We start from the raw sequence: 576,716 nt of genomic DNA, 5'->3' as shown, positions 1-576,716 counted from the left end.
AAAACTGCAGCAGGCGACAGTGCAGAGGGACCTCGGGGTCCTGGTGCATGAGTCGTAAAAACCCAGCCTGCAGGTGCAGCAGGTGGTCAGGAAGGCTAATGGGATGCTGGCCTTCATAGCGAGGGGGATTGAATATAAAAGCAGCTGTATAGGGCATTGGTGAGGCCACAGCTGGAGTACTGTGTGCAGTTTTGGTCGCCGTACTTACGCAAGGATATTTTGGCCTTGGAGGGAGTGCAGAGGAGGTTTACTAGGCTGATGCCGGAGTTGAGGGGGTTGAGCTATGAGGAGAGGCTGAATAAACTAGGCTTGTACTCGTTAGAGTTTAGAAGAATGAGGGGAGATCTCATTGTGACATATAAGATGATGAATGGGATGGATAGGATAGAGGTGGAGAGAAAGGACAGTAGGACTAGGGGGCATAGCCTCAAGATAAAGGGGGGGCGGTTTAGAATGGAGTTGAGGAGGAACTTCTTCACTCAAAAGGTGGTGAATCTCTGGAATTCTCTGCCCGTTGAAGTGGTGGAGGCTGCCTCGCTAAATGTGTTTTTGATAAGAGAGGGGATTAAGGGTTATGGGGAGAGGGCGGGAATGTGGAACTGAGCCACGACAGATCAGCCGTGATCTTATTGAATGGCGGGGCAGGCTTGAAGGGCTAGATGGCCTACTCCTGCTCCTATTTCTTATGTTCTTATGTTTTGGGACAATCCTTCCTTCTACGTCCACTTGATAAGACAGATGCCCAGTTTTAAAGACAACAATTCCAGGAACCCAACGTGACCCACTACCAAAGTTCTTCACATACAAGGCATCATCCACGATAAACAATTGTATTGATTGACATGAATCATGACATGCCTTCTGACTATCTGGCTAGCTCTGAAACCAGGCACCCAGCTTACCAGTGTGATGCCCCGACCTGCTCCTCGATTGGTTCCCTCATGTCACTCTTACTCTGCATATTGTTCCTTAAAGGGACAATCACCACAGTTTGAGAGATGTCTGGCTGCAAGATCTCCACTGAAGTAAAGTTAACTGTGGCTTTCTGAATAGTTATTAGATTTGTCAAGCAAGTTCTTGTTTTTTGCAATCCACGTCGGCTGCTTTTAATTAATTTTCTTCATCTAGGTATTTAGTAACTTAATCTTGAATTAAATATTCTAAAACGTTTCATTCTGCTGATGTTGAACTAATTGGCCTGTAATTACAAGATTAGCACTGTCCCTCTTTTTGAAAATGCTATCACAAATGGTCTCAACCAACCACTGGCACAATGCTTAACTATAATGTCTAGGGCCCTGGATAATTATTGCCCATTTCCCTCAGGATCCCTGGTATACCCAATTAGGTCCTAGTACTTTGTCTCCTTTAGTGTAACTAACTTTTCTAACACTTATTTATTATAATAGCTCATCTTGTATTTAAGCAATTCAGAATTTACCTCCTACCCAAATCTCTTTCGTAACAGTGAAATGAAATACTGAAGTATCCCTGCCAATTTTCACTTATCCTCTATGTTATTCTCTTCTGTCAGAGGTCATCCTTTCTCATGTTTACCAATTCTGTTTTTACTAAAATATTTGTGGAACACTTCACTGTTCCTTTAAATTATTTATTTAAATTCCTTATATTCTTTCCTGGTTTTCATTTTCCCTCTCCTGAAAATATTTTCATATTTTCTTGTATTCACTCTAATTTTGATTTGACCAGTACAGCCCATATACCTTTCACTTTAACTTGTTTCTGAATTCTTCATTTAGCCAGGGAGTTCTGAACTTGTATTTTTAAAATTTCTATAGAACATTTTACAACTTTAATCTTTTAAATCTGATGATTGATTAATGGTGCTGCATCCCAATTTTTCTTACCATCTCAATCTCACCTTAGCTAAATCACCTCTCATCTTTTAATATAGTGGTGGGCAACTTGTGCAGCCTGCGGTCCATGAGACATTGTGTTGACTGCTGCCCATGTGACGGGTTTCCACATTCTACTGATTTCCATCTGCATAGTTTTTTTCTATTGGTATGACTGAAGTGATATGCACATTAATCAAGAGCAAAAGAAGTGAGGTGTGTGCTGATTAATCACAACATTGGCTATGAGAGACACGTGCTCCCTCTATGCCCAACATGTAAATTTGTTTTTACCATTTGAAGTTGATGATAGTTCTATTTATTAATGATTAAGCATTTTCATTAATTTGTTATGAAATATTCGGTGTGTATTGAATGTATTTAATCTTATTCATGGTGTCCCGGTTAGTGAACAAGTCTAATTTCAATCTTGTAGTCCACTGTGATGAAGGGCCATTCATGTGACCTGCTCACTGGCCTAGGTTGTTCATCGCTGTTCTAATATGTTCCAGTTTCAACCTTTGATTATTGTACTAACTTACCCCCTTTATATCTGAACATTAATGCTGATCATATGCTGTTCATAGTTCCCGTCATGCTCAATGACATTTATCAACCTGATCTTTATTGTTCCTCATAAATAAGTACTACAATGTTTCTCCTATAGTAGGACTAACCTATTGTTTTAAGATGGAGCTTTGCAAATATTCTAGCAATTCTATTTCCCTCCCCATTCCATCCCAATCATTGGACCAAATTGTCCAGTCTCCAGATCATTGGAGACCACACATATGACTGAAGATGTGTGTCAGGGCCCTCTGGAAGTCCTCATGTATAATAGAAACTGGCAGGAAGTTTCAATCTCTGATGGAAAGTTCCCCATGAAGTTCTGCAAATGGCTCCAACTCTGGCGGAGAGTCATATTAGGAGAACAGTTAAGTGCTTATGTTGTTGTTGACATGATTCTAGAATGATTTGTTGCCTCCCTTTTGCCAGGGTTGAGGATATCACAAAACTGCTGAAGGATAGTCTTCTAGGGGAGTTGAACAGCTCGAGGTTGTGGACCACTTTGGTACCAATGACTTATGTAGGAAGGGGATGTGGTCCTGCAATAAGAATTTAGGGAGCTAGGTAGAAAATTAGTGAGTAGGACCTCAAATGTAGCAATCTCAGTATTACTGCTAGTGCTTAGTGAAAGTGAGTACAGAAATAGGAGGATGAGGTAGAACACTGTGTAGCTGGAATGACGGTGCAGGAGGGATGCTTTCAATTCCTGGGACATGTGAACTAGTTCTGAGGAAGCTGGATGGGTTGCACCTGAACAGAGCTGGGACTACGTTCCCTGAAGGGTTTTTTTAGTGGTGTTGGGAGGGCTTTAAACTAACTTGGTAGGGGTGTGTGAACCAAGAATGAATATTAGAGAGGAATACCAGGGTGCACAAAATACTGGGAGAAACAAATATCAGATAGAGAATAATAAGTTAACAGGTAAGTAAGAGTTAAGGAAAAAGTAATGATGTTTAAACAAGGCTACTGTGCATGAACGTAAACGCACAGAGTATCGCAAATAAGATTGGGGAGTTATGGGTGCAAATTGCAATGTGGAAATATAATATTGTAGCAATAACAGAGACCTGGTTCAAGGAAAGGCAAGACTGGGTGTTAAATAGTCCTGAGTACAAGGTGTTCAGAAAAGATAGGAAAGGAAAGAAAGGAGAAGGGGTGGCGGTATAGATTGCATTGCAGTGCTGGGGAAAGTGAATGTCTCACAGGGCTCAGGGACAAAAACAATTTGGCTAGAACTAAAAGGGTGCAATTACATTGCTCAGTACAGAGCAAATCTGCAGAGAAATTACAGAGAGATGCAAACATTATAGAGTAGTTATAATAGGGGAATTTAATTACCCAGATGCAAGAATATTGACTGGGCCAGTGACTGAGTAGAGAAGGGCAAACATTCCTAGATTGTGCTCAGGAGGCTTTTCTACGACAGTAGGAGTCCAGTCTAATAATAAATGATGCACAGTTTGTCTTTGTTCTTGGAAGTGACGTGGAACAAATAGATCAGCGGGAGGACGTTTAGGAGACATTGATTATTACATCATAAGGTTTAGAATGATGATGGGAAAGGACAATAGACAATCCAGAGCAAGAATAATTAACTGGAGGAGAGCTTACTTCAATGGGCTGGATAGACTGGAACAAAAAGTTGGCAGAAAAAAACCATAGCTGATCAATGAGCTACCTTGAAAAATGGAATAGCTTGAGCACAGTCTAGGCATATTCCCCAAAAAGAGGAAGGTACGGCAAACAATTCCAGAGCTCCCTGGATGAAAAAGGAAGAAGAAAAAATGTGCTTCTGACAGATATCAGGTAAAAAAAGATGATTGAGGGCCAAGGGGAATACAGAAGAGTCAGAGGGGAAGTGAAGTGGAGAAGTAAAGGGTGGGGGGAGTTATGAGAAACGAGTGGCAGCCAATTTGAAAGGAAAATCCTAAAGTCTTCTATAGGCTTATAAATAGTAAAAGGAGGCGTTGGGCAATTAGGGACGTAAAAGGAAATTTACTAATGGAGGCAGGGAGCATGGCTGAGGTATTAAATGAATACTTTGCATCCGCCTTTACCAAGGAGGTGGATGCTACCCAGGACATGGGACAGAGAAGGAAATTCTGTCATGAGAAGAGTTCAAAATTGAAAAGGAGGAAGTGTTGAATAGACTGTTGAATAGAAATTGACAAAACACTAGAATTGTATGAAATGCATCCAAGGATATTGAAGGGAGAGAGGAAATTACAGGGGCACTGGACATAATCTTTCAGATTTCCCTAAACTCAGGGGAGGCGCCAGAGGACTAGAGAATTGCAAACATTATGCTCTTGTTCAAGGAAGGTTTTAAGGATAAGCTTAGCAATTACAGACGAATACATCAGAGGTGGGTAAGTTTCCAGAAACAATTATTTGGTATTGAATTAGTAGTCACGTGGAAAATGTGGGTTAATTGGAAAGAACCAGCATGGATTTCTAAAGAGGAAATTGTGTTGAATTAGCTGTTTTTCTTAAAGAGGTCATAGAATGGGTTGGTGAAGATAGTATTGTTGATGTGATGTACATGGACTTTCAAAGGCATTTAATACAGTGCCACACAACAGACTTATGAGAAAAGTTATAACTCATGGAATAAAACTGACAGTAGCAACAAGGATACAAAATTGACTGAATAATAGGAAGCAGAGATTAAGGGTCAATGAGTATTCTTTGGGCTGGAGGAAGGTTTGTACTTCCCCTGAGGAATCGGAACCTTTGCTTTTCTTAATATATATTAATGATTTAGATTTTGGTGACAATTTCAAAGTTTGCAGATGATATGAAACTTGAGAGTATTGTTAACTGTGAGGAGAACAATGAAGAACTTCAAAAGAACGTGGACAAGTTGGTGGAGTGGGTACTTAGGTGACAGATGAAGTTCAGTGCAGAAAAATGTGAGGTAATACATTTTGGTAGGAAGAACATGGACAGAAAATATAAAATAAGGGTACAATTCTTAAGGGATGCAGAGTAGACGGATCTGCGTGGTATGTGACAGATCATTGAAGGTGGCAGGACTGGTGGAGAGAGCTGTTAATAAAGCATACAGTATGGGGCCTTATTAATCAGGGCACAGAATATAAAGCAAAGAGGTTTTACTGAATTTATACAAGACACTAATTAGACTTTAGTAGAGTATTGTGTTCAGTTCTGTATGCCATTCTATAGGAAGGATGTGAACACATTGGAGAAACTGCAAAATAGGTTTACAAGAATGGTTCAAGGAGATAGATTGGAGAGGTTGGGACTCAAGGCTGAGAGAAGTTTTAATTGAGATGTTCAAAAATCATGGTAGAGTAGTTAGGGAGAAACTATTCCCCCTCATAAAGGATCGAGAATGAGAGGGCACATATTTAAAGTGCTTTGCAAATGAAGCAAATTGATGTGAGAAAAAACATTTTCACACTGTGAGTAGTTCAGGTCTGGAATGCAGTGCCTAGAAGGCAGACTCAACTGAGGCATTCATGAGGTTTGAATAGAAACAGGGTACAGGGAAAAGACAGGGGATTGTCATTAAGTCATAATGCTAATTTAGGAAGCCAATGCAGATACAATGGCATCCTTCTGCATTGTGACAAATCTGTGATTATGTGATATTAAAATCTAGTCTAACACCTGGTAACTACACATAACTGACCCCGCACTGTCACCACAAGCACCATCCCTGATGCTCTCAACTACCCAACTAACCTCTGATCACATGGCTACCCCTCAACAAACTATCTCCACAAATGGACCAGATGACCTCAAGACCTACCACTCCTGATCTGACCTGACTATCCCTCAGACCTGACTGCCCACCAATCCCAAATTACCTTTACCGGACTCAACCAACTGACTTGACTAATTCTCCTGACATGACTTTTTTTCCAACTTGATCCTCCCAAACTCCATTGACTGCCTTCCAACCTGACTACTATCCTTGAATAACCCAGAGCTAAACTGACTACCCTCTGACCCAAATACTTCCCCAACCCTGCTGACCTTTTCCTTCCCAAGCTGTCTACCCTCTTGACCACTCATCTACCCTTCTTACCTGACCCAACTACCCTGCATCGACCTGAGTATCCTGCCAATTACCTGATTATCCTCTGGACTCAAGCCCTCACTTTACCCATCTACCCTCTATCCACTTGCCTACACCATCTTACCAGATTACCCATGTCACCCAATTTACCTATCAAACTGCCTCACCCACCTACCCATTCACTTACACTCATCCATTTGTCTATCCACCCATTCATTAACAGTCAAACTGGACCTTTAAACTTACCAAATGGCAACTAGTCCTGTAAAAAGTGGTGTGTCCTATCTTCATCTGATTCTACTCTGCTCCAACAGAGTTCCCTACAGGCTGCTGCACATTTCTGTGAAAGCTGAGCACAGAAGTCTCTGGTAGAAATCCACAGCAGCATCCAGTCAGGGAAACTTACAAGGGCAGTGGCAATCTGCCAATCATTGCTGCTGCTCAGAAGATCCGGGCCTATTAACTGTGCAATGAAAATTTTCTAGAAAAATGATCTTGTTATGCCTCATCTTTATTGATCTGCCCACGTATTTCCTCTGCCATTATCTTTGACAGCTTGGGAGATCTGTATGACAGCCTCACTAATGTAAGAATCCTTCTTTAATATCATTGATTGTTACACATTCTCCGGTCTCTTCTGTGGCGGGACCCATGGTAAACGAGAATGGAAAATATGGCATTCCAGTCAAAACTCCATTCATTCTGAGCGACCAGAAAATCCCAGCCGCGAACAAGGATGGAAGATGTTGTCCATTGGCTGCGCCTTTCCCCAACTTTTAAAATGCTCCTTAACTTCTACTCTTTTGACCTAGCTTTTAGTAATCTCTAATATCTCCTTGTGTTGCTCAGTGTCAATTTTTGCTTGATAATGCTCCTGTGATGTGGTTTTGGACATCTTACAATGTTGTAAGGTGTTTTATAAATGTAACTTGTTTTATTGTTATCTAAATCTCTGCTTTTTCTGTAGGCTACTTCCGTTTACAATATATATTTTCTTTCGCCAAAACTTCCATTCCTCTTCCTCTCAAACCAATTCTGTCCCAGTTAGAGATATTATGACCCAAATATATTTTCTACTTCTGCCCAGTAAGTGAGAGGCTTACAAAACAGAACATGAAAAGTTTAGGAGAGAAGTCAAAAAAATTAGAAAAGCAAAGAGGAACCATAGTGAGGAATATAATGTCATGGATGTTTTAAAAGATGTTTCCCCAAAGTCACCTATGAACAATGTATTTGTGTGTATGTTATACCCTTGGTATAAGTAACTCAATGTAAATGTAACTCAGCAAAAAGCCCTTTTGTTGAAAAAGAAAAGGTTTGATTTAATTTGATTTATTATTGTCACATGTATTAGCATATAGTGAAAAATATTGTTTTTTGTGCACTATACAGCCAAAGCAAACCGTTAGTAGAGAAGGAAATGAGACTGTGTGGAATGTAATGTTACAGTTACAGCTAGGGTATAGAAAAAAATCAACTTAATGCAAGGTAGGTCCATTCAGAAGTCTGATGGCAGTAGGGAAGAAGCTGCTCTTGTGTCGGTTGGTATGTGACCTCAGACTTTTGTATCTTTTTCCCAATGGAAGGTGGAAGAGAGAATGCCTGGGGTGCATGGGATCCTTAATTATGTTGGCTGCTTTGTTGAGGCAGCAGGCAGTGTAGACAGAGTCAATGGAAGGGAGGTTGGCTTGCATGATGGATTGGGCTACATTCACAATCCTTTATAATTTCTTTCAGTCTTGGATAGAGCAGAAGCCATACCAAGCTGTGATACAACCAGAAAGAATGCTTTCTATAGTGCATGTGTAAAAGTTGGTGAGAGTTGTAGCTGACATGCCAAATTTCCTTAGTCTAATGAGAAAATAGAAGCATTGGTGGGCTTTCTTAGCGATAATGTCGGCATGGGGGAATCAAGACAGGTTGTTGGTGGTCTTTTTTCACTCAAGTGTTCTGGAAGTTACCGAAGAAAAGATAAAGCTGCTTGCACATACACGCACAAAGATTAGAAATCTTTACTAAGGAGACTCATGGAGACCGTGATGCCCAGCAGGAAGCCCACGAAATGGCCACCACTGATGTCTCCTGGCCCGCTGTGCTACATGCACATATACATGCAAACAGGAAGATGAGACATTACATGTGAATCAAAATTAGTCTATTTTCAGTGCAGGCCTGATATGTTTTAAAGTTGAGGTGTTATGTTATCAAAAGTGAAGTTCTGAAGGTTGTAGAGTTGTCATTGCAGCTGCAATGGTTTCCACTGGTGAATTGCAAGTGGTTGCTTTATAGGTAACTTTGCAAATGGAATCAGGTTGAGGGATTGAATGGGTGGAGTGAGGAGCTTCTGCAAGGAATAGAAATGTGACATTTTTTTGGCTTAGTTATTATAACAATTCAACGGCTGTGCTTGTTGGTCCTATCTCCTGGGTTGAAGTTCTTGTCTACTTCTCTCAAGATCCTTTTTCTTCTCAACTTCCTGCCCATTTCAATAGGGTTGATTTTCAGTTTGCATTAGCCAACGGGGCAAGAAATGGGAAACACAATTCTCACAGGTAAGATCGCATTTCCTGATTTTCCACGCCCCCCCACTAGTGATGTCATGAGATTCACACCCATAATGGGGGAAGACCTAATTTTAATGCTCTTACATACATTTTAATTTCATTACTGAGCCCCCAGCCACATGATCCCGACTCATGGCATATTCAAATCTCGCCTGATTGACGTCACGTCAGCCAGGTTTACAACAGCTTATTTAAAAATGCAAATCATTTGAGGAGACCACCCGCCTCCAGGGGACATAAAGGGGAGTACAGACCCCTGGGGGACAGAGGGACATGCCTGGGCAGTGCCCTGGCATTGCCTTTGGCACAGGTTGGCACTTTGCAGAAGATGGAGTCCATTAAGGGACATTAATCCTTCCTTGAGGGAAGGAAATCTGCTGCCTTTACCTGATCTGGCCTACACGTGACTGCAAAGCCACAGCAATATGGTTGATGCTCAAATGCCTTCTGAAATTGAGGGCAGGGATTGGAATAAATGCTGGCCCAGCCAGTGATGCCCACATTCAAAGAAAAGCACCAATATCCTTTACATTTCTAAAGCAGAGCTGGCCAACGGAGATGGTCACCGGAAATCTCTGACCTCATTTGCAACTGGGATTCTCCAGTGTCACTGCTGAATGGTGTTTTGGCTGAGTAGCAAATTCTCCATTCTCACTGGCAGCGGTGACAGGATAAATAAGCTCCTGCCCAGTATGTCTGCAAGAACAAAAGGGACCCTGACTTCTCTATTCAACCTCTCAAGATTCCTGGGCAATACATCCTTTGTCCAAAAGCCAGGAGAGGAAGTGTGAGATATGTTACATGACCTCCCCTGCTAGAACGCTACCATTTTACCACCCAACAGGTCGCAGCAGGAAGAAATCTGTCCAGGTAAATTGCCTGACTCTCACCTGCAGTAGGTACTATGGAACATCGGAACTCCTACACTGGTGCCTTTTAGCCTCATTCAACTCCATGTGTCTTTTTCTATTGGGAAGGTTATCACTTTTGGGAAGACAGATCATCCTGCAAGAGTTTCAGCCTGCTAACCTCTGAAGGAATACACAATTGGGCTTCTGATTCTGGACTCTGGACTCATTTGAAACCAGGGGGTGATTCTCCCATTCTACTGGAACAGCGTGGTAGGCTGGGAGACATCAGTGGTATCCGTTTCACAGGCTTCCTGCTGGACATCATGGTCTCCATGTATCTCCAAAGTAATGATTGCTGACATAATCAGCTCCTTGCTGGAAATCGGCATGGAGGTGTTATCATATGGAAATGTCATGATAATTAACATTTCCATGTGATTAGCAGGTCCGGAGCACTCTCTCCAGCAGAGGGTTTGCCACTGCTCCACGTTAACATGGAACAGGTGGCCTGACTCCACTGGAGGGAAGACAGATCACTGAAGCCTCCCTCCCAACCCCCACCGCCCACCTCCCCCCCCCCCACACTCCCGGGGGGTTGGGAATACGGGGAGGAGTGGGGGAGGCATGCTTCTTAGGCAGTGCCAAGCTGGCACCCTGGCACTACCCACTGGGCAGTGCCAAGAAGGTGGGGTCTATTGGGGGGCAATCGGTGGGACCCATTTTCACTCTCTAATCGGGATCAGTGGAGGAAAGAGGGTGAGGGCGATCAGGTCTGATCATCAGGATTGGTGGGAGTGGGGAAATTGGGAATGTTTGGAAGGTAGGGACACAGGGGCTGGCCTGGGGAGGTCAGCAATCATGGGGTGGGGGGAATATGTTGGCCAGGGATTGGGCTGGCTAGCAATCTGGAGGCTGAAAATGGGGGGGCTACTGCGCATATGTCAATCTCCGCTCTGACAGATCAGGGCATGCACAGTTCCCCGCTCAGAACTATGCTGCCGGCCTCTCAGGTGGGAATAGGCCCTGCCTCCAACGGTCCAGAGTGAATCACGCTGCAGCACTTTGTGATACAGACTGTTGGAGGTTCATTCTGGAAATCATGCTGAAAAACACAGTGGGATTTACTCCCATTTTCCCACCGATTGGGAACTAAGAATTTTTTTGGGAGAATCCTGGCCCATATTTTATTGTGGTCTTTTCTCTCTACCCCTTTCTTTTCATTATCCCTCTTTTGTTGTACGAATGCAAAAGCAGCAGATGTTGTGAAACCCTTTCCTGCCTTTTGTGTGTGTGTAAAATAGAACAATAGAACATTACAGCACAGAAACAGGCCTTTTGTCCCTTCTTGGCTGTGCTGAACCATTTTTCTGCCTAGTCCCACAGCACCTGGACCATATCCCTCCATACCCATCTCATCCATGTACCTGTCCAAGTTTTTTTTAAATGTTAAAAGTGAGCTTGCATTTACCACTTCATCTGGCAGCTCATTCCACACTCCCACCATTCTCAGTGTGAAGAAATCCCTCCTAATACTTCCTTTAAACTTTTCCCCCTTCACCCTTAACCCATGTCCTCTAGTCTTTTTCTCCCCTAGCCTCAGTGGAAAAAGCATGCTTGCATTCACTCTATCTATACCCATCATAATTTTATACACCTCTATCAAATCTCCCCTCATTCTTCTACACTCCAGAGAATGAAGTCCTAACCTATTCAATCTTTCTCTGTAACTCAGTTTCTTAAGTCCCGGCAACATCCTTGTAAACCTTCTCTGCACTCTTTCAACCTTATTAATATCCTTCCTGGAATTAGGTGACCAAAACTGCACACAATACTCTAAATTCAGCCTCACCAATGTCTTATAAAACCTCACCTCACTCCTATACTCAATACTTTGATTTATAAAGGCCAATGTACCAAAAGCACTCTTTACGACCCTATCTACCTGTGATGCCACTTCTAGGAAAAACCAACCTCTTATTTTAACTCACCTTAAGTTTGCTGTGGAGTTATTACTTGACAATTGGATCACTCCAAACTGAAGGGTTGGGGAATATACGCCACTATTACATAGGAAGAAATCAAAAATCATAAAGACCTGTTTACAGACAGATAGAAAGGAGAAATCAGGGCCATTTACATTAATCCCTCCTGTCCATAACAAAAGCTTTTGTTGGTGCTATTAAATCTCTCTTTCTCTGTGACCTAATTGCTTTTAATTTCTCTCGGTTATTTTCCACTATCTGAACATTACTTGTTTGAATCAATGTGATTCTTTTTCAAACATATTTCTTCGTCCAAGTCAATACTTAATTCCTGTTTCTGTTTTTAACTAGCCTATTTGATTTTCTTCCTCTATGCCATTAGTTTTTTCTACTTGCTATTCATTCGGTTAATTCTTTATTTGTCTCATCTATTTCTCCGCTTGCACTGATGGCTTTTATTTTTGCTTAATTCCTTGCAGTTTATACAACTTGCTTCCACCATTCAATTTGATCATGGCTGATCCTCAATCTAAACACCATATTCCCACTTTCTCCCCATAGCCCTTGATGGCATAAAATCTAAAAAACAATCTCTCTCCTTATTGAATACATCCAGTGACTTCTGTGAGAGAATTCCACAGGTTTCCTTTCCTTTGAGTGAAGAAATTACGCTTCATCTTAGTCCTAAATGGTTTAAACCATATTATGAGACTGTGCCACCTCATTCTAAATTTCCCAACCAGGGAGAACATCCTCCCTACATTTAGTCTGTCCAGCCCTGTTAGAATTTGATACATTTCAATCAGATCTCCTCTCATCCTTCCAAACTCTAGTGAATACAGTCCCAATCAAGTGAATCTCTCCTCATGCAACAGTGCCACCAACCCCAGCATCAGCCTAGCGAATCTCCATTGCACACTCTCTAATGGCAAGTATATCCTTTCTTAGGTAGGGAGACCAAACTGCATGCAATACTCTAGGTATGATATCATCAAGGCTCTGTATAACTGGAGTAAGACATCTCGACTTCTGAACTCAAATCCTCTTGTAATGAAGGTCAACATACCATGCACCTGCCTCTCCATTTTCATTGACTGGTGTATAAAGACAGCCAAATCCTTTTGTACATCCACACTTCCCAATATATCACCATTTAAATAATACTCTTCCATTCCATTTTTCACATTGAAGTGTTTAACTTCACATTTAGCCACATTGTACGACATTTGTCATGTGTTTGTCCATTCACTCAACTTGTCTAAATCACCTTGAAGCCTCTTTGCTTCTTCTTCAACTCAAATTCCACCTGGTTTTGTGTCATCAGCAAATTTGGAAATGTTCTTGTTATATATTAATGTGCTCAGCTCACTTGTACAGCAAGTTAAAAGAATGAAAAGGTTGCCATACGGTGGGTTACTTATACAGTCATAGAGGTTTACAGCATGGAAAAGGGCCTTCGGCTCAAGATGTCCACGCCGCCCTTTTTTTTAAACCCCAAGGCTAGTCCCAATTGCCTGCATTTGGCCCATATCCTTCTGTACCCATTTTACCTATGTAACTATCTATATGCTTTTTAAAAGACAAAATTATACCCGCCTTTAGTACTACCTCTGGCAACTTGTTCCAGACACTCACCATCCTCTATGTGAAAAAATTGCCCCTCTGAATACTTTTGTATCTCTCCCCTCTCACCTTAAACCCATGCCCTCTCATCTCCCCTACCTTTGGGAAAAGATATTGACTATCTAGCTTGTCTATGCCCCTTATTTTATAGACCTCTATACAATCACCCCTCAGTCTCCTACACTCCAGAGAAAAAAGTCCCAGTCTATCCAGCCTCTCCTTATAACTCAAACCATCAAGTCCCAGTAGCATCCTAGTAAATCTTTTCTGCACTCTTTCTAGTTTAATAGTATACTTTCTATAATAGGGTGACCAGAACTGTACACAGTGTTCCAAGTGTGGCCTTACCAATGTCTTATACAACTTCAACAAGACGTCCTGTATTCAATGTTTTGACCAATGAAACCAAGCATGCTAAATGCCTTCTTCACTACTCTGTCTATCTGTGATTATACTTTCAAGGAGCAATGAACATGTACTCCTAGATCTCTTTGTTCTGTAACTCTCCCCAGTGCCCTACCATTAACTAATGGTATCTGTGATTACACTTTCAAGGAGCAATGAACATGTACTCCTAGGTCTCTTTGTTCTGTAACTCTCCTCAATGCCCTACCATTAACTAAGTCCTACCCTGGTTCAATCTACCAAAATGCGTCACCTCGCATTTATCTAAATTAAACTCCATCTGCCATTCGTCAGCCCATTGGCCTAATTGATCAAGATCCTGTTGCAATCCGAAATAACCAATCTTGGTGTCATTGCAAACTTACTTACCATACCCCCTATATTCTCATCCAAATCATTAACATAAATGACAAATAACAGTGGACCCAGCACTGATCCCCGAGGCATACCGCTGGTCACAGGCCTCCAATTTGAAAAACAATCCTCTACAACCACACTCTGGCTTCTGTCATCAAGCCAATTTTGTGTCCGTTTAGATACCTCACCCTGGATTCCATGAGATTTAACCTTATGCAACAATCTACCATGCAGTACCTTGTCAAAAGCTTTGCTAAAGTCCATATAGACAACATCAACCGCACTGCTCCCATCTACCTTCTTGGTTACCCCTTCAAAAAACTCAAATCAAATTTGTGAGACATGATTTTCCATTCACAAAGTCATGCTGACTGTCCTTAATCAGTCCTTGCATCTCTAAATGCCTGTAGATCCTATCTCTCAAAATACCTTCCAACAACTCACCCAACACAGATGTGAGGCTTACTGGGCTGTAGTCCCAGGCTTTTCCCTGCAGCCTTTTTTAAATAAAGGCACAACATTTGCCACCCTCCAATCTTCAGGCACCTTGCCTGTGACTATCAATGATTCAAATATCTCTGCTGGGGACCCACAATTTTCTTCCTAGTCTCCCACAATGTCATCAGATCCTGGGGATTTAAATACCTTAATGTGCTTTAAGACTTAACCAGTTAGTCGAACATTATTAAGTAGTTGCTTACTTCAGTCCTCGATGGAAGAGAGGGAAAAACCATGAATATCTCTGATAATGTCACTACATATCACACGAGGAATCAAAAAATACATAACATCCCTCCATCTTTACTTCAATTATATGACAACGAACTTTAAACATTGCTCATAGAGGTTAAGTAATCAAATTACATATGTACAGATGATACGAGAATCTTTTTAGTGAACATTGTTTTCATTTTGGTAAAGTACGACATTCTGGAGTCTTAATTTCAATATCCTTGGCAGTCTGTTCTTCACTCATATCAGGTACTTCACCTTGTGTAAGGTCCATTCATTCCTCAGAATATACGTAGACAGCATTGTACGTTGAATTTCTTTTATTGAGCAGAATTTTAAAACTAACACATTACAGAGAGCGAAAAAACTGATTTACTAGAGAAAGAGCGAGAGAGACAGAGAGAGTGTGCATGTGTGAGAGAGAGAGAGAGAGAGAAACCAGCAAAAGCCAGTTCTGACACAGACTTGATCCAAACCTTACACTGCCCACATATACCTGTATAGAGCATAATAAATTTTCAATTATGTGTGTTATGAAATTACTTGGTACAAGCAGTGTCTCTAACTTCCATAAATAATTTGCAGCTGTGTTTTGGCTTATGAGAAAGCCATTTCTTCTAACATTGTACTTTCAAAAAATGCAGTCAATTTCTAAGCTAATCCCAGCATCCCACCTAAGTTTTAAAATGTGGCCAAGTTAGCTTTAAAGCTTTGCGTAGTTAGTTACATAGGTAGAAATATCTTAAAATTAAGTCTTTTGCATAAATGAAGCAAACCATACACAGGCTCAACATCTTGTGAAGTTGCTCCCTTGTCAGCTTCTACTGATGTAGGTGGTCGACTGGAGTAGAATTTGAACTTGGTTCTAAAGTAATCTTTGATGGCATGCTTCAATGACTGTATGGGTGTTTCTGTCAATCATTAATGGACAGATGATATGATGCAATTCTAATGTGCTGTGTATCGTTGCTCTTAACAGAACACAAGGAATTTGTGGATTACCTTATCACCGACTAGTTGTTCAGGCTTTCAAAATCTTGTGAATAACTCGTCCAAAATCTCTATGGTTATTTCTGTCATGGTAGATTTCATTATCATGACTTCGGGTCATTTTGAATGCGTGTCAACTAGGACAAGAAACATATACCCTTCAATTGGTCCCACAAAACCTTAGTGTATTCCCTGCCATGGTTGTTTTGGCCACTTCCACAGATGAAGTGGTTGTAGAAGATGAATCTTTTGTATTCTAGTGCAGCTCTGGCATTCCCCCACTTTTTCTTCTACTTGTGAGTCAAGTCCTGGCCACTAGAAATAGCTTCTTACAAGCTCTTTCATTTTTATTACCCTTGGAAGACCTTTGCACAGTTGATCCAGGATTTGGTTTCACAAACATAAAGGAATGATCACTCCATTTCTCCATAGCAGTACACTATTTTGAGCAGTTAATTCAAGTTCCCTTATGATATAAGGTCTGAATGCAGGATTCTTCCTTGGTTTGTCCAGTGATGTTCCTCTTAAGATCATGTCCATAACTTTCCCCATCACCGGATCATTCTTTGTGTTCCTTTGCACCTGAGACAATATTATTTGTACACCCTCTATCAGGGAACTGTATAATATGTTGAAGTAGCTACCCTGTGATTCAGATTTATCCTGAATTGTCAACTCGATAAGGTATCACCATTGGCATGTTGCTCTGACCTCCTATATTTGTTACTATATTGTGCTGATAATATGAAAAACCATCTTTGTAGATAACGTGCATGTAATGATGGAATTCCTTGTATGGACCAAAACTTGTTGTCAATAGCCTACAGTCAGTCAACAAATAGAAGTGTCTCCCATACAGTTACTAGTGAAATTGTTTGATTCCAAAAAATATGCTCAGCTTCTTACTCAAGTTGAGCATAATTCTGAACATAATATGTTCAGCACTTGATAAAGTTCAAGATGTGAATGTCATTGGTCATTCTTCCCCTATTGGCATAACATGCGAGACAATGGCAACCACTCCATAGGGCGATGCTTTGCATTAGTTGAATTTTCCAACTTTGAGTTAAAATGGGCCAACACTTCTCTAGCACGTCTTTAACTCCTTTGTATGCATTTTCACTCTCTGTTATCCAGTTCTATTGTTGGTTAGCACACAAGGTATGAAGTAGTTTCAGTGGTGTTGCAAGCTTTGGAATTAATTTTTCATAATTATTCATTATTCATTTTTGGGACATGGGCATCACTGGCTGGGCCAGCATTTATTGCCCATCCCTAGTTGCCCCAGGGCAGGTTAGAGTCAAATACATTGCTGTGGCACTGGAGTCACATGTAGGCCAGGCCGGACCTACATGTGACTCCAGACATTAATTCACCAGATCGGCTTTTCAGACAATCGACAATGGTTTCATGGTCATCAGTGGATTCTTAAATCCAGATTTTATTTTTATTGATATTATTGATTTTTTTATTGATTCCAGATATCTTTTTTATTTCTACCCTTGTTTAAGGGTAGCAAAAATAATCTCGGTAATTACAAGCCTTACATCAGTGGTAAGGAAATTATTGAAGAGGATTCTTCGAGGCAGGGTTTATTCCCACTTGGAAATAAGTGGACGTATCAATGAGAGGCAACATAGTTTTGTAAAGGGGAGGTTAAGTCTCACTAACATGATCAAGTGTTTCGAGGAAGTGACGAAGATGATTGATGGGGGTAGGGTAGTAGGGCGTTGTCTATATGGACTTCAGTAAGGCCTTTGACAAAATCCCTCATGGCAGACTGGTGCAGAAGGTGAAGTTGCATGGGATCAGAGGTGAACTGGCAAGGTGGATTCAAAACTAGCTCGGTCAAAGAAGACAGAGGGTAGCAGTGGAACAGTGCTGAATGGAGGGCTGTGACAAGTGGCGTTCCTCAGAGATTAGTGCTGGGACCTTTGTTGTTTGTAATATATATAAATGATTTGGAGGAAAATGCAACTGGTTTGATTAGTAAGTTTGGGACGACGACACAAAAGTTGGTGGATTTGTGGGTAGTGATGAGGACCATCAGAGGATATAGCAGGATATAGATCAATTGGAGACTTGGGTAAAAAGATGGCAGATGGAGTTTAATCCGGACAAATGTGAGGTAATGCATTTTGGAAAGTCTAATACAGATAGGAAATATACAGTAAATGGCAGAACCCATAAGAGTATTGTTAGACAAAGGGATTTGGGTGTACAGGTACACAGGTCACTGAAAGTAGCAACGCAGGTGGAGAAAGTAGGCAAGAAGGCATACGGCATGCTTGCCTTCATCGATCAGGGCATTGAGGTTAGAAATTGGCAAGTCATGTTGCAGCTTAGTTAGGTCACACTCGGAATATAGTGTTCAATTCTGGTCACTACACTACCAGAAGGATGTGGAGGCTTTAGAGAGGGTACAGAAAAGATTTACCAGGCTGTTGCCTGGTATGGAGGTCATTAGCTAGGAGGAGAGGTTGGAGAAACTTGGTTTGTTCTCACTGGAATGACAGAGGTTGAGGGGTGACCTGATAGAAGTCTACAAGTTTATGAGAGGCATGGACAGAGTGGATAGCCAGAAGCTTTTTCCCAGGATGGAAGAGTCAAATACTAGGGGCCATGGGTTTAAAGTGTGAGGGGCAAGGTTTAAACAAGATGTACGAGGCAGATTTTTTTACACAGAGAATAGTGGGAGCCTGGAACTCATTGCTGGGGGAGGTAGTGGAAGCTGATATGGTAAGGGGCATCTTGACAAATATATGAATAGGATGGGAATAGAGGGATATGGTCCCTGGAAGGGTCGGGGGTTTTAGTTCAGTTGGGCAGCATGGTCAGTGCAGGCTTGGAGGGCCGAAGGGCCTATTCTTGTGCTGTAATTTTTTTTGTTCTTCCTTTATTCTTTGAATTCAAATTCCACCATCTGCCATGGCAGGATTCGAACCTGGGGCCCCAGAACATTAGCTGAGTTTCTGGATTAATAGTCTAGCAATAATACAACTAGGCCATCGCCTCCCCAAATAATAATTTATAAATCCTAAAAGTGATCATAACTGTTACATGTTCTATGGTCTTGGCACCTCAAGGATCCCTGCCATTTTCTTTGGTTCTTTACAAAGACCAGCTTTATCTATCATGTGACTTTGAGAACTGATTGACAGTTTGAAAAATGAACATTTTTCATTCTTCACAAGAAGATTGTGCTTCTCTAATGCTCCAGTATTTTTTCTAAGTTTTGTCAATGTTCCTGTTCATTTTTGCCTGTGATTAAAATGTCATGATGTGGAGATGCCAGCGTTGGACTGGGGTAATCTATTAGAATGTCATCCAGATAACAATGGACACTGTTAAGGCCACTTAGGGTTTTATCCATGGATTTTTGGAATAAGGCCAGTGCCAATCTAATTCCGAAGGGTAAGTGTTTATACCAGAAGGATCCTTTGTGAATAACAATCATTAGCAGTGGTTGCAATCAGTTGCCACCTTCATTTGGAGATATGCTCGGGACAAGTCTATCTTACTGATCTGCTGACCCCCAGACAGTCCAGTGAATAGGTTCTCTATTAATGGTAAGGGGTACTGGTCGACACACAGCACTGGACTTATCATCATTGCAAATTCTTTTAGAACCATCTGGTTTAATGACAGGGCTGACTGGGGTTGTCCAATCACTCGTGGTTTGAGATTCAATCACTCCATCCTTTACTAGTTTCTTTAGATGGGGTTTTTTAGTCTTTTGAAATTCACAGATCAAGTTACCCTGCAAAGACCAAGATCACTTTATTGTCAATAAATGGAAGATCCTTTGGTATCGTACTGGGATTGGTGGCTGCTCTTTTAAGAATATTGGTCTCCAAGTAAAGACATTATGCTTCAATTTAATCACTCTTCATATCCTAATCTATATTTAATAGAAAACACTGTATAATGTTGAAATTGGAAACATGCACTCATCTCGAGAAACACAGAAATGGCAAATTTCAAACAACCACAACAATTTATATTTTAGGACTAAAAATGCCAACTAGTTGTCAAGTTGACTCTGACTGCCTGAAGTATAGCCATAGAGAAAGCAATAGGGAACTAACTACAGGCTCCCCATGCTTCCAGGTAATTCAAAACAGCTTGAATGTATTCCTTTTGTTTGCAGGAAATGGGCCCCTGTGTGTGAATGTACGTCACCTCTAACAAGCTTAAATGAGTTATGGTATGAGCTTGATTGATTATTTTAAACACTAGAAATTTTGTTTTGGGTTTGGCAATCATAGTCTGGTTGAGTACACTTTGTACTCTGCCAGAGGAACATGTTGTTTCATTTAACCAGCTAATTGTTGGGATGTTCAGCCAACATAATTGGCATCACACTGGCACTTGTGCGCTTATAGTCACACTAGCAACCAATTTAAGATAACCAGTCGAGCTTATAGTGTGGTCCATTTACACTTGTTCAGGGCAACATTCATTCAACACAGGGAACTGTTTTCTGCAAACAAATTTATATTATACAATTGATACAATTTTCTTTCCTCAAAAATCAATTCACAGGTTCTTCAATTGAACTTTTAGGCCAGGTATCTTGCTTTTTCTATACTTCAAGCTTTTTATCTTTTTCTAAATTACAAGAGGAGCCAATAATTCTGTTCTTCTTTCTCCATAGCAATGCCTCAGTCAATCAGGATTTGGCAATCAATTAACACTCCCCTTTCGCCTAGCATACAAATGGTGATCATTTGAAATTTAGCATTCTTGCATTTGTCCTGATGAGTGGCTGATTAGATGCTTTGACAAAATATTTCTTTTCAGCATTCGAGTTCTGTACTACTGAGTAATTGTTTGAAAAGCACTGTGCAAACTCAGAAACAATAATAAAACAACAAATTAATTTGGCCTGCAGAGTTTTTCACATTGTCTGGTCACTTTCAAAATGGCCATGCAAATTGTCATAAATGTAATCAGAGAATGATGGTAATGATGAACAGAAAAGGGATGGGGGGGAGGTGGCCATTGGCCCATCATGTTTCCATGGTAAACAAAGAACAACCTGGCATAATCCTACTTTCCTTCTCCTCCAGGCCCATAGCTTTGTAGGTCAGGAGATTTTTTTTAAAAAATTCAGTCTTGGGATGTGAACAACGTTGATAAGACAGGTAATTATTGCCCATGCTGGTTCCCTTTACAAGGTTGCTATGGGCTATTTCATAGAGCGATATATAGTCAATTACATTGGTGTGAGATTTGAATCACACATAGGCAAGGCCAGGGAAGGATAGCAGTTTGAAAAGAACATTAGTGAGCCAGTTGGGATTTTGTGACAATCTAATAGTTCCCCAGCCAATTTACAGATTTTTAAAAAAACAAATTAAATTTTCAACATAATTATGGAATTTCCACTCATGTTCTCAGAATTATTATCTGAAGCTTCTGGACTATTAATCCAGCAATACCCTAGGACTGTACATTGTTTTCATTGCAGATATTTTGTGATTTTTAAAACTTGCATAGTTCATGCTCCATTGTGTTCCAGGTTATTAAATATACAAGTAGAAATGATACATTGCATTAGATTTACACACAGATTAAGGTTTCGTGCTGATTCAATTTTCATTTTGAGCTGACTCATGCGTTGGTTGCATAAAATTACTCCAAGGCCTTAGTACTTCTGCACACAATACTTTTAGAGTCAGATTTAGCTTTCTAGGCACTAACTAAAAGTTAATTAAGAGACCTTCTTTCACATATGCAAATTATTCACTTTGCTCTATTTTTATGGATTTAATAACCAATAAGATTAAATGGAGCCACAGAAAAAGTTGGCATCAGACTATAAAGATAAAATGTCCACAGACAGGGCTTGTTCTGTACCTCATGCAGTTTTACAAATGAATAGAGAGGTGAGAACACAATCATGATCATACATATTGGTAGTAATAATATTATAATTTGTTCTCTTGCAAGAAAATTTCACTGCTTGATTAACTATAGAAGCAAAGTTAATGACATTTTACCTATAATTACATGTTCATCAGACAGGGACAGGAAGGTAGTGGCCTAAATGACCAATTGGAGAATCTGTGCACAACTCATTTTGTGGACAACTGGAAAACATTTTCATGTGAAGATAAGCTTTTTAGGAAACATGGGCTACATTTCAATTGGTGAGGATGGTGAGGAAGCTTGTTGGGACTGAATCTGTTCAAGTTAACTCAGTGTGTGGGTCCCTCAGGACAAAAAGCCAGATCTCAACTGAATTAAATCACAGGAGTAACTGCAAAAATGAGGAAGTCCCCAAGGCAATCCCTTAAAATGCTTTTGTGACAATTCTGCATGTATTAGAAATAAAAAGTTAGTTGTAGTCAAATGCAGCAAAGACAAATCAGGCAATTTCAGTGCAAGTATTACAAGGAATATTGAATATATCGGACAAAGAGGAAGATACGTAGCTCTTTCTGTTAAGGAGGATTTAATTGTTTAATTGTTACTAAGAGTGATGATATTGATCTTCAGAGAAGAGCTGAAGCAATTTGGGCTTATTTTAATTGGATCAAGAGGTCTGGCACTGGGCTATTCAAGTATCATCTGATAGGTCAGCAGCACAACTGTCTATTTTGAACAGCAACATTAATGTAATCTAGCATATAGTCCCATTAAATTGGGATGCTCAAAGTAAAGCATCAAGGTCTCATTTCAACAAAAACTAACAAACCTTCTGCAATTAAATCATTATGTTATTACAAGTGTCCATTAAGCCCTCCATTCCTAGTGTGTCTACTGATTGCAAAAGGCCTTAAGCATAGCAGTGGACATCATAGGTTCCTTTTCATCAGGGACAAGCTCATATAATTGAGTATTGTTCATAAGAACTTGATATTAACTCAATCCAGGATGGGCAGGACGAAGTTGAGGGTTAGTTAAACCATAAACAATACATAACGTAACCACAACCCAATTCACATATGCCTGCTGTTATCTTTAGGAAGGTGTGTGTATCCTAAAGTCAAGAGTATGTAAGGTACGGAGAGATGCCATTCAGCCCATTGGCTCCATGCCTGCTAGAGCAATCTAGTCAACCCCAAACTTCTGGTCTATTCCTATTCTGCTCTAGCCCTGCAAGTTCATTTCCCTCGAGTGTCTATCTAATTTTTTTTAAATCAATGACCATCTTTACTTCCGTCACTTTGTAATGAACATAAGGCCACAGGAAATAGGAACAGCAGTAGGCCATTCAGCCATTTGAGCCTGCTCCACCATTCAATAAGATCATGGCTGATCTAACACTCACTTTCCTGCCTTCTCTCCATAAACATTAATTCCCCTGCAGTTATGATGGCCACAAAGGCCACAGAGGAATCTGTCACTGAGTTCTTGGCTAGGTTGTGGAAATTAGCTGAAGACTGTGAATTTGGACTAACTTTTAATGAAATATTGCAGATCAGATTGGTATGTGGCATAAATGACCTAACCATCCAAAACAAGCTGATGGTATTACCAAATTTGGCCTTAAACAAATAACTTGAAGTAGTTTGAGAATGCAGAAATGGGGCTCAGGAAAAAAAAGGGGAATCAGGTAGCAATGTTCTTCAATTAGGGGGAGGGACTTCATGATCAGTCCTCAGTGGAGAGCCTTTTTATAAATCAGATATTCACAGAACATAGAACATTACAGCGCAGTACAGGCCGTTCGGCCCTCAATGTTGTGCTGACCTGTGAAACTAATCTAAAGCCCATCTAACCTACACTATTCCAACATCATCCATATGTTTATCCAATGACCATTTAAATGCCCTTAATATTGGCCAGTCCACTATTATTGCAGGCAGGGCATTCCACGCCCTTACTACTCTCTGAATAAAGAACCTACCTCTGACATCTATCCTATATCTATCACCCCTCAATTTAAAGCTATGTCCCCTCGTGCTAGCCATTTCCATCCAAGGAAAAAGGCTCTCACTGTCCACCCTATCTAATCCTCTGATTATCTTATATGCCTCTATTAAGTGACCTCTTAACCTTCTTCTCTCTAATGAAAACAGCCTCAAGTCCCTCAGCCTTTCCTCATAAGACTTTCCCACCATACCAGGCAACATCCTGGTAGATCCCCTCTGCACCCTTTCCAATGCTTCCACATCCTTCCTATAATGCAGCGACCAGAGCTGTACGCAATACTCCAAGTGCGGCCGCACCAGAGTTTGGTACAGCTGCAACGTGGCCTTGTGGCTCTGAAACTCAATCCCTCTACCAATAAAAGTTAACACACCGTACGCCTTAACAACCCTATCAACCTGGGTGCCAACTTTCAGGGACCTATGCACATGGATCTCTCTGCTCATCCACACTACCAAATATCTTACCATTAGTCCAGAGTTCTGTATTCCTGTTAGTCCTTCCAAAGTGAATCACTTCACACTTTTCCGTTCCACCTTGCAGCTCAGCTCTGCACTTATCTATGTCCCTCTGTAACCTGCAACATCCTTCTGCATTGTCCACAACTCCACCGACTTTAGTGTCATCCACAAATTTACTAACCCATCCTTCTATGCCCTTGTTCAGGTAATTTATAAAAATGACAAACAGCAGTGGCCCCAAAGCAGATCCTTGCAGTACACCACTAGTAACTGAACTCCAGGATGAACATTTCCCATCAACCACCACCCTTTGTCTTCTTACAGCCAGCCCATTTCTGATCCAAACTGCTAAGTCACCCTCAATCCCATGCCTCCATATCTTCTGCAATAGCTTACCGTGGAGAACTTTATCAAACGCTTTACTGAAATCCATATACACATCAACTGCTTAACCCTCATCCACCTCTTTGATCACCTTCTCAAAGAACTCAATGTTTGTGAGGCACGACCTACCCTTCACAAAACTGCATTGACAATCCCTAATCAAATTATTTCTTTCTAGATGATTATAAATCCTATCTCTTATAATCCTTTCCAAATCTTTGCCCACAACAGAAGTAAGGCTCACTGGTCTACCAGAGTTGTCTCTACTCCCCTTCTTGAACAAGAGGACAACATTTGCTATCCTCCAGTCTTCAGGCACTATTCCTGTAGACAAAGGACTGCTTTCAATGTAGAAACTCTAACGTTATCACCAGACAGCCAAGGAAAGGTAGTTACAGCTTCAAGAGTATTAGAAAATATTCCAGAAAAGGTGCAATTGCTAGGTCATGGATTATTGCAAGCATTGTCAAAGGACACAGCCACATTAAAGTGTCAGGAACAGGCAAAACGTGGTCTGCCTAAGAAGAAAGCCAAAGCCAGTACCTGAGCATACCATGCAGTTATCCTGTGTTCCAGAGACAGGGACACCACAACTAAATTGCATTGTAACATGAAAGTTTCCCAATAATGGTGGAATTACTAATGAATGACCATCTCTTGGAAATAGATGTGGACATGAGAACTGCAGTCTCCGTTATTGGAGAACATAAATAAGCATTTCCAATCAGGCATACCTCTCGGGGTTGGAAGATACAAAAACTGGCCACCTATACAGGGAAAGTTTTATAAAGTAAAGGCACCACAATGGCCCCAGTAACCTATAAGCAACAATCAGCTCATCTCCCATTCATTGTTGTATAGTGGCGTGGACCAAACCTTATAGGGAGTGATTAGCTGCTGCAGATCTGACTGAACTGGTTGGAGATCATTAGGCTAGAAATAGGGGTCTGTACAAAGTTATTAATAGATACCCTGAAGTTTTTCAAGAGGATCTGGGGGAAATAGAAGGAACCAAGGCCAAAGTCTACACATGGTACACCTAGGACCTCCCAGAGCTAGACAAGTCCCATATTCCATGCTGGAGATATGGAAATTGAACTAGGCCACCTTGAAAGCTTGGATATAATAATGATATCAATGGGGAAGACTGGGCCCAATACACTGAGTATAAATGCACATTATCCCTGTTCATAAGTCCAGCAAATTAGTTTGTCTTTGTGGTTACTATAAACTAACAGCCAATCGGGCCTCTAAACTCAATAGGCACTACATGGCCAAATTGAATGTCAAGTTAACAGGTGGCAGGACATTCTCCAAGTTGAACATGATCCATCCATATCTTCAGCTGGAACTGGATTAGTCTTCCTGGAAATACATGATAATCAACACACATAAGGGACTTTATGAGTATACACTTTCCGGGCATGGGATCAACGAAGTGGGGTCAAAATCCTATGAACTTCGAAAAGCATGGTTAACTCCGGCATGAATGCACTTTCCAATTTCAATGATGTAATCAGGTTAATACCCATAATGGGTGAGAACCTGATTTTAATAAATTTAAACATATTTAACATGTATCCTTGCCAAATTTTTCCCCTTTCACCATCACATCAGCTGAGGTTCTCGACAAATTTTTAGAAACATAAGTCTGTCAAGGGTATCCCTCTAGGAATGCAAAGTAAGTATGGTTTTTGAGAAGGAGGATATGCCTAGGCAATACCCATCATTGCCCTGACAGGTTGGTACTGCCAATCTGGCTGTGCCAACCTGTAAAAAGTCTCTCAACACCAGGTTAAAGCATATTAAGGCTCTGTTTGTGACCAGAACTCTCCACTCACCTGATGAAGGGCCAAACCCTGAAAGCTAGTGGGTTTACTATCAAATAAACTTGTTGGATTTTAACCTGATATTGTGAGACTTCTTACTGTGTTTACCCCAGTCCAATGCCAGCATCTCCACATCATGTGACAACCTGTGCCAGGATATATTGCCAGAGCAGGCACTAGTGGGAGCTCCGTGGGTGTGCCATTTGTGTATGGTAGGCCACTTTTTTTTAAAAAAGTGAGGGAGGGGAAGACTTTTTTTCTTTTAATGCGTTTGTTTTATTTAATCATGGCACCTGGTGCCCCGATCTCCGTGCAGTCAGCTTTGTCCTTTTCTGTCAGGGTAAGGGAAAACTCATTTTTCACTGTCAAGACGTGACTATTCTGGGAGAAAATAGCTGGAGACTCCACATTGGTTTTCTCACCAGAATTGATAATTTGACAAATTTTGGTAAGATTTCCCCCAGTAATTCTACAGAGAAAGCAGTGTAATATAGAAACCTGTCACAGACTATTGGTCATTTTAAGAAATGAATGTAGTGTATTAGTTGTCCACTAAGTAATGTTTAGCCAATATGGATTTTACTTTGCTTATTACATTAAGTCTTAAAATTTGAAATTTTGGCATGTGATTCTTTTAGGTTGGTTATTGAGAATTCAAGCCTCTTTTTATGGGTCTGCTTGCAATTACTATGTAATTACATAGTAATTGCAAGCAGAACTATGGATGGTCCAGATTAATCTGTGGAAGTATAGTTACCCTCAATATCACACTTGTAATAAATTGCACTTAAATATTTTGATTAGTGGACGCTGTGCAAGATTCAAAAATACATCTGTTTTCATGCAATTTTACTTTTCAATTGTCTAAAAACTATTTCTAGGACAAACTATCTGCTGTGAGAAAAACTGGTCAAATATTTTTCAGAATCAGTAATGCGACCTGTGGGATTTTAAATAATGAGATTAAAATATAATAGGTTATTTAAGTTTTATTTTATTGAAACATGTGATATTGCTAATTTTGCCAAGTTCAAAATTGTGGACCAGACAGAATCCCTTTTCATAAATCAGGCAGGATTATTATTCACAAATTAGTGCAAGAAGATTCACTTTGATAACTGGAGGAAGATGTTAATGATTACAGCTTTTATCTGGCAATTTCTGCTTTTATCAAGCAATTTCTGGTTTTGGCTCTGTGTGAAAATTGTTTGGTGGAAAATGCTGAAAGCACATACAACTGTTACAGCCCTTTACTCAGTTGTCTAGCAAGGTGTGAAGACGGTTAACATCTTGGTTTTATCTGACAACTCTTAAAAAGAATGTCCCATAAGATCAATATCCAGGATCAGGCTATTAGTTTTAATCTCAGCTGTGGAAGCTCCAGGTACTGTGAATGTTTAAAATTTACATATTCGACAGGTAACGTCTCACTCTGAAAGACATTCCTTGAGACGTGGGGCTGAATTTTTGCTTCATAATTTGGGTACAGGAAACAGGACTGTTCCCTGCACCTATACCCAGGGGTAAACTGTTACTGACCTGGGATTTTTATGCCCCCCTTAATTGGCATGGAGATAGGTTCCCTATCCAATTAAGGGTGACAGGTAGACTCTTAAAGTTGGGGGGTTCAACTAGAGGCCAAGTAACCATGAATGTGCCCTCTCACCAACATTTATAAAAAAAATTAACAAACAGCTAGGCCACCAGTAGCGACAGGGTGATCTCTGCTTGCATTCCACATCAGGCACATGGGAACTGCCTATCAACCTTCCTGGAGCAGTGGTGCCCTGGGTGTCTGCTTCCAGGCAGTTAAACTGTTCTCCATTGTATTGGAAAATTTGAAGCTGACTAATCCCTCATCAAGGCTCTTAATGAGCCTAATTCACTGCTTGCTTTAATTGTGAGATGAGTTGTCCTACTAAGCCCCAAATACACCTCAGCAAAAATGGCTGTTCTGGGAATGGGATCAGAAAACACACACACCAGCTGTATTTTTGGGTTCCATCCGACTTAATTTCTGATGTTGATGAATCCCAAAAATTCTTCCCATGAGCCGTGCAACAGGGAATATGAGAAGGCTCAATTAATTGGTTCAAAGAAATCTTTCCATTCCAACAAACTGTAAAATACAGCTTTTTACAAAGGGATGATTCCTAAAGCATAAATCTTATGCTGCTTGTTTTACTGACATCTTATTTATTCTCATATATCATTTTATTTCTAGATTTCATTACAAACTCAATCAACATATTTGATATATTCTGAACAAATAAGAGATGTTGGTGAGTATCCCACATGTTTGCAATAGCCAATTGATCAAAATCAAGGATAATTGTTGGATTTGGGCTATATTAACTCAATGTGAGACTGTTAAAGGCACAGGTTAAAGTACATACTGTGTTTATAAATTTATGCCAGTTACCTTTTGAAATCCATACAAATAGTAACTGACCTTTTAAGTACCATGTCCACAAAAGACTTACAGGAATCATCAGAATAATGAAATAAAATTTTAAAAAATGAAAATGGTCTTAGTCCGAAATAAAAATTGAGAGCTTGAAAGTGAAAAGACAGCTTAATGATTTGCAAGGGAGACATGGAGTTCATTGTGGTTTTGGATCAGGATGTGGATTAGATTAATCTCCAAGCCTGACCACCAACTTCCTTCCAAAGCGAGACACCTGTATATGATAATAATGACAACAGAAGGAGGGAACTGTATTGGATTACCCCATAAAGAAACCTCAGAATGCGATCCAGACGCCCATTATCCAGATGGATAATATCCATCAACAAATACATACAAATATGCCAACTATTTGAGAACAAACGTTCCAGAAAGTTGACTCACTTAGTATCTTGGTCACTGAGCTCACAAATTTCCAAATGCTAGATGCTCCCTTCATTTCACAGTTGTTACCAGTTATGCTTCACAGGATGTAGCAGCTGACCAGCTTAAAGAAATATTAATGTTGCTTAAATAACACTGTTGTTAAAACATCATGGGGGCAATTCAGTGCAGTGGGGTGGGAGACTCAGACAGAGGCCATTTCACACATGGGCTTCCCATTGGGCGCCATAGTCTCTGCAAGTCTCCAAAGTGCTGGATTTCCAGCACCATCAACTCCTCACCAGAAATTGCAGTCCTTTACTCATAAAATATATACTAATGAGAATTTACATAATTTAAATGTAACTAGCAGGCCTGAGACTGAAGCTTCCAGGCCCACTAGCCTCACCCCTCCCCCCTGCCAGGAGTGTTTCACTCCATCAGGGTTTGTAATAGCTCCCACTCGTGGGAAGCAGGCAGCCTGACCCTGCTGGAGTGAAAGGGGACACAGGACCCCCCAGAGGGTCAAGTGGCAGGGGTTTGCCTGCTGGGCATTGCCACCTTGGCAGTGCCCAAGGGGCAAAGTGGCAATGCCCAGGTGGTACCTTGGCACTGCCAAACAGGCATTGGGCAGTGCCAAAGGGGCCCCACTGCCCCTCTGCACTCAGCAGTGACAGAGGGAACAAGACCAGCAATCGGTGCTGTCCCTTGGGGTAAGGTGAGTCAAGGCTTGCCCAGACATGTACACTGGGTCAGCGATCAAGCTATTGTGTCTTTATGTCACATGGTGGAGTAGATTGAATTGGCTGAAGAATGGTCTCTGTGATGCTGGGGACCTCAGAAGGAATCCATAGTAGATTATCTGCTTGATATTCCTGGCTGAAGATTGGTGTGAATGATGTGCATAGCAATGATGTACTGGGCATCCCCTTCATTGAAGATGAGTTTCCTCCTTCAATTGTCCACCACAATTTGTGACTGGATGTGGACTGCAGAGTTTAGATCTACTCCATTGATTGTGGGTCTCACTAATGAGATTAAAATGAATTTAGATCAACTCTAATCAGGTTCTTGTCCTTTCTGGACTTCTGAACGGGTCCAGAGCATCTTGCTCTGTTCAACACAGTGCAAATCCCGTTTTGGGCCTCTTGCCAAATTCACTGGCCCAGCAGGATTTGCACCTGGGGCTAATGGGAGCCAGTAAATTGCCCCCCCCCCCCAAATAATGAATTATCAGCATGAGTTTCAAAAGGAAAAATTTTACTCGACTTACTGAATTTTTTGAGAGGTAATAGGAAGAATAGACAACAGTACTGTATTAGATACCATTTATATAGATTTCCAGAAGGTCATCATATTTAAAAATTAGCAGAGTATGCAGGGCATTGATCAGGGTAAGCTTGGAGTTGGTGAGCTGTCACATCTGATTCCTCATGCAATTGGGTTCTCCTTCCATGGAGTTGTGCACCAGGACAAATATGCAACACATCATGGCATTCATGGTGGAAGTTAGCTCTTCACCTCTCCCTCCATGGGTGCATAGTACCTCTGTAAATGCTGACAGAACACACATTCCCCACAGCATCTGCAATATTTTGCTTTTATTTGGGAATACATTAAGCAATAGCCAATCATGCACACAACTAACCAATCCACATCCAGAAGTGGGATTCTGCAAGAACTCTTTCACAGCATGTCCCACATATACACCCTGAAAAGTCTCACATGGGCAGCACACAGGAAATGTATTGACAGGAAGGGTTCTAATGAACTATACAGGAAGATCTTGGTCCAAGATTACTTCTAAACATCCTGCAGTCACCTCAGATCAACCATCTGAGGAATAACTATGATTTAATCAAAATTATTTTGTTTATAATCCTCAATAAAGATGTTGGATTTAGTGCGAGATTGCATCAATTGCAATTCTTGGGCTCTAATTTTAAGAGGCAAAAATCGCCTACACTCCATTCCAATCATCAAGCACTAACTACACTTCTAACCACATTGAGCTTTGATCATTGACCTCTAGGCATCTACAGTCAGACCATCTTAAATCAGCATAACTTTGAGGGCGAGTATCTTGCAAGTTCACATAGTAAAATGGCTGACACGCTCAGCCATACCACTATGAGACAGCATATCTATAGTGAAGTGACTTGTGACATTGAAGACTGTATGTGAAATCATGCAATCAAGAATCTAGTGTAAAAAAGGAGTTGAAGGCAGATTTGGCAACAGTAGAAGCTAAAGTAGTACATAAAAACCAAATGGCCTTGTAAAATAGAGGAAGAACTGGACCCCTACTAGAGTACACAATGAATTGGCACTATTTGGTGACAACTGCATCATACACAATCATAATGCTACAGCAATGTGTATTGCATCATCACCATCAAGATGAAACAACAATCCCACAAAGCAGTCTGTTGGCCAGCAATAGATCACTGCATAGCATTGTTAATTAGAAACGGCATAACTTGCACACAGTGAAAAATTTCTTAAACCATGTCTCACATCTCTACAGCGGACCGCATGGCCAACAAAACCATGGCAACAACTCAAAAGTGGCTATTTTTAGAAGTGCAAGCAGCCATCAGCAATTAATGCTTTTTGCTTGTTGTTCATCATCATGTACTAACAAAGGAGCTGGAATTCACTACAACAAATTCCATAACCACCATTTGATCACTGACATTCTGGACAAGTCATTTCACTGAAGACTATGGACTACAGTTCTTTTTCTCCCAGTCAGTTCAGAGCTCCGAGCAAACTATGGAATTCACCATCATCTGACATGGGAGCAACCTGCAATTGCATGTGCCAACATTGAACAATCAACAGGATGATCAAAGACAGCACGAAAGATAGCAATTGGAGGCGAAAACATTTAAACAATATGTCAATTCGCCCTGCCAAGTCCTGAATGTGCACTGGTCTATTCCATTAAAACTCTGTGGAATCAGAGAAGTAGGAGAAACAGATAGAGGAGAGTGAAAGATTGCTCCCTAAGAATCCAAGATCCTGTCTTAAAATCACATCAACTCTAAGGATTTCAACAGCTTTGAGAGCAAAACGTCAAAGGATTTTGAACCAAAAATCCATGGGTATCTGAAGGCTCTAACAGTTATTGACACTAATTGGCAAAGCTGGCCGAGAATCCACTAGTTCATACATATTTATTACTATACCCCATTTTAGTGATATACCTACTAAAGAGGGAAATCTAAAATCTTGAGGGAAAATGGAAATTTGTCTCAAAAAAAGGGATTATAATTTTAATATTTCGCATTGACGATGTCTCCTTTCATAAGAGAAAGGGACAAAACATGACATTGATTAAAGTTTTGTTCATTTCATCATTTAATTGCATTAATAATAAGAGAAAATAGTTAAATGGAAAATCTTGACTCAAGTAGCTGGATTTATAGGGTCAAATTTCTTCTCAGTGTGCAAGCTCTTAAGTATTTTCATTGAGTGAAAAAAAAATACCAAGTCGTTAATGGGTTTGTCAGTTTGAACTGCATTTATTTCACAGCTCTGTTTAAAATAATATTCGCCTCTGTCAGTGCAATCCCACCCACAATAGCACACTATTTCCATTCTATATGGGTCTGTGGTATTGCTTTAGGTGACAAATAAAAGTGCTAGTTTTCAATTGTAAATTTAACATCAACTGAATACTAAAGATGGAATTGATAACAGTGCACTCTTTTAAAACAAGTATAATTATAAGAATTATAATTAACTTTTAGTGGGTTTAGTTAATTTTTATTTTTTGGCTTTTTTTTTGAGTGTTGTTAGTTCAAACTAAATTAGACATCATTGAGAAAATAGTTCTCAGTAACTCACAGAAAACATGGAACTGAAATAACATTTGTTGTTGAAGCTGAAGCACCAGAAATAATGGTGTTGGTTGAAGTGAAGGGTTATTACTCATTACCAGATTGCTCTTTTTTAAAAATTCATTCATGGGATGTGGGCATGCACTGGCTAGGCCAACAGCTATTGCCCACCCTTAATTGCCTTCTAGGAGGTGGTGGTGAGCTGCCTTCTCATACCACTGTTATAGGAATACCCACAGTGCAGTTAGGAAGAGAATTTCAGGATTTTGAACTAGTGACACTGAGGGATGGTGATATCGTTCCAATTCAGGATGGTGCGCGACTTGGAGCAAAACTTGCAAGTGATGCTGTTCCAATGCATCTGCGATCCAGATGATCGAGGTCAGAGTTTCAGAAGGTGCTGTTGAAAGAGCCGTGTAAGAACACAATTGATTGTTCTTTTCTAAAATCTTAATTTTAGAATCCAGTGTAACATTCAACATAATCATGCACCTTACATTGCCAAATAGCAGGAAGTTAATGTTTGCTGTTAGTAAACTTTGCCTTTCATTGAACATCATACAAACCATGTACAGTTGAGGCTTAGCACAAGGCTCGACAGAGCTCATGTTGTCATGGTCATGTGTTACTGATAATGTAGATTATATATTTACATATTTAACATTAACCCTTGATACCACACTTTGCATACATACTGGGGGGGATTTTCTGCTGCCATTGGCCATGGGTGAAAATGGTTATGACAGCAGAAAATCCCACAAGACAGCAGGAATGAGAATCTCAATGGCGTAATCTTATTTTCTGACTTCCCTGCCTGTTGCCAGTAATATAATCAGGGAACCTCATTTAAAATTAATTGACATGGACTGAAAAGGTCTTTCCCACTATAGATTTGGGGACCTAGGTTCAAATCCCACCATGGCTAATGATGAAGTTCACGTCCAATGCATATAAAAAAAAAGTTGCTTTTTCTACGAACAATTCCAAGGAATTGAATAAGGAAATTCAGCATTTCTGCTACGAGCATTTTTTTTTGGGCGGCACTGTGGTTAGCACTGCTGCCTCACAGCACCAGTGACCACGGTTCATTCTGGCCTCAGGTCACTGTCTGTGTGAAGTTATTCTCTGTGTCTGTGTGGGTTTCCTCTGGATGCTCTGGTTTCCTCCCACACTTTAAAGATGTGCAGGTTAGATTAATTGACTATGCTAAATTGGCCCTTAATGTTGGGGGACTAGCAGGTTAAAAACGTGGATTATGGGGATAGGTCCTGGGTGGGATTATTGTCAGTGCAGGCTTGATGAGCTGAATGACCTCTTTCTGCACTGTAAGGATTCTATGATTCTATCTGCTCCCCCAGGGTAAGGAACTCTCCCAACAGGTGTTAAAAATGGGAAGTAGTTGAGTAAAACTTGTTGGGGGCGCAAAGGTAAATATATCCCTCCAGGGGAGGCTCTGGCACCCAGGGACAAATATTAGCACTGCCCTGTAGGGAGCCCCAGTGGGGGAGATTCCCCTTATATGAATCGGAAGGAGTGGGGGTTGGTGTCTATTAAAACAAAAAAGAGCAGCCTGAGCTCTGTGGAACTGAGTTGCAAGTTCTATCAGGCCCCACCCCACCAATGTGACAATGAAAATCATGCCCTCAGATCATCGGTGCACACAGTGTGTCGTGAGAGCTGGAAAAAAAAACTTGGGTGTGCAAGTGGTTTTCTCAACCCAGCCAGCATTGAGTGCAAAGTTCCACCTATTGTTTGCAATTCACTGTTACAATCTGGATGTATACATTACAGATATCAGCCAAACCAAAATATTCATTTCAATTCAATAAATTTTGGAGGCTCTCACATATTAAAATGCATTCTTTCAAATACTTCTATGCAAAGTTAAATATAAAAATCAAACTTCCATAAATTACATTTTCATATCCACAGATTTATTTTATTCATTTACAGGATGTGGGCATTACTGGCTAGGTTGGCATGTGTTACCAATCTCTAATTACCCTTGAGAAGGTAGACTGTTCCATCTAAAAAAAAGACCAGACCACTCTTGCATTTGAAAATGGTGCACATGGACAACAGACATAAGGAGTTGCTTACCTTAATTACAACTCATACTTTGAGACAGGGAGCAACCCAAGAGAAAAATGTATTTGATTCTGTGCAACCAGCTGCATATGGATATGATACTATTTTGTCACACTAAGTGGTGGTGAACTGACTTCTTGAACTGCTGCAGTCCCTATGATGTAGGTACACCCACTGTTCTGTTGTGACGGAGTTCCACGATTTTGACTCAGCGACAACAGAGGAACAACAATATATTTCCAGGTCAGGGTGGCATGTGGCTTGGAGGGGAAATTCCACGTGCTGGTGTTCCTATGTATCTGCTGCCACTGTGCTTCTAGATGATAGAGATTGTGGGTTTGGAAGGTGTTGTCTCAGGAACCTTGCTGAGTTCCTGCATTGCATTTTAAAGCTGTGGTCACTATTCATTGGTTATGGAGCAAATGATCGTTTGTGGATAGGGTGCCAATCAAATGGACTGCTTTTTTCTGGATTGTTTCAATCTTAAGTATTGTTGGTAGTGTACTCATCCAGACAAATGGAGAGTATTCCATTACACTCCTGACTTGTACCTTGTAGATTGTGGACAGACTTTGGGAAATTACTCACCATTGGATTGCCAACCTCTAACCAACTCTTTTAGCCACACTATTCATATGGCTGCTCCAGCTGAGTTTCTAGTCAATGGTAAGTGGGGAATACAGCAATGGTATAAAATGTGATTTTAAGTCTAAGAGGAAAATTGCTCAAATTGGAATGCATAGGGATAGGTTAGTTGTTGAGAACTATAAAACTTGTCACATTTAAGAGTTGTTCAAATGTTAAATGTTAAACTGATTCAGTTGTTATAATTAGACAATGATGTTAAATAAAATTTGAACATAAGAACATAAGAAATAGAAGCAGGAGTAGGCCACCTAGCCCTTCGAGCCTGCCCCGCCATTCAATAAGATCATGGCTGATCTGTTGTGGCTCAGCTCCACATTCCTGCCCTCTCCCCATAACCCTTAATCCCCTCTCTTATCAAAAACCCATCAACCCGCGTCTTGAAAACATTTAGCGAGGTAGCCTCCACCACTTCAACAGGCAGAGAATTCCAGAGATTCACCACCCTTTGAGTGAAGAAGTTCCTCCTCAACTCCGTTCTAAACCGCTCCCCCTTTATTTTGAGGCTGTGCCCCCTAGTCCTACTGTCCTTTGAGTGGGAAGAGTCTCTCCACCTCTATCCTATCCATCCCATTCATCATCTTATACGTCTCAATGAGATCTCCCCTCATTCTTCTAAACTCTAACGAGTACAAGCCTAATTTATTCAGCCTCTCCTCATAGCTCAACCCCCTCAACTCCGGTATCAGCCTAGTAAACCTCCTCTGCACTCCCTCCAAGGCCAAAATATCCTTGCGTAAGTACGGCGCCCAAAACTGCACACAGTACTCCAGCTGCGGCCTTACCAATGCCCTATACAGCCACAGCAAGACCTCCCTACTTTTATATTCAATCCCCCTCGCTATGAAGGCCAGCATCCCATTTGCCTTCCTGACCACCTGCTAGCTGGGTTTTTGCGACTCATGCACAAGGACCCCGAGGTCCCTCTGCACCGTCGCCTGCTGCAGTTTTTCTCCACGTAAGTAATAATCCTTCCTACCAAAGTGGACCACCTCACACTTGCCAACATTAAATTCCATTTGCCAGTTCCTGGCCCATTCGCCCAGCCTATCTAGATCCTTCTGCAGACTCTCCACACCCTCCGCACAATTTGCCTTTCCACCAATCTTGGTGTCATCAGCAAATTTTGACACCGTACACTCGGTTCCCTCCTCCAGATCATCTATATAAATGGTAAATAGCTGAGGCCCCAGCACCGACCCCTGAGGCACTCCACTAGTCACCAACCGCCAATCCGAATAGCACCCATTGACCCCCACTCTGCCTCCTATTTGACAACCAGTCCTCTATCCACGCTAACACCCTACCCCCAACTCCATGTCCCCTGACCTTCTGCAATAACCTCTTGTGAGGTACCTTGTCAAACGCCTTCTGAAAATCAAGAAAGACCACATCCACTGGCTCTCCTCTATCCACCGCCCTAGACACATCCTCATAGAACTCAAGTAAATTTGTCAGACACGACTTCCTCTTAACGAAACCGTGCTGCGTCTGCTCTATCAAGCAATTCCCCTCTAGATGCCTTGCTATTTCCTCCTTGATGACGGATTCTAACATTTTACCTACAACAGACGTTAAATTAACCGGCCTATAATTCCCCGCCTTTTGCCTGGCACCCTTCTTAAACAGCAGCGTAACATTAGCCACTTTCCAATCTTCTGGCACTTCCCCGGAATCCAGCGACGTCTGGAAAATAACCACCAAGGCATCCACTATCACCTCCACCATTTCTTTCAGAACCCTCGGATGCATTCCATCCGGTCCTGGGGACTTGTCCACAATCAGCCCCTCCAGTCTGTCTAGCACCACCTCTCTAGTAACAGTAATGTCATCTAGACCCTCCAGTCCTACCACCTTTCCATCGCTAACACCCAGCAAATTATTCACGTCCTCCTCCGTGAAGACCGAAACAAAAAAGTTATTCAAGACCTCAGCCATTCCCCCATCCCCTACCACTAAGTCCCCCTTCTCATCCTCTAAGGGTCCAACGTTCACCCTAGCCAGCCTCTTCCTTGTTTTGATAAAAGCGTCCCAGTTTGTCTGTGGAATCACGACTGGAGTAAAATACGTCTTCCTCACATTAATGCCAAAATAGCAAATAGTTGGGGTCTAGTCTAACTTCATAATATAACCTGGGGTTTCTGATCTCAGTGGTATTTGTGCAGAGAGAAACAGAGGTCAGTTGTCAGAAATTGTGCAGATGGTGGACCCAAAATATTGACTCTTTTCTTTCTCCATAGATGTTACTTGGCCTGAGTATTTCCAGCATCAGTACTTTGACTTCCTATCACATGTTCCATGCTAGGCATTTGTCAATGTGGTTAGCTATTTAAAATAAGAAAAAAAAAATTATCACTAGATGCAAAATGTATCTTTTCTGTTAACAAAACCCACTTGTGTGGATAGAAATAGCACATTATTGCAGGTCAATTTACTGGAAGATTTTTCCATTTTTAAACTTGAAAGTAAAACCAGTCATGTGCTAAAAATGTGCCATACGATTGTTGTTTGAGGTGCTTGTGAAGTTTAAGTATTTTGGATATTGCTGCCTGGACCTTGTATAGAACCATGTTCAAAGAAAGGGAACTAATTTTATAATATGTGTGCAATTGTCTGACAAAGAGGTAGTTGTAAAGTGTATCATAGTGAAACCTTAGGCTTTATAAATAGATGTATAGAATAATAAAAGCAGAATCCAATAAGTTTTTTTTAAAGCTATCTGAAACTGTTCAATCTCAGTGCCCAATTCTGGGCACGCAAAGGATGTGATAGGGAAGGTTAAAGGAGTGGGGTATCGGTGAAGATAAGAGATCTGGAAATAGGGGAAAGCACCAGGGTCCATGATTTCTTTCATCAGCCCTGATGGGCGTCAATGCAATTATAGAAGTTCACCCAGTATGATAGAGGCATAACAACTGACACAAGTGAAAGCTGCACTCGTAGACTGTTCCATCTAAAAAAAAAGACCAGACCACTCTTGCATTTGAAAATGGCACACATGGACAACAGACATAAGGAGTTGCTTACCTTAATTACAACTCATACTTTGAGACAGGGAGCAACCCAAGAGAAAAATGTATTTGATTCTGTGCAACCAGTTGCATATGGATATGATATTATTTTATCACACTAAGTTTAACTGAGCACAGTTTGACAGTCTTGAGTCAATTTTCTGACTGCTCAAATTATCACCTGTGGCCATCCTCAACATTAGTTTAGATTATTACTAATCATACTTCCTTTTGTTGGTTAGTTGGTTTAAGTGTCATTGCTTTTCGAGATGAGGTTTCTGAGGTCCTATAAAAGGTGTTACTGATCTCCAAATCAGCTACCGCTCTGGTAGAAACCCCAAGATATGATTTGTAGTTAAGGGGGGCAGCTGTGTTGGACCTGAGAATGACCTGGTCTTTTTTTGATTATGGGACCGCCAGTGGGAAGGCATAGACGTCTAAGTATCTTGGTTCTGGGGAATGCAGTTGGCACCCCCTAATTGGAGTTCCATCCTAAAACTAAAGGGACTCTGCTGAATTTCAGGTGAAGATCTTTAAGAGGTTCTAATGCTGAAAATTGTTAGCATTTACAAAGCTCAACTGCAAGAAGTTTTCTTTAAAAAGTAAGTAACTGTGAAGTTAAATACATGTTTAAAAATTACATTAATTTCTCCAATAGGCAGATATCACTTCATCCACATATTTTATGATATCTTTACTAGTAGTGAGGTCTTCCAATGGTCAACGGAGCAGCTCTTTGCAGGACAACATGTAAAATCATTGTACAACCCCAAACCAGGATGTCATCAAATGTAAGAACATGATGCATTTTTGTGCTTGGTCCTTGACAAAAATCAGGACCAGACAATTGAAGCTCAACTCTGCTCAATGCAGATTCAGAGGTCAAATTCCTTACGTGGGCCACCTGCTCACAGCCAAAGGTGTGAAGCCAGATCCAGATAAGACAATGGCTATATGGCAAATGTTCATTCCCAAGGACAAGTGTGCTCTGGAGCATGTCTTACTGCATGATAAATTATTTATCCAAGTTCATTCCTGATACAACGAGATAACTGGACCATTCTGTCAACTTCTTCATCAGGATGTTGAAAGGTGTTGATAGGAGCATCACAATGCCTCATTCAACAAACTCAAGCACCAGCTCTCAGCCCCACTGGTGTTACGTACTTTGATATTTGAGTACATGTGCTCTCATCAGCAGACACCTCCTAACATGGACTCAGTGCAGCTTGATCCAGAATGGCAGACCAGTAGCGCCTGTGTCAAGGGCTGTCACTGACATGGAACCTCACTATGCCCAGATCGAGAAGGAACTCTTTGCCTTGGTCTTCACTTGTCAGAAGTTTCATGACTTCATCTATTGCCACCTTGCCAGTGTTGAAACTGATCACCAACCACTCAACTATTCCCAAAAAGGCTCCATACTGTGGCAGCATAACCCACAGTGGATGATGCTCAAGCTACAAATGTTACAAACTGTGTCCTTTCCAAGCACAGTGAGGAGCTATACCTCACTGATGTCCTTGCCAAGGTTTATCTATCTACCACTGACCAGGCAGATCATGAGGAGGATATTGATATCATGACAATTCAAGTATTGCCATCCTGTAGAATCAACAAACTTGATGCTTCCCTATAAGCAGATTACATGCAGGCAGCTCCATGATGCCATTATGAAAGGCTGGCCAGTGTCAGCAAAGGACCTTCCTCATGAGCCTTCTATGCCACAAGAGGGGAATTCATTGTGCAGGACAGACCGTGTGTTATCCCTACTTCTTGGCAAAAGTTGTACACCCAGCAACTCCATCAAGGGGTGGAAGCAACAAAGTGTAGGGCAAAGGAAACCATGTACTGACCCTCCAATGTACAAAGAACAAAAACAGCCCGGGAAACAGGCCCTTCGGCCCAACGAGCCCACGCCGCCATTTTAACATTACCAGTCCCCCCTCCACCCATGACCCTTATCTATGATTATGGCATTCCACATTGAGGGAAACTAATTTAGGGACAATTTATTACCTCCAAATTGGCCTAATAGCACATCTTTGGGGTGTGGGAGGAAACCAGAGCACCCGGAGAAAACCCACGCAAGCACAGGGAGAATGCGCAAACTCCCACAGACACTGGCCCAAATCCATGTGTCTGCACAGCAAACAGTGATAGTCACTGAGTTATCGTGTTGCCCAGCATCTGGTCCAGTTTAAGCGTACACTAACAACATGGAGCACTAGGCTACTCTCGAACATCCAAGAGCAGCCCTAGTACGACCCATCACGTGTATGCCCCTCGTTGGACAACAAGGCAGACCAACTTAAAACCTGTGAATTCAAAGAGAAAAACATTAGTATCATTCCTCATCCTTATATATTACCAGGGATGTCCCAATGCTAATGAACCTTATTTAAAACAATCTCCTATATCCTCCCATCTCCAACCCACTCATGTGCCTGTCTAAGTAACTCTTAAACAAATCCAGCGTGCTTGCCTCCACCACCTTACTTGACATTCCATACCCCCACTACCCTCCGTGAAAAACCTCACTCTAATATCCGTGTTATACCTCTCCCCCCTCACCCTAAGCCCGTGGCCCCTCGTACTGTGTGTCCCTAACATTGGAAATAGCTCACCACTGTTTACTCTATCTATACCCTTCATAATCTTATATACCTCTATTAGATCCCCCCTCAGTCGCCGTCTTTCAAGGGAAAACAGCCCCAATTTGCTCAATCTTTCCTCATAACCCAGTCCTTCCATACCAGGCAACATCCTGGTAAACCTCCTCTGCACTCTCTCCAGAGTCTCCACGTCCTTCCGGTAGTAAGGTGACCAGAACTGGACGCAGTACTCCAAATGCGGCCTAACCAACGTTCTATACAACTGCAACATTAGACTCCAGCTCTTATACTCTATACCCCTTCCTATAAAGGCTAACATACCATAAGCTTTCTTCACAACCTTCTCCACTTGTACTGCCACCTTCAAAGACTTGTGCACTTGCACCCTCAGGTCCCTCTGCGTTTCTATACTCTTTATAGGCTTACCCTTTATCATATAACTCCCCCCTACATTACTCCTGCCAAAATGCATCACCTCACATTTATCAGGATTAAACTCCATTTGCCATATATCTGCCCAATATACCAGCCTATCTATATCCTGTTGTATTGCCAGACACTGCTCCTCACTACCCACCAATCCAGCCGTCTTAGTGTCATCAGCAAATTTGCTGATCACACCACTTACTCCCTCTTCCAAGTCATTTACATATACTACAAAAAGAGGTCCCAGTACTGAGCCCTGCGGCACACCACTAGTGGCAGACCTCCAGCTAGAAAAGGACCCTTCCACTACTACTCTGTGTCCCCTTAGCAAGCCAGTTCTCCACCCATCTAGATACCTGGCCTTGTATTCCAGGAGCCTTAATCTTTGCAACCAACCTACCATGAGGGACTTTGTCAAATGCCTTACTGAAATCCATACAGATGACAGCAACGGCTCGTCCTTCATCAACTGTTCTTGTCACCTCCTCAAAAAATTCTACCAGATTCGTAAGGCAAGACTTCCCCTTAACAAAGCCATGCTGCGTATCCCTAATCAGATCGCAACGCTCTAGGTGCTCATACATCCTATCCCTAAGAATCCTCTCCATCAACTTGCCTACCACTGATGTCAAACTCACCGGCCTATAGTTACTAGGGTTATCCCTCCTAACCTTTTTAAACAACAGTACCATGTTCGCTGTCCTCCAGTCCTCTGGGACCTCACCTGTGTCCAAAGAAGAGACAAAGATTTGCATCAGAGGCCCAGCAGTTTCATCTCTCGCCTCCCTAAGCCTAGGATAAATGCCATCGGGCCCTGGAAATTTATCAGTTTTAATGCTACCTAAAAGCCCTAACACTTCTTCCCTCATAATGGATAGTTCCTTCAATTGGTCTACAGCTCCCTTGAAGACCGTACCAGACATCAAGCCCCTCTCCTTCATGAATACCGACGCAAAGTATTCATTCAGGATCTCCCCCATCCCCTTGGACTGTAAGCACAATTCCCCTCCTCTGTCCTTGAGGGGACTGATTTTTCCCCTAGCCACCCTTTTGTTCCAAACATAGGAGTAAAACGCCTTTGGATTTTCCTTAATCCTACCTGCCAAAGCCATTTCATGCCCCCTTTTTGCCCTCCTAACTCCCGTTTTGAGATCCCTCCTACTCTCTGTATTCCTCCACCGCTCTCTCCGTTCCCAGTTGCTTAGACCTAACATACACCTTTCGTTTCTTCCTGATCAAGTCCTCAATATCTCTAGTAATCCACGGCTCTCTAATCCTACCTTTCCCGTCCTTCCTCTTAACTGGCACATGCCTTTCCCGCACCCATTTCAGTTTTCCCTGGAAAGACTCCCACATGCCTAACGTGGGCTTGCCCTCCAACAGACTATCCCAGTCTGTATCCCTAAGCTCCTGCCTAATCCGGCTGTATCTAGCCTTCCCCCAATCTAGCACCCTCCCCTTAGGACAGCACTCATCTTTTTCCATTATTATCCTAAAGTAGACAGAGTTGTGGTCACTATTAGCCACATGTTCACCTACTGCAACCTCAACCACCTGACTCGCTCGTTGCCCAGAACTAAATCCAGTATAGCCCCCTCTCTAGTCGGCCTATCTACATACTGCTCCAAGGACCCTTCCTTACGAATTCCTCCCTGTCCGAACCCCCAGCTCTAGGCACCTTCCAATCCACCCCAGGGAGATTAAAATCTCCCACCACAACAACCCTGTTCTTCCTACACTTATCCAAAATGTCTCTACATATACCCTTTTCCACTGCCTGTGGGCTGTCGGGCAGTCTGTAGTACACCCCTAGCATAGTAATCGCTCCCTTCCTATTCCTCAACTCCACCCACAGACGCTCAATTCCTAACCCCTCTATATTATCCTCCCTCTGCACCACTGTGATGTGCTCCCTAACTAACAACGCCACTCCCCCCTCCTCTGTCATGCCTAAAACACTTATACCCAGGAATATTTAGCTGCCAGTCCTGCCCTTCCTTTAACCACGTCTCCGTCACTGCCACCACATCTAAATTCCTCGCGAACATTAAGGTCTTAAGTTCATCCGTTTTACCCGTCACACTCCTTGCATTAAAACAGATGCGCTGAAGATCCACAGGCCCACTCGGATCTTCCTTCTCCTGGGAAATGTACATGGACAAAGAAGGAAGTGTCCAGATGTGCACCACACAATGCATTCAAGTCTCAAACCAAAAAACCCCTGCACCACCATGAGGTCCCAGACCTTCCATGGTTGCTCATGGCAACAGATACATTCAAATAGAATGAGAAACAGCAGCTTGGATTGACTCAGGCCGGTATGAAGTCAACTATCTGCCTGATATGAAAAGCAATATTGTAAAGGGAAACCTTCGCTGAGAGGCATTTCACTACACATGGCATTCCCCAGAGGATAATGCCTGGCAATTTGTCTCCCGGGAGTTCAAAGAATTTGTGCACACGAGACCCCCCTCTTCCCACAATTTAGTGGTTTGGCAGAATGGGTAGTATGCCCAGCAAAACATCTCCTAGAAAAATGCCTCCAAGACAACCTAAACTCTATGCTGTAATACTCAGTCTGCAAAATTTGCCAAGATAGGGCCTGCCCAAGTCAGCACAGCAAATAGGAACATAGGAATTAGCAGCAGAAGTAGACAAATTCAGTCATTTGAACCTTCTCTGCCATTCGATTAGATGATGGGTTGATTTCTCCCTGATCTCAAATCCACCTCTCCATCTAACCCTAACCCCATATCCCCTTTTTTATTATTAGAGATATATTTATCTTCCTTCTTGAAACCGTCAATGATTCAGACTCCACTACACTATGGGGCAGCGAGTTTCACAAATTCACCACCCTCTGCGGGAAGTAGTTTCTTCTCATCTCAGTGTTAAATCTACTGCCTCTCAACCTATGCCTGTGACCTCTTGTTTTAAATTGCCTCTTAAGAAACATTGGGTCTACATTTAATTTAATCATCCTATGTAACCATCACGTTTATAAGTTCAAGTATCAATAGCAGACGTACATATGCACTAACACTGCTATTACAGCCTTCACAATAATCTGCATCACAGTTATTCTGCGTTGCTGTGGTCACACGAACAGGAAGAGCTTTGCAAAGTATATGGTTTGGTGTCCTTTAATGGTATTCCTTTTCACTTACAGGAAGAGGCTCGTTGAAGTGTTACAGCAACATGCTGCACTTCCTGTTTTGCAATTTTCCGATGTGGCCCTTGTGTCTCACTACCATAGTTGCTAGATTGAATTGCTTAAAACATTTCTGAGTAATTGTTGTGTGAAAAAACAAAGTGAGGTTATATCCAATTTGCACGATGTTATCATATTGCACAGGAGGAAATGGGAAAGGAGGAAAATATTTGTGTATATTTGCATGACGACCATTCTTGCTGCTAACTGCTGTTCAGCCCTGTTGTTATAGAGGAATATCCTGCATGATCACTAACAATTGATGTACCTGTGCAGTTTTAACATTGTGTCAATTCAGCAATCTATGATCCATTCTAAATACTGATAGCTTTTATCAAATTGTATATGTGAATTAATATTTTAAGACAGCTATATCCATTGCTCTGTATATTTATAGCCATGCAAGGAGTCTAGAAAGTAAAATGATTTCAAATAATTTTGCAAAAGCATATTATGATAGGAAAACCATGATTTTAAGAGTCACCCTTCCATGCTTATTTGTCTTATTATCTACACACATCATAAGGTGGCACAGTCATTAACGCTGCTGCCTCAGTGCCAGGGACCCAGTTTCAACTCTAATCTTGAGTGACTGTGTGGAGTAAGTCACTCTTCACATTGATTTTATTATCTATCATGCATCATCAATAGAGTGATACGTTCTCTCCACGTCTGTGTGGGTTTCCACTGCGTACTCCAGTTTCCTCACACATTACAAAGATGAGCAATTTAGGTGGATTGGCCATGGTAAATTGCCCCTTAGTGTCTAAGGATGTGTGGGTTAGATGGATTAGCCATAGTGAATGTGTGTGTGTGTGTGTGTGTGTGTGGGGGGGGGGGGGGGGGGGGGGGGTGGCGCTGCACAGGAAGGCATCATCACCGTGATAGGGTCTGGGCAATATACTCTTGTCGGAGATTCGGTGCAGTCTTGATGGGCTGAATTGCTTCCCTCTGCACTATAGGGATTCTATGAACTTCTATTATTTGGCTAAGCAGTTAGGCAAGGAACCTGTTCCTGGGGCATTTGCCACCATTGATATTCAATAAGCCTTCAAATTGTGATAACTATTTCACCAAATCTTTTCATACAAGTTGCTCTACTCAGGACCATTCCCTATACATTATCCAACTGAGATTGAGAACCTAGCATGGAGGAAATCACAGAGGACAATCCATATCCTCCCCATCTTTGAAATAGTATCATACAAATAAAGTGTGCTATTCTAAACACTTTCCAAACCATATACCCAAGGGGCATAAGACACTTCAACCAAATTAAATAAAAAGGTAGAGTGAAGGAAAAGTGCACTGAAAATACTTTAAATTACTAGAGTTGACACCACCAAACCATCAGCCTTCTGCTCAAAAAGTCCAAAGTCATCAGAAATCAAATCCTTCAAATTCTGAGCCAAAATGTAATATCGTTTTCAGAGTCATCAAGCAATAGTGGAAAAAGTTGAATCCCACCTTCACTTGCAAGACAGGGAAATTTCTACAGAGAACAGAGGGGGATCAGCTCAAAAAAGATTTGTTCCTAACAAATGTCACAGTGATTTGCCTTCCAGGGTTTTCAATGGGTGTTGAGCCAATGAACTCTTCAGAAATCACTTACAACAAGAATATAGGATAAAATACAAGGTGGGATAGGGAAAAAGTTCAATTCATACTGGTTGTTCAGATAAAAACTGACAGTGAAGGATGTTCTTTGAGATATATTTGGAGGTATCTGTCAAAAGAATCAGAAGAGTTGCAGTCTCTTTGGCATCTTAAGTGTTCCCATTCTCAGAACAAACATCTGCTCAGCAGGTAATGATCCCCAGAATAAATGCTATCTCATCGTTCAGAAACAAATAAGGTTAAAAAGCCAAATAAAAATCAGAAATCTAAGATGAGGCCAGGTAGTATCACATTAGATTAAGTTGATGTATGAAATATTCAGAACACCAAACACTTCTCCACATGTTTTGTTACACCCCAAGACTGATTATTCAGGCCCCCAAAAATACACATTTTAACTTCACTGCATTAACCACACTGCAGTTGTGCTGAGGACTTTGTTGCTGCCAATTAAAATGACAGTTGTTATATCATTTGGAAAGGTGATGCCATGACACAAAGTTACCACACAGTTGACCTACAAAAGTTGCACGTACACATTCTTACACAAAAGTTAGGATGCAGGGTAAACATTTGGGTCATCACTTGATTTTCAGACTTGTAACATCTCAGTGCTTTGTTTTTGCTTGCAGGAAAATAATGGCACAAGAGGGCACAAAGTTAGTATTCCTTGATTAATAATGAGCAGAACAAAGATTGTATGAGAACATAGTGAGAATTGGCTATAGTAAAACTGGAGAATTCCCCAAGTCTCATTGCTAGAGCCATCTTTCTGTCATTATTCTTTTTGCCTTGCTTGCTCAATCGTGGATATATATTGCACCAAAATACTGTGATAAACTTTAGCTATAAGTTCTGTGTCAATGGTTATTTTTAGTCATTATTTTAATATATTTTTTCATTATAGAAAAGGTGCTATTCAAGAAAATTCTGAAGTCCATTACCCATATCAACGCAGTTTCAACAGCTGCTTATTAAAACTACAGCCTAGCGTGAATTCCATCTGAAATAGTATTTAAAAAACAACTGCAGTAAGAGAACTTCTAGTCTCCAAGTGGCTTCAGTGTCCCATTCAACATGCTAAATGATTGAACGGAGGACACCATTGTGTAATACTTCACAGTCCTCATTGCAGTGGTCTCCTTCTATGCAGATCTGCAGGCATGGTAAAGCGAAGCCCCATAGCACATTCGTGGCTGGAACAAGGCCCAACAGTGCAGATATGCAGATACTTATCCCTCTGACTTGCTTGTACAATAACAATAGATGTATCAAAATGTATGCATGACTGAGCAGCCAATACAGCAGTTAAACTAACTATTTCTCCTGTGTGGTTCTGCCTCCTTGAGCTGGTTCAGTCCCAATAAGCTTTATTGACAACCAGCAGCCAATTATCTCTCATACTCCTCCTGCTGGGGGATAGTGGAGAGGGACTATCAGGTTAAACTTTAATGCACACAACACAGACTGTCACTAAAGGAAAACACTGGAGCAGTAAAAAGAGAACATGTCTACAAATTACTACAATTTGACCATGCAAGAATGTTTTGAGATATTCTGGAATAAAGTACTAACAAATAAAAAAAATAGAATCTATGATATCTGAATTAGTGAGTGCACCTTTGTCCACTGCATTGTGCACCTGAAAGATTGTTCATACAACAGATGAATACATCAACTTTGTGGCTATCCAAAGTAATGAGATTTACTTTTAATTGCCCTCTGAAAATGACCTCACTGTTGTTATGAAGGTGGCTAACCATTATCTACGCAAGGGCAACTAGGGAGGAATAATAAATGCTGTCTTTGCCAGTAACATGCACATACTGTGAATGAATTTTTCAATAATCTCTTCTGGTTCTGTGTCTTCATCTTGCTGTGTATTTACCAGTGGCATGGATGGGAACTGCCAGAGTCTAATGTTGTGACCCTGTACTGTACTGTAAAATGCCTTTTCTACACTCAACTGTAGATGGTCAGGACCTAGGAGAAGGGGAATGCACATGGTGCTAATCACTAGAACCTATGCCTTTGGGGGACCTGGGCTGTGGCAGCATCACTCCTCAAGTGAGCGCCTCACTCCTCAATGTGCTCACGTACAAGCACACAAAGGATGCTCTGTTCCAGCAACTCACGATCCAATTGTCTTGGAGGGAGACCCTAAGTGTATGCCACCATTTGTTTCAGCAGCTAGGGTTGCTTTCTGGGTGATGTGGCCTGCCCTTAGCTGTGCCCTCACCCTCACAGAGGGAAAACACAGATTGAAAGATAATCTGCTTCCGGCCCCCATTTTCAAATGCATTCTGCTGAGGCCAGTTCACCAAGGAGGTGAATGGAAGGTCAGCAAACTTGGTCCCTTCTCCCTTCCCTGGTGACCAAGACTTGAAGTCTGTCTCTCTCTACTTCTTCTTTTTAAGCAGAAAGATTAGTTTTGCTGCTTGGTCACTTTTATGATGGCCGAGTGGGCTTATTGAGCAAGCAGAGGCAGATCATGAGAAGATCAGCAGGGCTTTTTAAAACCTACCATTCAGCCCAACTAGCATTATAGATCCCGAGGTGTAGACTGACTAGCTGCAAGCACAGCCCTTCTCTTTGGTGCACAACAAAGATTGTTTGGTTATGGGAAACTACAGTCACTTGTTAATTACTAAATTTATTTTTAAATGATTTATTGATTTGCTTTTCTTAGGTAAATGGTTATGTTTTCTTCATACCTTAATTTTTTTTTTCAACACACATTTTGTGTTGTGCCAAAGCAGAATGAGGATCAATGCTGCAGAAAGGAAAAGGAGTCTCACATGAAGTCTGAAGAAAAATGCCACCCTTTAGCATTGGATAACAACTTCTTGGAAAGAGTCTGGTAAAGCAGAACCAGTGAAGGATTCCATGATACTGCAGATGACAGAGTGAATATGGGCAGTCCACCTTTACTGCAATCTGACATGCCTCACTATCCCTCCATTCACCTTTTCTAAAACCCAAAATAGTGTTGTAAACTAGTGTCACAACTGAAAAATCCAAATAGTCAAACAGTCCAATTTTTTTTTTAAAAAAGCACTAAAATTAAAGCTAGCATCAAAGAACAAGATATGAGTAAAATATAAACTAGTAAACTTTAAGGTGACATATGAGCGGGGAGCAAACAGAAATAAAGGTATGATACTAAATGAAATAGAAAAGATTAACTTGAAATGTTGGTTTAGATTAAAGAGTGATTAATACCTTGCATGTTTTGTGTGTGATAGTGGAGGCAGAAACTGGAGCCATTTCAGAGATTATTAGATGCTTTAATGTTTGGATTATAGGTTTTTATGGAAGGCTCACCCCGAGTCCAATGACACTTCTCCTCTGTAATTATCTTTTAATTCTTTTTGGTAATTTAGCTTCCAGATTATTGAGCTCATTGAGTATCCTCTGTTTGATTTGCAGGTGACTTGCATCCACCTGCCATATGTTAAGGGTGAGCAATAAATATTGGCCTAATCAGTGATGCCAACGTAAATTTAAAAAGTTAACATACCGTGATGCCCTTTGACCCAGGAGCAATACAATAAGTTTGTAATTTCTTTGAAATATCTATAGAATCTGTAATTGCTTTTAAGAAAGTTTGAAAGGGACTTGAGATTACATCAATTGTAAAGAGATTAATTATATCTTTCTTTTCTGTGAGACCAACAATGCAATTTAGTTAAATTCCTGATATTTAGCACAGCTTAAGTGTTTAGTTATTAAAATTTCTGTTGCTGGGAATAGTGAATTGTTCAAGATATTCATTAGTACACCTCAGACCCGTGCAAAAACTGTCCTGTCAATTTATTTCGATTTACACTGGACAAACTCATTAAAACAGGCATTGTCTTCTCGCTACAAGTGTGAAATGCCTGCAATTTTCAAATTGGCTTTAAATTCCTAAAAGCTATTGAACAACTGTGTGTGTTTATATATGAATAAGTGAGGGAGTGCAGGTTCTGTAAACATGAAGCTGAGAGCGCTGGAAACTCAACAGGTCCGGAGAGAGAAATCCCTTTCAGCAGATCCGGCCTAAGTCCAAAGTTGTGCGAGTTAGGTTGATTGGCCATGCTAAATTGGTGTCAGGGGGATTAGCAGACTTGATGGGCCAAAAGGCCTCCTTCTGCACTGTAGGGATTTTATGATTTCTTAGAAGAAATACTGGTCCATGTGACCTGGAAGTGGTACCAACAGGAATTGAGTCAAGATAATGATGCCATGTTGTAAGATTCCTCTGTTTCAGAGGTCACAGATACATAGGCAGTCATAAGGAATCTTACCTCCCCTTCTTTTTATCCCCCTACCTCTGTAGAGAAAAATGTTCTTAGTGGTTTCAAGTTCCATCACAGTTAACCTTGAACACTCCTCTGCATTCAATATGATCGTCTCATTCTTAAACCTCTTCCCTCCTATAGCTATCCTACCATATTACTGACCATCTTTTCAACTTTGCTACTTTCCATGGCCCCTCTACTCACCGAGTGTCCTGATCGTTGGCTAGGTTATCTCCAATAATTTTCTCACGTTCTCTTCCACCCAGACCCCACTACCCTCTCTCAATCCCACTTTCTTTTATGTCTATCCCAAGAAAAAGAATACTTTCTTTTCTATGTTTTCTGTGTCTATGTTTCTATTAGCAGGATTAGGCTATTGAGTTGGGTAATCAGTCATGATTGTAATGAATGGCAGAGCAGGCTCAAAGAGACAAATGGCCTCCTGTATGTTTCTGCCAACCACTTTCAAACCTTGAAATGTCCAGCTTTTGGTCTTCCATTCATCATGATACTTCTCCAATCATTGTTTTCCTCAACCGATCCCTCACCTCCGACTGTTACTGACAACCCCAATAAAAACTATACCCTCTTATCCTGGTATGGCCTCCATCTTTGCTGCCCAAAAATCAAAAATGGTGAAAACAAGAGTATATCTAATATATCACTGGTTTAACCATCCATCACCAAATCAAACTCCAACGGCCACTTCTGTCACTTACACTAGGATCGCCATGATGAGCAAAGATAACCACTGATTCGTTATCTCCCTACCAACCTCTTCAAATCCCTCTCCTCTGCAGCCTCCATTCTTACCTCAAGAAAAAAAAATACATGGAGCTTATGTACTTTAGTTGCCTCTATCCCTTTACCATCAAATCAAGCCTAGTTAAATCTGTATGCACGTGAACAAAGTATAGCAAAGGAACAGGCCCTTTGGCCATCCAAGCCTGCACTGGCTTTGCTACCTGACTGAACTAAAACCCCCTACCCTTCCTGGGACCATATCTCTCTACTCCCATCCTATTCATGTATTTGTCAAGATGCCCCTTAAAAATCACTATCGTACCTCCCTCAGTAGAGAGTTCCAGGCACCCACCACCCTCTGTAAAAAAAACCTCGTTCTTCTCCTTTAAATTTTGCCCCTTGCACTTTAAACCTATTAACATGTTTTAAGATTTTCTTGTCATCCCTCATCTATTTCATTCAATGCACCTTCAGCTTTCTTGATCCCATTCCCACAGAACTGCAGATTGTCCAATTTCTTTTTATAGTGCCAGGTTAGCCATTATTGTTTGTCTCAGCATTTAGAGCCGGGAAATTTTTTTGTATTATTGAGGACATTGTTCTATCTTATTTAATCATTCCTTACCTTAAAAGCCTACTTGATAGCTCTCTCATCCCTCAGTCCCAATCACTTTGTGCCTTGGATTTTATAATTTTGAGAATGCAGTGAAACACTGATTATGCCTATGACTGAAATGATTATTATACCTGCTAGCGCAACTTGCTTTTCTTCAGTAACTATGCAGTTGCTAAGAACTTGTTGCAAGCATTTGATCTGGAAATAAAAATGGTTACTGGAGTTTTGACATTCAGGGCCCAACTTTACCATCAAGTTGTGACCATTTTCGGGCATGATAACTTGGTGGAGCTGGGTGTGAGGTGAGTAGTGAGATCCACACCCGCCTCTGTGCCAGTTCCCCCTTTACCAAGGACCGAAAATGTCTGCTGTTGGGACCATGCCCAAAACGGGTGCAATGTCAATTTAAATCAACTTAATGGGCTGTACACCTAAACTTACCAGCACTTCCCCCTTTATCACCGCATTCGCCCATCCAGATTCAGCACGAAACAGACATAGTCCGCAAAGATCTGATTCAGGCACTCCAGCTTCTGAGGAGATAAGTTCCAAACATCCCGCAGCTCTCTGGGTCAGATTGGTTAGGGTGGAAGGAAGGTGTGTCAGATGGCTCCACCCAGATCGGTGAAGGGGGTTTGGGGGGGGGGGGGGCGGGGGGGGGGGGGGCGGGGGGGGCGGGGGGGGGGCGGGTAGTGCGGGGACTGCTGCCACTCTGCCTCAGCTCAGTGAGGGGGAAGGGTGGTCCGCTGTCACTCTGATCAGTGGGGGGGTGGGGGTGGGCGCAAGTGGGGCAGGGGGCACAATTGGTCTGGGTAGCAAGAGATTGGGGGGGGGGGGGAGGAAATAAGAGGGTCATTAATGTTGCGGAGGTGGAGCAATGTCTATTAGGCCAAGGGAGAGGCATTATCTGGGAACGATGTGACAGAGGAGCACTTTTCTATCTATCTTTTTTTAAACTGCACATGTGCAATTGGTGGCAGCGATCAGAACTACAGGGTTTCACATGCATTAAGCCCCAGCCACAGGCTTCTGCAGCACAATTCAGAATTGCTGCTAATTTTTTCAGGCAGTGTGCGTGAGAACGGGTCTGAACGTCAGATCTGAAACACTCGCAGTTTCCAGTCCGCCCAGCACTTAGAATAAAAATGGTAAAAAATAGGGCCCTCAGAATGTTTGATCATGTTAATCACAATCATTAGTTATAGAATCATAGATCACTACAGTGCAGAAGGCAGCCATTCGGCGCATCAAGTCTGCGCCAACTCTCTGACAGAGTCTTGCTGAGGCCCCTCTCACCATAACCTCACATATTTACCTTGCTAATTCCCCTAATCTACACATCTTGGGGCACTATAAGACAACTTAACATAGCCAATCAACCTAACCAGCACATCTTTATATTGTGGGAGGAAATCCATGCGGATAACAGGGAGAACATGCAAACTCCATACAAATCACCCAAGGCTGGAATTAACCTGAGTCCCTGGTGCTTTGAGGCAACAGTGCTAACCACTGTGCCACCATGCCATCCCAAGTATAGTTCAACAATAATTGATCATGATAAATGTTTTATGCTGAAAAATTCAGGCTGTGCTGATAATTCCTAGCACAAGCATCTCATATGAACAGTAAGCCAACAGAAACCAATTAACCTGGTACCTACAGTCAGGAGCACAGCAATACAATAATCCATAACCTTCTTCTTTGAGGTGATGACATTGTGAAGCCATTACCTCATTTTGCCTTTATTTGCACTGTCATTCTATAATTTAATCCTATTAAAAATTGGTATAAAGGGATGTGTCAAATGCAGGCAATTTGGACTAGCTAAATGGTAAAAACTGGCCAGCCAAGGACAAGTTGGACTTAATGGCCTGTTTCCATGTTGTAAGCCTCTATGACCCTGTGACAATCTTTTTAAACAGAAGATAAGCATCACCAAAACAGAGACAATAATATTCAAAGTATTATGTAGGTAGGTAATTAGCCAAAGTCCACAAAACATTAGGCATTTGTTCAAAAGAAAATTGCCTATGTAGCTAGAGCACCACTCCACATTAAACATGGGGCAAGTAAGGAAGCAAATCCCTAGTTCACCTCAGTTGAAACAGGGAATTGAACCCACGTTGTTAGTGTTGGTTTGAACCACATGGTAGCCACCTAGCCAACTGGAATAATATTCAAAATATCAGGAAAACAGAAAATATGACATTGTGTATACATAGATCTATGTATGAATGAGCAAAATTGATGTTGGAAATAGACTATTTGAATTACCTGTGACAAGGTTGAATAATATACAGAGTTCTTGAATGTGTTGCAGGAGGTCTCTGGGTGGTAAAATAGAGTGGAGCACAGTATCATTTAAATACTTGGTACAGATTTGTATCCATGATTTCCAACATACTGAGTTACTGATCTCAGTAGTTCTGCAGTGAGATATCAGAGTCCAGGCACTGCCTTTTAGAAAGGGAGACATTAAAAAGATCTTCACTCCAGGACAGTCTCTCACATCTCAGGCTTCAAAGTGACAGACCTACCTTTTTAAATGGTGCTTGGCACAGAAAGCTAAGAAAAATAATCTGATGAAAGGGAGTCTGACCCTGAAACAGAATATTTAGAAGGATAATACTTTGGTGCCTATAATTGAAATGCTCATTGGTAATTACTTTTTCCAGTTTATGTACTAGAAACATTTAGAATTTGTTGCAATGAAATTGACAAAAATATACCATAAGTTTTATTAAAAACATACTAGTTTATCACCAAGCATGCATCACTTCATTGCAGCATTGCTGTTCTGCTTCAGTGCTGATGTGGATGTGCCGGCGTTGGACTGGGGTAAACACAGTAAAAAGTCTGACAACACCAGGTTTTAGTCCAACCGATTTATTTGATAGTAAACTCACAAGCTTTCGAGGGGACTCCCTCTTCGTCCGGTGAATGGAGAGTTCTGGCCTCGGACAGAGCATATAAAGCTGTCTGTGCTTTATATGGCCTCGGACAGAGCATATAAAGCTGTCTGTGCTTTACATGCTCTGTCCGAGGCCAGAACTCTCCATTCAGCTGACGAAGAGGGAGTCCCCTCAAAAGCTTGTGAGTTTACTATCAAATAAATCGGTTGGACTAAAACCTGGTGTTGTCAGACTTTTTACTGCTTCAGTGCAGCATTGTGTTTGTTTAGAATTACACACTAATAGTTTGTTGCTTCATTTTGCTGCCTTTGATACTTTGACCAATTTGCTTTAGTCGCATTGCCAACTTATGATTAGCATGATGTAAAATTTGGCAATTTAGACAAGTATTTTTTAACCACACTTCCTGTAAGGATGCTGTCTTGAGAGAAAAATGAACTCTTATTAAGCTTAATTCAACATCAACTTCTGCTGGAACCCTGGAGGTTTGCATAATAATGCAATTTGACCACTTTTTTGGTGCAAGTTCTTATAGGTATATATTGAGGAGAGGGAGTAAAGAAATGGGTGATTTCTCTTTGGTACTCATCAGCCCAGTACAGTTCACATTGTTTGGAAAGTTGCATCACAACACACTGCCCTGAAAATGACTTGAGCTGGATCTCAAACCAGTGGATAAAAGCAAATTACTGCAGATGCTGGAATCTAAAACCAAAAGAGAAAATGCTGGAAAATCTCAGCAAGTCTGGAAGGAGAGAAAAGAGCTGACTTTGACTCTGGATGACCCTTCAAAGCTAAAAAACAGAAAGTGGGAGATATTTACACTGCAGGGTGGGGGAATGAAGGATGAGTTATAGCCACAAAAACAAGGGGAAAGACTGCTAATAGCAGTCCAGACAGAGGATAAAGGGTGTGAATGGCCAAATGGCAGAGAAGCTGAAATCAGAGGGTAAACTGTGACGGATGCAGAGTGTGAGGTGGGGGTGGGGGTGGGGGAAGATGGGTGGGAGAGAGGCAAAATTCAAGGAAACAGGGAGCAAGGGGAGAAAAAAATAGGGGAAACGATGAAAAATAAAGACAATAAAAGAAAAAGGTGGAAACAGTTACAATTAAATGAAACAAAAACAAAAAGGAGTCATGGAGGAGTGAATTGAGTCAGAGGACACTGAATTTGAATACTCTGCATTTCTAACCTCATAGGCTTTTCACGTAGCCTTTTCCCAGTTAACTAAACAATCTGCCTGGTTGGGTCTTGAAATGCAACACTACTACATGTCCTATCTGGCTTGTTGTAGTCAGGTGACCTCTGCTATCAGCAATGCTCTGCAAGCTGCCATTTTATCAGTTCAATAAAGACATCCTGAGAAAGTATTGTCTGAACCCACATCTTTCCCTAGTTTATCCCCTTGCCCTCTTGATCTTGAAATTTCCAGATGAAATAACTTCCTTCTATTAATTATAAATAATTCCCTCATTAGACATTAATTCCTACTTTTTAAAACTATATCACAAGTCCCCTACTCATTCAAATATCAATTCCTCTGTCTACCCCCGAACGCTAATCTTTTCTTCTCCAAAATCTTCGCTCTCAGTACTGACCCATTTTCCACACTCCCTATTTAAATCCTTCCAATCAACTTACTATCCCTAAACATAAGAACATAAGAAATAGGAGCAGGAGTAGGCCATCTAGCCCTTCAAGCCTGCCCCGCCATTCAATAAGATCATGGCTGATCTGAAGTGGCTCAGTTCCACTTTCCCGCTTTCTCCCCATAACCCTTAATCCCCTTGCCTACCGAAAACCTATCTACCCACGTCTTAAGTATATTTAGCAAGGTAGCCTCCACCACTTTAACGGGCAGAGTATTCCAGAGATTCACCACCTTTGAGTGAAGAAGTTCCTCCAGCGTTTAAACGCAGCGTTTAAGGCGACACGGTGGGAGAGCGTTTAAGGCGGCACAAATATACTTGTTTTAAAGTGTAGATACCTTGTGACAGAGGGAGATAGAGAGAGGGAGAACAATTCAGAGTAGTTTGCAGAAGCCTCTGCCTTCAAACAATTTCCAGCTACAAGCCTGAGCTGCAAAAGCTTCCTTCTGTCTGCTACAGCTCTGCCCATTAACCACATGAAGTCACAAATGAGGAGGAAGAGGCTTCCCCACCCAAGTGATGAGGGAGCCAGCATCACTGTCTTCAATTTGATTCATTCCATGTGACCAAGAAACATATCAGTCAACTTCAAGGAATCTCGTGCAACTAAAAGTCCATTAGCTCTATCAAAGTAACAAATTCCAAGCTGAAATTAGTAATTAGCTTGTTTTTACAACCCTTGAGCTATATGTTTTCCAACACACCGACTGTCTGTAGAATAAAGCTGAAATTTTAAACATTATACGGAAATATATCTATAACAACTACCTACCATTATGATAGTTAAATTATCTATTTTGAGATGGTCATTGCCTGTAACTCAAGACCATGGTTGTTACTTTCCACTTACCAACTGAGTTTAAATGTTGTCCAGGTCTTGCTGCACGCAGACATGATTAGCTTCGGTACCTGAGGAGTTGCAAGTGATATGGAATGTTTTGTGGCCATCAGCAAATGCTTCCACTTCTGATTTTTGTTGGAAAAACAGCATTAATGAAACAGCTGAAGATGTTTGGGCTTTGTATACTACCCTAGGGAATTCTTGGAGCAATGTCTTGGGGCCATGATGTTTGCCGTCCAACAACCAACACATCTTCCTCAGCACAATATGGCACCAATAAAGTGGTGAGTTTTTGTCCTAATTTCCATTAACTACAATTTTACTAGCGCTCCTTAATGCCACACTTGATCAAATGCTGCCCCTCCCCTCATCTTTGGAATTCAGCTGTTTTGTCTACTTTTGGATCAAGGCTGCAGTGGCTCTGGCAAAACTCAAACTCAATATCAGGGAGCAAGTCTTGTGTGGAGTTACACTTGCTCACCAATTGTTAGAGTGGGATGAGATCCAGGCTCAATCTTTGTTGTATCCAGTGCCTTCAGCAGAAATAATAGTAGGAGGGATTACTATTTAAAAGGGCGAAAAGCTGCAGCATGCTACGGTGCAAAGAGACCTGGGGGTCCTTGTGCATGAGTCGCAAAAACCTGGTCTGCAGGTGCAGCAGGTGATCAAGAAGGCAAATGGGATGCTGGCCTTTATATTGAGGGGGATAGAATATAAAAGCAGGGAGGTCTTACTGCAACTGTACAGGGCACTGGTGAGGCCGCAGCTGGAGTACTGTGTGCAGTTTTGGTAACCGCACTTGCGCAACGATATTTTGGCTTTAGAGGGAGTGCAGAGGAGGTTCACTAGGCTGATACCGGAGTTGAGGGGGTTGGACTATGAAGAGAGACTAAATAAACTGGGTCTGTACTCGTTGGAGTTTAGAAGGATGAGGGGGGATCTTCATCCTTACTGTGCTCAGTGGGATACTCCTGAGTTAGCAGCTCAACACAAGGCATTCATGACATGCTTGCCAGTCATCAGCAGCAGCATTGTATTCCACCAAAATTTATGCTTATGATCCAGCATATCCATCACTCAGATTATTACCCAACCTCAGTTTAATGAGTATAGGAGATCATGTCAGGAGTAGCACCAGGTGCACTAAGATAAGATAATGAAGGGGATGGATAGGGCAGAGGTAGAGAGATTCTTCCCACTCAAAGGACAGCAGGACTAGAGGGCACAACCTCAAGATAGGGGGGGGGGGGGAAACAGTTTAGAACAGAGTTGAGGAGGAACTTCGTCACTGAAAGGGTGGTGAATCTCTGGAATTCTCTGCCCGTTGAAATAGTGGAGGCTACCTCGCTAAATATATTTAAGTCACGGGTAGATAGGTTTTTGGTAGGCAAGGGAATTAAGGGTTATTGGGAGAAAGCGGGAAAGTGGAACTGAGCCACTTCAGATCAGCCATGATCTTATTGAATGGCGGGGCAGGCTCAAAGGGCTAGATGGCCTACTCCTGCTCCTACTTCTTATGTTCTTGATACCTCATGGAATTAAATTCCACCATCATTGCATATGGAAGGACTTTAGAGCTTTGATCTAATCTAAGTTTATTAGTGTCACAAGTAGGCTTACATTAACACTGCAATGAAGTTACTGTGAAAATCCCCTAGTCGCCATACTCTGGTGCCTGTTCAGGTATACTTGGGGGTGTGTGTGTGTGTGTGTGTGTGTGTGTGTGTGTGTGTGTGTGTGTGTGTGTGTGTGTGTGTGTGTGTGTGGAGTTTAGCATGGCAAATCCAACTAACCTGCAAATCTTTGGACTGTGGGAGGAAACCAGCACACCTGGAGGAAACCTGCGCAAACACAGGGCGAATGTGCACACTCCATGCAGACAGTGACCCAAGCCAAGGATCAAACCTGTGTTCCTGCACTGAGGCAGCAGTGCTAACACTGTGCCAACATGCTGCCAGTCTGTTGGTTGTGGGAATGCTTGGTTCTATTACATGCGGTGCTGTTTAGAATGTACAAATAGGCCAGAAGTTGCTGGCTATCCCACCAGTGGGATCTTATGACCCCACCAACAGCGAACCCCTACCGCAGGTTTCCTGGCAATGGTGGGATGGGTGCATTTACCAGGAAACCCCATTGACAGTGATGGGACCAGAAGATCCTGCCACTAGCCAATGGGAGGTTGCCTCAACTACCACAAAACACGCAGCAGAGGTGGTGGTAGGGCGGGGGGTACACCAAACATCCTACCCAGTAGTCATGTTGTAGTTTCATTAGATTGGCATCACATTTTTAAGTGCATCTGGTGCTACTCCTGACATGATCTCCTATACTCATTAAACTGAGGTTGGGTAATAATCTGGGTGATGGATATGCTGGATCATAAGCATAGATTTTGGTGGAATACAATTCTGCTGCTGCTGAGGGCTGGCAAGCATCTCATGAACGCCTTGTGTTGAGCTGCTAACTCAGGAGTATCCCACTGAGCACAGTAATGGTGCCACACAAAATAATGGATGCATTTAAGGCAGCACAGCGGGAGCACATTGATGAATCCCCCACTATCTTCATCCTGGGAGTTACCATTGACTAGAAACTGAAGCAGACTCTGGCTACCTGAGCAGATCAGAGACTGGGAATCTTGTGGTGAGGAACTCAAAGGCTGTCCACCATCTACAAGGCTCAAGTCAGGACTGGGGTGGGGGGAGGGTGAGGAATGCTCTCCAATTGCCTGGATATGTGCAACTCAACAATATTCAAGAAGCTCAACATCATTCAGGACAAAGCAGCCTGCTTGATAGGCATTCCATGCACAAAAATTCACCCCCTCTACCATCATGTGGTACCATCTACAAGATGCAGTGCAGAAACTCACCAAGCCTCCTCAGCTAGCAATTTCCAGTCCCACCACCACTACCATGTAGAAGGACAAGGGCAAGGTATACCTTGAAGGCCACCATCAGGAATCCGCCCTCCAAGCCATTCACCATTCACTATTCCTTCCCTGTCACTGAGTCAAAATCCAGAAATTCCCTCCCTGACAGCATCAGAGATGTACCTACTCCACATGGACTACAACCATTGTGATGCCTTCAGCTCACCAATACCTTCTCACGGATAGTTAGGGTAGACAATGAAACCCATTTCCCTTGGATGAATAAAAACAATACTGAGACTGGCTTTATATTCCAGATTTATTAATTCAAGTTCCATGCTATTATGATGGGATTTGAACCTGCCTCCCCAGAGCATTAGATTGGGCCTCTGGATTATGAGTTCAGTTACATCCACCTTCCTTGCCACTATCTGCAGCTAGAGTGGTCAGTAGTGACTCCCACCTAGAGATCTCCCCCTAGTAGCCCAAAATCCACTCTAGATTTCCCTGCCTAAATCCTTCTGTTTCTCCACCTCCCATTTTCTCCTTCAAATCCACCTCTACAGCAATAGATTTGGTTATGCTTGCCCTCCCTTTGGTTTGGTTCTCAAATTTCCTTACATCTCTGTGAAGCACCTTGGGACATGTTTATGTTAAAGATGCTCCATAATTGCATGTTGTTTTTGTATCTACCATTTTCAAAACCAAAAAGCAAGAGGGCACAAATTTAACATTTCAAAAATTAAAGGGAAGTTTTAAAAAAAAAGGCATGCATAAACAGTGCTTGTTAGAATGTGGAATTACCAGTCTCAAACCGTTGATAAAATAGAGTCCAATAAAGAGAAATCTTAGTGTATTGGCAACAAGAGATTGGCATTAGACTTGGTGATTCACAGGGAGAAAAGCACCATTCTGGGTTTCACAAGCTACATGTTACAGGACACAAATCTAAAGGACATGCTGAATTAGAGGAGCTAGCAGTAGGATTATGCCAAATAAGAGACAAGAGAAAGAAAATTTCAGCCAGAGACCCTGTTCCTGATTCATCCAATTCCTGGGAGGAATTGGTAGGCAAATGTTGGTCAAAAACAGCCGTGGATGTAACTGTGATGCCCTCCACAGTTGGGAGTCTGTTAGTGCTGAATTTTTTTTTCCAAAATTCATCCGTGAGACATGGGTATCGCTGGCTAGCCAGCATTTATTGCCCTTGCCTAGTTGCCCAAGGGGGGCAGTGGAGAGTCAACCACATAGTTGTGGTTCTGGAATCACACGTAAACCAGACAAGGATGGCAGATTTCCCTCCCTAAAGGGCATTAGTGAACCAGATGCATTTTTGTTTCAATCGACAATGGTTTCATGGTCATTGGTAGATTCTTAATTCCAGATTTATTTTATTGAATTAAAATTCCACCAGCTACCCAGAACATTAGCTGAGTTTCTGGGTTAATAGTCCAATGATAATACCACTACACCATCACCTTCCCTTACTGAAATTTATATTGACGTAAAGAATGGCCACCTAGTCAGGAGTGGCCAAGCTTTTCAGACAAAGAGCCACTTCTGGGTATGGAAATTGTACTGGGGTGCCTGCCATGAATGCTCAAGAAATTAATTATAGTACAGATAAATTTTGGGACAAATAAACATAAAACCATTACTGTGATAATTATTCTATTATTACAATGCATTACATACCATAGCAAGAACCAACATATCCTCTTTTTCACACCATGTGTGAACAATTTAGTTGGTCATCCCTCTTTACAGTGGTATCATAATCCACCATCAGTCTTTTACCTCTCCGTGATACTGTCTGACCTGCTAAGTACATCCACCATTTTCTGTTTTATTGCAGACTTCCAGCATCTGCAGTATTTTGCTTTAGTCTAGCCACAATAACTAGGTGGTGTTACACAAACTCCAGGGGAAAAATAAAATAGTGAAAAGGGAAAGAAAATGTTGACAGACCAAAAGACCAAGGAAGTCATCACACCTCTTGCGCAGAGTACAGTGATCTGAATCCTCTCTGGATTTCTCATTTCTAGAGCTGGGATTTAATGACCTCTTAGTCAATGCATGCAAGACTCCTTTTTACATTATATCCAACTGTAAATGATCATTCTACATCTGTTAGGGAACTTGTTCTTTGTTTTGCAAAAGTTGAAAATTAAGCCCCAATCTAAAACCATACGCACTCAAATAATGGAATTTTAAAACAATTTTTTCTTAACATCGGCAGGAATCTTCACATGGTCTGAGGCAGCAGAACTATACTGTTCACTTGTGTTCCAACGTTCAGTTATAGTTCCAAACCTGCATACAGATCTTCTGTACATCAATTCTTAACTTTCTATGTGGATGATGCCTTCCAAATTATTATCCTCACACTGACGCTTAATTGTTTCCATCTCTTGAAATTTCATTCACTGTTGAGTGCTCCATATGTGAGCCCAGATCTGCACTAGGATACATTTGTTAAAGTAGATAGGAAACAATTCAACAAGTAGTTCATTACCATTCAGGTGGAATTAGCATCAGTCCTTTTAAGCTTTTTGACATCATTTTGGCTCCAATCAATTTTACGCACAAATAGGAGCATCTATGCCATTAACAACTAGTCCACCAATGCAGAAATTGAGTAACTTAAGGTACAGTTGTCAGATTGAGGGAAAGAAAGGAGTCAAACACACACACACTGCTCACTAACACTAATCTCAGGAAATTTCAAGTAAAGCAATGAGCATCACTTGGCATAATTCCAAGGCTCAAAGATATGTGCATGCAATTAGGTACACATCCTGCTATGTCAAGAAGCCTGGACTTTAGCTCATTTAGTGAAATCATGGAGCACGTACATACTCAGATTACTGAAATTGTTAAACAACGTTTATTTGTCTTTGTAGTTGCCTCTCTGGGCCACCTTTGGATGAACAAAGCGAGTCAGTTTTATTCAATTGCATCCCTGCATTATAATGGTAACAGTAGTTCAAAGGGACTTCATTGGCTGTGAATCATTTTTGGACATGTTACAAAATTTCATTTTAATTTAGCAGAAACATCCAACATGTTCTGCCTCAGATTAGTTGTTGGCTCGTGACAAGGTTAACAAAGAAGTAAATCTGTTTTGAAGTTTATTACTGTTAGAATAAGTGTGGTCAAAATTCAAATGACGGTGAGACTCATATTTAAAATCCCATGTTCAAAGCCCAACTTTAATGCAGAAATACTCGAACCCCATTTTACAATTTAAAATAGAATTATTGCATAATGACAAAGCAGGGTGGTACGTTTTAAGATCCTACGAAATAGGCTATCGGGCCCATTAAGACTATTCTGCCATTTAATAGGATCATGGCTGATCTGATTGTGGCCTTAATTCCACTCTCACACTTGTGCCCATAACCCTTGACTCCAACATCAACTAATCTGTGTTGGGTAGATAATGCCAGAGACCAACAAGCCCTGGGAGGGAAAAAAATCCTCATCTCCATGTTAAATGAGAGACCCCTTTTTTTAAACTGTGCCACCAGTTCTAGATTCCTCCACAAGGGCAAACATCCTCTTAGCATTTACCCTGTCACCAAACTTTATCAATCTTATAAGTTTTAATAAAGTCACCTTATTCTTCTAAATTCCTGACCTCTATACCCAACCTTTCTTCATAATACAACCCCTTAATCCAGGAATCAGCCTGGTGAAATTTTTCCCCAAACTGCTTCCACTGCAAATAGATTCCTTCTGAGGCAAATAGACCAAAACTATGTCAATTACTCCAGATGTGGTCTCACTAGTACAATACCCTGTCATTTATAGCAAGACTTTCTAGTTTCCTACTTTATCCCCATTGCAATGAAAGCTACATTTCTATTTGCCTTCCTAATTATTTGCTGTATCTGCACATGTTAATGTGTGATTCAAGCACAAGTGCACCAACACCCCTTTGTTTCGTAGCATTCTGCAGTCTCCATTAAATAATAGTCTGCTTTTCTACTGTTCCTGCTAATGTGGACAACCTCACATTTTTCCCATATGCCTTTGTCTCCTACTCAAAACTTGCTCTCATCTTTTAGCATGTGCAAATTTGGCTATGAAGTTATTGTTATTAGTAATGTAGATCACAAATTATGGAGGCCCAGCACAGATCCCTATGGCAATCGACCAGTTAACCTTAAAATGACTCACATCTCTATTTGTTTCCTGTTCACTAGCCAATCTTCTATCCATGCTAATATATCATCCCAACATCACAAGATCTTATCTTTGCAGTAACCCTTTATGTAACACATTGTCAAATGCCTTTTGAAAATCCAAATATGCTACATCTACTGATTCTCCTTTATCTATCCTGTTGGGATCATCCTCAAAGAACATAAATCATGTTACTTCTTCTGAATTTCAAAAGGAATACCCCATGATAAAATTATTTGCTAGGTTTCTTTTTTAATGATTTGGATTTCATTCATTGCTATCTGAAGCAGGGGTTTTCTCCCAGTTGCTAGGTTTTGAGCTGAACAATTAAATACAAAGATTCACAAAAAGACATTCTTTATTGACCAACATGCTGGGAGAAAGACAACTGGACACAGCAACTCCTTTGAAGGTGCAACGGTAAAACAGTTATACATTTTTGTAATTTCATTTCTCCTGCCTACACAGTCATCTTAATTGGATACGCCAATCGCATTGGTGCGCATTATTAAGCTGGGCCAATTGCATCGTACATTCCAACAGAATTAGGAACTCATTTGCCTCTAGGGCCTAGAAGTTCCTACCCACTAAACAACCCCACTTATATAAATCCATAAGGTTCAAAGGATGCTTTCTCACCTTAAGCCAAAGTTGAAAAAGTGATGTTCCTACTGACTCATCCTGCTTTATCATCAATAGGATATGAATACTTTATATACATTGTGAATACTTCTATTTGTTTTCTAGAGTATGAGAATTTGCACTTTGTGACTTTTTCTGATAATATAACTGTAATCCACAGCTTATTGTTCCCTTCCCATTATGTTCCAGAGCAGTTTGCATTTTGGCTAAGGTGCACAATACATTCTAAAATACTTGTTTAATTTCTATAGCAGTAGTTATGTGCCTATGGAAGTAGTACCTTTGTACAAAATAAAAAAGATACATTTTGGTCCTTATTTTAAATTCCCCTGTTTAGTAACGTTATTAATTTTTCAATCCCAGGGTTTTCTGACTTCTTCCAACACTACCTCAGAAAACACTGTGTTAAAATGTATTTAAGATGCTGACACTGGGACACAACCCCTCCTCATGGCTTAAATGAAAAGGCATACTGCAGTCATATACAATTTATACTAAAACCAAGTATTAACATTATCAGGTTTAAAATTCAATTCAGATTTGCTTTGTCAGAATTTACAAGTAAAGATGTATTATACAATTTGTGGAGAAATTATACTGATCACTTTATCCCAACCTTGTGATGCAGTATGTGTAAATGTTGTGAATCACATTAGCGCAGGGTTCTGAATGCATGCATTAGGAAGTGTTTTTACAAAACTTAAGTGGGATATAATTTAGTTGACAACTTAAGCTACTCTTTAGTAATGACCACAAGCTTCTTCTCACCTAGAAATGCTATTCTTTCATCAAAATACTCCTCTACACATGCCTCAGTCACAGTAACGAGCTTAGCTTCCCCACCATTCATCAGCAGCTCACTGTGCTTTAAGTCTCAACTTCCAAGACATCCAAAACTCCACTTTATACAATCCATCTTGCATCAAACCCCACTTTTCAAATGTTCTATTCTCACCAACTTTGTTCCCAACACATCAAGTTGAAAATCCCTTTGTTTTCCCACACTATGCTTATAAGCTTCTTCAGCTAGATGTGCCAATACATGCCTGCCCTCTTCCAACAGGTCTGCTTTCCCAATACCCTCCTGAGCTACACTAGATTCAGACTCTTTGACAGCTGTTTTTTAAAAACCTTCTCTTGCCTGAAGACCCATTTCTTTGAATATGCCTTTGTACTATCCTGTCATTCTACTCAGGAAGCTTCAAAGTTGAAGCAGGTATTTTGTCACTACATTAAAACTGCCATGATCCACTTACTGCAAATGCCTCCAGTTTCACAAGTTTACTCTTAATATTCCTGGTATTAGGAAAAACAAGTATTCTTCAGCCTCCTTTTTCATGTCTTTATAATGCTACCTATATTGTAAATGCCACCTGCCAAACATTGGCATAGTCTCTTCTAAAAAAAAATTTAATGTGAATTTGCAGAAAAACAGGGTCAGAAGAACATAAGAACATAAGAAATAGGAGCAGGAGTAGGCCATCTGGCCCTTCGAGCCTGCCCCGCCATTCAATAAGATCATGGCTGATCTGTCGTGGCTCAGTTCCACTTTCCCGCCCTCTCCCCATAACCCTTAATCCCCTCTCTTATCAAAAACCCATCAACCCGCTTCTTAAAAATATTTAGCGAGGCAGCCTCCACCACTTCAACGGGCAGAGAATTCCAGATATTCACCACCCTTTGAGTGAAGAAGTTCCTCCTCAACTCCGTTCTAAACTGCCCCCCCTTTATCTTGAGGCTGTGCCCCCTAGTCCTACTGTCTTTTTTGAGCGGGAAGAGTCTCTCCACCTCTATCCTATCCATCCCATTCATCATCTTATACGTCTCAATGAGATCTCCCCTCATTCTTCTAAACTCTAACGAGTACAAGCCTAGTTTATTCAGCCTCTCCTCATAGCTCAACCCCTTCAACTCCGGTATCAGCCTAGTAAACCTCCTCCCTCCAAGGCCAAAATATCCTTGCGCAGGTGCGGCACCCAAAACTGCACACAGTACTCCAGCTGCGGCCTCACCAATGCCCTATACAGCTGCAGCAAGACCTCCCTACTTTTATATTCAATCCCCCTCGCTATGAAGGCCAGCATCCCATTTGCCTTCCTGACCACCTGCTGCACCTGCAGGCTGGGTTTTTGCGACTCATGCACAAGGACCCCGAGGTCCCTCTGCACCGTCGCCTGCTGCAGTTTTTCGCCACGTAAGTAATAGTCCTTCCTACCATTCTTCCTACCAAAGTGGACCACCTCACACTTGCCAACATTAAATTCCATTTGCCATTTCCTGGCCCATTCGCCCAGCCTATCTAGATCCTTCTGCAGACTCTCCACACCCTCCGCACAATTTGCCTTTCCCCCAATCTTGGTGTCATCAGCAAATTTCGACACCCTACACTCAGTTCCCTCCTCCAGATCATCTATATAAATGGTAAATAGCTGAGGCCCCAGCACCGACCCCTGGGGCACCCCACTAGTCACCAACCGCCAATCCGAATAGCACCCATTGACCCCCACTCTCTGCCTCCTATTTGACAACCAATCCTCTATCCACGCTAACACCCTACCCCCAACTCCATGTCCTCTGACCTTCTGCAGAGGGGAGTGAGACTAATTAAGAAGCATCTTCAAAGAGCTGGCTGGATACAGTAGGCCGAATGGCCTCTTTTAGTGCCATATCATTTAATGTAATGCATCTTATTTAATAATGTTTATGTTTCATACCAACAACTTAGCTCCTATTTGGTTACATACAGGTCTCCCTTTTACAAAATACCCAGTTATTTATAACACTAAACTCCTCCAACAGTTACCTTTACATAGCTGCTCATTGAAGTCTGTTGCCCTGTTCCTTGCTTTTTATTTTTGGCAAATAACATAAGTCTAATTAGCACTTACTGCCTTTTACCTACCAAATTATATATTCACTCTTTGGTTCTTCAGATCTCTGTCCACAATAGTCACTATTTAATTGTGCAACATTCTAGTAGATAATAACTACCTCTCACTTACACTATCACAACTTCAGGGGTATCGAAACTTAACACTGTGTACATTTATCTACTACACTATTCATTGATAACCTGGACCAGTGCAAATCCAGCAAGATATAAAAACTTAGCATGAGGAGAAAACATCTGCTCGCGATAACGCTGGCTTTACCAATCTACTAACTTCACACGTTTTGTTTTGTCTATTCAGCCATATTATTCTGAACATTTGACCTTAATCCTATATGGAAGAAATGTTAATTTTAGCATCATGTTTTTGATGTGAAGGCTGTAACAGTTATGTCCCAGGAAGTCAGGTAACTATGATTAAGACCCTAGTATTTGACTTTTCTTTAAACAGTACATTTGATATTTCCTTTAGACAGTGATCCTGCTTACTTACCAAACAATTACAGACAATCCACTCATCCCCAAAGGAACTGTTTAACACATTTTCAATCTTTTGGATGAAATTAGCTCAGAAGTATATCAAAAACAATTCCTGTCTTAAAAACACAATTTCAACATATGCAGTTTCAAGTGAATGGAACATAATAGTTCAAAAGAAAATAACATTCACTAAATGCATATTTTTCAACTTAAAAGTATTTCCTTCACATCACCATTCCAGCCAGTGTCAAATTGCGTTTAAAAATCACCCTATGTTAAAGACAAGGTGTTTCTTATAAATTAAGGTCAATTTTTTTTTTGACTAAGTATATGAATTACTGGCCAGTGTAAGATAAAAGACCTCTGAATAAACCATAGCCAATTGAAACTGCTTGAAATCGTTCATATCTTTCTTCAACTTTGTTTCGATGGCAATTTGGTTCCCCCAAGCTGATTTTAGACATCACTGGACAAGACTAATCTGTATCAGCTGGAAGCATTTTCCTAAAGGAGACGGCGAGAAATTCCCAGTTAGTCTGAGACAAAGTTGATCAGCAACCGAATTTCAAATGAAATTTCTCAATTGGGGAGATGGGTGAGTTCTGGCCCCTTTATTGAGCTCTCTTTGTCCATCAGCCTTGTGATGGTTCCACGTGCAAATCTCAGGCTCTTTACTGAGCCCTAGGATTTGATTCGGGTATAAAAACTCGACGGAAAGGACAAGCGTTTGTTTCTTTTTAATAAAAGAAAACGCACATCAATCTCGTAATAATTAGCCACGTAGATTCTGGTAAGTCCACTACTACAAGGCCACCTTATTTATAAATGCGGTGGTATTAAGCGGCGCACTATCGAGAAGTTAGCACAAGCAGCAGCTCAGGTGGGGTTATTCTAACGTACGCTTGTGGAGTCCTTTCCCACTTCAAATTATAAACGATTACAAAAACAATTGTTCTAATTTTGAAGGTCTATAATTCTAGTATAAATCAACGAAACATCCATAGAATGATTTATTGCTCGTTCCAATAAGATGTGTTTGTACTGTTCAAAGCTAAACTCACTTCCCCCAACTTGTTTCTGCAGATTGGGAAAGGATCGTCCAAATACCTTGCCTCTTGGCTAAACTAAAGGCTGAGCGGGAAAGAGGCATCACGATAGATATTTCACTCTGGAGATTTTATACCCAGAGATATTATTTCACTATAATAGATGCTCCAGGCCATCGCGACTTCATCAAAAATGCTAACTGGAACATCTCGGGTACAAATAAATAGCCTTTGTTATAATATTTAATCTTCCTCTCCACCTCCTTCCCCACCCTCTGGATTACGGGACACTCAAATATTGTGGATGTTATGAAATTTGTTGGGAATACTGGGTTGGTAAGGGCGAGAAACTACAGACCCGAAATGTTAAGTTTTTACGGACATTACCTACCTGAGTTTTCATTCTCAGTTTTAATTACTGAAAGAAATAGTGACTTCTGAAAGTAAACTGTCTAGTTAATGTCAATTTTTAAATTAACTAGGTTTTTTTCTCATTCTGTACACATCAGCAGACTGATGCTGCTGTACAGGCTGATACTCCTGGCTCCCAGTCTCTGTGTGTAGGCTGATGTTGCTCTCCTCGTTGTCTCGGCTGCCCCAGGGGAGTTCGAAGCTGGGATCTCTCGGTCAGGCCAATCCCGGGAACATGCCCTCCTCGCTTTTTCACTCGGAGTGAAACAACTCCTTGTCTGTGTCAATAAGATTGATGTGACTCAACGGCCATACAGCCAGAGAAGGTTTGAGGAAGTGGTAAAGAATGTGAGCATTTATCTTCGGAAGATTGGGTATGATGTAGCAAGTGTCCCTTTCATCCCTATCTCTGGGTGGAATGGTGAGAACATGCTGACCCCCAGTGCCAGGGTAAGTGCCAGTTCAAATCTAGCGAGGATAAATCCATATCACTTCAAAGGAAGAGCTTTATCAATGGTATTTGCAATATGATTCAGTAGCTGTTCGAGATTGTTCTGATTTGCTTATAAATCCTATCATCGCGTTGTACCGTGCTAGAAACTTGATGTTCACTGGGGTCGGAATTTTGGGTTTTTTACAATCCTGTTAATTGCACTCCTGTAACCATCGGTTCAATGGTTGTTCATAGATGTCCTGGTTCAGGGGGTGGAAAACAAAACGCAGAGAAGGACATGCGAGTGGCCAAACTCGAAGTACTGGACTCAATTCTTCCTCCCGGGCGTTCCTTGAATAAACCCCTGCGTTTGCCCCTCCAGGATGTCTACAAAATCGGAGGTAAACTGTGCCCCGAGCTTGATAGTGTTAACTCTGAAGCATTCTTAACACTGGTTCCCGTTCTAAAGGTGAACGGGTACAATAGTACCAAGAATGTAAACAATATTTTATTGGCTGAGATGGGCTGGAGGAAATGAAGATGTTTATAAATAACAATGTGTAGTTTTCAAGAACCCTCCCCGTCAATGGGGCTTAATGTCTTCAATTTTGAAATGCTGAAAGTGTAGCCATCCAATTTGTACCTGATCTCTCGAACAGCAGGGCTGGAACCAGGGTCCTTGCTGCGAGGTATGCACTGGGATAAACGAGGTGCGTAAAGTGAACGTAAGAACATAAGTGGGGCTTGAGCAAGAAAAAAGCAACAGGCAGAATGAGGGGAAATAACAAAGAACAGCACAAGAACAGGCCCTTGGGCCAACACAGATGCCTCATCTAATTTTCTTATCTCTAGTTGGTCCATAATCCCCATGTATTCATGTATGTATCAAGATGCCTCTCGAACGTATGTAATCTGCTTAAAAGTAGAAACATGCTAAGACATTGTGGCAGAATGACAAATCTAGACTGTTTCAACACTTTTTGCATCTGAGTGTCTAGTGTACCTCAAATTCTGGAAAAACAGGTACTTCAATCCAAACAAAGAGTTTCTCAAGTTTGACTTTGAGGACCAGAATCCAAAAAGGCATTCTGCCTACCACAATAGAGCAACATTTTGCTTGAATTTGTGCCAATATGATGCCACTGATAGGCTGGTCCAATCAAACTGCATGTTTTTATAGGGAGCACAGACTTTACTCAAACAGTTCATGCTTGCAAAACCTAAATCAAACTTCTATGAATGCTCCTGAGTAGCTACACTAACAGCCAATTGTAATATATAATGTAGCTCATTTACACTTGATAGAAAGGACATGTTAATTTGCAGAGAATATTAAAAGAATATGTTCAAGCATTTGTTACCCAGGAGCTTGGTGTCTGTAGTTATTTTACTTGGCTACTCAGTAAACTTGGTCACCCTATTTTCCTATAGTATAAATTGATTTGTCCTGGTTGCAAGACAATGGCAATAACATTGCTGAAAAGGATTTGGCAATATGTGACCAGTGGCCTTCAAGGTCTGTTTTCAGGTTTCAACTATTCGCATTGTCTTGCAGGACAGAATCACATTGGGCGGCAGTGAACTGTCTGGATGGGAGTTTTAAAATTATAACACTGGCAAATAGATTTTGACAGTAAGTCTCAACACCAAGTTTAAGTCCAACCAGTTTATTTGATAGTAATCCCACAAGCTTTTTGCAAATAGTTTGGTGCAGACAAATGAAGTTTTTTTTTGGACCTTGCGTTGATGTGGTGGAGGTGGAAAGATTTTGTGGGTCCAACGATTGAATAACTACTGAAAATCAAAGGCTGAGAAGCTGAGGTTCCCACTTAAGTGGAATACAAAAGGGTACATTACTCAACAATATTGGAGTAATTCTGGACATCATACATTAAGAATTTATTGGACTTGGACAGGACTGCAGCATAGATCTGATATCTGTACTCGAGGCTAAATTGTGAAAAGATATATACTTGGGTTATTAAAGGGTGAATTGATTGAAGTTATTGATTGGGGGAGGGGGGGGAAATGGGGTTGCTGAGTAGGCACTCTAGGACTGGTCTAAAATAGAACCAGGTCATTCAGCAGTGAAATTTGGTAATTCAAAAGGTGGCTGAAGTTTGGAAAGCTATTGTACAAATAGGAATGGAAATCTGAGTTTTAGTAAGGGGTATGGGACAAAGGTGTTATAGCATTGGGCTACAAGTCAGCCATGGTTGCTCAAATTTGAGCCTGAATGGCCTACTCCTTTGAATTGCATCTTATTCAAAGAGAATGTGTCAAAACATATTACTGAAATGATTTTATATAAAAATGTCTTTAAGGTGTTGGCACAGTCCCTGTTGGAACAGTAGAAACTGGAGTTTTGAAGCCTGGTAATATGGTGACCTTTGCTCCAGTGAACTTGACAGCTGAAGTGAAATCAATTTGAGATGCATCATGAACCTGTTGCTGAAGCTTTCCCTGGCTTTAATGTGGGTTTAAACATTAAAAATTTACCCATGAAGGCTATTCGTCATGGTAACGTGGCTGGAAACTACAGAAAATGATCCACTAACTGCTTCACTGCACAGGTGCTACCACAATAGTTTGAAAAACAACAGGCTAATCTCACATTAGAATGTGGACTAGGACCTAAAAAAAAAAATTATAGGTTGGAGAGAAACAAATAGGAGATGAACTTCCACAAATTTGATACTGTGGTGCAGGAACTTGGATATATTTCTGAGGGTTGGGATGAGGGCTTGTAACTGAAGCCAAAGCTTATTGAACCTTTTGGAAGAGTAAGGTTTTGACAGACTTGATATTTGGAAGGAAATTAAAGGAATTTGTAAGACGGTCAATAATATTTGGGATTTTACCTGCCCTTAAATAGTTTACTCAAAGTGACAGTGAAAAATTGCAGTGGAAGTATGCTACCTGTTGTCATCTTGTCATGATTGTCAACGATTAGCAGATCCCAGATGAAGTGGAGGTGGTGAGCCACCTGCCAGGTAAGAAACAAAGATGATTGTGATGGGAAGCTGATGGCAATGCCAAGCCTTGACTTGCTTTGATTAATTTTGAATGGACATCCATGTCTCTCATTATAAAAGCATGGCAATAATTCCTCCAAATGGATGCTATTAGTCCTCTGCTTAAAGCAACAGTTGTTTACCTTGTCACAACACCTAATGTTTGCAAGCTGCTAAACTGGAGAGGAGCTTTGCATTCTTGTGTTCTATTTGGTGGGATGGCATGCACTATGGAGAGTAACCAGATTCATCTGGAGGTATTGCTGTGCTTCTATAGCCCAACTTGAGACATGGTTGTCCATTCAGAATTAATTATTGGTAGTAAAGTAATGCTGATCACTAGAATATTCATTTAATGTATTCCCCTTTTGCAGATAATTGTCCTCAATCATCCAGGGTACATCAAAGTTGGTTATCTACCAGTGGTAGATGGCCATGCTGCCCACATTACTTGCAGGATTTCTGAGTTGAAGGAAAGGCTTGACTGGTGTTCTGGCCAAAAGCTAGAGGATAATCCATGATGCTGAAGTCTGGAGATTCTGCCACAGTGGAATTTGTCCCAATAAAGCCACTTTGTGTTGAAACCTTCTTTTGAATATCCACCTCTTGGTAAGTGCTGCTACATTGATGCCTTGAAGTGTAGGCAATAGTAAATTTCACATTCAAAACTGTCTATTGTTTTGTATCTAGCTTAAGAGGAGTTTTGGTTCCATACCTGTGAGCAAAAAAGGCTGAAGTGGTATTTTGGTAATTAGAGCTGGCCTCTTTACCCTAGGATTAGAACAGGGAAACTGATCCTCCTGTAATCAAGCTGGATAAAACACACAAGGTGCTGGCTAGTTAACTTGGTTTGGGGGTGGGTGGGGATCATACTTTAGGATCTCTTTCTGAAAGAGAAATTACATGTTGCAATTCAGCATCAGCTAGCTCTTCAACTAAGCATTAAATCTGATTTTGTTTTACTTGGTTCCTGTTCAATCAGGAGCATAAGCAGTTGGATTTGGTTCCAGAAGTTGTGCTACTTCATTCAATAGGGGAGCAGATCTCCATTTCCATGGAGGAAAATATCACATTCCACAAATCTGTCTTGGTCAAAATTTTATTGCATCCTGATTATCCAATCTGTACAAAACAGCACAAAAAAATAAATTTGTAGCATGTAAAATTGTTAAAAGTAGAATAGTCATTTTGCCCACAGGGTATTTCAGGTTTATTCACTCAGCATTTGTATATTACTTTCTGCTGACCAGCTGGTTAAGACTTACTTCAACCTCCTTTATTGTTTTAGATTGAGGAATAATTGACAAACTTTCATCTGTAGTTCTGCATTTAAATGAACAACCTCCAGGATCAGTTGGTACAAGTGCAAAGCTGAATTGGTGGGTGTTGCTTAATCAAAGCATGTTTAAGAACATCAGCTGTCTAACTGTGCAATAGAACCTTTACAGCAGGCAAAAAATTTCACTCATCTCCTGGGCTTTGCAGCTAGCAAACAAATTGTTCACACTATTCAGACTGCTGTAAATCCAAGCCAAGTCCAAGTGCTGTGTAGAGCAAGCAACTGCATGGCCAGCCAACTGAGTTTTAGTGAAAAAAAAACACTTATTAAATTCAGTAATTTGGCAGTACCATAATTAAAATTCAGTTACCTTGTGTCAGTTAAGTGTAGCAAAGTTTGTGGGGGACCAGTGCAACTAACACCCTTTTAAACTGTCTGTGAATGTTTGAATTTTTGGTCTGATTTACTTGAATAACTGGTTTTGATGTACTTGCTAACAGTACAAAACAGACTGCATGTTTATCTGGGTGAGGGAGTTGCACTTGCAGGTAAACATCCCCAAATGCAAACACTTGGCCTCTTTTTTTCCCCTCTGGGCTGTAAGCATTCTACTGTCAGACCAGGTTTATAGTTTCAATTCCCCACTCCAGTCCTTTACTCAATTAAAGGTTGTCACTCCATTGCATGGCTGAGGTAGTGCTCTGCTGAGACTATCCCCAAACGCTTTTCTGCCTTTGCAGATTGAGTCTAAATTCATGCCATTTAGAGCAAGGTCTCCTTGGCTCTCCAGCTTATTCCTCAAACCAACATCTGTTTTGATTCATGAGACCGTGCCATAAATTCGCACATAGTAATGTTTCCTAGATTGTGAAGGACTACACAATTGACTCTTTCTGGATGTCCAGGTTATAAAAGATCTTTATTGTTTGTCTGCTTCTTGTGTGATCTGACAAGTGCATTGTCTAACAACACTTTTTTCCCCCTCAGGTCACTTTGCTGCCCAAGATTTAAAGCAGACTGTTGCTGTCTGTGGATAAAAATTCAAGAGCTAAGAAGCTGATGCAGAAGCCAGTTAAAGTATTCTAAATGTTATAATTTGGTGCTTAAAACCAAACAAAAGTAGCAGATCCTTTATTTGGGTTGAAATGATTTTTGTTCAAAAAATTTGGCATGAGCTGTTTTTGCACTGCAAGTCTTTCAGGTCGAACCAACTGTCTGCTACAAATTTGTGCATGGGGTGTTTAAAAATTGTCTGATCATATTTTCTCCTGTAGACTTCAGCATTTCCAATTTTGGAAGTTAATGCTTATTGTCTGTCCGTAGTGTAATAACCACCAAATCAGTGTGCAATAAAAACTTGGCATTTGAAGAGTTTTTGGGGAGGCTCTGTTCTTGCCCTCTTAAATTACAAGGGAAATGCAGCAATATTTGACAATTCAGCCAAAGCCCACAAACCTTTGAACTTGTGCAAATGGGATGATGTGTTGAAAACTGTGGATGTGGGTGGTGGTTCAGCAGAACATGGCTGTGAGGTGGCGTTTGAGGTGTAGGATCAGGTCTGTCCAATTTATTCATTTTGGGAATCCCTTTAATCTGATTTCTCACTTGCAGTAGTCAAGCCTTTACAGTTCTTGCCTAATCTATGGCCTGCCCATTTGTATCACTATCCTTCTTGTGACATCGTTATTTGTCCCAAGGCTACTATTATCCTGAGATGCAATACCCAGAACTGAACATAATCCAGCTCTTTAAACTTGCTTCAACTATGGCATACTTAAATTAAGCAGTATGTATGTAATTTAAAAAAATATTCCTTTGTTTGACCTGAATAGATTTCACCCTTAGCTTTTATCTGCAGCAGTGCCCTGTTGGATTGGAAAGGGGGTGTTGCCATGTCTTGTGGCAGAGGCCCTGTCAAAGAAGCTTTGACAATTTTCTGTGAATACTGTAGATGCTATGATGTTTAAACTGATGGAGGTGTGTATGACATAAGTGACTTGATCTGGATGGTATCCAGTTTCTTGATTGTTGCAATGATACCCATGTGTAATGTATAGTAAGTAGCCTGTCCCCATGCAGTAAGTTAACTGAACAAGCAAGTGACTGGCAGAAGGCTGTTGGCTCTGTATTCTCACCCACCATCTTTAATAGACAGGAACATCCACCCTCATGGAATGTGGCAGAAGCAATTAAGAGCTACTGTCATTAAGATAAATGTGGATAGGACTGTTGGTGCAATAAGTAAAAAAAAGTTTATCCATGAGATACTGCTTAATAAATTTCAGGAACAATCTTTCCTAAAAATGAAAGGACTTGTAGGTTCAGTGCGGTATTTCTCACTTGAGAAATTAAAACTGAACTCACTTGCTCAGTGAGTTGATGCAAAAGATTTCATTGTACTTTTTGAATAAGCAGGGAAGCTTCCCCTTTTAGCCAATATTTATCCCTCAAACAAAAACCCTGTAATATCAGGTGGGAGCCTTCTGCATAAAGTCACTGCTGCTTTTCCTACATTATAGAATGACAATTCAAAAAAGGTGCTTTGAATATCCAGTGGTTATGAAATGTGATGGAAATTTCTATATCCTTGATACACAATTAAGTTTCCCAGCTGGTCCAAGTCCAAAAACTGGACGAAGATTTCTGGCTTCACCTTTCTTGCTCCATACTTAAAAGCCAATTAATTTCTGTTTTGAGGTAATGTTGTACTTACAATATTAACATGTTTTAGTCATCTAAACATGAGCTGCCTTGAGAAATCTGCAACTTGGCTTCATTGTGCATGGTGGAATGTGCTGAAGTGGATTACTGTGCTAATGTATGCATTGCTGTTTGAATTTGTGCCCTACTCATCTAGAAATGTATGGTTCGCAGTGAAAGCTGTTGAGGTGGTTTAATCAATTGGCATAGGACAGCAGTAGTTATGTAGTAGGTTGAAGGAAAATCTTGGCAGAAGGTATATTAGATTATCTAGTGTATAGTATTCTAGGTTTGCTATCTATATTTGCTAATAATCATACAGCACAAAAAGTCCCTTTTGTCCATAGTGTCAGTGCTAACCATCAAATGCTTACCTATTCTTATCCCATTTTCTAGCACTTTGGTCCATAGCTTTGTATGCTAGTGCTTATTTAAAGGCTCCTGAGGGTTTGTGCCTCCATCCTTTTTTCAGGCAGCGAGTTCCAGATTTCCACCACCCTCTGGCTGAAAAAACATTCTCCTCAAATCCCCTCTAAAATTTCCTGTCTTGTGTCCCCCTGGTATGGACCCCCCCCCCCCCCAACTAAGGGGAAAAGTCCCTTCCTATCTTGTGCCTTTTTTGTACACCTTGATCTGATCCATCCCCCCGCCTTCTCTGCTCTTAAGAACCACCTTCTGCACTAAGTCTCTCATAGCTGAAATGTTCCACCTTGGGCAACATCCTGGTGAATCTCTGCACCCTGTAGTGCAATCACATCCTATAGTATGGTGATAATTGCACATAAGTACTCTAGCTTTGGCCTATGTTTTATGCAGCTTCATAACCTGCATATTCCATGCCTTCTGCCCTGCTGCTTTCAGGGATCAATTGACATGCAAGCCAATGTCTGTGGTTCTTGTGTATTCCCTTGCCTTTATGTTCTCAAAATGCATCACTTCACACTTTTTTTCAGGGTTAAATTTTTGCCACTGTTCTACCCATCTATACATCATTCTGTAATGTAAGGCTTTCCTCAGCATCTGCAAATTGCTGAACATACCTCCTTGGCTTTCTTTATTCTAATTGTGCTGACTGCAACAAGCATGCAGATCCAAAAGACTAAATCTTGTATGCAGGGAATACATTAGTATACATCAAGATTAACACTGTTCACAGATGATGCTATCAAATGTAAGGTATAAAAACTAAATTGAACATGTTTACCAAATTTCAAAGTACAGAGGTCATTTTAATCTTGAATTTTTTGATCTGGAGGGCTCTTTTTTAAAAAAAAAAAATAGGTTTCCATCCTAGTTCTCTTGCCCTTGAATTTATTGGAACTGATGCCACTTTCTTAGCCCCTGGTCCTTAATGACTAGTAATAGTAGTCAAATTGCTGTTGGGAGGTGGTCTTTGCTCACTATTACTATGGTGTACTGTTTCTACTACAGGATTTAAGCAATTTACCTTTTACACATATCTAACTTCTACAGAATCAGCTTTAACATTTCCCTTCATGTTCTAACCTGAAATATTAACTCTTCACTTCTGCCTGCCCCAATATTCATGTGGATATGCCAGCATTGGATTGGGGTAAACACAGTTTAAGAAGTCTGACAACACCAGGTTTAAGTCCAACCGATTTATTTGATAGTAAACTTGCTTTTGGGTTTGTCCCTTTTGCCTTCACCTGACAAAGGGACAAACCCAAAAAGCTAGTGAGTTTACTGTCAAATAAATCAGTTGGACTTAAACCTGGTGTTGTCAGACTTTTTACTGTGTTTGCCCCAATATTTCCAGCATCACTAGTCAAAGATTTCTTTGAAACAAATAATTTAGATGCATTTAATCATTCCCTTTGAAATTTCCCCACTGAACTGCACCTATTTGCTCACTTCCAACTTGTCTCTATGAAGTTGTACACTGTCCTTCCCAACAGTTTACAATTTTGCATCTGCAAATTTTGAACCTGTCCCCAACACCAGACATCAACTGTTCCAATACTTCCTCCCTTGGGAACACCACTATCACTCTGCTTATACAGCCAATTCTATATCTACAATTCCACAAGCTATTAACTTCAAGTTTGTGTGGTACTCTTCCAACTGGCTCCATGTACAATACACCATTATTAATTACCTCAACCTCCCTTGTTACCCAAAACTCCAAGTTAAACAATTTCCCCTCCAGAATGCCATGCTGTATCTTTGTGGTTTGATTACAATCTCATTTGAGGTTTCACTCTTACAGACATTTAAGAGAACTTGTTAGTTGCATGCCAATATTAAATGGGCCATAGATGGCCATTTTCTATTCAGCTCCCCATAAGTTGCTTTGACCAATGTGATGCCTATAGTATGGTTGGTATTCTGAGAGGGCAAAAGATGAGGCAAAACTGTTCCTTAAAAGAATTGAGTGAGCACAAGTGGCTTACAAAAAGGCAAATGTAATGAGAAACTTCAGGTGGTTCATGTCTGGTAATAACTTTGCAAATCAAGGTGGCTTGGAAGGAAATTTCTAGGTGATAGTATTCTTATGTACCTGCTGCCTTTGCCATAGAGATAGTAGTCAGGGGCCTAATGAGCCATTGAGTTCCTCCAGTGCATCTTGTCAATAGTACAAATCACTTGCATCAGCAGTGAAAGAACAGTTGTGGAAGAGATGGTGTAGGCCATTTACCCCATCAAAACCATGGCTGATCATCCACTTCAATGCCTTTGCTACATTATCCCATAGTCCTTTCTCATTAGTATTTAGAAATTTGTTATTGTCTGTTTTAAACATACTCAATGACTGAGCTCACACAACCTCTGAAGGGATAGAGGATTCCAAAGACTTACAACCCTCCTGAGGGAAAAAAAATCTGTCTTAAGTGGCTTGCTCCTTGCCACCCCCCTTCTAAACTCCCAACAAGGTGAAACATCTTACCAGCATCCACCCTGTCTAGCCCTTTAATTATGGTATAGACTTCAGTGAGATTGGCTCTCATTTAATAAAACTCTAGAGAATACAGACTCCATTTCTGCAATCTAAGTTTTGTGTACATTTGTTGTATTCTCTCCAAGGCAATGATATTCTTTCTAAGGGGACCAAAACTGCACACATCGCTTCCAATGTGCTCTAACCATGATTCTAAATGATTGACATGATGTAGAGATGCCAGCAATGGACTGGGGTAAACATAGTAAGAAGTCTTACAACATCAGGTTAAAGTCCAACAGGTTTATTTGGTAGCAAATGCCACAATTGAGTTTGTCTCTTTATATGCTCTGTGAACAGAACTCCCACTCACCTGACAAAGGAGCAGCACTCCAAAAGCCAGTGGTGTTTGCTACTATATGTTGGACTTCAACCTGGTGTTGAGAGAGTTCTTACTAAATGATTGAAACAAGGTTTAACTTGGAGTGCACATATTAGAGGAGCTGGTGCTGGAAATCTTGAAGCACATCAGTGGATAAATCCCTAGGACCTGATGGTGTATCCCAGGACATTGAGGGGCTAGGGAGGAAATTGTGGGCCCCTAGCAGAGATATTTCAATTATTGACAGCCACAGGTGAGGTGCCTGAAGATTGCCTTTAAGAAGGGTTGCAGAGAAAAGCCTGGGAACTACAGACCAGTGAGCCTAATGTCTTTAGTGGGTAAATCATTAGAAGGATTGAGGCAGGATCTATATGCATTTCGAGAGACAAGGACTGATTTAGGGATAGTCAGCATTGCTTTGAGTGGAAAATCATGGCTCACCAATTTGAAGTGGTAACTGAGCAGTTAGAGGGGAATGTAGTTGATGTTATCTACATGGAGGCCTGTGACCAGCAATGTGCCTCAGTAATTAGGACTGGGTCCACAGTTGTCATTTATATTAATGATGTGGATGAGAATTTAGGAGGCATGGTTATTAAGTTTGCAGATGACACCAAGATTGGTGGCATAGTGGACAGTGAAGGTTAAATAGGATTGCAAGGGGATCTTAATCAATTGGGCTAGTGGGCTGATGAATGGCAGATAGAGTTGTAGGTAAAAGTGAGGTGATGCATTTTAGTAGATTGAACCAGGGCAGGCCTCCTTCCATTAATGTTAGGGCATTGGGGAAGCATTATAGAACAGAGATCTGATCCAGGTTCATTGCTCCTTGAAAGTGGAGTCACAGATGAGTGGTAAAGGCAGCATTCAGCATGCTTGGTTTCATTGATCAGAACATTGCATATAGGAGTTGGGATGTCTTGTTGAAATTTTACAAGACATTGGTAGGGCCACACTTGGACTATGAGTGTACACTTCTGGTCACCCTTTTAAAGAAAGGATGTTATTAAACTAGTAAGAATGTAGAAAAGATTTACTAGGATACTATTGGGATTTGATGGTTAGAGTTGTAAGGAGGGGCTGGATAGACTAGGACTCTTTTCCCTGGAACATGGGAGGTTTAGGGGTGATCTTATAAAGGTCTTTTTTTTAAATAAAGGGCATAGATCAGCTAGATAGCCAACATCTTTGAGGGGAGTCTAAAATGAGAGGGCATAGATTTAAGGTGAGGGGAGAGGTACAAAAGGGTCCAGAGAAGTAATTTTTTCAAACAGTGGTAGTAGAGGTGGGTACAATTGTCTTTTTAAAAAAAATTTAGACAGTTACGTAGGTAAGATTGATAGAGGCATACAGGCCAAACATGGGCAACTGGGACTAGCTTGATGGTTTAAAAAAAAAATTGGGTGATGTGAACAACTTGGGCCGAAAGGAAACCTCTGACTACTCTTGTAATAAATACTGCACCTGCATATTAGCTTTCAGTGACCTATCTCTAAACTTGCATCTTGCATAAGAACATAAGAAATAGGAGCAGGAGTAGGCCATCTAGCCCTTCAAGCCTGCCCTGCCATTCAGTAAGATCATGGCTGATCTGAAGTGGCTCAGTTCCACTTTCCCACTTTCTCCCCGTAACCCTTAATCCCCTTGCCTACCAAAAACCTATCTACCTGCATCTTAAATATATTTAGCGAGGTAGCCTCCACCACTTCAATGGGCAGAGAATTCCAGAGATTCACCACCCTTTGAGTGAAGAAGTTCCTCCTCAACTCTGTTCTAAACTGCACCCCCTGCCCCCCCCCCCCCCCCCCCCCCCCATCTTGAGGCTGTGCCCTCTAGTCCTGCTGTCCTTTCTGAGCGGGAAGAACCTCTACCTCTATCCTATCCATCCCTTTCATCATCTTATGTCTCAATGAGATCACCCCTCATCCTTCTAAACTCTAATGAGTACAAGCCCAGTCTATTCAGCCTCTCCTCATAGCTCAACCCCCTCAACTTCAGTATCAGCCTAGTGAACCTCCTCTGCACTCCCTCCAAGGCCAAAATATCCTTGCGTAAGTACAGCAACCAAAACTGCACACAGTACTCCAGCTGCGGCCTCACCAGTGCCCTGTACAGTTGCAGCAAGACCTCCCTACTTTCATATTCAATCCCCCTCGCTATGAAGGCCAGCATCCCATTTGCCTTCCTGACCACCTGCTGCACCTGTAGGCTGGGTTTTTGCGACTCATGCACAAGGACCCCCATGCACCGTAGCATGCTGCAGCTTTTCGCCCTGTAAGTAGTAGTCCTTCCTACCAAAGTGGATAACCTCACACTTGCCAACATTGTATTCCATCTGCCAGGTCCTCGCCCACTTGCTCAGCCTATCTAGATCCCTCTGCACAATTTGCTGTTCCACTTACCTTTGTGTCATCAGCAAATTTCAACACCTTACACTCGGCTCCCTCCTCCAGATCATCTATATAAATGGTAAATAGCTGAGGCCCCAGCACCGATCCATGGGGCACTCCACTAGTCACCAACCGCCAATCTGAATAGCATCCATTGACACCCACTCTCTGCCTCCTATTTGACAGCCAATCCCCTATCCATGCCCCCTTCTGTAACAACCTTTTGTGCAGCACCTTATCAAATGCCTTCTGAAAATCGAGAAACATCACATCCACCGGTTCCCCTCTATCCACCACACTAGACACATCCTCATAGAATTCCAATAAATTCATCAGACACGACTTCCCCTTACCGAAACCGTGCTGCGTCTGCTCTATCAAACAATTCTTCTCAAGATGCCTTGCTATTTCCACTTTGATTACGGATTCAAGCATTTTTCCTACAACAGACGTTAAACTAACCGGCCTATAATTCCCTGCCTTTTGCCTGCTACCCTTTCTAAACAGCGGCGTAACATTAGCTGTTTTCCAATCTTCCGGCACTTCCCCGGAATCCAGCGACGTTTGGAAAATAATCACCAAGGCATCCACTATCACCTCTGCCATTTCCTTCAGAACCCTTGGATGCATTCCGTCCGGTCCTGGGGACTTGTCCATCATCAGTCCCTCTAGTATGTCGAGCACTGCCTCTCTAGTAACAATGATCTCATTCAGGCCCTCCACTCCTACCATCTTTCCATCATTAACACCCAGCAAACTATTCGTGTCCTCCTCTGTGAAGACCGAAGCAAAAAAGTTATTCAAGGCCTTAGCCATTTCCTCATCCCCCACCACTAAATCCCCCCTCTCATCCTCTAAGGGTCCAACATTCACCCTAGCCAGCCTTCTCCTTTTTGTATATTTATAAAAACTCTTACTATCCTTTTTTATATTTAGCGCTAGCTGAGATTCATAGTTTATCCTTCATCAACTTCTTCGTCATTCTTTGATATTTAAACCTCTCCCAATCCTCCTCTCGCCCACTACTCTTAGCCACTCTAAACGCATCAGCTTTAAATTTAATACTCTCCTTTATCTCCTTCGTTATCCACGGCTGATTGTCTCTTCTCCTACGATCCTTCTATACCATTGGAATAAATTTCTGCTGAGCACCAAGAAAGATCTCCTTAAAGATCCTCCACTGTTCCTCAGCAGACCTACCTCCCAATCTGTGCCCCCAATCTATATTCGCCAATTCCTCTCTCATCCTACTGTACTCCCCTCTGTTCAAACAAAGGACACAGGTCCGGGATCCTACTTTCTCCTCCTCCTCCATCTGCATCAGAAACTCCACCATACAATGATCACTCTTCCCAAGAGGATCCTTCACAACAAGGTCCCTAATTCTACCTGCCTCATTACATAACACCAGATCTAAGATAGCTCGCTCCCTCGTCGGCTCCAACACGCACTGTTCAAGGAAACTATCCCGGCAGCATTCCAAGAACTCTTCCTCAAGCCCACCGCGTCCAACGTGGGTTGACCAATCAATATATAGATTGAAATCCCCCATAATTATTGCCGTTCCATTCCTACACGCAGCATTTATTTGCGCGTTTATAGCTCGCCCCACCTCCAGGTCATTATTTGGGGGGCTATAGACGACACCCACCAGCTCTTCCTCCCCTTGCTGTTCCTAATCTCCACCCACAACGATTCCACATTCTGCTGTTTGGAGCCTATATTTTCCCTTACTACCACCCTGATACTATCCTTAATCAGCAGAGCTACCCTCCCTCCCCCCACCCTTTTTCCTCCCGTCTATCCTTCTGAAACACTTGATACCCCTGGACATTCAGCTCCCAGTCCCTGTCACCTTGCAACCACGTCTCTGTAATGGCCACCAGATCATATCCATTTGTGCTGATCTGCGCCACCAGCTCATTCACTTTGTTCCGAATGCTTCGTGCGTTCAGATGAAGTGTCTTCATCCCAGCCTTCACCTGGACCCTATTTGAAGGAACGCTACCAACCTTACTCATGCCCCCTACTCCCTTTATTATTGGGACATCCTTGGCCTCTTCCCGTACCTGTAACCTCTCCTTTACTTTAGACCCTGTAATTTCACCTACCCTTGCACCCTCTCCTCCCCCACCCCCCCCCCCCCCCCCAATTAGTTTAAAGCCCTATCCACAGTCCTATTTATATGATTCGCCAGGACTCTGATCCCAGCACGGTTCAGGCCAACACCATCCCACCTGAACAGGTCCCACCTGCCCCAATACTGGTGCCAATGCCCCATAAATTCAAAACCATTCCTCCCACACCAATCCCTGAGCCACCCATTCACCTCTTTAATCCTATCTACCCTACGTCCATCTGCACACCGTTCAGGTAGTAATCCAGAGATAACCACCTTGTCGGTTCTGCTTTTTAATTCCACTCCCAGCTTTTCATACTCCCTCTCCAGATCCTCAGTTCGCATTTTGCCTATGTCGTTGGCACCCACATGTACCACAACGACCGGATTCTCACCCTCCCACTCCAGGTTCCTCTGCAGCCCAGATGCGACATCCTGGACCCGAGCACCAGGCAGACAACACACCCTTCTGTGTTCTTTATCATTGTGACAAAAGACAGTGTCAATACCCTTAACCACACTATCCCCAATTACCACTACATTCCTTTTTACCTTCTCTTTGTCTATGTCCTGTGTCTGCATCACTGTACCGTGTGCAGTTTGCTCACCAACCTCACAGCCCTCATTCTTGTCCACACTGGAAACAAGAACCTCAAACCTGTTATGCAGATTGAGAGGCTGAGGCATTTGGGCCCCACCCTCCCTCCTCTCAGCAGCCCCCTCTTGTTCCTGACCCTTAGAGTGAGCCAGTCCAGGGGGTGTGGATGTCTCTTGCACCCCATTATCAATGGCGCAGCCCCCCCCCCCCATGAGCCTCAGTGTCTGAAGCTCAGAGGCCAGTTCATCTACTTTGAGCTGGAGCTCCTCCAGCAACCAGCACTTACTGCAGACATGGTCACTGGAAAGGACCCTGGGGTCCACCAGCTCCCACATCATACAGAAACAGCACATCATATGCCCCTCCATTATTGCCCCTTAGTAATTGCTACACACAGTTTACAAGTCAAACTTACCTGGCCCTTTTCTCCCAAGTCCTTTGATCCTAAGCCCTTGCAGCTCACTCAGCTTCCCTCTCACTCCGCTGCCCACTGTCTACAGCAGGCCTCCTTTTAAACCTAGCGCGGTTTAAAAAAAATCCTTACCCACAAATCCCCATTTCTTACCATGTAAGAAATACTCTGCAAATCCATTCCTTCTGCCAAGTGAATAACCTCTCATTTTTCCACATTTACAATTTGTCATATGCCCACTTACTAAATCTAAATCCTCTTGAAGTCAGTTTACATCTTCGTCAACACCCTAGCTTTGTCTCATCTAATTTGGAAATATAACATTTAGTCCCCACATCCAATCATTGATATTGTGAACAGTTGGGACCCAGTACTAATGCTTGCAGTACCCCACTTCTCAGCCTGCTGAGGTGAGAATGGTCTGTTTATCCTTCTGACCATTGGCCTATCCTAAAATGCTAGCATAATTGCCTATCTCATGTGCTTTCATTTTGTCACCAGCCTCCTATGGGGAACCTTTTCCAAAGATCCATATTACATCCATCAACTCCATTATTAGTTCTGTATATAACATCTTTCAAACATGAATTCCCATTCATATATCCATGTTGACTATGTCCAGATTACTGTTATCCAAGTATCCATTCAGGGAGGCAACACCATCCTGGAGTCATGTTTACTGCCCTGTAAATGCCTGTCTGTTCTAACTAATCTTCCACCCCCTTATCCAATTGAGCCACCTGTTGTGCCACGGATTTGGCTCTGCTCACAGTCACCTACAGAATCATCACACACCAGTTTCTAAAATAGGAAGCTGATTAGCAAGCAAGATATACTTGTGAAACCCAAGTGACATTTCATGCAAATGTTTGTCCAGGACACATGATGCATCCATGACTTCCCACATACTGTAGTATGTACGTCCCACTTGACTGAGCTGATATACCCTACCATAAATTTTAAAACTATTACATTTAGAACTTACCAGTTACCCATGAATCGGCTTCCTTCCTTGCAAGAGCCAGCTACCAGAAGCTTAAAGAAAAAAAAAAAGTAGGAATGAGCACATCCCTTGCCTAGTTTGTTCTTTTACCAGCCTCCAATTTTACACTCTGTGCACCCAGGGCAACACAAATGTGTTTTTATGCATCCTGAAAAGAACTGATTCAATCTTCTGAAAATTAATTTAAGCTAGCTACCTAATTAACTAGTGCTGCTCTGAGAGCTTGTTTCTCCCTTAAGAGTAGAATAAAATCATAGAAACACTACACTGCAGAAGGGGGCCATTTGGCCCATCGAGTCAGCACCAACAACAATCCCACTCCCCAGTCCCGATCCCCACAAATTTATCCTGCTAATCCCTCTAACCTACACATCCCAACTGAACTTCTTTTAAGTAACTTTTATTTAATTGAATTTTGGTGAATCTTTCCTGCATTCTCCAATGCTTTCACATCCTTCCTAAAGTATGTTCATCACACAGGATGCAATGCTGTAGTTAAGGCCAAACCAGTGTTTTGTACTCTTGCTCATATGTGATAGCTCAGGCTCCTGTATGCTTATCAACTGCTTTCTCAATTTTCCCTGCCAACTTCAATGATTTGTGCACATACCTTTGGGGCTCCCTGCTCCTCTGTTTTCTTTAGAATTATATTTTGTTTTATATTGCCTTTTCTTTTCTTTAGTACGAAACTGATTCGCTTCAGCTTTTTGCACTAAATTTCACTTGCCACCACAAGCCTATGTCCTTTTGAAGTTTATCACAATCCTCCTCAGTTTATAGAATCATTGAATCCCTACAGTGCAGTTTCTCCACTACAGTTTGTGAGCCTACCTTCACCAGGCAATATAAAGGTTAGGATTTGTATACCTCCATATGCTAGAAGATTGGTGTCATTAGAAATCTTGAAAGCAGAACCCTCGCCATTTGCTTGCCTTGCAAGTTTAATGCAGAAATACAGCGCAACAAAGCTATCTTCCAGAACAATAGCTATCCTGATCAAATCATTGTCTTGTAATCACAATTTGTAAATGGGCCAAACACCATCACTTTTGGAACTAAAGCATGTCTGGTCACCTCATTACTCTGGAAAGGCAAAGTAACTCAAAAGTTTAAACAGCAGGTTAAACAAACCGTTTCTTGTAACCACACAGTAGCCTTATGAGCATTATTCTCCACTGGATGCTGCTGTTGGACCAAAAAGGTGTTTGTTCTCTTATCACACTTGAGGATCAGTGTATGAATTTCAGTGCCAGTGTAATGCCAAGTACACAGGCTGTGTCCCAATGATTGACTGATCGAATCAAGCAGCATGTGTTCTCCAGCTGTTGATAATAAGCAGAGTAAAGACTGTATTCAAGTCTGCACTCACTAAACCCAAAAAAATCTACAGTTAGATATGATTCTATAATTGGGTAGCATGTACTGAACAATCCTGGGATTGCTGAAAGCTACACTAACAGCCAATTTATGATCAGTTAAGCTTGTAATATGCCTCATTTATCCTTTCTAGAAATAGTATACATTCATACATATGAACTTCTTCACTGCAAACTAATGGCATATAGTCTAGCCTTATACCTTATTTAAATTAACAGAGATCTTGGGGAACTTATTTCGCATTGCTTTCGCTATGGTAACACTTTGGCCATTCCAAGTTAACTTGCCAACCAATTAACACCGTTTTTCTCCTGTGGTGTTGTCAGTATTTGAAATTTGACATTCTTGTGTTTGTCCTGATGAGCATAAGATGAAAAGCTTCAGCAATATATATCTCTTTCCAGCAATATTCAAGTTCTGTACTACTGAGCAATTGAAATGCTTAACCCTTTGAAACATTTTCCTTGAAGTGAAAAAGTAGTTTGGTGAAAAGTATCATGTGAGATTGGTTAAAGAAAAGACATTCACCAAGTTATCTTGAATTAAATTAGGATAACCACCTCTCCTTTGGATACATGTTGGAGGACACTGTTACCTAAAAGAAAAACAGCAATGCAATTAAAAGATTTTGTACTCAATTTTGATGTTCAGCCAAGTTCAAATGATAGCATTCTCACTTTCAGTCAAAAGAATGTAGGCGCATGACAAGGCTTTAATGCTATCTGGCCGACAATCCAGTAGAAATAAGGAGACACTGTCCTTAGAAATGTTGATGTGGCTGTTGAAGATCCCAAAACGTACATGCAGATAATTAATGGTATTGTTCACTTGCATATTCAAAATCTATTCATTTGAGGCAAATCTGGTGAATCAAGGTTTTGAATGCCATTTAACAGCTTGGTTTGTATACATTCAGAAAGATCCAGCTTGAAATAGATGATGACCAGTTTTGTTTAAATGTATGAAAAGAAACAAGGTTGTCTTAAGCTATCTTCTTAAATAGGCATAGGAAAGGTGGTGTTACGTTACCCATTTTAACAGCTTGTTGCATATAAACAGAAACCAAACTAGCTCAATGGCTTCTAAATATATCCTATTGACTGAAGAAAAAGGGCATTTTAATGAGAACTTGGATACATCTTAAGATGCTGCCTCTCAAAATAACACAAATGGCAATTCATCAATAAAATATGCATGAACAAAGTCAGTCAGTATTAATATAAGGCAAACACTAATTAAAGTGCATTACGACAGACTCTTACCCACCAGTGCATATTGGGAAATTATGGGTATACTCCCTATTGTACTTTTTTGTCCGTTGAGATGAATATGAAATTGTGATCATGATTTCCTGTTACATAAATCCAGCAGAATTCTTGAAGGCTTAGATTCATAAGATAGACTTTTAAGTATATTTTCATTGTCAAATTTTAACACTGCAGTATCCACATACTCAAAGAGAATTGTTCTTTTCCAAAGCTACTTAAGTACAAATCTGATCAATGTGCAGTAAAGCTTTCTGCTGAAAAATTGATTTTGGTATGGCATCATACCAAATGTATTTGAATTAGCTTTTTCTGTGCGTCAAGTATTTAACTATATTCAGCAAAGGTAGATAAGATGCAAATTTATTGTCAAAACCATACTATTTGTGTAACTTAAAATTAAATCCAGTGTGTCAATTTTGCTTAATGCATTGTCAGAGTTGAATGTCAGCTTTGTGTTGACCATGACTCAAAATCTCTGGGTGGGATTTTCCTTCCGTGCTTGCTCCAAAACCAGAAAATCCTGTCCAAGGTCAGTGGACCTATGCATGGCTCGCAACCCCGCCCACTATGATTCCCTTGGTGGGTGGGACAGGAAAATTCCCCCCCATTGTCTGTTTTACCTGAAATGGCAAATAATGTGAAATTATGGTGCCCCTTTTCTCTTTAAAACCCAGGCAACTGGTAAAAAATCAAAGGTGACAGTACAAATTTCACTCTACTGTTGGAATTAAGCAGTTCATTAATAGTTATTTATGTTTAATACATTTACAGTCATCAGCAAAAAAGAAAACCCAAAGTCAGCATGAACTGTAACATTTTCACTCTGCAGTAGTTCCAGCTACTAATTAACACCTTTTTCAAACTACAATTTCAAGCATGTAAATTTAAATTGAAATGGCAATGCCATTAAATGGATTTGTTGTACACTTTAAGTAGAGTTACTGATTAAACCTGTGCTACTTCCCTCCTGAATTGGAAAAATGACTGCAATTAATGTGATTAACTTGCTTCATGATATTCTGTTTATATAAACAGTTATTTCAACACTGACATCAACTCCAAATGCTATATCATGAAGCAATTTACCAAATTTTGCCTTAGAATGACAGACAATATTTTGTGTGACTGATTGCTGTATGTAGCACTGTCTATGGAAACAGGAAGTATGTATTCTAACTTCTTGCTCGTTTTGAGTAAGGAAGGAACAAATGAGAGAAGATAACTACATTCAGTTTAGAACATGTCATAGGATTTTATGTTGCAATATAACATTGGAACATAAACAATTTTGCTTTTTAAAATATCTTCTCATAGCAATTTTTGTACATAATTAAAAAAACAGACTGCAAACACATGATATGGTAAGCCGTGGTCATATCGCACACCTTTACATCCAGTAGGTTGACTGTACCGCCTGATTTACTGAATACGTACTTTAAAGGAAGCCTAATCCAAGATAAAAGGCAAACAATATTGAAAGAATCAGAGGAAAGTGCTGAAGTCCACAATAATTGCTCATCATTCTGATTAGAAATTAACCATTTCGAATCACTTTAAATGAATTAAATTCATCTGAAATAACAGCATAAAATTGTAGCTTTAAGCACAATCAATTCAAATTTGGAAGTGGTTAACCAAATATTGATCTTCAGCTGTCCATGATTACATACATTGGTTTGTATAAGCAGCTCTGGCTAACCAAACTCAGTCAACTTGATGCAGTAACTATGGCAATTGCATGTAATGAATGCATCACAAAATCCGTAATTAATAACTTGTTCATGTCTGCATTTGGGAGGCAAATAAAACAAAATTAAACAATTGAAAATTTCAAATTGCTGGGGGAAAAGGTTTGGGACCCAGCCACGTTCTGCTGACCTCAACATTTGAGAGGACTGTATATAGGTGTACTGGCAACAGTTCAGCATTGTACAAGACACTGCAGCACCAGGCTAGAAGTCTATCTCATACTGGTAATACATGATACTCAATTTAATTTTTATTTATTTTCTTCTAAATTTACTTAAACAAATAGGTACCTTTATTAAGAATTAAATTACATCCTTATAAAGAATAATGTTATCAGTTGTCATTAGAGTTAAGCTTAACCCCACACTAACTGAATATTTTAATTGTATCAAGACCTACTTTTTTCTTGGAAAGGTATGAAATGTAAGCAGGCCTCCTTTCAGAATTATATTTTATTTTTGGTCCCTAAGATGAGTTGGAGTAACTGAATATCAGTAATGAATATGAAGCTGTATAGTCATTAAAGCCTTAAGCAACCTAAAGATCCACTGTCACTTTTGTTCCCCAAGCAGTTCAGGATTTGTGCAAATAATGCAATTTATTCTCTATGACACAGAGCACAAGTAACCAGTTTGAATTTGTAAGCATTTTGTTTAGAAATATGTAAAGCCTCTATTTCTCTCTCCCTCCAAAATGGCCAATTATCCACACAATGATTAAGTTAATACATTCAAAGACGATGTCTGTTTCATGTGAATGTATGCTATATCACAAACAGCAACTCTCAAAATCATATTTGCAATGAAACTCTGCACTTTATAGTGTCCAATGGTAATGTATTTTGAATAACAGAAGGAAGGAGGAGGATTAAGTATTTGACAGAGTTTAGAATGGTATCTTCAACTAAATTTCACATGCAATGATGTACTATTCCAAATGATGTAAACATATGCAATGCTATATATAATATATATTTAAAATTGAGAACTGTACACATTTTATGTGTGTACAGCTGCTCCTGCGCTGTGTATTATTTGAATAATCTGTGACTAAACATCAAATTTTGAGGGTCTCCACTCTCAGGTATTGTTACCACAGCGAGGAGGTAACAACATCATCCATATCTCTGGTGCAGGTGGCAGTGACATTCTGATTGTCACAGCTAAACTGGACTTGTGCTAATGTCCTGGAATACAATCAGCTATACCTAAAATCATATAGGTTATTTAGGGACTTCCAAATTGTTGTTACAAATTAAACTAGCACAATTGCATTGATGATTGAGATGGAATGTAACCTATTTATTTAAGCTAATAACATTTAAAAAGTGAATGGATGAGGAGGAAGTGGAAATTTTTCAGCTCTAACAACCCAACCCGGTGAATTTAAGCACTGCTCTAAAATCCTAACACCAGACTTGAAAAACTGCAAATGTATTTCTAATTTTAATTTATTCTCAATGGATCCTCTGGAAGGCTCTCTTGGAATAACTTAGCCTATTAAACCATTTATCTGTAACAGACAATAAATCCTTGTGCGGAATTCTGAACATCTGTCTCCTCAGAATGAGGTAAAAGAAACTTAAACAAGTTCCTCAATCATTCAGTCTCAAGTAACTTTGTCTGATCACTTACAATTAAAACCACATATAATCCCATGAGTACATTAAGAACAGTATGCACAGCATCCATGTTAAAAGCAGAAGGACAAAGAGGATCAGTGCAAACTGAAACCTGAACCTATCCCCAGCAAAACCACTAATTTTACTTTATTCAAAATACTGAGATGATGTCAAGAACAAAAGTCAAGCTTATATAGTTAAATTACTAAATGAGACTGCCTATAATTTGACAAGCAGGCAGATGTATCCCATCAACAGCATAGGTAAGATTAGTAAGTGCTAGGTGCCATGGATGGCTGCAGAACACCAAATAAGGCGTGTCTGGTTCCAAGGCTATCATAATACTGGCAAAGGCAAGTAACACAGTATTTACAATAGTCACCTCGTGAGGTGGATCTTAAATGATTTTCTTGATTATCTATGTACAAAATATGCACATGAATAAGGAAGTTGCAGCCGCTTTACATCAAATGGAATCATCCACAGCTGTGAAGGTGTGACGCTGGAGTTCATAGGCTGTTAATCAGATAAAATGTGCACAAATGACACTGGAAAAACACCACTTCTGTCAGGATGTCCCTCAACGTAGCCAATCTGTCAAAATTAAGAGAAACATAAAGTTTTAATATCTCAAGAACCAGATATTTGCCCTTCCACTTGAGATGCAAACAAAAAATACATTTTTTTTAAATTTTGATGTGTTGGCGCCATGAGGGTGGAACATTAAGGTACTCCAGTCAGCTAATTGTAGCTGGTACATAAACGCGTTGACAATTATTCCCCCATTCTGTATCATGCATCTTTGCTCCAATCCATTACGTGGACAACGTTAAGGCTTGCCATCTGACTGAAACTAGCTTCTTATGCCTTTTTTCATTAATCCAAGAACCAGAAAGAAACTAGTCAGTCAGTCTTCAGACTACCAGCTGCAAGACATGAGAAGGAGAAAAGGCAGGCCACTCCTATTTAAACCTGGGGATTGTTACATCTAATAGATCTCCCAGCCCAATTCTTACTCCAAGCTCACTCATAAAGAAGCTAGATATCCTGGTAAGAAGAAACTACAAATCTACTGACTGCAAATCTATTTTTTTGAGGGAGAAATACAATAATCCCTGCTATCGACCTAAACTACTCTCTCAAAGTGAAACCGCCACCTTCATCAGGCCCATGACAAGGCAACACGGCACAGCAGTTAGCACTGTTCCCTCACAGCTCCTGGAACTCAGGTTCAATTCTGGCCTTGGCTCACTGCCTGTGTGGAGTTTGTATATTCTCCCCGTGTCTGTGTGGGTGTCCTCCCACACTCCAAAGATTGTGGAGGTGAGGTTGATTGGCCATGTTGAATTGCCCCTTATTGTCAGGAGGATTAGTAACATATATTCATGGGGATAGTGCTTGAGTGGAATTGTTGTAGGTGCAGGCTTGATAGACTGAATGGCTTCCTTCTGCACTGTAAGGATTTTAACTGCTTTTGCTATCAGCCAAACATGGGTAACAGGATTCCCCAGCTGCGCTCACCTCAAAATCAAAGAATCCCACCTAAAATCAATGGATCTTTGCATGCCCCTCCCTTACAATTCCCATGGCAGATAGGACAGGAGAATTCTGGCTGTGAACTATAAACCATTCTTTTGTTTACAACTTGCAAAAGAGCAATAACTGTCTGTGAGCAAGTGACATAGCGTTTAGATTATTGGAGTGGATGTGTGAATAAATAATCCTTTTTATTTAAACCCACAAAAGCTAGCTATTGTTATTTACATTGGATGCATATGCTTCAGAGGCTAAGAAACACACACATCTTTCTTTTCAAAACTATACAGTAAGAAAGTAAAGGAAGAGTGCAGGAGTTTCGATGCTCTCCTAACCCTTTCTTAACACATGCAATGTTAAGTTTTCACCAATAGAATACACTTTCAATAGGCGATAGCTATTAGTAATTCTAAATCTGAGCACAGCAAACAAATTAATAAAACTAATTCAAATATAAATGGTTATTTTGTATAATTTTTAAATTAACTTCTGCACTTTTAAAAAAAATGTTTCTTTCTTGTTCACATGCCAACTATCGTTGACCAACTCTCTTCCAGTCACCGATGGCTCCATGAGGTCAGACATTAAAAAGTGCACAATAGCAACTTTATTGTTTCATTTGTGACCTTGCGCTCTAATGTACCATATTTTGTTTCCTTTTTCCCCTCACTTGGTCTCGTACTACATATCCCTCAACTAAAAGCATTTGGGGATCTGCTACCAATACTTTCAACAACCTTTAGATGTGCATTTGCAGCCTGGGTTTATCAGCCAACTAGTTTTCATTTAATTTGAGTGCTGAGGGAATGATCTGCAAATTTGCAGGCAATAAATAATAAGGTGTATACAAGAGTTAGGACAATAGATGATGTTTGAAAACGAAACCAGATCTATAAGTGTTGAGTGATTGGGTTCATGATTGGCAAGTTACATTTAGCTTAGAAAAGTAGTGTCATAGATGTTTCAGGTCAAATGTTAAACATAATTAAAATAATAATAAAGACAAGAAAAAAGAAAAACAAACTTTGACATTGCAATATATTAACCTGAAAAAGCTCATGACTAACACCAGGAAGCTACAGTAAGTAGTAAGCAGCAAGTGTGTTAGTGGCCAAAGACAAAAAGGTCAATTTTTTTGTGACAAGGAAACATAATAGTTTTAACAGCCTGTAATGAAGTGCAAATACTTTTATGCCATTTCAAATGTGTGGAATTATTAGAGTTCAAGTGGGCAGAAACATTAGTTTTCCCTTTGTCAATGAATTTGTATAAAATCAGCAAAATGATTTCATCATTTCAGCTTTCAATGCAGTTCGTGCATGTAAAACAGGGGCTAAACTCATACAAACAACAGAACATGACCTTGCTGGATTATGTACAGGTAAAGCCAAGCAAAGGACTAAGTTTGCAAAGCACCATCAATTTTCTAACGCAACATGGTTTTAATTCACCAGCACCTGCTCAAGGACAATTAGGGATAGGCAACAAAGGCTGGCATTCCACCAATGCCCACATCCCATGAAAATATATACACATTACACAAAAAGTTAAACCTTGTAAGTATTTAAATATGAACTGAATCAATGCTGTACTTTTTGCCTCTCATTGGATTTGCGTGAGTCACTTTAAAACCCACTGCTTTGTCCTGGGTGGTGTCAAGCTTCTGGGTAACTGGGAGTATTCCATCACACTCCGGACTTGTGCCTTGTAGATGGTGGATAGGCTTTGAGGAGTCAAGAGGTGAGTTACTTGCCACAATACTCCTAGCCTCTGACCTGCTCTTGTAACCACCGTCTTTCAGTGGTGTGTCCAATTGAGCTTCTGGTCAATGGTAACCCCAAGGATGTTGACAACGGGGGATTCAGTGATGGGTAACATCATTGAATGTCAAGAAGCAGTTGTTAGAGTATCTCTTATCGGTGATGCTCATTAGCTGTTGATTAATGTTTTTTGTGAATAATTGGCTCTACTTTACAAATGGCTGTTGAGGTGATTCTAACAACCAAGCCTCTCCCTCACACCCACTGGGCCAAATACCTGCAACATCATACTGCTTCCCAATATTAGCGGGAACGTTACTCACAGAGCATGAGGCTCAAAATTAAGACTGAAGATGGCCTAGGTTATGCTATTTTGAAATATCAATAGATACAAAAACCCTGCACAACTGCAGAAACAGGAAATGGTTTAAAAGAAAAATGGATTGGGTACCATCATCATTTTATTATTGATTTGATTTATTATTGTCACATGTATTAACACATATTGAAAAGTATTGTTTCTTGCACCCTTTCCAGACAAACCATACCGTTCATAGAGAAGGAAATGAGAGTGTGCAGAATGTAGTGTTACAGTTATAACTAGGGTGTAGAGAAAGATCAACTTAATGCAAGGTAAGTCCATTCAAAAGTCTAACAGCAGCAGGGAAGAAGCTGTTCTTGAGTCAGTTGGTATGTGACCTCAGACTTTTGCATTTTTTTCCCAAAGGAAGAAGGTGGAAGAAAGAATGTGTGGAGTACATGGGGTTCTTAAATATGCTGGCTGCTTTGCTGAGGTAGCGGAAATTGTAGACAGAGTCAATGGATGGGAGGCTGATCTGCGTGATGGATTGGGCTACATTCACGACCTTTTGTAGTTCCTCACGGTCTTGGGCAGAGCATGTGCCATGCCAAATTGTGATACAACCAGAAAGAATGCTTTCTATGGTGCATCTGTAAAAGTTGGTGAGAGTTGTAGCTGACATGCCAAACTTCCTTAGTCTTTTGAGGAAGTAGAGGCGTTGGTGGGCTTTCTAAACTATAGTGTCTATCTATCTTCATGGGCCACAGACAGAGGCAGTTTGAACTGTTCTGGATATTTTTCAAATAGTCCACACTACGAACTGCTGTGTTAAACCCACCTCTGGCACGGTCACAGGCTGGAGGGGCGGTAAGTTTCCCCCATATCGTCAGCTTAGGTTCTAGCCACTTGGCAGCAGCTACAAAATAGTAAAGCATATCGTGGCTCCTGCTGAGAGGAGGAAGGCAGGAGGTGTTTGTACACAGGAGTGGGCCTGCGCTTGTTGATAACGATGTTGAATTAATGGAGAGGATAAAGGTCAGAAAAACATTTCGAAGGGTGGAATTCCATAAACAAAAGTTGGAAATTTCTCTGAAATAAAGCGTTTTGTCCTTGTGCAAGTCTCAGTTAGAATACATTGTTTAATGGGTGATATTGAAGTTTTAGAAATGGTTAAAGGGAGGGTCACAAGATTAACACCCAGTTTAAAGCATCAAATAGGCTCCTATCTTCATACTTTGGAGAAGTGCAGACTTTGGGAGTGATTTGAAACAGGTTTTAAGGGACTAGACTATATTTGTGTAAACTAATTGTTCCAATTGAATAGGTTAGGAATAACAGCAATAGGAGATGAATCTTTTCCCAGACACAGCTCACTAATGAAAGTTGATTCACTGAATTTCTTCAAGTGAGAGGAAGTCCTGTTGCTGCAGGGTGGACATTACCTTGTACAAGAGGTGGATGGGAATCTCAGAATAGATTCATAAGGAAAACAAAATTGAAAATGGAAGGCAGAAGATATGGAAAATGTTAGAAGTTAGTATTCAATATGTTATAGCAGGGCTTAAATGAGTAATTTTCCAGTTGGCAATGATGCAATGACTGGTGCGCCACAGAGATCAGTTATCGGGTCTCAACTTTTTACAATTTATATAAATGACTTGGATGCAAGGACCAAAGATATGGTTGCTAAATTTGCTGATGACACAAATATAAGTAGGAGAACAAGTTGTGAAGAGGAGATAAGGAAGCTACAAAAAGATATAGATAGATTAAATGAGTGGGCAATAGATCTGGCAAATGGAGTATAATGTGGGGAAATGTGAAATTGTCCATTTTGGCAGGAAGAATAAAAAAGCACACAATCTAAATGGTGAGACATTGCAGAACTCTGTGATGCAGAGGGACCTGGGTGTCCTTGTGCATGAATCACAAAAGATTCATGTGGAGTTACAGCATATAATTAGGAAAGCTAATAGAATGTTAATGCTTATTGAAAAGGGAATTAAATACAAAAGTAGGGAAGTTATGCTTCAATTTTTCAGGCCTTTGGTGAAACCACATCTGGACTGCTGTGTACAGTATTGGTCTTCTTATTAAAGAAGAATGTAAATTAATTGTAAGTAGTTCCGAGAAGGTTTACTAGACTAATACCCGAAATGGATGGGTTGTCTAATGAGGAAAGATTGAACAGGCTAGGTTTAAAGAACAAAGAACAACACAGCACAGGAAACAGGCCCTTTGGCCCAACGAGCCCGCGCCGCCATTTCAACATTTTCAGTCCCCGCTTTCACCCATGACCCTTGTCTGCGCTTATGGCACTCTACATTGGAAACCAGATTGAGGGGAGACTAATTTAGGGACAATTTGTTACACCAATCAGCCTAAGAGCACATCTTTGGGGTGTGGGAGGAAACCAGAGCACCTGGAGAAAACACACGCAAGCACGGGGAGAATGTGCAAACTCCCACAGACACTGGCCCAAATCCATGCATCTGCACAGCAAACAGTGATAGTCACTGAGCTGTCATGTTGCCCATTATCTGGTCCAGTTTAAGTGTACACTAACGACGTGAAGCACTAGGCTACTTTAGAAACATCCAAGAGCAGCGCTCACATGACCCACCGCGTGTATGCCCCTTGTTGGACAACAAGGCAGACCGAAGCATCTTTATATACCGCTACTCTTATAAGAGTAACAGACAACCTAATTGAAACATATAAAATCCCGAGGGTGAATATGAAAAGGATGCTTTCTCTTGTCGGATAATCCACAACCATGTGTCACTGTTTAAAATTAAGGAGTCATTCATTTAAGACAGAGGAGAATTTCTTTTTCTTTGAAGCTCGTAAGTCTTTGGAACCCTCTCAAAGAATACAGTGGTAGCAGAATGTGAATATTTTTAAAGCAGAAGTAGATAGATTCTTGATAAGCAAGAGGGTGAAAGATTATTGGGGGTAGGTGGGAATGTGGAGTTGAGGTTACAATCAGATCAACCATGATCTGATGAATTGGCTTGAGGGGCAGAGCAGGCTCCTCCCAATTTGTAGAACAACAATAAAGGGCAATCAAATGGATAGAAGTGCATTTTTAATCTTTTTTCATGGGATATAACCATCAGTGGTATGGCCAGCATCCCTAATTGCCTACAAGAAAGTGATGGTGAGTCACCTTGCAGCTCATATGGTATATGTAACTCTAGAGTGCTGGAAAGAAGTGCCAGGTTTTGTATCCAGCATTAGTGAAGGGATGGGGATAGGCTTCCAAGTCAGTCTGGTGCATGGGTGGAAGGGAACTTTCAGGTGGTGCGTCCTTACAGTCACACTATTTATATATTTGTTCCAATTTAGTTCCTGGTTAATGGTAAGCCCCAGGATGTTGATGGTGGGTGATCCAACAATGGAGATGCCATTGAAGACAAAGGAGGTTTGATAATATACTCTGGTTGGAAATGGTCTTTGCTTGCCACTTGTGTGGCATGAATGTTACTATAGACGCCCAAACAATCAGACAGAGATAGAAGAGCAAGTATGTGGGCCAAACTGTGAGTCACAAAAATATTGGAGCAGCAGAACTGGGGGCTTTTAATTACCCCAATATTAATTGGGATTGGATTAGTGTGAAAGGTAAAAAAGCAGAATTCATAAAATGCACACAGAAGAACATTTTATGGGGTTGCACATTCTCCCTGTGTCTGCGTGAGTTTCCTCCAGGTACTCTGGTTTCCTCCCACAGTCCAAAAGGCGGGCTGATTAGATGTATTGGCCACGCTAAGTTCTCGCTCTGTGTACCTGAACAGGTGTCGTTGGAGTGTGGTGACTAGAGGATTTTCACAGTAACTTCATTGTAGTATTAATGTAAGCCTATTTGTGACTAATAAATACACTTTACCTGGTATGTAGTAAGCCCAACAACGCAGGGGATCATTCTAGATTAGCTTGAAGGAATTAAACTGGGCACGTGGAAACGGGTCATCAGTGAAGAGCACTGATTATAAAGTGATTATAAAGCAGTTAGATTTAGGACAATCATGTAAAAGTACAAAGATAGATCAAGAATAAAAGTTCTCAATTGGGGAAAAGCTAAATTTTACTAAGCCGATTTGTGATTTAGCTAAATGGATTGGAAACAGGTACTTGAAGTAAATCAGTGGGAGACAATCAATGAACAGATGGTGAGCGTTCAGAGCAAGAATGTTCCTTTAAAGGAAAAAAGGTGGGACTAATAAATTTAGAGCCTCTGGATGTCAAGTGCTTAAATTGGATTGTAAAGAACCAAAGGAAAGATTACAACAGATACTAATGGCTCAATACCGCACAAAATGTAGAAATGTTTAAGAAGTATAGAGGCAAAATTAAAAAGGAAATTAGAAAAGCAAAGAAAGAACATTAAAAAGTATGGGCAAATAAAATCAAGAAAATCGCAAAGATTTTAAAATTAAATAAATAAAGAATAAGGGAATAACTAAAGAAAGAGTGGCGTTTAGAAGGAAGGAGCAGAGAAAATAGGTAATGTTCTTAATAAGTACTTTGCATCTTGGTTCAGGCAACAGCAGGTGGTTACAAACATTGCAATCGGGCAGGAGTAGAGTGAAATAGACATAGACATAGTCAAGAATGTAAGTATTTGAAGGTTTAAAGTGAATAAGTAAATTTCCAGGTCCAGATGAAATGTATCTTAGATTGTTAAGGCAAGCAAGGGAAGAAATCACAAAAGCTCTAGTCATTTTTCAATCTTCTTTTGCTACAGGCGTGCTGCCAGGGGGTGAAGGGCAGCTCCTGTTGGTTAAAATAGCAAAAGGGATAATCCGAGTAATTACAGGCCAGTCATCAAACTTGAGTGATAGGAAATTATTGGAAAAATATTCTTCGGGAGAGAATGACCTTTATGTCCTTGCAAATTGTATTTCTAGGACTGTGGATAGGGGCATTAAGCTTAAGGGGAAAGAGAAGGGGCATCAGGTAAAGGGAGATTTAGAAGTCTAAAGAGAAAGGCTGAAGCAACAGAGCAATGTTGTGTAGCAATTTCAGTAAAGACAAGCATAGTGAGACAGGGTCAGAGAGGTATCAAATTAACAAATCAGGTTCATGCAAAGAGTAATAGGTGAAATTAAAGGTCTTCCATCAGAATGCATGAAACACTCACAGTGTAGATGAGCTAGTGGAACAAATGGATATAAATTACAGTGACACAGTTTCAAAGTAACAAAGGCTGAGAAATAAATATTTCAAGGTACACAACATTTCAAGAAGTCAAGAAGAATGGAAATGGGTGAGGTGTAGTCCTAGTTGTAAAGATGACAAGAATAGCAGTAGAAAGGATTTTGACTCAGAAGATCAGGAAGTAGAATCTGTATAGGTAGAGATTAGGAATAACGGGGTCAGAAACTGCAGGCGCGTATAGTTTATAGGCCAGGACCAGTAATCATACTGTTAGACAGAATAGCCTGCTCCTATTTCTAGTTGAGGGTTAACAATGTCTTGTACAAAAGAGGAGAAAGTAGGGATGTTTATATGCTGCCAGACCTTATATTGAAAGGCCTTCTTAACTTTATCTTTAAGACCGTTCTTAAGACCCACCTCTGATTAAGCCTTTGGTAATCCCTTGCATTTTCTCCTTTGGCTTTATGACATTTTAAAATCTGACTATGCTTTGTGAAGTCCCATGGGACATTATTCTACATTAAAGTCATTATGAATCTTAGGTCGTTGAGTTAGACAAGTTTTGCAGATAGAGATCATGGCATTGTGGTAATGACACTGGCCTGATAATCCACAGGTCGAGGCTATCGGTCTGGGGACATGAATTCAAATCCTACTTGATGGGAATTTAAATTCAATCGATCAGTAAAATAAAAATCTGGAGTTGAAAGTCTCAGTAATAGTGCCATAAAAGTATTATTGATTGTCATAAAAACCTATCAGATTCATTAATGTCCTTTAGAAAAGAAAACCTGCCATCCTTACCAGGTCTGGCTACAGGTTACTCAGGATCCACAGCAATGTGGTTAACTCTCAACTACCTCAAATCCTAGCAAGCCATAGTTGTACCAAACCAAAGAACTAGCACCGTGGGTGTAGATGCACCAAACAGTTCTTAAAGTGACAACTGTTGGTAATGCCAGCAAAATTTAAAAGCAAGTAATATTCTAGTGTCCATTTCAATGACAACCCAAATACTAGTGGATAATATTAAGAAAACTTCTAAGATTGCCTTTAAGAATCTCATTTTAATTACATAAAATGTCGATGAAAAATTCCAACGTTTAACATTCTAGAAACTATTGCACTTAAGACACTTACCCACCACTCCTGGTCCTCTTCACCTGTCACAACAATCACCTCTCCCTCAATAAAGGTAAGTTCATCATCATTGTCCGCTTGGCAATCATATATGGTTTTTACTCGGCGTATTTTGTTCTTTGCCTTTGAAGAGAAGCTTTGTTTATTAAGACTCGATACAAAGAACACATATCTGTCAAGTCAGCAACTGAGTATCATTTTAAGCACAGAAACAGAAAATTTATGGCACATGGCAATGTAAATATTAAAAAGGTTTTGAAGATTTTGCAGTATCATTTATAATATTATAAATTGCACAACCTTTTATTTGAAATGCTATAAACATTAACTTCCTAGTTTTATGACTTCCGTGTTGAATATAAAATTAATATAACTAAATAGTGTAACTTGTGTTGGTAAACAGGTATGTCAATATAAATTTAATGATCAATAAAATGTTAAAAATGACTTTTTATTTAGACATATAAGAAATAAATAATTCATTTTTAGGAATATTGCAGTTACAAGCATGAAATCCTGTTTGCTAAATGTAATTTAAATTAAGCCAATCTAGTTAGTTTTATTCATTAGTTTTGTGGAAGAGTCTCTAGGATGGCAAAAAAGGGGGAACGAGGGCAGTAATCCTTTGCTTTGTAAATGTTCTCTGAAAGTACTGGGAGTTTGAATAGTGCAGCAATGATCCTAATGCACTGCTAAAACTGTAGTAAATTTGAAATTTAATGGAAGCAGCTGGTCTGCTACTCCGTTCAACAGAGCTTTAAACAGCTGAACAGTACTCTCAATGCTGTTTTTTTGAATTGAAAGCTGCCTGCAGGGAGGGCACTGTGTGATTTCCACCTCGTGATTATTTGGAGACCTATCCAAATTACTGACATCAAAAATTGCCATTGTAATAATTATTTGGAAGTCTACCGGTGCTGAATACATTGGAAGACTGTGTCATTTGATTACCCCTAAGTATTGCTTTGACATAAATTCTTCCCTCTTCCCAAACAAGAGCTTTTGAATAATCCCATATCATCTGAAATCATGGAATAATTTCATGGAATCAGGCATTCCCAGATCTGGGTTTAGTGACAATGAAAATTAAAATTAGGAGTCAAAAAATCTTGAAAATTTTCAGTATTTTGGCCTAAAGCATCAGAAACATCCTGGGAATTTAATATTGACATACCAAGGTTTGTACAATAGCAATTACTTTTCTTCAGCGTAGTGCCGTATTTCCTGCACTGAGTTCTACCAGTAATTAAAAATGATTAGTTTTAGGTGACCAAATAATTCAATTTTGTTCAATTAGACTTCTAGATTTTTAAAACTGACTGGGAGATTATTTTTGATGACGTCAATATATTTCTAATATCTATGTGTTATCAGGTGATAGTTATGTTAGTCGAAAAGATCAAATTGTTTTATTTTAAAGGGTTTTATTCTTCCGAGGTTCTGTCTGTTGCACCATAAAACTCAGTGCATGACAGAATCTCGACCATGAGATTTGACACTCCCATCCCTACCTCTAAACCCACCAGAGAATGTGTAAAATTCAGGCCTAGGTGTTTTCAAACCAGAAACTACAATAACTAACAGATGTCTTCCAATGCAGCATCTTTCTGTTCTTGTATTGTATCAGAGGTACACAAGTACAGGCATGCTTAACACAGCGTACAAACACACCTCAATTGCTGTTTTACATCCTGCTTCAGCAGATAGAATTGGCATATTCTCTTAAAGTGATATCACAACACTGACTAATCCTATCATATATTTGCATTCCACACCTCTAGCATTCCTATGGTTATAACTGAAAATGTAAACATACAAAAATCAGCGCCTGTCATCTAACTAGATTCAAATATAACTTTGTGAGCACTTTTGGCACACAGCATCACTTCCAAAAGAATACTTAACATTGACTTCTCTTATCTGTGATCTGGATGCTGGCCTGTTTTCGGCAGTAAGAAGGTTCACAATACCAGATTAAAGTCCAACAGGTTTATTTGGTAGCAAACTGTTTTCGACACTGCATGCTTTAGTCCCTCTTAAAAGCTGGCAAAGTATTAGGTTAAAATCTTGTCCGGTGTGTTAGTTGCCTGTAAACTGGTGTATAGTTCATGTGAATTTCAAGGAAACCTTAATAATTGAACTGGACATAGAAAACATACATGTCCATTTCAAAGTCACAAGTTACTGGGTAGGAAGAGGGAAGCAATTAAGCAATTCACATTTCATGAATTAGGTATAGCTTTTATTAATCAGCGTTTCACAAACATTTTTCCTTTGCTTGCCATACAATGTGATGAGCATGCAGATTTCAGTCTACCGCTTTGTTAGATATAATTCTGCAAAACTCTACAAAAGAATTCTTTTGGTAATGGAAATGGCATGGTAAGGAATACTTCTTTAAAGTCGAGACTAAAGAAATGAGACAAAAGAATGTGCTAAATGTGACCTGTAAACATTTGATGTTTGAAATGCATACTGATTTTCTAATCTCAATTAACCCAAAAATAAACTTGCATTTGGCTTCCCCAGTAATTCAGCAAGTTTATTTAATGAGCTGCAGAAATATGCAGACTAGGAAGTACACAAGACCAAGCTCCAGTCAATGCCAAGATAGTTAACTTTAGCTAGAGCAACAGGAGCATTCCTTAAATGAACCTCAGCATCTTTGGCTAGGAGCTGAACATTATTTAGCATTCTGCATGAAGTGTTCGTGTGTGGTGGTCAGGCCTGGCATCTGTAGTTGAACAGCCTACCAATACTTGCTGTTAGTGTCCACAAGATGAAGAACAATCACTTGGATGAGGTATAAGCTGTACCCCAGCAGAGTCAGTATTTTCAGGAGCAGAGGTGAGGAGAGAAAATGAAGAGGGAATAGCTATCATATTGTGCCCTAATTAGCAATGAAAATGTTCTTAACAAAATGTAGGCAACTTTGCTGCAGGTTTTCAAAATAGTTGCTTTTATGTGTTCTGTCATTTGAACACCAAAGATTTTTATCAGCCCATAGGAGTCTCAATACTGGGAGACACTGTTAAATAGGAAAAAAGTGACAACTTCTTAGGTCCCTTTGAATATTGTCCTGGACTTAACACAGCCTTGTAAGAACACATCCTCACCCGTGGGTTGATCTGTGAATTGTAAAATATATTTTCTTCCATTGATGATGAAAGATCATAAGTTCCAGCTATAGTTTTTGTTTTGGAAACAGAAAAAGTAGTCTGAAAAAGCAATATCTGATGATAATTAGTGCCAACAGTACAGATGAACTGGTTGAGTCAACAAGGTCACCCTCCATTACTCAAGAAAACCTATACACTTGCTTGGTTTCAAAGTCTCTAGTGGTATGATAGAGGTCCCAAAATATTTGATTTTGCAGTTCATACGGAATCGTGACAAGCTGAAAGCATGTTGAGCATGGACAAAACAGTTGAACACAAGAAGTTAGGTGAAAGTGACTCAAAGCAGCATTTGGCTCAGTGTGACATTAGGAAGCCCCAGCAAATCTGAAGACACTGTGAATCGGAGGGAGAAGAAGGTAACTCACTATCACTCTCACAAGGGCACCTAGAGATGGGCAACAAATGCTGGCCTTGTCCACATCTAATAAAAGAATTAAAAAAAACACTTCTCACCAGCTGCAGTAATACCTAGCAAAAAGGAAGATGGTTACGGTTATTGAACACCAATCATCTCAATCTGAGGATATTGCTGTAAGAGTCCTTGTATAGTGTCCTTGGTCCAACCATTTTCAGCTGCTTCCATGATCTTTCCTCTATCAAAAGATCAGAAGTGTGGATGTTTGCGGATGATTGCACAACGTTCAGTATCACTGACGACTCCTCAGGTATCAAAGCAGTTTATACTCCTATGCAGCAAGACCTGGACAACGTTCAGGGGCAAGTAATATTCACATCACATTGCCATCAGACAATGACCATTTTCAACTTGAGAGAATTTAATCATCTCCTCTTGGCATGCAACGGCATTACCAGAGCTGAACATCCTGGGGCTTACCATTGGTCAAATTAATACTATGCTTCCAAAAACACATCAAAGGTTGGGAATTCTTCAGCAAATGACTAACCTCCTGACTCCCCAAAGCCTGTCCACCATCTACAAGGCGCAAGTCAAGAGTGTGATCGAATACCCACCACTTGCCTGGAGCAGTGCAGGTCCAATAACACTCAAACAGCACAACATCATCCAAGACAAAGCAGCCCGTTTGATCGGCATCGCATCCACCACCTTAAACATTCACTTACTCTCTACTGATGGACGGTACATGATGCACTGTATCAACTTGTCAAGCCTTCTTCGCCAGCACCTTCCAAACCCATGACAGCTAACACATCAAAGGACAAGACTAGCAGGTGCATAGAAAAAACAACCAGCTGCACTTTCCACTCCAAGCCACACATCATTCTTACTTGGAACTGTTTCTTCACTGTTGCTGACTCAAAATCCTGGAACTCCTTTCCTAACAGCACCATGGGTCTACCCAAGGCACAGGGACTGCAGCAGTTCACCACACCTTCTCAAGGGTGATTAGAGATAAGCAATAAATACTGACTAGTATAGGACTGGTTTTCATGAATGAGTATTTATAATATAGTGAAAGTGTATAATAAATTTTGTTTTATTCATTCGTGGGACATGGGCGTCACTGGCTGGCCAGCATTTACTGCCATTCCCTAGTTGCCCTTGGTAGTTGAGATTCAACCACATTGCTGTGGCTCTGGAGTCACACGTAGGCCAGACCAGGTAAGGATGGCACATTTCCTTCCCTAAAGAACATTAGTGAATCAGATGGGTTTTCTTGGACAATTGACAATGGTTTCGCGGTAGGTTCTTAATTTCAGATACTTTTTATTGAATTCAAATTCCACCATCTGCCGTGGCAGAATTCAAGGCCAAGTCCCCAGAACAAAAGCTGAGTTTCTGGATTAATAGTCTAATAATAAAACGACTAGGCCACTGCATCCCCTAGATGCTTAGAATTTTATTTCATCATCCATAATATCCACTTCGGCTTCTCTGGTCTGCCCACGCAGGATTTTAGGTGAATTGGCATGGAGGATGTAAAGGCCAAGGGTAGTGAGCATAGATTGGCATAGGAACCATAAGGGACATATGAATGAGTGGGGGGTCATGAGTTGACATGGTAGGCATGAGGGACATGAGTTGACAGAGGGTAAGAAGAAGCACTGAGGGTGGGTGAGGGCAGGATTAGCCTGGATGGGACATGGGGAGTGGATGGAGATAGTGGGTAAAGGCTGAAAAGGCCTAATATTTAACAAAGCAATTCCCAGAGAACCAAAGCAGGTTCTCACAGCCTGTGGCCACCTCCAATCTACATCTGGGGTCGGTGGGCTAACTTTATCCCACACCCGTCCCATCAGAATAAAAATTTGCCATATGGAATATTCACCTGGGGCAATTGTACTGAGTCAGGCAATTGTACTGAGTCAGGAAATTTCCCAATTTCAACCATTTGCTACGATGGTGAAAACCTGGCCAATGTATTTTGTACGTCTATCTGCGATTGGTTGTAGATTTCAAAACTTGAGAACTCACACCCTAGAAGCAACCTTTTTTGTTAGACCAATCAAAACTGCCAAATTAAGCCTTAGTGAAACCAAAATACCCAAACATTTAGTGGTCTTCAAAATTTTCAATGTTTTGTCAAACTATAGAACTTTTTGTTGGGAAACAATAATGGTGCACTAATAGCAGTAAGAGAAACTAAAGAGGCCTTGTATCCTGCAAAGTGGAGCAAAGCTTCTTATTAACATGGCTGCTTGCTGTGACGTTCTTAAAAGTACCTTGACCTAATTGGTCTTCCCTCACACTCCCAAGATGAACTAAGTTTTTGCTTGTAGAAAAAACAATTCATTTCCTTCATAAGTAAATCATAGAATAGAATGACAGAATGGTTACATTACAGAAGGTGGTCATTTGGTCTGTCGAGTCTCTACCAGCTCTTTGCCAGAGCAATTGAGTTGGTCCCACTCCCCTACACATCTTTACTCTTCAGGTGCTTAACCAATTCCCTTAGAAAGTCACGATTGAATCTGCCCATCACTCCCAGTCAATGCATTCCAAATCCCAAGTTAAGTCACATTAGAAAAAGGTTTTTGCATGTCACTTTTGGTTCTTCTGCCAAACTAGTTAAAAATCTGCCTCCTCAAATCCTCTTTCTACTTACACTTTCCTTCTATATCTTGTCTAGACCAATCATGATTCTAAACACTTCTACCAAATTTCCTCTCAACCTTGTCTTCTCCAAGGAGAACAACCTCAACTTCTCCAATTTATCCATGTAATTGAAGCCCCTCATACCTGAAATCATTCTGGTAAATCTTTTCTTCACATTCTCTAAAGCATTTACGTCCTTCCCAAAATGTGGTGACCAGAGTTGAACACAATGTTCTACGAGCGTTCTTTGCAACTTCCTTGCTTTTGTACTTTGTACCTCTATTTGTAAAGCCCAGGATTCTGTATGCCCTTTTAATCACTTTATCAACCAGCTGTGTCAGCTTTAATGATCAGAGCACAAAACTCCCAGCCTTTTCATTCCCTCACTCCAGTGTCTCAACTAGTGTTTGCTAGCCACTCTGTCCAACCCTCTGCCCCAAATTAGTTAGCCTTTATCCATTTCCCTTCCTAAGTTCATGATTATAGATTACATTGAACATGACAAAGTACACTTACTGCATTTATCTTTCTAGGAAGAGGCACAGGGGTCTCAGGAAGACTGGGCGATGTACCATTTGCATCTTCGGATGGCTGTTTCTGCAGTGTGTCTCCTATCAGTGGTTTTGGAGAAATCTCTTGAGCCTGTTGCTTTTGAGATACCTCCCCAGGCTGGGATTTTTGGATAACTTCGACATAGGATTTTTGAGGAATTTCTCCTGGCTGTGGCTTCGGTGGCAGATCTTTGGGTTTTTGAGGCAAGTCTCCCAGATGAGGCTTCTGGGGCAGGTCTCCCAGATGTGGTTTCTGGGGTAGATCTGTGTGCGGTTTCTGGGGTAGGTCTCCCGGGTGCGGTTTCTGGGGTAGGTCTCCCGGGTGCGGCTTCTGGGGCAGGTCTCCCGGGTGCGGCTTCTGGGGCAGGTCTCCCGGGTGCGGCTTCTGGGGCAGGTCTCCCGGGTGCGGCTTCTGGGGCAGGTCTCCCGGGTGCGGCTTCTGGGGCAGGTCTCCCGGGTGCGGCTTCTGGGGCAGGTCTCCTGGGTGCGGCTTCTGGGGCAGGTCTCCCGGGTGCGGCTTCTGGGGCAGGTCTTCCAGATGTGGTTTCTGAGGTAAATCTCCCAAATGCGGCTTCTGGAAGGTTTCTGGACTTGATTTATCTACTGAACTGTGATGGATGCTATCAATCTTTCTCAGAGACACTAGAAGTAGAGATGAGTATCTAAATTAGTCTTCTTCAGTTAAAATACTCACTGTGATTATAAAATTAAACATCACCATATATCTTCTACTCTTTAGCAAAAGGTGCCAACCATGGAGCTTGTGGAAATCATTCCACAAACAAATGAAATCTAACGAGACAAATCATATGAATTTGTTACTATGAAATGAAAACCAGTTATGATCAAAACATAAAACTTTTATTTTAACACACATCTTATACATTTAATTAATTCAGGGGATGTGGACTTCACTGGCTATGTCAGCATTTATTACCCATCCCTAATTGCCTTGAGAAGGTGATGGTGAGCTGCCTTCTTGAACCTTTGCAGTCCATGTGGTATAGTTACATACAGTGCTGTTAGGGAGGGAGGCCCAGGATTTTAACTCAGCAACAGTGAAGGAGCAGTGAAGAAACAATATATTTGCAAGTCAGAATGGCTTGGAGAGGTACATTCAAATATTGATGATCCCATGTATCTGCTGCCCTTGTCCTTCTAGGTGATATCGATCGTGGGTTTGGAAGGCACTGCTTAAGGAGCCTTGGTAGTGGAGAGGAGGGCTGACTTCACTTCAGAGTGTCCACAGCATTTTTGCTTGGGGGGCGGGGGGGGGGGCGCTGGAAGTAAGGGCTAAGATGCAGGGCTCTCAGCAACAGAGATCTGGTGGACCCCATGCATGTGTTGTAGTCTTTCGTGAGCCACAGCAAAGCCAGGGGTCTCAAGAGATAGGAGGTTTATGCGAGCACCATTTGTTGGAAATTCTGGAAGACAGTATTTAAGAATTTATCATGTTTTTATATTAGAAATGTTACTTTCAAGGGCATAATGGGTGGATGGGGAAGAAGGTTCATGCTCAAAGGCTTTGGAATTTTGTAGGGGTGTGATTGCTGTTATGTTCTTTCACAATGTAACATCTGAACTATTTGCAAAGCTTTACACCCTACAGGGCATTGGACACATGCCAGACACAAAACTCTTAATTAATCAGATTCCACACACATTTTCCTAAATATTTTGCTGACAGAGTAGCCAATAATACCGGAGTTGAGGGGGTTGAACTATGAGGAGAGGCTGAATAAACTACGCTTGCACTCGTTAGAGTTTAGAAGAATGAGGGGAGATCTCATTGAGACATATAAGATAATGAATGGGATGGATAGGATAGAGGTGGAGAGGCTCTTCCCGCTCAGAAAGGACAGTGGGACTAGAGGGCACAGCCTCAAGATGGGGGGGGAGGGGGGCAGTTTAGAACGGAGTTGAGGAGGAACTTCTTCACTCAAAGGGTGGTGAATCTCTGGAATTCTCTGCCCATTGAAGTGGTGGAGGCTGCCTCGCTAAATATATTTAAGACGCGGGTAGATAGGTTTTTGATAGGCAAGGGGATTAAGGGTTATGGGGAGAAGGCGGGAAAGTGGAACTGAGCCACGACAGATCAGCCATGATCTTATTGAATGGCGGGGCAGGCTCGAAGAGCTAGATGGCCTACTCCTGTTCCTATTTCTTATGTCCTTATGTAATACACATCACTGAAAAAAGTTCCAATGTAAGAATAAAATTATGAAAAATGTTACAATATAGTATTAATTTATACAATTAAATATTTGAATATCAATTTCAACTTGCACACATTTAACCTTACCTTTTTGAGGTAGTTTTGGAAGCACTCGTGGGCCTAAGGCAGTTTTTGTGGTTCCAGTTGCAGTACTGTATAAGCAAATGAAAGACAACGCTAAGTTAAAATACTTATAACTATCTATGAATCATACTTCCAAGATCAAAATAAAAGTGCACAATCTCTTGAAACTCCCATTCTATATTGTCCAGTAGCCATGGGTAATAACATTTCTTCTGCCCTTATCATTTACCATTGTCAAATATTTATGTTAAAATCTTATCAAATGATATCTTCAATAACACAAACAAAATATAATACAAATATACTTCTTTTTCTGTGGCACACATGCAAAGGCCATGGTTAAATTTTTTGGGAGACGATAAGGAACAAAGGGCCACATTTCAAGTCCAAACAGAACCATCTGGACACAATTTTGCTGTTGCTTGCAAATGATCTGGTTTCACAAATTCCTGCTAACAATGAGAAATTTTAAATGTGTGAATTTCAATCCAGTTAAAAGTTATGCTAACACTGTAAACTCGAGTTCTTCTAAGGATAATGTTCTGCAAGTAATTTCATCATATTGTGGAGAGCATTTACAATGCTTCCTTTCCACAGGGCTTCTTGAGCTCAGATGAGGAACCTGATAGAAAATGTGAATGATAGATGTGGGTTGCAAGGATGAGTTGACCATTTACTGAACTTCTACAAAACTGGTCCTGCTGTAAATTGGAAGTTGAGATCATGAAGCAATGAAGATGAGCAGTTGGATAATTGACAGGTTGAAACACAAGTGTCCACATATTGACATGAGAGAACATTCTGTGGCTGGAGCCTTAAAAAGGCAGATCAACACATTGGAGCAATATTGAACTGTATGAGAAACTATTTAATTTCTGTACATTGCTCAATTATAAGAAATTAGGATTACCACCCACACCATTCAATAAAATGCTTGGGCAAACACTGAAGTAAATAATCTCCATTATGGTAAAGTAATTTTATCTGAGATGAACATCTGCACACAAGACATTTAGCTTGCAAAGTTATGTGCACGATGTACAGATTTGACTGTATTTATTCATTCTTTCTTTTTCCTGATGCCCAGAATCCATTTTTGACATGAAAAAAACTGAGCTATTTTTAAGCCCAGAATTAGACTGATGCAAAATGTGATCTGACCAATAACTGATATTAAGCTGGTTGGTAGGCTGCCACATGAGTGAAATGGTTGATAGCCCATTATAGAAACATATTCTCATTATGCCAATCAATTACTTTAACTCTCCTTTCAGAGAATTAGAATGATGAAACACTTAAACTCCAGTGATCATGAAACAAATGTGATCTTCAATACACGGTCCTTTTTTGAGAAAGCTTAAACTGTAATAAAGTTCTTCTATTTGAGTTATAAAACAATTGATGGAGTTTTCCGGCTTCAGCAAATTTTTTTCTCCTCATGTTAGGATTGGAGGATTCAAATATAATTTGTTAAAAAGTTAGCCAGATACAAATAGTCTGCACTTACCTCGATTGTTGAACCAATCCTTCAAACTTACTTCCTGTTCGGTTTGGCTGTGGGGGACCAGAATCTGTGCCTAAGAGACAATTATATTTTGTTTGGTTTAGCATTAATTTAGACAGGAATGCTGAAACTTACAATGACAAAACACCAAAAATGGACGCAAGCACATTCTGATACTAAAAACGAAGTATCAATAAACATTGTCCAAAATGTAATTCTCTCATCACTAACCCTAACTTCACTTCAAACTTCATGCGTATTTTAGAATCCAGGAATTGCAGTAAAAAATTGGCATATGTTATACACAAAAAAATTAACACTTAAGGACGAGATCTTCCCAAAAAAATTGTAAGTGCCAAACAAGCAAGAAAACTGGAGATTTTCAGACCTGTTTTTTGGGCAAATTTAAAAACGCAATGACAGTTTGTCATTTTTTTGGACGTATGCGCTATTCTCACCAGTGGTAGGCGGGGGCGGCAATGTGCAGGCGACCCAATCTCCCAGTGTACTGGGAGATTTCCTGGCACCAGCTCTGCACCGTTCCCTGTGCCAGTCTTTCCCTACCACTCTGCTCCCCCCTCCATGACCACTTCCAGTCTGCAGAGTTCCCACCCTGTCAATCACACCCCATCTGCAGAGATCCCCCACTCGCTGATCACCACCCCTACAGAGTATGCCCCACCAATCAGCCCCCAGGCAGAGTTTCCCCCCGCTCCGATCAGCCCCCATGCAACGCTCCTTCCCCCCTTGGCTCTGCTCCCTATATTGCGCCATCCCTACTCAGGCCCCAGGGTGCCTAATAGTCCATGGCAGGCTGGTATTATTGTCCCATGGGCACTGCCTGGCCATGTCCCCGACCACCCAGGGATTTGAGTGCCCTCCGATCCCCCTAGTGTGACCATCATGTCTGGTCCCCTTCAGTGGGGACCATGAGCGATTCTCATCAGTGACGCTGGAAGCAATCGTGCCAGGCTGTTAATGGCATTAAATTGACTACGCTGTTTTTGGGCACAAAGCCAATCACCCCATCAACACATGGAGGGGAGGATGGCTTCTGGCACAAGATCAGTTTCAAAGCCTCATATGCTACCTTCCCGGCTCACTGCGCTGATTGACTGGCCCCATATGTTCACCATGTCGTTATTATTAATTTTAAAATTCCAAAGTACAAGCTTGTCTTATTTAAATCACAGTAATTTTTCTGGTCACCTAGCTCCCAGCATATTTCACCTTTTAAACCAATTTTTGAACAGCAAGTTAGTTAATTGCCAATTTCATAGATTAATGGTGATGTGCTAGTGGTTGCACCACTATTATGGAGAGACTCTCAAAGCAGCTTCCAATGTTCATACATGTCCACTTAAATATGAAAGTCAGGAAGCTGCTGTTCAATTTGTCTTACTCCGTTAGCTTCACTGCACTGGTACCTCACCAAAAACTTGACATTGAAATACACAAAGGATATGAAGTTGTGGTATCTACTGCTTATTACCCAGAATAAGTTAGGGCTTGTGTATTCATATTTGTGAATTTTGAATGGCGTATAAATTTCAATTACTGCCAGACATTCATTCAGACACTGAAAATTTACTTGTTCAAACGTGGAGTCCCCTTCCTGTGAAATTTAATTACCATGGGTGGAATTCTCCCGAACAATTTCTAAATGTCGTAACAGCGAGGATAATAGAGTGATCCCTGTTGATCTCTCAGGTGCAGTCTGCAGCCCCTCCCTGACATGGGTCACCTACACCAAAGCTCTCCCGATGAGTCGCGTGTCGTGAACCCTGATATGCCCTTCGTGAATCCCAACATGACCCCCTTCACGCACCCTGACATGCCCACCCTCCCCCCCCCCCCCCCAATCATGACAACAGGAAGAAGCTGGGAGACACTCAAACCTGTTTGGCACCGGATGCAAAATGGACTTTTAAGTGCGTATGCTAATCTCCAGGACTGATGTGATCTACCAACAGTGCAGTGAAATTGGAGAATAGCTCTCCCACAGATTGCATCAAATACCCCTTCTTCAGACATGACATGCCTTAATTTTCTGCCTCACAAGATGGCTGCAAGGGATCATAAGACATGCCCACACAAAGCAAAACTTGCATGATGAATCACAAAGATGGCAGCCACTATCAGACTACTTTTTATACTTAGCACACAAGTCAAGCCCAATTTTGAGATTTTTTTTGAGGCTTCAAAGGTCAACTTAAATGATGACATGTACAATATTGTTGAAGATTTTAAAGAAATAATTTTTTCCTTTCTATTTTCTCTCTCTCAAATCCATTTTTCCTTTCCCCTCTTTATTTCATTTTCTACGCATAATTTACACTAAATTAAATATTTTGCTCTAGACTCTCTAAGTTGGATTTTATTGTGCATGAATGCAGGGTTCAAGGGGGCCCAGTAATGCTTGGAAACATGGAAACTTGTGAAACAGTTTATCAATGCAACCATTTCATTATCAGATCCTGGGTCACCACTACAGTTAGCGTCAACAAGCATTATATACGTTGGTGCAGCTAATTAGATGCAGTTGGATTTTCACAATGGTGACTTGTGCTTCACAAGTGAGCAACAGTGGATGATAGATTGCAATAGAATGTCATGTCCAAGGGCACAGGACTCTTTAGGCTTTGCTCAGTTGGATGCAGATGTCATAGCCCATGGATCGTTGATGAAAAATATACTTACTGAGCATCAGCAAAGCATTCACAATATATTGATAGGCCTTGCAAGTGCATGGAGGTTTGAGGCATGTGTGTCATATAGGGGTAGCATGTTGCTGCAGGCCATTGCAATGATGTTTTCTTCCACAGAAAGACTAGCCAAATGCAGAGAACATCAAATGCTGAAATCGAATGAGTGCATACAAGCCTTCAAACAAGGGCTTACATACGCTAGATGACATATTAAATGAGATGAACAATTCCTTAAGCCTTTCAGCACCTCATTGATCTGCAGTAAATTATTTTCCACCACAGTGATAAGAGGAAAGTCAGCATGGCCACGAGAGTGATGATGGCCTGATATCATGGCTTTCACTTGAGTTCTGTCAGATTCTCGTTCTAGTAGAGAAATCACCAGGCAAAATGAACTTTGTTCAAAAAAGATTTATCTGCCAATATTTACAAAGGTTTAATAAGACTAACACATCGCTAGAGTTGCCCCCGAAGATACTACTCAGACATCCTCTTGCAATAAGTTACATCATTATGCTTTCTTTGCACATGCTCAGAATGTGTGCTTTACATCTATCCCAAACCCTCTCCCCTAGTCTTTATTCCGATTCTTTTTCACACATACTCCCTTAAACTTTGTCCTAAAGTCTGTTATCTTCAAAGGAACGCCTCTTTGGTGATTTCACCAATTTCCCTGAAAGAGTATGGAACTCCTAGAGTAGATGGCATGTTCTGGCTGCTTTGAGGTCAGTTCGCGAGATCTGTCATTCCTGGTCTGCTTTGTTTGTTGCCTGTGCCGGTACGATCTCAGTTGTAGTAGCTTTTCTAATTGCTATACCTGCAGGGTGAGGACTCTGATCCATACCTTTTCTCCTCTTCCTAGAATCAGAAGGTTTCAAGATCTATGCCGCTGACTGAATGTACAAGCCAGACGTGCTTGGTAGGCTTCTTTCTAATTTGACCATGGTATTCCCCAGTGACATTCAGAAGAAAGGGAAGCCTGTGGCCCATCAGGAGTTCACATGGGTGAAATGATAGCTGAGCATAACAAGCTCAAAGTTATTATTCATCTTCAAGGGGTCTTTGATGACGTATATTCCTTGTTCGGCTTCTCTATCAGCCTTAAGTTATTCTGGGGCATGCACAAATCCATATGACTTTGTGAAAAGATTGAAAGCATTCATTGGTAAACTGTGGTCCATTATCGGAGATGACTACATCCAGAATGCCACGTATAGAGAATATTTACTCAACAAAGTAATAACAGCATAAGAGGTGAGGCCATGTAGCTTTTGCATCGCTATCCGAGGGACTAACAGTGAGCCGCTAGAAAAAAGATCTTCCCTTTATAGTCAAGCAAATCCGAGCAAAGGCATTCCCAAGGCCTTGATGGGAAGAAAGAGGGCAAGAGCGGCTCTTTCTGGTCCTGTTGCAGATGATATAGGTGACAAAGCTGGATTCCATCTGTTCAATTGAGTCTGAAATCTCTGGCCAGCATACAGACTGCCATGTCCTGTCAAGCCTCAGAACAAAGGGTTTTTGAAATTTATTTCTCCTGTAGATCTTGACACCCCCAGGTATTAAATTCCATGTTAGGGCAGGTCTGCAGTGCAATCATTACAGGAACTTTCCAGAAAAGTGGGTCAACTTACAATGCCAGACATCAGATGTGGAATCTTCCCATCCCGCCCACCACAGGAATCGTAGCGGCGAGACATGGGCCATGCAAAGGTCTATTGACCTCGAGCAGGATTTTTCAATTTTGGGGTAAGCTGGAAAATCCCCAGATGACTGATGGCAGCCATCTTTAGCTGGTGTCTTTTCTTGCATCCTTAAGAAAGCAAGTTCTCTTTAAACAATTCAATGTTTTTGGTTAGCTGGTGAAGTTATTAGGTAGATCTCACCCATTCACAATTTTCTATTGTTGATGTTGCAGCAGTCCTCAGCTTACCTAAGCCTACAAAGAGTGTGGGAAATTCTCTCCTAAATTCATTCTCTTCTCTCTCACCAACTTTTATAATCAGGTTTAAAGCTACTAAGTCGAGAGTATGCTTGATTAGGGATGATGAACAACGTTTCACGTATTATTCTATATTTTAGTATTGTTTCTAGTTGGCCTTGGATAATTAATTTGGTCCCCCCTAGATCCTGAGGTTAAATACAGGATGTATTGTTGCAGTGTCACTTTATTTAGCTATGAAATTCTGTTAGCTAGCACTGAGACAGCAGCTCCTTGAATTTGCTCAGATGCCCATTAATCTCAACGTCAACATTCCAAAACTGATTTTGATCTGCCTCGATTTCTCCCAGGAAGGTGTGTACTGTTTGCCAACGTCTAGAATTTCTTGAATGGACATTCCTTTAACGAAGTTTGCCGTCTGGCTTACAAACACGGATTTCCTGGAATGACAGGCCATGTTTAAATGGCCACACTCAAGGTAGTGTGCAATCCGGGTGTGGCATTATTCCGACCTGTAATCCTTCTTTCGTCCCCAGAAAGGACATTGGAGAATGGTGGTTCGTGCCTTTTCAGGGTGCTGCCCAGTTTGTTGTTTCACTATGCCTTCAACTTCAATGGACTGTGTTTGGGAAATTTCCATTGCACCTCAAACAAGGGCCTTATTCTATCCCTTTGGCCCACCTGGCCATCTGTCAAAGAGATTCTCAGCTGAAACATCAATGACTATTCGCTCTCTGATCAGGTCATCTTTAGGTATCCCATACTCTTAATGTGGGGGTAGGCAGTACAAGTCATTGATGAATGGGTCAATTGCTTCACCCTGTTTTTCACCAGTTAAACTTGCCATCTCAGTAACAATATTTTTTTACAAGGATGAAATAAGAGTCAAAGGCTCTGATGACAACCTTATAGGGGGCTGTCTCTTTGTTCACCCCCTCCCCCGCATCTGGCAAGCATGTTGTCTGCTATGATCCCAACAGCATATTATAAAATTCAAATGTGATCACTGTTCTCTTAATTGTAAGCCCTGAGGTGCTGTGGTATCAGATCAAATGTTTTTGCCAATTTTGCTTTTGCTTGGCTTAGGGTCTTCAATACTTTAAGATTAGCCATCGCTCACCCAGATCCGAGATTATCTTTTCTCACGATGTGTGTCCTGCCGGTCACCGGATTGATGGCATTTTTGGTGGTGTCTGGTGTGGCTGCTGGGTTGGTCTTAAAGTTCTTCACCCACTGTGCCGTACTGTTGCTGGGCTTCACTTGTGGTATTTCATACCATTTTTTATTATTCTGCTGTGGGTGTAGTCATTGCTACCACCATCTGTTATCATGGATTTGTCTCTGGATTTGTTAACTTATTATTCTAGAAAGGATTTACATGCTACCTATTTATACGGATTAAATAAGACTAACAGCTACTCCGATATGCAACTCGGACATCTTCTCTGCAGGTAGCATCACTGCAACAGAGCTTCTTTTGCACATGCTTGGTATGCTCTGACTAGAGTTAACTCTTCACAGAAAATGAACAGGGACTCCACTCAAGTACTTCCATTTCTCATCTGTTGCCTGCAAACTCTAGCCCAGCCAATACCCGGCATGCTGCCTCATGTCCTGATGGCTCAGTCTGTCCCTTGCACAGATAAGGTGGAACAATATTTGGCAAGCCCCTCAGGCATCAAACTCAGAGGACATAATCTAAGAGCAACTCAAGGGGTCTGCTTGGCATGTCTCTTTCTACTGAAATCAGTCTGGTTACACTACATTGAGGCAACAGGAAAAGGAAAAGAATTGTGGTTGCATAAGGATATACGCACCCGGATTCCCAACACACGTCATATGGTTAAATCTTATTTGTCCATTTCATGCATATAAATATTCTTTTGCACCATTTTTCCATGTTGCCATTTTTAGCTGTTGATTGGCAAGTGGCCTTTTTGGTTATTTGATGAAGACCATCTGAATTGACAGCAACCAACTGAGGGGATGTGAAATGGATGCTTGATTGTTTGGTGAGGGTGTGGAGGTGGAGTGGGGTGAAGATGGCTTATGCATAAGTTTGTGTGATGCTTGTGCATGTTACCAATAAAACCCTTCAAAGGCAGTGGTGTAACAGCATTATTGCTGGACTAGTAATCCAGAAACACAGGGTAATGCTCTGGGGACCCAGGGTCGAATGCTACCACGTTGGATGGTGAAATTTAAATTCAATAAAAATCTGGAATTAAGAAATGTAATGATGATCATAAAACTCATCTGGCTCATTAACATCCTTTAGGGGGAAGGATATATAGTTCTTACCTAGACTGGCCTACATCCACAGCAATGTGGTTGACTCTTAAATGCTTTCAGGGATGGGCTATGAATGCTAGCCCAGCCAGTGACACCCATGGACAAATAAAACAAAACCTTGGCATAATAAGGGCAGAAAAGTGCATCACTGGTTTTGTACCCCTTCTATTACCTCGGACTCTCTCGTCTTCCTCCTCATCCTCTCAACTAGATTCACTGCTCTTCGCCTTGGTCTTTCTGCAGGTAAACATTTGCTGCTATGCAACGTTGTGCATCATGACCATTTTGGAGACCCTAGCTCCAGATCTGTCGAGGCTTGTTTGTTGACACATCAAATATATGGCATTCACTCTTTCACTTTAGAATTCATTTCTTTGGCTTCTGAGAGGTTTCATCAACTATTTGTTAAATAGATATTCTCCAACTCCAAGTAGCAGCTGGTAATTCTAGGACAATGTAAACAGAACCTGTGCTAATTTGATCATTCAGAACTCCAAATCACCATACTGAATAAGGGAACTGCTCAGCATGAGTACGGTGAAACCCCGATTTTACGCACGCGATTTAGCACAAATTCGGATATAACATGATGAATTATTGGACCCTTTTTTTGCTCTTTCTGGGGAACTGAAAAGTTTTTGGTTATTGCAATCTATTTCTAAAGTGAAAATAATCTGCCTTAGAAAGAAATTGTGGATAGAAAACACTTGCTTTCCCCTTGCCCAGTTCAGATAAAAGGAGTTCTCACTTAGAAAAATATTACAGTTGTTCAAAAGAGGAAGTACTTCACAGTTAATGGGCCAAGAAAGTGTTTGTGTAAATAAACATCCCCACTGCCTGTTTTAAACTAGCCTGGACCTGCCAATCAAAAGGTCTGTAAAAGTTAATGAAGCGTGTAGCGATTGTATAAACAAACAGAGCTCTGAAGGACACCAAGATTGTCCATAAAGTAACTATAGCACCCTGATTTAGCACCCCCACATTTTTCACGATAACATTTTATGGACCCCAACCATCACGTTATAACAGGACCGCACTGTACTATGAACAAATCTTTTCCCATAAGCAACTGAGAAAGAAGCTATCAGCACTGAATACTCATGGCAAATTTCAGGATGTTCTTTCAGTCTTCTAATTGCACTCACCTTGCTTTCAATGGCAACACTCTGAAGCCCAGGAGACTAAAGCTAAAGTTAAGGACCTAAGTCAATATTGTTCTAATTAAACAATTAACAAATGCTAAGTGGCAAACTACTTCTTATGAAGAGGATATTTTTATGCAACTTAAGGCACTGCAATGAAACCTGGAAATCCTGATGCACTGTCAATTTTACCTGTTTAAATCCCCATCCACTCCCAAAAATCTCTCGGTTCCACTCATTAAAATCCAACTCTGTTGGTCTCAGTGAGGAGTCTTCAATCTGAGTGGTTTGCCAGACACAATGTTGCTTTCACTGCTCACAAATCCCAGACTGGCCTGACAGTCAATCCAAATGCACTCAAATCTACAAACACAATCTTCAAACACATCAAATAACCAGTCTTGTGTTTATAGACTTGTGTATCCTGGGATAGTCTTTTTCATTAAGGTCATATTTGGCTCACAGAAATAGTGATACTCTGGTTACGATGGATGATCTATTGTGTATCCTCCTTTTCTAAGGTTGGGAGGACATGGTGATAAGATATATTTGCAAAAATAAAAGTGTGTTTGCAAAAAGGGCAAAAGTATCAACAATTCATTAAACACTTTTTGAAATTAACTATGGGTATAATGCTCTTCATTATTCGAAAGATGTTCAACTTCCACAGACAAATAGAATTTAAAACATCCAATGGGGATGAAAATAAATCAAAAGTGTCCTTTAAGAAATTTGAAACCCTGCCAAATTATGTTTGTTTTTTCCCCATGCTTATACATTTAATGCCTCATTCTAGATCATTTATCTCTTGGACAGAGTGTGAACACTTGACCAACAGTATAACATGTAAAATTTAAAACCTAACAGTTGCAACTATAACCTGGTCACAACAAGGAGTAGGCTGTATTTGTGGTGAGTGAAATCTTTCTGAACAAGGGCAAAACATATAATAGGCAGTGCAGTATTAATTATCTAGCCTCCACAGCAAAATGATTATAATAAAATAGTATGGAATATTACCAGTGGGAGTCTAAATATAAGTTCAGCCCGTGTTAAGCACTACTATTAAAATGCTTCCTAGAATTCTAGATACAGCACAGAAGGGCATTTGGCCCATCTTGTCAGAGCTACTAATTCACCCCATTTCTCTACTCTTTCCCCTTTTTATTTAATCTTGCATGTTTTTCTCCTTCAAGTATTTGTCCAATCCCTTTTGAAGGTTGCCATTGAATCTGCTTCCGCCGCCCTTTCATAACTTGCTATGGAATTTATTTTTTGTGTCATTTACATTAATACAGTATGTTTTTATTACCAATCCTTCTGCCACTATAAATAAAGTTTCTCCTTATTATTCTATCAAAATCTTCATGATTTGACCACCTTTGTCAATTCTCATTTTAATCTTCTTGTTTTGAAAAAACAATCACAGATTCTTTAAGTCCACACAGCTGAAGTGCCACGTTCCTGGTTCCAAGCCAAAGATATTTGTACATCATTCAAAACGGTGTTTTCAACATGTCTTGTCATCTTCAAAGATTTGTGTATGCTATCTCCAGATCTCTCTATTCCTGCATCACTTTTAAAACTGTACTTCTTTGTTTTTATGACCTTTCCTCATGGTTTCTACCAAATGTATCAAGTCACACATCTCCACATTCAATTTTATTTGCCAAGTACTTGCCCATTTCACCATCCTATACATTCCTGAAGTCTGTTACTATCCTTCTCACTGTTTATTATATTTGACTCTTATGTCATTTGCAAGCTTTGAAATTATGCTCTGTATACTGAACTCTGTATCAGGAATATGTATCAAAAAGAGCAGTGATTCTAACAGCATTGATCCCTGGGTGACACTCTACTTCCCGCCAGTCTGAAAAACAGGTGTTCACCACTACACTCTACTTTCTTTTCTGAATGATCTCCTTTAATTCTAAAGTGATTTCCCTAAGCTGTAAAATCAGATTAATTATGCTTAATTAATGTTCCCAGTAAATGCTCCCAGGTGTCTAAAAGGAAAAACCCTTGGAATGTTGGCTTACAATGTGACAATCAATAATGAACTAACCTTTTGTGCTAGATTTTGTTCTTCTAGGAATGACATGAGTTCCAAACTGAATGATCTTTAGTTACTGATGGGTTTACCCGAATGCTTGTTATTCTTGGGAACACTGATGGTTTTACTGAAGCAGAAACTGACAACTCACTTGAATGAACTGATAATTCATTTAAAAGTAATTAATATGAAGAGTTGAAGAAATCTCTAATCAGCACACCTTGAATGACTTTAAATAAAAACTCAGTCCTCTAAACTTTGGCCATGATTTTGAGACAAGCTCCTCAAACCATCTTTTACACCCAGGGATCCGAAACATCAAAGTCCACTCAAACAGCTTCCCACCAGAATTTCCTAAAATGTTTGAATAGTAATAAGTTAAGTTGCTGATGGTGATTGAATGGTATTTCTCCTTCCTGGTTCTTGTGCATCCTCTTTAGGTAAGTGAGTTATAAAGGAAGGCCTTCTTTCATCTTTTCCCATAACTTAAATTCCTAATAACTTAAATCATCTTTGTTCTTCGCAATAAAGTCTATCTTGTGACTAGTGAGTGCAATTACACATAGTATTCAAGATTAGGTCAAGCCAGTGCTTTTTATGCCAGCCAGAACCATAAATGAGGGCTCACAATGACTTTGGAAACTGTTGGTACTAAGTTGTGATGTCTCAGATTCTCCCACATTATTTGAAAGTGCACCACATAAACAGGATAATACATAAAAGGGTGATGAACAATGGAGAAAAAAAAAGTGCAGTCCAGAATGACAGCTTACACACAACTGAGCTGGTGATAAACATTTACCCAAAATAACAATGCAAGTCAATTTCTTCACTTGTCAAAGTCCCCAGATAATTTAGTTTCCATGCACTGATGACAGCAAATTCCTTCATTATGTGGCGGTTCAATAAACAAGGAAAAATAAACTTTTTGCAGTTTTTCCCTTTTACGTCATTTACTTTGAAATACAATAATATAACTTTCTGCTTCCTACATTAATTTTACTTTATCAACTTAATATAAGAAAAACTTACCCCAAGGAATCAGACCTTTATTCTGGGGACCATGAGGTAGCGGGCTTGGTGGGTCAGATAAGGTTCGTTTGTGTCCAGGGGGTGGGGGTGGTGGTCTCTTCTTTGATAGAGTGGAGCTGCCGGTTGTGACCTGGGGACCTACAGGAAGGGCTGAAGGAGGGACTGGGCCTTGTGGAGCTGGAGAAGCACAAAAACATAGCTGACTACTGCACAATATGTTAACAGCAGTTAAGAAAGCAAGCAATAATGGTGCGATGGAGGATCAAAATTAAATGCAAAATAATTGACTTCTTCCTGTTCTAACTACTAAAACTGATTAACAGAGAGCAAACTCTCACTTTAAGATGGTAATGGTAATCATCTAATTAAATATGTACACAATACATGCATACCTACCATTCCAAATGTTACTTGTACAAGATATCAGTTTCAAAATTTGTTAGATTTAGGATTAGAAACAAAAATAAATTGCTCTTGACAGATCATTCTTGGTGGTGAATATTAATGAAGACCTGTATCTGCAAGTGGATTCTTAAACTTAAATTTTTTTTCGCTGTGTCTTTTACAAAGTGCCAACTCCAACTCACTAAATCCAGGCTGTCACTGAATGCGTTATTAGGGTAAAGCTGCATCATAATACAGCAAAATCTTTAATATCCAGCTTGCGCAGGGATTGGGTGCTGATTAATCAAAAATACCAATTAATGGAGAGTTCCATTTACCAAAGGAATACTGTGCAATATCTATAGCATGAACTAAAATAGAAGAATCAAAGAACAGCATTCTCTTTACTTTTGTTTTTAAACAGTGCATTAAAACAAAGTGTAAAATAATACAATATAATGTCTGAGTTCTGATAATTTCATAATGCTTCCAGTTGATAAATACATATCAGGGGAACATCAGAATTCCAATTATTACAGCATTCTGGCTTGTAGAGTGCCGGATAACACAGAATTTACTCCATTTTGTACCTCAGGTACAAAAACAAGCCTAATTCTACCTGTTAAGGTAGATGTAAAAAACTTATGAACAGTAGAAGAGTTTTTCCAATGCCCTAGTCAATCAGCAGCCCTGAAACAACAACAACAGAAACAGACTAGCTGGCCATTTATACTATTACTATGTATAGTACGTGGCTCAATGTATATTTGTTGTCACGTCTGTCTATATAAAATGGAATTGCTGTACTTTAAACGTTACTCCTTAACTGCAAAGTAACTTGGTACATGCCAAGAATGCTGTCTAAATGCATATTCTCTTTCCTGTGCATCTAAATGAAGGTGTAACATGCAAAGTCCATCCCTCCCTCCCTGTAAGATACATCTATAATAGAGAAAGGGCTGTGTCACTATCGGGTGGATTTTGTAAGGTGCTTTATTCCACTACTAGCACCCCCCTCCCCCAAAACTGGTCACCGCAGCAGTGACGGAACTTTCACCCCCATCTGGCCATTGGCCAGGGGAGGAGGGTTAACGAGAGTTGGTCTGCTCCTACCCAACAGCAGCTCACGTAATGAAAGCTGCCAGGTTACCCGTTATGTTTCTATCTTGTCCTGCTATACGTTAAATGTTAGCAGAGGTAGAATGAGGCCCTGAAATGACCAATAATTGGATACTTAAATGTCTCAATCGGTCCTGGGGCAAGTGGGCTACCTGGCATTTTTCCCTTTCACATTAACTGGAAGACAGGTCAGCGATGTGCAGAAAGACAATCAGAAGGCCACCCACTTTATTTTGCGAGCCCGTGCCTTCAAAACTACCAGCGGGGAGCATAAAATATACAGCTCCATAGCTTAGGTTTTCCAATATTTGCTTCTTGCAAGCATGACTTTGCTGGGAGTACACAAGTGTAGAAATATTCACCATCCAATTTCGAAAAGATTTTTTCTGTTTTCTTTCTTTTCTAATTCTTCACAAAGCTAAATTATGTGCTACATACTATTCTGCCCCAGAAAGATTTTTAGGATTCACCTTTGATGGATAGATGGTTGGTCATCCTAAAACAATGCATTACGTCAGATATCTGGGCCGATGTTTGATTTTACATTTGTGAAGGAAAACGACAGTTTACTAAAGCTTTGTTTCATGAACAGATTCTGGACTGTTAGAGATTAAATTAAAAATGCAGTAATATTTATTTTTTTTGTTAAGTCCTGTAGATATATTGGAATAAAAATACAATGTGTACTGTTATGTCAAGTTCAAAAGGACATAGTTAAAAAATCAGTAGGTCAGTTCCTTTATAAATATCAATGCTTGAGTTTTCACACCAGAAATCTGAAACCACCTAGATAATATCTATCCTTTCTAGCAATATGAAAGCAAAATACTGCAGATACTGGAAAGCTGAAATAAAAATTGAAAATACTAGAAATAATCAGCAGATCAGGCAGTATTTGTGGAGAGAAACAGAGATAAGTCTTCAGGTCAATGACCTTTCATCAGAACTAAAGAATTTCATCAGAATTTTTTAAAATTAGTTAGAAACCGGAAGTCGTCACTAGGACGCTTGCTGGTATTTGTAGTTTTTTTTCTTGGGTTTATAAGCACCTACCTCCGTGTACTCGGCCTCATTGTTCCTGAGGAGCAGTATCAAGAGGCAGCGATTTTTGGGCGTGAGAGGAGGCAGCAAACAGGTACATTTTTCTGTTTTTATTGTTTAACGTTTTATTTATAGTTTTAAAGTCGCGAGTTTCGGCGGTTTTTTTTTTAAATTAGTTAGAAACCGGAAGTCGTCACTAGGACGCTTGCTGGTATTTGTAGTATTTTTTTCTTGGGCCCCTAACCCTATAAATTAGTGTAGAGAGGATACCCGATCCTCTACACTGGTAGAGAATCCCACCCTCCCACCTCCTCTAACCTAATTATAAGAGTGGGGGAAGTTTGTTGTTTTTTTTTAATTTATTTTTCTGCTGGTAATTGCTTCAGGGATGGCAGTTCAGGCAGTAAGCTGCATCTCCTGTGGGATGTATGTGGTGAGGGAATCTAGTAGTGTTTCAGGGGAGTTTACTTGTAGGAAGTGTGTTAGATTGCAGCTTCTGGAGGAGCGTGTAAAGGAGCTGGAGGTGGAGTTAGAGGAACTCCGCATAATTCGGGAGGCAGAGGTGGAAATCGATAGGAGTTATAAGGAAATAGTCACTCCTAAAAATGAGTCTTGGGTCACTGCCAGGAAGAGGGGAAAGAAGCAATCGGGGGGACAATCCCCTGGGGCGGTTCCCCTCCAAAATAGGTTTTCGGTCCTGGAGGCTATAGTTGAGGAGGAAACAACTGGGGATAGTCAAAGGGACCAGGTCACTGGGGGTGAGCCTAGTGTGAAAGCTCAGGTGGTTAGGGGCTGTAAACGATTGGGCCTCGTGATTGGGGACTCCACGGTTAAGGGGACAGATAGGAGGGTCGGAAGTAAAGGTAGGGACTCAGGGCTGGTGTGTTGCCTACCAGGGGCTGGGGTCCGGGATGTATCTGAAAAGGTATTCAGGACTCTTAGAGGAGAGGGAGATCAACCCCAAGTTATTGTTCATGTGGGGACACATGACATAGGGAGGTTAAGGGAAGGGGATATTAAGCAGAGATTTATGGAGTTGGGGTGGAAACTAAAGGCCAAGACTGATAGAGTGGTTATCTCCGGACTCTTGCCTGTGCCACGAGATAGTTTAGAGAGGAATAGAGAAAGGGAAAGTTTGAACTTGTGGCTGAGAGGATGGTGCAGGAGGGAGGGGTTCAGGTACTTAAGCAATTGGGGCTCGTTCTGGGGAAGGTGGGACCTCTATAAGAGGGATGGTCTACACCTGAATCAGAAGGGGACCAATATCCTGGGGGGTAAGTTTGCTAGGGCTATGCAGGGAAGTTTAAACTGATTCGGAGGGGGGGAGGGATCCTGAGTAGAGGGGTTAAAAGTGAGGGGTGCATGGATGGGGACTGCAATGCATGGCATCGCAGGGGTGGGGTGGAGCAGGGTTTGAAATGTGTATACTTCAATGCGAGGAGTATTCGCAATAAAGTGGGTGAACTTGCAGCGTGGATCAGTACCTGGGACTTCGATGTTGTGGCCATTTCAGAGACATGGATAGAGCAGGGGCAGGAATGGATGCTGCAGGTCCCGGGGTTTAAATGTTTTAGTCGAAGTAGAGAAGGAGGTAGAAGGGGGGGAGGGGTAGCATTATTGGTCAGGGATTGTATTACAGTGTCAGAGAGGAGGTTTGATGAGGACTTGTCTGTTGAGGTAGTATGGGCGGAGATTAGAAATAGGAGAGGAGAGGTCACCCTGTTGGGAGTCTTTTATAGACCTCCTAAAAGTTCTAGAGAGGTTGAGGAAAGGATTGCGGAGACGATCCTGGTTAGGAGTGAAAGTAATAGGGTAATTGTTATGGGGGATTTTAACTTTACTAATATTGATTGGAATTGTTATAGCTCTAGCTCGTTAGAGGGGTCAGTTTTTGTGCAAAGTATGCAGGAAGGTTTTTTGACTCAGTATGTAGATAGGCCAACTAGAGGTGAGGCTATATTGGATTTGGTGCTGGGAAATGAGCCAGATCAGGTGTTGGATTTGGAAGTTGGTGTGCATTTTGGTGATAGTGACCACAATTCGGTTACGTTCACCTTAGTGATGGAAAGGGATAGGCATGAACCTCGGGGCAGTGGTTTTAGCTGGGGGAAGGGTAATTATGAGGCTATTAGGAGAGAATTAGGAAACATAGGTTGGACTAGGAGATTACAGGGATTGGGAACGTCCGAAATGTGGAGTTTTTTCAAGGAGCAGCTACTGCGAGTCTGTGATAGGTATGTCCCTGTCAGGCAAGGTGGAATTGGTAAGGCTAGGGAACCGTGGTGCACCAAAAAAGTTGATTCGTTGGTTAAAAAGAAAAAGGAGGCTTATGTTCGGATGAGACGTGAGCACTCGGATAGTGCACTAGAGAGCTTTAGATTGGCTAGGAGGGAGTTGAAGAGCGAGCTAAGAAGGGCTAAAAGAGGACATGAGAAGACTTTGGCTGATAGGGTTAAGGAGAATCCTAAGGCGTTCTATAGGTATGTCAAGAACAGAAGGTTGGTTAGGGCAAGGTTAGGGCCAGTTATAGACGGCAGAGGGAAGTTATGTGTGGAACCGGAGGAGATTGGTGAAGCATTGAACCAATATTTCTCTTCGGTGTTCACGCAGGGGGACATGGATATTGCTGAGGAGGACACTGGGTTGCAGGGGAGTAGAATTGACAGTGTTACAGTTGATAAGGAGGATGTGCTGGATGTTCTGGAGGGTCTGAAAATAGATAAGTCCCCTGGTCCGGATGGGATTTACCCCAGGATTCTCTGGGAGGCAAGAGAAGTGATTGCAGAGCCTCTGGCTCTGATCTTCAGGTCGTCGTTGGCCTCCGGTATAGTACCAGATGATTGGAGGTTAGCAAATGTTGTCCCATTGTTTAAGAAGGGGAACAGATACTTCCCTGGGAATTATAGACCGGTGAGTCTCACTTCTGTTGTGGGCAAGGTTTTGGAAAAAATTATTAGGGATAGGATTTATAGTTATTTGGAGAGTAATGAGTTGATTGGAGATAGTCAGCATGGTTTTGTGGCGGGTAGGTCGTGCCTTACTAACCTTATTGAGTTTTTTGAGAAAGTGACCAAAGAGGTGGATGGGGGTAAGGCAGTGGACGTGGTGTATATGGATTTTAGTAAGGCATTTGATAAGGTTCACCATGGTAGGCTTCTGCACAAAATGCAGATGCATGGGATTGGGGGTGATCTAGGGAACTGGATTAGGAATTGGCTAGCGGATAGGAGACAGAGGGTAGTGGTTGACGGTAAATATTCATCATGGAGTTCGGTTACAAGTGGTGTGCCTCAGGGATCTGTGTTGGGGCCACTGCTGTTTGTGATTTTTATTAATGATCTGGATGAGGGTATAGTTGGGTGGATCAGTAAATTTGCTGATGACACCAAAGTCGGAGGTGTGGTAGATAGTGAGGAAGGGTGTCATAGTTTGCAGGAAGACGTAGACAGGTTGCAGAGCTGGGCCGAGAGGTGGCGGATGGAGTTCAATGCAGAGAAATGTGAGGTAATTCACTTTGGTAGGAATAACAGATGTGTGGAGTATAGGGCTAACGGGAAGACTTTGAATAGTGTGGAGGAGCAGAGGGATCTAGGTGTATGTGTACATAGATCCCTGAAAGTTGGGAATCAAGTAGATAAGGTTGTTAAGAAGGCATACAGTGTCTTGGCGTTTATTGGTAGGGGGATTGAATTTAGGAGTCGCAGCGTTATGTTGCAACTGTACACAACTCTGGTGCGGCCGCACTTGGAGTATTGTGTGCAGTTCTGGTCCCCACATTACAGGAAGGATGTGGAGGCTTTGGAGAGAGTGCAGAGGAGGTTTACCAGGATGTTGCCTGGTATGGAGGGGAGATCCTATGAGGAGAGGCTGAGGGATTTGGGGTTGTTTTCGCTGGAAAGAAGGCGGCTAAGAGGGGATCTTATTGAAACATATAAGATGATTAGAGGTTTAGATAGGGTGGATAGTGATAGCCTTTTTCCTCTGATGGAAAAATCTAGCACGAGGGGGCATGGCTTTAAACTAAGGGGGGGTAGTTATAGGACAGATGTCAGGGGTAGGTTCTTTACCCAGAGGGTGGTGAGGGATTGGAATGCCCTGCCTGCTGCGGTTGTAAATGCGCCTAGTTTGGGGGCGTTTAAGAGTTCTGTGGACAGGTTTATGGACGAAAAGGGATTGGTTTAGGTTAGTGGGTCATTGTTGTTTTTTTTACTGGTCGGCGCAACATCGTGGGCCGAAGGGCCTGTTCTGCGCTGTAATGTTCTATGTTCTAAAGAAAGATATAAATAATGGAAGGGGGAGCCATGAGGTGGAGGTGTCAGCGTTGGATTGAGGTGGACACAGTAAGAAGACTCACAGCAAGAGGTTAAAGCCCAACAGGTGGATTTGGAATCACGAGTTGCTCATTCATTAGGGAGAGAGGCAAGAACAACAAAAGGGGTCTACAATAGGGTGCAGAGCAAGGGAGACCTAATGACAAAAGGTTTCATTTTACTTAAGTCAAAGAGTGTGGTAATGGGTAAAAGCCATGAAACCTTACTTGTAACATTTTCTGTTTTTTATCTTTTCCAGTTTGCCTATAATTTTTCACCCTTTCTTACAGTTATATGTGTTTAATTGTCGCTATTTTAATTAACAGGTGAGCTTGAATCAGACGTACTGCTTTTTCATGTATTGCTTCCTTAACTGCACGCATAAAACAATGGTTTTCTCAAGATAGTAGGACAGCCTCATTAGCCTGCAGAGGCCATATTAATTTGTTCTGTTTTGTGATTGTGAGGTAGTGATTAGTTTGAAGTATATTTATTACCTAGTCAGATATTGCAGCATAATTGGATCAAACTTCCTGGGGGCGATTCTCCCATCCCGCTGTGTTAATTTTCTAGCACAGCAGGCTGTGAGAATCGTGCATCAGCCGATTTGGGGGATTCCCGCAAACATTCTCTTGCTTCCCCAGGCCCGGATTTCTGGCAGTGTCTGTATGGCGCTGGAAATAGGGGCTATCATTTAAGTAGTATTTCGCATACTATTTAAATACTTTTAGCCAGCCTGGGACGGAACTCTCTGCGCCTGGGCCAGGCTCTGGGCCTGAGAACTCTGAGGCTCTCTGGGGGATTTCAATCTACATATTGATTGGTTGTCCCATGTCGGACGCGGTGGGCTTGAGGCAGAGTTCTCGGAATGCTGCCGGGATAGTTTCCCTGAACAGTGTGTAACGGAACCGACGAGGGAGCGAGCTATCTTAGATCTGGTGTTGTGTAACGAGGCAGGAAGAATTAGGGATCTTGTTGTGAGGGATCCTCTTGGGACGAGCGATCATTGTACGGTTGAGTTTCTGATGCAGATGGAGGATGAGAAAAAAGGGTCCTGGGCCTGTGTCCTCTGTTTGAACAGAGGAGAGTACGATAGAATGAGAGAGGAATTAGCAAATGTAGATTGGGGGTGCAGATTGGTCGGTAGGACTGCTGAGGAACAGTGGAGGATCTTTAAGGAGATCTTTTCCGGTGCTCAGCAGAAATATATTCCGATTGTAAAGAAGGAACGTAGGAGAAGGGATAATCAGCCGTGGTTATCGAAGGAAATAAAGGAGAGTATTAAATTAAAAGCTGATGCGTTTAGAGTGGCTAAAAGTAGTGGGTGAGTAGAAGATTGGGAGAGGTTTAAAAATCAACAAAGATTGACTAAGAAGATGACAAAGAAAGGAAGGATAGACTATGAAGCTGAACTAGCACAAAATATAAAAAAGGACAGTAAGAGTTTTTACAAATATATAAAGAGGAGGAGGCTGGCTCGGGTGAATGTTGGACCCTTAGAGGATGAGAGGGGGGATTTAGCGGTGGGAGATGAGGAAATGGCTGAGGCCTTAAATGAGTTTTTTGCCTCGGTCTTCACGGAGGAGGACGCGAATAGTTTGCTGGATATTAAAGATAGAAGGATGGTAGGAGTTGAGTGCCTGAATGCGATTACTGTCACTAGAGAGGTAGTGCTTGATCGACTAGCGGGACTGATGGTGGACAAGTCCCCAGGACCAGATAGAATGCATCCCAGGGTTCTGAAGGAAATGGCAGAGGTGATAGTAGATGCCTTAGCAATTATTTACCAAACTTCGCTGGATTCCGGGGAAGTGCCGGAAGATTGGAAAACGGCTAATTTTACGCCACTGTTTAAAAAAGGTAGCAGGCAAAAGGCAGGGAATTATAGGCTAGTTAGTTTAACGTCTGTTGTTGGAAAAATGCTGGAATCCGTCATCAAAGAAGAAATAGCGAGGCACCTACAGAAGAATTGTTTGATAGAGCAGACGCAGCACGGATTCGTTAAAGGGAAGTTGTGTTTGACAAATTTATTGGATTTCTATGAGGATGTGACTAGTGCGGTAGACAGAGGGGAACCGGTGGATGTGGTGTTTCTCGATTTTCAGAAGGCGTTTGATAAGGTGCCGCACAAAAGGTTGCTTCAGAAGGTTAGGGGGCATGGAGTTGGGGGTAAGGTGTTAGCGTGGATAGAGGATTGGTTGTCTAATAGGAGACAGAGAGTTGGTATCAATGGGTGCTATTCTGATTGGCGGTTGGTAACTAGTGGAGTGCCGCAGGGGTCGGTGCTGGGGCCTCAGCTATTTACCATTTATATACACGATCTGGAGGAGGGGGCTGAGTGTAAGGTGTCGAAATTTGCTGATGACACAAAGGTGAGTGGAGAAGCAAATTGTGCGGAGGGTGTGGAAAGTCTGCAGAGGGATCTAGATAGGCTGAGTGAGTGGGCGAGGACCTGGCAGATGGAGTACAATGTTAGCAACTGTGAGGTTATCCACTTTGGCAGGAATAATAGTCGGAGGGATTACTATTTAAAAGAGCGAAAAGCTGCAGCATGCTATGGTGCAGAGGGACCTAGGGGTCCTTGTGCACGAGTCGCAAAAACCCAGTCTGCAGGTGCAGCAGGTGATCAGGAAGGCGAATGGGATGCTGGCCTTTATAGCGAGGGGGATAGAATATAAAAGCAGGGAGGTCTTGCTGCAACTGTACAGGGCACTGGTGAGGCCGCAGCTGGAGTACTGTGTGCAGTTTTGGTCACCGCACTTGCGCAAGGATATTTTGGCCTTGGAGGGAGTGCAGAGGAGGTTCACTAGGCTGATCCTGGAGATGAGGGGGTTGGACTATGAAGAGAGACTGAATAGACTGGGTCTGTACTTGTTGGAGTTTAGAAGGATGAGGGGGGGGATCTTATAGAGACGTATAAGATAATGAAGGGGATGGATAGAGTAGAAGTAGAGAGATTCTTCCCGCTCAGGAAGGGCAGCAGGACTAGAGGGCACAGCCTCAAGATAAGGGGGTGGGGGGGAGCAATTTAGAACGGAGTTGAGGAGGAACTTCTTCACTCAAAGGGTGGTGAATCTCTGGAATTCTCTGCCCATTGAAGTGGTGGAGGCTACCTCGCTAAATATATTTAAGTCACGGGTAAATAGGTTTTTGGTAGGCAAGGGAATTAAGGGTTATGGGGAGAAAGCGGGAAAGTGGAACTGAGCCACTTCAGATCAGCCATGATCTTACTGAATGGCGGGGCAGGCTCGAAGGGCTAGATGGCCTACTCCTGCTCCTACTTCTTATGTTCTTATGCCTGCTTGCATCTCCCACCCTGCCAGGCATATTCCACTCCAGCGGGGTTCAGATTCGCTCCGCACTTTTGGAGAACTAATGGGATGACCCCACTGGAGTGAAGTAGGGTAATCAGGAGCTTCCCAAGGGCTCGGGCTGCGGGAGTAGTGCCCCCGGGCACAGACACTGTGGCAGTGCCAGCCTGTGGCCCTGCCATTGCCCAGGGGTCAAAGTGCCCATGCCCAGGAGACACCTTGGCACTGCCACTCAGACAAGGGGCAGTGCCAAGCGGGTTGGGCAATCAGTAGGGGGGAATCCCACTGCCACTCTGCATTGGGATCTGGTCAGGGCAGGAGGGAGACCAGCAATTGGGGCAGGCTGGAAATTGGTGGTTTGGGATGGTGGAGGAGGGGTTGGCCCAGGAATGGAGATGGGGCGCGTTCGGGCCTAGGGGGGGAACAGCATTGCGGGGGTCCTGGGCTGGCCAGTGATTTAACTGGCCAGCAAATAGGGACACTGGCTGTTCAGGGCCACTGCACATGCAGAGAGGCCCTGAAATGTCAGCCTCATGGGTGGAAATAGGCTCCGGCCCCGAAATGTAATGATATTCATTATTATTATTATTATTATTATTGCTGATGGCCTCTGCATTGCATAGAGTGTGGGAGATTCTAGAGTGAGCTCCCACTGAAAAAAGAATGATTTACCCCAGTTTTCGTGCAAATTCGACACTTAGGACTTTCTTGGGAGAATCCCGGCCCCTATTTCAAAATAGATCTCTGCCATTTTTTTCATTCCTTTGTTGGATTTGGGTGTTGCGGGCAAAACAAGGATTTGTTGCTCATTCTTTGAGAAGGTTACAATGAGCCACTTTCTTGAACTGCTGCAGTCTACATGATATATAATATACAGTGCTGTTAGATAGATAATTCCAAGATTTGAAGGGAAGACTATATGTTTCCAAGCCAGGATGGTGCACGGCTTTTGAGAGGAATGTGAGATGGTGTTGTTGACATATGCCTGCTGCCCTGGTGCTTCTAGTTAGGCTTGTCCAGTGTGCTGGATGTAGACTATGAAGCCCTCCCAATGTGATTCCCAAAAGTAGTTTTCAAAATGCTAGTAAATTGGAGTGGAAGATTCAGAAAGAAACTGCTCCTCCAATCACAGGCCATTGCTCTCCTGCATTTGGTGCGGATATGCTCAAGAATGTAACACTAGAACGACCAGAATTGTCATTCAGGCACTATCTGGCTGAAAAAGGACAGGCTACTGAAGTCAAGATTGTCCTTTACTTTGAGCATTTGAATAAAAATGTTTCATTTTCATAAATCTTAGTGGTAATACTTTACCAGTCCTTGTTGTATGCCATGTATGCTTAACAGTTTCCAGTTTAGTAAGGTGTTTTTTGGGGGCAGAGGTGGACCAACATAGACAAGCCCCGATGGCCAATGAAGTTTGCTTCAGAGGTACCATCTATTGCTTTATAACCCAAGACCAGGATTTCTTTTTCATACAATATCCGTTCATACAACAGCTGCAACTCACAATCAGCACAAAGAGAACCATCTTGGTCAGGCTTCATTCTCTCCTATCCACAAGTCTTAAATGCACGCAACCACAGCTATTTTCCCTGTTCTCTCGGAAAAACCGAAAGATGATTGAATTCCAACAGTGATTATTTAAAGATGATGGGTAGATGAAAATTATCATCATGGTGATTCTCTCTTACCCACTTTTTCTATACTGGTAGCTATATGGCCACCTATCATGGTGTTCCTTCTAACTGAACTCCCATAGATAAATGAAGAGACTGCTAACTTGGTATTGGAACCAAGTAACTCAATCTCCGTATGTACAAACCCTGGGTAGGCCCACTGCAGGCTATGGTCTCTCTGCATAACCGACATGCCTTACGATTTTTGAATAATCATGGTGGTGAACTGAAAGAATACCATGTTAGATTTGCTATTCTAAGAGATCACGACCAGATCTGTCCTGATCCTGTTAACAAGTCTATTGATCTGTGGATTCACAGATCTAAAGGCTTCTATCTTATTAGGGTTGGTCCCTTGGCTTGACAGTAATGGTAGAGTGAGGGATATGCCAGGCCTTGGGGTTACAGATTGTGGCTAAATACAATTCTGCTGCTCTTGCTTGAGGATTGAACATATTACAGAGGAGGCGGTGCTGGAAGTCTTAAAGCACATCAAGGTAGATAAATCACTGGTACCTGATGAAGTGCATCCCAGGACATTGTGGGAGCCTATAGTCACGGGTTGGGTGCCTGAAGATTACAGAGTGGCAAATGTTGTGCCTTTGTTTAAAAAGGGCTGCAGAGAAAAGCCTGGGAACTACAGGCCAGTGAGCCTCTCATCTGCAGTGGGTAAATTGTTGGAAGGTATTTTGAGAGACAGGATCTACAGGCATTTGGAAACACAAGGATTGATTAGGTGCAGTCAGCATGGCTTTGTAAGGGGAAAATCATGTCTCACTAATTTGATTCAGTTTCTTGAAGGCGTAACCAAAAAGCTAGATGAGGGCAGTGCAGCTGATGTTGTCTACATGTACTTAAGCAAGCCTTTGACATGATACTGCATGGTAGGTTGTTGCATAAGGTTAAATCTCACAGGATCCAGGGTGAGGTATCTAAATGGATACAAAATTGGCTTCTTGATAGAAGTCAGAGGGTGGTTGTAGAGGGTTGTTTTTCAAACTGGAGGCCTGTGACCAGCAGTGTGCCTCAGGGATCAGTGCTGGGTCCACTTTTATTTGTCATTTATATTAATAATTTGGATGAGAATATAGGAAGCATGGTTAGTAAGTTCGTGGATGATACTAAGATTGGTGGCATAGTGGACAGTGAAGAAAGTTATCTCCAATTGTAACAGAATCTTGATCAATTGGGCCAGTGGGCTGACGAATGGCAGATGGAGTTTAGTTTAGACAAATGTGATGTGATGCATTTTGGTAGATTGAACCAGGGCAGGACTTACTCAGTTAATAGTGGGACACTGGGGAGAGTTACAGAACAGAAAGATCTAGGGGTACATGTTCATAGCTTCTTGAAAGTGGAGTCACTGGTGGCCAGAGTGGTGAAGGCAGCATGCTTGGTTTCATTGGTCAGAACATTGAATGCAGGAGTTAGGACATCTTGTTGAAGTTGTACAAGGCGTTGGTAAAGCCACACTTGGAACACTATGTGCAATTCTGGTGATCCTATTATAGAAAGGATATTATTAAACTAGAAAGAGTGCAGAAAAGATTTACCAGTATGCTACCGGGACTTGATGGATTGAGTTATAAGGAAAGGCTGGATAGACTGCGCCTTTTTTGTCTGGAGCGTAAGAGGCTGAGGGGTGATCTTATAGGTGACCTATGCTACTTGAGGAACATAGATCAGCTGGATAGTCAATACCTTTTCCAAAAGGTAGGGGACTCTAAAACTAGAGGGCATAGGTTTAAGCTGAGAGGGGAGAGACACAAATGTGTCCAGAGGGGCAACTTTTTCAGAGGGTGGTAAGTGTCTGGAACAAGCTGCCAGAGGTAGTAGTAGAGGTGGGTACTATTTTGTCCTTTAAAAAGCATTTAGATAGCTACATGGCTAAGATGGGTAAAGAGAAATATGGGCCAAATGCGGGCAATTGGGATTAGCTTACTGGTTTTAAAAAGAAAAGTGCAGCATGGACAAGTTGAGCCAAAGGGCCTGTTTCCATGCTGTAAACCTCATGACTCTATGATAGCTCACAACCTTTCAAGGATGCCCAGTTTTGAATTGCTAGATTGGATCTGAATATATCCCATTTAGCACAGTGGTGGTGCCACTTAACACAATGGAAGGGTACCTTCAATGTGAAGGTGGAATTTTGAGGTGTTCGTTCCTTCTGATGTTGTGATGGGCAGATGCCCTTCGTCAGGTAGACTTTTCCCCCATTTTTATTTCCCTTAGCACCTGCTGCAGGTCCAGTCTGCCAGCTATGCCCTAGCAGACTTGGCCAACCTGGGTGGCACAGTGGTTAGCACTGCTGCCTCACAGCGCCAGGAACCTGGGTTCGATTCCTAGCTTGGGTCACTGTCTGTGAAGAGTCTGCACATTCTCCCCGCATCTGCTTGGATTTCCTTCAGGTGCTATAGTTTCCACCCATGGTCTGAAAGATACGCTGGTTAGCCATGCTAAATTCTGCCTCAGAGTACAGGCACTGGAGAGTGCTGACTAGGGGATTTTCACAATAACTTCATTGCAGTACTAATGTAAACCTACTTGTGACACTAATAAATAAAATAACTTGGTCAGTAGCGGTGCTAACAAGCACTGATGGACATTGAAACCATCCCTCCCCCCCACCTCCTTCCGATATCAAGTACATGTCATTTTGTACTTCTGCTGAGTGCATTCAGTATGGATGGGTACTGATTTTCTCAGCTGGGGGAAAGACATAGGCAGGAAGTCGCAACAGATTTTCTTGCCCATATTTGATCTGATGCCACTAGATATCATTGGGTCAGGAGTCAATGTTGAGTGCTCCTAGGACTTCTTCTTCCTGACAGTATACGAAATCTGTTAGGTCCATCCTGACAATGCAACAGTCAATTGTAATGGTGGAATCTGGGACATTGGCTTCATCAATTTCCTGCTGAATTCTTCATTTGGATTCTCTGGCTTGGATATTAATGCTAGTTTCTTAGGCAAAGGGGTGGAGCTTCGGATGGAAACCTGAAGTTTGGGTTTCCCTTAAGAATTTCATAGTGTATGTCTTTCCTTCTCAACAGAATACACACCCAACCAGATATCAGCCTGATTAACAAGCTCGGCATCCAGTTGGGTGCAGCAGGATCCAGAGCATGGCTGCAAGAGCAGGGGAATTGGGTGGAAGGGGAACCCAGGTGTAGTTGGATCTCTGATAATCTGATAGGGTGGCACAGCAGAAGTTTGAGAGATGCAAGGGATAGCTTATCATTGGCGCTCACTTCTTAAAATTTTAAACTTAAAGTCATCAATTTGTGAACCAGGTTATAACTTTTAGTTTAGTTTTTTCTTTCTCAAGTACTTAGTCACACTACTTCAGCCTGATACAATGAATTTACTAGTTACTTTAATTCTTATACCTGCATTTGTGGTGTTCTGCAATTTTCTGATTCTTTAAGCACAATAATCCATGTCTGATCTGTACTGACATTTTTAGTTTGATTTTGCAGTAGCAAAACATGTACAACTTCCTTACTAATGGCTTCACCAAGGACTAACCATTTTTGATGTTCATGAAGCCATTTTTGGAAGGGTGGGTGGGAATGATCCAAGCTATGCTAAGCAAAGACTAATAGTCAGTTAACAACTCCTTTCAATTGTACATTAGCCAGTTCACCATTTTTTTCAAAAATTAACAAAGAAGTCATTGAAGGATTGGCAACAATAAGTCAGAGAAAAATTAATCAAGTTCTTGTGCCAAAAATAAGGGAGAGAATTATACTACAATTGACCACAGAATAATGACAGAGCAACTGTTCCTGTTGACGACAGAAATGGCACAATAAGAAAAGTGGACACTGCTTTGATTGGAGTATTTAATGAACATTTACCATAATGCAATTAGCAGCTAAATATGCAATTGCAAATCATAACTAAATACACAAACATCTCAGAAAATGTATTTCATTTTAGTCACCAACCTTTGCTTGGATTCCTAGGAGGAAGAGGAGGGGCATCAGTGGCTGGTGACATTGGAGAATCTGCACCACTTCCATATATCTGATTACTAAATGCCCCATAGGACAATCGCTGTTTTTCTCGTGCAATGGCAAGTCCTGGGATCATAAGTTTTTCTTGTGGGGAGAGACTAGAAGACTGGCAGCAGCTCTGTGGCCTTGGAGAACGTTCTTTCTTTACAGGGCTGGTCTAGTGATGGGGAAAAAGGGGACAGAGTTAAATATAATGACAACACCAAATCTAAGATGAATAATCCACTCCTGTTGAAATTACAACGACAGCAACCCCAGGGATAAAAAGTCTCTGCACCTATCACACACAATTTTCAGTAGTTTATTGCCTTTGCCCAAATGTATTTTTGTTTAATGTATGGTTTTTAACTTTGGATTCTTAGATTTGATTGTATTTTTTGTGACAGTAATTTCCAGGCCAAACTTATCTCAATTACAAAGTTTATAACTATGAAAGACTATACTTAGAACATAGAACACTACAGCACAAACAGGCCCTTCGGCCCACAAGCTGCGCCGATCACATCTATACCTACTAAGCCATAGACCTATCTATAACCTCCAATCCCATTAGATCCCATATACTCATCCAGAAGTCTTTTAAAAGACCCCAGCGAGTTCACCTCCACCACCACCGACGGCAGCCGATTCCATTCACTCACCACCCTCTGAGTGAAAAACTTACCCCTAACATCTCCTCTGCACTTGCTTCCCTGCACCTTAAATCTGTGTCCTCTCGTAGCGACCATTTCAGCCCAGGGAAATAGCCTCTGAGAATCCACCCTATCTATTCCTCTCTACATTGTATAAACCTCTATCAGGTCGCCTCTCAACCTTCATCTCTCCAGGGAGAAGAGTCCCAGCTCCCTCAACCTATCTTCATAAGGCATGCCTCCAAATCCAGGCAACATCCTTGTAAATCTCCTCTGCACCCTCTCAATAGCTTCCACGTCCTTCCTATAGTGAGGCAACCAGAACTGCGCACAGTACTCCAAGTGGGGTCTGACAAGCATCTTATAAAGTTGCAGCATTACCTCCCGACTCCTAAACTCAATCCCTCGATTAATGAAGGCCAGTACACCATACGCCTTCTTGACCACATCCTCCACCCGCGAGGCCGATTTAAGTGTCCTGTGGACCCGGACCCCAAGATCCTTCTGCTCTTCAACACAGCTAAGACTCCTACCCTTAATATTGTATTCCTTCATCCCATTGGTCCTGCCAAAATGGATCACTACACATTTATCTGCGTTGAAGTCCATCTGCCATTTCTCTGCCCCGTCTTGCATCCTATCTATGTCCCGCTGCAACTTCTGACATCTCTCCAGACCATCCACAACACCACAAACCTTCGTATCATTGGCGAACTTACTAACCCATCCCTCCACTTCCTCATCCAGGTCATTTATGAAAATGACAAACAGCAAGTGTCCTAGAACAGATCCCTGGGGGACTCCACTGGTGACCGACCTCCATGCAGAAAAAGACCCATCCACAACCACTCTCTGCCTTCTGCAGGCAAGCCAGTTCTGGATCCACAAGGCCAAAGCCCCCTGGATCCCATGCCCTCTCACCTTCTCAAGAAGTCTTGCATGGGGGACCTTATCAAATGCCCTGCTGAAGTCCATGAAAACCACGTCACCGCTCTTCCTTTGTCAATGTGTTCAGTCACATTCTCTAAGAACTCAACTAGGCTCGTAAGGCACGATCTGCCCTTGACAAAACCATGTTGACTATTTCTGATCATTCTAAACTTCTCCAAATGCTCATAAATCTTGTCCCTCAGAAGCCTCTCCATCAGCTTACCAACCACTGAGGTCAGACTCACCGGTCGGTAATTTCCCGGGCTATCCCTGTTCCCTTTCTTGAAAATAGGAACCACATCCGCAATCCTCCAATCCTCCAGAACCTCTCCCGTCTCCATCAACGACGCAAAGATCATCACCAGGGGCTCTGCAATCACTTCGTCACCTCCCACAGTAACCTGGGGTACATCCCATCTGGTCCCGGTGACTTGTCTATCTTGATAGAGTTTAAAAGTTCTAACACATCCTCTTCCTTAACATCCACATACTCAATCTTTTCAGACTGCCGCAAACCTGTAGTACAACCTCCTAGATCACTTTCCACCGTGAATACCGAGGCAAAGTGCTCATTAAGCACCTCTGTCATTTCTTCCGGTTCCACACAGACTTTTCCCCCTTCACCTTTTACAGGTCCTATCCCTTCTCTTCTCATCCTTTTACTTTTCACATATTTGTAGACGGCCTTGGGACTCTCTTTAATCTTACCTGCCATGGCCTTCTCATGACCCCTTCTGGCTCTCCTAATTTCCTTTTTAAGCTCCTTTCTACAAGCCTTATACTCCTCTAGATCCTTAACATCTCCTAGATCTCTGAACCTTTTATACACCTTTCTTTTCTTCCTGACTAGGTTCACCACAACCTTGGTGCACCACGGTTCCTGCGCCCTACAAAACCTCCTTGTCTCATCGGAACGTTATCGTGCAGAGCTCCAGTCAAACATTCCTTGAATATCCGCCACCTTCCTTCTGTACTTTTCCCCAAGGACGCCTCCTTCCAGTTTATTCGTCCAATTATCTGCCTGATGTCTTCATATTTCCCCTTACTCCAGACAAACACCTTCCTAGCCTGCCTGATCCTATCCCTTTCAAATGCTATCGTGAAGGAGATAGAATTATGATCTCCATCCCCAAGATGCTCTCCTACTGAGAGATCCGACACCTGTCCTGGTTCATTAGCCAGCACCAGGTCAAGTACAGCCTCTCCTCTCGTAGGCTTATCCACGCACTGTGTCAGGAAACCCTCCTGAACACACATAAACTCCTCCCCATCCAAACCCCTTACCCTTGGGATATTCCAGTCGATGTTTGGGAAATTAAAGTCTCCCATCACGACAACTCTGTTATTACTACATCTCTCTAGGATCTGTTTCCCTATCTGTACCTCAACTGCCCTGTCACTATTGGGCGGCCTATAGAAAACACCCAGCAAAGTCATCGACCCTTTGCTGTTCCTAACTTCCACCCACAGAGACTCTGTAGACACTCCCTCCACGGCATCCTCCTTCTCTGCAGCCATGACACTGTCCCTGATCAACAGTGCCACTCCACCACCTCTTTTGCCCCCAACCCTGTCCTTCCTGAAGCATCTGAATCCTAGCACCTGAAGTACCCAGTCCTGTCCCTGAGATATCCAAGTCTCTGCAATGGCCACCACATCACATTCCCTAGCAGCAATCCACGCCCTAAGCTCATCTACCTTATTTACTACACTCCTGGCGTTAAAATAGACACACCTCAGCCTGGACATTTCTATTCTCCACCACCCATCTAACTCTTGATCATTTCAAATTTCAATCACATTCAAATCACATCCTTTAAGCTATGACAGAAGATTTGCCTTCTTTTTTAAAAAATCCTACTTTGATTTTATTTATATTTGGATAAAAGAGGATGGTTTGTTGAATTATTTGTTTATTGGCTAAGCAACAATGGAGCTCAATACATAACCCAGGAATGGTTCAAAATTATTTGTAAAAACATGCTACATCGTTGAAGAGCCTTGTCTCGGTGGGACCATTCTCTCCTTGGAGTCGGAGAGGCACATGTTGAAATTCCACTTAAGATGAACACAATCTTGATCTATTTTACTGTGCCATATTAAAGAAAAGAGAGTATTTATTGACAGATATGCTGCCTGCTGAACGAGCTGTCAAACCAAGGTCCCAACTATCCTTTCAGATGAGCACAAAAGATCCTATATATTGGAAACCAGCATGGGAGGCCTCCTGTTGACTTGGCTAAAATTAGTCCCTGAACTAAACCACCAAACGTCAATCATCTCATCACTGTTGTGGGACCTTGCTGTGTGCAAATTTTCAGCCATCTTTTCTAAACAACAACATTCACTACAATTAAAAAGTAATGAATTGGCTGTGATATGCTTATGAATAGTCTGATGGGTAACATGTAATCTTTCTTTCTTCCCTCCTGGCTATTGTCCTTTTACAATCAGAAAAAGATGACAGACTAAAATCGATTTTCCAGGAAAAGCCCAGTTACGAATTTCAAATCGGACTATAATCCAAACACAGATTAGCTCATCCAAAATTCTGTTTTATAGCTCCTATTGCTCTTCAGAAAGTTTACCAATTTCTGAGAAAAATCCTACAACTGCTCACAGATATGTCTGACGTTGTTCACTTAGAATTCAGAATTGACCAAATAACAATTAAGATTTCCAATCTAGAGCACATTAACTATAGGATGGCATGATTAATGCAAGAATTTGAAATTGCAAGTCATTTTAGCTGGAATATTGAGAAAGATGTGACAATTAAAATGATCTCTTGCCCATTTCATCAGAAATATAGTTTCAGTCAGATCAATAAAGCGCGAGTATTTTAAATATTTTGTCAATTTTTCGATAGTTTCCCTGCTCCTAGTTCATATTTCATTTACAGCAAATAAGATTGATCCTTACATCTGCTAGAGTGCACACTTTTTAAGCAGTATGCAGGTGAAACTCTAGGGTAGATATTTATCTGAATTGCCTAGAAACTCAATTGAGGAGGATGAGATACCCATACTGGATCTTTCCTAATAAGTCCTTCATTTGTTTTTAATTTGATCATGAGGTGTCATTGACTGGGCAAGCATTTATTGCCCATCCCTGAGGGCATTTAAGAGTCAAACCACATATGTGGATCAGGAGTCACATAGAGGCCAGGTCAGGTAAGGACAACAGATTTCTTTCCTAAAGGACATTATTGAGCAAGATGAGTTTTTGCAACAATTGATAATGGTTTCATCGTAATCATTAGATTTTTAATTACAGATTTGAACCCAGATCCCCAGAGCATTGCCCTGTGTCTCTGGGTTAGTAGTTTGGTGATAATACCACAAAGCCACTGGGTGTCACCTGCTTGCAATCCTAGCTACCTAACTTTCCTTCCTGTGCTCTTCTCAAATGATAACTCCTGGGCATGAGTTACAGACCAACAACCACCTCGCCGTATTTTTGGCCTGACTAAATCAGTGATGGAAGGATGCTGGAGATCTGACTTGGTGAACTGTTGTGCCTTGACTACAGCGCAGGATCAAAATGAAGAGCCTTTTGATGCATATGGCTCAGCACTGCATTAAAGAACATAATTATCCATTGAACTACCACAGATCTCTAGCAATTTTACTCTAAAATGTAAAATCTGTATTCTACATTCATTTAGAATTTCAGCTCTCTTATTTAAGTCAAAATGTTATATTTGGCCATTTCTTTAATCCAATTTGTAAAAGACAATCGTTTAAAAAAAAACACATTTTAGAAAGAGTTTAAAAGATTATTTTGCTTGATCTCTTTTGAACTTTCTTTGATGTTATTTTTGGCATTAAGAGCAGGTAGCTGTATCAAGGTCTCCACCAAATGATGCTCTATAATTGGTTGCTAGATAGTTTGTTTTAACAGCTTAGCTTGATGGACTGCAAGGAAATTTCTTACTTCTGTGTAAAATATTTTCTGTGCTCACCTTTACATCCAAGTCATCATCGCTTTCATCAATTTCCTCTTGCCGTAATTGCCATTCATATTCTACATGAACATGAGGATTAATTTTTCCTAAAGCAGCTTGACTGATCTGAAATTAACACAAAATATTAAATCAAATACAACTGTATTCAAATGAATGGTTTCATAATAGGATATTTACATCCTAAGGAAGAAAAGGTGGTGGTTTCAGCTCAAGAACATTGCACAAGTGAACCATAAGTATTTACATTTGTTATCTGGTGGAATGTTTACATAAACATGTCATTTATTTTTACATGTAAAAGAATATGAATGTACTGTTTAGGTTTGCATCGTTATTGGTTACCTAAAAAACTCAAGTTACAAGAAGATTATTGGGATTACTGCCAATTCAATCAGTACTTTGAGATAGCAGGGGAAACAAACATTTTATATAATGCTACTTTGAGTATTAGCTCGTATAAGTCAATCATAATGTTCAGTACACTTTCAATCATTTTACATTGTTATACATTCTCAATATGATCCCACTTGATGTCTGACAAGCAGTCTGAAAGCTATGTTAGAAAATTGAGGGAGATGACAGTTGATATCTTCAGAATGCCTCTGGAAGTTAACTTCCTCTGGAATGCCTCTGTTTGCCTGGAATCACTATGCAATTTTATGCATGTGTATTATTTTTTAAAAACAGACCTGGGGAATGGAATAAGTTTTCTAATTTTGTTACATCTAGCTGGATTTAGAAGAAGCCCCCAGATAGGGCATGATTGCGGGCAGGCCAGAGAGAATTGGGTGGGAGTATCCACATCTAATTCCCAATGTTGGGAAATTAAGCAGGGGCCAAAAGAGTCTGGTGCAGGAATCCTGCCTTCTGACAGCAGGAAGGCAATTAGCTCATTCACGAGCCACTTAAAGCCAATTATCTTCCAGCCTAGAGAAACTTATTGGTGGCTAAGGATTTAACAGAACTCGCGCGACTCTCCTACGCCACCCCACCCCACTTTACCTGCGGCCTCGGGAGGGGCATTGTCTTGTTTTCAGACGCTCTTCGCGTTATAGATGGATTTGACATTGGGAAGGTTGGGTCTGCTGAAAACACCCCCCTTAATCTGGCCTCTGAGCTACCTTCCCCAATTCTCCAGTGACCCCCTGCAGACTGATTCTGTCCACCAAAATTGCAAAGACAGCATTCAGACAGTTTCGGTTTAAGATGGAGGACAAAGGTCACAAGAGGTTCTTAAACCCCCCTTTTAAAATACCTCACCATTGAGTTTAACAGTTTTAGACTGCGACCTTTTTCCTCCATCTTAAACACCTTTTTTTAAAAATACCGCATACATGTATTGCCTCGAACATGTCTTTTGTTCTTAAATTTTGTTGTAATCTCTCACAGTTACACTTTAACATATTCTCCTTGGCTATACTGCCAAAAAAACTAAGTATTAATTCTGCTTTCTCTCCTTACAGATGCTGCCAGACTTGCTGAGTTTTTCCAGCATACTCTGTTCTTATTTCAGATTCTAACACTCAGTATTTTGTTTATTTTAGAGAACTTAAGATGTTATACTGGCAACTTTGAAATTGGCTATCATTTTGTTGCTCACATAAGCAACTGCCCATTATAAACCTGAATGTGGGGAAGGGGGCACTTCTTCACAAGGCCGTTTGACTGGCACATGGTCCACATCAGCTTAATCAATGTGACCGTAGAAAGAACCATCTTCTGCTTCTACTGTAAAAAATTGCGCTTGCACATTAAGACATGATGGTTTTCAAAAGACATACCAACAGAAAGGAGTATGGATATGGGAAAACTCTAATATTGACCAGTCATTTTTGGGACTCTGTCCACCACTCCAACAGCTAGATCTAGCACTAGAAAGTTTATTGAAGCTAAATTCTCCACAGCATATGTCATATAAGGAGTGCAAACCTGCTTGGTGCACCTGAGTTGACAAACTACCCGTGTGTAATGGTTGCAAGGACAGATTCCCAAATTTTCTTTCATTTGTTCTCTGTTAGACTTGAGAGTTGTGGAAATTTTTGTAGCTATTTTGGGAATGTGGAGTTGCAGCATCCATTGGAATCTGTGAAATGTCCTTTTGTTCTGTAGGATACGTTGAGTTGAGATTCACTAGGTAAGATGGATTCTTTCTGTTAATTGCAGGAAGGACAAGATCTCTGAGCGCAAGAGAAATTATAGTTCCAGCAATTAACAGAAAATAATTTTGCCTCAATGTCCTAAGTTAGGCTCTGAATCAACATATGTAAATCTGTGTGGAATTGAATTTATGTGTATTTAGAATATATTTTGAACACTTGGACCAAACATGACACCAAACGATGCAAGTATGCAATGAATAAACACTTCAATAATTGAACTTTTTGTCAGGAAAATATATTCAAACAGCCTTAGGATTTGGATAAAAGAAATTCTGGAATTGAACATATTTTGGATTTTTTTGAGAATTTCAAAAAGATTTTCATGACCAATATTATAGCTAAATATACCAAGCAAAAACGATTGCATTGTAACTGTTGGTTTTCAAAGAAATTTTAAATCTAAGGTTGGACTAGAAATTCTGTGAAAGGAATCAATATCAAATTGAACTATTTCTTACCAGTTCTTCACACTGTGCACGCTGCAATCTTCTTGCGATATCAAGAGCTGTTTCTCCACTCTGGTTTACTGTTAAGGTTAATAAATTCAGTGCATAATACATACAACTTCAGAGACAGAAAATACAATGCAGTCAAAAATTCCTCATACGGTAATTTTCTGAAATAACTATTCAGTGTAGATTATACAAATTCATTTTTGTTCTAAAATATGCTGACAAAATAAATTTTTAGACTGTTTAATAAAAATACAATAAAACACATTAAAGAACCACAAATGGTCACATGTAAATTTCCATTTACATATTGAGATTATGCACAACTGAATGTATTCACCAACTTACCATAATTTTACTTTGCCGAAACACTAAAATATTGTTGAAGATTGGCGAATTGTGTAAATATAACAGGAAATTGTGACTTCTATTTGATGGGACAACAACTTAATTAGTAATAATTTGTTTCCATTTGCGATCTTCTATCTACCTCTTGTATACATGAAATATTGCATGATTTTATTCTTCCAGTAGTGTAACAGGTGCTTCCTTTAACACTTTTCCTTTTTTTTGATACTATTGTGACTGACAGAGTACATGTCACTTTTGTCACAGTTTTCTGACTTTACTAACCACTGATCCTCTACATTTGGTCTTCATTTGTTGTCTACTCATCTGAAGACCTTCAAGGTCTGCCTCCAGTCTAGGTGACATTCAGGTAACAAGATTCAGGATATTGCACTGATTAAAAAACTTTGAAAAAAGCTTATTTAATGTACTTGTTATTTTTGCATTGTTTCACTATAGCTGGCTTCTACAGCTATCTTTTGTCCATTTGCAGGTTTCCCTATGCACTGAGCTTTGACAGCCCCCTGCCAATTTCCACTATTCTTGGATCTTTCCCCTCCTCCACCAGTCCTCAGGCTTTGGCTGCATGTCCAAACCAGATTGTATATATATTTTTGGAAATTGGTACATACCTGCCTAATATATGCAACAGGTAATTTTAATATGATTTAAATCCTATTAGTGGGCCCGGGATTGAAATCTCTGGGCCCGCTAGCCTTTCCCCACTCCTGCCAGGAATGGTTCACTCCAGCGGGGTTTACTATAACTCCCCACTTGTGGGGAGCTGGTGGTCCGACCCCGCTAGAGTGAAGGTGGGACGGAGGCAATCAAGGCCCTCAGAGGGTGGGTGCCCCCCTGTGCATTACCACCTATGCAGTGCTAGTGTGCCAATATTGATGGGGCATCTTGGCACTGCCCACTGAGCATGGGGCAGTGCCAAGGGGGCAATCAGTGGGGATGGGTGGCCCCACTGCGATCTGCAGTAGGTATCGGTGGGGGAGGGACGGAGAAAGATTGAGGTGGGCTGGGATTTGGGGGGTTGGTAGGATAACAATGTGGGATCACGAGGCTGGCCACCCACCGAGCTGGCCAGTAATCAGGAGGTCCACAGACAGGGGCCACTGTGCATTTGTCAATCTCAGCGCTGACAGATAGGCGCATGCTCTGTGGCCCGCTTAGCGCAATGCTGCCGACCTCTCCAGTGGGAATAGGGCCCACCCACTGGTTTCTAGACTGAATCACGCTAGTGCACTCTGCAGTGCACAGAGTACGGGAGATTCATTTTGAAACTCTCGCTGCAAAAACAGAGTGATTTACTCCAGTTTTATGCAAATTCAACACTGAGAATTTTTTTGGGACAGTCCCACTCTGGATTGTTGCAATCAAAAGCACCCTACTGCTGTTAAAGCATACTTGCTAACTCTCAGATGTTCTGTTTGCTGGTTGGATATCATTCTAAGTTATTCAAAACAAAAGGAAAGAATACTGCTGGAGCATTTTAAATTCAACATTCCCATGGGTAAAGCAGCAGTACAGATATTATGGATTAAAATCACAGCTACAGCAATTAGCAGCTGTCTTTGTTGTCTTCACATCAAAGGTGTCTTTTGCATTGGTAGAGTGTTCTGCTGGGGAAGAATCGCAAGCAATGGCCTTCTACTAAGAAGCAATGGCATATTGAGATCATGGTGTGAGGAATGTTGCTTACGTGACTCTTCCTACTTGAGCACTATGAGCCAATTCCATGCATACGTTGGGGAGAGAATAGAAAGAGCATGGAAAGTTGATAATCTGCCTATGGACTAAGCCTAATTAGATCCCTTAATTCAATAATGCCATTCTGGATGCTGTTGATTCTTGGAGGCTACTTTTCTGTCAATCTGCAGTATGTGGAATCAGTTGAAAAATGTGCCTTTATTGGTTGTTTAGACTTTTTCCTTGGAACTTGTTCTTCTTGCAAATTAGATAGTGATAACTAACAGGTTAGTGAAAAATGATAAATAGAAGATTTTGAAATTATTTTTAAGCATGGCAGAGAATAGGAGATAAAGAGTAAAGTGAGAATGTATAAAATGGGATGGTAAAAAGTCTTGACAACACCAGGTTTTAGTCCAACCGATTTATTTGATAATACTCACAAGCTTTCGAGGGGATTGCCTCTTCATCAGGTGAATGGAGAGTTCCTGGTGTTGTCAGACTTTTTACTGTGTTTACCCCAGTCCAACGCCGGCATTCCCACAAAATGGGATGACCAGGGAAGAAGATCATTTACATTTTTCAAATTATTTAGATTATATTTCCGATGTTTGTTTTTATAGTATATTGCTAATAATACAATCTTAAGGCTAGGATAGACATTGAGTAGCTTTAACTTTGCAAAATCTTCGCCATACTGTTTGAGCTGAATATTGGACCAAGGAGTTAAGTTGTTTGCTGGGCTCTGCTGGCAGTCATATCTAATAGGAAATGCAATTTAAAGTCATCAAGAGCACACTCACCTAGATTTAAACTTGGTTTTCCCCGGAGAAGCAATTTTAAACATTCCACTTTATCCATAATGCAGCAGTAATGTACAGCTGTGTTTCCTTTTGTCGTTGGTTTGTCCAGATTGCCACTGTACAAGGGTGAAAGAAAATATCAATGTAAATTATTTCATTGCATCAAATGAATGTGATATATATTCATGTACTAAAGCAATTAATTTTCATAATGAATATAAAAATAGCAGTGGGGTTGCATTTTTTTTTAGCTTCTTTTTTCTATTATAGTCTTACCACACAGCTTTCCCAATTGATAGGATGTACAAGGGACTTGGTCCCATCTGTTCAACACTGAAACTTCTAATCCTGTTCTATAACTAGACGCTCAAAGCTACATTTAGACAGGTAACCTTTTTATACTCTTACATTTAGTCATTTCTATGGGGAACCTCCTCAATCAAGTATGGCTAAGAATGGATACTCAGTGTTTGGAGAATCGTAGGTACCTACCTGTACCATGCCACACTACTGGAAGTTAGCACACTGTACAATAATATTTGTACTAAAATTATTTTAAACATATATCCACTTGATATACAAAAGTACTAGATATAAAACAGCTATAATCTTTAGCAAAATCACCTCAAATCAACCGACGAAGCACTCAACTGATTGTAGAGGGACACTTAATGTTATTAACTGACTGAAATCAGAAAAACTGTGCAGTAATAACGAAATACAGAAAATTCAATGTTGGAGCTTAGAAATGGTTGAAGAAACTGGTTTCTATACAAGAAAAAAAATGCAAGACTACAGGTATGATCATGTCAGAAAAAAATTCTATTTCATTCAGATGCCTATTACACTCTCAATTGATGTGATAGATTTGCAATTATCATTATTCTCTCTGAAATAGATAGTGAATAACCTGTTACTATGCTGCAAAGAGACATGAAATTTGTTAAGTGAGAAAGTATGCAAGCACAAAGAAAGATCATCCCTGAGTGCAGATAGGCACAGAGATTGAACTTGGGAATTTGAATTTCAGCTAATATGAGTATATGTTAAGCACACAAGTAAACAATCATGATGACAATAGCTCATCACTGAGTGCACCTAGTCAGAGCTTTAACTTTGGCATTTGTTGAGGGAAGGAGGAGGAAAACAGTGGTTAGCACTGCTGCCTCACAGCGCCAGGGGCCCGGATTCAATTCCAGCCTCAGGTGACTGTGTGGAGTTTGCACGTTCTCCCAGGCTGAGCTGATTTCTTGCGGGTACTCTGGCTTCCTCCCACAGTCCAAAGAAGTGCAAGTTAGGTGGATTGGCCACGCTAAATTAATCCTTAGTGTCAGAGGGATTAGCAGGGTAAATGCATGGGGTTGTGGGGATGGGGCCTGGGTGGGATTGTTGTCGGTGCAAGTTTGATGGGCCAGGAGGCCTCTTTCTGCACTGTAAGGATTCTACAATTCTATGAAAACAGGTAAGTAATTGGTTGATGAGTATTTTACTCATTTATCATTCAAAATTCATGTAATTTATTAGTAATTGTCAGATTTAATTAGTAAAGTTTACTAGCAATAGTAATGCTCATGGGATATAATATGGTTTATTAATGATAAACTATTTAAGAGAATTAATTATCACATAATAAAGTTGGCAGGACAGATGATGCGTTGTGACTGTAGAATGAGGAGTTTCCTGGACACCAGTGTGATTGAAGGTAAATATGTTGTTCTCAATGTCAGCCACTTGAGGAGTTTGGTTCAGGCTACTGAGCAGGGGGCAAATCTGCAGACACTGTGATGCATCGGGAGGAGGGTGGGGAGGATGTTACCGTGATACTTTATCCCTGGAGGTGGTCACACCCCTTTGGTTAGGGTCATGGATAGGTCAGTGTGATTGCAAGTGAGGTAGGTAAAGGGACCAAGAAGATAGGAGTAGCTTCAGCTTTTGCAATTGTCAAAATAGGTTTGAAATTTCTTCAGTTTCCGGGGACGTAACTGGATGCTGCAAAATGGATGAGCAAACTGGTCACAGCACCATGGTAGGGAAAATCATCCAAGTGGGAGAACTTAATGGGAATATACTGATAGTGAGGGACAGTAAAGTTGGGGGATTGATAGTGTTTACTGCAGCCAAGAGTGAGTTCAAACCACTGTGTTGCCTGCCCAGAGCCAGAGTTTAGGACATCTGTTTGGGGTTAGAGAGAAATTTGCAATGGGAATGGGAGAATCCAGTTGTCATGGTCCACGTTGGTATCAATAATATAGACAGGACTAGAAAATGGGTTTTGCTTAGGGATTATGAGTAACGAGAGGCTGGTTAAAAAGCAGAACCCCAAAGGTAATAATTTCTGGATTATTATCTGAGCCACGAACAAACTGAGGTAGGGTAAATAAGATTAGAGAGATGAATATGTGACTCAAGACTGGTGTGGGAGAAATATATTTTGATTCATGGGATACTGGATCTAGCATTGGGGAAAGTGGAAGCTGTATCAATGGGACGGGGTTCACCATGCCAGTACCAGTGTTTTGAGAAGCTGTATAACTAAGGTAAAGAGGGTATTAAACTAGATAGTGGTTTGGGGTGTGGGATGGAAAATCATGAGGAGATGTAGTAAATCTAAAGGATAACAATGAGGGTAGCAATTTGGGTAAAGATAAAGGTGAGTTAAAGACTATGTATCTGAAAGTGTGCAGGACTCACACTGCTAGAAATAAATGTGTATGACCTAATAGCAATCACGAGGATGTGGTTACTGGGTGACCAAGACTGAGGCTGAATATTTAAAAGGTATTTGATATTTTGGAAAGACAGGAAGCTATGAAAAGATAGCAGAGCAGCTCTGTTAATTAAGGATGCCATTAGTATAGTGGTGAGAGATGCAAGGTTAAAAAAAATCGATCATGGGTATGGTTTATGGGCCCTCCTAACAGTAGTGAGACTGTAGCACAGAGCATACAGAAAGAAATAAATGAGTTATAAAAGGAAGGTACCGCAATAACCATGAACTAGTATTTTAATTATAACGGTATAAAAGCAGAGCTGAACTGGGAAACTAAATTCAAAGATAGAGTTGGGGAGATATTTAATAATTCTCAGCAAAGATTTATGCCCGTAAGAAAGAAAGATTCTCTGAGAAGGATAAATAAGAAATTAAGGATTGCATAATTTTGGAAGAAACACTGTACAAATATGCAAAGTTTAATGCTAAGTCAGAAGATTAGTAGCTTAATATCTGTCATTGGGAAATTGTTCAAACCCATTAACAAGTTGTTATAGCAGGATACTTAGAAAATTATAATGTGGTCAGGCAGTGTCAACAAAGCTTTGAAAAAGGAAATCATGTTTGACTAAATTATTAATAATAAGCAAAGTGGAAATAAAAGATATTGTATGTTTGGATTTCCAAAAGGGATTTGATACTACACCATTTCAGTTTAATACACCAGGAAAGAGAACATTGTGTACAGGGTAACATTTTGGCATGGATAAATGATCGTTAGTTAACAGGAAGCAGAAAGTAGAGATAATGAGCGCAATCTTCTAGCTTGTCACGCTGGTGGTATCTTCTGGTCCTGTCAATTGCGTACCCCACCGCCTGTTTCCCAGTGTCATGCAGTGGAATCAATGGAAAAACAACAGGACTTGTTGATGGTAGTGGGACCTGAAGATTCCAACACTGGCCAATGAACATCACCTCCCACCACTGAAAGAAATGTCACAGGGAGGCCAGAAAATCCCAGTGAATAAGTCTTTTTTAATTTGGCAAGCTGCAATTAGTGAAGTGCCACAGGGATCAGTGCTGGTTCCTCACCTGTTTATAATCTACACCAATGGCATCAAACAGGGCTGTGTGCTCGCACCCACACTGTTCAGCATGATGTTCACTGCCATGCAGAATGACACCTCCCAGGACAGTGCAGCTGGGAACAGCCTCAAGTACAGAGTGGATGGGAAGCTCTTCAACCTGTAGAGACTTCAAGCTATTACCAGAGTAAAAGAGACAGTTCTGAGAGATTTCCTCTTTGCCGATGACTGCGCCCTGTAAGCTGGCTCAGAGCCAGAGATGCAAGTCAGTATGGACAAATTTTCCACGGCTTGTGACAACTTTGGACTCACCATCAACATTAAAAAGACCGAAGTCATGCACCAGCCTGCTCCTTGTGCACCGTACACAGAACCCATAATCACAATCAAAGGGCAGAAACTACACGCAGTGGACCAGTTCACTTATCTTGGCAGCACCCTCTCCCAAGCAGTGACTGTTGACACAGAAGTTAACTGCAGAATAGCAAAGGCAAGTTCTGCTTTTGGTAGACTGCGCTCCACTGTATGGGAATATCGAGGAATCAGCCCAGCAACAAAACTGAAGGTCTACAGCGCCATGATACTCACTACCTTCCTGTATGCCTGTGAAACGTGGACTGTGTATCGAAGGTATGCAAGACAGCTCAATTATTTCCGCATGACTTGTCTTCGCAGAATATTACGCATCCGATGGCAAAGACAAAGTACCAGACACTGAAGTTCTCTCTAGAGCAAATCTACCATCAGTCCACACACTGCTGATGAGCACGCAGACCCAGTGGGCAGGTCATGTCGTCCGCATGTCAGACGAGCGCATACCCAAGCAGCTCCTCTTTGGGGAACTCTCTGCTGGAAGACGCTCGCAATGGAGGGCAGAAGAAATGTTTCAAAGACACACTCAAGGCCTCCCTGAAGTCGCTTGACATTGACACAACCACCTGGGAAACGCTGGCACAAAACCACCCTACCTGGAGCTGCCTCACCCACAAAGGCTGTCAAGCTCACAAAGCAAAGTGTATTGCTGAAGCACAACTTAAGCACGAACTGCGCAAGTTCAGGGCCACCAGCACAACAACTACAGTATCTACACGTCGGTCCAACACGTGCCCGAATTGGCCTGATCAGTCATCTTCGGACACACCGCGACCAGCCTCAAAATAACTAATGGTGTCGAGGTTCGCATCGATGACAATGGACGAACAACAACAATAACCTACAATATCAATGATCTGGACTAAGAGAAGGAATATAATGGTAGCTACTTTGTTGATGGCACCCAGATACATAGGAAAGTAAATTGTCAAGAATGATAGAGTAAGAATGATAGAGTTACTGCAAATGAATATAAACAAGTTAAATGAATGGGCAAAAACTTGGCAGATGGAGCTTAATGTGCGGAAATGTGAATTTGTCCACTTAGATAGGATGAACAAAAAAAGTGCACTATTTAAATGGGGAGAGATTGTAAATCGCAGTGTGCAGAAGAATCTGGTTGCGTTGGTACATAAATCACAAATTATTAGCATGCAGGTACAGCAAATGATTGGGAAGGCAAATGGAATGCCAGTTTTTATTTCAAGGGAAATGGAATATAAAAGTTGTGAAGTATTCTCACAGCTGAGCAAGACATTGATGAAACCACATCTGGAATACTCCCCAAACAAGGAGACAACATGCAGTTTTAGTTTCCTTATTTGAAAAAGAAGATATAATTGTGTTAAAAGCAGTACATAGAGGCATCATTCAACTCATGCCTGAGATAAAGGGCTTAACCAATGAAGAAAGATTGACCAGGCTGGGCTGATACCCACTGCAGCTTAGAAGAATAAGAGGTGATCTTACTGAAACATTCTAAGGCAGCTTGATAGAGTAAATACTGGTCAGATGTTTCCACTTGTGGAGAAAACTAGAACTAGAGGTCTCCCTTTTGGGACTGAGATAAAGATAAATTATTTCTCTGAGAGTCGTTAGTACATGGAATTAAGTTCCCGAGCAAGCAGTGGAAGGTCCTTCAATTGATTCAAGGCAGAGTGAGACAAATTTTTGTTAGGCAGGGAAGTTAAGGGTTATGGAAGGTAGACAGGAAAGTGGAATTGCGATGCCAGCCAGATCAGCAATGATCTTATTAAATGGTACAGCAGGCTTGAAGGGCCAAATGGCTCCTAAGTTCTATGTTAACTACACCATCTAAATACTAGAAATAGATCAATAATCTCAATCTCCTACAGATAAAGACAAATCTATATTCTAAAAACATCATATATAGGAATATACCTTTGAAGATACCTTTGTGACTTTTATAAATGACCTGGATGAGGAACTGGAGGGATGGGTTGGTAAGATTGCCAATGACACAAAGGTTGAAGGGGTTGTGGATAGTTTGGAGGGATGTCAGAAGTTGCAACGAGACATAGATAGGATGCAAGACTGGGTGGAGAAGTGGCAGGTGGACTTCAACCCGGATAAGTGTGTGGTGGTTCATTCTGGCAAGTCAAATGGGATGACGGAATATAATATTAAGGATAAGACTCTTAGCAGTGTGGAAGATCAGAAGGATCTTGGGGTCTGGGTTCACAGGACTCTCAAATCAGCTTTGCACATAAAGGATGTGGTTAAGAAAGTGTATGGTGTACTGGCCTTCATCAATCGAGGAATTGAGTTTAGGAGTTGGGAGATAATATTGCAGCTGTATAAGACCCTGGTCAGACCCCACTTGGAGTACTGCGCTCAGTTCTGGTCGCCTCATTACAGGAAGGATGTGGAAGCCATTGAAAGGGTGCAGAGGAGATTTACAAGGATGTTGCCTGGATGCCTTATGAGGATAGGCTGAGAGAACTCGGTCTTTTCTCCTTAGACAGACGAAGGATGAGAGGTGACCTGATAGAGGTGTATAAGATGTTGAGAGGTATTGATTGAGTGGATTCTCAGAGTCTTTTTCCCAGGGCTGAAATAGCTGCCACAGAGGAACAGGTTTAGGGTGCTGGGGAGTAGGTACAGAGGAGATGTCGGGGTAAGTTTTTCACTCAGAGGGTGGTGGGTGCATGGAATCGGCTGCCGGCAGTGATGGTGGAGGCGGATTCGATAGGGTCTTTTAAGAGACTTTTGGATGCATACATGGCACTTAGTAAGATAGTGGGTTATAGGTAAGCCGAGTAGGTAGGGATATGTTCGGCGCAACTTGTGGACCGAAGGGCCTGTTGGTGCTGTAGTTTTTCTATGTTCTATATTAATACAATATTTTGAAGAGATCAGTACTATTATACATTTACAGTAGAAGTTGTATTTTATATTAGTGCAGTTCCTTATTTTTAGTGCTTTCTTTTTTGCTCTATTCATTAACATTTTATAATCTTCAGTAAACTGGTTAAACTATAAAGTATTTGAACAACCAAAAATACATTATTCTTTCCTATGGCAACTCTCATTGATTGGAAACTGATGTAAATCAAACAGTCCAGAATGAATGAACACTTTGTTTGGGAGGTTTGCATCATTTTTTAACTGGCAGGAGGTGTCTTACATGATATTTTGTTAATCCAAAGATGATGGTATTCCAGGATGAAAAAGTATCAAAAGAAGGTGTGCTTTACATAATGCCAAAGATTGCAGAGTGACTAAAATGAGCAACATGAGTTTAAGAAAGGCATTGGATGCAAATAATAGTAAATGCAATACCTAGTAAGTGATTTTTACCTGTTCTGTACAAGAAAGTCAACCAGGTGAAGTGAGGTCCGGTCAGCAGTTCGCACTGCTAGATGAAGCACTGTCTCCCCTGGCTCCTGTTTGTTAAGTAAACAACCAGATTAACAGTGTGAATTTAAATTACAATAATTCAACTAATAACCACAAATGCTGAGCTCTTTCTTGATATTAGCATACATAACACGTTATAAAGATAGCTGACTCACAATGACCGAGTAAGTCAAAACTACGTTTTTACCTGTGTGGTTCTAGCAATCCTTCACCTACGTTTTTAACACTTAATCTTTTTTAAAAGCTAGATTACACTGCAAGACTGTTGCCTAGAAGTACCAGGTCAGATCTAGGTATAAAGATCACGCAGGGAAACTGTCTAGAAAATGATAGAAAACACAGAAACAAAAGATAAAGTGAAGGCTTAAGATTCAGCCTGGAAACGACAATGAATATGAGGCCAAAAAGAAATCACAAAAGGTTACAATGCTCCAAATAAGCATGTGGCGTGCAAGTGGAGGGTAGTGAATGTTGCATTTTTGTAATCATATAAAAGCATAATTACTCATAAGACATTGTGTAAGCATGTTGTTGGTTCATTTATTGAGACTAGATACATGAAAACATTTATACCAAGGTAGAAAGCATGAAGATCGGTGCGTGGTCTGCTCAAAGGCAAAAGTGAAAGCAAGACTGGATTGAATGACACATTTCCCTTCTAGTGATGTCATGCTGGAGTCCCTTAAAGGATATTGCAACAACCCTCTCTATTTTTAAAGTTATGGTCCAAATTCCAAAGATATATATTTTGCAGTACATGTTCATGTTTAATTACCATTACACAAGTGTATAGACCTGATTAATATAGAAGACTCTAAAGTATCGAAGCAATCTGCTGGTACAGTCAGATCTTCTAAAGGAAACCTTGTCCAACAAGGGCATACACGCGGTGGGTTGTGCGAGGGCTGCTCTTGGATGTTGCTTCGAGAGTTGCCTAGTGCTTTACGTCATTAGTGTATGCTTAAACTGGACCATCTGATGGGTGACACGACAACTCAGTGACTATCACTGTTTGCTGTGCAGATACATGGATTTGGGACAGTGTCTGCGGGAGTTTGCATTCTCCCCGTGATTGCGTGGGTTTTCGCCGGGTGCTCCGGTTTCCTCCCACACCCCAAAAACGTGCTCTTAGGTTGATTGGTGTAACAAATTATTCCTAAATTAGTCTTCCCTCAATCTTCTCCAATAGGCGTAGACAAAGGTCATAGGTAGAGGAGGGCACTCAATGTTAAAATGGCGGCGCGGGCTCGTTGGGCCGAAGGGCCTGTTTCCCATGCTGTGTTGTTCTTTGTTACCTTGTCTGGAGGTTTCTTTAATTGCTCACAGTGGTCTGTGGGACTGTCATTCCTCAATGTTGTTCCTGGCTTAACTCAGGAGCTAGTCCTCGATGCAATAGAACTGCACGGTAATTAAGGAGCTGGAATGCATCCGAGTTGTCCTCTTTTACAACTCACCATTGCATATTTGTGTGTGATGACTTCATAGAATCTCGGTTCTGAAGAAATCCTTGTTATTTAGGCTGGTTGCCTTCTGTGGGATCCTGGATGAAAACTGATCCCAACTGTAAACTTTGCAATTTGTACCCAAATTATTACTTGCATGTTGATCATGGTCTTTTGCAATTTTAAAAATTGCTCTCTAGTTTTTAAGAGATCGAATGGGTAAGTGTAGGTAACTTAGTGTGCACTGGTCTGCCAAACATGAGCTCTGCCACGATGGAATAGTTGCACTGAAAGCACCACTTGCAGATGCAACAGTGCAATGTGTAAATCTTGCTTGGTCTATCAACATTTGAGAATGAGGGATTTTACCATCTGAATCATTTGTTCAGCTTGGCTGTTGGAACTAGGGTAATGAAGAGAAGTATTGTGATTGATAATCCATTGCTCATACATATCCTGAATTGACTTACCAATAAATCACGGACCGTTATTCATAATGATCTATCTAGGCACACCAAATAAGTTGAAAATAGCACCTCAAGAGCACGTGTGACTGTTACACATTTAGTATTCTGCAAATGCCAAATAATAGGGTATTTGGCAAAGTAGTCGACAATGACTACGACAATGACCTTGGACATTAAAGAGATTAGTTGCAATTGTGGACTAACTTCATGGGGAATCGGTGCTTCTCTGTGCTGACTTGGCATATGCACATGATGTGCTTTACACTTCCTGGTGATTACATCAATGTTCAGACCCAGCAAACAGACCACCTTTCTCGTGAGTCTTCCCACCTGACCTACACCCATACGAGTGATGAATTTGTTGAAATATCAGGTCACAAGGATTTCAGTAATATTACATACTTGCCCTTAAAAGTGACTCTCCTTGAGATGTCTGGCTCATCCCAAAAAGGCCAAATGGTCTCATGTTCGTTGGCATGCTGAACTGAAATCGTCATTCTCAAACGAGGGTTTCTGATAGAATCTTTCACTGTTGTTTCTTGTAACTGCTGGCAAGTGTGTTCAGCTAAATGCACCAGATCAATTTGTAGAACATCTTCAAATTCAATGTCAATGAAGTTAACTTGTAGACCTAGGATATATCTGCTGTTTTCGGTGGGTTAGGCAATTTGCAAAGTGCCTCCGATATGACCATTAAGTTACCTGGATTGTCCATATTCTCAATTGTATCTTTGAATCTTGATCAAGTGCCACCACAATCTGGGCAGTGTGTTGGTAGGGAAAAGCTCTCCAGTAGCTTGTGGTTAGATTCTACGACAAATTGTTTGCCAAATAGGTAGACATGAAAATGCATGATTGCAAACACTAAGGTTAATGTTGCCTGCTTAATGTTGGAGTAGTTGGACTGTGTTACAGAATTGTGTGTCAAATGCATCTGTTTGCCTTTTTGCAGTATGCGTGTTCCGAGACCTTGCTGAGAGGCATTGACTCTGGGGTTATCTCTCTCGAATCAGAAAATTGTGATGTCAGTGTTTCTGATAATGACTACTTCAGTACTTTGGAGAGATGTTGGTAATCTTCATGCCACAAGAAAACCACATTCTTTCTCCACAATTCATGAGGATGTTTTTTGACAAAATTAGCCTTTTTATAAATATTAACTACTGGCCAACCAAAAAGTATAATACAAAGTACATTATGGCCGATACAAAATATGAATTACTGAACTGATTTTATTAACAGTAGATTTTCTGTAGTGTTGATAATACATTGGAGGAGAATATACTGCCATATTTTTAAGTCATCTTCATGCTCCAAAAGTAAATTGTATCTTTGTAACTGCTACTTTCTTTTTGCTTCTTCTCTGGCATTTCTCTCTCATTTTGGTTATGTTTTCCTTCGCTTTTATTTCTAATGCCTTTGTCTCAATTTCTTCTTTTTTGCATTTCCTCTGCCTCTGTCTTGTTCTGCTTCTCTTTCTTGTTCCAATTCTTCATGAATCCTATGTTCACTGGCTTAAGTTGGTTCCCAGTCAAGTAACATTTTGACTTTGAAAATTCTCATTCTTTTTTTCAAAGCTTTCTATCGCCTTGCCCCTCCATAGCTTTGCAATCTACTTTAGCCCCATAACCCTCAGAGATATCTGTGTTCCTTTATTCCGATCTCCAACTACAATTGTTCCACCATTGATGGTCATGCCTTCAGTTGTCCAAGCTCAGGAATTTATTCCCACACCTATGCCTCCACTACCTCGCTTTCCTTCTTTAAGACCTACATCTGCGAATAAGCTTTTAGTAATATGACTTAATATCTCATGCAGCTCATTGTACTTTGTGTTACAATGAAACATATCGGATTCTTAAGGGGCGTGACAGGGTAAATGATGCAAGAACGTTCCCCCTCCTGGGAGAGTCTAGGACCAGGAGGCATTGTTTCAGAATAAAAGGGTGCCAATTTAAGACTGACATGAGGAGGAATTTCTTCTCTCAGACCGTTGAGTGTCTTTGGAACTCCTTGCTAGAGAACTACAGGGGCAAAATCATTGTGTATATCTAAGGCTGCGATAGATAGATTTTTAATCAGCAAGGATATCAAGGGTTACAACGAAAGGGCAGGAAAGTGGACGTAAGAAATATCAGCTCAGCCATGATCCTATTAAATGGTGGAGCAGGCTAGAGGGGTCAAACAGCCTACTCCTGTTCCTATTTCTTCTGGTGTTAATGCTCTGAAGAAATGTTTTGTATGTTTCAAAGTATTTAGGATGCTATATAAATGTAAGTTGCTACTGCCATTTACACTTGATTCCTTCATTGTTCTATTTGTGTGTGTTTCTGGGAGATAAATGGGGAAAGAAATATAGTCAGGGCTGGAAGCTTGCATTGGAGATAAGGAGGGATTGGGACAAGACAGAAAAACTTAGTAAAAGGGTGGTAGGAAGAATGGGGCCCATTAGGTACCAATGAATATTTACACATTAAGCCAGGGGCATGACTGAGGTATTTAGTGAATACTTTGCATCTGTCTTTAGCAAAGAATAAGATGCCGTCCAGGTCATGACACAAGAGGAGGCAATTCAGACACTTAAAAGGGTTTAAAATTCATAATGCGTGATATTGGATAGGCTAAACTTAAAGCTGATAAAGAACCAAGATGAGATGCATCCAAGGAAAATCAAAGGAATGAGTAGAAATTGCCATAATTTCTTATTCATTGTTACATTTAGGGGTGGTATCAGGATCGGAGAATTGCAAATGATTTTATAACCATGTTCAAAAAAGATACAAGGATAAGCCCAGCAACTACAAGCAAATTACAGTTAACCACGGTGGTGGGGGAGCTTTTAGAAACACAAATTCAGGACAAAATTAATAGACATTTGGGCAAATGCAATTAATTAAGGAAAACCAGCATAGATTTTTTTTTAAAGGGCAAATCGTCTTTAGCTAACTGGCTCAAGCACTTTGATGAAGTAACAGAGTGGGTTGATGCGTTGCTCTTATCTTCCCTCCAAATGCATGGGAAAGTCAAAATTCGGAATTATCTCATACTCTTACTTTTGAAGCTATTCATGTATTTTAATGCTCTCTCTAGCTGTTTTCTTACAGCATAAGTACTGAAAGAATTTCAGTAGGCTAAGTAATGGTGATCACGTAACTATCATTGATTGTCATAAAAATCCATCTGGTTCACTAATGTCATTTAGGGAAGAAGATCTGTTTCGCTTAAATGGTCTGGCCTACATGTGACTCTAGACCCTCAGCAAATGGGTTAATTGTCCTCTGAAATGATCCAGTAAGGGAAATGCAAGATGGCAACAAATGCATTCACAACCCATGAAAGAATAAAGAAATAACAATTCTTCCTGTTTTTTTCCAGAATCATGAAGCAGTGTTCCCGTAGAGAGAAAACACTGACATTACTGAAATAAAATCCAAGATAACTACTGCATGATCTTTCTGGATAGATGACAAAAATGGGCCAAATGACCTTCCTCATCATAGTTATCTTGTTATTTTGTGAATGCAGTCGAAAGGAATAAATTGATGGCCATACTAGATGGACAGCATGGTATTTTCCTATGTACTCGTTTAACAGAAATATTTTCTTGGTTTTTGCCTTGTTAACCAAAACAGTTGGGAGTAATGCTGTATTCTATAGTAAAATGAAAACCCGGGCCAAATTGAAATGTGGAATTTTTAAAAAATGTTTATTGACCAAAAACAAATGTTTTGAATGTTATACATATACTCTGCATACAGAACTGAGCAGTGAAACATGTAGGGGGCAATCAGTAAAAAAAATCCAAAGTGCCAAACAAGTATGAAAATGGGAGAGAATCGCATCCAATTTGTCAGCAAAAGAAAGGTTTAAATCTTATGCCACCCACAAGAAAAAATTAGGCAAAGTGTGATTCGCAGCAGTAGTGGGGTGGACAGCGTCTATTCTCGGCAGGATGATAGCTGCTAGAAGGTGCCATTGTACACGATCACCCAGTGCACTGTAGACAGTGTAAAGTCTGCAGTTGGTGCAGCAGGAGATATCTCATTCCACACCGTCTCCCCGCATTCTGTCTCAGGCTCACTAATAATATGAAAATTATGATTTAAGTATTTAAATCAGCTTCATGTTCAGGTCATGCCAGCAATCCAGTGCTGGTATCAATCGGCATGGCAAGCCAGCAAGACTGTTTCCGTAATTTCAGGCAGTTAAAATAGTGAAAATATAAAAGCAAATTACTGCGGATGCTGGAATCCGAAACCAAAAGAGAAAATGCTGGAAAATCTCAGCAAGTCTGGCGTTATCTGTAAGACGAGAAAAGAGCTGACATTGCGAGTCCAGATGACCCTTTGACAAAGCTAAAAGGCATAGAAAGTGGGAGATATTTACAATGCAGGGCGAGGGAATGAATGATGAGTCATAGCCACAAAACTCAGGGGAAAAGCTGCTAATGGCAGTCCACAGAAAGAATAATGGACGTGAATAATGGGAAATGGCAGAGAAGCTAAAATCAGAGGGTAAGCTGTGACAGATGAAGATGTGGGGTGGGGGGGGGAAAACGGGTGGGAGAGCGGAAAAGAGTTGGGTGGGGGTGGGGGGGGGGGAAGAATGAAGAAAGACAATAAAAGAAATAAAAGGTAGAGAACAGAAAAAAAATTAAATACAATGAAAACAAAGGGGCCGAATGGGGTGGAGCTAATCATCTGAAGTTGTTGAATTCAATGTTAAGACCGGAAGGCTATTAAGCGCCTAGCCAGAAGATACGATGCAATTCCTCCAGTTTGCATTGAGCTTCACTGGAACGTTGCAGCAGGCCAAGGAATGACACGTGGGCATGGGAGCAGGATCGTGTGTTAAAATGACAAGCAACCGGAAGGTCAGGGTCCTGACTGCACACAGACCGAGGGTGTTTAGCAAAGCGATCACCCAGTCTATGCTTGGTCTCTCTGATATAGAGGAAACCACACTGGGAGCAGCGAATGCAATAGACCAAATTAAAAGAGGCGCAAGTGAAACGTTGCTTAACCTGGAATGAGTGTTTTGGACCTTAGACAGTAAGCATGGAAGAGGTAATGGGGCAGGTGTTACACCTTCTGCGATGGCATGGGAATGTGCCAAGAGTGATGGCAGAGGTGTTGAGTACAGTGGAGGAGTGGACTAGGTTATCCCAGAGGGAATGGTCTCTGCGGAATGCCAGAGGGAGTGAAGGGAAGATGTGTTTGGTAGTAGGATCACACTGGAGTTGGCGAAAATGGTGGAGGATTATGCTTTGCATGTGGAGGCTGATGGGGTGAAATGTGAGAACAAGGGGGACTCTATCCTTGTACTAGGGGGGAGAGGAGGGGGTGAGGATCATGGCGTGGGAGATGGACCGCATGCTGTTGAGGGCACTGTCGACAACTGTAGACGGAAATCCATGGTTGAGGAAAAAAGAGCATATATTAGAAACACCACTTTGGAAAGTGGCATCATTGGAACAAATGCGACGGAGGCAAAGGAGCTGACAGAAAGGGATAAAGTCCTTACAGGATGTAGGGTGCGAAGAGATGTAGTCCAGATAGCTGTGGGAGTCAGTAGGCTTGTAATGGATATTGGTACATAGTCTATTTCCGGAAATGGAGACAGAAAGGTCAAGAGAGGGAAGTGTCTGAGATGGACCAGGTGAAAGTGATGGAGGGGTGGAAACTGGAAGCGAAGCTGATGAATTTTTTGAGGTCTGGACGAGAGCATGAAACGGCACCAAAATAATCAACATACCAATAAAAGTATTGTGGGAGGGGACTCAGGTAAGCCTGGAAGAAGGAATGTTCCACACACCCCATGAAAAGACAAGCATTGCTGGATCCATGTGGGTACCCATTGCTGCTCCTTTGATTTGGAGAAAATGGGGAGTTAAAGGAGAAGTTATTGAGAGAGAGAATGAGTTCAGCCAGGTGGAGAAGTGGTGGTGGTGGATGGGAATTGTTCAGGTCTCTTTTCAAGAAAGAAGTCCTAGTTTGGGATGGACACAAGAGAGATTGCACATCCATGGTGAATAAGAGGCAGTTAGGGTTTATGAACTGGAGGATGTCAATATGACGCATGGCATCTGAGGAATCCCAGATGCAGGCGGGTAGGGAATGGACCAGAGGAATGAGGACGAAGTTAAGAGGAAATAAATTCAGTGGGGCAGGAGTATGCTGACACAATGGGCCTACCACGACAGTCCTTTTTGTGGATTTTGGCAAGTAGGTAGAAGCGGGCTGCTGGGGTTGGGAGACTATGAGATTGAAGCTCTGGGGGGGGAAGGCATTCAGAGGAAATGAGGTCGGTGACGGTGTTGGAGATAATGGCTTGATGTTCAATGGTGTGGTCATGGTCCAGGGGAGGTAGGAGGAAGTATCTGAGGGTTGCCGTTCAGCCGCTGCAAGGTAGAGGTCAGTAAGCCAGATGACAATACCCCTTTTGTTGGCAGGTTTGATGACAATGTCAGGGTTGGACCTGAGGGAGCAAAGAGTAGAAAGTTTGGATGGAAAGAGGTTGAAATGAATGCGGGGGCAGAAAAATTAAGATGGCCAACGTCCTGTTGACCAGTCCCAATGACAAGATCGATGGCAGGTAATTGAAGTTAAATAGTTACCAGTTCTCACCTGTCCAAGATCTGGTAGTGGCTCCATTAGTTCAACTCCCTCTGCATAGACTTGAATTAGTGCAAGTAAATCCCTGGATTTCACAGATTCCAACAACTCATTCATCTTAGCTAAAGAAGAGGTGCACAATCTTTTGGCAAATTTATGATCTACATATTTTGCATGTATGTATTCTTTACGTGCAGTCCTGTCAAAAAGACAGCAGATTATGTGGGTGAATAACATGTCATAGTTCTTCAACAAAGATACAAAGCAGCAGTGCAACACCCAACAGATAATTTTTAAAATACATAGTTCAGTGGTGACCATTCTTATTACCTGAATATATTTAATAAATAACAAATCAATTCAACAATCCATACTATTATGCATCAGGTTTGCATTTTTAAATACAAAGGTCAATAGAAAAAGAGAGATCATCTTGATAAATTAGCTTACTAACTTCTTTAACTGTAAGCCCCCTTTTTAAAGCTATCAGTGAATACAAGGTGTACTTCATAGTGAATTAATAAAACAAATAATTAAAAATAATAGTTAAAGCAATCAAACAGAATGTTACAGATTGAAAATTGTGGTTTTTAGGTTTTCAATTGTTTGTGAAAAATGCTGGCATTAAGGAAAACACATTTTAGCATTGTTAGTTTGAAATCACATGACATTCCTTTATTTGTCACTTCATCACAGAGCAACCCATTTGTGGGAGGCCTGAAAATTTAAGTACATTCTCCATTTAAAAGCATTATCACATCTGACATTCAAGTATAACAAAATTGTAACAAATGGGATATGCTAGATCTGAGACTTTTAGATCTACTAAACTGCAATAATATTGATGGACCTACCTCACCAAATGCCTGTCAATTAATTTCCTGAAAAATATGGCTAACTGAAATACAAAGTGCAAGTCTATTATGTCACAAGCTGTGTAGGTGTGTCCATATCCTTTGAATAACCATTTCAAAAGTGAAGGCTAGGATTTTACCAGACCTCTGGAAATGGGTTGGAAGACAGGATGTTTGGTCAAATAGCAGCAGCCATTAAATATGTCTAAAGGTGGAAACAGCAGAGGCTCAGTTGCCAGCCAATAGGAGGTAGGCAGTCACTTTATTCAATTAACTGGCCTATTAATGATCATAAACTTAACCCAAACGATATGTAAATATGTGTTCCAGTTTATTGCCTTTTACTACTTTTAAATCACTTTTTCCAAGTGTACTTACATGTCACTATGTGGAATCGGCTTTGGTGATGGATGTGGCAGATTGGCTTCCAGAATTTCATTAAAACTGATATTTCCTACATTCTTGGCCAGCTAGATGCAAAAAATGTATTTATTTCAGTTCTTCAAGAAGACACAGAATGCATTTATTGCCATATAAGTAATGGATAACATCACATTGCTAAATTGCCAAAAGCCCATACTTCTAGCTCTTTGCTGTCATTAGGATCACATAAACCAGCAATGTTAAGACATCATTAAAATTTTAAATAAATTAGACATTTCAAAAATGACGGCCTTGACATTTCAATAAACGTAAACTGTGACAAACAACTGTGTGACAGCATTGACTAGAGCCTGAACTACTTTCATCATCACACCTCATGAAAACATTACAACTTATTTCAGGCAACCATCCTTCAAATTTACCTAATATGAATATAGTTTGCAGTTATAACATTTTTATTTTTGTCAATCCTACTACATCACAATCAGGAAAATGTATTGAGTTATGTTTTTACAAATAAATGAACAATACGGCCAATTAAAAATAATATAGCAAAGGATCCATACATAATAAATCAGTACCGTGTATTTTATGACAGATAAATATGCACTTTAATGTGGCATTGGGAGGTGAGAAGAACATAAGGATTCAGAGGTACGCTAGAGATTTTATAGTCGGCAAATATGGAATGAGGTAACCAACGGGAAGTAACAGATCCAACATTAGATGGAAGGGGTTTAAATCCCAACTGCTTCCATGTGTTAACTGTGAATATTGTGTTGCTTTACATCTAAAATTTAAAAAAAATGAACAGTTAACCCTTGACTGCTTACAGTCAACTGTAAGCAGTCAAGGATTAATTTAAGAAGCAAATCTTTTATTCTGGGATTTCATTGGCCACAACAGTGAGATATCAATGGCAGAGGTATTCACAGACATCTTCAACCTCTCTTTACAATAATCTGAGGTCCCTATCTGTTTCAGGAAGATGACCATCATTCCCGTACCTAAGGTAAACAAAGTAGTGTGCCTTCATGACTATCAGCTGGTGGCTCTGACAGCCATCATTATGAAGTGCTTCGAAAGGTTAGTCATGGCACAAATCCATTCCAGCTTCCCAGACTACCTGGGACCACTACAGTTTGCCTACTGTCACAACAAGTCCACAGCAGACACCATTTCCCTGGCCCTGCACTCAACTGGAAAACCTAGATAACAAGGACACTTATGTCAGACCCCTTTCATTGAATGCCACTCTGCCTCCAAAACAATTATTCCCACGAAACTCATCTCCAAACTCCGTGGCCTAGGCCTTGGCACCTCCCTCTGCGACTGGATCCTGAACTTCCTAACTCACAGACCACAATCAGTAAGGATACGCAACAACACCTCCTCCATGATCATCCTCAACACTGGTGCCCCACAAGGCTGTGTTCACAGCCTCCTACTATACTCCTTATACACCTACAACAGTGCGGCCAAATTCCCCTCCAATTCAATTTTCAAGTTTGCTGATGTCACCACTGTAATGAGTCAGGTCTCAAACAATGATGAAACAGAGTAAGGAATGAGATAGAGAATCTGGTGAATTGATGCAGCAACAATAATCTCTCCCTCAATATCAACAAAACAAAAAGAGATTGTCATCAACTTCAGGAAGCATAAAGGAGAACATGCCCCTGTCTACATCAATGGGATGAAGTAGAAAGGGTCAAGAGCGTCAAGCTTTTAGGTTTCCAGATCACCAATCTGTCCTGGTCCCCACATGCTGACTCTAGTTAAGAAAGCCCACCAACACCTCTATTTTCTCAGAAGACTCAGGAAATTTGGCATCTCACCAATTTTTACAGATGCACTATAGAAAGCATTATTTCTGCTTACATCACAGCTTGGTATGGCTCCTCATCTGTCCAAAGTTACATTTAAAAGTTAAAATAATCCAGTAGCTTCCTCTCATTTTCTTCAAGCTAGAATACCATTAACGGTATCCAATAATACATTCTATCTAACACTCAATCCACCCATTGGTGATGATTTTCTACAAAAGCAGAAGTAATATTAATTACATTAGTTCACCTGTTCCAATATTCCTTCAGCTCCTTTTCTTTCATGTACACATCTAATTTTGAATGTTGACATGGGTTAGTGTTTGAGGCAGACACTAGGAAATTAATTCTATAGCTTCACAATTCTGTTCTAAATTTCTTACTTTTAACCTTGTCTTTATGGTTTGCTTTTCATCCCTCAACCATTGGCTAAAACTTTGAGTGCATGTAGGTGTCTACACTGTGGAACATATGTTCACAAACAATTAAAGAGAGAACCACAGGGGTTGAAAAAGAGCTGTCATTGAGTCATTGAAGAGGAGGCAGTAGCGAAGTGAATTGACATTGGACTAGCAACCCATGGACACAGGTTAGTGCTCTGGAGACCCAGGTTCAAATCCTACTTCAGCAGATGGTGAAATTTGAATTGAATAAAACAAATCCAGAATTAAAAGTCTAACAATGACCATGAAACCATTGCCAATTATAAAAACCCATCTGGTTCATCTGATCTGGCCTACAGTTGACTCTTACATGCCTCCCTCAAAGTTAATTAGGGTGCACAATAAATGCTGACCCAACAGCAACGCACACATTGCCAGACTGAAATGCTGTTACTTAAATAAACTTGAAAAAAACTAAACTTTTATTAATAGGGGCATAGACTACAAGAGCAAGGAGATTAAAACACTGTTCAGCCTCAACTACAGTACTGCACCCCAGTCAGGGATACATAGATTGGTTGGGGAAGTTGGGTTTATTTTCCTTGAAGAAGAAAAGGTTAAGAGGAGATTTAATTGAAGTATCCAAAATCATGAGGGTTCTGGACACATAGGGAAAAATTGTTCCTACTCACAGAAGGATCAAGAATGAGAGCACACAGAATTAAGCTAATTGGCAAAAGAAGCAATAATGAAAGTAGGGGAAATGTTTTCACACTGACAGGTTAGGATGTAGAATGCACTGAATGACAGTGTGGTGGAGGCAAGTTCAATCAAGGAATTTAAAAGGGAATTAAACTATTATATAAGGAAGAATGCACAGGATCATGGAGTGAAGGTGGGGGAATGGCACAAGGGGAATTGCACATCTAAAAAACAGTATAGATACAATAGATCAAATGTTTTCTTCTGCGCTATAATAAATTTAGATTTTATGACGATAGATGTAGAACATTAAAGTCAAGAGGTAATAAAAAAACCTATAAAAACCTTACTGAGACCTAAATTAGAAAAAAAAACTTAACTCCACGAAACGGGAAGGTTATTGAGACTTGAGACCACTTAACAGACTCATTAGGATTCGCCCCCTAATTCCATACCTTTTAATTTTTTCTATTAATCCCCTAGGTGATACTTGCCATCTCCTATGTATTACTTGTCAAAGGTTCTCCTTAATTCCATGTACAATGCATCCATACCAACAATTCTAATTTCTATAGAGATTTAAGGGATGAAAAAGTGGAAGTTCTCATCAATTTATAGATTTTCCATTGATTGCAGTCTGAGGATGCCTCAATAATGCATCCTAAACAGAAGCACAGGGCCAATTTTAGTGACCCAGTCAGGCATGTTTTCTGCAAGGATGGGAAGCACATAAAATTGGATGGGTGCCCACTCTATCACCTTCCTGCCCACCCCCGAGCTCATTGCCATAATACTGGGGTGGGTGGCAACCAAAATTGGCAGCCAATTGCCATGAGCAAATAAATAATTGTGGGTCAGTTGGGTTTGTTAGCAAACCAATAGACCCTGATAATGCTGCCCAGGCCATAAAATGGTTGGCATGGGTTGTTGGGCAGGCTGCTTTTAAAAATAAAAAATTTCAAGGGTGGGAAGGAAGAGGCTACTATCTTTGGGGACCGATCTTTGTGGCTTGGGGGAGGAGAGAGGATCATTAGCTCGAACCCCTCCTGCTTCTTAGCCACCTGCTCCATTACTCACAATGCCCCGACCCTCCAAATCTCTCCTTAACCAGCCAAAACCCCCTCCTCAAGATGGGCAAATGGCTCTGGGATTCATTGGGCCGCCTTCTTCTTCTTGGCTGCAACCTGGCTGCGACTACGACTGCATTCTGGCAGCTGCTGGGATTGATAGAGATACTCTCGAGGGCAGGATTTCCTCCCTGTGAGGGGTGGAAATCCAACGCCCCCTAAATAGTCTGCCTGCAGTATGTTATGGCTGGCAGGTTGGCATGGAGTGAGTCACCTCTACGCTGACTTCAGGGTATGGGGAGGTAGCACCCACCCCATAATATTCTGCTCACAAAATCACCGACAACAATTTCTGCATTTCCCTCTTACTCAGTGTATGTGCAGATAGTTGCGGTTAGTTTCAATGAGTAATAATGGCCAATGTTGAATTTTTCGCCACCATCGATATTATAAAATCTGGGTCATTATTTCTTCACTCTCCCCACTGTGCTAAAAGACTGTCTTTCTAAACTAACAACTTAGCTCAATATTCTATATAATGTTCAACTAACTTATTCTATTTAATAATGGATACAAGCCTAACCTTTTAAGTTACATGCTCAAAGATGCTATGAGGGTTGTCACGCACGATCACCCCTTTAGATATTTGTACTGACTGCTTCCAGTTATTTCTCTTTAGCTCAGTACATGGTAATTCAGCCTTAATATTCTAGGTAATTCCCTACCACGTTAAAATTAGCTGGCCTGTCAATGCCCAGATTAACACTAACTGAGCAGCGACAGATCAGCCATGATCTTATTGAATGGCGGGGCAGGCTCGAAGGGCTAGATGGCCTACTCCTGCTCCTATTTCTTATGTTCTTATGTTCCTGCTAAAGATAATGAGTTCTACATCCACCATTCTCCAGTCTTCTGGCATATATCTAGATTTTGTTTCTTTTTAAACATTATTCCTTTTCCCATGATAGTTCTGTCTTGGTAATCCTACCTTGACTTCAATCTTTTCCTGTTTGCAACTGGTCCATTGAATTGGTATGTTAGATGATTATGAACTAGCATCAGGCAATACAATTTCAGACATTAAAATGCAAAGCAGCTCAGAATGTGTGTGTTACATCTCATCAAACAGCCAACTGTCCCTATTAAGAATATTACTGTAAAATTTTCACTACGTATTATTTGTAACCACTGGCACATGATTGGCTACGCACACACAAGTCCACCAAGAGATGTTGATGATGTTAAGAACCCACAAGTCCTGAGGGAAGCAGAATGTTAACAAATTGAATCAACTGAGCAAAACTTTACCCCTAGCCAGCTCAATTTCAGCAAGAAGAAAGCTTGATTTAGTTCCGCAAAATGGAGAGAAGCAAATGTAGAAAATCAGCTCCATTACTCTCTGGAATATCATTATTGAACTGGAAACATTAAAATGGGCCAAAAAACCTTCAGGAATGATAGTAAGGATGCAGGTCCAAAAGAGAAAACATCAAGGGGGAAAGGTTTGTTCATTTAGTCCTGCTTCTCTGAGCACTATGCAGGCTACTGTTTCCCCAAGAACAGGCAACTCTGCAGGCTACTATCTGCATAATAGTCTTCAACGATAGTGATGAAGAACGCCCTGTAGCTGTGTATGTAGTGTCCCTTTACCTGCTCTGGGGAATTGATAAAAATTTGCATAGCACACTTCACAAACAAATTCTCCCCCCATAAAATGGGTTTGATAAAGACAATGTTGAGATCATTGAATTGCTCTATGAAAAATAAACCATTTACCAAGTATGGTTAAAAAGTCCATAATGAACTTCAAAGAAGCTGAATGTAACAATGAACATTGTGAGTGTCTTACAAACAATTGTTCTAAGTGTGTAAGTTGAAGTAGTCTAGATGCCTGCTAACGTCACATGATGTGTAAAGATGTTATAAGAACATAAGAAGTAGGAGCAGGAGTAGGCCATCTAGCCCTTCGAGCCTGCCCCACCATTCAATAAGATCATGGCTGATCTGTCGTGGCTCAGTTCCACATTCCCGCCCTCTCCCCATAACCCTTAATCCCCTTGCCTATCAAAAACCTATCAACCCGCATCTTAAAAATATTGAGCGAGGCAGCCTCCACCACTTCAACGGGCAGAGAATTCCAGAGATTCACCACCCTTTGAGTGAAGAAGTTCCTCCTCAACTCTGTTCTAAACCGCACCCCCCCCCTTTATGGGACACTATAAACTATGATTCTCCTGTCTTAACGAATGTTGATTGACACTAACCACATTTGATGGATGAGCTAACCACTTTAGAAATCTACCACACTCCAGAAGTCTTCCACAGAAAGTGAAGTTATAGATCAATTGTTTGATCATCATTTCTCTTGAACTTTCATTGCGAGGCGCCATTAGAACTATAAAGTATCTCTCCAACAGCAAGGCACCAGAATCCAATGCTATATCTGCTGAGATTTATCTAGTTAGATGGCACCAACAACTGATATAGCTTATAGGTACAGAAATCCTGAAATTGTGGGTCTGTCACAGGCTGTGGCATGCCCACATCCCACAGGCAACATTCACTGAATTCAGAAAGAGATTCAACTCTTCCACTCCCTGGACACAAAAACAAAATCATAAAATGTTCCAATTTATTCAATTAGGTGTAAGTGGGTTTACAACAGCAATGTAATGAATAAAATTTGATGAATAGAACTGGCCTTGAAAAGATAATTTTAGATTAGCAGAGTAATGTCAAATGATTAGTGGATTTTTTTTATACTGAATTATTCAGTAATAATTTTAAAATACTTTTCCAGGATATTTTAGCTTCTAACTTCCACCCACGTGTATGTTTTAATCTTCAATTTGCTATATGTCTTTTTTTTAAGCTGGTGTCTGGATAACAATGATGTTATTCCAGCTCTGCATTTGGAATACCCTGGAAAGGCATTGGAATCAGTTGCAATAGAGGTGAAACACTTGCCAGAAATCACTAGGTCTCCTCAGTGAGGTTTACCTCAAGAACAAAGGTGAGCTGGTTATTCAAACTTTTGACACAATAGGTCATTCTGTACTCTTGACGGTAATAGTTTTAACAGACTCTATTCCTACAGTTTCATTGCTAATGTTAATTAACAATCATCATATTTTGACAATCTTCAATTTAGAAATTACAACCACAAAACTATTGTTTAAAATTTGTGGTCGATGTGACAGAAACCATTGTAACCTAACCTATTAGACAGCTGTTATTTGCCCTGACAAATATTCAGTTCCATTGATTCCAATGGATCTGACTATCAGAGAAAGCATGTAACTGGTAGTAGAGGCAATGCCTCATTATTTCCCCAACTGTTGTACATCTGAAATTTTGGAAATGGATTCTGACAAGCTAGCACTGATATATTTTTCTATATAATTACAATAACTCACCAAGAGTTCAGAGGTTCCTAATTTATCCAGTTCTAGGGACTGTATTCTGGAAATATGGACTCCCATTTCTCTATGTATTCCAGAACATTCTATACATGTCAAAATTCCTAGGTTGGTTGACAGCCAAGTAGGATCTGCAAAGAAACAAAAAATGACATTTATCAAAATGTACATGCTTCATGTGTAAACTCATGCAATGCTCACTAAAATCCTCCTGTAAAACATTAAAGAAAATTTGTAATAATTAAGTGAAGCTTCAAATTTACTATTGGTAGAAATAAATTCGAGCTTTCTACATTATGTACCATGCATTGGCCTCAGTTAATACTATTATTGTTTGTCCATTGTTGGTGGCATGGTCAACTGGGCTAACTCGGTATGATTTGTCACCCTCGTCTCGATGACAGTGATAAAGTAAGTGGGTGTATTTATACATGGTGGGGCTCTATGACCCACCACTTCCCTTGATCAGTTACAGAATGCCTGTGAATAAGAGATCCACCAAAAGACCACAAGCAAACCCAGTTGTTTTGCTCATTGGTCTTCATGCATGGTGCGTCCCCTGCCTGTTGCTGATTGAATGTTAGCATCAGAATGAAGCCCCTAAAGCCCCACTTAATTGGAGGGATGCGCCTATTCCTCACAGCATCTTTCTCACTGATTAACAAACCTATTGTTCCCTGATCAAGTAGTGGGGAGGGGTTGACTGCATTAAATTCCTCCCGTAACATTTGTGTGCCACATGCAAGACTTATAATCAGATAATTAATTAGGGAGACAGGGTACAGTGCTGATACTGGAATGCCCATGTCAGTGAATATATAGCAGGTTTTTAGTAATTAACCTTTCAGAGATCAGTGCTCAAAATCGTTTAAAACGATACATTTACACAAGATGAGAGCAAAGGAATATTAAAAAAATGTTAAAATGAGGATATACCAGCCATGGAAGAATTAAACCATTTCCAGCATAACTGCAATGCTGCCTTTTGGAGCTAAGAACTTTGGTGGCTATTTTTCATTGGGGCAAGTAGAGCAAAAGAAATGTTCTAATTTTTGTATCATAAGTAATTAAAAATAAGCACAAAAATACCAGGCTAAGTTTTATGTGAAGTTAATCTAGAAGACGGCCATTGCAAAATCTTATTATGGAGTATTCATTTTGTGCAAACCCATCTCTTTGCCTTCTGAACCAAACACCCAGATGCAAAGACTAATTCATTGTAAGATTACTGCATGCCAACACTTAACTGTTTTGGATTTGAATAAAGCTTAAATCAAACAAAGTGAAAAGTTTCTTGAGAGAGGTGTGATTAATACTACTGCAGGAAATCTTCAACTCGTAACATCCTTCAGATTTGGCCTGAAAATTACAAAACCATTCTAACAACACATCAGTTAAAATAATGTTTCTCTGCTGAAAAGTAAACAAAGAAACAAAGACCTGGAGCTCCACAATCACAACAGACATCATTGCCAGGCATCCGCTGCACATCTTCAATGATGGCTTTGGTTAGGTCCTCGATGCTGTTCTCCCCACTGGTTTGCTCTCCCCTGAATGCCATGTTTAATGCTTCCTCTTTACTGTTGGTCAATACTGATATCCATCTGTTAAAGAGGAAATAGCTTACAAATCTTAAATATATTACAGAACATCAAAAATTACAGCTATTCAGATCAAGAAGCATTTCTCAAACTGAGTAGTTTGGGTTACTTTAAAGGTAGAAATCTTAACAAAATTGCACATCTGTTCTATTTGTTTTGCTCTTATCCATCTGACCATAGCAAAGATTTCTTCAGCAACAGCTTCCCTTCAAAACTGAGAACCACTGCCCCTGGACCAAACCTGTGTCCTCCACATACATGATGTCAGTTTTCACGTATACTAATGTCACCAAGCTGCACATCTCCTGCATTGCTACTGACCATTCCACTGATTTTGTGCTGTCAGACAGATTGGATTGGATTTGCATTGAGTCAAGACAATTTGGGGGCGCTTTAGAAATGGCAGGTAAGACCTCATTCAATGATTACAAGAGTTTCCAATCTTTGGGAATACCTTTTCATGGACATGGGCTGGTTCAGATCAAAAGCCCACATCCTGCAGTCAAGCACTTGAAATCTCCAAACCTTGTGTAAGAAAACATTGTGCAATTGATAGATGTTAGAGAGACAAAACTGTCAATCAAGCAGTTTTCACTAGGGCTTAGGTTTTTTGATGTGGAGATGCCATCGTTGGACTTGGGGTAAACACAGTAAGAAGTCTCACAACACCAGGTTAAAGTCCAACAAGTATATTTGGTAGCACAAGCCACTAGCTTTTGGTGCGCTGCTCCTTCATCAGTTAAGCGGGAGTTCTGTTCACAAACAGGGCACATAAAGACACAAACTCAATTTACAAAATAATTGTTGGAATACAAGTCTTACCACTCGACAATCACCAGGCAAGAGTGTTTTCTTCCTGTTGGGGAACACTTCAGTGGTCATGGGCATTTGGCCTCTGATCTTTGGGTAAGCATTCTCCAAGGCTGCCTTCACAACACATGACAAAGCTGAGTCGCTAAACAGAGACTGATAGCCAAGTTCCGCACACATGAGGACGGCCTCAATCGGGATCTTGGGTTCACATCACACTATCTGTAACCCCACAACTTGCCTGGGCTTGCAAAATCGCACTAACTGTCCTGGCTGTAGACAATACACATTTCTTTAACCTGTGCTTAACCCCCTCTCCACTCACATTGTCTGTATCTTTAAGACTTGATTACCTGTAAAGACTCGCATTCCAATCATTATTTTGCAAATTGAGTTTGTATCTTTATATGCCCTGTTTGTGAAAGGAACTCCCACTTACCTGATGAAGGAGCAGCACTCCGAAAGCTTGTGCTACCAAATAAACCTGTTGGACTTTAACCTGGTGTTGTGAAACTTATTACCGTGCTTAAATTTTTTAAAACAGATTATTAAATTTCTGGACTCTCTGCCAAGCCTCCTTATATATTCTTGGCTAACAGCCCTAGCTTATTTAGAATTTAAAATGACTTGTTTCGAAACATGGTGGAAAGTTGTGAATAAATTACTTAAAAAACACATCTGATTGTCATTAGAGTTAACTGGTTCAATACAGCATCTGGTTGACCAGTGAGCATGAAAGTGCCACAATCAGTGCAGGTGGCATGTGAAGAAATGGAGTTTACTCTGCAACCACTCCCCCCCCCACCCCCCGGCACAATTTACGTGGCCAATCTGCCTAATCTGCACATCTTTGGAGTGTGGGAGGAAATCACAGCACCCAGAGGAAACCCACACAGGGAGAACGTGCAAATTCCACACAGTCACCCAAAGCAGGAATTGAACCCAGGTCCCTGGTGCTGTGAGGCAGCAGTGCTAACCACTGTGCCGCCCATTGGCATTGGGACATGAAGGGCCATTCCTGGTTATGGAGTACACAGAGGCTTTTTGGGTGCATGACTGCCTGGGGGGGGGGGGGGGGGGGGGGGGGGGAATGGTTGGGGTATGAAGCTGCGTGGATGGGAAATAGGAATGTAAAGTGGAATGAACGTCAGCTGATCTGACCACAGCCTGCTTTTGTGCCCCAAAAAAGAAATTCACGTCCTTATGGGCTCAATGTCCTGAGGAGGGCAGGCAGAGCAGGAAATATTTCCAACTCAAGGATGAAAATTCAGGCCCTTGCCAAACATCTAGTTGTGGATGGGTATAATTTTTTTCCAGTTGAACAATTGAAAGGCAGAGAGCCTCTCCAACTCTGAAACCCACCACAAACCTCACAGCCAAGCCATGCACTCCATTCCCCTGTCCAGTCAATGCATCAAGCTAATACAGACTGTTCACAAATTCAATGTAATATTTAACCCTGAGTTGCATTGTGATTCATGAAGACTTCCAGCTTTCTAACACTGCCACCTTCATTTGTACTTCTGGCTGTCTGCCTCTGAAATGCTCATCCATACCTCTTACCATTAGACTCAACTATTCCAATACTCTTCTAGTTGCCTCCACCATTCTCCACTGGCTTCAGCTGTTCAAAACTTTGCTGCTTGTAATCTAACCCACACCAAGTCCTGCTTGGCAATCACCCCGTTCTTGCTGACCTACAATGACTTCAAATTCCACGACAGTTCAAATTTGAGATTCTCAATGTGCATCCACCTTCTCTGTCTCTCTGACCCTGGCTTTTTGTGCATTACCCCCTCCTTTCATCCCAGCACTGACAGTTTGTCTTTACTTTTATGTTCTACACTTTGAAATTTGACCTCCAGTCGCTCCCTTTTGTCTACATCTATCTATCTCTTTTAAGACAACAGAAAACATAAGAACATAAGAAATAGGAGCAGGAGTAGGCCATCTGGCCCTTCGAGCGTGCCCCGCCATTCAATAAGATCATGGCTGATCTGTCGTGGCTCAGTTCCACTTTCCGGCCCTCTCCCCATAACCCTTAATCCCCTCTCTTATCAAAAATCCATCAACCCGCTTCTTGAAAATATTTAGCGAGGCAGCCTCCACCACTTCAACGGGTAGAGAATTCCAGAGATTCACCACCCTTTGAGTGAAGAAGTTCCTCCTCAACTCCGTTCTAAAACGCCCCCCCCTTTATCTTGAGGCTGTGCCCCCTAGTCCTACTGTCTTTTTTGAGCGGGAAGAGTCTCTCCACCTCTATCCTATCCATCCCATTCATCATCTTATACGTCTCAATGAGATCTCCCCTCATTCTTCTAAACTCTAACGAGTACAAGCCTAGTTTATTCAGCCTCTCCTCATAGCTCAACCCCCTCAACTCCGGTATCAGCCTAGTAAACCTCCTCTGCACTCCCTCCAAGGCCAAAATATCTTTGCGCAGGTGCGGCGCCCAAAACTGCACACAGTACTCCAGCTGCGGCCTCACCAATGCCCTATACAGCTGCAGCAAGACCTCCCTACTTTTATATTCAATCCCCTTCGCTATGAAGGCCAGCATCCCATTCGCCTTCCTGACCACCTGCTGCACCTGCAAGCTGGGTTTTTGCGACTCATGCACAAGGACCCCGAGGTCCCTCTGCACCATCGCCTGCTGCAGTTTTTCGCCCCGTAAGTAATAGTCCTTCCTACCATTCTTCCTACCAAAGTGGACCACCTCACACTTGCCAACATTAAATTCCATTTGCCATTTCCTGGCCCATTCGCCCAGCCTATCTAGATCCTTCTGCAGACTCTCCACACCCTCCGCACAATTTGCCGTTCCCCCAATCTTGGTGTCATCCGCAAATTTCGACACCCTACACTCGGTTCCCTCCTCCAGATCATCTATATAAATGGTAAAAAGCTGAGGCCCCAGCACCGACCCCTGGGGGTCAATTCTCTGACTAGTCTTTTGGACACCCCACCTAATATTGCATTCTTAGGCTTATCTATTTTTTAAATTACCCTTTGTAAATAATTCAGGATGTTTTTTTTTCTGCTATTGTGTAAATATAAAGGCAAGTTGTATATAAATGCAAATTATTGTTGCTGACAACAATAGGCGAGTAAAAATTCCAAACTTTCTGAACCGTCAATCACTACAATCAGTCACCCATTCTCTACTATCTATCCAGGTCCCCCCAGTAATTTACACTAACTTGGAATTTTCTACCAATAAAGCTGGTTAAGGGATAGAAAAAGTCAATCACATAGAATATCTTTTAAAAAACATTGCTTGTCATGATCAGAACTCCTAGAACTGCTGATAAAGCATATATATGGTGGTTCTGTTTCCTCCAGAAAAATCCGGCCTGAATTTCTGTACAAAAATGTAGTTTAAGTATCATCTTTTTAAAAAATATCAATGTATAATTTTGCTAAAATAACCACATACAATTATGAGGTTCATAAAATTGCTCTGCTGTATTTTTTACTTAAGTTAATGAAGGAAGTCACATGACCTGTTGTGAAATGCAACCTCCACACTGTGTGGAGTTTGCACATACTCCCTGTGTACGCATGGGTTTCCTCCAGGTGCTTTGGTTTCCTCCCACAGTCCAAAGATGTGCGGGTTAGGTGGATTGGCCATGCTAAATTGACAGTAGTGTCAGGGAATCAGCAGGATAAATATGTGGGGTGCGGGAATACGGTCTGGGTGGGATTGTGGTCGGTGCAGACTCAAATGGGCTGAATGGCCTCCTTTTGCACTGTAGGGATTCTATGATTCTAAGTCTATCTGACAGTAAACCTGGATACTTTGATTGTTGGAAATTATAGGGGGCCCCAGGTTGTTCTAATGGGAAGTTGCAAGATCCGTCATCAAAGAAGAAATAGCAAGGCACCTAGAAAAGAACGGTCTGATCAAGCAGACGCAGCATGGATTCGTTAAGGGCAAGTCGTGTTTAATGAATTTATTGGATTTCAATGAGGACGTGACTAGTGCGGTAGACAGAGGGGAACCAGTGGATGTGGTGTTTTTAGATTTCCAAAAGGCGTTTGATAAGGTGTCACACAAAAGGTTGCACTGCACGGATTTGGGGGTAAGATGTTAGCGTGGATAGAGGATTGGTTGTCTAACAAAACAGAGAGTTGGAATCAATGGGTGCTATTCTGGTTGGCAGTTGGCGACTAGTGGAGTGCTGCAGGGATCAGTGCTGGGGCCTCAACTGTTTACCATTTACATAGTTGATCTGGAGGAGGGGGCTGAGTGTAGGGTAATGAAATTTGCTTATGACACGAAGACGAGTGGAAAAGCAAATTGCGAGGGAGGTGCAGAAAGTCTGCAGAGAGATCTGGATAGCTTGAGTGAGTGGGCGAGGACCTGGCAGATGGAGTATAATGTTAGCAAATGCGAGGTTATCCACTTTGGTAGAAATAATAGTAGGAGGGATTATTATTTAGAAGGCAAAAAGCTGCAGCATGCTACGGTGCAGAGACACCTGGGGGTCCATGTGCACGAATCATAAGAACATGAGAAGTAGGAGCAGGAGTAGGCCATCTAGCCCTTCGAGCCTGCCCCGCCATTCAATAAGATCATGGCTGATCTGAAGTGGTTCAGTTCCACTTTCCCGCTTTCTCCCCATAACCCTTAATTCCCTTGCCTACCAAAAACTTATTTACCCGTGACTTAAATATATTTAGTGAGGTAGCCTCCACCACTTCAACGGGCAGAGAATTCCAGAGATTCACCACCCTTTGAGTGAAGAAGTTCCTCCTCAACTCCGTTCTAAACTGCCCCCCCCCCCCCCCCCCTTATCTTGAGGCTGTGCCCTCTAGTCCTGCTGTTCTTTCTGAGCGGGAAGAATCTCTCTACTTCTACCCTATCCATCCCCTTCATTATCTTATACGTCTCTATAAGATCCCCCCCCCTCATCCTTCTAAACTCCAACAAGTACAGACCCAGTCTATTTAGTCTCTCTTCATAGTCCAATCCCCTCATCTCCGGGATCAGCCTAGTGAACCTCCTCTGCACTCCCTCCAAGGCCAAAATATCCTTGCGCAAGTGCGGTGATCAAAACTGCACACAGTACCCCAGCTGCGGCCTCACCAGTGCCCTGTACAGTTGCAGCAAGACCTCCCTGCTTTTATATTCTATCCCCCTCGCTATAAAGGCCAGCATCCCATTCGCCTTCTTGATCACCTGCTGCACCTGCAGACTGGGTTTTTGCAACTCATGTACAAGGATCCCCAGGTCCCTCTGCACCGTAGCATGCTGCAGCTTTTTGCCCTTTAAATAGTAATCCCTCCGACTATTATTCCTGCCAAAGTGGATAACCTCACACTTGCTAACATTGTACTCCATCTGCCAGGTCCTTGCCCACTCACTCAGCCTATCTAGATCCCTCTGCAGACTTTCCACACCCTCCGCAGACTTTCCACACCCTCCACACAATTTGCTTTTCCACTCATCTTTGCGTCATCAGCAAATTTCGACACCCTACACTCAGCCCCTTCCTCCAGATCATCTATATAAATGGTAAATAGCTGAGGCCCCAGCACCGATCCCTGCGGCACTCCACTAGTCACCAACCGCCAATCAGAATAGCACCCATTGATACCAACTCTCTGCCTATTAGACAGCCAATCCTCTACCACGCTAACACCTTACCCCCAACTCCATGCCCCCTAACCTTCTGAAGCAACCTTTTGTGCGGCACCTTATCAAACGCCTTCTGAAAATCGAGAAACACCACATCCACCGGTTCCCCTCTGTCTACCGCACTAGTCACATCCTCATAGAAGTCCAATAAATTTGTCAAACACAACTTCCCTTTAACGAATCCGTGCTGCGTCTGCTCTATCAGACAATTCTTCTCTAGGTGCCTCGCTATTTCTTCTTTGATGACGGATTCAAGCATTTTTCCAACAACAGACGTTAAACTAACCGGCCTATAATTCCCTGCCTTTTGCCTGCTACCTTTTTTAAACAGCGGCGTAACATTAGCCGTTTTCCAATCTTCCGGCACTTCCCCGGAATCCAGCGAAGTTTGGTAAATAATCACTAAGGCGTCTACTATCACCTCTGCCATTTCCTTCAGAACCCTGGGATGCATTCCATCCGGTCCTGGGGACTTGTCCACCATCAGTCCTGCTAGTCGATCAAGCACTACCTCTCTAGTGACAGTAATCGCATTCAGGCCCTCAACTCCTACCATCCTTCTATCTTTAATATCCGGCAAACTATTCGCGCCCTCCTCCGTGAAGACCGAGGCAAAAAACTTATTTAAGGCCTCAGCCATTTCCTCATCTCCCACCACTAAATCCCCCCTCTCATCCTCTAAGGGTCCAACATTCACTCTAGCCAGCCTCCTCCTCTTTATATATTTGTAAAAACTCTTACTGTCCTTTTTTATATTTAGTGCTAGTTTAGCTTTATAGTCTATCCTTTCTTTCTTTATCAACTTCTTAGTCATTCTTTGTTGATTTTTAAACCTCTCCCAATCTTCTACTCGCCCACTACTTTTAGCCACTCTAAACGCATCAGCTTTTAATTTAATACTCTCCTTTATTTCCTTCAATCGAAAAAACCCAGTCTGCAGGTGCAGCAGCTGATCAAGAAGGCGAATGGAATGTTGGCCTTTATAGCGAGGGGGATAGAATATAAAAGTAGCGAGGTCTTGCTGCAACTGTACAGGGTACTGGTGAGGCTGCAACTGGAGTACTGTGTGCAGTTTTGGTCGCCGCATTGGCGGAAGGATATATTGCCTTGGAGGGAGTGCAGAGAAGGTTCACTAGGCTGATACCGGTGATGACGGGGTTAACCTACGAGGAGAGATTGAATAGACTGGGTCTGTACTCGTTGGAGTTTAGAAGGCTGAGGGGGGATCTTATAAAGACACACAAGATAATGAAGGGGATAGATAGAGTAGAGGTAGAGAGATTCTTCCTGCTTAGAAAGGATAGCAGGACTAGAGGGCACAGCCTCAAAATAAGAAGGGGGGCAGTTTAGATTGGAGTTGAGGAGGAACTTCTTCACTCAAAGGGTGGTGAGTCTCTGGAATTCTCTGCCCGTTGAAGTGGAGGCTACCTCGCTGAATATATTTAAGTCACAGGTAGATAGGTTTCTGATAGACAAAGGAGTTAAGGGTAATGGGGAGAAAGCGGGAAAGTGGAACTGATCCACTTCAGATCATCCATGATCTTGTTGAATGGCAGGGCAGGCTCGAAGGGCTAGATGGCCTACTCCTGCTCCTATTTCTATTATCCTATTTCCTATGCAGCACCATGGGGGTCTCAGGCTGGCCAGTGGTTGAGCTGACTAGCAAACGGGAACATAATTTCTTATGTTCTTATGAAGCCAATGGCAGTGTGTACTGAGTGGATAGTTTGTTGAGTGGATGGAGAGTCAGTAAAATCCCAGAAAAGATTTCAGAATTGCGGGTTGTAAACTGTTATACTTTAAACTGTCCATTATTTCTAGGAGGAAAGGGTGTTGAGCACTCGAGCGTAGCTAATCAGCACCTCTACCAAAATACAAGGTCAATGTGAATCATGCTGCCATTGAGGTGGGCAGGCTATAGAGGAGGCCATTGTGCTATAGGGCTAGGGGCTTTCGAAATATCAAATATCACAGACAAGTTCATTTGCCAGGGTCTGAGAGACAGAAAGAGAGAGAGAGTGCATGCACAGGTAGAGGCAGAAAATTTCCGCGATTCACTGTACATGAAAGCAACTGAAATTCTCACTTGGCTTGGAAAAGCCAAAATTATGAGATTTAAAACAAACATTAAGTTTAGTCCAGCTAGAGGGTGAAATCTCCAGGAAAACTTGTGTGGTGAAAGATGATCCTGAAGTTAAAAGCTTCTAGCCGGGAAAGGAAATGATCAGAAGTAAAGACAAAGAAGCTAAGAATCATTTTGGACTGATTTGGACAGAACTGAATGTTCATTTGAAGGACATCATAAAGTCTGGAGTGTGTGCTTTCTTGGTTGTGCTAAAAGTGAAAAAAGGAATGTTCCATTCTGTGGTTCAAAGTGTAAGTTGCTTACAGAAATAGTATTTAGTCAACAGTGCTTTTAGTCTGACATTATAGTACAATTCTTCAAATGTGAAATCCTGTCATGCCATCTGTTCATCTATTAACTAAAAGTTTAAACTTGTTTTTTTTTAACTAATTGGTCTCTATGGGGATTGTAATGGACTAAATACATTGAGATATCATTACATTTAAGATTTGGACATTATATATATCAAACTCCTTTGTTTTGGCGCTTAGAACCATAGAAAGTTTACAGCTCAGAAACAGGCCTTTTGGCCCTTCTTGACTATGCCAAACCACTTTTTGCTTAGTCCCACTGACCTGCACTTGGACCATATCCCTCTACACCCCTCTCACCCATTCTCCTGTCCAAGTTTTTCTTAAAAGTTAAAAGTGACCCCACATTTACCACTTTATCCAGCAGCTCATTCCACACTCCCACCATTCTCTGCGTGAAGAAACCCCTCCCCCCCCATACTCCCTTTAAACTTTTCTCCTTTCACCCTTACCCCATGCCCTCTGGTTTTTTTTCTCCCCTAGCCTCAGTGGAAAAAGCCTGCTTGCATGCACTCTATCTATACCCATCAAAATCTTATACGCCTCTATCAAACCTCCCCTCATTCTTCTATGTTCCAGGGAATAAAGTCCTAACCTACTTAATCTCTCTCTGTAACTCAGCTTCTCAAGTTACACACTATTAGCTTCTTGGTTACACACTACTAGCCTTTGCCTCTTAATCTTAATATATGCTACTTGTCTCCCTTTTACACACAAAATAAACTTTTAACTATGGGAGGATTTTCTACTAAAGTTCCATTAGCCTTCACAATTTGTGTATTCCAAGTTTCATGCTAGAGATGAGAAAGAATCATGGGGAAGTTTAATTGATTCCCAACTCCACAAACTTTATTTTGAAAATTTCCAATGCTCTCTTTAGCTGTCTCATCATAGTATTCTCCAGCTCTGCTTTCCCACATTACATACATTCACTGAGGTCAAAATTCTGGTGGAAGCCTGTCAAAAATATTTAAAAGACCCCAATTTGACCATAGTCAAGAATCCCTGCACGCAGGAGGCCATTCAGCCCATCGAACCTGCTCTGACTCTCCAACAAAGCATCCCACCTAAGCCCCCTCCCTGCAACCCCACACACTTAGTCCATCAATCCCTCCAACCTATGTATCTTGGGACACTAAGGGATAATTTAGCATAGCTAATCCACCTAACCGGCACATCTTTGAACTGTGGGAGGAAACCGGAGCACCCAGAAGAAACTCATGCAGGCACAAAGAAAATGTGTAAACTCCACACAGTCACCTGAGGCTGGATTCAAATTTGGATCCCTGGTGCTGTGAGGCCGCAGTGCTAACCACTGTGCCACCCAATTTCTTCCATTAGTAATGACATGGGTAATCATGCTCCCATCCCACTGCAGTAATTTTTTTTGAGCAGTGCCACCTGTGCCACTGATACTGCCCATCGGATATCAGGCAGTGCCAAGAGGATCGGGCATATGGGGCAATCAGTAGGACTGGGTCTCATTGCCACTCTGCCACTGGGATCGATGAGGACAGGAGGGAGGCTGAGGAAGGGAGGGGGAATGGCCGGGGGAGTCACGATCAGGCTGTGAGGGGATTGGGGAGGGGCAGCGCCATGGGGGTCTCAGGCTGGCCAGTGGTTGAGCTGACTAGCAAACAGGAGGTTGACAGTTGGGGGCCACTGCACATGTGCAGAGGCTACTGGTTTCAGCCTCCTGGGCAAGAATAGGCCCTGCCCTTCTGAAATCTAATGATATTCAGGCTGGTGGCCTCTGCAGTGCACAGAGTGTGAAAGATTTTAGTGTGAGCTCCCACCGAAGGAAAAAAGACAGCGTGAATTACTCCAGTTTTCCCGCAAATTCAACACTTCGAATTCTTTTAGAAGAATTCCACTCATGCTGGGATTCCACCAAAACCAAAATCATTTGTCAATATAATTCTATGAATGGAGAAAACATTGTTTGTAGAGTTGTGTGTTATGGGCAAATCTTAGTGCCAGGAGTACTTTTTATAAAATTATCCATTTAAAGTATAATATTTTGTACCTGTCACCAGCCATTAACTGTAGAAAAACTGGAATAGAGCAGCATTCTGCATCCTGTTTTTTGTAATGCAATATCACTATCAGAATTTTTCAATTATTACAGAATATACAAAGGCTTCCTTATACTAAAATAGATGTAGAATTACTTACTGATTCAGCAATTAAAGTTTTTCCTTGATACATTTTAATGCATCTTAAAATAAGTATGGTATTGCCAAGTGTAAACAGGTTGTTAAATACGTGGTTATACTGGAAGCTGAAGGCAGAGGGCATCACTGTTTAAAGAGGATCAGTTTTAGTACTGTTTCACCACTGTAGCCTTTGATTGCAATCCATTTTCGTTTTTCAATTTCAACAACTTTTTCACTGCAAGATTGCTTGGAACCACAACAGTGAATAACTTTGCAAATTTCTAAGGCAAATTTGAGGAACTGGGAATCAATTAAACTCCTCCATGATTCTTTCTCACCTCGAGCATGACAGTTGGAATACACAAATTTCTAAAATCCTGTCTGATGTTAACAGACCTTCCCATTGATCGCCCCTCACCCGCTCTGATTTCTGCAGTGGGCAGGGTGATAACATTCTGGCGATTTACTTTAATTGAGTATCACTTCAAGTTGTTTCTGTCTCCATGATATCAATGTACAAACTGTAGTTACAAAGATCAATTTCAGTAAGCAATTTATCTGGTCTTTATTTATTGGTACAATAGGCAACTAATTATTTCACATCTCAGCTGTATATTATGTAAAACATGTCCTTCAGCAGTGGAACCAATACATTTAATGCTTTTATTCTCTTTACAGGTCATCCCAAAATGGAGTGTTCTTGCAGCTTTGGAAATTGCAGAAATGATTTTATGTCCAAAATGAATTTATTCAATAATGGCAGGTTATACTTCTACAATTTCTTGAAGATACACTCCTGCTCGAACAGCTCCCTCACTAGACACATCAAATTGCAGAGTTATTCCTTCAGTTTCTTCTATAAATTTTATGAGTGTAAATTACTACAAGAACACATCAGACATGGGAATTCCATGGACAGTAACTCACTTCTCGATCTCTGAAAGCTTGTCCCCAATCTATAAGGCATATGTCAGGAGCCAAGTGGAGTGTAGTTTATCCTCCATAAAGGAGGCTTGAGAGTCCCAATTTTGTTTTTAAGGTTTAAGACACTGGGATCGTGATCACGATTGTTACAGATTTGGTGTCTGCACCAGTTTGCGGTCATATCAGTGGTGGGTGGAAACATTGTCAGCATTACATCCTGTAACAATATATCTTGAAAGAACCCAAGTACAGGTATAATTTAACTTGCCTTTCAATTTGTGATCCTTAGTGATAAATAGAAGCCACACCACATATCAATCAGGATTGAATTTGCTACTATAGATCACATAGAATGACTTTTAACAGCAACAGACATGAGCCTACACCATAAAACTGACTGACAGATTCTATCATAAAATTGACTATGACGGACTCTACATCATAAATTTAACAGCCAATAGAAGATATGTTACGGAAACAAATTTTCACAAGGGCACAATGTTTTAAAAGCTCATGTTGTGGCACTTAAGTAAAAGGTAAAGTTAATTTATTCTTCACCTAAATCTGTGTTTATGCCTAAAAAGGAAACATTTTGATGTGACACTAGATGCAACAGTTTAAAATGCTCAAATGTCTCCAGGATAGAAATTCATCACTTTGGAAAATAAAACAAAAAAATCATATTTCACTGGCAGATTTTCAGCATACAATTCATCTTTAGTATAAAAAAAGAGTAAAATTTCTTAAAACCTACTTCATTGAACTACTTAGATGGTTCAGCTAGAGTGGCTGAGTTTTCTATATTGATATGGACCAAGCTTAATCTCTCGTTGTAGTTAGTCTATTCATTTCATTACTATTGGCCACAATGTTCCTAGTCAGGATTCCTATTGCTTATGTGGATGACAGGATCAGATTTAAAAACAAAATTGATATATATTTCTTCTTTGGATGTAGATGAAAATGACAATGCAGCATTTATTTCTCACTCCTAGTTGCCTAGGGCAATAAGATTTAATCGGCTGGTGCTAAATTGGTGTCAGCTGTTGGCTATATTTCCCTAAATTGACAAAACAGCAGCTTTCATGGTCAGTTTTTTTACTGCAGGTCCACAAATACTGGAGTTACTGATCTCAATCTCACAATAGGCTTTGAACTTTCATACTCTGCATGGCTAGACCAGTACCACAACCATATGCCCAAAGCCCAACAAGAAATCTTCAGGAAAGGGGAAAGGATGACAAGCAGAGAGAAAGTATATAAGAATAAACAGTGAGTGGTGGTGGTCCACTTGATAATGTAATGTAACACAGTTAAGCTAAATGGCATCCATCCAAGCAATTCCCAGCAACATCATTGGAGTTCAATCACTAATAGGACTTGAGGTTCTCCCCCTAACCTATCATACATTGTGCAATGCTACAGAGGTAAATGATAATGCCTATACTGAGTCTGATAACTGAGCTACAACTAAAGATCGAACTTCGTGGCATTTGTGGTTATGCTTAGCTCAGTATCAAGCAACTGATTTATATAAGCAACCATCAAAACGTTTCACTGAACCTGGTTAAAAATAGGCAAAAATGTTTTAAGAAATCTTTTCAAGTTTTTTTTTTGAAGGTCACTAATTATATCTCCTTTTTATTCCCAATTTGGCTTCTCAATTTTCGTGTGGCCCAATTTGAATGCATGATAGAAAATCCCGTACTAGCTCATGCTAACGGTCATTTCTGCCTGAGCAATAACTTTCCACAAGTAATTTCACCTGGATGGAACTATCAAGAACATACTAGGTAAAGGACTGCAGGCAAAAAACCATGTCCCACGACTTAGCAGCACAGTGAATTCATATTCCATAGCGCGATGTATGTTTTCCTATCTTCACTTCCTCGCCTCCTCTTCTAAAGATACGGATTCCTTGCCGGGATACAATTTCACAGATAGATATCAGTTGTTCTCTGGTGTCTTGTCTAAGTAACCATTACTTATATGAGAGCCTTAAAGGCCTTGGAGGGAGTGCAGAGGAGGTTTACTAGGCTGATACCGGAGTTGAGGGGGTTGAGCTATGAGGAGAGGCTGAATAAACTAGGCTTGTACTCGTTAGAGTTTAGAAGAATGAGGGGAGATCTCATTGAGACGTATAAGATGATGAATGGGATGGATAGGATAGAGGTGGAAAGACTCTTCCCGCTCAAAAAAGACAGTAGGACTAGGGGGCACAGCCTCAAGATAAAGGGGGCGCGGTTCAGAACGGAGTTGAGGAGGAACTTCTTCACTCAAAGGGTGGTGAATCTCTGGAATTCTCTGCCCGTTGAAGTGGTGGAGGCTGCCTCGCTAAATATTTTTAAGAAGCGGGTTGATGGGTTTTTGATAAGAGAGGGGATTAAGGGTTATGGGGAGAGGGCGGGAAAGTGGAACTGAGCCACGACAGATCAGCCATGATCTTATTGAATGGCGGGGCAGGCTCGAAGGGCCAGATGGCCTACTCCTGCTCCTATTTCTTATGTTCTTATGTTCTTATGTTAAGCCATGAATGCAACAGTATTAAGCTATAGTAGGCATTGTACCCAATCCCAAAACATGATCAGATTCTCAACTGGTGTCCATACACATGCACTTCCGGTACTTTCCAATTGCCAAAGTCAACTGTTAGATTAAAAATTGACCTGAGCCAACATCACTTAAAACTCAAAATGGAAAACAAAAATAAATATTCACAGTTTATATGGCCGACTTATTCTCTGGATAAGCTCTCACTTGCTGGGGAAGTTAGAATGAATGTTGAACATTCTAAGCCCACAGTTAATTATACTTAATTCAATTTGTTTTACAACTGCACTTATATATTATACAAATAGCATCTTTACAAAGAACAAAGAAAATTACAACACAGAAACATGCCCTTTGGCCTTCCAAGCCTGTACCGACCATGCTGCCCGACTGAACTAAAGTTTAAAATCGAAAATAATGCAATATGTGGGAGTGGCAGCACTTTGGAACTTAATGGAAATCTTGAAAATAATTGGGTAATCTTAAGTGCTTACACAGACCAAAGCTATATCGTAAACAATATGTTACCCCACCCACCCCAACGGTGAGCATATTTTCATACAGGTGATTGTGCTGGACACAACAATGTGGCTATGCGGCTGACTAGTTTGAAACTGGGTTCAAAAGTACTTCCATATTTTCCAAATAGATACCAATTGCTCATTCTTAATAAAATTACCATGACATCAATCGCGTGCGGTCAACTCATTATATTTTCTCCCCCCAACACAATTTTGGAAATAAATTATTTTTGCCACAGAAGCACTTACACTAGACATTCCTGTTCATCATCTGCTTGGAAGTGATAGGTCCTGTTGTCTGTGGTGGTAGAAGGGGGAAAAAAGGTAAAAAGAAATGACAAAACGAGGATAAAAGGCATGGTGAAAATAGCTATGAAATAAACAACAGAAATAATTTTCATAAATACCACCAGGCAGCTGGACAGAACTCCTAAAACATTAAATTACTCACTATAAGTAAAGATTTCTTTAAATGTAATGCTTGTAGATTACAAACATTATATTTTGGTCATTTACAGAGCAGAGATCCACTTAGTGGTAGTTTGTCCTGGGGCTCTTATCCCACTTAATTCTATGCCAAATCAATTCACATACTAATTTGTATTTATAAATTGATGCACTTATACATAAGGTGTAGTCCATGTATGCACCAGTTTGGTACTCAACTTTGATCTGGTGAACATTCTTCATTTCTTCCAATGGGTGAAGAAAACAATGTTTTCACCCAATCACCCTTGCTTGTTTCGAACTTAGTGATGTCCACCACCACAGCCTCTACCACTTATTTTGGTTGCAAAAAAAATTAATAGCATGTCATGGTAAAATTTCTGGTTTTACATTTCTACACGTCAATGAACAAAGGGGTTGGTTTTTTTGTGGATATTGTATTTCATTTAATTAGTTTTAAAATCGATTGACTATCTGTGATCTGACATCTTTCTTCAAAGTTTGGACTCTACTTAATATTCAGGTGAACAAAACCAGATTTGAACCGCTAATAACAAGATTTCAGTTTAGGCCAAAACATTATATTTGTTTATTCAAAAACTTACCTTATGCCAACTCAATATTGTGAAGAGGAAGGATTGTGATGTGACTCCCTTAATCTTTTCTGCTCTTTACTTGCCTGGTTCAGTAGGCTTCAGAACTGCAATCTTGGTGTGCCATATCCTCCAAGGGAAGAATGCTGTCTGGGTGGGATCTAGGGAGCTATTCCAAGGGTGGCAAGGGGGAAGCTAATAGTAATCTGTTCTATAATTCAGGAACAAATCATCAACTAGGTGATTTTTAGATCTTGTTCAACTTACTTATCATCATAACTATGTTACTCTCCCTGCACTGTTGTCCAAACCAGCATTAAATGCAATGCTTGCAATTATTAAAGCTGGAGATATTTAGCTGGTGGCCTAAAAAAAATTCACACAGTATCCCCAGTGAGGTATTAGGAATATCTGGAATACACCCTCCTACGCACATAGTCCATTAAATTACCCCAGTTATTTTCACATTGTGAATTCACCAGTCTTCAGCTGTGTAACCATCAAAGGGAGACGTACCATTAGGATCCCTATTAATAATCAGTAAAACAAGGCAAACATACTTACTTCAAACATACACTTTAAAAAGGTGTTTTTGGTTGTTTTACTTCAATGAATTACTGTCATAATTGGGATATGTTTTGAAAAGTTATTGGATCTAGTTGTAAGGCAACATATGTGATTGATGATGGTTCAATAACTGCATCTCTGCTAATAGTAATTTAAGTTCCTCCTATTCATTAAGCTACTTAAATTTAGTATTTTCCCTGATTGTTTAAACAAATTTCCAGAGAAATACATGTAAAACACGGGAATAGCATCATTGTTCCTTGTAATTATTTGCCTGCTGTAAAAGAATCCGGATGATGAGACTTGCTGTTTACTTAAAAGCCAAGTACTACCCACAATATTCACAAGAGATACTGGCATAAACCCCAAATTATTTAAGACTAAACATTTAAAGTATCTATAAATATATCCTCCAAGCCAATAACAGTAAAGAAACATACGTGATATCAAGTCGAAACACTTTTTCTCATCGGCAGCTGGTTTCACCTGACAAGTCAGCAGATTCAGTCTTGCTGGTTGTCTGTTGGTCTAAAAGTAAAAAAAAAATCATATTAGAATGCACTTGAAAAGTGAACTTGTCGGGGGGGGGGGGGGGGAGCATGTTAACTAGTTAACTCCATTGTTTAAAGCTTCTCTTGATAACATACAAACCATGATATAATAAAAGCAAAATACCATCCCTTTATTCAACAGCATAAAACCCATCATGCTTCTACCTCTCCCCAGTTTGGAAGAAGTTACATTGGACTCGAAACGTTAACTCTTTTTCTATCTATAGATGCTGCCAGACTTGCTGAGTTTTCCAGCATTTTCTACTTTTATGCAAATCTCAATAATTTGCCTTGGATTTAATGGTGAAGTTTTTTCAGACTAATAGTTGGCAGCTTTCCAAATTTTCATGTATATTATAAAACTTATACCTAAAGTGAGACAGCCATAGAAATGTGGACCACATCAAACAAGTTTAGGCCCCCCCATAAGACTATAAGACAGAGGAGCAGAATTATGCCATTTGGTCTATCGTGTCTACTTCTCCATTCAATTATGGCTGATAAGTTTCTCAAACCCATACTCCTCTCTTTTCCCTAAAACTTATGATCACCTCACCAGTAAATAACCTATCTACCTCAAATTCTGCAAGAAGTTCTCCTGTTTTAGTAATGAAGTTATGCAATGAAGCTTTGTGAGAAATACTTCAAATAGCAGTGTTTCATATTCATCATTCAATTTCAAACTTTTCAGTTTAATCCTTCAAAGTGTGAGAGCTGTGGCAAGAAGTTTATTAAGATTATTATTTCAATCATTTATCTAGGTTTTCAATCTCTATTGGAAATTTGAGAGACCCATAACATATTACAAATTTTATTATACAGAATTTGTGGTTAATGATCATAATGTAGAGGCAATATCTTTAGCAAAACAAGTTTAAGTTTGGGGAAATGAGGCAGCAGAACAGCACTCATTTTTGTTGCAACTGTCACATGTAAGGTATGTGAAATTGCTTCTTTATGTAGATGAGGGAAAGAGATGGGGGAGATACTAAATGTGTTTTTTTGCATCCGTATTTACTGAGGAAACGGGCATGGAGTCTACGGAAATAGGGCAAACAGGTAGGGAGGTCATGAAACCTTTACAGATTAAAGAGGAGGTGGTGCTGGCTGTCTTGAGGCAAATCAGAGTGGATAAATCCCCAGGACTGGACAGGGTATTCCCACGGACCTTGAGGGAGGCTAGTGTTGAACTTGCCGGGGCCCTGGCAGACATATTTAAAATGTCAATATTCACGGGAGGGGTGCCGGGTGATTGGAGGGTGGCCCATGTTGTTCCCTGTTTAAAAAAGGTTCCAAAAGATATCCAGGAAATTACAGGCCAGCAAGTTTGACGTCGGTGGTTGGCAAGTTATTGGAAGGTGTGAGAAGGGATAGGATCTACAAATATTTGGATAGACAGGGACTTATTAGGGAGAGTCAACATGGCTTTGTGCGTGGTAGGTCATGTTTGACCAATCTATTACAGTTTTTTGAGGAGGTCACCAGGAAAGTGGATGAAGGGCGGTGGATGTTGTCTACCTGGATTTCAGCAAGGCCTTTGACAAGGTCCCCCATGGGAGGTTAGTTAGGAAGGTTCAGTCACTAGGTATAGATGGGGAGGTTGTAAATTAGATTAGACACTGGCTCAATGGAAGAAGCCAGAGAGTGGTTGTGGAGGATTGCTTCTCTGATTGGAGGCCTGGGACTAGTGGAGTGCCGCAGGGATCGGTGTTGGGTCCATTATTGTTTGTCATCTATATCAAATGATGTGGATGATAACGTGGTAAATTGGATCAGCAAATTTGCTGATGATACAAAGATTGGAGGTGTAGTGGACAGTGAGGAAGGTTTTCAAAGCTTGCAGAGGGACTTGGACCAACTGGAAAAGTAGGCTGAAAAATGGCAAATGGAATTTAACGCAGACAAGTGTGAGATATTGCACTTTGGAAGGACAAACCACAGTAGAACGTACAGGCTAAATGGTAGGACTCTGAAGAGTGCAGTTGAACAGAGGGATCTGGGAATACAGGTACAGAATTCCCTAAAAGTGATGTCACAGGTGGATAGGGTCATAAAGAGTGCTTTTGGTACACTGGCCTTTATAAATCGGAGTATCGAATATAAAAGTTGGAGTGCTATGGTAAGGTTATATAAGGCATTGGTGAGGCCGAATTTAGAGAATCGTGTACAGTTTTGGTCACCTAGTTACAGGAAGGATGTAAATAAGGTTGAAAGAGTGCAGTGAAGGTTCACAAGGATGTTGCTGGGACTTGAGAAGCTGAGTTACAGAGAGAGATTGAATAGGTTAGGACTTTGTTCCCTGGAGTGTAGAAGAATGAGGGGAGATTTGATGGAGGTGTATAAGATTTTGATGGGTATAGATAGAGTGAATGCAAGCAGGCTTTTTCCACTGAGGCTAGGGGAGAAAAAAAACTAGAGGGCATGGGTTAAGGGTGAAAGGAGAAAAGTTTAAAGGGAGTATTAGGGGGAGCCTTCTTCATGCAGAGTGGTGGGTGTGTGGAATGAGCTGCCGGATGAAGTGGTAAATGCGGGGTCACTTTTAACATTTAAGAAAAATTTGGACAGGTACCTGGATGAGAGGGGTGTGGACGGATATGGTTCAAGTGCAGGTCAGTGGGACTAGGCAAAAAATGGTTCGGCACAGACAAGGAGGGCCAAAAACGCCTGTTTCTGAGCTGTAATCTTCTTGGTTCTATATAGTTTGAAATGAAATGACAACAAACCTGCTAAACCCTGTTCACAAAGCCTGAAAATATATATTAAAAAAACCTGTTTAAATATATTAGAAAATAACAAAAACTCTACATATTGGAGAACAAAGGGGAAAGATAAAGATTATTTTGGGCAGAAAATGCTCATTCATATGTTTACATTCTTCAAAGAACAGCCACCTTGTTTGCGTAGGTTATAAGAGGAAGGGTGAATGTGCAGAATCCAGCAACAAATTTATCAATCAAGCACGTGTTAGAAAAAAAATTGCATAGCTGCACATTTTAACACATCAGTTAGAAATATTTAACAGAATAACACACAGGGCCAGATGGCTAACAGGTGAGCTCACTTCTAGGTTACAAATCCAATGCAGGCAGCAATTTTCCCCTGGTTGGGGGAAATTGGATAACAGCAGGTCTACCATTCAATTAAGCAGCCTGGATGCAGGAAAGGAGACAGTGTAGGCAAGATAAAAACACACCTGAGCCACCAGAGTGCCTGAATTATCTAGCTTATTTTAAGTATTGTCAATGGGCCTTCAGGTGAGAGAAAAATCTGTTCTGAAGCCTCTCTCTGTTGTCCCCCATTTGTAAGACCCTGCAAACTGACCTCACACGGGTTAAAATGGAGCCTTCTGACAGTGAGCGATGACCCTTAGCGTTCTCTCTTCAATCCTGCAGAAAGTAACGTACAGCAACTGGTGGTGCCAGTGAAGTGGTGCAATTAAGAACAGACACTTTGAGGGTTTCTCTCCACAACAACCCTGAATCAAATAGCTGCTCCCAAAAGCCCTACGTGACCATCCTAAATGTGGGGCCACCAAATGAACAATGGCCATGGGCACTTCTGATTTCACACCATCCAATGGGATTGAGGTACACAAGGCAATCTACCACCAATTAATCATGATACACATTCCCTGATGGCTTGCCATGTCACGATGATGCTCCACTTGCAGTGATGAGAACCCTCACATACACAAACTATCGGCTTGGTGACTCATTTCAGAGCCTGATTCTCAGGGTAATTAGTGACTGATGGTTCTATTAAATGTGCAGCCTCTGAAACCAGCTTCAATCACTTGACTGCTGGGTTAGCACTTCTGAGACCAACTCAGCCTAGCTTGGATAGGTGAGAACATTGTGATACAATGAGAAGTTCATTGTGGCCACCGAGTTCTGATCTTCCTTTTTGTTTGGTATGCAGCATAGAGATAGACAATCTCAAAATTCCATAACCTTTACATGTCAGCCCATCCTTAAACATTGATATGTGAGGACTCCACACATGGCTGCAACGTATGCTCACCTATGTCCATTTTTAGTTAAGATATTTTCCGCATACACGATGATGCCTATATTACAAATGTCCAAAGTCACATGATTTGCAGCAGCCATCCTAACTGCTTGGCTGCGTCAATTTTTAAAAGTATTGACTGAAAGTTCATAATATGACATGTCAGTACTGGACATGACAGATGTGTTTTTTCAGGGTGCCACCTCATTGGTCCAGACAGCAAGTCAATAAAGGTTCTGTTTAGCTGTATGTCATTGTAACACCTTTTTGGATCTGCTCATTGCACTTGCAGAAGACTGAGGAGCCCTTGTCTCCCAGAATCCATATGTGGGGATGGGATGTAGTGCTTTGGAAGGGTTGACTTTGGCAAGGAATGAAAGCTTTACGGCAATGGGAAGGAAATCTATATTTTTACTTTCTGTTTTTGAGGTAGACCCAACATCAAAACAGAAGTTGAAGTTAAAATAAAACTAAAACTGAACTTTCTAGTTTCTAATGAAATGGAGGTTGGGAAAGCAATTGGGAAACACTTGAAAGATGTAAAAAGACTCAAATCAAGATCAGTGCAAGTAGCTTGGGATCTCTTATTGATTGTGCATGTTACAATTGCACTTCTTTGATGGTCTATTTATGATGGTGTAGCATCCATTACAAAAGCACCCTTCCTCTTTATCAGGTGATGTCCAACCCTGGTTCAATACACCAGTCAATACCAGGACAACGACCAGCCCCCAAGTTGCCAAGAGTCCCATTCTTGCCTGTTGGCCCTCTTCCTTAATGAGCTTCTGCAACTTATCAGTCTCTGCAGTAAACTGTTTCAGCCAATTGAATGCGTTCCCTTCATCTTCAACAAAGTTTCCCTTCTGACTCGCTTCCGTTGCCATCTTCCTCACTAGGCGGAATCACTGAAGGCTCCCAAGCCCTGCCAGCAAAGTTACATTATAGGTGTGCATCTGTTCCGAGCCCAGGTCAATGAAAATGGTTAATGCTAGAAACAGAGGTGGGACTTCTATCCACGTTGCATGGTGGCAATTTCTGCCTGCCCTGACTGAGGACAGGAAAATCCAAGCTCTGTTGCCCTAAAAAGGGGCTTCACAAATCAATCTGTTAAAAAATCTATGTGGAAAGCAATGTTGGGTAATGGATGGTTGGGAGATCCCATTTCTCCTGATTTTCCAACTGTACAAATGCAGTCATTTTCAATTCTGTTGCTTGGAAATGTCTGTTGTATATGATTAAAATGCTTTCTGTATAAATAAAAAACTTTGGTACACACACATATCTAAAAAGCAAGTTATATCTCATAAGATTAGAACAATTAAGGGAAAAGCTGTGTGTGTACTGGAAGGTCACAGGTAGAAAGGCAAGATAGTGATTAAATACTGCAAAAATATTTAGTATCCTGACAAGATGCTATATGTCAGAGTATTCTTCCTAATGATGCTTCGCCAATCATTGTGCTCAAGCCCCATAACTTAATATCCTGCAGATAATGCTGGTTTCCAAAAGATTATGCTTTCAAAACAAAATCAAATTTCCTCTTCAGCTGCCACCTTTTATAACTTAATGGTTGATGTGTAATTTATTTTTCTCATTTGTCAACACGCCCAATCCCAAATAAGGTACCAATCTAGCCAGTTGATGAGAAATAGTTATAAAGTTCACAGAACTTTGAATATACTGGCGAGCACACAAGAAATATTCAAACTTACAGATCCTTATTAAGCTTGAAATCAGTTTTTTTTGATTGTATGCATGCATATCTCTGTTCTTTTGATTTAGTGGAATTTGAAAAGCCTCAAAACGCATTGGACTTGTGCCAACTTTAAGATACTTAATATGTTCAGTAAAATGAAATTCAGTGTTGTAACAGGGGAAGACCATTCAATAAATACAAAAACAACAACACTGAACTAATAGTTGAAATCTACAAATCACGTACTATTCCATGGTCCTAAATTAACCTTTCCTCTCAGATGAGCAGCATCATCAACTCTCCCAGATTACATAGATGTGGCCCAAAGCCGATTACTATTGATCTTCTAGCCACATCAGATCCACAAATGGGTCCAAACAAACCATTATCCCTTAATATTCGCTCATTGGTACAATTTTGTAATACCAGAGATTTGCTTAATTTTGTCATTGCAAGTGAGTTCACTAATCACATTAGGAAAAGGATTCTCCCATTGCATTTCAGTCGAACAGAATTTTTGCAGTATGGAAGGATGCCATTCAGCCTATTGAATCTGCACTGGCTTTCTGGAGCAGTATTCTACTAGTTCCCACCTCGCTGCCTTACCCCTGTAACCCTGCCCACACACTCTTTTCAAACAGCAATCCAAATCTCTTGAATATTTGGATCAAGCCTGCCTTCAAACCATCCTCTGAGGAAGTTCATTCCAATATCCAACCACCCTCTGGGTAAAAAAATCTTTTCTTAAACCACTTTTGCTTCTTTTGCCAATTATAAGAGACTGTGATGGAGGGGTATGTGATGTGTTGTTTCTGTAAGATGTGGGAGCTGGTGGACCCCAAGGTCCTTCCCAATGACCATGTCTGCTAAGTGCTGGTTGCTGGAGGAGCTCCAGCTCAAAGTCGACGAGCTGGCCTCTGAGCTTCAGACACTGAGGCTCATCAGGGAGAGGGAGTGTACCGTAGATAATGGGGTGCAAGAGACAGCCACACCCCCTAGACTGGCTAACTCTAAGGGTCAGGAACAAGAGGGTGCTGCTGGGGGGAGAAAGGTGGGGAGGAAGGAGGGGGGAGTGGGGAGGAAGGAGGGGGAGGACCCAAAGGCCTCAGCCTCTCAATCTGCACAACAGGTTTGAGGTTCTTGCTCCCACTGCGGACAAGAATGAGGGCTGTAAGGTTGACAAGCAAACTGCCCACGGTACAGTGGTGCAGACACAGGACAAAGAGGAAGAAGTAAAGAGGAATGTAGTGGTAATTGGGGATAGTGTGGTTAGGGGTATAGACACTGTCTTTTGTGACAGGGATAAAAAATACAGAAGGGTGTGTTGTCTGCCTGGTGCTCGGATCCAGGATGTCTCATCAGGGCTGCAGAGGAACCTGGAGTGGGAGGGTGAGAATCCGGTCGTTGTGGTATACGTGGGTGCCAACGACATAGGCAAATTGGGGACTAAGGATCTGCAGAGGGAGTACGAAAAGCTGGGAATGAAATTAAAAAGCAGAACCGACAAGGTGGTTATCTCTGGATTACTACCGGAACTGCGTGCAGATGGGCATAGGGTAAATAGGATTAAAGAGATGAATGGGTGGCTCAGGGATTGGTGTGGGGGGAATGGGTTTGAATTTATGGGGCATTGGCACCAGTATTGGGGCAGGTGAGACCTGTTCAGACGGGATGGTCTTTGTCTGAACCGTGCTGGGACCAGAGTCCTGGCAAATCGTATAACTAGGACTGTAGATAGGGCTTTAAACTAGAAGAAATTACAATGTCTAAAGTAAAAGAGAGGGTACAGGTACGGGAAAAAGATAAGGATGTCCCAATAAGAAAGGGACTAGGGGGCATGAAAAAGGTTGGTCGCGTTCCTTCAAATAGGGTCCAGATAAAGGCTGGGATAAAGACACTTTATCTGAATGCACGAAGCATTTAGAACAAAGTGAATGAGCTGGTGGAGCAGATCAGTACATAAGAACATAACATAAGAACATAAGAAATAGGAGCAGGAGTAGGCCATCTGGCCCTTCGAGCCTGCCCCGCCATTCAATAAGATCATGGCTGATCTGTCGTGGCTCAGTTCCACTTTCCCGCCCTCTCCCCATAACCCTTAATCCCCTCTCTTATCAAAAACCCATCAACCCGCTTCTTAAAAATATTTAGCGAGGCAGCCTCCACCACTTCAACGGGCAGAGAATTCCAGAGATTCACCACCCTTTGAGTGAAGAAGTTCCTCCTCAACTCCGTTCTGAACCGCCCCCCCTTTATCTTGAGGCTGTGCCCCCTAGTCCTACTGTCTTTTTTGAGCGGGAAGAGTCTTTCCACCTCTATCCTATCCATCCCATTCATCATCTTATACGTCTCAATGAGATCTCCCCTCATTCTTCTAAACTCTAACGAGTACAAGCCTAGTTTATTCAGCCTCTCCTCATAGCTCAACCCCCTCAACTCCGGTATCAGCCTAGTAAACCTCCTCTGCACTCCCTCCAAGGCCAAAATATCCTTGCGCAGGTGCGGCGCCCAAAACTGCACACAGTACTCCAGCTGCGGCCTCACCAATGCCCTATACAGCTGCAGCAAGACCTCCCTACTTTTATATTCAATCCCCCTCGCTATGAAGGCCAGCATCCCATTCGCCTTCCTGACCACCTGCTGCACCTGCAGGCTGGGTTTTTGCGACTCATGCACAAGGACCCCGAGGTCCCTCTGCACCGTCGCCTGCTGCAGTTTTTCGCCCCGTAAGTAATAGTCCTTCCTACCATTCTTCCTAGTACAAATGGATATGATCTGGTGGCCATTACGGAAACGTGGTTGCAGGGCAACAGGGACTGGGAGCTGAACGTCCAGTGGTATCAAGTGTTTAGGAAGGATAGACGGGAGGAAAAAGGGGGAGGGGTAGCTCTGCTGATCAAGGATAATATCAGGGTGGTAGTAAGGGAAGATATAGGCTCCAAACAGCAGAACGTGGAATCGTTGTGGGTGGAGATAAGGAAAAGTAAGGGAAGACGCTGGTAGGTGTGGTCTATAGGCCCCCAAATAATAACTTGGAGGTGGGGCGGGCTATAAACAAGCAAATAAATGATGCGTGATAATTATGGGGGATTTCAATCTACATATTGATTGGTTGTCGGACGCGGTGGGCTTGAGGAAGAGTTCTTGGAATGCTGCCAGGATAGTTTCCTTGAACAGTGTGTGACGGAACTGACGAGGGAGCGAGCTATCTTAGATCTGGTGTTGTGTAACGAGGCAGGAAGAATTAGGGATCTTGTTGTGAGGGATCCTCTTGAGACGAGCGATCATTGTATGGTTGAGTTTTTGATGCAGATGGAGGATGAGAAAGTAGGGTCCTGGACCTGTGTCCTCTGTTTGAACAGAGGAGAGTACGATAGAATGAGAGAAGAATTGGCAAATGTAGATTGGGGGCGCAGATTGGTCGGTAGGACTGCTGAGGAACAGTGGAGGATCTTTAAGGAGATCTTTTTCAGTGCTCAGCAGAAATTTACTCCAATGGTAAAGAAGGAACGTAGGAGAAGGGATAATCAGCCGTGGTTATCGAAGGAAACAAAGGAGAGTATTAAATTAAAAGCTGATGCGTTTAGAGTGGCTAAAAGTAGTGGGCGAGAAGAAGATTGGGAGAGGTTTAAAAATCAACAAAGATTGACTAAGAAGATGATAAAGAAAGGAAGGATAGACTATGAAGCTAAACTAGCACTAAATATAAAAAAGGACAGTAAGAGTTTTTATAAATATATAAAGAGGAGGAGGCTGGCTAGAGTGAATGTTGGACCCTTAGAGGATGAGAGGGGGGATTTAGTGGTGGGGGATGAGGAAATGGCTGAGGCCTTAAATAAGTTTTTTTGCCTTGGTCTTCACGGAGGAGGATGCGAATAGTTTGCCGGGTATTAAAGATAGAAGGATGGTAGGAGTTGAGGGCCTGAATGCGATTACTGTCACTAGAGAGGTAGTGCTTGATCGACTAGCGGGACTGATGGTGGACAAGTCCCCAGGACCGAATGGAATGCACCCCAGGGTTCTGAAGGGAATGGCAAAGGTGATAGTAGACGCCTTAGTGATTATTTACCGGATTCAATGTGTGCTACTGCCAATAATAGCTTCCATTTACATAGCACCTTTAATGTAGTCAAATTTCCTGAAGTGCTTCACTGGGGTCCTATCAAACAAAACCAAGTCATGTAGGTTATTACAACAGGTGACAAAGGCTTGAATAATGTAGCAGGCTTTAAAACATGTTTGAAAGGAGGACAGTGGCTTAGAGGCAGGGAGGTTTAAAAAGATAATTCCATTGCTTACAGTTATGGCTGTTAAAGGCACAGCCGCCAATGGTGGAGCGAAAAAAAAAGGGATATGCAAGAGGCCAGGATTCGATGGAAAGAGATCTTGGAGGGATGTAAGGCAGGAAGAGGTTGCAAAAATAGAAAGGAAAAAGCCATTGCAAAAAAGATAAAAAATTTTGAAACTGAGCCACTGTTCAAGTTGGGGTCAACAGAGCTGAGTGGGAAACCTGACTGGGATTTGCTGCAAGATAGAATTGAGGCAGCTGATTTTTGACTGAGCTCAGGTTTGTAATGTGTGTACGATGAAAAGTCAAGTCAGTCACAGACCATCAAAATTGTCAAATCTAGAAGTAATAAACACACATGGATGAGGGTTCAACAGCGGTTAAATTGAGGCTGGGATGGAGACACGATGATTTTGTTTGATTTATTGTCACATGTATTATTATACAATGAAAAGTATTGTTTCTTGTGTGCTACACAGACAAAGCATACCATTCATAGGGAAGGTAAGGAGAGAGTGCAGTGTAGTGTTACAGTCACAGCTAGGGTGTAGAGAAAGATCAACTTAATATAAGGTAAGTCCATTGAAAATACCAATGGCAACAGGGAAGAAGCTGCTCGAGTGAGTTGGTACATGACCTCAGATTTCTGTATCTGTTTCCTGACGAAAGAAGGTGGATGAGAATAAGCCCAGGGTGCGTGGGCTCCTTTTCCAAGGCCGCAGGAAGTGTAGATAATAGTCAATGGATGGGAGGCTGGTTTGCGTTCACAACCCTTTGAAGTTTCGTTCACAATCCTTTGTAGTTTCTTGTGGTCTTGCACAGAGCAGGAGCCATACCAAGCCAATGCCTTCTATGGTGTATCTGGTAAGAGTCATAGTGGACATGTTGAATTTCCTTAGCCTTCTGAGAAAGTAGAGGCATTGGTGAGATTTCTTAATTATAGCATTAGCTTGGAGGGACCAGGACAGATTGTTGGTTAACTGTACACCTAGAAACCTGAAGCTCTCGACTATTTCCACTTCATCTCCGTTAATGTAGATGGGGCATGTTCTCCACCAGAGACCGGATTCAATTAAAGCCTTGGGTGACTGTGTGGAGTTTGCAAATTCTTCCCGTGGCTCCATGTTTCCTCTGGGCTCCCCTGTTTCTTCTAAAGTCCAAAGATGTGCAGGTTCGATGGATTGGCCATGCTAAATTGCCCCTTAATGTCCAAAGATGCGACGGCTAAGTGGATTTGCTATGGTAAATGTGTGGGGTTATAGGGATAGAGCTGGGTGGGGTGGGTAGGACTGGTAAGATGCTCTTCAGAGAGTCGATGCTGGCTCGTTAGGCCAAATGGCTTCCTTCTGCACTGTAGGGATTTTATGATTCCCACATAGTTAGTCACACAGTTGCCCACACAGTTAGTCAAGATGACATCTAGGTAGTTATTATTCATCAACTGACAGATCTGCAATAATAAGCAACTGATATGCTTTTTGAAAATGTCAAGTAAGTCTAAGCTACAGTTCACAGAACATAAGACATTTCACATGATCCACTGCTGTTGGTTTAAGTAAATGCAGTACTCCAATTATGCTCTGATGTTTTCCAGGTTATTCAGTACTTGCGTTTTTTGACATACTCTTGATGCAGGATAATTTTGAAGCTTTTTCATTTGAACCTGATACTCAGATGAGATGTTACTAAAATTTTCTGAAAGAACCTATTATAATGAATGTAATAGTAGAGCATTTAGAAATACAAGCCATAATCAAGCAGAGTCAGTATGGTTTCATGAGGGGAAATCATGCCTGATTATTTATTCAACTTCTCTAAGGTGGCAACAAGCAGAACAGATAAAGGGGAACCAATAGATGTAAAACATTTAATAAGGTACTACACAAAATGCCACTTAATAAAAGCCTATGATGCTGGGGGTAGTATAGTAGCATGGCTAAAGGATTGGCTAGCTAACGTAAGACAGAGTTGGGATAAGAGGGGCAATTTTAGGATGGCAACTTTAACTAATGGAGTGATACAGGAATTGGTGTGAGGGCCACAATTCTTTACAATATATATTCATGACTTTGATAAGGGAAGTCAATGTATTATTACCAATTTTGCAGATAACACAAAAAGAGTTGGAAAGGCAAGTGGTAAAGAAGACTGAGGGATATGGACAGGTTACGAGTGGGTAAAAACTTGATAGTTGGATTATAACTAAGGAAAATGTGAAGTTATGAACTTTGGTAGAAGAATAAAAGAACTGAATGTTATTTAAATGAGAAATACTGCAAAAAGTTGCATCACAGAAAGTTGGATATCCTCATGCATAATTCACAAAAAGCTAGCATACAAATAGAACATTGGTCTTTATTTCAAAGGGAACAGGAGCAGGTGTCTTGCTAAAACTATACAAAGCACTAATCAGACTACACCTGGAATACTGTGAACAGTTATAGTCCTCTGATCTAAGGAAATATATACTGGCATTGATGGCAGGTCAGAGAAGGTTCACTCAGTTGATCCCGGATATGGAGGGATTTTCTTATGAGGAGAGGTTGAGCCTGTACTCATTGGAATTTAGAAGAACAAGATGCAACCTTCTTGAGACACAAAGGCTCTCAGCAGGGGTTTGATAGGTTAGATGCTGAGAGGTTATTTCACCTTGTGTGAGAGTCTAGGACCAGAGGCATAATCTCAGAGTAAGTGGTCACCCATTTAAGACAGATGAAGCAGGAATTTCTCCCCTCAGAGGATAGTGAATCTGTGGAATTCTTTACCACAAAGGGCTGTAGAGTCTGGGTCATTAAATATGTTCAAAGCTGAGATAGATTTTTGATCAGTAAGGGAATCAAGGAATATGGTGATATGCCATGAAAATTGAATTGAAGGTATGTCAGATCAGTCATGGGCAGCATGGTAGCACAGTGGTTAACACTGCTGCTTCACAACTCTAGGGTCCTGGGTTCAATTCTTGGCTCGGGTCACTGTCTGTGTGGAGTTTGCACATTCTCCTCATGTCTGCGTGGGTTTCCTCTGGGTACTCCGGTTTCCTCCCACAGTCCAAAGATGTGCGGGTTAGGTTGATTGGCCACGCTAAGAAATTGCCCCTTAGTGTCTAGGGTAGTGGAGGTTAGAGGGATTAGTGGGTATAATATGTAGGGAGATGGGGGTAGGACATGGGTGGGATTGTGTTCAGAGCAGACTCGATGGGCTGAAGGGCCTCTTTTTGCACTGTAGGGTTTTATGTTCTATCTCATTAAAAAGCAGGGCAGTCTCAATGGTGCATCTATATAATGCCGAATGAGTTATTCATTCCATGCATGAATAAACACCTAAAATCAGAACTTCTAAATAACAGAAATCAGTACTGCAAAATCATTCATTTGCTTTGAGCATCCCAACTGTTTATTTTGCATTACCCCAGCATTCCATGTTAGTTCATCTTAGACAGCATTTCCATTGACTCAGCTTCCTGGCTCTGCTTTGTGATTATTGAACAGGATGAGACCTCTCCCTGATGTATTGAATTTATCCTGGAAGTGGTGCAGTACACCTTTTTATGCTGATGTACTTCTGAGTTAATATACAATTTCAACAGCTTTGCTGGTTGCCTAACTTGATCTATTCAGCATGCAGATATTTAATCTGAATGATTTACAAAACTGCTTGCAGTGAGGAGGGCATGACCCACTGTCCATTAATTTATTGTCAAGTGCAAAAAAAAGAGTATTGTTATCAAGATCCTGTGAATGATGTTTTAAGTGTGGTAAGATGAACGTTTCATCATAGATTTGATATTAAAGGTGTTATGAAAGGCTTGTGAAGCTGGAGAAGTTTTGGAACTCTAGTGAAAAGTTACTGTTAAAATTCTAATTCTTACCAAAGATGCTGACTGACTATTGATTGATGTAAAATAAAACGCTGAAATAAAGGATTTGATGTGATTGGTACCACTTTGGGAACCCTGAATGGTTTAGTATGATAATTTCAATTAAACTAGATTGTGAAAATCTTGTGGAATTAAGACAGATTTTGGGTTGGATTAGCTTCAGAGAAGGATATTATAGGCAACCAATGGAGACTGTTGTACTTCTCCATCTTTATTAATGATCATGAAAAATATATTAGAGAAATGATCCACAATTTTGTAGGTGATACAAAAATTGGCACACCTTTGATGTGGTTTCAAAGCTTGTCTTTTTTCAGTAAATAGTCTCACAACACCAGGTTAAAGTCCAACAGGTTTATTTGTTATCACAAGCTTTCGGAGCTTTGCCCTTTAGCCTGGTGAGACTACTTACTGTGCCTATCCCAGTCCAATGCTGGGAACTCCACATGTCTTGTTTCAGACAGATCCTATTTGAAATAAAACTGCAAAAACAAAGTTCCACTTTCTTAAGAAACCAGGACTGAATCTGAGATTGGAAACCAAAACTTCCGGGATGACTGAAACTGGCTGTAAATGAAAAAGAAACAAAGCTCGGTTGATGTTGGCTACTCCAAATCATGCAGTAAAGGCAGGCTGAAGATGAGGAGGAATAGGCAAACACGCAATTTCTGCCGTTACTTGAAATTAACATTGGTGGATCTACACTATTCAAATCATCGTGAAGAGGTGGTTCTGGAGACATGTGCCATTTTTGATGAAGACTATGTGCTACTGTCAGCTGGAGATTTGGCTGAATTCTAGAAGAGGAGGAGCTGAAATTGTTAATGAGGAAGACTGAATTTATGACTGAGACTGATGACGTGTATACTGAGTGAACTATCAAATCAAATTGCAAGATCCATCTTAGTTAAATCTAACATTTAAGTGCAATTTATAATTGACAGCAATTTGCCTAATAATTCATGTTTAAATTATACTGATTCTGGTTTTTAGACTATAGGCAGTTACCGAAGAGAGTATTTACTGCTTGCTTTATTTAACTCGTACATTTTTTTTGATTGAAGTTTGGAATCTTATCATTTCGTACTTTCCATTAAAATAAACTGAGATTTCAGATTTCTTTTAAAAAAAGTTATTGGCTGCAACCGTAACAAAATTGGCAGCTCTTTGACTAACAGGATTTCACAGTGAATTTTACAGTATCTTTAGACAGCAGAATGTTGAGCCTTTTCTTGAGGGGGAAAATTTATCTCAGTCACAGCAACAATCAACAACTGTGAGCTTAAAAGTAGGGACTGAAAAAGCAGAAATCATTGATGCAATAGCGCGGCATTCGGAATAAGACATCAAGCTTCCTTGACTGAAGCCCAGCAAGAAAACCCTGATTTGCAGGAATTGCCTCAGATGGCGCATTCTGAGAAAGAATAAAAGAGTCCCTCAATGTTATTACCAAAAGAAAAGAGGTCTTGGAGACCTCCTCAGAGGCCAGCAGATAAGGAGTGAACAATAGTCCATCAAATCGTTGTCCTTCCTGGTTACCTCAGGAAAATATTTGGAGTTGTGCATGAGATTTTGATGACAGGTCACTTAGGAATAAAGAAACCAGGACTGAAACGGAAATTGGAAACCAAAACTTGCAAAGGTGAGTGAAATTGGTTGCAACCATATAGAAACGACATAGTTATCAAAGCTCAGCTAACGTTAACTACAAATCATGCAGTACAGCCAAGCTGAAAGTGGTGAGGCTAAATCCAGACACTGAGAATAGGCAAACACACAGTTTCTGCAGCTGAAATTGAACACTGGTGGACGGACACGAATGTTTCGTCAATAGGTTTGATGTTAAAGGTGTTGCAAAAGGCTTGTGAAGCTTGAAACATTTTGGAAAGCTAATGAAAACTTACTCTAATGAAGCAAACTTCAAACTTAAAATAAGTTTGAAGTTTTGAAATAAACTTCAAACTTACTGGCCAGGGTTGCATGGAGAAGTGGTTGAATTCTGCAAGAAATGTCACACGTCAACAGCCCCAGCTGTCAATTAAACCAGTTACAATTATACCAATAGAGGTTTTTGAAGAAACATAGTACAATTTTGATAAATTGTGTGGGAGCCTGCACAAAGTCAAAAAAGTCATCAATATCTTTTAATGATCATGGATTTGTCTATCGCATTACAAGACGTATTTCCCTCAAGAAAAATTACTGTAAAGAGTAATTGTGGGTTAGTTAGGTCAGGAGGTTCTGTTTGATCAGGGATCAAATTTCATGCTATGAATATTCTAGGACTCAAATATAAGAACTTGTACCTTAGAGGTATAGTAGATTAAATCATCTGCATACAACGCCAATCTCAGGGGCATTGGAAAGATGCCATCAAACCTCAAAAAATTATGCTTCGAGCTTATTGCTTGAATATTTTAGGACTGGAAAAAGTATTTTCATTTACTATTAGAAACTCACCTAATGAGGATTTCAGTCCCTTTGAGTTAGTTTATGAACACAAAGAAAACCACTTAAATTAATTCAAGAAAATTATGACCGAGGGAAAAGAAATTACTCTATTAAGAATACGTGTCCAAGTTTCAAGAAAGACTGTCAATTGCATGCACAGTAGCTTGGAAACATCTTCAGGTTTGCCAAGAAATAATTAAATAAATCAGGCAGATAAAACAGCAGCACGCTGTTAGTGGAAAATTTGATTCAGGTAGCCACTGCATAGTAGCAGCATGAAACAGCTTCCTTAACATAGTAAGGCAACATCGTGGGCCGAAGGGCCTGTTCTGCGCTGTAATGTTCTATGTTCTCTTAACATGTTTCTCAAATTTGAGATACTTGTGCCTTTGCACATCAATTTGTTTAAACTAACATTTTTCAGGTCCCTTGGCCAATTTACCAGTTTGCATGACACATAGTGAACATATCCATTATAGAATCCCTACAGTACAGGAGGCCATTCAGCCCATCGCTCCTGCATTAACAACAATTCTACCTTATCCCCAAAACCCCATATATTTACAATGTTAATCCCCCTGAAACTAGGGCCAATTTAGCATGACTAATCAACCTAGCATGCATATTACTGTCCCACAAGGTAAGTTTGATTTGCTCTTACATTGCATCAAGCTTGCAAAATGAGCAAATGGTCAGGGTCCTAATTACACAATTACTGATAAGACAAATCTTATAGCACATGGAACTCTACAAATTCCAGTGTATATACTGACCAGTGAAGGTTGGCTTGTGGTAAACACTAGTGGAAAACCTATTAGCAGATTTCTCAATTAGTACACCAAGGATATGGAATCCATTAGACAATTCCATCTCAAAAATAAATTTGAGTGTGGGAGGCAATGTATTAATATGTGCAAGGAAATCCTTTAATTGTTCATTATAGGCAGAGTACAGACTATACTGAACAAATCCATGCTTGCAAGACCCAAAACAAAACTTTTACTGTTTGGGGCATGCTGCTGCAACTTTTTGTCTTGCACTCATTAAGACAGACACAAGAAGGGAGTAACAATTTGTACTGCATGAGAAGGGGGTGCTGACTGATTGGTAAAGGAGTTGCCATTTACAACAAACAGGAAATGGAGCCCCTTTTGTTTAATTAAAAAGGCACAATGCCTGTACTTATGCCTTTTGCTGGCAGAGGACAGGTCCTCATGTATGAGCACATAACTTTTAGCAAGCATAAATGAACCATATTGCCATGGAGAATGTATCAGGGAGAGCAATGGCTTCACCAGAGTGCTGCCTGCCTTGATTTATAGTCATGTTTCTTTTCTCTCACCCCACTTAGCAATCTAGATTGACTACCCACCTCTAGGGCCATGGCCTTCTTTCCCCAACTCATGGGTCTTCCATGAGACAAGCTTTGCTGGTCCATTTCTGCTCAGCTGAGATCAAACATCCTGGCTAAAAACGTGCAGTATTGTTGAGTGAAAAATTCACAGACAGTGACAATAAATCCAGATTTGCTGCTACCCAAAGGCACAATATCTTCTCCACTGCACCCTTAATAGAGGTTTGTAAGATGGTGAGAGGGATTCATAGAGTGGACGTGCAGAGACTATTTCCTCCAGTGGATGTAGCTGTTACTAGGGGGCATAACTATAAGGTTCATGGTGGGAGATGTAGGAGGGATGTCTGGAGTAGATTCTTTACTCAGAGTGGTGGGGGTGTGGAATAGACTGCCTGCTGTAGTAGTGGAATCGGACACTTTAGGAACTTTCAAGCGGTTAGAACATAAGAACATAAGAAATAGGAGCAGGAGTAGGCCATCTAGCCCTTCGAGCCTGCCCCGCCATTCAATAAGATCATGGCTGATCTGAAGTGGATCAGTTCCACTTTCCCACTTTCTCCCCATAACCCTTAATTCCCATGTCTATCAAAAACCTATCTACCCGTGACTTAAATATATTTAGCGAGGTAGCCTCCACGACTTCAACGGGCAGAGAATTCCAGCGATTCACCACCCTTTGAGTGAAGAAGTTCCTCCTCAACTCCGATCTAAACTGCCCCCCCCCCCTTTATCTTGAGGCTGTGCCCTCTAGTCCTGCTATCCTTTCTAAGTGGGAAGAATCTCTCTACCTCTACCCTATCCATCCCCTTCATTATCTTATACGTCTCTATAAGATCCCTCCTCATCCTTCTAAACTCCAACGAGTGCAGATCTAGTCTATTTAGTCTCTCTTCATAGTCCAACCCCCTCATCTCCGATATCAGCCTAGTGAACCTCCTCTGCACTCCCACCAAGGCCAATATATTCTTGAGCAAGTGCGGCGACCAAAACTGCACACAGTACTCCAGCTGCAGCCTCACCAGTACCCTGTACAGTTGCAGCAAGGCAAGGTTATTGGATAGGCACATGGAGCACTCCAGAATTATAGGGAGGGGATAGCTTAATCTTGGGATTGGACATAGCTCGGCACAACATTGAGGGCCGAAGGGCCTGTGCTGTGCTGTAATGATCTACGTTTCTATGCACCCGACAAAACTATTTTGAAGCAGATTGGGGGCAAAGTCAGGTACATAGGGTTATGTCACAGATTAGTCATTATTGCAGTGAATGGCAGAAAAGGCTTGTGCCTCTAAATAGCTTACTACTGTTCATATGCTCCTTGCATCTGTTGACAGTTATTGAACATTAACAGAAAAATAAATTACTTTATTTATACAGTACACTGATTCAGAGCCTCAGGTCAGCGGCAAACCTGGATTTATTGCTACTGCCTGTGAATTTTTCACTCAACAATACTACATATTTTGTCAGGATGTTTGATCCCAGCTGAGCAGAAACGGACCTGCAAACCTTGTCACATGGAGACCCGTGAGTTGGGCAAAAAAAGGCCATGGCCCCATTTTACAACAGTATGTTCCTTATTCAGTTAAGTTTTTAAAGGTCTCAAGTCTTTCAATGAATGAATGAAGGTGGATGAATGGGTGAGTGAGAATATTTGAATGGATAAATGGGTGAGTAGTCAAGTAGGGGGTGGGTCAGTTGTTCAATTATGTTAGATTAGGTATTATACTGTGTAACATTCACAACAGGTTTATTTGGCAGCTCTAGCTTTCGGACCCTCAAGCTCCTTCTTCAGATGAGCGAAGACTTGTATTCACAAACAGGGCATATAAAGACACAAATTACAAGATAATGGTAGGAATGAGTCTTTACAGGTAATCAAGTCTTAAAGGTACAGACAATGTGAGTGGAGAGAGGGTTAAGCACAGGTTAAAGCAATGCGTATTGTTTCCAGCCACGGCAGTTAGTGAGATTTTGCAAAACCAGGCAAGTCGTGTGGGTTACAGATAGTGTGACATGAACCCAAGATCCCAGTTGAGCCGGTGCAGAACTTGGCTATTAGTTTCTGCTCAGTGATTCTGTGTTGTCACGTGTCGTTAACACATGATAACCATGCAGATGCTACGGCAACAAACGAACCAGCACCGCTCGACAATCATCAGACAGGAGTGTTCCCTTTCAGTCGGGGAACACTTCAGTAGGCACGGGTATTCAGCCACTTATCTTTGAGTAAACGTTCTCCAAGGCGGCCTTCACAACACACAACGCAGAATCGCTGAGCAGAAACTGATAGTCAAGTTCCGCATACATGAGGACGGCCCCGTGGGATCATGTCACACTATCTGTAACCCCCATGACTTGTCTCGCTTGCAAAATCTCTCAAACTGTCTTAGATGGAGCCAATACACATCTCTTTAACCTGTGCTTAATTCTCCCTCCACTCACATTGTCTGTACCTTTAAGACTTGATTACCTGTAAAGACTCACATTCCAACCATTATCTTGTAAATTGAGTTTGTCTTTATATGCCCTGTTTGTGAACACAAGTCCTCACTCACCTGAAGGAGCTTGAGGCTCCACAAACTAACGCTGCCAAATAAACCTGTTGGACTTGTAACCTGGTGTTGTGAAACTTCTTACTGTGTTTACTCCAGTCCAACGCCAGCACCTCCACATCATAATATTTGCAAGCCATGTATACAAGCAACTCCCATGTATCTGGCTTAAGTCTCTGACTCAAGTCTCTGACTCTGAGTTCAGTATTGGAAATATTCGAGGGCCCTGAATCAGAAGTTTAAACTTCCCAGGCAATTTCAGTGCACGTGAGCACGTCAGGATATCTGTAGGATCTGAAGTCTGTCTCCCAACTTGTATCCCATCTCTGACAATCTGAAAGACTTGGGCTATTATGTTGAAAATACCAAGATATTTAAAGCCTAGTTTTTTTCCCCAAATAATATTTAGTGATGGCGCATGAAGGAGAAGACGACTACCAACATTTCTCCCTCAATTATTTTTGCCAGGAAAGATTAACTGGTAATTTTCCCACAGGACATGTTGTGAACTTTTCTTACCCTTTGCATTTGGTGGCCAAAGAGATAACCTGCAAGGTGAAAGGGGGAGGAGTTCACAGATGAAATTAAGAACATGCAGAAATATATGTTAAAAAAGGTGATCAAAGGCTTGAAAATTGCATCAAAAAATGTGTAAAAATTTTCCCAGTTCTTGTGGGAAACAACACTTTCTAATAAAATATCTCTCTACAGCACAACTAATGTTATTGGGTAAAACTGGAGCCTAAGTCATGACAAACTCATGTCAACTGTCATACATCCATGCTGATACCAGTTCAGAGTTTTTTCCCCCCACTGCACTTCAATTTTTATTGAAACACGTTGGGTAGCTTGATATACAGATTATATGCTTACTTAAACAGTGACTGCTGATAACATCATTGGGTTTAAAGAAGATGGCAACTCTGACAAGGCAAGGGAGCAAAACTAACATACAGAGAGAATATAGTGAATTATATTATTTCATCTGTGATAATATCAGTTCATTATGTTCCTTAGGTTTAGTTAAAAATTTTGAAATTGTCAATTTTTTTAAAAAACCAAAAAAGCTGAAAGATATGCATAGAATGCAAAGACAATTTAATCTTTTGAATAGGAAAAGAGATGTCAGGGGTAAGTTTTTCACTCAGAGGGTGGTGGGTGAGTGGAATCGGCTGCTGTCGGTGGTGGTGGAGGCAAATTTGATAGGGTCTTTTAAGAGACTTCTGGATGAGTACATGGGACTTAATAGGATTGAGGGTTATGGGTAGGCCTAGTAGGTAGGGATATGATCGGCGCAACTTATGGGCCGAAGGGCCTGTTTGTGCTGTAGTTTTTCTTTGTTCTATGTTCTAAAAGGCACAGTATTAACTTAGAGTATACTATGGGCCTAAGCCCATCAGGAGTTGGGTTGAGATTGTTTAAAGCTATTTCAGTATGATAGTTGAGGAAGAAAATTTAATTCCATTAAACTATGCTGGATCCAAACACAAGTTGTAGAAGAAGATCTAAAATAAATAACCATATTAATTTTGCACTAGTTAATTGCCAGGATTCTCTACACTTCAAATTACAAAGTTGGAGTGAATGAAATTCGAGGTTGTGATGAGTCACATATAAAAGAGTAATATAATGCAAATAGGAAGATCAAATGTTACATGCACCCTACTGGGATCAGAATTAAAACTAGTGGTAAAAGAAAGATCTGGGTGCTTTAGTACATACTCACTAAATGAGTCATGAAAACATACTCAATGCAAACACAGTTCTACATTATCTTCACATAATGACTCACGATAAAACAAAGCATACCATGTTATCCTTTTACAAGGCCTGAGGTAAGTCTCAGTTAACAAACTGTGCCCAGTTTTGGTCTCCTCATATGGTCTGAGAAATATTGAGATTTTGGAAATGGTGCATAGGAGGACGCAAGATAAATTTCCAGCTTAAAACATCTCTTAGTTACCCAATAGATTCGAAGAGCTAGGTCTGCATATTATAGAGACCCAGGGTGATTTTACTAATGTATATGAAATAAAGGAGGCATTAAATTGTGGTTACGGTGACCAATTAATTTAAGCTCAATAGATTAAGGAGGACAGGGGATCATGTCTACAACTTAAGCATGGGTAGGACTACATTAGATGTTTGGCAGTTATTGTCTGAGAAACTAAGAATGAACCTGTGAAAAAGGTCGCTGTTTTGTACGGTGAATGCTGATCCATTGTTTTCTTTCAAGGGAGAGCTGATGTTTCTGACTGAGTTGGAGATCACCTCATACAAGAACTAGGTATCTTCTAATATAAATTACAGCCTATGTGACCTCCTAGACTCATCCAGATTGCCAAGAGATCTCCAGATGTCTTTCTGGATTGGCCTTTTTTTTTGCCTCTCTCTGGAAAGTACATGCCTCCAGGCATATGGGGATTATCTGCCTTATTTATGGGCAGGCTGGATATGCCAGGGAATCATTTCCTATTTGTTATTTTCATATATTTTATGGTGTGATTGACTTCTTAATTTCTTCGTACTTTTTTCTCTAGTGATAGCGATTGCTTTGAGTTTTTTCCTGTCTTTTATCCCTTGATAACCTATTACTATTGGGATACTTTTAGTATCTTCTACCATGACAGATCCAAAATGCTTGTTATGAGGGAGAAGGAACTAGAGATTTACGATGATAGATTTAGATAATAAAAGATGGGAAGAGGTGCAAATGCAGCACTGACATCAGCATGAACTAGTGGAATGAATGTTTCTCAGCGGTTTATCCAATATCTTCCTGTTGCCATCACAGGATTAACATTCCCTTTTAATGAAGAAAACTCACTTATTAGTTTATAATTCTGCTACACAATTTGCATATCAATATCTTGTTCACTTTGATAGTCAAAATTTCAAACTGCTCAAATCAATGCGCAATACTGCAAATGCATATATTAACCACCTCCTTAATATGTGATTGAAAGCTCTATTTCCTTTTGCTCTCTAAAAGACAAACAGACATTACTCACAGTTGCATGTGATATCGTCAAGTAGCCATTCTTGACTGTGCATTTTCTTCTCTGCCAGACCTTTCGAAGACTACAATAAAAGAAATCCAAATAATCACTTTATGTAATATAAAATTAATAGAAGAACCATGCTGTTATTTATCTTCATATATACCATTAATACGCGGCACGGTAGCACAGCGGTGGGTGGCATGGTAGCATGGTGGTTAGCACTGCTGCTTCACAGCTCCAGGGTCCTGGGTTCAATTCACGGCTCGGGTCACTGTCCATGTGGAGTTTGCACATTCTCCTCGTGTCTGTGTGGGTTTCCTCCAGGTACTCCAGTTTCCTCCCACAGTCCAAAGATGTGCCGGTTAGGTTGATTGGCCACGCTAAGAAATTGCCCCTTAGTGTCCAGGGATGTGTAGGTTAGAGGGATTAGTGGGTATAATATGTAGGGATGAGGGTAGGGTCTGGGTGGAATTAAGTTTGGTGCAGATTTGATGGGCCAAAGGGCCTCTTGCTGCACGGTAGGGGTCTATGATCTATGATAATATTCACACAGATACATATTTAAGCATATTTTGCATCTGCACAAACTGAAGTAAAAAGTAGCAGAGATCTGACGCAAAGCCAGTAAACTAAGTAGTGTGATCAGCATATAGAAAAAGAAATATTAATGTTTCAGATAGGGATTTTTCATCAGAATGAACTGTTTCTACTGAAATATCATTGTCATTTCCTCTGCTGACAGATTTTCTAGGCATTTCTATTGCTTAATATTGGAGGAAGGTGGTGGCATTGTTACACTATCACTAGACCAGCAATCCACAGTAGTATTCTGGGGACCCAAAGTCAAATCCCACCACAGCAGATAGTGGAATTTGTATACAATAAAAATCTGGAACCAAAAGTCTAATGACAACCATGAAAACATTGACAATTAGGTTAGGGTTAGGAACCCATCTGGTTCACTAATATTGTTTATGGAAGGAAATCTGCCATGCTTACCTGGTTTGGCCGACATGTGACTCCAGATCTACAACAATATGCTGATTCTTAAATACACTCTGAAGTGGCCAGTCAAACAACTCATCTGCATCAAACTGCTAAAAAACCTAAACGGAGTGAAACCAGATAGACTATCCAGCATCGACCTAGGCACTGGAAATGACAATGGCAAACTCAGCCCTAGCAACTCTGCAAATTCCTCCTTACTAAAACCTGGGGGCTTGTGCCAAAATTGGGAGAGCTGCCTCACCGACCAGTGAAGCAAAGTCATACTCTCATCACCATATCTGACAAATAATGTCCCAGACCCCACTATCACTATCCTTGGATATGTCCTGTCCCATTGGCAAGACAGATCCAGTAGAGGTGGCTGAACTGTGGTATACAATTCCCCCGGAAGCCCTCAACATCGATTCCGGAGCCCATTAAGTCTCATGGCATCACTTCAATCACGGGCAAGGAATGCATCCGAGGGTTCTGAAAGAAATGGCGGAGGTGATAGTGGATGCCTTGGTGGTTATTTTCCAGACGTCGCTGGATTCCGGGGAAGTGCCGGAAGATTGGAAAACGGCTAATGTTACGCCGTTGTTTAAGAAGGGTGCCAGGCAAAAGGCAGGGAATTATAGGCCGGTTAGTTTAACGACTGTTGTAGGTAAAATGTTAGAATCCGTCATCAAGGAGGAAATAGCGAGGCATCTTGAGGGGAATTGCTTGATAGAGCAGACGCAGCACGGTTTCGTTAAAGGGAAGTCGTGTCTGACAAATTTACTGGAGTTCTATGAGGATGTGTCTAGGGCGGTGGATAGAGGAGAGCCGGTGGATGTGGTCTTTCTTGATTTTCAGAAGGCGTTTGACAAGGTACCTCACAAGAGGTTACTGCAGAAGGTCAGGGGACATGGAGTTGGGGGTAGGGTGTTAGCGTGGATAGAGGACTGGTTGTCAAATAGGAGGCAGAGAGTGGGGGTCAATGGGTGCTATTCGGATTGGCGGTTGGTGACTAGTGGAGTGCCTCAGGGGTCGGTGCTGGGGCCTCAGCTATTTACCATTTATATAGATGATCTAGAGGAAGGAACCGAGTGTATGGTGTCGAAATTTGCTGATGACACCAAGATTGGTGGAACGGCAAATTGTGCGGAGGGTGTGGAGAGTCTGCAGAAGGATCTAGATAGGCTGGGCGAATGGGCCAGGAACTGGCAAATGGAATTTAATGTTGGCAAGTGCGAGGTGGTCCACTTTGGCAGGAATAATGGTAGGAAGGATTATTACTTGCATGGAGAAAAACTGCAGCATGCGACGGTGCAGAGGGACCTCGGGGTCCTTGTGCATGAGTCGCAAAAACCCAGCTTGCAGGTGGTCAGGAAGGCAAATGGGATGCTGGCCTTCATCGCGAGGGGGATTGAATATAAAAGTAGGGAGGTCTTGCTGCGGCTGTATAGGGCATTGGTGAGGCCGCAGCTGGAGTACTGTGTGCAGTTTTGGTCGCCGTACTTACGCAAGGATATTTTGGCCTTGGAGGGAGTGCAGAGGAGGTTTACTAGGCTGATGCCGGAGTTGAGGGGGTTGAGCTATGAGGAGAGGCTGAATAAACTAGGCTTGTACTCGTTAGAGTTTAGAAGAATGAGGGGAGATCTCATTGAGACACATAAGATGATGAATGGGATGGATAGGATAGAGGTGGAGAGACTCTTCCCGCTCAGAAAGGATAGTAGGACTAGGGGGCACAGCCTCAAGATAAAGGGGGGGGGAGGTTTTGAACGGAGCTGAGGAGGAACTTCTTCACTCAAAGGGTGGTGAATCTCTGGAATTCTCTGCCCGTTGAAGTGGTGGAGGCTACCTCGCTAAATATTTTTAAGACGCGGGTTGATGGGTTTTTGATAAGAGAGGGGATTAAGGGTTATGGGGAGAGGGCGGGAATGTGGAACTGAGCCATGACAGATCAGCCATGATCTTATTGAATGGCGGGGCAGGCTCGAAGGGCTAGATGGCCTACTCCTGCTCCTATTTCTTATGTTCTTATGATTACTACATACTATCATCTTCAGCTAATGAATCAGTACTCCTCCAGATTGAATGCTACTTTGAGGACGCACGAAGGCTGGCACGGCACAGAATATACTCTGAGTGAAGAACTCCAACATCCATCATTACAGACTAAGCTGGCCAAATCCAAAAGGACATAGTTGCTGGACTAGGTCTGTAACAGGTGGTAAGGGAACCGATGAGGGAAAAACATATTTGATCTCATTCTCACCAACCTGCCTGCCACTGATGCATCTGTCCATAGTATTGGTAGGAGCGACCACTACACAGTCCCTGTGGAGACGAATACCCATCTTCACCTGGGGAATAACATCCATTGTGTTGTGTGGCACTGCCACCATTCTAAATGGGATAATTTTAAAACAGATCTAGCAACTCAAGACTGGGCATCCATGAGGTGCCATGGGCCATCAACGGCAGCAGAACTGTAACCACAATCTGTGACAATGAACAGGTCAGATCTAAGATCTGTCACATTTAGTCGTGAATGGTAGTAAACAATTAAACAATTCACTCACGGGGAAGGTTAGGCTCCACAAATATCCTCAATTGTTTTTGCATCAATGCAAAAGATAAGGCTGAAACATACGCAACAATCTTCAGCCAGAATTACCGAGTGGATGATCCATTTTGGCCTCTTCTGGAGGTCAATTGTCGATGCTAGTCTTCAGCCAATCACTTCATGAAAAATCAAGAAATGGCTGAAGACACCAGATACTGCAATGTCGACAGGTCCTGATATTCCAGCAATAGTAATAAAGACTTGTGTTCCAGAATTTGCTGTGGCCCTAACCAAGCTGTTCCAATAAAGCTATGACATTTGAATCTATCCGATTTGTGGACAATTGCCCAAGTACACTGTGTACAACACAAGGAGGACAATCCAACCTGGCCATTTACCATGTCATCAGTTAACTCTCGATTATAGTAAAGTGATGGAAAGGGTGCTATCAAGCAACAGTTGCTTGGCAATAATCTGCTCAATTATGTGAAATTTGGGTTCAACCGGTGTCATTTAGTTCACGTCCTCATTACAGCCTTGGTTCAAAAATGGACAAAAGAACTGAACATTTGGAGGTGAGGTCAAGGCATTTCACTCAGTGTGGCATCAAAAAGCCCTAACAAAACTGGACTCAATGGGAATCGGGGGAAAATTCTCCACTGGTTAAAATCAAACCTGGTACAAAGGAAGATTAGTATAACTAGCGAAGGTCAATCATCTCAATTCTAGGACATCATTGCAGGAGTTCCTTAGGGTAGCATCCAAGGCCCAACCACCTCCAGCTGCTTCATCAATGACCTTTTCATCAGAAGGGGGCATGTCTGCCAATGATGGCACGACTTTGAGCACCATTTGCAACTCCTCAGATACAGCAACAGTCCATGTCCAAATGCAGCAAAACCTGGACAATAACCAAGTTTGGGCCAACAAATGGCAAGTTAACAAACTGCACAAGTGACAGGCAATGACCACCTCCAACAAGGAAGAATCCAACCATCACCCCATGACATTCAATGGCTTTAACATCACTAAATCCACCACTATCAACATCCTGGATGCTACCATTCACCAGAAACTGAACTGGACTAGCCATACAATTGCTATGGCTACAAGTCAAAGATGAGAAAGACTGCAGCAATAAACTGATCTCCTGACTCTCCAAAGCTTGTCCATGATCTATAAGGCAACGAGTCAGGAGTGTGATGGGGTAGTCTCCACTTGCCGGGATGAATGCAGTTCCAACAACATTCTTTACTTTCCTTTCTTCACTTCCATTCTCTGCATTAAACCTTACAACTGCACATCTTTTGAGCTGTGCCATTAAATACGTAACACCTCTCTCTATCCCTTCTGCCAAAATGCATTATCTCATAATTCTCGATTTTAAATTCTGTCTAGTCTGTTGGAAACTTTGCAGCAATATTAAGGTTTTTAATACTGTTCTGATAGCATTTGTTAGGAAATTAAATATTATTATTTAAATAATATTTATGCTAATTGGTATGTAATTACAAAGTAATGAGTATCACATGATTCATTTCTCTTCAACAGTTACTACGTGTAAGCTAAAGCAGCACACAGTCTCCATTAAAGTTCTGTGTTCAACCTCAATGCCTGCCCTTCAGCTTTGTTTATATTAATCTAGAAAGTGATAACACAAACATTACTCCATATCAAATGGAGGAGAACCTACACTGCCCCCTTTCAAGGAGGCACAACAAATTAAATGCCAGTCAGGCATGTCATTCCCCAGGAACAAAGATCCCAGAGGGTGGAAATCGCAGCCACCCCACCTAAGGGCTGCCAACCAATTAGAGACTGGCAACTATGCATGACTCGGCAGCACCAGCAGGGGAGGGCAACAGCTGCCTCCAATGTGCCCAGCTGAAGCCAAGGATTGCCAATGTATCCCAGCCACAGGCTAGTGGCAGCTGCTGCAGGTCATGGGAAGGGGGTTCAGCAAAAGGGCAGGACAGTTCTCAGCAGGAAATTCCTTCCTGTTTATGGTTCCCTTGATTAGGCACCAAGTACCTGCGAGTGAAGGTCTCTTCTCAGAAGCCTGCAAACAACCCAATAACCCAGCCTTTTTGGGCTTCATGGAGAATCCATCATGGCGAATACCACTGATAGCAGAAAGATCTTTTACAAGTCTTCTTGTCCTGAACTTCAGTAGGACTGAACTAGGCAGGATCACCACATGTCACCCTCACATCTGATTAAATGGCACCCCGCCATGAAATCCACCTCAGGGATGGGCATCAAATAAATTCCACCCAATGCTCTGGGCAGTCTAGTATAATTACAAAATAAATGGAATTATGTTGGAGTGTAACCATTGTTATTTTCCTTACTTTTCAGTCCATAGCTTTTCTTAGCTATAAGGCTAGCCTTAAGACTTACTCCCAGGATAATATCAAAAGAAGTGGTAATGTTCATTATGACTCATTATCTTATTTTCTAAACATTTCTTTCTATCTTCTACTCTCTTGCAGATCACGTGGAGGAAATTAGGGATGAAAACCCAGTTTTGGCACAGCTCACTGGGGTTACGTTATGGGTTACATAAGAACATAAGAAATAGGAGCAGGAGTAGGCCAACTAGCTCTTCCACTGCATTGTTCAAGTGAGCTATTATTTTCAAAAGCAAAAAATCAAAAAACAAATTTTAAAAATATGTTTGAATAACCTGGAATCTCTCACTTCAAAGTTTCGACTCCAATGGCTGGTCAAATAATTTACAATTATTTTTGCAAAACATTACTTGCATTTTTTGTAACTTAAAAAGTTCAGCTTTAAGGTTGGAAACTTGAACAGAATTAGATGGGTTCAGATGCTCTAGCAAAATCCATACGTCAGATTGGAGTAGTATAACGTGAATAGATGAGCCATTAATTTGGATCATTAGTTTAGTTTATTTAACATAGAAAAATACATACCCATCACTTTTTTTCATGAGATATCCCTTCTTCTCACTGCCATATTCCTTATTGCCTTGAAGCTGGTGCATACTGTATCCCGATTGTCTACTTTGAGAATCCTAAGAGAAATCAATAGCTTAGAACGCTGAATATCTCACACAATGGAAAAGCAAATACAAACAGTAAATGAGGTCTTAATGAATTGAGTACAAACGTGCAGAACTGAAGATGATGCAAGATAAGCAAAAAATACATGACAAGAGAAGTTCCATGGCTAGTCCATCCACCCAGCTAACTTGAAGGCTGGTCTCAAGTTATCATTCATGTGTATTAACTGTTTAGTTTGCCCAACATTTAATTGTAACACAAATACAGTAATGCTTTTAATTATTGATTTATATAATCTATTAATGTAAATTAACGATCAATGGTGAAGAGAAAACTATAATCAACATAGAAGACTTTGAAACAAAGAAGCACACCAATAAGGGTTTAAACCAATAGCAAAAAAAATTGTTCAAATCCAATGTACAAATCACACACAGCATGGAATGACTCAAACACTAGTCCAGATATCTGTGCACAAATCTAGATCCTAAACACTGGGCAGATCAAGTCCGTTTTGCTATTCACAAGTCTTTAATCAAATGTAAGCAGACCCTGGTGTTGTAGAATTTGGAACGAAGAACTCAAAAATAGAAGCAATTTGTACTATTGAGTCTAAACTAAGTTATAACTGATCTTACTGTATCATTTCCATTTGCCTAAGAATTTTAATTAAAATTTAGTTTATTTACATTGCTCCCAAATATCAACATGGCACTTTAGTGTACCAGAACATTTGATAATTATTGTTTATTTCTCTAATCGTTAGACTCTAAGTGGCCGCTGCCATCATACCTAAATAATGATTTCATTGATTTTTGGGTAAAAATTGCTAGACATATTAGAGAAGCAATGATTTGAGATTGGTGAACGACAAAATAGTTTTGCTATACAACTAAGATGAAACAGATAAAATAACCTGCATGCAAACGTGAATTAAAACTGGAACTTACTCTCCTAGACTTTGATCAGGGAAGGCAAAAGCATTTGTAAGAGGAAAAAAGTGCAAGTGTAAAAGGAAGCATATTTTTACATAATGAAAAATTTTCAATGTGGTAGATTTTTAAAAGCTAGCAGACAGGTAAATTAATGGTTCTATTTGAGATTATTTAAATAACATTGCATTTTCAACTTCTCGGTCCAGTCTTCAACTTTATATACATGCTACATATAGCTGAGGTACCAGTTGGCGATGTATCTCGTGCTGGTTAAACCTAGGACGAGATCTAGTGGCCAGGTTTGTCGTGGGCAGAAATCCTATTATAGCTGCTTTATCTCAGGGGATGGCCAAAACAGGATTTGTGCCTGAGATCTCAGTTTGAGATCATCCCTGTTTGTGATATAATCAGGGGCACAAACCTGATTTGCATAATTTCAATTACATTTTCTTATTAAACAACGGCATGAAGTCATCCCACCACGAATCACTATTGGTTTTGGAAAACGATGTTCAGTCATGATGACTATGCTGGGAGCGCAGAAGTGCCTGGAAGCCCCAGGGTTGAGGGCCAAGGCAGGCCCCCTGGGATAGCAGGGCTGCAGCCCGGAAGGGGGTGTGTGTGTGTGTGTGTGTGTGTGTGTGTGTGTGTGTGTGTGTGTGTGTGTGTGTGTGCGTGCGTGCGTGCGACTGCAGTGATTGCCCTGATGATTGTGGAGGTGGTCCTCCATATGCCTGTGGGGTTTGGGGGAGTTTCTTTGAAATGCAAATCATGACACACTAAAGGTGGTGTCCCCTCCGCCCCAATCTCCATGGAGCTGGCCTTGCCAGGTTTATCATCAGGTCCCGTCCCACCTGTGTGACAATATTAACCACTTCCCCAGATTTCTAAGTGTCAGAAAATTTGGTCCGAAAACTGGCTGTGTCTCAGGTAAGAAATACACGTTGCCATTTTTTGGTAAAATTTCACTCATTATACCACCTACTATATGAACGTTAACAGGAAATAGGCCATTTCATTTTCTAATGTCACATAACATACATGATTAAACGTCATTTGGAATAATTATTTCAGAAGGTGAATTTCAACATACAAACATGATCATTATTCACCTATACAAGATGAACTAGTAACATTGTATCTAATTAACTTTAAATGCATATTTGAAGGCTGATGAAAACTAGTAGGGTAAGAAATTTCAATTTATTGTAAAATGTAACACTTTTGTTTTTAAAAAAGGGGACCACACATCAACCAAACAAGTCCTGCATTGATACGAGCTCCATCTTCAATTTACATATGTATATGATATCTAGATATACACATTTGTCACACAGCCTCCTCTCTCCCTTTTTTTTAATCTAATCCCATCAAATATCCTTTTATTCCTTTCTCCTTCACATTTTTATCCAGTTTCTCCCTTAAATATATCAATTCCATATATATCAATTCTACATCAAGTTAAAAATCACAAAATTTGTTCGCATGATTGGGAGCCACAAATCTGAATTGCAAGAACTCAACAGAAGGACAGCAGTGGTGCATTTTAAGTACGTTCCTGATTGCAAAATTTTGTAATTGAATAAATGGCACATCACTGGTCCACAAGCTTATTTCTGTATCTTCCTCTTAGATTCATCATTTTGTTCAAGTCACTCCTTCGCTTTCTCTCAATTTATCAGGTATATTTGAAGTGTGCTCAATTAAATTTAAAAATATCTTGAAGAAAAAGAATTAATACAAATGATGATCACATTTTACATTAAAAAAGCCCCTCAATTTTTTTTTCCAGACTCTCAGTTTCAGTTCCCTCCTGACCTACTTCATGACAGGCCTTAACCATTTGTAAGCTGATTATAGCCTTCTGAATATAGAAGGCTATATTCATCACAAACCACCCCCCCACTTTGTGCCCCATTTTCCTTATTAACATGCTCCTCGCTTACCCTCTGTTACACACTCGAATCTAACTATAAATTTATAGGTCACTTCACACACACAGGGTAGTAATTCAAAACCCAATTTCTTCAACCAATTGGATGGTTTATTTGTGGAAAAAGCAAGAAATTGCATCTTGATGTTGATCTCATTCCTGGTGCTTCTGTTACTAAACTATTCTTAAGAAGCTTGCAATGTCAGTTTGAAAAGAAGCATCATTTGGGAAATTTACCAGCACTGCAACAAATATGAGTGACAGGGAGAAAGGACGTTGAAAAGTTACACAGCTGGCTCAGTTCTTCGTGCAAAAGTAAAAGTGCATCCTTCTTCAGGTTGAGTTTTCTTTTGGGGGTTTGATGTAGCTGGAAGATAAATACTACAATCTATATGAGAGAAACAGAAAGAAAAAGGGAGAAACAGATACTTCGCTAAACTGTTGTAATAGAGAAGGAAAAGGCAGATGATGGAATGGGGATGCCAGGGAGGAAGGGCACAGAATGGCAGCAGAAACAGAGGGGAGTGACTGGGTAAAAGGGGAAGAGACACCTAGGCATAGAAATGGAAGAGAGAAAAGTAAAGGCAGAGAGTTGCGGGAGGGGCAAGAAATGGATGAAGGGAAAGATGCTTTAGGACCAGGACAGGAATTAGAGGGTAATAAAGGGCCCTTGTATAATAAAATTAAAAATCAAGTCTAATCTTGCGGTCATTAAGAAATTCATCAGCATGCTCCAAAAGTTGCAATGCTAACAATAACTTTTGCCACTATTTTCCAGAGACATTTGGGCAGGCAAAATAACCCAAAGGCTGGTGCAGTCATTTCACAAACGCTGAAGGAAATGGGCATTTCAGCAGTCCAAGGGGATCTATAAACAAAGTGGACTTCAGGGGCAGAACCCATCCTACTTTGGCAAAAATGGTGGGGAAATACACACATGCACACACACACAATTTCTGTAAACCTTGAGATGAGTACAATGAAACTGCTGTACCAGAACGTCTGCTGTTCTCTGGAAAATGCACTTCTGGAGTGCCACCCTGTGGTAAATGCTAACTACTGCAGTTGGACAGGAGTAGCATTGAATAAAGTAACATAATTCTCACACCAGATTAGCACGTTGAAATCAGTAATTTTTCATTTGCAACTATTTGATCTTGTGACACCACACAGGGAGTCACGGGGTCAAGGATAAAAGAAGCGATGTTTGGAGGGCACACGTTGAATAACTGGATTTAGCCAGGGAGCAGATTCATAGAATGGAATCCCTACAGCGCAGGAGGCTGCCATTCAGCCCATCAAGCCTGCACCAATCACAATCCCGTCCAGGGCCTATTCCAGTAACCCCACATATATTTACCCTAATCCCTCTGACATTACGGTCAATTTAGCATGGCCCGCACATCTTTTGGAGTATGGGAGGAAACTGGAGCACCCAAAGGAAATGCACGTAGACACAGGGAGAACGTGCAAACTCCACACAGTGGCCTGAGGCTGGAATTGAACTCGGGTCCCTGGCACTGTGAGGCAGCAGTGCTAACCACTATGCTGCCCACAGTTGCAGAAGAGAGAGTGGTAGCACGGAGATAGTGAGTGGGATCAGAAATAGCAGACAAAGAATGGGGGAAAAGATGACCGGAGCACCCAGGATTGGAGAAAAGAAATGAGTGCAGGAAGTGAGAAATCAGAAGGTTGAGAAGCTGCAGGAGAAAAGGCAATTAAACTACCTCAGCTGAATGGGGATGGTTGAGGTTTACTTGCCTTCAGGCAATCCTTGATGAGTATATCTGCTGGGTAGCTTGCTCTATGACCTTGGGTTTGTTACAGCTTGGATAATGGACAAGTATGTTCAGTTGCGGATGGAGGTCTGTCAACAGATTTATTATGCATGATGGGCTGGGATATCAATTTATATGAAGGCTGCATTTATTGGGCTAATTGAAGGACTCTTGGTAGTGTCGATGAGCAGAGAGATCTCGGTGTACATGTGCATAGATCCCTGAAAGTTGGCATCCAGGTTGATAAGATTGTTAAGAAGGCGTATGGAGTGTTAGCTTTTATTGGTAGAGGGATTGAATTTCGGAACCGTGAGATCATGTTGCAGCTGTACAAAACTCTGGTGCGGGTGCACTTGGAGTATTGCGTACAGTTCTGGTCGCCGCATAATAAGGATGTGGAAGCACTGGTAAGGGTGCAGAGAAGGTTTACCAGGATGTTGCCTGGTATGGTGGGAAGGTCTTATGAGTAAAGGCTGAGGGACTTGAGGCTGTTTTCGTTAGAGAGAAAGTTAAGAGGTGACCTAATTGAGGCACACAAGATGATGAGGATTAGAAAGGGTGGACAGTGAGAGCCTTTTTCCTCAGATGGTGATGGCTAACACGAGGGGACATAGCTTTAAATTGACGGGTGATAAATATAGGACGGATGTCAGAGGTAGGTTCTTTACTCAGAGGGTAGTAAGGGCGTGGAATGCCCTGCCTGCAGCAGTTGTGGACTCGCCAACTTTAAGGGCATTCAAATGGTCATTGGATAGGCATATGGATAATATTGGAATAGTTTAGGTTAGAGGGTCATTAGATTGTTGCGCCGACCAGTGGAACCATCGAGGGCCGAAGGGCCTGTACTGCGTTGTAAAGTTCTAAGTTCTAAGAGCAAGGATGACTGATTGAAGCCAATATCTTTGACCAAAAAGATTGGGAGAAGCTTTTTCTAATAATCATCTTTGAGTACCCTGATAACAATAACCTGAAACATTATCTGTTTCCACAGATGCTGCCCAAATTGCTGAGTATCTTCAGCATTACTTGTTTTTATTTCAGATTTCCAGCATCCATAATATTTTGCTTTATATGGACAAAATTGAGTTCTCATAACTTGCACCAGCCTCAAAGCATCTTTTATTTGATTTTTTTTGAGGATTTATGAATGAATACTTTAATCTTGTGTGTTAATAAAGTCTTGTTTGAATATCTGGAATTTAACTTCAGTGAATCATTATTTTGATTTTCCTTTATAAATTATATCACAGAGGAATAAAGAAATATTCTCGTTTTCATGGAAACAAATGCATAATTTTAATCAAATTCCACTGGGGTGATTTTGCAAAAAAATTCTAAGTGCTGAAGGAGTGTAAAAGCAGGAGCGAGAAAAAAAGCAAACCTTATCAAAGCTAGAAAAATACATGAGGCGAAGTGTGATTCTCGCCAGGGGACTATGTATAAGAGTACGTTGTCTGGTGGGAGTGATAATCTCCCAATGCACCCCCCCACCCCGCCACCTGCCAAGCACTGCCCCTGTTTAGCAACTCTTCGACACCTGGTCGACATTGTTGCCCCAGCAATTCCCGATTACAGAGGCCCCACGAGGTGCCTCCCCTTCAAGTCACATCCCTCCCCATTGGCCCTGCCCAGGTTGGCACTGCCACCCCTGCCCCCAACCACCCACAGGGCCTCAATGGCCTCCAGTCCCACCAGCGAGACTATCACGTCTGGTCCCTGTTAGAGGGGGACAAATGAGTCTAGAAAATTATGTCCCGGGCTTGCAAATAATATTTAAATGAGCATTTAAATATTAAATACAGCCTCGCACAAGGGAAGGGCAAGAGGCTGATTAAATAAGAAAATTACATGCAAATTTAAAAAGAGATCATTCAAGTCTCTGGATCTGTTAATATTTAATTATTTTAAAAAGCCAAGTCACCTTGCCATTGTAATTTGAATGCCTCTTTAAAAGCTGCATTTTAGTTGTGGTAGTGCCAAAGAAAGGTAGTTTATAAAAACAAAAACTACCCCAAGGAGGAATGTCTTTTTCATGACTGGTTCCAAAACTGAGCTAGGAACCAGCCCCCATTTTGGATCATAATCCAAAAAGAATAAGGATGCTAATTATTTTACTTCTGGACTACTTCACTGGCAGACACCACTCTCTGCTCTGGCAGCAATCCTTGCATTACCAATCAGGTCTTGAATTGATGAGGGATCATGGGTCTGTTTTCTCAACACCTAAGAAACCCAAAACACAAGAGATCAACAAAGAAAAAAATCTGTCCAAGATCTTGTCCATCCCAAGGTCTGTAATGTTTGCCAGCCTCATGACCTTTCAAGATACCTGTACTCATCCAATTCTGGCCTCTTGAGCATCTCCAATATTAATTTGGCTAGCTCTAAGCTCTAAAACTCCCTTCCTATATCTTTCTGCCTCTCTATCTCACTTTGAGGGTGGTTAAGACCCTTCTTAAAGCCTACCTCTTTAATCAAACTACTAGCCAGCTGACCTCATCTTCTGACCCATCTCTTAGTGGCTTGGTGTCATATTTTGTTTTATAATTGTGTTATTACGTTAAAGACACAACATTTATATAAGCTACTATTTGATATTTCTTGGAAAATCCTAAATACACTAAAATAACACATTTTTACTGCAAGTGTAAAATGGCACATTTAAACTTGTCATACCAGCACATTTTCTAAACTTGCATTTCTGGAAAGCATATGTTGCAAGAACTACAAAAGCAAAAACAGAAGAGTCTTGAAATAGAATCCAGTTAATTTACCGAGCCTCCAATTAACAGCATCTATCTATCTTCTGCTAAAACTATGAAAGGTGACTGCTCTCACAATAAGAGGGTTACTCAATGCTCATGACAAAGGGGTGCTCAATATGAAGGACTCCTGAAGGGAAATGTATGGTGGTATTGAGAGAGAAGGACTAGTTGTTTTAAGGTGCAGAGAATCCCATGAAATGTGGAAAGATCCTGGATTGTTTATTTTGCATTACTGAACTAGTGCAGTGAGACCTGATTATAAAAGTCTCAGAGCTTTTCCAAAAACATTGCTGGTCATGTCCTTGTGACAGTCTTTAATTTTTTAATTATATCCTTTGTCATCCCAGCTGGCTTCCTTCCAGGTTCCTGGCATGAGCCAGAAAGTTTAAAATTGTTAATTTCAGTCTTTGGGCATCAGCCCGCCTGCTTGCACGTTCCTGACGTGCACCGAAAACAGCAAAATTCTTAATGATATCTTTTGCCAGTCAGGCAACTTACCCCAACTTTCCAGTTCTGAGTTGGCAATTGTTAAAATTTCTAAATACAATGCTCAGTCAATAACAGACCTCCTGTCCGAGGATGGTAATTAATGGGAGAGGGGCATCATATGAAAGGGGATACAGAAATCCTCCATGTATATTTTTAAGAACATTTCAGCAAGCAGCATAAAAGGAAATGAGCTGACAATTAGAAAATTGCTGTGAAGTTATGCATGAGATAGCTGATGTTGAAGCTGGAATTTCAACACCATTCCCTTCACAACGTTCGCATATATCTGATCAATAACAATAGTATCACTGGACCAGCAAATCAGAACTAAAGAGTCAGGACCAGAAAACAGAATCAATGACAAGGGATGAATGAGCAAAAAGTACAATTAATATCCCCAGAAACAGGGGATTTTAACATTAGAAAAGGCGTACCAATCAACAAATCGTTGAAAAAGTTTTCCTGCAAACAGGCTTCTGCACATTTGAATCACTCTTGCTGCATTTTAAACTAAAATAATCTACAAGGATACAATAGTTTTTGATGCATAAGTTAATATCCAAGCAGAACATCTGGGACAGGTGGATGTACATATGCACAAATCTCCCCGTACAATTTATTTCAGAAGTTAACAGGCTCCAATATCCTTAAGTGATGTGTATTTAACAGGAAAAAGCTTTGGGCAGGATTTTGGCCCCTATTTGGGGGTGGAAATTTAGGTAAGCAGGCATGATTCCTAGCCATTCCATGGACATTAGCTTAAAGCTAATTAAGTCGCTGATCATATGCTGATTGAAATTTTCTTTTAGTCAGCCTGCAGCCTAAGAAGCATGGTTGATGCCTGGAGGTGACCTTCCAATGACAGACTTGGGGACAATACCCTAGAATCGCTGAGGTCACACCTCACATCCCTTTCCCACAACTGCCACACCTACCTGGCCACAGTTGCAGTCTTAGCCCCTTCAATGGTGGTCCAGCAGCCGTGGCCATTTTTAATTTCAAATATGTAAAAGGCAGTGAGGGCATTTCAAGACAGAGCTGTTCTTTCTCCTCTGCAGCTTCTTCAGTGCTGGAGGCCCTCCAGCTTCGAGGGCATCTCCATCATCCTTAACAGGATGGCGAATGATCATTTGGCTGCTAAAAACCAGTAAAATTGCTGTTGAGTTACTGCTGCTGAGACCTGTATTTGATCTTGACATTAGGACCTGACCCAAAATGGAAAATCCTGTCCATGTTTTTTTGAGATATTTTTGGATTGTTCTGGAAACAGCTTAAGTATACAAATTTCACTGTTAGAGTATTGACATAGTTACAGATGGTTGATCCAAACTTTTTGAGATGTCTTTGAGGACAATGAACAATATCTATAATATTTAAACATTTAAAACACTGAACATAATGAATAAACAAAGGCCTTCCTCATCTTCATATACTGCCCATCACCAAAAGTATTTTCAATGTTACAGTTTAATCAGTACATGACAGTCTAAATCTCTGCATGTCGATGGCATTGTTAAAGAGGGAAAAGGCAAACACAAGGTAGGGATGATTTCAAGACTCTGCCACAACAGCTTAGTATGATATGCTATTATGATATTACAAATTTTTAGAAAGATTCCTCTGAAGGTCTGATTTTTAAAAAAGCTCAAAATGGCTCCAGGCTACTGAATAGAATTATAGGAGAATAGAAGCCGAGGTATCAGGGATGGATTCTTCAGATATACGCAATTAAGTTTGAAAATGTCACATCTGCAGAGCCAGAGAAAGAAGGAACTTTCTCCTCTCCCTGGAAACTTGATTTCATCTACTAAGGTACCTGTGAAAGCACTCTTCAGAAAGTCAATCACGGAAGCCATCGCAGCTGCACAGGTAATCGTACAACCTTAAAATCTTCACTTCAGACAATTCACCATTAACTTCAAAAATTACCAGACCTTCATTGAACAATAAAGACTGAATTGAGTTCACTCTCAGTGTTACTTTATCTTTACCTGGAACTAATCTTTGCGCATGTTTATGGTAACAAATATTTTTAAGTACCTTCAAGAGCAATAATATGAAATAAAGCAACCCCTTTCCTTTTAAGAAAGGCTTTGCTGCATTATTTTTAATTGAATTTCTCACTTCACAGCTAAGAATATATACAGAAAAGTACAAATGCATTGTTCGAAGGCAACTTTGGGGAAACATCTTCAAAGCATCTATTATGTAATACTCCATTCATATTCATTTGTGCCAAAAGCATTTAATACTTCTTTAAACCTACAAAAGTTGGAAAACTAAATAAAACAAAAACTGAAACATGTAGATTGATCAATTTGTTTAAAGATAAATGGCAATTTTGAAGTAAGAAACTGTTCAGAATCATAATTTGTGACAGGCTTTTAGATACTTGTTCAGGAATTCCCAAGCTGTGGGTTGAAAGACAGACTGTGGGGTCATGAGCTTCAAGGTAGCAATGACTGCCATGGATTTAGGATTGATTTCTGACTGCTGCAAGGCCCTTTTAAATTCTTACATTTTTATTTGTTGGTGGGAAAGGCCTAATAGACTTTTAAAAAATCCTTCAAAGGATTTACGAGTCGCTGGCTAGACCAACATTTATTCCTATACCTAATTGCCCACGAGAAGATGGCGGTGAGCTACCTTCATAACTGCAGCAGTCTATATGGTGTAGGTGCACTCATGGTGCTGTCAGGGAGAGAGTTCTAGGATTTTGACCCAGTGGCAGTGAAAGAATGGTGGGTAGCTCCAAGTCAGAATGGTGTATGGCTTTGAGGGTGGTGATTCCATGCATCTGCAATTCACGTATTTCTACATGAAGATCGTAGGCTCGAAAGGTGCTGTTAAAAGGGCCTTGGTGACTTGTTGCAATACATCTTGTAGGGGGTATACATTGCTGCCACTGTGCTTCGATAGAGAAGGAAGTGAACGTGGTGGTGAAAAGGGTACCAATCAAGCAGGTTACTTCACCTTGGATGGGGTTCTTGGGTGTTGAAGCTGCACTCACCCAGGCAAATGTTAAGTATAATATCAAACTCTGACTTGTGCCTTGTAGGAGTCGTCTTTGGGGAGTCAGGAGATGAGTTACTTTGAAGAATTCCCAGTCTCTGACCTGCGTTTGCAGTTACAGTATTTATATAGTTGGTCCAGTTCAATTCTGGTCACAGAATTGTTGTGGTACAGGAGGAGGCCATGTGGCCCACTGTGTCTGCACTGACTCTCCAAACAAACATCATGACATAGTACCATTTTCCTGTCTTTTCCCCATACTCCTACATATTGTTTCTATTTGTTATCCTCTACTGCCCTCCTGAATGCCTCAATTGAACCTGCCACCACCACACTTCCAGACAGTGCATTCCAGGCCTGAATCACTCATTGTGTGGAAAATTTTTCTCACACAACATTTGTTTCTTTTATAAATTATCTTAAATCTGTGCCCTTGTTCTTGATTCTTTTATGAGGGTGAGCATCCATTCTGTTCAGTCCCTTCATGAATACATAGGCTCTCCCTAATCAACCACCATTTTTCCATGTAATTACTGATTCTACTGTGAATAATTAACATAAGAAATAGGAGTAGTAGGCCATCTAGCCCTTCAAGACTGCCCCGCCATTCAATAAGATCACGGCTGATCTGAAGTGGATCAGTTCCACTTTCCAGCTTTCTCCCCATAACCCTTAATTCCCTTGTCTATCAGAAACTTATCTACCCGTGACTTGAAAATATTCAGCGAGGTAGCCTCCACCACTTCAACGGGCAGAGAATTCCAGAGATTCACCACCCTTTGAAGAAGTTCCTCCTCAACTCTGATCTAAACTGCAGCCCACCCCCCCCCCCCCCCCCCCCGCCTTATCTTGAGGCTGTGCCCTCTAGTCCTGCTATCCTTTCTAAGCAGGAAGAATCTCTCTACCTCTACCCTATCTATCCCCCTTCATTATCTTATATGTCTCTGTAAGATGCCCCCTCAGCTTTCTAAACTCCAACGAGTACAGACCCAGTCTATTCAGTCTCTCCTCATAGGTTAACATCCTCATCTCCGGTATTAGCTAGTGAACCTTCTCTGCACTCCCTCCAAGGCCAATATATCCTTCTGCAAGTGCGGCAACCAAAACTGCACACAGTACTCCAGCTGCGGCCTCACCAGTACCCTGTACAGTTGCAGCAAGACCTCCCTACTTTTATATTCTATCCGCCTCGCTATAAAGACCAACATTCCATTCGCCTTCTTGATCACCTGCTGCACCTGCAGACTGGATTTTTGCGATTCGTGCACACGGACCCCCAGGTCCCTCTGCACCGTAGCATGCTGCAGCTTTGCCTTTTAAATAATAATCCCTCCTACTATTATTTCTGCCAAAGTGGATAACCTCGCACTTGCTAACATTATACTCCATCTGCCAGGTACTCACCCACTCGCTCAGCCTATCCAGATCTCTCTGGAGACTCTGCACACCCTCCAAGCACTTTGCTTTTCCACTCATCTTCGTGTCATCATTGTTTCACGAAGCTTGCTCACTACTGATATTAAACTGATGTAATTCCTGGGGCAATCCTTACAATCTTTTTTGAACAATGATCCCCCCTCCCCACAACCCTGGTTGCTGAGGATGGAGGATGATAATGCCATTGAATGTCAAGGGGCTAGTTAGAATCTCTCGTTAGCGATGGACACTTGCAATGGTGTGAGTGCTACTTGCCACTTATCAGCCCAACCCTGAATGTTATGCAGTCTTGCTAGGTATGGGCACAGACTGCTTCTGTATCTGAGGATTTGCAAATGATGCAGAACACAATACAATCAGCAGCGACCATTCCAATTTCTGACCTTCTGATGAACGGGACATCATTAATCAAACAACTGAAGATGATTGGGTCCAGGATACCCTAAGGCAGTGGTTTTCAACCACTATGCCACCAGAAGTGTACAAGCATGCTGCACCTGTGTCTGTGGAACAGACTCTGAATCCCAATTTTCTTATTTTGTGTGGAAAAGAAGCTGCACCTTAGACTGCAGCAGGCTCCTCTGCCTCCACATCTTCCTGCCTCGGGAGGAGCCTTCGAGCAGATTGCCCAAAGCCATTTCTGGCAATGACTTCAGCATCTTCCCTTGCTGCCCCTCGTGGACGGAGTCACCTCCTCCTTTTGCAAAGTTTTAAGCTCACCTTCCAGGGCCTCTTGTTATTCCCATCAGGTTGCTGCTGTAAGGGTAGCTGTAGTAGGAGCTGTACTTCCCACCAGGTTAACATTTCTTGAGGTCCAATTATAATAAGAGCCTAATTTGCATTAACGTACGAGACTCTTGAAAACAGTAGGGCATTTACTATACCTGAAACTTCTCGTAAAATCTGGAACTGGGAAAAAGTGGGTATTCAATCCATTCTGTTTTATCTGTCTCATCATCTGATTTTCAAAGGGTGGATATTTCTCACTGCCAACCACGATTATTCATTTCTACTAATACAGATTTCTAGTTTGTTTATAACACACTGCTTTATAATTGTCCAGCCCAGCTGACATGCTATTATATATGCTTTGCTGTATTCATGTAAAGTGTCTGGTGATGCAGAAAATGATGATTGGTGAAAAAGCCATCACTCTTCGATCAAGTTATGCAAGTTAGAATACTTTCTTTAGTTGGAGCCCTATTGACACCAAAGAATGCACCCCCTCCTGGAGGAAGATTATAATTTCATTATTGAAAAACTGTGCTTATCTTCTGGCTCTTATTTTAAATTTATTGCTGATTATTTCATGGTCTGAATTTTGACGTACTAAAAATAGCACGACTGTCAGCATTCACCAGTTATGACGGTGCCTTCAGCAGCTTTCCTTCACGGCAGGGACCAAATTGGCTGCTGGTTAAAGCTCAGAGCTGATAGCTGTCAGGTGACCAAAGCAACCCCACTCCATTACTGATCACCAGAACAGGAGAAGTCAGGGTCCACCCAGCAAAAACCCAGTTCAGCAAGACTAGGCTGAGAATCCAGCTGAGACCACATGATAAAAAAAAAGTGCTGTGTTCTGGATGAGGCAGCAAGACATGAGGAAACATTGTGAAGAGAAAAAGAACAAAAGGGGGAAGGTTTCGGCTGTTTCTGCTCCTGATGGGATTTCTCAGATAGACTGCAAAAGGCCAAGGGGATCAAGGGGAGAAAATAAAACCCCATCCAAACCAAGGTAGTGCCTGAAGATGGGCCTGGAGGGAGCAGCTGCGCCCAGGAGTCGGTGGCTAAGCTCAACCAGGGTTTGCCTTCAGTTGGAAACCCACATACCTGAAGCCAACCCGGGGAGCCAGCAGGGAGAGAGAGGGGGGCTCTGTCCCATGCTGTGTGTCCAGCCTCCTCCCCAGCACTGTTCCTTGATGCATCTATGATAGCTTTGCTGTTGCAGCTCTTTCTATATTTTGTTCCGCAACTCGGCTCCTGCTCCAATGTCTCTATGTTATCTGCACCAGCTACCAGTGCTGCTGCTCGACATGCTGGTAACCCAAACGAGTCATCAGCTTCAGCTCATCATTGTGCGGCTGTACTAACCTGAGTCCTGTCTCAGGAAGGAAGCTGCCGACTAATTTCACATCAGGATTATTGTTCACCTGTTTCTGCAAGTTCAGATTCTCGCTCAGTTCACATCAACATTAGTTGGATTCATCTTGAGTTTATCTTTATTGGTGTTATTTTTATGAATTCCTTATTAATGAATGCATATAATTTATGTCAATCAACCATCATTTCAAGTATTTGCGCAAATGCATTTCCTTGGTTCAAGCCATATATAAAGTGACCTTTATCATAAAACTTCTTAATAATGAATCATGTTTGGGGGATATAACTGCAGGGTCACTAGCATCCAATGCAGATTGCGAGAATATCATGCAGCCCTTCTGGCATGCTGGTTTGGAGTGAAGAAAGAGAGAAAAAAAGCATTGTGCGCAGGATTGGAGACATTTGCATTTATTTTTAGATTTAAACAGGCCACTGTTTGTAACTAAAATGAAATTGAAATCTTTTAAGGTTTTAGTTGAAAGGCGTAGTGTTCCTTCAAATTCTCATGACAGATTGTATTTAGTTTGTGGTGAGCAAATTTGCTGGAAATCACTTGCTGCTTGCTCCCCCTCTAAGACCAGCATGGGTTTCAGCAGTTTAAATCAAAATTAAGTAGTTTAGCTGAACAGTTCAAGTTAATTTCTGGATCTATCAGAATATTTTTCTTTGTCTTATTTTTGAATACCACAAATTTTGTTGATTTAATTTGCGAGTCATGTTTTGTAATATCTCACCTTTCTCCCTGCCCACGGCCTTATTTAATTCAATTATTTTTAATTGAAGATGAGCATTTGGAAAAAATATATATAAACATATTTCAAAACTTGTTGCTGGTTGTAATACCATCTTTCCAAATCTTTCTTTTTGAATGGCCTGAAATGGCAAGTATCCGCATAGAATCTGCCGAAAGTGTAGCAGACTCCAACATTCCATCTCCATGGAGACATGACACCAGCTGGCAGCACTTGTCTGTGATTAACCACTGTCGGTTTGCTACTTTGTTGTGAGACAATTATAAGCAATCGATTTAGATGAAAAAAGTGGGTGTGCTGTGAAATTGTTTGTCTCATTGAAGTGTGCTGTGTTATTGAAAAGGCTGGAAAGCACTGCCCGTAAAGGAATCCCAATATTCTGGGGCTGACCTCCAACAACCAGAACCATCTTCCTAGGTATGACTCCAACTAGAGGAGAGCTTGTTTGTTCCCACTGACTGCAGTTTTGCCTGGGGTCCTCGATGCCACACAGAGTCAAATGCTGCCTTGATGTCAAGAGCAGTCACTCACAGCTCACCACTCGTGTTCAGCTCTTTTACTCATGTTTGGACCCAGGCTGTAATGAGTCAGGAGCTGAGTGGCCAGTTTGAGTGCTGGGACCAAGTTATTGCTGAGTAAGTGTTGGTAGTGCTGTCAAGAATCCCTTCCAATTTTTTTTTTGCTGGCAATCAAAAGTTGACCACTAGGGAAGTAATAGGCAAAACTGGATTTATTTTGTTTTTTGTGGATGAGGCATACCTGGAAAAATTTCCATGTTGCCAAGTAGATGGCAGTGCTGTAGTTGCAGTAAGTCCTCATTTAAACTTGTGGCTGAATTCTTGAAAATTGTGACTTTAAGTAAAAACTTCACGCAAATCGTAGGTTACCATCAGAACCAGTGTTAAAACCAGAGTTTGGATCCTTCAGACTTTTCTTGCCCGGAGAAAACAACGTACAAGTTTATATAACATACACGTACATTAGCTGGAATAACTTGCAAATTAAAATTAATCAAATCTAACAAATATATACATTGAAATTACATCATATCAAATCATTCAAACAAGCCCCAGTAGCGTAGCTTGTGCATCATACCCACAGCACCCGAAAGCAAGTCTTTTACTTGCTTTCCTTTCCTAGCGTCTCTCCTGCACATTCCCCACTCTATCTTTCTGACTCTCGAATACCTGAATCACTTTCTGACAGTTTAAAGGGGACAGGCCCATCCTGTAAGATGGTGGAAAAAGAAGTCGGGAGGTCACTGGAACCAGGAGGGCCATGAAAGGGAGCAGCAAGAGTTGTGGAAGAGGCTGGGGAATTGCTCCCTCCCATCCCCTTTCTGGGTTACTCACAGTTTAGTACCTGATTGGCGGCCAGCAGCTTTCAATCTCTGCCCTGGCGGTCTGTTCCAGGATTTTGGGCTTTGCTCTCTCCCTGCTGCCTGGACCTCTGGCGATTGCTGAAGCGACATCAGAACATGGCAGCAGCTGGACCAGAGTTTAGCACACGGTGGTGGGGGGAGGGGGCACGCAGTACACATGACATCAAATCTGACATTAAGGTGAAATTACTGTAAACAGGGCGATTTAAACAATGGACTTCCTGTACTGGAACAGCTTGGTTAAAGCTAGTACTGGAGCACAGTACTATTGCCAGAATGTTGTCAGGGCTAGTAGCTTTGAAGTATCCAGTGCATTCAGCTGTTGCTTGATCCCGTATGGAATGAATTAAATTGACTGAAGACTGACATCTGCAATACTGGAGATCTCAGGAGAAGGCCAAGTTGGACCATCCACTCTGCACATTTGGCTGAAAATGGTGATAAATGCTTCAGCCTTGAATTTCGCACAGATGTGCTGGGTTCGACCATCATGGAAGATGGGGGTATTTGCGGAGCCTCCTCCTCCCTTGTTTAATTATTTGTCACCATTCATGATCTTATGCAGCAGGACTGCAGAACTTAGATTTGATCCAGTGGAGATTTCTTTTGTTTATATATTCAATCCAATCAAAGTCCAATTCAGTGTCTCATCAAGTGAAACACTGCCAATCCAAGCTGACAAGACAGGACTCTCACGTCCTGTCTTGGCCTTGATCTACATGATCCAAGCTGATTGGAGCAGGCATTGCACTTCCTCCAAGGCTCGATCTCATTTCATCTTAGCCAAAAGGCCAAGATGCTGCTTTTAAAAATTGCTTCAAATGAAGCCACAATGTAATCTTATGATTTCAACTAAGTACAGCATGTCAATACTACACTTGATCTTAGCCAAAAGGCTGAGTGGAGATTGCTTAAGTCTATCACATGCTGCTTTCATTGTTTAGCATGCAGGTAGTCCAGTGTTGTAGCTTCACCAGATTGATACCTCACTTTTAGGCATGCCTGGTGCTGCTCCTGACATGCCCTCTTGCACTCTTCACTGAATTCAGGCTGCTCACTGAGGCTGGATTGCTGTTGCCAAAAAATCCTGTAAAAGGGATGGTGCTTTTTGTAGAGAGCCTGTTTCTTCAACGATCAGGATCATAATGCATTACTTATCGTGATTCTATTATATCAATGATCAGAATCCCATTGCAGTAATAATGAAGATCCCATTGCGTCAATGCTCACTAGTCCTATCAGGTTTGCATTACTGAAAATATTCAGGATACCAGTACATGAATAAGCAAGATACCATTGGATTAATAAGAAGAAAAGAAATGTGTATAAAAGGTTCAGAGAGCCAGGAGATGTTAAGGATCTAGCGAGTATAAAGCTTGTAGAAAAGGAGCTTAAAAAGGAAATTAGGAGAGCCAGAAGGGGTCATGAGAAGGCCTTGGCAGGTAAGATTAAGGAGAATCCCAAGGCCTTCTACAAATATGTGAAAAGTAAAAGGATGAGAAGAGAAGGGATCGGACCTATAAAAGGTGAAGGGGGGAAAGTCTGTGTGGAACCGGAAGAAATGGTGCTTAATGAGTACTTTGTCTCGGTATTCACAGTGGAAAGTGATCTGGGAGGTTGTACTACAGGTTTGCGGCAGTCTGAAAAGATTGAGTATGTGGATGTTAAGGAAGAGGATGTGTTAGAGCTTTTAAACTCTATCAAGATAGACAAATCGCTGGGACCGGATGGGATGTACCCCAGGTTACTGTGGGAGGTGAGGGAAGTGATTGCAGAGCCCCGGCGATGATCTTTGCGTCATCGATGGAGACGGGAGAGGTTCCGGAGGATTGCAGATGTGGTTCCTATTTTCAAGGAAGGGAACAGGGATAGCCCGGGAAATTACCGACCGGTGAGTCTGACCTCAGTGGTTGGTAAGCTGATGGAGAGGCTTCTGAGAGACAAGATTTATGAGCATTTGGAAAAGTTTAGAATGATCAGAAATAGTCAACATGGTTTTGTCAAGGGCAGATCGTGCCTTATGAGCCTAGTTGAGTTCTTTGAGAATGTGACTGAACACATTGACAAAGGAAGAGCAGTAGACGTGGTTTTCATGGACTTCAGCAGGGCATTAGATAAGGTCCCCCATGCAAGACTTCTTGAGAAGGTGAGAGGGCATGGGATTCAGGGGGCTTTGGCCTTTGTGGATCCAGAACTGGCTTGCCTGCAGAAGGTAGAGAGTGGTTGTGGATGGGTCTTTTTCTGCACGGAGGTCGGTCACCAGTGGAGTGCCCCAGGGATCCATTCTAGGACACTTGCTGTTTGTCATTTTCATAAATGACCTGGATGAGGAAGTGGAGGGATGGGTTAGTAAGTTCGCCGATGATACAAAGGTTGGTGGTGTTCTGGATGGTCTGGAGGGATGTCAGAAGTTGCAGCGGGACATAGATAGGATGCAAGACTGGGCAGAGAAGTGGCAGATGGCCTTCAACGCAGATAAATGTGTAGTGGTCCAATTTGGCAGGACCAATGGGATGAAGGAATACAATATCAAGGGTAGGAGTCTTAGCTGTGTTGAAGAGCAGAAGGATCTTGGGGTCCGGGTCCACAGGACACTTAAATCGGCCTCGCAGGTGGAGGATGTGGTCAAGAAGGCGTATGGTGTACTGGCCTTCATTAATCGAGGGATTGAGTTTAGGAGTCGGGAGGTAATGCTGCAACTTTATAAGACCCTTGCCAGACCCCACTTGGAGAACTGTGCGCAGTTCTGGTTGCCTCTCTATAGGAAGGACGTGGAAGCTATTGAAAGGGTGCAGAGGAAATTTACAAGGATGTTGCCTGGATTGGGAGGCATGCCTTAAGAAGACAGGTTGAGGGAGCTGAGACTCTTCTCCCTGGAGAGACGAAGGTTGAGAGGCGACCTGATAGAGGTTTATAAGATGTTGAGAGGAATAGATAGGGTGGATTCTCAGAGGCTATTTCCCCGGGCTGAAATGGTCGCTACGAGAGGACACAGATTTAAGGTGCAGGGAAGCAAGTACAGAGGAGATGTTAGGGGTAAGTTTTTCACTCAGAGGGTGGTGAGTGAATGGAATCGGCTGCCGTCGGTGGTGGTGGAGGCGAACTCGCTGGGGTCTTTTAAAAGACTTCTGGATGAGTATATGGGATCTAATGGGATTGGGGGTTATAGATAGGTCTATGGCTTAGTAGGTATAGATGTGATCGGTGCAACTTGTGGGCCGAAGGGTCTGTTTGTGCTGTAGTGTTCTATGTTCTATATGTAATAGTCTGGTACCTATTGCATCAACAATCAGGATCCTATTGCAGAAATAATCATCCTACTACATTAATAATCAGAATTAGTTACACTTTCCATTGCATTAATAATCAGGGCCGATTACGAGAATAATCAGGAAACTATTGCATCAACAATAAAGTAATATAGTAATTAGGATATTCTGATTATTAATCACAGTTTTAAAGCATCAATAATCAGGATCCTATTAAAGTAATTCGTCAATTGTGTCAATAATCACAATCCTATAAGATTATTAATTTATTAGCATCCTGATTATTCAATTTCAAAATCATTAATCCATACACTTTTTCCTTAATTGATGACCCACTTTATCAATAATGTGTATTCAATTACATTAATTGGAGTCCATCCCAAAGAACAACTAAAGTCTCTCCCACATTTTCACTGTAGGGTCACACAAAGTCTGGGCCACTAAAAAGTTTGAGAAACATTACATTGGTAGTTTTAACATATCCTTTCCAGTGACATCATTTAAATTGATAAAACAAGCACAGAAAATTGGAGGAGTAGGCCATTCAGCCCTTTGCGCCTGCTCCGTAACTCATTACGATCATGGCTGATCATCCAACTCAACTATTAATGGCCTCAATTATTTTTAAAGGCAGCAAATTCCATAGGCTGACCATTCTCTAGATGAAGAAATTACTCCTTAGCTCTGTCCTAAATGGTCCATCCCATTTCCTCAAACTGTGACTCCTCAGACAGTGACCTTGGTTCTGGACACCCTACCATCAAGAACATTCTCCCTGCATCTCTGTCTAGTCCTGTTAGAATTTCTGAGACCTCCCCCCCAATTCCTGGTCATTCTTCTGAATTCCAGCAAATACAATTCTAATCAACTCAATCTCTCCTCATACATCAATCCTGCTATACCAGGAATCAGTCTGAACCATTCTCTGCACTCTATCTAGAGCAGATAAGGAGATCAAATCCTCACAAAATATTTCATATGTGACTTCACCAAGGTTCTACATTAAGACATCCCTGCTCCTGCACTTGAATCCTCTCGCTGTGAATGCCAACATACCATTTGTCTTTTTCATTGCCTGCTGTATCTGCATGCCTACCTTCAGTGACTGGTGTACAAGGACACCCAGATGTTGTTTCACATCTCCCTCTAACTTATGACCATTCCGATAATAATCCACCTTCCTGTTTTTTTTTGCTACCAAAGTAGATAACCTCACATTGTCCAAATTATATTGCATTTGTCAATCGTTTGCCCACTCAACTTGTCCAAATCACACTGAAGGATCTCTACATCGTACTCTCAGCTCACCTCCCACCCAGCTTCGTGTCATCTGCAAGTTTGGAGATATTACATTTAGTTCCCTTGTCTAAGGCATTAGTATATATATTGAATTGCTGGAGCCCCAGCACTGATCCCTGAGATACCCCACTAGTCACTGCCTTCCATTTGAAAAAAAGATTTGTTTAATCCTAGTCTTTCTGACAACCAGTTTACCATCCATCTCAAAACTTCACTCCCAATCCCATCTGCTTTGATTTTACACGCTAATCTTTTATGTGGGATTTCTGTGAAAACCTTCTGAAAGTCCAATAAAAACAAATACACTGGCTCCCCCTCATCAATTCTACTAGTTACATCCTCAAAGAATTCAGTAGATTTATCAAGCATTGTTTCCTTTTTATAAATCCATGCTGGTGCTGTCCAAACCTGCCACTGTTTTTCAAGTGTTTTGCTATAAAATATTTGATAATGGATTCTAGAATTTTCCCCAGCACTGACATTAGGCGTACTGGTCCACAATTCTGTTTTCTCTCCACCTCCCTTTTTATATAGTGGGATAACATAAGCTACCCTCCAACCTGTAGGAACTGTTCCAGAGACTATAGAATCTTGGAAAATGACTGCCAATGCAGCCACTATTTCTCGGCTATTTCCTTAAGTACTCTGGGATTAAATTATCAAACCCTGGGGATTTTTTGGCTTTCAATCCCACCAGTTTCCCCAACACCATTTCTCCAGTAATACTGATCTCCTTCTCTTTCTCCGTCTCACTAAACCCTGTACTCCCGAACATTTCTGGTACGTTATTTATTTCTGCCTTTGCAAAAACAGAACCAAAGTATGTATGCAGCTGGTCAGTCATTCCTTTGTTGTCCATTATAAATTCCCCTGTTTCTGATTGTAAAGGACTTACGTTTGTCTTCACCAACTTTTCTCCTCGCATACCTACAGAAACCTTTGTCAATTTTTAAGCTCCCCACAAACTTACTCTCATACCCTATTTTACCCTTCTTAATCATTCCCTTGGTCCTCCTTTGCTGAATTCTAAACTGCTCCCAATCATCAAGTCTGTTGTTTTTCCTGGCCAATTTGTATGCCTTTCCCATGGATCGAATACAATTTCTAATTTCCTTTGTAAGGCAGTTTTACTTTTGCACCATATAGGAATAAGCAACTGTTGCAGTTCACTCATGCATTCTTTGAATGTTTATTATTGTCTGTCTACCGCCATCCGTTTAAGTAACGTTTCCTAATCTATCATTGATAATTCATGCCTCATATCGTTGTAGTTTTCTTTAGTAAGATTCAGGACTCTAGTCACAGAAACAACTACATTTTCCATCTTGATGAAAAATTTTTCATCCCCAAGGAGTCAACTAGATTGCAAATTATTCCCTTCTCATTACACAATACCCAGTAACAAGACCTCTTGGATGCACCCCCGCTCTAAGCATTGGCATCTTATCGACTATGTCATTGTCAGGAGAAAGACAGGCAGGATGTCAGAGTAACCAAGGCCAGAGTAACCAGGCTGTGATCTGCTGGACAGATCACAGGCTCATTGTCTCCAAAATGAGGCTCTGCATTAGACCCAAGAGGCGACCACAAGGAAGCAAGGTTATGAAAAGAATCAATGCAGCCAAGCTAAAGAACCCCAACATAGCTTCAGCACTGGCTGAAGACTTAGAAATCAAGCTTGCTGACCTACACCTCGCAGGCAGAGCTGAGGACGACTGGGAATGCTTCAGGGATGCTATCCATACCTCTGCGCTGCAGATGCTTGGGCCTTCTACCTGCAAGCAGCGTGATTGGTTTGATGAGAATGATGAGGATATACAGGCTCTACTTGATGAACAGCACCATCTTCATTGGGCCTATCAGAACGACCCATCTTCAGCTGCCAAGAAAAATGTTTTCACCAGTGCTCGCGGGACAGTCCAGAATAAACTGTGTAAAATGCAGGATGCCTGGCTGAGGGCCAAGGCAGATGAAATACAAGGATATACTGACGAATGACTTGAAATGGTTCTGTGAAGCCCTCAACATTCTCTATGGACCTCAATCTCTCAGGAGTTCTCCCCTCCTGAGTACAGATATTACAACTCTCATTACAGAGAAGGCTCAGATCCTGCAGAGATGGGCTGAATACTTTGAAGCTGATCTCAACCAACCGTCATCTATTAACGATGAGGCAATAGATACGATTGCCCAGGTTGATATCAACAGCACCATGGATGACCCACCAGTAGTAGCCAAAGTCATGAAAGCTGTCAGCCAGCTATCCAGTGGCAAAGCCCCAGGGGCAGATGCCACGCCCGCAGAGATCTAAAAAGTTGCTGGTCCTGCACTTAGAGAAGCTTACTGAGTTGTTCCAGTCCTTTTGGAAGCAAGGATCCATTCCTCAGGAACTTAAAGACGCTTCCATCATACACCTCTACAAGAGGAAGGACAATCGGCAAGTATGCGACAGCCACCGAGGAATCTCGCTGCTTTCCATCACAGGAAAAACCCTCGCAAGAGTCCTGCTAAATCGTCTGGTCACTCATCTGGAGCTGGCCCTGCTTCCAGAGTCACAGAGTGGCTTCTGCAAAGGTTGTGGGACTACTGACATGATTTTTGTTGCGTGCCAACTTCAGGAAAAGTGTCAGGAGCAGAATCACAAGCTCTACACAATCTCTGTTGACCTTGCGAACGCCTTTGACACTGAAAGCCAACAAGGCCTGTGGAGGATCACGTCAAAGTTCAGCTGCCCCTCCAAATTCATTCAGATGGTACACCATGGACAAATTTTCCATGGCTTGTGACAACTTTGGACTCACCATCAACATTAAAAAGACTGAAGTCATGCACCAGCCTGCTCCTTGTGCACCGTACACAGAACCCATAATCACAATCAAAGGGCAGTTCACTTATCTTGGCAGCACCCTCTCCCAAGCAGTGACTATTGATACAGAAGTTAACTACAGAATAGCAAAGGCAAGTTCTGCTTTTGGTAGACTGCGCTTCACTGTATGGGAACATCGAGGAATCAGCCCAGCAACAAAACTGAAGGTCTACAGCGCTGCAGTACTCACTACCCTCCTGTATGCCTGTGAAACGTGGACTGTGTATCGAAGGCATGCAAGACAGCTCAATCATTTTCACATGAATTGTCTTTGCAGAATATTACGCACCAGACGGCAAGACAAAGTACCAGACACTGAAGTTCTCTCTAGAGCAAGTCTACCATCAGTCCACACACTGCTGATGAGTGCGCAGACCTGGTGGGCAGGTCATGTCATCTGTATGTCAGATGAGCGCATACCCAAGCAGCTCCTTTTTGGGGAACTCTCTGCTGGAAGACGCTCGCAATGGAGGGCAGAAGAAATGTTTCAAAGACACACTCAAGGCCTCCTTGAAGTCGCTTGACATTGACATGACCACCTGGGAAACGCTGGCACAAAACTGCCCTACCTGGAGCTGCCTCACGAAGCAAGGTGTATTGCTGAAGCACAACTTAAGCGCGAGCTGCGCAAGTCCAGAGCCACCAGCGCAACCAGTGTCTACACAAGTCTGTCCAATACGTGCCAGGACATTCTGTGCCCAAATTGGCCTGATCCTTCGGACACACCGCAACCAGCCTCAAAATGACTAATGGTGTTGAGGTCCTCATCGATGACGATGGGCGAACAACAACCCAGTATAGAATGACCAACTCTCTTGTTGGTTCCACAATGTATATCCAGAAACCCATCTCATATACACTCCTGGAATTTCTTCTCTACGGCATTGTGACTAATTTGATTTGCGTAATCTATACGAAGATTAAAATCATCCATAATTACAGATGTTCCTTTATCGTATGCATCTCTAATTTCCTGTTTAGTGAATTACCAACATCACCACTACAGTTTGAGGGGGTTAACATACAACCCCTAATAGCGTTTTTGTCCCTTGGTATTTCTTAGTTCTACCCATATAGGTTCAACATTATTGGAGCTAACATCCTTCCTCATTATGGCGTTAATTTCCTGTTTAACCATCAATGCAACTCCATCACTTTTGCCTTTTTGTCTGTCCATCCTAAATACAGAACATCCCTGGATGCAAAATACTGCAGATGCTAGAATCTGAAATGAGAACAAAGGGCGTTGGAAAATCTCAGCAGGTTTTGAAACATTAACTCTGTTTTTCTCCTAACACACGCTGCAGACCTGCTGAGTTTTTCCAGCATTTTATGTTCTTGAGTTAAATCGATAGTTTGTCAAAGAATTACCAAACAATGTGCTCTTTCTTCTCCAAGTAAGCATCCATTTCATTTGCTACATGCAACAAAATCTTATTAGTCCTCAAATAAATAGAAAGCGGTGCATTTGGAAGTTAAGATGCATTCGTTGCCAATGCACACCATGGAAAGATGATCGGTTCTCTTTTGATTGTTTTGATCAAACAGCAATGCTTATATTTACAAATATGGACAGAAGATTACTGAGGCAGCTGCCTGATAAATTTAATGCTGACTACAGCTGTGGTATAAGCTGTTCTTGAAATAATCATATTTGAATGGCTCCATGTAGAATGCAAAGTGATTTATTTCCTAGAAAACTGTTAAGTATGTCTTTTTATTACTAATATCAATGCATTTGGTCTATTCCAATGCCACAATGGTGATTTTTAAAAAAAAACAAATCTAATTTAATGCCTGGTAGGTCTGCTGCATTGTTTCTTGAATCAAAGATGTACTTGACAGGAACCGTGAAAATGAAATAAAACAAATCTATATGCAGGCTTACAATCAGAGTGAACCTGCATCACTGATGTTGGAAATAAAATGGGTTTCAAGAAAATGCCTTTTGTTGCTATCAATGTGGCTCATCCGCTCAACAAATGGATTAGCCAAGAGTCATGTGGGAAAATCTCTAGAACGTGTCCCTTCTGATAGGTATAAATATTTGAAGAAAAATGATGCATATTAAAAAGTAATAACTGTTTCTTAAACCAAAAAAAATCCAGATTCAACTTCAATGTAAATGCTAAAGACATTTCTGCAGTCAATGTAAAATTGTATTTTAAGGCTAAAAAGAGCACCACATATTTTGTGGACTTCAAAATATACTGCCCTTACATTCAAGTCAGAATTCTCCCATTTGGGACTAAGCCCCGAGGTGAGGGTCTGGGATGGGAAAAGTTTTCGGCAACAGAGGATGAAGGACAAACCACTCCAAATCTTCCACCCCCGACTTAATCAATAATGAATCCGGGAGTTTTGTGCAATCTTTTGTGATGGGATGGCCTTGATGGCCTGCATCCTGTCATATCTGGGTGCCATATTTAAAAGGCACCCAACATCACTGAGCTACTGTTGAAGAATGAAGCTGCATCTCCTGAGGAACGAATAAGGGCTTCCTAAAGAATGAAGGTGGACTGCCTGAAGAACAAAAGGTGGACCTCCTGAAGAATGAAGATGGACTGAGGCTAGAGATTGGACGTCCTCGATGATACCAAAAGTGGAAGATCCACCTGTTCTGTGGTGCTGTGATGTTCCAGGGTCCAGGTTTTGTGGCAGCATCCATGCCAACCACTGGAGGAAGCTCCAGGCAAGTCCCAACTTCTACATGCCATGTTAGTCCACATCTGGACTGGTGCGTTTTCCCACTTACATTGCATAGAATTGGGTGCGTGCAAGGTGGGGTTGATGGGGAAGTAGTGCAGCTCAAGCAAAGAAGCACGGCTCGGGTAGAGAAAGGAAGGCATCAGTTCAGGTTGATTTAATTCAAACAGCCTAAATTTCTGGTGAACTGGAATGCTAAGATCAATTTCTTAGAACTTCCTCTCAAAAAACTGTTTTTTCTGATAATGATTTATATTCTTAAATCAAAGAGTAACAATTCTATTACTTGTTATTGTTATAAAACAATTTTCCCAATATTTTACATTTCTGAAAAAAGAAACTCCAACACATTCTTTATTTTAAATTATGCAGCAAAAATTTAGGGGGCAATTTTCTCAAAAGAAATTAAGTGCCCATGGGACAGGAAAACAGGAGATTTTCCTACCTTTTTTTGGGGGTACTTAGTCTGTTGAATTTCCAGCACTGTGCGCATAAAAGAATTCCCTGGGAGATCCAGGCCAGCAAACTGGGGAGACCTAATGCCAACTGAGAAGCCATTGCGCACACGCCGATCTCCCTATTACCCCCTCCCTGATCACTGGCTTCTCAATGTCTTCCCTGATCTCTCCACACCACACCCCCCAAAAACCCCCCTACCTCCTTCCCACCATGACCAGCCTGACCCGCCTCTCCATGGCCAACCCTGATTGCACCCCCCCTCCTCCTCACCCTACCACCCCCAGTTTGCCTCCCAAAAGGAGGCCCTGGCCCTGCAGACCATGGCCCCTTGGCACTGCCTAGTCAGCAGTGCCAAGCTGGCACTGCCAAAGGGGCACCCCCTGCCACTGACCTCCTGGGGGGGTGGAGGGGTGAGGCACTTGGTCTCCATTGATGGGTATCAGCTTTAATCTCCACTGGTGAGAACCTTCCCCATAAGAAGTCTCACAACACCAGGTTAGAGTCCAAACAGTTTATTTGATAGTAATCTCACAAGTTTTCAGAAATGGTGTTCCTTCGTCAGGTGTGTGAAAGCTTGCGAGATTACTATCAAATAAACTGACTGGACTCTAACCTGGTGTTGTGAGACTTCTTACTGTGTTTACCCCAGTCCAATGCCAGCATCTCTACATCATGAGAACCTTCCCCTGCAGGGGCAAAAACATTAGCAAGCCATTGAAAGTTGAATTTAGACATGGTAATTAGCCTTGCGCCATTTTCCGGTCTGAGGCTGATTACTCCATAATAATTGGCCTGGGAAAAGCCTGCCACAGCCCCCCACTGACATTTCTCAGCCTGCTGTGCTGCTGAATGCAACCAAGTGCTAACTGTCAACTCATGTGGTGTCTCTGTTCTTCTGTCACCAGTCTGACATAAGCCTTAGCCTTGACTAATCTCAACTTTCACCAGTTCAAAATCAGGAAAACTGAAGGCACTGTTTTTGGCCCATCACAAACTCTTTACCTTTGTCACCAATTCTATCAGCTTCCTAGCCCTGGATGAATTTGAAGAAAACCATGGCAGCTGAATTTAACATGGAGCTGGATTTCTGATCACATATTCTCTAATAAATATCATTCATTTCACCATCACCTGCCTTGCTCCCCACCTCAAATCATCTGCTGCTAAAATCCTCATGCATGCCTTGGTCACCTTTAGACACAACTATTCCAGTGCTATTTTTAGCCTGTCATCCTCCACCAAATTTCATTTACCTAAATCTCTGCTGCCCATTTCCTAACCTGCAGCCATGGCCCTCCTCACTCCATTCTCTCACTTTGCTGACATAATTGGCTCCTATTCCCCCAATGTCTCATAATTAAATTGCACATCTTTTGTCTTTAGATCCTTTTAAGCCTTGTCCTCCCCATCTCTATAATCACTTTCAGCTCTACGGTTCTCATCTTGAATTCTCCATCCCTTCTAACCATCCCTCCAGCAGCCCACCACCCTTCACTCCAACACTAGTCGCCTTGACGCCAAGCACTGGAATTCTTGGAGTGTCATAGAATCCCTACAGTGCAGAAGAGAGCCATTCAGCCAACTGGGTCTGCACCAATAACAATCCCACTCAGGCCCTATTCCCCTAACCCCACATATTTACCTTGCTAATGCCCTTGACACAAGAGTCAATTTAGCATGGTCAATCAACCTAAGCCACACATCTTTGGACTGTGGGAGGAAACAGGAGAACCTGGAGGAAACCCACGCAGACACGGGGAAAACGTGCGAACTCTAAATGGACAGTGACCCAAGCCACCAACCCGGATCCCTGGTGCTATGAACCACTGTGCCATTGTGCCCTTCTAACCATTCTACCGCTTCAACTCCCTCCTCTCATTTAAAACCCAACTCCAAAGAATCTTTTGGACACCTCTCCTAATCTCTTTACTTTTCCTGGCATCAAGTTTTTTTCTGATTATAACTCTGAGGAACAAAGGACACTTTTTCTGTATTGAATTTGGTATATAAATGAAAATCATAATTATTGTTGTAAACATTTGAGATATGAATAGATGTTGATTAATTAAGATTCTCAGAAAACGATTTCCACTATGTTTTTGGGATATTCATGGCTTCACATTCAGGCAATAGCTGTGACAAGTTAAAAAAGAACACTATAAATGCACTGTCAGAATATAAACAGAACGCTGATATGCTTAGTATTTCATACACATGTACAAACAAAGTAGGAGGCCCTTCAAGCTTTCACCACCGTTCAATAAGATCAGAGTACGTTGAATTGTGGTCTCTACATTTCACCTATCCCCTATAACCATTGACTCTTCTTAGTCAAGAATCTTTCAACATTTGCCTTAAAACTATTCATTGATACTACCTTCACCACTCTCTGGGGGAAGAGAGTTCTAAAGACTCTCAAGCCTCAAGACAAAAAAAAAATTATTTTCATCTTGGTTTTAAAATGAAAGACATTTGTATTTTTAAATCATGTCCCCAAGAGGATCACATGATGTAGGTGCGGGGGCGTCAGTATTTTGCGGAGTTCTGACTTTACTCATCTTTTAATGACTTTTTATTCTTGATGCACAACCCATAATTATTGGATCTTGATGTGCATAGTCTCTGCTATGTTCCTGGAGAATTGGTGAAGGAAAACAGAGTTATGTCAAGAAAATCCTTGTTTGAGGCAGTGAGAAACAGCTGGGGTGGGGCCCAGTTCGCAGTGGGGGTTTCAGTGCTGAGCGGGCCGATGCTTCTGTGACGCTATCGATGTTGAGATGATAGCACCATTAAGAGAGAAGTTGTGGATGACAGTCTCGGCTCCCCAGCACAGACTTCTGGTGCTCATATTGATGAACTATGAGATATCTTAAAGAGAATGGATGAAGAGAAGAAAAGAAATCTGTTGGTCGAGGGGGCAGTTTCCTCAGTGAAGGCTCACCTTCACTCCTCAGAAATCCTGCTGCATGATATGTCAGACATCCTAGTTGATTCAGAGAGATGGGGATTGAAAAGGAGGATACATGTGCTGAGTCTCTCGAGGAGAATGGGGATGAATTCCCAGCTGAATTTGAGAACTGGCTGCCTTCTTTCACAGTCTCGATTTGAGGGCTGTGCATCTCAAGTTCGACGGAACACATTGTATCCAGTCTTTGAGACCTGGCGTCAGTCTAAGACTCTGACCACTGGTCTTATATTGTCTTATCTTCACTGTTCATCAAGAAGGATTAGAGATGACTGGACATGTCAGGTCCTCATCACTGTGGTACCTACTTTTTTCTTTATCAGGGCTTCAAGATGACGATATGGATGAAGTGCAGAGACTTCAGTGAAACTCTAGATGGATTCTGGATATTGCTCTGTGGATATATTATATTATCCTGCAATTCATCATCAATCCTGAACTGCGTATACTTGTGACTATATTCTTGATTTTATGATATTAGATGGAATTATCACTGTACCTTTTTCACAGGTCCTCACTATTACTTCATGTTTTACCATCCTACAGCGTGATTGCTGTTAGGCAGCCTGTAACCCACTCCCACAGTGACTTTTCATTAATATTTCTCATCTCTACTGAAACTGGTTTTACATCTTGATCTTCAAAATTAAGGTCATCTCTCTCTATTGTACTAATGACATCATTAGGTAACAGAGATATCCCTCCACCTTTTTCAAGCTTCCTGTCTTTTCAACATGTCATAACTTGTGAATACTCAGGTCCCAGTCTTTGTTGTCCTGCAGCCATGACTCTGAAATGGGCTACAATCCATACTCAGCAACTGAGAATCGTTAAGACATTGATTGAACTTTTTATAATTCAGGTCAGAAACGTGTTTTATGGAGCCCATCTGGATCATACATTTTGCAATTTGAATTTGGCTAGGATAGGCATGAGACATTCCACTTCAGAATGATTCAAATGACCCACTAGGGAATTTTTATCAAACAAAGTTTGTTTAAGAATACAGTCAATATATAGCATTAACTTTTACCAATTACAAACAAGAAAAAAAACAACCATATTGTATAACCCTTGACAAATATATGAACTGTTCCAACCAAACTGCCTTAAAGCAAAACTACAGGTTTAGCACAGAAAATATGAATGTTCACGTGATTGTGGAACTTAATCCTTTGGTTGAATGCTGTAGCTCTCTTGATACACACACACAAACAAGCTTGAAGTCACAACAGTTTCCCAAAACACCACGGGGCGAAAGAGACTTGAGCTACTAGCTGGCAAACTACCAACAGCAGAATTTTCACTTCAGTAAAGCAAGAAGGCCTCCTTCCAGCCAGCCAGCAGAATTTACAATATCAGGGAGAGAGTAACACAGCAATACTGCTTTTCAGTCTGATGTCCAAACACCTTCAAAACTAAAACAGCAGCCAGCCGCCCAAAACTGAACATGAAGAGTCCCTGTCACCTGGCCTATAATCATTCTTCCCTTTAACAATGCAAAAGGTCATACAATCCCGGATATTGCATGAAGCCCACAGTAAAAATAAACAAAACCCCATTTAAACCACTTAGGCAGCAATAAAAGGCCTTCTAAGCAGACAGCTCAGCAACAATAAAAAAACCTGCTTACAAAGCACAGAGAATATGATTTCAAAAAAATACATTTCTTAAAAGCACACTAGCATCACACCTTTTAAAACAAGAATTCTTTAATGAGATGACCCAAAGAAATTCAGATAGGACCAGATTATGTAATAATCAACCACAATAATTCGCTATACATTAGTCAAAACTGTAGACTGGAACAATTATGCAATTTAATTTCTTACTATTTCAAGTACACTTACCTCTTTCTGTTCAAGCTGCAGTGAGGATTTGAGCATATCGCGGAGTGTGCACAGCTGCTTCTTTTCCTCATCCTGCGTTTGCTTGATCTGTGGAAAAGACAGACTAATTTGAAGTCTTGTCATTTATCTGACATCAAAAAGTAAAATACAATAAATTGGAGTTCTCAATTCCTAAGAAAACCTATTTTGTAATTAGCTAAGTAGATTCACAAAATAATAAACAAGTAACTTCTTAGAAAACATGAATCATTTAAAGCAACTTATGCTCATACAACATCTGCTTTAACTAGAAAAAAAACACGATCACTGCTCAGATTACTTTATTGAGATTTCTTATTTAATCAAGTAAAATTTGACTCAGCTGAAAGAATATTGGTTAGTAGGCTTTATAGAACCTGTCCAATATAAGCCATCAAACCGTGAAGTATGAAAATTGCTTAAAACCATTTGAAAGATCTCCAAATCATTGATCCACATCTTTATACCATATAGTCATCATAAATAGATAAGAATTCTGCACATGGAATGCTTTAATAATGTTGGGATTGGGTGGAGGGATAGTAACATCAAGAGGAGCCACAGTGGAGGTGGGATGGGATTGATGAAAAGAGGGAGCGGGAGTGGGACAGGGACATTGGAGTTTGGAGCACGGAAAGCAGATTAAGAGAACAAGAGCATGGAGATATGCCTCCGCTTGGTTCTCATTCATTTCCTCCCAACCACCAAATGTACATATCGTGGATCCTCAGAAAATCTTTTTAGACCCCTAGTTTGAGAACCACTGTCCAACATGGTGGTCATTAATAGCAATTTTTAAATATTATACAACATACTTCTGCGCAACTTAAGGATACAGGCAATGGTCAACTTTAGAAATATTTGAACATGGTGAAAAAATGCTCGCCAGTTTATTGATCCAACTTGATGGCTTTTTATGCACTTTAAATTTAACATATGTTCAAATTATTTTAGAGTTCAACAATGTCTTCAATTAAGACACTTACTAAAAATTAAAAAAAAAGCTATCAAGAAATCCAACCTATTTTTGTTTTGTTTTAGAACTGCATATCTAAATAAATTTCATCAGTGAAAGCTACAAAAGATTAAATTGTTACAGTGAACAATGGACCCGCGAAAAGAATTTAAGAATAGAAAAAATAAATGATCACCAACCAATTTTTAACAATTGTCAACACTGGATTTTAATATGTACCAACAGATGAATAAAACAATTGATTATTCAACAGCAGCCAATATTCTCCTAAGATACTGCAATGTCCTTTCTTATTCTTTGAAAGAAATTCAAACTACCCATGGACAAAGTAAACTGCAGTCATCACACAGAACAAAAACATCTAGGATAAATTCCCTTGATGAAATTTGCATTCTTTGTGGCCAGGTTATTTTTATATACTGCATTAAACTATAAATGGAGGTCCTATGGCACAGTGGGTGACATTCCTGCATCTGAGCCTGAAGCTCTGAGTTCAAGACCACGACTTGATGGCTAAGGAAGGTGCATCCATAACGTGGCCAACAGGTTGAGTATCAACTTGCAAAATCCTTCCAACAGATGCCAATGGCTGACACTAAGCACGGGATAGACTCTTGATCAGCCATGTTTAATGCAGAGTGGCGCTCCTCAAACTATTAGTCTCTAGTGACAGGCTAGTGACCAGTTTCAGGAAACAGCTTGCCATGGGAACAGATGAAAGTGCGGGAAGAGAAATAACAACAATAATTATACTACAAGGACAGGCTTATCTGCATATTAGAAAATGAAGCTTTTACTTCATGCATTCAGCTATTTGGACTCACCCCCCCCGTCCCCAAACCCATCAAAAACAAACTGGATTTCCACCTAATAAGGGTATCTGCTATATTTAATCTGCAGTTTGAAAATAGGCAGCAGGTCAGTTGGATGCAACTAAAATGCTCTGGCTTTTAATTGGATTGGGGTTTCTAACATAACAGCCTGGAATAAACACTTGTATGGCTTAATTTTGCTGCAATGTGCTGTTACAAAAAGCTATCTTTTCATTTGTGCTGAAGTTTTGAAACTTACATTCTGTACTAACTAGTATGCAAGGTGTCAACACCCATGGTCATACAAAGCATTGTGATTAGAAAGTCACCAGTTCAGAACAGATTAGTTATCAAAGATTCAATAAGGTGGAGACCGTTTTTCACATCCACAAATGATTAAAATGGTAACCGGGCAACAGTGGAATTGCAGGTTTTATTTGAGTAGGTTGACAACACAAAAGGAAGCATTTCTAGTCTGAATTGAAAGCTTCAAGGGTTGCACCCTCACCCTAGTGAATACCAGGGAATGATCTGCATTACCAATCACACCGTGGTGCTTGCATGTACTGTGAATGCTGTTCAGAGTAACATCTGGTTATGGTCAGATTCAAGTGGTGCCAATGCCTGATCTTGGATATCACAGACCATGTTATGGTATGGCTTTTCTGAAAGATGTTAGTTACACAAAGCTCATGGTAACAGCGAAGCTTAAGCAGTCTCTGTTTGTTCACATTTATCTTTCTCAGGCAATGATGTCTAAGGCAGGAGGACTATGCCTCATGGTCTAGATATACCCATTCAGAATAGTGACTGCCTTGCACATTTCCTCTGAACTCTTCCCTTGCCAGGTGAACATGTCATGCTTTTCTTTCAGTGATCCACTCTTAGCATCTTTACAAGACACCAGGCTGGACATTTAGCCTGCGAAGTTCCATGCCGATCACAACTTTTTGCACATTTTATTGACCACCTTAGGTCGTCTGTCATTTTCGTGCACGTAATTCTGGTGTTTTAGGAGTTGGCATTTTTTGTGTTTCATTTCTTTGCCCAATGTGATGGGATTCCATTCACTTGTTGAGCAGAGACTCTAAGCACTCATTTAAGCAGATGGACCACGGCTGGTCAGCAACTGCACACTTCAAGTCAACTGGCTCACTAGTGGCTCATAACAATTTCTTCCACTGTTGGAGACAGCAATACCATCTGTTTCCTGCACCAATTGAATTGGGGTCATCACCTGTACGCAACCAAACTAAACTCAACACAATTATTAGAAGTGGAAAGCTGTCGAGCTCTCACTGCTTGTATCTGTCGCTCGAGCACTTTGTCAGATATTTCTTCCCTTGGAGTCGTCGCAGTATCATTCCCAATATGTGAATTGGCAGCAGCAATAAGATCACTAGTCCCTTCAGATTCGCGTGATAGTGAGGTAGTCGCAAGTCCAACGTCAGAAACTGGAGAGGGCAGCTCGTCTTGAGGTGGCACTACCAAGCCATTGTTGACAGCCAGCAACTGGTCAGCGTGGCATCTCCAAAGTAGTCTCTTCGCTCTACTGTCGCCAATGTCTCTTGAAGTATTGACAGATCAAATGTTATTCGCAGCTTCCTCTTCATGGGTAGCAACATGGATGAACACACCGTGGTCACGTGCAGTATTCCTGTAGGATGCCAAAAAGCTATGAGATATTGGGTCTCGAGAAGCTTTCAGTGCCTATTTCAAGGATTGTATAAATCATGCAGGTAACTCACCTGTGGCTGGGTGATAGGGCGCTGATTTGAAATGATGGATTCCCATCCCCTTAAAGTAATCTTCAAATTCTTGCAACATAAACTGTGGCCCATTATCAATGACAAATTGTTCAGGCTTGCCAAACCTTGCAAAGATCTCCTCCAGTTTCTCAATGGTTTTCTTTGTGTTGGTGGATTTCATCATACTCCTTCCAGCCACTTAAGAGCATGTTGACTACGACCAAGAGTATATAACCCTCTACTTGACTGGTGAAATCAAGACGTAGGCATTGTCACGGCAGTTTAGGCCATTCAAATGGGTGAAGGGACGTCAATGGTGGTGAGGTCTTCACCCGAGCACATGACTGGGATTGTCCAAATTGTTTTTCTATTTGTGCTCCAGATCTGGCCACCAAAAGCAATTCTGAGCAAGTTCCTTCATCCAGGCCACGCCAGGTTACCCTTGTGCAGTTGCTTCAACGGTTAATGTTGTACGTTTGTAGAGATGATTGCAGATTCGCCACAACAAGCACCCACCGCAGGCTATTAACTATAACTTCCGCATCATATACGGTTTTAGCTCTGGATGCATTTCTGCTATGATCCATTTCAACACCATATCTAGAACTTTTCCCATCACAGGATTGTTCTGTATGTCATTGGACTTGCAATGGACTGCAGCAGTTCAAGGCAGCAACTCACTTTCTCAGGGCAGATAAGGATGAATGATAAACATTAGCCGAATCAGCAATGCCCACATCCCATGAATGAATAAAAAAGTTCCTTGAATGGTTGCCCTCTCCGAACCTCAAGGGCACTTAGTTTGAAGCAGTTGGCTCATGCAATGGAGGGGATATAATCGGTGTAAGTACAAAACCATGGATCTTTTGCATTTCAGTAATATAGTACCTTTACCAAAATTAGGAATCAGGAATTATTTAATTGTTCAACTACATGATGTTCAGCAGCCACTTCATCAATGAAGCAAAGTTAAAACTGTATGTAAATACAAATTTTTGTTTTTGATAAATCTATTCCAGTTTAAATGTGCCAGCTTCAGTGCAGTGGTCAAGGACAACGGAAGCTCCAAAAAGGTCTTTTGAGTCAACATACGGCTACAATCTAGCAGGCAGGCTAGCTGCGGGCACAAAACCCGTAACTGCTACTAAATTCCCCAAAAGGGGCGTGAGCCTGATTTCAATAAGTTAACATGTCCTTACCAGCCTTGGCGCCATAATGTCAGCTCATGCCTTACCTTCGCACCCAGTCTGTGGGTCAAAAATGAAAATCAGTCATGATGATCATGCCAGGAGGGCAGAATCTCTGGATTCTTGGCATTGTCAGTGTGTTTAGGCCCTGCCCCTTGAGCTGACTGTGCTTTATGCTCCCTTTTAAAGTGCACAGAGTGATGTTCAATAGGACGAGAAATGCTGGCTGTGAAGCCTGCAAACTTCACACTGGTTTTCTCACCTGAACCAACACTTTGGGGAAGATTTTGCCCACTGTGTCTGAGTTCAGTTACTGAAGAGTAAAACAAAATATAACTTGCAACAGATGCAAAGTGACAATACATTTTTTCAGAGTCATACAATTGCCCAAAACCATTCAATTAACTGAACAAATCAGCTCATCAGGCAGTACGAATCTTAGGGACAATGGGAAATTGAATAATGCAACTGGACAATAATGACTATTGTATCATGATCAACTTCAGCTTGAAAATAGATTACTTACGTTATATAAATCAGCAGCCAGTTTTTCAATATACTGTTTCAGCTTATCTGCTGTTTTTAAGCCATCCTGAAAAAAACTTGAAAATAACATTCGAGAATCAGGGTTAGTGATAAAATTATAATTCACTGCAAGCCTGGATAAGTCCTTTCGCCTTCTCCTCATTTGTAAAATGCAAGCTTTTGAACTTTTCTTCCCAGTGTTAATCTAATTTTGTTTATGTGAAGCAGTATATGAAACAAGTTCATGATAAAATCGAAGAACGTCTGTGTATACAATATTGTCATAAAATTTATTTGAACAGTTTAGATACCTCTCATTTTTCATATCAACCACATTTTAAACTGTAGAGATTTTTAAATGATTCTCAAAATCTACAATATCATATTTATTTGTAAATAACAACATGTGGCTTCCATATGCATACTCGCAAACAATTACAATATCAGATTTTAAAATGTTGCCACACTACCAAAACATTTTTACAAAAATAACGCATCTAGAGTAGCTTAGGTCTTTCTCATTCTAGTTTTACAGAAATATATTCTGATATTATGGTAGCAACTATACTTCAAAAATATACAATTGGTTGTAAGGCAGATTGGGACATTCTAAGGCCTTGTAAAGCACTATATAAATGTTTAAGACTTGTATTAGTCTTTCAGGTTCAATTCAACCTCTTTCAACCTTTTCTGCCATTATTCAATTGATAACATTTCATTTATTAAAAATTATACAGGATTTAATTAAGGTTTTTAGATCTTAAACAAAAGGTTTTAAACAAAAAGCTTTTGCATAGTACCATGAAAATACTTGTAAAAGTGATGTTGTGGCATATTTTTTTCTATTCCTCTTCCTTTTATCTCATCATGTCTGAAATGACTCACTCGGAGTCTCCTACTCTTAATTCATCCAAAGCCCTCAAACTATGTAACTCTTTACCCGCTTCAGCTATTTCTTCATATTATAAACTTCAGCTTTTTAAAATTGAAGTTTAGCATCATTTAGTTACTGCAACCTGATTTCTCTTTTCCTTTGCTTCTTTCACCACAACCATTTTGAAGTGCACTGATAGTTGTAATGTAAGAATGGAGGTAGGAGTAAATGCTGTGTGTCAAATGCTCAAAACACTAACACTACATCATTATATCACTGTAGGCGGATTATATCTGGATGTAGTTACTGACCACAAAGTTCTAAGCCATTAAAAAAGGTGTTTTTTTTAAAAAAACAGACTTACTTGCATTGTGCGTGGTAATATTTGATGAGATTTTGGAGCAGATCCACACCTTTTTTTGTCTTGATTTCATTCACTTTGATGAGATACTAGCCAAACAAAGACAGATTACAAAAATATCAGCACAATGTTTTTAATTATGAAAACAAGTAAATCTTATCAAATGCAATACAAGCAATTAATTATTCTAGTTGCCTTTCAAAGACTTAATTTGCATTGTACTAATAAGGAGTCAATATTTAGAGTTTTAGTTATGATTAACTTTGTTACAAATTAAAAGAACCTGGTATAGCATTCTATAGTTCAGTAGCATAATAGTAATATTCACATCACAATTATTTAATTGTTTTACTGGAATAAATGACTTATAGGACAACATTCACTTTATTAACAAAATAATTAAGTTAATTAATAAAACCTGAGTAGTAAGATGAATCTTCAGAAATAAGCTCATTTATTTTTTAAACTGTAATGTCAGTGGCAACGCAGCATACTGAAATACCAAATGCTCTGATGCAAAATTATGGGTTTATGGCAATTAACCAAATGAGTTATTATTAAGGATCTATTTTTCACCGTTTGCCAAGGTAAGCTATAAAGTGGTTGCAAGAATAATCAGGTTTCCCCTTTTTGGGGAATGATTCAATAGGTGGTTGTCGGTGTTCTATACCTTACACTGGTGTCCAGCCATTCTTCATGTGTGAATCTCTAGATAATAAATGGTAGAAGGCTGTCAAGATTTTGAATATTTACTGATATACAACTGGTGAAGACACCCCCATAGGAATATCTTCTTTCCCAGACCTTTCACTTAACTTTGTGTTGTTTTCATGTTTCGGGGATGTACCTATGCTGCTTCCTTTCTGACTTTGATCTGTATTTCTCTTGCATATTTTTGGTTTACAATCGCTGTTATGCTGTTTTTCTGTCTTTTTGCGATTATATCTTTTTCTACTTTTTTTGCCTCTATTTTGTATCTAATGCGCTTTTCTATATGAGAAGGTATGACAAGATAATCAGAATGATTTGGAAAGAGATGCAGGTTGCTTTCCAAGGAGCAGATAAGAGAGAGATTCAGCAAAGTATGAAAGTGGAACAAATTCCTCTTGGAACATGGGCTCACTTTTGGGTTTGTTAATTCAATAACTGCACAGATCAAAAACAGTCCGGGAAGATCAGCTCAAGAACTAGGTTTGAGGCAATCCACTGCAGTACAGATGAAAACAAATTGGATGGGTGAGGTCAGAAGCTTGTGGCCTGAAGTTCAAAATTAGACTGCCATGATTGGATTGACTAAGTAGCCAGGAGGCTTGAATAAAGGCAAGGGGCTCTCAGGTGCCCCATATCTATTGAATGAAAACCACTTTTTTTTTTAAATATCCAGGAAGAAAAAACACTCAAATCAGGTTTTTAAAAAAAGCAACACTGGGCAATTCATGTTATAGCATTACCACCAGAGACCTGAAACTACAATAAGTCAAACAAAGAGGTCTTTTTCAATCTAAAAATGTTGACCATGTCTTTACATCATAAAATATTGCCAAAAACTTAAAAGGCATTCACAAGGAATAAGCTTATGTAGACAGATGTGCATGCAATACAAAGATACTTATGTATTTGGATAGAATATATACATACATTTATATACACATATATATCTAACCTCGCACATCTGGAGTTGAAAGACCCGTCGCTCCTTTTCCATTTCTTCTGCTATTTCAGCTCCTGTAATTTCAGTTCGAATCATCCCATGCTGCTTTGCATGTTCTCGTTTCTCCTTTTCAATTTTAGCACTGTAACAGAGGCCATAGGTTTTTCTCCCCAATTTCCAGCATGTGGCAATGTAAAAACATTTCAACAAACCCCTAATCAGTAATTTCAGCTTCCTTTGTTAAAGGTTTTGCAGGGAGAAGGTTGGATTACAGTTTTGTGAAAAAAGATCTCAAGTTAAAAAGAGCATTATAGTTTGATTAGGAAACATTTTGACCTCTGTTTTGTAAATTTAAATAAAACATATATAAATGCTTAATTAAAAATTCTCTCATCCAATACCTGCTCTTGTAGGAATACCAATTACGGCTCTGCTTAATGTTGCACGTTTTATCAAGTGACGCAAGCTATCCTGTAAGATGTACACATTATATTGAACAGAGAGTGGGAGAGAGACCCAATTTTAACTTGGTTTCTTTATTTTTTTAAAGCAAACAAAGCCTTCAGGAAATAGAATTAAGAAAAATAGATCTACAAAATCAAAGAATTGCTCGTGTGCAGAAATCATCACTTCTGCACTGGCTCTCTGAACGAGCCACTCATCACTTTCATTCCCTGCCTTCCCCTGTAACCCTAAACATTATTCATTCTCAGTAGGAAGAGCAGAGATAACGTATACGAAAAAAGGATTAGTGACAGTGCAACGAAGTGGTTGAATGGACAGTTCAAAAAGTGAAGGAGTTTAGGTAGTAATAGGAAGGGGGAGAATGGCTAGGAGACAGATGAAGGGATACAATTCATAACTGAAGTAAAGGAGTGGGAAGAAGAAAAGTGATTGGAGGCTGAGATCAGAAGAGAATGGCTGATGGTTATTTTTTGGCTACAATTTCTATCCTAAAACACGAAGTGGAGACATTGCTAGCTCCATTCCTGACCACATCATGCCATAATACACACTAATTTTCCACCCAAAATGAAAAGTGAATGATGCAAAGGAAAAAAAAACAGTTAAAGGTACAGAAGCAGCAAAGAAGAGAAACAGAGATAGAGAATTAGCAATACAAGGATGCCAGAGCCTGTTGAGGGGTGGTCAACTTTACACTATAAATTGTTATATTATTACTTGATTAACATAGAATGTGCATTTATATGCTGCTTTTAGCATAGTAAGAATATAAGAGCAGCAACAGGCACATTAGCAGGCAAAAAATGACATCAAGCCACAAAAGATATTGGGTAAATTGAAGAAAGGTATATAATCTGTTCTGAGGTCTGTCCAGATGGCTTGATTGTAGGGATTAAGAGGACCTAAGCTGTTTTACTAGAAAGGTGCAAGGTGTTTATGCTTGAAGAGAAGGGCAGCCTGTATGCTAGCAGTGGATGGACTGCAAGTCTCCTAAATCTCAGAAAATTGCTAAGAATGTCAGAATGTGAACAGTTGTGCTTTAAAGAGTCCATTAGTTCCAAAACAAAAGAGTGAACTGGATAAATATATCTAATCTACCTGGATACAAGGCCCATATGATTCAGGTTACCATGGAGATAGAAATCCTTCCCCTCTCAAAGCCTAAGATAAACCATATCTGAGAGCTTTCAGGTTTATCTGCCAGAGTCTGTGAATGACCTGAAGACACTTTCAAAAATTTTAAAAACAGTTTCAAAAATAAGTGGTCTCATTTTTAAGATGGAAATAAGGATAATGATTTTCTCCAAGAGTCAATGGTCTGTGAAATTCTCCTTCTCAGAAATTAATTTAATCAGGGTCATTTAATTTATTCAAGACTGAATTAAATAGGATTTTGATAGACAAAGGGGGTCAGAAAGGAAGTTGGAGTTGAGACCACAATTTAATCAGCCATGATCTTATCAAAAGACAAGGCAAGTTTGAACAACCAAATGGCCTGTTCCTAATTTCTATTTTCCTATACTCGGTGTACTAATAGCTTCCAATGATTAGATAAAGAAAGCACACAAAACATAAGCTGAGCTGCATTATTTCACGCTTTGCGAAAGATTCCTTGCTGTCAACCATCTTCCTAGTCCATTCAGTATGAACATGAACCTTGCATGGATCACTGGGACACAAATCCAAAGGTTGAATTATGGCTATTAGACCCTCTGTTGTGACTGCAATGCGGGCATTATTTCTTCACAGATCCGAATGGTTATATGGGATCTGAACACATCCATCACTAATAAGCTGCATTCCTAACTTAGATTACTAGGACAAATCATTCCATACATTATTGATCCATAACTTCAATCCATCCTCATCCATTCAGCTGTTGTTACAGACATGCACAAAAATTCCTGCAGGAAATTTGATGTTTTACATTCGAAAACTATGATAGGCTTTAATTTTGTTCTGTCAAGCAAGCTGTCTAGTATCATCATGAATCTTGACACTGCACATCCTGTTGTTTTCACTAGAATGTTTATCAAACATTTCCATTCCACAGTTTGGCTGCTAGGTACATCAAAATTCATGGGCAAAGATATTTGTGTTTAAGTAGGAGTGTGAAGAATCACTGAAAACTAGTAATTTTGGCATGGAGGTCTTTTGGTAGTGTCTGAACGATCTTCATCTTCTGCCACAACACCAGACTCTTTTGTTCCATAAAGCAGCTATACTAGATGCTGGTCTGAAATCTTTGCTGGACTCGGGCTTTGATTTGGCTCATTTAAATGCATATATATGCATTGCATTCCTGGTGAAGATGTAACCATTCTGGAGATGTTTGAGAGTCCATTCTAATATATGTCTCTTATGATTAGGCCGGTGGCTGGTCCCTGTTCTAATGGCACATTCGGTTTCACAGCAGATTCTTTTTCTTCCAGTCTTCCACCAGATTTTCACTAACAGCAAATTCTCTTGTTGCAACACAATCATTTGATGAGTTAGCAAATATGAAAGCTCCTTCATACTTCATCTGTTTTGCTGGAGGATCAACTTCCTCTCGTCACTCGCCATGCCAAGTGTCGTCTGCTTGAAACTCTTGTGCATCGTCTTTGCAACATAGCTCACATTGTCTGCTTGGGGTGGCATGATAGGACAGTAATTACCACTGTTGCTTCACAGCTCCAAGGATTGGGTCCAATTCCGGTTTTGGTTACTGTCTGTGTGGACTTTACCCATTCTACCCGTCTTAGGTTTCCTTCAGTTAGTCTGGTTTCCTCCCACAGTCCAAAGATGTGCAGGTTAGTTTAATGGCCAATGCTGAATTGCTCCTTAGGGTCCCAGGATATGTAGGTTGGAAGATTCGGAGGGAACATACTTGGGGTTACAGGGATAGGACCTAGGTAAGATGCTCTATCACAGAGTCAGTGCGCTCGGTGGGCCGAAAAGCCTCCTTCTGCCAACTTACAGTACAAGGCACGGGAAATATGCATTTCAAGGGTGCAAAATCGAGGCTGACTATTAATGCAAGTATTTCACTTGATAGCTGAAAAGTGGGATGGGGAGGGGTCGATTTAGACACCAAATATATGTAAAAATATGATATTTGGCACTGAGAAAATGGGGTCAACTTGTATCCCATGATAAACAATAAATTACTAAATACAGGAAAAAACTATAGAATATGCAATATTCCAGACTACCTTACCACAAATTCAGAAGTACCCAATTTTTGGGTCTCTACCCAATCCAAGCAGGAAAATGTACACAAATGAAGAGATCTGATATTGGACTCAATTAAGATAGAGACAGTACTGTTAGTGAAGGCTATGTGGTTCAGCTACTGGAAGTTTGAATAATTATCAGTGCTGCAGCAGCCCACACTAAGTAATAAGTGGCCAGCGATGGGATCACAATCATGTCTTGGTGAGAGAGTTGGTGGAGGAAACCAATAAAGCCTTGGGAGACAGAGGCAGGGAAAACAAAATGATAACTGAAATAGATTCCCATGCCTCAGTGGAGGCAATCTATCCAGTGGGGGCCAGGAAGGAATTCCTATTGGAGATTAAGGATGGGAAACAAGTCAGGTTTCTCAGGGGGAATGTTTTGGGTGACATAACTCAATTTAACTCCAACATTATCAACTGCACACTGTATGCATAGGCTGCGATAAGCAGAAGTCAAATAACTTCAAAGACAAACCACCATTTCAGCAAATGGCCATCTAACGCAATTCATTCTGCAAATAACATAACTAGCTATTGGCTCATTCTTACTAAAGTGATAGCCAACTAATGTTGTTTTAAAAAAATGTTAATCCAATATAACAAGTTTTAATTTGGGAATATCTAGGAATTAAGCCTAACTCAAGTTTCCCAGTCAAAAAATAGAAGTACTTACAACTTTGTTTCATAATCTTTCCATGCCTTGTCAAAAGGTTTCTTCAGATCCTGTAGAAAAAGGTATATACTGAAACTGCCAAAATTATTCATTTCATTATTACATTTAATTTAGCAAAATAATTACCTATACTTGCAATAAAAGGCCATTCCTGCAGTTCAGATAAATATGGATAAGGAATACCATTTGGGTCACCTCAGCTCACCCATCCAAACGAAACATAACTAATTTCATTGCTCAAATATTCCTAAAATGATTCAAAGATGTTTGACTCTACCACACCTTGCATAGAAATTGATGTTTTTTTATAATTTATTTGTGGGATATAGGCATTGTTGCTGAGCTAGCCTTTATTGCCTATCCCTAATTGCCATTAAACTGAAATAGTGCTATCCAGTTCAAGAGCCAACCAGGCCAGATACCAGACCAAGTAAGGGCAGCAGATTTCCTTCCCTAAAAGGGCATTAGTGACCAGTATTTTTTTTTACAATAATGAACAGCAGATTCATGGTCATCAATAGACTTTTAATTCCAGACTCTTATTGAAATTGAATTCAAATTTCATCATCTGCCATGGTAAGATTTGAACTCAGGTCTCCAGAGGATTACTCTGGGTCTCAGGATTACTCACCTAGTGACAAGAGAACCAAGACACTGCCTCCCTGTAAGCATTTATTGTAAATTTACTGATGGTCCTACATTTGTCTTTCAACAATTTGAACCTGTACTCCCATTATGCTACTGTCATTGCTTCTTTCTAAACAGAGGTCCAGAAATGCATCTCGAAACTGCAACATATTTGATATCCCTCTAAGGTCCTCTCAGGTTAATTTCTATGTTAGAGTCCAAGTTTTTCTGATCGTACACTTTGATCCTGTTACATTGAGGGAATGGCCTTGAGGTTTTTTTTTATTGCTTTTAAGACTTGCACAATTTTCTTCTCAAAGCTTGGAGACAACAGAATTCATTGTGTGTCCTGATCAGAATATTTCATAGTTTCAACAATAATGTATATTTAAATACCAACTTTAAAATTACAGAATACTCTTGGCACTCCACAAGTGTTATAAAACAGAATTAAATACTAAGCCACATAAGCAACTATTCAGGCTTATGGCCAAAAGATTTGTCTTTTTAAGGATTTTAGGGAGCATCTTAAATGGAAGAAAAAGAGAATTCCACAGTTTAGGGCCGACACAGCTGAAGATAGGCCCAGCAATAGGATGCTCAAGAGGCCAGAATTAACTGAGCATAGTTACTTCAGATGGTTATGTAGCTGGGAAAGATTATGGAAATACAAAAGAGCAAGGCCATGGATCCGAAAACAAGGATGAAGGTTTTAAAATCAAGGCATTGTTTTACTATGACCCAAGTAAATCAAATAGCACAGTGGTGTATGGGTGAACAGGATTTGATGCGAGAAAGGGCACAGGTAGTATTTCAAATGATCTCAAGTTCACAGAGAGTAGAATGTGGGAGATCAATCAGAAATGCACTGGAATATCATCTATTTCTAAAATAACAAAAACAGTTCTGATTTGGGCAGCACACAGGCAATTGGGACTAACTTAATGGTAGAAACTGAGCGGCATGGACAAGTTGGGCTGAAGGGGCTGTTTCCATGCTGTAAACCTCTATGACTTTAGTCATATTAGACTAAAAACTGTTTCCCTCTCCTCAGAGAAGTGGAGAAGTTCCTGACGCTTACTGTTGAAGTGAAGGGGGAGAGGTTTAAGACACAATTTATAGTATAAAAAAAGTCATCCTGGAATAGGTTTATTTGCAGCACACAGGTTGGACGGTGAATAGCTGAACCATCCTACCTTAAGTTTGCATCTTTTGGAATTAGGAAAGCAGAGAGGAAGATTGTACATAAGAAAGGCCAGGATAAGTACGAGTAATGGCTTAACTGGTAACTAGACCATCACCAGTGGAGGTGAGATTAAGCAAATTGGTGTCTGCAAAAATGTTGCAGCAAACTACGTGCTAAAAGACTGGAGATCTGGATTTTTCAATAAGCAGTTTTAAGTGAATTGGGGATTAGTTTTTTTTCCCTCGAGGCAGATACAGAAGAAGGTAGGGTTGAGGTGGGGGCGAGTGAGACAAGGAAGTGATAATAAGATGAAACCATAGGAGATGACACAATCAATCCTTGTAATTATGTTCTACTGATCTGGCAACATCATGCAGCATTCCATTTATTTTGTTATTTGTCTTTCAACAGTGCCCAGCTACGTTAAGTGCCGCATTTGCCAACATTCCGAGATTTCTTTCACCTTTATGCTTAGCTGCTTTAACATTATTGCTGGAGTAAAAATAAAATGTAATGGCTGAAATTTATCAGCTATCCACACCCCAGTACCGCTGCCAGCGAGGATGGAGAATTTGGTGATCAGCCAAAGCTCCATTCACTGCAGCAAGACCAGAAAATCCTGCTGGTGTGAATGACCGGGTAATCCCACTCAGTCAATTATATGAACTCAATTTGACTTAATATTATTTTGTCTATTTACTGAATATATCTTATTCCTGTTATAGGTCTTTGGATGTCTCAAACATGGCAACTTTGGCATGGCCTACAGAGGGCAGAATTCTCCATTTTGAAGACAGTGCAGTGGTGGGTGGTTCCAGCAGTGCCTTTCCCACCAGCCAGAATGGTGGTATCCCGCACCACATTTTGCACATGGGCACATATTAATTATGCTTAGGTGAGTTCTCCCAAGCTACCTGGTGGACCAATAGCTGATCCATCCGCCCACCACAAAAGGTCTCGGCACCATATTTAACTACCAGTCCAACATACTCATATCACTCTCTCCAACCCACCTGTCTTCACCAGACCATGCAATATGTCAGCAACCAGAGTAAAAAGGCTAGCAGCCCCAACAAATCTGTAACTCAATTCAATCACTCTCCTCTTGAGCCCATTACCTACAAGGTGTCCATGTCTCAACTGGACCTCTACTACCGCATCTGGAGTCTTGATGCATCTCTGTCCATTTTCACTCCTCTTTGTCCTCCCTCTGCCTTCCATTGCTTGTCTTCTTCTTGCACCTCCTTTACCCTCTGTCTACCATAGTGAGATTCCCATTCCACCTCTAGTCCAACTTCGGACCTTAAAGATGACACTGGCATCAGGAAAAAGGAGACCTCAGTACTCTCCAACAGCAGGCATAGTACTCATCCAAGATGGTGACACCGGAGGGTCCATGGGTCTAGCAGCATGGTGCTATTCATGAAAACAAGCTTGGCGTGGAGATGGAGAGCAGGATCTGACCTGCGTGGTGAAAAGCACATCAAGAGCAGTACAGCAATATAGTAGAAAGGCTTTGTTGCACTCATCTCCAAGTTTCTTGCGAAATGAGGACCACCTTGTGCACGTCACTCTTTACCAATCAAGTTTCAGACCTACATAATTTCACACTAGCATGTTGCAGATTGCAAGGCCTGACGGGGTGCTGACATTCATGCAGCTGCTTTATTGAGTACTCATTAGTTGTAAATGAATGCAAATGGTGTTCACACCACCAGCCAGTGGGAAACCCAACCCTCCATTAATCTACCACTGGGAAAATTGAAAATGTGATTTTACATCAGCCAGTTTCCAACATTTTGGCTCTCGCTAGATTCCCCGCTCCTATCCGTCACCAAACCACCAAGTTTCTTCATCAAAGTTTATCATAGAAATCAAAAGATCCCAACCTAGGCATTACATTCAATATTCTCAAAACTTAAAACATCTCCCCGAACAAGCTACTGTTGTTTCAATCAACCTGTTGCTTCAATTAATTTTCTGTCTATATATTAAATTATTAATAATCAATTCCATTATTATTGATCAAGTTGTTGATATATGGCTAATGCATCTGTTGTTCACAAGTTCTGTTTGTTACCTTTAAGAATGGGTGTAGGTTGTCCCTAGCATTCAACAATAAAATCATGGTAAGGGGACATCAGTTTACAAATCTTGTACTGTTTCCTTCAGCATTTTAAAATAAATATATTATATTTTATTTCAAAAATATTATTTATTATTATTACTTCTGAAGTAAGAACAGAAAAATGTTCTGAAAGAGCCACATTAGACTCAAAATGTTGACTATTTCTCTCTCCACAGATGCTGCCAGACCTGAGAGTTTCTCCAGTATTTTCTTTATTTCAGAATTTCAGCATCTGCTCTATTTTGCTTTTACCACTTAAGTTCTTTCACGCTTTACAAGACCTCCATTCTATTGCTCTCAGTCATTAAGATAATTATCCTCAATATGAAGGTGAGGCTACAAAAAGGCAGATTCTGCAATTAAACGCTCTCCCCATAGAGGGCAACACATCTCCAGAAACTGCATGCTCCGAAGTCTATTAATTAAATTTAACGCTCATAAAACTGTGGACTGCACTATCTGATTTGCCAAAATTTGCAGCTTTCCATAAGATTACAGAATTGCCTATCGCATGCTACACAGACTCACCTTCATTCTAGTTTTCAAGTCCTTCATCAATAGAAATCTTATCAATAATGTATTGGATTTTTTCACATTTGCATTCCTCCCTACTCCTGATTATCCTTTCAATACATTTCGGCATGGTGGTACAGTGGTTAGCACTGCTGCTTCACTGTACAAGGGATCCAGGTTCGATTCCCAGCTTGGGTCACTGTCTGTGCCGAGTCTACATGTTCTTCCAGTGTCTGATGGGTTTCCTCAAGTGCTCCAATTTCCTCCCACTGTCTGAAAGATGTGCTTGTTAGGTGCATTGGCCATGCTAAATTCTCCCTCAGCGTACCCGAACAGGTGCCAGAGTGTGGCAACTAGCAGATTTTCACAGTAGCTTCATTGCAGTGTTAATGTAAGCTTACTTGTGACACTAATGAATAAACCTTCTGAACATTTCTTCGTACATTCCCTCATCTTCCTCCCAGCAAACTTGTAAAACTTATTCTTCATTTCACTTCAGAATACCTGTTTTGATTGTGCTTACTCTGCCTGTGCTTGCAAATGTTAAATATGTATTTGCCCTGTATGCCGATCCATTGTCTTTTAAATGAAGTGCTGAACAATTCTAAGTTCCTCCCCACCAATATTCCAAAGTCAATTTGTTTCAACAGTTTCTTCATTGTCTTTACACTAGAATTCTAAAACATTTTTACTGTCCAAGTACCAATCCTCAACAGTGTTGAATTCCAGATCATACCACACTTGATCATTATTTTGTCTCTTATTACCCAAGATATCATCAACCATATTTCTCAGGCCAACTTCTGAATGTGGATTAGCAATAGGGAATATTAAAAATGAACAATACGCTAAATTGGCTGGACTGTTAAATGCATAAACATAAAAAAGTATGGAAAGATATTTGGTGTTATACAAAACCAGTTTATACCCCTAGAAGTTCTAGGCTCCATGCATGTGGTTAAGCAACCATAGTAATGAAACAAGGTAAGAGACAGCTTAGAGAGAGAGACACACACAAAGGATACAATTAAAATAGTAAGGTACAAAAAGGGGAATATAAAACAGATTACAAAAGATAAAGCTGAATGGCAAAGATGGGCCCATTAAAGGCAGGTTCATTCAAGATTTTAACGGAATCTAAGTAAATATTAATACCCGTTTTCACAGTAAATTAGAAAATCCCAACAGTACAAAGAAAGTTCAAGGAGAGGAACTTAATGAATTTAATATAAAGAAAACAAATGGCAATTGTTAATGGAGAAAACAATAACTTAAGATAGACATGCAAGCATCCAGGACCTGTTAAGTTTTCACCTTAGGTTATTATAAGTACTTAAGATGATTCATGAAACACTGCAATCCATGTGCTGTAGGTGTACCCACAGTGCAGTACTCTTTAAAGACTTTACACAAATGAGGCAATTTATGAGAGCATTTTAAGAGTCAAACATTGGGGTCTGGAGTCACAAACTGGTCAAGGACAACAAATTTCCTTCCCTAAAGGGCATTAATGTGAAACAGGTGGGTCTTTATGACAACTGATGAAAGTTTCATGGTCATGGTTACTGAGACGAGCTTATATTTTAATATAAATTCCACTAGCTGCTATGGTGGGATTGGAACCAATGCCCCCAGAAGACTTTCCCAGGCCTCTTCCCTAGTCCAGTAACAATACCACTATACCATCGCCTACCCAGGTAAGCAAGTTGTAGCTGCAAGAAGTCATAATTTTCCAGAAATCTCAAGGATCAGGAATTGTGCCTAGGGTTTTGAAAAATTAAGAGGGGGAGAAACTAGGTGACTGCACATAAGTCTGTTAGTCATTTTCAGAATACAGTTATTGCTTACAAAGTTGTCACTTAATTGCCCTCAAAGTGGTTGTTAGTAGGCCTTCTGATGAACTGCTGCAATTGAGGTGAAGGTACTTTCGTAGTGCTGTCAGTAGGGAGTTCCAGACAAGTGCACCATATTTCATTATACACCTGACGTGCCTTATAGGTGGGAGTGTGTTGTGGGCAACTTAATGGAATCTGTCATCGGGGTAAGAGCAACTGAGCAATTCGACATACATCTGTTGATCAAGCAGAATAAGCATGGATTTGTGAATCAGTAGGTCATGTCCAATCAATTTTGCAGACATTTTTGAGGTCATTGGCATAAGGAATGGGGAACGGCCATGGATTTTGTCCCTTTGAATTTTCAAAATACATTTAATTAGGTTCCACAGAAGATCATCAAAAATGAAAGCACGTGAAATTAGGAGGTAACCTTGTGACATGGTCAGTGATTGGCTTAGCGATCAAAGGCAGTAAGATAAAGGGATAATTCTGCATTTTTCTAAAAAATTTTTCTTGGCATATGGACATAATTAGCAAAATCAACATTTAATGTCAATTGCCAGTTGTCCTCAGGAAGCCTCCTTTAATCATTGCATTTCGCCGGACGAAGGTGCCATGCAGAATATGCTCCCAAAATAAAGTGGAAGTGTATGTCCAAGCGAGGACAATGCGTGACATTCAGGGGAAGGCGGAGGTGATCACATTCTCGCACGCTTGTTATCTTCATCTTTTTTTGTGGGAGAGATTATAGATTCGGGCAGTGCTGGCAAAGAATGCTTACTGAGTTGCAGCAGTATGTCACACAGATAGTACATGCAAATCACTGCCCACTCCACAGGTAAAAAGTCTGACAACACCAGGTTTTAGTCCAACTGATTTATTTGATAATACTCACAAGCTTTCGAGGTTTCCCTCTTCGTCAGGTGAATGGAGAGTTCTGGCCTCAGACAGAGCATATAAAGCACAGACAGTTTAGAGATTACTGATTACTAAACTGTCTGTGCTTTATATGCTCTGTCTGAGGCCAGAACTCTCCATTCACCTGACGAAGAGGGAAACCTCGAAAGCTTGTGAGTATTATCAAATAAAACGGTTGGACTAAAACCTGGTGTTGTCAGACTTTTTACTGTGTTTACGCCTGTCCAACGCCGGCATACCCACATCATCACTCCACAGGTAGCAGTCATGACTCTTATTTTCAGGCAATCCATTGTACTTATGTTATTTAAAGCAGTAGGCACGCATGAAGGAGGATCCTTAGAACTTAGTTATCCTTTACAAGCCTGCTTAGTAACATTGCAATTAGAACCTAAATTGTTTATGCATTTACTGTGAAAGAGGCCGAATAGAGACTGGGCATCTTGAATAAACATTTTCAACATTTACTCAAGGGAGAAAAAGCCTTGCTGCATAGCTCTTACTGGGGACATAAATTCATCCCTGATTGTTCAATTCAAACCTTAAAAAATCTTTGCAATGCTCCAATGTGATTTTTTAAATTTCCCAGGTCTTATGGCCTCACAATTCTCATCCAGGGTCAGATCACAAGTGCTTGTTGTGAATTTGTGCGCACCAAAATTAAACAGGGACTATTAAAATATATTAACATGGCTTCATCATATTGTGTAGGGGCCTCCCATTTATTCCATCAGCCTGGATTAAAATAAAGTCCAATAATTTCACCATAGTATTATTTTCAATGTATGCAATGAATATACACTGCTATGGATTAAATGCCAATTTTAGTTGTTAGATGTCAGTTAAAAACTTCCAAGATTATGACAGTGCTCAAATACTAATCTTATTTGCACTTCTTGGCACTGGACGGTCTATGTACATGTGGAGAACTCTCCACTCACCTGACGAAGGGGCAAACCCCGAAAGCTTGTGGGTTTACTATCAAATAAACTGGTTGGGCTTTAACCTGGTGTTGTGAAACTTCTTAGTGTGGTCTATGTACATGCAGCCAATATCCCCAAAGTTTGACATTCACATCATCAAATTACTGTCACCAGATGCAGGCACTTACCCCCTTGACATCTTTCAGATCTCCCTTCAATAGTGAATCCAAAGTGAAGATAACATTATGACTAAGATTCTGCAGCTGAAAAGTGCATTCAGACAAAGGCAAAATAATTAATAAATCATACAGTCTTACAATTTAGCACCAGTAAATCACAATCAGATCTATAATTCTATTCTGCTCTAAAGATGGTGGAACAGATTGTAATATTTGTTACATCTATCCCCATTGAGAGATTTTCAAATGTTTTTGCCAGTCTAAAAGTGAAGTGATTTTTCCACATAATCACAACTAAATCTTATTAAAATTGAAATGCACCAGCCCTTATTACAATGCTTATATCCCAGGCCCCTTGAGGTATAATATACTTTATAGACTATTTTATGAAGCAGACAAATGAAATCATTTTTAAATACTTCGCAGCACAACCCTTTAAAGCACCTTTATATAGGTCTCATGGACTTGCTGGTGTAGTTGCAGCTAATGCTGTTATGGAGGGAGTTTCAAAATTTTGACCCACTGATGACAAAGGAGCAGTGATATAGTTCTGAGTCATATGCCTGGAAGCAAACTTATAAGTAATGATATTCCCATGCACCTACTGCTTGTTGTCTAGGTAATGGAGGCTGCAGGTTTGGAAGATGTTGATGCAGAAGCCTTTGTGAGTTGCTGCAATGCATCTTGTAGGTAGTACACATTATATGTGGTTGTCTTCCATCCTGCAGACACGCCCAAACCATCAAAGCCACCTATGTGATTGGGACCAACACGCTGCCTTTTGAGAGAACGACTGCATTCGTGATATTGGTCTGCCAGGATACACCTATAATGACCTCTGGATTCTGACCCAGAGGTAATAGATCTAAAGTAACTCGTAAAAAAGTAGACAGAAAATACTTTCACACAGTGGGTTGTTCAGGTCTGGAACGCGCTTCATAAAGAGACAAACAAAATAATTTCCATAGGGACTTCCAAAAAGCCAATGAACATACCTGAAGAAGAATAATTTGAAAGATTTTGGGGAATAGCTCTGGGACTACTCTGAATATTTCAAAGATATGGTACAGGAACAACTAGGTAAATAGACTCGTACAACGTATAAGAAAATAAATCCACATTATATTAAGAATGGTGCAGAGAATATTAAGCAGGATGATTCAATGTTTTAAGAAATAAAATATGAAGAAAGGCTCAAGCAGATAATCCTTTCAATTATCCGATCAAAAAGAAGCATAAGCAGAGATGTGATACAAGTCTTTAAGGAATATATGCAAGACAAAACTCCAAAAAGGAGAAAACAAGTTTGGGAGCAAACAAATCTCTCAAAGCCGCAGTGTTATATATGGGGAAGAGACGCTGAAAAAACTGAAAGTACCAGATAAATATTTAGATTCTGGTATTTTAATACAGATATTAACTTACAAATGCACAAATTAGGAGAAAGAATAGGCCACTCAGTCCCTTGAGCCTACTATTACGCCATTAAGACTATGACTGGTCTGACTGAATTTCAACCCCACATTCCTGATTACACTTAATAACCTTACACACCCTTGTTAATCAAGAATCTATATAGCTCTGCCTTAAAAACATTCACAAACTCTGCTTTCACTGACTTTTGAAGAGTTCTAAAACCCCATGACCCTCAGAGAAAGCATTTCTCCTCATCTGCCTTAATTGAATGATTCCTTACTTTTAAATAGTGATTTTACCTGGTTATTGCCTCTGCTAAAACAGCTGCCAAAACAATACCATACGGCATAAGCATCTTGTCAGCTAAAAATCAAAAGCATTTTTTCTTAAAACGTAATCAACAGGTGCGAATCAATATGTTACACCTATGTAATATGACCACAGCTTTGTAAAGAAGATGGATGTATATAAAGAAAGAATCTATTGTAACGAAAGAATGTAAAAAGACAATTTACATTGACAAAAGATAGAGTCTATGGGGCCAAGTGATCTGCCTCCTTGTCTGCAAATAAACATGAAAACTGTCTCAGGCTGGAAGCAGCCAGGACATTAAAATATAAATAATCCTTTGGGTATTCCATTGAAGCGACACCAAAGAAGTGATAGATCTCTCCTGTGGAGTTAACAGCTCTTATTGTATAAATACCTACATAAAATGATACATAATGGCCTTCCAGACACTGGCTGCAGTTGGAAATTCCAAAAAATTAGTGTAAATCAAAGCTATTTTGATCATGGTGAGATACAAATGGCCAAATTCCAAACACCATTGTGTATCCAAGCTAACCTCTACAAAACAATGGGGACACCATTATAGTCACATGACAGAAATTAGCTCATCATAAGAAACATCATAATAGCTCTCAAAGATAACCCTGGACAGTAGGTCCAGGATACAGAGATTGCAGAGGGAAGACATTGCCCCCAGAAAAAGGAATAAACCCTGATTAGAAATGCACCCCAGATAAAAGTGTGTTTTTTCAAAATCTGCAGATGATATCTTTGCTACAGGGCTCAACATATAACTTTGATAGGAACAAAGTTCAAAAAGGTATTGTTACACGAAGTAAGCCATTGAGTCCATTGCCAGAATACTCTAACCTCCAATGTGTTCAGTGAAACAAGAACAAATCCTTAGGCCTGCAACATTTCTGACTACTATCGTGGAAACCAAAAGTGAAAGTCACTTTCCAGACTCCAAGAAATCTAAGCACATGCTATATCTTTAGTAATCATCCTTTCTTGCGGACATGTGTTTTATGTGAATGAATGGATGCTGTCACAATTATTTGTCAAGTGTTAAGAAAATAAACATCTACTTTTTATTTGACTTTAAACCTATGAGAACGCTTGTCAATGCCTATTCTTGAAAGTCAAGTACACAAGGCATTGGGGTTAAAACACTTTGTTAAAACACCTAGTTGCAGTTAATTGAGAGGTGGAAGAATCATAAAATGAAAGACCTGAAGTAGGCCACTGAGTCTGCTCTATCTTTCAGTGAAATCGTGACTGACAAGATATCATCCTGAACTCCACTTTCCCGCCTTATCCCCATAACCCCCGATTCCCTTATTGATTAAGATCTGTCTATCTCAGCCTTGGACTTTAACCTGGTGTTGTGGGACTTCTTACTGTGTTTACCCCAGTCCAATGCTGGCATTTCCACATCATATCTCAGCCTTGAACATAGTTAATAACCCAGCCTCCACAGCCCTCTATGGTAAACAATTCCACAGATTCACTATCTACAATGAGAAGAAATTATTCCCCATGTGCCTTAAATGGATGACCCCTTACTCTTGAGATTATGCCCTCTAATCCCAGACTCGCCCACTTGAGGAAACAACCTCTCAGCATCTACTTCATCAAGCTCCAGAGAATCCTATATGTCAATAAGGTTGTCTCTCATTCTTCTAAACGCCAATGAGTATAGGCCCAATTTATTCAATCTCTCCTCATTGCAAAATTGATCCAAATCCAGGATCAGCCTAGTGAACTTTCTCTTGACTGCCTCCAATGGAGATAAGGGAACCAAACTCTTCACAGTATTCTAGGTGTGATCTAACTGGTGCCTTATGTAGGTTTAGCAAGATTTCCCTATGTTTATACTCAAATTCTCTTTGAAATAAAGGTCAACATTCTATTTATCTTCCCAATTATCTGCTGAACTTACATGCTAGCTTTTTGTGATTTATGTATGAGGATCCCCAAATTCCACGCTGCTACAGATTTCTGTTGTCTTTCTTCATGCAAATAATATTCAGTTCCTTTATTCTTCCTAACAAAGTGCACAATTCCACATTTTCCTGCATTATATTCCATCTGCCAGATTTACCTACATCCCTCTGTAGACTCTCTGTGATCCTCACCACTTGTCTTCTCACCAGTATGTGTCATCCTCAAACATGGCAATAGTACATTCACTTCCCTCATCCAAGTCATTAATACATACTGTAAATAATCATGGCCAACACGGATCCGTGTGGCACTTCACCTGTTATAGGTTGCCATCCTGAAAATACCGCTCTTATCCCAACTCTGTCTTCTATCAGTTAGCCAATCCTCGATCCACGCTAACCTACAATCCCCAATACCATGGGCTCTTACGTTAAGTGGCCTTTTGTGCGGTACCTTATTGAAAGATTTTTGGAAATCCAAGTATATTACATCTACTGGTTCCCCTCAATCTATCCTGCTCGTTACCATCTCAAAGAATCTAATAAATTTGAAAGGCTTGGCTTCCCCTTCATGAAACCATGCTGACTCTGCTTGATTGTATTATATATTTCTAAATGCTCTGCTACTGCATCCTTTATAATTGACCTATGTGGCCATTTTTGTCTCCCCCACTCTTTGAACAGGGGGATGATTAGCAGTTTTTCAAGCCTCTGGGACTTTTCCAGAATTTAAGGGTTCTTCATAAAATTATGGAATAGAATCATAGAAACCCTTGCAGGAAGAAGCCATTCGGCTCATCGAGTCTACACCAACCACAGTCCCATCTAGGCCCTACCCCCCTATCCCTACGTATTTACCCACTAATCCCTCTAACCGATCTATGCATCTCAGGACATCTGCTTCAATGCAAGGAGCGTAATGGGCAAGACAGATGAGCTTAGCGCCTTAATACATGCGCGGAACTTGGATGTGGTTGCAGTGACGGAGACTTGGTTAAAAGGACAGGACTGGTAGCTGAATATTTCAGGGTATAAGTGTTTTAGGCGAGACAGAGGAAGTGGGGGAGTAGCAATACTGGTTAGGGAGCAGCAATACTGGTTAGGGAGCATATTACAGCAGTACAGAGGGTGGACAATTTAGGAGGGTCATGTAACAAGTCACTGTTGGTGGGGCTCAGAAACAGGAAGGGCGCAGTCACTATGCTGGGAGTATAGTACAGGCCTCCCAACAGCCCACAGGAAGTTGAGGAATGGATATGTAAGGAGATTCTGGGCAATTGCAGAAAAAATAGGGTTGTTGTAGTGGGAGATTTTAATTTCCCTTGTATAGACTGGAAATGCGGGTCTGGACATGGAGGAATTCATAACATGCGTACAGGAAAGTTCTTTGGAACAATATGTTGATAATCCAACTAGAGGGGGCTATACTGGACCTAGTACTGGGGAATGAGCCCAGTCAGGTCAAAGTTTCAGTAAGGGAACATGTGGCAAATAGTGACCACAATTCTGTAAACTTTAGGATAGTAATGGAAAAAGATGAGTGTTGTCCTATGGGTAAGGTGCTGAATTTGGGGAAGGCTAACTACAGCCGGATTAGGCAGGATTTGGTGGCTGTTGATTGGGAGAGGCTGTTCGAGGGTAAATCTACATCTGGCATGTGGGAGTATTTTAAGGAGCAGCTGATAGGGCTGCAGAACAGGCATGTGCCTATAAAAAGGAAGGATAGGAAAGGTAGGATTTGAGAGTCGTGGATAACCAGTGAAATTGTGGGTCTAATCAAAAAGGAAAAAAAGAGGCATATGTAAGGATCGGCAGCTAAAAACAGATGGAGCACTAGAGAAATACGAAGAAAATGGAAAAGAACTCAAACAGGGAGTTAGAAGGGCAAAAAGGGGTCACGAAATGTCCTTGGCAGACAGGATTGAGGAGAATTCCAAGGAATTTTATACATACATTAAGAACAAGAGGGTTGTCAGGGAAAGAATAGGACCTCTCAGGGACAAAGGAGGGAGAATTATGCTTAGAACCAAAGGAAGTAGGTGAAATCCTAAATGAATACTTTGCATCAGTATTCACAAAGGAGGGGGACATGTTGATTGGTACTGTCTCAGAGGAACGAGTTGACCTGTTAGAAAAAAATCTCAATTACAAGGGAGGAAGTGTTAGGTCTTTTAGGAAACATTAAGTCAGACAAGTCCCCAGGGCCTGATGGCATCTATCCTAGACTGCTCAGGGAGACAAGAGATGAAATTGCTGGGTCTCTTTGTTTCTTCACTGGACACAGGTGAAGTCCCAGAGAATTGGAGGATAGCAAACGTGGTCCCGTTATTTAAGAACGGTAGCAAAAATAACTCGGGTAATTGTAGGCCGATGAGCTTGAAGTCTGTGGTAGGGAAATTGTTGAAGATTCTTAGAGATAGGATATATGCACATTTAGAACGGAATAATCTCATTAGCGATAGACAGCATAGTTTTGTACGAGGGAGGTCATGCCTCACAAATTTGATTGAGTTTTTTGAGAAGATGACAAAAACAATTGACGAGGGAAGTCGTCTACATGGATTTTAGTCAAGCGTTTGACAAGGTCCCTCATGGCAGGCTGGTGCAAAAGGCTAAATCTCATGGGATAAAAGGTGAGCTAGCTAGATGGGTGGAGAACTAGCTTGGCCATAGAAGACAGAGGGTAACAGTGGAGGGGTCTTTTCCCAGTTGGAGGTCTGTGACTAGTGGTGTTCCACAGGGCTCTGTTCTGGGACCTCTGCTGTTTGTGATATATTTATATATAAATGATTTGGAAGAAGAAGATGTAGCTGGTGTGATCAGTAAGTTTGCAGACGACACAAAGATTGCTGGAGTTGTGGATAGTGGTGAACATTGTCAGAGAATATAGCAGGGTATAGATAGGCTGTAAAATTGGGCAGAGAAATGGCAGATGGAACTTAATCCAGATAAATGCGAAGTGATACATTTTGGTAGATTTAATGTAGGGGGGAGCTACACAATAAATGGCAGAACCATCAGGAGTATAGACACAGAGGGAACTGGGTGAGCAAGTCCACAGATTCTTAAAGGTGGCAGCACAGGTGGACAGGATGGTGAAGAAGGCATATGGCATGCTTGCCTTCATTGGATGGGGCATAGAGTATAAAAGTTGGCATATGATGTTGCAGCTATATAGAACGTTGGTTAGGCCACATTTAGAATACTGCATCCAGTTCTGGTCGCCACACTACCAGAAAGACGTACAGGCTTTGGAGAGAATACAGATAAGGTTTACCTGGTATGGAGGGTCTTACCTATGAGGAAAGATTGGGTAAACTGGGGTTGTTCTCCCTGGAAAGACAAAGGATGAGGGCGACCTAACAGAAGTGTATAAAATTATGAAGGGCATAGATAGGGTGAACAGTGGGAAGCTTTTTCCCCAGGTCGGAGGTGACGAACACAAGGGGTCACAGGTTCAAGGTGAGGGGGGGCAAGGTTCAACACAGATGTCAAGGGGACGTATTTTACACAAAGGGTGGTGGGGGCCTGGAATGCACTGCCAAGCAAGGTGGTTAAGGCGGACACGCTGGGATCGTTTAAGACTTATCTAGATAGCCACATGAACTGACTGGGAATACAGGGATACAAACAAATGATTTAGTTGGGCACGTGAGCAGCGCAGACTTGGAGAGCCGAAGGGCCTATTCCTGTGCTGTATTGTTCTTTGAACACTTACCAGATTTTTCAGCAGCGTTGAGAGTTCCTTCGTGAGTGTGGAAAATTTAACAAAAGCTGTGCCAAGGTCTGGATTATCACGGCTTAAAAAGTTACTACCAAATTTATCTAGTGCTTGTGCATAGTTCTCTTCATTTTGCACATGTTCTGTAAAAGAAACAGAAAAACAAGAGATAGAATCATATTATAGATTCTAATCGCATATGGGTATGATATGTCTTTAACTATCCCTATTCTCAAAACAGAGATAGAAAAATATTTCACAGCCAATAAGTCACATGTTCTATTCTAGAAAGCTGGAGGATAATACTGGAGCCAATCTTCACACAATCCTACATTTACTTACAAAATCAATCACTATAATTTTTCTAATTCAACTACATCAGTTTTGGTAACTGCTTCTTTATAAGTATTCAAATAAAATCCCAGATAATGCACTCCACCTGCACACAAGTAAAAACAGTTGAAGTACCATGAACATAATAAAATGTATAAATATTTAGCATAGTGCCAGTTATTTCCTTTCCTGAATCCAAGGAGTTTTGGAAACTCATAGCTAGTACATCCTTTTGTGCTCATCGAGAGGCATAGGTGTTAGAACACAGATGCATTTCCCCTTTGGGAACAACCAGGTACCAGGACGGAAAACAGTAGCTGTACCGTCTGCAATACAAATATGTCATTTCTAAAATATGGAGACTCAAAACTGCACGGATGCTGTTTCAGAAAAACCATGTACAACTGCAGCAAGACTTAATTATTCCTATATTCTAATCCCTTTGTAATAAGGCCAACATGCCCTTTGACTTCCTCGTTGCTTGCCGCATCTACATGCCAACTTTGTGTTCCTTGTTTGAGCACATGCAAGTCTCTTTGAATATCAACAGTTAAATGTTCCACATCTTTCCAAAGATATTCTGCTTTTTCATTACAACTAGAAGTGAATAACTTCACATTTTCCTATATTATACTCCTTCTGCCATCTTATTGCCCATTCACCTATATGACTTTGCAGCCTCACTGCGTTCTCTACTTATCCACCAAGCTTGACATCATCAGCAAATTTAAGTCCTCTAAATAGGTTAGGCCCCTGCACTGATGCCAGCAGCACTTCATTATTCATTACCTGCCAAATTGAAAACTATTTATGTTCACTTTTTGTTTTCTGTCCATTAATCAATCCGCTATCCATGCTAATCCTAACCTTCCAACCCCACAAACCTTTATTTTGCCTATTAATCTTTTAGAAGTCCAGGTATACTACATCTACTGATTTCCCCTTTACCGACCCCACTAATTATGTCCTCAAACAATTTATCAAACAGGATTTCCCTTTGGTAAAACCATGTTGAATTGTCCTAATCATATCATGTTTTTCAAAAGTGTGTTGTTAAGAATTCCTAATAGATCCCATCATTTTTCCAACAACTGACATGAGTTTCACTGGCCTGTAGTCCTTTCTTGAAAAGCAGTGTAACATTTGTCAACTTCCAATCTAGTGGGACCATTCCTGAATCCAAGGAGTTTTGGAAACTCATAGCTAGTACATCCACTATCTTGGCAGCCATTTCTGTAAGAACCTTACAGCATAGGCCTTCAGGTCTGAGAAATTTAATGGATTTTAGTTGCTTAAGTTTCTCCAACACTTTATCTCTGCTGATGTAATTTCTCTAATTTCATCAGTCTTTTTAGCCCTGAGGTTATCGTCCACTTCTGGTAGAGAACTTGTGTCTTCTGCTGCGAATACAAATCAAAATATTGTTCAATGATCTGCTATTTTCTCATTGGTCTGTAGGATGAGATGATTGTCCAGTGGCAAAAGATTGAATAAATTGGGCCTATATTCTCTAATGTTTAGAAGAATGAAAAGTGGTCTCATTAAAACACACAAGAATATGAAGGCATTTGGCAGGGTAGACAGAGCTTGTTTTATGGGCTAGTGAATCCAAAATATCAACACTTAAAGCAATCATGCAACCATTTAAACATATAACACCCTTCCCCTATTATTTCTCTGGTCATGGCAACAAATTAAACATAGGAACAATAACAGTCTAGACCCTACAATGTACGTACAATCAACATACACTATCGATAAGAAAGTCAACCAAGAGGGCATCTATTCCTCTAGGGTTGTATACAATGTTCTAGAATTTGGCAGCCCTTGATCCTTTAAGTATGAGTACAAACTTCTTCTAAGAACATAAGAACATAAGAAATAGGAGCCCTCTAGCCCTTCGAGCCTGCCCCGCCATTCAATAAGATCATGGCTGATCTGTCGTGGCTCAGTTCCACATTCCCGCCCTCTCCCCATAACCCTTAATCCCCTCGCTTATCAAAAACCCATCAACCCGCGTCTTAAAAATATTTAGCGAGGCAGCCTCCACCACCTCAACGGGCAGAGAATTCCAGAGATTCACCACCCTTTGAGTGAAGAAGTTCTTCCTCAACTCCATTCTAAACCGCCCCCCCCTTATCTTGAGGCTGTGCCCCCTAGTCCTACTGTCCTTTCTGAGCGGGAAGAGTCTCTCCACCTCTATCCTATCCATCCCATTCATCATCTTATACGTCTCAATGAGATCTCCCCTCATTCTTCTAAACTCTAACGAGTACAAGCCTAGTTTATTCAGCCTCTCCTCATAGCTCAACCCCCTCAACTCCGGTATCAGCCTAGTAAACCTCCTCTGCACTCCCTCCAAGGCCAAAATATCCTTGCGTAAGTACGGCGCCCAAAACTGCACACAGTACTCCAGCTGCAGCCTCACCAATGCCCTATACAGCCGCAGCAAGACCTCCCTACTTTTATATTCAATCCCCCTCGCTATGAAGGCCAGCATCCCATTCGCCTTCCTGACCACCTGCTGCACCTGCAGGCTGGGTTTTTGCGACTCATGCACAAGGACCCCGAGGTCCCTCTGCACCGTCGCATGCTGCAGTTTTTCGCCACGTAAGTAATAGTCCTTCCTACCATTATTCCTACCAAAGTGGACCACCTCGCACTTGCCAACATTAAATTCCATTTGCCAGTTCATGGCCCATTCACCCAGCCTATCTAGATCCTTCTGCAGACTCTCCACACCCTCCGCACAATTTGCCGTTCCACCAATCTTGGTGTCATCAGCAAATTTCAACACCATACACTCGGTTCCCTCCTCCAGATCATCTATATAAATGGTAAATAGCTGAGGCCCCAGCACCGACCCCTGGGGCACTCCACCAGTCACCAACCGCCAATCCGAATAGCACCCATTGACCCCCACTCTCTGCCTCCTATTTGATAACCAATCCTCTATCCACGCTAACATCCTACCCCCAACTCCATGCCCCCTTAACCTTCTGCAATAACCTCTTGTGAGGTATATTGTCAAACGCCTTATGAAAATCAAGGAAGACCACATCCACCGGCTCTCCTCTATCCACCGCCCTAGACACATCCTCATAGAACTCCAATAAATTTGTCAGACACGACTTCCCCTTAACGAAACCGTGCTGCGTCTGCTCTATCAAGCAATTCCCCTCAAGATGCCTCGCTATTTCCTCCTTGATGATGGATTCTAACATTTTACCTACAACAGACGTTAAACTAACCGGCCTATAATTCCCTGCCTTTTGCCTGGCACCCTTCTTAAACAACGGCGTAACATTAGCCGTTTTCCAATCTTCCGGCACTTCCCCGGAATCCAGCGACGTTTGGAAAATAACCACCAAGGCATCCACTATCACCTCCGCCATTTCTTTCAGAACCCTTGGATGCATTCCATTTGGTCCTGGGGACTTGTCCACAATCAGTCCCTCCAGTCTGTCGAGCACCGCCTCTCTAGTAACAATAATGTCACTGAGACCCTCCAGTCCTACCACCTTTCCATCGCTAACACCCGGCAAATTATTCACGTCTTCCTCCGTCTTCTCTTGGAACTAATTCTGTATCATTCATACATGGTATAGTAGCACTGGCACAATCAAGCAATGCAACTTCAACAAATCTTCTGTAGCCGTACTGACAATACTAAGGACTAAATAAATTGGTACTTCCGGAGTTGATTCGGAGAAATCATTGAGGTGACAACAGCTGGTCGGCGTGGCATCGCCAAACTAGTTCATCTTTGATTTAAACAGTGTTAAGAAATGGGCTGGTACCCATCTCTCACTGTATGCGTGCTAACACTTGATCTCCTTGTTGAGCTGCATGTTGATTTGCCCTCTCTACTCATCTAGCAGCATGAGATTGTTCATGATGTTCTACCATCTGACGTTTCTGGAGATAATAACAAATCAAAAACAGCTCTCGACTTTTTCTTAGATTAGTAATGTAGGTGAATTTGGGTACTCATGAGCAGTGTTTTTATAAAATGCCAAAAAACTATTTACATGGCATGATAACGTACCTTGTTCTCTTGAAGCTTTTAAAGAACATTTCAAGAATTGTACAAATCATTCAACTAATTCACTGGTTGATAGGTGACGAAGTATGGATTTTATACATTGAATATTATTTACTTTGAGATAAGTTCCTGTGAATTAAATTATGAACCATTATTGCTAGCAATCTGTTCCAGTTTACCAAATCTTGCAAAAATTGTGTCAAGTTTTTCAGTGGTTTGTTTAGTTATAATAAATCTCATGATAACTAATGTGTACTGGAAGTGGCCAGAAGTTATGATGAAGAACTTGTAACCCTCAAGTGGACCAGAAAAACGTACATGCTATCGTTTCCAGACCATTCCCAAGAGTGTAAAGAAGATAACGGTGATATATTTTATTCATGCACAGGACTGACACTGTCCCATGTTTTCTTCAGCCTGTGCATCCAGACCTGGCCACCAAGTGCTAATTCCTTCATCTGGACTATGCCAGGATGTATAATTCCATGTCATTATTTAAGAACCCTTCCATGCACTGAGGAATGACCACTCATATTCCCCACAAAGGATACCCATCTTGGGCGGTCAACTCAAGCTTTCTTAACACATAAGGCTTCAAATCAGCATGTGGAAAATTTGTTCCAGTGATTGTTCCTTTCAAAACCATATCCATATAGCACTGTTGCCTCATTAGCAATGCTACATCACAGCACCAGGAACCTGACTTTGATTCACAGCTTGGGTCACTTTCTGTGCGGAGTCAGCATGTTCTCCCAGTGTCTGTATGGGTTTCCTCTGGGTACTCTGGTTTTCTTGATGTGGAGATGCCGGCATTGGACTGGGGTAAACACAGTAAGAAATCTCACAACACCAAGTTTAAGTAAATGCTTTGGTTTTCTCCCATAAATCCAAAAGTTGTGCTGGTTATGTTCATTGGCCAAGCTAAATTCTCCCTCAGTGAATCTGGACAGGCGTTAGAGTGCTTCTACTAGGGGATTTTCACAGTAACTTCATTGCAGTATTAATGCAAGCCTACTTGTGACACTATAAAAAAAAATTTCAATCACTTTCCTTATCACGGGATTACTTCTGATGTCTCTGAATTTGAGAAGCTGTCACAGGCAAATGATCTGCCAGTAAAAATAAAGAATATTAGCAAAACTAGTTGGTGGCATTTGCTCAATAAGTACAGGTAAGCATGATGATGCATCAGCATGGCACTCTGATTGACAATATAAAGTCTCATACGAGTGTGCAGATAAGACCAGTGACCATCGTTGCAACTGACTAGCAGCTAATGACAGTATGTCTTTGTGTGGCCCAAAAATGGTAGTTAAGGCTTGATGATTAGTCAATAATATGAAATGATAACTGTATATCTAATGATGAAACTTTTGTACAACAAAAATTACACTCAATGCTTCTTTTTCTAGCTGAGGATGGTTAGATTCAGCACTAGTCAGTGTAGGCAAAGCAAACCTATTGGTTTTTCTTCTCCCGAAGGCAGAATATGTGAAACAACTGCCCCTAATCTATTAAGCAGCAATGATAGTTTCAGATTCCAATGTTTGAGACTTTTGCAAAGCACCTTTAACATCCTGTACGCTTTCTCACATTCTATTGCCCAGTTCCATGGCTGTTTCACAAAGTAAATTATGCAATGACTTCAATAACGTATCTAAGTTAGGAACAAATTTGCCATAATAATTCATTAATTCTAGAAAGGACAGGCATTGCCTCACATTCACTGGACATGGTGCTTCTAAAGTAGCGTCTATCTCCTTGGGTGCTTTCTGTAGGCCTTTATTTTTAATAATGTGATCCAAGTACTGGACAAACATCTGGAAAAAGTTACTCTTTTCTTTCTGGGTACACAGACCACGTGCCTGAAGATGTTCCAACACAGCTTCTAAATCATTCAATTATTCAAGTGCTCTTGCTCACTAGACCCCGTAACTGGAATATCATCCAGGTAACATTTTACATCAGAGACAAGTTAAAATCTGATCCATCGATCTTTGGAATAGGGTGGTGCAGATGCTATTCCAGAAGGCAATCTTTTAGAATCAAAAAGGCATTTATGAGCAATGATGGTTAGTACTAGTTGAGATTCAGCATCTACATGTATATGTTAATATGCTGTGAAAGATCAATCTTGCTGAATTTCTATCCATCTAACAACCCAACAAATCTTCAATTAAACTAAGTGAATATTGATCAGCACACAACACTGGATTTATTGTTGTTTTACAATTACCACAAATACAAACTGAACCATCTGGTTTCATGACAGATACGATAGCCCAGTCACTCATTGGAATCAGCTCTAACATACCAGTGCTAACAAGTCGTACTAATTCTTCTTTGACCTTGGGACAAATAAGATGGCACCAGAGCATGGTGACTTCTTGCAAGCTGTGCCCAGCCCAGCATTCCTTTTAATTCTATCTTTTACTCTTGTGAAATGCTTCTAAAACTCTATTCTAATTCTTTTAAATTCTCTAACAATGCTTTAATTCAATCTCTTGATTAAGTTGATCTTTCTCTACCTCCTAGCCACGACTGTAACATTAGGCACTCTCCCCTTTCCTTCTCTATGTACTGTATGCTTTGTCTGTATAGTGCGCAAGAAACAATACTTTTCACTGTGTACTAAGACATGTGACAATAATAAATCAAATCAAATATGGCACTGCACCTGATCTGAGATTTATTGGTTGACTTATAGGCTTTATCTTGAGTTTCATTTGAACTTCCTTCATTGAGCCAAGTGTTTCTTCAAATACACTCTTGTATTTATCCAGGTGCTGTAGGGTCTGTTTTGGCATCAACCAATTTGTTGATAACACTTCAGTTAAGCTTCATCTTCTCCAACCATGATCTCCCAAATTGAGTTGGAAACTTGCCATGGACAACATGGAGGCACAATTCTGCAGTTTGTCCACTCAACTCTATGCTGACCATGATGTAACCCTTTCAACAGCACAACCTCTTTCGCATATGAACTTAAAATCACATCAGCTGGCTTTAAAGGAAGATACTTCAGCTTTTGTTGACATGTAATCTCAGTAAAGATACAGCAGCAACAGCACCAAACTCCTCCCTAATAGGTTGCTCATTTAAAACAAAAACATCCAGAATGTGTGAGATTCACCCTGTATGAATAAGACATTCAGTGGAGCTCTTCTTCACATCTCAGAATATTCCCTTCTTCGCAGTTGTAATTCTTTAACTTCCATGTTATAAATTCTCTTTGTAGTTTGCAACTTGTTCTTCTGCTTGAAGATTTTTCTTCTGAAGATTCTTCGCAGGGAAAGCTGGCCAAGTCAAACAAACTTTTGCAATGTGACCCACTTTACCATACTTCTTGCTCTATTGACTATTCTTGCTCTAGCATTCACTCACTGAATGGCCCATTTTGGCACATCTGTGACATGTTTGTTACTGTTTTTATTTTTTTTAATGGGAGTTTCCAACTTGTGGATCTTCATTCCTGAATCAAATTGTGAAGCCATTTTTAGTAGCCAGTTCCATCAGCAGTATGATTTCTACCAATATCTTTAAAGTCAAAGCGTGTTCAGTAAGCAATCTTCTTTAGATAGTCTCATTTAGGAGACCACAAATTATTCAATATCAAAGAACACCTTCTAATAATTCACCAAACTCACAATGTTACGCCAGCCTTTTTAAAGTTGTCATGAATTGTGCATTGCTTTTATTTTCCACTTGATTCCTTTGGTGGAAACTGAACCATTTCGGATCATCACTGGCTTTGGAGGGTAATGGGGTGCAATCTTCCCACTTTTCCGTGCCAGTCAATCAGCATGGTAAGCTGGAAAGGCAGTGTGCAAAGCTAAAAATCAGATTCACACTCAATACCAAATGGTTTAATATGTTCCCAGCCCCTTTTACTGGGCACAAAGCCTAGTCACATAAATTTGAATGGATTTCAATATCATTAGTGAGAATGGCAGACTTCTGCTTCCCCCTCCTGAATATTTCCCACCTCTCCAGCCTGGCATGACGCCAGCGTGAATCACAACTGCTCTATAAAATCATGGGTCAGATGCAGCAGTAGCAAAGGGGAGCTAGATGCTGAGTACCAATGAACACCAGATGGGGGTGGGACCTCACCCACTGCCATGGTGGGGTGGGGGGGAGGAGGCTCATGCCCATAATGGGGTGTCCAGGTCAGGGGTCACTGCCCGCTAACTTCAGGCTCATATAAGTAACCCTGGGGAGTCGTTCAGAGATCTACTCCTAACCCTACTGATTTCACTATGGTTACCCTGCCACCTGTTTGCTGGACAGGCTCTGTGGTTTCTGTCAACATTCTATCTCAGGCTCCACCAACAGTAACAAGTATCAGTTCTGGCAACTATTGCTCCAATCAAGGAAGTTCTCTAGGTGTTAACAAGGCTGCCCACACCAGATGAACTCCCTGCAGTGCTCCCAAAATGGGAAACTAATTTGTGATAGTCAAACAGATGCTTCTCCACCAACTCTCTGAACTTCAAGATATTCTTGGAAGCCAGGTGGGTGCACTCATATCTATGCTTCAGGAGTTGCCAATGGGGACCCCGTCACAGCCACCCGTATGCTCCCTGTGGCTGCCATGACAATGATGTGCAATGGTTGGCAGCTCATTGACGTAGCCCATGGCACCAGGGATCATGACAAGTTGCCAGCGCCCAGATTCATGGGGATACTGGTGGCTAGGAAGGAGTGAAGGACCTAGGGTGTGTAACCTTACTGACTGTCTCTCTCTCCTGCTCCCCAACCCAAGTATGGATTTTGATTTGGAGTTGATCGACTTGTAGTAATTCTGTGGTTGCTAAGGAGAAGGGAGACTTGCACCCAGTTCAAGGCCACCCAGGCCAGAGGTGATGGAAGGAGAAGGACAGGGAGCTGCCGGTCAGGGGCAGCATGTGGCCACCCATCGGCCCGAGAAGAGGGCCAGAGGACGTCGGAAGCGGAGACTGTCACTACAGGACCCTCGTCGTTTGATGAGCTGCCAGTCACCACGTGCAATCATAGACTGCATCTCAGAAGCAGACAGCGCAGTACCCATGATAGATCCTCACGCAGCAGGAGGACACTTGCTCCCAGTGGCAGTGAGGGTCACGCAGGCTTCCACTTCTACGCCACCAGGTCCTTTCAGGCCTCCAATGGAGACCTGTACGGCAACTCTGACTCTTCTGGGCACACATGCAATCTTGAGGCGACAGATGCCCTGTATGCCCAGGCAGGCAGTTAGATCTACTTTGATGTGGGCCAGGTACAACAGGAAGCCCAAGCAGCAGGCTTCACCGCCAACACTGGAATGTCCCACATGCAGGGGGCTATCGATGGCATGCACGTCACCCTGTGGGCCGTAAACGATCCAAGGAATGTCCTTCATAAATAGGAAAAGGTTCCAGTCCTTGAAAGCGCTGGTAGTCTGTAATGCCCTTAGCAAATGTCCCCTAAGGGGCCAGGACCTAGAGGGCCCCAAGTGACTTTCAGGTGTCACAGAGGTAGCTGTACCATACTGTTCATCTTAATGCCCATGAGATGGGGGGGGTGGGGATGTGACTGATAGCTCATTAGACACTGGGGCCGTGAGAGAGTTGGGTGAAAGGAAAATTATCAGGGAGAAGTAGGTTCCGAGGGACACTGGTGGGTTGGACTGTGTTTCAATGTGAGGAGTGTGACAGGAAAAACGGATGAGCTTAGGGCCTTGATGTTTGTGAGGAAGTTAGATGTGGTGGCAGTAATGGAGACGTGATTACGTGAAGGTCAGGACTGGCAGCTGAATGTTCCTGGGTATAAGTGGTTTAGGTGTGACAGAGGAGGGTTGAAGAGAGGTGGAGGGGTGGCACCGTTAGTAAAGGAGCACATCACAGCAGTGCAGACGGAGGACAATATGGAGGAGTTAGGGATTGAGTCGCTGTGGGTGGAGTTGAGGAATAAAAAGGGAGAGATTACGATGCTAGGGGTATACTATAGGCCACCCAACAGCCCTAGGTCAGTGGAGGAAGGTATTCGCAGGGGCATTTTGGATAGGTGCAGAAAGAATAAGGTGATTGTAGTGGGTGACTTGAATCTTCCTGGAGTGGATTGGAGGGGGCCTAGAGCTGGGGGTACAGAGGGAGAGGAGTTTGTAAAATGTGTGTTGGAAGGGTCCCTAGAGCAGTACGTAACTAGCCCGACTAGGGAGGGGGCTATACTGGATTTAGTGTTGGGAAATGAGCCGGGGCAGGTGGGTGAGGTTGAGGTAGGCGAACATGTGGCTAACAGTGACCACAAGTCCATCTACTTTAGGATAAAAATAGAAAGGGATGAGTGCCGTCTGAAGGGGAGGGTGCTGAACTGGGGGAAGGCGAGCTATAGCCAGATTAGGAGGGAGCTGAAGGACACTGATTGGGAGGCACTGTTAGCTGGCAAGTCCACGGTTGGCAAGTGGGAGGCTTTTAAGGACAAACTGAAAATGTTGCAGGAAAGGCATGTGCCGGTTAAGCGGAAGGATGGGAAAGGTAGGATTAGAGAGCCGTGGATTACAGGGGGTATCGAAGACTTGGTAAGGAAGAAGAGGGAGGCATATGTTAGGTCAAAACAACTGGGTACGGAGAGTGCGCTGGAGGAATATAGAAAGTAGGAGGGAGCTAAAAAGGGGAGTTAGAAGGGCGAAGAGAGGGCATGAAATGGCTTTGGTTGATAGGATTAAGGAAAATCCAAAGGCATTTTACTCCTATATTAGGAGCAAGAGTGGTTAGAGGGAAAATTGGTCCTCTTAGGGACAAAGGAGGGGAGTTATGTATTGAGTTGGAGGGAATGGGGGAGATCCTGAATGAATACTTTGCATCGGTATTCACGAAGGAGAGGGGTTCGGTGTCGTGCAGTGTCTTGGAGGGAGCTGTAGATCAGTGGCAGGAAATATCCATTACGAGGGAGGAAGTGCTAAGGCTTTTAGGTAGCATAAAGACGGATAAAGCTCCGGGGCCTGATGGTATTTATCCGAGGCTGCTTAGGGAGGTGAGAGATGAAATTGCTGGGCCTCTGACGCAAATCTTTGTCTCTTCTTTGGACACAGGTGAGGTCCCAGAAGACTGGAGGGTAGCTAATGTTGTACCGCTGTTTAAAAAAGGTAGTAGGGATAACCCTGGTAATTATAGACCAGTGAGTTTGACATCGGTGGTAGGAAAATTATTGGAAAAAATTCTTAGGGGTAGGATGTATAAGCATTTGGAGCATTGCAATCTGATTAGGGATACGCAACATGGCTTTGTTAGGGGGAGGTCTTGCCTTACGAATCTGGTAGAATTCTTTGAGGTGGTGACAAAAGCGGTTGACGATGGGCGAGCCGTTGATGTCATCTATATGGATTTCAGTAAGGCATTTGACAAAGTCCCTCATGGTAGGCTGGTAGAAAAGGTTAAGGCACATGGGATACAAGGACAGGTAGCTAGGTGGATTGAAAACTGGCTGGGCAATAGGAGACAGAGAGTAGTAGTGGAAGGGCACTTTTCTGGCTGGAGGCCAGTGACCAGTGGTGTGCCACAGGGCTCAGTACTGGAACCTCTCCTCTTTGTAGTATATATAAACGACTTGGAAGAGAGCGTACGTGGTGTGATCAGCAAGTTTGCTGATGACACCAAGATGGCAGGATTGGCGGATACCGAGGAGGAATGTCAGGTGACACAGCAGGATATAGATAGGTTAGTATATTGGGCAGATAGGTGGCAGATGGAATTTAATCCTGATAAATGCGAGGTGATGCATTTTGGAAGGAATAATGCAGAGAGGAGCTACGTGATAAAAGGTAGACCGTTTAGGAGTATAGAAATACAGAGGGACCTGGGAGTGCAGGTTTACAAGTCTATGAAGGTGGCGACACAAGTAGAGAAGGTTGTGAGGAAAGCTTATGGAATGCTAGCCTTTATAGGAAGGGGTATAGAGTATAGGAGCTGCCATCTAATGCTTCAGTTGTACAGAACGTTGGTTAGACCGCATTTGGAGTACTGCATCCAGTTCTGGTCACCTTACTACCGGAAGGACGTGGAGACTCTGGAGAGAGTGCAGAGGAGGTTTACCAGGATGTTGCCTGGCATGGAAGGACTGAGTTACGAGGAAAGGTTGGAGAAACTGGGACTCTTCTCCTTGGAAAGACGGCGATTAAGGGGGGACATGATAGAGGTATATAAAATACTGAAGGGAATAGATAGAGTCAATAGCGGTAGGCTGTTCCCTAGATTGGGGACAATTACGAGAGGTCATGACCTAAGGGTGAGGGGGGAGAAGTATAATTTGGATATGAGAGGAAGGTTCTTCACACAGAGGGTTGTGGGGGTTTGGAACGCGCTACCGAGCAGGGTGGTGGAGGCAGGCATGTTGGACTTGTTTAAGGTTTACTTAGATAGACACGAGTGAAACGAGGATGGAGGGTTATAGTAGAGGGTATTAAATAGGGTCAGAGCCTCGGGACGACACCGGAAATGTAGACTTACATGTTAACGTTTTTGTCTTTTTATTCCGCAGGTGTCGGTCCACCTTGTTGTCAAACAAGGGGCATGCACACGGTGGGTCGTGCGTGGGCTGCTCTTGGAGGTTCCGGGAGTGGCCTAGTACTTCGTGTCGGTGTGTGTGCTTGATCCTGGACTAGTAGACGGGCGCCGCAACAGCTCAGTGACTAGCACTGCTAGCTGTGCAGATATATGGATTTGGGCCTGTGTCTGTGGGAGTTTGCGCATTCTCCCTGTGGTTGCGTTGGTTTCCTCCGGGCGCTCCAGTTTCCTCCCACACCCCAAAGATGTGCTCTTAGGCTGATTGGTATACCAAATTGACACTATTCTCCCCTGAATCTGGCTAAGTTTGGGGTTCCAGTCACATACACACAGGGCAGGGTACGTGTAGGAGGATGCGGCGGCGCGGGCTCGTTAGGCCGAAGGGCCTGTTTCCCATGCTGGTTTGTTCTTTGTTTGTTCTGAGAGATGCACCAATGTCCGGAAGGAGGGATTCGGAAGGGCTAGATACTGCTACGATCCTGGGTGGAAGGCCCCGGCATAAGCTCGAGCCTCTCCTCCTCTTTCGGGGTGCCTGTGGAATGCTGAAATGGAGGGACAGCTGAAGTGAGCTCCAGAGGCCTCTGTGCCACCTGGCTCTGTCAGTCCTGGAGATCCAACTGCATCTGCCCATGGTGCACAAGCCTTCAGCGAGAGGCTCTAGTCTGGAGCAAACTTTGAATTCCCTCAGTAACTGCGCCAAGCTCCCGAGTCCTGCAGCCATGATTCTCTCAGGCTGTACCCCGCTCTCAAAGCAGACAGCCATGACCTGCTGTATCTCAAGCAGCCTCCAAGACCATGTCTTCTGCGACTCAGCAAGGCTTTGGATTCTGCAACCCATAATGATCATTTCTGGTCCCAGGCTTTCCACCACAGCCACCACTCTTGCAATGTTGGCCTGAGTGCCACACAATGCAGTGACTGAAGGCTGTGGGACTCTTTGAAACAGCCTTGCAGTTGCTGGAAGGTTGCTGACAGCTCTTCTGCAATCCCAGTTCTGCTTCTGCATCTCGAGCAGTTTCAGGAGAAATGATTCCAGCATGCATGGCACCTAGCTGGGGGACAACTGTTTCCTTGGCTCTGGGAGTCCTCCATGTGCCAGAGCGCTCAGATGTTCCCACATCCAGTTGATACAAGGGCTGTGTGGTCCTCACCAGAAAGAGTCCCAGAAGCCTCACCACTGACATGTCCTATCAAGGTGACTGTGTCTATGCTGGTAGATGGTGTGTGTGATGCCCACGCCAACGTTTTCCTCAGAGATATCACTGGAGCCATTCCCCAAGGTGTCGACTAGAGTCACTGTGCATGCGTGTGCGTGTGTGTGTGTGTGGGGTGGTGGTGGGTTGGAATTGAAAGCCTGATGACTTGAAGGGTGTGAGATACCAAAGATAGGTACAATTGGGTGATGTATGTCAGGCCTGTGCCTCGGTAGATAGGATTTGTGATGGAGTCCAGAGAGATTGGAGGCAGTTGCTAGATGTCAGCCACACAGGGTGTCAAGAAGTAGCTCAACATGGCGATTCCAGGCATGACACACGGGATTGATGGCAGAACGGGATGGACACTCACCCTTGCTGCCCAAATGAGGTCATTCATTTCCTTTCCGCTCTGGGCGCATGTCCTCTATATCACTGTGCAGGCAAACACTGCCAGCCTGATGCCTGCCCTCTCCTACATGGCGTCCAGCAATCGTCCTAACTTTCCCTCCATAAATCATGGAGATGTTCTGGCAGTTTCACCTTCCTGGTGTGACTGTGTGCGCAGTGTAAGCACTTAAATGGAGCTCCCTCTTATTAACAGCATACAGTTGTGGCCTCTTTGGGCGAGTCACATGCCTGCAGTCTCCATAAGGGTGTGAATTGCATGGAGGTTGTTTCACTGCACTAAGTATTGGAATGTTGCAATGTGAGTGCGCCAAAAAGGTTAGCTAAAAAGCTGCTGCTTTCTTGCTTTTATGAAGCTTAGAAATATTTTGGGAAAATTCTGCCCAAACTCTTCAAGAATCTTTGTCAAATCATCTTAAGTTTTGGTTCCTGACTGAACTAAGCACTCAAGCAAATTTAAGGTTTTATTCCCTATTATACTGAGAAAAACTGGTATAAGCAATTAGTTTGCAATTTTATTCACTTGTACAAAGTACTGAGGCCTCATTCTGCATAGAAGCTCCATGATTAATTTTCTTCACTGAATGGACCCACAGATCCTTTTTGCCCTGCTATTTTTCTTGTAGGCACTAGTGACTTGAGACTGCTCATTTTTTACTGTCTTCCCAATACTTTTCTTTTTACGCTGGAGACCACTGACTTGATTTTTTTCAAACAGCCCCAGCCATATAGCAAAGCATCCTTTTCATATATTCCAGAGACAACCTGGAATCTCACCCTTTTCTGATCAGGTAAACCCCTTTTTTAAAGCAACAGTTTTTTTTCTTGGTCCTCCTACTCTGGCACTTCAATGTTTAATCCTCTTTATCAGTTTTGCTAGCCTTCTAACATTCAAAGTGTGAGGACCCCCAGTGTTGATCTTTTGTTGACAAAACAAGATCCTGACTCGTTGCCAATTTAATTTTGTAATGTCCTAACTATGTTTGAGATTTTGGGTTTTACACAAGAAAAGGGCATGGTTTGTACACACAGATTCAAACCAACACACAATAGGTTTAATGAAAGATGTTCTCTGCCCTGCATGGAACAGAAACTGTAATTAAACAGCAGCACCCTAATGACATTACCACCAAATCATGCGATCAGCTCTTAAAGCAATCATGCAACTATTCAAATACATAACAAGAAAGTGTACTTTGTTTAATAAACACAACTTTGTTGTATAAGGCATATTACAGATTTAAAATACACTGTTTGCCATATATAATTGTGTGAAGACAGAAAAAGAATAAATGCTGCAGCTAAAACTTACCTTGACCTGAAGTGTTTATTGATTTTGCCGATTTCTTTACTTTTTGTAGTGCATTTTTGTCCAAGTCTAAAGTCTACGAAAGAAACAGCAAAGAAAAATAATTACAGTATTTACCACATTTGGTTGCCTCACTTAATCACACACCCCCATTCAATGACTTGAAAAAAATTATGGCTATTTGAAGGATAAGATAATAACTAGATTGGTTTTCACTCCCTCTTTCCCTCCCCAAATCAAGCAAATCCTTGGATGCAATCGTGAAGATATCTGAACAGGGATTTAAATGAAGTCATGAGAACCCTTCCTCATGGTGAGAGAAGCTAACATTTGGATTATTAAAAAAATTGCATTTATATAGCATCATTGTACTTCAATAGCTGTGAGTGCTTTGAAATGTCTGGTGGTCAAGTTGCAATCCAAGTGCAAGTCTTTCTTTCATGACCACCGGACATCTTAAATGATTTATAGCCAATTATCTTTTGAAATGCAATCATTGCAACAAGCAAATCAAATAGCAATAAGATAATGACAAGATAATATATTTTAGTGATGTTAATTAAGGATTAATATTAATGATGTGGAGATGCCGGCATTTGACTAGAGTAGGCACAGTTAAGAGTCTCACAACACCAGGTTAAAGTTCAACAGGTTTATTTGGTAGCACGAGCTTTTGGAGCACTGCTTCTTCATCAGGCGAGTGGAGAGTTGGGTTCACAAACAAGGTATATATAGGCACAGGCTCAATTACAAGATAATGGTTGAGATGCAAGTCAACAGGTAGTCAAGTCTTTACAGGTGCAATGCAAGTGGAGAGAGGTTAAGAACAGGTTAAAGAGGTGTGAATTGTCTCAAGCCAGAACAATTAGTAAGATTTCACAAGCCCAGGCCAAATGGATACAGGTAGTGTGGCATGAACTCAAGGTCCCGGTTGAAGACATCCTCACGTGTGTGGAATTTGGCTATCAGTTTCTCGTCAGCAATTTTGCACTGTCATGCGTCTTGAAGGCCGCCTTAGAGAACGCTTACCCGAAGATCGGAGGCGGAACGCCTTTGACTGCTGAAGTGTTCCACGACAGGAAGGGAACACTCCTGCCTGGTGATAATGGAGCAATGTCCATTCATCCGTTGTTGTAGCATCTGCATGGTTTCGCTGATGTACCATGCCTTGGGACATCCGTTCCTACAGCATATCAGGTTGGCTGAGTCGCATGAGTATGTACTGTGTACCTGGTGGATGGTGTTCTCATGTGAGGTGATGGTATCTGTGTTGATGATCCAGCACGTCTTGCAGGGGTTGCTGTGGCAGGGTTGTGTAGTGTCATGATTGCGATTTTCCTGAAAGCTGGGTAGTTTGCTCTGAACAATGGTCAGTTTGAGGTTACACAGTTGTTTGAAGGCAAGTAATGGAGGCGTGTGGATGACCTTGGCAAGATGTTCGCCTTCATCGATGACATGTTGAAGGCCCTGGAGAAGATGTCCTAGCTTCTCCATTCTGGGGAAGTATTGGATGACGAAGGGTACTCTGTCAGCCGTGTCCTGTGTTTGTTTCCTGAGGTGGTCTGTCTGGCTTTTCGCTCTGGCATAAAACATTATACGGTGCTCGACTCATCGATCAACAGTTCAGACGTGCCACAGCGAAAAGCTGCACTGACCTCCTCAGAAGGCAAACATGGTACAAGGTCAACAGAGTATCCTTTGTTGTCCAGTACTTCTCCGGAGTGGAGAAGCTAGACATCTTCTTCAGAGCCCTCAACATGTCATCATGAAGACTAACATCTCGCCAAGGCCATCCAATTTCTTGCCTTCAAACAACTGTGTAACCTCAAACAGACCACGGTTCACAGCAAACTAACCAGCCTGCAGGAGAACAGCAATCACAACGCCACAGCAACCTCTGAAAGTTGTGCCAGATCATTGTCACAAATGCCATCATCTCACGTGACATCATCCATCAGGTACACAATACCTACTCGTACGACTCGGCCAGCATTGTCTACCTGATACGCTGCAGGAAAGGATGCCCCGAAGCATGGTACATCGGCGAGACCACGCAGCTGCTATGACAACAGATGAACGGACACCGCTCGACAATCAGCAGGCGGGATTGTTCCCTTCCTGTCAGAAAGCACTTCAGCAGTCAAAGGCATTCAAGCCTCTGACCTTCAGTTAAGCGTTCTCCAAAGCGGCCTTCAAGACACACGACAACGCAAAATCGCCGAACAGAAACTGATAGTCAAGTTCCGCACACAAGGATGACCTCAACTGGGATCTTGGGTTTATGTCACATTACCTGTAACCATTTGGCCAACTGTCCTGACTTGAGACAATTCACGCCTCTTTAACATGTGCTGAGCTCTCTCTCTCCACATGCACTGTCTGCATCTATAAAGGCTTGATTATCAATTAAGACTCACATTCCAACCATTATCTTATAATTGAGTCTGTGTCTATATATGCCCTGTTCGTGAACCCAACTCTCCACTCACCTGAAGAAGCAGCACTCTGAAAAATCGGGATACCAAATAAACCTGTTGGACTTTAACCTGGTGTTGAGAGATTTCTTACTTGGATAAATATTGGACAGGGCACTGGGGATAATACCACTGTTCAATTAAATAATGTCATGGGATTCTTCAAGTCCAACTGAGGGCACATAACGTTTCATCCAAAACATGACACTTCTATCAGTGATCCATCAGCAACGCCTTAATTATTGTGTTCAATAGAGTGGAATGTGAACCCACAACCTTCTGACTCAGAAGCACTGCCTCTGAGCCACAGCTGACATGAGGTGAAGCAAAAATGAAAAGATAATTGTCAAAAATCTACTGGCCAAGATCTTATTTTGAGTGCCAAAGTGACATATTTAACCATTCATATCTTATAGAGTTTGCTGATAGACTTTCAGCAGGTTTATCAAACTTCCAGTCATCCAGTGTTTGCTTGAAATTCATGCCCTCTGTAAATAGGGAAAACATCAGGGATACTCTTCAGCTAATTGGACTGAAAAATCCTTACAGACATGGAGTGCAAAGCAAGTAGCATAAAAACAGAAAATACAAGTAATATTTAAAACATTGCACAGGGTGCAAATTAACTCCAAAACATACACATGGGATTCAGGGAGAGATGAGAGCGAAAAACAAAACTAAAAAAAGTATTTAAAATTATGAAACATTAATCTTCTTCAAAGAAAATGGAAGTCCACCCTTGTATTTTTTCAGGGCCAGAAAGCTTGTTCAACAGTAATAAGTATTTATTACACTGTTGAAAACACACACTTTCAAATGCCCAACTCCCTCGTCAATCCTCAGCAAGTGGGGAAAATTTCATGTCATTATGTTGAAAATTTTTCATATTCTATTAGCAAAGACTGCAACAGCACAGCCAATGAAAAAACAGGGCGCCACTGACAACAATTTCCAGATTTCTGCGTTTAAGTGCACATGTGTAAATTGCAGAACTTATAGCCTGCAATGCCTGTGAGCACTGAGTGTCTCATTATTTATCAAAATGTAAAATTTGGTAATTGTGGTGATGTAAAATACCAAGCTGGAAACATTATTCAAAGAACTATTAACTTAATCAGTTTGGAGAATAAAACAAATGGCAGTCAACTCAATGACATGTGGCTCTTTTCATCAGAAAGCAAAGGACTGAAAAGAGATATGATTGAGATACTTCCCATGCTCAGTTTGGATGTTTTTATTGTTACAGGACTGCAGAAAGAGGGATGATGGTTTAAGTTCAACACTGGCAAATCAAATTAATGTTTCCTTATATCCAAATTATTTAGAGAATCATAGAATGGTTATTGCACAGAAGTTAGCCATTTAGCCCTTTGAGTCCATACTAGTTCTCAGCAAAGCAAGTTAGCTAGCTTCATGCATGCACCCTTCACCTGTAGCCCTTAAACTTTTCTCTTCAAGTACTTGGCCAATTCCCTTTTCAAAGCGACAACTGAATTTACCAACTACACACTAAGATAGTGCATTCCAGATCTTAACATTACACACAGGGTAAAAAAGGTTTCCCCTCATGTCAACTTTAATTCACTGGTTCTTAACCCTTCCGCCACTGAGAACAATTTCTCTTTATCTACTCTGTCTAGACTCCCCAATTTGAACCTCAGTGGAATCTCTTGATTTTCTCTTAGAAAACAATCCAAGATTCTGCAATCTATTCATGCAATTAAAGCCTCACATTCCTGGAATCCTCTTATGTCATTTCCACAAGCCATCTCCAAAGCCCTCACATTTTTCCTAAAGTGCGCAAAATTGGACACAAGATTTCAGCTAAGCTCAAACCAGTTTTGTATAAAGGTTCATCATAACTTCTTTATTTATAACTAAAAGCACAGATACAAAAGCAAAGTCCTGTATCTCAGCAGGCATTTTTAAGGGGGAGTGAGGGAGGAAAGATGGGGTGGGGTGATTTGGCATGTTCTTTTTCAAGAATACAAATATAAGGGAAAAGCTTAACTATGGAAATTGTGTGAAAAAACTTAAACTAAAAAGTTAAAGTCTTCCAATAATTAGAAAATTCTGCTGACACCAGTGGCTTGGTTTCTGAAAATTCTGTAAATTACACAAGAACTTTACTCTGTATAAAGAATTTTATTTATTCCATAGATTCAAACCTGCATGGATCTGGAACTTAACATCTGCTTAATTGCAATCAATTTCTACACCATCAACTCGACCAAAATATTTCTGTATTCAAAAATTCAAATCATCTTTCTCAACCGTATACAGGAAATAGATAAACCAATTAGATCTATCTTATGGTTGCAATACAAAGCTTCTCCCCAACATTTCCGTTTTGAAAACCATGCTGCTTGTTGATTAAAGATACACTTTATTACTAGCTTTTACTTTGAATGTTAACCAACAATCTAGTCATTTGGTGCTTTACGTACAATGTTAGTTACAGACAATATCAATTTATCTGAAATTTTAAATACTTAATATGAAATTCACATGCATTTTCCTGCATAAATTAACAGGATTATTTGCCTCTTTTAATCAGCATATTAAACGGATCCTATACCAGTAGGCAGACATTAAAAGAATCCTCAGCTTATCCAAATCAACTCATCTATCATGCCATATCCCAAGGCCATATGAGCAGAAATAAGCTTAATGCATTATGGTCTGCAAAACTGCCTTGTCTGCCTTTCTGAATTCTGATAAAATGGGAGCTATTTTCCATAATGTTATATACAGTAACAGATCCATAGCCATGCAAGTGGAATTATTACAAAGCAATAATGATTGTGCTCAGTTAACAACTTGGTTGGTCTGCATCTTTTGAGGTCATTGCTAATATGCAAATCCAGGTATAAACATAATTCTACAACATTATGGTTAAAGGGCAATTAAATATAAGACAATCTGACAATTTTTTTCTTCTTTGTTTAAGAATTCACTCAACTCTTGCTATTCCAATAAGGCACACATCAGCCTACTGTGGTTAATAACAATTTTCATTTGCCAAAAGGATTGTAACTAATTTATTATATAATTAAATGAGTAGACTTAGCAAATATGCATTTTCTCATCCAACTAAGCATCAAAGCATTAGCTAATCTGATTTGCCTTTTTTGTATGCTAAGTAGTACAAAATGTTTTGAACAAAACCAATATAAATTATAATAGCTTTCAATGAGAGAAGCAAAAAGTAAGCCTTGTTCTTAATTACTGAGTACAGATTGTTCTGGGCTAAAGGATAGGATCTCATTGCAAGAAAAGGAATTAAAAACTGAAGAAAATATTTAATTAACCTGCATCATTGTTCACCAAACATCAATGCTCTGTATTGACTTGGCTTTGTTTGACAAAGCTGAACTGGACATATTAGTGTTGATCATCACAAAGATCATTGACTGAACAAAGTAAAGCTGCTGGATATGAAAAAATGAAAATTACTGATTTAGGATTTTTCATTTTCTAAGCATTAATTAATGTAGATAGTCATCAAGTTTCATCAGTGTGTTCAGCAATATATTTTAGTTAAATAATATTCATTTTTAATGGTAGAGTGGGCAGCATGGACAGGTTGGGCCGAAGAGCCTGCTTCATGCTGTAAACCTCTATGACTATTACCAAAACAGTTTCCTGTTGCTTTTACAGTGGTTAGAAAATGCACCATTAGTATCTTTAACTACATTGCCTAACAGTACAGCAAAAATCTGACTGCTGCCCGATACATAATTATCTAATTGAGAAACAACAACAGCAGTATTTACATTATTACTATCTTTCTTTAAAGAATCCAATATTTGGAGATTTTATATCCTTTTCACTTTGATATCACAAACTCTCAAGACATAAACATAGAAACATAGAACAGTACAGCACAGTGCAGGCCCTTTGGCCCTCAATGTTATGCCGAGCTTTGTCCGAAACCAAGGTCAAGCTATCCCATTCCCTATCATTCTGGTGCTCCATGTGCCTATCCAATAACTGCTGGGAAATTCCTAAAGTGTCTGACTCCACTATCACAGCAGGCAGTCCATTCCACACCCCAACCACTCTGAGTAAAGAACCTACCTTGGACATCCCTCCTATATCTCTCACCATGAACCTTATAGTTATGCCCCCTAGTAACAGCTACATCCATCCGAGGAAATAGTCTCTGAACGTCTATCTATCCCCCTCATCATCTTATAAGCCTCTATTAAGTCCCCTCTCATCCTCCTCCGCTCTAAAGAGAAAAGCCCTAGCTCCCTCAACCTTTCCTCATAAGACCTACCCTCCAAACCAGGCAGCATCCTGGTAATTCTCCTCTGCACTCTCTCCAATGCTTCCACATCCTTCTTATAGTGAGGTGGCCAGAACTGCCCGCAATATTCCAAATGTGGTCTCACCAAGGTCCTGTACACTTGCAGCATAACCCCACGGTTTAAGAACCCCTGTTAATAAATACTAACACAATATAGGCCTTCTTCACAGTTCTGTCCAGTTGAGCGGCAACCTTCAGAGATCTATAGATATGAACCCCAAGATCTCTCTATTCCTCTACATTCCACAGAACCCTGCTGTTGGCCCTGTAATCCGCATTCAAATTTGTCCTACCATATGAATCACCTCACACTTATCAGGATTAAACTCCATCTGCCATTTTTCAGCCAGCTCTGCATCCTATCAATGCCTCCTTGCAGCCAACAACAGCGCTCCACCTCATCCACTACTCCACCAATCTTGGTGTCATCAGCAAATTTATTGACCCACGCTTCAGCCTCCTCCTCCACGTCATTGATAAAAATTACAAATAGCAGAGGACCCAGCACTGATCCCTGTGGTACACCGCTGGTAACTGGTCTCCAGTCTGAAAATTTTTGATCCACCACTACCCTTTGTCTTCTATGAGATTGCCAGTTACTTATCCAATTGGCCAAAATTTCCCTCTATCCCACACCTCCTTACATTCTTCATGAACTGACCATGGGGAACCTTATCAAACGCCTTACTAAAATCCATGTATACGACATCAACTGCTCTACCTTCAACCACACACTTAGTTGCCTCCTCAAAGAATTCAAACAAATTTGTGGGGCAAGACTTATCCTTCATGAATCCATGTTGACTATCCCAGATTAAGCTGCATCTTTCCAAATGATCATAATCCTATCCCTCAGGACCTTTTCCATTAACTTACCGACCACCGAAGTAAGACTGACCGGCCTGTAATTATCAGGGTCATTCCTATTTCCTTTCTTGAAGACAGGAACAACATTCACCACTCTGCAATCCTCTGGCACTATCCCTGTGGACAGTGAGGACCCAAAGATCAAAGCCAAAGGCTCTGCAATCTCCTCCCTTGCCTCCCAAGAATCCTAGAATACATCTCAACTAACCCAGGGAACTTATCGACCCTCAGGTTTTTTCAAAATTGCTAATACATCTTCCCTCAGAACATCTACCTCCTCCAGCCTACCAGCCTGTATCACACACATCCTCAAAAACATGGCCCCTCTCTTTGGTGAACACTGAATAAAAGTATTCATTCATCACCTCTGCCATCTCTTCTGACTCAATACACAAGTTCCCATCACTATCCTTGACCAGCACTAACCTCACCCTGATCATTCTCTTATTTCTCACACAAGAGTAAAAAGCCTTGGGGTTTTCCTTGATCTGACCCACCAAAGACATCTCATACCCCCTCCTAGCTCTCCTAAGCCCTTTTTTTAAAGCTCATTCCTTGCTATCTTCTAACCCTCAAGTGACCCAACTGAACCTTGTTTTCTCATCCTTACATACACTTCCTTTTTCTTCTTGACAAGACTATTGACAATTGAAGTGCATTATGCCATTTTCACACCAAACTTAATTGGCATAATAAATCTCAAATATGACAAGAACTTAACTGGATTTCATTAACTTTTCAGATATGCTGTCAAAATCCAAAATCATTGTTGATCAGAATTATTCTGACAAAATACTCTGCAGTGAAAAAGCATGGCCATAAAATGTTATTTTCTTTTAATTCTGTAACATGCATACACTCCTACGAGCAACTGTACTAGCCCATTAAGCGTGCAAAACCACCCATAACAAGTAGACCATTTGACCCTTTGAACCTACAGGAAACAGTCAATACGATCATGGATGACCTGACTTTGGCCTCAACTCCACTTTCCTGCTGACCACCCCTCCCAGACCAACAATCTGTCTAATTCAACCTTGACTATATTCAATAATGCTGTCTCCACGCTCTCTGGGGTACAGAATTACAAAAAAAAAATGAGCATCAGAATCAAAAGTCCATCCGTCTTGATCTCAAATTGAAGCTCCCTAATTTTGAAACTATGCCCCCTCATTATAAATTCCTGCGGGGGCCAACACCTGCTCAGCATATACCGTGTCAAGTCTCTTAAGAATTGTACATGGTCTTCTAAATAAAAACAGTATTGGCTATAGCCCAATCTTCACAACAATTGCTCAAAACAACCTCTTCAGGCAAGGAATCAACCGAGTTGTCTGGAGTGCCTCCAATACTATTAAACATGAAGGTTGCTGAAAATCTTGACAAAGCTGAACTGGACATATTATATTGATGATCTCTAAAAGATCATTGACTAGAAAAAAATAAAAATTACTGATCTAGGATTCTTCATTTTCTAGCATTAGTCATTCATGTAGACAGTCAAGTTTTATTAGCATGTTCAGCAATGTATTGCTCCCCTTTTCAAAGAAAGGCACCAAAATTATACACAGTATTCTACCTGGGGTCTCATCAACACCCTGTAATCTATAGCAAGATTTTCCCACTTTTATTTTCCAGCCCCTTACAACAAAGGCCTATATGTTATTTGTCTTCCTAACTTCTTGCTGTACTGGCATGCTAACATTTTGCGATTCACACATTAGGCCACCTGGATCATTCTGCAAAAAGGAAAAGCGAAGTAGCCCTTCCTATTCCTTACATGGCTTGGGCCATCAATGTGCACTTCAGTGCCTGCAATATAGGAAGGGTGTATTGGTTTATAATTTTAATTCAAATTTATTTTTATTTTAACAGCTGATCCACCACTTTCCCTGTTACCCATTGAATTGTTTTCTATTTTTGTATGATTATTACATGTTTGCTTCTTGGCCTTTCGGCTAAGATCAAGTGTAGTATCAACATGCTGCGCTAGGTTGAAGTCATTAGGTTACATTTTAGCTTCATTTGAAGCAATCTTATCTCGGCCTTTTGGCTAAGATGCAAATGAGATCAAGCCTTGGAGGAGGAGCTATACTTACTCCAATCAGCTTGGATCATGGAGATCAAGCCCAAGACGGGAAGTAAGTCCTGTCTTGTCAGCTTGGATCGGGAACGTCTCAACTTGTTGAGACTCTGAATTGAACTTGATTTGACCGAATTGGAATAAAAACAAAAAAAAACAAAGTAGCATGTTTTCAACCAGATTACTTAGTGTTTACATGATTTTTTTTGATACAAGTTACCCTGAAATTCAGCCTTCACATTGAATAAAAACCCATTATTATTTAAGTTAACCGAGCAGAGAGATAAGATTTTACCTGTTAAAAACCTGTTTAAATAAGTTTAAAGCACTTTGTTCTTTGTAGAACTGTTTAAAGCATTTATTTTATTGTATTTACTGCTTTAAGAAGTCTGAGGGAGTGGTTAGAAGCAGTTGTGGGCCAGCCAGCTTTAAATCAGCGCCAGGTTTAAAAGGAGGCCTGGTGTAGACAGCGGGCAGCGTCTGAGCGGGCAGTGGAGTGAGAGGGAAGCAGAGTGAGCTATTAGGGCTTAATATCAAAAGGGCTTGGGAGATAAAGGGCCAGGTGAGTTCGTGTGGAAATTTTCAAAATTACTGCAGTGAATAATGGAGGGGCATGTGATGTGTGGTTTCTGTATGATGTGGGAACTGGTGGACCCCAGGGTCCTCACCAGTGACCATGTCTGCAGTAAGTGCAGGTTGCTGGAGGAGCTCCAGCTCAAGATAGATGAGCTGGCCTCTGAGCTACAGACACTGAGGCTCATCAGGAGGAGATAGGGTGCCATTGTCAATGGGGTGCAAGTAACATCCACCCCCCCTAGACTGGCTAACTCTAAGGGTCAGGAACAAGAGGGGGCTGCTGAGAGGAGGAAGGAGGGTGGGGAGAGGAGGCCTCAGACTCTCAAGTTGCATAACAGGTTTGAGGTTCTTGATTCCAGTCTGGACGAGGACGAGGGAGGTGAAGTCGGTGAGCAGACTGCACACGGTACAGTGATGCAGCAGGCCATAGGCAAAGAGAAGGGGAAAAGGAACGTAGTTGTAATTGGGGATAGTGGGGTGAAGGGTATTGACACTGTCCTTTGTCACAATGACAAAGTGCACAGAAGGGTGTGTTGTCTGCCTGGTGCTCGGGTCCGGGAGGTCACATCTGGGCTGCAGAAGAACCTGGAGTGGGAGGGTGAGAATCCGGTCGTAGTTGTTCATGTGGGTGCCGACGACGTAGGCAAAAAAAAAGGGAATTGCTTGATAGGGCGGACGCAACACGGTTTCATTAAAGGGAAGTCGTGTCTGACAAATTTACTGGAGTTCTATGAGGATGTGTCTAGGGCAGTGGATAGAGGAGAGCCGGTGGATGTGGTCTTTCTGGATTTTCAGAAGGCGTTTGACAAGGTACCTCACAAGAGGTTATTGCAGAAGGTCAGGGGACATGGAGTTGGGGGTAGGGTGTTAGCGTGGATAGAGGATTGGTTGTCAAATAGGAGGCAGAGAGTGGGGGTCAATGGGTGCTATTCGGATTGGCGGTTGGTGACTAGTGGGGTGCCCCAGGGGTCGGTGCTGGGGCCTCAGCTATTTACCATTTATATAGATGATCTGGAGGAGGGAACCGAGTGCAGGGTGTCGAAATTTGCTGATGACACCAAGATTGGGGGAAAGGCAAATTGTGCGGAGGGTGTGGAGAGTCTGCAGAAGGATCTAGATAGGCTGGGCGAATGGGCCAGGAAATGGCAAATGGAATTTAATGTTGGCAAGTGTGAGGTGGTCCACTTTGGTAGGAAGAATGGTAGGAAGGACTATTACTTACGTGGCGAAAAACTGCAGCAGGCGACGGTGCAGAGGGACCTCGGGGTCCTTGTGCATGAGTCGCAAAAACCCAGCTTGCAGGTGCAGCAGGTGGTCAGGAAGGCGAATGGGATGCTGGCCTTCATAGCGAGGGGGATTGAATATAAAAGTAGGGAGGTCTTGCTGCAGCTGTATAGGGCATTGGTGAGGCCGCAGCTGGAGTACTGTGTGTAGTTTTGGGCGCCGCACCTGCGCAAGGATATTTTGGCCCTGGAGGGAGTGCAGAGGAGGTTTACTAGGCTGATACCGGAGTTGAGGGGATTGAGCTATGAGGAGAGGCTGAATAAACTAGGCTTGTACTCGTTAGAGTTTAGAAGAATGAGGGGAGATCTCATTGAGACGTATAAGATGATGAATGGGATGGATAGGATAGAGGTGGAGAGACTCTTCCCGCTCAAAAAAGACAGTAGGACTAGGGGGCACAGCCTCAAGATAAAGGGGAGGCGGTTTAGAACGGAGTTGAGGAGGAACTTCTTCACTCAAAGGGTGGTGAATCTCTGGAATTCTCTGCCCGTTGAAGTGGTGGAGGCTGCCTCGCTAAATATTTTTAAGAAGCGGGTTGATGGGTTCTTGATAAGAGAGGGGATTAAGGGTTATGGGGAGAGGGCGGGAAAGTGGAACTGAGCCACAACAGATCAGCCATGATCTTATTGAATGGCGGGGCAGGCTCGAAGGGCTAGATGGCCTACTCCTGCTCCTATTTCTTATGTTCTTATGTAAAATGCAAACTGAGGATCTGGGGAGGGAGTATGAAAAGCTGGGAACGGAATTAAAAAGTAGAACCGACAAGGTGGTTATCTCTGGGCTACTGCCCGAACCGAGTGCAGACAGGCGTAGGGTTGATAGGATTAAGGAAGTGAACAGGTGGCTCAGGGATTGGTGTGGGAGGAATGGGTTTGAATTTATGGGGCATTGGCACCAGTATTGGGGTAGGTGGGACCTGTTCAGGTGGGATGGGGTTGGTCTGAACCGTGCTGGGATCGGTCTGAACCGTGCTGGGATCAGAGTGCTGGCTAATCGTGTAAAGAGGACTGTAGACAGGGCTTTAAACTAATTGGGGGGGGGGGGGGGTGTGTGTGTGTGTGTGTGTGTGTGTGTGTGTGTGTGTGTGTGTGTGTGTGAGTGAGGGTAGGTGACATTAAGGGGTCTAAAGTTAAGGAGACGGTACAGGTAAGGGAAGAGGCCAAGGATATCCCATTAATAGAGGGAGTAAGGGGCGTGAGTATGGTTGGTGATGTTCTGGCAAATAAGGTCCAGGTGAAGGCTGGGATGAAGGTGCTTTATCTGAATGCATGAAGCATTAGGAATAAAGTGGATGAGTTGGTGGCGCAGATCGACACAAATGGATATGATCTGGTGGCCATTACAGAGACGTGGCTGCAAGGTGACAGGGACTGGGAGCTGAATGTACAGGGCTATCAAGTGTTTAGGAAGGATAGGCAGGAGGGAAAAGGGGGGCGCGTAGCTCTGCTGATTAAGGATAGCATCAGGGTGGTAGCGAGGGATGATATTGGAGCCAAGGAGCAGAAGGTGGAATCGTTGTGGGTGGAGATTAGGAACAGCAAAGGGAGGAAGACGCTGGTGGGTGTCGTCTATAGGCCCCCCAATAATGATCTGGAGGTGGGGCAGGCTGTTAACGCGCAAATAAGTGCAGCGTGCAGGAATGGGACAGCCATAGTTATGGGGGATTTTAATCTGCATATTGATTGGTCGACCCATGTTGGAAGCGGTGGGCTCGAGGAGGAGTTCTTGGAACGCTGCCGGGATAGTTTCCTCGAACAGTGTGTGTTGGAGCCGACGAGGGAGCGAGCTATCTTGGATCTGGTGCTATGTAATGAGGCGGGTAGAATTAGGGAACTTGCGGTGAAGGATCCTCTTGGGGAGAGTGATCATTGTATGGTGGAGTTTCTGGTGCAGATGGAGGAGGAGAAAGCGGGTTCCCGGACGCGCATCCTTTGTTTGAACAGAGGGGAGTACGGTAGGATGAGAGAAGGATTGGGCGAATGTGGACTGGGGGAGCGCGTTGGAAGGTAGGTCTGCTGAGGAGCAGTGGAGGATCTTTAAGGAGATCTTTCTTGGTGCTCAGCGGAAATTTATTCCGATGGTCAAAAAGGACCGTAGGAGGAGAGGTAATCAGCCGTGGATAACGAAGGAGGTGAAGGAAAGTGTTAAATTAAAAGCAGAGGTGTTTAGAGTAGCTAAGAGTAGTGGGCGAGAAGAGGATTGGGAGAGGCTTAAATGTCAACAAAGATTGACAAAGAAGTTGATAAAGAAGGGTAGGAGAAACTATGAAGCTGGGCTAGCGCTTAATATAAAAAAGGATAGCAAGAGTTTTTATAAATATATAAAAAGGAAGAGGCTGGCTAGGGTGAACGTTGGTCCCTTAGAGGATGAGAAGGGGGACTTAGTGGTAGGGGATGGGGATATGGCGGAGGTCTTGAATAACTTTTTTGTTTCGGTCTTCACAAAGGAGGACGTGAATAATTTGCCGGATGTTAGAGATGGAAAGGTGGTAGGACTGGAGGGTCTCGATGACATTACTGTTACTAGAGAGGTGGTGCTCGACAGACTGGAGGGGCTGATTGTGGACAAGTCCCCAGGACCGCATGGAATGCATCCGAGGGTCCTGAAAGAAATGGCGGAGGTGATAGTGGATGCCTTGGTGGTTATTTTCCAGACGTCGCTGGATTCCGGGGAAGTGCCGGAAGATTGGAAAACGGCTAATGTTACGCCGTTGTTTAAGAAGGGTGCCAGGCAAAAGGCGGGGAATTATAGGCCGGTTAGTTTAACGTCTGTTGTAGGTAAAATGTTAGAATCCGTCATCAAGGAGGAAATAGCGAGGCATCTTGAGGGGAACTGCTTGATAGAGCAGACGCAGCACGGTTTCCTTAAAGGGAAGTCGTGTCTGACAAATTTACTGGCGTTCTAAGAGGATGTGTCTAGGGCGGTGGATAGAGGAGAACCGGTGGATGTGGTCTTCCTGGATTTTCAGAAGGCGTTTGATAAGGTACCTCACAAGAGGTTATCACAGAAGGTCAGGGGGCAAGGAGTTGGGGGTAGGGTGTTAGCGTGGATAGAGGACTGGTTGTCAAATAGGAGGCAGAGAGTGGGGGTCAATGGGTGCTATTCGGATTGGCGGATGGTGACTAGTGGAGTGCCCCAGGGGTCGGTGCTGGGGCCTCAGCTATTTACCATTTATATGGATGATCTGGAGGAGGGAACCGAGTGTAGGGTGTCGAAATTTGCTGATGACACCAAAATTGGTGGAAAGGCAAATTGTGCGGAGGGTGGGGAGAGCCTACAGAAGGATCTAGATAGGCTGGGCGAATGGGCCAGGAAATGGCAAATGGAATTTAATGTTGGTAAGTGCGAGGTGGTCCACTTTGGTAGGAATAATAGTAGGAAGGATTATTACTTACATGGAGAAAAACTGCAGCAGGCGACGGTGCAGAGGGACCTCGGGGTCCTTGTGCATGAGTCGCAAAAACCCAGCTTGCAGGTGCAGCAGGTGGTCAGGAAGGCAAATGGGATGCTGGCCTTCATAGCGAGGGGGATTGAATATAAAAGTAGGGAGGTCTTGCTGCAGCTCTATAGGGCATTGGTGAGGCCGCAGCTGGAGTACTGTGTGCAGTTTTGGGCGCCGTACTTGCGCAAGGATATTTTGGCCTTGGAGGGAGTGCAGAGGAGGTTTACTAGGCTGATTCCGGAGCTGAGGGGGTTGAGCTATGAGGAGAGGCTGAATAGTTTAGGCTTGTACTCGTTAGAGTTTAGAAGAATGAGGGGAGATCTCATTGAGACGTATAAGATGATGAATGGGATGGATAGGATAGAGGTGGAGAGACTCTTCCTGCTCAGAAAGGATAGTAGGACTAGGGGGCATAGCCTCAAGATAAAGCGGGGGGGCGCGGTTTAGAACAGAGTTGAGGAGGAACTTCTTCACTCAAAGGGTGGTGAATCTCTGGAATTCTCTGCCCGTTGAAGTGGTGGAGGCTGCCTCGCTAAATATTTTTAAGACACGGGTTGATGGGTTTTTGATGAGAGAGGGGATTAAGGGTTATGGGGAGAGGGTGGGAATGTGGAACTGAGCCACGACAGATCAGCCATGATCTTATTGAATGGCGGGGCAGGCTCGAGGGGCTAGTTGGCCTACTCCTGCTCCTATTTCTTATGTTCTTATGATGTTTGAATAAATTAAGGCTGCTCTACTAACTTACAATATGAATAATTTAATATTCTTCATAACTGCAGGATATTGACTAATTTTAACAAAACAAGTTTGATAGCAGCATTCGTTTGCCATAAAATGAAAGTAAACTCAGGTGCACAAACAATTCAAGGTTTTCCTTTCTAGTACTGATATTGGATTGTACAGCTCCTCATCCACAATAATTGCATATTATAAATCCATATATTGAAAACAAAAGAAACTGTGTTAAACAGGGAGCATGAATCTTACACCAAAATTTTCCTTCTCGCAGAAATAATCTGCCTCTTACCATTGTCTGCAACAAAAAGTCAAATTTACACTGCATCCCAACACCCAAAAACATTCCAAGGCATTTCATGAAGGCATGCTTAAACAATGGATTCTCAGGAGAGAACAAAAGCTCAGCCAGAAATGGGCTTTAAGGCGGGCCTTAAAAGAGTGAGGTAGGAAAGCAGAGAGGACATGGAGAAATCCAGGACATGGAGAAATCCAGGACATGAGATTAGATGGCAAGCAAAGCTGCCAAATGAGGATCAAAGCAGAAGAATAAGGAATGCATAAGGAGACACAGTCAGCAAAAGTGCAGGGCAGCTGGAGGAAATTGGAGTGGTAGCAAAAGGTATGGCCATAAAAAGGGTTTAAACATAAAAGGACTAGAGTAATGGAGGAAAAGAAGTAAGACAGTAGCATTGCAGAAGTCTGGAGGTGACCAAGATATGGATGAGCACAAGTGGGCTGACAAGTAACGGTGGAGAACATTATTTTAAGAAGGTGGAGTACGTGGTATGTGTTGCAAAGGATATTGGGTCAGCAGCTCAAGTCACATTGAAAGGAAACAGAGATGCCTTACAGTCTGGCTCAGGAGACAGTCCGAAACTCGAACAAAGCTTCTTAATTTGGTTCTTCATTTATTGCTTATAAATTACATTATGCCGACTGCACCTGCAGAAAGTGCTGAACGGTATTTATAATAATTCTATCTTATGGTATAATTTTCCTATGAGATTTAAATATAATTTGTCCTTTTTCTTCTTTGTTGTAAATCATTTAAAACATTTGATCATATAGGTTTACACTGGTGTAGGAATTGGCTTTTTTCGCTCAAACCTTATAGTAATTAAAGCTGATGTAGTTAAACGTAGTATTATACCTGGTAGAACAATGTACTTATACCTGGCAGTATGGTGGCACAGTGGTTTACACTGCCATCTCACACTACCAGGGACCCAGGTTCAATTCCTAGCTTAGTCACCTCTGTGTGGAGTTTGCATATTCTCCCTCAGTCTGCATGGGTTTCTCCTGCGTGCTCTAGTTATCTCCCACAAGTCCGCAAGACATGCTGGTTAGGTGCGTTGGCCATGCTAAATTCTCTGTGTGCCTAAACAGGTGCCAGAGTGTGGCAACTAGTGGATTTTCACAGTAACTTCATTGCAGTGTTAATATAAGCCTACTTGCGACACTAAATAAACTTGAAGCTATATTTCAAGTCTAGTCTTTAATTAACAGAAAATTGAACAAAATTTATGTCTCCAACGTATTAAATGTTAATATTTACGGCAAGATAAAATCAACTTGATCCTCTGCAAAGTCAAGGACTGCAAAATGTTTTACGATATTGGCAGTATGCCACATTCCACAGTAGATGCATGAACCTGCTGAAGAACACATATATGATGTGGGGTGAAGGTTTTCTTAAACAAAAATTCATCATCCCTCCAATTAAGGCTATAAATTAAATTGGAAATAATTTCCCCGGTTTGAAAATGACATCACTTAAGTATTAGGTCTAATATAAATTACTTTACAGTCTGACAAGGCACAACTATTTTATCAATTCTTTGAAAAAGTACAATGCTTCACCCTTGAGTCTGTATCACATCAGTCAAGATTATCTGGCTGGTGCAGATGCCTGGTTGCTTTCCAGATATTTCAAAGCTGCATTAAGACACAATTTTAGCATTTCTGGTTACTATATATAGTTCTCCTATTTTTGCAAACATTTACAGTTTCCCTCATATTAGCAAATTTCGTTTGGCAGTGTTCAATGTATAGCAAATGATGCCATGCTTTACCAGGCTGGAATAAGTTTCTTTACAGCCACAAAGTCTGATTCTGCTAAATAAACACTAGGTACATAATAGGTCAATTAAGAGACTGCTGCACAGTAGACACGGAATAAGTTCATGCAGGCATTAATTAAGAGAATGTACACATCCTTGTGTTCGCGAAAAGACCTTTGGTTTCTCTCTGCTGTTTTGAAATGTAATGAAATTCAGCATAACATCTGAAATGCAACAGACAAGTAATAAGAGCTTATAGACATAACGATCTGTATTACCATTATAAATAAATTAGCTGTGATGCTGCTCATGGTTAAGTTCAAGAATGTAGTACTTTAATACAGAAACATTATAGCATGCAATTTTTTTTTAAATTGAGACAAGTTCCAAAACAAGGTTAAATGCAAAAATTCAAAATGCTGCTGCCTACATGTATGAAGTGATATTTCTATCCGAAGTGAGGAAGTTGAGCTGACACTTGTCATTTTTAGACAATACTAGCAGAACTCATACAGCCATTGCACATTACATATTAGAAAAATCGAATGTGAAAGGTGAGGACAGAGTGACTTCTGTTGACATCAAGGCAACATTTTACTGAATATGACATCAAGAAGTCATAGCAAAAATTGAGACAATTGGGTGGTGGTGGTGGTGGTGGTTGTGGTTGTGGACCCTCCACACATTGGAGTCATACCTATCATGAAGGAAGATGGTTGTTATGGTTGGAGGTCTATCATCTTAGCTGCAGGACATCACTGCAGGAGTTCCTCAGCTTAGTATCCCAGGACCAGCCATCTTCAGCTGCTTCATCAATGTGCTTTCTTCCATCATAAGGACAGAAATGGGGATTTTCTGATGTCTGCACAATGTTTAGTACCATTTGTGATTCCTCAGGAACTGAAGCAGTCCAAATAAAACAAGACCTGGACAATATCCAGGTTTGGGGTGACAGGTGGCAAGTAACGGTCATGCCATATAAGGGCCAAACAATGATCATTCCAAGAGATCTCCAACCATTGCCCCTTGACACTCCATGGCATTACCATCACAGAATTCCCCACTATCAACATCCTGGGAGTTACCATGGAACAGAAATTCAACTATCTAGCTATCTAAGTATTGTGCTACAAGAGCAGGTCAAAAGCTAGGAATACTGCGACAAAACCCACCTCCTGACTCCCTAAAATCTGTCCACCATCTGCAAGGCACAAGGTAGGAGTACAATGGAATATTCTTCACATGCCTGGATATATGCAGCTCCAACTACACTCAAGCTTGAAACAAAGCAAGATAAAGGAACCTGCTCGAATGGCATCCCTTCTGCAAATGTTCATTTTCTCCACAATCAACTGACAGTAGCAGCAGTGCGCAACATCTACAAGATACACATCAACTCGCCAAAGCTCCTTAGAAAGCAATTTCCAAACCCATGACCATTACAATCTAGAAGGACATGGGTGAAAGACATATGGCAACACTATATGCAAGCATCAGCATGCCTTTTGTCATTTAACCACTTCTGGCTTCCACCTATAACATACCTGATTTTTAATTTCTTATTGTCATGTGTATTAATATGCAGTGAAAAGCATTGTTTCTTTCATGCTATACAGACAAAGCACACCGTTCATTGAGAATGAAAGAAGAGAGTGCAGAATGTAGTGTTATAGTCATAGGGTGTAGAGAAAGATATAAAAAAGACAATATTACAATAATCATAGGGGATTTCAATATGCAGGTGGACTGGGAAAATCAGGTAGATAGTGGATCCCAAGAAAAGGAATTTGTGGAATGTCTAAGAGATGGTTTTTTGGAGCAGCTTGTGACAGAGCTTACTAGAGAATAAGCAATTCTGGATTTGATGATGTGTAATGACTTGATTAGGGAACTGAAGGTGAAGGAACCCTTAGGGAGCAGTGACCACAATATGATAGAATTTACTCTGCAGTTTGAGGGGGAGAAACTGGAATCAGATGTAATGGTATTACGATTAAATAAAGGTCAACTACAAAAACATGAGGGAGGAGCTGGCCAGAGTTGATTGGAAAGGGAGCCTAGCAGGGAAGACAGTGGAAAAGCTTTTGAGAATTATTCAGGAGGCACGACAAAAATTCATCCCAAGGAGGAAGAAACATGCTAAGGCAAGGATGAGGCATCCATGGCTGACAAGAGAAGTCAAGGACAGCAGAAAAGCAAAAGAAAACGCATACAAAGTGGCAAGAATCAGTGGGAAGCCTTTAAAAGCAAGCAGAGGACAACTAAAAAAGCAATGGGGGGGGATGAATTATGAGTGTAAGCTAGCTAGTAACGTAAAAGAGCTTTTTTCAATATATAAAAAGGCAAGAGAGGCAAAAATAGCCATTCGACCACTGGAAAATGAGGCTGGAGAAGTAACAATAGGGAACAAAGCAACGGTAGAAGAACTGAACAGTTAATTTGCATCAGTATTCACAGTGGAAGACACCAGTGGCATTCCAGAGCTCCAGGAGTCAGGAGGCACAGGGGAGTGTCGTGACCATCACTAAGGTGAAGGTTCTGGGGAAACGGAACAGTCTGAAGGTGGATAAATCACGTGGACTGGATGGACTACACCCCAAAGTTCTAAAGAGATAGCTGAGGAAATTGTGGAGGCATTGATGGTGATCTTTCAGGAATCACTGGAAGCAGGGAGGGTACCAAAGGACTGCAAAGTAGCTAACGTAACACTGTTGTTTAAGGGAGTGAGGCAGCAGACGGGAAATTATAGACCGGTTAGCCTGACTTTGGTCTTGACAAGATTTTAGACTCCATTACCAAAGATGAGATTGCAGAGTATATGGATGTGCGTGATAAAGTAAGATTGAATCAGCACAGCTTTGTCAAGGGAGGTCATGTCTGACAAACTTGTTAGGTTCTTTGAGGAGGTAACAAGGAAGTTAGATAAAGAAGAACCAGTGGACGTGATTTATTTAGATTTCCAGAAGGCCTGTGACAAGATGCTGCGTAGGAGACTGTTAAATAAGTTAAGTGCTCAGGGTGTTATGGTTAAGATCCTGGGATAGAGAGGATTGGCTAACCAACAGAAGGCAGAGAGTGAGGACAAAGGGGTCTTTTTCAGGATGGCCGTGGGTGACTAGTGGTATGTCTCAGGGCCAGTGCTGGGACCACAACCTTTCCTAATATACATTAACGATTTGGAGGAAGGAACTGAAGGCACTGTTGCTAAGTTTGCAGATGATAAAGATATGCAGAGGGGCAGGTAGTATGAGGAATGGTTGAGGACTTTGGGTCTGTACTCAGAGTTTAGAAGGATTGGGGGGGTATCTTATTGAAACTTACAGAATACTGCAAGGCCTGGAGAGAGTGGTTCTAGTTTTTCCTATTAGTGGAAACATCCTCTCCACATCCAGAGGGTACAACCTCAGGCTAAAGGGATGATCCTTTAAAACAGTGATGAGGAGGCATTACTTCAGCTAGAGAGTGATGAATCTGTGGAAGCCAGGTCATTGAGTGTCTTTAAGATGGAGAGAGGTAGGTTCTTGATTAATAGGAGGATCAGGGGTTATGGGGAAAAAGGGAGGAGAATAGGGATGAGAAAAGTATCAGCCATGATTGAATGATAGAGCAGACTTGATGGGCCGAGTGACCTAATTCTGCTATGACTTATGGTCTTAAGAGACATGGGGTGATATTTGCTAATAAAATTTGTAATAGACCAGCTTAAGATGTTGCACTGTTTACATATTATTCCAAGCTTGCAGTACAGGTTTGACCCCACCATAATCCTTGTTATGCCAGAAGTGCAAGATGGATGTAGGGGATTACTTGTGTTGTTTTTGGTCCTGTGTCAAGATTTAAGGCCTCTTGGTTTAATGCTCTAAAAGAGCTTAAGAGGACCTTTGATATGATTTATTGTCACATGTATTAACATACAGTGAAAAGTATTATTTCTTGCACGCTATACAGACAAAACACACTGAACAAAGGGGGAAACGAGACAATGCAGAATGTAGTGTTACAGTCATAGCTAGGGCGTAGAGAAAGATCATCTTATCTAGGTGTTCTGGGGTTGAGTGCAGGGCCAGGGAAATGGCATCTGCTATGGACCTGTTGCGGCTGTAGGCAAACTGTACTTGATCCAAGTAGTCCGGGAGGTTGGAATTGATTAATGCCATGACTAACCTTTTGAAGCACTTCATAATGATGGATGTCAGAGCGACTGGCCAATAGTCATTAAGGCACGCTGCTTGGTTTTCTTAGGTACTGGGAAGATGGTCATCTTCTTGAAGCAGATAGGAGCCTCAGATTGTTGTAAGGAGACGTTGAAGATGTTTTTAATTACTCCGCCAGCTGATCTGCACAGGATCCGAGTGCATGTCCGGGTACTCCATCCGGGCCAGTTGCTTTCCGTGGGTTGACCTTCAAGAAAGCTGCTCTGGCATCTGCAATAGTGACCCCAGATACAGATTCATCCAGGGCTTCCAGGGTGGGGGGCATACTCTCGCTGATCATTTGCTCAAAACAGATGTAGAATGTATTGAGTTCATCAGGAAGGGATGCATTAGAGCTGGCAATTTTACACGTTTTCATCTTGTAGCCTATTATGTCTTGCAGACATTGCCACAGTCGGTGGGGGTCAGTTGGCTAGCCTGGGACTTTAGTTTGGTCTGGTACCGTCTTTTGGCATCTTTGACAGATCTCCTGAGATTGTATCTGGCTTTCTTGTTTAGGTCAGTGTCACCTGACTTGAACTGCTCAGACCTGGACTTCAGCAGGCAGTGGATATCCCTGTTCATCCATGGTTTCTGGTTGGGAAAACACATGGATTTGCTTCTTTGGCACACTTACTAATGAAGTCAGTTACTGTAGTGGTGTACACATTCAAGCTGGTCACAGAGTTTTTAAATGTTGATCAGTCCACTGACTCCAAGCAGCCCTGTAGGAGATCATCCGATTCCTCAGACCAACACTGCACAATTTTCTTTGATAGATTCCCCCACTCCAGTTTTTGCTTGTCAGCCAGGAGCAGGAGCACAGCTTTGTGGTTTGATTTGTCAAAGTGTGGGCAAGCGATAAAGCATTAGGCATGTTTGATATTTGTGTAGCAGTGGTCTAGGATGATTGGGCCTCTGGTGGAGCAAGAGATGTGTTGGTGGTAACTTGGAAGTACGCTCCTGAGCTTGGCCTGATTGAAGTCCTCAGCCACGATGATCAAGGCTTCGGGATGTTTCGTCTCAAGGCTATTCGTAGTGGTGTATATTTCGCCCAGCATGATCTGGGTGGGATGTAAACTGCCATCAGGATAACAGAGGTGAACTCCCACAGAAGGTAGTAGGGGTGGCATTTTAGGTCTGGGGAGCAGAAATTTGCCAGTGTTACTAGGTCTAGGCACCACGAGGTGTTGATTATGAAACAGACCCCACCTCCCATAGCCTTGGCTGAGGCTGCTGTACAATCCATTTGATGGATTGAGAAGCCCTCTGGTTGTAGGGCACTGTCTGGTGAAGCAAGAGTGAGCCACATCTTCTTGAAACAGAATACACAGTAGTCCCTCAGTTCTCTTTGGAAAGCAAGTCTGGCTCTAAGTTTGTTCAGCTTGTTTTCCAGAGGCTGGACATTTGCAAGGAGTAGGCTGGAGAGGAAGAGCCTTGGGACCACATTGTTTCACTCTCACCTGCAGGCCTGCATGTTTTCCACACTTCCTGGAATGTCTGCTTCTTTTCAAATCTGGGAGATAGCGAGACTGGTTTGCAGTGTTAAGGGTATGGTTGTGTCCAATGAGGTTCTTCGCTCTGGAAGGTGTGCAGATGGAGGATTGGTTGCCTAGTTTACAGTTCCTGCGTTGGTAGATTAGTCTGACATGGCCTTGGAGTTCGATCCTTGCATTAGATATTGGGTCTCTCAGACAAAAGGATCAGAAATACGAACGGGAAAAAGCTGCACAATATCCTAACGGTCACAGCACAGAAGAATATCCTTTGCTCATGAATTAGCGAGAAGCCACCTTGAATTTGGCACTGGCTTGTGAGGAGTCACTGCATAGACTGCAACTATATTCAATGGAATTCAGAAGAATGAGAGGACATTTATAAAAACATATAGATTATGAAGGGAATAAGATAAGATAGAAACAGGGAAGTTGTTTCCACTGGCAAGTGAAGCTAGAATTAGGGGGCATAGCCTCAAAATAAGGGGGAACACATTTATGACCGAGTTGAGGAGGAACTTCTTCGCCCAAAAGATTGTGAATCTGTAGAATTCCCTGCCCAGTAAAGCAGTTGAGGTTCCTTTGTTGAACGTTTTTAAGGCAAGCATAAATACATTTTGAACGGTAAAGGAATTAAGAGTTATGGTGAGTGGGAGGCAAGTGGAGCTGAGTCCACCAAGAGGTCAGCCACGATCTACTGAATGGTGGAGCAGGCTCGAGATGCCAGATGGCCTCGTCCTATTCCTTATGTTCTCAGTGGCATAAAATCATTCTGGAATATACCATGTGATTTGGCTTATACATTCCATAAAGACTGGGACCCTTACTGTATCATGTCCTGGGCTCCGTATTATCAAGCTTAATCTGCAAGGTTTTCCGTAAGTTCTGTGGCTCTGTTGCTGTTACCTCTGAGCCTGGTTGTGCACCACTGAGCAAATTGTGACTGTATCCTGACATTCCCCCCATCCTTTGATGTATCCATTTGTTACTTGTGTGGTGGGAGGCACTGGATACACAATGAGTAATCTGAACTAACATGTTAGTTTTTTTCCCTCTTTTTCTACTTACACTTGTTTGAAAATGACCCTGCTGTACTGTACCAATCTTTGAGAGTTTTTTTTCTGTAAAATCAGGAGGTATTCTTACATTAACTGGTCAGTCTTAAATCTCAAAAATAAAGACTTAAAAAGAAGTTGGGTGGTCAACTACATTGCCTTTAAGCTTGGAATGTTAAAGCAATATCATGCCTTTAAAAGCTACTAGTTTCATCAGCATCGGGAAAACAATGACATGGGCATAAAGGATTCTACACATTACAGTAGTGTAAACAGAGATTAATTTTCTTCTGTTCGTGCAGAACTTTAACAAGAGATGCACTAACAGTACTTTTGGGATAGCAACAGCACTAGGATTACAGCAAGACAATACTCTTGGGTACGATATTCACACAGATTGTTTTGAACATTTTTTGAATCGGTTTGCCACAACTTTTTGAAGCCATGTCTTGTAATGGCAGTAATGTTCTGAATTTCACCATCAGCAGTGATGGAGCATGATCACTCGTGACCACCAATAAAAACTGTCCACAAAAATTTAGCAGTCTCTGTATCAATTTCCCCTATTACATCATGAATTTCATTATGGCACCATCTATAAGAAATCTCTGGTATTCAGGAACAGTGAAGCCTTTAAGCAACGAGCAGCCAATCAGTGAATCATTCACAGAGTAAATTAGGGAAAAAATGAGTGATCACTGTTGATTTATTACTACAAGTAAAACTAAGTTTGGGATATAATAATGGGGGATAAAGCTAAAGCTGAAATACTAAACTTTAAAAAGCAAAATAAAAATAGAATCTGCTTGTGGAATGGAGGGACTGGAACAAGACTAAAACTAGTCTTTTCATGGCCAGACGGGTTGTAAAATAAGTAATTATGACTTACTAGGTGTTTAAAAACTTGGTTACATGTCATTCAATAAGGCTGAACTTTTCCAATTGTTTTTACAATAGTGTACAAAAAGTTCTTGTCAAATCATTTACTCTGCGCTGGTTGCAACAGCAATCTGTGAAGGAGCAAGGTGTCATTGACAGCAATTTTCAGATTTCTATGCTCAAGTGCACCCGTGTCTCCAGAAGTTCTGCTGGTTTAATAATGCAAAAGCAAATACCAACAGTTTCACTTGATTACAATCAAAACTCCCTGGCTAATAGGTTCACTAATACCACAGCGTAGGTGACACCATTATAAGTTTTCTAAGCTATCTGACCGATGTTGCACAAAAAAAAAACTTAGCACCAACACTAAAAAATTCATGAAATTCACTAAGCAATAATATCCCGAGACAAAACATCAGCTCAATAAACCACATGCTTCGGCTCAAATTCACTCAGCTTGAAACGAATAATTTTTTTTCCACCAGGTTAGATGAGTCACAGTTCTGTGGAATGGTCATAGAAGCATAGAAAATGGGAGTGGAGTAGGCCATTCGAGCATGCTCCATCATTCATTATGATCATGGCTGATCACCCAACTCAATAGTCTTTCCCACCTTCTCCCATATTCTTTGATCCCTTTCGCCCCAAGAGCTATATGTAACTTCTTGAAAACATACAATGTTTTGATCTCAACTGTTTGCCACAGGCTTACCACTCTCTAGGTGAAGGAATTTCTTGCCTCAGTCCTAAAAGGTTTACCCTGTATCCTGAGACTATAACCCCTGGTTCTGAACTCCCCCATTATCGGGAACATCCTTCCTGCATTACCTGCCTAGTCCTGTTAGAATTTTAGAAGGTTTATGAGATTCCTGCCTCGTTCTTCTGAACTTCAGTGAATATAATCTTAACTGACTCAATCTTTCACATGAAAACACGAGAGCATCCTTGAGGCCAACATATGCATTTAATCTGTTACAAGATTCTTCAGAAATAATGTAGGCCATTCACTATATCCTCCTGATCAGTCTAACAAGCAGAAAATTATTTTGAGTTACCATGCATCTTAGCACAAATCAAGGCCATTAATCTTACTTTATCCTTGGGATATGCATCACTAGCAAGGCCAACAATTTTTGCCATTTCCAGCTGCCCTTGAGTTGATGTTTATGGGCCATCTTTTTGATCTACTGTATTCCATGTGATGAGTACAATAATACATTCAGTGTCCACACACTAATCTCATCCTCCGCACCCCAAGGATTTGTATTTTCTCTCAGTGTCTCTATCATTGCTCCCGTGCCATAACATAACCTCACAACCCCCTCCAAACATTACAAGCCCTTTCAATGGTCTCGGGCTACTGCCACTTTTATGCTTGGTCAAGGCCAGAACCTGAATGGAACAACTCAAAGATATGAAAGATGGGCACATATTTGGGAGATGATAATACACTTGCCTGCTGACGAGGAAAGGGAAGGAGAGAAGTTCGGTTAGTTTGCATGAATCATAAGTTTTTAAAAAACTTTTCTAAGTTGCATCCCATATCCTTCACAGGTGAGGAAATATACTAAATTAAACCTAAAATTAAAAGCAGAGACATTGCTAATTAATTGTTCAGAATTGTCCAATTAATGGCACAATGGGAACCTGTTGCTAAATTGGAGAACGGTTGGCTGAGTATTTGCTGATTGCTGAGTCCCCTCACCAAGGCCCGGAGCAGGGGTGCATGGGTATGTATGTCTGCGGTTGATGTCCTAACACTGGATCTGAGTGTCCAGGCCTGGCATCAGGCCTGCAGTGGGAATTTGGAAACTATCACATGCTGATCCTGAATAGAAAGGGCAGGCACGAGTTGATGGTTTTTAAATCAATGTGAGCAACTGAAAGGAAGAAAAAAATCTCCTCAGCATTCCTGATGTAGTCATAGTCTCCTTAGAAGCTTGCCAGAGTTTGGTTTTTCTTACTTTTTTCTCTTCAAAGTGTCTATTTGATAACTGACAATCATGTTTCTTGAAACTGTGCTTATTTGTCCTTGATATGAAGATGTTTAATTGATTGCCAATACCAGTTTTCCATTTATACTGAACTGAAATTCCTACAGTGTTATTCTCTTACTGATGTATGTTTGTCGTCTTGAAGATGACCCTTTTAATGTTGTAATAGTTTACAATATTGATTAATCCCAGATAGTGTCCAAATTAATCATGTTATGATCACTGGTATTCTATATATCACTATTTCCAATTCAGTATGATTTCTTGTGACATGTCAATACCCAGGTGAAGAATTATTTACTGTGGCATCCCGAATATAATGGTCAAGAGATTAGTTTTTATCTCTCTCTTCTTCCCCCTCCCCAACCAGAAGTTATTCTATTATTTTTGACTCTTGTTTTCTTTCACATTCTCCCTGCATACGAACATCTTGATTGTTTCCACTGTTTTGTTATGTCTCCAAGACAGTTTCTCTCTTCCACTAGTTCTTTCCTTTTATATCTGAAACTTAGTTTGTTTTCCCACATTCTTCATTTCTGCCTCTTCATCGTATTATGCCTTATTCTCACATTTCTTTGGAACTTGCATGGGGATTTGAGTCATAGACATACTTCTTGGCTTTATGATCGAGTAATGCTGATCATGTGAACACTCAAACCAGAAAGGTACTGTGTTAATCCATTTATCTAATGAACAAGCTGACATCAGGATGTTACAAAGAAGATTTTCAAAGCTCAATAGAAACGAGCAAGCAAGCCAGGAAGTGCTAAATAACTACAATAAAAGTTTGTCAACTTGCCCAGGTTATGCGTGCATTAATGATTCAGGGTCCTTGTATACGCTGTTCTGTTGAAGTACATTCTATAAAATCTTATGGACAGACTGAACTGGTTGAAGGATATAAAACGATACAGGTCAATCCAAGTCGAGTAAAAACTTTTCAGGAGCCCATTGGCACAGTTCAGGCATACTGAAGGCTGACGAAAACAACGGTTTGATCCATAGGCTGAGAATAAGCAAGGGTATAGTTGCTGCACTGTTTCCTGTTACTTGAAGATAACATTGGCAGACCTATATAATCCAGACCAAGTTGAGCAGGTTCTGCAAATATGTGCCAATGGTGGTGAAGACAATACCTCTGGTTGTGTGCTGTTGTCAGCTGGGATTAAATGAGTTCCTGGGAGGGGAAGAGCTGAAATCTTGTGAAAGAAATAGTTTTTGAAGGACTTTGTGACTCTGTTTAATATAGTTTGGCCTGCCAAACCAATTTGTAAGATTTGTCTCAGCTATATCTGACTTTTAACGTGCAATTTATAGTTTAAGACTGACTTCCATTTAAATTGACTGTTAATTCAAATTAAACTCGAGTTGATTTTGGATGTTAGAGTATAGGTTATCTAAGATCCTATTTAGCGTTTGCATTGTTTGAAAATCCTGTGACTTCACTGGATTTAGCATTTCATTAAAAAAAGTCCAGGTCTGTTAACAACATTTTGCATTCCTAAAAGGTCCAGAATCTGGAAAGACGTCAGAATTTGAACAGTGCTTGTAGTATAACTGGTCAAAGTCATAACCAATCTGCATTCACAATATTAACACTTTCGAAACCCATAGCACTGTAGTTCCAGCCAGTCACATCAGGCATTACTCTTTGCTATATCACAAAAATCCAAGTTAGCACTGCAGCTGCACTTTCCAACAAGACTAGTTTTTTCAGTTACTAATGAGTGATGAAAGACTGTCCACTAATGTTGAAATGGACAAAAGTCACCATGGGAAAAGCATTTATCAAAGCACTTTGAAATATTCGAAACTCTTGTTACACTGCACTATATTTGCTTAGTCCCAATACTAGATAGTACATGATCTAACATATTTGATTACTTTCAGTTAGCTAATAGGATAATTGAAGGCACCGTAATCAATAAAGCTCAATACACAACTAAGATGCAGAGTCTTTGTTAATACTGCGCAAGAGACTAAGATTTTTTGAATCATAGAACAGTGAGAGCACAGCTCAGATTTGGCCCATCAAGTTCAAGCAGCTCTCTGCAGGAATGTGTTAGCTTATCCCACTTGCTTGTCATCACAGAAATTCTCACTTCAGTGAATACCACATTGAATCTACCTCCACAAACACTTGGACAGTGTATTCCAGATCCTAACTCACTCAACTTATCTATATCTATTTGTAAACTCCGAGGCCAAAACTCTACTGCCTCACCCCCCCCAATTCTGGGACAGGCGAGGTTCCCAGAACAGAAATTTTCATTGGCCCTGGGTGGGATTTTACGATCTTGCCCGAGCGAGGCCATAAAATCCCACCCTGCATGTCTAATTCACAACATACTTTTCTGCCTATCTTTTGTGTTGTCTGCAAATTTAACAGCAACGCCTTCGTTCCTCTCACCTAAATCATTGATTAAATTGTGAAAAATTGAGGCCCCAGTATAGATGACCCCTGCTGGACTTCATCTGTCACATCCTGCCAAAGATCCATTTACACATATTGTTTTCTGCCAGCAATCCAATCTTCAATCCAGGCTAATTGATTACACCCTAACCATGAGTTTCTTCTTTCTAACAATAAGTTTTTAATGTGACACCTTATCAAATGCTTTCCAAAAATTTAAGTATAGTACATCTACAGGCTCCCTTCCATCCGCAGCATGTTACGACTCAAAAGAAACTTCAATAAATTTGTTAAACATGATTCCCTTTTCATAAAACTATGTTGACTATTTCCAATTGTCTTTAGCTTCTCTAAGTGCCCAGTTATAAAATCCTTAATGATCAATTTTAATACCTTCCCCATGACAAATGTCAAGCTGCTGGCCTATAATTTCTTGTTTTTTGCTTCCCTCCCTTCTTGAACAGAGGGGTTGTATTTGCTAACACAAACAGTTTCCAGTCAGATGGAACTTCTTCAAACCATCATGTCTCATCAGCCTCCTTTTACCACCTTAAGTGGAAGTCCATCAGGACTCAGACTTGTCAGCCCACAGTTCCACTAGTTTGCTCAGTACCATTTCCCTAATGATTGTAATTTCACCAAGTTCCTCTCTTTGCTCCACCTCCTATTACTGGAATGATTTTTTTGCATCCTCTCTGGTTGGTTCCAGAATGTGGTGTTCTGTGAAACTATCTCAAGAGCATTCTAAGAACTCTTCATTCAGACTAGTTTTTCCAGTTTATATGCACAGTAACATCACCAATAATTATTGCCATTCTCTTCATACTCTAAACTTAGGATCCCACTTTCTCAATCTGCTCTGTCATCTTCAACAAATTTGGGCATACGTACACACAGGTCTCTGCTGTTAAAACATACTAAAGGATTCAAGCAAACACTAACAGAGAGAATTGGGGACACTATGGAACTTTACAAAATTTGGAGATGTTTCAAAAGTTTAATTTTGATTACTTTGAACTTAAAGAATCACTCCAAGCTTTGACCCCTTATTCAAGGGGCTTCAGCCATTTTTTTCATGTTACCCACAGCAAGTGCTCAATAGCTATCTGAACACTTTCAAGATAACACTGGGAAGAAGTCATGTGGAGAATGACAATGAGTAAGGTAAGCCCATGTTCCAAAATTCAACACTACTCACCAGCCTGCATTTGAACAGAAAATATTTTGTAAACTGATGTCAAACTATTTCACATTTACAAGCAAAATGTAGCAAGAGGACATATTTCAGAAAAGAGGAAGGTAAAATTAAAGGACTGTGTTTGGGGATTAAAATCTAGTACAATTAGAATTTGTGCAGAAATGTAAACAGCTTAATAGTCGTTTTAACACATTGCTCAAAATAAATTTAAATTGAAAAATTCTTAAATTCAGCTGTTTACATTTCAGTGCAATTTTCCCTTGAAAAGGGAAAAGCAAGCAGCAGACCAAGCCACCTGTACAAACTAAATTAACAGTGGTCCATAGAAAAGGTTGAAAAGTACCTAAAATTACAGAAGGATAAGAGCTGTTCATACTGGCCCCATTGTTGGATGTTAAAAATACTGTGCTACGGTGGCACTTTTGTCTCCAGGGTGCAACACTTGAATCGGTCAGGCTCTATTCATAATGGTATAATTCCATGCTATATTTGGAATATTCTAATTGCTTGCTACTGTAATAAGAGCTTATGACAGATGTCTGTGTCTGACCGAGCGGCACGACAGTTCAATTTCTATTGCACACAACTAATTATGCTGTACTACAATTAACTTGTGCATGAGACAGTCAATATTTAGTTGCCAGGTGAGACAATAAACTCATTATTCTTGCCAATCAGGCTATTACATGGATTCTTCTTCGATTTGGGAAGCTTTTTCCCAGGTCGCAGGTGACAAACACAAGAGGTCACGGATTCAAGGTGGCGGGTGGGGGAGGTTTAACTCAGATATCAGACAGATGTATTTTACAGTGGGTGGTGGGGTCCTGGAATGCACTGCCAAGCAGGGTGGTGGAGGCGGACACGCTGGGATCATTTAAGACTTATCTGGATAGTCACATGAGCAGACTGGGAATGAAGGGATACAAAAGAATGGTCTAGATGGACCAATGAGCGGCGCAGGCTTGGAGGGCCGAAGGGCCTGTTTCCTGTGCTGTATTGTTCTTTGTTCTACTGATGCAAATAATTATTTGCATCTCATACAAATTATAATTTTATACTATGGTTTGCACTAGTTTGCAATGGCAGAAGTTATGCTTTTAAATATTCTGCTATTTTGGGCACTTTGCAGTCTTTTGCTTTTGTGGAGTCAATACTGGGTTTTGGTATTTGGGAACTCAGGTTATTGCAAGTTTAAGGTGTCAATTACTCCTCTATTTTCAGGACTACCCATGAGCATAATCAATATCAACCAATCCTTTCTCCCTCTTCAGTAGGGATAAAGTGATTTTTAAAATGGCCCAAGAAATGCTTGCTTCTTCTCCTCCTTCCCCAACAGGACATTTCAACTTTATTACAACCTCATTACTTTTGAATACCCCTATCAGTAAGAATGCTTATACTACAGAACCTCATACATGCAAAATGGCAACCTTCTGCAACACATTTTGAATACTGAACATAGAACATTACAGCGCAGAACAGGCCCTTCGGCCCACGATGTTGCGCCGACCAGTTAAAAAGCAATGACCCTCTAACCTAAACCAAACCCTTTCCATCCATAAACCTATCCACGGATCTCTTAAACGCCCCCAAACTAGGCGCATTTACAACTGCAGCAGGCAGGGCATTCCAATCCCTCACCACCCTCTGGGTAAAGAACCTACCCCTGACATCCATCCTATAACTACCACCCCTTAATTTAAAGCTATGCCCCCTCGTGCTAGCTTTCTCCATCCGAGGAAAAAGGCTATCACTGTCCACCCTATCTAAACCTCTAATCATCTTATATGTTTCAATAAGGTCCCCTCTTAGCCGCCTTCTTTCTAACGAAAACAACCTCAAATCCCTCAGTCTCTCCTCATAGGACCTCCCCTCCATACCAGGCAACATCCTGGTAAACCTCCTCTGCACCCTCTCCAAAGCCTCCACATCCTTCCTATAATGTGGGGACCAGAACTGCACACAATACTCCAAGTGCAGCTGCACCAGAGTCTTGTACAGTTGCAACATGACACTGCGGCTCCTAAATTCAATCCCCCTACCAAAGAACAAAGAACAACACAGCACGGGAAACAGGCCCTTCGGCCCAACGAGCCCGCGCCGCCGCATCACCCTACACCTATTCTACCCTGCGTGTCTACGAATGGAACCCCCTAACTTAGTCAGATTCAGGGGAGAATAGTGTCAATTTAGTAAACCAATCAGCCTAAGAGCACATCTTTGGGGTGTGGGAGGAAACCGGAGCGCCCGGAGAAAACCCACGCAACCACAGGGAGAATGCACAATCTCCCACAGACACAGGCCCAAATCCATGTATCTGCACAGCCAGCAGTGCTAGTCACCGAGCTGTTGCGGCGCCCGTCTACCGGTCCAGGATCAAGCACACACACCGACACGAAGTACTAGGCCACTCCCGGAACCTCCAAGAGCAGCCCACGCACGACCCGTGTGCATGCTCCTCGTTTGACAACAAGGTGGACCTCCAATAAATGCCAAGACACCGTATGCCTTCCTAACAACCCTATCTACTCGATTCCCAACTTTCAGGGATCTATGTACATGTACACATACACCTAGATCCCTCTGTTCATCCACACTATTCAGAGTCCTACCGTTAGCCCTATACTCTACACATCTGTTATTCCTGCCAAAGTGAATTACCTCACACTTTTCCACATTAAACTCCATCCGCCACCTCTCGGCCCAGCTCTGCAACTTGTCCAAGTCCCCCTGTAAACTAAGACACCCTTCCTCACTATCTACCACACCTCCGACTTTGGTGTCATCAGCAAATTTACTAATCCACCCAACTATACCCTCATCCAGATCATTTATAAAAATTACAAACAGCAGTGGCCCCAAAACAGATCCCTGAGGCACACCACTCGTAACTGAACTCCATGACGAATACTTACCATCAACCACCACCCTCTGTCTCCTATCCGCCAGCCAATTCCTGATCCAATTTCCTAAATCACCCTCAATCCCATACATCTGCATTTTCTGCAGAAGCCTTCCATGGTGAGCCTTATCAAACGCCTTACTAAAGTCCATATATACCACATCAACTGCCTTACCCCCATCCACCTCTTTGGTCACTTTCTCAAAAAACTCAATAAGGTTAGTAAGGCACGACCTACCCTCCACAAAACCATGCTGACTATCTCCAATCAATTCATTACTCTCCAAATAACTATAAATCCTATCCCTAATAATTTTTTCTAAAACCTTACCCACAACAGAAGTAAGACTCACCGGTCTATAATTCCCGGGGAAGTCTCTGTTCCCCTTCTTAAACAATGGGACAACATTCGCTATCCTCCAATCTTCTGGCACTATACCTGTGACCAACGATGACCTGAAGATCAGAGCCAGAGGCTCTGCAATCGCCTCTCCTGCCTCCCAGAGAATCCTAGGGTAAATCCCGTCCGGCCCAGGGGACTTATCTATTTTCAAACCCTCAAGAACATCTAGCACATCCTCCTTATCAACTGCAATACTGTCCAGGAGCAATCTGAAAGAAGATTCTATCCATTTTATATTTGGTCTGCCCAGCTTCGCTTGACCAGATCTTCACCTTTGATATAGTCATGGATTAGTAGGGGTTCTTTGAAAATGTATTGCCTCACATTTATATGTGAATAAAAAGCCTTGGGATTTTCCATAATCCTGTTGACCAATGACTTTTTGTGACCCCTTTTAGCCCTCCTGACTCCTTGCTTAAGTTTCTTTTTACTTTCCTTGTATTCCACACTTGCTTTGTGTGTTCCCAACCTCCTAGCCTTGGCAAGTGTTTCCTTTTCCTTTTTGACTAGGGAGATGGCAAACCAATTTTCAAATTGGATTGAGATCTCCTTAAACCTGACATCACGTAGGCAACAAACCACCTGGGACTTTTGATCCTGCTTACAAAGGATGCAATCTGCTGATTTAACTTCTGAATTCCCTGTAACTGCCAGATTAGGCAGTCTGTCCCTTCCTCATCCCACCCCTCACATTTGGATACCCTCCTATTCCTAGATGCCATGGTCTGCATTCTGGCTATCCTCCTAACTGATGTAACCCTTATTCTCCTAAGTAGCAACACACTGTCTGCTGGGTAAGAACCATTTCTGTAGTTATTCCTCCTCCATTATCTTGCCTGTGTACACTATATAAATCACACTAATCCAAAAATGAACATGTAGCTCCCTATGAGGTACAAATGACATTTGCAGCAAATTATCCAGAAAACTGCTCCCCCTCTCTGATGTGCCTGCATGTCTCAAATTCACTTCATTTCAAATGGTCCAAGCCAGAGAGATTCAAAATGACAAGTGTTTGCTTAGAAGAATCTCTCATACACTGCAGTTCAAACATACCTGCTCTGACATCTCATTTTTAGTTTTTTTCCTTTTCTTCACACTAACCTGCACCAAGCAGTGGACAAAGGTTTTATGTACTTACCATCTCAAACTTCCACTACAAATACTAGAGAAAAACAAAAACCTTCTGCAAGCATTTAGATAATTACATGGCTAAGATGGGTATAGAGGGATATGAGCCAAATGCAGGCAACTGGCACTAGCTTAGGGGTTTAAAAAAAAAGTGTGGCATGGACACATTGGGCCAAAGGGCCTGTTTCCATGCTGTAAAACTCTGACTCTACACCAAATTCCAGCTTTAGTGCACTTGGCTGCCACTCTGTGCAACCCACGAGAATTGGATTTAGTCTGGTTAAGTGGTGTCCCTGCAGAGAACTGACAAACCAGCTGAAGAACTGTTCAAGATTAGTTTGACAGCTTCATCACTCATGAGTACTGCTTCCACCATTTTCATGATTAGGAGGGGCTGGCCTGGTTAGATTGGCCTTACCTCTGGGGGGTAAAATGTACATGGATAAGTTTTCACAATGTCAGTCAGATTTCAGTGCCGCAGCTACAGTGACATTGTTTGGCTAAATGACCTGCCCGTAGCTGTTATTGTTTTGGTGTACTCAGCTACTTAATGAAGTGACTGGAGTTAACTAAATTGATTGCATTTTGGCATTTGCGACAGCAAGAACCTCAGGTGGAAATGCCTGCAGCTGAATTTATGGCATTTGAAAAAGTCAAAATAAGATATTAATTTTAAAATCATGAATTAATGATGATTAATAATATTTACTTTATCTCTTCTTATTCAACAAGTCAATATTAAAAAAAGCACAAGAAAACAGACAGCGGGAGACAATTTGATTTATATTATCTTTCACAAATCTCAGGCCATTCCAAAGCACTTTAACACTAATTAAATACTTTTAAGCACAGTCACTATTGTAACTGTTGGAAACATGGAAGTCAATTTGCATAGAACAAGGTCCACAACATCAATGTGATAATGACAAGATAACAAATTTAAGTTGAGGTGCAAACATAGGCTAGCAAACTGGACGCTAAGAAATTTTCGAAACTTGCATTGATAGAATTTAATTAAAGTAATTAAAAGGCCTGGGTGGATAAACCAAAAACGGATACAGATCAACAATGATCCAAACGAATCGAGGAGCTGAACTGCCTGCTCTAGAAACTTACGTTTCTCTTTATTTAGCTTTCGAAAGTCAGTAGCGTGGACCAACAGATTCAAAGATGTTATGATAACCCAATAGTTATATAGGCTGATAAAGGATTTTTTTTGCTTTAGCTAGACCAGATTTAAAGTCCTCGCATGATCAAGAAACCAAATCTGGCCGTGGCTCAATTTTTCGTAGCATTTTGTGGTGTAGGATTCAACCAAGTCAACTTTAACTGCCTTGAGGTAGGAGTCAATTCTGCTCTGACAGCACCTTCTAAAATCATGACCTCGACCACCATGATATGGGCAGCATTCGCATCCATGGGAACATCACTACTGGCAACATTCCCTTCACATTGATGTTGTGGACCTTGTTCTATGCAAATTGACTTCCATGTTTCCAACAATTACAATAGTGACTGCGCTTAAAAGATATTTAATTAGGGTTAAAGTGCTTTGGGATGGCCTGAGATTTGTGAAAGATAATATAAATCAAATTGTCTCTTGCTGTCTGTTTTCTTGCACTTACCTTTTTTTAATATTGACTTGTCGAATCAGAAGAGATAAAGTAAATATTATTAATCATCATTAATTCATGATTTTAAAATTAATATCTTATTTTGACTTTTTCAATTGCCATAAATTCAGCTGCAGGCATTTCCACCTGAGGTTCTTGCTGTCGCAAATGCCAAAATGCAATCAATTTAGTTAACTCCAGTCACTTCATTAAGTAGCTGAGTACACCAATACAATAACAGCTACGGGCAGGTCATTTAGCCAAACAATGTCACTATAGCTGCGGCACTGAAATCTGACTGACATTGTGAAAACTTATCCATGTACATTTTACCCCCAAAGGTAAGACCAATCTAACCAGGCCAGCCCCTCCTAATCATGAAAATGGTGGAAGCAGTACTCATGAGTGATGAAGCTGTCAAACTAATCTTGAACAGTTCTTCAGCTGGTTTGTCAGTTCTCTTCAAGTCACACACCATTCTATCATCAGCCATTCACTGTGGTTGGGTAAAGTCCTGGAACAGCACTGCATTTGGTGGCACAGTGGTTAGCGCTGCTACCTTACAGTGCCAGGGACCTTGCTTAGATTCCTGGCTTGGGCATGCGGCTTGAGTCACTTTCTACGCAGAATCTGCACAGGTTTCCTCCGAATGCTCTAGTTTTTTCCCACAGTCTGAAAGACGTACTGGTCAGGTGCATTGGTCATGCTAAATTCTCCCTCAGCATACCCAAACAGGCACCGGAATGTGGTGACCGGCAGATTTTTACAGTAACTTCATTGCAGTATTAATGTAGGTCTACTTGTGACACTAATAAAATAAACTTTAAACTTAACATTTAACACCATTCACAACTCAGATACCGATGCAGTCCATGTCTGTGTGCAGCAAGACCTGCACAACATTCAGGCTTGGACTGATAAATGACATTTGCAGCCACAAGTGCCAGGCAAAGACCATCTTCAATCTCTCCTTGATATTCTATGGTATTACCATTGCTGAATTCCTGTGGGTTACCACTGACAAGAAGCTAAACTGGACCAATCTGATGATTCTGTGGCAAGTAACCCACCTTGCAACTCCCCAAAGGATGACACAAATGTTGATGGATTTACGGATAGCGACAAGGACCAGAGGATATAGATCAGTTGGTGACTTGGGCAGAGAGATGGCAGATGGAGTTTAAACCGGACAAATGTGAGGTAATGCATTTTGGAAGGTCTAATACAGATAGGAAAGATACAGTAAATGGCAGAACCCTTAAGAATATCAATAGGCAAAGGGATCTGGATGTACAGGTACACAGGTCACTGAAAGTGGCAATGCAGGTGGAGGTAGTGGTCAAGAAGGCAAACGGCATGTTTGCCTTCATCGGCCAAGGCACTGAATTTAAAAATTGGCAAGTCATGTTGCAGCTTTATAGAACCTTAGGCTGCGCTTGGAATATAGTGTTCAGTTCTGCTCTCCACACTACCAGAAGGATGGGGAGGCTTTGGAGAGTGTACAGAAAAGATTTACCAGGATGTTGCCTGGTATGGAGGGCATTAGCTATGAGGAGGGGTTGGAGAAACTTGGTTTGTTCTCACTGGAACAATGGAGGTTGAGGGGCAATCTGATAGAAGTCTACAAGATTATGACAGGCATGGATAGAATGGATAGTCAGAAGCTTTTTCCCCACGCTGGAAGAGTCAATTACTGGGGCGCACAGGTTTAAGGTGCGAGGGGCAAGGTTTAAAAGATGTACGAGGTGTTTTTTTCTTTACATAGAGAGTGGTGGGTGCCTGGAACTCATTGCCGGGGGAGGTAGTGGAAGCGGATACGGTAGTGACTTTTAAGGGACATCTTATAAATACACGAATAGGATGGGAGTAGAGGGGTATGGTCCCCGGAAAGGTAGGGGGTTTTAGTCAAGTGTGGCAGCATGATCGGTGCAGGCTTGGAGAGTCAAAGGGCCTGTTCCAGTGTGTATTTTTTTTTGTTCAAAGCTTGCCTGCAATTGCAAGGCACAAGTCAGGAGTGTGATGGAAGACTCCTCGCTTGCTTCGATGAGTGCAGCTCCAGCAATACAAATACTCAACCCCATCCATGACGAAGTAACCCACTTGATAGGCAACCCTTCCACCATCTTCAATATTTGTACTCTCCACTAACGATGCATGCAGTAGCTACAGCGTATGCTATTATTGGGTCCATTCATTTGTTTCAACAAGGGGACAGCACTAATACCAGTTCTGTTCGATAAAAAAAATTAGAACTTAAAATATTAACATGACTAAAGGGAAAAGAAAAAGCAAACTTGGAGTCTGGCTTCTACTGCCAGCCTTTGTGCTGATCTTGAACACACTAAATTGGATCTTGAAACAGACTGAAAAACACACACTAAAATCCAAACTCTATTTCAACCATTATCGGAAATGGTTTCCACAGGCTGTCTCCAATTTAGAAAAACAATCCTTGCAGCTGTGGTTATGTTTTCGCTTGCCTGCCTTGTGTAACCTTCATGAATGCAGTCAATTTTTAGCTAACCTTTAGCCTTCGATTCTACATGTTGTCAAGTTCGCAGAGTTAGATGCATAGGCAGAAATATCTTAAAATGAAACCTTTGCATGGACTGAAGCAAACAGGGCTAAGCAGACACAGGATCTCTCAACCATCTCCACAACGCACTGCAGCAACTTTAAGGTTTCTTTGACAGCATCTTCCAAGTTCATGACCTCCATCCACCATCCAGAAGGACAAGGACAAGGACAGCAGCTGCAAGGGAACATCATCACCTGCAAGCTTCCCTCCCAGCCACATAGCATTCTGACTTGGAACCACATCACTGTTTTTGTCACTGGGTCAAAATCCTACAACCCCCCAAAAGCACAGTAGGTGTACCTATACCACGTGGACTGCAGTGTTTCAAGGCAGTGGCTTACCAAGGGCAGTTACGGATGTAAAATATTTGTTCACGCTGCCAATGACAATCACATCCTATGAAAGAGTAATCCAAAAATCTTCAGCCATACTTAAAACAGTCATTCCCATTGAAAGTCATAGATTCATAGAATACATACATTGCAGGAGATAGCCATTGCAGGCTTGAAGAGCTGATCGACTACAAATCCACCCAGCTCCTTTTCCCATAACCCCATATATTTACCCTGCTAATCTAGACACCTTGGGATACCAAGGGACAATTTAGCGTGGCCAATCTACCTAACCTGCTCATCTTTGGACTGTGGGAGGAAACCCACACAGACCTGGAGAAAATATGCAACTTCATACAGTCACCCAAGGTTGGACTGAACCCAGGTCCCTGGCGCTGTGAGGCAGCATGCTAACCATTGTGCCACCGTGCTGCCAGTAGTCTTTGGTATAGACTCAATAATCACAAAATTTATGCATATGCTTGATATTTGGATAATTTTATCACTGTAACCAGCACTGAAGTAATTATAAAATGGGTTTCATATCAAAGTGAATGCAACTGAACACTTGTGAACCCAAGCTCCTTTCCGCAGATCCCATTAAGACACAATGTAGTTTTAACTGATGCTAATTTTGAGAAAGTGTTTTATTGGATTGATTTACTAGTACGTAGGGAATCCTTTCAAGGAAACAAAATTTAACTCTTTTTTTATTGAGAGATCATTCTTATCTGGAGAATTTCTCTCCAGTAAATCACTTGAACTTGCAATAAGTTCTTCTAGCACACTGGTATACAATGCTGATTCATGTGTAACCCTGGTTTGTGACTGACCAAAATGGGGATAGCAACCAGAAAGGCACCAAACACAGAGACACTACACCGGGAAAGTGCAGTGATGAAGGAAAGACATCAGAGGGAGCACCAGACCTCCAAAAAACACACATCCAACGCTTGAAGCACCACCTTCCCCCACGTAGCAGAGTCTGCAGGTCGCACAATGGACTTAAATCAGCCATTTCAGAGCCCATCAAAGCAGAACAGAAGCAGTCAGCCCCTTTGCGAGGGACTGCCTCAGAACAAAAACTCCTATAGTTCAAACAACATTACTTGTTAGATTCCCAAAAGGCTCAAGGGTTTTACATGCAAGCATAAATTTATCATATGTTTAAAGGTGACAGGGCAAGTTGATAAGGTGGTTTAAAAAGCCAATGGGTTACGTGAGCTTGTAGATGGAGAAATAGAATATAAAAACAGAGATTATGCGAGAACTTCATAAATCATTGATTGGACATCAGCTACAGTATTGTGGACAATTCTGGTCACCATATGTCAGGAAAGATGTAAAGGTCTTAAACAGTACAGTGGGGATGTACCAGGATAATACCAGAGATGAGAGACAAGAGTTTAGGGCAGAATGGAAAAGTTAGGATTATTCTTCTTGGAACACTGAAGATTAAGAGTTGACTTAACAGAGATTTTCCAAATGAGGGATTTTTTTTTGGTAAGGGTTGTTAACAGTGGATCTGTCATGAGGGATCAATAATCAGAGGAATAACATTTAAATATTTTTGAGATAATAGGTTATATATTCATTTTTGTGCCTTGTGTTCCTGGAAGGTATTTATTTAAGGAATTAAAAAAACCTGTTGACAAACTGCAAGAAAATAATGAATTACATCTGGGTCATTTCAATCCAACCCATTGTGTCTGATGGAAAATCATTTTTTTTTAAAAAAATGCTTCAAGTACTTTAATCTTCATTGAGGAGGACATTGACAGACTAGTGAAACAAAGGAGTGACGTTGAAGGAGGATGCTGTGATTAACCAGATCAATGACTGGACACAATTTGGAGAAAAAAGGTGGGATAGAGCGAGCCATATCATTGCCACACAAGATAATGGTCACAACCATGTTGGATTTCATTTCTAGATTCAGATTGTTTCAGTGCTGTGGAAACAGCAAAAGCTGACTCAAGTGATTCAAACTTAGTTGCAAGGAAGATGGGGACAATTTTACATAAGAACATAAGAAATAGGAGCAGGAGTAGGCCATCTAGCCCCTTGAGCCTGCCCCGCCATTCAATAAGATCTTGGCTGATCTGAAGTGGATCAGTTCCACTTTCCTGCTTTCTCCCCTTAACCCTTAATTCCTCTATCTATCAGAAACCTATCCACCCATAACTTAAATATATTCAGCGGGGTAGCCTCCACCACTTCAACGGGCAGAGAATTCCAGAGATTCACCACCCTTTGAGTGAAGAAGTTCCTCCTCAACTCTGATCTAAACTGCACCCCTCCCCCCTTATCTTGAGGCTGTGCCCTCTAAGATCCCCCCCTCATCCTTCTAAACTCCAACGAGGAAGTGACAACACTTTCAAGGGGTTTTAGAGCATTCAGCTCCATCCAGGAATAAACTCCCTACGTGCAACACCACCAGGTGAACTTCTATTTCCTTTTATGGATCTAATTAATTTATCTACTTTCTTCAAATATTTTGCAATAAAATTACTATCAGCACTGAATAAACAATCTTCAGTGCTGTAGTGGTCTGTTGTGCTTGCAGCACACAAACAAATGGTTTTTTAAAAAAGCTATTTTCTACTAATTTTATTTATGTTTGTTGTTCTGTTACTTTTTCAACTCCACATCATGAACTGCAGTCAGGCTGTTAGCTTTTAGCCCAAGATTGTTTCTGAATATTATAATGACTACACTTCAAAAGCATTTCACTGCTATAAAGCACTTTGAAACTTCAGATGATAATGTAAAGCACTAGACACATACAAAAAGAAAGATTTGCACTTATGAAAACACAAATCTGTTATGCTAATACTGGACAAGTCAGATCCCAGAGTGAAATCTGGCTTGATAGTTCCTGACTTCGTATTTTAGAAACCATAGAGAGTTATTGAACAAGTCCACTGATGAACTCTTAACACAATGAATAGATATTAATTAAAGCAAGAAAAATTAACTACGTTACATTAGAAAAAAGGTTGGAAAGATTTCAATACAAGCATAAAATGATTCAATTTCCTAAAATTTCCTCTAATCCAGCAGTATGTTTACAGGCACATGCAAATTCAGAATGATTAGATATTGTAAATTAACAAGTGAATTGTGGCCAGACACACTACACTCCAAACGAAATGATGTGTGTGACGGAAACGGATTCCATGGATTTCTCACCAACACTGAACATTTGTCATATTGCACGTCAACCAGTTTCACCTGGAACTCTGTCTTCCTCACAAGGATTTCCAACCTCCGCATTTCAAGAACTTGCCCTGGAATTCTATACCGCTCCCTTTAACTCAGCATGACTTCAAACAGGATCTACCTCCAGGATTTCAATCACACCTTCTGAGTCTCCTTTCCCCTGGACCTCACAGTACATTCGAGCGTCACCTTCTAAGCACACTTTCAGATCTTCGGCCATGCAGACAAAACACTACTGCTCCAAAGGGATAACTTTTCCCATATGACCTGCAACACCAACCATCGGCTGCCCTCTCGGATCTTCTGGGCTTCTCTCAAGCCCACTTTGCTTCACCAATGCTTCTTGCTGTTCTGTCTTTAATTTGGTTAATTCTGCTCCTTACTTTTAACTTTATTTTAAAAGGACGTCTTTCTAATCCCCATCTTTGACCCTGCCTAGGTCTTCCTTCTGGGACCGCTTTCTGCCCCATTCCATGGTTTGAGACCCTCTTCCTATCCCACTCGGAGATTCCTTCCTCTGGATCACTTCATCTGCACTTTAGGCTGGTTCACTTCTTTGCTTCTTTTCTTTCCACACAGGTACACAGGATTAGTTTCCAGCCTGAAGGCAGCAAAAATGCTAATTGTGCATGCGCACAAGGCCGAATGCCAGCCTGAGAGGAACAAACCTTAACTACACAAATGCAGCCGTTTCCTGATTGCCATCTGCACAGAAGACCTGGGATCCAGACCTCTGACTTCAACTTAAGTACATCAGTTTCATCACAACGTATACAACAAATAATATCAACTTTGGCAGAAAGAAAAATATGAAACACACGAGAGCAATATGTGAAAGAATGAAATATCTGGCTGAGGTCACAATGCCATATTGCTGTTACTCCCCAAGGTCTCACCATCATATATGAAGTTACTGAGCATTCTCCCATTAAAACATTATAGTCCAATTACTTAACGGCAGTGACTATCAAAGGAGAGTGCAAGAGGACGACCGACCAGGACAGGCAGTCAGCAGCAACAGTGCTTATCACAGGAGGAATGCAAGATTATTGGTTGATGAACCACAGTCAGGGAAAGTTTAGTAGCTGATAATTAGAAAAATCTTTTTTTAAAATTAGAAGTGGCTACATACATTTAGAAAGAAATAAGAAACAGGGAAACATATAAACAAAAAGAAACATAATTTTCATTTTAGCTTAGATTGCAAGTACAACTTAAAACTTCAGATAATTAATATTTTAGAACTTCAAAACTAAATTTATTCATTTGAAAGAGCTAAGGGGTTCTGGATGTTTGACATTATCATAGATATCATCGTAGAATCCCTACAGTGCAGGACACCACCATTCGATTCATCGAGTCTGCACCAGCTCTCCAACAGAACATCTCACTCAGACCTGATCCCTGTAACTCCATGTACTTACCTGACTAATCCCCCTAACCTACACATCCTGAGACATTAAGGAGCATTTAGCATGGCCAATCAACCTAACCTGCACATCTCTGGACAGTGGGAGGAAACCCAGGGCAGACACGGGGAGAACATGCAAGCTCCACACAGACAATCAGCCAAGACTGGAATTAAACCCAGGTCCCTGGAGTTGTGAGGCAGCAATGCTAACCACTGTATCACCGTGACCCCAAAAGAGCCCGTACCAGCACACCTTTATGTAACTTCAAAGCTCCTCATCGGAGAATTGAACCCCAGTCTCTCACATGACAGGCAAGGGTACTAACCATTACACTAATGAGGACACAAACAAGAGTAAGATTTTTCTAGTCTACATATTCAATTTAGTTAGGTCTTGGGAACTCAATCTCATGATTTGGACATCCTAATAATCTGGATAATCATATTGAGTGTGGGTGGTGGTGTTGGGGTGGGGGGTGGGTAAGAATTTGGGAAGTCAATAGGGGTAGGTGATTTGTTAGTGCCAGGAGTAGACAGGCATTTCTGTGGCCACAGGTATGACTCCAGGATGATGTGTTGCCTCCCAGGTGCCAGGATTATGAATGTCATGGAACCACTGCAGACATTCTGAAAGAAGAGGATGAACAGCCAGAGGTCATGGTCCATGTTGGGGTAAATGACATAGGTAGAAAGGGAAAGGAGATCTTGCAAGCAGACTTGAGTGTTAAATGGGAAGTTGAAAAGCAGGACTTCAAATGTAATAATCTCCGGGTTACTCCCAGTGCCATGCAATAGTGAGTACAGGAATAGGAAAATAGAAGAAATCAATGTGTGCCTGGAGAAGTGGTGCAGAAGGAAAGGCTTTAGATTGTGGCACATGTGGAAGTACGATATCATAGCTATGATTGAGACTTGACTGAAAGAAGCCAGAATTGGCAGCTTAGTATTCCTGACTATAGGGAATTTAGACGAGATAAAGAGGATGTTAGTCAGTGGAATGTTGATGAAGGAATCAATTAAAGCAGTGAGGAGGGATGATATCCTGAAAGGATCAAATGAGGTCATGTAGGTAAAAGTAAAAAGGGGCAAACATGCTGTTGACATGTAATATAGAGCCCCAAACAAACAGTGAGAGAGGATCAAATATGCAATCAAAACTCAAATATACAGAAATAAAAAGGTGTTAGTAGTAAGGGATTCTAATTAAGATGCGGGTTGATGGGTTTTTGATAAGAGAGGGGATTAAGGGTTATGGGGAGAGGGCGGGAATGTGGAACTGAGCCACGACAGATCAGCCATGATCTTATTGAATGGCGGGGCAGGCTCGAAGGGCTAGATGGCCTACTCCTGCTCCTATTTCTTATGTTCTTATGTAAATTTTAATAGTTTTAATCAGGTTTTAGTGTGCAAGGTAGAGAGAGAGCAAAATTCTTAAATGGCATTCAGGAGAATCTTTTTAGCCGCAAGTAGAAAGCCCAACAAGCGACGGAGCAATGTTGGATTGGAACTGAGCCTGGGCAGGTGGAAAGCATTACCAGTAGGTGAGCATTCTGGAGATACTGACCATAATTCAGTTAGATTCAGCATAGTTATGGGAAAGGATAAGCCACGAATAAAAGTTAATAGGGAAAAATTAGTTTAAAATCATAAAAACCCTACAGTGCAGGAAGAGGCCATTCAGCCCATCAAGTCTGCATTGACCACAATCCCACCCAGACCCTACCCCCATATCCCTACATATTTTACCCGCTAATGCCTCTAACCTACACATCTCAGGACACTAAGGGGCAATTTTAGCATAGCCAATCAACTTAACCCGCACATCTTTGGACTGTGGGAGGAAACCAGAACACCTGGAGGAAACCCACGCAGACATGAGGAGAATGTGCAAACTCCACACAGACAGTGACCCGAGCCAAGAATCGAACCCAGGTCCCTGGAACTGTGAAGGAACAGTGCTACTGTGCCACCCTTTTACGAAGATATGATATGGCCCAAGTGAACTGGAAGCAGCTACTTGCAGATAAAACAGTTAGAGCAGTGGAAGGCCATCAAGGAGGAGATAGTGAGAGTACAGGGCAAATATGTTCCTGTAAAGGTTCAAGATCAGAGCACCCTGGATAACAATGGACATAAAAGTCAGGATTAAGAAAAAAAGAAATTTTTGGTATATATGAAAGCTCATTTTAGAGTATAGAGGAGTATAAAAAGTGCGGGGAGAAAAACTTAAAAAGGAAATTAAGAAAGCACATGAAAAAGATTTGTCTGGTAGAATAAAGGAAAACTCAAAGGGCTTTTTAAATATATAAGGAGCTAGAGGATAACAAGGGAAAGAATGGAAAAATACAATGCAGTTGTGGACATCATGCTGGAGGACTGTGAAATATTACAGGAAATCAACAGAGAGGGGTCACTAGCATCCTTAAGAGCCTTGAAAGTGGATAAATCAGCAGGCTAGGATGAAATGTATACCAGGTTGTTGAGGGAGGCAAAGGATGAATTATCAGGGGCACTGGCAGTAATTTTCAAATACTCACCATGAGTGAGGTGCCAAAGGGATCATAAAATTCCTGCAGTGGAAAAAGAGGCTATCCAGCCCATTAAAGTCTGCACCAATTCATGGCAAAAGCATCCTACCCAGGCCTACTCTCTGCCTTATCTCTGTAACCCCACATCTTTGGACACAACAGGACAATTTAGCATGGCCAATTAACCTAATTTGCACATCTCTGGAGTGCAGGAGGGAACACAGTAAAAAGTCTGACAACACCAGGTTTTAATCCAACCAATTTATTTGATAGTAAACGCACAAGCTTTCGGGGTTAGTCCCTTCGTCAGGTGAATGGAGAGTTCTGGCCTCAGACAGAGCATATAAAGCACAGACTGTTTAGAGATTACTGATTAGAATGCGAATCCTTACACCTAACCTGCTGTTCAAGACCTGAAGTGGTTGACAATGTGAGTGGAAGGAGCGCTGATCACAGGTTAAAGAGATGTGTATTGTCTCCAGACAGTACAGTAAGTGAGGTTTTGCAAACCCAGGCAAGTCACGGGGGTTACAGATAGTGCGACATGAACCCAAGATCCCTGTTGAGACCGTCCTCATGTGTGCAGAACTTGGCTATCAGTCTCTGTTCAGCGACTCTGTGCTGTCGTGTGTCGTGAAGGCCGCCTTGGAGAATGCTTACCCGAAGGTCAGAGGCTGAATGCCCATGACCACTGAAGTTGCTGCGAATGAGGCTGCGGGAGTTTTTCCACAAACCCCAAGAGGCCAGCAGCGAACACAATGAGACAGTCGATGAAACAGAACAGCCGACACAGAGATCCGCAGTGCAACAGCCTAAGAGGAAGGAATCCAATTGGACTCTTCCGGAAGGCCGCTGCCCTCGACTGGACTTGTATGCCCAAACCATTAGGAGGCGCGTTAACACCAGATTCATCAACCGCACTCACAAGACAGCCCCGAACATCACCCAAGCACAACGCAACGCCATCCACGCTCTCAAGACAAACCGCAACATTGTCATCAAACCAGCAGACAAAGGAGGGGCCATCGTCATACTGAACAGAACGGATTACTGTAAAGAAGTGTACCGACAACTAAACAATGAGGAACACTACAGACAATTACCCACAGATCCGACCAAAGAACACACTCGTCAACTCAACAATCTGATCAAGACCTTCGATCCGGACCTTCAGAGCACCCTCCGTGCTCTCATTCCACGTACTCCCCGCATTGGAGATCTCTACTGCCTCCCAAAGATACACAAGGCAAACACACCTGGCCGTCCCATCGTATCGGGCAATGCAACTCTGTGTGAGAACCTCTCCGGCTACGTCGAGGGCATCCTGAAACCCATTGTACAAAGAACCCCCAGCTTTTGTCGCGACACTACGGACTTCCTACTGAAACTCAGCACACACGGAGCAGTTGAACCAGGGACACTCCTCGTCACAATGGATGTCTCGGCGCTCTACACCAACATCCCCCACAACGATGGCATTGCTGCGACTGCCTCAGTACTCAATGCTGACAACTGCCAGTTTCCAGATGCAATTTTACAACTCATCCGCTTTATCCTGGACCACAATGTCTTCACCTTCAACAACCAGTTTTTCATCCAGACACATGGAACAGCCATGGGGACCAAATTTGCACCTCAATATGCCAACATCTTCATGCACAGGTTCGAACAAGACTTCTTCACTGCACAGAATCTTCAACCGATGCTATACACTAGATACATCGATGACATTTTCTTCCTTTGGCCTCATGGTGAACAATCACTGAAACAACTATATGATGATATCAACAAATTCCACCCCACCATCAAACTCACCATGGACTATTCCCCAGAATCAGTTGCATTCTTGGACACACGCATCTCCATTAAGGACGGTCACCTCAGCACCTCACTGTACCGCAAGCCCACAGACAATCTCACAATGCTCCACTTCTCCAGTTTCCACCCTAAACATGTTAAAGAAGCCATTCCCTATGGACAAGCCCTCCGTATACACAGGATTTGCTCAGATGAGGAGGATCGTGACAGACACCTCCAGACCCTGAAAGATGCCCTCATAAGAACAGGATATGGTGCTCGACTCATAGATCGGCAGTTCTGATGCGCCACAGCGAAAAACTGCACCGATCTCCTCAGAAGGCAAACACGGGACACAGTGGACAGAGTACCCTTCGTCGTCCAGTACTTCCCCGGAGCGGAGAAGCTACGGCATCTTCTCCGGAGTCTTCAACATATCATTGATGAAGACGAACATCTCGCCAGGGCTATCCCCTTCTTGCCTTCAGACAACCACACAACCTCAAACAGACCATTGTTCGCAGCAAACTACCCAGTCTTCAGGAGAACAGTGACCACAATACCACACAACCCTGCCACAGCAACCTCTGCAAGACATGCCGGATCATCGACATGGATACCATCATCACACGTGAGAATTCCATCCACCAGGTACATGGTAAATACTCTTGCAACTCGGCCAACATTGTCTACCTGATACGTTGCAAGAAAGGATGTCCCGAAGCATGGTACATTGGGGAGACCATACAGACGCTACGACAACGGATGAATGAACATCGCTCGACAATCACCACGCAAGACTGTTCCCTTCCTGTTGGCGAACACTTCAGTGGTCATGGGCATTCAGCCTCTGACCTTCGGGTAAGCATTCTCCAAGGCCATTTCAGAGACATGGATAGAGCAGGGGCAGGAATGGATGCTGCAGGTCCCGGGGTTTAAATGTTTTAGTCGAAGTAGAGAAGGAGGTAGAAGGGGGGGAGGGGTAGCATTATTGGTCAGGGATTGTATTACAGTGTCAGAGAGGAGGTTTGATGAGGACTTGTCTGTTGAGGTAGTATGGGCGGAGATTAGAAATAGGAAAGGAGAGGTCACCCTGTTGGGAGTCTTTTATAGACCTCCTAAAAGTTCTAGAGAGGTTGAGGAAAGGATTGCAGAGACGATCCTGGTTAGGAGTGAAACTAATAGGGTAATTGTTATGGGGGATTTTAACTTTACTAATATTGATTGGAATTGTTATAGCTCTAGCTCGTTAGAGGGGTCAGTTTTTGTGCAAAGTGTGCAGGAAGGTTTTTTGACTCAGTATGTAGATAGGCCAACTAGAGGTGAGGCTATATTGGATTTGGTGCTGGGAAATGAGCCAGATCAGGTGTTGGATTTGGAAGTTGGTGTGCGTTTTGGTGATAGTGACCACAATTTGGTTACGTTCACCTTAGTGATGGAAAGGGATAGGCATGAACCTCGGGCCAGTGGTTTTAGCTGGGGGAAGGGTAATTATGAGGCTATTAGGAGAGAATTAGAAATCATAGGTTGGACTAGGAGATTACAGGGATTGGGAACGTCCGAAATGTGGAGTTTTTTCAAGGAGCAGCTACTGCGAGTCTGTGATAGGTATGTCCCTGTCAGGCAAGGTGGAATTGGTAAGACTAGGGAACCGTGGTGCACCAAAAAAGTTGATTCGTTGGTTAAAAAGAAAAAGGAGGCTTATGTTCGGATGAGACGTGAGCACCCGGATAGTGCACTAGAGAGCTTTAGATTGGCTAGGAGGGAGTTGAAGAGCGAGCTAAGAAGGGCTAAAAGAGGACATGAGAAGACTTTGGCTGATAGGGTTAAGGAGAATCCTAAGGCGTTCTATAGGTATGTCAAGAACAGAAGGTTGGTTAGGGCAAGGTTAGGGCCAGTTATAGACGGCAGAGGGAAGTTATGTGTGGAACCGGAGGAGATTGGTGAAGCATTGAACCAATATTTCTCTTCGGTGTTCACGCAGGGGGACATGGATACAGCTGAGGAGGACACTGGGTTGCAGGGGAGTAGAATTGACAGTGTTACAGTTGATAAGGAGGATGTGCTGGATATTCTGGAGGGTCTGAAAATAGATAAGTCCCCTGGTCCGGATGGGATTTACCCCAGGATTCTCTGGGAGGCAAGAGAAGTGATTGCAGAGCCTCTGGCTCTGATCTTCAGGTCGTCGTTGGCCTCTGGTATAGTACCAGATGATTGGAGGTTAGCGAATGTTGTCCCATTGTTTAAGAAGGGGAACAGAGACTTCCCTGGGAATTATAGACCGGTGAGTCTCACTTCTGTTGTGGGCAAGGTTTTGGAAAAAATTATTAGGGATAGGATTTATAGTTATTTGGAGAGTAATGAGTTGATTGGAGATAGTCAGCATGGTTTTGTGGAGGGTAGGTCGTGCCTTACTAACCTTATTGAGTTTTTTGAGAAAGTGACCAAAGAGGTGGATGGGGGTAAGGCAGTGGACGTGGTGTATATGGATTTTAGTAAGGCATTTGATAAGGTTCACCATGGTAGGCTTCTGCACAAAATGCAGATGTATGGGATTGGGGGTGATCTAGGGAACTGGATTAGGAATTGGCTAGCGGATAGGAGACAGAGGGTAGTGGTTGACAGTAAATATTCATCATGGAGTTCGGTTACAAGTGGTGTGCCTCAGGGATCTGTGTTGGGGCCACTGCTGTTTGTGATTTTTATTAATGATCTGGATGAGGGTATAGTTGGGTGGATCAGTAAATTTGCTGATGACACCAAAGTCGGAGGTGTGGTAGATAGTGAGGAAGGGTGTCATAGTTTGCAGGAAGACGTAGACAGGTTGCAGAGCTGGGCCGAGAGGTGGCGGATGGAGTTTAATGCAGAGAAATGTGAGGTAATTCACTTTGGTAGGAATAACAGATGTGTTGAGTATAGGGCTAACGGGAAGACTTTGAATAGTGTGGAGGAGCAGAGGGATCTAGGTGTATGTGTACTTAGATCCCTGAAAGTTGGGAATCAAGTAGATAAGGTTGTTAAGAAGGCATACAGTGTCTTGGCGTTTACTGGTAGGGGGATTGAATTTAGGAGTCGTAGCGTTATGTTGCAACTGTACACAACTCTGGTGCGGCCGCACTTGGAGTATTGTGTGCAGTTCTGGTCCCCACATTACAGGAAGGATGTGGAGGCTTTGGAGAGGGTGCAGAGGAGGTTTACCAGGATGTTGCCTGGTATGGAGGGGAGATCCTATGAGGAGAGGCTGAGGGATTTGGGGTTGTTTTCGCTGGAAAGAAGGCGGCTAAGAGGGGATCTTATTGAAACATGTAAGATGATTAGAGGTTTAGATAGGGTGGATAGTGATAGCCTTTTTCCTCTGATGGAAAAATCTAGCACGAAGGGGCATGGCTTTAAACTAAGGGGGGGTAGTTATAGGACAGATGTCAGGGGTAGGTTCTTTACCCAGAGGGTGGTGAGGGATTGGAATGCCCTGCCTGCTGCAGTTGTAAATGCGCCTAGTTTGGGGGCATTTAAGAGGTCTGTGGACAGGTTTATGGACGAAAAGGGATTGGTTTAGGCTAGTGGGTCATTGTTGTTGTTTTTTTTTAAACTGGTCGGCGCAACATCGTGGGCCGAAGGGCCTGTTCTGCGCTGTAATGTTCTATGTTCTAAGGTGGCCTTCACGACACATGACAGCGCAGAGTCGCTGAACAGAGACTGATAGCCAAGTTCCGCACACGAGGACGGTCTCAACAGGGATCTTGGGTTCATGTCGCACTATCTGTAACCCCCGTGACTTGCCTGGGTTTGCAAAACCTCACTTACTGTACTGTCTGGAGACAATACACATCTCTTTAACCTGTGATCAGCGCTCCTTCCACTCACATTGTCAGCCACTTCAGGTCTTGAATAGCAGGTTAGGTGTAAGGATTCGCATTCTAATCAGTAATCTCTAAACTGTCTGTGCTTTATATGCTCTGTCTGAGGCCAGAACTCTCCATTCACCTGACGAAGGGACTAACCCCGAAAGCTTGTGCGTTTACTATCAAATAAATTGGTTGGATTAAAACCTGGTGTTGTCAGACTTTTTACTGTGTTTACGCCAGTCCAACGCCGGCATACCCACATCATGACTGCAGGAGGGAACCAGAGTACCCAGAGGAAACCCACAGTCACAGTAAGGACACGCAAACTCCACACAGTTACCCAATGCTGGAATCAAACCCTGATCCTTGGCACTAAGGCAGCACTGTTAGCCACTGTGCCACACTAAAAAGGTGCAGCTATTATTAAAAAAGGGCAGGGAGAGATCAGAAAATTATTGGCCACTCAGTCTAACCTCATTGGTAGGCAAGATACCAGAAAGAATTCTGAAGATCAGAACATATCTGCATAGAACCATAGAAATCTTACAGTGCAGAAAGAGGTCATCTAGTAAATAAGGATGAGAATTTTTGAATCAAGATATTGCATAACTGGGAGCCTACATAAATCAGTGAGCACGGGGGGGGGGGGGGGGGGGGGGGGCGTGATTGCACCTTGGTGCAAATTAAAGCAAAGAGTACAATGTACAAGGCCAAAAGGCATACTGCAATATCTGAAATAGGTCACACCAACTCTCTGATACAGCATCCCACCCAGAGCCCCCCCTCCATCTTAGCCCTATAACCCACACATTTATCAGAGCTAATCCACCTAACCTACAGATCTTGAAATTGAAAGAGGAATGAGGGGAGATCTCATTGAGACATATAAGATGATGAATGGGATGGATGGGATAGAGGTGGAGAGGCTCTTCCTGCTCAGAAAGGATAGTAGGACTAGGGGGCACAGCCTCAAGATAAAGGGGGGGCGGTTTAGAATGGAGTTGAGGAGGAACTTCTTCACTCAAAGGGTGGTGAATCTCTGGAATTCTCTGCCCATTGAAGTGGTGGAGGCTACCTCGCTAAATATTTTTAAGACGCGGGTTGATGGGTTTTTGATAAGAGAGGGGATTAAGGGTTATGGGGACAGGGCGGGAATGTGGAACTGAGCCACGACAGATCAGCCATGATCTTATTGAATGGCGGGGCAGGCTCGAAGGGCTAGATGGCCTACTCCTGCTCCTATTTCTTATGTTCTTAAAGGAGATAGTTTCCTGGAACAGTGTGTGTTGGAGCCGACGAGGGAGCGAGCTATCTTGGATCTGGTGCTATGTAATGAGGCGGGTAGAATTAGGGAGCTTGCGGTGAAGGAACCTCTTGGGGAGAGTGATCATTGTATGGAGGAGTTTCTGGTACAGATGGAGGAGGAGAAAGTGGGTTCCCGGTCAGGCGTCCTTTGTTTGAACAGAGGGGAGTACGGTAGGATGAGAGAAGAATTGGCGAATGTGGACTGGGGGAGCGCGTTGGAAGGTAGGTCTGCTGAGGAGCAGTGGAGGATCTTTAAGGAGATCTTTCTTGGTGCTCAGCTGAAATTTATTCCAATGGTCAAAAAGGACTGAAGGAGGTAATAAGCCGTGGATAACGAAGGAGGTGAAGGAAAGTGTTAAATTAAAAGCGGAGGCGTTTAGAGTAGCTAAGAGTAGTGGGTGAGAAGAGGATTGGGAGAGGTTTAAATGTCAACAAAGATTGACAAAGAAGTTGATAAAGAAGGGTAGGAGAAACTATGAAGCTGGGCTAGCGCTTAATATAAAAAAGGATAGCAAGAGTTTTTATAAATATATAAAAAGGAAGAGGCTGGCTAGGGTGAACATTGGTCCCTTAGAGGATGAGAAGGGGGACTTAGTGGTAGGGGATGGGGATATGGCGGAGGTCTTGAATAACTTTTTTGTTTCGGTCTTCACAAAGGAGGACGTGAATAATTTGCCGGATGTTAGAGATGGAAAGGTGGTAGGACTGGAGGGTCTCGATGACATTACTGTTACTAGAGAGGCGGTGCTCGACAGGCTGGAGGGGCTGATTGTGGACAAGTCCCCAGGACCGCATGGAATGCATCCGAGGGTCCTGAAAGAAATGGTGGAGGTGATAGTGGATGCCTTGGTGGTTATTTTCCAGACGTCGCTGGATTCCGGGGAAGTGCCGGAAGATTGGAAAGCGGCTAATGTTACGCCGTTGTTTAAGAAGGGTGCCAGGCAAAAGGCAGGGAATTATAGGCCGGTTAGTTTAACGTCTGTTGTAGGTAAAATGTTAGAATCTGTCATTAAGGAGGAAATAGCGAGGCATCTTGAGGGGAACTGCTTGATAGAGCAGACGCAGCACGGTTTCCTTAAAGGGAAGTCGTGTCTGACAAATTTACTGGAGTTTTATGAGGATGTGTCTAGGGCGGTGGATAGAGGAGAGCCGGTGGATGTGGTCTTTCTTGATTTTCAGAAGGCGTTTGACAAGGTACCTCACAAGAGGTTATTGCAGAAGGTCAGGGGGCATGGAGTTGGGGGTAGGGTGTTAGCGTGGATAGAGGACTGGTTGTCAAATAGGAGGCAGAGAGTGGGGGTCAATGGGTGCTATTCCGATTGGCGGATGGTGACTAGTGGAGTGCCCCAGGGGTCGGTGCTGGGGCCTCAGCTATTTACCATTTATATAGATGATCTGGAGGAGGGAACCGAGTGTAGGGTGTCGAAATTTGCTGATGACACCAAGATTGGTGGAAAGGCAAATTGTGCGGAGGGTGTGGAGAGTCTGCAGAAGGATCTAGGTAGGCTGGGCGAATGGGCCAGGAAATGGCAAATGGAATTTAATGTAGGCAAGTGCGAGGTGGTCCACTTTGGCAGGAATAATGGTAGGAAGGATTATTACTTACGTGGAGAAAAACTGCAGCAGGCGACGGTGCAGAGGGACCTCGGGGTCCTTGTGCATGAGTCGCAAAAACCCAGCTTGCAGGTGCAGCAGGTGGTCAGGAAGGCGAATGGGATGCTGGCCTTCATCGCGAGGGGGATTGAATATAAAAGTAGGAGGTCTTGCTGCGGCTCTATAGGGCATTGGTGAGGCCGCAGCTGGAGTACTGTGTGCAGTTTTGGGCGCCGTACTTACGCAAGGATATTTTGGCCTTGGAGGGAGTGCAGAGGAGGTTTACTAGGATGATGCCGGAGTTGAGGGGGTTGAGCTATGAGGAGAGGCTGAATAAATTAGGCTTGTACTCGTTAGAGTTTAGAAGAATGAGGGGAGATCTCATTGAGACGTATAAGATGATGAATGGGATGGATGGGATAGAGGTGGAGAGACTCTTCCCGCTCAGAAAGGATAGTAGGACTAGGGGGCACAGACTCAAGATAAAGGGGGGGGGTGGTTTAGAACGGAGTTGAGGAGGAACTTCTTCACTCAAAGGGTGGTGAATCTCTGGAATTCTCTGCCCGTTGAAGTGGTGGAGGCTACCTCGCTAAATATTTTTAAGGCGTGGGTTGATGGGTTTTTGATAAGAGAGGGGATTAAGGGTTATGGGGAGAGGGCGGGAATGTGGAACTGAGCCACGACAGATCAGCCATGATCTTATTGAATGGCGGGGCAGGCTCGAAGGGCTAGTTGGCCTACTCCTGCTCCTATTTCTTATGTTTTTACATTCTTAGAACATCCGGAGGCAACCCATGCAGACAAGGGGAGAATGTGCAACCTCCACACAGTCACCCAAGGCCAAATCAAACATGTGTCCCTGGTGCTGTGATGCAGCATTGCTAACCACAATTCCACCATGACACCCACACAAGTAGACATGGATTAACATGGCTAGTCAGCTTGGATTTGTTATAGGAAGGTCATGGTTGACAAATTTAATCAAATATTTTGAGAAACTAACCAGGAGTGTTAAGCAGGGAATGTATTTGATGTGGTTTATACAAACTTTAGCAAGACTTTTGATAAGGTCCCTCATGGCAGACTGGTCAAAAAAGTAAGGGCCCATGGGATCCAAAGTAAGTGGCATATTAGATCCAAAATTGGCTGAGAGGCAGGAAGCAGAGGGTGATGATAGAAGAATGTTTCTATGATTGAAAGTCTGTTTCCAGTGGGGTTCCACATGGCTTGGTGCTGGGATCTTGACAAGTGTGGTATACATTAATGATTTGAACTTAAATATGGGGTATGATTAGGAGGTTCGCAGATGATATGACAATTTGTTGGGTGGTTAATAGTGAAGAGGATAGTCATAGACTGCAGGTGGATATCAATGGACTGGTCAAGTGGGCAGAGGGGCAAATGCAATTCAACCCACGTGTAGGATTCAGCCCTCAAGTCCATTCCAACATTCCATTATATCAGTCTGGTAGACAGTTGAGATAGCTCTATGTTCCATCGCCATTAATATGCTTAATTAACAAACATTGAAATCAATATGGTTTTTAACTTACTCAATTTCAACAGCTTCTTAGGAGAGCATGTTCCAGAATGGAACCAGAGAACACCAATTTAACTTGAACAGCAATTTCTTGGTGACAATTAAAGCTTTCAAAACAGAATGGATAATTATCTGAACAGAAGAAAATTTGCGAAATTATGGAAAAAAGGCAAAAGGTGTAGGACTAGCTGAGCTGCCCTTGCAGGGCTGGCAAGAACATGATGATTTCCTTCTGTTTTGTAACTATTCTATGATTCTCTGGAAGAGGTCAGTTTTAACGAGTTAAATTTATACACTGCCTTCAACATAATAAAACATCCCAAGGCACTTCACAAGAGACTTATGACGCAAAATATGACACTGCGCCACCTAAGGGGATATTAGGTTTTAAAGGAGGAACGTGAGATTAAGGGAAGGAAATCCTAGAATTTAAAACCTAAGGTGATTGAAGCATGGCTACCAATAGTGGAGTGATTAATAATCAGGGATGCTTAAGGAGGCCAAAAATTGGAGGAGCACAGATATCAGAGTGTAATAGGGCTGGAGATCAGAGGTAGGGAGGAAAGTTATGAAGGGATTTGTAAATAAGGATGAGAATTCTTGAATCAATTTTTGCATAACTGGGAGCCTACATAAATCAGTGAGTACAGGGGTGATTGCAGCACGGTGAGATTAAAGCAGAAGGTGCAATGTACAAGGCCAAAAGGCCCACTGCAATATCTGAAATAGATCAGAGCACAGGCTACTCTGGCTAAAATTAGATTAGAATGGAACCAAGTCAAAGCAGTCCCCTCCAGCTAGACCACAATCGAGAACAGCTGGACAAGGAGGAGTAATCAATCTTATCAAAGGTTTCAGACAGGTTGAGAATGACAAGAAGGGATAGTTCATCTTTGTTATATAGCATGAAGAATTTGAGACAATTCCAGAGTGTAGTGCCAATGCAGTCAAGGCAAGGAGCAGGAATGCACAAGAGGCGAGCATTAGAGGAATGGCACGATCAGGGAAAGAAAATTATAGGTTTTATGGGCATGGGGAAGAGACATGGTACAATACAAGTCAATCAAATTAGTGAGGATGGGCAAACATGGTCTGTGTGGGAGAGAATATAAACAAAGTTTATGAATTGAAATTCTCACAGGGCGGAGGATTGGAGTCCAGCAAAAGAGTACTACTATAGTCAGATATGTATGACGAAGGATTTATCAAATGTGGATACCTTAGGAGGTTAAGGGGTAAACAATGTTAGAGGTGGAAACAGACAGTCTTCGTGATGGAATGGATGTGGGTGGGAAGCTTAGTTTAATTGAGGTTGAGAATAATTTGGATCAACCTGAGACAGTGGCCAGGGAAAGCTACAGAGCTGATGTTGGGGATAGGGAATTTATGATGGAATTAGGGCTGCATTGCCCCAGTGGTTAACTGCACAAAGTTATGGCTCGTCCAATTCAGAACGTCAGTCAAATAATTAACTAGCAATGATGCAGCCACAGGTCAATCAATTGTTTAGCAAACAAATTCACATTGATATGGTTTCAACACTCTGCAGTTGCTTTACTGGATGGATTACTGTTACATACAGAAAAAAAAAGAGACTTCAAAATTGCATACTGCTTCTGGTCCACAAAAAGCTCAATTTGCAAAAGATAATTAATTGCATCAACCCTTCAGAAGTTCTTTTACAGGATAGGCAAGCATTTATTATCCATCGCCAACTGTCCTCAAAGAAAGTGGTGATGAACTACATGGACTGCAGTCCAGATGGTGTAGATACATCCACAGCACTATTAGAAAGGGAATTCCAGGATTTTGACCAAGTGACAGTGAAGGAATGGCAATATGGTTTTAAGTCAAAGTAGTATAAGACTTGGAGAGAATCTTGCAGGTGGTGTGTTTCCATGTATCTGCTGCTTTTCTCCTTCTAGTGGTAGAGGCTGCCAGTTTGGAAGGTGCTGTTGGAGAAGCTTTGGCCAGTTGCTGCAGTGCATCTTGTAGATGGCTCACAGTGCCATCATTGTGCATTGTTAATAGAAAGAGTGAATGTTGAAGGTGGTAGTCAGAGTGCCAAACAAGTGAGCTGATTTGACCTGGATAGTGTCAAAGTTCTGGAGTGTTGCTAGAGCTGCACTTATCCAGACAAGTGGAGGAGTATACCATCACACTCCTGATTTGTGCCTTTTAGGTGGTGAACATGATTGAGGAGTCAGGAAGTAAATCACTCACCACAGAATTCCTAGCTGCTGACCTGCTCTTATAGCCACAGTATTTACACGCCTGTTCCAGCTCAGTTTCTGGTAATGGTATCCCCAGGCTTTAGTAGAGGGGGATTCAGCATTGGAAATCAAAGAGGGAAATGGTTAGGTTTTCCCCTGTTGGACATGACACTTGGCACTTGTATACGCAAACATTACTGGTCACTCATCTTCCAAAGCCAAAATCCAGGTCTTGCTTCCTATGGACTGCTTCGCTGAAAATGAAGACTAAATGTAAAATCAAAAAAAATCTTCAAGATGATGCTTTTGTGATGGTGAGTCACAGCAATTCTTCAGACATGAATATAACTAACAGATAACACTGGGGTATGGCTGCTAACAGCTGAATGAGGTAGCTCATGATTATATGATTCTCAACATTAAAGACAGTTATTTATCCATATCACTAATATGTAAATGCAATAACTGGGAATAATGTAGTCCAATATTACTTATAGCTTAGTAACACAAAGGGCTTCATGAAAATCTACACAACTTCTACAGATTCCAAAATATAAATGAGAATTTGTGGTTTACCAGAGTGCACAATGTCCAACCTCAAGACTGAATGAATTATGTTGTCAAGCACTGACCTTTTTGAAAAATATTCTCTCTCAGATAAACCAGTTGTCAAAGTAAAATCTTACAGGCATCACAGATGCAAGCAAAACTGCTTTCATTCTTCCATAAGTGAAACAATTGTCCAAAAATTGTACAAAATTTTTGTAGATTAGTATATCCAGATTGAAACTAAATATATATCATAGGAAGTGAAGAAGTGGGTCATAAGTGTTTAAGCCCATTTTGCCATTGTGAGATCTAGTTGATCAATTCTATACACCCGTTTTTAACCACATATCCCTCTGACTGACAGAAATATCAAGATTTACAATAATTAACGCTATCAACTGTTGCTTGCAGAAAAGTCCCAAACTTATACTATTTACGTATAACAGAAGGGTTTCCTAATTTAACACTTACATAAACACTTTTAAAAGCCTATATTATACCTCTATTTTCCCCAATTCTGATGGAAAGTTATTGACATGAAGCATCAACTTTGTTTCTCTGTCCAAAGATGCTGCCTGATCTGCCAAGCATTTCCTGTTTTTATGAAAGGCAACAAAGTGAGACGAAAAAAGAACTTTTGGGAGTAATTAATGACATTTAAAATATTGCATATGGTGCAGGAGGTAGAAGCACTGAAAGACGCAATTACGATATCTAGGAGTACTAGAAGGGATTATCATGGTCCAACAGATGCAAGAGGGGTCCAATATATTTCCTCATCTTTGCTGATTTCAATCTCCAGTTCAGCTCCCCTTACCTCCTCCTTGACTGAATTCATGACTTTGTTCTTCCTAACTTCTCCTATCTATATGCAGTTACCTGTCAACCTTGTATCTCCTATAGCCTGACTACTTTCATGCTCTCTATTTTTATGTTTTATTGCTTTCCTCACAATCCAAATTCCCCTTCACCCCCACACCAGTAGTGCCCCAGACATTTAATAGGCACCCTGTGGACTGGAGTGCATTTCTGGGCCACAAGGTTGGGAAAAAGAGTTCCATCAATGAATCTAAAAGAGGGAGATGGGTAAATGGTTGAGAAAAAGTAGTCAGCTGCAAAAATATAGTGACAAATTGAGGGCCATTGCCTAGATATACCTATTGGAAAGTTGTCATGTCTGCCAAAAGATAATGGATAAAGTCAGTACAAATGGCCAATACCCAAAAAGTAGTCATGATATGGAGGCAGTTCTAGTTTTGATCTGCAAGGAGGCATACAATGAAGCATTACTGTTTCTTGACCTAAACAGAAATGTTAAATTATCATTGCCAGGAAACAAGGACCCATTGTCAGAATAGCTGGAATGGAAAGCTAGCCTCAGGTCACAGTGCACTGATGTTCTTTAGGAAAGGAAATCCCCCAGCCTTAACTGGTCTGGCCTAAATGTGATTGACTCTTAACTGCCTTTTTGAAATAGCCTAGAAAGCCACTCAGATTAGGGCAAATACAGATAAGCAATAAATGCTGGCCGTGCCAGTGAAATCCATATCCCATGAAAGAGTAAAGAAAAGGACTGTTAGAGAAACGTGCTGCTGGACTCAGTATATTTGGGTGGTATATTAGTGTTTAGCACTACTGCCTCACAGCACCAGGGACCCAAGTTCAATTCCAACCTTGGGTGACGATACAGAGTTTGCACATTCTCCCCGTGTCTACGCAAGTTTCCTCTGGGTGTTCTGGTTTCCTTGCACAGTTGTTAGGTTGAATGGCTATGCTTAATTGCCCCTTGGTGTCAAGAATAAATATTTGGGATTACGGGGACCTTCTGCAGTTTCGGGATTCTATTTTATGCAGTATAACAGAAATGAGGATTAAAAACAAGAATATTTTGCTTTTAAAATTTAGATTAATATAAATAAACCTATATTTTAATTAGTTAGCTCAAGCCATATGCTTCATTGAATTGTATTAAAAAAACTATTTAAAAATTCTTCCAAAGCTTTAATGTTGACGGAAACAGCCCATTGGGGATTTTTACCTCTTAACACGATCAGGGGTATTGGTAGCATCACCATTAGGCTTCTCATAGTAGTCAGAAAAGTGCTCACACCTAAATTCATAACCATTCCATGGTGTTGCATTTTATTTACACCGTGGCCTCAATTTTTATACACATAAATAGATATATATTGTACCTAACACTTCCCACTACAGAAATCTGTTCATAGTAAGAAAGTGCTGGTCGGATGAGTCCGATTTAAAATCAATGATAGAGAATAAAGTCTGTGCTTTTCTTTATCCAACTGCAGTTTCTATCACTGATCAACTCGGATCAATTACAAATGCACCCATGCAGCACTTTGAATAGACAAAATGAAACACTGTTAGAGACTAGTGTAATGTTTCACTGGTCCGTCTGATCATCGATTTTGTGCACCCAAGGATTTGTTCCCTAGGACCACACATAGTCTGCTATTACATCATATAGTGACCTGTCAGTCACACTGATTTATATTGCTATATTTCAAGGCCTCTATTTACTGATTAAACAACAAAGTAATGCACAATTATTGTACATTTATATTAATTCCCAAGTAAACAGTCAATGTGATGGTCCAACTGTTACACAAAGCATGTCCTTTTACTATATAATTTGAGGTGTACTGTTTCAGAAGAAAACATCACTGCCTGCGCCCATTGCTGTGGGAAAATTCCTAGACTGCACTACAAGTTACCAGCATGTTTGCTGTGACATTTTCCAATGAGTTCATCAGTTTACTGTGATGTAAACCTGCCAATGGAGGATCAGGGAGCATAATGGCCTGGCTTATGGAGTTCATTACAATATTACAGTTACAGAGCCATCTTTGAAATGTATCAACACATTCAAATATTTTATAGGAGCTGAGGCATAGTCTGTAATACACACTGACCTCAACTCAGACCATATCTGAATGTGCAAGGAATAGAGGGTTATGGACAAAGGGCAGGCAGGAGGGATTAGTTTGGTTTGGCATCATGTTTGGCACAACATTGTGGGCCAATGGGCTGCGCTGTACTGTTTTACGTTCTAATTAGTAGTAAGACTGGAAATCAAAAAGTTGTAGATTACTAAAGAATTAACTAACTGCAACTAGTACGATGAAAAATTAAGGCTTTGATTATACATTGACTTACTGCTTTAAATAAAAGTTATAAATGAGGGGCATGACTTTAAACCAGAAATCGCTGGACATTAGGTGGGAATAGGCATAATACTGAAAGTTTGACAGGAAGTTAATCTCTAACAACTCCTGCTTATAATTGAGATTCCTCTGAAAATGAAAGACTTTACATAACAATTTAACATACAATCAAGTGTCAGACTTTTTGAATCTTATCCTAACAACACTAGAATATGCATTCTGAACAACTTGCATTTGTATATAAACTTTAATGCTATCATACATACTCATGTAATAGTCAATTCTTTGGGGTAAAGAAAACATGGAGTTGATGTTGACACGGGTAATGCTTGCAGGGTTGACATATGTGCTCCACCTGAGCCCAAGTAAAATCCAAAAATGTGGAATAATGCAAAACCATAAAACAATAAACTGAAAATATTTTCACACTATATCACTGCAGCTGTGGTCCAAATATCCTTGTAAACAAAATTACTGCTGCTGATGACATACCTTCTTCACACTGATCAAACCTAATTATTCAGCATATGTCAAATGTAGAAAAAAAACAACTAATATATCATTTTTACTCAGTTATACACATACGTCTGATGTCTCACAACAGATGACGTATGGAGTATAATAAGCAGCAGCTGTATACATTCTGCATAAAGCGTGTTTCCGGGTCCTCCAAAATGCAGTGTAGTCTGCTTACAAACAGAAATGGATTCAATTCATTGTGCAACACATTGCTGGAAGCAGGAAAATCTTTCAAAATGGCAGCGTCAAATGTGATTTTTGTCACAATTATACTAGACAATCAAATGAGAACAGGTTCTAATTAAACTATGGGAAAGTGAGACACCAGACATAAGGCTTGCAACTGGTGAGTCTCCTAAGTGTTTTTTTAAAGCACAATCAGCTCTGCACGGAGCTGATCATAATATTGAAATTTCCATGATTAGCATGCCTGGATTGTATTTCCCAGGCCTGCTAGCATCAATAACCCGCCCCCAGGAGTGGTTCCCTCCAACAGGATTCAAAAATGGGATGCTGGCCTTCATCGCGAGGGGGATTGAATATAAAAGTAGGGAGGTCTTGCTGCAGCTGTATAGGGCATTGGTGAGGCCGCAGCTGGAGTACTGTGTGCAGTTTTGGGCGCCGTACTTACGCAAGGATATTTTGGCCTTGGAGGGAGTGCAGAGGAGGTTTACTAGGCTGATACCGGAGTTGAGGGGGTTGAGCTATGAGGAGAGGCTGAATAAATTAGGCTTGTACTCGTTAGAGTTTAGAAGAATGAGGGGAGATCTCATTGAGACGTATAAGATGATGAATGGGATGGATGGGATAGAGGTGGAGAGACTCTTCCCGCTCAGAAAGGATAGCAGGACTGGGGGGCACAGCCTCAAGATAAAGGGGGGGCGGTTTAGAATGGAGTTGAGGAGGAACTTCTTCACTCAAAGGGTGGTGAATCTCTGGAATTCTCTGCCCGTTGAAGTGGTGGAGGCTGCCTCGCTAAATATTTTTAAGACGCGGGTTGATGGGTTTTTGATAAGAGAGGGGATTAAGGGTTATGGGGAGAGGGCGGGAATGTGGAACTGAGCCATGACAGATCAGCCATGATCTTACTGAATGGCGGGGCAGGCTCGAAGGGCTAGTTGGCCTACTCCTGCTCCTATTTCTTATGTTCTTATGTTCTTATTTATGTTAAAACTGCTCCCCACTAACAGGGAACAGGCATCCTCACCCTGCTGGGTGGGGCAGAGGCCATTGAGACCCATCGAGAGATTGGAGACAAAGAGGGGTGCCCATTGGCATTCTGGCACTGCCATGGGAGCAAGGCACATTGGGAGCCCCCACTGCCACTCTGCACTTGGGAGACAGACAGAGGAGCACAATCGGTCATCAGGGATGGGGAGGTCAGGGTTGGCCTTGGGGAGGGGGAATAGGGGCAGGAATCAGGGGAGGAGAGGGATCAGGAAGGCCAGCGATTAAGGGGATTCTGGGGAAGGCCACCAATTGGAAAACCGGCAATTTGCCACCGTGCATGCGCAAATCTCCGCAATGACAGGTCGGTGCGTGCACAGTGGCCTGCTCAGCACTATGCTGCTGGCCTCTTGGGTGGGACTAGGCCCCACCCTCTACAATGACCAGAAACCTGACCAGCCATTTAAATATCACTACAAAAGCATGTTAGAGGCTGGGAATTCTGTGGCAAGAAACTCCCCTCCTAACTTCATGAAACATGTCATCTACAAACCACAAATCAGTACTCTGTGTTGGAATACTCCGCTTGGATCAGTGCAGTTCTAACAAGCAGCTCAACACCACCCAAGACAAAGCAGCTGGCTTGACTGGCACCCCATTCACCATCTGCAAAATTCATTTCCTCCACATCTGGCACAGAGCAGCAGCAACGTATACCATCTACAAGATGCACTGCAGCAACCCAGCAAGGCTCCCATGACAGCACCTCCCAAACCTGTGACCTCCACCACCTAAAAGAACAAGGGCAGCAGATGTATGGGAACACAACCATTAAAAGTTTCTCAAAAAGCTACACACCAATCATAACTTGGAACTATACTGCCATTCCTTCACTGCTGCTGGGGCAAAATTCTGGAACTCCCTAACAGCATTGTGGGTGTAACTGCAACAAATGGACTGCAGTGGTTCAAAGGGGGATCAGAAGTGACAACAAATGCTGACCTAGCCTATTATATACCTTCATAGGATGTGGATGTATGTATAAACAGTTGCACAACTATGGTATTTGTGAGCTTGTGACTGGAAATAAACTTCTAAACTTTATCCATAGTCTCTAGATATTTTTGCTTTTAATCTATTATAAAATGCTTGAATGTATTGCTAAATTGGGCTGAGTTTTCATTCTGAGTCAAGAACTCTTTCAATAGTTATTTGTAGCAATATGTTCTGCAATCTTGTAAGGTTTCGACAAAATCAAATCTTAGGGGGATAGTTCAAAGCAGGAACTATACAGGAGGCATTTGCTAGTGATACTTCTGCACAAGCTGATATTTCATATCTTTTTCATGAATGTGTCACACTACCCTTTGAAATATTTCAATGCTTTCTCAAACTTGTGATGCAGACCATATAAAATGCTCAGTATAAAATATTCTAATCCAGAAATTTTCATGTCAAGATTTTAGGGAAGCATAAATGTTATTCTATTTTAATAATGAGCGACTGCTTATCTTTAAGTTCTAGATTCTCTGATAAGAGGAAACACCCTCTTCACATCCACCCTGTCAACACCCCTCAGGATATCAGAGGTTTCGATCAAGTTGCCTCTTGTTCTCCTAAGCTCTAGTGGATACAAACCCAACCTCAAAGACAATCTGACCAACCTGCCCATTCCTGGTATTAGTGCAGTAAACCTTCTCTGAACTGCTTTTAACATATTTAGATCTTCTCTTGTATTAGGTAAGACTCCAACCAGTAAAGTTTTTCCCTCGATTCCTATTGACTACAGTCTTCCTAAAGCTCTTTCAATGCCACATTCAGTCAAATGTTGCCTTGATAACAAGGACAGTCATACCTCCCATGTTTGGACCAAGATGTATTGAGGCCCTTCTGTGACTCAAACTGAGCGAGTCATTGCTGAGTAATTGGCACTGTAAACGATACTATCACTAAGGTGATATCAAGATAGACTGATGGGGTGGTAATTGATTGGGGTGGATTTGCTCTGTATTTTGTAGACAGGGAATACTTGGCCAATTTGATACATTGTTGGTTTATGGCTATAATTATAGCAAGTTCAGGAGAATACATCTGCAGTACTACTGCCAGAATATTGTCAGGCCCCCCAGAGCCTTTGCAATATCCATTTCTTGATATAATGTGGAGTGAATCAAGCTGGCTGAAGACTGGCATCTGTGATGTCAGGATCCTCAGGAGAAGGCCAATATGTGTCTTCCACATGGTACTTCTGATTAAAGTTGTTTGCAAGTGCTTCAGCCTGGTCTTTTGCACCAATATGCTGGGATTGCCTGTGGTTGAAGATAGGGATATTTATGAAACGTCCTCTGGTTAGCTGTTCAATTGTCCACCAATTATATGTTACAGAACTGTAATGCTTTGATCATAACAGTTGGTTAAAGGATCCCTCAGTTGATCTAGCGCTGCCTTTTTTTAAAAAAAGGAATGCCTGCTGCTCCTGGCATGCTCTCCTGCACCCTTCATTGAACTAAGACTGGTCTCACAGCTTGATGGTAATGGAAGTCTCACAACACCAGGTTAAAGTTCAACAGGTTTATTTGGAAGCAAAAGCCACTAGCTTTCAGAGCTCTTGCTGCTCCTGTATCAGGCGAGTGGGATTTCAGTTCACGAACAGTGTCTACCTGGTACGCTACAGGAAAGCATATCCCAACGCATGGTACACTGGGGAGACCATACAGACACTACGACTACGGATGAATGAACACCGCTCGACAATCACCAAGCAAGAGTTTCTCATGCTGTTGGGGAACACTTCAGTAGTCACAGGCATTCGGCCTCTGATCTTCAGGTAAGTGTTCTCCAAGGCGGCCTTCACAACACACGATAGCACAGAGTCACTGAGCAGAGACGAATAGCCAAGTTCCGCACATGAGGACAGCATCAACCGAGATCTTGGGTTCATGTCACATTATCTGTAACCCCCACGACTTGCCTGGGCTTGCAAAATCGCACAAACTCTCCCAACTGGAGACAATACACATCTCTTCAACCTGTGTTTAACCCTCTCTCCACTCACATTGTCTGTGTCTTCAAGACTTGATTACTTGTAAAGACTCGCATTCCAACCATTATTTTGTAAATTGAGTTTGTCTCTGTATGCCCTGTTGTGAACTGAAATCCCACTCATCTGATGAAAAAGCAGCAAGCTCTTCGAAAGCTAGCGGCTTTTGCTACCAAATACACCTGCTGGACTTTAACCTGGTGTTGTGAGACTTCTTACTGTGCCTAAGACAATGCCAAGTGGTCTGAATTGTTTCATTCCTTTCTGATTCTGTGGGGTTTGGTGTAACCAAGTGGCTTTGCTAGGCCAAATCAGAGGACAATTAAGGGCCATCCATATTTTTATGGAGTCAGAAGTAGACCGGACCAGGTAAATACATAGATTTCCTTCACTATTCAACATTAGTGAAGCAGATGGGTTTTCGCAACAACCAATGATGATTTCATGGTCACCATTACTAGTTAATTACAGATTTATTAATTGATTGAATTTAAATTCCATTCACTAAGGTGGAATTTGAACCTGTGTTGCAACAGCATCAGTCTTGGCTGGGCCTCTGGATTACTTGTCCAAAGACATTAACATTATGCCACCATCTCCCACATTAAAACATGGCACTACATAAAATTTGATGCATTTACATTAACTAAACATTGTCAGAACAACAGCTAACATACTTTCCTTGTGTATATTTGAATAAAGCTTTTGTGCTGTACTGAAGTCTCTGCTGAGTCCTGTTACCACCACAGCACTCCAATTTCAAGTAAAATGGGGCTGCCTGTAATTGTGCTGACATGATATCCTGTGAAATGGAGGAATCCATTTTATCCAAGTTATTCTCCCTCACTGGCAGTCCTCATCTCAGCCTAATTAATAAACAAAAAGAGACAATAGGAAAAACAAGGGGAAAATAATTTCCAAAGGGAAAATAATTAAGAAGCATGTCCACCCTATGCCAAGTTCAAAAACATAACCAACTAAAAAGCTGACAGGCTAGCTGTCATTCTCAAACGAAGGAGCGATGTATCACACGAATCAATTTGTTGTTCAAAACAAAAGCTTTCAAATGTTCCTGCAGAAATCAGTAAATCCAACTGATTGAGTAAAGGCACAGTTCAGCACCAATAACAATTCTCAAAAAGCTATGGAGATTCAACAGTAAAACCCTACCTTTAGAAACTTTACCACCTTTATCTTCAGCAAGATAAAAATTAGAAAACCACCAGCATTAAAGCAATACGAACAGCATTAAAACTCAAACTAAAGTAAACCAGGATTAATCAAACAGAGTTTAAAATCAATATTTAAATAATACAGTATGACTTATGTCTGTTGGTGGCAGAAAATGCAACTAATACTACAAAGTTAATCAACAAGAAGCGGAGTGTGTGGAAATACTGACATGACCACAAAATATGAGAATAATAAAACACGCTCGCCAAGATATCAGCAACACGAACGCCCCGTGGTTTATAAATAAATCTGCCTCCCAAAGTGAAGCCAAAGAAAGACACAGGATGAAAAATAAATTGCAAGTCTTTTCCTGACACACACACGCTCCATGAGAAAATTCACTGCATGCACTATGTTTCAGTGCTCATCTCTGCACCACACTGAGTAATATATCACAGCACACAGCAAAATTTTAAAGGGCCGTTGGAAATGCAGTTTGAATTATTTAAAGAGGGATAGTAGATTGGCGGAGGAATCAGAAGACAGGAGGGAGAGACCTGGGACGGGGAAGGGAAGATTATCAGTGAGAGGAGGATCAGGGCATGGGGGGGGAGGAGAAAACCAGCGGAGATCGGGATATGCAGGCAGATCAGGGTACGGGGGAGGGGGGGAGAAATCAGGGCATGGGGGAAATCAGGGCAGGGACCAGTGGGGCATGGGGCATAGAAATCGTAGAAACCCCACAGTGCAGAGAGGCCGTTTGGCTCATCTAGTCTGCACCAACCACAATCCCACCCAGGCCTTATTCCCATATCCCTACTAATTTTACGTGCTAATCCCTCTAATTTATGCATCTCAGGACATTAAGGGGCAATTCTAGCATGGTGAATCAACCTAACCCACACATCTTTGAACTGTGGTAGGAAACCTGAACACCTGGAGGAAGCCCACACAGACACGAAGAGAATGTGTAAACGTCACACAGACAGTGACGCCAGCCGGGAAACGAACCCAGGTCCTGAGAACTATGAAGCAGCAGTGCTATCCACTGTGATACCGTACCAGGCAGGGAGGGGGGCACAAGGCAGGGGGGGGACCAGTGGAGAATCAGTGGATCCAGGGAGGAATGGATAGTGAGGGATCAAGGCAGGGAGGGATCCGTAGGGAGGGAGTGTATTTGTCTCCGTCTGCTAGAGGCTGACTGGGCGGGTGGGGGTTGAATTGCTGAACAACCCTGCCAGAGAGCTGCAACAACTACCCCATCCAGCGGCTGTCTGGCCAGCACCACCTGGCAAAGGTCACTCCCGACGCTCGAATCTTAAATTATGCAACAAGAAAATACCCAGACTTAAACACAAGAGGTTCTAAATGTAAGCTGCGCATTGAGGGGGAGAGACAGAGAGAAGCTCCGGGCGGTGTGTGATCGATGGCTGCCTGCCTGCCTGCCTTTCTCTGGCGTTCCCCCGCCCCCCGGTGCCCGCTCTCTCTCTCTTCCTTCCTGTCCCGAGTGTTTTTTTTTCTGCCCGCTATTTTTATTGTTTGCTGCCTTACCTCTTCGAGCAGGGTGGCCGTGTTCCTGCAGTTGAGCAGTTTGGTGGTGAAGCTGGACGTGGTCGGCGAGTTGTAATCTTCCGTCGTCTCCGCGATAAACTCCGACACCGAGATTTGATCGGGCATCCTTCACGGAGGTATGGTGGTGGTCCAGCCAGGTGGTGATGTTGATGGATGTAGTGTTTTTCACATGAAGAAAGAGGGTGGCCGGTGGGTGGATGATGGGAAAGAGAAACAATACGAGAGCGGATTAATCGGGGGCGCTAGCACGGACGCTCCGAGGCGGCAGCAGCAGCCGGGCTCCTCCGCGCACGCGCGTCCTGCGTCTCCGACTCGCGCTCGGCAGTCGGTTGGTTTTTTTTGTCTAGGGGCTCGCGCAGTCTGGCAGTTGGCCGCTCGCGCTCCCACTCGCCCCGCCCCCTTCGGCCCTGCTCGCTCTTGCCCCACCCCAACCAATCCCGTCTCCCTCGCTGGTCGCCAAGTCTGCGCCGGTCCTGCTCTCGCTCCGCCCCTCTCCCTGCCCCAGCCCCGACTCCTCCCTGCTCTCCCTCCCTCCCGCCCCGCCCCCTCCCACCCCGCCCCCTCCCCCGACGCTTCGAAAACTGTCGGTCACATGGCCAAACAAGGAAGTATTCTGCGGCTGCGTGTTCGGGACAGCACCTTTGTCGCCACCTGTCAGCAGAGTGGCTGCTCGTAGAGTCAGAGAGAAACAGGCCCTTCAGCCCAACCTGGTCCCTGCTGACCATGCTTCCTAAATTGAACTCGACTAATTTACCTGCGTTTGACCCATATTTCTCTAAACCTTTTCATCCATGCACCTGCCCAAACGCCTTTTAAATGTCGTCATTGTACCCCGTCACGTTCTGTTGCATCTCACTCTGAATAGACCCAACTTAAACTAGTCATTTCCCAATCATTTAGGGATATGTTTGTCTTCTCAAACAACTTATATCTCCATTATCAGAAATATCACCAAATCAAGATCAACGGAGGGGGGGGGGGGTTGCGTGGGTGACGGATCGTCTAGAGAGTGGAATCAGATTGCATTCTGTGCTGATCTTCATCGACCCGAAACATTATCTCAGTTTCTCTTTTCACAGACGCACCCCTGACCTGAATATTTCCAGCATTTTCTGTTTTTATTTCAGATTTCCAACATCTTCTGTATTTTGCTTTTCTGGTCAAGATTGGATCTTTCTGGTGCATGGTGTAAAATCATTGAAAACCTTTATAATTAGTACCTGCTCATTGTTAGATGCAGTAACATGCAGGATAAATAGTTGACTCTTATGGAATAATCCACTTCATGGACTGGCTTACCATTTCATAGAATAGAATCCCTACAGTGCAAAAGGAGCCTATTCTGCCGATCGAGTCTGCACTGACTCAGTGACATCCCACCCAGACATTACTCCTGCAACCCTAACTATTTATCCCACTAATCCCCCTAAACCACACATCTTGGAACAGTATGGGCAATTTTGCATGACTAACCCCCTAACCTGCACATCTTTGGACTGCAGGAGGAAACTGGAACACCCAGAAAAAACTCACACTGACATGGGAAGAACATGCAAAATCTGCACAGTCACCCAAGGCTGGGATTTAACCCCAGTCCCTGGAGCTGTGAGGCAGCAGTGCTAATAACTCTGTCATTGTGCTGCCTATGATGGTACTTTAAATGGAGGGAAGCTGCCTTATGTTCAATTTGTATTCTCAGTTGCTCAAACCATTCCATGCTTAAAAGAAAGATAACAGTGTAGAGGATACAAAATTTGTGGATGATATGAAATTTGGAAGCATTCTGGACCATGAGGAGGATAGTATAAAACTTAGAAGGGGCATATGCCAGACTGGGCAGTCAAGAGGCAGATGAAAGAGATGCTTGATCGCCAGCGCATTCACAATGGGCCATAGGGTTTCTCGGTGCTATGAAACTCTGTGGTTCTACAAAATTTAATGCAGAGTAGTATGAAGTGATTCATTTTGATTGTCTCTCTGCGTTCTTACTAGCTAAAGTGAAGGGTACAATTCTAAAGAGACTGTAGGAGCAGAGCAGAATGATCAACCGTGGCTTTCTTTATGGGATTTGTCTCGTTTTTGTGCCCATTTTCCCGTGCCACAGGCTGCATGGTGCCAGGGTGATGTTTATCCAATAATTAGGAACTTCATGTTTCATGCATGCGCAGTACTCCCTCCACTGTTTGCCTGTTCTGACAACCCTGGCAAAACCCCGTCCACCATGCTCTCACAGTTCTGGCAGCATCTACCAACCCCACACCCACTTGTACGGACCCTCATGGCAAAGACTGTCTCTTTATTTCCCCTGTGAGCATTGGTCACCCTGGAACAGAGGGACCCAGCCTTATCCACACATAAATCATTGAAGGCAGTAGGACAGGTTGAGAAAGTAACTAAAAAGCATCCTGGCCTTTATCAATAGGGACTTTCAACTTTTATACCATTTAACCAAAGCTGTTTGTTGTGGTAATTCATATACAAAATACATCTGAGCAAGACAGCTGCAAAAATTTGTTTCAAAATGTGAAACAACCTCACAAGCAAACGAGACAAATCCCATAAAGAAAGCCACGGTTGATCATTCTGCTCCGCTCCTACAGTCTCTTTAGAATTGTACCCTTCACTTTAGCTAGTAAGAACGCAGAGAGACAATCAAAATGAATCACTTCATACTACTCTGCATTAAATTTTGTAGAACCACAGAGTTTCATAGCACCGAGAAACCCTATGGCCCATTGTGAATGCACTGGCGATCAAGCATCTATTTCATCTGCCTCTTGACCGCCCAGTCTGGCATATGCCCCTTCTAAGTTTTATACTATCCTCCTCATGGTCCAGAATGCTTCCAAATTTCATATCATCCACAAATTTTGTATCCTCTACACTGTTATCTTTCTTTTAAGCATAGATTGGTTTGAGCAACTGAGAATAAAAATTGAACATAAGGCAGCTTCCCTCCATTTAACGTACCATCATAGGCAGCACAGTGACAGAGTTATTAGCACTGCTGCCTCACAGCTCCAGGGACTGGGGTTAAATCCCAGCCTTGGGTGACTGTGCAGATTTTGCAGATAGTCAAACCTTAAGGACGTCAGGTCTTGCCATTATCTATTCGACTGCAGAATACTATGCACCAGGATGGTACAACTCATCCCATACTAGTCTTATATATATCCAGCTTAACACAGCTATGCATATCATCTCAGATACCTTCTGATCAACTCAAATGCCCTGACTCCCAGTCCTGAGCAACATCCCACCCCCTCACATAAAAGGAGCAAGATTGCAACGTGAACACTCTTGGAGAACCTTCACATCAACCCAAGCCTGTCGCCATACAAGGACCTTACCAATCCACCTGCTGCTCACCTCCCATTACACCAGCCTATATGACTAAGGCCACCGTTCCAAGGAGTAACAGCAGAGGTCCTGCAATAGCAAGAATGGAACAAACAAGGCACCATTAAAAGCCATTGCCTTATCACAGATTTCACCCCACCGAGTTTCAACCTGTCAAGCCAACATTGGGCACTCCTCCACTGTTTCAGCACTGGCCAAAACCTTTGTGTCAGCAAATCAGCCCAAGTGGGACCTTGCAGGGGACACAGACTGCAGCTGTGGAGCACCTCAGTCAATAACTCACATCATTAAAGACTGTCCCCTGACAAAATTCAGTGGAGGACTCGGAGCTCGATTTAGCCACTGCAGAAGCTATTGCCTGGCTTGGTGATTGCTGCACACTAAAAAAAACCTGCTGTGTCTCTCTCTTTCAGCTTCTCTTACACATTTTCGCTTTCTGTCACTCTCTCGGTTCCCATTTTCCTGCACTCAGGTTTGTGTTCATCAATATAGTCTATCTTGGGAGTATCTTTGTCATTACATTTTTCTTACATCTTTTTGCCCCTTATATCTGCTCTATTTATTGTCAATATTTTCTGTGCTGATTTTCCAGCCTTTTATTTCCCATGCTCCAAAACGCACACACCAGTGATTCATCTCCAGCCAAATTAACTGATTCCTGCACCCTCTTCCCAATAGAATCTGGTACCTGCCTGCTCTTCTTGATTTTTCCACATTCGAGGATACAATCAACTTCCCCTACCGAACTTCAGTGGTGTACCAGACCATTCCCCTTAAATTCCCTAAAAGATTTGTGAATTTATTGATGATCTGTGGGTGTCACTGGCTGGGCCAGCATTTATTGCCCATCCCTAATTGCCCTTGAACTGAGTGGCCATTCCAGAGGGCATTTAAGAGTCAACCATATGGCTGTAAATCTGGAGTCACGTGTAAGGATGGCAGATATCCTTCCCTAAAGGGCATACTGAACCATCTGGATTTTAATGACAATGTTTCATGGTCATCACTTGACTTGCTAATGTCTTCTATTGAATTCAAATTTCACCATCTGTCTAGGTTGTTTCTGGATTGCTAGTTCAATAACAATACCACTATGCCACCAGTCCTCCTATATGTCTGAACCCCTGGTTTTCCATCTTTTCCTAGTGGTTATTGCACAACTGACCCGCACTTGTTTTTTTAAGCAGGTTACTTGGAACATTTCTCATGTAAACATCAGAGTAATAAGTCTTTTGCTCCACTTATTATGGAACTGTGAGCCTAGAATTTAACTAATTAAAAACGCATTTACTTACATGGACTTAAGACTGGGTTCACAGTATCTGCCTCCTTACTCTATTTAGCATGCCGGAAGCTCCATATGATCTGCTGACATTCTATCAGTCTGTAATTGCAGCACCTATGCATCATTACCAAGAGCTAATTCTAAGTATGTCATTATAAGAAAAGCTGCAGCCAATATTCTACCAAAGTGGACTCAGCAATATTGGAAACCTTATCTCTCATGCAAGCTGTTAATGATTCTTCTAGAATCTCTCACTTTACAGCTTCCAAAACGATATGGACGTTTCTTATGCATTTGAATGCTACCTATTACTCACCCTTCTCACCTACACTGTCAAGGACATCTTGTCTCCCTTCAGGGAAACTGAATATCCTTTCACACATACCACAAATTCTGCTCTCTCTCGTTCCCGAAATGCAATTTGTTTTTCATTTCTCTTTATTGTTCCCTTTTGTTATTATGTATGGAGTATCTTCCTCTCTGGATTTGAATCTCTCATTCTCTCTTAATATTTTTAATTAATTTGAAATTCATGAATGAGAATCTTTTGCAATCTGATTCTTGTCAGCTTAACATCCTTTATTGCATCTCACATTGGTTTACCATCATTTTGTTTTTGGTGCTCAAGCAACATCTTCTGAAAGATAATATTAAACCTGGCCACACACTATCTGGGTACCAAGGAGAACTTTATATTTGAAAATCATCATTTATCATTTTTAATGCAAAGAAAACGTATTTAAAAAGTACGTTGATATTGGTATGGGGGATGACCTATAATTATTTTTGTTTCTATGAAAAATGACAGCTGTTTAATTAAAAATTTAAAAAAAGGATATGATTGCCCTAGAACAGGCACTGAGGCTATTTTAAAAGATGTTGCCAGTTAGATAGAAATTTTAGCTAAGAGGAAAGATTGGATAGCCTAGGGTTGTTTTCATTGGCACAAAACAGCTTAGTGTGGCTCCAGTTCTGACCAAGACCGCAAGAAATATGCAAAGTCTGTTGTGTCATGTTGTGGATGTCACCCTGTCCATCACACAAACCAACCTCCCATCCACTGACTCCACTTACACTTACTGCTGTCTCTGAAAAGCAGCCTGCGTAATCAAGGACCCCCAAGCACCCCTGACATACTCTCCTCCATCTTCTTCCATCAGAAACAAGATACAAAAGTCTGAGAACACGTACCAAACGAAATCTTCCCTGCTACCATCGGATTTTTGAATGGTCCTATCACACATTAAGTTGATTTATCTCTACATCCTAATAGTAACTGCAATGCTATATTCTGCACCCTTTCCTTTCCTTCTCCCCTACGTAGAATTTTCTAGAAACCCTACAGTGTAGAAGGGGGCTATTCGGCCCATTGAGTCTGCACCAACCACAATCCCACCCAGACCCTATCCCCATACCTCATGCATTTATTCTAGCTAGTCCTCCAACACTAAGAGGCAATTCAGCATGGCCAATTCACCTAACCCACACATCTTTGGACTGTGGGAGGAAACCCAGGGAGAACATGCAGACACCACACAGACAGTGATCCAAGCCAGGAATCGAAACCAGATCCCTGGCGCTGAGAGGCAGTACTAATCACTATGACATTGTGCTGCTCCGAACTTTATGTACTCTATGAACAGTATGTTTTGTCTGTGTAGTGCACAAAAAAACAATACTTTTTCACTATATCCCAATATAGGTGACAATAATAAATCAAATCAAATCAAACGACGCTAAGGAAGATTTAACTACAGCATACAGAAAGTTGAGGAGCCTAATTAGAGTGGATATAAAGGATCTATTTCCCCAGGAAGAGAGGGATCAGTAACTAAAATGTATATTTTTAATTGACAAATGGATTAGCAGGTGTTGAAGAGATATGGTATCATTCAGGGGGTGAAGGACCTCAGTGCCTCAGTGAGTAGAAAACGCAGAAACCTTCATCATATTTTGAAAATACCATTCTTGAATATGCGCATTAAGTGCTATAATCCACCGACCAAGAGCTGGAAATAAGATCATAAGAAATAGGAACAGGAATAAGATATTTGGCCCATTGATGCTGCCCACTCAATAAAATCATGGCCAATCTGATTTTGGCCTCAAGTCTATTTTCCTGACACCGCCCCACCCTCCCCCCGACCCACCCCTATAACTCTTCACTCCCTTGTGAGATTAGACTGGATAACTCCTTTTCAGGCAACAAAGCCTTGATAGTGAAGTATTAAATGAGTATATTTTGCACCTGTATTCACAATGTACAAAGACAATATGGATGCAGGAAGCAGGGAAGGGAATTGTCATTTAATTGAACACATTAGCATTGAGAGCGAGGTGGTGTTAGGGGTTTTAGTGGGCTGAAAAGTGGATAAGTCCCCAGGCCCAGGTAAGATGCAATCTAAACTCTGATGCTAACTTTCAAATCCTCTCTGGCCACAGGTGAAGTCATGATGTGGATGTGCCGGCGTTGGACTGGGGTAAACATAGTAAAAAGTCTGACAACACCAGGTTTTAGTCCAACCGATTTATTTGATAGTAAACGCACAAGCTTTCGGGTTAGTCCCTTCATCAGGTGAATGGAGAGTTCTGCAGAAAGCTTGTGCGTTTACTATCAAATAAATTGGTTGGACTAAAACCTGGTGTTGTCAGACTTTTTACTGTGTTCACAGGTGAAGTATCAGAACACTGGAGGACAGCTAATGTGGTACCATTATTCAAGAAGTAGGGGAAGATAAGAGCAATTACAGGCCAGTGAGTCTAACATTAGTGTCAGAGAAATTATTGGAAATATTTCTGAGGGACAGAATTAATCTCCACTTGGACAGGCAAGGATTACTCACGGATAGTCAGCATGGTTTTGTCAAGGGGGGGAAATCATGTCTAACAAATTTAATTGAACTTTTCAAGGGGGTGACTAGGTGTGTAGATAAGGGCAATGGAGTTGATGTTGTCTATGTGGACTTCAGTAAACCTTTTGACAAGGTTCCTCATGGGAAACTGATCAAGGAGGTAAGAGCCCATGAGGTCCAGGGTGATTTGGCAAATTGTATCCAAAATTGGCTGAGAAGCAGGAGGCAGAGGGTAACGATCGAAAGTTGAACTTGTGACTGGAAGCCTGTATTTAGTGGTGCACTGCAGGGATCAGTGCTAGGTCCCTTGCTGTTTGTAGTGTACATTAATGATTCAGATGTAAATGTGGGGTGGGGGGGGGTGGTGGGTATGATCAGTAAGTTTGCAGATGACACAAAAATTGATGGTATGGTAAATAGTGAGGAGGAACGCCTTGTATTACAGGTGATATAGATGGACTGGTCAGATGGGAAGAATAGTGGCAAATGGAATTTAACCCAAAATGTGGCAGGTGATGGACGTTTTGGGGGACTAACAGGCAAGGGAATGCACAACGAATGGTAGGATACTAGGAAGTACAGAGGACCGGAGGAACCTAGGGGTACATGTACAAAGATTCCTGAAGGCAGCAGGACAAGTAGATAAGACGGTTAAGAAAGCATATGGGATACTTGTCTTTAATTGCCAAAACATAAAATATGAGTAGTGAGGTTATGATGGAGCTGTATAAAGCACTCGTTAGATCACAGCTAGAGTACTGTGTGCAGTTCTGGTTGCCAAACTATAGGAAGGATGTGATTACATGAGAGAGAGTGCAGAGGCGATTCACCAGGATGTCACCTGGACTGGAGCTTTTCAGCTGCAAAGAGAGGCTGGGGTTGGCCTCCTTAGAGTGGAGAAGGCTGAGGGGGGAGCTTGATTGTACAAAATTATGAGGGACATAGACAGGGTGGATAAGAATAAACGTTTCCCTTTAGTAGAGGGGTCAATAACCAGGAGGCATAGATTTAAGACAAGGAGCAGGAGATTTAGAGGAGATTTGAGGAAAAACCTTTTCACCCAGAGGGTGGTGGGAATCTGGAATTGCCTGAAACTGTGGTAAAGGTGGGAACCCTCACAACATTTAAGAAGCATTTAGATGAACTCTTGAAACTCCACAGCATACAAGGTTATGGATCAAATGCTGGAAAATGGGATTCGAATAGACAGGTGCTTGATAGCTGGCACAAACAAAATGGGCCAAAGGGCCTTTTGCTGTGCTGTAAAATTTTATGACTCAAAGGGCTGAATGGCCTCCTTTTGCACAACAAATGTTCTATTTCTCTGAATATGGCATATTCTGCATATTATTTCAAGCTCAAAATAATTTGGCCCCAACTGGACTTGTCAACGTTCCAGGATTGGCCTGAAGTTTCCAGGAATTGAAGATCGATCTGCTATGTGCAACCCTGGAGAAAAATTATCGGGACATTAAAAAGATTGTTTGTTTGTCATTTGCTTTGAATATTTATATTACCAGATAGAAATATTGAAAATTGCAGGGATGGGGGGGAGGGAAATGGGAGTATGTTTGGTTGCCAATCAAGTATCATCCAATTGGAGAATTCAATTTTTTTGCATTGGTGTGGTAGTATAGAATAGAATAGAACCCCTACAGTGCAGAAGGAGGCCTTTCAGCCCATTAAGTCTGCACCGACCACAATCCCACCCAGGCCCTATTCCCATAGCACCACATATTCATTCCACTAATCCCCCTGACACGAAGGGTCAATTTAGCATGGCCAATTAACCTAACCTGCACATCTTTGGACTGTGGAAGAAAGTGGAACACTGGATGAAACCCACACTGACACGTCGAGAATGTGCAAACTCCACACAGTCAGTGACCTGAGGCCAGTATTGAACCAGATTCCCTGGCACTGTGTGGGAGCAGTGCTAACCACTGTGCCACTGCAGGCATACAACCCTAGGTTGTATGCCACAAGAATGGATGTCTTGGCCAACTATTGAGGGCAAGTTATGTGATAAAACTGCAAGGAATACATTTAATCACAATTGGCAACCCTAGTGCAGACTACTTTAGAAAACAAAAATCAATTTTTAAAGGGCATTGCAACAAAAACTTTAACTCAATTCCATAGGTTCCATTTTTGAAAAACTGTTCTATTTTGAAACAGACATTTTATTTGCTTCACCTTCCGCACCATGTGGCGCTACATAAAGACAACTAACATCAAGTAGATATACCAGCAGTAAATTTCAGCATTGCCACAAAATAGGGATTCAATCAATTTATGCAATCAACTCCATTTCTCACCACAATTAAAATATATTTACTGGAAAACTAAAGCCAGATGAGATCATTGAATCATAGGGAATTGTTTATAGCGATTCTGCACTGTTGCCTCTGCTGAAGAGGCAAGTTTGATGATGCATCTATAGAAACTTAAGAGGGCAAGAAAACAAAATGTAGGCTTTCTCCCTCCAAACAGCAAACTGTCCGATAGAAGAGAAAGCTTTGGGACCAGACTAATAAAGATTATGATGAAAGAATTAAACATAAAATTAATAAATCTGATGGAAATTGTGTATTGTGAATGATGAAATATGCAGTTGAAACATTTTGGCTTGCAAATGTAATGGTCCACATTCAACTTCTTTGCTTTATTTTTACTCTGATTTCTTTTAAGACGGACACATTTTCAATTTCCATTGTTTCCTGAAATCTTGCCATCTTTGCATGTACCATAAGATGTTTTCTCTATGCATCTGCCTCAGTAGAAGGGAGAAGAAAATGTCTGGAATAGTCCAAAATGTTTCCTGTCTTCTTCTCCCCAACAAACTGTCCAACAAAATGAATATATTTGTAAAATGAAAGATAAAAATTGAACAGAAGTATTTTGAAAAAAAAATGGGAGAGACCGATAGCCGCTTTCCAAAACCACAGGAGGACAAATTATTCCATTAATATTTTCTGTTATGGTAGATATAGGAGGTTTTGTTGCATTTGTATTAAAGTAAAGAAGTAAAATTTATTAGTCACAAATAGGCTTACATTAACACTCCAATGAAGTTACTGTGAAAATCCCCTAGTTGCCACACTCCATCACCTGTTCGGGTACGCTGAGAGAGAATTTAGCATAGCCAATGCACCTGACCAGCACATCTTTCAGACTGTGGGAGAAAACCATGCAGACATGAGGAAAACATGCAGACTCCACATAGATAGTCACTAAATCTAGGAATCGAACCTGAGTCCCTGGCACTGTGAGGCAGCAGTGCTAACCAGTGTGCCGCCCTATTATTACAGATCTAAGGATTGAAACTGCAAATATACCCTCTCCCTGCTTTCATTTTCACGCTACTATAATCGGCTGCATAACTACAAATGTTAGCAGCGATTAGCAAATGTTGCTGCCACCCTTTCTGCATTGTTCAGCTTCTCTGCTTCTGTTTGCACACTGTCCAATGATTTTGACATCTCTATGCTACTCCAAAGCTTACCCAGCAACTGGTGTTACTTGCCAAGTGTTGAGGGAGCTAACTTTTGTTCGGAATGAGCTGTATGTGTGCAAACCACTGCTGCAATTGCTCAACTTCCTCAATGGTGAGATTCTCATTGTGAGTGAATCAACAAGAGGGTGAGCACTATAATTTACATATCTGCTCTTTCAACTGATTCTGTACTATAAATAATCCAAATAAATATGAATAACCAAATAAAATGTCCAAGTGTTTCTGGCTAATACAGAAGATACCATCAGATCTTTTCCTCAAAAATACAAACCAGAATTTTTCTCTTAACAGTTTTCAGCAGGATTTAATTTTCTGGTGTGCACCACATGGACAGCAGCAGTTCAAGAAGGTAGCTCACCACTACTTGCTCCAGGGTAGTTAAGTCTATTTATTAGTGTCACATGTGGTCTTACATTATCACTGCAATTAAGTTACTGGCCAGAATTTTACCAGCTCACCCACCAAAGGAATTGAAGCGTGGGAGAGGTGGAGGATGGGAAGTTCCACTGACCCCAGGTGGGATTTTACGGTTTTGTGACGAGCGAAGCCATAAAATCCCACCCACTGTGAAAATCCCCTCGTCGCCACACTCCGGTGCCTGTTTGGGTACACTGAGGGAGAATTTAGCATGGGCAATGGATCCTAACCAGCACGTCTTTTGGACTTTGGGAAGAAACCGGAGCACCTGGAGGAAACCCATGCAGACATGGGGAGAATTAGCAGACTCCACAGATAGTAACCCAAGGCGGGAATCGAACCTGGGTCCTTGATGCTGTGAGGCAGCAATGCTAACCGTTGTGCCACCATGTCGCCTGGATGGTCAATAAATGCTGGTCTCGCCAACAATGCCCACGTCCCAAGAATGAATAACGAAAAATACTTGGAAGCTCACAGAAAATGAAAAGGCAAAAATTAATTACCTTAATTGTTAACGCTTGCTGCACACTGACTCATTAAGAAAGGGCAACAAAAGATAAGCTAATGAACAACACCAAAGGAATGCAGACTTTTTTTATAAAGTGCAAATGGTGCAAGTTTAATTTCGTACCAAACATCTGCAACAATGCTGCAGCAGCTTTCTATACTACTGCCAGAAGCTGATTTATTTACATGGGAAAATTATTAATAAATGTAAAAGAGAAGCAAACTATCTTCTTTTTCTTTATGGCTGTGGGATAGAGCCATATAGAGAATATGAAGGTGCCTATTTTTTGAACTACCAAACATTTCCCAAGGGCGAACATATGAATTAAAATATACTGGCAGTGCATGCAGATGATTCAATACATTGGATCTTATTTCATGCCATTTAAGATGTGCCACAGCAAAGGGAGCAACAAAATGTTGTCATGGTTCTGGAGCCTATAGTCAAAAGTAGTTTGTGTCTCAGACGAACACCGCCAGAGTGTGTAACCATCCCTGCCCAAGCATTGTGTTCAGCACCATTTTTTTGTCAGACTTCATAGTTTCTGCTGTTGCAGATCCACAACCTCCCAGCTGATGACAATGTAGCACTGAAAGCCACCAAGGAGCCATTCACTGACCACTTCATCATTATAGGAACTACCTGAAGGGGAAGACCTAGTCAGCAAATTCTGAGGGGACGGCAGTCAATATGCTATTACATCGAACAGATTGTTTTATAGACAGAGAAGCCAAATGATTGTTCACCAAATTCAGCTCCTGAATTTCTTATCATTTCAATATTATAAATGTAATAACCACATATAACTTCTAGTCATATTCTAGGATCATATATAAAGGATTTAAAATATTAGCTGACTCATTCAGCCACCACTTGAAAATGAATCACAGGTGCGTATAAAGCAATGGGAAAAGATCATCATAACTCTATGTTCACCTCTTACCCAGGTCACAAAATAGGGAGATGTTGGCATTGTGGTAATGTTACAGGACTGGTAATCCAGAGGCCTAGGCTAATGTCCTGCAACATGGGTTCAAATCCCACTATGGCAGGTGGTGGAACTCGAATTGAGTTAATAATCTGGAAGTGAAAAGCTAGATTCAGTAACGGTGACCATGAAACCACTGCTGACTGTTGTTAAAACAAAACATCTAGTTCACTAATGTCCTTTAGGGAAGGAAATCTGCCATCCTTATTTGGTCTGGCCTACATGCAACTCCAGACCCATAGCAATGCGATTGCCTCTGAGGCACTTTCTGAAATGCTGTAGCAAGCCACTGAGTTCAGGGGTAATTAGGGATGGGCAACAAATGCTGGACTTGCTCGTGACACCCACCTCCCATGACAGAATACATTTAAAAAGAAAGTAAATTTTGGTTGCACGTTCTCTCTCTGGATCTTTATTTTATCCCCTTACAGTTTACGTTTGTCTACTTTTTATATCTATCCTTCCTCTCTCCGACAAAAACACACACATATTTTTCATTGTATCTAACTACTCTTTTCATCTCTTTTTACATGTAACACCAGTAGTAACTTGCATTTATACAGCACCTTTAGTGTCATGAATTTCCCAAGCTGTTTCATAGGAGCATTATAAAGTAAAATTTGACATTGAGCCACATTGTGGTTATTAGGGCAGATGACCAAAGAGGTAGGTTTTAAGGTATGTTTTAAAGGAAATAAAGAGAGGCAGAGAGGTGTAGGAAGGACATTTCGCAGCTTAGGATCTTGGCAGCTAAAAGCATGGTTAACATTGGAAGAGCAATGAAAATTGGAAGGGGAGGCGCAGAATTGAGTGGAACAGGGGGTGCAGAAATCTCAGTGCAGTCCACGACTGGAGGAGATTACAGAGAGGAGGAGAAGTGAGGATTTGGAGGGACTCAAAAATCAAAGAATTGCAAAACCAGGAACCAAAATAGGTCAGTGCGCACAGAGGTGATTGGTGAGCAGGGCTCAGTGAGAGCAAGGACATGGGCAGCAGAGTTTTGAATAACTTCAAATTTATGGAGAATAGAGTGTGGGAGGCCAGCCAAGTGTTTGTGAGAATAGTCACATCTAAAGGCAACAAAGGTAAGATGGGGTTTTCATCAGCAAAATGAACTGAGGCAAAGGTTGAGGAAGGCAATATAATCCCAATCGATGTAGTTCAAATACAGCCAGGAAGAACAAGCAGAAACAGCATGAAAGGATAAATAATGATCTCGATTCTCACTAAATTGAAAAACTCTATGAAGTCAGAAAATCCTTCATACATTAGAACAATTAAACTGAAACTAAGCTCAACAGAAAACATCAGGTCAAACAAACAGCAGTTTTCATGAAATATGCAACCAGTGTTAAGAAGTTGTGAACAATTGCACACCCACGCATCCTGTAAAATGTTTCTGTGGAAACTTTTTGGTGAGGAAGGAAATTTTAACTAAAAATATCTGACAAAGCATCAGTGGGTTCTGACAGTAGCATTCTGTGTTCCTTTGACTATTTTAGCAAAGATTTACTTGTTAATTTTTTTTCACCATTGGAGGAATTTCTCTAATGACATCAACACAATTTGTAACTTGTTTTTACAGGTCTTCATCATTGACTCTTTTTCTTTATTATATTTTCTTTATATTCACTGACAAAAAGCTCGTTGAGCACTCCTAAAATGGACTACATAAAGTATGTGTTTTTATTATCATTCGTATTTGATATTTTGGCATAATAAATAGTACAATAATTGAATAATACATTCATATGATTAGAATACACAAAATGATATACTGTGAATGATGTTAGGATATAAGTTGACTTTGAAGCCTGGAAAACTTCCTCCAAAAAGTCAACTTATACAAAGAACAATACAACCCAGGAACAGGCACTTCGGCCCACAGCCTGTGCTGATACCCGGTTCCTATCCCTCTGTTCACCTCCCGTTCATGTGTCTATCAAGATACGTCTTGAGTGTTGCTAATGTGCCTGATTCCACCACCTCCACTGGCAGTGCATTCCAGGTACCCACCACCCTCTTTACCCACGTGTCTCTCTTAAAATTACCCTTTTTCACCACACACATCAACAACTACCTCCCCCAACCACCTAAAATAGAGCAGAGCCAGGTCATCACTCTGTTTTCCTCTTCCCCCCACAACCCCCCCCACCACCTGCACCCCCCCCCCCCCACACCCACACCCACACACACACATACGAGGGTACCCTCCATTTACCATCCTGCACAAAATAAACTAACAGAAGTAAGAATATATAAAAAAATGGAGAAGGCCCAGGAGACAAGAAGACAGCAAGCCAAAATATAAGGGCAAGGCATCACAGGGGGCAACAAGGGTTGGACGTGAGCCAAAACAAAAACAGCAGAGCATGAAGAAAAGGGGACGTGTCCTCTCTCTGTCCCACCCCAAAAACTTAAACTTACCCCCTCACACCTTAAACCTGTGCCCTTGTAGTTGACCTTTCCACCCAGGGAAAAAGCCTCTGACTGTCCACCCTGTCTATGCCTCTCATAATTTTGTAGACCTCTATCAGGTTGCCCGTCAGCCTCCGTCTTTTGAGTGAAAACAATCCAAGTTTATCCAACCTCTCCTCATACCTATAGTTCTCCAGACCAGGCAACATCCTGGTAAACTTTCTTTGCACCCTCTCCAAAGTATCCACCTCCTTCTGGTAATGTGGCGACCAGAACTCCATGCAATGTTCCAAATGCAGCCTAACTAAAGTTTTGTTTAGCTGTAACATAACTTGCCAACTTTTATACTTGATGCCCCGGCTGATGAAGGCAAGCGTACAGTATGCTTTCCTGACCACCTTATCCATCCGTGTTGCTACTTTCAGGGATCCATGGAGCTTTATTCCGAGATTGAGAATAAAATTTAAAGGCTGGCAAGGGTTGGGTGGTTACCATTTTGAAATGTCATCTCCTCTCAACACAAAGACCAGGCGTCTTAAACTACCATGCATCTTTGTAACATGACCGTATTGCCTGCTTGATCCTTTACAAGGCACCAGCAAGTAAAACATGCATTTGTGGAGAGCAAAATGGAGGTTGACTACTAATGAGAATGGCATGGCTGAAAAATGAGCAGGCCAAGTAAAAACATACTTTATGATCCCAGAAAAACTGGATCATCTTATATGCCACGATTTACAGTAATAGCCACTGATCGAGTTAAATGTTTATGTACGTATATATACATATATATAATAGACATATGCATGGCACACTATCGGTAGTGCACTGGAGTGTTAGCCTAAACTTCTCAAGCTGGGTTTGAATTCATGGCGTTCTGACTCCGAGGTGAGACTGCTATCAACTGAGCCACAGCTGACAGCTAAGAATCACTACGAGTTTGGTATGACATGGTGACTCGGACCTAGGTAAACATAACCTACAAGAATGATGGATAAAATGGAATCACACAGAAAAGAGACTGAAAAATCTTGGAATATCACCTTCAATTTCGCCCCAAGCTTAATCTCTATAATATTCAATACTGCGGCCTTGCCTCAAGTTGTGTATAATTTATTACTACTAAATGGAACAGAAATGCATTTACCAGATGTTTAGGATTTTAAAATAAGTTATTGTCTTTTTGTGTTTTGGATGATTTCTGCTGTATTTTATAATTTATTAATAGATCAAAAGATTACTAAAATTTCAAACAACATTAGCATTCACCATAATTTGTTTTGACCTCAATGACGTGTAACACAAATTTTGTATTTTCTTTGGGGAAAAAGAATGGATGATATTTAAAAATTCATTAATGGAATTTGGATATCGCTGGCTGGACCAGTATTCATTGCCTATCCTTACTTGCCCTTGAGGTGATGGTAAGCCGCATTTTTGAACCACTTCCATCTCTATTTTGCACGACACCCACAATGCTGTTACGGTGGGAGTTCCAGGAGTTTGACCCAGTGACAGTAAAGGAACTGGCAATATATTTCCAAGTCACAATGGTGTGTGGTTTGGCAGGGAACGTGCAGTTGGGGGTATTCCCACGTGTCTACTACCCACGTCTTTCTAAGCTGTAGAAATCGCAGGCTTGGGATATGCTGCCAAAAAAGCCTTAGTGAGTTTCTGCAGTGCACCTTGTAGATAGTACACATGGCTGCCACTCTGTGAGGGTGGTGGAAGGATTGAACAGTGAAGGTGGTGGATGGGATGTCAATCAAGTGGGCTACTTTTTCCCAGATGATGTCAAGCTTCTTAAGTGTTGTTGGAGCTTCATTTCAGGCAAGTGGACAGCATTCCATCACACTCCTGACTTGTGTCTTTAGATGGTGAACAGATTTTGGGGAGTCAGGAGGTGACTAACACTCTGCAGAACTCCAGGCCTCTGACCTGCACTTGTAGCCATTTTACGTGGCTGGTCCAGTTCAGTTTCTGGTCAATGGTGGTGATGCCACTAAGTGTCAAGGAGACTCAGTTCACTTACTGGAATATCAACTGTTTACTATTAGTTCACATTGGAATGTCAACAAGCTTTTTTTTGTTACAGGCATTTAAATTCCCTCTGTTAGAGATGGTCATTGCCTGGCATTTATGTGGCGGAAATGTTACTTGCCACTTAGGAGCCCTAGCCTGGCTATTGTCCAGGTCCTCTGCATATGGGCACAGACTGCTTCAGTATCTGAGGAATCTTGAATGGTGCTGAACATTGCACATGACTGCACAAACATCCCCACTTCAAACCTTATGATGGAAGAAACGTCATTAATGAAATAGTGGAAGATGGTTGGGCCTAAGATACACACTGCCCATTGATATCGCAGGACTGAAATTTTTGATCTTCAACAACCACAGCCATCTTCATTCGTGCTAGGTATTTTATGATTTTATGCGCTGTGTTAACTGTAAACAATTTGGTTTATCACTCAGCATCCAAAAATGTTCTGTTTAAGGACTTTTGGAAACTTTTATCTTGATTTTAAATTCCTTTTACTTGGTTCATGTTGTAGTTATTTATTCAACTAAGAAAATAAATTCCTATTATTCACTTATTGGAATGTCAACAAGCCTTTTTTTTTGTTACAGGCATTTAATGGCTTTTACCTTTCCCTTGGACAGTGAAGTTTTTATGTTTTATGTACCAGGTTGAACGTGCGAGCTGGTTGACACAGCAGGAGAAACAGGGCAACTGGGAATTGAGTAAATAAGAACATAAGAACATAAGAAATAGGAGCAGGAGTAGGCCATCTAGCCCTTCGAGCCTGCCCCGCCATTCAATAAGATCATGGCTGATCTGTTGTGGCTCAGTTCCACTTTCCCGCCCTCTCCCCATAACCCTTAATCCCCTCTCTTATCAAGAACCCATCAACCCGCTTCTTAAAAATATTTAGCGAGGCAGCCTCCACCACTTCAACGGGCAGAGAATTCCAGAGATTCACCACCCTTTGAGTGAAGAAGTTCCTCCTCAACTCCGTTCTAAACCGCCTCCCCTTTATCTTGAGGCTGTGCCCCCTAGTCCTACTGTCTTTTTTGAGCGGGAAGAGTCTCTCCACCTCTATCCTATCCATCCCATTCATCATCTTATACGTCTCAATGAGATCTCCCCTCATTCTTCTAAACTCTAACGAGTACAAGCCTAGTTTATTCAGCCTCTCCTCATAGCTCAATCCCCTCAACTCCGGTATCAGCCTAGTAAACCTCCTCTGCACTCCCTCCAGGGCCAAAATAAACAGGGCAACTGTATACCCCCTTAACAAATGAAATTGAAGTTTGTGAAATTAACAACAACAGCTACAAAGATAGCTTAAATTAAAATGGGTGAATTCAATGTCAAATCAGGTACAAAAAGATGATTTTTAAAAATTGGATTACAAGGAAGACTGATAGTCAGCATTAAAGCGAAAGTTCTCTGAATTCACTGATTTCTTGGAGATTGCACATTGGACAGAGCGCAAGAGCACCCTCTCTGAAGAAGAATAGTATCAATGGCAGTAACTTGTGGATGTCAAAGTTATCCTGTGCATGTTCAGACCCTTGAAGTTGCTGTCAGCTTCAATGGAAAGATCATAGTGAATGCTGACAGTTTTTCCAATATTACCACTGCAAAATTTGGGCTATTTGTGAAAAGAGTGGGATGGCTAGTGACTCAACAAGTTGCTTTTTCCTATTTCTTAGATCTAAATAGTTAAATCTCAAGCATAAGACTAACAATTTACCCATAGTAATGATCTGAAAAAATAGGCAAAACATTTCAAGTTATCTGGATATTATTGGAACAGAATTTACAATCAAAATTACAGTGATGCCAATGGTGTTCCTTGTTCTTTAGGCACAAATGATACAGAAACTTAACACGAGGAGCAGGTGCAAAGAAAATATTTTTGAACAATGGTTAATTCTCCAACAACAATTAAAATCTGAAGGTCTGAGACACTGCTCTTAAAGCTATTTACTTTGAGGGCCAAAGAGGGTATTTGGCTGTCATTACCAATTTATATGCTGTTAAAATAGTACATAATGATGGTTATCAGACCTAACATTCTGAGGTGAGTTTACTTCATGCGCAAATGCGGCAACATCAGGAAACTCATTGGGAGGTTATTTCCACAGAGCTGGCAGCAGGGTTGTGCAAGTTGCCAAAAAAGTTCCTCTCTTCCTCGCCATAAATTTAAGGCCAATTGTTAGGTTTCAATGCCAGAGGGGTTGATTTGCAGTAATTAACATTTATCACATCGCTGAAAGGGTACTTTGACATTTGCCGGAAATTACCGCCTCACCTGCCTTGGAATCGGAGCAGGCAAGGGACAGACAATGAAAATGCCCATTGACCTTGGGCAGGAATTTCCAGTCTCACTCAAGTGAGTCTGTAAAATCCCACCCATTATGTTTCAAGACTTAGCTTTCTGTGGAGAGCAGTTTGTAGTTATTGCACAAATGTAATAGTTTCACATCATTCATTGTATTTCAATAGTGAGGCAGGTAGCAAAATGCTATTTCCACAACGTTGATTCAAACAGCAAGTTTTGAATATCCACATGTAACCGTGTACCAGTTCCTCACATGAAGTTTCTGAATCATTTGTGCCTAAATAAATTCCTAAGCAATCATAGAATCCCTAAAGTTCAGAAGCAGGCTATTCGGCCTACCGAGTCTGCATCAACTCTTTGACATAGCATCTTACCAAGCCCCACCCCTCCCCACCTATCCCCGTAATCTCACGCAATTACTCCATCACTCCGTGTAAACGACACATCTTGGGACACTAAGGTGCAATTCAGCATGGACACTCCACCTAACCTGCACACCTTTGGAGTGTGGGAGGAAACCGGAGCGTCCAGAGGAAATCCACACAGACATGGGGAGAACGTACAAACTCCACACAGATGGTCATCCAAGGCCAGAATTGAACACGCTGTGAGGCAGCCAACCACTATGCCATTGGGCTATCATCGAATCAGTGAATTGACAAAAACTTCCACTTTTACACTCATGGTTGCACTATAAAAATTCTTGAAAATGTTCACCCCTGTTAAATGAGGTGTAACTGGACTTTTAATGGCAATAATCATAATCATTGTTAAACAGTCGTATCTGCCCTGAAAAGCTAATTCCATATTTGTGGAACAATAAATTTCACCAACATAAAGAACACATTTTTATAATAGTCAATTTCTTAAGAGCTTGTTTATGATGTTTTAGCTTCCATCATAATCTGATCATAATTACTAATGTTTCCATCTGAAAATTCAAATTAAAAATGAAAGGCAATCGATGCCTTTAGCTTAAATGAGCAGAATACTGCAGATGCCAATCTGAAACAAAACAGAGGACACTGGAGAAACTCAGCAGGTCTGGCAGCATCTGTCCAGAGAGAAAGCAGAGCTAGGCCTCGCTGGTCCGAGGCTCATAAGATCCCCCCCGAGGCCAATGGAGAAAGCCGTGCTGCGAGCCTCGCCCGCCCCGATTCTGGGGCGGATGAAGCGGTAAAATCCTGGCCTTAATGTTTCAAATCTGCTCAACTCTCCTTCAGAACTAAAGAGAAGGAAAACATGTTGGATATTATACTGTCGCTGTGAGAGATTGCAATAAAAAGAAAGTGAACTTGAGAACAAGATGGCCAGTGTGAGATGGGGGTTGGGGCAAAGAGGGTTTGCACTGAGACAACAAATATATGGGATAGAAAAAAAGGGGTTAAGATAGAGGAGAAGATTCACAGTCTAGAGGTATTGAAATCAATGTTGAACCCTGAGAGCTGTAACATGCCTAATCAGAAGATGAGATGTTGCTCCTCCTGCTTTTGTTGGGCTTCACTGAAGCATTGCAACAGGCCAAGGAGGGACATATGGGCATGAGAGCAAGGTGCTGAGATAAAATGGCAACAGGAGTATTGGGATCATGCTTGCGGACTGAGCAAATGTGTTCTATAAAGTGGTCAGCCAGTCTGCATTTAGTCTCCCCAGTGTAGAGGAGACAGCGTCGAGAGCAGTAAATACAGTAGATCAAGTTGAAGGAGATGCAAGTGAAACGTTGCTTAACCTGAAAGTAATGTTTGAGGCCTCGAATGGTGAAAAGGGAGGAGGTAAAAGGGCAAGTGTTGCTGGGGATGGTGCCTTGGGAAGAGCGTGATGGAGGAGTGGAGCAAGACATCACGGAGTGAGTGGACCAAGCGGTATGAGGGGAAGATGTGTTTCATGGTGGCATCATGCTGGAGTTGGCAGGAGTGGCTCCTTTGAATGAGGAAGCTAGTGCAGTGGAAGGTGAGGACACAGTTCCCTATCCTGGTTCTGGGGAGGAAGGGAAAGGGGTGAGGCAGAGGTGCAGGAAATGGGTTGAACCCAGTTGAGTGCCCTGTCAACCACAGTAGGAGGGAAACCTCAGTTGGGGAAAAACACAGACATGTCAGAAGTGCCATTTTCAAAGGTGAAACAGAAGCAATAGAGGAGAAGAAACTCAAAGAATGGGATGGGATCCTTACAGAAAGCATGGCATGAGGAGCTGTAGTTGAGGTAGTTGTGGGAGTCAGTGGGTTTGTAATGAATATTGGTGGCCAATTTATCATTGGAAATAGAGACAGAGAGGTCAAGGAAGTGAAGTGGCAGAGATGAACCATGCGAAGGTGAGAAAGGGGTAGAAATTGGAAGCAAAAATCCATACATTTTTCCAGGTCCAGACAAAAGGATACAGAAGCACTGACACAGTCATTGATGTATGGTGAAAAAGTTACAGGGGCAGGCCTGAGTAGATCAGGAACAAGGAATGTTCCACATTCAGATTGTTTCAGATCCATGTTTCAGATCCCAGCATCCACAGTATTTTGCCTTTATCAGGGGGAGATTGGGTGAGAGGGGCAGAGAATTTGAGATGGCTGATATCACGCCAACAATTCTCAATTAAAAGATTACGAGCAGGCAGGAGGCCAGGAATGGGCTCCAAGTGGAGGGAGGATACGGAAATGCTTCTAACTTCCTGTCTGTGAGAACACTTCAAAGTTATTGGCTGTTTATCCTGCTTGCTGACAAAGTAAAGTTTAAAGTTTATTTATTAGTCGCAAGTAGGGTTAGATTAACACTGCAATGAAGTTACTGTGAAAATCCCCTCATCGCCACTCTCCGGCACCTGTTCGGGTACATTGAGGGAGAATTTAGCATAGCCAGTTCACCTAACCTGCACACCTTTGGACTGTGGGAGGAAACTGGAGCACCCGGAGGAAACTCCTGCAGACAGAGGGAGAACGTGCAGACTCTACACAAGACAGGACCCAAACCGGGAACTGAAGCCAGGTCCCTGGTGCTGTGAGGCAGCAGTGCTAACCATTGTGCCACTGTGATACCTCACTGATGCTAAACATCAGGACCCCACCCTGCCCCACCCCACTCCCTGACTTAATGCTAGATTTTAACAACTATCCAAAAGGGGGGTAGCGGGGTAGGGGGGTAGGGGGAAGCAGCAGGGGAGGTGAGGGCAGCGACACCACACAGATCACTATGTCTTTACAGACAGCTTTTGTCCAGGTCAGTGGCCACAGACATCATTTCCCCACTGACCTCACAATCCGGCCCTCCTGTGGTCCCTGGACAGAGTGGACAGGGAGAGGGTGTTTCCATTAGTAGGAAAAACGAGAACCAGAGGGCACAACCTCAGACTAAAGGGACGATCTTTTAAAACAAATGAAAAAGACTATCTTCAGCCAGAGAGTGGTGAATCTGTGGAATTCTTTGCCGCAGAAGACTGTGGAGGCTGGGTCATTGAGTGTCTTTAAGACAGAGATAGGTAGGTTCCTGATTAATAAGGGGATCAGGGGTTATGGGGAAAAGGCAAGAGAATGGGGATGAGAAAAATATCAGCCATGATTGACTGGCAGAGCAGACTCTAGACCACTCGGCCTATCATTACCCTCCTATGCCTTATGGTCTGTCTCTCTCCCTCCCTGACACAGCAAATTAAATAACTAACAATTCGTACCTGGGTTCTTCTCTATTATTAATTCTTCTTTCTGGTTAAGGAGTTACACAGTTGTTTGCCTTGTCTACAAAAAGCAGAACCCCTGCAGAAAACCATGTGGTTTTTCAATGGTTGGCTCCGAGGAACTTGTGAGTGCATATAAAGTCTATAGACAAGTGCAAGTATAAACCCCTTATTTGCTGCTAACCACAAAATCCGGTCCTGCACATTCATTCCCCTTCTGTGGTCTGCAGCTTACTCCCTCTCTCACACACATACACACACATATTGGAACTTTTGCGCCACCTTCAGGTTTTAAGCAAGGAACAATAGCGATAAATCTTAAGGATGTACGCAATTCACGAGTGAGTATATGTTTTTTGGTGCCACATCATCATTTTTGTTCTAAAGAGACCTTTCCACCAAACAGCATGTTCAGCCGAATACCCAAAACAGCAGAGTATGTTTTTAAATCGTGCGCACTTAAGAATTTTAAACAAAAGAATAAACTACTCCCTCTCAAAGCCGCACTTTCTTTGTCTCAGCATTCATAGGTTAAGTGGTTCAATCTGCTTCAAAATAATGCAATCAAGGAATTTTTGAACAATGCGTGTGTTTTTCCCCCCAAAAAAGAAAATCATAGATCCATGCCATGTGTCCTCTCAGGCTGGATCCGAGGAGAAATACTAAGATTTGCCAGCTGAGTAAGTGTTTATGTAGTCAAGAGTAAAGTAACATTTTAACATAAACACTTAGCCAGTACACACACACACATCCGTTCCTCGTGTAAGCAGGAGTTCCCTGAAGCAATCTCAACCTCGGCACAAAATGTTCCCGGTGTTTTAAAAAAAAGACACACAATGATTTAAAATCACCGTGATTTATTCACACGATATTTTCTTCCAGAAGCTGTTTATCAGCAAATTCTCTGAAGAATGAGTGGTGTGTTGAGGGCGGGGGGCGGTGGGACGGGGCGGGGGTGGTTAGAAGGGGGGTCTAAAGGGAGTCTGTCATCTCTCAAAAGATCCAGATCCAGCCCGGTCTTAGTGAAAGAAGAACGAGTTTTGGAGAGGCGGGGGGTGAGCATTCAAGAGATCAGAATGATATCATTTCAGTGGTGCTTTTTCAGAATTAACACATCTTTAATAAAACTAATATAACCACGCAGCAGCAATATCTGCTCATTTCTCTAATGTTTAAATTTTAGAAGAAATATTTATAATAATATATTTTTATAATATATTTCTTATATAATGCCACAAATTATTTATTTCACCAGAGACAAGTACTGCAATCACTGCCAATTGCTCAGATTAAAGCATTCCTCATTTGCACATACATGTGTGTCTTTGAGTCAAACTTTCCCCAGGGTCGTGGAGCCGGTGACACCTTTCTGGCAACTTTCACTATCATCAGGACATTCCCTCAGCACACGTTGCCCTTTCCACCTCCAACTTCCCCGCATCCACCCCTAGACTTTCCCTAATTATTTACCCCGCTTCCCCCAAAAAAACATTGCTGCAATACTTCGGGCAATTTCAGAGGTTGACCCAACCAGAGGTTGAATCGAAACAGAAACAGTACTCGGAGGGTGATAAACTACGTGGTTGGGGGGAAAGACTTGTCTGTTTGGCAGGTTAGCTTACCGGTTCCACAGCGAATCCCTGGAGGAGAACGTTGATAGTCTGGAGGTTGAAGACCGCATGGTTTTATTTCACACCGAATCCGACCTAAGTGAATGAAAGTAGCAATGAGTCGGGCTGGCTTCTCCAACATGGAAATTGCAGGATACTTTTGTTACAGCCTGGCTTCTTGTAGAGTTTTGCAAGCTACTTACTAACAACACCGGGGGCGGGGGGGTGAAGAAAGTCGACAAACCATAACTGTAGAACAAAACTAAAAAGTTTCCTTTTTAACCAAAACTCTCAAAATTATAAACTAACTACAACATCGAAAATAATAAGTTTTTTAATATACTTAATGCACGGATTACTAGTTGGTCGTATATGGATTTTCATTTAAAAGTTCCAGATTTCAGGAATCATACTGATTGTTTTAAAGTTTAAAATACCTACGTGTAGACGGAACGCCGATGTCGATGCAGTGGGTTCATGCCTATCCTATACAAAGTATAAAAGATTTACTTTATAGAGACAGACACAGCGCCTATTCTTTAGGGCACTTTTCAACACACTTTAGCGGTGGTTATTATTTTAAAATCGACCGAAAGTCCCTCGGGGACATATGTGCCGCGCCAGTAACTCAGCCTGAAGTCCTGCAGTTTCTCCAAACCACGCCTATGGTTTTCAACGACTTACCAAAACTTGTAACTGCTTTTCTTCCCCTGGCAAATCTGTAGGTGAAATTAGCGCTGCCATTATACCATTTTCGCTCCCCTCTCAGATCCCTCCCTCCTTTCTATCCCTCAACCCGTTTAGGTGGAATGGACTGTTAAGAGAGTCTTGTTGAGTCGGCGCCAGCAATGGAGAGAAGAGAACTGTGATTTGTGTCCATATCCGTTCCTTGTGCTCTGCGGGAAGCTGGGATTCAAAAACGGAAGGAAAATCCACCATGTGAGCGGCACAGAATACAATGGGCAGAAATGTGGCTGACAGCAGTGACTCCAGGAAATCCAACGGAAATCAGATATCTGTAAAAACATGCACATCTTTAGATTTAATACCCAGCATTGAATGCATCCATTACACCATGAAACTGTTTATTATTACAATGTGCCAATATTTGTATTAAGTACGTGTAAATATTGGTTATTTATTTTAAAAATACATTGTTGTACGATAAGAAATGATAGTGAAAAACCCTAATGTGGCCCGAGTTAATTTCGCCCATCACCCTAATAGGGAAGGGGGGGAACCTATTTTAACCCCCCAGCCTGTTCTGTCATTCAGTGAGACCATGCCTAACCTGTGAACCAATGCCACATACCCAACTCTGCCTCACATCATTAAATATTCTTGGTTCAGAAAATATCAATCTCAGATTTAAAATTAACAACTGATCTATCTAACACCACTTATCATTTATAAAAGTGAGCTCCAAACTTCTACAGCTTTTTGAACATAATAGGAGCAAGAGTAGGCCATTTGAGGCAGCTCTGCCATCCAATGAGATGGTGGCTGATCTTCTACTTCAGAACCATTTTTTGGCACTTTCCCCATAAGGTAAAGTCACCATAGTCCCAGATGACCATAGGCTGAAAGGGAGAGCTGACTGGTGGTGATTTTAACCTGAGGGTCACCACACTTCAGGCAAGGGGCAAAGCTGAGAAGGTGTGGCCTTCACAGATAACCTCAGCTGGTACAGGAATTGAACACACACTATTGGTGTTGCTCTGCATCATGAACCAGCTGTCCAGCCAATTGTGCTAAACATGTAGAAGGTGTTTATTAACTTCATTCCTGAAAGATCTGCTCTAATTTGTAAACGATGACCCTTCACCCTAGATTCGCCAAACAGTGGAAATGATTTCTCTTAATCTACCTTACCTGTCCTCCTTAACATCTTGAACACTTTGATCAAACCAACTCCTAACCTTCTCAATTCCAGAGAATAGTGTTGTATTTTGTGTAATCTTCCCTTGTAATTTTACGCCAGACTCTAGAGGCAGAATTTTCCCAGCCCGCCCACCAAGGGAATCATAGCCGCCGGGACACGGACCAAGAAAAGGTCCATTGACCTCGGGCAGGATTTTCCGGCCTTGGGGCGAGCATAGCTGGAAAATCCTACCCCTAGATATCATTCTTATCAAACAAAAATAAAATGCTGCAAATGTGGAAAAGTGAAATAAAAATGGAAAATGCTGGCAGCACTCAGCAGGTCAGGCAGCAGCTGTGGAGAGAAACTGAATTAATATTTCAGGTTGCTAATGACACTTCATCATTCTTGAAAATCTATGCTGTGTGCTTCTCTGAGGTGTGGTGCCCAAAACTGCCCAGGGTTCTCCAGTTGTGGCTTAACCAAGGCTGAATATAGCTGAAGGATGATTGCTACCTTCTTCTGTTTCTCTGGACATGAAGCACAGAATTCCATTAGCCTTTTTGATGATGTTTGGAAACCTGTTTATGACATTTTAATAATCAGTGTACCTTGCCCCCACGTCTCTTGCAACCTTCACTGCTTGGCTATTCACAAACATACAAACTAGGAGCAGGAGGAAGTAATTTGGCCCCTTGAGCTTGCTTCATCATTCAGTAAGATTATGGCAGATCTCATTAAGGCCTCACTAAACCCTGATACATTTTGATTTTCTTGTTCGTCAACAATTTATCTCTGCTTTAAAAATATTCAATGATCCTGACTCCATGGCTTTCTGGGGAAGAGAGTTCCAAAGACTCATGATTCTCTGAGAGAGCAAAATTCTTCTTGCCTTTGTCTAAATGGGGGGTCTCCTTATTTTTAAATTGTGTTCTCAGGTTCTAGTTTCTCCCACACAGGGAAACATCAACTCAAAATTCACCATGAGAAGTTCTCTCTGGATCTTACATTTTTCAATAAGATCATAGAATCTCCACAGTGCCAAAGGAGATCATTCTGGCCATCGAGTCCACACCAATTCTCTGACAGAGAACCTTCCCCAGGCCCACCCCTGACCCATCCCTGTAACCTCACATATCTTAATCCTTAACCTGGACATCTTGGGACATCAAAGGATGATTTAGAATGGCCAATCCACTTACCCTGCATATCTTTGGACTGTGAGGAGAAACCAGAGCACCCAGAAGAAACTCACGCAGACACGGAGAAAATGCACAAACTCCACACAGTCACCCAAGGCCAGAATTGAACCTGGGTCCCTGGCACTGTGGGGTAGCAATGCTAACCACAATGCCATCTTTCATTATTTTAAACTTCAGGCGTGTCCAACTTTTCCTCATAAAATAATCTCCCTTCCCAGGTATCAGTCGAGTGAACCTTCTCTGAAGCGCTTCTAATGTACTCACATCTTTCTTAAATAAGGAGACCAAACCTGTGCTCCAGATGTGATCCCTCATCAATGCCCAGTAGCAAAGCATTATTACTTTTCTATTCCATTCTGTTTGCAATAAACAACAACATTCCATTTGCCTTCTTAATGTTATAATCAGCCCCGGGTGAGGTTCCCTAAACATTGTTAATGTGGGCAAGCCCCCACAATGTGTCACTATCCGGTTGGGATACCTCCCCCAAAATTGTTACAAACCTGAGTGAAGAGGGATGAATGGGCCCAGTCTTTATTCAGTTCAGCCTCTGCTGATAGCAATGGGACTTAATTTACAAGGTTCCCTCTGTCTTGGATGGCTTTTTCAGACCCTATATTTGTGCTTAAGAAGGAGTTAATTTCTTGAGTTAAGATAGACCAAGTTCATTAAAAACTAAAAGGAGAAATGGTAAAACACATGCATCTACATTCAAATAGATTATAAGTAAGAATTGAGTCCAATAGTAAATGCATATAAATGAAACATTATCTGGAACTGTCCTTGACTTGAAAGGAGTAAATTGTAATGCATATTGTCGTTACAAGTTGGTTCCAGTATAGTTGACTTCTGCAGGTGAGTAGTTGACTCTGATTAAAGTGTCCTGTGGTTTGGTAGAGATATTTGGGTTCTTTCTTTTCCATTTGCAAATTTTTTTGCTGATTGGTTGCCTTCCACAATCAGAGACAGAGTTTTTAGATATTCCTACATTAAATGTCTATTTCCTTTTCACAATGACACTACTTCCAATATTGTATCATGTCTTCAGTGTGGAAAACTTTCAGGTGCTTTTCCTGACAACACACACAGACACACACATGCATACAGACACGCACACAAACACACAAACACACAGACCAGCAGGCCAGGCAAGCAAGTGCTGGGCAGCTCTCTCAGCTATGTTTCTTTCTTTCCATCATCTCAAAATACTTGCTGTACCTGCAAACCAAATTTTTGTGATTCACGTACCATGACACCCAGATCCCTCTGTACCTCAGAGCTCTGCAATCTCTTTCCTTATAAGTAAAAGCTACTCTTCTGTTCTTCCTGCCAAAATGGACAAATTCACATTTTCCCACATTTTGCCCACTCACTTACCCTATCGATATCCTTTGACAGTTTCCTCATGCCTTGATGTTCCTTACGTTCATCATTTAGCTTGATCTGTTTTAGGTCCAAAGTAGATAACCTCACATTTGTTGACATCGAAATCTATTTGCCATAGTTTTTCCCAATCATTTAATCTATCAATACTATGCTTTCATCTATACTACCTATAGTGTCATTTATCTTTGTGTCATCAACAAATCTGGATATGTGGCTTTTTATCCCCCGTCATCAAAGTTGTTTATAAATAAGGTGAATTGTTGAGGCCACAATATGAAGCTTTATAAGATACCTCTCATCACCCTCTGCGAATGAGATTACTTCCCCATTACCCATTCTCTCTGTTTTTTGCCACTCAACCAATTTCCTCACCATGTCAACACTTTGTCTTGACTTTCATGATCTTCAGTTTTAGTGAATAGCCTTTTATGAGGAACTTTATCAGATGCCTTCTGGAAATCCATATAACTAATATTAATAAATACTCCTCTATTCTACACTTTGGTCGCCTCTTCAAAAAATTCCACCAGTTTCATCAGGCATGACTTATCCTTTACAAATCCATGCTGGCTTCCTCTGATCAGCTGAAAAATTTTAAGGTGTTCACTCTGCCTACCCAGTTCCTGACAACAGATCTTAGGCTAACTATCCTTAACTGCTTTTCCTCTCTCAGATTTCTTTTTGTTAGGCTTAGATTAATTAACAATGTCCACATGAGTGAAGGTACTGAACATAAAGAGCAATTTCAGATTACACTAACACATATTAATTAATTTTGCCCTTGCAAATGACCAGTGCGTCATCATTTGCACTGATGATGGCAAAAATATAGATGAAAAATCAATTTGGCCCACCTCACCTCAACTAACTACAAAAAGTTTTTCAGAGATTATTTCCTCGGGAGGATGTAACTGTTGCTAGGGGGCATAACTATAAGGTGGGAGATATAGGAGGGATGTCCGAGATAGGTTCTTTACTCAGAATGGTTGGGGTGTGGAATGGACTGCCTGTTGTGACAGTGGAGTCAGACACTTTAGGAACTTTCAAGCAGTTATTGGATAGGCACAGAGAGCACACCAGAATGATAAGGCGCGGATAGTTTGATCTTGGTTTCAGACAAAGCTTGGCACAGCATCAAGGGCCAAAGGGCTTGTACTGTGCTGTACTGTTCAATGTTTCTATGTAAAAAGTCACAGTTTCCAACTGTTTCGCCTCCCCTTTCCCACCCCAAAACCTCAATATCCAACTGTCTCAAAAAAAATTACAAGATATGTTCCATCAATCTTTGTCCTAAAATCTAACTGAAATGTTGATTACTCATGAGTGAAGAACTGCCTTTCTGTTATGTCATAGTGTCAAAATTTACCTCGAACTCATACTCCAAATTTGTCTTTTTTTCAATTTTTAACATTGATCTTAAATATTTTATTAGGTTCCTGCCAACTTCATTTGGATGATGACTAGCTAATATTTCTCCAATCTTTCTTTGTAACTGAACCTTCCCATACCAGGGATCAGCCTTGTGACTTACCACCAGGGCTTGCAAGTTTCCTACAAATCAGAGCGATTGTCACCATAGTCAAAGTGTGGTCTGATCAGAGAGTTAGCATATTTTAGTGTCATATCTTCTTATTTCTATTCTTATTAAGCAATATTCTGTTTGGGTTTGCTCTCCACAGTTTACAATGATTGGATATGTCAAGTGCCCATTCTATTGATCCTCATCCCTCACACTGTACCTCTTAAGATCCACAAATATATGACAAAGGATGCAAGGTTGCCTGCTCCTGTCTTTAATCATACTACGATTACTGTTCACAAGTATAAAATGTTTCTGGTATATATAGGTTACATATTTTAAATATTGATCACAAGCCCACAGAGATTTCAGTAATAACGCCAAAAGCATATCAGTCAGCAACTATATTTGTTCACTAAGAGGCATTTAGCCGCAAATCTAGCTTTGTATATAATAACCACCAGCATTCTTTTCCCATGTGATTTATATACTTAATTTGCCCTTTTTATATGCTAAATAGTTTGCAATATTTCAGTGAAATCTTTCTTTTAAAAATCATTCTCTTCAAACATTAAAGCCTTTGTTTCTATAAAATGGCAGCATTTTTATATATTCAATGAGGCCTCTTTAAACCTAAATCCAAGCCACCATTTCTACTGAATGACAATCTACCCCTACTGTATTTTTATTCCTAACGCTACAATAAGAGGAGGCCCCCATCTCCGTTGAATCTGATCCACAAACAAGACTATAATTTCTGTTGATTCTAATCCAAGGGAATGTCACTACAACATAATTTTTTTTTAACTTCCCAGGGTTGGCTGAGAAGTCACACTGTTGCCTTTCAATCAGATGACCACAGCTTGAAACTTCATTCCAAAGAATCTAATTGAATAACAGCACTTGAGTGCATCATTGAGGTAGTGAATGGGAGGTTTTGCCTATCTAATAAAACATAATTGATTCTGTCACTCATTTGAAGAAGACATATGTTATATGCTGGCCAACATTTATCCCTAAACAAATACCACATAAAATAAATTACCCAGTCATTTATCTTGTGATAGTTTGTGAGATCTAATGGTGCAAATTAGCTAAAATAATCACAATCACAATAATGACTCCATCAAAAAATTACTTAATCACGTTTGTAGCACCTCGAAGATGTGAAAAGTGCTATAAAATTTCAAATTCTTCATTTTCAATGCTAGCAATTATCATCTTCACAACCAATGAGATTCCACTTCTGAAATATAGATACCACACATTTTCCACATTTAAGTTTTTAAAAATTTTTATTTATTAGTGTCACAAGTAGGCTTACATTAACACTACAATGAAGTGAATGTGAAAATCCCCCAGTCACCACATTCCTGTGCCTCTTCGGGTACAATGAGGGAGAATTTAGCATGGCCAATGCATCTAACCAGCACATCTTTCGGAGTGTGGGTGGAAACCGCAGCACCTGGAGGAAACCCATGCAGACACGGGAGAACGTGCAGATCCACACAGACAATTATCCAAGTTGGGAATCGGACCTGGGTCCCTAGCGCTATGAGGCAAAAGTACTAACCACTGCGTCACCATGCCGCTCAGAAATTCAACTGATTAAATAAAGATGTTGTTGCTCAATACATTACAGTTGCACATAAAATTGGCAGGGATGAGAATCTCGATTAGGGTGCTTAGGGATGGATGGAGTCTTGTCAGAATGTGAGTATAGTGTTTGGATGAACGGAAGCAGTTGTCTTGTTTTAGATACAGGATCAACAGAAAAGGCTGCCTTGGTGTAAGTTTGAGTTAGCATGAGGTCTTAACTTGAGTTCATGCTGCAGGGATGAAAAACATTAACCTTGTTTCACAGATTTGATATGACAGTCTTGACTTTAGATCCTGGCCTTGTTTCCACCACAGCAGCATTAATATCAAAACAACGTAACTGTTTCCTTGATGAGTATTTCTGCCCTGCTGGATTCAGTTATTTATTGTTAGTCCTCCACATGCAATGCTTTATCATTTGTTACCATCACCCATCTGCACAAGAAACTAAACAGCTAAAATGAGTCATAGGAAGAACTGCCAAGCAGTAAAATATATATCAAGTTGTCTAAATAACATCCAAATACAAGATGCAGGATTTAAACATATCATTAAATAATAATTTATAATCATAATAAAAAATACTTCAGTTCTATAGTTATTGCCTATCCATGAACAATTATTAATGCGTAAGCATGAAAAATAGCCTTAAACAAAAAATTAGTAAAAATTAGGCATGTTAGCCTGTGTGTCTTTGGCCTTAGTCCCACCAGAAAAGCACTCGTGGTGGAAGGAAATGGCAACAAACATTCTTAGTCCTCAAGGGAGAACATCACTAGAATCCCAGATGTCTTTTTGCATCTTTTTCTTGTATTCATTTGCACAGTGCAAATAAATAGTTGGTTCACATTATGCGCAAATGTCAAACAAAAAGAGTCTATTATTGCAGGTACTGCAGGTATCAATTTGCAATCAGTATGCGCTCTGAAATGAATTGGAAGCATCAAGTTATATTTCACCTGGACATGTTATTCTTTGTCAATATGACATCCGCAATAGTCTGTCTCCATTTTCAGTACAAATTGATTCTCCAGTAATAGATTGCACATTATGCTTCTTTCTTCAGTGTCAATCATTTACTTCCAGCTTCACCACATCCATTCACAAGCCCACTGTAATGACTTTAATCAGGCAATTGTTAGAATATGAACTCCCTAATTAAGGGCCAAATTGATGGGCGAGTCAGGGTGCCTCTTGCTTTGTATTTAACCAGGACTGTCAGTTCCTCTGGGACTCCCAGTGTAGACTGCTAACTGAAAGCACTCTGTAAGCTGCTGTCAGACTTGTAAATAAAGGGATCTTGGTGAAGGGACTTCTGCCTCTGAGGATATATTTTACCCACAATCTCCAATGATAGAGATTAGACAGAAAAGAGATGAAAGTGAAGCACCCTCTTTGATCAAATGGCTACCAGTGGTAAGGAGAGTAGTCCAGAAGGTGATGCTAGTAGAAAACTCCCATATCTACAAAGAAAGTAGCGTCTTTCATGAGACTGGCATTACTATCAATGAGCACATGATCACTGTGGATAAGTTTGTTGGCAACCTACCCAGAGTTATTGCTTTCTTTTCAAATGCTCACTCTTCTCATCCCTAATGATAGTGCCACTGTCTAAGCCTTTGGTATCTTCCCCAATTGCACAATGTCATGTTCTAGTGCAATTATATCCCCAAAGATGTCATGGGTCACACCCCAACACCACAATCTCTTCAAACAAAACTTTTGTGAATGTAAGTTGCAAGCCCAATGAAGATGTGTGTATTGTTACTATTGTAACATTAAAATTACTTCTGTATTTGCAGGCAGATTTATTGGGGTTACTCCTTTGTATGGAATGCTGCTAAAATGGAGGTCTGCATTCATACACTGCTCCAACTAGTTTAACTTGTTTCAGATATGAATTATAGCATATTTGCATACTGATAAATGACAGTACTGGACTAAGTGCTAGGCTGCCAGGAGATATAGCAACTTACTGATACTTGAATTTTAAAAAATAGAGGTACAACATATGCCATTTTTTTCAGTATGTTAATTATCTTTGAAACATTTTTGGGGCGGCACGATGGCACAGTGATTAGTACTGCTGCCTTGCAGCTCCAGGGACCCAGGTTCGATTCCCCACTTGGGACACTGCGTGGAGTTTGCACATTCTCCCCGTGTCTGCATGGGTTTCCTCCGGATGCTCCGGTTTCCTTCCACAGTGCAAAGATGTGCATGTTGAGTGAGTTGGACATGCTAAATTCTCTCTCAGTGTACCCGAACAGGAGCCAGGACATGCCAACTAGGGGATTTTCAAAGTTACTTCATGGCAATGTTAATGTGAGCTGACTTGTGACTAATACATAATAAATAAACTCTAAATATTACACTCACCTGTATAATGGATTAATGCTCTGATGTGAATCTTGCTACAATCTGTTCTTCCGGATGCAATTTTCTTTCTGTTCACTGCCTGCATTTGGCATGCTCAATAACATTGTAACGGATAAGTTATGGAGAATGCCATGACAATTCAAGAAATCTTGCCAAGGGGGTCCCCCTGGCCTCACTAGGCAATGGAAATGGGACTTGAGAGTTCTCATGATCTATTCCACAATGATCTTGGTAACGTACAAGGCCTGCTATGAACCTGTTTGTAGTCTCTGTCCTTGGATAGCAAAACAAAATCATCAGACAAGGTTGAAGCCAGGGGCCATGGCTTTCTATTCGTCATCCTATCTCATGGGTCTCACTGAATAGTGCTTGTATCCTGGATTGCCTGAGCATAAACAACTCATTGCTGTCTCACAGGTAATACGAGTTGACATGCATAATGAAATGGCCTGCTTCATACACTATCTGGGCATTTTGGAAATGAAATCCCCCTTGCTGGTGAAATTAATGGGGTTTTCAAATGAAACGTTCACAGCTGTATGGGTGGCATCAACAGCACCTATGCATGAGAATCCAGGCGCTCAGAAGAGGCTGATAAACATTTACCCTCACTTAGAGAATGTGCCTGGACAGGGAATCCATGATGTGTCCAAAGCAGCAATGCATCACTGACTGCTGGATTGGCCCCAGAGGCCGTTTGGAGGCACAGGGGTGTAAAAATGTGAAGCACTTCTATCACCTGCACAGCCACAGATAAGGCTACATCCGCTAGTGGAAAGACACTCCATAAGATTGCAACAGCGCCAAGTTTCTGTCATAGGGTAAACGGGAAAGCAGTTTTCACTATGGCCAGAATTCTCATCGCTAGAGACTGAGGTGCTGCCGATTATTGTGATGGCTTTCTGCACCGGATTATCCACTTTTCAACTCATTATTTTGCATCAGCATGATGTCATATATCAGGTGGCAGGCTGAAAATCATCTGCCCCTCATTACCTCATTGGCTCGTATTTCCAGGTGCCAGTTTGAACTGTACCCAATGCACACAATCACACTGCAGCCCAGGATTTTTTGTGACAAGCACCAGCATGGCCCCCAAGAACATAAATACCCACAGCCCTGAAGTTCAGCAACACACTGACGGCACTCCTCCAGGCAGTTGAGGATCAGTGGGTGATACTTTTCCCCTATAATGGGGGCTGGAGGTCTCACCACAAAAGGGTGGTGGTGGGGTTGTCACCAGGGCGATCAGCACCAACACAGTGGGTCAGAGGACTACCTTCCAGTGCAGGAAGAGAATGAATGATCTCACCCACTCTGCCAGGGTAAGGCAACCTTTTCCATAATATCAACTCACTCTCTTGTAAGGCCAGCAGGCCTTTGAAGGATTGTAGTCTACAGGAATTTCACACACTACCAGCGCAAGGGACATCACCACTGATTCCCTCACATACACTTTTATATCTCCATCTCTTGTCATATCCGTCACAAGTTATACGCTCAGCCTTTACATCGGTGCAGTCAGCATACACAGCAGGGAGGCATGCATCTCATCTGCTTGTGCATCTGTCCTGCTTCACAGTCTGTCCATCTGTCTTTATGCAGGAAACGTTTGGCCACAACAGCAGGGAGAGATTTCAGACGGATGTCAGACCTCAGACCACTCAGTCTCAATGGGGTGCAGGCACCAGAGTTGGCCACTAAGGACAGAGACCATGCCTGCACCAATCGTCTCCCAACAAGCCAAGATCAACATTTTAAAATAAATCAAAACACAACTAATATTTCATTTAAAACATTAAATGAAGTGAAAAATGTGATTAAAATCTTCTACCTATCCATTGTCATAATGTCAGTACTTTACAATGTGGGTGACTATGCAGCCAATGGCTAATTATTTTCTTCTCTTTATAGTGGGCACCAGCAAGAAAATGAGTTTTTACACCCCTGTGTCCACCAGCACCCAGCCCAGCAGTGCCAGCCGCCAGGCCAGCTCAGATGAGGATTCTGAGGACCCGCTAGATGTGAAACCATTACAGTGTTCACCCACACCCTCTATCAGCACAGAGACATGCAACTCAATGGAGCCTAGTTTTAGGTCAGGCTTGGGTCATTATCTGGTCATCACAGCACAGATTTGGGTCCATGGCTTGCAAAGGAAGTGACAGCCAAGGTCACTGACACTTGGAGGGGTGCTACAGGCTAGACTCTTGCTAAGTTCCAGTCTGATGACAAGCCTCTGGAATTAGCACTCAGAGTGTTGTTGGAACTCCAAATACAGTTGGGACACATAAGAACATAAGAATAGGATGAGAGTAAGCCATCTGGCCCCTCAAGCCTGCTCCGGCATTCAATAAGTTCATGGCTGATCTTTTCATGGGACTCAGCTCCACTTACCTGCCCGCTGACCATAGCCCTTAATTCCTTTACTGTTCAAAAATTTAACTACCTTTGCCTTAAAAGCATACAATGAGGTAGCCTCTACTGCTTCACTGGGCAAAGCATTCCCCAAATTCACAACATTTTGGGTGAAGGAGATCCTCCTCAACTCAGTCCTAAATCTGCTCCCCCTTATTTTGAGACTATGCTCCCTAGTTCTAGTTTCACCCGCCAGTGGAAACAACCTCCTTGCTTCTATCTTATGGGGAGGTGATGGCCTAGTGGTATTATCGCTGACTATTATCGCTGGATCCAGAAATTCAGCTAATATTCTGGGGACCTGGCTTCGAATCCCACCATGGCAGATGATGGAATTCGAATTGAATAAAAAAAATCTGGAATTAAGAATCTCCTGGTGATCATGAAATCATTGTCAATTGTCAGAAAAAACCCATCTGGTTCACTAATGTTCTTTAGGGAAGGAAATCTGCCATCCTTACTTGGTCTGGCCTACATGTGACACCAGAGCCACAGCAATGCTGTTGACTCTCAACTGCCCTCGGACAACTAGAGATGGGCAGTAAATACTGGTCAGCCAGTGATGTTCATGTTCCATGTATGAATAAAAAAACTTATCTATTCCCTTCCTAATTTTATGTGTTTCTATAAGATCCTTCCTTCATTCTTCTGAATTCCAATGAATATATTCCCAGTCTACTCAGTCTCTCCTCACAAGCCAATTCTCTCAACTCCAGAATCAACCTAGTGAATCTCCTTTGCACCCCCTCCAGTGCCAATACATCCTTTCTCGAGTAAGGAAATGAAAACTGCACACAGTATTACAGGTGTGGCCTCACCAGCATCTTATACATCTGCAACATAACCTCCCTGCTTTTAAACTCCATCCCTCTCACAACGAAGGACAAAATTCTATTTGCCTTCTTAATTTACTGTAAACGCATGGTGGCACAGTTGTTAGCATTGCCAGGGACCTGAATTCAATTCCTGGCTTGGGTCACTGACTATGTGGAGTTTGCACATTCCCCCCATCTGCATGGGTTTCCTCTGGGTGCTCTGGTTTCCTCCCACAGTCTGAAAGACGTGCTGGTTAGGTGCATTGACATGAACAGGCGCCGGAGTGTGGTGATTTGGGGAATTTCACAGTAACTTCATTGCAGTGTTAATGTAAGCCTTTCTTGTGATTAATAAATAAACTTTAAAAATTACCTGCTGCACCTGCAAACCAACGTTTTGCGATTCATGCACAAGGATACCCAATCCCTCTGTACAGCAGCATGCTGTAATTTTTTACCATTAGAATAATAGTCCATTTTGCTGTTCTTCCTACCAAAATGATGACTTCACATTTACCAACATTGTACTCCATCTGCCAATCCCTTGCCCATTCATTTAAACTATCTACATCCCTCTGCAGATTTTCAATGTCCTCTGCACACTTTGCTCTCCCATTCATCTTAGTGTCATCTGTAAACTTTGACACAATACACTTGGTCCCCAACTGGGAATCATTTATATAAATTGTAAACAATTGCAATCTGAACACTGATCCCTGGGGCACACCATTAGTCACTGATTACCAACCAGAAAATTACCCATTTGTTCCCAGTCTTTGCTTTCTGTTGGTGAATCTCCTCTATCCATACCAATACATTACTATCCATACCTGTAACACCACGTACCTTTATCTTATGCAGCAGCCTTTAGTGCGGCACTTCGTTGAATGCCTTTTGGAAATCTAGATACACCACATCCACCTTTTTCCTGTTGTCCACCACCCTTGTAATGTCCTCAAAGATTTTCAGTAAATTAGTTAAACATGATCTGCCTTTCGTGAACCCAGCTGCATCTCCCAATGAAACAATTTATATCCAGATGTCTCACTATTTCTTCTTTGATGATAGATTCAAGCATTTTCCCCACTACAGAAGTTAAACTAACCATCTTATAGTTACCTGCCTTTTGTCTACCTCCTTTTTGAAACAGTAGCGTCACATTTGCTGTTTTCCAATCTGCTGGAATTGCCCCAAAGCGAATTTTGGTAAATTACCACAAGCACATTTGCTTTTTCCTCCACCATCTCTTTTAGTACCCTGGGATGTATTCCATCAGGGCCAAGAGACTTGTTTACTTTTAGCCCCATTAGCTTGCCCAACACTGCCTTTTTAATGAAAATGATTGTTTCTAGGTCCTCACCTGCCATAGTCTTCTTGTCATCAATTTTTGGTATGTTATTTGTGTCTTCCACTGTGAAGACCATCACAAAATGCCTGTTCAATGCCTTGGCCATTTCCTCATTTCCCTCTTCTCATTCTCTTACCTTAGCCACACTTTTTCATTTTATATATTTGTGCAAATTTTTGTGATCTGTTTTTATATTCTGACCTAATTTACTCTCATAATCCATCTTACTTTTCTTTATAGCCTTTTTCATGGTTTTCTGTTGACCTTTAAAGATTTCCCAATCATCTACTTTCTGATTAATCTTTGCCACTTTGTATGCATTGTTTTTCAATTTGATATCCTCCTTTATTTCTTTAGATATCCATCGTTGATTATCCCTTTTCTTACAGTCCTTTTTTCACTGGCATATACTTTTAAATACTGTGAAAAATAGCTTGAAACTCCTTCACAGTTCCTCAATTGACCCACTATAAAGTTTTTGTTCCCAGTCTATCTTTGCCAACTCCTCCCTCAACCCATTGTAGTCTCCTTTGTTTAAGCATAAGACAGTGTGTTGGATTTTACCTTCTCACGCTCCATCTGTATTACAAATTCAACCATACCGTGATTGCTCCTTCCGAGAGGTTCCTTAACCAATACATTATCATGAATACAGGTTCATGAATTATTCCTGTCTCATTACACAGGAATTTTTATAGGATCAAGAGAAACGAGAGTCCAACGCCAGCATACCCACATCATCATTACACAGGACCAGATCTAGGTTAGCTTTCTCCCTTGTTGGTTCCCTTACATAGTGGTTGAGGAAACTATTGCAGATACATTCTGTGAACTCCTCCTCAAGGCTGCCTTGACCGACCTGGGTTTGACAAATCGACATGTAGATTAAAATCTCCCATGATAATTGCCATACCATTTTTACATGCATCAATTATTTCTTTGCTGACTGCTACACCCTGTTGTCTGTGATGAACTCAGTGGATGTCCTGTGGTGGGCTGAGGCCTGGAAGGTCTTGACCTGCTTTGGGTCTCCTGCTCTGAGGCAGGTGCACCTTCCTCAGCCTGAGGGGCTGGGGCTTATGGGGCCAGCTGGCTTGTCAGCCCAGCAAAGTCCTGGGTGGATGGCCCTCGAGTGTCCATCTGATACTCTAGTATAGTGGGTGCCCGAGGGCCTGTCCCTGATTCCTCGTGGTTCCTGGGGAGAGATCAGTTTGCCCTGTCCCCCTCTGGCCTAGCGACTGCTGAAAGGTTCTCATGCCTGAAGCTATGATGTGTTGGCCCTTGCACACATCTGGTAGAAACTAATAGACCAAGATTTCCATGGTGAGCTATTTCAATAGCCATAGGGACTCTATAATTAGGGGGATTGATAGCAGCCTTTGCAGGATTGACAGTCGTGCATGGTATGCTGCTTACTTGGTGCCAGGAAGACGGACATCTCTCGCCACTTTGAAAGGATATCAGAGTGGGAGGGGGAGGATCCAGTTGTTGAGGTCCATATTGGGACAAACAATATAGGCAAGACTAGGAGAGAGGACCTGTTTGGGGATTATCAGGCGCTAGGAACTAAATTGAAGAACAGGTGCTCAAGAGTTATAATCGCTGGATTACTATCTGAACCGTGTGCAAATTGGCATAGGGATGAGAAAATTAGGCAAGTAAACACGTAGGTAAATGAGTGGTGGAGGAAAGAGGGGTTCCATTTTATGGGGCATTGGCATCAGTATTGGGACAGGAGGGATCTGTACTGTTGGGACAATCTTCATCCGAACTGATTTGAGACCAGTGTTCTAGCAGAAAGGATAAAGAGGGTGGTCACAAGGACTTTAAACTAGCAAGTGCGGGGGACAGGAAGGGTAAAATTACAGGAAGTATAATGGTTAATGGGAAGCAAAGCAGCAGGTTTGCATGTGGGGAGGAGGGTTCAACTACATGGGAAAACTATGAAAAAAGTTAAAAGGGAGGAGAACTCAGGAGTTGTTATTAATGGAGATGTTAGGATTCAAAAAGAAGGTACAAAAACTAGTATGTGGGCACTTTACCTACATGCTCATAGTATTTGAAACAGATGAATGAGTTGACAGCACAAATCACTGCGAATGAATATGATTTAGTAGCCATTACAGAGACATGGTTGTAGAGTGGTCACAACTGGGAGTTAAATATCTTGGGGTATCAGGCTATTTGAAAGGGCAGACAGGAAGATAAGGGAGGTGGTGTAGCTCTGATATTTAAGAGTGACATCAAGGCAGTAGTAGGAGATGATATAGGTTCTATGGAAAAAAAGGCTGAATCCATTTGGGTGGAAGTTAATAATAGTAAGGAGAAAAAGTCACTGATGGGCATAGTCTATAGGCCATTGAATACTAACATCACAGTGGGACAAGCAATAAAAAAGGTGGCACGGAAGTTCACAAACAGGATTTCCTTTGCACATATATAAATATATTTTGCTTCTGTGAACTTGTTATCTAGCAAGTGGCCCTTCTATCTGATGTAATCTTTGTGCACAACAGGCACATGAGCAAGGCCTCTGGCTCCAGATAAATGGTATTGGCCAATGCATTCCTGAGACTTGAGTCAGAGGGTGTTGCAACATGGTTTATTCACCTGATGCTTTTGCACTGAAGAATGGTCAATGTGGACTGAGTAGGATTTAATGGTGAGCCGCATTTCAGTTAATCTTACTGGGTTCATTTTCAATGGCCTCTATGTCAAGGCAGTTAGGCTTGAGTCTGGATTACATGTCCACCAACAGTCAGAGATTTTATACCTTTCTGGTGGCTTATAGCACTATGTTGTGTCCATGTTTCCAGCTGGATGTCATCCCTATAGTAGTCTTCACTCCCTTCCTAATACAGAGTTATGGGCCCGGCTAAAACCACCCCACCTGCCATGATGCCCATTGCTGTCAGGACTGGAAAATCCCACTTGATGTTTCAGAAAAATCTAAGTCAGACATTTACCTATAGTCAATATGAATTCTGCTATGGACATCACAAAGTAGGCCTCGTAGTCTTGAGTATATTAATAGCAAGACTTTGTTAACAACTTATAATTTGTACATAGATCCAGAAGAAGGTATAGGTATGGAGCTGACTCCATCCTTTACACATCTTTATCCATCTATAAACTGTCCCCGGTTTTGGATCATGTGCCATCTTACTTCACTGTGTATACTGTACTCCATCCCACATTAACCCTATATGCACTAGAACCTAGTCAATAGACCCTGTAGCAATACCTGCTGGTCATGTATTGCATGCTTATAGGATCCAATAATCTTTTATCCTCCATCCTTTTCTGTATATTCCAAGCGCATGGACAATGGGGCCTCCAGAGGAAAATTCATGATTTCACACACCACAGTTCCCTTTAAATCCTCCACACTTTTAAATGCTCAGAATCTGCAGCCAAAACTGAGCTTTAAAAAAAAATCTATTTTTATTTACAAACCAGGCCTGAGTGGGAATACAGCCCCTGCTACCACAAATTTTGCAGTCAAGAATCCAGCATTTGGGGACATTGCTGGGATCAATTCATCCAAAGTGTAACACTATGGAATGGCACCACTGTGTGATTTTCAACATCCTGATCTCTTCCTGCCTATGGGACGTTGTAAGAAGTTTCACAACACCAGGTTAAAGTCACAAGTTGGACTTTAACCTGGTGTTGGGAGACTTCTTACTGTGTTTACCTCAGCCCAAAGCCGGCATCTCCACATTACAGGACCTTGGACAGACTGAGTACCAACACCATTTTTCTTCTGGTGATTTGTAGGAATGCAAAGTGGATGGGAGTAATGGGAGTGACCTGCATGGTGTTGGGCAGGTTGTGAGCAGGTTGTCCAAGGTCAGGGGAGGAAAATCATTGGGACCTTTGTTTGGGCAGAGCTTCAACAAAAACCTCTCACATCCTATTGAAATTGCTAGATTGCCTCAACATTGCCAGGAAAAAGTGAAGTTTCATTCCTGGAAGGAAAATCATGTTTGTGACTACAGCTGTATCCTTGTAAAGGCTTTTCCTGAACCTTAGCAACAGTCATTCAAGATTATAAGCTTTTGTTTTCAAAACAAATTTGAATTTTCCCCTCCTGAGCATATTATAACTGGAAAAGAAGGTAGCATTTTATTTTGATAAACAACTTGCTGCTTAAAACACATAGAAATAGCAGCCGGCACAGTGGCACAGTGGTTAGCACTGCTACTTCACAGCACCAGGGATCCCGGTTCAATTCCTGGCATGGGTCACTGTCTGTGCGAAGTCTGCACATTTTCCCCGTGTCTGTGTGAGTTTTCCCCATGGTGCTCTGGTTTCCACCCAAAGTCTGAAAGAAGTGCTGGTTAGGCGCATTGGCCATGCTAAATTCTCCCTCAGTGTCCTGGAATAGACGTGGAGTGTGACGAGAAGGTAATCTTCACAGTAACTTCATTGCAGTATTAAGGGGACAGTAATAAATAAACAAATGTAAATACCTGCAGTACCTCACATATTAATACTAGCTAACTGACCTGAATTTCAATTATGTATTTTATCTCTAATTTACTGTAGTTTGTCTGCTCTTTGCTGACCTTTCAATGATTGATCACAATGGCAACATAATGTTACAGGACTGCTCGCTTGGCTACACTAAATAATTGGAACAGGAGAAATGAATAGTTAATATTTTCCACATGACTACCAGGGTCAGTGCTGGTGGGGGTATGGGGTGGCTTCCATTGGCTTCTCCATTGAGGGGTCTGGCAGCGTTCCTTGGGGAGAGGGGGTCCCCTGGTTTGGGAGGGTTCTTTTTTTATTTTTCATTTTCTTAGGGCGCCAAATCTGTCAGGAGCTGGTGGAGCAGACTCTGTATTTCATCATGGGACCTGTCTCTTAACATTTTTTTTATCTAAGTGTTTTAAAATAAGGTGAGAAAATCCAGCAAGGGAAATGGCAGGCTGCCTTCCCCTTTTTCCCACTGGAGATAGCACTTGGAAAAAAATTGGAAAAATTCTGCCCAATACCTTCGGCTTTAATAGATAATATCTATTTACGAGCATATCTCCCTCAGATATTTACTCCTACTAAACTGAGGATACACTGTTTGTTGGGCGGAAGTGGTTAGCACTGCTGCCTCACAGTGTCAGGGACCCGGATTCAATTCCAGCCTCAGGTCACTGTCTGCGCAGAGGCTGCACATTCTCCCTGTATCTGTGTGGGTTGCCTCCCACAGTCTGAAAGGTGTGCCGGTTAGGTGCATTGGCTATGTTAAATTCTCCCCCAGTGTACCCAAACAGGCACTGGAGTGTGGCGACTAAGGGATTTTCACAATAGCTTCATTGCAGTGTTAATGTAAGCTGACTTGTGACTCTAATAAATAAACTTAAGACTTAAACTTATAAGGACATGAGCATTTGGCTGTTCAGTGCACAATGTGTTATTCTACTTCCGAGCTGTAGAATTTAGTTTGTTCCATCAGTGACAACAATATTTCATTGGAAACAAGTTTGATGTCCTTCCTACTATTTATGACCACTGAGCCTTTCTTGCTTCAGTTATAATCTTAGCCTCCAGTCTCTCTACAGATTTGCAACAGCATTGGTGAGGAATTGATGTGTCACTTCCTTGTTTTTGGTTCTGGGCGGTAATCCTTTGGGAAGGAAATAGACAGTGAGAATGCACATTGCATGGCATCATATGGAATGCAGCCTCAGTTACTACATTGCAAAATCACATCATTAGCTGTAAAGCATTATGAAATGTCAGGTGGTTGCGAAAAGCACTATATAAATGCAGGTTTTTTTAATTGTCAGAAAGTATTCCTTAATGATTGGTGCTGGAAATAAGACCCTTGTGAGTCTTCCACTCTTCTGATATGTTTGTCAATTAGAAAAGGAATATTACTGAAGGAGGAAGTGGTTTGGAGGGGTAATTGTTGTACCCTCTGCGTGTTGCTGGGCGACTCAGCTCGAGATAGTGAGGTGATTGTCTTTGGTTACCATGCTTATTACAGTGCATTGATAAAATTTCTGGCTGACTGCACTTACTTTAGCCCCAGAAGGGCCAGTTAGCATCTTTTGAAAACATTTCATGGGCTTGAACCAGAACCAAAAAAATAAGATTCCCCTTTGATGGATAACAGAAAACAACATATCATTATATATTGTCTTTAAAATGTCCCAAGATGCTTCATATGAGCATTATAATACAATATATGACACCAAGCCCAGCATGGGCCAATGTCTGTGTGGAATTTGCATGCTGTCCACATGTCTGTGTGGGTTTCCTCCGGATGCTCCGGTTTCCTCCCACAGCCCAAAGATGTGCGGGTTAGGTGGATTGGCCATGATAAATTGTCAGTTTGTGTCAGGGGGATTAGCAGGGTAAATACATTGGGTTACAGGGATATGGCCTGGGTAGGATCATTGTCGGTGCTCGCTCAATGACCCCCTTCTGCACTGTAGAATAAGGTTTGATAAGGTTCACCATGGTATGCTTCTGCAGAAAATGCAGATGTATGGGATTGGTGGTAATTTAGGTACTTGGATCAGGAATTGGTTAGCAGATAGGAGACAGAGGGTGGTGGTTGATGGTAATTATTCATCATGGAGTTCGGTTACGAGTGGTGTGCCTCAGGGATCTGTTTTGGGGCCACTGCTGTTTGTAATCTTTTTTAATGATCTGGATGAGGGTATAGTTGGGTGGATTAGTAAGTTTGCTGATGACACCAAAGTCGGAGGTGTGGTAGATTGTGAGGAAGGGTGTCGAAGTTTGCAGGGTGACTTGGACAGGTTGCAGAGCTGGGCCGCGAGGTGGCGGATGGAGTTTAATGCGGAGAAGTGTGAGGTAATCCATTTCGGTAGGAATAACAGATGTGTTGAGTATAGGGCTAACGGGAGGACTTTGAATAGAGTGGAGGAGCAGAGGGATCTAGGTGTATGTGTACATAGATCCCTGAAAGTTGGGAATCAAGTAGATAAGGTTGTTAAGAAGGCGTACGGTGTCTTGGCGTTTATTGGTAGGGGGATTGAATTTAGGAGTCGCAGCGTCATGTTGCAACTGTACACAACTCTGGTGCGGCCGCACTTGGAGTACTGTGTGCAGTTCTGGTCCCCACATTACAGGAAGGATGTGGAGGCTTTGGAGAGGGCGCAGAGGAGGTTTACCAGGATGTTGCCTGGTATGCAGGGGAGGTCCTACGAGGAGAGACTGAAGGATTTGGGGTTGTTTTCACTGGAAAGAAGGCGGCTAAGAGGGGATCTTATAGAAACATATAAGATGATTAGAGGTTTAGATAGGGTGGATGGTGATAGCCTGTTTCCTCGGATGGAGAAAGCTAGCACGAGGGGGCATGGCTTTAAATTAAGGGGGGGTAGTTATAGGACGGATGTCAGGGGCAGGTTCTTTACCCAGAGGGTGGTGAGGGACTGGAATGCCCTGCCTGCTGCAGTTGTAAATGCGCCTAGTTTGGGGGCGTTTAAGAGATTGGTGGATAGGTTTATGGACGAAAAGGGATTGGTTTAGATTAGTGGGTCAATGTTTTTTTTTAAAAATAAGACTGGTCGGCGCAACATTGTGGGCCGAAGGGCCTGTTCCGCGCTGTAATGTTCTATGTTCTATGTTCTATATTAGGCTAGATGAGCAAAAGCTTCATCAAAGAAATAGATTTTAAGAAATGACTTGAAGGAGGAAAGCAAGTTTTTAAGTGAAGAGGAGTGGGAAGGGAATTCCAGGGCATAAGCGACTTGATGGGGTAATTGAAATTGGGGCGCTCAATTGGCCGGAAATAGAACGGTGTAGAGAGTTGTGGGATTCAAGGACGGAGACAGGGAAGGTGAGGCCAAGGGGGAATTTGAAACAAGGATGAGAATTTTAAAATCAAGATGTTACTTGGATGAGGCCAATGTAGGTCAGCAAGCACAGATGTGATACTTGCTGCAAATTAAGACACAGGCAGCAAAGCTTTAGATGGCCTCAAGTTAACAGAGAATAGAATATGGTGGACCAGCCGGGAGTGTGTTGGGACAGTTAAGTCTGGAGATAGCAAAGATATGAATGAAGGTTTCAGCTGCAGATGAGCTACGATCAAGGGCGAATTCAGGCAATGTTACAGAAAGGAAATAGGCAGTCTTAGTGAGGATGCAAATATGAGGTCTGAAGCACTTCTTAGGGTCAAACACAACATTAGGGACATCACAATCACAGAGTATTTAAGTTAATGGGCATGGTGACTTGAGGAGCCTTAGGCATCTGATATTACATTGAACGGAATCAGTTGGGACACAAAATGGCTGCTGTAACCTTTTTCAGTTATTGCAGTAGCGTTGGATTTTACCTCTCTCCCAGAGGTGGATTCCCCATCATGCCTGGATCCCAACATAGCTATTTAACTAGGGTATACCAAAGAGACTGAACTGGCTCTCAGAATGTAACGCCAATGACTTAATGTTTCGGCTCACATATGAAACATTAGTGTGAAGGCCACCAAACTTTCTCTTCGTGAAAGGTAGAATAAAGAAAGGAAACAGGAGGGAAAAAAAAGATTCATCAGTTGGTAAGTCTGCCGTAAAAGAGGGGACATTCTCAGAATTTGCTGCAATTACAGTGCATTCTTTACAAACATTTATAATTCATCATAGCTCACAGCTCACATGTTTTGTTATCGTGTATACAAATGACAAACAAGAAAGGACCATCTGGTGCATCAAAAGCCATGATTAGACACTCACTACTCACCAGCAGCCGTGTCATGTCCTGGAACAGGCAAAACAAAAATACAACTCAAAGGCTAATTAGGAAAAGAATCTGGAGAAAAGCTCTCTAACCCCCATGGGTGAATTGGAACTAGGTCCAGGAAACCACATCGACCTTACTTGCTTTTGGCATTCACCTAGTATTCCACCTGCCGTTTGAAAGACAGAATACCCACTACAATCTGGAACTAGAACAGATCTCTAATGAAGATTCACAGAGCATCAGCAATCACCACAGGAACTGTCAACTTGTGACAAATGTTGATATCCTCGGGAAGAAAGGAACTGTCTAACGTCTAACCTGGGCCTACCCTTGCACACCTTATATGCATGACTCCTGGTCTTCTACAATATATTGAATTAAATAAAATCGGGACACAATCTAATTTTTTAAACATTTTGCATGTCATCATCGAATCATCCCTCAGCCTACAGATCTTTGAAGCCTCTCAGAGTAACTAAGGTATTTCAACTGGGACCATGTATAATTAATATCTGGCCTCCAATAACTGTTAATTATTTAAAGATCACTTACTGCTACAGTTTTATTCACCAAAACAAAGCTGCTGAATTTTTGAAACCACAGAGCACACAGGAGTTTTTAAAACTTCATTTTTTTCACAGGAACTGGGTGGGCTGACCTTTCAGAGAGTTGGTGCAGACTCAATGGGCTGAATGACTTCCTTCTGCACTATGGAGACTCTGTGGTTCTATGATGAGATTATACTCCTACTTGTGGATGAGATCAGAAATTAAGGACAATAAATGTAAGTGAGTCATGAATAAACCCAGTAGTGAATTCAAGAGGAAGTTCTTTATCCAGAAAGTGGTTAGAATGTGGATATCACCACCAAGTAGCTGAGGCAAATAGTGTAGATCTATTCAAGGGGAAGCTAGATGTACTTATGGGAGAGAAAGGATATATTGGTAGAATTAGAGTTAAATGAAAAGATATGGGAGAAAATTTTGATAGAGCATAAACACTACTATGGGCCAGTTGGGCTGCATGGATTGTTCCTGTGCTACAAACATTTGATACTTTGTAACCCTAAATCCTCCAAGATCTCTTTGCTCATCCATTCCCGTCTCTTGTATGTCCCCTATTTTAACCGCTCTAACTTTCACAGCTATGCTTTTAACTTAAGTGGCCTTCAGTTCCAGGGCTGGAATTTTCCAGCCCCCACTGTGGCAGTTTCTCTCCTACTGAAAACTGCATACATGTCAATGGGACTGGAAGATCTCATCACCATGAGGGGCTGGAAAATCCCAGCCCAGAGTTCTATTCTTAAACTTCGCTGCCTCTTCACCTCTCTTGCCTCTTTTAAAATGCTCTTTAATTAAGCGTTTGGTCCCTGTCCATACGTTTGGCTTGTTGTCACATTACATTTGTCAATGCTTTCATGAAGCTATTTTGGAAGGTGCTGTGTAAATGCAGGTTGTGCTCGAAACTTCTGCAGCCAGTAGCCATCACCACCATGCCATGGGACACTGGGATTTGAGCTGAATCCAGAAATGCAATGGGATTCAGACTAAGTGAGATAATGTGTACTTCAGATAAAGGCAGACTGATGGGAGCAAAACTAACCAATGAAACTCATATTCTTAATTTCTAATGTTTTACTTATTTGTACGCATTGAGTTCCTTTATTCCCCCTTATACAAATAAAGTAAATATTTAATGTGTATGGGGCGGGAATTGTTTTGTTGGTTGACAAATTCTGCAGGCAACAATTGAAACAATTGCTGCATATCCATCTGAGGTCAGAACAAGAAACAACAGAAGTCCCCCAGCAACATTAAAAGGCACAGCTACTATCAGAGAAACTTTGGTACTAAGAATGTAATTACCGTTGAGGCAATAAAGGAAATGAGTCTCTTAAATATTTTAGTATTCAAAAAATAAATCCCTCTAGGTAATAAGATAGGACATCCTTTCATATTAAGTGCTGTTGCTCAAATATTGTTTGAGTCAGCTGAAGGTGTAATTGCTTCCTAGTTATATCTGAATCATTGTGATCCATGATGAAAATGTGAAGCAGCATTTAGCGTTATGTGACGACAGACTAATTAACAGCGCAGCAGGAAATTGAGCTAAACCAGGCCTGTGCCTACTGGCTGTTACAAAGTGTATTGTCCTACATAAGCAGATTGTGTGCCAGAATGCTTACTGTTATCACAGTGCTTCCAAAGTAGGTCAACAACTGTCGTTCTTATCATTGTTAAAAAGAAAATGAAGGGGGATAGTGGAATTAAAACAAAAAGAGCTAGGAATTCCCAGCAGGTCTGCCAGCATCTGTGGAGAGAGAAACGAAATGAATGGCAATTTTGGCCATGGCTTTCCATTCCCAATGTTGGTGGGAAGGGAAAATATCACGGGAGCCAAAAAATCAGTTCCTATTGGCAAGAAAACAGGTTGCAACTGTCCACCACATGGTGGGTCCCATTTCCCTCCAAACCATGTCGGGAAGGTCATTTGAATATATTACAATGTCATGAATGCTCATTATCAGGATGACTCCCCTACGCCAGTGCCTAATTAGACCAATGTGCAACCTGACCAGATATAAGCGATGTGCAGCTAGCGAACTGCACTTTGCCCGAGAGTTAGAAGTACGTTTGTCTACCATGCATTGCGCTGCTTTGCACCTCTGCAAACTCCATGCCAAGGCTTCAACACATCAACTTCAGAGGGCTGTCTCAGGCAAGGCTTCATATACCTTACCTGTGGGAAGATGGGAGTAGCTTCTAATGTGCTACAGGTTCAAGGCTTGGCTAGGTAACAAGTCAGAATCATAGGAAGGTGCTGGAAGTCAAAAGCTTGACTGGAGAGGAGAGGGGCGTGAGTGGGGGGGGGAATGGAAGACTGAGAAATATTGGACGTAACCACATGACTCCACCTCCACCCCACAGCACCTGCCCTGTTCTGTCCAGAAATACAATTGGGGCCAAGATGAAATGTTTGTCAACTGTATTATCTCGTGTTATGGTTACCAGGATCATTGGTCAGTATATCATGCAATCCTGACCAATTTAACATTCCAAAATCACTGGAATTTCTGGATTGTGCAATGAGTATGACTGAAGTTGATAAAACCAAAAACAATGGTGATGATTCTGTTGTAAGGTGTGGTGTGTAGGTCATAAGGTCTTATGAAGTGATTCCGGTGGAATTTTCCAGTCCCACCTGCCACAGGAATCGTAGCGGGGGTGAGACACAGACCTGGATTTTTGGGGTTTTGGGCAACCGCGGCAGGAAAATCCCACCCTTTGAGTATTGTGTAGTTTAACAGTAGGTGCTTATTAACTACTCATAACTATGTATATATGCACAGAATAAGATCTAAACTAGGAGCTATCACCGTGTTTGCCTCTATACATGTCGCTGTCCAGTCCCTAATTCTTCCCTAGACTGAGGACATGTGTTCATTTACATCACAGCGTGAGGGTTACTGTACCCAGTCCCACATCAACCCTTTCTATGCCAGATCCTTACACCATAGGTTCTGCATTCAGTACCATTTTGGACTAGCATTGCCATTTAAAACAGTAATTTTCCTGACTTGACCTTCAAAAACCTTCACAAATCATCTTACTGAAGACAGCCTGTGCCATAAACAACAGTGACAGATTATGACCAGACTGAGAGATCTTTTTGGATGAGTGATAGGTTGGCTCATTGAGACAAAAGCCTGAATTTTAGACAAATGGATTTGAACATATAACACACAATAGATGGACATAAATTTCTGAGCGGGCTGAGTGGAAATCTTTGGAGCTTTAAGTTGATTAAAGTTCTGTGGCTTTTTGCCAGCTGAATAATATATTAAACTACTGGCAGAGACATTTAAATCATATTGTCTCTGATTGTAGAATGAAGTTGTGTGCAATAACATTAACGTTTGCTATGTGGCAGTAAACATTGGAAGGCAAGTAAAAGTTTAGTGGTATCTATGGTTCATACATGCAGTCTAATGTGAAATACTGATTGTAATGCACAGCAACAGGAACAAGCCTAACGCCTGAATTTTCATGCAGACAGAGAGGCTCTCTTAACATGCCAGCAGAGGCTTCAGAACTTGGCCTCTGACATTTTTGCAGAGGGCAAATGGGGGCAGGTTCTAAATTGCAGCTTCATGGTTCACGGAGCCAGCTGCCAATATAAGTCAGCATTTATTTCCAGGCATGTGTGATTTTAGTAAAATAGATGTCTGAAACCCAAAGAGTGCAGATTGGACTAGGGACCTTGTGGATTCATTTGAAAAACTGGGATACCCTTTTGGAGGCATAAGGTATTCCTTTACATAGGCTCCTGGGGCACTGTTGGGAGATGTAAGGCAGTCTTTGGGAGAGGTAAGGCACCCTTTGGAGTAGGTCAAGTGCCCTTTGGGATTGTTAAAAGTAGACATAATTTTGCATGAAAGGAGCATAAACACATTAGAACTGTCAAAGCTGTCAAAAAAACTGTCAAAGCTGTTAAGGAACTGTCAAGCTGTTGTGCAGTGATGATAGTACACTTTTTTTAGCAGAAGGAAACAGTCCTAAAGATCATATTTTGTAAACTTTGGACTGAGTTTAAAATCTGTTTTCAGAGTGGACTCCAAGGGTCATGTAATGTTTTTCTTATGGATTCAGGCTAGAACTCCTTCAGCTAGATGGATCGGAGAGATCCTCAGACATAGACTGTTAAAATTCAATGTGTATTCCAAAAGAATTAACAGAAACTCATTGACTGGATAGCTTTTCTATAGGCACTAACTGATAAGCCACTGTAAAGTGTGAACAACCTTGAGCCTTTTGATCACTACAGGGGTTAAGGATAGCTGTAATGGAATATTTACTTAGTTTATATGGAAAGATAATTTGGCATTTTATACAGGCCACGTGATAACAGTGGCCATCTTAGCATACTTGCAAAAAACATTGAAAAGGTTAGGAAAAAGACAGTTCCACAGAAAACCAGCTAAAAGAAGCTTTAACACAAGGAGTGGCATCCAGAAACAGCCACTTCTTCTGCCCTAATAACTAAACAATTCAAAAGAGCTACACCTGCAGAAATAAAAAGAAGGAACCTTCTCTCCTCCTTGTAAATCCTGATTCCACCTAATAGGGTCATCTTTAAAATAAACCTCCAGAAATTTGACAGTAGAAGACATCATAGCTGCAGACATAACATTACAACTTTAAGACCTTCGCTTCAGACAATGCAACACTTTGTCTTTGAAATATGTTACACCTGCACTGAATATGGACTGCTCTTGATTTGTGTTTGTAAGTGCAATTTTATGTTAATTTATAACCAATCTTTGCGTGTTATGTGTTAGTTACTTTATCTTTTTCTTCAGTAACTTCCAGGGCAGTAGAGTGAAATAAACTAATGTTTTTCTTTTTTTAAGTAAAAAGATTTTGCTGCTGGGTTATTTTTAATTTGAATTGCTTACTCCAAATATAAAATATACATACAAATACATTGTTTGTGGACAATTTTGGAGAAATACCTTTAAAACATCCATGACACTGTCAAAGAATTGTCAAAGCTCATTGAGTTTGGCAAAGCCATCAAGTGATTTAACTTGGCTGGGCTTTAAATTAAAAAGAAAATGTGTAGAATTTAAAGAAAATCAGTGCTTGCTATTTCAATCTGTCTGTTGACATAAGCTTGAATACTATCATTATAGGATTTGTGCTGCATGATTTTACAACCTCCCTTTATCACAGGGGGATGCCTGTTAAATGAATAGTTTGATTGACAGCTCCATGTGATTATAGATGATAAATGTTTCTTTTCAAAAGATATTTCATTCTTAAGTGACATTCTATTTTCATAAAAGATAAATTGAAGAAACTTCAATGCATCAAATGTTTTTTTAAATCAATTACAGTATTTTTTTAAATTGTGACATCATCAATAGATATATGACTTTATTTTATGTCAACTTGGCTCCTGAGGTTTGCCCATGGTGGATACTAGGTGGGTTCACATGGAGGGTGTAAGGGCAAAAGGTGCTGGGTAGGATATATGGGTTGGCACGAATTGCCACTAAGTTGGCATTAGGGCTATAAAGAGTCATGGAGGTGTGCAATATGAAGTGAAATAGGGAGTGTGTAGAGTGACATAGGGTGGCACAAGGAGTATGCGGGACATTGGGAGTGGGTGGGGTGGGGGCCTGAAATAGCTTAGGTTGTCCTGGATGGGGCATGGGGATTGTGTGAGGGGGGGGATGCTGAGAGGGTGTGAAGGGTGGGGTTGTTTTTTGCTGATTTAATCATTCTCGTAATACATCCAAAAAACGTGTCCCTGCACAGAGGCAGGCCTTCTGCCTGTTCTGCCTCTGCATCTGGCAGCCTCCACACTCATTCAGGGACCGACCCCCAATACAGCCCACTACCCTCAGTCCCACCACCCCCGCAAAACCCCCATCCCTAGAATCCAATCCTCTGGGCCTCTTTCTTCCAGGGTCAGGTTCGCAAATCCAGAAAATGTTCTGAATCTGTGTTCCCAACCCAAGATCAAAAATCCAAGCCCAACTCAACAATAGATGCCCTGCGCAGCAAGTTGTTAAATACTTTCAAATTCCCATTGGCATTGTGTGTGAATGCGGCCTGCATTTGGGTCAGTAAGGTTCCCAAAACATGGGCCAGTTAAGGTGGTAGTGGATACAAATTAATTGGGAATAGACTGTTAAGTCTTTGGATATCTATCATTCATTTTGATTACACACCTGCGCTGTTACAGTTGGGCAAGGAAGGTTAAAATCCCTCGGCTTTGTCACCATCACTTCAATATTTAAGAATAGGTGGTTAAAGGAGAGGTCGGATAAAGGGATCTGAGAATAAGGAAGGCACATGGTACTGGGCCACTGCTCACGTGCAGGGTAAACACCATCACAGCATTCTCCTCCTCCTGCTTCAGGTATCGCGCCTGCCCTAGCAGGGCAATTGGCAACTATGGACTTTCACTAGATTGGTTCATGGTCATGCTTGGCAAAGTGCTGCAGTGGTTTGCCGATGCCTTCTGTAGCATGGCCGATCAGGGAACTCTCCCACTCTTACTGCTGACCATATTGGAAGGATTTAATCAAGTTGTTCGGCCATGTTACAAACTCACCTTCTGTAGCCACCAGGTCCTGAAGTGGGACTTAAAACCAGAGCTTCTGACCTAGAAGTCACAGCATTGCCACTGCACCACAAGGCCTCCCTCCCACATCACAGAATGGCTGGGCCCAGAAGCCTGTTTTTGTTCTGTAATATCTATTTCCAATCATTTCTTTGGTCAAAAAATTATCCTAGCACTCAATTGAACTTTCTGATCTTCTCTCTGGCGAGATTGTTGAAAAATGTTTTCAGCTATGTGGCTCAGATTGTTACCCTGGACACATTCATTTCATGCTGTGAAAGCACGAAGACTGTTAATTATAATACATTTCTGCCACTGACAAAATAAATTATAATTTGAAACTTTTTTGTAATTGACTATAAATCCAGCACTGCATCTTGTGGAGTAAAGTTCCTGCTCTCCGAAGTACGAATGAATAATGCATATCAGAAAATTATACAGGAGCACACTCCTTGAGCTATTTCATAAATTAAACTTTATGGATAAAAAATTGCGAACTTCCTGATGTGATTCTCCAATGTATGGTCCGGTGGGCAAAGTTCCAGGTATGATGTGCCTGAATGAAAATATTACACTTTCAAGTTAAAGGAACATTGCAATAAGGTACTTCACACTCTTTATGGGTAATTAATTACACCCTTCACTGTTTAGTCTTTTTTCTTCTTGGCCCTGTTATTGTTGCATTTTGTGCTCATCATATTCAAGATTGTTAATGTTGGAAGTAATATGCTTTGATTTTTAGTATCTAAATTCAGCATCAAAGCTTCAATTATTTGTGCTTCTGGTAAAATCAATTCCAGGAGTGGCTGGCTGCCAGCGCAACCTTAGCCCACAGCACACTGAGCAAGACTCTAAAATTTTGCAGAGTTAGGTCATTTCAGTAATTAACAATAATTCCCAACACAGATTTGCCTCATCTTACCAGCCAGCTCCATGGCCTTGCAGAGTCTGGCCAACAGCTGGCATTTAATGGGATGTGTTTGCTGCAAAGAAAGTGTTTGAACATCGAGGCAAATGTTATTTCAATCTTCACAAAGATTTTGAATAGTTTTGAAGCATTCGTCACGGATAATATGACTAGCATTTTGACATGGCAGCATTGTGTAGCTCCATGAAAGACCATAAACTTTCCCGTGCATTTAGAAAGATTTGACAAAGTGTGTTGTTTTTCCCTCTATGATCCTACACCGAGTTCACAGTGCAGTGCAATAAAGATGCTTTGCAAGCCACCCAAGCTAAAATAACCAGGTGCTGAGTCATGATGCTGAGTCAGTAACCCAACAACAATAAAGTAAAATCCCACTAAAAGTTGTGTTGAATTCAATAAATCCTTTTTCACATATTTGTTGAAGTGATGTGGATGTCTGGTAAAGCCACCATTTATTGTCCATCTTTAACGTCCATTGCGAACATGGCGATGAACTACCTTCTTAAATTGCGGCAGTCTGTGTGATGAAGGTACCCACCCCTACAGTGCTGTTAAGTTAGAGTTTCAGGATTTTATTCCGGCAGTGATGAAGGAACAGGGATATAGTTCCAAGTCAGGATGATGTGTAATATGGAAGGGAACTTTCTGGTAATGATGCTCCTATGCATGTGCTGCCCTCACTGCCATTTTAGATGGCAGAGGTTGCGGATTTTGGGGGTACTGTCTTAATGAGTTGCTGCAGTTCTTCTTGCTGCCCTGGCACACTGGTGGTGGAGGAAATGAATATTTAAAGTGGTGGATGGGGTGCAGATCAAGCAACTGCTTTGTTATGGAATGTATTGAACTTGGTGAGTGTTGTGGGAGCTACAGTCACCCAGGCAAGCGGGGAATATTCCATCAAGCTCTGACTCATGCATTGTGAATGGTTCAAAGGTTTTGAAAAGTTAGTTGTTTTGTTACTCATTTGTGGGACATTGGCATCGCTGTCTGGCCACATTTATTGTCCAGCCCAAGTTCCCTTTGAACTGAGTGGCTTGCCAGGCCATTTCAGAGAGCAGTTGAGAGTCACCCACATTGCTGTGGCTCTGGAGTCACATGTAGGCCAAACTGGGCAAGGACGGCAGATTTCCTTCTCTATAGGACATTAGTGAATCAGATGGCTGAGTTACTTGCTACAGAATACTCTGTCCCTGATCTGCTCTTATAGCCACAGAGCCACTGTGGCAGACACAGTTAAGTTTCTGATCAATGGTGATCCCAAAAATATTGATGTTGGGGAATTCAGTTCTTTTGTTGGAGGTGGTCATTGATTGGCACCTGTGTGGTGTGAATGTTACTTGCCACTTAACAGCCCAAGCCTGGGTGTCATTTATTTTATCCTGTAAGTGAGCACATCGCTTCATTGTCTAAGGAATTGCAAATTGAAATGAACACTGCAATCATCAGTGAACATCCTGACTTCTGAATTTATGATGAAATAAAGTTCACTGATAAAGCAACTGAAGATGGATTCTACTCTTTGGAATTTGTAATGCAGTGTCTTGTGGCTGAGATGTTTAAGGTTTATTTGTATTAGTGCCACAAGTAGGTTTACTGCAATGAAGTTACTGTGAAAATCCCACCCTGGGGCCTGTTCAGGTACACTAAAGGAGAGTTTAGCATGACCAATTTGACTTCCAAAACCCATGAGCATCTTCCTTTGTGCTAGATGGGCTTCAGTGACTTTTCCCCTGGTTCCCGTTGATTTTATTTTCATGCAAGTTCCTTGATATTGCATTCGATCAATCGCTGAACTGATGTCAAGGGCTCTCACTCTCACCTCTGGAATGCAGCTTTTGTGTCTACGTTTGGACCTAAGCTGTAATGAGATCTGGGACCAAGTAGTTCTGGTCAAACCTAAATTGATCATTGATGCGCAAGACATTGGTGAACGAGTGCTGCTTGATAGTACAGTCATAACACCTTATAAACATACTTAAGAACATTCAAATTCAATGCATGAGTAAGCCTTTCGGCTCCTTGAGCCTGCTCTGCCATCCAACAATATCATGGTGATCCAACTTTAACCTCAATTTCACATTTCTGCCCACTCCCAATGCCCCCCTTGCTCATCAAAAATCCATTTACATATATCTTAAAGATACTCAAAGACTGCCTCAACTACATTGAGGAAGAGAATTCCAAAGTTTCACAACCCTCTGAGAGAATTTTTTTCTCTCATTTCTGATATCATCCAGCACTTCACTGGTGATTGAGAATAGACTGATGAGGACAGTCATTGGTTGTGTTGTATTTGTCAACAGCACATAGCTGGACAATTTTCTGCATTGTCAGATAGGTGCCAGTAAATTTGTAATATATGAGCTGGACACTTGCCTGACTTTGGACAGAGAGCTGTCAAGATAATTAAATTAGCTGATATATCAGATTGTCACTCTCAAATGACAGCAGAACTAGACTCCAAACATTTTTATCAAGTGTGGTATTTGTTTTAGTGTGGCCATATGCCCTAGCAAACAGAATGAGCGTGAGAAATTAAGATTTCATTCATTGGCATTTTCATCTTTAACTGATTCATTTTCATTTGCCCCTCTATTTCCCTCTCTATTTCCATTGGAGGAACTGACTCATGTTGGAGTGTAACTATTTGGATGTCAGTGGCCCTCTGTTATCTGGCCATGCCTGTGTGAGCTAAACTACAGTACAGGTAAATCAATTGGAAAAGTTGTGCTGGGTTCTGTCCTTGTCCAAGATCTACACGTACAAACTTTTCAGCAGAAGGCATTGAATATCATAGAATCATAGAAACCCTACAGTGCAGGAGAAGGCCATTCACCCCATCGAGTCTGCACTAACAGCAAACCCATCCCAGGTTCTAGCCCCACCACCCCACACATTTACCCCACTAATCCCTCTAACCTACACATCCCAGGACACTAAGGGGCAATTTAGTATGGTCAATCAACCTTATCCACACATCTTTGGACTATGGGAGGAAACCAGACCACCCAGAGAAAACTCGGGGGATATCAGAAAGGGACCCAGCTAGCAGTTGGGAGTGTGGAGAGATGTGGCAAGGTGGAGAGACTTTTGGAAGTGAACTTGGGCCTCTTTGTTGAGTCCCTTTCTGACATCCCCCCTTTCTGTCCTGTTTCATATCCTCTGCCCTTTCATTTCAGGGTCATAAGGCCAAATATTAACTCTGTAAAATTAGGTGGTGTTCAAACATGTCAAAAATGGACCCAATGATGTGGATCTCCCCCACTGCACCATTACGGTGTCCTACATCCATCAAAGCCACTCACTGTAAAGTTCACTTCCAAAGTCTCTACCTTTTCACATCTCCTCCCACCCGCAAAATGCAGTCCATTTTCAGTCCGCTCCTCTTAACGTTTTGTTATTAATTCCAGTGAGTGGTCCACACCCTCCCTCATGTTGTGAAGTGACTTGGAACAGTAAATAGTGCAAATTGACATTGCATGTTGCGCAATTTTCACCAGTCTATTACGCACAATTGTAAAAAGTCAGCAAAGTATTTGAAAAGATGACTGAATGGAAAATCATCTGTGCTTCAAAATGAGGGTGACGTGAACCAGGTTTCTTGAGCTGTGTTCCCTTAGCTGGCACAGCAGGTCAATACTGATGCGAAAGCTTTTTGTACAAAGAGGACAGTAGTTCCCCTGAGGTTGTGGAGGGATGGGGTGGTGGTGACTGGGGGGAAGAGGGGTGTGGTTTTGGGTGGGGTGGGGGGGAGTGGTGGGAGGTTGGAGGAAAGAGGTCACGAGCCAATTTCTCTGCTCTATCTGTCCACTTTTGTTGCGTCGCTGCAGCAGAGTTTATGTGGTCAGTTTGTGACTTGTGTTACAACTTGTGAGATGAGGCACCAATACATAGCATGGTGTGCGCACACCAATATCAAGTTGCCCCCCACCCCCCTTTCATCGAGTGTCCTTAAAATGTTTGCTCCTTGAGATCATGTGTCATCCTTAAGTTTAGAAGGGAGGATTTGCTTCAGAAGCCTATGATTTGGCATGTGGACACAGTGTCTAGACCATCATGGAAAATATTGCAGCAAGCAACAGCAGCAACTCATGAAAAACATTGGAAAAATAGCTGATTGGAAAGCACAGAAGATTTGGAAACATAATCATTGTGCTGATCCAGGAGGTCTCCATTAACAGTATACTTTGAATAACAAGCTATTATGGTACGTGCAAATGTTAAGGAGCTGATTTTAAATTAATGGTCTTGTACAATGGCAAAAAAAAATAAACTGAGACTTTGCAAATATTTAATCTTAGGCCATAAATCATTGCCATGTTATTGTAATATTTTAATGACTGGAAAGAAATTGACTGACAGTATTTGATTATACCAGAATTGGTCTCAAATTTGCTCCACTATAATAGAGATTTTTAAGCTCAGTCAAAATTTTAATATTGACTTGTATCCTGTCACTAGAGTTTTTAATCTAACAACACTTTGCCTCTTTAAAAGTAGCATTAAAAAGAAAATGTGTCAGTCTTGGAAATTCAGATACAAAGCCTGGAATTTCAGTGCAGAACCATTATTTTCTGCTACTCATTTTATATTGTACAAGCAGCAAAATAAAACCTTGCCTTTATATCATGTCCAAAATCTTATCACTGCTCATGCCAGCAGGATTTTCACATCCCGCTGCAATGAATATAAGTGGGTATAAGTGTTTTAGGTGTGACAGAGGAGGGTTGAAGAAAGGGGGTGGGGTGGTGTTGTTAGTTAAGGAGCACATCACAGCAGTGCAGAGGGAGGACAATATGGAGGAGTTAGGGATTGAGTCACTGTGGGTGGAGTTGAGGAATAGGAAGGGAGCGATTACTATGCTAGGGATGTACTATAGGCCACCCAACAGCCCAAGGGCAGTGGAAGAAGGCATTTGTAAAGACATTTTAGATAGGTGCAGAAAGAATAGGGTGGTTGTAGTGGGAGATTTTAATCTTCCTGGAGTGGTTTGGAAGGTGCCTAGAGCTGGGGATTCGGATGGGGAGAAATTTGTAAAATGTGTGATGGAAGGGTCCCTGGAGCAGTACGTAACTAGCCCGACTAGAGAGGGGGCTATACTGGATTTAGTTTTGGGTAATGAGCCGGGTCAGGTGGTTGTGGTTGCAGTAGGCAAACATATGGCTAACAGTGACCACAAGTCTGTCTACTTTAGAATAAAAATGGAAAAGGATGAGTGCCGTCCGAAGGGGAGGGTGCTGAACTGGGGGAAGGCGAGCTATAGCCAGATTAGGAAGGAGCTGAAGGACACTGATTGGGAGAGGTTGTTAGCGGGCAAGTCCACAGTTGGCAAGTGGGAGGCTTTCAAGGGCAAACTGAAAATGTTGCAGGAAAGACACGTGCCGGTAAAGAGGAAGGATGGGAAAGGCAGGATTAGAGAGCCATGGATTACAGGATATATTGAGGACTTGGTCAGGAAGAAGAGAGAGGCATATGTTAGGTCTAAGCAACTGGGAACGGAGAGACCACTGGAGGAATATAGAGAGAGAAGGAGGGAGCTCAAAAGGGGAGTTAGAAGGGCGAAAAGGGGGCATGAAATGGCTTTGGCTGATAGGATTAAGGAAAATCCAAAGGCATTTTACTCTTATATTAGGAGCAAGAGGGTGGTTAGAGGGAAAATAGGTCCTCTTAGGGACAAAGGAGGGGAACTATGCATTGAGTCTGAGGGAATGGGGGAGATCCTGAATGAATACTTTGCGTCGGTATTCACGAAGGAGAGGGGCTTGGTGTCTTGTAATGTCTTGGAGGGAGCTGTAGACCAGTTGAAGGAAATATCCATTACGAGGGAGGAAGTGTTAGGGTTTTTAGGTAGCATAAAAACTGATAAAGCTCCGGGGCCTGATGGTATTTATCCCAGGCTGCTTAGGGTGGTGAGAGATGAAATTGCTGGGCCTCTGACGCAAATCTTTGTCTCTTCTTTGGACACAGGTGAGGTCCCAGAGGATTGGAGGATAGCTAATGTGGTACTGCTGTTTAAAAAGGGCAGTAGGGATAACCCTGGTAATTATAGACCAGTGAGTTTGACATCAGTGGTAGGAAAATTGTTGGAAAAAATTCTTAGGGATAGGATGTATAAGCATTTGGAGCGTTGCGATCTGATTAGGGATACGCAGCATGGCTTTGTTCAGGGGAGGTCTTGCCTTACGAATCTGGTAGAATTTTTTGAGGAGGTGACAAAAACGGTTGACGATGGGCGAGCCGTTGATGTCATCTATATGGATTTCAGTAAGGCGTTTGACCAAGTCCCTCATGGTAGGCTGGTAGAAAAGGTTAAGGCACATGGGATACAGGGACAGGTATCTAGATGGATTGAAAACTGGCTGGGCAACAGGAGACAGAGAGTAGTAGTGGAAGGGTCCTTTTCTAGGTGGAGGTCTGTCACCAGTGGTGTGCCGCAGGGCTCAGTAGTGGGACCTCTTCTCTTTGTAATGTATATAAACGACTTGGAAGAGGGCACACGTGGTATGATCAGCAAGTTTGCAGATGACACCAAGATGGCAGGATTAGCGGATAGCGAGGAGGATTGTCAGGTGACACAGCAGGATATAGATAGGCTGGTATATTGGGCAGATAGATGGCAGATGGAATTTAATCCTGACAAATGCGAGGTGATGCATTTTGGAAGGAATAATGCAGGGAGGAGTTACATGATAAAAGGTAGACCAAATAAGAGTATAGAAATGCAGAGGGACCTGGGAGTGCAAGTGCACAAGTCTCTAAAGGTGGCAACCCAGGTGGAAAAGGTTGCGAAGAAAGCTTTATAGGAAGGGGTATAGAGTATAAGAGCTGGCGTTTAATGCTTCAGTTGTACAGAACGTTGGTTAGACCGCATTTGGAGTAGTGCGTCCAGTTCTGGTCACCTTACTACAGGAAGGACGTGGAGACCCTGGAGAGAGTGCAGAGGAGGTTTACCAGGACGCTGCCTGGTATGGAAGGACTGGGTTATGAGGAAAGATTGGGTAAACTGGGGCTCTTCTCCTTAGAGAGATGGAGATTAAGGGGGGATCTGATAGAGGTGTATAAAATAATGAAGGGTATAGATAGAGTCAACAGTGGTAGGCTTTTTCCTAGATTGGAGACAAATATCACGAGGGGTCACGAGCTAAGGGTGAGGGGGAAGAAATATAATTTGGATACTAGAGGGAGGTTTTTCACACAGAGGGTCGTGGGGGTATGGAATGCACTACCAAGTAAGGTGGTGGAGGCAGGCACGCTGGACTTGTTTAAGGTTTACTTAGATAGGCACATGAGTGAAACAGGGATGGAGGGTTATAGGAGACGGTTTTAAAAAGGGTCAGAGCCTCGGGACAATACTGGAAATCTAATGCTACATGTTAATGTCTTGTCTCTTTTAATCCGCAGGTGTGTCGGTCCACCTTGTTGTCTAACGAGGGGCATGCACACGGTGGGTCGTGCGTGGGCTGCTCTTGGAGGTTTCGAGAGTGGCCTAGTACTTCGTGTCATTGTGTGTGCTTAAAACTGGACCAGCAGATGGGCACCACAACAGCTCAGTGACTATCACTGCTAGCTGTGCAGATACATGGATTTTGGCCTGTGTCTGTGGGAGTTTGCACATTCTCCCTGTGGTTTCGTGGGTTTCCTCCGGGCGCTCCGGTTTCCTCCCACACCCCAAAGATGTGCTCTTAGGCTGATGGTGTAACAAATTATCCCTAAACTATTCTCCCCTGAATCTGATTACAATAGGGGTACCATACGCATACACACGGGTCAAGGTAAGTGAGGGAAAATGCTGTGTTAAGATGGCGGCGCGGGCTTGTTGGGCTGAAGGGCCTGTTTCCCGTGTTGGGTTGTTCTTTGTTCTTTGTGTTTGTTCTTTGAATGGAGATTTGGCTGGGTGCCAAATACTCTGAACTCACTGCAGCAAGAGCATGGCATGAATGGCCGGTAAGATTGTGCCCAGTGCCTTTCACAACATTAGTATTTCCCAAAGCGCTTTACAGCCAATGAAGGAAATTTCACTGTTGTAATGTAGGAAATGCAGCAAACAATTTATATGCAACATCTTCCACAAAAGCAATGCAGGATGATAGGATAATCTGCTTTTTGTTACTTGTCGAAAGGTAAATATTGGCCAGGACATAAGGGAAAACTCAATGATTCTTCTTCGAAACAGTGTCATAGGGTCTTCAGTGTCCACCTGAGAGGGAAAATTAGACCTTGGTTTAACACTCAACTGAAAGCAGCATTGAGTAATTCCCATTGTTCCAACCTTTACTTCACTTATATAATTGTAAATATTCTGTACGAATGGGAAGCAGATTGTGGGAAGTTTACATGCACACATTCAGGTTTTACTTTCACTATTTTGTGTATCTGATTGGAATCTTCCCCAATGTTGGGATGTCCAGGAAGGTTAGCATTGTGGAAGCTGCTTTGCTGGCTGCTTAGGGCAAACAGGCTAGGCTATTTCATTCACAACTAGCTCCTCCCCCACCCCGCCAATCACAAACCTGATCCCAAGTGCTACTGGCCGGTGATGATTAAATCCGTTCTCTGCATCACTCTCCTATATTTGCCCAAGGTAAAATATACCAATCGACCCTGCCTCTAAGCCTGAAGTCTTGGGTTTGAGTCCTATCCCAGGACTTAATGGCCAAAGAAGGAGTGTTCAAATGTGGTCATACAGGCTGAATGTCAACCTGGAAATCCTTCCAAACACGCCAGTGGCTGGCAGTAAGAGCAAGAGACAGTCCTGATCAGCCATGCTTGGTATGGAGTGGTGTCCCACAAAATATAAGCCCCTGGCAACAGACTACTGACCTCTTCGGGGACTACTAGCTATGGAAACAGGCAAAAGTCTGCCTTAGTGCACCAATTGGTGCAGGAAGAGAATTGGAATTGGACAGAGCAATCAGACCCTTTATTTAACTGAGTTTTAATCTGTGATTTGAAAGGCCAAGGAAGGTTAATATTTCATGCAGAGGTCTTTCATCAGGAGTGAAATGTCAAATGTCAACCAACAACAAGAAATTGCATTCAATAGCACCTTTAACATAGATACAAGTCACAAAAATTGATAATTCAGCAAAGTAAAAACATTAGATAAGCCAAAAGAGAAGGAAACACACCGGAGTCGGCAAAACAAACATTTGAATTTATTTAGCAGCTGCAAAAGAGGAATGTGTGGAAGTTTTTCACAGAGGGATAATCAAACAAAATGGATGCTGCGGCTTTGAATGGTACGTTGTTCAATGTTATTTGGGGAATGGCTTAAAAGCGGAGAGGCAGAGGGATTTAGGGAATTGTCGAGAATCGGTTCTCTCAGCAAATGCTAATTGTTCTGTTTTAAATGTTTCTCTCACAGTTGAGTAGTTCAATGTTATATTCATAGTCTAAGATTGCTTTGCACATGGACCAGAAATTTGGTTTCACCTCCTGCGAGCGTGTCTATTAAGAAGAATGAGCTAAGAGCAGAAAACCATCTGACCCATTGAGCCTGCCCTTCCATTCAATATGATCATGGCTGCCCATTGGCTCCAGCTCCACTCTCCTGCTCTCCAGCCTATCCCTTGATTTCCAGAGAGACCGCATATCTGTCTGTTTCAACCTGAAATATATTCAACACTGACACCTTTGCAATGATGGATGTCAGACTAACTGGCCACCAAATTCTCCAACCGCACTGCACCAGGAGCCTGGTGTGAGCAGGCTGTAAGATCACGCCCTTTATGTTTCTTCTTTTAATCAAATGCTGTCTTTAACCTCCTCAGTAAACCCAGATAGCATTAGGTAACTTAGCAAATCTATACCCTTGAATCATTATTTTCTATCAAAATTGGGAATGAGCCATAGAGAGTCACAGAATAGTCAAGAGTATTTCCCATTTTTGCATTCCATGTCAGGAACGAGCACACCCAGGACTGTTAAGGCTTAAGTCAGAATTTTAATCCTTTTACTCTGTTTAGTGTTGCACAACTGGCAATTCTTGTGGTTTCCCTGTACTAGGACGCAACTTTCCTCTATTCCACTGACTCAATACCGGTTACAATAACATGTCATAGAGTCATAGAAGTTTCCGACATGGAAACAGGCCCTTTGGCCCAACTTGTCCATGCTGCCCCTTTTTTTTAAAGCTGATGAAGGAACAGCACTTTGAAAGCTTGTGATTCCAAATAAATCTGTTGGACTTTAACCTGGTGTTGCGAGACTTCTTACAGTAACAAGTTGAATTATTAGTCAAAAGTAAGGCTTATATTAACCCTGCAATGAAGTTACTGTGAAATTCACCTAGTCGCCACACTTGGGTGCCTGCTCGGTTCAATGTGGGAGCAAACCGGAACAAAGCCATGCAGGCATGAGGAGAATGTGCAGACTCTACACAGACAATGACCCAAGCCAGGAATCAAACCCGGGTCCCTGATGCTGTGAGACAGCAATGCTAACCGCTGTGCTAATGTGTCACCCAGGCTCATATCACAAGGTTTGTATCACAAACAACTTCATGATTGCAAATTAGCCACCTCAACATCTAACAGATTAATTTGTGGATTTAATATTTAAGAGATGTTTCAACTATAATGGCCAGTCCAGATAACCAACAACGTATTAAAATATAGAAGGATTTTGGTATTTAAATAATCATTTTTGTTCAATTTTATGTCATTATGACAAACACTTTTAGTTAGATACAAAATTAATTATTTTTATTTTAACAACATACATGTCCAATTTTCAGTATTTCAGTAATCAAATTTCCAATGCAGTGAAAAGGTTATGCTTGAGAAAATAATGTTTTATCTAATGTTTGATCTCAAAACAAACCGATGATTTGGATCAAATCAGACAGCAGTGGAGTCCTTGTCATTATAATGAATTGAATTACAATATACTAACAAAATGTGAGCACTTTTAAATGCAGTCCTTTCGTTACATGATGTTGAACTATTCCATCCTACTGAGCTTGTTCTTTTGTATTTTTGTCATTCTATATGGAGCTTAATTTTGCTCTAAAATAGCAAATAAATAAACCAATCAGTGAAAGGGATATTCACAGGGATTAGAATTTCCTGGATTTTGTTCTACCCACAGTTTGCTGAACTCAAAGGTTTCCATGGCAAACGAAACACTCTAGTCCCTAATATGGATTTCAATTGCCATATGTGTGAGATTAAACATTAATAGCAGCAACTCATATTTACAGAGCTTCTTTAATGTGGCAAACATAGAAGGATGTTTTGCAGTGAAAGGAAATGGGTGGCAAGCAACTCCAGAAGGGGTACAGGAAACAATTGAACGCAGGGTCTAATAGGTTGATTGGTGTGGTGAGTAAGAACAAGTCAGAGGGATAAAGGGAGAGAATTCAAGAGTGCCTATCCAAAGCAGCTGGAAGGTTTCTTAATGTCGCTAGGAGGGTGTGTGTTTACACTTGAGGTGGTTTCACGTGTAGGTGTGGGGTGTAAGATCGATGGTGAGCTGATTTTTATCTAAGAATTTTGATGTTGTAGTTAATCTAATGGAAATCAGATACAATTCTTTCAGAAACTAACAATGTGGGATACAGTATAGCAATAATCTGAGGTATGACTTGTGATAATCGGTAGCAATAATAGGAAGACAGATTATTATGTGAATGATTGAAAATTGAGAGAGGTGGATACTCAGTGAGACCTTGGTGTCCTCGTGCATCAGTCACTGAAAGTAAGTGCACAGGTACAGCAGGCAGTAGAGGAGGCAAGTGGCATGTTCGTTTTCATAACGAGAGGTTTTGATACTAGGCTGATGCCGGAGTTGAGGGGGTTGAACTATGAGGAGAGGTTGAATAAACTAGGCTTGTACTCGTTAGAGTTTAGAAGAATGAGGGGAGATCTCATTGAGATATATAAGGTGATGAATGGGATGGATAGGATAGAGGTGGAAAGACTCTTCCCGCTCAGAAAGGACAGTAGGACTAGGGGGCACAGCCTCAAGATAAAGGGGGGGCGGTTTAGAATGGAGTTGAGGAAGAACTTCTTCACTCAAAGGGTGGTGAATCTCTGGAATTCTCTGCCCGTTGAAGTGGTGGAGGCTGCCTCGCTAAATATTTTTAAGACGCGGGTTGATGGGTTTTTGATAAGAGAGGGGATTAAGGATTATGGGGAGAGGGTGGGAATGTGGAACTGAGCCACTTCAGATCAGCCATGATCTTATTGAATGGCGGGCAGGCTCGAAGTGCTAGATGGCCTACTCCTGCTCCTATTTCTTATGTTCTTATGTTCTTATGAGTGTAGGAGTAGGGATGTTTTATTGCAATTGTATAGGGCATTGGGAAGGCCACACCTGGGGTACTTGTGCAGTTTTGATGTCCTTATCTGAGGAACGACGTCCTTGCTATAGAAGGAGTACAGCAAAGGTTTTACCAGGCTGATTCCTGGGATGGCAGGTCTGTCATATGAGGAGAGACTAAACTGGTCAGGATTATATTCATTGGAGTTGAGAAGAGTGAGCGGGGATTTCATAGAAACTTACAAAATTCTAACAAGATTAAGAAGGGTGGATTCAGAAAGAATGTTCCTGGTGGTGGAGGAGTCCAGAACTAGAGGTCACAGTTTGAAAAGGTAAACCTTTTAAGACTGAGATGAGGAGAAATTTCTTGATCCAGAGAGTGGTGAATCTGTGGAATTCACTACCACTGAAAGTGGTTGAAGCCAAAACATTTTGTGATTTCATGAAGAAATTAGATATAACTCTTGGACCAAAGGAATATGGGGGGGAGGCAGGATCTGTATGCTGAATTTAATGATCAGCAATGATTATAATGGATGGCCTACTCCTGCTCCTATTTTTTATGTTTCGATAAAGATAGGACCCTTGGGAGGATAAAGGTGACTCTGAATCTGGGCGTGACACAATGACAATCATAGAAATAGAATCATAGAAACCCTACAGCATAGAAGGAGGCCATTCAGCCCATCCAGTCTGCACTAACAACAATCCTACCTAGGCCCGAACCCCGTAACCCCACATATATACCTTGCTAATCCTTCTAACCTACACACTCTGGGACACTAAGGGCCAATTTAGCATGGCCAATGCACCGAACCTTTAGACTGTGTGAGGAAACTGGAGAACCTGGAGGAAACCCACACAGACATGGGGAGGATGTACAAGCTCCATACAAACACCTGAGACCGGAACTGAACATGGCTCGCTGGCGCTGTGAGGCAACAGTGCTGACCACTGTGCCACCATGCCACCCCACATGCTGGATAATGTTTATGATTTTTGTGCAGTCTTTTATTTGATGATTATTAGGAAATTGTGTGAATGAGGAGTAGGTTGATGACGGACACATGGCTGAATGGAGCAGGATGGGGTGAGGCAATAGTGCTAACAACTGTGCCATTGTGCCAACCCGACAATACTTTGGGAGAAGAGAAGAACAATTCCTTGGCCGGGGAACACCATTGAATGGTAGGGATTTTCAATGATTGGGAAAGGGGTTGGAACGGTTTGGGGGAATAGTCTATGAGGCTGAGAAAATTCCAAATTGACAAGTGGTAATATGGGAGGAAATGGCTAAGACGGTTGCACATTCTCAATCTTTGGGTACAAAATCAATCAGCTCTTTGCACTTGTGTTGAGGATTGATGATTAATTAGGTCTCAGGGACTGAAAAACTGCATGAAATAACAGCAGAAAAAGTTACCTGAGCTGCAGGTCACTACTTCACTCTTCTCACTGTATACATTGGACATTGCAGAGCAATGCATTACAGATTATCTTTGCACACAGTTGTCCCACCATGTTATGACTCATGATTGTAGTATGAAGCACACTCCATCATGTGTGAAGATTTGGGCAGTGCCGGGGGTCCAAACTGGACTGCCAGAATGCCAATGTCCAGAGGGCACCACCCCCCGCCATCCAACCCCCTAGGAGGCTCCAATTGCCCTGCTTCCCTCCAGTGGGATCTGGCCACTAGTTCCCTGGAAGTGGGGAGCTGGAGTAATCCCTGCAGGAGTGAAACACTCTGATGGGGTGGGAGGTGCTAGCAGGCCCGGAGACTTCAGTCCCGGGCCTGTTAATCACATTCAGATAATACTAAAGTGACCATTTAAAAGGTCTGAGTACCTCCTTGCTGATTTCCAGTGCGGAGCAGATGCTGCCGGAAATCCAGCGCTGGGAGACGCAAGTGGGGTGCGAATGCTCACGCAAACCCCATGAACCAACAGCTGCGGAATTCTCCCAGCCTGCTGCACTAAAAAATTAGCACAGGTCCCATAATGAACACAATGTATATATAGAGCATTACAGACTGCCTAAACATTATATATTGGATATATGCCCAGAACACTGGACATTATATGCACATTAGACTTGATTCATATTTTAGACTCTGATCACATTATCTGTAGTGTGCACATAAAGGAACCTATTTTGTAATTAATTAGTTATTAGGAAATATTGTCCGTAAAATCATGAGGAATATCTGGACAGATATGGGGAAACTGCTTCCATTGATGGTTGGACCAAGAATTGGAGTACACCCGTGGCAAAAGTACCACAGGCAACGAATATCTTTTTAATGTAAGTATGGGGTAAAGAAATTCACTGGCCGAGAGTGTGGTAGGGGTAATTTCAATCAAGACTTTCAGAAGGCAATTGGATAATGTCAGAAAGGGTGACAGGGAAAAGGCAGGGGAGTTAGACAAGATGAATTGCCACTGTAGAAAGCCTGGTTGGGATTATTGTTGATGCAGGCACGATGGGCTGAATGGCCTCCTTAGGCACTGTAGGGATTCTATGATTCTATGAAATGGGTGTCTACTGTGCTGGATCCATCCTGAGATACAATGGCGTGTAGTGATGTAAACTGCAGTACAGGTAGGGATGCAGGAATCAGCGCAGGGTGAAGAGGTATATAGAGAAAGAATAAAGTTTGAAAGTCAACATGCATTTCTGTAGCTTGCATCTGGAGATACCCAGTAACAAGTATTCCCTGATTAAAAAGGTCTGATGGGTCGCAAGATCTCTATAGTCATGCATGGTTCTGCCTTTCTATTGTTCAAGAATAAATAAATTGTTGGCAAAAAAAACCTTAATGTCTAGGTTTTATAGAAAACAGGAGAGCAGGAAATAAGTGGGGCAAATGCATGGCCGTTTCTGCAAGAAACAAACAAATTGTCAGATCAATCTTTTCAACCAGTGGTGTATTAACCAGACTACAGTGTAGGCTGGGACAGTAATCAGTTGGCCAGTTGTAATTCAGCAGTAAGCACACACAAGTACGCAGCAAATTCCCTGCAAAGCCAGACTAGCCCACACACAAACATTCCTTCTCCCTCACTGCGATGTTTTGGAATGGAATATTTGAAGTTGCAAACATGAGTAGTTTGCCTGCTTAGCATATTTCACAATAAAATTTTTTTTGAAACCTTGCTGCTAAACAACAAATTAGCATATTAAACAATACCTACCTCTATCCGCCCTGTAATGTGACCCATTTTTATTGTATTATGTAACTGCTAATCATTATCATCATTGAAAACAACCTGGAGTATACTCGAGGCATGTACCAAATGGGCAGTATGGTTGCCTCATAGCTCCCGGCACCCAGGTTCAAATCCCGGTTTGGGTCACTGTCTGTGTGGAGTTTGCACGTTCTCCCCATGTCTGTGAGGGTTTCTCTGCGTGTTCTGGTTTCCTCCTGCGGGTTAGATGGATTGGCCATGATAATTGTCCCTCAGCGTCAAGGGGACTAGCTAGGGTAAATGCATGTGGTTATGGGAATAGGGCCAGGGTGGGATTGTGCTTGCTGCAGACTCATTGGGCCGAATGGCCTCCTTCTGTAGGATTCTATGATTCTTTTTCAGAATTATCAGTTTTAGTAGTGAACACATTCTTAAAATAACGGTTGATCAAATATACATGCAAGGATAAGGTCAATTAAAAAAAACTTTTTCCCAACAATAACCCATCAAAGGCAAGATTAAAAATATATGTTCCTTGAAGTTATTCTTGAAAAAACATTAGCTGATTATTGCTGTGAAACATCATTTTCCATTACATTTGTGAGGCTGTTACACTGTTTAGTATGTACATGCTTTGCGGCCTGTCCCAATACTTCTGTTGTAATCACTACTCACCCCACCTATGATTTCAGTCTATAATCAGGGTGATGAGGGTTGTGTCATTTAATTATTTGATTACCAATGAGGCAAAGTGTTGTTGAATTTCCTTCACACCTTTGACCTCTTAGGAGTGGAACGCAACGATAGACATTGTGGAGTAGGAATTTGTCTTTGGAAGTTGTGTGAAGTTGGATAGGTCTGCTGATCGCCACTCCTCCTGAAGCTCCATTGCATTTCGCTGAATATTGAGCGTATGGTATTCTGCCCACCTTGTGTGACTGCCCAAGATGAATTTCCACACTGATCTGCACCATTTCTACATCAGTTCAAAGATGCGGAGGTTCATGGAATCCCTACAGTGCAGGAGGAGGCCATTCAGCCCATTGAGTCTGCACCGATTACAATCCCACCTAGACCCTATTCCCATAACACTACATATTTACCCTGCTAATTCCCTGACACTAGTGTCAACTTAGCATGACCAATCAACCAATCCTGCACATCTTTGGACCGTGGGAGGAAACCCTAGAGGAAACCCACGCAAACACAGGGTGAATGTGCAAACTCCACACAGACAGTGACCTGAGGCCAGAATTGAACCCGGTCCCTGGTGCTATGAGGCAGCAGTGCTAACCACTGTGCCACTGTGCCATCATTGGCCATGCTAAATTGCCCCTTAGTGCCAGAGGGACTAGCTTGAGTCAATGCATGGGGTTATGGAGATAGGGCGTGGGTGGAACTGTGGTCGGTGAAAACTTGATGGGCCGAATGGTCTCCTTCTGCACTGTAGGATTCAATGATTCTATGATCCGTACTCCAATTTTCCGAAAGACAACGGAGAATGATCTCAACGGCCATTCATGCCACGCTCCCACTACAACGCGGTTGGAGAATTTGGTGGCCAGCCAAATCTCCATTCACTGCAGTGGAAAATCCCACCAGTGTGAATGGCTGCAAGATTCCAGCCCCAATCTCGAAATGAAGCAGTGGAGTAATAGTGCACAGATGCTCGGCATACTTGTCTGGAATTCCTTCATCTCCTATTTTATTGGAGAGGTTGACATGTTTATTTGAAAAAAAAGGTTACTGCTTTCACCAAAAGCACAGAAAGGAACTAAACACAAATGTGCAAGAGTATTTGATCGTAGATATCCCACTGAGTAATTTCAAGTATCATGCTGATATATTCTGGACTGATTAGAACCAAGAGCCCAATTATCTAACTTTGCACATGAAGTATGTTGAAAATATAGCAGCACTAGTTTTGCTTCACGTGGTCCAACACATGACGATGTAGCTTAACTTTGGGAAAAAGTTTTGAAAAAAGCAGATGTTAAGGGGGATGAAGTTTTTTTTTATTCATTTGTGGGACATCAGCATCACTGGCTGGCCAGCATTTATTGTCCATCCCTAGTTGCCCTTGTCCTGAGTTGCTTGCTCGGCCATTTTGGAGGGCAGCTGAGAGTCAGCCACACTGCTGTGCTGTTGGAGACACACGTAGGCCAGGCCTGGCAAAGATGGCAGATTTCCTTCCCTAAATGACATTAATGAATCAGATGGGTTTTTCTGACAATCAACAATGGTTTCATGGTCATCAGTAGATTCTTAATTCCAGATTTCTTTTTATTGAATTACAAATTCAACCATCTGCCTTGGACAGGATTCGAATCCAGGGCTCCAGAACATTAGCTGAGTTTCTGGATTAATAGCCGAGCGATAACACCACTAGGCCATCATCTCCCTATCATGTGCCACCACCTCCCCCTGCCTGAGATGAAAGTTGGCCAGTATCTGTCTGATTTTGAATTTGACTGTCTGATGGTGATAATTCGCTGGGGGCAGCCTTAATTACTTGAGACTGGGATTTCCACCCTTCAGGGACAAGAGCTTCTGCCCTCAAGAGCTGCTGGCCAATCCAGTTTGGCCAAGAGTCAGCCAGACCTGAGACGTTGGCTCTATTCTCCACCCACAGATGCTGTCGGTCCTGCTGAGATTTTCCAGCATTTTCTGTTTTGTTTCAGATTCCAGCATCCGTAGTAATATGTTGTTGAGACCACAGCAGTTCTGTGGTCCCAACAGCGCCAGGAGGCTGAAGTGGCCACTGATTGAACTACAAGCAGTCACCAGGAGTAAAGAGGATCTCTCTCTGTCTTAAAGGCAGATTAGGGCTATTTAGATGGGCTGGGATTACTGACACCAGGAAGGGGGCGCTAAGGGATGGGGGTGAGAAGGTTTTAAGGCCAGGGGTGAGGCATAAAGGAGAGGGCTAACATCCTGGTGGAGGTGCTTCCAATCAGCATCGGGAATCCACTCTGCGAAGGAGGTAAACCCCCCCCTTCCTTCCTGACAGTGATCCAGGCCAGCTGCATGGGCTTGCCTGTGTCCTTCCATCATCTCCTGCAGACCAGGAAATTGTGGCGGAGGCACAGGAGGCCTGCAGTTAATTGTCCATTTAAAATAGAATCTCTAAAGCGCAGAAGGAGGCCAATTGGCCCATCAAACCCGCACTGACTACAATCCCACCCAGGCCCTATCCCCGTAACCCCACGTATTTACCCTTGCTAATGCCCCCAACACTAAGGGGCAATTTAGCATGGCCAACCTGCACATCTTTGGAATGTGGGAGAAAACCGGAGCATCCAGAGGAAACCCAGGCAGACATGGGGAGAATGCGCAAGCACCACACAAACAGCGACCCGAGGCCGGAATTGAACCCGGGTCCCTGGTGCTGTGAGGCAGCAATGCTCATCCTTAGGCTTCAGGATAAGCGGGCTTCCCAGTGCCTTACCTGCTCCCTGTCATATAGGGATGGGCAGGAAGGCAGAAGACTGGCCATTCACATTATTTTACATGCAATGCTTTCCAATGCACTGTTGGGGGGGGTGGGGTGCAGGGCGGGGCAGGGGGTGGTTGGAGAGGTTAGGTGGGTTGGGGGGGGGTCGGGAGGTGGAGGGGATATAATTCATCCCAACTCAATTCTAAGGGACTAACCTACCAAGTGCGTCTGAACAACATGTAATACTGAGCAGACCAACACATTTATACTGCACTTTTAACACAGTGAATGCACCAAGACGTTTCAGAAAGGAGAAAGACTGAAGCTAAGAAGAGCAAGAATCAGGACAGTTGACTAAAGAGAGAGTGGGAACAATAGAATTTAGAAGGGGTTTTTAAAGAAGGGAGTTAGTTGGCACAGATGTTTTGGAACAAAATTTCAGACAATGGGACCAAGGCATATAAATGTTCTATTGCTGTTTGTGGAGGAGAGGGAATTGGGATGCACAGGAGACTGGAATTAAGAAGCACCCAACTGGGATACGAATCTGAAGTAAGTTGGGAAAATGGAGAGTGAGGAAGCCCTGCAGAGATTTTGGAATGAGAATGAACTTCTGGAGCAGGATGTAGAGGGAGGTTCATGTGAATGACAGTGATGGGTGAATGGAATTTATTGTGCCTTAGGATAAGGGAAATGGAGTTTTAGGTGGTCAGTGCTCAGGATGCTGGCAAGATGTCAAAAATGCTGAGTGCAGATGTAACAAAGGAATTGATAAGGGTTCCAGTGGCGGTGGAGCCAAGAGCAAGCCTAGAAGTGGAAATAAATCATTAGAATAACGGATATAATCTGAGGTCTGAAGCTGACCTCCAGGCTGTGGTTGCACACTGTCTGGTTCAGTCTGAATGGTTTTCCAGGGCGTGACAGAAGGTTGGTGGAAATTGTACAGAGAACTTTGGCATCAGCTAAATGAGATGGCTAAAGAACGTAAGAAGATAAATAACCTCACAAATCCCCATCTTATACTCCACCTACCACCTGGTTTCCTACTCACTTAACTTGTCTATATCTCTTTGCGTCCTTCCCACAGTTCCCTTTTCCACCTAGATTTGCGTCATCAACAAACTTAGATACATTACTCTCTGTCACTTCACCAAATTTATTCTTTCGTCAGAAAAATGATACAAAAGTCTGAGGTACCAACTGACTCAAGAACAGCCATCAGACTTTTGAATGGACCTACCTCAAGTGGCATGGTGGCACAGTGGTTAGCACTGCTGTCTCACAGCGCCAGGACCCTAGTTCAATTCCCGACTTGGGTCACTGTCTGTGTGGGGTTTGCCCATTCTCCCCGTATCTGCGTGGGTTTCCTCCAGGTGCTTCAGTTTCCTCCCACAGTCTAAAGAGATGTGGGTTAGGTGAATTGGCCATGTTAAATTGTCCCTTCGTGTCAGGGGGATTAGTGTGGAAAATGCATGGGATTATGGGGATAGGGCCTGGTTGGGATTGTGGTCATGCAGACTCGATGGACTGAATGACCTCCTTCTACACTGTAGGATTCTATGATTTCCATTTTAAGCTGATCTTTCTTTATGCCCAAGCTATGACTGTAACATTATATTCCGTACCCTGTCCTTTTCTTCTCTATGAACGGTATGCTTTATCTGTATAGCACACAAGAAACAATACTTTTCACTGAATCCCAATACATGTGACAATAATAAATCAAAGCAAATAAGCTGTGGCCTCAGCACTGATCTTTTGTAGCAATTTGCTGGTTTCAGACAGTTCAGTAACCAATCCTCCATCCATGTTGATTTTTAACCCCAACTCCACGAGGTCTTACCTTGTGTGTGGCATCATACTGAAAGGCTTTGGCAAATCTACATCAAGTTGTCTACATCTACCAACTTTTTTTTATCTACTCGACTAGTTACATCATCAAAATCCTGAATAAAGTTGTCAAACGTTATTTCTATTTTGCAAAACAATGTTGACTTTATCTGATCAAAGTATTGTTATCTGAGACCATTGCTCTCATTAATTGGTAGACTCAAAAAGTTTATATTTAAGTCAAATCATGTCTTTATGAGAAATATATTTTAAAAGTTTAGTAATGACAGCTGCAAGACAGATTATCTTATGCTGTTTCACAGTTAAATGGTTATGTTCCCCTTTAAATCTGCTATGATAACATTTTTTAAAAAAGTTTACTTATTACTGTCACAAGTAGGCTTACATTAACCCTGCAATGAAGTTATTGTGAAAATCCTTTAGTCGCCACACTCTGGTGCTTGATCACGTACAGTGAGGGAGAATTTAGCACAGCCAATGCATCTAACCAGCATGTCTTCTGGAGGAAACCAGAGCACCTGGAGGAAACCCACATTGACATGGGGAGAACAAGCAAACTCCACACAGACAGTGACCCAAGCCGGGATTCGGACTGAGTCCCTGGCACGGTGAGGCAGCAGTTTACAAACATAGATTTTAACTACTTATCCTTATCTAATGGACCTGTCTCTACCCACTCGCACTGTCCAGGTTTGGAGAGGGGTCAGACTTCATCAAGCTTAAAGTTTGTCTTCTCTACTTCTGTTCTTTTTTGAATTCTATTCTTCAAAACTCCAATATTCATTTTCTGAGCCTGGCTGAAAGACATGCATTGACCCTAACATTTCATTCACATTGGTTTATTGCAGGCTGTCTGATCTTAGGGCATGTGTCCTCAGCCTTTTTGACTCCATTTTGTATCCGGTTCCTGGCCATTTCATCGATTAGAATAAGTTTATTATTAAGGATATGTGTTGTTTCCTGCTGACTTTTCTCATCCATCATAAAACCAAAGATATTTTTTGCAAGTAAACAGAGCAATCCACATACTCACAGCCGAGAGTTAAAACCTTTTGTCCTAAAGTTAGTCACATTTTCCATCAAGCCACATTCTTTCTTTGCTTGGCCATTTTGAACTCATCAGCTGTCGTATGATTTTCTCAGTGTATTGTTAAGATTTCCTTGGTAATAAATTCCAGGACCTTTCTGACAACTAATATCAGGCTATCTTGAATAGTGGTGTTACATTTGTTCAATTCCAATATGCTAGGATCATTGTAAAACCTAAAATGCTTCCGATGTAAGTGATCCTTCATTAAATATGATGACCAGAACTACGCAAAGTATTCCAGGTGTGCTCTGACCAAAGTCCCAGACATCTGTAACACGATTTCACTATTCTTGTATTCCAATCCCTTTGCAATAAAAGCCAACATGCCATTTGCTTTTCAAACTGCTTTCTGTGCCTGCATGCTAACTTCGTCTTTGTTGTATATCCAAGCCCCCCCGAACATAGACATGTACAAGATTCATGCCATTTAAAAAATATTCTGTTTTTCTATTTTTACTACCAAAGTGAATGACTGCACACTTGTCCACATTGTACTCCTTCTGTCAATTTGTTGTCCAATCACTTAACCTGTCGATGTCTCTTTGCAGCCTCACAGCTTACCGTTCTACCTAGCTTCGTATCAGCAGCAAACGTAGATACATCACTCTCTGTCTCTTGTTTGAGTCATTAATATAGATTGTAAATAGATGAGGCCCCAGTACTGATCCTTATGGCACTCCACTGATCATAACCTACCAATTTAAAAATGCCCAGTTTCTCTGTACTCTTTGCTTCCTGTCCATTAATCAATCCTCTATCTATGTTAATATATTACCCTCAATTCCATAAGCTCTTATCTTGTGTTTTAATCTTTTGTGTGGCACCTTATCAGATTTCTTTGGGAAATCCAAGTAAGCTAATGTTTCCCCTTTATCTACTCTATTAGTTATATCCTCAAAACTTCTAATAAAGTTGTCAAATAGGATTACCGTTTTGTAGAACCATGTTGGCTTTTTCTAATCATACTATTCTTTCCACATGCATTTAAGATTTCTTCAATAATAGACTTAGCATTTGCCCAATGGCTGATGTACAAAGATCAAAGAACAGTACAGCACAGGAACAGGCCCTTCGGCCCACCAGGTTTGTGCTGACACAGATGCCTCTCTAATCTAATATTTTCTTGCCTCTATATGTCCCATATTCCTCTATTCCCTGCCTATTCATGTATCTATCCAGTTGTCTCTTGAATGTTGTTACAGAATTCGCTTCCACCACTTCCTCTGCAATTCAGGTGTTCACCACTCTCTGTGTGAAAAACTTGCCCCTTACATCTCTTTTAAACTTTCCCCCTCTCACTTTCAAATGATTACCCAAGTAATTGATCCTGCGACCCTGGAAAAAAAACTCTGACTATCCACTCTGTCTGCTCTGCTGATACTAATTATCTTAAATTCTTCACTCTTATTATCCCCGGGTTACCTTCAAAAACACACGACACGTGTTTCAGAGGGAGGAGATAGTCACAAAGGGCAGAATTTTATGGTGCCCCACAGAGTGTTCAACCCATCCTGCTCCATTCAGCCATGGAGCAGCATATGTCCATCATCAACCTACTCCTCATTCACATAATTTCCAAATAATCATCAGATAAAAGATTGCACGAAAATCATAGACGTTATCCACCACATGGGGTGGCACGATGGTCAGCACTGCTGCCTCACAGCGCCAGCGAGCCGGGTTCAATTCTGGCCTCAGGTGATTGTTTGTGTGGAGTTTGCACATTCTCCCCATGTCTGCATGTGTTTCCTCTGGGTGCTCTGATTTCCTCCCACTGTCCAAAGATGTGCAGGATAAGCAGATTGGCTGTGCTAACATTTCCCTCTGAGTCCCAAGACGTGTAGGTTAGTGGGGATTAGTGGAATAAATATGGGGAGAGGCAGGGGACAAGGCCTGGGTAAGTTGCACTGTTAGAGGGTTAGGGCAGACTCGATGGGTCGAATGGCCTCCTTCTGCACTGGAGGGATTCTATAATTCTGTGATTCTATGATTTAATCCCCAAGGTAATCAAGTTCAGGAGATTAAGCATGGCTAGTCACACCTAGTTTCTATATTTTGGAATGTCTATCACTTGCAGGAACTTGTCCAGTTCCCTTTTGAAATGCGTGCCACTGTAAGTCTGTATCTATGACATGTCTGGGCAATCTACTCAAGGTCAAAGATCTCTATGAAGCTCATCACACAACCTAGGAAAATGAAGGGGATAAAGGTTCCGGAGAGGCGTTGGCGTGCAGGAGTCGTTGAAGCTTGTGATGCTTGATACTGGAAGAAGAAAACAAACATTAGTTAAAGCGTCAAATGAGGCAAAGGTTGAAACGGAATTACGGTTGTGGAAAGCTAATGTACCTTAGTTCTATTGTAGGTTACATAAAGCAATAGGCGGACCTCTGTCTGAACAGCTGAAACTAGGGCTGGGATTCCCTGCCCCTGTTTTTGGGGGGGTGGGTAAACTGTTGGGGGTGAAGAATTCAACAAGAATGGCTTTCACACCAGCAGGATTTTCCCCCTCCCTGCCAATGATGTTATGGGTTTTCCCAACCAGAAAGTTTGGGAAACCCATTACCATACATTACCATATCATAGGTGGGCTTCACTGCTGTATTGTTCCTCCATATTCGGATTCTGCTCACTCCCCCTTAGCCCCCACTGCTGACAGTGGAGTTTGCAACAGGTCTCAGCCCAACAGGGACCAGGGGCAGGGTCGCACAGGTATGGCTGAGTCATTAAAGCAAGGCCCAGTCTTCCCTCTCAGGTCGACCTAAAAAAACCCTCCAGCACGATTATGAAGAAGTGGAATTATCCCCAGTGTCTTGGACAATGGAATTCACTCAATCAGTACCATCAAAGCAGATGACATGGCCATTATCACATTGCCATTTGCAGAAACTACCTATGTGTAATCTCACTGCTGTGTTTCCGACATTACAAGACTTGACTACATTTCAAAACATACTTCAGTTTTTGTAAACACTGTACAATGCCTGGTGGTCAGGGAAGCTGCGATATAAATATACGCCTCTAGAAACGGAAAATAGGAGCACGAGTAGGCCATTTGGCCCTTTGAGCCTGCTCCACCACTCATCCAACCTGGTTATGCCTTCTGCCTGGATTTTTTGATCCCTTTTGCCCCAGGAGCTATATTTAACTCCTTCCAAAAAACATTCAATGTTTTTGCCTCACCTGCTTTCTGTGGAAGAGAATTCCACGGGCTTACCACTCTCCGGGGGAAGAAATTCTTCTCCATCTCAGTCCTGAACAGTTTACCCCGTATTCTCAGACTGTGACCCCTAGGTCTGGATTCCCCCATCATCGGGAACATCTGATGGTACAGGTAACTGAGTGTTGGGCACAATGGTTTGAAAGAATAAGAATGATACCAACTCAAATCCCTGCAATGAAACTACATGGCAGACTGCACACCAGATCAGAAAATATGCAACAATCTGCAGCATTCATGCTAAGGTTAAAAAGACCAGCAAAAATAAACCTATCTTCATGAAAGCACTGCTGCCTTCATTAAGTGAAAAAACATTACAGCTGAAAAGTAAATTTTTCCTATCCACTAGGAGCAGACATAAATTTGTTATATGTCCTTTATTATATTCAGTTTTGAGCACTATATCCCGTATCTACTTGACCTGACAGAACACCTATGATAAGAACCTGGATAAACATGGGGTATCTTCCCCAGAGAATGTAATAGGTGATCTGGTCAAAGTATTCAAAATAATAAAGAGAATTGCCAAGGTATCAAGGACAATGAGAGAATCTCAACTTTAGAGTGAAGCTATTGAAGAAGTGATCTCAAGGAAGGTTTCTTCATGGAAAGCATCATTGGGATCTAAAATATGTGGGGCAGAATTTTAGCAAAGATTGTCAGACTGAAAACTGGTCTGCATCTCTCCAGATGGTTTACTCTGGTGGGGTGGGGCCTAATAGAGACAGCAAGGTCGGCTCCAAGGTCAGCAAGGGCGCCATCTTTAAAGGGAAGCCCGATCTGCAATCCAACTGAACTCTGACACTACCTGCCCATGGACACAGAGGACCCACCCACAAACATCAAGGGTGACCCCCTTGTGCCATGCAAGGATCAGGGACACTCTTCACCCCCCCCACCCCCACTCCCCGCCCCCAAAGACCAACACAGAAGTATCAGTGGCACTCTTACCCTCTCCGCAACCACCATGGAAGTGTTAGAGGCCTATGTCCTGCACCACCACAATGGAAATATTAGGACCACTCCTCTCACAGGAACTGGAGTGAGCTCTCCCCACCCCTCCACACACCAGGGCAACTCACCTAATAGGGCTTCCAGGGTGGCAGTACCAGGGGTCAGTGCCAGGGCACTGCCAGGCCATGTTCCTTACCACCCGGCTCTGTACTTAACTATGCGCCCCCTGCTTGATGGGCGTGACTGGTTTTGCATCATCATGCTGGCTGGGTGGGATGATGTGGAGAGGGTGGAAGTACCAGGGTTAAGCCCTAGAATTAGATGTAAATTTCTTATAAAATATGCTAATCAGGTTTGTGCCCTCTCCAGATGTGAATCTGATTGCACTATCGGAAGTGGGTGAGTGGGACAATCTGAAACTAAAACCTTGCCAGTGCAAATCCCATATTTGGTCTCTTGTAAGGTTTAATGGGCATCATGGGATTTGTGCCAATAGTCAACAGGACCGAGTGATTGTGGCCATCTACCAGATGTCTATGGATTTGGATTCAATCAAATTTCACAGGATAGACAGCTATTTTGTTGGAAGCAAAGGAATATAGAAAAATGCTGGGTGAATTCGGTTTAAAACTCTGATGACCAAATATTGTGGATGCTGGAATCTGAAACAAAAACAGAAAATGCTGGAAAATCTGCAGGTCTGACAGCATCAGTGGGGAGAGAATAGAGCCAGCGTTTCAACTTTATAGATTCGAAACATTGCCTCACAGATCCTGTCAGACTTGTTGAGATCTTCCAGCATTTTCTGATGAACAAAATGCTTGGGACTGCACTCAAGGGGCCCAGCAGCCATCCAATTGTTCCAAAGTAAGGGTGTTTAATACAAGGCCACTGCAACTTTGGTTTCAGTTTATTACAGCCTGATCAAACTAACCCTCCAATTGCACCTGGGTTAATTCATCAGGATTATTAATACAGGAAGAGTCAAGTTTTGCCATCTTGTAGATCCTGCACATTCTTATATAAGATCATTCATGCTACGCAATGATTATTAATGCTATTATTTGATTCTAGACTAACCTACTTAACCAGAATAGACAGGAAGGGAATGACATTTCAATATGATATGTTAAACTCAGAGGAAAGACACTTTTTTTTCGTGAAATCATACAGTGACTGTTACAATAGATAAAAGCAAATTACTGTGGAAGTCTGAAACCGAAAGAGAAAATGCTGGAAAAGCTTTGACAAAGAGTCATCTGGAGTCGAAACATCAGCTCTCTTCTCTACTTACAGATGCTGCCAGACCGGCTGAGATTTTCCAGTGTTTGCCCTTTTGGTTGTTACAATAGAGCTGTGTGAGGAATCCGGTAGAATTCCAGTAGGTGGCCTCAGTTTCTCATTCACCATGAGACTAAATGACCTTTAGAGAAGCAAAATCAGCGGTGTCCATATTTTGTGAACATCTGAATAAAAATAACGGTACATACAATTCATAAAATGTGCACAGTTTATACCTCTAATCGACAGCAATGTTACAAAAATTAAACATCTTCAGCGGTGTTAAACGATGTCCTACTGGTTACCTTTTGTTACAGTTGGCTGCTTCTATAGTTGCAGAGAATATGCACTGTCATTTGATATGCTAAAGGGATTAACAACAGTAGCATATCCCAGTGGAGCGAAAGGTAAATCACCATGTTAGATTTTTTTTACTTCTAGTTAAAAAGACAGCTCTTCTGACAGTGTAACACTCCCTCAATACCGCGTTGAATTGTCAGCCCAGATTATGCGCTCACGTCCTTAGAGGAAGACTTGAATCTGCAACCTTTTTAATCGCAGCAGTATGATTGCTACCCATTCAGCCACGCTTGACGTCTTATCCAACAAGAACAATGATATTCAGCTTAATTAAAAGACTTCAAGCAGATTCTGATTTCTGTCTATATGCACGTAACTTTGTTCTGTTGTCCCGTGGCTCACTACAGCTGTAAGTTAAATTTTACACAGCCACCCTAGTTAATTGATTCGCAAAACTGTAATTAACTGAAATCGTCAAAATTGCCAAATATTTAGTTCATGTTGGTCTGTCCTTTATAGTCTTAATTAATAATGATTTTCCATATGTTATTGATTATATTCCACGTTATTTTGTGATCTCCAAACTGTGAACTGTATTGCTTCCTAATTGAAACAATATACTTGTCATTTTGTTAATAGAGGCAGGATTGAGATTAAAGTAGTGCTTTAGTTATTAAAATACATGACAGTATTCATGTAAACAGAAGTGAACAGCTGGGCAATTAGATAAGGATCGCCTGGATTTTGTGGTCGCAATGGTTGTGAAAATGTTAGCATTCGCCACCATTATTACACTGTGCCTTCACATATGCAGAATAATGTGGGAACGCTGTCAATGATTCCCTCCAGCAGATGTGCTGTTAAGGCACTCCCCAGACTGCAATCGCAAGGAAACCAACTGAATTGACAAGAACTCCTACTCTTACACTGTTAGACTGGCTGTAAAAACACTTTACAAGTTAGAACTTTTTGGATTAAATGCAACCGTGTTTTTAGTGATGTGCTAACTTCACAACTGCAACTAAACACCCTCAGTGGTCCTGATTTTTTTATGTGAAATGTCGAATTTCTCCAATGTGATGAGAAGATTCCCAAATATTTTTAAAATAAAAACTTCCTTTTAAAGTTTGTTCATGAAATTTTAACTTCTATCTTAATCTAATCATAACCAAATTTATTTTGCTCCTTGAAATAGTCAAATTTAAAGTGATTGAAGTCAATCTTTTAATATTCTAGTTTGTTGTCTATGGGAATACTTCAATATGATTGGCTGTCTATCCTGCTCACTGACATCACTGTTGCTGTGTGGCTGAGATCACCCTGGCTTGACCCTAGATTTAAACTGCCATTGGGAAAGATAATAAGAAATGTGAGCAGGAGTGGACCATTCAGCCCATCAAGTCTGCCCTGCTATTCAATAAGATCATGATTGATCTGATTGTGGCCTGAATCCCACTTTCCTGCCTGATCCTTGACTACCTATGTAGGGCAGAAATTTGTGTAACTGAACATTAAACATATTCAAAAACCCAGCCTCCACTGCTTTCTGGGGAGGAGAGTTCCAATGACAACCCTCTAAGGGAAGATATTCCTCTTCATCTTTGTCTTAAATAAGAGACATTTAAAAAAAATGTGTGGCCTAATCTATGAAACTTCTCAGCATCTACCCAGTCAAGTCCCCTTAGGATTTGATTTGATTTATTATTGTCACATCTATTAGTATACAGTGAAAAGTGTTATTTCTTGCATGCTATACGGACAAAGCATACTGTACTTAGAGAAGAAAAGGAGAGGATGCAGAATGTAATGTTACAGTCATAGCTAGAGTGTAGAGAAAGATCAACTTAATGTGAGGTAGGTCTGTTCAAAAGTCCGATGGCAGTAGGGAAGAAACTGTTCTTGAGTCAGCTGGTACATGTCCTCGGGCTTTTCTATCTTTTTCCCTACTGAAGAAGGTAGAAGAAAGGATGTCCAGGTGCCTGGGGCCTTTGATTATGCTGGCTGCTTTTCTGAGGCAGCAGGAAGTGTAGACAGAGTCAATCATTGGGAGGTTGGCGGTTGGGCTGAGCTTCATTTATGCCCTTTGTAGTCTTTGTTGTCTTGGACAAGGCAGGAGGCATACCAAGCCATAATACAACCAGAAAGAATGCTTTCTTTGGCACATCTATAATTGGGAGTAAGGGCACATATCACATGTTGAAGAGGTCTGCAGTTGGAGTCTGGGAGGAAAGCTGAATATTCACATAATTGATTCAATCTGACTTTTTGTTGACAATTATTACTTCTGAGCTACATTGGTTCTACCTTGATTTATTATGCTACATTACACAATACCTTCATCCCAGGAAACAATAGCGAACCTTCCCTCAGCGACTTCCAATGCAAGTACATCCCTCCTTAAGGAGACCAAACATATACACAGCAGAGGCCTCACCAATGCCCTCTACTGTTGTAGGAAGACTTCCCTATTTTCATATTCCAATGCCCTTCCAATTAAGGCTATGCATTTGAACCTATGCTTTCTGGAATAGACCCTGCATACTGGATTAATGGCTCATTAAGGAGTATATTTTACATGGAATGTCTTGTAAAGTTTCTTTTGTTAACTTTTTAAAGACTGAGCAGTAAATAGTGATTTAGTTTGTTGTGAGTGGCATTATAAGATGTAAGGAGGCTGTACTCTAACAGCCACTGTAACTGTTGCTGTACAGTGTCACACAGCTGCACTTGGACTATATTTAGTTGCACATATTGTTGCTTCTGAAGCAAATTCCATTCTTTTGGCAGAGAATCAGCACCTGGAATTTACAGCTGGGTAACAATAACATTTTTCTCAACATATTTTCAGTTTTGTCCTTTTTTGCTTACTTGCTTTTCACGTAGGCTTGTTATAGAGAGTGGGCAGAGTATTCAAAGAACGGACTATGCTACAAGTCGACAGGGTACGTAAGGCCATTCAGTTAATTTGATTCATCCATCCAGGAATATTTGAATGGCCCATCCCACTACAGCATCCAATTGTTCCAGAACTTATTCCAGAGTGTTATTCTTCACCATTCTATCTGGAAGGTTAATTCACATGTTGGCATGTTACCTTGTGTGAAACTAATTTCCTGACATTTGTCTTAAAGTTATCCTCCCCAGTTTCAAAATCAACAGGGGGTCTGGACAGAGTGGGTAGGGTGAAACTGTTCCCATAGATAGAAAGTCCAAAAAGCACAGAGTTAAGATAATTGACAATGGAAGCAATTGTGACATTGCAGCCTTGGCTCAAACCTGGACAAAACAGCTGAGCTCCAGAAGTGAGGTGAGAGTGACTGTCCTTAACATCAAGGCAGCATTTGACCAAGTTTTGCATCAAGGAGCCTTAGCAAAACTAGAATCAATGGGAATCACTCTTCACTGGTTGGAGTCATACCTGGCGCAAAGGAAGATGGCTGTTGTGGTTGGAGGTTAACCATCTCAGCTCCAGGACATCTCTGCAGGAGTTCCTTAGGGTAATGTCCAAGGTCCAATCATCTTCAGTTGCTTCATCAATGACCTTCCTTCTATCTTAAGGTCAGAAGTGGGGATGTTCGCTGATGCCTACACAATGTTCAGCACCATTTGCAACTCCTCAGATACTGAAGCAATCCATGGTTAAATGCAATAAGATCTGGACAATAACCAGACCTGAGCTGACAATTGGTGAGTAACGTTCACCCTACACAAGGCAGTGACCATCTCCAAAAAAGAGAATCTAACCATTGCCCCTTGACATTCAATACATTATCATCACTGCATCCACTACTATCAACATCTTGGTAGTTACCACTGACCAGAAACTGAACTGGACTAACCATATAAATACTGTGGCTACAAGAGCAGGTCAAACACTCAGAATTCTGCAGCCAGTCACCTTCTGACTCCCCAAAGCCTGTCCACCATCTACAAGGCACAAGCCAGGAGTGCAATTGAATACTTATCTGGATAAGTGCAGCTTTAACAACACTCAAGAATCTTGATACCATCCAGAACAAAGAAGCCCACTTGATTGGCACCCCATCCACAATCATTCACTCTCTCCACCACAGAGGCAGAAGCGTGTATCATCTACAAGATACACTGCAGGCTCCTTAGGCAGCACCCTCCCAACCTATGACTGGTACCATCAAGAAGGAAAAGAATAGCAAGCATATAGGAACATTACCACTTGCAAGTTCTCTCCTAAGCCACTCATCATCCTGTCTTGGAAAGATATCATCATTTCATCACTGTTGCTGGGTTAAAACCTGGAACTTCTTCGCCAACAGCAACGTGGATGTGCCTATACCACATAGACTGCAGCGGTTCAAGGAGACAGCGGTTCAAGGAAAATTTGAGATGGGCAATAATTGCTGGCATCGCCAGAGATGCCCACATCCTGTGAATGAATTAAAAAAAAGGAAAACCACTTTCATACACTGAGTGGTTGAGATCTGCATGCCTGATAGTTGAATTCCTATGACATAATGAAAAACCCCAACATATATCGTCAAAATGTTATCCTTACTGCTATTTTAAAAAAAATGTATTTCTAACTGAACTAAAGGGATAGCTGCTACCAGTCACATGACCAAAGATTTGGCCCTTTGTCTGTGGCCCAGAGTTACAAGGGTCACTTCGCTCAGCCTCTGGAATCTCACACCTCATTGTACTCACCCTTTAATTAAAAAAAAACCAGAGGACTTGTGTATCAGAACTCTTTATGCCTGCAGAGAGAACTGAGAACTCATCCGTCTGCTGTTCGAACACCCAACTGGTGAACCACCAAGAAGCCAATTCCTCCAGGTAGAGCAACAGCCCATATGTATCATGAAGCCATGGGTGGCATGGTAGCACAGTGCCAGGGACCTGTGTTCGATTCCCGGCTTGGGCCACTGTCTGTGTGGAGTTTGCACATTCTCCCCATGTTCTGTGTAGGTTTTCTCTGGGTGCTTTGGATTCCTCCCACATTCTGAAGGATTTTCTGGTTAGGTGAATTGACCAGAACAGACGCCGAGGGAATTTCACAATAACTTCATTGCAGTGTTAATGTAAGCTTTACTTGTGACTAATAAATTAACTTTAACTTAAGCCTGTCTCTGCTGGAAGATGATGTGCCCTTGCCTATAGAACTGACTCAGTCACTGCATACCTACTTTATCTTGAGGTTAGCAACGCTGGTCTTCAGCCAGTTGAGCTTGAACACCTGTGTGAAAGAATTCTTCATTGGACTCCGGAAATCACGTAGACTAATATTCATTTCTTGTACTGTAAAACTCCTTTGCTTTCGTGCACGTGTGTGTGTGTGTGTGTGTGTGTGTATTTGGAATGGTTTTGAATGTGAAGATTAACTCTCTGTGTCAATCCTAACTTTGGTCTGCTGTGGATTATTTGTAAATTGGATCATGAAAAACAACAGATTGGGAAAAGATTTCTCTGCAAATTTGAAAGCAAAGTTAATTCAAAAACACCTTTGACTAATGAATAGATGGCAAAAGGAAATCAGCGTAGTTTGTTGGGTCTCTCTTGACCATAAGACTGACAGTGTGGTGGAGGCTGGAGCATTGAAACAATCAGGAAGGAATTAGTTAATATCTGGAAAGGAAGAATGTGCAGGATTACAGGAAGAAGGTAGGGATTGGCTCATTCAGAGAGCCAGCACGAATAAAACAGGCCGAATGGCCTCTGGTGTTGTAAGTATTCTGTGATTCCTAGATACTTTGGGTGGGGTTTTACAGCCTTGCTTGGGCAAGACTGGAAATTCCCGTCTGAGGTCAATGGCGATTTCCGTTATCAGACCCTTACCATTCTGATTCCATGGTGGGCGAGGTGGTAGAGTTTCGGCCTTTATATCTGTGTCTCCTAGCTCTACTCCTGAAGTTTAGTTTAGATTAATACTCCTGCATAAGTTTCTCTATTGTGCCTAACCATCTTACTTGCCTGTACAAGCTCACCTCTCGGATGCTTTGCCTCCAGACTGAAAAGCCCAGTGTTTCATATCTTTGATTCTGTGGCTCTTCCTTGCACTACTTCCAATGTTTCAAGGTCTTTCTTCTTCCTTGGCCCAGAACCTGATGTAGTATTCATGGTGTGGTCTTACTAGAGCCCTCCGAGAGCTTACTCCTTACATCCTACATCTTATATTGTTCTGTTTTGCTTCTGTAGTTCAGCATCATAGGAACGTAGGGCTTAGGCGCAGGAGTTGGCTATTCGGCCCTTCAAGTGTGGTCTGAAATTCGATTAGGTCATGGCTGATCTGATATGCTCTCAACTCCATCTTCCTGTCGGCCTCCCATAATCCTTAACTTCCTTAACTATTAAAAACTAATGATCCACTGAGGAGAAAGAAGAGATGCTCATCTCTGACTTAAAAGGGAAACCCCTTTTGTCTAAATTGTGTCCGTTAATTTTCATTTCCCCCACAAAAGGAAATATCTGCCTTGTATTAACACTCTCACTCCCTTCAGGATCTCATATGTTTCAATAGGATCACCTCTCATTTTTCTGAATTGCGATGGATAAATACCCAACATGTTCAACCTTTCTCCACAGGATAAGGCCCTCAACCCTGGAGTGAGTTGAGTCAATCTTCTTTGAACTGCTTCTAACGCGATTGTATCTGTTTTCAAATAAGGAGAGCAAAGCTGCACACAGTATTCCAGATGTGTCTCATCAAGGCCCTATGCAACTACAGTAAAATGTTCCTATTTTTATATTCTATTCCCCTTGCAATAGATGCGAATATTGTATTTGCCTTCCTAATCACTTGCTGTACCTGCCCACTAACCCTTTGTGATTCCTCTACCGGACCCCTCCATAGCACTGAGTCTTGCAATCTTTTTCCATTTAAATAGCATTGTGCTTTTCTAGCCTTCTGCCTGAGTAGAAAAGTTTGCAATTTCCCACATTACAATCCATCTGCAAACCTTTTGTCCCTATTATCCCTGCAATGGAAGGATATGTTTAACATTAAGTCTACTGAGACTCCTGGATTGTTTTCAGCTGTATCCTTTGCTGTTTTAACACCCGTTCTGTCATCCATTTTTTCTTCCATTGTGCTGCACTTTACACCTAAATGCATCAAATTTCATCTCCATTGTCCAACTCACTTACAGGTTTTGTGACACTCAGGTGCCCACTATAAGCGTGCCTTGGGCCGGAATTTTACCACCTCGCCCGCCACAGGAATCAGAATGGGCGAAGGGCGGACAATGGGAAAGTCAGTTGACCTTGGATGGGATTTTACAGATTTGGGGTGAATGAAGCCATAAAATCCTGCCCTTAGTGTTTAACTAGGAGATGGTTTTGTGCCAAAATCTCACTTTGGATCATTTATAAAAACATGACAACAATTAAAAGGCCTGAAAACAGAGGGAAATGGGTGCCCTCGCATATGACTCACAAAAATTGATCATACAGGTACAGCAAGCAATTAGGAGGGCAGATGGTAAGTTAGCTTTTGTTACAAATGGATTGTAGCTTTAAGTGAAGAAGTCTTGAGACAATTGGATAAGCCATAACTGGAGCACAGTGTATAATGTTGGTATCCTGATCTAAGGAAGGACATACTTGCCCTTGAGGGAGTGCAACAATGGTTCACTAGTTTGGTTGCTGGATTGAGGGGTCTGTCCATTGAGGAGAGATTAAATAATCTAGATCTACAATTTAGATGTGGTCTAATAAAATTGCAAAGGGACTTGGCAAGGTGGATGTCAGCCATTTTGAACTGAGCTGAGGAGAAATTTCCTCACTCAAAGGGTTGTGAAAGTTTCGAATTTTTCACCCAGAGAGCTTGCATGCTTAGTTTTTGAGTACATTCTAGGTAGCATTCTAGCAACTTCCTCATTAGTGTAGCGGTTAGTATCCCCCGCCTCTGACCTGATGCATCCCCTGATGCTTTGTCTGTATAGTGCATGAGAAACAATACTTTTCACTGTATGTTAATACATGTGACAATAATGAATCAAATCAAATCAAATGTGTGGGTTAGGTTGATTGACGATGCTAAATTGACCCTGGTGTCAGGGGATTAGCAGAGTAAATACGTGGGGTTGCGGGGGATAGGGCCTGTGGGATTGTGGTCAGTGCAGGCTTGATGGGCCAAATGGCTTCCTTCTGTATTGTAGGGATTCGATGAAGAGTTGATAGGTTTTTGGATACTACGTGGATTGAGTATTTCTGGGGATAGTGAAGGAATGTAAGATTGACTTGGAAGATCCGCCATCGTTTTATTAAATGGCAGAGAAAGCTTGAAGAACCATGTGGCCTATTTCAGTTCCTTTGTTTTATGTCCTTACGTCATATGTGGTACTGGTGTGTAACAAACCCATGGGTTGCCATATTGGAAAGGTGCCCCACTTTATTTCATGTATGCAGTGCTACTTGGAAATTGCTGAATAAATATCCCTGATCTTACGCAAAAGATTTTCCAGTCATCATAATTTCAATCTGTAGCAGCCACATCTTGATGGTGAAAAGGAGATGAAACGTAGTTTGAGGAGCTTTCTACTGAAACCAAAACCAGTACAAGCATCAATTTTCTTCATATCCTACCACTCATTAGATCAAATGGGATTGGGGGTGCAGGGGATTAAAATATATTCTATGTTTCACACGTACAAATCTGTTCTGGTGTGTCCTTTGTTTTGTTTTAAAGTTTAGCTTTTGTTTTGCAATGCTTTTAAACAGAATTTGGATGGAGAATGTCACCAGGTAATTAATTACTTGGCAGACAACCAAAGCATTCAAAAGCTGACTGAAGTAATGAGAACAGGTTGGACTGCATCTCACCTGCTTAAGTATTTCAGTGATGCGAGTTACGGAGCTGACAAGCAATGACTAAAACATCTCAGCAAATGCAATCGTCCTACCTGTTCCAACCGCTGTCTCTGAGGAATGAATATAAAGGTACGTAAGTGGTGGGGAAATGGAGCAGGGGAAGAGGGGGGGTTACTGAGTTCAGTGATCAGCGATGATCATATTGCATGGTGGAGCAGGCTTTAAGGGCCAAATGACCTATTCCTGCTCCTATTTTTTATGCCCCTGAAAGCCAATCTACCACCGACCACAGCAGAAGAATTTAAAAATGAGGAACAACTGACTTTGGGCGGAATGTTACCGGCACATCTGCCTGAGGTTTGTGCAATCCTGCCTGAGGTCAACAGAGATTACTGTTCCCCAAGCCTCACCCGCCCTGGGAATCGGGGCAGGCATGGCAGTAAAATTCCGGTCTTCTTCTCAGAATTGTCAGATAACCATCATTTTTGCCATTTGTGGAAGAGGTCATCCATCATTTCATTTAGCAGCCAGAGAATCATGCAATCTACAGTGCAGATGGAGGCCATTTGGCCCATTGAGTCTGCACTGACAACAATCCCACCCAGGTTCTACCCCCATTACCCCACATATTTACCCTCCTAATCCCCCTGGCACTAAGGGGCAAGTTAGCGTGGCCAATCAACCTAATTCACACATCTTTGGATTGGAGGAGGAAACTGAAACACCTGGGGGCAATCCATACAGGGAGAACGTGCTGACTTCACACAGACAGCGGCCTGAGGAGGAATTGAACCAGGGTCCCTGGCGCTGTGAGGCAGCAGTGCTAACCACTGTGCCATCCTAAAGTTTACAGGGAGTCAAAGTATGAAGCAGCAGAGGAATAAAAATCCCAAAGTGGAAGATCTTAGCAATATGCTAATCTGTGTGTGTGTGTGTGTGTGTGTGTGTGTGTGTGTGTGTGTGTGTGTGTGTGTGTGTGGAGGGGGGGGGGATAGGGGTGGGGGGTGGGGGGGGGGGCAGGATCTCACCAGAATTTCACAGCCTGTTGGTTCTAGCAAGAAAAATGTTGTATTTCTCCGCAGAGAAACAGATTGGTTTTCTCTCTAGATCTTACCACACTCTAAATCTGGCCAAGTTTCACAATGCCATGCAAGGAGGTGGGGCCTAAACACCCTGGCAAAGCCTGGCTGCATTGAGATTGGGTGCCATGTTCAAGGGGTGCCCCAATCAGAATCATGAATAAACCTCCCACCACCCTCCTCAGACCATCACAGAAGTCTCAGGAGCCCCCCCCTCAAACCCCCTATAGGGATCAGAGCACATCCTACACCCAACCACCCCCCACCGCCCTCACACCCCCATACCTTCCCCCCGATCCAGCATCTCTCAACACCCTGGCAGCCCGCCCACTTCCCCACCCCCATCACCTCCCCACCTCCACCACCTCTTCACCTCTCCCCTCCCCCCTGCAACAGTCAGTGCTGAAACCATATCCCTACCCTGAACGTTGGACCCCATCCTGTGTCCCCCGATACCCCACCCACAAAGTCAATGCTGGTGCCTGCCCACTCTTCCCTGGTACACTGGATCTCATCCTACCCCCTCACCACCCCCCCCCTTTCCCCCTATTCATCCACACAGCCAAGCGTTAGCTCCTGGCTACCACCACATATAACTGAATCCCCTCCTCTGCCCCCACATGAGGCTCCCACTGGGGTCCACCCCTGGCACTGCCTCTTGGCATGGTTTGGTACAGCCAGGCTGTCATGGTGCCAACATGGCAATGCCACAGTGCCATGGTGCATTGCCAGGGCACTGCCTGGCCATGTCTCTCTCCTCCCAGGGGCTATATTTGCCTTTACACCCCAGGGAACATCCCCATAACAGGTTCACATTGAGGTGAACCTGCTGTAAAACACACTGATGGGGTGCAGCAGTATGAATATATGGCAGGAGTGGTCAATATAGGGCAAGGGAACTTGTTAATAATATTTAAATCCATGATAATATCTTTAAATCAGATAGAACCTGATTCCGTCACCAGTGAGGGATAGTGAAAGTTGGAAATTGTTGTCTTGCTGATGATATCTACTTGGCCTCACATTGTGGGATAACCCTCTCATCCTGGGATTCAGTCCAATGGAACTGGAAGCTCCTATTCTGCCAGAATTCTAATGGAGTCATTCTGTTCTGGGGTCAGTCCTCTGTTAGTGAGAGATGTTACATTACCGTTCTTATTGAATATTTTCATGGTTGTGGCTACTGGCAACAAAACTGCAGCCGGGCGAATGTCTTGCCCACACGCAGCTCTGGGTATTTTTGCTAGTGTCGTTCATACTCAATGGCTGCAACCTCTTCACATGGGTCCTGCAGTAAAGCTGGCAACAGTGTGCTGGTCCCATTGAGTTTAACAGCCCAAAGCAGAGCAATGCTGTCCTGTGAGAGTGGTGGCAGCGAGACCATTGAGAAGGATGGCCGGCAGCTCTCTGTTCCCAGAATATCAGTGGGAGTGATGACCATCGCAGGGACTGCTGCCACTTCCAAATGGCAATCATCACTGAAGCTGGATGGGAAAGTGGTGTTGGGGTTGGGGGGAAATATGGCCTGGTTTCTGACAAGGTCAGGCTAACAGGGGTGGACAGGATGGAGAGGGAGAGGGAACCTGTGGGAAGGCCTTTGGGGAGGGCCTTTGGTGGGCTCATAAAGGAGGTGAAACCTCTTGCCTACTCGATCACTGAAACGTGCCAGGCTCCCTCTTTTCCTGGGCCTTTATCTCCACAAAAGTAGCAGTGGGGAAGGGAAAGAGGCTCTTAAGTGCTAAGTAATTGGTCACTTAAAACCTGCAATTGGCCCATGGATGGGCATGTTTCCCAGAGCCTCCCTTGCCCCGACTTAATTCATGGGGCCAGCGGGTAGGCACCAGGAATGGGGTCCATGGCATTATAGCCAGTTCATACAAATCCCTTTCAGCTGCCAGCCCACCCCTGGGAAATTGACATGTTAATCCCAGAGGTACCCTGTCAACCTCAACATAGTGCCAGCTTCGCTGTGAGTTAAGTACAGAAATAGAACACACGGGACAAAAGCAAAATACCGCAGATGCTGGAAACCTGAGATGAAAGTAGAAAATACTCGGCAGGTCAGACAGCCTCTGTGAAAAGATGAGTTAATGGCTGGAATTTTACTGCCCTGTCCGCCACAGGAATCGGATCAGCCACGGGACAGACCATGGAAAAGTCTGCTCACCTCAGGTGGGATTTTACGGTTGAGGGATGAGCGAGGCCATAAAATCCTGCCCAATGTTTCAGGTCTGGGACCTTTCATCAGAACAGAGGGAATTTGCAAAGGTAGTAAATTTTGAGAAATTGAGATGGATGAAGGGAGGAAGTAACAGAAAAGGGAAGGCCTGTGATAGGGTGGAGAGATTTAAATGACAAAAGGTTTATGGTAATAACAAAACTAGAAACTAACAAAAGATGTGCCTGGTGAGGTGTGAATGGCTGGATGGCAGCTGTCCAAATGCAAAGTAATGGAATAAAGAAAGAAACCAGAGGGAAAAAAAACACTAAAGAAAGAGGCTGTGATCTGAAATGGTTGACTTTAATGTTGAGTCAGATTGTGACACAATTTCATAGAACCATAGAATCCTACACTGCAGAAGGAGGCCATTCAGTCCATCAAGCCTGCACCAACAACAACAAGCCGTTTCCCCATGACCCCACTTATCCACCCTGCTCATCCACCTGACACTAGAGGTTAATTTAGCATGACCAATCAACCTAACCGGCACACCTTTGGACTGTGGGAGAAAACTGGAGCACCCAGACGAAACCCACACAGACACAGGGAGAATGTGCAAATGCCACACAGTCACCCAAGCTGGGAATCGAACCCATCTCCCTGACGCTGTGAGGCAGCCGTGCTAATGGCTGTGTCACTCTGCTACCCACATGGAAGTGTTTGAACACCTGATTACATAGATCAGCAGAGTCAGTGAAAATGTATAGTTTTAAAACCAGCCTAAGTGGGTATAATTAGAATAATTTTGGTGGTGATTTTGTTGGGCTGACAGCCAGAGAATGAGAGAGGATCCCTGTCACCTACATGGGAGGGGGGGTGGTGGTGGTGGTATTGACCAGCAAGAATCAATTATCCTTCAGGCCCTGGAATGCAGCCCGTGGTGTCTCATTCACCGGCCATCGACAGGCCTTCCCCGTGATTGAAGTCCCTGCAGCAGAAGTCCCGTCCACTGAGAGCTGCCAGCTAATCAGAGGCATGGAGGTCACTCCCCATGATGCCAAATGGAGTGGTGGCCGTTGGCAGCAATGCACTCACCCGAGATCCCAGATCATTGTCGGATCCCCAGGCCAAAGGTGAGTGAAAAACAGGAACCGGTTCATGGGGTAAGGGTTCTGGAAGAGAGAAGCAAGAGGTCAGAGGCAAGGGCAGGACAATGGCTCTCAGCAGCCTCCTCTGCCAATGATGGGTCCCTCGCTCGGGCATGGACTGGACCTCGTCCTCGATTAGGCGCAGAGGGGGACAACCACAACACCTCCCCCCCCCCCCCCCCACCCCACCGCCCCCACTGCCTTCCAAGGGCAAGGGAAGCCTGTGTGACTTAAATTTAATCCCTGAATTGCTGCTGAATTGTGATAGGTTCAGGGATAATGCATGTTGATTGGCCCATTAATGAACCCAATTGACGTCCCATGGCCAGAAATTCCATGGTCACCCCATTCCAACCTCCAACTCGGTGGAAAGAGGTTTTGCTGCCACCAGGAGACCTATGTGGGGCCTCTCCTGCGACAAGATGGGCCTAGCCGCCATGTTTCCTGCTGCAACAGGCCACATTAAATCCAGCCAGTGGTGCTGAAGCTCCTACAAGCTTCTTCCCTTCTGTGGAGCAACAGACCAGTGAGCGCTAGCAAGCAAGTCAGCAGTGAGCTGTACCCCTTCTGGCCTTAGAGCAAAGGGGAAGCCATTGTGAAGCAGCTGAAGATAGTTGAACCCGGGGTGGTGACCTTGGGTGGTTAGCCCTGCTGCCTCACAGCGCCAGAGACCCAGTTCGATTCTGGCCTCGGGGCACTGGAGTTTGCACATTCTCCTCGTGCCTGCGTGGGTTTCCTCCGGGTGCTCCGGTTTCCTCCCACGGCCCAAAGATATGCAGGTCGGGTGGATTGGCCGTGCTAAATTGACCCGAAGTGTCAGGGGAATTAGCAGGGTAAATGCCTGGGTGGGATTATTGCTGGGTGCAGACTCGATGGGCTGAATGGCCTCCTTCTGCACTGTAGAGAATCTATGACCAGAGGAAAACCCATTGTGATATCCTGTGACCAAAATAAACACCTTCTTTACTGTTGCTGAGTAATTCTATCCATATTGAAGTATGTGTGTCTCTTTGCTATCACCTCAGTATATGGTTCATTTAAAACTAACCCACCTCATAGATGTGTTTTTTAGGTTGTTTTAACCTGTAATATTTATGTTGCCCGTTTTACCAGAGGAGAAGTTAAAAGTGCTGCTGTACATTGGTACGTCAAGGCATCCATAGAAGTCCTGTTAACAAAGCAGGACTGGCCACAGAATAAAGGGGCGGAGTGCTCAGAGGAAATGAATCAACCATCTTGGAATCCAACTAAAACTCATTAGCAGCTGAGGTTTGGGAAGGATCCATCTATTTCTGTGCCAGTAATGGGCAGAGATCAAAGAGGAACTGACGTGAGAACAGTTACTTTAAGATAAACCCAATCCACTACAAAATTAAAACGTGACCCTACCACGGAATTATTTTTTAACATTTACTTGTTAGTCACAAGTAAGGCTTACATTAACACTGAAATGAAGTTATTGTGAAAATTCCCAAGCTCCGGTACCTGTTTGGGTCAATGCACCTAACCAGCTTGTCTTTCAGAATGTGGGAGGAAACCGGAGCAGCCGGAGGAACCCACGCACACACAGGGAGGACGTGCAAATTCCGCACAGACAGTGAGCCAAGCCAGGAAACTGAACCTGGGTCCGTGGCCCTGTGAAACGGCAGTGTTAACCACTGTGCGCCCCGCTCCAGCCTTTAGTCTGAACCCTTCTCCTCACATAACTCAGCATGGTCACTGGAAATGTATAGTTTTAAAACCAGCCAAAGTGGACATAATTATCAATAATTTTACACTGCCGTGGAGCAAATTGCTTGGCTCTTGGGAAGGGAATAATGTTCTGGAATCAAACCCTTCAAATGAAAAAAGAAATTAGCCACGATGTGGGAAGAAATCAGAGTTGGTTGGCAATGTTGTACTTGTGTTTTCAGCTGGTACATCCTAACTTACTGCTGAACTGCTGTGTGGACATGTTTCACGAATAAAAATGATATGATCACCATTTCCTTTCCAAAAGGACAGTTCTTACATTTGGCATTAGTGAGATGATGGCGGATGCTGTGGACTATTTTTCTGAGCGCATAGTTGCGGTCTTCAGATTGCATTTCTGGTTGAGTTGGCTAGAGTTACTGTAAAAAAAAAATCAGCATTCCTTGTTGAGTGTGGATACCAGATCAAAGTATAATATTGCCAACTCTAGGGAAAGGTCATAGTTGAAGAGCTGCCAGTGTACACAAGCTGTGACATGTCAGAGTGCGGCACAGAATTAGGAAGTAACTGAGATCCGGGGGCAGCACAGGAATGGACTACAAGTTAACTCCTGAGTAGGAAGCTCAGAAATTAATAAACCAGTAGGTGCGTCAGAAGTTGATGTGATGGCAGAAGAAACAGGTACGGTGGCACAGTGGTTTGCACCACTGCCCCACAGCTCCAGGGACCTGGATTCGATTCCTGACTTGGGTCACTGTCTGCGTGGAATTTGCGCATTCTCCCCATGTCAGCGTGGATTTCCTCCGGGTGCTCCGGTTTCCTCTCACAGTCTAAAGCTGTGCAGGTTTGGTGCATTGGCCATTGCCCCTAGTGTCCTGGGATGCGTAGGATAGAGGGATTAGCCAGGGTAAATATGTGGGGTTAAGGGGATAGGGCCTAGATGGGATTGTTGTCGGTGCAGACTCGATGGGCCGGAAGGCCTCTTTCTGTACTGTAGGGATTCTATACCTAATTCTGTTCTATGTCTAAAGCAAATTCCCATGGATGCTGGAAATCTGACAGGGAAAATCAAGGCTGGAAAATCTCAGCAGGCAAGGCAGTGGCTGGGGAGAGAGTTAATGGGCTGGACTTTACATAGAAAATAGAAGCAGGTGTAGGCTATTTGGCCCTTCGAGCCTGCTCCGCCATTCATTTTGATCATGACTGTTCATCAAATTCAATATCCTGATCCCTTTTTCCTCCCTTTACATTGTGTGGAGTTTGCACGTTACATTCCTAAGTCAGACCTCAACCCCTCTGCACCCCTCACTTGGTGAACGCAAAATAGGCCGCGATGATGTCAGGTTGGCAATGCCATGTTGTCACGCCAGTCTCCTGGATTACAGAAAGTGAGCGAGCACATCAGTTGACAGTGTCTGAAGTCATCAGTGACCTTTTACTGCCCACTGCATTTTCTGGGCGTGGGTTGTGTAAACCCTTTGGGAGTGTTGTACAGCAGTGTTGATGAGGCAGTGTATGGGCAAAGACAGGGCTTGCCACCGGGACAATGCCTGAATACACCAGATTCCTGCTGGTGTAAGCGGCTCGTTTTTTGAGCTTCTGTGAGGCTTCAGTAAAAAATAGACGCTCAGAGAGCAAGGGACTGGTAAACCTGTAACTGTGACCAACATCCCATTGGTGGCATTACCCCAATGCTGCGTGATGCCCCTGTCTGCATCTCTGATTGTGTGTGGAGTTTCACCCCTCCTCCCTCTCCCACTCCCTGCCTGCCGACCTCCAACTGGCGTTTTTCCTGCTGTATGGTCACTAATTAGTTGCTTGACTGGATGTGCTGAGACTGCAAAAATGGGATTAGGTGACCTCTCATTTTCCGTCTCCCTTGCTTTGCTGAAATATGCAAAGTTCGGCCCAACGTTTCAGGTTGGGGATAGCTATCATCACTGGAGCAATGCCATGAAAGAGCTGTGCAACTTGCCCCCAGACTCCTGTACTTTCCCCATCACTCTTCCGTTTGTCCTCTTTACATACTGTCCAATTCCTTTCCGTTGGTTACAATTGTATCTGCTTCCACCGCCCCTGCAGATCAGAACAACTCACCACATTCAAAAACCTGATCCTCATTTCACTCTGGCTTCTTTGCCAGTTACCTTAAATCTGTATCCTCTGGCTGCTCACGTGCCTGCCAATAAAAACAGCTTCTCATGATCTGACCTGGCAAAGCCCTTCATGATTTTGAACACATGCATTCCATCTCTCCTTAACTTTTGCTGACCTAAGGAGATCAGCCCCAGTTGCTCCAGTCTCTGCACATAATGAAAACTTGGTACCTTGAAGGAAATCTCCTCCGCACCCTCACTCAAGCCTTGACATTCTTCTTCAAATGTAGTGTCTAGAATTGGATACAATCCCATATGTTTTTTTCTCCCAGTTTGTAAATTTAGCTTTTTTTTCCATGAGCAATGGATGATCATTTTTATTAATCCTTTTTCTGTTTTCTTTTTAAAAGCTTTATTCCTTTACATCTTTGGTGCCAAGCAAGGGGAAGCAGTAGGTGGCCAACTATGAGGTCAATGCTGTTCCTGAGTTGGCTGCCAGAGCTGTATGAACAGCTGGAGATAATTGGCTGTAGTGACGGATGGCTGGAGGCCCGCTGGTTGGAGGTTTGAGCACATGATGTTTTGAGCACATGATGTTTTGAGCACATGATGCCTGATCATATGACATCTGAAAATGTTATTGAATTTCCCTGGTAAGGATCAGGCCCACTCTAGCTGGATACATTTGCTTGCGGTTTCATGGCAGATGTTGTGCAATAGGTTCCAAGAAAACAAGGGGCCACCCTAGCAGCAGGCGAAGGGTGAGGAACGGTGGAAAGTAAAGATTGTTGAGTGATTTGCGGGAGGTCAATGAGATGTGGGAGGAATGTTGATTCTATCAGTAAATCACTCAAATTGCTCAGTTAACTGAGCGGCACGGTGGCATTCTCTGAGGATGACCTCAGAGAAATGGTCAAAAAATAATTAAACTAAAGGCACTATACCTGAATATGCGAAGCATTCATAACAAAACAGATGAATTAATAACACAAATAGAGTAGGGTTTCGTCAAATAGCCTTTACAGATGTAGTTTTCAGGATTGGATCACTGTGAGTGGCACGGTAGCACAATGATTAGCACTGCTGCCTCACAGTGCCAGGGACCTGGGTTCGATTCCTGACTTGGGTCACTGTCTGTGTGGAGTCTGAATGTTCTCCCCATGTCTGCGTGGGTTTCCTCCAGGTGCTCCAGTTTCCTCCCACAGTCTGAAAGAAATGTTGGTTAGGTGGATTGACCCAAACGCGTGCTGGAGTGTGGCAACCAGGGGAATTTCACAAGAGCTTCATTGTAGTGTTAACGTAGCCTTACTTGACTAATAAATAAACGTTGCTCTAAAAATGTAATAGCATAACTAGTGTCCCATATAACAGCAATATAACAACTCACTGATAGATGGTATGGGAAGGGGGGGGGTTGCAATTTCTGCTGGCATTCACCATGGGTGAAAATGATGACACTGATGGAAAACCTTGTGCGGCTGCTTAAACAAGAGTCTCAGCGGTGAGGTCTTGTTTTGTGATTTTCCCCACCCCTTGTTGGTGACATGATTGCGTTCCTATCCAAAAACCTCATTGAATTCTATTTGAATAAATTTACATGTACTTAACAGACTTCTCCCCAGTGTTCCCTCCACATAAAGAATTCCCCCTCTCCTTGTTATGTGATGTAAAATCAGCAAAGTTTCCAACAGTCATTTAATAATATGGAGCAGCTGAGGGTAACCTGCCAAAATTAGGGGAGAGAGATGTACTTGGGGCACTGCAGAAGGACGTGGCAACGGTAGGTTGGCAATACCATGGGGCAGTGCTGGGGTGAGCCCTCTGGGGAGCTCCATTGTGGGTGGGTTCCCCTTATGTGTGGGAGGGTTACCCCGGTGTATGTGGGAAGGGGTTGACCTGGTGCTTGTGAAAGAGGGGTTGACTCGTGCTTGTGGAGGTTATGTTCTCCATATGTGCGGTGGTGGAAGGGGGTGAGGGATGTATTGTTTTAATACAGATCAGGGCATCCTTCAAGCCCCACCCTGCCTCACCAGCATAATGGTGGATATGTAGTGAGTCTGACTGTCGGTAATTTTCCAGAGGGAAAGTGAGTTCACCTGTGAGTAGGATAATCGTATCGAGAACCTCCATAGGTACAGGGCTGGTGTCGGAGGACTGGAGAATTGCAAATGTTATACCTATGTTCAAAAAAAGGTAAGTAAACCTAGAAACTACAAATGGTAAGGTGGCACAGTGGTTAGCGTTGCTGCTTCACAGTGCCAGGGACCTAGGTTCAATTCCCGCCTCAGGTTACTATCTGTGTGGAGTTTGCACATTCTCCCCATGTCTGTGTGGGTTTCCTTCCACAGTCCAAAGATGTGCAGGTTAGTTGGATTGGCCACGCTAAATTGCCCCTTTAATGTCGGAAAACAAGTAGGATGAATACATGGGGTTATGGGGATAGAGCCTGGTGGGATTGTTGTTGGTGCAGGCCTGATGGGCGAAATGGCCTCCTTCTGCACTGTAGAGTTTCTAGATTCTAGAAACTACAGGTCAGTCAGGTTGGCATTGGTGGTGAGAGAGCTTTTAGAAACAATGGCTGGAATTTTGGACCACCACTGCACCTTGGCAGACTACCCTTCCTCCCCTTTCTGACACACTGACACACACACACACACACACACACACACACACACACACACACACACACACACACACACACACGGAGGTTGCCATGCCCATCAAGGCTTGGTGCAGCAGGGCATACAGAAATCGCTGCTTTCTGAGATAACTAAAACAAAGTAGATTAGTTTAAAATAGGGACCACAGTGTGCCTTACATATATATTAAAGGTATAACAATGTGCCTCATTTCCATACTATACAAAGATATAGTCTACACAAGCACATATAATCATTTGGGGATAAGTATTATAGATTTAAACTATATTTTTGTACTCTCCTGTGAGTTTTGACCAACAAGCAATTTACCCTTTGGCATAATGGAAATAAGTTTACTTAGACGGACCACATTCTTTTGGAACAATGAAGCCTAGAGAAAAAACCTTATTATCATCAGGGGCAGTTGAGGCAGCTACAAGTACCAAGGTTATTGAAATTAATAGAAAGGTTCAGCTTCTAGTTGCAATGAAAAGACGTATTCAGCCTCCACTGATAGAGGGACAGAAAACAGATAGAATGAGATGGGAGTCTTCTTCCCTGAAGCTGCAAGTGTTAGGAATGACTCTGGAACCTATCGGATTTGTATAGGTGAGGTTACTAGGCAATGGGGGAAGAATCTATGGGTTTGGTTAACCAATGAATTCCTAATTCTGCTAGAAGGTAGAATGCTATTGGCCAAAGTAAATAAAGTGTATGAATGTAATTGGACCATTCAGCTTGGCTGACAGGTTGGGTGTGAGGATCAAACCTTCATCAGATGTATATTTGTTGTGCTTATGTGATGTAATATCACAGAAGGTTAAAATCCTCTGACCATCTCTCTCCCAATACGTGTTGGTCAAATAAAAACGTCTTTAACTGCATGCTGTCTTTCGCAAGTCTTTGTGTTTGTTGAGATCAGCTAAATACAAGAACCCCCACCCCCCCACCCCCGTGGGAGACTGAGAAAATCCGCTCGGCCATTTGTTGAGGCAACTTAATTGATGAGGCTAGTGCCCACTTACGGACCATCTCCCACCACCACTAATATTTTACCAGTGGTGGAGGATGCCTACTTGATATGGCGAGGCCGCCAGGTGAACCCTGTGTCCAATGAAGGCCCCCTCCCCCGATGTTGCTGCCCACCCCCATTTGATTCCCCTCCTACCCTCCAGCATACCCCTACTTTTTACTCCTGTTCTATGCTTTTATACCTGTACTTCAACTCTTTAAACCCCCTAATAATGTCCTATTTACACAATATTCTGCACCCTCTCCTTTCCCTTCTCCCCTTGCTGTTGTTCATCCATCATCATTGATGAGGACCTTGACACCATTAGTCAATTTGAGGTTGGATGCGGTGTTTCCGAAGATGACTGATCAGGCCAATTCGGGCACAGAATGTCCTGGCACATATTGGACAGACTTGTGTAGACACTGTAGTTGTTGCGCTGGTGGCTCTGGACTTGTGCAGCTCGTGCTTAAGTTGTGCTTCAGCAATACACCTTGCTTTGTGAGTTTGACAGCCTTTGTGGATGAGGCAGCTCCAGGTAGGGTGGTTTTGTGCCAGCGTTTTCCAGGTGGTTGTGTCAATGTCAAGCGACTTCAGGGAGGCCTTGTGTGTCTTTGAAATGTTTCTTCTGCCCTCCATGCGAGCGTCTTCCAGCAGAGAGTTCCCTAAGAAGGAGCTGCTTGGGTATGCGTTCGTCTGACATACGGATGACATGACCTGCCCACCAAGTCTGCTCTCTCATCAGCAGTGTGTGGACTGATGGTAGAGTTGCTCTAGAGAGAACTTCAGTGTCTGGTACTTTGTCTTGCCATCAGATGCGTAATATTCTGCGAAGACAAATCATGTGGAAATGATTGAGCTGTCTTGCATGCCTTCGATACACAGTCCACGTTTCACAGGCATACAGGAGAGTAGTGAGTATCATGGCGCTGTAGACCTTCAGTTTTGTTGCTGGGCTGATTCCTCAACGTTCCCATACAGTGGAGCGCAGTCTACCAAAAGCAGAACTTGCCTTTGCTATTCTGCAGTTAACTTCTGTATCAATAGTCACTGCTTGGGAGAGGGTGCTGCCAAGATAAGTGAACTGGTCCACTGCCTGTAGTTTCTGCCCTTTGATTGTGATTATGGGTTCTGTGTACGGTGTATGAGGAGCAGGCTGGTGCGTGGCTTCAGTCTTTTTAATGTTGATGGTGAGTCCAAAGTTGTCACAAGCTGTGGAAAATTTGTCCATACTGACTTGCATCTCTGGCTCTGAGCCAGTATACGGGGCGCAGTCATCGGCAAAGAGGAAATGTCTCAGAACAGTTTCCTTCACTTTGGTAATAGCTTGGAGTCTCCGCAGGTTGAAGAGCTTCCCATCCACTCTGTACTTGAGGCTGATTCCAGCAACACTGTCATGGAAGGCATCATTCAGCATGGCAGCAAGCATCATGCTGAACAGTGTGGGTGCGAGCCCTGTTTGACACCATTGGTGACTAGGAATGCCTCAGAGGATTCTCCGCCATCCAGTACTCTGGCCATCATGCCATCATGGAACTGGCGTACCATCTGAATGAATTTGGTGGGGCAGCCGAACTTTGACATGATCCTCCACAGGCTTTGTCGGCTTACTGTGTCGAAGGCTTTCACGAGGTCAACAAAGGTTGTGTAGAGCTCGCGATTCTGTTCTGAAACTTCTCCTGAAGTTGGCACGCAGCAAAAATCATGTCAATAGTCCTACGACCTTTACAGAAGCCACGCTATGAGTCTGGAAGCAGGCCCAGCTCCAGATGAGTGACCAGACGATTTAGCAGGATTCTTGAGGGTTTTTCCTGTGATGAAGAGCAGCGTGATTCCTTGGTGGTTGTCGCATACTTGCCGATTGTCCTTCCTCTTGTAGAGGTGTATGATGGAAGCGTCTTTAAGTTCCTGAGGAATGGATTCTTGCTTCCAAAAGAACTGGAACAACTCAGTAAGCTTCTCAATAAGTACAGGACCAGCAGCTTTATAGATCTCTGCGGGCGTGGCATCTGCCCCTGGGGCTTTGCCACTGGATAACTGGCTGACAACTTACGTGACTTTGGCTACTACCGGTGGGTCATCCATGGTGCTGTTGATATCAACCTGGGGAATCCTGTCTGTTGCCTCATCGTTAACAAATGACGGTCGATTGAGGACAGCTTCAAAGTGTTCAGCCTATCTCTGCAGGATCTGAGCCCTCTCTGTAATGAGAGTTGTACCATCTGTACTCAGGAGGGGGCAACTCCTGAGAGATTGAGGTCCATAGAGAGTGTTGAGGGCTTCATAGAACCGTTTCAAGTCATTTCTGTCAAAGTATCCCCGTATTTCATCTGCCTTGGCGCTCAGCTAGGCATCCTGCATTTTACGCAGTTTATTCTGGGCTGTCATGCGAGCACTGGTAAAAACATTTTTCTTGGCAGCTGAAGATGGGTCGTTCTGATAGGCCCGATGAAGACAGTGCTTTTCAACAAGTAGAGCCTGTATATCCTCATCATTCTTATCGAACCAGTTATGCTGCTTGTGGGTAGAGGGCAAATGCACCCCTTACATTAGGGCCCTGGCCAGGTAACAGACAATGACACCTCTCCTCCACGGCATCCAGCAGGTCGGCCTCCGAAAATCTGGGAGTTGGTTTCCATGCAGCCATCTTTGTGGTGTAACTGGCTATATGTCCATTCCTGCAGCTTATATACAGCCCTGGCTTATTAGGGGAGTGTAGGCGCAGTGAGTGTGGCCACTCTAGGGCTTGTTGGCAACAAATACTTGTGAGAGATTTTGAAGGCTGCATTCAGTTGAGTGTCATTCATCCCTCAGGGTGCTGATTGGCTGCCATTCAATAGGCTGCTGTGTCCGGGGGGGGGTGCAATACTCAAGGCTCCCATTCAAGATAGAGAATGACCAGAAGCTGGGGTTGTGTATGTCAGCACAATGCTAGTTCTCTGCAGGGCAGCAGTGAGGACAGTATGTTCAAGGGATGGAGGGAGTGCATACCCACATTATCTGGATCCATGGGGGCATGGGGTGAGCAGGCAGCCATGTCTGTGCATGGGGGGGAGACAGGAGTGGGGGGCAGTAATGAGGTCAGTGATGTGTGTGTGTGTGTGTGTGTGTGTGTGTGTGAGTGTGTGTGTGTGTGTGTGTGTAAGGGGGAAGTGTGGGGTCAGCGATGAGGCCAGCGATGTATGTGGGGTTTGGATGACAGTGATCTGGATGCTGGGAGGTCTTTTCCATGATCTCCTAGTGATCTGCGCAGGTGTGGGTTCCCTCTCCATCCTGCCGATTTCAGGCTCTTTGGCACAAATAGGCCCCACCCCCCCAGGTTTTTAATAATATTCACAATTGTGACCTCTGCAGTGCATAGAGTGCGGAGATTTTGGTGAGAAGCTAAACTGAAAAAACAACCATGATTTAGAACAGTTTTCCCACCAATTCAGAGCTTTTAGGAGAATCGTGGCCAATGTTTCCCTCCTTGTGTCTTGCTCTGACCTTATAGGCAGGTTGGTAGTATGTTCCAAAGCTGCATAACACCACAACCTTGCTTGGAAGAATCAGGCAATGTAATTAAATTTACCAACTGTGTATATTGCGTGGGAAGACTCGGGACAGAAACAGGCTCTTTGTCACAGCGGGTCCACCTGCGTGTTTAATGCTCCACACATATTTCCACCCACTTCTCTTCATCTGATCCAAATATTATTTTTCAAGGGGAAACGAGATGGAAAGGTTGGCTTTGCTGAATAATGCACCTGTTGGACAAATCAACTAATCACATTAGCTTGCTAGAGAACATAAGAACATAAGAACATAAGAAATAGGAGCAGGAGTAGGCCATCCAGCCCTTCGAGCCTGCCCTGCCATTCAATAAGATCATGGCTGATCTGTCGTGTCTCAGTTCCACATTCCCGCCCTCTCCCCATAACCCTTAATCCCCTCGCTTATCAAAAACCCATCAACCCGCGTCTTAAAAATATTTAGCGAGGCAGCCTCCACCACCTCAACGGGCAGAGAATTCCAGAGATTCACCACCCTTTGAGTGAAGAAGTTCCTCCTCAACTCCGTTCTAAACCGCCCCCCCCCCCTTTATCTTGAGGCTGTGCCCCCTAGTCCTACTGTCTTTTCTGAGCGGGAAGAGCCTCTCCACCTCTATCCTATCCATCCCATTCATCATCTTATACGTCTCAATGAGATCTCCCCTCATTCTTCTAAACTCTAACGAGTACAAGCCTAGTTTATTCAGCCTCTCCTCATAGCTCAACCCCCTCAACTCCGGATGACAGTCAGGGATCTACACATGGTGGCAATATGGGTCACCTTTTTTGCACTAACAATGCTATTCTTGAGGTGCAGGTGTCCTTACATTTGGTAGCACAGCCTGGAAAGAGTTTCAGTGTTGCCTCAGAGCCTGCAGTGACAATTGGCTTCAGTCATTGCCACGCGATGTGCCCAGGCCCGCAGATACAATTGGTGGTTTGGAATACATCCTAGTGGCCTAGTTCTACTGCCAGCCTATCACCCTGATTGCACCTTTTTTGAACTCCCAACACTTCAAGCTATGATAGTGCCCAGGGTGTTTTACAAATAAAACTGAAAAATTGCTTTGAACACAATGACAGTCCCTTTTAAAAACTCCATTCCCCACATGAAAATTCAATGTGCCTTTAATACACACTTTCTCCAGGAAATTCCATCCAAAGTATATGGCTGTTGCATTGCTTTATTGACATTCATGATTTTTGCATGATCAAGGTCTTTACAATCTATGTAAGAATTCCTTGGAATCCCTACTAATTCCAAGTCTAGTGACTTGGAATTAGTAGCTAGAAAGTTACTTGGAATTGGAACTTTTTGAAGCATCAGAATGCTATGTCCAGTTCCATTTGAAGCATTAGTTGCAATAGGACCATTCTCCCATATTGGAAAATCCAATTTGAAATTACTTTCCACAAGTTTGATATAAATAGAATAATATGCATTGTTATCATCTTCGTTCGGACTGATATATTTTAAAAAGAAATTTGAACTTCCAGTTAATAGCTGAAAGAGTGGTGTGACCAACTAATCACATTTTGAGACTTGTACTTTAACAAAAGATTAAAACACCTTTGACTAAATATTATTTTTATAGGCTTTGAACACTTTGAACCACAGAACCAAACTGTCCCATTTTTTCTTTTAGCACAACGGAAATCACACGTCATGGAAGCACTTTACATTGTTCATTATGTTGACATTCAATTCTTTCAGAACCAATCCAAGGTGATTTTTAGGTCCTGAGGGTTTACTTCTGTTCTTTTCCTTTCCTACCTTGGGAACTTTTAATCTCAGAGCAAACCTCCTCAGTGAAGCTTTGTCCCTGGAGATTCTTCCTCTAGCTCAAGCTGGATGAATCTTCCAACCTTTGGTTTAACTCATTAATGAGGACTTTTCAATATGAGCATGAGTCCTACCTCCATTCTTGCAAGGTCAATCATAGCATCTTGGTGCCTATGGCTGCTGTCCATCTCCCAGTTCCTGGCAGACAAACCTGTCTATGAATTTTACAGATATCTTTGAAATGCTGCCCCTTTCAAAGTCCCTAAGCATTACAATGTGAACCATGTGTATCCAGGCATAAATGCCTGTCTCTTTATTCCCTGTTCCGGTCCTACTCCAGCCCCCCTCCCACGACTTCTTTATCAGTACATCGATGATTATTTCGGTGCTACTTCATGCTCTCATCTAGACCTGGAAAAATGTACCAATTTTGTTTCCAATTTCCACCCTTCTATCATCTTCAGATGGTTCATCTCTGACACTTCCCATCCTTCGCTGGTCTGTCTCTATTTCCCCCTCCTGTGTGAGGTGCCAGAAAGTCCTGCCCTCAATAGCCACAGGTTCCATTGTTGAGTGTCAAAGCCATGGAATCTCACACAAGTTAGCGTGGACCCTTCCATATTCTTTGGCATGTAACAGAACCCTCTCGGCGGACAGTCACATCAGAAATAAGAGCAAAAGTAGGCCATTTGGCCCCTCAAGCCTGCAATAGAATCATAAAAACCCTACAGCTCAGGAAGAGGCCATTCAGCCCATCGAGTCTGCACTGACCACAATCCCATCCAGGCCCTACCCCATATCCCTACATATTTATCCACTAATCTCTCTAACCTATGCATCTCAGGACACTAAGGGTAATTTTAGCATGGCCAATCAACATAACCCGTGCATCTTTGGATTGTGGGAGGAAACTGGAACACCTGGAGGAAACCCATACAGACACGAGGAGAATGTGCAAACTCCACACAGACAGTGACCAAAGGCAGGAATCGAACCCAGGTTCTTAGAGCTGTGAAGCAGCAGTGCTAACCACTGTGCTACCGTGGTGCCCGTGATCCGTGTAGATCATGGCTGGTCTGAGTATGGCTACAGATCTAATTTCCTGATTATTCTGGTTAAGGTTAATGACCCTCGGAGAAGAAATTCAATATATTCAGTGGCTGTGAGGACAGAGGAAGTAGTCATCTGGACTGGAGTGGAATCCTCAAGCCTACAGCCCTATCCACTTCAGCAGATAAAAGGCAAGTTTATCCTTCAGTCACCATTTACTGGGTTTTCCTTATAGCCTGTAGCTGCTCATTTCTGCTCAGTGAATCATTCAGTCCAAACATCTCCAATTCACTATATGGATGCCATTTTCCAGTCCTTCCCACCGCTGAGATCTTCCAGTCCCAGCAAAGGCAGCACCACTGCAGTGGATTCCCCAGCAGCAGAACAGGCAACACCCAAAGCTACGCAACTATATAAACCCTTAGTCAGGCCACATTTGGAGTATTGTGTGCAGTTCTGGTCGCCAGAAGGATGTGGAAGTTTTGGAGAGAATGCAAAGAAGGTTCACCAGGATGCTGCCTGGTCTCGAGGAAGTTGGCTGGAACGATGGCGGCTGAGGGGAGACCTGATAGAAATCTACAAAATTATGAGAGGGAAAGACCGGGTGGATAGTCAGAGGCTTTTTCCCAAGGTGGAAGTGTCAATTATAAGGGGGCACAGGTTCAAGGTGTGAGGAGGAAAGTTTAATGGAGATGTGTGGGGTGGAGTTCTTCATGCAGGGCATAGTGGGTATCTGGAATACGCTGCCAGAGGAGGTGGTGGAAACAGGCATATTAATAACACTCAAGTGGCATCAGGATGGGTATATGAATAGGGAGGGAATAGAGGAATACAGACTGTGTGTGGGTAGAAGGGTTTTTTAGTTTAGTTCGGACATCATGATCAGCATAAGCTTGGAGGGCCAAAGGGCCTGTTCTTGTGCTGTATTTTTGTTTGTTCTTTGTTCAAAACAGTGTAGACATCAGAGGGACTGGAAGGAGGTAGAAATGGTGGAGAATGATGTGGTGAGTGTGGAGGAAGGCTGGTGAAATGGAAGATGAGGACCAAGGGAAGAACATCACAGTTCTGGGGGTGTGGAGGATGATGACAGGGTGGTGGGGTTGTTTTTGGAAGGTGGCAGTGGGAGGGGACTGCGCAGGGAACCAAATGGACAGTTGAGGGCCCTGTCAGCCACAATGGAGGGAATCCGCAATTCATAGAATCCCGACAGTGCAGAAGGAAGCCATTCGGCCCATCGACTCTGCACTGACAACAATCTAGGCCCTATATGGTAACCCCATATATTTACCTCGCTAATCCCTCTAACCTATGCATCCAGGACACTAAGGGGTAATTTAACATGGCCAATGCACCTAACCTGCACTTCTTTGGGGTGTGGGAGAGAAACTGGAGCACCCGGAGAAAACTCACGCAGACACGGAGAGAACGTGCAAACTCCACACGGACAGTGACCCAAGCTGGGAATCAAACCCAGGTCTCTGGGGCTGCGAGGCAGCAGTGCTAACCACTGTGCCACCGTGCCGCCCACAGCTGTGGAGGAAGTGAGACAAAATGAAAACTCTGGTTTATGGGTTGCATTATCAGAACAATGATGGGAAAACTCATCCATGAGCAGCAACCTGAAGTGACCACTAGATGGTGGTATCCATACATAACAGGAAAGCAGGATGGAAAACAATCAAACAACTCTTCTAATCAAAGGGTGACTCTTTTGTTGATTTCCCACAGGAAGAGAGGGAAAATGTGAGCAGCTGGTGACACTTCTTAGCAGTCAGATAGGGAAGCCTGGGAGTTAACCCTCTCTGCTGTCTGAGTGGGAAGATGCACAAAGTTTACAAAATCACCTTAGGTCGGGAAGAATCAAAATTTACCAAAGCAACCATAAATAAAATTAAATTTTTAATTAAATTAAGGTATTAAAATTAAATTTTAAATTAAATTAAAGTATTAAATTTTCATTTATCTTTAATAATTAATTAATCATTAATATTTATTGCAATTTTTCAACATTTTTTTAAATAAACCAAATCTTAACCTCTTTATGCAGCCTATAGTGGATTACCTCATAAGGCTTTCAAATATTGAGATTCCGTTTTGAATTTAGTGCAAGCAAAATCTAGCCTGCAATCTGGTAGCGGCCACTCTGAAGTTGTGTGGTCAGCATTCTCTTGGGCAGTAGCAATGCAAAAGCACTCTCAGTCAACTCTTAACACAAACAGTGCTGGACACCATGCATCAAATGCAAAGTCTTTAATTACTTGTGCACAAAGAGAACTCTCAACGGCCAAGACGGGATGACCGGAGCAGTTCTGAGGTTGCAAAGAAACAGCAGTTAGAGTCAATTACAGCAAATCAGGAACAAGAGATTTTTCACATCTTTCATTGACGTGCATATCCACCAATCATAGCATAGTCCTTTTGCCCTTTCTTATCCAATTGAAAACCAATTCTTCATTAGCATAATATGTCCCCATATCTTGCTATTTGGTAATCGCCATGGTAACTCATTCTTTGTTTTCATCCTGCTGTCCTGACCTGGAATGCTGTGTTATGGAACAAGGTTTTAGATATACTCACTTGTCCTGCATATGTCAGTGTTGGTCTTACTGAAGGCCTGACTGAAGGCCGTGTTTGCCTAATATTCATTTTCCATTATTTGACAAGAGTTTTTTTTATATTATGGAATGTTAATTTTCACAATTGTTGTAACCTAACTTCCACAGTGTTTTCCAGTGAGGATGGTACTGGAATGACTTTTGGGAGATGAAAAGTGGGCAGCGTAGTGGCACAGTGTCTCACAGTGCCAGGGACCCAGGTTCAATTCCGGCCTCAGGTCACTGTCTGTGTGGAGTTTGCACATTCTCCCCATGTCTGCGTAGCTTTACTCAAGGTGCTCCGGTTTCCTCCCACACTCCAGAGATGTACAGGTTAGGTGAATTGGCCATGCTAAATTGCACCTTAGTGTCCCTAGGTGTGTAGATGAGATGGATTTGTCATGGTAAATATATGGGGTTACGGGGATAGGACGGGAGGGAGAGGGCCTAGGTAATTTACTCTGTCAGAGTTGGTGCAAACTTGATGGGCTGAATGGCTTTCTTCTGCACTGGAGGGATTCTATGATTCTATGAAAAGAATGCCCAATCCGACCTTGGCTCATGACTCTGAAGAAGATTACAGGCTGTGACCCAGAGTAATTGTAGAGTATATAGTTCCACTGTCCACACAGACCTCTGCAATGCACGTCAGCCTAGGTTCCACACTCTGAGTGCTTATACTGCTGGGGAATTATTTTATGTGGCTTGCTTTCTTTGGACAGGCTAGCAAGCAGTAAATGTCATCAGTCATTCCTGTTCTACTGCTGACCACAATCTTCATAAATCTGAATCAGATAAATTGACCTGCAGATGACCCTGCCCAAAACAATAGTGCGCAAGTGGGCGAACCTGTCTAGGAATTGCATTCTGCCATGTCCCCTCCCACATGATGCTTTGGAATATGCAATAGAGCCCTGGCAGCAACAGAGAGGGAATGTGTCAGTGGGAGCAGGATGACAATATCTGTGTGCTTTTCCATCATCCATCCCTTCCAGCTGCTGCTTGTCCATTGCTCTTCAATGATCAGCCTCAGCTCTCTTAGCTAAACTTCAGCAGACATCAAACTTAAATGTTCATTTCCATTTTGTTTTCGGAGAATGTAAGAATCAGGTGTTCCAAAGAAGAGCCATAGAGTCCCTACAGTGCAGAAGGAGACCATTCGGCCCATCAAGTCTGCACCGACCACAATCCCACCCGGGCCCTATTCCCACAAACCCACATATTTACCCTACTAATCCCCCTGTCTTTTAAAAAAGCATTTCGACTGTTATGGGTAAGATGGGTATAGAGGGGTATGGGCCAAATGCAAAGAATTGGAGCTAGCTTGGTGGTAAAAACTGAGTGGCATGGACAATTTGGGCGGAAGGGCTGGTTTCCGTGCTGTAAACCTTCTGACTTTATGATGCTATGTGTAGCTAACCAGGAGTCTCTTCTGTTCCTACTGCCTGCCATTGCCAGCTTGTATTTGGAAGGATTTGTAGGTTGATAGTCAACCTGTTTGGCCGTGTTATGAGTACACCAGTCTTGGCCATTAAGTCATTAAGTTCTGGGGTGGGACTCGAACTCAGGGCATCTGGCTCAGAGGCAGCGACGATTTGCACTGTGCCACATGACCGCCTCCAAAATACTTTACAGCCAGTTAATTAAGTGTAGTCAGTGCTGTAGCAACAACCATGCACAGAATGGTCAGATCATGTATATTTTTGATGTGTTGTTTGTAATAAAATTTGGCCAGAACACTCGGTTTATGTTTGAAATTGTGCATGGGATCTTTAATATCCGTCTGAGATGGGCCTGTAAGTCTCAAGTGAATGATAGTACCTCCAACAGTGCAGCATTCCCTCAGGAGGACCGGAATCTCAGCCTTGATTTTCATGCATGAGTCTTTGTATGTGATTTGAGTTGCAACCACCTGGCTCCAAGGTAAGAATGCAACAGTGAGTATGAGACCAAAGAAGAGTCATTTTGAACACGGAACACTAACTCTGATTCTCTCTCCACTTGCTGCCAGACCTGCTGAGTTTTTTTTCCCAGCACTTTCTGTCTTCATTTCGGATCTTCAATATCCAGAATATTTTGCTTTAATCAACATGCATTATCAAACAATTAACTGCCAATTCTCTGATGGCTTGATATAAGTTCCCCCCCAAAAATACAAAGTTAATGGAATCAGAACTGAAGCCATCAGTGTGCTTTGTTGTGGAACTGAGAGTATCCAAGATACTCATATCCGATTTACTGAAGCCTGCCAGTCAAATGCAGAGGAATTTCTGCAACTTTTCACACTGATTTGATTTAATTTTGATTTGATTTGATTTATTATTGTCACATGTATTTGTATACAGTGAAAAGTATTGTTTCTTGCGCACTGTGCAGATAAAGCATGCCATTTATAGAGAAGGAAACGTGAGAGTGCAGACTGTGGTGTTTCAGTCATAGCGAGGGTGTAGAGAAAGGTGAACTTAATGCAGGGTAGGTCCATTCAAAAGTCTGATGGCTGCAGGGAAGAAGCTGTTCTTGAATAATGAACCATGAGTAAAGATGGGTGACTCTTAAAGACACACACTGGATACGAACCAAACAGACATTTGAACCAAATGGTGACATATCTTTATTCTAAGATTAATCACTAGGTGATGGCCTAGTGGTATTATCGCTGGACTGTTAATTGAGGAACTCAGCTAATATTCTGGGGACCTGGGTTTGAAAACCGCCACCGCAGATGGTGGAATTTGAATTCAATAATTAAAAATCTTGGAAGTAAGAATCTACAAATGATCATGAATGCATTGTCGATTGTTGGAAAAAACCCATCTGGTTCACTGATGTCCTTTAGGGAAGGAAATCTGCTGTCCTTATCTGGTTTGGCCAACGGATGACTCCAGAGCCACAGCATTGTGGTTGACTCTCAGTTGCCCTCGGGCAATTAGGGATGGGCAATTAATGCTGGCCAGCCAGCGATGCCCATGTCTCACGAAAGAATAAAAAGAAATCATGCTTGGAGTTAACTAAGTGTGTGAGTGGGATTTTCCAGTCCTTTCTGCAGGCAGAATCTTTTGGTATCGCTGAAAGGGACCCCTCCTCCCCTCCAGATTCCTCAGCGCCAGAGAGTGCCAACAATGGGAAACTCCGCTGACAGCGGCGGGACTGGAAGATGTCACAGCTGGCCATTGGCAGGCTGCCTCTGCTGCCACAATAGATGCCGGCAGGGGGTGCGGGAACGGAAATAGTGGATAAATTTTCAAAGCATGCAGAATATCTCACTGCTGTGGTATTGTCCTTTTGAACTCAACATTATTAAATTGGAACCAGCTGAGGCTGTGATGCTCTCAAATTACTTTAACCGGAGAGAACTAATGAAGCAAAAGAAATAAGAAATTAAATTGTATTCCACCCTTTAGCTGATTGAACTCAATTAAATGGCTGTTCAACTAACATTGTGTATCATCCTTACCAACGGCTGGGCTGTGAAATCACTTAATTTTGTGTTTTCATGTGAGATTTTTAATTCCAAGTCAATTTAGCATTGCAATAAAGCTTTTGGCATGAATGTGAATATCTGTCCATTTCCTCTACAGTTATTGTGAGAACACAACTGAAACAATTCAGTTATCCAGGCATTGCATTTCATTAGCGCAGTGATGTGGTTTGTGCATTCATTCAGCACCTCACCTCAAGAATATTATTGTCCTCAACGTGGTACAGTGTAAGGTAACAGAGTTCTATCGGATCTCTTGTCAGGGTCTGAAGAGATATGGAGCAAAGGTGAATAAATGGCTGTGAGATGCTCACCAGCTATCATCTAATTGGATGGCAAAGCAGACTCACAGGGTTGAATAGCCTAATCTTGCCTGGGCTCCTTTCTCAATATTCATTTAAGAATCTCACGAATCTCAGAGGAAGGAAAGTCAACATTGTTCTCACAGAGGAAACGTAAGAGCTTTTTAAAATAAATAGTCAGGATTCCTCCTGAGGAGAATTTTTAGGAGTAACCGTTGTGAAGTTAGTGATTGTAAAATTATAAACATAAATATGGGTAAAATGCTAAGAACAGTAAAAATTATTTGTTTGAAAGATGATTTATTTGTCTGTATGTTGGGTTGCTGCAGGTACAAGAATCTAGTGCAGATTGAAACGTTGTACAGAGAGGCAAAACAACAGGGTTGCTGTGGTAGCAGGCTTTAGCATTTGAATCAAAACATGTTTTTGAATATTAACCAAGCAATTTAAAATAAGCATTTGAATCACATCAGCCTATCAGATTTGAATTCTGGTATTTTGATAACCTGTAAACCAATCCTATTGTGCAAATTTTGCTGCGTCATCAGGGGTGTAAATGCCACTGCTCCCAGCTCCAAAGGACCCGATGCCACAAGAAGACCGCCTGCCAGCAGCCTGCCAGAGCTAACAGCTAGGCAGAGAGACACAGACAACTCTCAGCCAATGTAAAATCCACATCTTATGGCTTAAGATCTCATTTCATCTCAGAACGACACAAGAACAGAAGCATAGAAGATAGAAGATTCCGGAAGACTACAAACCTGATTGACATTTGAGAGTGACTAAGAAACTCTATTTTATTGTTTGTTAGTAAGTGGGAATTGTAATTATCTAAAGAGCATTCCATTAGAATAGTATTTGATTCAGTTTGTTAATAGTCTGGTTAACCCGTTCACCATTGGTTAGATAAAGTGTTATTCGTTTCTTTTAAAGAGAGAGTCCCAGGTAGTTATTTTTTGATTTAATCACTAAAAATTGCTGGAGGCAGATTGTAGCATTTCTCACACACTTTATAAAAGATTGTGAAAAGGAGGTACTTAGCTTTGAGTGGCTGAATGTTAGTTCTCAGCGAGAAGATTATACCCTGCTTCGTAACATAATAATCAATGTAGCAGAACTCCCGGAAGCAGATTCCCTGCCTGGTCTCAAGCTCCAGAGTCACGGAAGGAGAATAAAGTGATCAACCCCACTGGTGGCAAAATTTTTAAAGCCATATAGAGAGGGGCAGCGATGGAGTGTACCCCAGTTTCTGCCCTTGTTCACCAAACTAAAGCTGTTAATCTGACTCCTGCGACTGTCAGATTTCAGTCTGTAACTGCTTCATGCAACAAGGCGGAACTGATAAATAGCTCCAGAGACATTGCATCGCTGATGTAAAATTCCAGAAACAAGGTCAAAATAATCACCCAAATCATTGTTCAGTTATTGTACAATATCTAAGAAAAGCATACCTTTAATTATATTCTTTGCATCTTGCATTATGAGATCAACGTTATTTCTAAAATACGCATTCCTTGAATTTGCAGGAGGTTCGCCAGGATGTTGCCTGAGATGGAACATTTGAGCTATAAGGAGAGATTAGATTAGAGATTGTTTTCTTTAGAGCAGAGACGGCTGAGAGGGGACATGATTGAGGTGTGTAAGATCATGAGGACTATGGACAGGGTGAGTAGGGAACTGCTGTTCCCCGTGGTTGATGGATCAATCACGAGGGGGCATAGTTTTAGGGTAAGGGGTTAGGAGATTTAGAGGGGGTTTGAGAAAAACCTTTTCACACAGAGAGTGGTGGGAATCTGGAATCTGCTGCCTGGGAAGGTAGCTGAGGCTGGAAACCTTACAACCTTTAAAAAATATTTGAGTGAGCACTTGAAATGCCATAATATTCAAGGATATGGGACAAGTGCAGGAAAATGGGATTAGCATACCTTTAGTGGTAGATATTGTTTTTGCAGACTCCTTTTCTGCACTGAATGACATGATGACAGTGGCGCAGTGGCATTGTCACTGGACTAGTATTCCACAGCAAGGTTTGGAACCTGCATTCAAATCTTACCACAGGAGATGGTAAAATTTGAATTCAATAAAAATCTGGAATGGAAAGTCTAATAGAATCATAGAACCCTACAGTGCAGAAACTAGCCCTTCGGCCCATCGAGTCTGCACCAACCACAATCCCACCCAGGCTCTACCCCTACATCGTTTACCCGCTAATCCCTCTAACCTAAGCATCTCAGGACACTAAGGGGCGATTTTAGCATGTCCAATTAACCTAACCCACACATCTTTGGACTGTGGGAGGAAACCGGAGCACCCGGAGGAAACCCACACAGACACGGGGAGAATGTGCAAACTCCACACAGACAGTGACCCAAGCTGGGAGTTGAACCCAGGTCCCTGAAGCTGTGAAGCAGCAGTGCTAACCACTGTGCTACTGTGCTGCCCTGTTTGGCTAGCAGGCAGGCCTCTCTTTAGGCTGCCTGTGGAATGCAAGTCCTTCACACAGTGTTGTGGTATTTGTCCTGTATGAGGGAGGGGGCCGGGTCTCAAAACCCCCTGTGGGAAATCATCTAATGATGACATTGAACCCATTGTTGATTGTTGGAAAAACCCATCTGGTTCACTAATGCCCTTAGGGAGGGAAATCTGCTGTCCTTACTTGGCCTACATGTGATTCCAGACACACACCAAGAGGTTAACTCTCAACTGCCCTCTGAAATTGAGGACAATTAAGGATAAACACTGGCCCAGGCAGCGATGTTCACATCCCGTAAAATAAATAAAATAGGACTAATTCCTTAGTCCATTCTGGACATATATATTTACACAGTGGTTTGACACTAATCTGTTTCAGTTTGTCACTTACTATCTTGTTCACTACAGTTGTTAGAAACTTTGAAGAATAGTAAATAGAACATGACTGTCCCCCTTGCTAAATAGACAGTATAAATGTACAATCTGACCTTTGTCACTGTTCATTGTGGAACTGGGTGAATGTCACAAGGCCAGACTGGGAAGTAGACACAAAGAACTCCCCCTCAATCTTTTTGACTTCCAGCAGATTCAAATAATCTGTTGTCAGAACAAATGGCCAGTGATTTAAAATCTTTAACCTTTCAAACAGGACAAAAGGTGTTCTGGGTGAACCGGATAAAGATTGGCTGATAATGGACTTTTCAAATGTTGACAAAGAGCAACAGAAATATACTTTTCTAAAGAATCGGAGTGCATTTTGCAAATGGCTTTGAAACAGGAGGTCAAAGTAAACCAGCCTTCAGTAACTATACATCTATCCAATGATGTACAAATCCTACGATCCAATCCTATAAATCTTCCTCTGATTTTGCCCTACTCCCCTATCAGGTCTGGGTAATAACATTGGCTGAATTTTCCCAGAATTTGGCCAAGTGTGAGTCTTGGTGCGAAAACCGGAACAATTCCTACCAGCAATCTGGACTTTTAGGGCCAAATGTTACCAAAAATTCACACCTGTTTTCAGGTGCAAAATCGTGGTAAATTCGGGCGCGGGCCTGCAACGCGATCTGCGTGCGAAACTGGGCAGATCACGCCTATACTGACACCCGATTTGGGCGCGGGTCCAATCTGCGCCCCAACTGGGCAGTGCGACGATTTAAATGTATTAGCATGTATTTAAATCGATATAATGAACCGCGTGCCCAACTCTAACGCCAAATCCCACTTTACCGTCTCTGGATCCGTTTCAGATCCGTGCTGTTACCAACCTGCAGAATAAAAATCCGAATCAGATTCCTGTTCTGCAGGGGAACCCCTGAAACCCATCCTCCTCAAACACCCTCCGCAGACCCCCTGCTAACCACCCCGGCAGACCTGCCCCCCCACCACGATCCGAACCCCCTGGGAGGCAGAACCCCCTCCCCCCGGCAGACCTTCCCCCTGCAAACGGACCCCCCCCCTGGGAGGGAGGCCCCCCCTTGGCAGAGCACACCCCCAACCTGCCTCGATTGCCTCTGTCCCTCCACCGTCCTTCTGACCCACACTCGATGTGGAGATGCCAGTGTTGGACTGGGGTAAATACAGTAGGAAGTCTCACAACACCAGGTTCCAACACCCTCCACCATCCCCCCACCCAGAGATCCATCTGAGCCCGACCCCCCCCCCTCCTCCTCTGGCAGACGCCAGTGGAAGGCCAGGAAGATGCTGCGGGTTGTCCAATGAGTGCAGTAAGAAGTCTCACAACACCAGGTTAAACTCCAACAAGACTTTCCAACAGGACTTTAACCTGGTGTTGTGAGACCTCTTACTGTGTTCACCCCAATCCAATGCTGGCATCTCCACATCAACGAGTGTGAGTCAGAAGGATAGCGGAGGGACAGCAGCAATCGAGGCAGGTTGGGGATGTGCTCTGTTGAGGGGGGCGTCTGCCTCCCGGAGGGAGGGTCTGACCAGGGGGTGGGAGGGTGGGGCGATCTGTTTGCGGGGGGTGGACCCTGTCTCCTGGGGGTGGGTCTGCCAGAGGGTTACCTCCTGGGGTGGGGGGGAGGGGCTGCCTCCCAGGAGGGGTCTGATCGGGGCGGTGTTGCCAGGGTGGGCCTGCCTCCCGAGGGGGGTCCGATTGCGGCTCATCCTCCCCCCATTGCCCCACCCCCAGCTCTCTGTTTTGTCTTTCACACCTAGGCGCGCTGTTTCAATTTTTTTTTCGAACTGCACATGCATAGTTCTGAACTCCGATCGTTCTGGCAGCACTAAGTCCCGCCCCACAGCACAAATTGGACTCGAACCGGCAAAAAGTGTATGGGTGTGCTGGAACGGGGATTTCGGGCTTGGATCCGTTTTACATCCCGATCCGGTACTTAGCCTCTGAATGGTAAATTCTGGCCCTTAGACATACTGAAAAATCATTTCCCCGTGTGAAAATTACCACGCCTGTAGCGTGAAACATCTGATTTGTCCATCCTAAGATCATGTGAGCACTTCAAATGAGGGGTCGCTGCGTTTAAATGTCTCCACAGCACTCGCTCTCCTTCATTCCAGGAGGTTGGCAGTGAGGAAACCGGCTCCACAATTCACCGAGGGGACCCTAACCAGAATGCTGGTGGAGGAGAGGAGAGGGGAACAATCTACCCTCAGGCTGGCAGGAGACAAACAAGGTAACAAACTTGCCTGGGAAACGGTGCCAGCACTGATGAATGTCAGCGCTGGCGAGTATCAGCACTGATGAGTGCAGCATCCTCCACAAGAGGATGGGGTTGCAATGCTGCAAAAAGATGACTGACCTACCCTGACCCACCCTGTCTCCTCTCTGCACTCTACTTTTCCTTCATCCTTCAGAATGCCTTGGGAGACAACCTCCTTTCACTGCCCTGTGGGCCAATTTGTGTCACAACCATGAATTGCGGGAAGGTAGTTGGACACAATTATTTTCTCCTTTAGTGAGAGGGACCTATGCTCTGCTTAGTCAGGCTGGAGAACTCAGGGAGCTCATTGCTGTTATCTCTCTATATTTAAGCCTACTCGGAAAACGAATCCTTAGGTTGACAATAATGGGATTCAGTTAAGACACCCTGTTCTTCCTGATTGTTCCAAAATTTATTCGGGAGCTGTATTTTGAAAGCAGGATCAGGAACTTGGATAACTTCCAAGTCCCAACTGAGCGCTGAAACTACATCACTCACACAAGGATATTTTGAAAAGTAAATGTCCAAATTGGGCCAGAGGCAAGCTCAGGGCCCAGTCCAGGGGAGGCGATGGTCTGGTGGTATTATCACTAGACTATTAATCCAAAATCTCAACTAATGTTCTGGAGACCCAAGTCTGAATCCAGCCATGGCAGATGGTGGGATTTGAATTCAATAAAAAAATCTGGAATTAAGGATCTACTGATGACCATATATCCATTGTCGATTGTTGGAAAAACTCATCTGGTTCACTAATGTCCTTTAGAGAAGCAAATCTGCTGTCCTTACCTGGTCTGACCTACATGTGACTCCAGAGCCACAGCAATGTGGTTGACTTTCAACCACCCTCCAAGAGCAGTTAGGGATGGGCAATAAATGCTGGCCAGCCAGCGACACCCGTGTCCCATCAATGAATGAAAAAAGATTAATCAGGAGGCGAGAGCTGTCTGCAAAGCGTGAGTGGGCAAGATGGACAGCAAATGCCAGCCATTTTGGGGTCTGTTGTGCCCTGCTAAAGAGAGCAGTTAGCCTCAATGCACACAAAAATACCAGAAAGGCAAATGTGAGGTAATGTGCCTGACTGGGTAGATCCCAAGACTTCTCGCTACAGTAAAAAAACTTCTACTTTTCCCCATATTGCACCACACTCCTTGAGTTCCCCGGATTCCAAATGGAAAGTTCAGTTTTGGCCTCCCTGGCATTAACAAGCTCCTCAGGGGACATAATGGGCCATTAACTAGAGCAAGTGGATTCCCCATCCCAGCTCTTCCTTTGAAAATTTGGAATGTGTTCAGAGTCACCTTCCGAAAATGTGGTTTTTAAATTAAGCTGACCCTCATTGGGGCGATGGGGTCAAAGGTTATGGGGAGAAAGCAGGATTAGGCTATTGAGTTGGCCATGATCATGATGAATGGCGGAGCAGGCTCGAAAGGCCAAATGGCCCCCTCCTGCTCCTATCTTCTATGTTGCCAGCCCCACCTGCAATTAAGTATTAGACCCCAGATGTCTGAAAGGGCAATTTTTTCAATATTCTTGTCAAAATCAATTTATTGTGGTGCATTGAAAGATTGTTATTTTGAATACTTTACACAGATGTACTCAAATGTACTGCAGCAACCATTATTACTGAGCTTGATAATTACATTTTTGTCTTTGAACAAAGATCCAAACATAATTTCAATGGATCCAAGATATCTGCTGCTTCTAAAGTCTGACAGAATAGGAAACAAACATTGGAACTATCTGATAGTGAGAACAGGGCCATGTTTCTTTGCCTTTAACAGTCTGCTCAACTTCCCTCTTTTCTTTGCGAGAAAGGCTGAAGATTGTACCATTCGCTTAAGTGCAGCTCACACTTAACAGAGGAAAAATATTGGGATTTACATTTCAAGCTTGGCACTATGAAGGGTACAGGGCAAAGCCTTTCTGATTACTTGCCTGGTCTCTCGTACGTAACCAGGTGACCACCAAGTGTGACCATTCAACACCCTCCAATTAATACCACAGTTGGTGAACGTGGGAAGTTATTGCAGTCAAAAAATTTGGAGAGCTGTTGGCACTGGAGATGGTGCTGGAGATGGCACTGGAGGTGGCGCTGGAGATGGCACTGGAGATGACATCAGAGATGGCGCTGGAGATCTGGAGATGGCACTGGAGAGGCTGGAGACCTGGAGATGGCACTGAAGATGACATCAGAGATGGCATTCGAGATGGAACTGGAGATGGTGGAGATGGCGTGATGGAGGTTGAAGACCCATCATGTGGTACACCGTGCCCCTCTCACTACTTTTGAGGAGGCCTGTCTCACACAGCATCCCTCTTGAGAAGGGTAGGCAGGAGCACATTCCAACCTGCAGCAGGAGCCTCCGAGTTGGGGCTATCACTATGCCACTTTGTTCTAGCGGCTGATTTGAAGTTCTGTTTGTGAACTTGGACCATCCAGATCCATTCACGATACCCTTGTCACTCGCCAAAGCGTATGTGTTCAGCTGTGAGAAGGGTCCGGTATGCAGCGTTATTTAAAGGGCCCCATTTGCAAGATCTCTGCAAGGATTATGGAGTGACGTCAGAGGAGTCGTGCGAGTTCCTGGATTTTCCAGAAAATGATCCTCACAAGGAGTACTAGAGAATGTGGAAGTCTGAATACATGCATTGACTGCAACAGGAATGGGGGCAGGCGGCTGCAGTGAATGAGCTGAAGGGTCTGCAGCGCAATAGGAGGATGGAGCAGAGGCTGAGGAAGGGGCAAGCTTGGCTCTGGGCTCTGTGCCATGTTGGAGCTGGACCCCTCCATGCTCCTGGCAGTGATAGGGGCTGCTTGCCACCTCTTTGTGGTCCTGAGCTGAGTGCCCTGTAACGAAGTCTGTCTGCTGCCTCACCCTTGGGTGAGCTGGTTATGCTCCATCCTATTCCCCTGGTCTGGCTGCAGTCCAATCATGCCCAATGACTCACCGGGTACTGATCCCACCTTTATCCCAGCTTCCCAAGCACATGCAGAGCCAATATCGGAGCTGGTGGGTGGCAAAGTCAGATAGAGTGATAGGGTTTCTTCATCAGTGATGTGCTGCTTGCTGTTCCTTGTCTCCCTGCCACCCCCTCACCCCTTGGCAGGGTGGGATTGGGCAGGCAGCAGTTCTTGGGTATCTGGAGGCAGGAACTCAGAGGGAGGGGGGATTAAGGTGGGGAGGTTGGGGAGAGACACAAGAGGCCTGTGGTCACACCAGCAACACCTTACTCACCATGTTGGTAGAAGGATGAGAGTAAGCTTGAGAAGAAGCATAAAGCACTCGCATATCGTCATGTTTAATATTGTCAGCAATGTCAGGGGCTCTGTCACAGCCAACCCCATGATGGGAAGAATTTGCTCCTCTGTACTGCTCAGAAGATGAAGGTGCCTCTGTCCCTTGTTGCTTCTGCTCTGCTTTCTTCTCTTACATGATGTTTTGTCCTGCAAGAGGTAAAAATGACAGTGATTATGTAGCATTATGTTTGGGTGATCTGCTGACCTTAGCTGAATAGCATGTGATGGCAGCAATAGGTGAACATGAGGCTGGCAGCATTTGTGAATGTGTGTGGTGGAGTATCTGGACATTGGTCATGAGTACTGAGTGACAAGCACTGCTGCTTGGTGAGTGATTGGGGGTGTGCTGCATTGAGAGATGCCTGAGGGTTTAATGCTGTAGTAGGTACGAGATGTCCTGTAATGATTCATTTCCTGACCTTGATCACCCTTGTGAGGTTATTAGACTTCTTATGGCACTGTTTCCAGGTGCTGGGAATTGATTCCCTGGTCCAGTCGCTCCCATTTTCTGCGAATGGTCCTTGAGGACTTCCAGGCCTCCTACAAAACCAAGGTGTCTCTCCTTCCAAACACTTCAAACACTAAGGCCTCCAGTGACTGACTCACGTGTGACTGCTGCCGGCACTGCAGCTAGATTAGGGAGGATGCGTTCAGTGAGGGGACCCAGGTGCTAGTGAAGTCTGGGATGTTGTTGCAGCGAGGTAGGCAGGCTCCAGCGAGGTGGCATGTCGAACAGGGAGGCCAGGAAGGTGAACACGGTAAGGGAGAAGTGTTGGAGTGCTGGTCCTCTGATTGACAGCAGGAATACAGAAATGAGGAAACCAGCTTCTGGTCACCTGTCAACAGCCCGCAGGATCAAACCTGCCAGGTTACCCTCTGGGCATAGACCCCTGGCAAGATCAACCCTGTTGGTTACTTGCTGGGTGCAGACCTGTGGCAGGATCAAACCTGCCAGGCTGCACATTGGTCATAGACTTGCCCTGCTGCCCATTAAATCTGAGCAGCAGCAAGATGATACCCTTAAGCAGGCATTAATTTCCCTATTAAAGGGCCACAGTTTGGACATTGGGCAAGCAAACCATCCAATGCCTTCTCAGTGCTTGTAAAATCATGGCAGGATGGGGGAATAGGGGAACGGGGGGGCAGGGGCAGGGAGGTTGGATATGCTGGCACCAGCGATGCCACCAATGGTATGGTGATCTATTTAGGGGTTCACCCATCTGCTTTCCTGTAAAACCCACTCTATTACGCGTGGAGAGAGCGCTTCTACAATTGTGGCATCATCAATGCCAATCTAATTTTACTCAGATCAATTAACTGCCCCTTAGACTCTGCTGCCCCAAATTCAACAGCTCTAACCGTGCCTGATCTTTCCTCAGAGCTAGAATTTCCAATCTAGGCAATGTCCTCTTAAATCGAGCACAATCGAGTCTTTCCCAGAGTGCGGTGGCCAGAAACACAGTCGTACTCCAGCTGTGGCCTAACTAGTGTTTTATACAGTCCCAACGTAAATTCCTGGCTCTTACATTCTATACCTCAGCAAATAAAGCCAATTATCCCATCTACCCTTGTCCAAGAGCCTGGGCATAGGGAACACCTTTAAAGTGGTCCAACACTCTAAACTCCAAATATTAAACACATAGATAGGTAAACATTGGAAAAACATGAACCATTTGTTTTGGTCCTTATCACTACCTGTTCCCTTGCTATTGACTCTACTCTTGCCCTGACAACCATATGAGATTAAACCAGGCTGTTTTCATTCTTGGTATTATTTAAATACGCTTGCTGGAATTTTATTTCCCTGCCGCCATGGGAATTGGAGCGGACAGAGGCAGACAGTGGGAAGGTTTGTTAACCTCGGGTGGGATGTTATGGTTTTGGGATGAGCGAGGCATTAAATTCCGGCCCAGTATATCAGTGGGCAATATTTACATCCAATCCTTGCTCTGCTACAAGTACCAAAATACCAGTTGACATAGACCAGAAGTTCTGGTGCAGTACACATTTAAATATTTATGTGACAACTAGAGATTATTTTGCATTTTTATCTCCCAAAGGGTTTGGTAACTATGACAATCCTTGTGTGAGTACCAGTTTTAAGTTACATAAATACCATCCTTGTTGCTAATCATGACAATATGCAGATTGTATACTGGAAAGGTTTTACCTTGGCTTAATAACAAAATCTGTAAAAGATGAATCCTGGAATCATTCTCCACCAGGCTGATTAGGTTTTCTGGAAGTTTACTTTCCTCACTGTTTCTTACACTTTCAAGTTTTGTATGACCTTCAAATTTTAAAATTGGGCCTTGTACTGCACCACCACCCCCCAAGATGAAGTAGATCAAAAACACCAGTGGTTCTAGTAATGAACCCTCCAATCCAAAAGGCAGTCATTCACCACAAATCTATTTTTTTATTCCTTAGGCTGTTTTGTCTCCTCTTACCAACTTTAATCCTAAACATGCATCTTTGTTGAGTTTCTATCCAATATCCCCTCATGCCTCTCCAAACTGTTCTTGTTGATGAGAACCATCTCTTGCTCCTTTTCCTGCTGAACTGCTGACCACCCAACCTCTTCCCTTCCTGGCTGCTATATTACATGATGTTATCTTCTCAGGCACTTTCTTTTTTCCTTCAAATCTGCCAGCATCAGCGCTCTCCTCAATAAAGCAATCTCAGGCCTCTCTGTCCTTGCAATCTTTACCTCTTCAGTTCCAACTTCCCTTTTCTCCTCAACATCCTTGAATATGTTATCACTTCCCAAATCTGATCCCACCTTTCCCAAAACTCCACGTTTGAGTCCCTCTGACCAGGTCCATTCTGAATGAAACAGATCTTACCAAAGTCACAAATGACATCCCTTGTGAGTGTGACCTGGATAAATTATTCCCCAGCCTTTTTGACCCACGTGCAGTCTTGGGTGTGGCTGACCATGAAATTCTGCTCAAATATCTCCCCACCATTGCTGGGCTTGGTGAGATGGCACTTGCCTGGTTCTATCCAGCTGCAGCCAGAAAATCATCTTTAATTGCTTCTCTTCCTGCACCCTCATTGTTACCTCTAGTATCCTTCAAGTGTCTATGTTTGCGCAGCTCCTATTTCACATCTACATGCTTCCCCTGAGTGACATCATCTGAAAACACAGCATTGGTTTCCAAATGTGTGCTGATGGTACCTAGCCCCTCCACTGCTTCAAAACTGAGTATTGATACCCAAGCAGGAATTTCCTCCAACTAAATACTGGGAAGACCCAAACTACTTTCTTTGGCCCTTGTCTCCACCTTTCCCCTTGCTACTGATGCTATCCCCACCCTGACATCGTCTGAGGCTAAGGCAGACTGTTTGAAATCTTGGCATTATTTTTGACCCCAAGAGACTAGCTTATTGATAAAACCTGTGCGGCATGGACAAGTTGGCCCAAAGGGCCTGTTTCCATGCTGTAAACCTCTATGACTGTATGAGCTTCCTACCACATAGACACACCATTACTAACACCACCCATTCCCACCTTCATATTCTTGTCTGACTTCATCCCTCCTCTCGACTCATAGGATCCCTCCAGTGCAGAAGGAGGCCATTTAGCCCATCAAGCCTGCACCGACAACAATCCCATCCAGGCCCTATCCATGTAGTCCCACGTATTTGCCCAGACACTAAGGGACAATTTAGTATGGCCAATCAATCTAACCTGCACATCTTTGGAGTGTGGGAGGAAACTGGAGCACCCGGAGGAAACCCAACCTGAACTCCACTCACAGTCACACAAGGCTGGAATTGAACCTGGGTCCCTGGTGCTGTGAGGCAACAGTGCTAACCATTCTGCCACAATGCCACCTAGGCTCAACTTCTGCTGAAACTCTCATCCATGCCCTTGTTAGCTCGGGGCTTGACTATTCCAAGGAACGCCTGCTCAGCCTCCCATATTCGACTCTTGCTGAACTCGAAGTCATTCGTAACTACGCTGTACATGCCCTAACTCACATCAAGTCCTACTCATCCATCTGCCTTGCACTCGCTGACTTACATTAGCTTGTGGTTAAACAATCCCGGCATTTTGAAATTCTCACACTTGTTTTCAAATCCCACCCCCTCCGCCACACCCCACTGTGGTCTCACTCTTTCAATCTTTATTGTTCTCCTCATGTCAGGCTCACAGAGTTTTCTGGGGTGGCACAGTGGTCCACACTGCTGCCTCACAGCTCCAGGCACCTGGATTCAATCCTGGCCTTGGATGACTGTCTGTGTGGAGTTTGCATGTTCTCCCCGTGTCTGCGTGGGTTTCCTGTGAGTACTCCGGTTTCCGTCACACAAAGATGTGAGGGTTAGGTTGATTGGCCATGCTAGATTGTCAGGGGGATTAGCGGGGTCAATAGGGGTTACGGGGATCGGGTTTAGGTGGAATTGTAGTTGTGTAGACTCGGTGGGCCAAATAGCCAAATAGCCTGTGAATACCCCTCCTCCTGCCCCTTGTCCCATTACGTCCTGTTAACATTCAGAAGATATTCTTGAGAAATAGTCCAGTGGCGGTGGGTTGAATACATTTACCAAATCAATGTAAAGAACTGTATCTCTAGTGCCGATGCTGAAAGTGCTCACTTGCATTCTTTCAAAAGCCATAAATGAAGGGAATACAGGCTTCAAACTAAATATTCAGAGAGCAGCTTTTGAGAGCTTGTTATCCCAGAAAGAAAAGGAGAAAATGATAAAATATTCCATCCAGCATAAAATAAACCTCTGCCCATAAGTGCTGGTCCCAGCAAAATCAATAAGCACTCCAGGTCTGGTCAAGGTAATAAAAAGACAACAAACTAGTACCTCATGGCCAGCATGTGCATTTTATTGGGGTAATTGATGGAAGACCATCAGGAGAGTACACTTTCAGGCTTGGGAACACAGTGTGCTGCAAAGCATGACAACAGAACACACACAATTTGTTGAATGATTTGTGAAAACAGCATCCAAATTGTTGTGTGCGAGCAGTGCATACAAATACTTATGTTTACGTGGTGTCTTCCATGATCATCAGACATCCCAAAATGCTTTTACCACCTATTAATTACCTTTGCAATGCAGCAGATGTGATAGTCCATTTCTGTGATGTTGGTTACAGGGTGAATGTTGCCCAGGACACCAGGTATAACCCACCTGCTCTTCTTCAAAGTAGTGCAACAAGATCTTTTATGTCCATCTAAGAGGGTGCACTTGTTTCTCATTTCATCGAAAAGATGGCATCTCTGACAGTCCAGCACCCCCTCAGCACTGCTGTTGTCTTGTATCAGCCTTGGGTTGGGACTGAGTATGTATATATACTTTTCTTTATTTATCCGTGGGAAAAAGGTTTCGCTGGCTAGGCCAGCATTTATTGCCTGCCCCAAGTTGTCCTGAGAAGGTGGTGGAGAGCTGCCTTCTTGAAACACTGCAGTCCATATATATATTATTCCTTGATGACAAGGGAAAATGGTCAGATGAAAGAAACAATGAAGTGAAGCACAAACGCTGCATTCTTATAATGTTCTAATATGCAAAAAAAAAACCCATTCCAATTCATTGGTTCTACTTTTGGAGAAATTTAGCATAAGTTCACATTGTGTTTGCATTGGGGATCCAAGTGTGCCAGCTTGCTGACTTAGACCATAAGATATAGGAGCAGAATTAGACCATTTGGCCCATTGAATCTGCTCTGCCATTCAATCATGCTTGATAAGTTTTTTAACCTTTTTCTTCCGCTTTTTCCTCATAACCTTTGATCCCCTTAGTAAATAAGAAACTATCTATCTCTGTTTTAAAGACACTCAATGACCTGGCCTCCCCAGCCTTCTGTGGCAATGAGTTTCATAGATTCACCATCCTCTGGCTGAAGAAATTCCTCCTCATCTTGGTTCTAAAGGCTCATCTTTTTATTCTGAGGCTGTGTCCTCAGATCCTAGTCTGTCCTACCAATGGAAACATCCTCCCCAGAACCACTTTATCAAGGCATTTCAGCATTCTGGAAATTTCAATGTGATGCCCCCCCTCATCCTTCTAAACTCCATCAAGTACAGACACAGAGTCCTCAAACTCTCCTCATCCATCAAGCTTTTCATTCCAGGGATCATTCTTGTGAATATCCTGTAGACCCTCTCCAAGGCCAGCACATCCTTCCTTAGATATGGGCCCAAAACTGCTCACATGGGAGCTTGGGTTTCCTCCGGGTGTTCTGGTTTCCTCCCACAGTCCAAAAGATGTGCTAGTTAGGTGCACTGGCCATACTAAATTCTCCCTCGGTGTACCTTTCTCCTGAGTCACTCTGATGCTATTACTTCAGGGTTGGCCCTTACATGTTCCAGAAAAGCTTCATTAAACTTCAGTAAAAGCTGCAAAAAATTGCTTGGTGGCCCGGTTTGCAGAGTGGTAACATGGGCCACCAAAGAGAAGCAAAACTCTGACTAAAAACACAACTGCATTTGTGGGTACAAGGTAGCATAGGTAATTTGGTCAAGACATAGCCTTGCCAGAATGAGTAAGTTCTGTAAAATGTATGAAACAAATGTGTAAAAGTGCATGCCTCTGATTCAGAAAAATAGACCCCTTTTGTACTTGTTAGAGGTCACAAAAATGTCTGTCTCGGGGATTGATAATGGTGTAAGAGATAACAGAGCAGAGTCAGCTGACTCCATTCCTTCAAACACGGCCTTGCCGGAGGCCCAGGATATCAGACATCTGGAAAAGACACTTGTGTAATTGAAAACCAATTAAAAGGGCTAAGAATTAGGGATTGTTTAATATGGCGCAAGGGCGTGGGTGAAAAACAATTTAAGTAATGAGCACACTAAGACATTGTTGTTGCTGTAGGTGAAATAGTTTAGTCAGCAACTCCAAAGATGGCCTTGGAGGCCTTGTCAATGGATTGACCACCGAGGTGAACTCTGACTCACAGTGCCACCAAATAACCAGCAGTGTGAGGGCGAACTATTATTAATAAAGATATACCGCAGTTAATGAAACAGTATCTAAGTTGTTGTATGCTGTTGGTACCAAAAGTAGGGACAAGAACTTTTAAACTAGATAGAGTATCCTACAAGTATGGAAATATTCCATCCCTATAAATATTTTAAAATGATTTTTTAATATATTTTTATTTTATGCTGGTTATTGATAAAATTGGAAAATTACATAAACTTAGGAAGTGTAGTAGTTGAGCTTATTCAAGGGTAGGAAATTCTCAACAGTTCACACTCATGGGCAATGCCAAAGTTTGTTGGCGGAGTTGGTTGCTGAGCTCTTGGGGCACCATTGCGCAGGTGCCCTGATCTCCCAGTGAATGTTCTTTCCCTCACTGATCACCCCCCACTGTTGAGCTCTCCCTCCTGCCTCCCCCTTGACATAGCTTCACTCCCACTCAGGATTCACCCCCACTCAGCCCTCAAACCCTTGGCACTGCCAGTTATGATGCCCAGTGGACAATTCCAGGGTGCCAGGTGGACAGTGCCATGGTGCCTGGAGGGCATTGCCATGGTGCCTGATGGACACTGCTGGGCTGGTACTGCAACATGGACACTACCTGGCCCTGCCCCCACCTAACCAGGGGCTTCAATGGCCTCCTATCCCTCTGATGAGGCTATCATGTCTGGTCTCTGCCAATGTGAAGCTTGGTCAGTGTGGGGAGTTAACGCAAGTGAGTGCGGATGATAGCATCCGTGAATCACATGTCACAAATACTTTAATTGTTTTCTTGCCCAGAAAGGACGCAAAGTTGATTTCGCTGGCATAACAGGGTGGGTATGATCGGGGGGGACAGGAATTTGAATATGAACTTGATTTTTCACCTCTCAACCTATTTTACCACTTAACCTCGCCAATCGACAGGCGGGACGAGGTCATAAAATTGCGCCCACTTCTTTCATAGCTTAGCTCACATTTTAAAAGAAATCAAATTAGAATAAGGAAATAAACTGTCCTCTCTTTTTGTCTCTTTAACGCTGTGCCATTTTCTCTCTGTTCTGTGCTGTTCTCAGTCTGTATCACTCTCTCCTTCATGTTTCCCTCTCACTGGACACTCTCTGTTTCACTCTCTTGTGCAAACTTTCTATCACGGTCACCCACAGGTACAAGCCACGATTAACATCGACAATGTTTGTCAATAAATCACAGGTGAGACGATTAGTTAGCTTCAAAAGTCAGCGAGTCTTCTTTCTGGTAATTGAATTAGCATCAAGCTGCCATCTGTCTCCCTCTATCCCACAGTTGAATATATTCCTGAGGAATGACAAAACAAAAGCTACAGCGGGTCTCGAGTCAGTACCTTGTCAGGGATTTTTCCTCTCTCTCATGCACATGTAGACATCACAGCTTCCCCGTCAACGAACATTTTATCGCAAATCTTTGACATTTCTAAAAAGACGATTTTAATTCTTTTTTGAGAAATGTTGCTTTGGATTCTGTAGTCAGTGATAAACAAACAGCACTCGCCTTGCATTCTGCTTACAGTTGTCCACAGACTTATCTGTGAACTTTTGCACTGCTGCTGATTGTGCTAATTAGAGAAACAGTGCAATGCTCCCTGTAGGGATTATGGAACCTGTACAAACAGGCCACGTAATAGCATGTTCCCTTAACCAATGAGATTAAAATTTTTTTATTTTTATTTTTACATCTCTAACACTAGATAATAGCCGAAGGAACTGAGGTACCAAGTTATTAAAAATAAATTATCGGTGTCTGAGTTTTTTTTTGAGACTTAACATGTCATTAAAAACTCACTTACACTTGAATGGACAAGCATAAGTATTTTCTGTGTGATTTGTATCTAATGCTGGTCCATTCCAATTCACACAGGGTGTCCAAGTTGCTGTGGCAACATGCACTTTGAAATCACATTATCCTTTTTATCTATTTGATATTTATTTTTTAACTGCTCAGTAATGGGACCCAGGAAGGACAGGAATCCTGAAGCGAAAATCTGGTCACCACACTACAGGAAGAATATGATTGCACTCAGGAGGGTGCAGAGGAGAATCACCAGGGTTCAGACTGGAGCTATGGATAATGGAGGTTCCAACTTTCTTTCCATCACATGGCTGACCAGAAATCACTCCCACTGTCACCACCTGCCATTGGCACGCGTCAGAAAGATTTTCAGGTTGATAAATTAACCTGTTTGGCCATGTTATGTGCGCACTTTCCTCAGCCATCAAGTCCTGAGCTCCTGACTCACTGCACCACAAGACCTCCTTACGTATCTAATAACAAGCTCTGCATATTCGCACCCTTAACATCTGTGAATGATGAGTGTGTGGCAAGATGCCAATGTAACAAAGCTTCCAGAGCACCAACAACTTCCTAATCACCATTTAACTGCATGCATGTGCAGATGCTGGAAGTTGCAGCCTGATTGATTACAGAGTGTCAATCAACAGCGATAGCTTCCCTGTTATTGCTACTACATCAAACGGGCCAATATTGAGCAGAAATTTCAAGATACCAAAGCACAATATTCCACCAATATAGCTGACTGAATGATACTAATGCACCTTTGGCAATTTGGCACACTGCACATACCCAGATTGCACAATCCAGATTCAGCCTACAGTGTCACAGGTCTGGGCAGAACTATCAATGTTCAAGTTTAGTGGATGTCAAATCCTTCAGTTAAAATCTTTACTGCAAGTAAAATTGACAAAAGTGTCGCAGGTGGAAGATTTTAAACAGAACCATAGAAGGAGGCCATTCAACCCATGGAGTCTGCACTGACCACAACCCCACTATTCTCATAGCCCCACATATTTACCCTGCTACTCCCCTGATATGAGGGTCAAGTTAGCATAGCCAATCAACCTAACCCACACATCTTTGGAGTATGGGAGGAAACCAGAGCACCCAGAGGAAATCCATGCAGACATGGGGAGAATGTGCAATCTCCACACAGACAGTGACCCGATGCTGGAATTGAACCTGGGTCCCTGGTGCTGTGAGGCAGCAGTGCTAATCACTGTGCCATTGTGCTAACTTATGTTGGCATATCATTGTTTTAAATGTAGACATAGGCAGGCAGAGAACAATGGAACTGAATGTTTGCAGGGAAAGTATCAGGGTTTTTAAAAATCCTGTTAAAGATACTGCAGCTTACTGGTGCGGTCTCCCTCTGCTGATAATGTTTGCCTAACATCCAAGTGCATGATTCTGCTTTCTAATAATAGGATCGCTGCAGCAGCCAGTATGAAAGGCTGGCAGACTGGAGGATTATTTATACATCCATTCTGTTTAACCCAGTTGAAAGCTTAGTCAGGGAGTTGTAAGTGCTTCACGTGACTGTTCCTCTGCCAGACTTCTCACTTTTCCCATTGTGCTTAGTTCATAATGCGCTTGTTACTTGGTTACCATTAAAGAATAAATAATTTGTTTGATATTTTTGCATCACTTTTAAAGATGATGATTAAATCCTTCCAGTATTATGCTCTCAGTGATGCAATGCAATCAGCATTGGGCAGAAACAATTTCACATCTGTACGGCTTTTAAAAAGAAAACTACTGCACAATCACCTTGGGTGGGATTTTACGACCTCACTCGGGACGAGACCAGAGATTCCCGCCCGAGGTCAGTGGCGTTTCTGTTGTCTGACCCTTGTCTGCGCTGATTCTGTGGCAGGCGAGGTGGTAGCGTTCCGGCCATTATTCTTTTTATCCATTTGACATTTAATCTTTTTTTTAACTGCTTAATGGGACCCAGGAGAGACAGGAATCCTAAAATGAAAATCTGGCTGCCACATTATAGAAATGATGTGATTGCACTGAAGAGGATGCAGAGGAGAATCATCAGGGTGTAGCCTGGGCTGGACCATTTCAGCTATAACCAGAGGCTGGTTAGGCTGGGGATGTTTTCCTTAGAGCAGAGAAGGCTGAGGGGGGACATGATCGAGGTGCACAAAATTATGAGGGATAGGTAGATAGGAAGGAACTTTTTCTCTTCGTCGAGGGGGCAATAAACAAGGCAGCATATATTTCAAAGGGATTTGAGGAAAAGCCTCCTCATCTAGAGGGTGGTGGGAATCTGGAACTCACTGCTGAAAGGGTGGTGGAGGTGGGAACCCTCACAACATTTAAGAAGCACTTAAATGAGCACCTGAAACACCATAGCACACAAGGCTATGGAGCAAGTGCTGGAAAATGGGATTAAAATAGATAAGTGGCTGGTGCAGACACGATGGGCTGAAGGTCCTCTTTTTGTGCTGTGAAACTCTGTGGGTGGGATTCTCCAGCTGAGCGCGTCCGAAACCAAAATATCCACACTGAGGCCAATGGACCTTTGCATGGTCCACCCCTCGCCTGCTACAATTCACATGGCAGGCGGGATGGGAAAATTTTGTCCTATGACAAAGGAAGGACATTCTTGCTATTAAGGGAGTCCCGCGAACGTTCACCAGACTGATTCCTGGAATGACAGGACTGACATATGAAGAGAGATTAGATCGCCTGAGCTCGTGCTCACTGGAATTTAGAAGAAAGAGAGAGGATCTCATGGGAACGTATAAAATCCTGATGAGACTGGACAGGCTAGAAGCAGGAAGAATGTTCCCGATGTTGGGAAATCCAGAACTAGGGGTCGCAGTCCAAGGATAAGGCATAAGCCACTCAGGATTGTGAAGAGGAAGAATTTCTCCGCTCAGAGAGCTGTGAACCTGTGGAATTCATAACCACAGAAAGCTGTTGGGCTACTTCATTAGACATGTTCAGGAGGAGCTGGACATGGCCTTTGCAGCTAAAGGGACCAAGGGATATGGAGAGAAAGCGGGAGTGGGATACTGAAAGTGCATGATCATCTATGATCATATGAATAGTGGTGCAGGTTCGAAAGGCCAAATGGCCTACTCCTGCAAATATTTTCTATGTTTCTGTGATTCTAACATGGTACTAGCTATGAAATTTCCACATCATAACTGGAAAATAAATATCTTTTTGAACAGGATGACAGCAGTGTCTCCCGTAAATGACACCACATGTAATGTTTAAGCCTGAAGTATTGTAATCTGATCGTAGTCATTTTGGAAATTTAACTATTCAGATCATTCACTACAATTTTAGCAACTGCACTTGAATTAGAATTTAGAAGTGTTTGTAGGGAGTAGTGTTTTGCTGGAATCCTTGACTCTTTCTACCTTAATAAATATAATTCCATCTCACCAAGTATTAGGATTTCAACCTGAAGGAAAGTGATCAGATTTTAAAAAGAAAGTTGGTTCTGTGGCCAATATTTCAGAGAATTCTGTTCAGAAGCCATTAGACCTGGGGAATCTGCATGGCTGAAAGGAATCTAATGTCTGAGGCAGCTCCTGCAACATAATAGGTACAGGTCAGAGCTGCTCTTCCAATTACATTCTAGACAATTAGACCGGTGCTGACCCCAGGACAACAAATCTCAGAATGAAATAAGTGAAATTTGGGGATGTTTTCCTTAGATCATACAAGAAGTCAAACATTCCTTCGTGGAACCACAGGATTGCTTTAATTGTTTTGTTGCTTCTGCTGAGAATTGCCAGAGGCCAATTCTCTTATCAAGGAATGCTGTTACCATCTGTAATTTGAATAAAGCACTTTATGTAAGTCAATATGGTACTTTGTTCCTTTCATATCTCTAAAAGAGCATGCAGAATCTTTGGAATCTGAAAAACCTAATCAGCAGATTCCCACTGAGTAATCTACTTATCCGGTTACTTTCTGGGAGCCACGGACACTGTCTTCTTACTGGGGGAGTCGGCTGCTTTGTTATTATACAATACAGCTTGGTTCATCTCCTACAATAGGCAAGATCTCAGGGACATCATTGTGAACGCAGAAAGACCCAGCTGAGGACAGCATGGTGCACATTTAACTTTTGCCTTTGTATTTGCTTTTATATTTTGACCGGGTTCAGAAAAGAGAAAGCTGTTGTGCAGCTTTACAGCATTTAGTTAGAAGCAATACAGCAAAAACTTGCATTTGCATTGCCCCTTTTTATGTGGCAAAATCTTTGAATACCACTCGCCTTCCTGCAAACTGGCTGCTATCACAGAGATCCCCAGACTAGCCACGAACATTTTGGTGTGAAGTAATAATGTAATGAGATGGCTACACAGAATTTAAAGTTTATTTATTAGTGTCACAAATAGGCTGACATGCATGAACACTGCAATCAGGTTACTGTGAAAATCCCCTAGCTTTACACTGTGACACCTGTCCAGGTACACTGAGGGAGAATTTAGCATGGCCAATGCACCCACCCAGCATGTCTTTCGGACTGTGGGGGGGAAACCGGAGCACTCGGAGAAAACCGGACATGGGGAGAAGGTGCAGACTCCACACAGACAGTGACCCAAGCTGGGAATTGAACTCAGGTCCCTGGCGCTGTGAGGCAGCAGTGCTAACCACTGTGCCACCGTGCCATCCCAAGATAACTCTGTGTTTGCATGTTAACGTCATGATGTTTCTGGAACTCCGTTTCTCTTATATGAAATGTTTCGGTGTGAAATCTATACATTTCACTGGAAAATGTTACAAATCACTATAATTCACACACCTATAATGGTGTAAAATGATTTTCAACAATAGCTGGTGTAAAACAGTTGACAAAATGATGAGAGAAAAGCTTTATCATTTTGGAGGCATCGCTTCATTGGATCCACTCACTGTGTAATTGCATGAGTTCCAGATGTTGTAGCCACCCCTGGTTGCATTCTGACACCACCACCAACGTGTGCCATTAGCATTGGAACAGTGCTGGGAAGACAGGCAGCATTTATAAAGGATGATTTAAAATCTTTTTTTGCTGGTCCATTTCAAGGATCCAGCAAGTGTTTCCAGATGTTAGTCTCCAGCTGTGTGAGGCTTGTCAAGATAGCCAAAGGCCAAAGATAATTTAAAGGCATGTTTCTGACTCGGACTTCTGTGGAGAAAACATCCTGAGTCTACGAGAGATGCTTCAAATCATCAAGGAAGAATCAATGGGCTGTAATCTGGTCAAATTGCTGAATGATTTTCCATTTTACTCTGAACTTTGAAGCCCAATATTTCTGAAGTACAATCCTGTTCTTTCTGTGGAAGTGAACAAAGTCCTCTGGCTGAATTGCAAAATTGGACGATAACAAGGTGTGGATTGCAGAATGATCAGTGCTGCTCTGTATGGAGCTTTCGAGGACATTTACTGTCTGCAATATCAATAGGATCAATTTGGAGGAACAGTGGTTTCACAGCATTGTGGAATACTATTTCTCATATTTTGCGTTTTGCAATCAGCGATAATCTAGGATAGTTTGAACGAATGGGTTTGTCGGATACGTTTGCTGGTCAGGCCATAAATGTTATCTCTACGGAGCAGACTAAATGTGCGTGACTGCCTACTTTCATTATCACTCACTACTCCAGCAAATCGAGCAAGAAGTAGAATTGCATGAATTATTAACAGAACAAGGACTGAATTTCCTCTTGAGGATCAAAGCTAACATGAATACACGGAAGCAGATATGCCATACAGGAACATAGATGACATAAATATATCAAGCACATATAGTATATGAATGGGACCATATACTCAAATTCTGCAGCAGTGTGAAAACTCCTATGCTAGTCTATGTGCGAGTAACAGTGCTGCAGTTGAGGACATCATAGTGCATTTGTGTTGGTATACTGATCTTTCATGTTTTTAGGGTTCAACTCAGAACAGGATAAATGCACTTCTTTCCAGCATTTAATTAGAGTTGGTATAGCTTCTATTCCTGTAAACTGGTTACACTGTAGAACTGGCTACCACACACATTCACAGACCGGACAAGGCATTTTGCTACATGTGTGATGTACTGATGGCATGACGTTGCTGCACACAAAATAAAACTGAACATGCATGTGTTGATTTCATTATCTTGCATCAAGATGCTTAGAGGAAAATGTGCTGCTTCTGAAATCTGTGCTCTAGCCCAGGAAAACATCCAGTGGATGGAAAGATCAAGTTAAAAAATGTTTATCTTTGGATATTGATCTTAAAAAAACCCAGTGAATTTATCCTGATAGTGCTACTAACTGCACAACACCCATACTAAGGTGAAGGCAATTCACGACTCCTGTTTCTCTGCAACTTAAAGTGATATATCGAGAACTTCCCTTTTTCTTATAAAAGGTCATAAATGAAACAAAATTGTGTAATTTTAACCCAGCGCCTAATGGTATGAGATGGACCCACATTATCTAATATTTTGGTGCTAAATGAGCTATTCTAGGGAGGAAGATCATAGTGTCATAGAGATCTACAAGCACAGAAAAGGGCCCTTCAGCCCAGTGCGTCTGCACCGGTCAAAGGCAAACTATACAACTACTTTAATCCCGTTCTCCAATACTTGGCCCATAGCCTTGTAGTCCTTGGCATTGCAAGTGCACATCTAAGTACATTTTAAATGTCTGCCCCTTTCAGGCAGTGAGTTCCAGGATCCCGCCACCCTTTGGGTGAGAAAAGTTTTCTCAAATCCCCTCCAAATCTCCTGCCCCTTACTTTAATCTGTGCTCCACTGGTCATTCCAGCAAGGGGGAAAGTTTCTTCCTGTCTATCTATGCCCCTCACAACTTTATACATCTCAATCACGTCCCCTCTCAATCTCCTCTGCTCTAGGGAAAACAATCCCTGTTTATTCAATCTCTCTTTATAACTAAGGTGTTGTGCATTGGTGAGAGTTGAAAACAATTTAAAAGTGGATAGTCAAAACTAAGGCAAAAAAACAAATCTTACACCATGATGGCTTATTCCTGACCTGAGAATGCTTCAAATAAGAACCGACACTATCTCTGGGGAGCCATGATATTAAATAGGACAAAAAAATAGAGATGATTGTAAGAAGGAGATAGCACCTGATCCAAATGAGATGCATTCTAGGCTGCTGAAGAAATAAAAATAGCAGTTATGGAGACTCTAGCTGCAATCTTCTGGTTCTCCTTAAATATTGTGGTTGTGATGACTGGAGGATCGCAAGAGTTACATTCCTATTCAAAAGCAAGGAGAGGTCTAAACAGGCCAATCAACTCAATGTTTGTGGAGGGGCAATGTATATAGTGGATGGGATTCTCCGATCTCACCTGTGGCTGCCCTGCTGCAAGCGAGAACGAAGAATTTGGTGTTCCAGCCATTCACTTCCAGCAGCATCGGAGAATCTCAGTTATGAATGAGGATGGAGATTTCCGACGTTTATTATATAGGTCAAAATTAATTGGCATTTGTAAAAGTATGGGCTACTAAATGAAATTCGGCACAGATTTGTGAAAGGCATTAGAAACAGAAAATGCTGGAAAAGCTCAGGTCTGACAGCAACTGTGGAGACAGAATAGAGCCAATGATTCGAGTCTGGATGACCCTTCATCAGAGCTCTGACCAAGGGTCATCCAGACTCAAAACATTGGCTCTATTCTCTCTCCATAGATGCTGTCAGGCCTGCTGAGATATTCCAGCATTTTCTGTTTTTATACCACAATGTTGATATTGTGCCTATGGATTTTCAAAAGATTTTTGATAAAGTACCATAAGATAGACATATTCAGAAAATTGAAACCCATAACATCTAAGGGACAGAGGCAATGTGGAATCAAAGTTGACTAAAAGCTGGAAAGTAGGGAGTTGTGGTGTATGGTTGCTTTTTGGACTGGAGGGTTGTATGCAGTACTGTACTTCAGGAATTAGTATTATGACCACTACTTTTTTTTGACATATAATGACCTGGACTGGGTTATACGTGGAATAACTTCAAAATTTGCAAACAACACAGAATTTGTAAACATGTAAAAGACATTGGCTGCCTGGGGCAGCAAGATGGCACAGTGGTTAGCACTGCCTGCAACCTGGGTTCAATTCCCAGCTTGGGTCGCTGTCTGTGTGGAGTCTACACCTTCTCCCCATATCTGCGTGAGTTTCCTCCGGATGCTTCAGTTTCCTCCCTCCGTCTGAAAGACATGCTGGTTAGGTGCATTGGCCATGCTAAATTCTCCCTCAGTGTACCTAAATAGGTGTCGAAGTGAGGTGACTAGGGGATTTTTCACAGTAACTTCATTGCAGTGTTAATGTAAACCTACTTGTGACACTAATAAATAAGTATGGTGTAATGTTAAAGGGATACAGAAATAAAAAGTCCTGATCTGTTTTGTTGCGAACTTGGTGTTTGTAAAGTTAATAAAAAATTATAAAATGTTAAGAGGTGAAAATATTGCACGGTCCCTTGAAAGAAATGGTAGTGGGTTTTTTTCTCTACTTAAAGTTTAAAATAATGTTTTAAAAACATGCAGGTGTACATGCAGTATACAGACTGAAACATTTTATCAAAGGCCAACCAATAGTGTTGCCAAGTTAACAGGCTGTTTTTTTGAATTGTATCCAATCATTTTAAATTAGGCACTTGGATAACAGCAGCCTATTAAATTTAAATTTGATGTTTTGGTAACCTGAGAACCAATCCTATTGTGGGGATGTTCGTACATCATCAGGAGTATAAGAGACGGTGGGGGGGGGGGGGCGGGGGGGGCGGGTGGCAGTGACACAAATTGGAGAACAGCACAACTTTAGACAGAGAGAGAGAGCAACTGCTCTCTGTCATAGCTCATTCATGTCTTAAAAGAAAACCTCATCTTGATAGTGAAGAAAGCAGAAGAAGACAAGGATTCCAGACAGAAGAAAGAAGACAGGAGATTTCAGAAGACAATAAACCTGGTTGTAATTTTGAGAGTGACTAAAAAATTTTATTTTTTGTTAATAAGTGGGAATTGTATTTATCCAAACAGCATTCCATTAGAATCACGTTTTATTTGGTTGTTAATAGTTTAGTTAACCTGTTCACTTGAGTTTGATAAATAAAGTATTACTTGTTGATTTTAAAGAGAGTGTCAGAGAGTTATTTTGATTTAACACTGAAAGTTGCTGAAGAGCAGATCGTACTACTTCACACACACTTTTAACAGTTTATGAGGTGAAATATTCCTCTTTGAGTGGTTAGGTGTTAGTTCTCAGAGGGGGGATCAACCCCCGCTTCATAACAGTATGTACACAATCCTCAGAGGTGGCAGCACAATTGTGAAAAGGTAGTTAAAAATCAAAGAAGATTTTTGGTCTCATTAATTGAGGCACAAAGTATAAAAGCGAGGAAGTAAACTTTATACAACATTGTTCAGGCTCCAGCTGGAGTATTGGGTTCAATTCTGGGCACCACACTTTAAAAGGACCTCAGAGAGTGTACATGAAATGATATGCTACAATGGTACCAGGGATGAAGGACTTCAGTTATGTGGAACGACTGAAAAGGCTGAAGATGTTCTCCCATAAGCAGAGTACATTAAGGCAAAATTTTGTAAAGGGCTTCATATTTGTGAACGGCTTTGACAGAATAAGCAAGGAGAAACCTTCTCCAGTCACAGACTGATCAGTGATCACAGGACACAGATTTAAGATATTTAAGAAAAGAACCAGAAGTGACATGAAAAAAAAATCTTCATACACAGTGAGTTGTTGTGATCTGAGGAGCACTTGGTGGAAGAGTGGGGGAAACAGATTCAGTGATAACAATCAAAAGGTTGTGAATATAACCCAATCCATCAAGCCTCCCATCTATTGATGCTGTCTACATTTCCTGCTGCCTCAGGAAAGCAGCCAGTGTAATTAAGGACCCCACGCATCCTGTACATTTTTTATTCCACCTTCTTCTATCAGGAAAAAAATACAAAAGTCTGAGGTCACGTACCAACCGACTCAAGAACAGCTTCTTCCTGCTGCCATCAGACTTTTGAATGGTCCTACCTCACATTAAGTTGATCTTTCTCTACACCCTCACTATGACAGTAACACTACATTCTGCACTCTCTGTTTTCCTTCTCTATGAATGGTATGCTTTGTCTGTATAGCACGCACTGTATACTAATACATGTGACAATAATAAATTAAATCAAAGCATCATCTAAAAAGCAAGTGATTTTCTTGCTTCAGGGAACAACACACTGGGTGAGATTTTCCAGCCACGCTCATCCTGAAATCGGAAAATCCTGTCCAATCTTTGCGTGGTGCATCCTTCGATTGCTCTGATTCCGATGGCATTACAGAATGGGAAAATTTGCCCCTCTGGACTCTCATGTTTCTCCCTTTCCAACATGTGATTGTGATAAAAGCAAACTACCGCAGATGCTGGAGTCTGATACCAAAACAGGAAATGCTGGAAAATCTCAGTCCGATCTGCCAGCATCTGTGGAGAGATCAGAGGACAACGTTTTGAGTCAGGATGACCCTTGGCCAGAGCTGCTGTGAACCTGCTGTGTTGCCTTCAGTATTTTCTGCTACGTTTTAGACTTTTAATTCAGTCCTTTGCCTACTGAATACGTGACACTGCCAATGGTGAAGCCAGATGTCAATGTGCATACGTATTTACCATAGGGTATATGGAGCAAAAAGTTTCAAAAGTCCTTGAAGTCATATGCACAAGTCAGCCGTTCTTAATGCAATTTTATATATATATGTAATAGAATTGAGCAGTTTCTGTTCCCACTCAATATGTGTTTGCAAAGAGAAATGGGCGGTTTCGAAAACCTTGAATGGAAAAGGGCGTAAACAGAAAATTGATTGCAGAAACGCCCTGTGAATGAATGGGGCTGATCTCTGACACATCAGCGCTTAGCAGGCGGGGCTGGCCGGGGGCGTGGATTTTCGCCTTCTGGGACTGCGCACGCGCGGCCACGCAAAGTCCGTCGGGAGTTGTAGTCTCAGCATGGGGACTGCGGGTTGGGAAGGTGGCGGGAGAGACTACAGTTCCCACAGTGCCGTGCGGGGGCAGGAGGAAGTGCGCGCAAGCGCACCGACGCCCCCGGGAGTCCCGGGCGTGTGGGTTTCTTGACTTTGGAATTTGGAAGCTCGCGACGTTCGATTGGAACGCGGTGCTGGCGGCCGCGGAAAATGATACACGCGGAGCTGCCTTTGGAGTTGGATTGTCCGGAGTCGGTGCAAGGCGCTGTTCTTTCCCCGGAGTCGCTGCTCTCTGCCCGGACTCGCTGCAAGGCGCTGCTCCTCTCTGCCCGGACTTGCTGCAAGGCGCTGCTCTCTGCCCGGAGTCGCTGCAAGGCGCTGCTCTCTGCCCGCAGTCAGCACTGAACACTCTCTCCTCTCGCAATCCCTCCCCTCCTCTGCTTTCGCCATGCTGCTGGCCCCTTGCCTGAGGAGGGCTCTGCGACCTTCCTTGAGCCTGGCTGTCAGCCGGGTCTCCGGGGCGAGAAGCGAGGGACCCGGCTTCCTCCCGCGCCGCCTCGGCACCCACTCGGCCAAGGATCCGGTGGAGCCGCTCAACACGGCGCAGGGCGCCCGTGACTTCGTGTACAGCCTGCACCCCAAGGAGAGGAAGACCCTGCTGCAGGAGCTCCAGAGGTTCGAGTCTATGGCAATAGCACAAGGTAAGAGGAGAGAGGGGACCCCGGGAGCTCGAGGGAATATGGACTGGGCACTGTGGAGTTAATGAATCACTGGCTGGAAAGGGAGAAATAGTGATGGGACACTCACTGGAAAGAAAGAATTTAGTGTGTGAGAGAGAAGAAAAGAGTGTGTGTATAGAGAAATATTGAGAGAGTGAAAAAGAGACTTAGTGATGGGATACAGACTGGAGAAAGAGAGAGAGAGACAGACTTAGTGATGGGACACAGAAAGAATTAGTGTGTGAGAGAGAGTGTGTGTAAAGAGAAATGGTGATAGACACAGACTGGAGAGAGAAATAGTGAGAAAGAGACTTAATGATGGGACACAGATTGGAGAGATAGAAAAATCGTGATGGGTTACAAACTGGAGAAAGAGGGATTGAGAAAGATTTAGTGATGGGACACAGACTGGAGTTAGAGAATCAGTGATGGGACACAGACTGACAGGCATGGCTGTACATAGGACGGAGAGAGGAGAACTTGTGTCCGATCGGAGGGTGCTGGTCGAGCATCCCAGATGTTAATATGAGCCCACATGGCTGAAGGATAGATACAGGAGTGAGTTAGGGAAGGGAATGGAGCCACACAGTTACTCAGACGGGGCAAAGTGGGCGAATCGCGCTGCAGGTGCTGTTGTAGGGGGTTATTATTGAATGTACTACACACGATCCGTGTCAAATCATGCATTAAATCCGGTTACTGAAGATTTAATCTGTCTTTATTCTGTACCATCAACTTTTTACACTCTTTCTTCCTGTATCTCCTCCGTTTAGATCTGAATGAAATACCTATAGCTCTGAAGTCAGGGTTAGAGAGAGCTCGGAATAGAGTAGGAGATGGTCACTGTGATTTGATGTAGAGTTCCAGTAGTAACGAGGAGTGACATGTGTAAATTGTATTGGCTATTTTGGTCCCCTGTTTGATAAAATTGCATCGGGATCAGTGCTGTTTTAAACCACGGCCATTATTAACACTGTTAAAAATTCTCTCTCATACACACTGCCTCTGTGTACCAGACTTTGGCACTTCATGCAGACTTACCGAGGAGTTTCTTTCGGATTTTCTGAATAAAAAGGGTGTCTTTGTTCGTTTGCTGGGGGTTGAGAAATAGGGTAACTCGTGTTTATCTCAATCAGTGAATGTGTTTGAAACCCAAAGGCTCTGTCTCAGCCAGTTGAAACAACCAGCTAGTTTCCCCATCGGTTTCTTTTTTGCCCCTTTCCCTGGTTTAGACTTCTTGTGTGGGAAATGTTGGGACAGTGGATGAAGCACATGGGGGGAGGTAAGTTTCACTGTGTGTCCATGCCTCTGATGGTGGTTTGATCTCTAACTGGTGTAATCCTTTTTGAATATGTAGTGTAGAGATCGGCTTTTTATTTTGGGATAATCACTGAATTAGTGGAATTAAATAGAGAAATGAGGGGATTGATAGAGATGGATTTTTATTTCTCTTGTCATTGTAAGTTAGGTTTGCCTGGAGGGGGTGGGAGGGTGACTGGAAAATGTTACAACATTGTTTAATGAACCCCACTTCTCCTCAAAACCTGGCTAATACATGTCGCTTTGTGTGAGGGGAATGACTAGTTAGCCAGTTGGGTCTGACTCATGGAACGTGAGACACATCAGCATGATTTAGGTCATCAGATGCTGAACTATTTATTTGCATTAAAACCGGGGACACTTGTCTGGCGGAGGGAACAGACTCTGCTGTGTTGCCCCAGGGGGGTGGGAGGGGGAACACTCTGCTGTGTAGGCAGGAGGAGGTTAGCTGTGGGGTGAGGGGGTACTCTGTGCTGGCAGGAAAGGGTTAACCGTTGCTTGGACACCGTTCTGCTTCTGTGGTTGGACAGTGAAATCGATGGAAGTGCAGCGCTTCCAGCAGCTTCAGAGCCTCTTATTGAATAAAAAACTGCATCTGTTTACTTGGAGCATGGAGGGTAGACAGAGTGGAAAACTGTGGATTAGTACTGCCTTCACTTCACCTTCCCCAGCGCAGGCAGAAAGCAACACAAAACATTTGCCTCCTGTCCTGACAGTGTCTGTGATCATTGCCACATGGTCTCTTTACGTGATTCAAGATTGCCTCTTTGAGGTCTTTTGATGCTGTGTGTGTTAGAGAGAGTGCTATTCCTGGAAGGTGAAATTCAGTTAAGCTAATGATTACTGGCTATATGTTGGGGAGAATATGCCAAATATTTTCAATGTTCCCCTTGTTAAAAGACTTTGCACATACCTGAGTTAAATGCTCACCATCGCATTTGATGAAAATCCTGGTGACAGTCAGTGACCCTTGATTAAGTCAGTGCTTTTGATTATAGCTCTCTGTCAAAGGTTAATGAGTATCCCTATCTATTTCAGATTGAGACCTGACAATGTCCATCACATGACTGCAGTTGGTTTTAATCTACTGTGCTGTTAGAGTAACAGAATATAAATACAATTCCAGCAGTACATTTTTCCTGTTTATTTGTAAATTGAGACTTAAACCCAAATGTGCCCATGCTGTTTTGTCAATTCTAAGGGTGCATGGTGTGACAAATCTACCACTGGAGCCTTGTTGAAAAATATCTGGAGAATGAGTGTTGTTTGGTGACTGTCAGGCTATAGGAACCAGAGTGAGCATTCCCCTTCACTGGAGCACCAGGGAAAGCCTCCTTTTCTAAGATGACAAGTTCACCAAGGTGTGTGTGTGTCTCCTGCCATCATAAAGTAAAAAGTTACTTGCTGTGCTTGCTCCTGATGTGAGTTTTGGGAGGTGATTACTTTAAGTTACATAGAGGACATTTCGATTTGGGAGAAAATTTTCATCTTGGGAGCAACAGCACAATTAAGTATTCATTAACACTTCCTTGCAGTTATTGACCTCTTAACCCTGTCATATTTGAAGTGGGACTGGTGGATTCTCAAACATGCTCAGCGCTTCAGTGTTAATTTCAGTTTTGTGGGGGATTTGGTGTGTATTGATTCCTTTGTATGGTAAGGCGATTTTGACCTTTGCCGTGAGCAAGTCATTGTCTTGTGATGTACTGTGTGGCTCCCTGATGAAACTGTGTTGGTTATCTTTAATTGCTGCTCACTCTAATCTTCATGCAGGACCTGTTGTGGTTGTCCATTGAGTTGTTGGAACCAGTGCGCTGCTTTTTGTTTTCAAACAGCTGTTTGTTCTCTTTTTAAAATTAAGCTCCTGAATTTTCTTTGGCGTACATCTGTGGCTGTAAATTCTAATCAGTGTATTAAAACCTGGATGGCATCTGTTTGAGGAAATTAAAGTTCTATTACATAGTGAATTTATTGTGCAGTCTCCCTGCCCCATTTCATTATAGATTAAAATTCACGCATTAACGGTAGAATAATATGGATCTGACAGATCAAATATGGTTGCACCATAATTTTTTTATTTTTTGAGGTACACAGTGTCTTTAAGCATTAGACATGCAGAAAAATAAATGCAATTACTCCACTTTTCTTTCCTGAATAAAGATGTAGCATTTGATGACCTTTTTGGTTGTTGCTCTCTCTACATATTATTAAGGAAAGCTTTTTAGGCTTTAAGTCATAAGAAATAGGAACAGGAATTGGCCACTTGAACCTTCTCCATCATCAATAATACTATGGCTGATCTGGGTGTAGCCATATCACTACTTTTTTCCCTGCCCCCACCCCCTCCCTCCACTCCCATAATCGTAGTCTCCTTGTCAGTCAGATTCAACCCTGGCCATTGTCAGTGACCTTAGCCTCCGTGGCTCACGCGGAAAGAGACTTGCAAACACTGACAACCCTCTGAGAGAGAAAATCTTTCTCATCTCCTCGTCTTTGTCCGTCTGTTTAGTTATGGCATGGCAAGTAATAAAATAAATTTTAAAATGAGCGAGTTCAGAACAAACCCACAGGTGCCAACCATTCTGACCTGTTGTTCCAGTCCCTACCTTGGGTGTCTTGACTGTTTTTCATATTGTGACAACAAAAAGAAATCGACGAGCAGCGATCAAATAAAGTATATCCTATAACTGCAGAAGCTAAACAGCACGTGTTGGATAAATTGTGTCCTCATGCATTATCCCTAAAACATCCAGGGAATGAACAATTTCAGCTATTTCTAACTACAGTACAAATCTACAAGCCACTTGTAAATTGAAAACATGAGAAATTAAACCAAATTCTGGTTGTATGTATGTATGCATGATCATGTTATATTGCTTTATTCCAACTGCACAGTTTTATTTGAATAATACTCCCAAGTGTAGCTGCTGCACTTTCTCTTAATAGAACTGAACTGATACCTCATCATTTAAAATGAATGTTGTCTTCAAAATAACATGCCCCAATTAGTGTAAAACAGTCATCCTTGACTTGTTGTCCATGCATTAAATTTTTCATTTTTGAGAGTAATTATTCTGTATGTCTTTGTGGGAAGATGCCAAAAGCTTTCATGTATTTGTCCTCCATGTGTGCTACATTGCAGAGTAACTCCTTGTGGATTAAACATTCAGATGTTTGAGAGATGTGTAAATGTAGACACTGATATGCATCAGTTCTTTTGCACAGCTTTCCTGTGAAAGCCATGAATTTTTTTTATATAGGTTTCCAATCCAGCCGAAACAACCAAAATGAGCGTAAGGGACTCTTGACTAGTGAGGGTGCAGGTTCACACAGTACAGAACACCGTGATTTCTGAGTTGGTACAAAGGTGAAAGAAATTCACTCAGAGAAACAGTATGATAGACCGTAAGGGAAATTCAAAAATCCCTACTAGTTCAGTTTGGGAACCTCCCCTATGATTAAATTGAGACATTCCTGTCCAGAAAAAGAGAGGGGGACATGGGTATCACTGGCTGGCCAGCATTTATTGCCCATCCCTGGTTGCATATGGAGGGCAGTTGAGAGTCAGCCACATTGCTGTGGCTCTGGAGCCAGAGGTAGGCCAGACTAGGTAAGGACAGCAGATTTCCTTCCCTAAAGGACATTAGTGAACCCGGTGGGTTTTTCCAACAATCGACAATGTTTTCATCGTCATTAGTGGATTTTTAATTCCAGACATATTGAATTCAAATTCCACCACCTGCAATGGCGGGATTTGAACCCGGGTCCCCAGAACATTAGCTGACTTTCTGGATTAATAGTTTAGTGATAATTCCATTAGGTTTCCCAGTGGTATGACTGAAGCTGAGAACTGCAAAGCATCCGTTTCCCAGCAACAGCATGACTAATTTTTCATTCTTGGGATTGAGTTACGACTGGAATTATAACCCATCTCGACCTAGTTTGCTTGAGAAGGTGTATTGAAGGTACTCCCAGCGTTACAGGAAGAGTCCCATTGTCAGTCACTGGGTTAAAATCCTGGAGCAGCAATATATGACCTAATTAAGATGGTGTGTGACAATGAGGCAGTGGCGTTCCTAACTACCCCCTGCCCTTGTCCACTCTGGCGGAAGTGTCAGTCTGGGAACTGATATCAAATAATATTTGGAGACTTGTTGTAGTGCATCCTGCAGATGGTATATTTGTGGCCATGGTGCCCTGGTAGTGGAGAAAGTGGATGTTTAAGCTGGTGAATGGGATGGTCAGGTAAGTGGAGAGCTTTTGTCCAGTTAATGTGGAGCTTGTCACATGTTCTTGCACTTACACCTATCCAAGCGTATGGACAGTATTCCGTTACACTTCTAAATTGTAGTTTGTAGATGGTGAAGTTGACTTGTGGAACCATTCATCTTGGACTATCCAACCTTTAACCTGCTCGACTCATCATGGTATTTATAAGGCTGGTCTAGTTACGCTTCTGGTCAGTGGAGAACCCAGGTTGTTAACAGTGAGGAATTTAACAATGCTCAGAATATTGAATAATAAGGCATATAGTTAGACTTTCTCCAGTTTGAAATGGTCACAACTTGCACTTGTGTGGCATAAATATTACCATTCACTATCAGTCCAAGCCTTAATGTTGTCTAGGTCTTGCTGCATGCAGGTATGAACTGCTGTGTATTCTGAGGAGCTGTGAATGGAACTGAATACTGCAGAGTATCAGCAGAAATCCCCGCTTCTGACCTTGTGATTAGAAGAGCATTAATGAAGCAGCTGAAAATAGCTGGGCCTAAGATTCTTCCCTGAGGAACCTTTGAGAGGGTGAGATGATTAGCCTGCAACACATGTCACAAGTCACGTGTCAGGCACACTGAGGGAGAATTTTGCATGACCAATGCATTTAACCAGTATGTCTTTTGGACTGTGGAAGAAAATTGAAGCACCTGGAGGAAACCCGTGCAGACATGGGGAGAACATGCAGACTCCGCACAAACAGTGCGGAGTCAGCATGATTGAACCTGGGCCCCTGGTGCTGTGAGGCATCAGCGCTAGCCACCGTGCCCCCACCCCCACCCATTTTCCTTTGTGTAATATGACTGAAGGAAATTTCCCCTTAATTCCCAATGACTCCAATTTTGAAAGGGTGCCTTGATGCCACATTTAGTCAAGTGCTGCCTTGCTGTCAAGGCCACTTATCTCACCTCTGGAATTCATGGTTGTCCCACTGAGTCTGAGGTTGAGTGAGTGGGCCTGATATCACCATAGGCCAACTTGTGTTCTCAGTTTGTCAACAAGTATGTCCGATTGAATATTGATAACTCCTTCCTTCATACTCATTTTGAGATACGCTGATGGGGCAGTAATTGACCGATTTGTCCTGATTTTTGTGGGCAAGACATAGCTGGTTAAATTATCATGTTGTTTGGTGGATGTCAGTGATGTAACTGTGTTGGAACAATTTAGCTAGAGGCATTCACAGTGTGAAGAAGACCAATAAAAGACGGCTTACATCATTTTTATTTCAGAAGCTCTCTTGGTTTTATTATTTTAAAAAAAAACTCCTGGCTATTCTCTATTCATTTTACAATTAATCCAAGACGTTGTGGTTCTGTCAGTGCTTATGATAAATGACTGTCAATAAAAACAAATCAGTTTTCAATCCTTTGGGTTTTAGTCCTCCAGTTTCCTCCTCGATTTTAATTGGTGGGCCACTGCTTTAATAGGAAGAAATCACATTGTTGCGGGGGGGGGAAAAAGACTCTTCCACAAATTGCTTTCAAATTTGCGATGTGTCAAAAGTTAATGCGAGATGTGATTTAAAATAATCTTCTGAATGAGGTTACTTGAGCTGCCTGCTAACTGAGCAAGTTTATTTATGGAATAATTGAGCTTTACAGATGAACAATGTTGCATAGAAAATCAGAGCAGGAGGAGGCCATTCGGTCCTTCGAACCTGTTCTGCCATTCATTGTCATAGAATCTACAGTGCAGAAGGAGCCATTTGGCCCATTGAGCCTGCACGAACAACAATCCCAACCAACTACTGTCCTATCCCCATAACCCCACATATTTACCCTCCTGATCCCCCTGACATTAAGGGGGTAAGTTATCATGGCCAATCAACCTAACCTGCACATCTTTCGAGTGTGGGAGGAAACCAGAGCATCTGCAGACTTCACATACAGTGACCCGAATTGAACCCGGGTCCCTGGTGCTGAGAGGCAGCAGTGCTAACCACTGTGCTATCGTGCCACCTTATCATGGCTGATCATCTCTTGCAATAGCCTTCCCCTCCCCACATATTTTTTGATTCCCTTTGCCTCAAGTGCAATATGAGTTGCATGTTCAAAACATTCAGTGTTTTGGCCTCAACTGTGGTAGCAAATTCCACAGGCTGACCACTTTCTGGGTGAAGAAATTTGTCCTCATCTCTGTCCTAACCAGTCTATCCTGTATTCTCAGACTGTGGCCCCTGGTTCTGGACATGCCAACCATCGGGAACATCCTTCTTGCATCTACCCTGTCCAGTCCTATTAGACTTTTATAGATTTCTATGAAACAACACCCCGCCCTCCCCATTCTTCTGAACTCCAGCGATAACAATCGTAATCGACTCGACCTCCTCGTGTCAGTCATTCCATCCCAGCAATCGGTCTGAGCACTGGTCCATGTTTGTAGCTTGGGAAGCAGGAATATCCTGGACATAGGAGCTACAATCACTGAGAGCCTCCGCTCCTGAAAACGCTGTCTGACCTCTGCTGGCAGTGCATGTCTGAACCTGCCCTCTGCAGTTGAATAGCCTGCCAACTTTGCTGGATGAAGTTTACACGTGCAACAGTGGCTACTTGGAACAAGTACCAGAGAGCGACGGTTGTCGTGAGGTGTCTGCACCTTGGCAAATAGGAAGTTTCAGGGAGGAGCAGAACAGGAGCACCAGTTCATCCAACTTGGATGCAGCAAGCTCACCAACTGTCGAATCCGAAAATGCAGCAGTTGTAACCAAAAATTGAGCGAGGTAGAAATCTGTACAGGATTGTTCATTGTGAGTCATTGGAGGTAGTGCAGCACCAAGTCGAGGTACGAAGGATGCAATCTGGAAATAAGGAAATCAGATCAGCCATGATCTTATTGAATGGCGGGGCAGGCTCGAAGGGCTGGATGGCCTACTCCTCTCCTATTTCTTATGTTCTTAGGTTGTGTATCAAGGCAGTTTTCTGGGTCACGGCTAATGAATCAGTTGGTGTTTGTTGACAGTGAGAAAAGGAGGCATGTGAAAAGATAAAAGCCAAGAGTCTTGTCAGCCTTGGAAAATGATAAAAGGTGCTTTGTGACACTCTGGGACATCTCTCTGCAAATTGAATCAAATCGAAAGACTCTATTTACAGCTTCTTGTCTCCTATTTCCATTTGATTTGTGTGCACTAGAAAACACTTGGGTTGAGTGAGCACTACCTCCTGAGCTCTATGAAGATGCGCTTTGTGGCATGAAAGATGCTACATTTCCTTTTGTAAAATTAGCAAAGGAAATGTCTTAGTGTGGCAATGGTATTGACTATAGGAGAACTGCAGGAATAAATTCTCACTGCTGCAGGACAAGATAAGCCTGTGCATCCCAGAGAAACAACAAGAAGTTAATGCAGAGTGAAGCCTCAATGGCAAAATAAGGGCGTTTGTAGAAATACCAACCAGAGGTACTTCATTGTATAAATTTCAATTGTGAAGAAGGCCAGAACCATTATGAAAAGATAAAGCTGGTTTACATTAGGTAAATGGTGATGACACCTGATGAAATAGGTTGGGAGATGGTCAGTCGGTGGCTATTCATGCAATAATGCTTAGAGACATATGCGGAGAAAATGGTTACATTTGAGCACATGAAAGCAAACATTAGGATGTTCATGAATAATGGAGCATTAGGAAAAAGCCGTCTGAATTGAAGGTTGATGTGGTGGAAGTATTAGAGTCATAGAGTAATAAGATCATAAGACATAGGAGCAGAATTAGGCCACGCAGTTCACTGTGGCTGCTCCACCATTCAATTATGGCTGATATTTTTCTCATCCAATTCTCCTGCCTTTTCCCCATAACCCCTGATCCCCTTATTAATCAAGAGCCTATCTATCTTTGTTTTAAAAACACTCAATCACCCGGCCTCCACAGCCTTCTGCAGCAAAGAGTTCCACAGATTCACCACTGTCTGGCTGAAGAAATCCTCCTGTTTTAAACGGTCGTCCCTTCAACCTGTGGTTGTGCCCCCTGGTTCTAGTTTTTCCTACTAGTGGAAACATCCTCTCCACGTCCACTCTATCCAGGCCTCACGGTATTCTGTAAGTTTCAATAAGATCCCCCCCCCCCTCATCCGTCTAAACTCCAATGAGTACAGACCCAAAGTCCTCAACCATCCCTCGTGCGTAAAGCTCCTCATTCCAGGGATCATTCTTGTGAGCAGCCTGTGGACCGTTTCCAAGGCCAGCAAATCCTTCCTTGGATATGGGGCCTAAAACCGCTCACAATACTCCAAGTGGGGTCTGACCAGAGCCTTATACAGCCACAGAAGTATATCCCTGCTCTTGTATTCGAGTCCTCTCGACATGAAGGCAAATGCAATGTTGGCATTCTTGACTGCTGCCTGAACCTGCACATTAACCTGAAGAGGTTTACAGCATGGAAACAACAGGCCCTTTGGTCAAACTTGTCCATGCCTCCCAGTTTTTACCATTAGGCTCGTCCATATCTCTCTATACCCGTGTAACTGTCCAAATGCTTTTTCATAAAAGCCCTACAGTGCAGAAAGAGACCATCTGGCCCATCGAGTCTGCACTGACCGCAATCCCGCCCAGTCCCTACCCCCATATCCCTACACACTCACCCTCTAATCCCTCTAACCTACGCATCTCAGGACACTAAGGGGCAATTTTAGCATGATCAATCCAACCTAACCCGCACATCTTTGGACTGTGGGAGGAAACTGAAGCACCTGGAGGATACCCATGCAGACATGAGGAGAATGTGCAAACTGCACACACAGTGACCTGAGCCGGGAGTCGAACCCAGGACCCTGGAGCTGTGAAGCAGCAGTGCTAACCGCTGTGCCACCCCAAACAAAAGACAAAATTGTAAAATTTTTAAGTGACAAAATTGTACCCACCCCAGAGTAATTAATTTAAATGATGTTTAGTGAGGAGCATTCAGAAGGAATAGGTAAAGCTGGTCGGGTCCCAGTTGACCATAGGCTGGTGGTGATTTTTAACCTGGCGATCACCATACCTGGGGTAAGGGGCAAGGTTGAGAAAGCGTGGCCTTCATGAGTAACCTCAGCCGATATGGGAATTGAACCTGCGCTGCTGGTGTCGCTCTGCATCACTAGCCAGTCGTCCAGCTAGGTGAGCTGGCTGACTCCCTACATGTGTGCACAACTGGGTAGAGCAATTGCAAAAAGTAAGCCAAGTGCTTAATCGGTGGGATAGGCTGTTCACGTGTAAAGCTCGGGATTAGTTTCTAATTCAAATTTTCCCCAAAAGCAAAATAAGATACAAGTGTTTAAATGTTGATTGAATTAGAAAGCCCATTATGTTCAAACATTCGGACTCAATTATCACAATGAGAAATTACCTCGGAGAGAAAAATACCTATTGAATGCATTTAATTTGTACATGAGTTAAACAGCGCAGGTACTTAAATGTCCAACATGCGATGTTCACTGTTAAAACATTATTATCCTCACTAAATAAATGATCAGCGTTGAGTTGATACTCTTATGATTACTGCTTGTTATGGCAACTGCAAAAAACACTCTTGAAAATGGATTGTGTTGCTTTGACACCACAAGAGGCACATCACATCCCTTACTTCACCAACTTCCTAGGTTTTACAGCAATTTCCTGATCAATTGCTGATGTATTTATAATGTTTCTGTTCCTATCTATTCACCATTTGATATCAAACTTCTCCACCAGCCAAACCCCGTGTAATTTAGAATTACTGAGTTAGATTTGCTCTTTGGATAACCTGCCTGGTTCCTGGGGTGACATCAGTTTATTATAGGCCTTAGGGCCATTGAAAATCCTGGAATGAAAAGAGCCAGAAGATACAGGAATGGATTTAGGCCATTCGGCCTATCGAGTCTGCTCTGCCATTCAACCATGGCTGATATAATTCTCATCCCCATTCTGTGATCCATCACATTTAGTCCCATTACTGCAGTCTTTGCCCCACACGCCTGCAATTTAGTCCCATTAGTGCACATCCGGGTGTGTTTTGGAATTGTTTAGCAGTTCTCAGCAGCAAACAATTGCAGACACACTGATTTCTGGTTGGCAGCTTGTAATATTGAGAAAAACGTAAGGCATGAATTAATATCATACATTAGGTGGTACAGGGTTGCGATAAACTGAGGCCTTTTCCCCTCTTGCATGTAGTTTTTCAAGCTTTGCAAAAATAGTGAGTTTGTCATTCTAAAACACTCTGCTTGCATGATCACAATATTTAAGGGTTTAGAGATAATGTTATATAATCGAAACAGGTAAGTTGGAACAGAAAAGGTTTGTTTTGATTAGTGCTTTGTGGTTGGTTTGATTATGTAACTTAGAAGCTTTGCAATTTTTTTATCAAGTTGCTTTGTATCAGCCTGACAGAGATCAGTCTGAAAACCTCGATTTCTGAGCAGACTGGAGCAATGTGCAGCAGACAGAGATGTCGGTGTAATAAGCAGAATACTGCAGATGCTGCAATCTGAAAAGAGAACAGAGGATGCTGGAAAATCTCAGTATCTCTGGCAGTGTCTGTAAGGAGAGGAAATAGAATTAACGTTTTGAGTCCTTTAGACTGCTCGTCAGGCAAGCCAGTATGACTTGTGACACTATAGTGGGAGTGCTTAGAGATGGAGCTCAGGGAGGTAACCTGGAAGTGTGTCCTAATCATAACTGTTAGAAAGTACACTGGTTAAAAATTATCCTTAAACCAAAGAATTTCAGATAGCCAGATGTAACTTAAAAATCGACTGCATTATTAAAATAGCTGTGCAGTCATTGTTAGTAAAATTTAATAGTTGTAGGTTTTATACTTAAAACTGTTTAAAATAAATCTTTTAAAAGTAAAGCAAAATAAAACAATGGTGATTTTATATTCTCATTTTACAGGTAAACATTTTGGTATTTGGTGTTTAAAATGCGCTATGCTGTCTTTGATCTCGTACCTCAGGACAATTTTATTTGAAATCTTGGACCATACTATACGTGACCCCAGGGTTCTTTGCTTGCAGGAGGCATCTGGAATGGAATATACTGTTCCACTCCTGGCTCTATCTGTCACCCTCTTTTTCTTATTATGATGAGTATAACATGGTTTATTTATCTAACCAAAACCCCACCACTATACACGTGTAAATAACAGCGAAGCTCACCTCGCGTTTTAACCAAAATCTTATTTACTATGCTTTTGGTTTAATTTATTTGTTAGTGTCACGAGCAGGCTTACGTAAAGTTACTGTGAAAACCCCCCAGTCATCACATGCCGGTTCCTGGTCAGTTACATTCTACCAGAATGTAACATGGCCAATCCACCTAACCAGCACATCTTTCAGACTGTGGGAGGAATCCAGAACGCATGGAGGAAACCCACACAAAGGGCATGCGTTGTATGGATAAGGCATGGGGAATGTGTAGGTAAAGTCTGAGGCCACTGAGTTGGGCCTTTTCCTGCCTCTGGCAACTCCTCTGCCTCTGCACTATTCCCAGGGGCAATGGGTCTGACTCCAGCTAGTACCACTACCCCCAACACAGGATAAAAATCCAAGGGTTCAGGGCACTTTCCCACAAGTCTTGTTGCAGAGAAATTTTCCGACATTGCAGACTGACTTGGGAGCAGAAAATTGGCTCTCTGCGATCTAAATTTCTGAGATTTGATCCTGCATCTTCAGCGTGTTTTCTTAGTAATGCTGAGGAGTTAACCCCATCTCATCCACTACCTTAAACATTCACTTCTTCCCCAACTGGCACACAGAGTGTATATCATCTTCAGTTCACCAGGACTCCCTTGACAGCACGTTGCAAACCTGTGACCTGTACCACTGAGCATCACCAGACGCATGGCAACACCACCACCTGCAAGTTTACACCCCCCCCCCCCCCCCCCCCCCCCCAAGCCTTCCTCGCTTGGGACTGCCATTCCTTCACTGTCACTGGATCAAAAACCTGGCAGTCCCTCAAGCACTGCAGATAGGGACTGCTGCCATTCAAGAAGATGGCTTGCTAACGCTCTCTGAATCCCAGTTAGGGATGGGCAATAAATACTGGCTTTGCATTCCATGAGCAAATTAAAAAAAATCTTTTGTTATAAGCATTTAATTTCTTGCACCCCCAAGCATCAAATTAACAAGGACATTGTCAAAAACATTATAAAGCATTATTAGAAGTATTTTGTCTGGTACATGTTTAATGTGTCCATCTAAGTTAACTTAAACTATTCATCATGTAGCAGGACATGTATGTGCACTTAACATAAATGGAATGAGGTAGAAGTACAATACTGTGGACGCTGGTTTTCAGCTCTGATGAAGGGTCATTTAGACTCGGAATGCTGGATCCATTCTCTCCCCACAGATGCTGTCAGATCTGAGATTTTTCAGCATTTTCTGTATAAATGTAATGAGCCTTTGCTTCAGAGTCCTGACGTGTGGCATTAGTATTCGTTCTTTGGCAGACGTTATGAGAGTACAATATCATTATGATTGGATCTATCATTTCTCCTGATACCATGGCAACGCACAAGCTGTCAAAACCTAGTTCAAAGGTGCAGAAATTATCGCATGTATTCTCTCAAAAAAGAGTGAGTCAGCTTGTAAAATTGTTGTGCACTTTTCCATCAAATTCAAGTTCTTCCGACTTCTGACCAGAAGGGGGTCAGGCCATAGAGTCATCAAATGAAGTCAGGTACCAACTACTCCTGTACCTCACATTGTGAAATAATCTGTGGTAAGCTATTCAAGCACAACGTGTGATGTAGGCTTCACTTTGCTCCAGGATTTTGCTTCAAAACCTTTGTTGTTCCAGTTGAAGATCAAAATAAATAGGATATATTGATTCCTAAGTATGCTTAAAAGGAGCATATGCTGAAAGCTAGACGGCTAGCATTTCAAACAGCCCCCAAAGTACCTTGTGGTGTTTTGCCGCATTGTAGGGTTGTATAATCTAAGTTGTTTATGCAGTAATTTGAGAGAACTGACTTCTCTCCACAATTTATTGCTTTTTTTGTACATTTTTGTATTTCAGCAGGGGTGTGAATTCATTAGCAACATCCCAGGTAAATCGATGCCCGTAAATTTATCTTAATTGTCCTGGGTTTTATTCTGAAGTAGGTAGCTGGGGAAGCACTTTCATTGGCCATACAATATTCACCTTGTGAGCTTGTGACTTGAGGCCGGCAGAATGCTTTGGGAAAACTTGCTGGGAGAAACCAGCAGCTGCTGACATCCAGATCTGTGATGGAAGTTTCATTCAGACTTCACTTTGCTGGCATTCTCGATGTAAGGTCGGAATGTTTCCGGTTTGTGTTCGTGTTACCTAGCTGACGTGCTGTGTAATACTGAGGCAAGCCCTTCATTTATTTGAATGAGTATTAAAGATACTGTAATACTGTTCATAAACATGTTGGCAGAGTTCTTGATAACGCTGGCCTGTTCTCCTATCTTCATTGGCTCCACAAAAATAAAGCAGATTGATTGGTTTTTCATTTCATTGCTTGTGAAAGGCGGACATGAATCTTTTGCCAAGTTTGACTTGTATACTGCTCCCTACCCTCCAAAGTAATTCATTGTGTGAAGCACTGCAAAATATGTGATATCCAAAGAAGTGCTGTGTTAGTGTAAGGTTTTCTTCTGCACTGGAGTGAACATGACTGCCCTTGCAATCCTTCTTGGGGTCATTTGGAATAGTATCCGATGGATACGTTTCGAAGTGACACAAAGTCTTAAGAGATGGATTTTTACCTGCGGGTTTTGAGTTGTGTTTGTAACACAATAACTGACATACCTAGCCTCGGCCCTCTCAGAAACTTCATTGGTGCCAAGAATACGCACAGACGTGCGCCTTGGAGTAACTTGGAATGTCTGCAGCCAGCAAATATCAGACTAATGCAAGTTGTTGTTGTCAAGAAACCATTGGTGGAAATTCTGGGAATTTCCCAATAGTGTCTGAAGGTTAAAAGTTGTGAATGCCCAATGCATTTAAGGGGGGGATGGGTAAACTTCTACAAGGCTTTACTGATGCAAGTTTGGTGTGGAGAGCCTAAAGCTTGGACAACATTTGCCTCCATGCATTTATGAAAAAGCATTTGGCCAACTTTTGTCCATCATTTAAACCTTAATATTCATTGCTTAAAGGGCCTGGTATCAAATTTGGCGGTGTTAACTGTTACCTCAATGCAAGTTGGAGATGTTGCATTTTTAACATTTACAATTCATTGTAATAAGAAAAATGTGTGACAAATTTAGTTGCTTGCAAATGTAATTATTTTATCTGCATTTAGTAGGCAGATCAGCATGTCTGCATTGGTGATCTCTATAATGCAGCGCACTTCTCCATGTTGCATTAAAAGATAGTGTTCTGTTTTATTTTGAAGTATTTCCTTTTATCCTGGTTTAAGGGAATTGTTGAAATTGATGGGAAGCAGCAACCAGTCCCAACTGAACCCACAGTTTGAACGGATTACGACGACATGGTGGTCAGCACTGCTGCCTCACTGCACCATGTATCTGGGCTCGAGTCCCAGCCTGGGTTACTGTCTGTGCAGAGTCTGTACATTCTCCCCGTGTCTGCGTGGGTTTCCTCCAGGTGCTCCGGTTTCCTCCCACAGCCTGAAAGACGTGCTGTTTAGGTGCATTGGCCATGCTAATTCTCCCTCAGTGTATCCAAACAGGCACCAGAGTGTGGCGACTAGGACATTTTCACAGTAACTTCATTGCAGTGTTAATTTAAGCCTACTTGTGACACTAATAAATAAACTGAAAACTTTAGATTTATCAGTATACCTTATTGATAATGTGGAGAAGTCACCATTGGACCAGAGTGGACACAGTAAGAAGTCACAGTAAATGTCGTCTTCTTAATCACCAGATTAAAGTCCAACATGTTTATTTGGAATGACAAGCTTTCAGAGCACTGCTCCTTCATCAGGTGAGTTACTCATCTGATGAAGGTGTGGCACTCCGAAAGCTCATGATTCCAAATAAACCCATTGGATTTTATTCCGGTGTTGTGAGACTTCTTACTGTGCCCTGCTGATGGCTTAGAGTGGCTTCTGCTTCTGACGACTGAACTGGCATTATTCACTTTTGAAGCTCCTTGATTGGCAGCACTTTGCACCAAACCAGTGCAGATTAAGCAGGATGAGACTGCAGCGCATTGTACAGGTAGTTAACTGCTGTTAAACTGGAGTTTAACCCACCTCTTGCTGTACGAATCATGTCTGTGGAACAGTAGAATTGTTGAAAGCCCATTGATTTCTGTAATTGTGAGCCCAAAGATGTGCGGGTTTGATTGTCCGTGCTATATTGTCCCTTGGTGTCAGAGGGATTAGTAGGGTAAATATGTGGGGATACGTTGATAGGCATTGGTTGGGATTGTTGTTGGTGCAGGCTGTGGGCCGAATGGCTGCCTCCTGCACTGTAGGGATTCTGTAATGACGCTATGCACATCACAGTGCAAGGTATTGGAATACAGTGTCATGCCTTAGTTCCCACAGTATGCATCCTGTCAATTTGCAATGGGGGAGAGGATGGGTGGGTGGGAAATGGCAGGGGACAGTAGTGAGCTGCGTTTCTAAAGTTTGAAAAATGCATTTCTTTTGTACTTGCCGGAAGAAACGGTTAACAAAATGTGGTGCTTGTATTTGAATTTATAGCAAACCCTGGACACCGCTACCCCAGAGCCCAGATTCCTGTAAGCAGGAAGTGGAGGGAACAGGCTGCAGCAGGTGATACAGGTTGCTTTTGTTTGTCGGTACACCTGTTCAAAATCCCAGCAGTTGGCAAGATTTGTTTTGTGCTTTGGCATGCTAACGTGGTGCTAACGTTCCATTCTTAACCTTGTGTTTGCTGATAGTGTTTTTGCAATTCATGGTTTTTTTTCAGTTGCTTCGATGTCACATTGAGCTTTGCAGGGTTGCAGTGACGTGTACAGCAGCTGTTTGGTTTAATTTGTGCATTTCTTTTTGATTTGCTGCCCACTGTACAATAGCGTAGATTGCAGCAAATGTAGCTTTAATGGGCTAGAGTTGTCTTAATTTTATCATTCGTTCGGAAAGAGGCGTATTTCCTCTCCAAAGTGGATTATTTATTTTCAATGGAGTGCGTCATGTTGGGAAATGGTATTGAAAGCTGAGACTTTTATAATTTCCCAGGTTCAAGTGCACACCTCCTACTGATGTACCTAACCCTGCAGGGGCTTGGTCTCATATGGACAAGGCCAAATGAAATTCATGTTTTAGCCAGCTGCCACTTGCATTTCGCACCTGATGGGCAATAAAAAAACTCAGGAAGCGTTATTTGTATCTTCAGAACAGTGCAACACAAGGGAGAAGATGGTAAATTATAAGAAAACGTGAATCTGTGAGGAAAATTTGTCTTTCAGTTGCAGGATAACTGCCACAGTGACAGCAACGCTTAATCATTCCATGAGTTTTTACTGTGCCTGCAATATTAATATTGGTACAAAGCGGAGGTGGATTCCCCCTCTCTGAGAACCAACACCTAACCAAGCAGTACCTCACCTCATAATCAACTAAAGTGAATGTGAAGCGTAACGACCTGCGCTTCAGCAACTTTTAGTGGTTAATCAAAGTAACTCCCTGATGCTCTGTTTAAAATCAATAAGTAATTTATTTATCTAACTGAACAAGTCAACTAAATATTAACAAACAATAAAAGATGATTCTAATGGAATGCTGCTCAGCTGAGTACAATTCCCACTTATTAACAAAGAAATAGAATTTTAGTCACTCTCTCAATTACAACCAGGTTTGTTGTCTTCTGGAATATTCTGGGCTCTCTCTGTCAATTCTTCTGTCTGGAATTCCTGTCGTCTTTGGTACCTTCGCTATCAGGATGGAATTTTCTCTAAGACATGGATGAGGCTGTTACTCTGGCAGATGGCAGTTGTCATAGAAATCATAGCCTACAGTGCAGAAAGAGGCCATTCAGCCCATCGAGTCTGCACTGACCACAATCCCATCCAGACCCTACCCCCATATCCCTACGTATTTTATTCACTAATCCCTCTAACCTACACATCTCGGGACACTAAGGGGCAATTTTAACATGGCTAGTCAACCTAACCTGCATATCTTCGGACTGTGGGAGAAAACTGGAGCACCTGGAGGAAAGCCACGCAGACACGAGAATGTGCCTACTCCACGCAGACAGTGAACCAAGCCGGGAATCGAACCCAGGTCCCTGGAGCTGTGAAGCAGCAGTGCTAACCACTGTGCTACTGTGCCGTCCTCTCTGCTTATTGTTCCACTGCCCTCTTCTTTTATACTTGTGATAACACATCAACGTCTCCCGCAATAGGGTTGGTCCCAGGTTAACAAAACATCAAATTTAAATCTAATAGGTTGCTGGTATCCAAGTGCTTGATTTAAACTGGTTGAATTAAAAAAAAGTCAAAAAGCCTGTTACCAAGGCAACCATGCTGCTTGGCCTTCCGATACGAATGTTTATGTACTTGCACTTTTAACTTTCCAAGCACAGAAAAAAAACACCACCCATTTAAAGGGAACATGTAATACTTTCACCTCTTAGCATTTTACAGTTCTTTTCCAAACATCAAATTCTAACATTCTTCTCAACTTCGCAGCAATATCTTTTGCCAATTACTTTCCCTTTTTGTGTTATCTTAGATGTTAACGATTATGACAGTTCTAACAGTCCAGAAGTTCCATTAGTTGTCCTACAATTGGTAAATGCAGCAGACTTCAGTACCAAAGAAGGGAAGAATGAGTGAATCTGAAAGCGTAATTAGAGGCTGGTGGTTAGACAGTGATAGTGGCTTGCAAAATTTTGATAGAGCTAAATATCTTCCAGCTGTCTGATTTATATCTGGCACCAATCCTAAACTTGTGTTTGTTCAACCAGGCAAAATTATCGACAATTATCCTTGAATAATTTTTTAAAAATTAGTATAATTTTATTGTATAATTCGGAACATCTGGGAAAAAAATCCATGTTAACTTTCTCTGCCTCTCTAAACTGGGATTCATTTCTATTTAACATCTTCAGTGATGTTCCAAGGTTGTTTTTTTTGGTTACTTAATTGTTTTTTTTAATTTCAAGGCTCTTCCTGTGGTGCTGGGATCTGCTGGAGGAGTTGCCTCCCTTTTGTGAAGGTGCTGACAGTATTAGAGCTATCGCAATGCAGTGTTAACTGGTGTATATAATTTGAGAGGGACACAATTTTAGATTATTTTACTAGAAGTATAAACGAGGTCATTTGTAATATAATTTAAACTGATTGGGGCACTGTAAAATGAGATGCCTTTGAGAGGCTAGGATCTGTTTAATAACAGCATTACAATAGAATCTGCCTTCAAGTGCAGTGTTCTCAGTCACAGCAGTAGTACTTAAAAAAATCCTTATTTCCGCCTGATCAATTTTCTTTCTAGCTGAGTATACACTACAGGAGGAGTACATGCATCTTGGGAGAGTGTACCAATGTGCAAATACTCTTTACCCAGCCTGCCACTTCCAGGGTCCTTAGTGTTAGGGGAGGGGTTGGTGGGTCAGTGGTGATCGATGTGGGGAGGAGAGATGGTGAGTTTGTCACGGGGTGGAGTGGCGGGGCAGGCAGCATGGGGGGGAGAGGCTGGTAACTGAACTGAGGATGAAGGAAATGTAAATCTCCCAGTTGAAGATAAGTAGACTTCTGGCATGGAAAGCTTGCTCGTATTTTTTAAAGAATGGAAGATGAAAATGGATGTGCTCGAATGCTTGTGAAACCATCAGGGCGTATCTGGGTTTTAGTATAAAGGTACATTAAATGATTATTGCATGTTATTTTACACACAAGTAGATATAACTGTACCTATTTGATTTATTATTGTCACATGTTTTGGGATACAGCGAAAAATATTGTTTTCTGTGCACTATACAGACAAAACATCCCATTTGCAGAGTAAATGGCGGAGAAGGAAAGGAGAGGGTGCAGAATGTAGTGTTACAGTCATAAGAACATAAGAAATAGGAGCAGGAGTCGGCCTTCGAGCCTGCCCCGCCATTCAGTAAGATCATGGCTGATCTGAAGTGGATCAGTTCCACTTTTCCGCTTTCTCCCCATAACCCTTAATTCCCCTGTCTATCAGAAACCTACCTACCCATGACTTAAATATATTCAGCGAGGTAGCCTCCATCACTTCAACGGGCAGAGAATTCCAGAGATTCACCACCCTTTGAGTGAAGAAGTTCCTCCTCAACTCTGATCTAAACTGCCCCCCACCCCCCCTTATCTTGAGGCTGTGTCCTCTAGTTCTGCTATCCTTTCTAAGTGGGAAGAATCTCTCTACCTTTACCCTATCCATCCCCTTCATTATCTTATACGTCTCCATAAGATCCCCCCTCATCCTTCTAAACTCCGAGTACAGGCCCAGTCTATTCAGCCTGTCTTCATAGGCCAACCCCCTCATCTCTGGTATCAGCCTAGTGAACCTCCTCTGCACTCCCTCCAAGGCCAATATATCCTTCTGCAAATACGGCGACTTAAACGGCACACGGTACTCCAGCTGCAGCCTCACCAGTGCCCTGTACAGTTGCAGCAAGACCTCCCTACTTTTATATTCTATCCCCCTCGCTATAAAGGCCAGCATTCCATTCACCTTCTTGATCACCTGCTGCACCTGCAGACTGGGTTTTTGCGACTCATGCACAAGGACCCCCAGGTCCCTCTGCACCGTAGCATGCTGCAGCTTTTCGCCCTTTAAATAGTAATCCCTCCTACTATTATTTCTGCTAAAGTGGATAACCTCACACTTGCTGACATTATACTCCATATGTTCTTATGTTCTTGTATGCCCAGGGTGTGTGGGGTCCTTAATTATGCTGGCAGCTTTTCTGAGGCAGCGGGAAGTGTAGACAGAGTCAATGGATGGGAGGCTGGTTTGTGTGACGGACTGGGCTTCGTTCACGACCCTTTGTAGTTCCTTGATTTTGGTCGGAGCAGGAACCACACCAAGCTGTGATGCATCTGTAAAAAGCGGTGAGAATTGTAGCGGATGTGCCGAATTTCCTTAGCCTCCTGAAAAAGTAGAGGCACTGGTGGTGCTTCTTAGTTTGTCGAGGGGTTGGTTAGTGGCTGGGAGGAGAGTGTGTACAAAGTACAACATCAGTTGATCTTTATATGGCAAGCTCAATGTCTGAATTTTTAAATGTGAGGCTATGCCTTTTTGGTGTCAGTTGATTTGAGCTGAATGACCTCCGGGCTGTAGAGAAACCATTTCCCAGTCCAGCATCTTAAATATCGAGGGCTGCCTGCTTTGGTTTGACATTAAAGGCAAATTCTGGTATGCAATCTTGAAAGAAAATGATCTTTAAACCCTAAAAAATGAAGCGAACTTCCATAAAAAGAGTAATTGCAGAACAAATACACAATGTTCTCTCTGTTCCTGGTCATCTCCTGCCTGATTCCATTTGTAATGATTAAATAGTTTTATTACATTTGTCAGGCTGCAGAGGTGAAATTGAGATGAAGATTGCCTCCTCTCTGACATTTAAAATACAAACAATCCTTCTAAACTGTACTTAAGGAGAATTAAAATTTAAAACAGAACATTCAGCTTCTGCTAAAGGATTAGCTGCATATCTATTAATGGAACTACAAAGTTTTGGGTTTGATCTTTCCATGTGTATTGTAATATTCTCTTTAAACGTGAGCATTTTGAGAAGCAAGTTCATCTACCCATATTGTGTTGTTTAGGCTACATATACATCTGGCAAGTTGGGATGAGGGTCAGAGTGAAGAAAGAGACTCTTTTTTTTAAAAAAGTTATTCATTCATGGGGTACAGTTGCTGCTGACTGACCAGAGTTTATTGCCCATCCCAGCTCTGCACAAAAGCAGCACTGCGAATGCCATTCTGTCCTTCTCCTGGAGTCCTGCAAGTTTTATTTCTTCAGATAATTATCCAATTGCTTTTTGAAAACTCTGATGGAAACCTCTTCCAGCACGCGCTCAGGTTGTGCAGTCCAGATGCTCGCCACCTGCTGCGTTTTTTTTAAAAGAAAAATCTCCCTGTTTGTGTTGCTTTGTTTTGCCAATCACCTGAAATTGGGAATCTTCTGGTTCTCTTCTTCCGACGGAACAATTTCTCCCCCTCTGTCCAGACCCTTCAGAACACTTCAGTCCAACACCCCATCAATCTATCCATGTAACTGAAGTTTTTCATCCTGTCCAGATGTGTTCATATCCTTCCCAAAGTCCCATTAGGACATAATCACAAATGAGGACAAATCATAATGATTTCTTTCATAAAGCCCAGGCTTTTTTTTGTATCTTGTTAACCAATTTCTCAACCTATCCTGCCACCTTAATGATGTGTGCACGCACAACCACCCCCAGCATCTGTCTGCTCCTGCGTGCCCTTCAGAATTGTATTCTTTATTTTCTGTTGTTTTTTTAATATTCTTACCAATGCGTGTAACTTTAGCTTATTTATTAGTGTCACAAGTAGACTTACACTGCAATGAAATTACGGTGAAAATCCCCTAGTTGCCGTACTCCAGCCCCTGTTCGGGTACACTGAGGGAGAATTTAGCATGGCCGATGCACCTGACCCACATGTCTTTGGACTGTGGGAGGAAACCGGAGCACCCAGAAGAAACCCACACAAACACGGGGAGAACATGCCGATGCCACGCAGACGGTGACCCAGACCGTGAATCGAACCCGGGTCCTGGCGCTGTGAGGCAGCAGTGCTAACCTCTGTGTCACCGTGCTCTTGAGTTGAGTTCCATCTGCCACAATTCAGCTCATTCTACCAGCCCGTTTTTATCCATTCTAAGTTTCTCATTTTCCTGCTCGTGGCTCATAAGACTTCCCAAGTTTGTGTAACTTACAGATTTTGAAATTGAGCCTCTGCATCCAAATCAGGGCCATTAAAATAGATCAAGTAAAGCAGTGGACCTGACATCCAGTGACAGGGAGCCCCCCTAAGTACCTTCTTCCAGTTCAAAAGAACAACCGTTTACCACAGATGAGAATTACTGGCATACTACCTCTGAATTCTTTCAATCTCAGCTTCTGAAAGTGTGGACAAACCTGTTCCCCCTCTGTTGTTGTAGATTGGTGAATGAAGATCACCTTCAGTTATACTGTAATTGACTCAAGAGAGCGATGTGGGCATGATTGTGGTGAATTATATATTATGTATCTCAATATAAAATATTCACAATGTTTCTGTAAATTGGAACTGGAAATCATAGGACAAAGTTTCCCAAGTGAGCAGCAATTTTTATCCTTGGTCCAGCACAGTGAAGTGTTACACCAAATAGCAATTTAAACAAGTCTCACGATGGAGTGGAATTAACAAAGAAAGCTGAATGTGCCAGGTGGGAGTTGTGGACTTAAACCATCCTTTCTCCTGTGTTTGGGAATTTCTGCAAGTTTCCATTTGCTGCAGGGAGTTAGTCCACTCCAGGGGCATCAGAACCTTTATCAGCCCTTGACAATTGTGGATAGGGGAAATTTAGGAATGATTCAATGTACACGCAGAACCAACCATCCATTATAGAATTGTTCAGCATTGTTTCTTTTTCACAGAGCATGAAATCTGCATATTTAAAACAAACCACTTCTGTGATAATTAATGTAATATGTTATATTTTCCATTATTCATTGTCCAGTTACAGCTAGGATTAATTATTAAGATAAACACAAAATGATGATTAATTATAGAATCATAGAATCTACAGTGCAGATGGAGGCCATTTGGCCCATCGAGCCTGCACTGATGACAATCCCATCCAGGTCCCAACTCTGTAACCCCACATATTTACAGTCTTAGCCCCCCGACACTAAGGGGCAACTTATCATGGCCAATAAGTCTAACCCGCACATCTGTGGACAATGGGAGGAAACCGGAGTTCTGTTTTCTCCCAGAAATGAGGAGAAAGTCACCCGAGGCTGGAATTAACCAGGGTGCCTGGTGCTGTGAGACGCAGCAATGCTAATTACTGTGCCGCCCCATTATGACTAATGATTGTTGCTTGTTGGCCAGTCTTAAAACCAATACCTTCTCACTGTCACTTTCTTTAATTGGAAATCGCTTGGATTATTTCGCAAAGTAACTTCTGAAATCTTGTGTTTCATGGAAGAATTTCTATACGTTTCAGAAGCACGTCTTCCCATTTAAAAACAACCGGATGTGTTCAGGGTGAATGAGACGCCAGCGCTTTTTCATTTGTTCTTGTGGTTGTTATCAATGGTTGTGATTTGGAGTTGAATGTCTGCTGAATCTGTTTTCTTCTATTTTGTTTAAACACTGGTATACGCAATATCTGCTGTAACAACCACAATGTCTGCTCAGTGAGCTCATATTAGGCAATCCGACAGGAGCACCCTGGCAAATCATACCACCCGATCCCAGTATGATTGCACGCTGCTTTATTGTTGAGCCAGCTGTTGATTGCAACCATTTTGGTACACCACACCCCAATTTTTAAACCAACTTCATTCCTGGGGAATAGATCCATTTTAAGGATCTGTTCCTGAAGTGCTGACTTTCTTCTTTGCTGTCTTAAATGCAAAGAGCTGATTTTCCACAGTCAATATTAGAAATTTCAGCTCATGATGTGGGTATTTTCTTAGTGGGCTGGTGCTTTTGTCTCTCGAGAAATGTTGGGAGCATCCCAACGTCTTCAGGTACAGCCAAGGGTGTACGTGGTTCACTTCCTTTGCAACAGTGCTTCTTCAATCTTGTTCTTGGGCAGCTAGGGTTGGGCGATAAATGCTGGCCAGCCAGTGATGCCCATGTCCCACGAATGAATAAAAAAAGTCACTGGACTAATATTCCAGAGACCCAGTGTAATGTCCTGGGTTTGAATCCCACCACTGCAGATGGTAAGATATTAATTCAATGAAAAGTATTAGGGAAAGGAAATCTGCCATTCTTACTTGGCCTATCAAATCTACAGCAATCTTGACTCTTAAATATTCCTGAGCTGGGGCAATTAGGGATGGGCAATAAGTGTTGGCATGGTCAGCAATGCCCATTTCCTATGAACAGGTTTTTAAAATTCAATTGATTTGAGAAACTCTTGACTGGTATACTGTGATGAAAGCTTACATTTAAAGCTTCTGATGTCTGTCTTTCAAAGCATGGCTTTGATCCAATGTTAGGATTCACAAAGGAAATTGTCAAAAATGAAAAGCTACTCTGTTTTATTATTCAATTGATCTTTCCTACATGGATGATTTTAATTTCATAAGATTTAATTTGCTTCCCTAATATTTTTCATTGAATTAATATCTTGCCATCTGCAGTGGTGGGATTCAAACCCAGGTCCCCAGGACATTACACTGGGTCTCTGGAATATTAGTCCAGTGGCTGGCCAGCATTTATTGCCCAACCCTAGTTGCCCAAGAGCAGTTGAGAGTCAGTCGCATTGCTGTGGTTGTGGACTCGCATGTACGCCAGACCAGGTAAAGACAGCAGATTTTCTTCCCTAAAAGGCATTAGTGAACCAGATGGATTTCTCTGACAATCCACAATGGTTTCACTGTCATCAGTAGATTCTTAATTCCAGATTTTTTTAAAAATTGAATTCAGATTCCACCATCTGCCATGCTGGGATTTGAACCTGCGTCCCCAGAACATTAGCTGAGTGTTCAATTTCTGGATAGTCTAAAGATAATACCACTCGGCCATTGCCTCCGCTATCATTATGCCTCCACCTCCCTCAGTATGTTACCATGAAGTGATATTTTACTGATACCTTTTGTTTTTAATTGAATGTTTAGAGCTGCTTCCTTTTATGGCAAAATGTATAAAGCTAGTGACTGCCAAGCTGCACGTTCCTGTTCTGTGCTTAGTTCCCGAATTCAAATGGGCAGCACCACAATTTTGTCCTTGAGGTGTAGAATTAAAAATCATCCCAGGGTTTCTGCTCCCTGTTGCTAGTGATTGATCCTTGCTGCAAAAGTATATGTGTAGATGCTTTGGGATGGTCTCAATTACAGCTGTAGCCACTGTGAACACCTACTGCATGTTGAATGGTCACTTTGTCAGACCAGAGAGAAACTGGTACATGTGTGGAGCTGTTCAGCAACAGAAAACATTGCCTTGTTGAAGGGAAAAAATTGGCAAAAGAAACATTCTGAATGTATTCGGCTCAATTATATACATTCTCCTATTGGTTCAGCCCATGTTTCTAAATTCTATCCTGCAGCAATTTCAGTTATGTCCGTGTGTGCTCCAATTAGCATGGTTCTAAGTGATTTTCTTAATAGAAAAGTGAATGCAGTGAAGCCTCACAACCTGCACCTTTAAAATATTAAGTGTCTTTACTTAAAGCGATTCATTACTAAAATCTAGCAATACCTTTCTAGTTGCAGATTTTAAAAAGGGAGTGCATTCTTTCCTTTGGCAGAATTTTTGGGGTGAGTTCCTAGTCACTGTCATATGGCACTTAGTTAAGAAGAAGTGCCAGGTTGCGATTCTCGCCAGCAAACTGGGGGTGGCGCAGTGCCTAAGCTCATTGGTGAAGCCGGCTGCTGAGCTCCGGTGGGGGCTGCCATTGTGCAGGTGTCCTGATCTGAGTGTACCATGAGATGTCCTGCCCTCTGCCACCACCTCTCTCTCTCTCTCTCTCTCTCTCTCTCTCTCTTCCACCCCCCCACCCCCCCCCCCCCCACCCCACCCCAGATTATCCCCTACAGGCTCTGGGACCCATTATTGATCGTTCCCTGTGATGGTAGCATCCAGGACTCGATAATAACCTGCAAATTTAAATAGCTGATTTTACTGGCAATTCAATCCTATAAGATTGCAAGAGGTGAAAAATCAGGCATGATCCTGATTTTTCACCTCTCACTGTATTTTACTGGCTCACTGACCATAGGACAAGCCGGTGAGACTGTGGCTATTGCGTTAGTAATGTGGTCCTACCTGAATGCATAGATGACTGGTCGGACAGTTGGGAGAGCATGGTGCACACCGACATGCAGCCTTTTCCCCTATAGGATACTGTTTTGGATCATTAACTTCAATTGAAGTTTAGTTGAAAGCTTAATTGTAACTTCCAAGAACAACTTGTTCTTTCAGCTCAGTTGCCTCCCAGAATAAAATGAGCTGTATTAATATTGCAAAGTCCAGTCCCAATGTACGCCTTCAGAACAAAGATTAACTCCACAAAGTGTACTCTGATGACTGAAGCAAGAGAAGGTTAGGGGTTTCCAAACTGAACGTTGGAAAGAACACTTTTTTTTGTTATCCTGGGGCTTCATTAGTTTGAATTGTTTTTCATGTCAATTGCTAATCAGAAGTTGCTTTAATTCCTTGATTGAACTGGGAATACTTTTTTAAAGCAAAATTGAAAAGGACTCAGTTTTACTTTGAAGATTTGCAGATCTGCTCAAGTTCTCTGTACCTTCTGAACAATCGGTTTTCTATTTTTGATGTCCTTTCTACTAAATGGATGATGTCTGAAGCATGAAATCAAAAGAACTATCGTTTTGATACAGGAAGAGTTTAAAAGCTTTGAAATCTGATTAATGGGAGGCTTGTAATTATGGGGTAAAAGCAAAATACTGCGGATGCTGGAAATCTGATACAAAAAACAGAAAATGCTGGAAATCTCAGCAGGTCTGACAGCATCTGTGGGGAGAGAAAATGGAGCCAATGTTTTGTGTGTAGATGACCCTTAGTCAGGGCTCTGATGAAGGGTCATCCAGACTTGAAATGCTGGCTCCATTCTGCCCACAGATGCTATCAGACCTGCCGAGGTTTTCCAACTTTTTATAATTTTGGGGACTGAGTCTATCAATTTATTGTCTGTACGATAATGTCAAAGACTTTGAAGAGTATTTATTAGTTCCAATTCAATCAAATCAAGTCTAATTCAGAGTCTGAACAAGTTGAGACATTCCCGATCCAAGCTGACAAGACAGGGCTCTCACCTCCTGTCTTGGGCTTGATCTACATGATCCAAGCTGATTGGAGTAGGCATAGCTCCTACTCCAAGGCTTGATCTTATTTGCATTTTAGCCAAAAGGTCAAGATGCCGCTTTTAAAAATTGCTTCAAATGAAGCTAAAATGTAACCTAGTAACTTCAATAAAACACAGCATGTCGATACTGCATTTGATCTTAGCCAAAAGGCCGAGAAGCGATCAGCACAAATCTGTTGACTTGGAAATGCAGATCACTGACGCTGGAGTGATTATTCAGTTGCTGCAGATACATAACTTAGGGTTTAATGTAGACTCTTTCAGTGTTATTGCCTCCCAGAATAAAATGGCGTGGTCTGTATGTACTCCTACTGAAAAGAGCAAAATGTTCGTAAAATCTGAAACTGTAACAACTTTTATCTACAGTATAATGTTATTTTGCGTGTATATTTGGTATCCAGGAACTAACAGCTTACATAATTCATTTGATCCTTATTTGTACAATCCTTAGGACTGTACAGTCTATAAACAGGCTTTTGAAATTAAGCTGCTGTTTCTTCGAGATGATGAGTAAGTGAACTTTTCAGTGCAACCGTCGAGAAAAAAACATCAAAATAAATTTCTACTTCAGTTTTCTTTCTCGGAACCTGAGTCTTGGTACTTGGCAAAAACATCTTATTTGCAGGTTTAGTTTAAACTTATTAGTTCTCAAAAGTAGAAGTTAGTAAAATTGTAGTTAACGCTGCTTAACAGTTACTGTTTGTATGCATCTTACAAGGGATAATTGGGATAGGCCAAAAGCAGCAAATTGACTAATTTATATATTTATTGCCTGTAACGCACTTGCAACTCCACAGGTGAACCGAAGGTTAAAGGACTACGACAGAATTTGTGTTGTTCGATGTTGCGGACCCCAACAAGGTGGTTTTGAATTTTAAGTCAGAAAAGGCATATTTATGACTCAAAGTAAAGCACAAATACGTTTAAGTTAATTTGACATATCCACCAGGCACCCAGCTTATTCCATGTAGGTAAGAGGAACTAAAAGGATTGCTCCTTGGACAGGGAAGACATGCCACTGGTGTTTGGGGGTGAGGGAGGAGGACAAAGAAGGATGAATTAAAATTTGGCAAAATTCTCTCCTTCCTTCAGCCTCTGCAACCCAAAGACCACACTGACCAGCCACAAGTCTGAGTGAAAGGTATACATTGTACCTCATGAAGGGAAATCAAATGAACATGTATTTTCCCTGGATGTGCTAGAAGATACGAAAAATAAATTGTGTTTATACAGCGCCTTGCATAGCCTTGGGACATCCCAAAGTGAGTTACTGTTTTAATGTCGGAAACCAGTTGCACACGGTGTGTTTCCATAGTTTAGACAAGCCAATCTCTGCAGTATTTAGTATCTTATTTATTTGCCTGACGTTTGAGGGCTAAATGAGGGGCAGGACATAATGCCAGGAGATCCGACTGATAGGCACTTGGCCTCAGCCTAATGTCTCATCTAAAACATGGCACCTTTGATAGTGCGGCCTGCCTTCAGCAGTGCACCGCCATTAGATTATGTGCTCAAGTTTTTGGTGCAGGACCGAGGGTGAACCACACCCCTCTGATTCATGAGCACACTTTCGCAATGCCACTCTTAATCTGGATCATTAGATATTTAGTTTCCTCTCCCATCAGTTGCTTTGGAGAATGCACCCAGTGGCGCACCATGCATATTGACAGGACAAAGGAAGTCAGCCCCTCACCCGAGGGGGGGGGGAGAGGAGGTGGGGGTAAAGTGGCATAACTTGCAGTTGATGAGTTCAGATGTATGGAGGAGTTGAAAAATGTGCACAGCTGAAGTACAGAGTGGCTTTAAACTATTAATTCGAGACCCTTCCACAGTCAGAATCATTAAGTAAACCTCTGTAATGTTACTGGCGTTCAAGATGTAAACTGTGATTGAAAAGTAGAAGCGTGAAATATGTAATCGGAAGTTAAAGGTTTAATTTTTTTTTAAAATAGAAGATATTCCAAATATAAGAGCTCCTTTAAGGTCAAGGCCTGAAGTTAATCATGGCTAGGTTAGGGGTTAAATTGATAGAAAAGTGTTGAAGTAGTTGAATGTTTTGAAGCAGTGGTGAGGTTTTGTATGGGTTAGAGAGGAATCGGTTGTGTAAATGTTACACTCGCCATGTTGATTTGTACACCAGTCTTCCCTGGCTATTGTATGGCAGTTTAAATATCTATTGGTGATGCCTTTAAAAGAGAGCACTGTAAAACGAAGGAGCAGTGTCAGTCAGTACAGACGTACTACTCTCCTCAGAAGGATAATGGTAACAATATTTGTTTGGAAAAAAAACATCCGTTTGTTAAGCCTACTCAAGTATGTAAGGGCAGATAATGCCTTTGAGATTTAATATATTGACTTTGGCAATAGAGTTAATCTGAGCCCTGGACTTGTTGCCATTTGGTGGTGGAATCTCAATTGTGTGTTGTATTAAAACATTTTATGTAGACTCAACAGTGCCCTCTGCTCAATTCCTTTCATTATGGATGCAATTTAGATAGTGTCGCAGGCAATGGAGACAAATGAGTAGGGAAACGACACGGGCTGCTTTTTTTTTCAGCAGTGATTCAAGCTGGAAGTAATGTTAAAGTTTTGCCACATGGGAAAACTGTGATGGATGATGATGATGGCACTCCCCTGAAATTTGGACACTTTACAAAATGGACTGATGATTTATTGTCCTGAATGAGATTGCAAAGGTTTAGTACGTTATCACCTTCATGAATTCAGTGCTTTGTGTTACATGGCTGTGTGTGTTCTGGATGTGTACTTTTTAATATGTCATTTCGTGGTAGCATTTATCTAATGCAGGTCCAAATAATTCCCTTTTCTCTGTTACAGAAGAAATGGAAGTTGAGCCTCCATCATCAGCACAGCGCAGATATGGTAACGTATTCCTTTTATAACCATTGCATCCTTCACCTGCGTGCAACAAAATATACTTCAGTTTTATTTATAGTGCTCAACAAAACTTGAAGCCTATAGTTGATTTTCTTTTGTGTTCAGTGTAGCCAATCAGTCCTTGCCCCCATTATGCTCAATATCCAGTCATGATTTGATTTATTATTGTCACATGTATTGGGATACAGTGAAAAGTATTGTTCCTTGTGCTATACAGACAAAGCATACCATTCATAGAGAAGGAAAGGCAAGATTATCCAGATATTCAGTAAAATTCTTTATGGTGTGAACTGGGCATTGTAATGTTCCACATTCCCCAGCTACTATCTCTTCTAGGATATGAGCATATTGTTGCAGCCCAATGATAAGGCAGGAAGTTGTTTAACTTTTGATAATGAAGAGCATAGTGTTTATAGAGAATTGTGATCCCATTGAAATGTTGTGTGGAAAACATGAAGCCGGTCACCACTGGGATAAATACGTCTGTCTAAACAATATGTTCCTTGCCTCCGAGTGACATTGAGTTTATGCAGGGAATCTGCTCTCTGTCTGACTTCCTTACCAGATCTCTGAAAACATTGTTTCTGACCTCTTCTTTCCTCAGCTGGACAAGAAACCAAAGGTTTGACATCTTACTCTCTGCTACCTATCCCTATCTAGGGACTGGCTAGTTAGCTGCCAGTCAGACCAGCCATATGAGTTTCCAGCAGTTAAAGATGTTCTGCTAACTTAGATCAGCACATTGTAACTGTTAGGAGTAGTAGTTATTCATACGGGAATGTCTATCGGAATGACGTTGTCTCCAGTTGATGGAATGTAGGAGATGTTGTTTCACCCGCCAGTTTGTGTCTGGATGGAATTCTTTCCGCTGAATTGAAATACCCATTCCCAAAAAAAATGTTATGGATCTAACCTGTGTGTGGAATTTAATTTAACAGCCTTTCCTAGTATGAGTTGAACTGAAATCTCCTTTGCACCTGGATGCATGTGTGCACGCTCATGTGCACAAGCACAAACGCCCAAACACTGACATGAATCCTATTGCAGTGTCTTGATGTTGTTTTCAACCATGCCCTCCCACTGTTAGCATGTCATACATTTCCAATGCACAATTATCAAATTAAACATGTAGGAAGGAGCAACAAAATAAAATGCTAATCAGAAAAAAGTAATTGTAGTTTTCCCACAGCTTCCTGTAAAATCATTTGAGTGAAACCGATGTCATCAGTCATCTGACTGATGTTGTTTTAGATGCCGCCGGGATATCTGAATTTATAATTAAACATTTTTATATGTAAATGTATACATTTTGTAAAATGTTAATTCTCTAGTTTGGTTGTGATAAGATTATGAATGTTTTCAGCTGAAGTTGAATTGGCTGTTGGAGTTTTTTATGCCCCTGTGTAGTACAATTTAACGGCAGTATCATAGTTCATAATTGGGGCCTTGATTAGAGAAAACTTTTCATGTTTCTTTTCAATTTTACAGTGTTTCTTCACAGTGCAATACCTTTTATTGGATTTGGTTTCCTGGACAACGCTATAATGATTGTTGCTGTAAGTACTTCTCCTGTGTCTCTTCTTGCATTTCTTATCGTTGAGACACTAATCTTAAAATAACCATTTTAAAAGTGGTGATTCCATTCTAACTGCAAATGTCTACTGCTGGGATTAGGTTAAGATGGGGAGAGACTTGCATGAAGCATACAAACATCAGTACAGGCCAGATGGACTTGAGAGCTTGCTGTGCTGTAGTTCTGGGATCAGTTTGTTTTGTGGCAAAGTGATGTGCTTATCCTGCACTTTCCACAGAGTGGCGGGACATGAGTTTGAACTGAACAGACCTTGAGGAATTTTTAGCTTTAGTCATGTGATACCTAATTGCATGGAGTGAAGGTCAGCTCCTTTTTTTGGAAGAGTGGATTATTTCTGATCACATCTGTACACCTTCCAGTACATTGGCCAACCCTGACCTATCCTGTGTAACATCTGGCAAATGTTTGTTATTTACCTTTTGTCTTCTAGTTTTCATAAGTTTTGGAAAGTAATTTATAGAGGGACAGACTAAAGAGAGGTCTCAGACAGACGGTAAAGGACGGCGATTCTCCCCCAAAAAGATTCTTAACGTTGAATTTGCATAAAAACTGGAGTAAATCATGGTTTTTTTCCAGCGGGAGTTTCAAAATGAGCCTCCCACATTCTGCACTGCAGAGTGCACTAGTGTGTATCACACTGAAAATCACTGGAGAGGCTGGCAGCATCGAGCTGAGTGGGCCACTGCGCATGTGCCTATCTGTCAGTTCTGAGATGGGTGCATGCACAGTGGCCTTCCACTGCAGACCTCCCAATTGCTGGCCAGTCCCATCACCCTGATCGCTGGCCTCCCTCCTTCTAACTCAGCCCAAATGTAGAGTGACAGTGGGACCACCCCCCCCACCCCCCAAGGGCCTATCCGCTTGGCATTTCCCAGTGCCTGATGTGCTGTGCCATTATGTCCCTGGGCACTTTGCCCCTTGGACAGTGCCAGAGGGCCCAGGCTGGCACTGCCAAGGTGACAATGCCTGGGAGCAACTCCCGGCACCCGATACTCAGGGGCCTCAATTGCCCTCCCTGCACTCCTGCTGGATTGGGCTGCTGGCTCCTCACTCCTGATGGAGAGGAAGTGGGGGGGGATGTTTGGTGCGGGGTGGAGAGAGGCTTCTGATCAAATGCTGGAGAATATTTTCTGTTGGACAAGACATTAATGTCAGGTGTTTTGTTGCACTTGTAAAAGAATGATTTTGTTAAATAAAGATTAAATGGGTGATCACTTGTGCAAAGCTAAAAGAACATAAATATTTTGATATTGATTTTAATTCTGTTTCTCAGGGGACGCAGATAGAATTGTCCATCGGAGTTATTTTTGGAATTTCTACTATGGTTGGTAAGTATTTTTGAAATAGTTTTCACCCAATGCAGGAGGCATTTGCACTGTTTCTGGATCTTGATTGGTCTTGTTGTTTCAGAGTATATTTTCCTTTTCCCTATGGTTTTGTAATTCTTCAATCTCACGGAGCCAGTCCCAACTCCCTTTCTCTCTGTAGCGTAGCAAATAATGGCTTCTGGCGTTTAAATGGGAATTAGTCAGGTTCCTGAGTGCTCAACACAAGATATGTCTGTCTGGCAGGTAACTGATGAAGAATGATTAGGTTCCTGAAGCAGGCTGTTTTCCCTTTGTTTTGTGTTCTGTCAGCAGTTCACAAAAGGCCTAACTTCCAGACAAATCATTACATTCCACTGTGCCTCCATTACCCCTTGATGGTCCCTAACCCAACTCATTGTTGTTGGCTGTCAAACTGTACAGGAAAATGCTGCACCATTTAACCTGGGGCTCTGGAGACGGCCATGGCTCTTTACTTAACGCTTTGCCTGGAATTTCTGACCATAGATGTCCGTGTACTTGGAAAATGTATGTCAGCTCTTGTTTGTCAAGAAATCGATTTTTCTGTTCTGTTGCGGGTATACCTGGCATTTCATGATATCCACAAGGAAGTAATCCTTCACCATCCATTCCATCTCTGAAAATAACTCGCAACATATAGATCTAAACCATAGCATTAAAAAGAACTATTTTTGTGTGGGCGTGCCTTCTGGTTTAGTGAGTCCGCTCCTGCAATTCTGCGGTAGTAAGCTATTTGCAAAAGTGAGGAAGTAGCTTTAGAGAAACCCAATCATTCTCAGTGGAGCTGCAATTAGGAAAACATCATTAGTGCAGTTCTGTGCATGGCTGCTTCCTGTTTTTACTTGGCACGCAAGGGTCTTTGCACAAGCTAATGGAGTGGCCTAAATGACGGATTGAAGTGTGACGCGACCAATCTACCAGTTTTCCTTTCACCTTTTCTATACAGTTAACATTGATTTATTAGTGTTGCATGTATTGGGATACAGTAAGAAGTATTGATTCTTGTGTGCTATACAAACAAAACATACCAGAAGAGTACATAGGAGAGAAAGAAAGGAGAGGGTGCAGAATATAGTGTTACAGTCACAGCTAGAGTATAGAGAAAGATCAGCTCAATCAAAGTTAATATGAAGGGGTGCAAAGTCAGCAGATTGATTCTGGAGTTGAGAGGGTGGCTTATGAGGAGACACTGAGTAGATGGGGACTATATTCATTGGAATTCAGAAGAATGAGGGGAGATCTTATTGAAACATAGATTATGAAGGGAATAGATAAGATAGAAGCAGGGTGGTTATTTCTACTGGCAGGTGAAACTAGAACTAAGGGGCATAGCCTCAAAATAAGGGGGAGCAGATTTAGGACTGAGTTGAGGAGGAACTTCTTCACCCTAAGGGTTGTGAGTCTGTGGAATTCTCTGCCCAGTGAAGCAGTTGAAGCAACCTCATTGAGTGTTTTTAAGGCAAGGATAGATACATTTTTGAATAGTAAAGGAATTAAGGGTTACGGTGAGCAGGTGGGTAAGTGGAGGTGAATCCATGAAGATCAGCCATGATCTTATTGAATGACGGAGCAGGCTTGAGGGGCCAGATGGCCTGCTCCTACTCCTAGTTCTTGTCTTCTTAAGTTTCATAAGTTAGGTCCATTCAAAGATCTGATGGCAGCAGGGAAGAAGCTGTGCTTGATTTTGTTTTAGAGAGCTGTTAGAAACACAGAACAGGTTTGGCTTGTAAAAGCTTTAAGATCACAGAAAGCTGGTCACTGCATTAGCTGCAATGCAAAACCCTGATGGTCGATTAACTTTTACTGTCAACACATTGTTAAATATTTGTCCTTTCTTGGAAGAATAAATTGGTAATTATTGTTTCAACGATTCACCAAAAATGCTGCGTTGGAAATGGACGATCTCTGGAGTAGAGTCCCTTCATATCAGGGAACGTGCATTGTTCCTAATGCTGCTTCTGTCCGAGAGAGACAATTTAACATTATTCCACTAGAGCAAACATCTGGAATAGATTGTCATTTCAATAGAATGTGGGTTTGATATATTTTAGGTAAGGTTTGCAATCCTGTGAGCTGAGGTCGGATGTTTTGTTGAAACTGTTAATGGAAAAAGTAGGCTACGATATTATCAGGGAAAATCAGGAAATGGCAATTATGTTGAATAATTACTTTGGCATTAATATTTTCAGTGGAGGAAGAGGTCAGTGTGCCAGATATCCCAATGAAAAGGTATCTAAATGGATACAAAATTGGCTTCTTAACAGAAGCCAGAGGGTGGTTGTAGAGGGCTGTTTTTCAAACTGGAGGCCTGTGACCAGCAGTGTGCCTCAGGGATCAGTGCTGGGTCCACTGTTAATTTGTCATTTATATTAATGATTTGGATGAGGATATAGGAGGCATGGTTAGTAAGTTTGCAGATGACACTAAGGTTAGCGGAATAGTGGACAGTGAAGAAAGTTATCCCCAGTTGCAACGGGATCTTGATCAATTGGGCTAGTGGTCTGACGAATGGCAGATGGAGTTTAATTCAGACAGACGTGAGGTGACACATTTTGGTAGATGGTACCAGGGCAGGACTTACTCAGTTAATGGTAGGGCACTGGGGAGAGTTACAGAACAAGGAGATCTAGGGGTACATGTTCATAGCTCCTTGAATTTGGAGCCACAGGTAGACAGAGTGGTGAAGAAGGCATTCAAGCATGCTTGGTTTCATTAGTCAGAACGTTGAATACAGGAGTTGGGACATCTTGTTAAAGTTGTACAAGACATTGGTAAGGCCACACTTGGAATACTGTGTGCAATTCTGGTCACATTATAGGAAGGATATTAATAAACTCGAAAGCATGTAGAAAAGATTTGCTAGGATGCTACTGGGACTTGATGGATTGAGCTATAAGGAGAGGCTGGATAGACTGGGACTTTTTTCTGTGGTGCATAGGATGCTGAGGGATGATCTTATAGAAGTCTATTAAAGAATGAGGGGCATAGATCAGATAGATAGTCAATATCTTTTCTCAAAAGTAGAGAAATCTAAAGCTAGAGGGCATAGGTTCAAGGTGAGAGGGGAGAGGTACAAAAATGTCCAGAGGGGCAGTGTTTTCACACACAGGTTGGTGAGTGTCTGGAACAAATTGCCAGAGGTAGTAGTAGAAGTGGGTACAATTTTGTCTTTTTAAAAAGCATTTAGACAGTTACATGGGTATGATGGGTGTTGAGGGATATGGGCCAACTGCAGGCAATTGGGATTAGTTTAGGGGTTTTAAAAAAAAAGGTGGCATAGACAAGTTGGGCCGAAGAGCCCGTCTCCATGCTGTAAACCTCTGATCTCAATGACCTCTAAACTGACATCAGATCGGGGACAGGGACTCACCAAAATTAATAAAGCCAAATTGAAGAAAATGATGAGAGGTATTGAAAAATTCCCGGGATCAGATGGTTTTCATTCCAAGGTTTAAGGGAGTCAATGAGAATGTTACTGATGTCCTAACCATGAACCATAATCTCTCAAAGTTCTCTTGATTTGGGAGCTATTTCTTTAGGTTGGAAAGTTGTGCATGTTACCACACTTTATTTGAGAAAGGGAAACCAGGGAATTAAAAATCAGTTAGCCTAACATCCTTTATCGGGAAATGACTTGAGGTCTGTAATTAAGTAAAGGATGAATAAATAGCTTGAAAACTTCAAGCTGATCAGAGAGCCAACATAGATTTGTAAAGCCATGCCTAACACACCTGGTGGAAGTTTTGAATGATGACTAGAATACTGGACGAGGGAATGTCTACGGATGTTATTTATTTGGGCTTCCAGAAGACATTTGATAAAGTCCTTCCTTGCAGAGATGTCGGGCTAATGTTGAAGCTCATGCAAGTGAAAGATAAATTATCAATCTGGCTTGGAAACTGGCAGAGAGACAGGAGACGGGAGGGATAATATGTTGATACTCTAACTGGCAGGAAGTGCTTTGTGGTGTCCAGTAAGGATCTGTGTCAGGCTGTCCATTATTCACCACAGTCATTGTCACTTAGTTGGGAAAGGAAGTCACATATTCAATTGCTGATGACACAAGGATAGGTGACATCCTGAGCAATGTTTATGGACGCATAAAATGACAGGGATAGTGATGATTGTGAATGGGCAAAAACTGTGGTAAATCTACAGCCCTGACCCACCATTGCACAGTTCCGCCAATCTCACACCCCAGCCGCCTCAGTTCCATGCCCCCCTCCTCTCCCGATCCAGTGCACTGCCACACGCTCCAGTCCTATGACTCCACCCCACATGTTCCCAACCACCTTCCTCCCAAGCCCCATTACCAACCCAGTTATCTCTGTTCACCCTCTTCCAATCCAGCCTTTCCAGGTTCCTAGATATTGGTCTGTCCACCAATTCCCAGAGTGATGGATGGCTTCCTGAGCCTTGTAGGGAATATAGAGCAGCACTTTAGAGAATCCACCGAACAATGACAACGTAGATTGGCCTGACCCTCAAAGTAAGCAGTGAGCAAAATAAGTTGCTGATAGGCTTTCCATTCTGACTGCATGTGTCCTTCTGTGGTTTGTTGCTTAGTGAGCCATTTGCCTTTACAATCTGACTACCCTCTTGCCTTATATCAAGCGGATTGTGCTCCACTGCAATTGCACCCGATGCTGGGCCCCTCTGATGGACAGTAAATGCCTTTGAAAGAAGCCTCACTCAGAAGAGCACAGCCAACTCAACAGATTAGCAGATGTGTTCCGCCAGGGGCCCTTTCCTGTCTCTAATCTTAGCAACAGGAAAACCTCCTGTTGCTAGGAGGCTGCCATGCAGCCCCCGCTCTGAGTGTATCTAGCCACCATGTTTCCTGTTGTGACGGGCTGCATTCAATCCAGCCCATTGCCTCGATAGATTGTTTGTTTTAGCGGGGGTGTGAGATCCTTTATGGTTTGCTTCATTTTAAGCTATTTCTGCCTGTGTGACTAACTATGCTAAGCCTTAAAGCAAACTTGGCCGCACCGTTTTAAAATTAGCTGGGAAATCTGGGGCAAGCTTTGAAATTGACTGCATTCTACAATGTTAACAGAAAAGACCACAGCTGCCAATTGTTTATGAAAGTTAGGACACAGTTTGTACCAGCAATTTCAATAACACAGATATTCATATATTGCAGTAACAGTTATCTGTTTAGTTAATTGGCCCCGTGTGAGGTTTGAGTTCAAGGTTGTACAGAGCCTGGCTGTGAAACCAGTCCCCAACTTCCCTCTCTCTCTGCTTCTATCATATTAATTGTGAGTTTTAGTCGATTAAAAAAAATCTTAAATCCTTACCAAGTGTTGCCTACGTCTATTCCAAGAAATGAATACAGGGGGTTTGAATATCCAGGTGATCTAGAGCAATGGACATGGGTTTGGTTATAAGAATGATTGCTCATTATTTTTGGGTAATGAAAAATCTATTAATTGACAATCGCTTAAAATTAGTGAGAATGCACGCTTTAATAAAAACTCTTAATTTTTTTCTGAAGGACGATACATTGAGAATTCTTCGTTGTATTTGATATACCGCCCTCAATATTTTGATTATCCTCTTTGGTCTTTCATCCACTAGTGATTTTTTTTTTCCTTCTACAAGTGAAGGAATGTATATTTCAAGTTCCACCTTGTGATCTTCCTTGAGGCGAGTTAAAGGATGGAAAGTGTTTGCATGGGTACACCAGCACCTTCCCAGATGGCCCATGTAGGGGACCCATGGACATTCTTGCCCTGTGATAAATTTACATCCTTTTTGTGGGCACTGGTGTGAACCTAATGGCAGGCGGACAAGCAAAGACAACAGACAGGGGTGTTGTTTGTGAGCTCCTGTGGAGACAGTTGTTCAAGGCGCTTGATGTCAGATCAAGGCATTTGGTGTTGGGCGGAGAAGGTCCCCGCTGAGATCCACCTGCTGCTCTTGCTGCCAATCTCCCCTTCGGTGACCTCCGCTCCTCAACTCCCCATTCCACCACCCAGCGATGGACTGGGATCCAGCGACAATCCTGGGTCTTGGGTGGGTGTCTTATTGCAGTAGCCACCACCTTTTAGAACTCTCGGCAGGGTACCTGACCCCAGGGGAGGCTGAAGTTTGAGCACCTGAGTGGAACAAGATGTGGCGGCGGGGGGGTCATCTTGCTCTTGCTGGCCCTCACCAACAGGCAGCCAAGACCCTTATCCCCTCCATGAGGTTCTGCCTCCTGTAACCACTGGTTTACAGGCAGGAGAACCAGTCTCGGATATTAGCTTCCATTGTTTAGTTGCTGGCCGAATTTGGCTTGTTTCCAAGATTGGCCCGTGAGAGTGTGCAGAACGTTTTAAGGTCGTGATGAAGGATTCACCTCATCTCGCCTTGAGTTCTTTTTGTTAAATCCAGCCATTAGTGAACTTGAGCCAAGACATTCTTGGTAAACAAGGCTGCATTCCCTCCAGTTATTGTGGATGAGGCAATTACACAAAAATCCCAAGTTCAGCTCCCAGTTTGTGCTGAGATCGCTGTTCGCAGCCAGGCAGCGATAAAAATCCTTCGATCGCTCGCAGTATCTTGGGACGAGAAGCCAGCCAGTGTTCCTGTTTGTAATTGCTTTCCAGTGACCCCTGCTGCAAAGTGAGCACGCACATTTAAATGTCAGGCAGGGAATAGGTCAACTACGTTGGTCCTGATTGACCCTCAGACAACTTGTTCTATCAAGAATGGCTGCTGCAGCCACACTTCAGCATCATGCCTACAGCAGTGGGCAAGTTTATGTAGAAATAAAGCTGTGTAATCTCATCGCTTCCAATAGTGGATTGAACTTGTTGAACTTTTATGTTATTATTTCCACTGATTCTTTTTGTTTTTCAAACAGCGGCAGCACTTGGCAACCTTGTGTCCGACGTGGCTGGTCTGGGGTAAGAATATCTTTAAGCATTTGAATAATGAGGATTGAAAATTGAGTATTTATTATGTATTTCCCCAATTTCTTACAAATGTGATGTGGTTCCTCGATGGCATTGCATCAGCTCCAAGGTATTTTTTCTAAAAGGCAGTGAGTTACTTAAACTTCGTGTGTGTACTATAGCCACGATTTCATTTTTTTACCAGATTTAGTCAACTTCAGTGTAAATCAGCTTTTCCATCTAGATTTTGGCCATTTAACTTTTTAATCAGGGCATCTATATATAAAGTTTTTTTAAAGTTGATGTATTAGTGTCACAAGCAGGCTTACATTAATGTTCGTGTGAAAATCCCCTCCATCGCCACACTCCAGCGCCTGTTCAGGTACACTAAGGGAGAATTTAGCATGGTCAATCCACCTAACCAGCACATCTTTCGCATTGTGGGAGGAATCTGGAGCACCCGGAGGAGACCCATGCAGACATGGGAAGAACATGCAAACTCCACACAGATAGTGACCCAAGCCGGAAATCGAACCTGGGTCTCTGGCGCCGTGAGGCAGCTGTGTTAACCACTGTGCTGGTATTTTGCTCTACCAATCATTAAGTTTTTTGACTCAGATGATTGATGGACAGTCAGGATGCAGCTGAGGCTGTGGACCCCAACAATCTCTCGGTTTGTGGTAGTGGAGACCTATGGCCCAGAACCAACTGTGCTGCAAGCCAACTATTTCAGTAGAACATTGATACCTACCCAACATGGCAGAGAGAGAAACAGTTATGTTTCAAGTTGTTAATGAGCATCAACTGAGCGATGCCGATGACAGTGTATTACTGCAATGGTTTTTGGCAGCCAGCAGCGAGAAACCACACAATCTGATTCTGTCAAGGTGATGCACAGGAATTGATTCTGAAATGGGGATTTCACAGACTTATAAATCATAGAATCTCTATGATCAGTTATCTCTTATCAATATCTCTTTTATCAGTTGATGCTCTGATACCCATCCAATTACTTAGACTACCTTTGCACAATAACCTTGCTTTCAAACAGTAAAAGTATCCCACAGTGTTTCAGTACACTTACAGCCATGAAGAGCACAGATATCTGGGGATACTTTTTAAAACATTGCTCGTGGGATGTTGACATCACTGGCAAAAAAAAACTCCCTTGAGAGAGTGCAGAAGGAGGCCATTTGGCCCATTGAGCCTGCACCAACCGCAATCCCACCCTGATTCTATCCCCGTAACCCCTCGTAGTTACCCCTTTTAATCTATCTGTCACAAAGTGGCAATTTAGCATGGCCAATCCCCACCTAATCTGCACATCTTTGGAGTGTGGGGTGAAACCCACGCAGACATGTGGACAATGTGCAAACTCCACATACAAGTGTCACCTGAGGCTGGAATTGAACCCAGGTCCTTGGTTCTGTGCGGCAGTAGCGCTGGCCATTATGAACAGAATTGGAACAATTAGAAATGATAGAGTGCTGTCAACCGAGGGAGCTTCTGTTATCACTGGGACAAAAACATTCTTGTATTAATTCCACAATTACTGACCTGTTTCAAAGCCTCTCCCCTCTGCCAGGTTGGAGCGAACATCTCCTTTTGTGTTGTCTTGAAAATATTTGACCTCTCCCGTCGTTGGATGTCACCCGACAGCCCTCGCACTGACTTAAAGGCTTGTAATTAACAAAGCCACCCTGCTGCTGGAAACAGCATAACCCTTGTGAGCTGATGTGTGCGAACATGTACCTAATTGACAAGCCATTGGCAGAGGCCTAGGAGCTGGCTGCTTGTTGCATTCTTTCCCCATTCCGTGTAAATGACCATTAGGGATCAGTATTTGGCAAATCTGATGAAAGCTAATGTTGTTTCTAAATGATGATTTCAGACTTGCTGGGTACGTGGAGGCTCTTGCATCAAGACTGGGTCTGCCAAGTCCTGATCTGAACCCAAAGCAAGCCGATATGTGGCAAACCCGACTTAGCTCGCAGCTGGTGAGTATTTTTCAGGCTCCCCCCACATCTATTCCCTTCCTCCTTGTTTCCTGATTGTAAATGTCTCAGCGGCCCTACCTTCTACATTTGGAAATATTCCATACGGAGCCGTGCAAATCCTTGTCCACGTGCTTCAGTTCATGAGGGAAAGTCGACAGGTGTTCCTTACACAAAGGAATTTGGGTAAACTGGTTTCTGTGTCTGGCTGATGGATAGACTGTATTGGAATAAATTAGATGTTATAATTGATGCCGATTTTGGAGCAAGTGGGTATATTTTCCAAATTTCACTGTTAACAGTTTATCTCTGTGGGGAGACTCTTCCTGAGGGCGGCACAGTGGTTAGCGCCAGGGACCCAGGTTCAATTCTCAACTTCTTTAATTAGGAGAGGAACACACAGTTATATCATTTGACGTACATGTTCTGATTTAAATTCTCCAATCCAATATTTCTCATATTCCTTTCCTCCAAAGGACAAAGTTTAAGTTTATTTATTCATGTCATAAGTAGGCCTACATTAACACCGCAATGACAATCCCCTACTTGCCACACTTTGGCACCTGTTTGGATACACGGAAGGAGAATTTAGCGTGGTCAGAGCACCTAACCAGCACGTCTTTTGGACTGTGGGAGGAAACCCATGCAGTCACGGGAGAATGTGCAGACTCCGCACAGACCTTGACCCAAGCCGGGAATTGAACCTGGTCCCTGGCGCTGTGAGGCAGCAGTGCTAACCACTGTGCCACCCAGAGCCTTCAGGTTTCTGACACAATTTTTTTTGTCTGAATTCGGAAGTCAGCTGAGAATGATGAATAGGAGGAGGCCATTCAGCCCCTCCAGCCTGTTCTATTATTCAGTTAGATTTTGGCTGATTTTCCTGTGTTGTTAAACTCCGACTCTGTATTTTAACTCTGCGTTTACCCATCTTAGTTCAGTAACGATATTGCCCCTCAGCATTTTGAGGGAAAGAGAGAGAATTCCAGACTTCTGTTATCTCTTTAAGAAGCAGTGCTACCGGGCGTCACTCCTGACTATCCAAGATCTTATATTAAGGTTATGCTCCCTTGATTTGGACTTCTGCCAGGGGAAATATTTCTGATTTATTTCAGCAAATCTATAATAAACTTTTCAATTAGATTACCCTTCATACCTTCAGTACAAGGGGATATGAACTTACCCTGCAAATTATCCTCACAACTTAACTCTTTTTTTTTACCTCCTGGATCTGTACTGTACCCGAGCAATGTCCCAAACTGAACTGGGGTCAGGCAGGGGGAGACGGAGTGGTCATGACGAGTCAGCGAGAGGTTTTGGAGCTGGTTGTTGGGCGATGGGGGCTTGGGGGTGCCAGCGGGAAGTTGTTGAGGGGGGCGGGGGGAGATTGCGATCAGTGTGGGTGATTGGGATTCAGTTGTGTCCAGGAGTTCCTTCCAGACAGGAATGATCTGTAGTGGTGAAGTTCAGGTCCTTTGTTAGATATGCCATACTCAGCAGCTGGTGTCTGGTGGTGCAGGAATTGGGATTGCTGTTTGCAATGTGGATGGAAAGAGGCAGGAGACTGCTGGCTGGTGAGACAGTGACCACGAAGGAGCAGCGATTATAGAGTCCCTCTACTTGCTGCATCTGGACAATGGGCAGGATTCTCCGATAACGTCTTGTGGCCACTGCCAGCAAGAATGGAGAATTTGGCCAAAACTCCATTCACTGCAGCGGTGTTGGAGAACCCCAGCCACGGACAAGGTCTAAGGTTTTCGGTGTTTATTTGTTGGAAAGCCGGACGTAACGAGAACAGGGTCCTGCTTAGTCACATCATCAAATATCCTGGCCAAACTGGATTGGCCTGATTTATTATTGTCACACGTATTAACATGGTGAAAAGTATTGTTTCTTACACACTGTACAGACAAAGCATAGCGTGTGTAGTGAAAGAATGGGGAGAGTGCAGAATGTAGTGTTATGGTCATAGCTAGGGTGTAGAGAAAGATCAGCTTAATGTGAGGTAGGCCCATTCAAAAGTCTGATGGCAGCAGGGAAGAAGCTGTTCTCAGTTGGTACTTGACCTCAGAATTTTGTATCTTTCTTTCCCGACAGAAGAATATAGAAGAGAGAATGCCCGGGGTGCATTGGGTCCTTGATTATGCTGGCTGCTTTTCTGAAGCAGCAGCAAGTGTAGATTGAGTCAATGGATGGGAGGCTGGTTTGTGTAATGGACTGGGCTTCGTTCATGACCTTTTATAATTTTTTGCGGTTTTGGGCAGAGCAGGAGCCATACCAAGCTGTGATACAACCAGAAAGAATGCTTTCTATGGTGCATCTGTAAAAGTTGGTGAGAGTTGTAGTAGACTTGGCTGTCCCAATACAATTCCCAGTGAACATTTAGAAAAATGCAGTTTTTGTTACAAAGACATTTGCCTACCAACTAAAACACCAAAAATAAATCTTGGCAGCAATTATAATTAGTCTAAAGCATCTTTTATTAAATGCTGATTTATATCATAAGGACTGCTTTTTTAAGTTTGTGTATGGGATGAGTCAGTTGGTTGGGTCAGCATTTATTACCCATTCCCAAGTGCAATTGTTGTGGACTGGAACCACGTGTCAGCCAGACCAGATAAAGACGACAGATTTCCTTTCCTAAAGGACATGAATGAATCAGATGAGTTTTTTTACGACAATCGGCAGAGGTTTTGTGGTCACTGCTCGACTTTTAATTCCAGATTTTTGTTGAATTTGAATTTCACCATCTGCTGTGGTGGGATTCGAGATCATTACCCTGGGTCTCTGGTTCACTAGTCCAGTGACAGTACCACTACGCCAGTGCCTTCCCCTGCACCTCGTGTCCTTTTCCAGTACCTCCTGCACAAATAGCACAGTTTTCATTAAACCATATGGTAACTTTGGTTTTAATGGTACAGAAGTATTGAAATTCAGATCACAACTGGAGTGTTCTTCATTCAGTTCCAAGAATGTGTTGGCAGAATATTGAGATTTAATTGACACAATTTCTATATATTTGTGACTGGCTGACACTGAGCTGTTTCTAAATGTATTTAGATTAAAACCTTCAGAGTATCTGTTCATTTCATTGTTTAAAAGACCATGAAGATCAGTTATGATTCTTTCAATGTTTGATTTCCTGACTCCACATCACACTGTTCCACTTTTCATTTGTTTCATATTTTCATGACGAAAATACTGTCTAAATATTTATTATCCTGGAGAAGGTTCAGTATCTGTCCGAGGCGTTTCTTTTCTGACTTGCTAGTTAACTACATCATGTATGTCTTGTACATTTTTCCCAACACAGTTCATTTATTATAGTCTTAAAAAAAACTGAGCCTTTCTGAAGGACTGCCTTGACAGCAGTGCCTGAAGATTTATAAATTCAGGGATTTGAGGTAAGATAATAAGTCATTTTGTTGTCGGTGTAGGCTTGATGGACCGAGTGGCCTCCTTCTGTGCTGTTGGGATTCTGTTCTATGATTCGATGATTTTTGGTCAGCTCCTCTTTTGGGGGAGAGGCCAAGGGAACAGATCCATTTTACCAGCCCGCATGCAAGTGTCCACGTGTTTTTTGTCAACTTGGGCATCAGAGTTTTATTAAATGTAGATTTATAGGAAACTGTGAGGAGTTGAAGGTGATGCAAATTGTCGCTCTAGTCGCTATACGTGTTTAAAAAAAATGATGGTCTTGGAAAGTACCAATGGCCCATCCGTCTGCTCCTGATTGTTGGAACAACCTGTGCTTTAATACAAAACACTCTTCACTCCCCCACAACCATTAATCTCCTGGGAGAGCTGAAGCCCGGAGATGGCAGTGGGGAAAACAATAATTGGAAAATAGACATAGACCAACATCGGACCACTGCACAGATTCTCCCCGTGCCTTGTGTGGGTTTCTTCTGGGTGCTCTGGTTTTCTCCCACACTTAAGATGTGCAGGCTGGGTGGATTGCCCATGTTAAATTGCCCCTTTAGTGTTCCAAGATATGTACATTAGATCAATTAGTCATGATAAGATGTGCAGGATTATGGGGTAGTGGGCGGGGGGAGGTGCTCATTCAGAGAGTCAGTGCAGACTTGATGGATCGAATGGCCTCTCTCTGCACTCTGTGGATTCTATGATGTTATCACGCAATCACAAATTAGTGTGGGAGACCAGCCTGATTTAATATTTGCATTACAAGGTATCTCCTACCTCCGCAAGCCAAACCTTCGCCTGAAATGTGTCCAGTTCTCCCGAACCAGTGTTCATCACACAATCTAGCAATGCATTTTAGAAGTTCATTGCTCTCTGAGGGGGCAAATACACGGGGTTATGGGAGTAGGGCTTCAGTGGGATTGTAGTTGGTACAGACTTCATGAGACCAAATGGCTGCCTTCTGCACTGTAAGAAGTCTATGATTCTATGATCTTTTGGACTCTGAGAGGAAACCGGAGCACCTGGAGGAAACCCACACTGACTGAGCGGAGTTCGCACATTCTCTTCATGTCGGTCACCCAAGGCAGGAATCAAACCCGGGTTCCTGGTGCTGTGAGGCAGCAGTGCTAGCCACTGATGAGAAGAGGATAAATTTTTTCTTTGAGGGTCGGGAGTCTTTGGAACTCTTCAGAAGGCGGAGGAAGTAGATCCTTTCAACATTTATAAGGCAGGACCAGATAGATTCTTGACTTACAAGGTGTGGTGAAAGGTAATCAGGGTTATGCAGGAATGGGGGGGTTGAGGTTACAATCAGATCAGCCATGATCTTATGGAATAGTAGAACAGGGCCGAATGGCCTACTCCCAAATTGTATGTTTCAATATCCATAAACTTAATTTTAAAAAATTGGTAACTCGAGTTCTTACAAAAAAAAGTACATGGACAGAACACACAATTGGTAATGGAAGGGCCACCTCCATGTTGCAATCTTTTATTTGAATGATTCAGGTGACTGTATGATTGAATCTATTCATAGGGTTTAAGTGACAGCCTCACTGAGATCAGTGAAGCTCAAGAATTTTATTCATCCTGACAGGGAACAGGATCATTTTTGTGATGTTAGGGTTCCAATTTTTAATCATAGTTTTGTATTTTTTTTGTTGAGCCCTTCACTTCCAGTGAGCTTGTGTTTGTGAATTGCGATGCTTTTTATAGTCAAGAATTTCAGTGGTTATTCCTTCAGTTTATTAAGAAAAGAATCTGGTTTCCAGGAGATTTCTTTATTCGGCCTTTATCTTGTCATGCTGAAGTTTTATATGTATCAGGATTAAATTTGTGGCTTACATAACTAAAATTTGTTCCTTTTATAAGTGCGGCAAATTGATCAGGTCACTCCTTCGTATAGAGTGGTCTAGGCCCTAAACTCTGGAATTCTCTTCCTTAATCTCTCTGCCTCACTACACTTCTCTCTCATAACCTACCCCTTGGCACCATAGAATCCCTACAGTGCAGAGGAGGCCATTCAGCCCATCGTGCCTACACTGACCATAATCCCACCCAGACACTATCCCCACAACCCCATGCATTTACCCTGCCAATCCCCCAACACTAAGGAGCCATTTAACATGGCCAATCCACCTAACCTGCACACCTCTCATCCAAATATCTCTGTACGAGAGAGAATAGAGTTGATGCTTTGAGTCAGGATGACCCTTCGTCAGAGCTGACCCATCCAGACTCAAAATGTTGGTTCTATTCTCTCTCCTCGGATGCTGTCAGACCTGCTGGGATTTTCCAGCATTTTCTGTTCTTTTGTTTCAGATTTCAGTATCCGCGGTATGTTGCCATTATCTCTGTACAAGGTTCGGTGTACAGTTTTTGTCCATATTCACATCTATGTTAAGTGCCTTGCATTAACGACACGGTCTAAATGAATGTTAAGTTGTCATCATGCCCGACCAGTACTCATCTCATTCTTCTCCAAGCACCTTGTGGTTGCCTGTTTTAGACAAGATTGTTTTCTATTCAATGCACTTGCTCTGTGGAAATTCAATTTGGGATTGACTGAACTCGCACACAGGAGATTTTCCCCCGTTAAATGCCATGAAATGACAGTGTCTCTTCTCCCAGTGTCATCAGTGTCTTATTCAAACCAAGCTTCCGAGGTTATAGATGATTGATTGTGTTACACGGTCACCTTTAACTACTAACAGCTGACAAATCACCCTAACTTTTAAAAGGACTTTAACAAGTGCTAAAGCAAAATGCCACTGTGTCACTTAAATGTATAAATTACTCGCTTTAAAAACTCTGATCTTTGAATATTTGGCCAAAATGAATTTTATTTGAATATTTTGATTTCTTTTCCATGTACTGCTTTTGATGTTATCGGGGATGGCACAGGAGGTGAGGAGGGGAACAGCAGGAAGTCTTGTGAAGTTATTGGAGGAATTCATGTAGATTTGTTATAACAGGGATTAGGGGCTGCGGACCGTTCAGGCATGACTGGCTCCAAGCACCCAGCAGAAACAAACTCTTCTGGAAGCACAGAATAGCCATGGGAGAGATAGCCCCAAGTGGGCCGATCTCTCTCTCTCCCCTCCCCCTCCCTGTTCATCCATTTTACAAGCTGTCTGCTGTTCTCTACCTGTGTGATGCAAGTAGAAATTTTTAAAACATCAATCTAACGGCTGCAGGCTCCAAGGGGGAGAAAAGATTCATCGGCTGCCAGCATCCTTAGATCACCTCAGCGCCAAATCCTGAGAGGCCACAGGAGCCAGTCTAGAGCCATCCAAGCACTCAATAACCAGACTTTTTTTTTTGCTGCAAAAGGACATTTAATCAAAGTTTTTCATCTTTCACTCATCAAGACAATCTCAAGAGTACCAATGTCAGGGGAAACAGTGGGGCGGATTTTCCTATTCCACCCGCCACCAGAATTTTAGAGGTGAGGGGTGGACCGTGGAAAGGTCCATTGACCTCTGGTGGGATTTTCTGGTTTCCACCCATAAGTGTTGTTCTGTGCCTTAAAATATGTAGCTTCCAATACTCGCAAAGTGTCACACTGCGATTCTGACTGACAATCTTAAATCGGTTGTTAGTGTAATTTTTAGCGCACTTGAGGATTATTTAGCATTATTATTGAGGATTATTTGAGAAATGTTATCAATTGCAGGAGCACATCTAATATTGGACACTTTTATAATTTGCAAGCATGGGCAGGTTGGTACAGTCTGGACTTTGCTCATTGCATACAGCAGCTGGGTCATGCTGTTTGATACAATCCATCAGTCTTTGGGACATATGGACCGCATACCTAGCATCTCACTGGCAATGAAATTCATATACTACGTTCCTCAAATTATAAATATATGGTATAGAGGGCCTCTTGAAGACAAAACATGTACGCACATTCTAACTGTTTCAGTTAAACAAAGTGATAACCATTCACTGGTTCATTTCACAGGGTAATGCCTGACTAATCAGTGTCAAGCTGCCTGCTTTATATTTCAAACAATGCTTGGCAGTTAACTCAGTCACCATCAACTGGTGCATTCTCCATGGCAGTGCCTCCATTGAGTCCACTTGCCAACCAATCAACACTCTCATCTCATGATGTACGACTATTTGTAGACTTGTATACACTAAACATTTATCAGGCTCTAAAAGCCTGTTTAGTCTGCCCTCCCATTCTCTAGCTCATTGGTGTGTTTGAAAGTGAGTGTTTTTATTATTTAATGAGGGTTAAAGCAATAAATGTAATCGTCTGTCTCAGAAAAAATTAAGCAAACCTGTCCGTGCATCTCTGTAGTCGCAAGGTAACAGTTAAAAGCTCAGCAAATTGGGAAGCCTATCCTTTCTTTAAAAAAAAGACCTGTTGCAGTCAAACAAGGAGTGGGAGGAGAGAGGAGCCATTCTCTCTCTCTTTGTAGCTGATTATAACAACTGTCTGAGGCTGGACCAGATTGTTAGCAACATTTTACCACGCTAAGGACACTGTAGAAATAAGAGTTGTTGACCTGGGTCAAAGGCACATAAATGGAGTTGAGGTACAGAACAGTTAAGATCGAATAGAATGGCAGAAAAATCTCAAAAGACTAAATGGCCTCCTCCTCCTCCTCCTGAGAGTGGAGAAACCAGGGTGACACAGTGGTTAACACTGCTGCCTCACAGTGCCAGTGACCTGGGTTTGATTGGGTTACTGTCTGTGTGGAGTTTGCACATTCTTCCCATGTCTGCCTGGGTTTCCTCCGGGTGCTCCGGTTTTCTCCCACCGTCCAAAAGACGTGCCGGTCAGGTGCACTGACCATTCTAAATTCTCCCTCAGTGTTACCTGAACAGGCACCAGAATGTGGCGGAGTGTAACTTCGTTGCAGTGATAATGTAAACTAACTTGTGACACTAATAAATAAACTTTAAAAACTTCGAACTACCTGGATACTGAATGTTCCAATTGATGTTGAAGTAAGGTCTAATTTGTGCTTAGGACCTCGATACAATGAGATTTCATCAGAGTCGGTGACTGGCTGCTGAGATTTAACTGCAAACTGTGTTGCAAACTGAGAATTGTAATTGGGATCAGGACTGGGTAATGTGAGGTCTAACTGGTGGCACTGGATAATGTCGATTTATGATTGTAGAGAGCGTCTGGGCCATGTGGAGTGTAACTGAGGTCAGCGTCTGGGTCCTGTGAACGAATGGGTACTGTCATGTTGAACTGGAGGCAGATGCTAGGTATGGACTTTTATAAGTGGGATTAACAAGTGAGTACCGTGAGCCTAGTGAACGTTTTAACATTTACGGGAGGCGATAGGCTAGTGGTATTACCGCTAGGCTATTAATCCAGAAACTCAGCTAATGTTCTGGAGACCCGGGTTTGAATCCCACCACGGCAAATACATATATATATATAACATTTGGAATTAAGGATCAACTGATGACCATGAAACTGTTGTCGATTGTGGGGGGAAAATGACCCATCTAGTTCAATAATGTTCTTTAGGGAAGGAAATCTGCCATCCTTCCCTGGTCTGGCCTACATGTGACTCCAGAGCCCCACACGTGTGGTTGACTCTCAACTGCTCACCAAGGGCAACTAGAGATGGGCAATAAATGGTGGCCTGCCAGCAACACCCATCCCCCACGAATGAATTAAAACAAAACTGGGGTGAGACAGGATACTGAGGCATAACTGGATTTGGATGCTGATGTTTAATTGGAGTCAGTGGCTATTGGCAAGTTAACCTGCAGTGAATTTCTTACGACTGATTTAAAAAGATCCCACAGTCACTTTGAAAGAACCAAGTCCTTTGTTTAAATTTGGGGATTAAATCCCTTTATGTGAAGATCTGTTTTTTGAAATGTGAATTGCTCCATTCCTCAATGGACAATCTAACCATTCTTTAAAAACAAAACCTGCTGATTTTCATTTCTGGTTTTTACTAGGGCAAGGTTATAGGTGTGACCATTGGTTGCATCTTAGGAATGTTTCCACTAATGTTCTTCAAAAGCGAGGAAGAAGAAAAGCTGGAAGAAAGCAAGAACTAACTTGCTGCCGGTGAACTGTATACCCGAGCATTGAAGCTGACGTTTGTGTTGAGAGAAATAACTGCAGTCTCTCAATGGGCAGAAGTGCAATCGCATCCGCGATGTGGCAAAATATTGACATTAAGAAATCAATACTTGCAAATGTATTTTTCATGAACTCGGTACGGTGAAACTTATCTACTGACCTCTTTTTCCAAGCTTGGGAAGAAAGGAACAAATACATGCACACTCCAAAAAATGGCTAAGTTGTCTTTAGAATTAGTTTCACTGCATGTCAAGACTGCCTCGTTTTCCTTGACCCATGGAAGTATGTTTGAAAATAAATTAAGTTCAAGTTGTGAATGCTGATTTTTTAAATCTAAGTATATAACTGCAGAACCAAATAATGATACTAAATTATGGAAAATCTAACAATTGAGTTGAAGGATTATTTACGTTTTGTGTTGAAGCTGCCTCTAATTCACTTTATGTAATCTTATGATTTGGTATTAAACCAATGTGTGTCGTTTTTTTTAAGTGCAACTAAACTATTGTATAAAGGCTATATGTGTTTCCTCAATGGTTATTACCATTCATTTTCCTTTTGTCTTACACATTTGATCTTTATATTTGAAGCACAGCACACTCAAAAACATTGCAGCCAGTGCTAGGCTTACGAGCATTGTGCTGTTAAGGTAAAAGTCTTACTAACTGAAGGCACTTAGAATAAACACTCTAGTCTCAAATCTTTGGACGTACTTGGTGCTAATTGTAAGAACTGAATTGTATTTATTCTGGGATTAAACAGTATATGAAATATTTTGTTAGAACCTAATATCTTTTATCTTTGTTTAAATGTTCCACCCTTTAACAGCCAGGTTTTAATGCTTGCAAGTTGAGATTGCTGAACCTTTGTTTTCCATAGCAACTTGAGATTTCATTAAGGTTACTGCAGCAACCAAGAAATAAATATAGACATCTTTGTGAAAGATGCAATTTCAACGAAGCTTCAATGTGATCCCTATGTGTTGGTACTTTTACTGGTGCAGGGAGCTGAGCTAAATCATTTTCCTCAAGCTTCTGATAGTTCAGTGAGTGAAGATGATTTCATTATTGAAGTGCAACAAACTGACTCTTTGAACAGTTGGTAATGTAGATTCGCTTGCAGTGATTTCACACGATACCTGAAATAGTAACCAAAGCGAAAAACCTGAAATTAGAATCGAATAGGAGCTCCACAAAGCAGGAGGAGGCCGTTCGGCCCATTGAGTCTGCACCGATGACAATTTCCCCCTCCCCTGGCCCTATCTGTGTAACTCTGTGTATTTGCCCTGCTAATTCCCCTGATACTAAGGAGCAAGTCACCTTGGCCAGCAAATGCTGGAAAGCGTGGAGGAGGCCAAGCAGCATCAGTGGAGAAAGAAACCGACTTAATAGGTGATTCTCCATCAGCACAAAATAATATGCCCAAAAAAACAATAACAGGTTTGGGCTATTTGTCATAAGATTGCTATAAGCCAGAGTGCACATATGGTGCAAGTTGCTCTTTGTACCTAAATTTACCCATAAGGGCTAAATTCCATTTGCTGCAGAACATTCTCAAGTTCAATGCAGTATCAGGAGAATTGATGATAAAAGGTGGTTAACAGTAGTTTCAAGTCCCATTTACACAAAGCTTGTCAGTGAACAATCTGGTGCTTAATGGCTCTGAAATGATCACCTCCGAGTATTAGATGACACTAATTTATGATCATGTACAACAGATTAAATAAATCATGTAACATCACCCAATCGATTCATTTTAGTAGAATGTTGGTGCAATTGGCCAACTTTGCTGTTTGTTCAGGAGATTCCTTTTGTGGGTGGCCCAGTGGTTAGCACTGCTGCTTTACAGCACCAGGGACCCGGGTTCGATTCCAGCCTCGGGTGACGGTGCGGAGTTTACACATTCTCTTCGTGCAGGTTTCCTCCAGGTGCTTCGATTTCCTTCCACAGTCCAAAGGTGTGCGGGTTAGGTGGATTGACCAGGCTAAATTGCCCCTTTATCATTAGGGGATTAAAAAGGTGAATACATGAAATTATAAAGATAGGGCCTGGTTGGGATTGTTGTGTGCGCAGGCCTGATGGGCTGAATGGCTGTAGGGATTCTACGAAGATCAAAATAGTGGTCTGGATATCAACCACAAAGCCTGTGAGAAATGGGAAACACAATCGTTTTGTGATTTCAATTCCCAGACTAGAAAATTGATCTGCATAATAGTTTAGTTAGAATGAAGTACAGCTTCACATTGTATTGGATTTTTTGGAATTCAGTAACCAGTCCTTTGTATTTCAAAACTCATTTTCATCTGACAAAGGCTGAAGCCTTCAATACTAAATTAGTGCATGTAAATGAGAGATCGTTTAGAAAAAAATAAATTTTTGCTAGATGATTGGATAGCAGAGACCCCCATACAGTGGAGAGTCTGTAGTTGATGAGATTTGTTATATCCAAAACACCTAAAATGTAGATTTAATAAAATGAAATAGTCAAGTATCGATAACCTAAAGATTATTCCAATAGTGTTGTTAACGACTACAGGTTTTTTTCACCGTTAGCCCTTTTAGAAGCACAAGACTCTCTACCTTGATGCATGTTACTAATGAAATTGGATCATCTGTTCAGATCTTAATGCAAGGGGACCAATAATAAGAATGAAGTCTTTAAGCTGAAGTTACCTGTGTGGTGTTTTATTGTTGATGCAAGTGAAATTAAATCCAAGTCTCTTCTGAGATTTGGCAATAGTTTGACTGATGGAAGGGCTTTTAAGCTGCCCATTAATGGCAGAAATCTAGTTAGAAATATTAAATATAGAAGTGTTACATTTCCCAGAAACTAACGTCCTTCGATTACCTGTTTAAAATCAAGCTTATATAACCTGACAGTTTTTGGTTGCTCTTGGGAGCTTTGTGTCTTGCCATCGACCGAAGGGAATAGCAGAGAAAAGGCTGTTTAATATAATTTGAAGATGAGATTGCCGTGTTCCACGTGACACGTAGCAGCAACTGCCCAGGTCATTCTGGGACTGTCTTGGAAGTTGAGATTTTCTTGCATGGTTGAATTTTCACACATGGCGGCACAGTGATTAGCACTACTGCCTCACAACGCCAGGGACCCAGGTTCGATTCTCAGCTTGGGTCATTGTCTGTGCTTGGCCTGTACGCTCTCCCTGTGTTTGTGTGGGTTTCCTTCAGGTGGTCTAGTTTCCTCCCAGAGGCTGAAAAAAGTGCTGGTTGTATGTATTAGCCATGCTAATTTCTCCCTCGGTGTACCCGAACAGGCGCCAGAGTGTGGCGACTAGGGGATTTTCACAGTAACTTCATTGCGATGTTAATGTAAACCTACTTGTGACACGAATGAACTAAAACTGGACAGAACATTACTTTTGGCTAGGAAGGGCACTGAAATATACACTTCCCTTCAACAAGCTGACATATAACCTGGGAGGAAAAATGAAATATAAGAATTAAATCTTTGGAGGGATGGGGGGGGAATAAGAATCACATTTTGAATAGATTGGGCAGTCGAATGCAGATCAGTAAAGGTTCACCCTAGAACTTCTAACCTAAGGTTTTCAGGTTTTTAATTGCCATCTTCAGTACTGCAGCAATCAGCTTGTCCTGGTTTTGAGTTAACTTTGTGTTTGTTCATGCAAGTGTTTTTGTGTTCTATGAATAATAGAATAGTACAATGCATGTGGTTTGCAATTTAATATTTGTTAAATTTGGAAATTTTGTGATGTTTAAATAAATGTGAGGAAACTTTCATTTAAGAAATACTTGTTACTTTGGACTTTTATTTACTGCAAACCCATATATGCAACCTGTAATACAACAATATAATATACATAGCTTCCCACGACTCCATAAAAATTCAATGTTTTTAAATCTCTCACCTCGCTCACTTTCCAGAATAAATATTTTGATTCTATCAACTCTGCCAAAACTTGGCATCATCTTGAAAACATTCTTTACCTAATTGTCACAGATTTCAAGGAGAGCAGTCATAATTTTTTCCTCATCGATGAAGTTTTTAATCCCTGGTAACATCCTGATAAATAAATAAAGCCTTTGGAAGGCATTCACGCCTTTCCTGAACTGTGGTGCCCAGATTGTTCACAGCACTCCAGTGATTTATAAAATACTCCTGGGCTTATAGATAAAAAGGAAAACCAAAGTAACCCATATGCTTCCTAAACAATGTTATCAACTTGCCATGCCAGCTTAAGAGATTTGTATATATGTAGAACAGGTCTCTCTCTTTATCCACATTTTCAGATTAAAAGCATACTGCCTTCCCATCACCACTTTGCAGTTCCCCCTCAAAGAACTTTATCGATCTGGCTACAGTCTATTTCATTATCCTGCTTATGTCATTGTGAGGTCTACAACTATACTCTCCACCATCTATTGTCACGTTTTATCTAATCTGTTAAGGTAATAATGCTCTTCGTACACCCAAGTTCTCATTGTTTATAAAAACTGAGAAGAAAAATTGATCCAAAACTGACCCTCAAGAATACCACTGCAAACCAGCTCTGAGACAGAAAAGCATCTATCCACAATCACTGTCTGCAATGTCACTGATTCAATTCCAAATCCACATTGCCACTTTCCTTTAGTACCATGGTCTTCAATCTTCCTAACCAGGCATGAAGTGTACTTGCCTTTATTAGCTAAGGCATAGAGTTGAAAAGCAGAGTGGTTACACTGGAAATGGATGAAATGTTGGTTTGGCCACATCTAGAGTAGTGAGATGTGACAGCATTGGAAAAGGTGCAGAGGAGATTTACCAGGATGTTGCCAAGGCTGGAGAGTATTCATTGCAGAGAGAGATTGGATAGATTGTGGTTTTCCTTGGAGCAGAGGTGACTGAGGGGATATTTGATTGGGATGTATAAAATTATGAGGGGCTAGTTAAAGTGGACAGGTAGAAGTTTTTCCCCTTGGTGGAGGGATCATAGATCAGGGGCATAGATATATGATGAGAGACGGGGGATTTAGAAGGGGTGTGAGCAAACACTTTTTCACCCAGAAGGTGGTGGGCGTCTGGAACTCTGCCTGAAAATGAAGGCAGAGACCCTCATAACATTTAAGAAGTATTTAGATGTGCACTTGCGATGCCAAGGCATACAAGGCTATGAGCCAAATGTTGGATAATGGAATTAGAATAGGTGGCTGTTATTGGTTGGCGCAGAAGCGATGGGCTGAAGGACCTTTTCTATGCTGTAGACCTCTGTGATTATGTCTGACACTTCGTAGAATGCCTTCTGAAAGCCTGCATACAACATCTAATGCATTACCTTGATCAACCTGCACTGTACCTCATCAAAGAAAAGCATGAAGTGCAGATAGTAACGACAAATGTACTCTATACCTACATTCAATGCTAAAATTATTTATCAATTACTTTAGGTTAGACCTAGGCTCAATTAAGCTTGAGCATGTGCAAATTCAGATTAATTATCCATCCTTTCAGGTTGGGATTTTTGTTTATCCTCAGGCTACTCTCCGAATTCTTAATTGGTTCACCCAATCACATACCACAAAATGCATTGTTTCCAAATCACAGCCATTTATGGGTGGCACGGTAGCATAGTGGTTAGCACTGCTGTCTTACAGCACTAGGGACCTGGGTTCAATTCCCAGCTTGGGTCACTGTTTTTGGTAGTCTGCATATTCTCTCTGTATCTGCATGGGTTTCCTTCCATAGTCTGAAAGACATGCTGGTTAGGTGCATTGACTATGCCAAATTCTCCCTTGGTGTACCTGACCAGGTGCCACAGTTTGGCGACCAGGGGATTTTCATAGTAACTTCATTGCAGTGTTAATGTAAGGCTATTTGTGATGCTAAT

General features: G+C 42.1%; 2 protein-coding genes, 2 non-coding genes and 1 pseudogene across 5 annotated transcripts; 3 read left to right on the top strand and 2 right to left on the bottom strand.

The window, feature by feature from the left end:
• The first annotated feature begins 68,846 nt into the window (after positions 1 to 68,846).
• LOC145346498 (elongation factor 1-alpha-like) lies at positions 68,847 to 76,205 on the top strand (annotated as a pseudogene).
• Positions 76,206 to 91,494: 15,289 nt separating this feature from the next.
• LOC145346497 (arf-GAP with SH3 domain, ANK repeat and PH domain-containing protein 1-like) lies at positions 91,495 to 412,214 on the bottom strand. 2 transcript variants are annotated; one of them, XM_080193831.1, is made up of 31 exons: positions 412,144 to 412,214; positions 397,740 to 398,071; positions 397,068 to 397,151; positions 372,070 to 372,196; positions 301,406 to 301,478; positions 285,590 to 285,735; positions 278,228 to 278,302; positions 269,907 to 269,956; positions 265,563 to 265,692; positions 263,903 to 263,988; positions 262,666 to 262,741; positions 257,399 to 257,485; positions 225,313 to 225,413; positions 218,845 to 218,914; positions 195,494 to 195,581; positions 193,696 to 193,744; positions 178,248 to 178,411; positions 176,805 to 176,938; positions 169,405 to 169,496; positions 168,185 to 168,371; positions 159,590 to 159,675; positions 152,102 to 152,217; positions 149,262 to 149,329; positions 146,642 to 146,749; positions 141,047 to 141,272; positions 125,253 to 125,429; positions 114,087 to 114,156; positions 112,583 to 112,647; positions 110,246 to 110,922; positions 103,535 to 103,657; positions 91,495 to 94,231 (listed from the first exon to the last, which is right to left on the bottom strand). In XM_080193831.1, exons 3-31 carry the CDS (start codon positions 397,124 to 397,126, stop codon positions 94,157 to 94,159), a joined length of 3,585 nt encoding a protein of 1,194 aa, XP_080049957.1. In that variant the 5' UTR covers positions 397,127 to 397,151; positions 397,740 to 398,071; positions 412,144 to 412,214; the 3' UTR covers positions 91,495 to 94,156. The 2 variants fall into 2 exon arrangements, with proteins under 2 accessions (XP_080049957.1, XP_080049958.1); XM_080193832.1 differs by lacking the exons at positions 397,740 to 398,071; positions 412,144 to 412,214 and adding an exon at positions 397,497 to 397,585.
• LOC145347177 (U2 spliceosomal RNA) lies at positions 310,994 to 311,175 on the top strand. The gene has a single exon (XR_013887820.1). It is a non-coding gene; the product is annotated as a U2 spliceosomal RNA (small nuclear RNA).
• A 105,339-nt stretch (positions 412,215 to 517,553) lies between the features above and the next one.
• tmem65 (transmembrane protein 65) lies at positions 517,554 to 574,638 on the top strand. Its single transcript, XM_080193830.1, has 7 exons — positions 517,554 to 518,136; positions 549,495 to 549,539; positions 551,043 to 551,110; positions 552,422 to 552,476; positions 559,348 to 559,390; positions 561,270 to 561,375; positions 570,742 to 574,638. The coding sequence occupies exons 1-7, from the start codon at positions 517,884 to 517,886 to the stop codon at positions 570,841 to 570,843; spliced, it is 672 nt and encodes a 223-aa protein (XP_080049956.1). The 5' UTR covers positions 517,554 to 517,883; the 3' UTR covers positions 570,844 to 574,638.
• LOC145347108 (U2 spliceosomal RNA) lies at positions 546,621 to 546,819 on the bottom strand. The gene has a single exon (XR_013887767.1). It is a non-coding gene; the product is annotated as a U2 spliceosomal RNA (small nuclear RNA).
• Positions 574,639 to 576,716: the final 2,078 nt, after the last annotated feature.

Source organism: Carcharhinus amblyrhynchos, chromosome 8, assembly GCF_965287045.1.
Source record: "Carcharhinus amblyrhynchos chromosome 8, sCarAmb.v2.hapA, whole genome shotgun sequence".
In the NCBI taxonomy this organism is placed as follows: domain Eukaryota; kingdom Metazoa; phylum Chordata; class Chondrichthyes; order Carcharhiniformes; family Carcharhinidae; genus Carcharhinus; species Carcharhinus amblyrhynchos.
The sequence above is the reverse complement of the archived record's forward strand: the minus strand, read 5'-3'. Positions and strand labels throughout refer to the sequence as shown.

Bases quoted from the DNA above. Each gene is read 5' to 3' on its own strand.
- LOC145346497 (XM_080193831.1), bottom strand. From the start codon at position 397,126: ATGCGGTCTTCAACCTCCAGACTATCAACGTTCTCCTCCAGGGATTCG. The intron at 149,330-152,101 runs GTGAGTGTGCTC...TAACCTTAACAG, and splicing joins AAAACCAAGTTTAAATCTAG to TAAACCAGAGTGGAGAAACA. The intron at 110,923-112,582 runs GTAAGGTTAAAT...CTCTACTTCTAG, and splicing joins TCCAAAACTACCTCAAAAAG to TGTCTCTGAGAAAGATTGAT.
- tmem65 (XM_080193830.1), top strand. From the start codon at position 517,884: ATGCTGCTGGCCCCTTGCCTGAGGAGGGCTCTGCGACCTTCCTTGAGC. The intron at 518,137-549,494 runs GTAAGAGGAGAG...TCTCTGTTACAG, and splicing joins GTCTATGGCAATAGCACAAG to AAGAAATGGAAGTTGAGCCT. The intron at 559,391-561,269 runs GTAAGAATATCT...TGATGATTTCAG, and splicing joins TCCGACGTGGCTGGTCTGGG to ACTTGCTGGGTACGTGGAGG.